The sequence below is a fragment of the Homo sapiens genome, chromosome 1 (assembly GCF_000001405.40).
Source record: "Homo sapiens chromosome 1, GRCh38.p14 Primary Assembly".
In the NCBI taxonomy this organism is placed as follows: domain Eukaryota; kingdom Metazoa; phylum Chordata; class Mammalia; order Primates; family Hominidae; genus Homo; species Homo sapiens.
The window spans coordinates 61,070,222-61,636,773 of record NC_000001.11 but is presented as its reverse complement, the minus strand read 5'-3'; the positions used below and the strand labels follow the sequence as shown (position 1 = coordinate 61,636,773).

Genomic DNA, 566,552 nt, shown 5'->3' with positions numbered 1-566,552 from the left:
TGTGACTGTAGGCACTTATGCTAATCTCCCTTTTGGCAAATCAGCTTTTTTTTGTATTGGATCTTGCCTGATTGAATAACACGGGAACTGCCAGAATAAATGCTATTATCTCTGTACAGTAATTAAGGAAATAGTCTTTGTCACTCTAATACGGACCAAGCTCTGCTTGCCTGTAATAAAGTTAAACGATAAAGAATCTGGAATGTAGAGAAAAATAAAGGGAAGTCAGTTACTAGCACGTGTTTCCTCCAGATGAGTAGTAGAGAGATGGAATGATGCATTTTGCAGAGACTGATGAAGAAGTTAAATCACTAAAACATATCAACTTGTAACATTTAATGAAATAATTATTTCAGGAAAAGAAACTCTTCAATTTCTATCTTTGGGAAGAGTTGATGGTTCCTTCCTTGGTGAATCTCAATGTATTATTTTAAAACATAGCTTCTCCAAATACAGGTCAAACCCTACTATACTAAATATCAGTTTTGAGACAGTTCTGTCAGTAATCGCAATAAACATCTCACTATAATAAAAATAGTGTTAATTACATAGTTTTGAATTGATACTGACAGAAGAAAAATTTCCCTTATGGATTTAGTGCACCCAAGTGTGGTGTTCCATCTTTTCCTCTGATGTTCTCAGTCATTCTCCTTCCATCTCTCTGTGTGTATTTATCTATCTTGGCTACTGTATATCTAATTATTTCAGACATGGCCAAGAGGAGCCTACGGGTACTGGCAAGTTTCAGAATAAACCTTACCTCAGAGCCATGGAATATAAGAAAACCAGTTTGTTTTCTTTAGTAGAAATTGAGGTGAAGGAGTGATATTGGGCAAAGAAGGAAACAGCACTATATTAACCATCTTCTTCAAGACTGTTGTGTTCCACATTTTGGAAGATCTGGCTCAGGGGTCAGCAAACGTTTTCTGTAAAGGACCAGATAGTAAATATTTTCAGCTTTGCAGGCCATATGATCTCTGTCATAACGACTCAATTCTGCTGTTGTAGTGCAGAATCACCCTGGACAACATGTAAACAGATGAGTGTGGCTGTGTTCCAATAAAACTTTATTTATGGACACTGAAATTTGAATTTCAGATAACTTTTATGCATTGTGAAATATTATTCTTCTTTTGATTTTTTCCAACCTTTTAAAAATGTAAAAACCATTCGTAGCTCATGGGCAGTACAAAAAACAGGTGGCGAGCCCACAGGCTGTAGTTTTCTGACTCCTGACCTAGTTGATTATAATCTTTTTTTTTTCACTTAACAAGTATCTGTTGAGTACCTGCATAGACCAAAATATTTTTAAAGCATTATGATAAATATTAATATATATAAGAGATTCAGCATTTATCATATATCTGTTGAACTTTCCTATGTCCCAGGCACGGTGCTAAGTAGTAGCAAATAAATATTAAAATGTATGAGATTCAGAAAACACTTAGTACATATCTGTTGAGCTCTCCTATGTCCCAGGAACGTGCTAAGCACTAGCAAATAAAATGGCAAGCAACAGGGACACTGCACCTGTTCTCATGAGTGTCCATGATCATGAAGTATGAGAAGCTCGACAGCAGGGAGGTTACAGGGATTGTGGCAGATATAACCTGGCAGATATAACCTGACTTTAAGTAGCTTTTGGGTTTTTTTTTTTTTAATGGTACTTTGTACTTGATCTTCCTATCCTTGTTGATTGATTTATTTTTGAGGTAGAATCTCTTGCTCTGTCACCCAGGCTGGAGTGCAGTGGCGCGATGATGACTCACTGTAGCCCTGATCTCCTAGGCTCAAGCAATCCTCCTGTCTCAGCTTCCTGAGTAGCCAGGATGAGGGGATGCACCACCACACCTGGTTAATTTTTACATTTTTTGTAGAAATGGGGGTTGGGGGGTCTCGCTACGTTGCCTAGGCTGGTCTTGAACTCCTCATCTTAAGCATTGCTCTCGCCTCGGCCTCCCAAAGTGCTGGGATTACAGGCGTGAGCTGTCAGGCCTGGTCGATCTTCTTACCCTTCATCCCTGCCTTAAACATCACTATCCGATTCTTCTTAAGGTAGAGTATGGTGATAATACCTTTACTCTAGGTAAATCCATACCTAGAACAGATTTATTTATGTATTTTTGAGACAGAGTTTCACTCTGTCACCCAGGCTGGAGTGCAATGGTGCGATCTTGGCTCACTGCAACTTCCACCTCCTGGGCCCAAGCGACCCTCCTATCTCAGCCTCCAGAGTAGCTGGGACCACAGATGTGTGCCACCATGCCCAGCTAATTTTTGTATTTTTGGTAGATAAGGGGTTTCACCATGTTGCTAAGGCTGGTCTCAAACTCCTGAGCTCAAGCAATCCACCCACCTTGGCCTCCCAAAGTGCCGGGATTACTAGAATAAATTTCTATTTTACTGAGGAAACCAGTTGACTCTCTGGTCTCCCTAGGGTATGGTATCATAGAGAGGGCTAAATTGAGTCTCTGACTTGGGAGAGTAAGCACTCAGCATCAGTGGTATCCAGACCCAACAAGATGGGAGAAATCTTTCTGTATTATTGAACCCATGAATAGCAGCTATCTCTACTGCTATGGACACTTTATTTGTGAACACAATGGGCAAGCTCTGGCATGAATAGGAAAGATGCTGACTGATACAGATCAGATCATCCTTTTCCTACTGTTGTTGAGACCTCCTCTGCAGTGGGTGCCCTTTGATGAACATCCATGCAGAATACAAATATTCCTACACTCTGGGGCCATTCTGTGAGGTGCATTATTACAATGCTCTCCCATTCATTCTTGTTAACACCCTCCAACCTTGTTTCTCCTAAGTCTAACCATCTAGCTAAACCATTCAGCACTAGCCACAAATTGCTGTAGATCTGTACCTTATCTGTTTCCTTCCAGGCAAAGGGGACAGTCATATGTACCATTTGAAGTTTTCCTACTGAAATAATTATAATACCCTTTTCTACTGTCCTTTGGAGTCACCCTTAAGTAGGGCATCAAGCTCCTGTGGTCCACTTTTAGCTGGTGTATAGTCCTGCAGATTTTTTTGCTTCCTCAAGTTACTTCTTGTAAGCGATTGCCCACAAAGCTTTCAGAGTGAGCTGAATAAGAGGCAGCAGTCCCACTGGAATAGGTGCACTGGGAGCATGAGTGACCCACAGCTCACCACTGCCTTTACCACCTCCCTTAGTACACTCTCACATCCCACACTTCCACTTAATTTTGGAGTATTGCTATGCATGCCTAATTTGATGGCTTGACATGTTAGATAATACACAGTGAATAACAGGCAGCTCAGATCACATGGTCCCTTGGTGTCCCATGGCCAAACAGTTAGTCTCTATTAGTGAAAACATAGATGTTTCTTAAAAAAAGGCTATGTGTTTGTGGAAGAATGGCTGAGTTCCTGATCTAGTTGATCATAAATTTTTTTTTGGCTTTGCTCTAACCCCCAGGTGCCTGTATTCTGATTATTCTCTTGGAGTTATCTGTCCAGTGTCCTCATCTGTTTTACACACTTTGAGTGCCATGATTCTGCTAGATATGCTGCATCCCGGACCAGCTGGAGAGTTGTCACGTGCTTGGGTACCTAATCAAAGCTGGCAGCCTTAGGTGTTATTTGGTAAATGGATCCAGCAGCTTATCCAACTGTGGTATGAGTTGCTCCAAAATCCTACGATGCCGTCTGAGCATCTCTGTACTTAGGTGGCAGAGCTTTGAATTTTTGTGAGGTTTCCCTCAGACCCTTTCATGTTCAGGCATTTTATCAAGGCATCTAGGATTACAGCTGCTTCTTATTTACAGTGTTTTAAGGATACGATACCATCAATGTACTGAACTGCCATGATGTCCCATGGGATTGGGAGGCGATCAATGGCCTGTTGGCTAAATGTTTACAGAGCCAGAGTTGCTGTGGTCCTCAGGTAAAACAGTGCAGGTGAACTGCTTTCCTGCCAGATGAAAGTGAACTCTTCTGGTATTTTCTGCTTATTGGGATAGAGAACAAAGCATTTATCAGATCCGTAATTGCATTCCAAGTGCCAAGGCTGTGTTGATTTACTCTAGTAAAGAGAACATATTTGAAAAAGTAATTGCAATTGACACGCGCCACATAACTAAACTTAAGAGAATCCATTGTCATTCTCAAAAACTCGATCCAGGCACAGTGGCTCACACCTGTAGTCCCAGTTACTTGAAGGGTTGTAGCAGGAGGATTGCTTGAGCCCAGGAGTTTTGAGGCTGCAGTGAGTTATGATTGTACCACTGCACTCCAAGGTGGGCGACAGAGTGATATCCTGTCTCTAAAAAACAAAACAAAGCAAAACAAACCCGTACATTTTTAGCAGTGGCCATGGTGGTGAATTAAATGGGGCTATGACAAAAATCATGACTTCAGCATATTTCAAATCTTATTTATTTATTTTTGAGAGGGAGTCTCGCTCTGTTGCCAGACTGAAGTGCAGTGGTGCAATCTTGGCTCACTGCAACCTCCGCCTCCCAGGTTCAAGCGATTCTCCTGCCTCAGCCTCCTGAGTAGCTGGGACTACAGGCACGCGCCACCACGCCCAGCTAATTTTTGTATTTTTAGTAGAGACAGGGTTTCACCGTGTTGGCCAGGAAGGTCTCGATCTCCTGATCTCGTGATCCGCCCGCCTCAGCCTCCCAAAATGCTAGGATTACAGGCGTGAGCCACCATGCCTGACTTCAAATCTTATTTTTAATAGCTTATTGAATTACTTTAAGGTGAACATTCTTGTAACCAACGAGTCAAGAAATTCAAGTTTACCAGCCACCCCAGAAACCCCTAAGTGCCACATCCCAATCGCAGCTCTCTCTTTCCCTTCAAAAGTAACAACGATCTTAAATTCTATGAAGTGATCAGTTCCTTGCATTTTTAAAGCTTTTATCACCTAAGTGTGCATCATTAAATATTATAGTTTAATCATGCCCATTTTAAAATTTATATGTTTCAGTCATTTTTAACCTAAGCCTCCTTCTCTGTGCCTCCTTTTTTTTTCTTACAATTTATACCAGCCTATTTGAACTGTAGAGTTTCCCAAAGTCTTAAATCTTTCCCAACATCTTACAGTTTTAAATTGCATATGCATGGAGCAATTCAATGTGTTTCTCTAACCTCTGATTTTCTGTAAGTTGGCAGCTGGATCCAGAGGCTTGATTGGACTCAAATTCAATTCCTCTGGCAATACGATAGGCAATGTTCTTTCATCAGAAGGCATATAATATCTATCTGATTTTTGCTCTTTTTGTGATTTTAGCAGCAAGTGATGCTCAAGGCCTAGACTCATTTATTTATTAGAGGTTTTAAAATTGTGACTTTCTATCACTTTGTTTTCATATGAGCTGAAATAATTTTATAAAGAGACCCTTCTCTTTATGCACCATGTGGTTAGCCAGTTCATATGGAATAGGCAAGGTAAAGGCTTCTTTCTTTTAATTCTGAAGGAAGTGAATTGGATTCCTTTTTATCCTCACAAGGTGAGCAATTCATTGCTTTTCCCTTTAATATTATTATAAACTCATGGATTTAAACATATTTGATGAACTTTAATCTATTGCAGTTTTTACTGAAGCTGAAATTGTCCCATCTTTGGTCAATAGGAGCCTCTTCAAGTTGCCTCCTGAATCTTTCTGGCATGATCCCAGGGGTCTTTGATAGCTTCCTTGCCATCTGGCATGTCAACATGTTCAAGGCACATCTTGTAAGCCATTTCTCCAAAAATCCACGCTTTCTTTAAATGGGAAATGGTATTTCAAAACCACAGTCTGGGCCCAAGGGAAGCTCATTATTACTGGGGTGATCGTGGTTTCTAGTTTGTACTGATATTTCCAATTTAGATGCAGGCTATAGGGTTTGTTTTACCTAACCTCTTCTATGCTACACCTGTATCTCCTTTCTTCCACACCGAGAATCCTGCTACTCAAGGACAAGATAGAAGTAGAATATCCTATAATTATCTATTTGCTTTGTCCCACATGACACATATAATAGTCTCAGAATAGCAATACTAGTACTACCATCATGAATGATGATTACCGAAAGCGTAACTGAAAAATACTTTTATTTTGCCTATGCTATTTCCATCTCCCTCATTTTAATGGTTTTTGTATATCTAGCTTGCCAGATTATGTAGACATATAATGTAATCCCTCCCTTTTAACCCTTATTTAGTCTTAGTTATGCAATTGAATATACATCTAATACCCACCATTAGTTCTTATGTCAATGACTCTCCAATCATTTGGTGGTCTGAAGCTTGCTAGCTAGTATGGTGCTATCCCATAGAATTTTCTGTGATGATGGAAATGCTCCATATCTATACTGTCCAGTGTGGTAGCCATTAGCCACATGCAGCTGTTAAGCACTTGGAATATAGCTAGTTTGACTGAAGAATTGAATTTTTATTTATTTATTTTTTTTGAGACAGAGTCTCGCTCTGTCACTAGGCTGGAGTGCAGTGGTGTGATCTCAGCTCACTGCAACCTCTGCCTCCCGGGTTCAAGCGATTCTGCTGCCTCAGCCTCCCGAGTAGCTGGGACTACAGGCGTGTGCCACCACACCCCGCTAATATTTTGTATTTTTAGTAGAGATGGGGTTTCACTGTATTAGCCAGATGGTCTCGATCTCCTGACCTTGTGATCCGCCCACCTCAGCCTCCCAAAGTGCTGGGATTACAGGCATGAGCCACTGCGCCCGGCAAGAATTGAATTTTTAATTTTACTTCATTTAGTTCATTCAAATTAAAATATAAATAGCCACATGTGGCTAGTAGCTACCGTATTGGTCAGCTCAGAGGTAGTAGGTTTCTTAGGAAGGGTTCATGGGAACAATATTCCTTGAGTTCTTGCATGTTAACAGTTTGCCTGCTCCTTTTATATTTATAGGTCTGTTTTGCTGTATATAAAATCCTTGGCTCACATTTTCTTTCTTTTAGGATCTTAAGTACGTTACTCCATTTTCTTCTGGCATAAAAAGTTACTGTTGAAAAATCTGATGATAATATAATTTTTTTCCCTTTGAGTCATGTGCACTATTTGCCTAGAAGCCTGAAAGATTTTTTTTTCTTTTTTCTTAAAGCTCAGTCATTTTACTAGAATATGACTTAATGCTTCAGTAGACACTTCGTCACATTGACCAGAGATGATAATTTTATTAATTGTGAATGCCACTGCATGACATGGATTACCTAGAATCCCACTTTTCATTGACAAAGAGTTGAGCATTTTTTCCAGTCCACAGACACGGCCAAAAATCAATCTCCAAATCCAATCTTTGAGATCTTAGGGTCTATGTCCTGGTACCATTTTCTGTATCAGTCAGTGTCCAGTCAGGAGACAGAAACCACATCAATAATTACAACAGAGAATATTTATTTACTGATTTTTTTGAGATGGAGTCTTGCTCTGTCGCCCAGGCTGGAGTGCAGTGGCGCAATCTTGGCTCATCGAAACCTGCGCTTCCTGGGTTCAAGTGATTCCCCTGCCTCAGCCTCCCCAGTAGCTGGGATTACAGGCGCCTGCCATCACGGCTGGCTAATTTTTGTATTTTTAGTAGAGATGGGGTTTCACCGTGTTGGCCAGGCTGGTCTCAAACCCCTGACCTCAAGTGATCTGCCCACTTTTGCCTACCAAAGAGCTGGGATTACAGGCGTGAGCCCCCACACCCAGGTGAGAATTTATTATAAAAGAGAGGGCTGGGCGCGGTGGTTCACGCCTGTAATCCCAGCACTTTGGGAGGCCGAGGCGGGTGGATCACAAGGTCAAGAGATCGAGACCATCCTGGCTAACACGGTGAAACCCCGTCTCTACTAAAAATACAAAAAACTAGCCGGGCGTGGTGGCGCATGCCTGTAATCCCAGCTACTTGGGAGGCTGAGGTGAGAGAATGGTGTGAACCTGGGAGGCGGAGTTTGCAGTGAGCCGAGATCATGCCATTGCCCTCCAGCCTGGGTGACAGAGCAAGACTCCATCTCAAAAAAAATAAATAAAAAAAAGAGAGAGAGACAGTAATGATATAAATGGCACAACCATTTTAGATCTTTTACTAAGCACACAGTGTGCTCTTTCAGTAAGCAATTTCAAATATTGTTATTTTTTATTTAAGGAAAGACTTCAGTATCTGATCTGTTCCCCTGCTTTGGGTTGCTTCAGGTACTCCTGTGATCCATATGTTGGATTTTATCTGCCCATCATCAACATTAGTCACTTTCTCTTGACTTTATTTTTCCTCATTAATTTTTTATTGTAAAATTTTTCCTTCCTTCTACCCCCCAGTTTTAAGGCATTACTTGTCATGTTTATTTGCTTTTATTTTTCCCCTTTGGTAATCTTCACTTTATAAAAAAGTTTTTTCCTTTTATTGGTAATTTTTCCTTGAAGTCTGTTATGTCATTTCTGAGTTTTTTCTAATTGTGATTTGTTATTTTATTTATATTGTATTATTTTCTTAATATTTTTCAGCTCATTTTAAAATAGTATGTAATAGTTTGGGTTTTTTTTTTTTTTTTTTGAGACAGAGTCTTGCTCTGTCACCCAGGCTGGAGTGCAGCGGCGCAATCTCAGCTCACTGCAACCTTCACCTCCTGGGTTCAAGCAATTCTCCTGCCTCAGCCTTCCAAGTTGATCTGTTTTTGAGCATGACTTTCAGATATGCTTTCATTGTCTATAGCGATATTATTCTGTTCCGTCTTTTCCTCTCCTTCTCTTCTCCTTCTGCTTTTTCTTTTTCTTTTTCTTCACCTTTTAATAGAAACCTTGTATGGTATTTGATTTTGATACTTTGTTTGTTACTCATTTTAATGTAAATTTGGTTTTGGTTTTATTGAACTTTAAAAAAGATGTTTGTTTGAGATTTTTTTTTTTTCACTTTACAAAGGCTCTCTCTTTTCTTTTTTTTTTCTTCTTTCTTTTTTTTTTCATTTTTTCCCTGAGATTTCCTGGCTCTGTTCCCCTCCTGCACTTCGATCTGGACCTTCTTTTTCATTTAACTCTGTTGCTCCTACCCTGCCCCTCTCCTATTTCACTCCCAGAAGTTTATCCTGTGTGGTTCTGTTCTGGAAGGAAGCCTTGTTGGGCCTGTTTGAAGGGTTCAGAGGGATTTGACTGCTCCAGCCACTTAAAGGCCTTACTCCTTACACTCAGCCACTATTGGAATTTCTACTGCTATTCTCAAATCAGCCCGCTGCACTTGAAGTCAGTATCTGTTGCCTTATTGGGGAATTCTCAGTCCATCAGTTGCATCATTGTTGCTTTCCTCTGATTTCTCCAACACAGATGCTGATAACGTGTACATCTTGTTGTTACTGTTGGTCTTTTTTTCCCCCACCCATTTGTGTTTTGGGGTTTGTGGGGATACCTCATCACTTAGCTTTGTTGTAAATATTGGTTGTGTTTGGTTTTATACCAATTTTTTCTGTACGTTTTTATGGGAAGATTCAGCAAGATCTAAAACTATGCTGTCACTGCTGCCCCTATCTTCACCTTTTGAGTTTTTGACAGTGGTATTTATACATAATCCCTCAGGGATGTGATATTGTTTTTGATTCCCTGCTTGGTTCACTTCACTTGTCCCTTCCTTCCATGATAAGGAAATCAGCGTGGAGATTCTACCACTTGCCAAAATGGTATTCCAAATTTGTGTTCTGGAATGGGAAAATAACCACAGAATGGGTTCACGAACCCTCTTGGCCAAGATGGAGTCTGGCCAAAACTGCATGTATCACTTGACCCTCCTAAGTCCTTACTTCTACTAATGGATCACAGTTGCCTTTTGTGTCCCTAGGGGTAACACTGTCTAAGAACCAGTGTCCAGTAATACTCCCAAAGTCTAGATATTTCCTTTTCCCCAGTGCACAATTACCCTGGCAAATACCTTTGATTTTCTTAAGGAGACAAGAAGTTTACAATTCATACTTGGGACAGTGCCATAGGATCCTTCCTCATGGATATCTGGCTTCTTTATTCAGTGGGATCAAAAGTAAATTGGATCAGTTTCTGGAAATTGGGTAAGGAAATCTGACTTTTCATTGAGAGAACTCAAATCAGTCCACCACTTTTAGGACTTTTTTTTCTTGACATTTTTTCTGTCCATCTCTTTCAATCCTAGGAAGACCATAATACATAACCTCATTCTTGAGGGTCAAAACATTCTGATTACCACTATATTCCTGCCACTTACATGGGAGACAATTACTGCTGCCATTTGTCCTCTGCCACTCCAGAATCCTATCATCACAACTGAACTCAGACAGCCTGTTTCTACAGCAGTATCTCCTACATAAGACAGCCCTACCAGCTGGGCGCAGTAGCTCATGCTGGTAATCCTAACACTTTGGGAGGATTGCTTGAACCCAGCCGTTCAAGACCAGCCTGGGCAACGTGGTGAGACACCATCTTTACAAAAGATAAAAAAATATTAGCTGGGTGGCTGGGCACGGTGGCTCACGCCTGTAATCCCAGCACTTTGGGAGGCCGAGATGGGTGGATCATGAGGTCAGGAGATCAAGACCATCCTGGCTAACACGGTGAAACCCCGTCTCTACTAAAAATACAAAAATTAGCTAGGCGCAGTGGCAGGCGCCTGTAGTCCCAGCTACTGGGGAGGCTGAGAAAGGAGAATGGCGTGAACCCAGGAGGCAGAGCTTGCAGTGAGCCCAGATCATGCCACTGCACTCCAGCCTGGGCAACAGAGTGAGACTCCATCTCAAAAAAAAAAAAAAAATTAGCTGGGTGTGGTGGTGCCTATATTCCCAGCTACTTTTGAGGCTGAGGTGGAAGGATTACTTGAGCTTGGGAGGTTGAGGCTGCAATGAAACATGATCACACCACTGCACTCCAGCCTGGGTGACACAGCAAGACCTCATCTCAAAACAAAAACAAAAACAAAAACAAAAAACCTTGGCAATCACTGTATTGTTTTAAAGGATATTGGTGCTTGAACCACAGATGTACTTCTCTGTGTCTTAGTGAAGGGAGCACATTCTTTGGTCTCTTTTGGCCAACACGGAAGGTGAATGAACAGGTCATGCATAGTATTTCCATTTTAACATTATTAACTCCCCAAGTCTTTGGATTTTTTTTTTGCCTCTACATTATGTCAAGGAATTTTTGATAACACTTAGGGTAGGCCTCTTTTGAAACCAGATTTCATTTGATCTTCTTGAATTAGATAACTGAATTCTCTTGAATTAGATCACTGAATTCAAAATCTAGCAAACGAATCCATGATGATAATAATCCCTTCTGTTTGATCTAGCCTTTCCCCTATATGGGTCCATGATCACACATATTCCCTGGGCTTCTAGAGCTATAAATAAGCAGGAAATTGCAAATATTTAAATAGCTAAACTTTCTTGTCTCCCTGAGGCATGATGGGATTTGGCTTTTTTTAATAGGTCACAAGACAATGATAATTGTTGTGGTGGAACATGAAGATATTTGGCATCTTCTTGAAGGTAACTATCTCGGGGAGGTCACTGCAGGGTCTCCACGCAAAGCAGAACTGGCATGATTGGGTGGGGAAGAAGGGTTGCTTCTGCTGGTGAGCAAGGCACAGTGGATATTGGGGGCTCCAAGGACTCATATTCATCTGAATTTGCGCAACTGTTCTCATTTCAGTTCTCAAAGTTCCACTCTTTCTTAACCAAAGTCTAACTTGCACATAGAAGACCCAGTGAGGCTGTGAATTCAATTTAATTTGTGATTTAAAACTCGCATGATCAGCTTTGGCATCTTACTTTTGGACATCATCCCATTCAGTTTAAGAGATTAGAGATTGTTTGATGGCAGTTACAGAAACTCTCCAATCTTCTAATTTTGCCTTGAGCTTAGAATTTAAAGAAACGTAAAGGCCTGAGCCTTTCTTTAAGCTCTTCGGGGACTCAGAAGTATTCAGCCTGCCCCGTAGTCCTTGGTTGCCCCATTCTTGCCATACTGATACACCAAAAGGCATGCTTCAAGAGGCACTTAATGTAAGCCCACCAGCAGTGTGACAGTGTAAATAACTCTTTGCAACTGTGCCACAGGCTGCCAGTTTCCCATTTTTCAGTGGCAATTGAATCAGCCCTGCCTTCAAACCCAACCAAATCAGATAACCATTCCCAAATCCTTGTTGGTGACTCTGCTGTCTATAACTACTTACAGTCTCACAAACTTTATTAGTCAGGGCTCAGTATAGGAGATAGAAAACACTCTAGGCTTTTGAAGCATTAGCAGATTTTATATAATTAGAGGATTTTATATAAGAAATGAGGGCCAGGTGTAGTGGCTCATGCCTGTAATCCCAGGACTGTGGGAGGCCAAGGCAGGCAGATCATGAGGTCAGGAGTTTGAGACCAGTCTGGCCAACATGGTGAAACCCCGTCTGTACTAAAAATACAAAAATTAGCCAGGCGTGGTGATGCATGCCTGTAATCCCAGCTATTCGGGAGGCTGAGGCAGGAGAATTGCTTGAACTTGGGAGGTGGAGGTTGCAGTGAGCCGAGATCATACCACTGCACTCCAGCCTGAGCAACAGAGCAAGACTCCATCTTGAAAAAAGAAAAGAAAAGAAAAGAAATAAATGAGGTGCCTTAAAAATGGTTGGAAATACTAGAGTGGCATGAATCCGGAGACCACTACTGTAACTATTCAGCTCAGTGCGCATCATCATAGATGCTATTTAGAGATCAGGTATTTGGGGCTAGGAAGCCACTTCCTTTGTCACCATTGAAATGTTTAACATCCATGAAGGTGTTAACCAGGTACTGAGTCTGGTCATCACTGCCCCATAGCTGCTTTTGATGCTCATGTATGTATTCATGAGCCTGCTTGTTAGCAGAAATAGCAATAGGATAATAGCCTGTGAAGGGTTAATGGATATGAGGCTGTAAAAAAAGCATAAAGAAGTTTATATATAAAAAAGAGAGATGAGATGGCCACTAGTGGGAGAATACAGAGGAAAGGGACAGTTTCTGTTTGGATGTAAGAGATTTAAGCATTGTTATGGGCTGAGGGGGAAGGCAAAGAAGGAGAGGGTGGTTGAGGATGTAGGATAGGACACTAGGAGCAATTGATGAGACAAGCTCTGGAGGAAGTAGGAAGGCAGGAATCAGGGTGACAGTCATCAGGGTTGACCCCAAGCAGAAAAGCAAAAGGAGCAGGCTTACTCTGAGGAAAGCCAGGACCTTGAACGTGCAAAGATTTGACCCATGCAAGGACTCTGCTGGATGTGAGAAATCAAGGAGCATAATCATAGGTGAACGCGTGTCTGCTTCAGTCATACAAGAGCAGTTTTTGTAAAACAGACGACTGGATGTGGATATAGTTTCTATTTTTTCAAATGAAGAACTTATTTGGGGGCATCTCATCTTTCAAATTACTTTAAACAGGTTGGTGTCAGAGTTTACATAGGACAAATATAATCTAACATGTATTATGTAAAATATGAATGCTGTTCCACAACTACTCTGCGATCAGAGTTCTACACTCTTGTAAATGTGTGAAACTGACCAACACTGGATCAGTGTTACCCAGTGGGTTACCAGGACTCAACATGGCGCTGCTTAAACCTCATTTGTACACAGGGTCTTCCATTTCTGCTAGCCATCAGATCTCCATAACTTAACTCTAGCCATTGTTGATATGGCTCTTTGTATTGCCCTGAAAAGTAAGTTATCTTTGGTTGGGGAAAATAATGCAATAAGGTTGTATCCACTGTAAAAATGTCTACTCTTAGAAGTGAATATGGTAAGAACAAAACTTTTGGGCTAGGTTATGCAAAAAAGACCAAAAGCAGGTAACTAGGTCAGAATGCAACCTGCCTTTATCGCTCAGACTGGAGTGCAGTGGTGCAATTTCAGCTCACTGCAACCTCCACCTCCCAGGTTTAAGCGATTCTTGTGCCTCAGCCCCCCAAGTAGCTGGGATTATAGGTGTGCACAACCACAGCTGGCTAATTTTTAGGCCGGGTGCGGTGGCTCACACCTCTAATCCCAGCACTTTGGGAGGCCGAGGCAGGCGGATCATGAGGTCAGGAGATCGAGACCATCCTGGCTAACATGGTGAAACCTCGTCTCTACTAAAAATACAAAAAATTAGCCAGGCATGGTGGCGGGCGCCTGTAATCCCAGCTACTCAGGAGGCTGAGGCAGGAGAATGGCGTGAATCCGGGAGGCAGAGCTTGCAGTAAGCTGAGATCGTGCCACTGCACTCCAGCCTGGGTGACAGAGAAAGACTCTGTCTCAAAAAAAAAAAAAATTTTTTTTAGTAGAGGTGGGGTTTCACCATGTTGGCCAGGCTGGTCTTGATCTCCTGGGCTCAAGTTTCTGCCCGCCTCAGCCTCCCAAAGTGCTGGGATTACATGTGTGAGTCACTGCACCCAGCTTCAACCTGCCTTTACATCTGTCCTTTGCTAGGGCTGCTAAGCTCATAGCATCTGGGCAGGGGCTTTTGTGTGTCAGGGAAGGTGGAAAGTTCTCTTACTTTTGTCGATGTGGTCAGTGTGGGAAGCTATGTGGTGAGCAGAGGGGTGAAGTCTGAGCTAACTGCTTGAGCTAAGTAGAGATGTGGAAGGTGCTTTCTAAGGAAAAGGAAGAGAATTTTCAATTCCTTTCTTCTTCTTTGGTCAGTCTCGGTGTCAAGGGAGTCACTTGGCTGGGCCCTAAACTGTCCCATATAATCTCATCCTCACTCCCCCTACATACCCATCATCCTAGATAAACTTACAGTCCAAGTAAAAGTGGTTTGTGCAGATGTAATGCAAACATACCCTCAAGAAAGTTCCCTGAGCGACTCTTTTCAACCAGACAGCTGGCCCAAGCCCTTACTATATAGTTTGAAGCTGTTGCAGTCTTTGATCATATTACATGTTCTAATGCTTTATTTTGAAAGCAAGGCTGAGAAACACTTTCCTATAATATGTTAAAAATTTGTCTGTGGTTCTCCTTCCTCCCTGTTACATCCTCCAGGGGCTCAATGCCTTTCACTGCCTCTATTTGCCAAGATCTCCAATTCTCTTACCCACCGCAAATCTAGAGCTCTTCCCCCATCTTTTGAGATGAATCTTACCTGTGTCCCTTTTTCTCAGGGCTCTGCAAGGTGACTGGCTAGCTAATTTAATTAACTAATGCACAATACAGTCCCATTGGCTTCATGCATCACCCTTTGAGGATAACATTTACATTTTAAATGAAGCTTCTTAGACTGTCAAGCTGGACAAGTAGCTTATAGATCATCAGGACAAATGCACTAATTTTGTAGAAGAGGCCATTAAGGCTCTGAGGCCTCACTGGACTTGCTGGGGGTTTTGGGGCTGGTAAGGGGCAGAGTCAGAACTGGAATCAGTTTGGAGTTTAGTGCATCTTGCCCAATTACATATAAACTCTCATAACAGGATTAGTCAATAGAGGAACCTGCAAGTATTAAAGAGAAAAAAGTGTTTTGAATTGTGTATTTATTTGATATTTAGCATGCATTTACATACAAAGTTGTCATCACTCCTTACCTACAATTCCTTTCTTTGTTTTGTTTTGTTTTGTTTTTGAGACAGAGTCTCACTCTGTCTCCCAGGCTGGAGTGCAGTGGTGCGATATTGGCTCACTGCAACCTCTGCCTCCCAGGTTCAAGCGATTCTCCTGCCTCAGCCTCCCAAGTAGCTGGGGTTACAGACATGTGCCAGCACGCCCAGCTAATTTTTGTATTTTTTTTAGTAGAGATGGGGTTTTACCATGTTGGCCAGGTTGGTCTTGAACTCCTGACCTCAAGTGATCCACCCGCCTCAGTCTCCCAAAGTGCTGGCATTACAGGCGTGAGATGCCGTGCCTCGCTAAAATTCCTACTCTCACCAGTGTCTCTGTGATATGCTTAGCACAGTGTATTGCAACTGTTTTTACTTGTGTGCCTCTGCACCTGGACAATGAGCTCCCAAGGACAGTGACTGGGTTGTATTTGTCATTGCACCCAGCACCAAGGTCAAGATAGGGCAGAGTGGGAATTCAGTACGTATTGCTGAAAGAATGGATGTAAGCATAAATGATCACCAGGCACCGCTGTGCTGTGGTTCTGAACAAAGTTGTTCTAGTGATGAGGCATCTTTCCTAACATTCTTCAAACCATGTCAGATACTTACTGTCTTTCTCTACTTCCTCCTAAGACTGGTTTCTAATTTTATATTTTTGTGTCGTTGACAGTATACATTGGCGTTATCTCTCTAGTTTCTTCTACTTCGTAAGACTTCTTTGTCTCATATGGTTATCATTTCCCTTTTGCAAGATTAGGAAGTGACATACTTTAAGAATACCAGATTAATCTGTTCTGAGTTTTTTTATTCTCAGCTGGGATAAAAAAAGAGTCTTTTGAAGAGCCTTCAAATCAACAGTAATTTCAAATTTTCACAACATAAAGAGGCAGAGCGCAAAGTGAATTTGACACTTTGAAAAATGCCGTAAGCCTCCCAGTAGATGGATGAACATGTTTCCACTTCATGAAAGCTTGTTTCATAAGTATTCCATAAATATCGATGTCAGGGTTGTTAAGTAATTAATATTAACCTATTGAGAAAGCGTTTCTTTTCTACGTGGTTGATTTCCAGTGGGGAGACTAATTAAATATTAAAGACCATGTGAAATGTTTTCTATAATTACAGTTTCTAGCTGTATTTACAAATGATGTGCCTACATACATAGTGAAATAATCATATGACTTTAATACATTTTTATTCCTATATAGCATATGTAGATTTTTTCAATCTAGATTTCCTCCGCTCAAGCCTGTCTATCGTTATTTATTACCCTTCACAATTGCCCTTATAAACTTTTCCCTCTTTCCACTATGATTTGGAAGGTTACCGTTCCACATTCCACACCAGCCTCTCTGGTGCTTTTTTTTTTTTCTGTTGTGTGTGTTTTAATCACAAACAACCTCCATATGTAGGGTAAATTAAAGTTTGTTAAGACAATGGGAGATGTAGCAACATAGCTTAAAATAAAACTTGAGAGTAGATTCTAAGTGTCCACATCACAAATCAATGATAAGCCTGTGAGGTAAGGCACATGCTAATCGGCTTGATGTAGCCATTCCACAGTGCATCTACATTTCTAAACATCATGTCATATGCCATAAGTATATACAACTTTTAGCTGTCATTTTATTTATTTATTTATATTTATTTTTTGAGACAGGCTCAACAGGCTCACTCTGTTGCCCAGGCTGCAGTGCAGTGGCACAATGATGGCTTATTACAGCCTTGGCCTCCTGAACTCAAGTGATCCTCCCATCTCAGCCTCCCAAGTAGCTGGGACTACAGGTGTGTCCCACCACACCTGGCTAACTAAAAGAAAATTTTTTTTTTGTAGAGACAGGGTCTCATTATGTTGCTCAGGCTGGTCTCAAACTCCTGGGCTCAAGTGATCCTCCTACCTCGGCCTCCCAAAGTGCTGGGATTACAGGTGTGAGCCACCATGCCTGGCCCGTTAGCTATCAGTTTAAATAAATGAATGCATCTAACTAATAGGCTTGTTCTTTTTTTTTTTTTTTTCTTTTTTTTTTATAGACAATGCCTTGCTCTGTCTCTTAGTCTGGAATGCAGTAGCACAATCAGGGCTCACTGCAGCCTCGAGCTCCTGGGCTCAGGTGATCTTCCTGTCTCAGCCTCCCAAATAGCTGGGACCACAGGCATGTACCACCGTCCTCGGATAATTTTTTAATTTTGTTGAAGAGACAACGCAGTGAAGGTCTCACTATGTTGCCCAGGCTGGTTGCAAACTCCTAGGTTCAAGTGATCCTCTTGCCTCAACCTTTGAAATAGTTGGGATTACAGGCGTGAACCACTGTCGCCCAGCCAGTAGGCTTGTTCTTACAAGTTCTTTGTCTGCCCCCCTCCCCCTTCTGCCTGCCCATGGTTTCCTTTCTCTCCTTCCTTCTCCCTCATCTGCTCAGTCTCTCATCTACACCCTTCCCAGAAACCAAAAGGCTGTTTCAGATTCTTCCCGGTGTCTACACAAAGCAATCGAACCCTCTCTACCTTATTCCAAATCCCTGCAACCCCTGACTTTTCTTTGTAAATGTGGGAACTCTGTGAAAACTTCAAAATCCCTGTACAAGCCACTACTTTCTTTGAAAATCCTCCTTCTCATTCTCTGGGTGGGAATGGGTCATGCCTAGTTTTGGCTCTTTCATGACCCTTAATTTTCAAACAGAAATCTTCATATACTTTTAGATTTTACTAACCCCTCAAAAGCACATGAACAAGAAGCCAGTTCTAATTTTTGCTTTCATTTTTCTTTACATATTTTTTGCTGTAAAAATACATCACATGTTTGGCAATTTTAGATTATTGACCTTAAGGAATAATTGAAAGAAAAAATTTCAGAAGCATCCTGCTGACCTTGCTAAATATTTGAATAAGTTAAGTGGATTCAAGCAGAATCGTTTCTGATGTAGAGAACCTAGGATTGTTTTTAGAACGTAAAATGCTATGACTTTCACATGTGCATTAAAAGAAGATTTGATTTGCTGTGTTTAAAAAGAGAGAAATAACTTTGAATAGAACATTTACCTCATATGGAGAAAAACATTTTAACATCAAACAAAATTTGCTCATTTAAAAAAAAAAAGCCCACATTTTATTCTCCAAAAAACAAGGACAGAGATTAACTTACTAATGGTTTGGAAGCTCTGCCTTCTTCCATTTGAGGCAGAGTCCTCAGTAGCTACACACTTGAGAATTTACCCGATTGGTACCTGCAAGAAGGAAAATCATCGCTCACACACTTTCACCCACAGTCACAGGCTCAAGCACACTTAAGTCAAGGCTATTCCAAAGACTAATATCAGATGGAGAGCTCCTAAATCTTTTGTTCAGTGGATTGGATCAGGCATGATGGCTTTTCTGAAAAGAGCTTCCCTAACTTTTGGTTCATTTAGCACTTTAAACCAGGAAAATAAGAATACAAACTGGATTCTTTCCAAGTGTTTACAGATTAATAGACATTTTGGCCACTCGCTAACTATGTAAGTATTGTTTAAGTAGTAACCACATGTAGACACAGGTGGTATGGCCTCTCTACATCAAAGTGCAAGAAGTGGGTGCATTGTTGATGAACAGCACACACTAGGCAGTTTTGGGGGCAGCAGAAATTCACTTTACGCAGAGGTCATTCCCAGACCTTTTGCTAAGCTGTTCATTCATCCATGTAACATATTTTTAAGTCCTATGTACCAGTCACTGTACTATGTACCAGTCCTATGTACATATTTTTGAGTCCTATGTACCAGTCACTGTAATTCAGAGGAGATACAAATTCCAAAGATGTATTTGTCAGGATTCTTGGTTGCAAGTGTCAGAATGTAACTCGAATGCTTTAAGCACAAAGGAGAATTTATTGGCTTATAAACTGGGAAATGCAGAACATATTTGCTTCTCATATGCTAGATCTAGGGGCAAAATAAAATTATTTAGGCTCTATTTCCATATTCTCATTGTACCTCCTCTAATGTTAAGTTAAATCCATGGATGTGCTCTTTTCATGAGGGGAGAAAGATGGCTGCTGATGGTCCAGGGCCACTATCATTTTTCAATTCTAAAGTAAAAGAAGAATCTTCTCTTTCCTGGATCCATATATTAATGTCATGGAAAGACTCTCTTCAATTTGCCAGTGCTTGGATCAGACATTATTGTTAAGAAGATATGGTACCATGATTGGCCAGGCCTGGGTCACGTGCCCAAGCCTGTTGCAAGTAGGTAGACAGGGAAGTGTGATTAATAGTCTCAGCTGAACCACATGGGATAAAGGAGTAGCACTTTCCCAGTGAAAAGGATGGTCCTGGGCAGAACAGTATAACTGATGCTCACAATAAAAGACAGTCTCTTCCCTAGGCTCTCAGTATGGTGAGTGAGACGGACGTTTAAACAGCTACAGCAGTTAAATGAATGCTAATGCAGGAGAGTACTGTATGAACACAGAGTGGGGACTTAGAACTCAGATTTGGGGGATCAGTGGTGGTTTCCTGGATGGTGCACCCCTTGGTTGAATCTTGATGGGCAAACAAACAGGGATTATTGAGCGAATGGGGGAGTGCAACAGAAACAGCACAACCAAAAGCAGGGCCATGTCAGAGGGTAAGGGCTATTTGAGGAACTCGAAATAGTTTGAAATGGCTGGAATGCAGCATGTTCCCGGGAAATGTCAGGGAAAGAGGCTGAAGAAGCACCCAGGACCAGACTATGAAGGGTCTAAGTGACTCATAAGGGATCTGAAATATTTAAAGCAGGCAAGTTATTTGTTCAAGCATGTGTGTGTGTGTGTGTGTGTGTGTGTGTGTGTGTGTGTGTGTGTGTGTGTGTGTATTTGAGACATAGTCTCACTCTGTGGCCCAGACTGGAGCATAATGACACAATCTTGGCTCACTGCAACCTCTGCCTCCCGGGTTCAAGCGATTCTCCTGCCTCAGCCTCCTGAGTAGCTGGGATTGCAGGCACCTGACACCACACCCAGCTAATTTTTGTATTTTCGTAGAGATGGGATTTCGCCATGTTGGCCAGGCTTATCTTGAACTCCTGACCTCAAGCGATCCACTCGCCTCAGCCTCCCAAAGTGCTGGGATTACAGGCATGAGTCACTGTGCCCGGCCCAAGCGTGTGTTGATGGCAGCATAGATTAAGAGGGAAATGGACTGGGGGGAGAGACCTGTCACAGTAATCCGAGTGAAAAATGATGAAGATCTAATTTTATTTTATTATTATTATTATTAAAAAAAATTTTTTTTGAGACAGTCTCGCTCTGTCACCCAGGCTAGAGTGCAATGGCGTAATCTTGGCTCACTGCAGGCTCCATCTCTCGGATTCAAGCAATTCTCCTACCTCAGCCTCCCAAGGAGCTGAGACTATAGGCACATGCCACCACGCTGGCTAATTTTTGTATTTTTAGTAGAGATGAGGCTTCACTATGTTGGCGAGGCTGGTCTTGAACTCCTGACCTCAAGTGATCCGCCTGCCTTGGCCTCCCAAAGTGTTGGGATTACAGGTGTGAGCCACTGTGCCCAGCCTGAAGACTTAAATTTAAATAATGCAACTCAGGAGATAATATTGGCAGGACTTGGTGAGTGATTGGATGCTGTTGGTGAGAGAAAGAGAAGAGTCTGACATGATTATCAATTTTCAGTAGATGGTGCCATAATTCACCAACATAAACAATCAGAAGTTTTTGGCAAAAAATCATGAATTTGGGTTTGGAAAGCATCTTTATGATGCAAATCTGACATGCTCCCAGAAGCTGGATGGCCTCATTAGAGACATTGCAGAAGATGTTCCTGTCTACAATAGACAGAGGGACAAACAAGATGACTTCTCATGATCCCTTCATGCCTCACTCTCATAAAAAGTGCACCTCTGTCGTGTGTGTGTGTGTGTGTGTGTGTGTGTGTGTGTGTGTGTGTGTTTGAGACAAGCTCTGACTCTATCGCCCAGGCTGGATTGTAGTGGTGCGATCTCGGCTCACTGCAACCTCCACCTCCCAGGCTCATGCCATCCTTCCACCTCAGCCTCTCGAGTAGCTGGGACTACAGGCTCTCACTACCATGCCCTGCTAATTTTTGTATTTTTTTGTAGAGATGAGGTTTTGCCATGTTGCCCAGGCTGGACTCGAACTCGTGAGCTCAAGTGATCTGCCTGCCTCAGCCTCCCAAAGTGCTGGGATTACAGGTGAGAGCCACCTCACCCAGCTAAAAGTCCATCTCTTTTAACCTCATTTCCCTTCCTGCTGTCTGAAGCTCCTGTGATTTTGTTATGTCTGATACTGCTTTGGTACAGTTTGCTTCTATCTCTATGGGCCTTGTACAGAAAGGAGGGAATTTCAATACTTACATTTTATTGGCTTAGTCTTCACAAGTTAGAGATAGCTGCCCAATGATATAAAAGATGGAGTGGTGCTTATTAATTTCCTCCACAGTGTAGGAAGAAGGATGGAATCAAAGTCTATCTTTGTTTTTTGTTTTTTTTCAATAGGCGATTGCTACATTCCTAGTTTTTCTTTATCATAATCACCTTTACACTTCAAAGCTCGCAAAGTAGAGTCCAGCCTCCCTTGTCTGACCTAAAATGCCATGAACAACCTGGTTCAATCCATCTTTCTAGCCCCATTTTTTCCTACATCCTAATGTAGACCCTCAACTCTGATCAAAGTGGTCTGACCTTCAAATGGCAGACTGCAACACAGTGCCTGGCACATATCAGCCCTTAGAGTTGTTGAATTTTTGAAAGAAAATTTAGAGGAAATCAAGTGCCTCTTGTTTCCTCTTTTTGAAAGGATAGTTTTTTTCCCCCTTCTGGTTAAATAAGGTTTTCATGGTAAAAATTAAAACACACCCCAAAATATAAAGACTAAAATATGGCCGGGTACAGTGACTCACGCCTGTAATCCCAGCACTTTGGGAGGCTGAGGTGGGTGGATCACAAGGTCAGGAGTTCAAGACCAGCCTGGCCAAAATGGTGAAACCCCGTCTTTACTAAAAATACAAAAATTAGCTGGGTGTGGTGGTAGGTGCTTGTAATCCCAGCTACTCGGGAGGCTGAGGCAGAAAATAGCTTGAACCTGGGAGGCGGAGGTTGCAGTGAGCCGAGACCACGCCACTGCACTCCAGCCTGGGTGACAGAGCAAGACTGTCTCAAAAAAATAAAATAAAATAAAATAAAATAAAATAAAATAAAATAAAAATTACTGAGAATTTCATTAACTAGGGTTAACCATTGGTAACATTTAGGTGTTTGTGTTCTGAGTTCTGTTAAACATTTATCCTGAACTTTTCCCTGTATCTTTTTTTTTTTTCTTTTGAGACAGGGTCTCACTCTGTCACCCAGGCTGGAGTGCAGTGTCATCATCTTAGTTCACTGCAACCTCTGCATACCAGGCTCAAGTGATTCTCCTACTTCAGCCTCCTGAGTAGCTGGGACCACGGGCATGTGCCACCATGCCCAGCTAATTTTTGTATTTTTTGTAGAGACAGAGTTTTGCCATGCTGCTCAGGCTGGTCTTGAACTCCTGAGCTCAAGCAATCTGCCCATCTCAGCCTCCCAAAGTGCTGGGATTATAGGCGTAAGCCATTGTGCCTGCCCCACATATTTGAGTACTCAAGATAATATGCCTTTTAATTGTCTGTATAAATATCTTACTTAAGATTCTCTTTTTTTAAATTTTAATTTCAATTTTTTGTAAAGATAGGATCTTGCTCTGTTCCTAGGCTGGTCTCAGACTCCTGACCATGAGCCATCCAGACTTGATTTAAAAGAATCCTTGATTCATATAGCCAACCTGTTTTTTAGAATAATTCTGTCATTTATATTCTTACAAAATTGTATAAAATTATTTTTCTGGATATTTGGACATATATTAGGTTAAAAGCTGCTGTGGGGTTTTGCTTTGTAACGTTATTAAAAATCTAAATCAGTTGGTGGATAATTTATATTTAATGATATTTAAACTTCCAGTAGACTACATCTCTTTTCTTATTCCAGTGCTATTTTCGGTCCTTTAAATTTTCAAAGTTTTTTTCAACTATAAGTAGATTCTACATGTTTCTTGTTAAGTTTATTCCTAGATATTTATAATTTCTATTGATATTAAGAATGGGATACTTTTCTATTGTATTTTCTAATTAGCTACCTTTGCAACATAAGAAAGCTATTGATTTTTAAACATTCACTTATGTTTAAAATTTCCTTCCCATATTGTAAAGGAGGGAAAAAAGGAGATGTTTCAACTCTCTTCCAAACATGGCTTGCAATTTATTCTCCTCTAAATTTAGTTCATATGGTCTGGCTGCCCTAGGAAGCCCTTCGAATGCTTTTCTACCTAGGAAAATCGTAATAACGAGGAAGAGACTGTGGAGAGCCTTCCTGAACCCCAGGTTCTGCAATCACAAAGAGCACTGGCCACATGTGCTCAGGACCATTGCCAATGCTGTGTTCTCTCTGCTGTCAGGCTCTGTGGCTTCTCTGCAGATGGCAATACCAGCCACCAAAGAGGAAATGAAATGCCTGGTCATAGCTCACAACTGCTGGGCTCCCTGGTGGGCAAAAGCACCCACACTTGTTGGCCTTGGGGTCACAGAACACCAGCCTCTTTGTTTATATCCCTCCAGTCATCTCTATACTCTGATATAGTTGTGGTGTTTATTTATGGCCTTAGTCCATTTGGGCTGCTATAACAAAATGCCATAAACTGGGCGACTTATAAACAACAGAAACTTATTTCTCACAGTTTTGGTGGCTGGGAAATTCAAGATTAAGGGGCCGGCAGATTTGGTGTCTGGTGAGGGCCTGTTTTCTGGTTCATAGATGGCGTTTTCTCACTGTGTCCTCACATGGCAGAAGAGGCGAGGGATCTCTCCGGAGTTTCTTTTATAAGGGCCCTAATTCTATTCATGAGGGCTCTGTGCCACCTATGAACCAGAAAACAGGCCCTCACGAGACACTGAATTAGACCCCATGATCTAATCACCCCCCAAAGGCCCTGCCTTCTACCACCATCACCTTAGGGGTCAGGATTTCAAAATATAGATCTTGGAGAGACACAGCCATTCAGACCAGAGCATTCAGCTCTTGTCTTTCAGCTCCCAAACCGCTGTTCTATGGTCTGTTCTGTGATGGTGGGGTCGGGGTCTGCAAAATACATTTCCCAGAAACTCTTTCTGGTTGGCTCTCTATTAGCCAGTGGGAGATTAGCTAATAGGAAGAGGGAGATTAGACGATGAAAAGAGGAGGGACTTTTTCTGTTTCTAGCGTTGGTGTCGCTACGGCAAAAACAGCAGCAAAATGCAGCTATGGCTTCAGCCCCAGTTTCAGTTGGCACCCCCCAAACCAGTTGCACTATTCCCTCTTTGCAGAACCTGCACCGGCCAGTCACGCCCTTTCCTGAGGTCTGAGCACCAGCCTGTAGGTGGGGGCCCTCCTCTGACTTAGGGTTTAGACCTGTTCTCCTTTGTTTCCCTAACCTTTGACTAATAGCTGTTTCCAGTAGTTACGAATATTTGGGCTATCCATGCTTGCCTTTTTGTCTTCTTAGACTTCCAATTTTTTGCAACCAGTTCTTTGCAACCAGTTCTTTAATTGCCCTCTATTTGTAACATCCAGCTTGGTTTTCTTGGTTTCTGTTTTCCTGAATGGACCCCAGCTAATACAACAGTCATCCCCATTAGGCTGAGGAAGAGTCTGTGGTCATTTTGTTTGAACACAACCAACCCATACCTGGCTGCCCAGATACCATGAGACCATCTCCTATGATGAAGATGGTTCTGCTCCTATTTCATCAAGAAATTGAGGAAATCATACATAAGTTCTATAGACTTTTCCCTTCCTCACCAATTAATGTAACTGGAAAAGGAAAACACACTCTTCCCTGCATCAACTGCTGAGCTTTGGACATCCTATCTCAACTGCCTGGAGCCCTTCTTCTCCCTCTCCTCTCCTCTCCTCTTCTCTCCTCCCCACTGACACATGCAATACATATTTGTTAAATGAATGAGTGAATGATTTGGCTAGAATTGCCATTTCTAAGGCTATTAGTGATACAGTGTTCACCAAATTCAATGGACACCTTCAGACCTTACTCTGTTTCTCTGCTGGTGTTAGTGCTTTAATCCCTTGCTTTCCATGACTTCACTCTCTCCTGGTTCTTTTCCCACCTCTCTTGTGATTGCTTCTCAGTCAGCTTGGTAGCCCCCTTCATGGAGGTCTCATGATATCTCCATTTAATTTGCCACTCTAGGCCCTGAATACACCAAATGGATACTGGATGATGACAGTAGATTATTCAATGAATTTTTGCCTTTTCTCTAAGATGCAATATTGTTTCTGATTTACTCTTTTGATAGAGGAGAGGGCAGTGCATTTTCAGAGACCTCTCCTTGGCCTTACCCACTATGGTAGCTTTTATCTTATGGATCAAGGACCCAGTATAGAAGTTGCACCAACTTCCAAGTATATCAAACCCATTTATACATTCAAGGACAGGGAAAAGGACAACTGTGTGAGTTCATGGATCCAGTGAACACACTGTAAACTGGACCCTGACTAGGATTTGATCTTTTGCCTAGCCCTGTAGTCCTGCACCCTGAGATAGAGGGCATGGTGATGGTTCTGATTGCTAAGTATTCATGTCAACTCTGTCCAACAGCCCTTGAAATATTTGAGTATTTCTTTTTCTTCAGTGTGTAGCTATCTAAGTACATGGCCATAGGTGCCTTGGGGAAGGACTGGGGAAATGATGACCATGTACACTTGCTGTGGTGTTACAGAGTCCCTTCTCCTGGAGAACTGGCCTCCAGTTCAGCTAGTGAGTCTGAGTTTGAAAACAGATTCAAGTCCAGAAATTGGACAAGAGATTGTGACATTGTTTAGAGTATCTGCCCTCAGCCTCCTGTCATCTGTCCTTGATTTATTTGGAGGTAAATGCTGGTGATGACCCTTGTGGGCTGCCCATCTCTTTTGCCTCGATGAGCGCCATGTTCTGTTAGGTATTTCAGTGCATCTCCACAGGTTAGGCCCTCTTGGCTGCCACTGAGGCCATGCTTTCATTGTGATAATTGTGTCTACTTAACTTCTGGCGGTCAAGCTCCACCACCAGACCTTCACTGCTTTGGGGACCGCATCATACCAATTGCTTTGTAAGTCTATTTATGAAATAACCTCTCTTACTAGTACCTCCTTCTGAGGAGGGCTCTGGAACATTTTGTTGATGCTCAGAAGAATGGAAAGAGTTTTAAGCAGGGGTCAAACTTTTGATTCACAGAGGTTACTGTGGCAGCTTTCTGCCATTCTCACCAGCAGATTCCTTCTGGTCTTGGTAAATGGTCTTGGCCTTCTCATGAAACACAATCATTTAGTGAATCTTCTGGTTTTATTTACTATGTCCACTCCAGCATGCCTACTTCTCTGAGCCTTTTAATCACTTTTGCAACCATCTGGCACAGCAATTATGGCATTTTGACTTCATTTGATGTGGTCCATTGCTTGTTCCTTACTTTTAGGAGCTATCCTAGAAGGTGTTTACATCATCTCCTGGGGCCCTTGCCAGAAAGTTAAATCTTGTATTTTGTCAGAGTGCTCTGAAATCAATAAGCCCACCCCATTCAATCTTATGTTCCAGCCTCCTTGATCAAGCACCCTCAGAATTCAGCCCAGTACTGAGTGCCCAGCTTCTGCTGGTACATATTGACTATGTTTTGTAGTACCTTTGGGGAATAGTCCCTTTCCTCCCTTATCAAGCCTTGGATGGTCTAACGCTGGTGGGATTATATCGTGACCTGATCCTAGTTATAGGCCTACTGGTAAGGGAGAAATTGGGAACAGGTCCTGAGGGGGCTATATGTTGTCTTTCAGATCAGAGGCCTCTTCATTGTCTTCAAGCAAGGAGAAGTTCTTGCTCTTATTAGGGAGGAATGGACATTTCTCAGGCTGAAAGAATTCAGAGAAGTCTAGGAGTTCAAAATTTGAAGGGGCATTCAACCACATGATTCCAAGTGTTCAGTCCTATTTGTTTCCCAGCCAAGGCCCTGACCCTGCATAACAGATATGCTTTGGTTGGTCATTTAACCTTTTCTGGTGCTTGGCCACTTTGACCTTAACTTTCTCTGCCCTCTCACCGCAGTAGATGACAGCCTCATTATGAGCTGCTAGGGAGCTAATTTCTCATTATATCCTCACATGGAAGAGGAGCGGGGAAAGCTCTCTGGAGTCTCAGCTGCCGTCTCCTGACTCCACCATCAAAAAGGCCGGTTATCCCATGGCCCAGCTTCTAGATTTCCCGGCTAGGGGTCAGAATACAAGCCATGGTGGTATCTGCCAACATGTTACTCTCTCCATGTGGTGCAATGGAAACCCCTTGCACATGGCTTGAAATGAACGTGGTAGATCCCTGCATTGTTAACTCCCCATCTTCTGCCAACTCACATATAAACCCCTTTATAGAAAAGTGTAGGAACTCAAAGTGCTGTTCAAAAAGTCCTAGATTATACCTGCCACTTAGAAAAAGAGAAGCCTGTCAATTTTACAGTCACTAAGTATGCTTTCTACTTAGTTGTTGCAAGGTCAGAAAGACCCACTTATCCAATTAGTGGGGACATGAGACAGTGATGGCTCTGTCTTAAAATAGATAGAAAGGATGATGCTGGGAAAAGAATTCTGACCCTAATTTAAGAAAGATGCTATTAAAATAATGAGTCAGTGTTTCAAATGATGTATCTAAGGAGATGTTCTAGCCAGTCTTGTAGGTTCTGTTCTTAAGAGCGAGATCTCTTTAACAGAGACCACCAGGAAGAGTGAAATGCAAGGATGGAGAGCTCACTTGCTCACAATGACATCAATCTTAGAACTTTTATACTCACCAGGGAAATTTCTTTGCTGAAAAAGTGTTAGATGGAAGAACAGTAGAGGTTACTCAGGCAGTAGTTATTACTGTTGTTTTCAATCAGCTTTCTTAGGTTGAAAGTATGAATGAATTTTTTCTGTATGAATAAAGAACACTTATTTGCTAAAAAAAATTAGCAATTTTTTTTGAGGAGTCTCATGCATCAGGCACTGAAGAAAGAATAGTAAAGAAGATATTAAAAGGGGACTTATAGACTATTAGTAGAAGAGAATGTTAAGAATATACTTAAAGAAATCTGTAGCATCACCTGTAGTATTTTTCCAATAAATTTGCCTTGAAGAACAGTGATTTTGTATTTTACCTCTTAATATACAGGCTACAAGACAATCTCAATTCAAAAGACAGTGAAAATTATAATAATAATGCCATAAATTATAACTGTAATAATAATTTTATTTTGTAAGTAATATTTATCGAGCACTCACTATATACTAGACTCTATGCCAAGCACATTTGTAGATTAGTTTATTTAATTTTTATAACAACACTTTTAGATAAGTTTATTATTTTTCTGTTTTTATAGACGTGAAATTTAAGGCACAATCATGGGATGGCAGTCTGATTCTTAACCATGGCTTCATGCAATCTGGGAGTGAAAACACTGCACGGATTCCCTCAGCTGTAGATGGAATCAGTTGTAAATGGGATCTGTCCTCAGGCGATTAGAGCAGCTAGCCCAAGTTTTCTTGGTTACAAGGGAAAGGCTTCTGGCGCTCACCTCGATTTTGTGATTTTTCATGTGTGTAAATGATAAGAATCTACTAGATTTTCTCCTAGAGCACATTTGTTCCATTAGTATTATCACCTTGGCCTGCTTTGTGTTTGAAAAATCAGTGACATCCTGTTGTAAGCTTTCATCTTGCTTCCCTCATATGAAATCGTACTCAGAGCAGCGAGGCATTTGAAAGCAATGAACTTCAGGGAATTGTCTAGGCATCTGGGAATAACAAAGCCTTCGTGAAATATTCTCACTGCCCGTGGGCTATGTGAGCCCCAAATGCATCACACCCTTTACAAGGGAGCCTCTTCCTTGCCTGGCAGAACTGAGATCCGCTCCAAGAACACTTCCTTGACTCTAGCTGGTGCCCACTGGTGCTCTATTGGTGGTTCCAAAACCTCCTCTTTCAGAGGCAGAAAGAAGCTCATGGTTCCACGGTGGGGTGCCAAGTACTTCACCCCACTGCTACGTACTTGACCGCATGGAGATGAATTTCAGGAATATCTGCTAGGAAAGAAAGACAGGACCTCATGCTGAGAGAAAAAGTCCCCCAAGTTGAGTTGGCGCTCTGGAAAACAACTGGATATGTCATTAGTCTTTATTACAGTTTCCACAGACTAAAAAAATTGTTTATAAAACAAAAGCAGCCTACAATTTGGTATGGTAACATTTTTTAGAATTTTGTTTTTGCACAGCAGAAAACAGGGCCGATGTGGTCATGGTGGAAATGAAGCCAGTTCTGTTACCCCAAAGCACCTCTCCTAAAACACTAATCTGAGTAAGCCAGGCCCGACGTTGCCAGGAACAGCCGGCAAGGCTCTTTGGAGAGACTTCCGGGACAAAACGCTCCAAACAACCACAGCAAAGCCCCACACCATGCAACAACTTGTACATGGCACACCCAGGCTCTGATGGCTCACATTTTTAGAAGTAGAAGAAAATCTACCAGTTCCCCTCCTTTCTTCCATTCCAGTGGGAGTTAATCACAGTTGTTATTTCCTGGACAGTATCTTGGTATACATGATTCTCGCCTTTCCTCTACCACGAAGACGTCCTAGGCAAATGGAGACATCTCTCTTGTTTGCAGTTCTTTGGTTCTCAGTCAGTGAAATATGCCAAGTGAAACATCCAAGTTTCCTGCTCGATGCTTTGGGCCAGATCATGTGAAAACTAAAGAAAATCCATGTTTCCTGGCTTGGAGAACAAGAGTAACCAGCTACTTATTAATCGCAAAGGAAGTGTTACAAAAAGGTTAGACTCATGGTGAGAAAGCAAAACTGTTTAGGAAATCTATTAAAATTTGGGGGTTGGGAGACCTCCTTTTGGTTTTTTCTTCATTTTCCATGTGACTAGAATAATTTATTTTTCCCTTTCCTGTCATTCTGAAATTAAATTCAGAAGTGCCTGCCGCAAGCAAGAAATTTTAGGGAACGTTCTTATATTTTAGAGGCTACTGTACTTTGGAAACTATTTGGATAGTTCTTACACCTATATTTTCTCAGGAAAATAAAAATAGATTCTTCATTTGTCTGATTCATTCAATGGCATGATGACTCAGGGCTGAACAAGGACAGACAAGTCTCTTGCCCTCAGCAATTTGTATGTTATAAGTGGGGGAGATATACAATCAACTTGTAAATTCAAAAATCTATAATTTAATTTCCAACAGCAATAACACTTTAAGGAAAAATAAGGCACTATATTAAGATAAGGATATAGAAAATGAATAGGTAAGGTGATTAGAGAAGACTTCTTGGAGGAGAAGATACCTGAGCAGAAAGACTGGAAGGAGTGAGCCATACATAGTTCTAGAGGAAAGGCATTCCCTAGACAGGCAAAGCCAGTGGCTGATGCCAGTGTGGAAGGGGAAGTGGTGGTGTTTGAGATTAGAAAGGTAAGCAGAGACCAAAGCCTGTAGGCTCCCGTTTAGCATGACAAGGCATTTATATTTTATTCCAAGTGTCATGGGAAGCTTTCGGGAGACTTTGTTTATTGTTAACTTGTTCTCTACTCAGTTCCAAAAAGAGGTAGAAATACTTTTATTTATTTATTCAGCAATTATTTATTGAGTATTAACCATATATCACCTGGGTTCAGTGCTAAAAGAGTTGTGACCTCTGTAACCAAATGACAGAATAAGAAAATAACATGAACAACTAGAAAAAAGTAGAATGTGGAAAGTTCCAGAAGAGAGGGAAAAATACTACTACTACTACTACTACTACTACTAATAATAATAATAATAATAATAATATAACAAGAACATGAACTACAAATATCAATGGAGTCCTTTTTGTGTATTCGGTACTCTATGTATTATCTCATAATGACTCAGTGTCTTATGTACTATTATTATTATTCTCTGAAGTCAGAAAAGCAAAGTAATACTATAGGTTAGAAAGTGAACAAGTCAAGAAGTCAGGATTTGAATCCAGGGTTGTCTGATTCCAAAGCACAAGGTTGACCAACTTAGAGGAAGGAGCTAACGAGATAAGCAATTGTGTTCTCCAATATTTCCTGAAAATAACAATGATCCTAAGTTTGGGAAACTCAATATGTATAGCTGCTGCTCATAGGAATAAAATATTTTATCTACTGCATGGGGGCCAGATTGATTTCAGGTATATATTCCAAAATTAAACAAGTATGGCATTGTAAAGATGAGTATTAATTTCTTTAAAAAATGATTACAAAACATTGCAAGGAAAACCGCCCACAAACTGTTATTTTTACTTCATGAAGCATGTTGCAATCTGTAATAACTGTGTCCTTTTTGTCCTTTCCTCATTTTTTTCTTTCCTCCCCCACTGTACTGTAGTCACCATAAGGGTAAAAACTAGGTCTTTCTTCCCCATGGTATCTCCAGAGCCTAACACAGTGCCTCAAACACAGTAGGGGCTCAATTACTATTTGTTGGATGAATGAATGAATGAAACTTCATTTCATTTCTTTGCAAGGCCTGCTTTTACTGCCATGTGGCACTCCAGATAGCATGCAGAGATGGCAGAGAGACTAATAAACACCTGAGGTATTTTGCGATTCATGGCTGACCAGTGCTGACCCTTTATTTAATTAAATCTTTCACTTGTGAGTGAATCATTTCTTCCATTAATTAAAATAGGATACACATGTGTCTCTGTAAAGTATGTGTCAAAAGAAAGCATTCCACCTAAAATATACAGGAGGCGCTGACCACCACGGCGAGTCATCCATCATAATCTGCTAAAAAGATGGGCTCTGGAATTAGAACTAACACAATCATCTTTTATGCCCTCAAAAATATTAGTTGCAGCTTCTCAACCAATCTATCAGCTCCTGCATTAATATAAGGAGGAATGCATAGGGTGAAGCCATAAGAGAACTGTTTAGTTTGGAGGGCAGAGCATGCCCCCCAGCACTCCAGGAATGCCATCATCTCTAATAACTGCTTGGAGCCCTCGCTCTCTGGAGACTAGCATCTTGACAATTAGAGCTGGAAGACAGCAGGGACTGCACTGTTGCAAGACAACACGTGCTTCTTCAAACCCTCTGGAAGTAAAAAAGATGCTAGCAAGAACGGATGGTGCTGTTGAAGCGGCAAAAGCAAGTTTATGTTCCATTCACCTTATGGTTGGTCTTCCCCTGCAAGAAACCAGATGCATACATCTATTTGCAATCTTTAATTCTAGGAAACAGCATGTGTATCCAGCCATCTTTCAGAATATTTTGTCTCAGAGCAAACTACTCACTGGCCAAACTCCAAAGGTCTCGATTAAGTACCTTAACATGTATAAAAATCACCACTGGGGATTCTCTACGTAAGATGAAATGGAAGGAGGAATAAGGCATTGAACAACTCCACCCACTTCAAAGTGCCTCAGGTTCTCTAAAAGCCATTTTAAACATCCTGCAAGATTTCAATGCAGGCATTTTTGAAAAAGTAAGAAATTATAAAGCTCATTCTCTCAGTGAAGTGTCAGGCTCCTTAGGCGCAGGAATGATAAACACTCCCCTTGCATATTTAGGAGGTTGTTTCAGAGGAGGCCAAGTGATTACTAAACCAGTCGTGGCAATTGAATGTGTTTTATTACTATACTTTATGTTGAGTACTAACCACTCTTTTTTCTCGAAATGAATCCTGTAAGGCAGGCACGAGAACATTGAAGGCATGATAAGGACCTTTGTGATCATCGATGCTATTTCCAATGGTGAAAGAGAGGCTCCTAAAAGTCAAGTGGATAGTCCCAGCCCGTGTGGCAGGCTAATGGCAGAGCCAGGGCTGCCAACCATGTCTCCTGTCTCAGAGTCCCGGGATCTTTCTCCTGGGAAGATGTACGATGTATTTCCCCAGCACAATGCTAGGTACACTGCCAGTGAGATTGATTAATACGTTGATTGTAGTAGAGTAAGAGAATCAAAATTACTTGATGAATCAGCACTCAGGAAAAAAATTATTAGCTTTTCTTAAACTGCAAGTCCAACTCATTTGGGTTACTACAGATGTTGGGCTCACTCACTGTTATTTTCATGTTTCTTGGTAATTTTCTCCTGCTTTCAACACGGGTCATACACATCTACCTTTTCATATATATAAGTGAAAAGAAGTGGTATGTATGTAGGCGATTCAACATATATTACAGGTGGATAATAACATTGGCAAATTAATCGTTCACGTGGTATAGAATAGTAATTAATCTTGAGTTGCTCTGGGTCCAAATGCCATCTTTGACACTTAGAAGATGTGTGATTTCACATCACTTATCTTGGGTTTTTTAAATCACTGAGCCTCAGTTTTCTTCTCTGTAAAATGGGAGTAACAGTACCTACTTTATAGGATTGTCATGAGGCTAAATTTTAAAATCTGAGATTACTCTTGGAACTCCCATTTATATGTGTAATTTAATTATGTATACACATATGCAAACATTAATATTAGAACATGAGCAATGAAAAAATTAGACTAATGAATTTTCTTTATATTGATCAAAGCTCTTATGATAGGTCATTTTCAAGAGCATCCTTGCGCTATGAGGTGGTGCTATTTCCTTCTCTCTATGCCCGCATCCCACGCCACCCCCATTTGGGCACTTACTGTCCCTTGTCTGCAGAAGCCTCCTTTCTGCCCCACCGCCCCCCACCGCCTGTTTCTCTTTTCTCTACTGCCAGTCTAGTTCTTCTTGAGTAACTTTTTTAAAGCACATATTTGGCTATACAGTCTCTTGATTAAAAGCCTTCAATGAGTCCTGTGGCTTATAGGATAAGGCAGTAGAATCTGGTCTCAATCTACTATGATACAGCCTCATTTCTACCAGCATCATCTCCACACCCTGTGTTCTCACCAAACAGGACTACTCACTGTTGTCTCCATACCCCACATGCTTACACACCTCCGTGCCTTTGCTCATGATGTATTCTTGGACTAGAATCTTCTTTCCCCACTTCACCACCTACTGGATTCTTAGTCATCCATCAAGGCCCAGCTACAATTTAGCCTCTTCAGTGAGGTCTTTCCTTACTCTATTTCCCTCGTGGCAAAATTAATTAACTCCTTTCTCTGCGCTTTGATGTGACTTTGTTCTTATCTCATGAATAGCATTTACCACATTAAATTATATTTTGTTTTATATGTGTCTGTCCCCAGCTAAACCTAGTTGAACGAACATTCAAAGCTATTCCTTCTTTCCACGTCTATGGCTCTTTTCCCCACTGGATTCAAATACTGCCTGGAATTATTTTTAACCAGTGCTCTGGGCAACCCTCTAAATCCATCAGAGTTGACACCAGAGTGAAACATATTTGCTGTTCTGTAGGTACACTGTGTATGCCATGAGTGCGCAGACCGTGTCTTATTTATCTCTCTACTTCCAGTACCTAACGCAATGCCTAGTGCTTAACAAATATTTGTTAAATACATGAATGGCAAAGCATGACAGCACTGAACTATCACATGTGAACTCTGAGGAACAATTTTTGGTGCTGAGAGTATGGAATCAGACCCAGGCTGTTAATACTTGACACCATACTTCATACTCCAGACTCTGGGATATGGGAATGTAAACTCTGGTGGTAAAAGTAGCTCAGATTTGGGAAACTGTGGCAAAGTACTTAGTCTTGCAATACCACACGGGGCAGCGTGCGTGGTTAGGATTTCAACCAGGATTTCATATGAATTTGGGAGAAATGTGACATTCACATCATAGCAGTACGTAAGCGTTTTACACACACACACATGCACATGTGAGCGCACACACACACACAGACTTCGTTGGTAGAAAATAAACTTCCCATGTACAAGTAACTTTTCATATTATATGGAATTTATTAGACCTGTGGTAGGATATTTATCTTCTTTGCCAAATATTTTTAAATAAGTTTTTATATTTAGGAATTTTTCCATTTTTTTTTAATTGTGGCAAGATACACAGATCATAAATTTACCATCTTAACCATTTTAAATTATACAGTTTAGTGGTATTAAACAGACCCATAACATTGTGCAACAGTCACCGCCATTCATCTCCATAACACTTTTACTTTTGTAAAACAGAAACTCTACACCCATTAAACAATAGCTCCCCAATTTCCCCCTCCCTCTCAGCTCCTGGCAATCACCATTCTACTTTATGTCTCCATGATTTTGACTGCTCTATGTACCTCATATAAAGGCAATATGTATTAGGTTAGTGCAAAAGTAATTGTGGTTTTTGTGATTACTTGTTTTTTTAAAAATAGCAAAAACCACAATTACTTTTGCACCAACGTATAGTATTTGTTTTTATGTGACTGGTTTATTTCACTTAGTATAACGTATTCAAGTTTCATCCATGTTGTAGCATATGTCAGAATTTGCTTCCTTTTCAAGGCTGAATAACATTCCATTGTATGTATATACTATATTTTGCGTATCCATTCATTCACTGATGGACATGGGTTGTTTCCATGTTTTAGCTATTGTGAATGATGAGAACATCGATGGGAAAATATCTCTTCTGGACCCTGATTTCAATTCTTTTAGTTACATACCCTGAAGTGGAATTGCTGTATCATATGGTAATTCTATTTTAATTTTTTGAGGAACTGCTACACTCTTTTCCTTAGTGGCTGATCCATTTTACATTTCCACCAACAGTGCACAAGGATTCCAATCTGGACATCCTCACCACATGTATTATTTCCTGTTTTTTTTTAATACTAAATATCTTAATTGGTGTGGGATGGTACCTCATTACAGTATTTGGATTTTCTATTTTTTCATAATTTAGTGCTGGTAGGTTTTGTGCTTCTAGAAATTTGTTCATTCATCTGGGTTATCCATTTTGTTGATGCACATAGTATTCTCTTACGATCTCTTTTATTTCTGTAGAATCAGTAGTAATGTCCCGCATTCATTTCTAATTTTGGTAATTTGAGTCTTCTCTTTTTTTCCAGCCCATCTACCTAAAAGTTTATCAATTTTGTTGATTTTTTAAAGAACCAACTTTTGTTTTCATTGATTTTCAAATATTGTTGTTCTACATTTTGTTTATCTCTGCTTTAATCTTTATTATTTCTTCTCTTCTGCTAGCTTTGGGTTTTGTTTATTTTTCTAGCTCCTTAAATTAGTTGTAAAGTTAGGTTGTTCATTGGAAATCTTTCTTGTTTATAAATATAAGCATTTAGACTTATAAATTTCCCCCTTAGTACTGCTTTCACAGGGTCCCATAAGTTTTGATATGTTGCGTTTTCATTTTCATTCATTTCTGAGTATTTTCTAATTTCCCTTGGGATTTCTTCTTTGACCCATTGGTTGTTTATGGATGTATTGTTTAATTTCCACAAATTTGTGAATTTTCATTTTCCTCTTTTTTGAATGATTTCTGACTTTATCTTGTGATTAGATTTATGATACCTGTCTTTTCAAATCTATTGAGATTTAATTTGCGACTTAGCATATTGTCTATACTGAAATGTTCTGCATATGTCTAGTAGACATGCAATTATGTAGTTTATTGTGTTAAGTTCCCTGTTTCCTTACTTTCCTCTGTTTGTTCTATTCATTATTCAGAGTGAAATACTGAAGTTTCCAATTAGTATTGTAGAACTGTCTGTTCTGTCTTCATTTCTGTCAGTTTTTTGCTTCATGTAATTTGATGGTGTGTCATTAGGTATATAAATATCTATAATTGTCATATATTCTTATTGTATTGAACTTTTAATTAACATGTAATGTCCTTCTTCGTTTCTTCTAAACTTTTTCAATTTAAAGTCTGTTTTGTGTGATATTGGTATAGCTACCCCTGCTCTTTTGGTTACTACTTGCATGGATTATATTTTTCCATCCTTTCACTTTCAATGTATTTGTGTCTTTGGATCCAATGTGAATCTCTTGTAGACAGGAGATGGATGGATAATAATTTTTATGCATTCTGTTGATTTCTATCTTTTGATTGGAGAGTTTAATTCTTTTATATTTAAAGTAATTACTCATAACGAGGAATTTGCTTCTGTTAGTCTGTGATTGGTTTTCTACGCCTTGTAGGTTTTTGTTCTTTTTTTTTTTTTTTTTTTTTTGAGACGGAGTCTTGCTCTGTCGCCCAGGCCGGACTGTGGACTGCAGTGGCGCAATCTCGGCTCACTGCAAGCTCCGCTTCCCGGGTTCACGCCATTCTCCTGCCTCAGCCTCCCGAGTAGCTGGGACTACAGGCGCCCGCCACCGCGCCCGGCTAATTTTTTGTATTTTTAGTAGAGACGGGGTTTCACCTTGTTAGCCAGGATGGTCTCGATATCCTGACCTCATGATCCACCCGCCTCAGCCTCCCAAAGTGCTGGGATTACAGGCGTGAGCCACCGCGCCCGGCCTTTTGTTCTTTATTTCCTGCATTACTGTCCAATTTTGTGTTTAGTTGATATCTTGTAGTGAAACATTTAAATTCCTTTCTCATTTCCTTTTGTTTATATTCTATTGCTATTTTCTCTGTGGTTACCATGGGGATTACGTTTAATATCCCACAGTTGTAACACTCTAATTTGAATTAATACGAGGGTAACATTGGTAACATACAGAAACTCTGCTCTTTCACAGCTCCATCCCCACCCCTTTCGGCTGTTAATGTCACAAAATTATATCTTTATACATTGTATTCCCCAAAACATAAACTAATGATTCTCTTAAATGCATTTGTTTCTCAAATTATGTAGAAAACAAAATGTGGAGTTACATTCCAAAGTTACAATAATACTAGCTTTTAGACGAATACTTTAAACATATGTTAGTGTCTTACATCATATAGAAAAAAAGGGAGATAAAAATGGATGTTATAGGCCGGGTGCAGTGGCTTATGTCTGTAATCCCAGCACTTTGGGAGGCCGAGGCAGGCAGATCACCTGAGGTCAGGAGTTCGAGACCAGCCTGACCAACATGGAAAAACCCCATCTCTACTAAAAATACAAAATTAGCCAGGCGTGGTGGCGCATGCCTGTAATCCCAGCTACTCGGGAGGCTGAGGAAGGAGAATCTCTTGAAGCCGGGAGGCGGAGCTTGAGGTGAGCAAAGATCGCACCATTGCACTCTAGCCTGGGCAATAAGAGCAAAACACTGTCTCAAAAAAAAAAGAAAAAGATTGTTATAATACTTCTAGCTTTTATAACTTTCCATTTATTTCCCATTATTGAGATCTTTATTTCTTCATATGGTTTCAGATTATTGTCCAGTGTCTTTTCATTTCACCCTTTAGTACCCTGTTGAGCATTTCTTGCAGGGCAGGTGTGATGGTAACAACCTCTCTTAGCATTTATTTATTTGGGAATGTTTAATTTCTCCCTCACTTTTGAAGGACAGTTTTGCTGGATATAGAGTTCTTAGCTGACAGATTTTTTTTTTCTTTTAGTACTTTGAATATATTAGCCCATAGCCGTCAGGCCCTTAAAGTTTTTGATAAGAAATCTGATGATAATATTATTGAATTTTTATGTACAATCATTTGTTGCTTAGTGGTAGGGATATATTCTGAGCACTGCATTGTCAGGCAATTTTGTCATTCTGTGAACGTCATAGAGTGTACTTACACAGATAGTATAGCCTGCTATACACCTAGGATATATGGTATAGCCTATTGCTCGTAGACTACAAACCTGTACAACATGTTACTATACTGAGTACTGTAGGCAAGTGCAACACAACGGTGATCTCAGCTCACTGCAACCTCCGCCTCGGGGGTTCAAGCTATTCTTCCGCTTCAGCCTCCTGAGTAGCTGGGACTACAGGCACTGACCAAAACGCCTGGCTAATTTGCAGTAATTTCCACTGTCCTATCTTCAAGTTTGCTGATTCTTTCTTTTGCCTGCTCAAATCTGCCTTTGAATACCTCTAGTACATTTTTTTTTGGTTCAGTTATTGCACTTTTTAGCTCCGGAATTTCATTTTGGCTTCTTTTGGGGTTTTCTATATCTTTATTGATATTTAAATTTTGTTCATACCTTGTTTTCCTGACTTTCTCCACATCTTTAGTTCTTTGAGCATCTCTACAACAGTCGTTTTAAAGTCTCTATCTAGTAGATAGACTATCAGGTATTTTTCAGAAACAGTTTGTATTGATTTTTTTTCTTTAAATGGGCCACACTTTTCAATTTCTTTGTGTGAGTTCTGACTTCTTTGTTAAAAACTGGACATTTGAATTTAATAATGTAACTCAGGAAATCATTTTATCTTTCTCCTCCAGAGCTTACCGATTTTTACAATTGTTTTTATTTATTGTTTTTGTTTTTGTCTGATATTGTAGGCTATCTCTGTGCCAAGGTTCAGTCTAAGGTATACATTTAAGTTCTTCTTAGGTCTTTTCTGAGCCTTGCCTTTCCCTGAGCATGCATAGTCAATTTCTAATTTTCCCCATATATGCAGTTGTTTTGAATGCCCTATTCTTTAATGTCTGGCTTCCAAAAAGGGTAAAAGAGAAAAATGAAAGGGGAGAGAGGGTGCTAGCCCCTTAAATCCTATAGAAGCCACCTCAGTTGGAGGACAAGGGGCTTGCAACAATGTGGGGAGGTGCAACAACAGTGACTTCCAGCCTCTTTGTAGCTCTGTGGTTGGAAGCAGCAACCAGTTATCAGATAACAGATTTATGATATTTGGAGGACAGGTGATTTTTCCCCACCACGGTTCCTGTAAGCTGTGTGTAAGGGAGGTGGAGGGTGATGAGTAGCTACTACTGTGATAAGAGTTGAAATTGATTGATATTAACTACAATTACCCTCCAAGCCTTCCTCTGAAAGTCACAAACCTTTAACAGATTCCAGTCAATAGATTCCAGAGTTCCAAAATAGTTGCATCAGACAGATTCTGCCAGTATAATTGTTGTCTAAGCAGAGAGACAGATTGTTGGTGCTCCCTACTCTGCCATCTTCCCAGAATTCTCCTATATCCAGTTTTACAAGAAAAAATACATACAGCTTTATATTGTAAGTTAACAGGAAAGTACAATTCCCTTTATAGAAAAGACAATTATTATTATTGTTATTAATACAAACATTGATTGGATCCTCGCTGTGTACCAAGAACTGTCTTAGCTCTATGATATGCATGGTCTCATTTGGTTCACACAACAGTGCTATGAGATTGGTACCGTAATAATCTCCATTGTAACAGAAGTGAGATTCAAAACAAGATATGGAGGAGCCTCTCTGAATCTATTCTGGTTCAGGGGCTGCCTGATTCAAAACAAAAAAATAAGAGATAGGCTACACTTTGAAAACCACACTCTTTTTCTTCTCTCTTTTTAAAATGTTTACCCTACTTTCAAGCTAACAAGTTGAAAAACCACACACTTGGTCAGGCGCAGTGGCTCACGCCTGTAATCCTAGCACTTTGGGAGGCTGAGGCGGGTGGATCACCTCAGGTCAGGAGTTCAAGACCAGCCTGGCCAACATGGCGAAACCCCGTCTCTACTAAAAATACAAAAAGCAGCTGGGCATGGCAGCAGGCATCTATAATTCCAGCAACTTGGGAGGCTGAGGCAGGAGAATTGCTTGAACCTGGTGGGTGGAGGTTGCAGTGAGCTGACATCTTGCCACTTCACTCCAGCCTGGGCAAAAGAGCGAAACTCCATCTCAAAAAAGAAAAAAAAAAAAAAACCAGCCACACTCTTAAACATGATGTTATAGTATCTCACAAGAATCCATATTGCATTCTGTATTAGTCAGCTTTTTCCACAATAATGCTACGTAATAACTACCTTAAAACTCAGTGGCTTAAAAACAACAAACATTTATTCTGTGTTCAAAGGTTTGCAGATCAACCAGGATTTGGCTGAGTTTGGCTGAGGTCATCTGGGAAGTTCTGTGCTTGTATTTGCTCCATATTTGCTTTTTTTGGTGTCTAGGCTAAAGAAACGGTAGCTACCCAGGGCATGTGCCTGTCAAGGCAGGCCACCAGTGCACAAGGTTGAAGCTAAGCCAAGCATGCACATTTAAGGCACACGTCATGTCCACGAACACTTTATCAGTCAAAGCAAATTGCATGGCTAAATTCAACATCAGTTGGGGGAGAGAGGTACCCATGGTGGCAAGAGGAGGGGAGTAGATATTTATTAAATAACAGTACAAAGTATTGTGCAGTCTTTTTATTTATTTGTTTTTCATAACGTTTGAGTCAACTTAATCCTTTTCATTTGGGCAGGTATTATTTCAGTTTTACTACTGTGCAAAGATGCAAAATTCCAAAGCTGCTACTGAAGATTTCAGCCCTTCTAGCCTTTAGGTGGTTCTATGCTGAGTCCTAAAATGCTGGCTATTGAACTCTTTAGAATGGTGCCATTGTTGGCAGATCTGAAATCCATACTATTCTTCACTTGATTCCCTGCCAAGTCCATAAAGGTGTTTATATTTTTTAAAAACCCCACAATAAAAATTTGATTCCCTCAAGAGCAATGTATTTTCGGAAACCCAGAAGCTTTTTGTGAATAGCTCTTATAAAGAATCAGAATAAGATCATCGTGTTTTAGAGCAGCCTTAAGAGGGCACTTAGTTCAACCTTCTCATTTTACAGATGAGGAAACAAATAGTTTCAGTTTCAAGCTTTCAATTGTCATATACAGTGGGATAAATTATTTTTCATGTAAATAAAGCAATGAGAAAAAAATGTGGGGTGATCTTTTCACGTCTTACTGCAACTATAATTCTGCAACAGAGATCTCTGTTCAGTTGATTTTATGAGAATCCTCATAAATCAGGCAACTTCCCTGATTGCCTATGAAAAACAAAAATTAAGTCTTTATAATCATGGGGATCCTCTGCTTTTAGAGCCAGCAGAATAAGCGTAGAGATATCTAGTCACCTCCTCCAGTGTCCTGAGGCCATCTAGGACTGTTTTCTCCTTGGAGAGGCACTAAGCCCCATTTTTCAGAAATAGAGTTACAAGCATCGTTTCAGGCCAGAAACTTCCACTATTGAGCTAATGTTTTCCCATATTATAACTGTAAAGTTAGAATGAAGTGTGTGCTGGGAGTGAGGCTAAGCGCAAAGATTAGAAAAACCTAAGGTAAAAAGTATAATTCATTAGATAAATATATTGAATACCTCCCATGTTGTCAGGTCTGGTGCTAAGGCACTAAGGTTATGCTGTGAACAAGACAGAAAAATCCACTGTGCTCACGATGCTTCCAGTCTAGCCTGGACATGTAACTAAAGTGTTATGGAAGCAAATGTACAGGGTGTTATGGCAGCGGGCAGTGTGGGGTTTAACCTGGTGTATGTGGGGGCCTGAGGGGAGAGAGCTTTCCAGGCAGAGAATAGAGCACATGCAAGGGCTTAACAGAACTGAGAAATGGCCAAGAAGACAAAGCTTAGCAAGGAAGGGGTGACTAATAAGAGGGTGGACAGGTCGTCAGGGCCCAGGCTGTGGGAGGGGACTTAGAGGACAAGGGTAGAGCTTTGGACTTTATTCTAAGGATGAAGAGGAGACATTCTCTGAAGGCTCTGAAGTAAGGGAAGGATATACAGTAATTGCATTTACTTTATAAAAGGAACATCCTGGCTGTAGTGTCAAGAATAAATTGGTGAGGGGGGAAAAGAGGGAACTGGGGGAATCTTAGAGAATTCCATCTAGAACAAAATAAGAATCTGGCTGGTGAATCCAAATATTCCACCCAGGTTGGCTGTAGATTTTGTAGAGAAAATAGGCAGCGTGAGTGTGTTTGTGTGTGCGAATGTGCATCCATATGTTCATATACTAAATAAAGCATATTGAAGGCCCTCTCTTACGGTGTATGTATATATATATATTTTTTTTTTTTTCTTTTTTTTTTTCAAGAGAGGGTCTCGCTCTATCACCCAGGCTGGAGTGAAGTGGTGCAATCTTGGCTCATTGCAACCTCCGTCTCCCAGGTTCAAGCGATTCTCGTGCCTCAGCCTCCCAAGTAGCTGGGATTACAGGCGCACACCACCACACCCAGCTAATTGTTGTATTTTTAGGAGAGTTGGGGTTTTGCCATGTTGGCCAGGCTGGTCTCGAACTCCTGACCTCAGGTGATCCACCTGCCTCGGCCTCTCAAAGTGCTGAAATTACAGGCGTGAGCCACCATTCCCAGCCTCTTATGGTATATATTTAAGGTGTAAAACATGATGTTTTGATATACATATACATAGTGAAATGATTGCTAGCAAATTAATATATCCATCTCCTCACAGTTACCTTTTTTGGGGGAATGGGGACGGTGAGAACATCTAAAATCTACTCTCTTAGCAAATTTCCAGTATGCAATACAGTATTGTTGTGATTAATTTTTTGAAACGGGGTCTCACTCTCATCCAGGCTGGAGCACAGTGGCACGATCATGGCTCACTGCAACCTTGACTTCAGCTCAAGCGATCCTCCCGCCTCAGCCTCCTGAGTAGCTGGGACTACAGGTGCGTGCCAACATGCCTGGCTAATTTTGTTTTTTGTTTTGTTTCGTTGGTAGAGGCGGAGTTTTGCCATGTTGGTCAGGCTGGTCTGGAACTCAAGCGATCCTTCCACATTGGCCACAATACAGTATTCTTAACTAAAGTTCTCATGCTGTGCATTAGCTCTCTAGACTAATCCTACATAGCTACAACTTTGTACCCTTTGACCTATGTCTCCCTATTTCCTCCTCCTCTCCACCCCAGTAACCACCATTCCATTCTCCGTTTCTATGTATTTGACATTTTTAGATTCCACATATAAGTAAGATCATGCCACAGTTTTCTTTCTGTGTCTGGCTTATTTCACTAATGTCCTTCAGGTTCAGTCATGTTGTTGCAAATGGCAGGGTCTTGGAAGGGACTCTCTTGTCCTAAACTTACCCAAAACTTCCAGATAACCCAGGGATAGGATGACTCCTTTTGGGTTTGAGAATGTCTCTGGAACATGCTGCTTAAAACACAAGAATGGCCTTAAAGGTAAAGCTGGAAAATTGGACACATGTATTTAGCTCTCTTTCTTCCTGAAACCCACTAACACAAAAACAAAGAAAGTGGAAACAAAGAAAGCAGCAAAATGTTGAAAGTTAAAATGCTGTGGAAGACTGGCGACCGGCCTGCCAGACCCCATCAAACTGCACACGGAGCCTGCAGTGGGAAACGCCAAAAGCAACTCGGTTCACATTCAGAGCAGTGAAACAGCGCAGGACTGGTGGCATCTGGTACCTCTGGAGGTGAGAGTGAAGATGGGGCTGAAAAAGGAGGGTGGGTGGAAAGGGTTTTAGAAGCAGTTAGATCTCTCCCCGTGCCCTATCCCCTCATGCCACGCAGTCACATGGCTCCTTCTCCACTGCCGTAAATGGTAGGAGAGATTTATTTTCTAGAGACAGTAACCAGGGGATTTCTGAACTAGAGAAGCCAGAGAGTGCGGAGGTCTGGGAGGATGCTGTACTGAAAACAGAGGGATTAAAGACTACAGAGGAGCAGACTGAATATTTGGGTTCCAGCCTTCTTCTCACACTTGGCTCCCGGAACACAGCAGCCAGGCACACACATTCTTCAAATAGGGGATTGAAGAGTCTTCTCTGGGCATCTGACCAACTCAAGAGGAGAAGCCTAAAGTGAGGGTTCCCTAGAAAACAGTCAAGTCATGTCACTCCCAGTGCCAGGAAGAAAGCTATGTGAAAACGAAGGCAGAGATCAGGGCGATGTGTCTACGAGTCAAGGAACAGCAAAGATTGCCAGCGAACCACAGGAGCAGGGAGAGGCGTGGAACAGAGCCTCCCTCACAGCCCGCAGAAGGAATCAACCCTGCCTCTGGAACTGTGAGACAACACATTGCTCTTGTCTAAGCCACCCAGTCTGTGGTACTTTCTTTTTTTCTTTTTTTTTTACTCGTCGTATTTTTATTTTTTTTAACTTTTATTTTGAGTTCGGGGATACACGTGCAGGTTTGTTACATAGGTAAACACCGGTAACAGGGGTTTGTTGTACATATTATTTTATCACCCAGGTATTAAGCCCGGTATCCAATAGTTATCCTTTCTGCTCCTCTCCCTTCTCTCACCCTCCCTGCTCAAGTAGACCCCAGCGTCTTTGTTTCCTTCTTTGTGTTTATAAATTCTTATCTTTCAGCCCCCACTTACAAGTAAGAGCATGTAGTATTTGGTTTTCTGTTCCTGCATTAGTTTTCTAAGGATAATAGCCTCTAGCTTCATCCATGTTCCTTCAAAAGACATGATCTTGTTCTTTTTTTATGGCTGTATAATATTCCATGGTGTATATGTACCATGTTTTCTTCATCCAGTCTCACTGATAGGCATTTAGATTGATTCTATGCCTTTACTATTGTGAATAGTGCTGCAATGAACATTCGTGTGCATGTGTTGTTATGGTAGAATGATTTACAGTCCTCTGGGTACCTACCCAGTAGTGGGATTGCTGAGTCAAATGGTAGTTCTGTTTTTAGCTCTTTGAGGAATTGCCACACTGTTTTCCACAATGGTTGAACTAATCTACACTCCCACAAATAGTGTATAAGCGTTCCCTTTTCTCCACAACCTTGCCAACACCTGTTATTTTTTGACTTTTTAATAGTAGCCATTCTGGCTGGTGTGAGATGGTATTTCATTATGGTTTTGACTTGCATTTCTCTAATGATCAGTGATATTGAGCTTTTTTTTCATATGCTTGTTGGCCACATGTATGTCTTGTTTTGAGAAGTATCTGTTCATGTCCTTTGCCCACTTTTTAATGGGGTTGTTTTCTTCTTGTAAATTTGTTTAAGTTCCTTATAGATGCTGGATATTAGACCTTTGTGTGGTATCTTCTTACAGCAGGCCTAGCAAACAAATACACATGGTATGTGGGAGCTCATTTCCACATGCTCCATGAAGGAAAGACCTGTGTCTCTGAATCTTCCTCTGAAGGAAGGAGGAAAGGAAAGCAGAAAAGAAAAAAGGGAGGGAAGGAAGAAAAAGGGTGGGTCACAATGCGCCTGCACCTGCCTTGACCCCAGCTGGAAAATCTGCCTGTGAGCAAGGGGGCTTATACTTCTGTATTTAATCCTTATATAACCAGAACATGTTTGTGTATAACATTGGTAGTTGAAAAATAAATACAAACATATATACATATCAAAGAAAAGCAGAAAAGAAAATTCTTCTTCTTTCTCCAAGTCTCCAAATGGGAGAGTAACTGCTTGGTAATGTTGAGGTTAATAAAAAGAATACTGAAGTCAATAAAGGATGAAAAATGTTTCATTTTAATTTGTTTACTCCAACTTTTTCCTCCTGACCAAATAAGATAACTGCTTTGGGGCGGGCCGGCTCTTGTCTTACTTCTTCCTAGGAATTCACAGAGCCAGAGAGACACTGATGGAGGATGTCCTTTCTGGATTTGCTTGAGAACATTTAGAAAAGTTTCCAATGATTGGCCCTAGATGGATGGCGGCAGTAAGGTAATAGCTACCATTTCCACTCAGTTGTCTGGGCTCCAGTACATGATACATAAACCACACGCAGCCTCACTGCGGTTCGGAGGTTAAAAGTTATTAACTGAAATCAATTGAAATAAAAAGAGCCACATCTGCCTTGGTACACAATTAACTTCTCCAGACGGCTTTGGCCTGCACTGCAGGGGACACACACACACACACACGCGCGCGCGCACACACACACACACACGCATGCACACATTCTCACTCAGTAACCCTGGGGGAGAGCAGAGGCAGCTGCGGGAGCCAAAAACCTCCCCAGTCCTAATTAAACCCTCAAAGTTTCCAGGCAACACAGCCAAGGAAAAAATCATTTCCAAGCCGAAGACCCCCAGCCCCCAGCCCCGGCAAAGGAAACGGGTCGTTTGGTTTAATCAGCCCATGTGCACATTCTCTCTCCCCAGGTTGCCAAGACGGGCCTGTACCTAGCAAAGGTATTTGTGTAATCAAAGCTTCTGGAACTTTCCCTGCCAAGGCTACCAATGTGAATAGGCTCCTGAGGTAAAAATGTTCTCCCCGCTGGGGACGGCGCCCTTGAAGTCTACATCAAAATCAAGCCAGGGTCACAGCTGTTGCGGCACCCCACAGTGGAAAACTTGCAAGAAATCCCAGCCTGAACTACTGCTTTGCCTCAGGTCTACAGGAAACAGGCCCCAGAGAAGGGGAGAGAGAGAGAGAAAGAGGAGAGAGGAGAGAGGAGAGAAGAGAGAGAGAGAGAGGGGGAGACAGAGAGAGAGAGGGAGAGAAAGAGAGAGAGAGAGAGAGAAAGAGAGAGATAAACTTTGGGGGTGGGAAGACAAAGCCACTTGAGAACCTTGTCCTCTTCATGGAGACAGTCCACACCCACCCCATTCACCCTCACCTTATGTGAGCTGGGGTTCCCGCAGGTTGGCCAAGAACCACTAGGTGGCAGCAGATTAACTCTTCAGCTGCCAGGATGAGCTGGGGGCAGTTAGGAGCTGAGTATGAAAACTTTGTATCTGTCACTTCCCTCAAAGGAAAGAAAAAAAAATGACTTTTTCTGTACCCCAAAGATCCTTGGCTTGCAGATTAGGTATTGGAGAAAAATCTTTGAGGGGTTGAGATTGCTTCTTGGGTCACCTGTTCTTAGGCTTGAATTAGAGTGAAATGCAATTGTATGTACTCCATGTTGTATAACTTGGATGACACTTGGTTCACACTTTGTTCAAGGGACTGAAAGATCCTTTAAGAAATTTATGCTCACATTCAAATTCCCTTCAACAAATGCTAAATATAAGAATTAATGAGTGTATTCCATTTTCCAGGGACAGTGCTAATGGTCACCTAGATGGCCAATACCCCTGCCCTCTGGGAGTTAATGGGGAAGACAGGCATTAAAAAAAAATAGCATTCTTGCACTTAACCACTTTGGATGAGTCAAGGAATCCAGACTTAAATCTGCTATGGATAAAGAAGAAAAAAATAAGTTAAAGGAATACAGGCTTATGAAAGTCATTTACATTAAGCTTCTGTTACATGGGAAGGTAACAGGTTTTTAGGGCTTAGGTTTTTAGGGTGGCCAGTAACCTAAAATATGGGAGCCACCAGAAAGAAACTTTACCAGCATGGTTTATATATGCTTGCTGTTCAAATGACAAAGAAAACAAATCTTTCTCTTGAGTGTTCTAGCCTCTGCAAAGCATCCCCTTGTTCTACCTATTAAACCTCTGCCACAAATATAAAAATAATGTGGTGTTGATTGGTGTAGGGGGGCAGAAATGTGAAATTGATTTACTTTAGAAAGGAGAGAGATCTACTAGCCACCAGAGGAATAAATCCAGAAAGCGGGGAATGGGGCTGGGGTGAAAAGACAAGTGTTCTTGTAGTTGAGCTTAAGAGAGTTTGGGAGGAATATGGAAAGAGGGAGGAAAAAAATTAGGAGGAGAGAGCCATAAACGTGTGATATATATGACTTGAGAGAGATAGGGAAAGGCAATTTTAAGATGTTTTGCTGTGCATTTGGGATTCCGTTTGATAGGCTTCAAGAGAGTTCAGTAAAGATTAAAATTGCCTTACAATTATTTGTATTTCTTCGACTGGAAAGCCGCCTAAGTCACAAGCACACACTGTTGGTGGAATCAACCCCCTTTCCTTTCCCGTTTGTCTAGGTGGTAAGGTAGGACTCAGATAATTTCTTTCAGGAAAAGCCATCCCAGTGTGTCCAGTAGGTTACACAAAACATAATTAGCATGCTAACCCTCATATGCAATTTCTCATTCCTAATGGGCAGCCTCAGACTTTTTGAATTTTTTTCTGTAAGTTCACCAAAAATTAAGCATCACAGTAAGACAGCTCTCTGATCCGCAGCAACTTGGGATGGTGATATCACACTGTTTTCTTGTATCATCCCCTGTGCTTATGCTGGGTGCATGACAGGGCTAGGAGGTGTTTGATGGAATTGGGGCTCCTAGTGGCCTACTCTCCTAGTGTCTTACTTGAGACAAGAACTGTTATGTCTTGGAGAAACTTATATGAGTTTGATCCTGGGGTCATGACGATCCCACAGGCCAGCCAGTTCATGCTTCCATGCTTGTATGCATACTTTTCCTTCTGCTGGACTCCCCTTACCCTGACCCATCTCTTTGCCAGCCAACCAGACTTCTGGTCTTCTTAGCAAATTCCTACTCTAAAGTGAAGACTGTTGACATGTCCTGGCCTCTGTGAAACCTGCTCTGGCCACTCACCCACACCCTCTTGTACATAACTCACCCCTAGTACAGCTATGTTGTGTTCCTATCTACCTTTCTTATTTTTTTCTTGTTTATTATTATTATTTTTGAGACTGAGTTTCGTTCTTGTCACGCAGACTGGAGTGCAATGGCATGATCTTGGCTCATTGCAACATCTGCCTCCCAGGTTCAAGTGATTCTCTCGCCTCAGCCTCCTGAGTAGCTGGGATTACAGGCACGCGCCACCATGCCTAGCTAATTTTTGTATTTTTAGTAGAGGCGGGGATTCATCACATTGGCCAGGCAGGTCTTGAACTCCTGACCTCAGGTGATCCGCCTGCCTCGGCCTCCCAAAGTGCCGGGATTACAGGTGTGAGCCACCATGCCTGGCCCCTATCTACCTTACTACAGTGAAGACACGAATTATCTTTCCATCTTTGGTGCCCAGCACAGTGCCTGATACGCAGGTGATGCTCAGTATATGACTGGACAAAGAGCTGTTATGTGACTTGTCATTCCATGCTAGGGAAGCCCAGCTCTCGAAAAGCCATCACTTTCCAAGAACTCTACCTAGAATTCAAACTAAAGGAAGTGCCAGGGAATTCAATCAATAACTCATGCTACTGGTTACAATATGTATGTCCCAGTCTTCAATTGCATTCTTGGAAGGAAGCTCACTCAAATTCACAGAAAATGGAGGAAAACATCCCAGTGAAATGACTTTCTGTTCATTAGAGCTGCAGGAATATGGTTCTCAAAGCCTCCGGTAATGGAAATTTCTGTCCCTATACTTCTGTTTCTGCCATGAATTATCCTTTGAATTAAAACATATATATATATATATAAACATATATATAAACATATATGTAAACATATATATATAAAATAGTACTCAATGCTCATTAAAGAAAATTCACAAAATAGAGAAAAGCAGAAAATAACAAAATAGTTTTCAATCAGTCTCACTATTTACATAGTGTAACATTTTAGAGTGTGAATTACTCTCTTACTTATGGAATTTAATAAAAACCAGATGACAGCTAGTGCTGTCTGCTAAAATCAGGGCCAGATTCACTAGAAAACACATAGGTGGATTTCATAGTTGGTTCCTGCAGCCACATGCAGGGAGTGCCTGTGGGCACACCCTGGCAAGCAATACTGGGCGGGGGAGCTGAGTTCCCGGAAAGGGTGAATTAGCACGGTTGGGTGCCTTTGCGTGATCCTTATGGGGCTTTGTACGGTGCCAACCCCTGAAGTCATGACAAGCCTCAGACCATAGTTCCTTCCAGATCCCATTCATACAATTACTAGTCAATCCTCCAGGCTTCAGTGATGGACACGAAGCCCTTCGTAAAAATCAGACCTCCCTAACAGCCTCGTGAGCTTTGTTACCTGTTTCCTAGACTGAACTTGCCTTGTGCTGCCACAATCCATGAACACTGGCATCCAGCACAACACTTTTCCTTCGGACCCTTAGTGGCAACTCAAGCACTATCACTTGTTAAGGTAATGGGACACACAGCGCACCAGAATGAAAAAGAAAACATGGCAGAAAGATGAAACCTTGTTGAAGTAAACAAATCAAGGCAGCTTTCAGACTGAGAGAGTGGCCCACCAGGATGCCTTGCCAGAGAGTTGGCGCTTCTTTATGTGCATGGGATGACCAGCCCTGAGAAAGCACACGCTGACTTGACACTACAATGGATTTATGCATGTGCATATATACTTGTTTTATTTAACCTAAGAAGTATTTCTGAGCCCAGAGTAATGAATCAGCACTGTATGTAGACAGAGTTTACCTGTCTCTTTCCCAGGTACTTTAGCACTCTTTGCCAGGTACTGTACTAGTAGCTGGGGACACAAAGATGCATATATGCATATGACAGTCCAGCGAGGGAGGCAACTGTGCAACTGTGTGGAGGGAAAGGGATCGCATATTTATCGAATGCTTACTCTGTGCCAGGCATTGTGCTAGGTGTTTTATAAAATTAGCACATTAAGTCTTCTCAACAAAATGTGAATCAGGCATATTTCTTTTTATTTACAAAAGAAGAAACTGATGCTCAAAGAGCTATTAACTTTCCCAACTCATACTGCTGGAATTTTTATTTTGTTTTGTTTTTTCAGACAGGGTCTCGCTATGTTGCCCAGGCTGATCTCAAACTCCTAGTCTCAAGCGATCCCCCTGCCTCAGCCTCCCAAGTAACTGAGATTACAGGAGCATGCCACTTCACCCATACTGAATTTTTAGCAAAATCTCAAAACCCACGACCAAGTCCATTTGATAGAGTGGCAGTGGGAGGTGTTTTAGTGCAGATGGGCAGGGTTTGAGGTATAGCCTCATTGCTGTCTTCTTTGCCTTGTTTTCTAAATCAGCTATGGCTCAGAAGCGACAGTGGCCTCAAAGAGCTGTTCAAGTCAACTGCAGCAGGCTGCCTCCCAGACAGATAGGACTATTTCTCTGCTTTGCAGGCTTCTTGTTTTGAAGGAAGCATTTAAATTCTATCTATCCTTCCAGCTAAGCTTCAGTCTTCACTTTCCTCCTTCCCTGACAATGCAAAGGAGTGAGTGGCGGGATGGATTTGATCTGCAGACTCCGATGGATTGTGCTATCAGTTGTGAGCTGCAGGTACATATTTTGATGTTTTTGAGTTCTGGTTCCTCATCCATACAATGGGCACAAAAGCTACCTCACAGGGTTATGATTATGTTTCTTGAGATGTAAAAAGTGGTGGCTCACCCAGCACATGAGCCTTTCAATGTTGATAAACATTAGCTCTTGTCCCTTCACTGCTTCCTGAGCTCCACTAGCACAGACCTTCATGTTCCGCCCATTCCATGTCTTAAAAACTCTGTTTTTCTCTGTGCATCTTAATCTTTAACCCTCCACTGCCACCACCACCACTGCTCCTCCCTGTTAGCCTTACATTCTTTGAGGAAGAAGACCATGTCACCTATGAGCACTTTTCAGAATGTGGGACCCATAGCAAACATAAAACAAGAACAAACAAACAAATTAAATATATGATGGACTGATCAATTTTGTCTTGACACTGTATGCTGACTGCCAAGTGACAAGCTGGAAGTGGTGTGCAGGAGTCACCTCATACTGGCTTGTGAGAGCTGTGTTACATTTTCAGGAACTAACTCACAGTTATTCAACCGTGGGTAGCTTAAAGTTTGCCATGGTAGGAGTAATTACACCACAGTAATTGGCAAACATTACAAATTGGAGCTTTGCTCCCTCGCCTCCCCACTCCCAAATACATGCACAGAGCCAGTTGTGTGCTACATTTCTTGATAGTCTAATTTCTGGTGCATCACAATTTGCTAGCAAGCTTCCAGATGATATTTAGCTTAATTGGACCAAAGTAGAAGCCTGCAGAGTTATCTTTAGTCTCCCAATACTGATAATAGGATTTCTAGCCTAAGAGTTGAAAATATAAAGATTTCACTTAATTAACCTTCCTGCCACAGGAGAAGTCTCTTCTATAAAGTTCCTGATGAATGCCCATCTGGTTTCTACAGAACACTCTTAAGGAAAGGGAGCTCACTTATTATCTTCCAAGGCATGCTTTCTCGTGGAGAGCTCCAAGATTATTCAACAAATTTTCATAATGATCTGTTCCTGCCTTCCCTGTAACTCCCCCCAGTTGTTCTTGGATCCACCAATTTTTTGCAGCAAAGCAGAACATGTGTACCCTCCAAGTGATGGCATTGAGCATAGCTGTCAGGTTGTTCCCAGAGCTCCTCTTTGTTGAGCTGCATGGCTTTCATTTTCTAATTGTTAACACCTCCTCACCATTGTGGTTATCCAAGAACTGAACAAAATATTCTGGATTTAGCCAGTTTAGTACAGTAAACTGAGACTACTGCTTCCCATACTTCTTCACAAGCATACTACACATTTAGTTTGTGTTGTACTTTAGAAAAAAAATAATTCTTTTTATGCACATTATTTTCAAAGTGGGCCAGCTTAGTGCTGTACCTACACAATTCATTTTAGGAACTCAACATTTTACTTTGATGGTGGTTATATGCCATATTCTTATTACTGATGCATTATTTTTTGAGTACCGATTTTGATATTGATCATATTTATTTAGCTAATTTTTAGTTTTGTGATCTCTCCCATAGACCATCCTATAAGTAGATTTTCAAGGTTATCTATAATATTTACAAATATTCAACCAGTTGGGTTTTGCCAGCTTACTATTACACAATACAAGTTTCTGAAATTTGGCCACAAACATACCATAAGAAGGTTTGTCCAATAGCTTGCTGAAATCAGGTATGTTTCTATAATTCCTTAGATGTGTCAGCCCAGTCACTTAATCAAAAACGGTAATGAATTTAATGTGGTATGCCTTGTTTTTAGGGAACTCAGCCAGTTTCTGGTAATCATCTTCTTATTTCCTAACTTGTTCATAGATGTATTTAGTAATCGATTCTAGAATTTTTCCCTGAAAAAAAACCTGACCAGTAATTTCTGATAGCTGTCTTTTCTTATTTGTTGAGATTCAGAATAACATTTTCTTTTCTTTTTATTTTTATATATGTTTTTAAATTTTGTGTGTTTTTTTCCCTGTGGTGTCAGGATGACATTTTCTTAGTAACCTTTTTGATATTTTTGCTGTTTACTTTAATGTCACATGGATTCCGAGTCACAGAATCTTGCATGTCCCAATCATATCTTGTGGAATAATTTTTCTTATCTTCTAGTATACCGCTGTCCAATGAAAACATGATGCAAACCACAAATGTGGGCCATGTATGTAATTTTACATTTTCTAACAGCCATGTTGAAAAGTAAAAAGAAATGGGTAAAATTAATCTTAACATATATCATTTAACCTACTATCTCCAAAGTATTATCAACATACAATCAATATAAAAGTCATTAATGAGATATTTTACATTTTTATGCTGTCTTTAAAACCTAGTGTATGTTTTATACTTATAGTAAATCTTAATATGAACTAGCCACATTTCCAATGCTCAAAAGCCACATGAGGTTAGTAGTTATTATATTGAATAGCATAGGTATAGACTTAGACTCATTTCAAGTGTCCAGACGTTTTATGATAATGATATTTTACTTTATCTTATACTTCAATCTCGTGTTCATGGTATTCATTATTCCCACTTCGGCATGAAGTTCTCACTCATAGTCAAGCCCTTGCTAAATACGAGTGGAGTGGCCTTGCTTTCTCTTTGTCTATTAATATTAACGAGGGTACCTTTTACAGTTAAACACCATAAAGAAAGCTCGTTAAGGGCAACAACATCCCCTAGCACACAAGTCTCCCTAGAACCACAAAATGGGTATGGTACAGAGGCCTGGGAGCTAATTCTCTCCAGATGTTTGCAAAGCGAGCAAGACCAAAAGGTGGAAACTGAAATTACTAAACACTTAATAAGGAGCTGATGGAACCAAGGCCCCAGGGTTGGCTCAGCAATAAGTGAAACAGAGACCCTGTTTGTTCAGAGGAACTTCAAAGTCCCCTATAAACTCCCAAGAAAGGTGAGAGGCAAAAGCACTACAGAGAATCCAGCATTCCTGCAAAGTCAACTTGAGATGCTTCCCTTGGTGCTTAAGAAGAAGACTTAGGGGCAGGTCTGGTGAGCAGATGTTTGACTTTTGTTTACGCCCATTATTACATACTGTAATGTGCATGTCAGCTATAGGCATTTCTCTAGCTAGGCCAAAGGGGACTAACTAATTAAACATTCGGTTGTGTTGTGTTTTGTTTTGTTTTTAAAGAAAGAAAAACTGCTTTTTCTGTACTAAGTATCACTCTATACCAAAACTATAAAATTGCTAATGAGACATAGCAGATCCAAATAAAATTGGTTATATTTATCTTCATTTCTTCTTCCTTCTTTCCCTCTAACAGTAGGATGAACAGCATGGAGTTTTGGCTAAAACCATAATTAAAAAGGAAGAAAGACCAATTAATTAAAGAGGGGAAAGACCAATTAATCAAATGTGGTAGCAGTTGAAAGTCTGACAAGCTATCTCTTTGGTCACTGTTATCTGGCAGGAGAAAGGCTTCCAGGATCCAACTCTATAGCTGGTGTTTTTTGTGGGGTTTTAAATTCTTTTTTTTTTTTTTTTCATTGCTAATAACTATGACCTGGCAGGTATATTCTGTTGGCCTCTTATATCTTTCTTTGGGATTCAGGGAAAGAATGAAACAATGGTGGCCAAAAAGGAAGACAAGAAATGTGATCAAAAGTGACCCATCTTCTAAGCAAAATAGCTGCCCTAGGTAAGAGTGGAGAAGGTGACTCTCATTCAATAGTTACCAACAGAGAAAAGGACAACCCTTGCCTTATTGGAAATGGAGGCAAAATCCCATCTCTTTGGACTTAGATATACCTAGGTTGGATTCCCAGTGCAGTCACTTACTGGGTGTGTAATTTTAGGTTGCTTAACCTTTCTTGGGTTTCAGTTTCGTCATCTCTAAACAGGGCATGAAAACAGTACCTCCTTCCTAGGATTGTTGCAAGGATTAAATAAGGCAATGTATGCAAAATGCCTAGCGCAAGGTAAGGGATAACTAAAGGTGATAGCCTATTTGTTACTCACCATTCCAAGTTTCTGTTAGCTCTCTTCCTGCAGGAAGATGCTCTTTTGGTATACATAGCTTTTGGTAGATTCCATGATTTGTGGATAGATCCGTTTCCTTCTTAACTGCCAAAGAGTGGATTCATCAAGGTTGCTCCTTGGGCTAATTCTCTTCATACAGAAAAGGGACAGTCTCACTGAGTCACACACTTGATGTTTTAACTCTGGGCACTTGCTGGAATCATGGCTCTCAGAAATGGTTTTCTGAGATGGATCATTGGCTATGCATTCATGTGTCACCCTGTACCCACACTTCCCTCAGTTCTCTTTCTTAGCACTGTTGTGCAAATGATCAATCACCATAATAAAGCATTTTACAAAGTCATGATTTGACAAGAAAAAGATAAATGTAAACACTATCCAGACAACACACTGTGAGGAGAAACATCTGGATGTCCACAGCTTGTTTCCTGTTGAGAGAGTTTGGGAACTTGGGGATTTTAACAGTTGGACCAGGGCTAATTTTGGAAAGTATTTCACATTTGTACAAAAATGCAAAGCTCACATTTATTACACTTCACTCATCAGATGAGACAGACTGGCGGTCAACTTCCCAGGCTTCTCTGAGAACAAAAGGGACTGAATTAGGAATGGAGTGGAGGGTTTTTCTTTTCTTCCCACTCACTCAGGTTTAGGGCACCCCTTCTTCTCCCTCATCATGACTTGGGTTTCCTTGATTTCCTTTCACTGATCTTCCTTTCCTTCTTACATTCAGTTCCCTTTTAGGTGCTAGAAATCTTGACTTGGAATTCTGACTTGGCCACCAACTGGATTGCTGCTCTTTGGTAAATCCTATAATCTCTCTAAGCCTCTGTTTCCTCCTTTGAAAGTAAAATCAATAATAATAATAAGTACTTGGCCTTGCATTTCATGCGATTGTATATATCAGGTCTCTGTGACACCCTCCCAAGTTCTTTGTGTATTTAGTGTTCTTTCTTGCCTATGTATATTTCAATATGAGGGCTTCCTTTTGCCTTCCCTGGAAAACTGTGACTCACCCTTTTAGACTCAGCTGAAATATTATCGATGCTGTGAGGACTTTAGGTCTGCCTCTCACCACTTTTAAAAATAATATTTCAAAGCCCAATTTGTAGCATGGGAAATATTATAACACATTCTTAAGTTTAAGAAGTGACTTATAAAATAATATGGTCAAAGATGGCTGAATAGGAACAGCTCCAGTCTGCAGCTCCCAGTGCGATTGATGCAGAAGACAGTGATTTCTGCATTTCCAACTGAGGTACCTGGTTCATCTCTTTGGGAATGGTTGGACAATGGGTGCAGCCCATGGAGGGTGAGCTGAAGCAGGGCAGGGCATCGACTCACCCGGGAAGTGCAAGGGGTCGGGGGATTTCCCTTTCTTAGCCACGGGAAGCTGTGACAGACAGTACCTGGAAAATCGGGACTCTCCCGCCCAAATACTGCGCTTTTCCAATGGTCTTAGCAAACGGCACACCAGGAGATTATATCCCACACATGGCTCAGTGGGTCCCATGCCCACGGAGGCTTGCTCACTGATAGCACAGCGGTCTGAGATCAACCTGCAAGGCAGCAGCCTGGCAGGGGGAGGGATGTCCGCCATTGCTGAGGCTTGAGTAGGTAAACAAAGTGGCCAGGGAAGCTCGAACTCCAAGTAGGGGTTGACTGACACCTCATACAGGTGGGTGCCCCTCAGGGACAGAGTTTCCAGAGGAAGGATCAGGCAGCAATATTTGCTGTTCTGCAGCCTCCGCTGGTGATACCCAGGCAAACAGGGTCTGGAATGGTCCTCCAGCAAATTCCAACAGACCTGCAGCTGAGGGACTTGACTCTTCGAAGGAAAACTAACAAACAGAAAGGACTAGCATCAACATCAACAAAAAGTACATCCACACCAAAACCCCATCTGTAGGTCACCAACATCAAAGGCCAAAGGTAGATAAAACCACAAAGATGTGGAGAAACCAGAGCAGAAAAACTGAAAATTCTAAAACACAGAGCACCTCTTCTCCTCCAAAGGAATGCAGCTCCTCACCAGCAATGGAACAAAGCTGGATGGAAAATGACTTTGATGAGCTGACAGAAGTAGGCTTTGGAAGGGCGGTAATAATAAACTTTTCTGAGCTAAAGGAGGATGTTCGAACCCATCGCAAGGAAGCTAAAAACCTTGAAAAAAGATTAGACGACTGGCTAGCTAGAATAAACAGTGTAGAGAAGACCGTAAATGGCCTGATGGAGTTGAAAACCATGGCACAAGAACTACGTGACACATGCACAAGCTTCACAGCCAATGTGATCAAGCAGAAGAAAGAGTATCAGTGATTGAAGATCAAATTAATGAAATCAAGTGAGAGGAGAAGGTTAGAGAAAAAAGAGTAAAAAGAAGCAAACAAAGCCTCCAAGAAATATGGTACTAAGTGAAAAGACCAAATCTATGTTTGATTGGTGTACCTGAAAGTGACGGGGAGAATGGAACCAAGTTGGAAAACACTCTGCAGGATATTATCCAGGAGAATTTCCCCAACCTAGCAAGGCAGGACAACATTCAAATTCAGGAAATACAGAGTATGCCACAAAGATACTCCTCGAGAAGAGCAACCCCAAGACACATAATTGTCAGATTCACCAAAGTTGAAATGAAGGAAAAAATGTTAAGGGCAGCCAGAGAGAAAGGTCGGGTTACCCACAAAGGGAAGCCCATCAGACTAACAGCAGATCTCTTGGCAGAAACTCTGCAAGCCAGAAGAGAGTGGGGGCCAATATTCAATATTCTTAAAGAAAAGAATTTTCAACCCAGAATTTCGTATCCAGCCAAACTAAGCTTCATAAGTGAAGGAGAAATAAAATCCTTTACAGACAAGCAAATGCTGAGAGATTTTGTCACCACCAGGCCTGCCTTACAAGAGCTCCTGAAGGAAGCACTAAACATGGAAAGGAACAACTGGTACCAACCACTGCAAAAATATGCCAAATTGTAAAGACCATTGATGCTAGGAAGAAACTGCATCAACTAACGAGCAAAATAACCAGCTAACATCATAATGACAGGATCAAATTAACACATAATAATATTAACCTTAAATGCAAATGGGCTAAATGCTCCAATTAAAAGACACAGACTGGCAAATTGGATAAAGAGTCAAGACCCATCAGTGTGCTCTATTCAGGAGACTCATCTCACGTGCAGACACACATTGGTTCAAAATAAAGGGATGGAGGAAGATCTACCAAGCAAATGGAAAGCAAAAAAAAGCAAGGGTTGCAAATCCTAGTCTCTGATAAAACAGACTTTAAACCAACAAAGATCAAAAGAGATAAAGAAGACCATTACATAATGGTAAAAGGATCAATTCATCAAGAAGAGCTAACTATCCTAAATATATATGCACCCAATATGGGAGCACCCAGATTCATAAAGCAAGTCCTCAGAGACCTACAAAGAGTCTTAGACTCCCACACAATAATAATGGGAGACTTTAACACCCCACTGTCAATATTAGACAGATCAACGAGACAGAAGGTTAACAAGGATATCCAGGACTTGAACTCATCTCTACACGAAGCAGACCTAATAGACATCTACAGAACTCTCCACCCCAAATCAACAGAATATACATTCTTCTCAGCACCACATTGCACTTATTCCAAAATTGACCACATAGCTGGAAGTAAAGCACTCCTCAGCAAACGTAAGAGAACAGAAATCACAACAAACTGTCTCTCAGACCACAGTGCAATCAAATTAGAACTCAGAATTAAGATACTCACTCAAAACCACACAACTACATGGAAACTGAACAACCTGCTCCTGAATGACTATGGGGTAAATAGTGAAATGAAGGCAGAAATAAATATGTTCTTTGAAACCAATGAGAACAAAGACACAGTGTACCAAAATCTCTGGGACACATTTAAAGCAGTGTGTAGAGGGAAATTTAGGCACTAAATGCTCACAAGAGAAAGCAGGAAAGATCTAAAATCAACACCCTAACATCACAATTAAAAGAACTAGAGAAGCAAGAGCAAACACATTCAAAAGCTAGCAGAAGGCAAGAAATAACTAAGATTAGAGCAGAACTGAAGGAGATAGAGACACAAAAACCCTTCAAAAAATCAGTGAATCCAGGAGCTGGTTTTTTGAAAAGATCAACAAAATTGACAGACTGCTAGCAAGACTAATAAAGAAGAAAAGAGAGAATAATCAAATAGATGCAATAAAAAATGATAAAGGGGATATCACCACTGATCCCACAGAAATAGAAACTACCATTAGAGAATACTATAAACACCTCTATGCAAATAAACTAGAAAATCTAGAGGAAATGAATAAATTTCTGGACACATACACCCTCCCAAGACTAAACCAGGAAGAAGTTGAATCTCTGAATAGACCAGTAACAGGCTCTGAAATTGAGGCAATAATTAATAGCCTACCAATTAAAAAAAGTCCAGAACCAGAAAGATTCACAGCCAAATTCTACCAGAGGTACAAAGAGGAGCTAGTGCTATTCCTTCGGAAACTATTCCAATCAATAGAAAAAGAGGGAATCCTCCCTAACTCATTCTATGAGGCAAGCATCATCCTGATACCAAAGCCTGGCAGAGACACAACAAAAAAAGAGAATCTTAGACCAATATCCCTGATGAACATCAATGCGAAAATCCTCAGTAAAATACTGACAAACTGAATACAGCAGCACATCAAAAAGCTTATCCACCACGATCAAGTTGGCATCATCCCTGGGATGCAAGGCTGGTTCAACATATACAAATCAATAAATGTAATCCATCACATAAACAGAACCAATGACAAAAACCACATGATTATCTCAATAGATGCAGAAAAGGCCTTCAACAAAATTCACAGCCCTTCATGCTGAAAACTCTCAATAAACTAGGTATTGATGGAACATATCTCAAAATAATAAGAGCTCTTTATGACAAACCCACAGCCAATATGAATGGGCAAAAACTGGAAGCATTCCCTTTGAAAACCGGCACAAGACAGGGATGCCCTCTCTCACCACTCCTATTCAACATAGTGTTGGAAGTTCTTGCCAGGGCAATGAGGCAAGAGAAAGAAATAAAGGGTATTCAATTAGGAAAAGAGGAAATCAAATTGTCCCTGTTTGCAGATGACATGATTGTATATTTAGAAAACCCCATTGTCTCAGCCCAAAATCTCCTTAAGCTGATAAGCAACTTCATCAAAGTCTCAGGATACAAAATCAATGTGCAAAAATCACAAGTATTCCTATACACCAATAACAGACAAACAGAGAGCCAAATCATGAGTGAACTACCATTCACAATTGCTACAAAGAGAATAAAATACCTAGGAATCCAACTTACAAGGGATGTGAAGGACCTCTTCAAGGAGAACTACAACCACTGCTCAAGGAAATAAAAGAAAACACAAGCAAATGGAAGAATATTCTGTGCTCATGGATAGGAAGAATCAATATCGTGAAAATGGCCATACTGCCCAAGGTAATTTATAGATTCAATGCCATCACCATCAAGCTACCAGTGACTTTCTTCACAGAATTGGAAAAAACTACTTTAAAGTTCATATGGAACCAAAAAACAGCCTGCATTGGCAAGACAATCCTAAGCAAAAAGAGCAAAGCTGGAGGTATCACGCTACCTGACTTCAAACTATACTACAAGTCTACAGTAACCAAAACAGCATGGTACTGGTACCAAAACAGAGATATAGACCAATGGAAAGGGACAGAGGCCTCAGAAATAACGCCACACATCTACAACCATCTGATCTTTGACAAACCTGACAAAAACAAGAAATGGGGAAAGGATTCCCTATTTAATAAATGGTGCTGGGAAAACTGGCTAGCCATATGTAGAAAGCTGAAACTGGATCCCTTCCTTACACCTTATACAAAAATTAATTCCAGATGGATTAAAGACTTAAATGTTAGACCTACAACCATAAAAACCCTAGCAGAAAACCTAGGCAATACCATTCAGGACATAGGCATGGGCAAGGACTTTGTGACTAAAAACACCAAAAGCAATTACAACGAGAGCCAAAATTGACAAATGGGATCTAATTAAACTAAGAAGCTTCTGCACAGCAAAAGAAAGTACCATCAGAGTGAACAGGCAACCTACAGAATGGGAGAAAAGTTTTGCAATCTACCCATCTGACAAAGGGCTAATATCCAGAATCTACAAAGAACTTAAACAAATTTACAAGAAAAAAACAAACAACCCCATCAAAAAGTGGGCAAAGGATATGAACAGACACTACTCAAAAGAAGACATTTATGCAACCAACAAACACACGAAAAAATGCTCATTATCACTGGTCATGAAAGAAATGCAAATCAAAACCACAATGAGATACCATCTCACACCAGTTAGAATGGTGATCATTAAAAAGTCAGGAAACAACAGATGCTGGAGAGGATGTGGAGAAATAGAAACACTTTTACACTGTTGGTGGGACTGTAAACTAGTTCAACCATTGTGGAAGACAGTGTGGCGATTCCTCAGGGATCTAGAACTAGAAAAACCATTTGACCCAGTGATCCCATTACTGGGTATATACCCAAAGGATTATAAATCATGCTGCTATAAAGACACATGCACACGTATGCTTATTGCAGCACTATTCACAATAGCAAAGACTTGGAACCAACCCAAATGTCCACCAATGATAGACTGGATTAAGAAAATGTGGCACATATACACCATGGAATACTATGCAGCCATAAAAAAGGATGAGTTCATGTCCTTTGCAGGGACATGGATGAACCTGGAAACCATCATTCTCAGCAAACTATGACAAGGACAGAAACCCAAACACCGCATATTCTCACTCATAGGTGAGAATTGAACAATGAGAACACTTGAACACAGGGTAGGGAACATCACACATGGGGGCTTATGGTGGGTTGGGGGGCAGGGGGAGGGATAGCATTAGGAGAAATACCTAATGTAAATGATGAGTTAATGGGTGCAGCAAACCAACATGGCACATGTATACCTATGTAATAAACCTGCATGTTGTGCACATGTACCCTAGAACTTAAAGTATAATAATAATAAAAAAATAACAATATGGTCAAAGTTTGGTAAAATAGATCTGTGTGTGTGTGTATATATATATATATATATGCATATACTTTTTTTGAATAAATTTACCTCTTCTTGTCTTGGACTCTAGGTTACAGGTGTAAAGTTAAAAGCAATTGCTGCAAGGGTAATCACATTATGAAGAGGAGATGCTAGGCATATACCTGCAGAGACTATTAAAAGGTGGACCAGATAGTCTTATGATGCCCCATCAGCCCATCGGCCTATGTGAAAAAAGACAAAAAACTCAAACTCAGTTTGCTAAAGTAGGAACTTCATAGAAATGAGTTGTTGATTAAATGGGGACTGTTGTGTCATCGCTCCTGCCTTTTCCTATATTTCCTCACCTCACAGCCTAATGAGAGTAGCTCTAAGAGAACCATTCCAAGAAGCTGGTGCTGCCTACAAGAAAGAGAGTCTGGCCTCTCACTCTTGGCCAGACGCTGGCTGAGTTATAGACACTCCCAGGCCCATGCAGGTGCTGCTTCTCAGGCAGAAGAGAGCAAGAAGGTTCTTGGGGGCTTGAAACGTGGTCCTTTCCCTGGAGGTGGGGCACATGAGAACACAGAATTGTGCCTACTTCTTGTCTTAAGCAGCGTGAAGGTGGGAGGCTGGATGAGCAGCTTGCAGCAGCAGGGCAAAGAGAAAGAGCAACAGAGGAACAATCTGGCTCTACCATTCAGCATGGAAGGGATGCATGAGTTTTCCAAGTGCCAAGAGGATATTTCAGAAAGTCACTGGGTTTAAAGCTCCTTGAAGGTCACTCCAGCAGAAAATGGCAATAGGGAACCTGCAAAAGCTGGAGTTGGAGGACTGGAAGCTATGAGCTGGAGTGTGTGTTGCTAAAGCCAATGTCAGGGAGCTGCTCAGTGTGTAGGTTCTCAGGGTGCCTCAGTGTAATCCACACATCCAAACATCCTGAAGACCCAGGGTATAGAAAACTCCAATGGGAAACAGGCAGTGTTAGCCAAAGGAGACTTAAAACAGCAGCCATAGCTTAAAAGCAATGTTTCCTCTCTTCCTCTTTCTCTCCCTTCCACTTCAAATTTGGAGAGCCAGTAGAGGGAGGAGAACAAACCCAGCAACACACGCCCCACTCCCCACCGAAAATTCCTGACCATGACTCAGGCCTATGTTGAGGGTTGCATACTGGGGGATAATGGGCAGAGTAGAAGTTTTAAACTGGAAGTGAGATTGAAACTTTGATTTAAACTCAGTGGAACTCGTCATTATAACTGAAAGTGACATTATCCTCAGATCCATTTTAATCTCAAGATCCCATTCCTTATGATGGAGGGGAAAACTTCAGACTTGCCAGTGAAAGGTAGTGCAGTCTCTTTAAGTTTAAAATGGTTTCAGGTAATATTAGCGGATTCCATGAATAGGGCTATCAGGACGGCCTCTTCTATCTGAAGGTGGTTTCCCCTCTTCCTTCTTATTTCAGATATGATGTCTGAGTTTAGGCAGAAGCTTATATATCCTCTTCACAGTGGGAGAAGTCTCTAATCTACACACCATTGCCTTCCTTTTACAGATGAGAAAACAGAGGTTAAGTAGCCTGCAAGGGCTCCGAGCTAGTGAGTGGCAACTCTACCTTTCTGTGGGTGAGCAAGTGTTGGTATACATGAATGAAAGATCAGCAGGTGAATGGAGAAGGCAATTGAAATATTATATTAGAAAAATGAGGAGCACGCTGGCTCCTCATTGTTGGGTGATTGAGGTGCCAGATCTTGACACACTTATCAGGACACTCCTAGACTCACATAAAACATACCAGTCTAACACAACTGAATCTCATTTATATTTCTGGATGATGGACATGCTAAAGGACCTAGGACTTCACACGGTTCAAAGTAAGATTGATAGTGTTTGTTCCATTCACTTATTCATTAATCACTTATTATATATCTTAATTTTCTAGGCACTAGGGATAAAGAACATAGACAATACACACAGTCCCTACACTTATGGAGCTTTCATTCTACAAAGAAAGCTGATGATATTAAAAACTAATTACACAATTCATGCCTTAGCTACAATTTTTGACACATGCTATGATGGAAAAGGTTAGGGTCCCATGAAACTATAAAACAAGAACATGACCTATTTTGGTGGGTCAGAGAAGCTTTCCTTAGAAAATGGCATTTGGGGATGGGCGCGGTGGCTAACGCCTGTAATCCCAGCACTTTGGGAGGCTGGGGCGGGCAGATCATGAGGTCAGAAGTTCAAGGCCAGCCTGGCCAACATAGTGAAACCCTGTCTCTACTAAAAATACAAAAATTATCTGGGCATGGTGGCACGTGCCTGTAGTCCCAGCTACTCTGGGGGCTGAGGTAGGAGATTCACTTGAACCAGGAGGCAGAGGTTGCCATGAGCCGAGATCTCGCCACTGCACTCCAGTTTGGGCAAGAGAGTGAGACTTCATCTCAAAAAAAAAAAAAAAAAAGAAAGAAAATGGCATTTGAGCTAAGTTGTAAAGAATAAAAAAAAGAATAGAAGTTATCCAAGGGTAAGGGAAAAGTTATATGATTGTTCCAGACTACATGTGTGATATTCCTGTTGAGACAGATCATGGCTTGGTCACAGATCTGAGAAAGAGCTGCATGTCTGGATAGCAGAGACTTCGGTTGTACAAGAGTTTTAGATTAAGTAGGTATTAGATTCAGTCCTTGATCCACTATGGATCAATCAGTGTGTGGGGAATAACTTACAATCTTACTGGGAGCTTACTGGGAAAATCCAGAAATTAGAGGAAGTAGCCAAAATGTAGCTGTATCATAATGTAGCATAATGTTAGCAACATCATGGATCAGAAAACCCAACTAACACCACTGAAAACTCAGATTAGCAGTCTTTCTTTAAAGGGCCAGATAGTAAATGTTTTAGATTTTGTAGGCTGTATTGTCCCTACTGCCACCATTCAACTCTGCCAGTGTAGTGTGAAAGGAGCCATAGACATCTGTAAACAATGGGCATGACTGTGCTCCATATAACTTTTTGATTGGCCCGTGGGCTGTAGTTGGTCAATCCCTGGCATGAAATGTAAAGATATTTGAGGTTTTCTTAGCATGAAGCCTAGTAGTGGATAGTTTTGAGGTTGGTTCAGCAACATCATGAAGTTAGGGAGCTGGAAAATTACCTCTGTGGTTCTCTTATAGTCATGTGAGCAAATAAAACAGACACCAGGGTTTTTTTGTTTTTGTGTTTAGAAAAAATGTGAATCTCTTAAATTAATAGTCAAAGGAACACAGTATTTGTGAAAAAATTCACTGAGAAGTTTCTTAAGGGGGAAGAGACAGGGGTTGTTAAGTGCTGAGTAAGAAGGGAGTGGTTCATGGTGGTTAGGTTAACTAAGGCTTAACAACTAGTACTCTGGAGCTGGGCGCAGGGGCTCACACCTGTAATCCCAGATTTTGGGAGGCCAAGGCAGGATGATTTTTTGAGCCTAGGAGTTTGAGGCTACAGTGAGCTATGATTGCGCCACTGTACTTTTGCTAGGAAATTTAAACAACAAACCAAACTCATACTGGATAAAGCAGAACAAGTCTATAAGCCTGCCTGCAATTTGTTAAAACCAGTCTTACTGCCTATCAATCATCACAGAGTCTTCAGTTAGGTCCAGTAAGGGTCTGGTTCCTGGAGTCCCTCAAAACTCAAGGTCCTTCATCAGGTACTGCTGCTTAGAAACAGTTGAATAAAATACAACAGTAAGGTTTGGTATCAACAAGGCAAGTGCTGATGTAAGTGAAAATTCTACCTTTTACAGTACCAAGGTGGCTACTGAACTCCAAGCATGCCTTGTTCAAAGGACAGCATCCCCGCAGGATGGAGGGCATGACCAGAGGGACTTCTCAAAACATCCCTCTTATATCTGGGAGGAAATGTTTTCCAGAGGCCTCTTATCCAAGCCTGCAGTCTTATCCTTATGTTTTATTGGCTCAAACTAGGTCACATGTCCACCTCCACACATCACTGGCAAAGAAGAATGGGATAATCACAGCTCTTCCGTGGGCTGCCTGTCTCAACAAAACTGGGAATCTGTTAGCAAAGAGGAAGGGCTTTAAGGGCAACTGAGAAGACCACCAACTGTGTCCCCCACAGCCATTACCGACTTTCCTCCTTGTTAACAGAAAATGCAAAAACAATGAGAGACAGACACCACCGAACAAGCTGTAGATGGAGAAGCTCAAACAGCTCTGCAAGCATTAGGTGGATCTTTAGAGGGCAGCTGCTTAGCGGGCTGGGTGCCCTGATTGGAGCTTCAGTAGTGCTGGCTGCTAATGAGAATAATCAGATCTTATCTGTTTGGGGATTTGGATTTTGGTTTTCATTAGAATGCATAAAGAGGAACACCTCTCCATGCAATCTGTCTTCCCTAGGGACACACAGAACCAATCTAAGGAAAAAGCTTGAGGACAGCAATCTCCAGTTTATCTATAAAACAAACATAGTTTAAATAATCAGCCACAGGTTATTGGATTTCTTCTATTTATACTCTACTTTTATGAGAAACTGGAAAAGTATATACACACATGCCAACGTTAGGGATTTAGTAGGAAAAGCTATTTCCAGGGTATGTAATAATTAAAGTGATACTAATTCGGCCCAATCCTTAAAACACCTTCTCCAGCACAGTCTGTACTGTAGGGTAATAATATAATTATAACCCTAAGGCATTGCAGGACACAGGAGAGAGAACAAACTCTTCTTTTCAAGTTTTATGCTAATTGTATGTTACTGTTGTTTAATTATTTGTCAGGGGAAGGCAATGAAGAATGATGAGAAAAGCATGGGTTTTCATAGTTGGCAAACTTGGAATCAAATTCCAGCTCTGCCACTTAGTAACTGTCTGTCTCAGTTTCTTCATATATGTTGAGAGTTTTTTTTGGTATTCTCAAAGCAGTTTTAGTACACAGAAAGATTAATCCGTGGCTTACTTTGCTTTTTAAAATGAATTTCCATTCTTTAAAGTAACAAATTTAAAACCTGGGTTTGTCCTTAAGCTTTGTTCTTTTCTGTGTTTTGTTTTGTTTTGTTTTTTTGAGACAGGGTCTCTCTCTGTTGCCCAGGCTAAAGTGCAGTGGCGTAAACACAGCTCACTGCAGCCTTAACTTCCTGGTCTCAAGTGATATCCTGCCTCAGGTTCCTAAGTAACTGGGACCACAGGCATGTGCCACCATGCCTGGCTAATTTTTTTAAAAAAAATTATCTATAGAGATGGGGTCTCACTTTATTACCCAGGCTGGTCTCAAACTCTTGGGCTCAAGCAATCCTCCTGCCTTGGCCTCCCAAAGTGCTAGGATTACAAGTGTGAGGCACCATGCCTGGCTGTGTGTCCTTAAGCTTTTAAATGTAGCTTAAATCTTATTGATCCATTTATAAGTCTAGCAAATTTTAGCAATCTTTTTTTTTTTTTTTTTTTTTTTGAGACGGAGTCTCGCTCTGTCGCCCAGGCTGGAGTGCAGTGGCGGGATCTCGGCTCACTGCAAGCTCCGCCTCCCGGGTTCACGCCATTCTCCTGCCTCAGCCTCCCAAGTAGCTGGGACTACAGGCGCCCGCCACTACGCCCGGCTAATTTTTTGTATTTTTAGTAGAGACGGGGTTTCACCGTTTTAGCCGGGATGGTCTCGATCTCCTGACCTCGTGATCCGCCCGCCTCGGCCTCCCAAAGTGCTGGGATTACAGGCGTGAGCCACCGCGCCCGGCCTAGCAATCATTTTTAAGGGAGCCTATGAGTAAGGTTTGGTCTCATTTACAAGTTTGGTTAATTAAACATCTTCAAATATTTTAAAGTGCATTTATACATTTAATATATTTGATTTCTTAAGAGTTTCAGTTGTCTAACTTAAAACTTATCTTAGTATTAAAATATTGTGTCTAATAAATTAAATTTGTAAATATAGAAAACTGTAGTTCTCTTAAATGTTCTAATATAGTATGTAAATTTAGTAAAACTTCAAATTAAAACCACAAATCTAATAAGGGTTTTGAGTACATAATTTAAGTTGGAGTTATAAGACCGTCACCCTATAGGCCAAATTCATGCCAATGTTAGAAATATATAAAACTTGCATAGATTCCTTAGTGTGAAATATTAATATTAAACAATTCATCTATACAAATAATCATTGAAAGTCACTGAAGTTCCTTTCAACTAAGAGACCTGGAGCTACAGATACCTGGTGTAACACTCCTCTTGTGCCTCAGCTTAGACTCCTGTTGCATCTTCCCATGTAATACATGGGTTTGCTTTTTGAGTTTGCTTGTATGTTTCAGCCAGGATGTTGGCTGGATTCTTGTTTTTCACTCCGATTAGTTGGATGTGGTAAGCTTTATTTATAGCTGCAAATCAATTTCAAGAGAGGGCTGTTTGGGTAGCCCTTGTCCCTAGAGTCAATTTATATTAATTTCAATGTATATATTCTAAGAAGCCTGTAACTCCTGTCCTGGTTTGTATGGATTGGACTTTGCATTTCCTTGGTGCTTAAGATCTGTAAGTGTACCTCCAGCTTCTTCTGATTTTCTAGAGCCACATGACACTTGTTATTTATATTGAATATTGATATAGTTTGGATACTTGTTCCCTCCAAATCTTATATTAAAATGTGATCCACAGTGTTGAAGGTGGGGCAGGTGGGAGGTATTTGGGTTATAGGGGCATATCCCTCATGAATGGCTTGGTGCCCTTTACCTAGTTATGAGTTCTGGTTGTTAAAAAGAGTCTGGGACCTCCCTCCCCTCTCTCTTGCTCCCTCTCTTTTCATGTGACATGCTGGTTCCCCTTCCCTTCTGCCATGACTAAAAGCTTCCTGAGGCCTTACCAGAAGCAGATGCTGGCACCATGCTTCTCATACAGTCTACAAAACCATGAGCCAAAATATATCTTTTTTCTTTACATATTACCCAGTCTCACATATTTCTTTATAGCACTGCAAAATGGACTAACACAGAAAATTGGTACCAGGAGTGGGGTGTTGCTATAAAGATATTTGAAAATGTGGAAGCAGTTTTGGAACTGGGTAACAGACAGAGGTTGGAGGAGTTTGAAGGGCTCAGAAGAAGACAGGGAGACAATGGGGAAAAGGCCTCAAAGGCATTTCAGAAACATTCCAGGCCATGCCTATCATCACAGGCCCAGAGACCTAAGAGGAAAGAATGATTTTAGGGGCCAAGCCCCGTGTGCCACCATTCCGTACCATTTCAGGATGCTGCTCTCAGAATCCCAGCAGCTCTGGTTCTAGCCTTGGCTCAAAGGGCCCCAGATACTGCTTGGGCTGCTCTTTCCTAGGACACAAACTATAACCGTTGATGGCTTCCTTGTGTTGTTAAGCCTGCAGGCATGCAGAATGCAAGAGTGAAAGAAGCTTGGCAACTTCCACTTAGATTTCAGAGGATGTATTGGAAAGCCTGAGTGCCCAAGCAGAAACCAGCCACAAAGGTGGAGCCCCTGCAGAGAGACTCTACTAGGGCAGTGCTAAGGGGAAATGTGAGATTGGAGCCCTCACAGAGTCCTCACTGGAGCACTGCCTAGTGGAGCTGTGGGAATGGGATCATCACCCTCTAGATCCCAGAATGGTAGAGCCACCAGCAGCATGCACTTTCAACCTGGAAAAGCTGCAGGCATTTGACTTTAACCTGTGAGAGCAGCCACATGGGCTGCACCCCGTAAAGCCATGGGGATGAGGCTGCCCAAGGCCTTGGGAGCCCAACCCTTGCACTGGTGTGCCCAGGATGTGGGACATGGAATCAAGGAAGATTATTTTGGAGCTTTAAGGCTTAGTGTCTGCTCTGCTGGATCTCTGTTGAGGCCTGTTGCCCCCTTATTTTGGCCAATTTCTCCCTTTTGGAATGGGGATGTGTACCTTAGGCTTATACCACCATTTTATATAGGAAGTAAATAATTTGTTTTTTATTTTATAGGCTCACAGCTGGAAGGAACTTTCTTTGAGTCTCAGATGAGACTTTGGAGTTTGGAATTTTGAGTTGATGCTTGGAGCTAGTTAAGACTTTTGGAGATGACTGGGAATGAATGATTGTATTTTGCAATGTGAGAGAGACATGAGACTTGGGGGAGGTCCAGGAATGGAATGATGTAGTTTGAATATTTGTCCTCTCCAAATGTCATGTTGAAATGTGATCCACAATGTTGGTGGTAAGGCCCTGGTGGGAAGTGTTTGGTTCATGGGGCCAATCTGTCGTGAATGGCTTGGTGCCCTCTCCATGGTAATAAGTTTACATGAGATCTGGTTGTTGAAAGAGTCTGGGACCTACCTCCTCTCTCTCTTGTTCCCTTGCTTGCATGTGACATGCTGGTTCCCCTTTCCTTCCACCATGACCAAAAGCTTCCTGAGTCCTTACTGGAAGCAGTTGCTGGTGTTGCACTTTTTGTACAATCTGCAGAACGATGAGCCAAAATAAACCTCTTTTCCTTATAAATCACCCAGTCTCAGATTTTTTTAAAGCAATGTAAAACAGGCTGACCCAGATATGTTCACTGAATACTGGATATTGAAATGATAACTGATTGAATGCCATGACTTTTCTTGTGATCACAACATATTAGGTCAGTCTATTAGCAATATATAAATTTGGAATTATAATACCAGCAAGATTGTTGTGAGAACTAGCATGGATTAATGTAAGGCACCTACTTCAGTGATAGTATCTTGTAGGCACTCAGTCATCTATAGCCACTCCTACCGTTTTCATAATTCATTGATCTGAACACATTTTGTCAATAATGTGCCCTACTCATTTCTTTACTTACCCCTTTGGCCAGCTTGAATTCCATAGTTAAGTATGATATTATTGCACCCTTGCCTAAACCCTCAGTTGTATTGACTCTTTCTTTCTTCATTGTACTACTCTGGCAAAACCCCTACCTGTGTAATCCCATCTCTCTACCTACTCCCAGCTTGCACCCACACAACTAAATATGACTCACATTACCACACTCATTGGTCTTCCATTAAATTCTGGTTCACTTTATTATTATTATTATTATTATTATTATTATTATTATTATTATTATATATTTGTAAGACAGAGTCTCACTCTGTTGCCCAGGCTGGAGTGCAGTGGCATGATTTTGGCTCACTGCAACCTCTGCCTCCTGGGTTCAAGCAATTCTCATGCCTCAGCCTCCCAAGTAGCTGGGATTACAGGCATGGGCCACCACACCTGGCTAATTTTTGTATTTTTAGTAGAGACAGGGTTTCACCATGTAGGCTAGGCTGGTCTCAAACTCCTGATCTCATGTGATCTGCCTGCCTTGGCCTCCCATAGTACTGAGATTATAAGCATGAGCCACCGCACCTGGCTGGTTTACTTACTCTAATGCTGACTGGCAATCAGTACACTTTTGTAATCTGTTTACTTCCCCACTGTTCTCAAAAGCTATTTTACACTGTCTCATTTCTCCTTAAACTGCCGTTCTTACTTTGAACTGATGAACTTTCTTCCAACGTCTCTGAGAAAATAGAATTATTCAGAGAATAACTTCCACATACTCCCCCTCCATACACAACCACCTCCCTGCATCTATTCTCATTTCTCCAGGATGAACCCCTGGCAAAGACAAACTCTTCTATTTCTGTGCTAGATCTCACCCCCTCTTGTCTATTTGAAGACACTGCTCCAACAATCTCTTCTCTCATCATCAGATTTTTCCTAATAGATCTTTCCTATTAGCCAACAAAGTCATTATTAATTCTCCTTTTTTAAAATCCTCTTTTGACTTTATTTCTTGCCAATTAAACCTTCATTTTAAACTTCCTTTTATAACAAAACTCCTTGAATGAGTTGTCTCCATTTCTTTTCTCTTGTTATCTCTTGAGCATCTTCCAGCCAGGCTGTCAACATACCATTTGTCGAGGTCATAGAAGACTTCCATTTTCTAAATCTCACTGTCCATTCTCAGACCTCATCTTACTTAACCTATATGCAGAATTTAACACTTTGAAACTCTTCCTTCCACCACTCTTCTTTTTTTTTTTTTTTTTGTTGTTGTTGTTGTCTTCCTGCTACTCCATTGGCAGCTCCTTCTCAGCCTGCTTTGCTGTTTCTCCTCTTCTCCCTGATTCTTAAGATTCAGTTAAGAAACTCAGTCCTCAGGCCTCTACACCTTTCTCTCTACACTTTTCCCTTTGGTGCTATCATTTAGTCTAATGATTTCAAATACTGTCTATACATCAATGACTCCCAAATTTATGTCTCCAACATGGTCTTCTTGTCTATTCGACATCTCTGCATAGAAGTCTAGCGGTCACCCTAAACTTAACACCGTCTGAAACTAAGGCCTGAGCTCACCCTAACAAATATGCTCCTCCTCCAATCTTCTCCATTTCAGTAAGTAGCAGCTCTATCCTTCCATTGATTTAAGATAAGAATCTTGGCACCATCCTTGACTTTAGTCTTCTTCTTCCAACATGCTATGGGTTAAGTTTGTGTCCCTGCAAAATTCATGTTGAAACTTAATCCCCAATGCAACAGTATTAAGAGGTGGGATCTTTAGGAGGCTTTAATCTCATGGATGGTATTAGTGCCTTATAAAAGGGCTGGAGGGAACTAGCTAGAACCTTTTGTCCTTCCATCTCTTCTGCCATGTGAGAGCACAGTATTTGTCTCAACTGAAGGATGCAGCAGAAGGTATCATCTTGGAAGCTGAGAACAGCCCTTGTCAGACATTGAACCTGTTGGTGCCTTGATCTTGGACTTTCTAGCCTCCAGAACTGTGAAAAATAAATTTCTATTGTTTGTTTGTAAATTACCCAGTCTTGGGTATTTTGTTATAGCAGCAGGAATGCACTAAGACACAACTCATATCTGATACATCAGCAAATCCCCTTGGCTTTATAGAAAACATATATCCAGAAGCCAACCATTTCTAATACCTCCGCTGCAACCAGCCTGATTCAAGCAACTCTCCTCTCTACCCTGGATTTCTAGAAATAGCCTCCTTAATGTTCTCTCTGCTGCTGTCTTGCCGCCATCTCAGTTTATGCTCAAACCAACAACCACTTTGAGTATTTTTAAAAATTTAAGTCAGATCATGTTACTCCTCTATGAATGACTTCACATCCCTGAGAAGAAAAGTCCTTAGGATGGTACAACATGATCTGGAAGTCCCTCACCTCTCGAACTGCATCTTTTACCATGGTTTTTTTTCATTCATTTGAGTCTAAAATACCAAACAGACTCCCACGCTGAGGCCTTTGCACTACTGGGAGTGCTCCTTCCTAGAAATCCACACTTTTTACTCCCCTACTTCCTTCAGGTCTTCAATCAATTGTTGCTGTAGTTCATTTAGACACATTAGGCTAGGTTATGCTGCAGTAATAAGCAACCTCAAACTCAGTAGTTTAGAACAAGTCAGAATACATGTCCATTTTGGTTCTGCTCCATATTGTTCTCATCCCAGGTTCCAAGCAGACAGAACAGCCACTAGTGGAACATAGCTGTGGTAGACAGAAAGAGCATGATGAATCATATACCAGCCCTTAAAGCTTCCATGACAAAGCAGCATACATCACTTCTACTCACATTTCATCAGCCAAAGCAAGTCACTTGGCATCTCTAATTCCAATGTAGCAAGGAAATACAATCTTTTCATGTGCTCAGAAGAACCAGAAATATTGATGAAGAATACTATAATATTAATGGTTAACATGGTCACCATGTAATGGAGGCCTTCCCCAACCATGCTATCAAATATTGCAAGCCTTCTTGACCACTTTCCAATCCCCCATTCCCTTTACCGACTTCATCTCTTTAGCATCTATCACAATGTACATGTACTATATATATTACTTATTTATCTTATTTATTTTATATCATTTCCCATTAGAATATAAACTCCAAGGGAAGAAAGACTTTTGCCTGGTTTATTCAATGCTGTGCTCCCAGTGCTTAGAACAGTAACTACTATAAAAAAGTCTAGACAAAAACTTGTTGAATAAGTGAACGAATAATAATAAGAAGAATACAATTTATGATCCATGTAAAATATACAATGATTTTCAGCTGATAAGTCATAGGATTTGGCTGAAATCAGGGTTGGTATTATTTATTCATTCAATAAATTTGAGTTCATATCTATAATAACTTATGCAAGGGTCTACACATCAAGGAGAACATCCTCATCCACAAACGTATCAGGTACATGGGAACTTATTTTACATTACTTCCCCCAATGGAGGAGCAGGACCTGCTTGACTTTCATGGAAACAAAAATCATAATCTTCCCATTTCAGCTAAGATCTGGCTGAAATCAGGATTTCTTGTTCAGAAGTACTAGAAAGCCTCATGTGTGATAAACATACTTCCTAATTTCTCCTTCTTGACCCAGTTGCATTTCATCACATGTACAGCATCCCCCCACCCCGTAAGCAAAATTTATGCTAATAACAAAGCTCTCAGCATCTTAATTTGAAAGGTTTTCAATAGCTTGAGGTTGGCCTCTTTGCATCATGGTCTTCTTTAATGAATCAAATAATGCATTTCTCATGTGTAATTAAATAATATCTTAAAACGCTCTGGCTTCTTCAAAAGACTCATGTGGAATTCACTTTCACATAAGGATAATGACACTCAGCACTGAGGGTAGACTCTTTGTTGTGAGGGCTGTGGATATTCACCTGCTCCTTGAAGACAAATCATAAAGGAAATTAGTACAAAACCTAAAACAAGTTCTTAGCCAGTAGAAAATGAAGTTATGACATCAATATCTAATCCAAGGCTAGTTGCCTAACCAACTTAGAGATATTATTGCTGAGTCAATTGTTTCTACCAAGATTTTTGTTTTTCAAACACCACATCCAGGCGTGCAAAACATTTGAGGGAGCAATAAGTAGATTTGCATATCACGTGCATATAGTTTGCATAAGATTACACATCATCTTTAGGAAAATTCTTGGTTGAAATGAAATGAGTGATATTTTTCTTATATCCTTATTAGGTTCTCCTTAGCTCCTGTGCCTCAATCTTCATGGTTCCTCACTGCCTACAGGAAAAAAATGCAGTGTCCTCTGCCTAGTGTTTCACTGATCTCAATTCACCTGTCCTGCTATCATCTCTCCTCCTGTTCCCTATATTATCTTATGCAGCAGTCATACAGAACTTACTCACTGCTGTCAAATGTGCCAGGAGGTGTCACTATTGTTGGACTGCCCATGATTTTTCTTCCTCCAGTCATTTGTACATCATGGTTCAGGGGCCTCCACAAAGTCCTATGTGTAGGTTTTGATTAGTGAATAGCCAGCTTGGTAGATGTATCCGTTTTGTTAGTGATTGGTTTAGGCATGGGTATGTGACATAACCCTGGCCAATGAGAAGCAAAGGGAAGCCTGCTAGGGGCTTCTTGGAAAGTGTCCTAAGTCTTAAAAGGGAACACATACACAAAAGGCAAGACTGACCTCTTTTCTGCCTCTGGACAGGGCTATGGTAATACCTGGAGCAGCTTCAATTTCACATAACCATTGATGGCTGGTGGCGCACTTTGAGATGGCAGGGCAGAAAGATGGAAGGACCTGGGAGCTTGAAAAGGTCATCGTGCCCCTGGCTTAGGCAATCATAATAACAACTATAATGTTAACTAAGTGTCAGGCAGTGTCATGGCATCTTAGATATGTTAACTCATGTAATCCTCACAACTATCTCATGAGGTGAGCATTATTATCATCCTCATTTTACAGTTGAGCAAACTGAAGCAGAAAGAGTTTAATGGCTGGGGTCACTCTCCTTATCTATTTGTTTTCTCAGCTTTTTATTATGAAGTTTAAAGTCTAGGATACTAGAGAATAGTGTAACAAATCCCTTTGTACCCATCAATCATCCAGCTGAAACAATTAGCAACTCATGGCCAGTCTTGGCTTATTTGTGCCCTTGTTCACTTTTCCTCTGCCCCACATGATTTTGAAGCAAATCCCAGACCTCCTATTATTTCATTCTAGAATATTTCATGCGTGACAAGAACTAGAAGCTACTTTTATGTGGACCTTCTGTTATAATCAAAACTAGTTGCTAAATATTCATAACATTTTCCTCATAAAAATTGAAAATGTAGAAAATCTAAAGGCAAACTATAAAAATCAGAGTATGATTTTAGGATCATGAATTCTAGAATATGATCTCCTAGAAATAACAACTGTTATAGACTGAATGTTTGTGGCCCCCTCCAAAATTTATATGTTGAAACTTAATCCCCAGTGTGATAGTATTTGGTGGTAGAGCTTTAGGGAAGGGATTAGGTCATAAGGATGGAGCCCTCATGAATAGGATTAGCGTCCTTATAAAAGAGGCACCAGAGTTCCCTTGTCCCTTCCACCACGTGAGGTTACAATGAGAAGATGGTGTCTATGAACCAGGCAGCAGGCCCTCATCTGATAGAGAATCTTCTGGCACGTGAATCTCAAACTTCCCCACCTCCAAACTGTGAGATATAAATTTTTATTCTTTATAAGCCACCCAAGTGTTTTATTTATTTTTATTTTTATTTTTAGACAGAGTCTCGCTCTGTCACCCATGCTGGAGTGCAATGGCGCTATCGTAGCTCATTGCAACCTTTGTCTTCCGGGTTCAAGCGATTCTCCCATAGCCTTCCAAGTAGCTGAGATTACAGGCTCCCACTACCATGCCTGGCTAATTTTTGTATTTTTGTAGAGACGGGATTTCACCATAGTGGCCAGGCTGGTCTTGAACTCCTGACCTCAGGTGATCTGCTGACTCTCTCCCAAAGTGCTGGGATTACAAGCGTGAGCCACTGCACCTGGCCAGTAAGCCACCCAATCTATGGTATGCTGTTATGGCAGCCCAAAGACAACAACAACTAATAATAGTCATGGATTTCCTTTTAGTATTTTGTATACATTTCTTTTGAATATGGGATTGTGTTTTTCTGCTTATTATGACCTGAGCATTTTCCAACCTCATTCTAGCCCCCATGATCTTTGGGTGCTGGGCTCCCTCCATCCTTTCTTCTTCTAGCAACATGAATGCATCCTTGGACACCTGCTTCCAATATCATTGCTCTGCCTCATCTGGGCTCCTTTTGCACTTTGTACAACACCTCTATGATGACGCTTTAATAGCAGGTGGCAATTATCTGTTTATCTGCATCCTTGACTAGACCAAAGCCCACTTTTTGAATTGTTTGTTGTTTTTTTAAATCTCTGGTGCCTATATTGTTATAAAAAACAATGTGACAGAAGTCATTATTGTAAGGATAATGTTGAACGTGGGGGTGCCTGCATTATAAAGTGTTCTCTTTAGAAGGATCCAGTGAAAAAAATCTTCCACTCATCCCAGGGCCAGGTAAAACCATTTTGGTCCTGAAAAACTGGTATGCTTTCTTTAGCAGATTTATTTTTATCAGTTGTTGCCTTCATGAGTTCAGGCCGTTATAACAGAATACCGTAGATTGGGGTGGCTTATAACCCATGAACAGTTGTTGAGTTATTGATTTGGTCACTAGAAAGCTCAGAGCTGACGTCATGAACCTAAGCTTGAAAGCATTTTCAACGCATTAATTTTCTCATTCATTTTTAATTTTATTTCTCTTTCACCATAAATTCTTTATATTTGAAAAAAATCATGGTATTGAGATAGGACCATTTTTGACATTTGAAAAAAATCATGGTATTGAGATAGGACCATTTTTGACATGTTAATTTTTGAATTTTCTTCTCCTTTTTCTATGAATGCAGTTTACAGATTCTGTGCTTTCTTGCTTCAGAGCTGGTAAAATTATGGTTGACTTCTCCTTCTGAATTTGTTTGGAAATGTTTAAAGCCTTTAAGGAGGTTGAGCTAAGTGTCCTCGGTGGAGAAAAAAGGGTTCTAAGAGAAACGTGGAAAGGGGCAATTCTCCCACATTGTCAAGAGATTCCCAGAGTCTCTTTGTATCTGTGGGTTTAGAGAGAGCAAAGGGAGGCAGAACTCTAGAAAAGTAGAAAGACCCCAGGTAAGAACCATGGCCGTTCCATATGCTGGCCTAGGACTCTGAGCAGCAGGCATAACTTGGTATCAGCAAAGCCACTGGAGCTGTGTGAACTGGCACGGTGACTATCTCCTCATTACCAGGGCACTAAGCATCAGCGGAACCCCCTCAATGTCTTACAGTTATGTAGGACTCTGGAGCTTTTGTACTAATGTGAAGGAGGGAATCCTCAAAATGGCTGAGACTGAATTTCCCATCTACCCAGCAAGAGTGGGCTTAGATTAGAAATTAAGTTTGATTTACAGAAAATGAAAGAAATAATATTTCTTGCACATCTGAATTTTTAGACTGAGATTCATATTCACTACAATATTTGCTGAATTTGTGAAATTCAACCCCTATCCTTTTTGGAATGAGACAGTGTACAAACGGAGAATAAAATTGTTATTATCATGGAAAGAATATACGAGCTTTGTTGGCAGTTCTATCATTTTACTTCTGGACCTTAATTTTTTTTCCCTTAGGTTTCTCCAATTACCTCCCAACTGTCCTGGCAGGGCCTGGTCTTGTTTGCTTCAATGCACGCTTCACCAGCTGTCAGAATTGTCTTTTGCAAATGCAGATTGGTTTGGGTCACACTTCCTTGCTTAAAGTTCTCCATGAAATCCCATTTGGCCTCAAGATAAAGTCAAAGTATACAAAGGCCTACATCATTTGCTTCTTGTTTACCCCTGTAGCCTCATATTCTAAAAATATCCCACACTTCTGCCCACACTTGACTCTCAAGCAATAGTGTCCTATTTGCTGTTCTGTAAATGCATCAGGTCCCTCTTCTCTTCTCTTCTAGTTCTTGTTGCTTATGACACCTATCCACAAACTACCCCTACTCTTTCAGAACTCTTATCAGGCATCACTGTCATACAGGCAGCCTTTCCCAACTCTTCCCTCTCTACATGGATTAGGTGTGGTGTCCCTACGATGTGTTCCACAGGCATCCTAAGGTGACACATGCATCACTTACCAGTGATTTGAATGGCATGTGTCACAGTAAGAAAGAACATGAAAACATGTTTCCAATTGGGGTTCAGGTATCTACAGACATGTTTGGTGGATGGTAAAATGGAAACAGGAAGACATCACAGAGAGGGTCACTGGGTCTAGAGGAAATGGGGTGGAAGTCTGTCACTGTGGTCCACACTTAGCAACAAGGGCCTGAAGGCAGAGTGGTTTGGAGTACATTAAGAAGATGATCTCAGATATAACAGAGGCAGAGACTACTCAATTCTGCTCCAATATCCATTCTCCTTTTTTCCATTTTAGTGATTAAAAAGACCTCCAGGGTTTCAGAGGATTATATAGCCAGCCCACAAAAGATTACATTTTCCTAGCCTCCCTTGCAGCTAGGTATGGACATGTGACTAAGTTCAAGCCAACAGGATGTTAGTGGAAGTGACCTATGGAAACTTCCAAATAATTGCTTTAAAGACAAAGCTACTAACTCTGACTTTCTCTTTCCCCTTCCCACAGGCTCAAATGCAGATATAAACGAGGAATCCTGGATTCTTGAATGATCCTGTGGAGCACAGCAGACCTCAGGGTGAAGAGTTCACTTAACTCAACACTGTTAAGTGAGAATTAAGTAAACTTATGCTGTGTTTGGCTAAGGTGATTGTATGAGTCTTACTGAGAATGGGAACCCAGGGTGGGGTGCAGTATTAAAAGAAATGATGCCAGAGTGCATCTTCCGTAGTAGGTCCTGTGCTGTGTAAGAATCTTAGAGGATCGCTGGGCATGGTGGCTCACATCTGTAATCCCAGCACTTTGGGAGGCCAAGGTGGGCAGATCACTTGAGGTCAGGAGTTCAAGACCAGCCTGACCAACATGGTGAAACCCCATCTTTACTAAATATACAAAAATTAGCTGGGTGTGGTGGTGGGCACCTGTAATTACAGCTACTTGGGAGGCTGAGGCAGGAGAATTGCTTAAATCCAGGAGCCAGAGGCTGCAGTGAGCCAAGATCATGCCACTGCACTCCAGTCTGGGTGACAGAGTGAGACTCCATCTCAAAAAAAAAAAAAAAAAAAAAGGGAATCTTACAGGATCCTATTAAGGACTCACTTTGAGTCCATGAGAAGCTCAGCATTTAGACTTCTGCCATAAATAGCTACTGACCTCCAAGGAAGGAAGGACCAAATAGACCCACTTAAATAGAAGAATTTTATTCCCTCTTCCCCACCTGTTTTTAAGGCCCAAAAATAGTGGAGAAGAAAAGGAAAGCCAGGAGAGGAAGGAAGAAAAATGAAAGAGAAAAGCACACTCCCTTAGTTAGGAGGAAGAGAATTAAGTTGGATATGAGTTTGAAGTTTTAAACTGGATCAATTGTATTATACTGAATATTTTTATACCCAAAAATAACCATAAAGTTTTACCTAAAATATCATTTAGGGGAGGGAAGGTGAGCTCACCAGAACTTTTTTAGGAGCAGTCACTGGAAGAAATAATTTTTTTTATGTTTGAACTCTACTGAGTTTAGACCATTCAATAAACTGGTTACAAAAAAAAAAAAAAAAACCAAACAATAACAAAATATTCCATCTAGAATTATAATTCTAGCCATCCTCCTACTCTAATTTTACTGTGGCCCTCTGCTTTATGAAAGGAACAGCACATGAAAAGGTGAAGGAGAGAGAAATGAATTGGTCAGAGAGAGAGGTAAATATCAGAGGTCTACAGTCAGGAAACCCCAGTGGCATTAGAGGCCAAAGACCATGTTGGGGCCTTTCAGAAAAACACTGTGTGGTATTGGAGGGTAAATACTTCTGCACCACTCTTGAGGTTCTAAATTTTGTGGGCTGAGCTTGATAAGAGTGACACTCTTGGCCTCCCTCTGCTCCTTTATTCACTCCCTTCCAGGAGAGCTGGAAAAACTTAACTGATCTGTAAATTTGGGCAGAATAAACTGGGCATAGTCAGCTCAGTTTCTTCCTTATTCCTTCTGAGAGTAAGCTCCCCGAGTCACACACTGTGTTCTACCTCTCCATGACAAATCGCCTAGGAAACTGATCCTCCAAGGGGAAATCTGCAGAGGGGCTTCAGTCCTTCCTGGGACTGGGTGGCCAAGTAGGCCTGATTCAAACAGTAGAAGGTGCACGAGGCCACGGGTAAAAGCTAGGTCCTTCAACTTAGTTTTGTCAGTAACGAAGATGCTATCTTGGCCTCTTTCCATGTTAGTCCTTTGTCTTATTTCTCAGGGGGTTCAGATCTTGTGTAGAAGAGAGGATTAACATTACTGAGCCCTCTCAGTCCAATCCAGAGGGCATCAATATGGTTGAGCAGAATAACAGCACACTCTAGACAACAGAAACAACAGCCAGAGGACTGAGAAGGGAAAGACGATTGGGAAACAGCTCAAATAATATTCAAGACATTCCAACCCCACCTTGGAACTCCCAGAGAGATGCAAAAAAAGAAGGTGATGTAGATATGCCATATGGCAGGTAAGGAATAATACTAGAACAGATTTAAAGTTAAATTCTTAAAGTGACTTCACCCCACCTTCATCAGCTAAGGGAAGATTCAGCCTGCAATAATCAACAAATACTTGAAGACCTCCTGACAGGTAAATTATACTATCCTGGGTGTTTTATAGGACTTTGGGGAGAGGTAATCTAACACCCAATAAGTTTATTGTCTAATACAATTTAATGAAATGTCAACTTTTCTTCCGCCATGGAAACCACATTTTTCCTCAGAGGTTTCCACTCAAATTCTTTCCCGTTTTACCCCTCCTTGCGTTATTGGTTCTGTAGCCTAGTGGAAAAGGTATGATATTTTATTTGTTTAAAGGAATAAACCAGTGAGATCCAGCTGAACTATTCAAATGACACTGAAGGACTGAAGATTCTCAAGGATGCAGGGTTTTGAAGATGTTCACAAATCAATATAAAGAAATAGAGATGAGAAGGCGGAACAAGATGGCTGAATAGAAGCCTCCAGCGATTGTCCCTCCCACGAAACACCAAACAGAACATCTATCCACAGAAAAAAAGCATGTTCATAAGAACCAAAAATCAGGTGAGTGACCACAGTCCCTGGTTTTAACATCATATTAAGAAAAGGGGCACTGAAGAGGGTAGGAAAGACAGTCTTGAGTCAGCTATACGATCCTTCTCCATCCTCTAGCAGTGGCCTCATGGAACGAAGAGAGAATAGGGGAGTGAGAGAATGTTGAGGGAGTGAGAGCACAGTGGGGAGTGAGAGCACACTGATTGTGGGACTTTGCATTGGAACTCAGTGCTGCCGTGTCATAGCAGAAAACAACACAAGGTAAAACTCAGCCAACACCCAAAGAGGGAGTATTTAGACCAGCCCTAGCCAGGGGCAAATTGTCCATCTTGGTGATGAGAACTTGAGTTCCAGCAGATCCTGCAACCATGGGCTAAAGCACCCTGGGATCCTAAATAAACTTGAATGGCAATTTAGGCCGCAAGAATTGCAATTCCTTGGCAAGTCCTGGTGCTGTGCTGGACTCAGAGCAGTGGACTTGGGGTGCACATGACCTAATGAGATACTAGCTGGGGTGGCCAAAAGAGTGCTTGCATCATCCCTTCCCCAGCCACAGGCAGTGCAGCTCAGGGAGAGACTCCTTCTCTCTGCTTGAGGAGAGGAGAGGGGAGAGTAAAGAGGACTTTGTCTTGCCACTTGGATATCAGTTCAACCACAGTAGAATAAGAAACCAGGAAGAGTCCTGAGGTCCCCCATTCCAGGCTCTAAATCCTGGAAGTCATTTCTAGCATACCCTGGGCCAGAAGAGAAACTATTGCCTTTGAAGGAAAGGAGCCAGGCCTGGCAGAATTCATCACCTGATGACTAGAGAGCCTATGGGCCCTGAATAATTAGCAGCAGCAGCCGGGCTGTATTTGCTATAAGCCTTGGGTTAAACTCAGAGAAATGCTGGCTTCAGACGTAACCCAGCATATCTCCAGCTGTGGTGGCTATGGAGCGAGACCCCCTCCCTCCTTGAGAAAGGGAGAGGGAAGAGTAAAGGGGACTTTGTCTTGCAGCTTGGGTACCAGCTTTACCAAAGTGGGGGTAGGGCAACAAATGGGCTTCTGGGGTCTCTAATTCCAGGACTTGGCTCCTGGATGGCATTTCTATAACTGCCCTGGGCCGCAGGGAAACCCATTTCCCTGAAGGGAGAGGCTCAGGACTGACACCACAAGTTGATTGAAGAGTCCTTGGGCCTTGAGTGAACATCGGCAGTGGCTAGGAAGTACTTGCCATGGGCCTGGGGTGGTGGTGGCCATGGGGAGAGACTCCTCTGCTTCAGGAAAGGGGAGGGAAGAGTGGGAAGGACTTTGTCTTGTGGCTTGGGTGCCAGCTCAGCTGCAGTAGAATGGAACACAGGGTAGATTCCTGATTCCTGACTCCAGGCCCTAGCTCCCAGACAGCATCTGTCAACCCACCTGGGGCCAGGAGGATCTCACCATTCTTAAGGACACAATCTTGGCTGGATTTGCCACCGCATGATTGTAGAGGCCTTGGGCCTTGAGTGAATATAGATGGTAGCCAGGCAGTGATTGCTGCAGGCCTTGGGCAAGACCCAGTGCTGTGCTGATGCACAGCACAGTCCCAGTGGTGATGGCCATCAGGCTGCTTATGTCACCCCTCCCCCAGCTCCAGACAGCTCAGCACAGAGAAAGATTCTATTTTTTGGGGGGAAAGTAAGGGAGGAGAACAAGAGTCTCTGCCTGGTAATCCAGAGAATTCTTCTGGATCTTACCCAAGACCACCAAGGCGGTACTTCTACAAGTTTGCAAGAGCCATAGTGTTACTAGACTTGGAGTACCCCCAGTGCAGATACAGCTGCAGTGATCGAAGACAGATCACAACATCCAAGTCCCTTCAAATACCTATAAAACCTTCCCAAGAAGGATGGGTACAAACAAGTCCAGACTGTGAAGACTACAATAAATACCTATCTCTTCCATGCCCAGACGCTGATGAACACCCACAAGCATCAAGGCCATCCGGGGAAACATGATGTCACCAATGAACTAAATAAGGCACCACGGACCAGTCCTAGAGAGACACAGATATATTACCTTTTAGACTGAGAGTTCAAAATAGCTGTTTTGAGGAAGCTCAACAAAATCCAAGATAACACAGAGAAGGAAATTTAACAAAGAGATTGAAATAAAAAGAATCAGCAGAAATTCTGGAGCTGAAAAATGTGATTGACATACTGAAGAATGTATCAGAGTCTCTTAACAGCAGAATTGATCAAGCAGAAGAAAGAATTAGTGAGCTTGAAGACAGGTTATTTGAAAACACACAGTCAGAGGAGACAAAATAAAAAAGAATATAAAAGAATGAAGCACACCAACAAGATCTAGAAAATAGCTTCAAAAAGGCAAATCTAAGAGTTATTGGCCTTAAAGAGGAGGTAGAGAGGGAGATGGGGGTAGAAAGTTTATTCAAATGGATAATAATAGAGAACTCCCCAAATCTAGAGAAACATATCAACATAGTACAAGAAGGTTATAGAGCACCAATTTAACTCAAATAAGACTACCTCAAGGCATTCAATAATCAACTCCCACAGGTGAAGGATATAGAAATGATCCTAAAAGCAGCAAAAGAAGCAAATAACATACAAAGGAGCTCCAATTCGTCTGGCAGGAAACTTCTCAGTGGAAATCTTACAGACCAGGAGAGAGTGGCAAGATTTAAAGTGCTGAAGGAAAAAAATTTTATCCTAGAATAGCATATCTAGTGAAAATATTCTACAAACATGAAGGAGAAATAAAGGCTTTCCCAGACACCCCCCGCCAAAAAAAAAGATTTTATTAACACCAGACCTGTTCTACAAGAAATGCTAAAGGGATTTCTTCAATCTGAAAGAAAAGGATGCTAATGAGCAATAAGAAATCATTTGAAGGTACAAAACTCACTGGTAATAGTAAGTACACAGAAATACACAGAATATTATAACACTAATTGTGGTGTGCAAACTACTCATATATTGAGTAGAAAGACTAAAAGATGAACCTCTCAAAGAATCATAACTACAACAACTTTTCCAGACATAGAGAGTATAAGAAGATATAAATAGAAACAAGAAACAAGTAAAAGTCAAAAAGCAGAGGGATAAAGTTAAAGTGCAGAGTTTGTATTAGTTTTCTCTGCTTGTTTATTAGTTTGTTTATGCAATTAATGTTAAGTTGTCATCAGTTTAAAATAATGGATTATAAGATATCATTTGCAAGCTTCATGGTAACCTCAAATCAAAAAACATACAACAGATACACAAAAAGTAACCTTCCACCTAAGAAAATCACCTTCACTGAAAGGACGACAGGAAGGAAGGAAAGAAGGAAGAGAAGACCACAAAACCAGAAAACAAATAACAGAATGGCAGAAGTAAGCCCTTACTTATCAATAATAACATTGAATGTAGATGAAATAAACTCTCCAATCAAAAGACAGAGTGAGCCAGGCACAGTGGCTCATATGTGTAATCCCAGCACTTTGGGAGGCGGAGGTAGGAGGATCTCTTGAGTCCAGGAGTTTGAGACCAGCCAAGGCAATATAGGAAGACCCAATCTTTCCAAAAAGGAATTAGCCAAGCATGGTGGCATGCACCTGTGGTCCCAGCTACACAGGAGGCTGAGGTGGGAGAATCACTTGAGCCAGGGAGTTTGAGGCTGCAGTGAGCCATGATTGCACCACTGCACTGCAACCTGGGCAACAGAGGGAGATCTTGTCTCAAAAAATAAAAAAAGACATAGACTGGCTATATATGCCAATCAGTTGGGAAATCCGGAAGAAATGAATAAATTCTTAGACACATATAATTTATCAGGATCGAACCATGAAGAAATCCAAAACCTGAACAGACAACGTGTAACAAGACTGAGGCCATAATAAAAAGTCTTTCAGCAAAGAAAAGCTCAGCACCCAGTGGCTTCACTGTTGAATCTTACCAAACATTTACAGAAGAACTAACACCAATCCTACTCAACCTATTCTGAAAACTAGAGGAGGAAAGAATACTTCTGAACTCATTCTATGTGGCCAGTATTACCTTGATACAAAAACCAGACAAAGACATGTCAAAAGAGAGAAAGAAACAAGAAAGAAAGAAAGGAAGAAAGAAAGAAAGAAAGAAAGAAAGAAAGAAAGAAAGAAAGAAAGAAAGAAAGAAAGAAAGAAAGAGAAAGAAAACTACAGGCCAATATCCCCCTGATGAACACTGATGCAAAAATCCTCCACAAAATACTAGCAAACTGAAATCTACAACAAATTTAAAAGATCATTCTTCATGATCAAGTGGCATTTATCCTAAGGATGATTCAATAAATGCAAATCAATTTATGTGACACATAACATCAACAGAATGAAGGACAAAAGCCATATGATGCTGAAAAAGCACTTGACAAAATTCAAGATCCCTTCCTTCATGATAAAAATCAAAATCCTTAAAAATCTGGGTACACTAAGAGTTTGAGACCAGCCTGGGCAACATGGCGAAACCATGTCTCTACAAAAAAAGAAAAAAAAAATTAGCCAGGCATGTGGGCATGTGCCTGTACTTCCAGCTACTCAGGAGGCTGAGGTGGGAGAATCCCTTGAGCCTGGGAAGTGGAGGTTGCAGTGAGCCGAGATTGCACCACAGCACTCCAGCCTGGGTGACAGAGTGAGACCCTGTCTCAAAAACAAACAAACAAAAATACAAAAAAAACTGGGTACAGAAGGAACGTACCTCAACACAATAAAAGCCATCTACAGCAGACACACAGCTAGTATCATGTTGAATTGGGAAAAACTGAAAGCCTTTCCTCTAAGATTTGGAACGTGAAAAGGATGGCTACTTTCACCACTGTTACTCAACATAGTACTGGATGTCCTAGCTAGAGCAATCAAACAAGAGAAAGAAATAAAAGGAATCCAAATTAGAAAGAAAGAAGTCAAATTATCTTTGTTTGCAGATAATATGCTTTTATATTTGGAAAAACCTAAAGACTCCATCAAAAAACTATTGGAACTGATAAACATGAATTCAATAAAGTTGCAGGATACAAAATCAACATACAAAAATCAGTAGCATTTCTATATGTCAACAGTGAACAATCTGAAAAATAAAACAAAAAAGTAATCTCATTTACAATAGCTGCAAATAAAATTAAAAGCCTAGGAATTAACCAAAGAAGTGAAAGATCTTTACAATGAAGACTATAAAAATTAATGCAAGAAATTTAAGAGAACACACAAAAAATGGAAAGATATTCCATGTACATAGATTGGAAGAATCAATATTGTTAAAATGTCGATATTACCCAAGGCAATTTACAGATTCAATGCAATCCCTATCAAAATGCCAATGACATTCTTTGCAAAAATAGAAAAAATAATCCTAAAATTTATATGGAATCACAAAAGACTCAGAATAGCCAAAGCTATTCTAAGCAAAAAGAACAAAACTGGAGGAATCACATTGCCTGACTTCAAATTATATTTTATAGAGCTACCATAAAGCCCATCTTGCCTTCCGCCTGGCAACAGACTTGGGGCTGTTGGCAGGGGCACGGTGGGAGACTACCCTTTCAGTTTGCATAGGAGCTAGGTGAGGCCTGTCACTGCCAGCTTTCCCCCACTTCCCTGAAAACCTGCATGACCTAGGCACCATAATCCTCCTAGGTACACAACTCCAGTGACCTGGGAAACTTATCCCCATCCCCTACAGCAGCCACAGAAAGACCCACTCAAGGAGAGTCTGAACTCAGACAAGCCTAGCTCCACCCCCATCTGATGGCCCTTACCTACCCACCCTGGTAGTGGAAGACAAAGGGCATACAATCTTGGGAGTTCTAAAGCCCTGCTCACCTCTGGTCCCTCTCCCCACTACTACAGCTGATGCTTTCTGGAAAGCGCCACCTCCTGGCAGGAGGCCAACCAACACAAAAATAGAGTACTAAACTACCAAAGCTAGGGACCCTCATGGAGTCCATTGCACCCTCTGCCACCTCCACCAGAATAGGCGCTGGTATCCATGGCTGAGAGACCCATAGATGGTTCACATCACAGGACTCTGTGCAAACAACCCCCAGTACCAGCCTGGAGCCAGGTAGACACATTGGGTGACTGGACCAAGAAGAGAGACAACAACCACTGCAATTCAGCTCACAGGAAACCATATCCATAGGAAAAGGGAGAGAGTACTATATCAAGGGAACACCCCGTGGGACAAAAGAATCTGAAAAACAGCCTTCAGCCTCAGACCTTCCCTCTGACAGAGCATAAACAAATGAGAAGGAACCAGAAAACCAACGCTGGTAATATGACAAAGCAAGGCTCTTTAACACTGCCCCCCCAAAATCACCCTAGTTCACCAGCAATGGATCCAAACCAAGAAGAAATCCCTAATTTACCTGAAAAAGAATTCAGGAGGTTAGTTATTAAGCTAATCAGGGAGGGACCAGAGAAAGGCAAAGCCCAATGCAAGGAAATCAAAAAAGTGATACAAGAAGTGAAGGGAGAAATATTCATGGAAATAGATTAGCTTAAAGAAAAAACAATAAAAAATCCAGGAAACTTTGGACACACTTTTAAAAATGCAAAATGCTCTGGTAAGTCTCAGCAATAGAATTGAACAAGTCAAAGAAAGGAATTCAGAGCTCAAAGACAAAGTCTTTGAATTAACCCCATCCAACAAAGACAAAGAAAAAAAGCATAAGAAAATATGAACAAAGCCTTCAAGAAGTCTTGGATTATGTTAAGTGATCAAACTTAAGAATAATCAGTATACCTGAGGAAGAAGAGAATTCTAAAAGCCTGGAAAACATACTTGGGGGAATAATTGAGGAAAACTTCTCTGGCCTTGTGAGAGACCTAGACAGCCAAATACAAGAAGCACAAAGAATACTTGGGAAATTCATCGCAAAAAGATCTTCACCTAGGCATATTGTCATCAGGTTATCCAAAGTTAAGACGAAGGAAAGAATCTTAAGAGCTGTGATACAGAAGCCCCCCAGGTAACCTATAAAGGAAAACCTAACAGATTAACAGCAGATTTCTCAGCTGAAACCCTACAAGCTAGAATGGGTTGGGGACCTATCTTTAACCTCCTCAAACAAAACAATTATCAGCCAAGAATTTTGTAACCAGTGAAACTAAGCATCATATATGAAGGAAAGATACGGTCGTTTTCAGGCAAACAAAAACCACCATTACAAGAATTGCTAAAAGGAGCTCTAAATCTTAAATCCTGGAAACACATCAAAACAGAACCTCTTTATAGCATAAATCACACAGGGACATATAAAACAAAATACAAGTTGAAAAGCAAAAACCAAAAAAAAAAAAAAAAACCAGAGTACACAGGCAACAAAGAGCATGATGAAAACAATGGTACCTCACTTTTCAATACTAACATTGAATGTAAATGGCCTAAATGCTCCATTTAAAATATACAGAACTGCAGAATGGATAAGAACTCACACACCAACTATCTGCTGCCTTCAGGAGACTCATCTAACACATAAGGACTTACATAAACTTAAAGTAAAGGGGTGGAAAAAGGCATTTCATGCAAATGGACACCAAAAGCAGCAGGGGTAGTTATTTTTATATCAGACAAAACAAACTTTAAAGCAACAGTGGTTAAAAGACACAAAGAGGGACAGTATAAAATGGTAAAAGGCCTTGTCCAACAGGAAAATATCACAACCCTAAACATATATGCACCTAACACTGGAGCTCCCAAATTTATAAAACAATTACTAATAGACCTAAGAAATGAGATAGACAGCAACTCAATAATAGTGGGGCATTTCAATACTCCACTGACAGCACTAGACAGGTCATCAAGACAGAAAGTCCACAAAGAAACAATGGATTTAAACCATAGCTTGGAACAAATAGACTTAGCAGATATATCCAGAACATTTCATCCAACAACCACAGAATACACATTCTATTAAACAGCTCACGGAACTTTCTCCAAGATAGACCATATGATAGGCCATAAAACGAGCCTCAATAAATTTAAGAAAACTGAAATTATATCAAGCACTCTCTCAGACCACAGCGGAATAAAACTGGACATCAACTCCAAAAGGAGCCTTCAAAACCATGCAAATACATGGAAATTAAATAACCTGCTCCTAAATGAGCACTGGGTCAAAAACGAAATCAAGATGGAAATTTAAAAATTCTTTAAATTGAATGACAATAATGACACAACCTATCAAAACCTCTGTGATACAGCAAAGGCAGTGCTAAGAGGAAAGTTCAGAGCCCTAAACGCCTACATCAAAAAGTCTGAAAGAGCACAGACAGGCAATCTAAGGTCACACCTCAAGGAACTAGAGAAACAAGAACAAACCAAACCCAAATGCAGAAGAAAGGAAATAACCAAGATCAGAGCAGAATGAAATGAAATTGAAAGAAACAACAAAAAAAACCACAAAAGACAAATGAAACAAAAAGCTAGTTCTTTGAAAAGATAAATAGAATTGATAGATCATTAGCAAGATTAACCAAGAAAAGAAGAGAGGAAATCCAAATAACCTCACTAAGAAATGAAACAGGAGATATTACAACTGACACCACAGAAATACAAAAGATTATTCAAGGCTACTATTAACATCTTTACACACATAAACTAGAAAACCTAGAAGAGATGGATAAATTCCTGGGAAAATATAACCCCCCTAGCTTAAATCAGGAAGAATTAGATACCCTGAACAGACCAATAACAAGCAGCAAGATTGAAATGGTAATTTAAAAATTACCAACAGAAAAAAAAGTCCAGGATCAGACGGATTCACAGCAGAATTCTACCGGACAGTCAAAGAAGAATTGGTACAAATCCTCTTGACACTATTCCACAAGACAGTGAAAGAAAGAACCCTCCCTAATTCATTCTAAGAAGCCAGCATCACCTTAATACCAAAACCAGGAAAGAGGATAATAAAAAGGAAAACTATCAAACGATGTCCTTGATGAACATAGATGCTAAAATCCTTAACAAAATACTAGCTCACTGAATTCAACAACATATCAAAAAGATAACCCACCATGATCAAGTGGGTTTCATACCAGGGATGCAGGGTGGTTTAACATACGCAAGTCAATAAATGTGATACACCACATAAAGAGAATTAAAAACAAAAATCACACGATAATCTCAATAGATGCAAAGAAAGCATTTGATAAAATCCAGCATCCCTTTATGATTAAAACTCTCAGCAAAATCAGCATACAAGGGACATACCTTAATGTAATAAAAGCCATCTATGACAAACCCACAGCCGATATAATACTGAATGGGGAAAAGTTGAAAGCATTCCGTCTGAGAACTGGAACAAGGCAAGGATACCCACTCTCACCACTCCTCTTCAACATAGTACTGGAAGTCCTAGCCAGGGCAATCAGACAAGGGAAAGAAATAAAAGGCATCCAAATTGGTAAAGAGAAAGTCAAACTGTCACTGCTTGCTGATAATATGATCATTTACCTTGAAAACCCTAAAGACTTCTCCAGAAAGCTCCTAGAACTGGTAAAAGAATTCAGCAGCAAAGTTTCTGGATACAACATTAATGTACACAAATCAGTAGCTCTCCTGTACACCAACAGCAACCAAGCAGAGAATTAAATCAAGAACTCAACCCCTTTTATAATAGCTGCAAAATAAATAAATAAATAAATAAATAAATAAATAAAACACTTAGGAATATACCTAACAAAGGAGCTGAAAGACCTCTACAAGGAAAACTACAAAACACTGATGAAAGAAATCATAGACAACATGAACAAATGGAAACACATCCCATGCTCATGGATGGGTAGAATCAATGTTGTGAAAATGACCATACTGCCAAAAGCAATCTACAAATTCAACACAATCCCCATCAGAATACCACCATAATTCTACAGAGAATTAGAAAAAAACAATTCTAAAATTCATGTGGAACCAAAAAAGAGCCCACATAGCCAAAGCAGGACTAAGCAAAAAGAACAAATCTGGAGGCATCACACTACATGATTTCAAACTATACTATAAGGCCACAGTCACTAAAACAGCATGGCACTGGTATAAAAGTAGGCACATAGACCAATGGAACAGAATAGAGAACCCAGAAATAAACCCAAATACTTACAGTCAACTGATCTTCGACAAAGCGAACAAAAACACGAAGTGGGGAAAGGACACCCTTTTCAACAAATGGTACTGGGATACTTGGCTACCCACCTGTAGGAGAATGAAAGTGGATCTTCATCTCTCACCTTATACAAAAATTAACTCAAGATGGATTAAGGACTTAAATCTAAGACCTGAAACTATAAAAATTCCAGAAGACAACACTGGAAAAACCCTTCTAGACATTGGCTTAGGCAAGGATTTCATGACTAAGAACCCGAAAGCAAATGCAATAAAAACAAAGATAAATAGCTGGGACCTAATTAAACTAAAGAGCTTTTGCATGGCAAAAGGAACAGTCAGCAGAGTAAACAGGCAACCCACAGAGTGGGTGAAAATCTTCACCGTCTATACATCTGACAAAGGACTAATATCCCGGATCTACAACAAAATCAAACAAATCAGTAAGAAAATAACAAACAATCCCATCAAAAATCGGCCAAGGACATGAATAGACCGTTCTCAAAAGAATGTATACAAATGGCCAACAAACATGAAAAAATGCTCAGCATCACTAATGATCAGGGAAATGCAAATCAAAACCACAATGCTAAAATCCTTAACAAAATACTAGCTAACTGAATCCAACAATGTATCTTCTGCAAGAATGGCCATAATCGAAAAATAAAAAAAACAGTAGATGTTGCTGTGGATGCAGTGAACAGGGAACATTTCTACACTGCTGCTGGGAATGTAAACTAGTACAGCCACTATGGAAAACAGTGTGGTGATTTCTTAAAGAAAGTAGAACTACCATTTGATCCAGCAATCCCACTACTGGGTATCTACCCAGAGGAAAATAAGTCATTATTTGAAAAAGATACTTGCACACACATGTTTATAGCAGCACAATTCACAATTGCAAAATTGTGGAACCAACCCAAATACCCATCAATCAATGAATGGATAAAGAAACATATATATATATGATGGAATACTACACAGCCATAAAAAGGAATGAATTAACACCATTTTCAGTGACCTGAATGAGATTGGAGACTATTATTCTAAGTGAAGTGACTCAGGAATGGAAAACCAAACATCGTATGTTCTCACTGATATGTGGGGGCTAAGCTATGAGAATGCAAAGGCATAAGAATGATAAAATGGACTTTGGGGACTTGGGGGGAAGAGTGGGAGAGGGGCAAGAGATAAAAGACTACAAATATGGTGCAGTTTATACATAGGTGATGGGGTGCACCAAAATCTCACAGATCACCACTAAAGAATTTACTCATGTAACCAAATACCACCGGTACCCCAACAACTTATGGACAAATAAAATAAATAAATAAAAATATCTAAAAGGGCATAATTGAATTGTTTGTAACACAAAGAATAAATGCTTGAGGTGATGGATATCCCATTTACCCTGATGTGATTATTATGCATTGTGTATCTGTATCAAAATATCAAATATCTCATGTACCCCAAAATATACACCTACCATGTACAAATTTTTTCAAACTTATATTCTTCATTTTATTTATAAGAACATAAAACCATGCAGTGAGCTGAGATCGCGCCACTGCATTCCAGCCTGGGCCACAGAGCGAGACTCCATCTCAAAAAAAAAAAAAAAAGAACATAAAACCATATCTATAAAAGGATATATTAATTGTAAGTAGAATAGCCACATAAGAATACTTAGCAATCCCTAGAAACAAAGAGGCAAAAAAGAAAAAAAAATACCTAGTGAATAAGATAATATTAATGATGACTATGTTCATTAAAATGTTCTACTTTCCATAATCCATCCCTTTGAATCTATTCTTCCACCTTCCAGCCTCCCTTCCTCTATCCTACAGAGTCCAGTGCCCAATCAGGACCTGGAACAAAAACACAATAAATCTTCCTTATATGCTGAAGTATGCATGTATCATTGTATTACTGCAGGCGTGAAACACTGTGAAGATTATTTTAGAAACTGCTAATTTTTTTTTTTTTTTGAGATGGACTCTCGCACTGTGGCCCAGCTGGAGTGTAGTGGCATGATCTTGGCTCACTGCAATCTCTGCCTCCCGGTTCAAGTGATTCTCCTGCCTCAGCCTCCCGAGTAGCTGGGATTACAGGTGCGTGCCAGCAGGCCCAACTAATTTTTGTATTTTTAGTAGAGATGGGTTTTCACCATGTTGGTCAGGCTGGTCTTGAACTCCTGACCTCAAGTATTCTGCCTGACTCAGCCTCCCAAAGTGCTGGGATTATAGGCGTGAGCCACTGCACCTGGCCAGAAACTACTAATTTATAAACAGAAATGATTACCGTGAATTTTCAGTTAATAGGAAAAATAGATTCACACTTAATGTAAATATTAAAAGAAAATATTAAGAGTGAACATTAGCTACTTTAGGAAAAGCATTGTAGATCTTTCTCCAAAAAAGTTTGTAAAAATTTAAGTGAAACACAGGAAAATAAAGATTAGATTAGCATTTATAACATTAAACAAAATCAACTTTACTGTATTTAATTTTTAATTATTTAATTCCATTTAGGCTGTGAGCCATTAAAAAAAAAAGGCCTATTTGGGATTTTTTTCACCTCCCAAGCATCCTTGAACTTACCCACTTCTCATCCCCAAGTCAGCCACACCCATCTCAGCACCATCAAGGGTAACTCTAACTATGAAATCAATTTTCCAGAAGTTACCCACAAAAATTTTAAAAATAAAAGAAATAGGTAGATAGGCATCACCATTCCTAATTGGTTTTTCCTGGAGGGTCAGAGAAGCCTGGATTCAGTACAATTCCTGTCGTAAATATGTGTTTCATAATGATATGAGTACAAGTTCTCATTACAACACAGCTAACGAGGGCCAGATCGGTTGTGGTCGAGTTATTAATATATTTGCCATTTTGTGAGCTACATCTTTGTAAATAAGCCAGGTTGTGGATTTAATTGGGGTCATTTGGGGGGCTTGGCATGGTGCAACAAGGTCACTCCGTTCACTCCTGTGGTTCTTTGTTAGTCATTTTGTGTCCCAAAGTGCTGCAAGCACGAAGAGGCCAGATCACATATTAGCTTTGGGAAACCGGCAGGCTTCCAAGCCACGCAATGCTGTATATGATTCAGGGTGTTGGAGATGATTTTCCTCAAACTTGCTATAGTTCTCTTCTCCTCTTACAAGTAGAAGGTCAGGGTAGGTTAGCATGGAAGAAAAAGAACCAGCTTTGGAGTCAGGCAGTTCTCTGCTCAAAGTGCAGCTCTGCCACTTATTTGCTATAACTTGAGAAAAGCTCTTTTAACCTTTCTGAGTCTCAGGTTTCTCATCTGCACAATGGGATTAGAACTTCCCTATGGGGTTAATGCTAGCACTAGCGAGATTGCATATGCAAAGACCTAATGCTAGCACGGTGCAGCAGCTTGCACCTGTAATCCTAGCACTTTGGGAGGCCGAGGCAGGTGGTGATCCAGGTGAGGTCAGGAGTTTGAGACCAGCGGTGAAACCCCATCTATACTAAAAATACAAAAATTAGCTGGGCATGGTTGTACGCATCTGTAATTCCAGCTACTCTGGAGGCTGAGGCAGGAGAATCACTTGATCACAGGAGGCAGAGGTTGCAGTGAGCTGGTACCATGCCATTGCACTCCAGCCTGGGTGACTCCAGAGGCTGAGGCAGGAGAATCGCTTGAACTCAGGAGGCGGAGGTTGCAGTGAGCTGAGATCGCATCATTGCACTCCAGCCTGGGTGACAAGAGCGAAACTGTGGCTTAAACAAACAAACAAACAAACAAAAAACAAAAAAAACCTAATGCCTATTACACGTTTAAAAAATGGTAGCAAAATATCTACCATTATTTTGGTAGGGACAAATAATAGACAATCGACAGTGATTTGCTAAACAAAGAGGAAATGAACACTTCAGAAAAATACATAGTTTTGGAAATGTGATGTTAATCAAGTAGGGAAATCAGGAAGAGATTAGCGAAAAAAAAGAATAAACTACATCCCGCCTTGTGCTGAGTGCTGTAGACATTTACAGAGCCCAAACAGACATGGCCTGTTGGATGTAGTGTGCTTGATCCTGTTGGATATGAGTGTTAAATACATATCAACCTGAAATAGTCAGTTTACAACACAGGTTGATGAGCAACAAATCATTGCCTGCCACATAATTCATAGTCTATAAATATTTGTCAAGTGGATGAATAAAGCCTATCCTCATCAAATAATGGGTTCTGTGGATTTAAGACTTGCAGAATGAAGGTGTAAGAATCTGGATGGACCTTTTCCCCAGAAAAACCATTTAACAAGTGAAAATTACAGATGACAATCATTTAAGTCTCTGAAAATTGTCCCAAAGGCATGCAGCAAATGGAGAAAGAGTCATTCAAGAAAAACCTATTAAATTATGGTAAAGACAGTGAGAGTCTGTGGCATTTGAGCCAGAATGCATCCCTTTACCCCTACCCAGAGCTTCATGCTAGAGTAGCTCTACTCCAGGCAGGTGAAGCCAAGAAGGCTGTGGCTGCCTCTCCACCCAGTCCTTAGCCTGGAGCTGCAGTTTCACCCAGAGAGGGTCAGGCTGCCATTTCTTATCTTCCCCAGTTCCATGCTGCAGAAGCTCTATTTTAAGCAGGCATGGCCAGAAGGATTGAGTTTCCAACCCCGACCCAGCCCTGACTCACAGGATGGAAGCTTTATTCCAGGTGCAAAGGCTGAGAACACTGGAGCCCTTTTGCTCCCACCTCAACTTGCCAGTAGGGTGGAGGTTCCATGCTAGCAGTGGCGAGAAACGATCAGGAGCTGCCACCTTGACCACTCTTAGAGTGGGATGCCATTTTGGTTAACACAGGTCCCTGTGCTCAGCTATGGTTCAGTGGTACAGGGGTTCTGCCCAGGGCAAAGACAGATCCTAAGTACCAAAGAGCCCTGCAGCTCTGCCTAAGAGAACTGACTTCATTTAGAACAGTGTGGAGAACTCCATATCTAAAGCCACTGTTGAAAACAATGGAGATCTTAGTGGAGGGCCGTTTAAAGCAGGCTGGAGTGCCATCATTTGTACAAGAAAAATGGCAGTACAGAGGCTTATTGGAGAGAAGCAGAGAAAGAGAAAACCAAGAAGAGCTCTCCTGGGACCACAGTCAATTCTGGGGTCAAGAGGGATGTGCCCATGGGTCAGGCTGTGCCTAGTCAAGAGCCATCAGAGCAGGATGCAGGACTGATTTGAAAGGATCTCCTGAGCTGCACATAGAGCCATTAACACAGGGCAGACAGTTTACTAGAACAAAGGATTTAAACATCACCTTTGACGGCTGATTGACAAGAAGCTACTCTGACCAAAGGGAAACTCCTAGAAAACCAGGTTTAAAAGTAAACTCACACTCACCTCTGGCCTTGTAGAACACTATGTGATTGCCTAGGGCTGCACCCTCTCAGGAGTGATTATAGAAGGAACCTCCAAGCTACTAGTCCCTTGCTGAATGTGGGGCAAAAAAAGTAAACTCCTGGAGTTGTAATAGAAATCTCCAGGCCACACACACATTCATTGGTAAAGGGGGAAAAAATCTAACTAGTGAAAGAGGTTAAACACAACTTTTGACCAATAAATGGTTTATGCCAACCCAGGAGTGACCTTTAGGTAGTCAGACTAAAAGATGAAAACAAACAGAAAAAAATCTGGGCAGGGGCATCAGAGGCTGCACATTGCAGCAGAAACAGAATGTGGAATTATTTCAGCCAAATCACCAAACAAATAAACAAACAATTTCTGGAGGGGATTGGTATTCAGAGCTGTTATATTAGCTAAGATGGCCAGTGTTTAACAAAAAATTACAAGACATGCAAAAACCAAGGGAAAAAAACAGGCCACAGAAATAGCCATTGAAGGGGTCTGTATAGTGGACTTAGCAGACAAAGACTTCAAAATAGCTATTAGAAAAACTCCTAGAATAAAACATAGAAGTAAATCTTTACAATTTTGGGTCAGAAAATAGTTTCTTAAATAAATCACCAAAAGCACAAACAGCAAAAGAATAGATAAGTTGAACTCCATTAAAATAAAAACTTTTGTGCTGTGAACAACATCATCGTAAAGGTGAAAAGACAACACAGAATGAGATCCAGTATTTGCAAATCATATATTTGGTAAAGGACCTATATCCAGAATGTAAAAGAACTCTTTAACTCAATAATAAAAAGACAAATGACCCAGTTTTTCAAATGGGCAAAGGATTTGAGTAGACATTTCTCCAAAGAAGAGATACAAATGGCTAATAAGAACATGAAAAGATCCTCAACATCCTTAGTCATTACAGAAATGCAAATCAAAACCACTATGAGATACCACATCACACCCCCTAAGATGGCTATGATGAAAACATTAAACAACAAGGATTGGAGAGGATATGGAGAAAATGGAAGCATTGTGCTTTGCTGGTGGGAATGTCAAATGGTGTGGCTGCTTTGGAAAACATTTTAGCAGTTCTTTAAAATGTTAAATATAGAATTACCATATGACCCAGCAATTTCATTCCAAGGTATGTACCCAAGAGAAATAAAAACATATGTCCACACAAAAACTTGTTCATGAATGTTCAAGGCAACATTATTCAGAATAACCAAACAGTGGGGAACATCTAAATACTCGCCAACTGATGAATGGATGAATAAAACATGGCATATCCCTACAATGGAATATTACTTAGTTATAACAACAAATAAAACACTGATACACATTACAACATGGATAAACCTTGAAAGCCCTATGCTAAATGAAAGAATCCAGTCACAAAAGACTGCATAATTTATGATTCCATTTATATGAAATGTTTAGAATAGGCAAATCTGTAGAGACAGAAAGTAGATTGGTGGTTGCCTAAAGCTGGAACGTTGAGGGGAAATGGGTATGTGGTTTCTTTTTAGGGTGATGAAAATGTTCTAAAATTGATTGTGGTGATGGTTAAACAGCCCTGTGAGCATGCTACAAAACTTTGAATTGTACATTTTAAACGGGTAAATCATAAGATGTGTTAATTATATCTCAATAAAACTGTTAAAAAATAATACATTGTATATTGCTGATATAAATTCCTTCAGTGCTTAGGGGAAAAAAGAATAGAGGCCAAGAGTTGTAGACAATGTTTCAGAGAAAAAATTAGGGTTGAATTAGGACATAGAGATGCATATGTTTGCCTGTGTTGAGGATTCAGTCTAGATAAAGATGAATTTTTATGTAGGGCAGTTTTCCATTCTATAATTAAGAGTGATTTTTGTCTAATAAGTAATGGGCAGTTATAGAATATTTGTAAACGATGGAGTGAGTTGGTTGAAATTGTTTTTAGGAATATTATTCCAGCAGAAAGAATTGGAGAGAGAGAAGATGGAAGTCAGACATCAGGTGGGAGGCAACTAAAGATAATGAAGGCCTGACTTAGGCTGGTTGATGGGGGAATGGAGAGAAAAGGATAGATATGAGACAAGGTGCTGGTACTTCGTGAACTATAGAGCAGGCTACACAAAAACACAGGATTATTTATTATCTTGATTTTCCTCTTGAACATAAGACTATCATGGCCTTTGCTATGTCTTCGGTTTCCTGACCTCAAAAAAAAAAAAAAAGAGATTTCTATTTTCAGTTACAAGGCAGGCAAGGTATCTGGCCCTGTCTTCTTGATGAAAACAACTAAAAATGCAAGCTAAAAGTTTTTTTTTTAATCTTCTGGAAAGCATCTAAGAGCTGGTAGAGTAAGGAAGAATTATCTAGTCACATTCTGAGAGGAACTCAGAAAAGAAAAGAAAGCTCAGAAAAAGCCTTTATTCTGAGAACACTTACTGAATTTTGTGCTCTTAAATTTGACTTTTCACTGCCTGTGGATTACAGAGACTAAAGCCCAGTGTCTCCCTAGGTGGAGATTCTAATGTGAGACCCTTCCTCATAAAACTGCCCCTACCCAGAGTGTCACCCTCAGTATAAGGGTGACCTAGAACTAAACTTTCCTATTCCCTTACTCCTGGTGACTACATGGAGTGTGGCCTGGGCGGTAGCAGAATAGTTAGGTATTGTGGCCACAGCCAGCTCATGCTTGGATTTACATTTATATTTACATTGCATGAGAGTTCCAAAAACTTCAGGCTTTAAAGTTATTAATTTTAAAGTTGTTCCAGGCTGGTAGTACTGCCAGGTCCCTGGCAGAAGTGAATACAAATTCTCTCTGAGGAATGGACCTTTGTCCTAGGTTTCAAAGAATCCCAAAACAACTTTCAAAGGGAAATTAGTAGTTCAAAGTGAAAAAATCAGTAAGTACTCAGTGAAGGCACCAAGAGCAAGAACTAGCAGAAACAACTGACAGCAGAGACAGACCCTCAAAGATCTCAGGTATTATCCTATCAAACACAGAACTATGCTTTTTATGCTTAAAGAAATAAAAAAAAAAGCTTACCTTACACATGTCAGTAAAAAAGAGGCAACTGTAAAAGTAACCTATTAGATTTGGAAAATAATCAAATAGAACTCCTAGAAATGAAAATTGTAAAAATTACAATAAAAAACTCATGGATTTTTGACAACAGATTAGGCATAGTTGAAGAGAAAATTAGTAATTCAGAAAATATAATTCACAGAGTGAAACACAGAGTCACAGAGAAGGAATGTCAGACTGGATTTACTATGTAAGAACTGAGAATATCCTGCCTGTCTTTGTTCCTCAAGAGGCCTTGAAGGCCACTCCCTTCCCTAGGGTTAGAAGACACACACTGGTGAAGAGGGCTCTGTATCTTTGAGAAATTCTGTACCCCAGGGTTGATGCAAGTGGATAGGTGGGAATCTACCATGGAAGTGGGGTCTCAAGTCTCAATGGAGATGATGGAATTTAGGAATGGACAAGGCCAATTGGTGGCACTTAATAATCAGAGGCAAGGTGTAGTTGATTACTGTACCAGGCAGCAAGGCGAAAGTAGCAATTAGGGTTCCTAAACCCACAAAGATCTATGGTGATGGTGGATAGATCATGCTGTTCTTAGAAGAAAGACAAACGGACACATGATATGTCCATCAATAAATAAATGATACTTATTGTTTTATAAAATTAATGTTAATTTTTAATTTTTATTTTTTAAAGTAGAGATGAGGTCTCACTGTGTTGACCAGGCTGGACTTGAACTCCTGGCCTTAAGCCATCCCCCCACCTCAGCCTCCCAAAGTGTCAGGATTACAGGTGTGAGCCACCACACCTGGTCATGTTTTGCAAAATTTAAACTAGCTAAGTAACTAAATGAGTAAATACAGTCATGCACTCCATAATGATGTTTCAGTCAATGACAGACTGCATATACAACGGTGGTCCCATAAGATTATAATACTATATTTTTACTGTATCTTGCCTATGTTGAGATATGCTTAGATACACAAATACTTACCATTGTGGTACAATTGCCTACAGTATTCAGTACAGTAACATGCTGTACAGGTTTGTAGCCTAGGAGCAATAGACCATACCAGGTGTGCAGTAGGCTATTTTATCTAGGTTTGTGTAAGTATACTCTATGATGTTTACACAACAATAAATTGCCTAACAATGCATTTCTCAGAACATACCCCCATTGTTAAGGAACGTATGAGTGTAAATAACTTGAGAGCTGATAAGCACAATATGGATGTTAGTTTTCATGACAGAAAATTAGGTTTCTTCATCCAGTTTTCAATCTCAATTTGTAGGTCCAGAGCCCTTTGTTTAGAGGTGAGGTTGGGTGCCCTTGAGAAGGAACTGCAATGCCCTTGTCAGAATAAATATTCCCCAATCCTTTCACAAAATTACTTGTGTCATTTGACAGGAACTGTGCACTGATTAGTGGTTAGGGCTAAGGGTGGCAGAACAGACAGACTTTTTTGAGGAGTATAAGATATGAGACTCAGCTAACATTGACACCAAATGTCTTGGTCTGTTTTGTGCTGCTGCAACAGAATACCACAGATTGGTTAACTTATAATAAACAGAAATTTATTGGTTCATGGTTCTGGAGGCTGAGAAGTCCAAGATTGAGGAGGTGGTATCTTGCTAGGGAATTCTTCCTGCATCATCCCATGACAGAAGAGCAAAAGGTAGGTGACAGAGAGAGGCAGAAGGAGGCCTAACTCATCCTTTTATAAGAAACCTGCTCCCTTGATAATGAACCTACTCCCCAAATAATAGCATTAACCTATGAGTGAGTGCACAGCCCTCATAGCCTAATCACCTCTTAATACTGTTACAATGGCAATTAAATTTAAATTTGAGTTTGGGAGGAGACAAACATTTAATCCATAGGACCGTGATACCCCAAATACCATCATGGTTATCTGTTTAGGGTGGGACTTACGGAAGCTAGGAGATAAATGGGGTACTGCCCAAAACTGTCTCATTTTGGGTCCAATGTACTTGCAGACTCACCGTATGGTTGTATATCTAGTTCCTGCATGTATAATTGGGATAGGTGTACTTAGCAGCTGCTGGAACTCTTGCATTGGGTCCCTGATGTATGGAGTAAGGTCACTGTGGCAGGAAGGACAAAGTAGGATCCTTTATAACTTGTCTCTTTGTCTTCTGGTATTGTGGAAATTAGTTCTATCTTCAAAAGACTTAAAGGTTGCAAGGTGGTAGTCTCTATCACATACCTATTTAAGTTACCTATCTGGTCTCTGAAAAAAGAAAGAGCATGGCAAATGATAATGAATTACTGTAAGTTGAACCAGTTGTTAGCCCCAGTTGCAGCTTCTCTGATTAATTTATATCTTCACTGGAGTAGATCATCACTATTTCTGGCCCTTGGTGTGTGATTATTGACCTGGCAAATGTGTTCTTCTCTATCCCCATTGGTAGAAAGATCTAAAACCAATTGACCTCAGCATGGCAGCACACTGGCACACAACCAGATTGCCCCAGGGCTATGTTAATACTCTTGTAATATTTTCTGCAGGGACTTTGTTCTAAGTGGACCTGGTGAGTGGGTGTCCTAGGTGCCCTAGTGAGGCAAAAACAGCCAGAGCACAGGCATGTGCTGTGTGCATCATTCTCCTCCATCTCTGCAGGTTGGCATCCTCTTCATCTATATGCACACACAGCCAGCTATGGCTGCTGCACAGCATTCAGGTTACATGTCTTCAGTTCAAGTTACCAGCATAGACTAATTAGAATCTCTAAGACACAATTGTATATTGTTGGGAGAGAAAATCTGATTGGATATGCTGTTTGACCGCATGCTACTGGCATAGCTGATTGGGCCAAGAATTAGCAGAGTTTCTTTTCTAGAAATCTGGAACTCAGACTTGATCTCTGCTGACCTTTTAGAACAAGGATGTGTAACTCATGACTGTGGGAGGGTAAGGCCATTCGGTAGAGGCCAGTCTTTCAGCACCCATTTAGAGAACAGAGAATAAATTAATGTCACAACCAGAGCAGGGGCCTTAGGCAGTGTCCATCTACTTAAAAATATATTATGTTGACTGTGAGGATTCAGTGAATTCACATGTATAATGTAAATGCAAGAACACTCTAACACTTAATTCCTTTAATTCTCCTTATTTTAGAGATACTCACAGACTTTGGAGTCAGGTAAAATCTGGTTCAAATCCATAGGAGTGTTGTTTTGAAGTTTACATGATAAAACATGTTTGAAAACCCTACTGCATTGCCTAACACGTAGTAGGCAGTCAAATGAGTAGCAGATATGAATCTTAATCCACAGACTAAGGAAGTGAGGAATATGACATCTTGTTATTTTTGTGAATCAACTTAAATCAAATTGTGAGTTCCCATCCCTTTCATGTCAGGAGGAATTGTCTCAGTCTTGGACAATTTGTGGACAAGTTCCAGTTTGTGGACAAGTTCCTAAATGCTTTTGCAGGGCCAGAGACCTTCTGGTCACTACTGAGATGTCCACTGTCCCAGAGGTCTCACTGGGTCCAGGTGCTCTGGCTGGCATCCTGGGGGAATGGGAATCCCCACTCCTTGTATCTTGTATCTCCAGGAGCTCCCACACAGCGGCTCACCTCTGAGCTCTCACTCTCTTTCTGGATCACTGTCCAACAGCCTGGGACTTGTTGACCTGCAACGCCTTTTCCCATCTCTGTTCACCTCCTTCCCTTTGACCTCAAAGTCTCTTCCTTTTTCCTGCTAAAAAGAACAAACGTAACTTTTTCTTTTTGCCCTGCAAAACTTCATATATCCACAGCAACACAAAAACTAACATATCAAGGAAGTATCGTATCAGGAATGTTACTTGTGTCCTGCTTCTTAAATCTAGGAAGCAGAGATTTTAGAACTCCTAGTTCACTAAAATTTTTGACTAGTTAGTGCCCCATGATGCTGTGATGTATCAGGTAGCACAGCTTTTACCATGTAATCATATAATGGAATTTGCTATACACAGCATAATAGGACCTTAGCAGCACAAAAACAGTGGCACTCAGGAGAGCAACAAGAGTTCCAGGGTCTGCCTGTAGGAACATCCCACAGAGGCATAGGATGCTGGACCTGGAGGGTTGTCACCTAGTGTGTCTGAAGAAGGGGCTGTCAAGGGCCCAAGGTCATATGTGCATGAGCTAAATGTCAGGTCTGAGAGATGAAGCAGGTGAGGCTGCTAATAATTAGGGCAGATGCTAAGAGGACAATGTGATTTATTATTTGTGCGGAAGGTTGCATGAAGTGAGCACGTGGCTGAAGCCTGGCTTTATGCTGGGAAGAGTTAAGTGTAGTGGTTCTCAGTACGCAGCCTGGAGCCTGTTGGCTTGAACTCAACCCCCATCTCCACCATTTCCTGGCTGTGTAACCTTGGGTAAATTATTACACTTCTCCGTTCTTTTGCTCATTTATAAAAATGGGGGCAAATGATAGTGCTTATTTCATAGAGTTGAGATGCTTAAATGAGAAAATTCATGCAAAGTGTTTGGCGCTGTTCCTGGTTCATATGCTCAGTACAGGTTGAGCATCTCTAATCTGAACATCTGAAATTCAACATGCTCCAAACTCTGAAATTTTTGAGCACCGAAATGAAGCCACAGGTGGAAAATTCCACACCTGACCTCGTGTGATGGGTCACAGTCAAAATGCAGTCAAAACTGTTTCATGCACAAAATTATTTAAAATATTATATGAAATTGCCATCACGTTATGTGTATATGGTGTGTATGAAACATCAATGAATTTTGTGTTTAGACTTGGGTCCTATCCCCAAGACATCTCATTACAGATATGCAAATATTCCAAAATGTGAAAAAATCCAAAATTCAAAACACTTCTGGTCCCAAGCATTTCAGATAAGGGATATTCAACTTGTGTAATAACAGTAGCTAACGTGTATGGGCATCTACGATATTCCACGAGCTACTCTAATTGCATTCTACACAACAAACTCATGAAGTAGATACTATTATTAATTCCTCCATTTTTACAGGAGAGGAAAATGAGGATCAGGGAAGAGGCCAAGCCAGGAATCAAATCCAGGCTGTTTGACTGCAAGGCCAGCACTCTTGACCACTGTATTTTTGGTCATTGTTCTTGGTGTTATTTGGTACTGACCTCCTGCACAGGTAGGCCAGAAGGCTGATATGACCTGTAGAAGGCCACAAACAGTCTGGGCACAGTGGCTTATCCCTGTAATCCCAGCACTTTGGGAGGCCAAGGCAGGCAGATCATGAACTCAGGAGTTTGAGACCAGCCTGGGTGACATAGCAAAACCCCGTTTCTACAAATAAAAAAATTAGCTGGGTGTGGTGGTGTGCACCTGTAGTTCCAGCTACTCAGGAGGCGGAGGTAGAGGCTACAGTGAGTCGAGATTGTGCCACTGCACTCCAGCCTGGGCAACAGAGTGAAATCTTGTCTCAAAAAAAAAAAAAAAAGGTGGCCGCAAACAAATGGGCACCAGATTTATCCTCCATCCAAACTGTGGGTGACAGAAGACGCAGCGTGATTAAGCCCGGAACTCACGGGGAGGCACTCAGTGCTGGGCACTGGGTAGGTGCTAATTGTGAGTAATATATCTTTGGCCTGAAGACCATTCTTACTGCTGGACTTCCAGTTGCTCTTAATGCTGCAGGTAAAGCTGCAGACACCTTGCCAAGAGGCTCATGCTTTGCACTCCAGAACCTCAGAACTTGGAGGTCCAGGAGAAGAATGGTCAAGAGTACAGGCAATGGCATCAGGCAGACTTGGCTTTGAACCTGGTTCTGCCACAGTACGTTGTAAAGATTATTTGAGACAACGTAGGTAAAACCCTTAAGACATACTCAAAAATGAGGGTTGTTACTATTATGAATGATTCTAGTTTCAGTTTGTGCCCACCAATCAAACTTGGTTATTCTGGTGTCTAGGTTTTCTATTCCAGTGCTTTGTACCCTGCTGCCTGCCACTCTCTTGCCAATCCCTTTGGATGGAGGTTTTATTGGGATTTTGCCCTTGGCCTCTGTCCTGGGGTCTTCTGGGCTTCACACCCTGTAAGCAATGGGCCATTTCCATTCTCCTCATGATCTCAGGGAGTGAGGATGAGCCCCAGGTGTTACCTTTTTAGCGAGAGTGCCAGGCCTGGAATGGGCCTACATGGCTGGAAATGCCTTCTCCCCATAAGTCGTGTTTTTTTGTGATGAGGGAGAGGGAGATAATCCTGAGGTCCCTTAGGCTGAGATGGCATCAATCATCTCAGTTTGAAGCCTGCAATCACCAGGAATGGGTGATGGGAATGGAAGCAAATCAGGAGAAAGGCCAAAGAAAAATAGGACCATCCAAATGCCCAGACCTCCTTTAGAATGTCTCTGAGGGCTAATTGCTATCGATGTCAAGTCACCAGGAACAGAACATAGAGGAAAACCGATGTAGCAGGTGTCTCTGAAGTTGCAAGACTATCAATTCAAACGTGGTGATAAGCTCAGTGAGAAACACCTGGGTTCTCTATGGCATGAGGTTGTACCCAAGGAGAGGATGGACAGGGATGGGGGATGCATTACTTAGGCCGAAAGACAATTCTGATACATATGGCTATTTTTATTTTTCAGCTAGCAGCAGACTGGAAGTGAAAGAAGGAAGAAAGAGAGGGAGAGAGAAGGAGAGTTGAAGTACAGTTAGAGGAAGACGCATTGAAAGCCAGGCAAAATGACATCTTATATCTAGACAGTGAGGAAGTTAACAGAAAAACTAGGATTCATTCAGTTGACAATTTTTAAAAAATATCTACCATATACCAGCCTGTATTCTAGGTGCCTGGGATATAGTGAACAAATCAGATCTCTGCCCTCATAAAGCTCACATTCTAGCAAGTTTCTAGTTGTTACAGAAAATCCGTGGGTGCATTTTGAATATGGCATCTGGCTTACAGACTTCTGTAGTTACTTCAGGCTTCATTACAACATAGTTCATTCACCACAGTAATAATGATGATACTAGTGAATAGCTATTCTGTGCATACCATATGTTAGGTACTGTTCAATGGCTTTCTGTACATTCACTTCTTTAACCAGCACCTGAACTCTAGTGTTACTTTTTGCCTTGAACCAGTTGCTGCGGCCAAGTAGCATAGTGCGCTCTGGCTGGTCAGGCCTGCTGGCTGTGACTGCCTGCCCTTCCCTTTCCCCCTTCCTCAGTCCCCTCACTTGCTTTGGAAGGAAGCTGGTGTCAACACCCCATCAGAATCACATGAATTGAGCAAGACAACTGAAAGGGGGTGAGGGTTGGCTCTCCAAAGGGCAGACAAGCATATGTCTATCAAGATACATAATAGACCATTCTAGAAAGGCAATGGCTTCAGCATTCAACGTCCAAAATTCAGGAATGGTATGGCTGGACAAAGCAGGAATTACTACCCTCAAAGCACTGTTATTATCCTCATTTTATAAATGAGGCACAGAGAGGGTATGTAATATGCGCAGGTTCACACACCCAGTAAATGATAGAGACAGGATTTTGATCTCCAAAGCCTGTGACTTAATCACTGCACTATTCTGATAAAGTCATAAAGACAATTTTAGTTGTCATATTTCAGGGATTCTAAAAGCCTGTCTTTCCCATTTTAACATCTCTGCAATTGGGATGTGTCATATAATAGATGTGATAAGAATATGTAGTATAAGTTTAATTGGCAGCATTTCTTTTTCCTTAGTGGTATATAAAATAACAGTGCACCTCTCAAAAAAGTCATGTTAAAGTTGATGAAGTACTGCATTCTTCCCACAAATATTTCTAATGCTCCTTCTCTATGCCAGGCAGCTGTGCTAGGCTCACTGTGCAGCAGGGTAAGAGACACACACACAGATCATTAGTCATTACCCACAATGATCAATGGGAAGGGTACAGTGTAAGAGTCACGCACAGGAAGGTACAGGGAATAGAATAGAGGGGCGCTGGCCAGAGGGGGCAGGTAGGAAACCTTCCCAGAGGGGTGGAGTCCCAGAGGGTAGGGGAAGGAGAGGAGCATGTGGAGGACAAAAGTAGCTCCATATTGAAGGGGGATAAAATGTGAGTCAGGGAGTGGTTTGAGATGAGGCTGGAGATGTTCAGCGTCACTTGATGTAAGGAGGCTTGATTCATTTGGACCTTGAATTCCATGCTGTGTACACTGTACACAGTGAGGATTCACTTAAGAGGTTAAAGTGAGTGGGCCATGGCCAGATTCCACTTTGAAAAGTTCCTTCAGGGAACTGGGCACATGACGAGCTAAATTGGAGGCTGGTTCAGGGGCCATGGCAGTCAGTTTGAACTCCGTGACTCAGTATCAGGATGGAGAAGAGGTAGACTTGATGTCACTTTTAGAGATAAAATGGGAAATGCTTGGTGATGAGATTTGGAGATGGGAGAGAAAGGAATCAGGGATGATTTCCAGGTTTTGGGTTTGGACCACTGGCTAAGTGGTGATGCTACCAATAAAGGCAGAAAACAAAGGAAAAAGACAGATAAAACACTATAGCAAAGGCATACAGAACAAACCCTGAAGCCAGACTATCTAGTTTTAAATCCTAGCCCTACCACTTCCTGGATCTGGAAACTTAGGCAAGTTACTTAACTTCTCTGTGCCTCAAATTCCTAATCTTATAAAACAGGAGTCCTAATAGTGCATACCTTACTATCACTGTAGGAATTGAATGAGTTAATACTTGTAAATATCTTAGTACAGTGACTAGCATACAACAAGCACTGTAACCACACACACATACATTCATATATAGACACATGACATACATTCACATGTACATTCACACACACACGCAAGTATAATAATTATTAAATTATTATACTTGCCTGATGGCAAACGTTTATTGAGCGTTGATTATGTGCCCGTTGCCATGTTAGGCACTGAGAATAGGTGTAAACAGAAAAACAGAGTCCCTAATCTCAGGGTGCTCACAATCTCAACTGCCAATGCCACTTACTTCTAAATCTGAACACTCCACTTAGTCACAAATGCCACCTCCTTCTCTTACAGAACTCTCACACTAAGCATGTACAATATCATACACATTCTCTTTCTTTCCTCTCTCTCCTCTTTCTCTCTTACAACGGTAGTGAGGTATATACTATTATGACACACATTTTTAAGATTAGGAATTGGAAGCACAGACAAGTTAAGTAACTTGCCTACATTTCCACAGCCAGGAAGTGGTAGAGCTAGGATTTAAAGTTAGGTAGTCTGGATTCAGGATTTGTTCTCTATGTCTTTACTATAACTTTTTTTATTTTAAATAAAATTTTCCTTCCTTTAACAATTGGTAAGTAGACAAGGTTCAGCATAGAAAAGGTCAAATTCCAGTTGTTTGGAAATTTTATCTTTTTACTTGACAAATGCACATTCATATGACAAGATTCCATGTAAACAGCATCATCTTTGTGAAGCTTTCCCTGGCCCTGCCTCTTTTCATTCGACATTAAACCTTGCCTTCCTCTGGGCTCTCCTTAGTATCCTTAGGATGCTGCTATTAAAATACTACGTTGTGTTGAATATTTTGTTGTATAACTTGTGACTCCTTCTGAAGGGCGGAGACTATGTATTATGATTTTTGTATTCTCAAATAGCTAACATTATGCATAGCATATAGAAAGTATATAATGAATGCCTATTCACTGAATGAATGAATGGGAAAAGAATTGATCCTTTCTTTTACTAACATTTGACAAATAAGGAGTTACAATGGACAGCATGCTTTCTGCTCTCTCTGAGCCTCCATTCTGACTGCATAGACACTCACGGAAGGCCCATCTTCCTCTTGAGTGCAGAACCTTGTACTAAGACATGCTGACCATAGGTCACTCAGTCATAGCCCCCTCTCTGTGGCAACAGCCAAGCCTAGTGTCCCATTACTTCTGCATCACCCTAATTTTGAAGGAGAAATAGGGGAGTTCTCCCACTATACCTGTAGAGGAGTGTTCCACATGCTTACCCCAAAGCTGGAACACAACACGGAGGTCATGTCCTGGCTTCCTGAGTCCATGCCAAGAATGGAAATCCCCCGAGAATTCCTTTAATACTCACTATCTCAATTTCTCTCTCTCTCTTTTTTTTTTTTTTGATGTAATGGGATCTAGGACTGCTCAGAACATCCCCCTAAACCCCTATTTTCTAAAGACCTATTTATATTAGTCCTTGCTATGTATTTATTTAGGAATAAAGTCAACATTTTGAATCACTGCAGCATGTGGTTACTGTTTGCTGTAGGAGTGGGGTATCCATTCCTCCATCATGTGGTGAAAGTACAGCAGCTGTAATATCTCATTACAGGGATTCACTTTATTTAATAAAAAAAATAGTATTGCTCTACCTAACAAAATTATCCTCATCCCCCACTCCCCAGAAAAACCTGATCTGTGGTTTCAATGCCTCTTGCCATAATAGCTTTAGATGGTTTGCATGTGATATTAGTTAGCTCCAGAATCTGCTTTCAATTCAATTGCTTCAGATTGTATTTTCACTGTGAGCCATTAGTCACCAAATGTTGACAAGCATTTGTAAGGATGCCATCTCCCCCTTTGTTTATATGCAAGTGCAGCAACTAAAATGACTTATTTATGCTTTAATTAAAATTTGTGGATAGACCAGTGATTTTTAGCAGTGACTTTTCTAATTTGTGAGCTCCAGAAAGAAAAAAAAAATCAATAACCTGATACCATTTATGTTTTTATAGTTACCCCAGGCATTTATAATGCAGACCTGCCACTCACCTGCAGTCTCACTCTAAGGAGAGTGATCCTCGCCACATAAATCTTCCCCAGAGGCTGAGAGGGTCTATATTTCAGAGTCACTTCCCTTCTGTGTCAGCTGTAAGTGAGATGTTACATGCTTTCCATTCTCATGGTTTTCATGGCAAGGCACAAAGCTAAAATTAATATTGAAAGTAAATTGATGAACTGTAAGTTTTATAATACTTGACCCAATCTGTAACGACTGCCTAGAATTTTAATAATTTAAGCCCATTGATTTTGGTTCCTGCTTATCATTCTCCACATTGAAAATGTACCCCATAGGGTCTTCGGAAAGAACATACCCAAAATGCCAAGCTTTTATGGAAACTTAATATATTCGACATTGCAGGTGCATAAATCTCCATGAAATTGCACTGAGTTAATGCATTTACTGGTGCACACAATTCAGTAACTATTTTGTAAAAGTCCAAATAAAGATAGATAAGACAGGTAGATAAGGAGAGATAATGAGTAAATGTTCCAGTGTATATTAACAAGATGAGCTTATTGCCTTCACAAGGCTATTAGCTTAACTGGAAAAGAATTAATTAATGTTCAAGGTGTTTGAGATGGTTTTAATTGTTGTTTTTCAAAGTCTTAGGAAAATGAACTGTTTTTGCATTTTCTGCCAAATTCAAATTATCCTTTCGCAATAGTCAGGGCTAGGGGGTGGAGTGTGATGACATAGAGGGTGGGAAGAGAAATACTCAGTTTTGCTTACCATTTTGGCCCCTAAAATAAAGGCACAAGTGACATGAAGCTTGTTTTATTTCCAAAAGTCCTCTTAAGAAGCCTTCCATTTGAGCTTTTGCAGGGACCTTGTATTTTCAGAAAATGTATTTTCCAAGGTCCCTGCAAATGCTCGTGCTCACATTCGTCTTTTCCCCTTTCTCTCCTTCCTCTTACCTTCCCTTCTGTAGTTTTTGCAGTTCAGCTGTGGGAACATTCAAGCAAATTTTCATTGCAGCATGTTGAAAACATCTGGCCACATTCTACCAAGAAGACCCCCACCCTTGCTTACCTTTGGAGGACAGAGGTTGGGTGCTTACCTAGGAGCAGATTTTTGAGTTTACGGAGAGAATAGTTCATTTCTTGGGAACTATTGAACTCAAACATATATATATATATACACACACACGTATATGTATTTATATATAATATATAATCAGATAGGTAGATAGATAGCAGCAGAAACCTTTCCTCAGATGAAATCTTATACAGAAATTCATTTTCTAAATCAGATAAGTACGAAAATGTTCTGGTTGAAGTGGTGGCTGTAAAATAGATGATGAAGGAGAGGGTCTTGTTCTGCCCCCACCTTCCATCCTAACCTAGTCGCTGGACATCTCTACAGAATGCCTGGGCTATGTAGAGCAGGAGTGGAAAATTGCTATACTAATATTAATTCAGTATTGGTCACAATCTCAATATCTGTTAGTGTAAGTGAGCAAGAAATGAAAAAGCCACCCAAATAGATCTTAATGGGGCCTTCTGTCCTCCATATGCAGGCCTCTTCTTACTCTCTGGGCCACGTATTGCAGATACACTGAATGGTTTTCAATTCCTGGAATACAAATAGCTCTCTCCTACCTTTAATTTGAACAGGTTCTTCACCTTGCTTGGAATGTGCTATATCCCCTACCCATGTCATCATCAACTGGCTTGCTCTTACTAACCCTTTAACTTAGAGAGTACTCTTCTTATGTGACGCCTTCTCTCACTTTCAGACAGTAGGTTCAGTACCCCTAGCATATGTCCTCCTATAGTATCAAGTCCATTTATAGTCATCAGCCCGTAGCACTCTGGATTTAATGTCTTATTTAGTATCTCTCGCCCATGAACACAGATGCAAAATTCCCATATGAAATATTGCAAGACCAAGTTGGGTTTATTCCAGTAAAAATGTTTTTAAAATTCTATACCCATTTATGATAACAAATGAACAAAAATACTTAGCAAATTAAGAATAAGAACATCCTTAATAAGATAAAAGGCCTCTTAAAAACAAAACAAAATATCTTAAGAGAGATATCGTACTTATTGGTGAAATATTAAAAGCTTCCTCCTGAAAATGGGAATAAAATGCATGCTATCAAGAATTTTATTCAACATCATACCAGAAGTCCTAGAAACTGCAATGAAACAAGGACATACAAGGATAAAGACTGTAAAAGAAGGAAACTGTCATTCACAGGCAACCTGATTGTAAATATAGAAAGTCCAAAAGAATCTAAGATAAACATAATTAAGAAATTAATTTAGCTATTCTTTAGATACAAGGTCAATATGCAAATATCAGAAGTCTTTTTATACACCAGCAACAACAAATTGGAAAATAATATTTGTAAACATTACCATTTATAATAGCAATAAACATAAAGAAAGAAGTGCAACACCACTATACCATAAAACATTATTTAGAGGACTCAAAGAAGATCTAAATAAATTAGGGGATATATCGTGTTCCTGGGTTGAGAGGATTCTTTCAACACAGGAACATGATATAAATGTCAGTCCTCCCCAGCATAAACCAGTGATTCAGTGCAACCCCATTTAGAATCCCAGGTAGTTTTTAGGTAATTGACAAGGTGATTCTAATATTTATACAAAAATACAAATGATAAAATTAGCTTAAGAATTTTTGAAGAAGAACAAAGTTTGAGGACTTATATTACTGTATAGTAAAACTCACTGTAAAATTTCCAAGTACAATTGAAAAATACATATATTCTGTCATTGTTGATTATCATGTTCCATACGTATTTATTAGATTAGTTTTTTCAATCATATAACATATTATTTATATATTTTCTGATTTTATTTTTGGTGTGTCTATTCCATCAGGTGCTGAGAAAGTGTGTTTAAATCTCTCATTATGGAATAAACTTAACAAAAGAACTATAGGACTTGTAAACTAAAAACTAGAAAACATAATTGAAATAAACTAACAAGACCTAAATAAGTGAAAAGATATCCCATTGTCATGTATTGCAAAACTTAATATTGTTAAAATAGCAATACTTCCCAAAATAAACTACAAATTCAACATAATTCCTATGAAAATCTCAGATGGCTTTTCCCCACAGAAATTAACATGCTGACTCTAAAATTCACATGGAAAAGAAAGGACTTCAAATAGACAAAACAGTCTTGAAAAAGAAGTATGAAGTTGGAGGACTCACATTTTTCAATTTCAAAACTTACTACAAAACTATAGTAACTAAGACAGTGTGATATTGGCAAAGGGAAAGGCATATAGATCAATGGAATAGAATTAAAAGTCCAGACATAAAAATTCTTACTTTTATGGTTCATTGATTTTCAGCAAGAGAGTCAAGACAATTCACTGGGGAAAGGTAGTCTTTTCAACAAATGTTTGTACAACTGGATATCCACAGCAAAAGAATGAAGTTAAACTCTCCTACCTCACACCACATACAAAAATTAACTCAACATGCTTTATAGCCTAAATGTAGAAGCTGAAACTAAAACACTGTTAGAAGGAAAAGGAAGTAAAGTTCTATGACCTTAGATTAGGCAACAGTTTCTTAGATGTGACAATAAAAGTACAAATGATAACAGTAAAAATAGCTAAAATCAAAATTAAATAATTTTAAATAGATTAATCAAAATGAAAGACTTTTGTGCTTCAAAGGACATTATCACAAAAGTGAAATTGAAAATCATATATCAAATAAGGAACTGGTACTCAAAATGTATAAAGAACTCTTACAAGTCAATAATAGACAAATAATCCAGTTTTTAAAATGGGCAAAGTATTTGACTAGACATTTCTCCTGAGAAGATATAGAAGTGGCCAACAGCACATGAAAAGATTCTCAACCTCATTAGTCATTAGGGAAATGCAAATGAAAACTACAATGAGATATCACTTTATACCTACTAGCACGGCTAGAGTTAAAACAACAACAATAACCAAAAATACCAAGTGTTGTCAAGCATGTGGGGAAATTGGAGACCTTGTACATTGATGGTAGGAGTATAAAATGGTGAAGCTGTTGTGGAAAAGTCTGGTGGTTCTTCAAAAAGCTAAACATAGAATTACCATATGATCCAGCACTTTCACTCCTAGGTATACAACCAAAGGAATTGAAAGTAGGAACTGTAACAGATACTTGTATGCCAATCTTCATTGCAGCATTATTCAATATAGCCAAGAGGTGGAAACAATCCAAGTGTCCATTAACAGATAAATGAGTAAACAAAATGTGGTATACAAATGAAATATTCAGTTTCAAAAGGAAATGAAGTTCGGATGCATGCTAAAACATGAATGAACCTTAAAAACTTTATGCCAAGTGAAGTAAGCCAGACACAGAAGAACAAATATTGTGTAATTCACATACATAAAATATCTAGAATAGGCAAATTCATAGACACAGAAAGAAGATTAGAGGTTACCAGGGGCTGGAGAGGCGGGGAAGGGGGATTTAAAGTTACTGTTTAGTGGTTACAGAGTTTTTGTATGGAGTGATAAAAGTTTTGGAAATAGTGGTGATGGTTGCACAAGTGTGTAAATGTAATTAATACTACTGAATTGTACCCTTAAAAATTGGTTAAAATGGCAGATCTTATGATTTTACCACAATTTGAAAAACTAATATTCAAATACAGCAAAGACCATTGAATTTTACACTGTAAATGGGTAAATTATATGTTATGCAAATCATATCTCAATAAAGCTATTAAAAATGGGCAAAAGATTTGAATAGAAATTTTTCTAAAGAAGATATACAAATGGCCAAGAAGCACATGAAAAGATGCTCAACATTATTAGTCATTAGGGAAATGAAAACAAAACCGCAATGAGACACCACTTCACACTGACTAGGATGACTATAATTGCAAAAATAAAAACAAAAAAACTAGACAATAGCATGTTCAGGCAAGAGTGCAGAGAAACTGGTAGCCTTATGCCTTGCTGGTAGGAATGCAAAATAACATGCAACCAATTTACAAAACAATTTAGCAATTCCTCAAAAGTTAAACAGAGTTACCATGTGACCCAGCAATTTCACTCCTAGCAATATACCCAAGATAACTGAAAACATTTATCTACACAAAAACCTGTAAACAAATACTCAAAGCAGCATTATTCATAAAGCCCCAAATAGAAATTAACCCAAATGTTTATCAACTGATGAATGAATATATTAAATGTGGTATATCCTTACAATGGAATATGACTTACTCATATAAAGGAATGAAGTACTGATACATGCTTCCATGCTACACCATGGATGAACATTGAAAACATTAAGTGAAAGAAAGTCAGACACAAAAGGCCACATATTGTATTTATATGAAATGCCCAGAACTGGTAAATCAGTAGAGCAGAAGGTAGATGACTGTATACTGAAAGCATTTTATTAGAAAAAAAAAACTTGAATTGTTATATATTCCTGGCAGAATGACCTTTTTATCATTGTGAAATATCACTCTTCATCCCCAACAATGCTTCTTGCCTTGAAATATATTTTGTCTGATAACAATATAGCTACCCTGTTTGTTTTGGTTAGGTTTGTATCGTATTTCTTTTTATATACTTTTATTTTCAACCCTTTTCAACCCTTCTATATTCTTACATTTACATTGTATTGCTTGTAAACACCATGCAGTATTTTGTTTGTTTTACTTATTCCTTGTCTTTTAATTGGAATTTGGTTTGATTTATTTAGTCTTTGTATTTTAATTGGAAACTTTATTTTATTGAAATATAATGTAATTATTGATTTATGTGGGTTGAAACCTACTATTATGCTATTTCAAAAATGTGTTCTGCCTTTACTTTTTCTTTCTTTATTTTTTATTTTTATTTTAGAGATGAGGTCTCACAGTGGCTATTCATAGGTGCCGATCAGAGCAGTGACAGCCCCAAACTCCTGGGCTCAAGAGATCCTCCAGCCTCAGCCTCCCCAGTAGCTGGGACTACAGGCAGGTGCCACCATGCCCAGCTCTGTTTCACCTTTTTTATGTTGCTTTTCTTCTATCCTTCTTTTCTTCTTTGGGTTAATTTTTTAATTACTTTATTCTTTTCCTATTCTTTTAGTGTTTATCCTGGAGATTACATTATGCATACTTGACTTTAAAATCTAATATGACCACTGTAATAATGTAATATAATGGTACGTGTCATATGTTATATGTCATTATGTATATACTCAATCCAAGAAATATAAGAACCTTAGAACATCTTGACTCCATTTATTACCCTCCCAACTTTTGTGCTTTGTTGTCATGTATTTTAATTCTCGAGGTGTGTTATACAACAAAACACATTACTGTTGTGTTTTATGCAGCCAATAATAATTTAAGTTTCTCTAAGGTTTATCTTTTCTGTTGCTCTTTCCTTTCCGTATCTCCAGGCTTCTGTGTGGCATAATTTTCCTTCTGCCTGAATATCTTTAGTATTTTCTTCAGTGTGCATCTGCTGTCTAAAAATGTCTTGAGTTTGCCTTCATTTTTGAAATATTTGATTCTAGGCTGCCAGCGATGGGGTTTAGGACACACTACCCCAAAATATGCCACCTCAGCATGTTAAGAAACAGCAGAAGCAGAGAGATCCTTCTGACCTTCCACCCTTCTCGCCCTTCTTCCCTGAAGCCAGAAAGGATTTTCTGACCTTCCCCCAACACAGGTCATAACACCCTCTTGTGACAAGTGCCCTCCCTATACCACTGGAGGAAAGAGATCCTGATATCTGAATACGAAGGGTCACAGAGAAGAATCTGAACAATCGGGCCTTGCTAAGTTTCCCTCACTTTATTACCATTAGGTCATACCCTCTTTGTCCTATATGTTTCTCCACAACTGTCCATTCCTCATCAAATCTGGCGTAAAAATACTCAGGTTTAAACTGCTTCTTCGGGTCTTCGTATTCTTAGGAAGTCTCTCGTGTCTTGTAAAACTTAAATAATTTGTATGCTCTTCTTTTGTTAATCTGTCTTTTGTTGTAGGTGCTTCAGTCCTGAACCTAAGATGAGTGAGGAAATGATGTTTTTCTCCTCTAAACCAGTTAGAGTTTGTCTACTCTATTTTATTTTAAAAAGCTGGATGTGACTCATCATGTTTATTTCATAAACCACCGAGGGTTGCAACTGGTAGGTTGAAAAACACTGCTGTAGACTGAGCTTCTGGTCATCCAGCTATTTCAAGCCGTCCTGAGAAATCAGGTGGTTCCCATAGTGAAGAATCTCCATCAAGCTTGCCAAACACTAACCACTCCGACAGAGAAGGCCTTTGGAATCCACACTTAGTCCTCAGTTTCCCAGTCTCCACAGGCTGAGTCTGAGCCAAACTTCAGAATTACAGGAAAGTTTCTGCCTAATAAAGGAACCAGAAATCAGACTATTCCTGTTGCCACTCTAATCACAGGATTGAAAAAATGTACAGAGGGCCCTTCTTATCACAGATTCCGCATTGTGGATCAAAAATATTCAGAAAAAAATAACAATATAATGATAAAAATAATATAACTAAAAAACCAATGCAGTATAACAACTATTTACATACTCCAGATCAGCAGTCTCCAACTTTTTTGGCACCAGGGACCAGTTTCATGGAAGACCTCAGTCAGATCACCAGGCATTAGTTAGATTCTCATAAGGAGCAGGCAACCTAGATCCCACACGCACTGTTCACAATAGTGTTCACACTCCTGTGAGAATCTAATGCCCATGCTGATCTGATAGGAGGTGGAGCTCAGGTGGTAACGCTTGCTCACCCGCCACTCATGTCCTGCTGTGTGGCCCAGTTCCTAACAGGCCACAGACTGGTACTGGTCTGCGGCCTAGGGGTTGGGTTCCCTGCTCTTTATTACTTATAAGTCATCTAGAGATGACTTAAAGTACACAGGAGGTTGTGTGTAGGTTAGATGCAAATACGACACCATTTTATGCCAGAGACTTGAATATCTGCAGATTTTGATAATTGCGGGGGTCCTGGAACCAATCCCTCATGGACACCGAGGGATAACTGTATATTAAATCCCTTCCAACTTACAAAGTCACTGACCCACCTTAGCTCTCAGAACCTGAGTAGAACCAGGTGGAGGTAGGCTGAGGTAACCATAAAATTCCGAGATTCACTCATAATTTTAAGCATTTACTGAGTGTCTACTTCATGCAACTCATCTCCATAATGTATGGCACTCCCCTCAAAGGACGTGGACTTGTGTGACCCTAACAGGCCTTTCTCTTTACTGTGCATTGTTGAATGAATGCCACCAACACATGTTTACTGTTTTTTCTCCACATGTCTACTGTTCTCCCCTTCTTCACTAATTACCCAAGCCACTTCTGTGTGACCCCATGCATTCTAGCTACTCTAATACTCTCAGTCAGGTCATCGTCAAAGATGTTCGGGAGTTTGGGAGCCATTTTTCTCTTCCATGAATATTAATTGTGTGTTTATTACATGTTAGATACTGTTCTAGGTTCTAGAAATACAGACCCTACCATTGTGGAACCCTGTGAAGTAAGGAAGACAGATAACAAATAAATAACTAATCTTGTAAGGTCATGGTAAGGGTATGAATAAGGATAACAGGAAAGAGAAAAACAGAACATGATGGTGGTGTCTTAGGAAATGTGGTCAGCAAAGTTATCTCTGAGGAGGTAAAATTTATGCAAAGATCTCAGTGATGTGAGAAAATGAACCATGAAAAAGCTTGTTGCACATGCACTTTCAGATAGAGAATAGCTAACACAAAGATCCTGCAACTGAAGCAGACTTGGACCATTCCGAGAAGAGCCGAGGCCTGTGTGGCTGAATCACAGTGAGCAGGAGAGGGGCTGTTAGGAAATTAGGTCAGACAGGTGGTTATGAGCTAGAGTATGGGGTTGGGTGTCATTTCTATGTCTTTAATGTGACTTCAGTAAGTGAATTATTATTTTAATGTGTATCTTTCTTGTATGTAACTAACATGTAGCTTTATTTCTCCAGGGTTTCTTAATCATTAGTTTAAATATCTGGACATAAACAAATTTAATCCAAACTACAGCCCTAGAAATAACATGGGTCTTAGGATCACGTTGGCTTAACTTTTGGACCCATCTGTAAAATGAGGATAAGTTGCTCTGTCCCATCTGGTTGCTATGAGGATTAAATGACATAATATATAAAGTGAAAGCATTCAGCACTGTGCCTAATACTCAGATGACACTCAGATTTTAGTTTTGTGTTACCAGAGCACAAGATAGTGGAGGTTGGGGATGAGGGTCCCTGGGGGATACCAGGATTAGCTCACATCAGGCACTGTCTCACATGCTAAATCGATGATGAGATTTTATCCTGATGGTGAGGCACCTTGGAAGAGTTTTGAGAAGGAGAGTGAGAATGAGATTATTCAGTGAAAGACGTATTTGTGAAGATGGTGGCCGTGGTGGGAAAGGTTAGGGAAGGTCAGGAGACAGCAGTACCAACAAGAAGGCCACTGCAGTATTCTTGGTGAGAAATGAGGAGAGCCTGTATGGTGTGCATATATTTTCTCCCATTCTGTAGTTTGTCTCTTTACCCTATTGATTGTTCCTTGTCTGTGCAGAAGCTTTTTAGTTTGCTGTAATACCGTTTGTCTATTTTTGCATTTGTTGTCTGTGATTTTTGGCTTATACCCAAAAATCATTGTTCAGACTAAGGTCATGCATGAAGCTTTTCTCTTATGTTTTCTTCTAGTAGTTTTATAGTTTTGGGTCTTACATTTAAATCTTTAATCCATGTAGAGTCGATGTTTGTATAAGATGTGAGATAAAGGTCTAATTTCATTTTTCTGCATGTGGATATTCAGTCGTCTCACACTATTTATTGAAGAGAGCTCTTTCTCTATTGTGTGTTTTTGGCACCTTTGTCAAAAATCAAGTAATCGTAAATGTGCAGATTTATTTCTTGGCTTTCTATTCTGTTGCATTGGCCTATGTGTCTATTTTTATGCCAGTACCATGCTAATAGGGAGCTAATATTCAAAATATATAAGGAACTCAACTCAATAGTAAGAAAACAAATAATCTGATTTAAATATGGCCAAAGGATCTGAATAGACATTTCTCAAAAGAAGACATACAAATGGCCAACAGGTATAAGAAAAAATGCTCAAGATTTCTAATCATTAGAGAACTACAAATTAAAACCACAATAAGACATTAACTTACACCTGTTAGTGTGGCTACTATCAAAAGGGCAAAAGATAAAAAGTGTTGGCGAGGACATAGAGAAAAGGGAACTCCTGTACAGTGCTGGTGGAAATGTAAATCAGTACAGCCATTATAGAAAACAGCACGGAGGTTTCTCAAAAAATTAAAATTAGAACTGTCACAGATCCAGCTATCCCACTACTGCATACATATCCAAAGGATATGAACTCAGTATGTTGAAGAGGTATCTGCACTTCTGTGTTTATGCAGCAGTATTCACAATAGCCAAGATATGGAATCAAACTAAGTGTCCATCATCAGATAAATGAATAAAGAAATTGTGGTCTATGTATACAGTGGAATACTCTCCAGCTTCAAAAAAGAAGGAAATTCTGTCATTTGCAACAACATAGATGAACATCAAGGATATTACGCTAAGTGAAATAAGTCAGGCCGAGAGACAAACACTCCATGATCTCACTCATATGAGGAATCTAAAAAAGTGCAATTCATTAAAGTAGAGAGTAGAATGGTGGCTACAGGGGCTGGGGGTGGGGAATTGAGGAGATGCAAAAACAACAACAACAATGATGAGAGCCTTTGCTCCTGGGGAGTGAGGGATGGGAAATGGATTTAAGAGATGCTTGTAGTTCCCAAAGCCGTTCATGTGTTGGTGCCATCAAGAGAGCTTTGGCCTCTGCCTGCACGGCCTCTCTCCTTCTGCACCTGCCTGTCTTCTCCTCACCCTCATCTTGAGCATTTTCAGCTCAGGGAAGCCCTGACTTGCCCTCAAGCTGGCTTCAGATGCCTTTCCTGTTGTTCCTTCCTTTGCTCCTTGGCTCTCCTGGAAAGATGCTTTCCTGTGTGTCCCCCTCACTTCCCTTCTTGGCAGGACAGCAAGGACTGCATTCTCTTCCCTTTTTTGAGGAGTGCTCAGTCAATGTTAGTTGCTCACATTCACCCTGGCATCGTGATTTCCAAACAGAAGTCGGTTAAGCCCTGGGAATGCTTCTGTGTTCACTAAGAACCATTCATCCCTTGTAATTACAAGGTCCCAGGTTTTAAGACCAATCTGCATTCTTTTAATGTCAGAACAGCATGTGCCCCATAACAAGAATATGTCCCACTGCCCAGACTTATTGTTTTGGGATTATGGTTTCTAAGAGGAAGCTGGCTTTCATGCCCAGTAACTAGGTTGCTGTTGTTTGGCCTCCATCCTTGAAAACGTGTAATTTATTGATTTTGATATTCATGTTGTGTCCCATCACAAGATGTGCAGTTAACAGAGGCAGGCCTGAGATTAAGAATGGCCTGGGGGAATGATTCAAATAATTAAACCAGCTCCTTGGGTAGCATAGCAGGCACATTCACCCTGGGAGTCTATTGTATTTAAAATATACTTTAACAAATTACATCCCCAACAGGCTAGGATGCCCCAAACAGGAGCACCTTTCAGGTTGCTCCAAGAAGACAATTACTTACAGCAAACCAGTGAGTGGGGGGAAGACCATATTTCAAACCTGAAACAAAGAAAAATGGGAAGGCAAGCAAAGAGGGGCCTTGTCAGCAGAACTGTTCCTTTCATTAGAGATACATGGTTCTCTACTCAAGATCTGGCATTCTGGGAGCAAGATGGGCTGTGGAAATAGCAGAAAGAGGATTTACACTTGAGGAATATTGCAGACACAGCAAGCATAAGCTCTAGAATCAGAAAGCTCAATATTAATACCATTACTACTAATACTTACATCAGCAACAATAATCATAGCAAACACTGATGTAGAACTTATGTTTGGCAGACACTGTTCTAAACACCTTATGTGTATTAATTCATTTCATCCTCATAGCAACCCTATGAGATAGGTGCTATTATTATTATCCCCATTTTACAGAGGAGAAAACCAAGGCATATATAGGTTAAGTTGTCCAAGGTGACATAAGTAGGGAGTGGTGGTGGTAGTCTCCAAAGTTAATTTTCTTAGCTACTTTGCTTATCACCTTGGGCAATTCATTTAAGGTCCTTGATTTAAGTTATCTCACCTATCAAACGAGGCTAACAGTACCAACATGGAAGGGTTATTTTGAGTGGTCAAATAGTACATGTTAAGTAAATAGTGGGCAAGAATTAGAAAATGATATAGTGAAAAGAAGGCTGGAAGAACATAGCTTTTTAACAGTTTTTGGTTGTAAGCCACAGAAACTGACTGACTCACCCAGGTAAGAAATGAATTTATGAAAGGGATATGGGGTATCTTAAGGTGAGAACCTCAGGAAACAGTTTCTCAGATGGAGATTTTTCTGCGGGATATCTACTGGAGGCTGTTCTTGGCAACAAAACTCATGAGGGAGTGAGGGAAGCAGAACTGGGCAGAAGGAGAAGTTGAACTGTGACTCAGGTACAACAAAAGCCTCACCTGATCGGCCAGGGATGGCCCTTCAGAGTTGTCCCAAGGGAGGCCATCCCCAGGGAAAGGTAGCACTCTTGAGAGAAGGGCAATTCTTGGGGTGAGACGTGTCTGTGGCTCTCAGCAATCAACCCTTCCAGCAGCTGCAGGAATAATTGCCTCCGTCCTGAGTGGGATCTGGGTGGTGCACACAGCGTCCACTGCAGCAGGCAGTTCACAGAACTGAAGCACAGCCAAATGGTCAGACCTCACAAGGGAAGTGGCTGGGCCGCACTGAGGAGCAAAGGCAGCAGGAACAGATGGAGCATCTCGTCTGAAGTCATGCTGCCACTCTGCTGGGTCAGTGTTCAAATTCCAGGCAAAGAGCATCTGGATGGGTCTAACCTGGGTTGCATGTCCACCTGTTAATGGACATGCAACAGGATAGGTGGAGCTTTTTCATCAAAAGTTCTCCCAAAACTGGACTTAAAGTAAATTCTAAGTGTAAGTCTCCAAGGAAGAGGAGATGGATGCTAGGTGGGCAAAACAATAGATCTCCATTATACCTCAAAATCAAGAGCCTTGGGGAGAATTCCTGGATATACTTTGGGACAGAGTTTGCAAAAAAGCTTCCATTATTTCTGTCTTTGTGTGCTGCCCTTTTGCACTTGTCTTTAAAGCTCCTCTCATCATGAGATGGAGGCTATTTCCCTATCTCTTGAATCTGTGCTGGCCTTGTCACTGGCTTTGAACAGTAGAATGCCGTGGAAGCGATGTTGTGCCACTTTTGAAGCTAGGACTAAGAGGTCTTAAGAGCACCCGCCCTCTCATGGGGCATCCTGCCAAGGTGCCATGTGAATAGGCTTGGGCTAATCTGCTGGAAGATGAAAGACCTCATAAAGCAGAGGTGAGCCATCTTAACTGAGACCACCACAGGCTAGCACCTAGCTGACTCTGCAGCTGACTGCACATGCATGAGTGAGTTCAGTCAAGACCAGGTGAGCACAGCCCAAAATCCTGATCCATAGAACAATGAGCTAAGTATACATTTGTTGCTTTAAGCTGCTAAGCTTTGGGGCAGCTTGTTACTTAGCAAATCTAACTGATACATGCTACTAATATACTGTGTGACTTTAAATAAGGAGCACATCTTCTCTGGTTTTCCTACCTGAGGAATGAAGGGATTGTACAAATGAAGATCCTTCCTGATCAGTTAGTTCAAGAACCTGGAAAGGGCCAGAAGGCCAGCCAGGCTTCCATAAAGCAAAGCTTAAAGCTGTCATACACCCAGATTGTCACCTTCTTAGTGTACAGGGGTCACTAAGCTATCTCCAGCATCTCTGATAAGGTGTGAAACACCATCAGGTGAGGACAGAAAAGCAGTAATGATGTTGATGCAGCTCTTTTTGATGCTCAGTGAGCCATAGGCTAAACACCACAACTGCAGTTCACAGAAGGTGAGGAAACAAAACTCATTTCTTTCCCAGGAAAGAGGTGGTGACCTCCTCCACCTCTCCATTCTGGCAGCTCTGTGGGCAGGTTTTATGGATGCTTCCCCCACCCACAGCTTTCTTGAGGTATGGCTTGGCAAACAGAATTGTATAAATTTAACGTGTGCACTGTGATTATTTGATATATATATATATATATATATATATATATATATATATATATATATATACAGTGAAATGATTACCACAATCAAGTTAGTTAACACACCCATCACCTCATATAGTTACCTTTTGTGTATGTGTGTGTAATGAGAACATTTAATATTTACTCTTTTAGCAAATTTCAAGTATACAATACAGTGTAAATTACAGTCACCAGGCTATACAGGAGATCCCCAGAACTCATCCATTTTATAACTGAAAGTTTGTACCTTTGATCATCTCTTCACTTTCCCCAGCTCCTACGGGAGAAACCACCATTCTATTCTCCCCAACCACCATTCTACTCTCTGTTTCAATGAGTTCAACTTTTTTTTTTTTTTTAATTTTAAGTTCCAAGGTATATGTGCAGGATGCACAGATTTGTTACATAGATAAACGTGTGCCATGGTGGTTTACTGCACAGATCAAACCATCCATCACTTTGGTATTAAGCCCAGCATCCATTAGCTAGCTATTCTTCCTGATGCTCTCCCTCCCCCTGCACTGACAGGCCCCAGTGTGTGTTGTTCCCCTTCATGTGTCCACATGTTCTCATCATTCAGCTCCTAGTTATAAGTGAGAACATGTGGTGTTTGGTTTTCTGTTCCTGTGTTAGTTTGCTGAGGATAAACGGCTTCCAGTTTCATCCATGTCCCTGGAAAGGACATGTTCTCATTCCTTTTTATGGCTGCATAGTATTCCATGGTGTATATGTACCACATTTTCTTTATCCAGTCTATCATTGATGGGCATGTGAGTTGATTCCATGTCTTCACTATTGTGAATAGTGCTGCACTGAACATACATGTGCATGTATCTTTCCAGTAGAATGATTTATATTCCTTTGGATATACACTCAGTAATGGGATTGCTGAGTCAAATGGTATTTCTGTCTTTAGATCTTTGAGGAATCGCCACACTGTCTTCTTAAGTGAGATCATACAGTGTTTGTCTTTCTCTTCTGACTTATTTCACTTAGCATAATGCCGTCAAGTTTCATTCATATTGTCCCAAATGGCAGGATTTTCTTCTTTTCTTATGGCTGGACTATATATATATATATGTGTATATATATATAATTATATATAATATGTAATAAATACTGTTATATATATTGTGTGTGTGTGTGTATGTATAGATAGATAGACAGATATCCATTCATCCATTGACAGATACTTAGATACTTAGGTGGTTTTGGCTATTATGAATAATGCTGCAATTAACATCAGAGTGCAGATATCTCTTTGAGGTACTGATTTTCTTTCCTACGGAAACAAACCCAGAAGTGGGATTGCTGAATCATATGGCTGTTCTATTTTTATGTTTCTGAGGAACCTCTCTACTGTTTTATAATGGCTCCACCAATTTACATTCCCACCAGCAGTGCACAGGGTTTATTTTTCTTCATCTCCTCATCAACCCTTATCTCTCTCTCTCTTTTTTTTTTTTTTTTTTTTTTTAAACAGAGTTTTGCTCTTGTTGCCCAGGCTGGAGTGCAGTGGTGTGATCCTCTGCCTCCCAGGTTCAAGCGATTCTCCTGCCTCAGCCTTCGGAGTAGCCGGATTACAGGTGCCCGCCACCATGCCCAGCTAATTTTTGTATTATTAGTAGAGACGGGGTTTTACCATGTTGGCCAGGCTGGTCTTGAACTCCTGACCTCAGGTGATCCACCCACCTTGGCCTCCCAAACTGCTGGGATTACAGGTGTGAACCACCGCACCTGGCCTTATCTTTTTTATAATAGCCATCCTAACATGTGGGAGGTGATATTTCACTGTGGTTTTGATTTGCATTTCCCTGATGACTAGTGATGGTGAGAGCCTTTTTGTGTACCTGATGGCCATTTGTATGTCTTTTTAAAAATAAAAATAAAAGTGTAATAATGCCCTCTGGCACATAGATTCAAGTTGCCCTTAACATACACTCCCTGTAGTCTTCATTGGAAAGATGTCTATTTAGGTGTCTTGTCATTTTAAAATTGGATTATTTGTTTGTTTATTTGTTTGCTGTTGAGTTGTATGAGTTCCTTATATATTTTAGCTATTAACTCCTTATCAGATATATGGTTTGCAAATATTTTCTCCCATTCCATAGGTTGCCTTTTCATTTTGTCGATTGTTTCCTTGGATGTACAGAAGGCTTTTAGTTTGATGTAGTCCTTCTTGTCTGTTTTTGCTTTTGTTGTTTGTGTGTTTTGGTGTCATATCCAAAAAATCATTGCCAAGACCAATGTCAAGAAGTTTTTCCCTATGTTTACTTCTAGGAGTTTTGCAGTTTCAGGTCTTACATTTAAGTCTTTAATCCATTTCAATTAATTTTTGTGAGTGGTGTATGATAGGGATCCAATTTCATTCTTTTGCCTGTGAATATCCAGTTTTCCCAACACCATTTATCGAAGAGACTATCCATTCCCCATGTGTATTCTTGGCGCCTTCGTCAAATATTAGTTGACCATATATGCATAGGTTTATTTCTGGGCTCTTGATTCTGTTCCATTGGTCTGTGTGTCTGTTTTATGTGATGTATGCATTCTTTCAGCCCAGTTTTGTCATTCAAATTGGTACCTCCTTTCCTGTCCACACATCTGCTTTTCCTTAACTGAAGCCAAAGATGCAGAATGGGGAGGCAGTTAATCTCAGATTCTTCCCCACATACAAATCCAAACCAACTGTCTACTTCTCAAATGAAGCCTGTGGCCCAGAATGAGCTGGTATGTATGTATGCATGTGGGTTTTTAGTTAGCTAATTAGTTAGTTGGCTTTTCCAGTTCTTAGTAATTATTTTTTTAGTTCTTGCAACATTTATTGAAAGCATGTTATGTACAATGCATTATATCAGCCGCTTTCATGTATATTATGACTATCATCATTTTCCAAATGAGAAAAAAGAGGTTCAGAGAAGGTATATAACCTTCCTAAGGCCACACAACTAGTAAATAGCCGAACTGAAACAAGCACCAAGGCTTTTAAAGCTTAATTTAAATATTCTTCGTCCTATTATGGGCAACCATGCAAGCCAGGAGCCTCTGCCTGAGCTGTGTGACCACTCAAAAAAACAAAAAACAAAAAACAACAAAAAATGTGGTTTTTGAGTCCATCAAGTAGAGCCACCAGATACCTAAATTAAAAGAAAGCTTGTCTTTAACAACAATTTGAGAGATACTAACACTGTTTTATATAGATAGCTTTGGGGGACATAACATGTATAAATATATATATATATGTGTGTATATATATGTGTGTGTGTGTGTGTGTGTGTGTGTGTGTGTGTGTGTGTGTGTATGGCTTTTGGGGACATAATATATATAATTAGGATGACATAGTCTATGATGGAACACTGATGTTTTAAAGCCTGCTCCTGAATTCAGGGCTAATATTTAGCTGGCATGTACCAGAATCACTATCTCAGTTGTCAAAGAATGAAATAATTCTATAGTTGGCAGACTGCTCTTACCCTGAATCCTCAGAATACTGTGACTCAGCTCTCTTGCACTCTATTCTGAGACTCCTCACTCTCCCTCCCCATGATCCAGCAACTAAGGGGTTCACAGCTGGCCCAGTAGGGCCTCCGGTACTTAGTCCTAGCACTATTGTGGGCCACTTGCTGTTACGTCTCACCCCCTACCTTAGTACATTCATGCTGTTGTAACAATATACTACAGCCTAGGTAATTTATAAATAATAGAAATTTATTTCTTAGAGTTCCAGAGGCTGAGAAGTCTAAGATCAATGTACTGGCAGGTTTGGTGCCTGGTGAGGGCCTGGACTCTGCTTTCAATATGGCACCTTGAAGGGCAAAAAAGGTTTAGGGTGCTCCCTTCCACCTCTTTTATAAGATGTTAATTCCATCCATGATGGCTCGGCCCTCATGACTTAATCACCTGCTAAAGACTCTACGTCTTAATACTATCACATTGGCAATTAAGTTTCAACATATGAATTTTGCAAGACATATTCAGACTATAGCACCCTCCAAGTAGTAATATTTCCCTACCATTACCTTTCTTCACTCAGTAAACTTGACCTTAGGAAGATCTCTGATAGGGCTAGACTCAAAGATATACTAGAAGTGGCAATGACTGGTGCAATGGGAATTCTGCATTCTGGAATTTCTCTATCCTTTATCATGACACGCAAGATCTGCCTGTCCTATGTCCTATACACTTAGGGCTCATGCTCTGCTTTCCATGGGAAAAGAACCTGTCCTCTACAGAATGCTCATCTCACAAAATGTTCTCCAAATAAGAAGGTTCTGTGGTCATCTGAATTGTTGAATGCTGCATGCTATATCCTCCTTTTTGGAGTGTCACATATTTACATCGTAAAAGCTCTGAAAAGACCTGTAATAAAGAAACCTACTTAATTTTGTTTAATCCAGCATTTCCCAATTATGGAACCCCATTTCCTTCCCCTTCCCCCACCATGCCTATTAAATTTCTACTTTCCCACATGAGAGACTAGGAATGTATAAAAGTCTTAGGAGGAAGGCTGAGGGAAAGATGGAAAAGGATGCTTACTGTATATTTGTTGACCTGTGTATCGTGACAGGAGGTGAGATGGAGAGGGTGGGAGTAGGAAAGAGAAATGCAAGGGGAGCATGTGGCTGGCTCTCTTGCCCCACAGCCACCACCCCACTCTGAGACTGGGGTAAGCATAGAGAAGAGGGCCAGTCAGCAGCTAGGGCTGTCCCCAGGAAATCTGGAAGACCTCCAGGCAGATATGAAGCCGCTGGTTGAGAACTGGGTTCATGTTCCAGTTCCGTAATTTTTCTGCTCAGTAGCTTTGAGCATGTCATTTAAATTCCCTGGGACTCCCTTTCCCCAGCTCTATAGATTAAATTAGACCATTTACGTAAGGTGATCTCAGACTTGAATGAGTCACCCAGAGGACTTGTTAAAACACAGATTGCTGGGCCACATCCCCAGGACTTGATTCATTAGGTCTGGAATGGGCTGATAATTTTGTTCTCACTAGATTCCCATCAGTGCTGCTGCTGCTAGAAGGGATCACACTTTGAGTAACATTGATATAAGTTAAGGTGCAAATTTATAATTTGTAAAATATGCAACTTGATTAATTTAAATGATTTAATCAATTCTGTATTAAAATAACAATGTGTTCATGAAATAAGTTGAATCTCTTACCACCTGCATATGTTTGAGATGAAATGGTTTTGTTTCTATGCCAGAGGACTGATTTCCATGGTGGACATTTCAGGAAAGTATCTGGGGACCAGGCAGTCACTATCACATTGCATGGGCAGGCACCAGCTCTGGCTGGGGGTGTCAGTCCCCCAGACATTCCCACATGGGGACAGAGGTCATCTGCCATCTCTAGAGAAGCAGAAAAGATTGTATCCCTTGGGTATGTTCTATTTCCTCTCTGAGTTTCACAATACCCATTGACAGACAAAGGCTCTGAGAAGTTCTGCAGACAAATGTTTATTCAATTTTCCTGTCTTGTAAGGGTTAGAGGTACAGGGTCTAGACCTGCTCTGTCCAGTACAGTTGCCACTGGCCGCATGTGGGTATTCAAAATTAAATTAATTAAATTTGTATAAAATTAAAAATTCAGTTCCTCAATCCCATTTCAGGTACTCATTGGCCACATGTGGCTAATGCCTACCATTTAGATAGCACATATAGCATATTTCCTTAATTGCAGAAAGTTTAGGGCTTCAAAACCCAATTCCACCACTTAACAGCTGTGTGAACTCAGAGAGTTTCCTTAAACTTTTGGTGCCTTAATTTTCTGAGCTATAAAATAGGGCTAATAAGTCGTACATACCTCAAAGGGTTGTTGTGAGAATTAAACAAGTTAATATATGTAATCATTAGAATTGTGTCTGGCACATAGCAAGCTGTCAATACATGGTACCTGATACACAAATACACATATATATATACATACGCATATATACACATAAGCATTAATGCATACACATATATATACACACATAAACGTTATACATACACACATACATATGTGTGTGTGTGTATATATATATATATATATATATATATATAGATGTTTTTAAATGTAGATTTTATTATTATTCAGGTGTGATGAGACCATAAAATCAGGAGGCCGGGCATGGTGGCTCACGCCTGTAATCCCAGCATTTTGGGAGGCTGAGGCGACCGGATCACTTGAGGCCAGAAGTTTGAGACCAGCCTGGCCAACATGGCGAAACTTCATTTCTACTAAAAATACAAAAATTGGCTGAGTGTGGTGGTGTGTGTCTGTAGTCCCAGCTACTCAGGAGGCTGAGGCAGGAGAATTGCTTGAACCCGGGAGGCAGAGGTTGCAGTGAGCCGAGATCGTACCACTGCACTCCAGCCTGGGCGACAGAGAGAGACTCTATCTCAAAAAAAGAAAAAAAGAGACAGCAGGAGATAATTGTCATTGAAAAGATAGTTTGGGCTGGGCATGGTGGCTCACGCCTGTAATCTCAGCACTCTGGGAGGCCGAGGAGGGTAGATCATGAGGTTAAGAGATTGAGACCATCCTGGCCAACATGTTGAAACCCCGTCTCTACTAAAAATACAAAAATTAGCTGGGCGTGGTGGTGCACACCTGTAGTCCCAGCTACTCGGGAGGCTGAGGCAGGAGAATTGCTTGAACCCGGGAGGCAGAGGTTGCAGTAAGCCGAGATCGTACCACTGCACTCCAGCCTGGGTGACAGAGTGAGACTCCGTCTCAAAAAACAAAAAAGAAGATAGTTTGTTACTCATGGTTCACAAGAGGAAAGGGTATGCCAAGCCACACAGGGCCACACCAGGAAGGGCCATACAGGGAAGCACCTGGGCTGTTTAGGAGGCAGAAGAAGTGAGAATGAGTGTGAGCAAGAGTCTTTGTTTAAATTTCACTAATGAAACAGAATCATGAGACTTTATTTTTTAGATAAAGAAATTGAGATTCAGAGGTATGAAGAAAATTGTTCAGGTTCACAGGATTAAGGAAGTGAGGGAGCTGGAACTGAAATCCAGATCTATCTGCCTCTAAAAATCTTGATCTTTCAACTACGTTATAGCCAGAGACACAATCAGACCCACCAAAACCTCAGAAAGTGGCAGCAATAATTCAGAGACGGCATGTTACTTTTTCTTTTCCTTTCAGAAGCTCTTGTTGCACAAACTCTCTCTGAAAGGAAGAATAGACACTGATTCTGAGTGCCTGCAATGAACGCTGCGGAACTTACCGTGTGAGCTATAATTGATAGAGATGCCAACTGCCAACTAACCAGAAAAACTCCAGCATCGTAAATCTGTCCCCCGGCTTCTCATGAGAACTGATGGATGAGGAATTCAGCTTAAATATTTAACAATCAATAATTCAAATACCTATCCAACCATTTGCAAGTTGACATGTTTATAAATATAAGGGCTGCACTTCCTTGCATTTCACATGAAACTTAGAGTTTAAATGGAGAGAGTAGATATACCACATATTCTACGAGGAAAAATCTAGAGGAGTAAGTGGAAACACCCTACCAGTCTTGGCTCAACTGGAGTCTATTAAACTTCTAGCTTTGATCATGTACCATTGTTCACGCCCTCATGTTGCTGGTGAGCAAATCAACAACAAATAACGTGTTGGAAAGCCCAGTTGTGCAGCTGGGGTAAGATGCCAGAGCTTGATCTCCTTTGCATCAGCAGCTCCAGGGATCAAACCTAATGCACAGCCAAACAGCACAATGAATTATTCACTTTGAGCTTCCACAATCTCTCTGCCACTAGAATGGGTCATCTCTCAGGCTGTAATTCAACCTCCTTCCTTTGTCTTCACTTCCCAACAGACCGCCAGGAATGAGGCCCAACTCTGGGGAGACATTCTAGCCTGGTGGCTGGGGGCCATGAGCTGTGCGTGTCCAGATGCTGGGTAGGCATATTGCTGTTTGAATTTAACCATTTTGAGTGAATAAAGTCTAAAGTCAGCATTGACAGCAGTGATTTATCTGCACTTCACAATTATTGAATTTAGATGCTCCATCCACTTGCTGATTTATTAAACTGCTCTCTCCTCTGAGAGAGAATCAAAGCACCTCCTTTGGCCCTAATGGATAGACACTTTGGAAGGACTTAGGGAAGCCATTGTTGATAAGACTCACTACCTAAAAGAGAACCCTGTCTCATGTTGTCTTTGCACGAAAATAACGTCCATTATTTGTGTTTCCTTCACAGTCAATAACTCACCCTTTCCAGAGAAGGTGGGGTTGTTGGCAAACACCTCTGATGTTGTAGGGGCTGAAGTGTCAGGCCTGGGCAATGAGCTGCTTGCCACATTTGCCTCCCTTCGCCCCCACCTTCCAGCTGTCTCTCCTTCAGCTGCAGAGCCTGAGGGTCCCCAGATTGAAAGGAGACCCATAGCTTGAGCCACCAGCTGGCTACACTTCCTGTTCACAGGTTCTACCTCCACAGAAACAACACTAGCCAGGACCTTGACCATTCTCCTCTTCACAAAACAATGCAGATTCTGAAACCCCCCAGTGGAGACGGAGAGGAAAAAGGGGACATGCGGCTGAAATGAATCCAGGCCTGGTATGCCCACCACCCTCATTGTTGGAAAAGGACTGTGAATTCTCTGTGCCAACAGTAATTGATGATTCCAATTGGCGGATGGCCTGTTAATGAAAAGATTACCAGGCAGCAGCATATCTAGTGTAGAATTTTGGCTCCATTCTGAGAAAATATAACTGGCTGGTGGGGAAAGGACAGAGCTCAGTTTACTTGCAGAGCCACCAGCTATAGGTCTGTCTTGAATTTAGGCTTCCAGGGCTGTGGAGGAATAGATGAGGTGTAGGTTAGTTACAAAGGAAAAATAATAGTGGTTGAAGCTGATGATAAATGAATGTCAGAAGGTGTGATATGTAGAATTTCTGGAAACATGTATGAAACACAGTAACTAATGTGCACAGTTCGTGAGCATTTCAAAGCATATTCACAATCATTTTCATTGAATGGGTCAGTACTGATCAGAAGCAGAAGTTGGAGGGGAACTCTTGTGGGAGAAGGGAAAGACACAATATTTAGTTATTAGAAACAAAGTAAGTTATTAATACATTTACGAGAAAGCAGACTAGTCATTAAGAACTTATGGAGAGCATCTGGAGGACTGAGGACCTGTGGTTTCTCTCACTGTCAGGAAGAAGTCAGTTAGATAACAAACCTTGCAGCTGCACATCCAGGTTTACTGTTTTACCTATTGATGTTGCTGCATAAAGAAGATTCAGGTGGAAACTCTTTCTCACCTGTGTGCCTTAGCTTAGGCTAAGAACAATTGTCATGGCTGCCCTCTTCTTGCCCAGGAGGAAACCTGGGCCTGATTGATGCAGAGTAATTAAGTAAAACCTGGAGCCAAAATTTTCATTTGAGGCTTATAATCACTCTGGGAAGCAGATACCATTGGTATCTTTAAAATAAGCAAACATTGGCCGGGTGCGGTGGCACACACCTGTAATCCTAGCACTTTGGGAGTCCGAGGTGGGAGAATCACTGAGGTTAGGAGTTCAAGACCAGCCTGGCCAATGTGGCAAAACCCCATCTCTACTAAAAATACAAAAATTAGCCAGGCGTGGTGGCAGGTGCCTGTAATCCCAACTACTTGGGAGGCTGAGGCAGGAGAATCACTTGAACCTGGGAGGCGGAGGTTGCAGTAAGCCAAAATTGTGCCACTGCACTCCAGCCTGGGCAACAGAGCAAGACTCCATCTCCAAAAAAGAAAAAAAAAGATAAAATAATTTTTTTAAAATACAGACTTTGTTTTTCAATATGAACTCCATCAATTTCAAGACATCTTTGTGATGTCTTGTGAGGGATGATAGCAGTGATTTAGTCCATCCCTTGAGAACCAGGCAACAAGAGTGAGACTCTGTCTCAAAAAAATAAATAAAAAGCAGAGGCACAGAGGGGTTGAATGACCTGCTCAAAGTGACACATTCATACTGTTTCTTTTAGAACTGAGATTTTAGATCATGTGCTTCAATATTTTCTCCCAGCTCCTTCCTTTTTTTCTACAAAGAAGGGAAATGGAAGTCCTGGAGAAGGGAAGGCCAAGTAGCTGGAACCTGGGGTTCCTGCACCTGTAGACTTGAGATCAATCTTCTCTTTCATACATAATGGTTCCAAGTACAATCTTAGAGAGATCTCATGCTACTAAAAAGTGTTTGAAGACCACTATAATAGACAAGCCAATTTTCTCTTCATGACAACCAGATACAAAGATGAAATGAAAAATTTGAATGTTATCTGAAGACCTGGTTTCTATATATTAAGCCACTCTGCACATAAATAACACTTTCACTAACCCAATACTAACGTAAACCGGATACTCAGTCTCAGACTACTGAATCTTGTAGATGGAAAGTCTTCAGAAATATTGATTAAATTAAATTGCAAGTCTCAACTGCACCAGCAACTGTAGTTCATAGGTACAGTCCTGACTGACTCTCCCTGGGTCAGAAAAGGCCAGATGCTTATTTGAAATTCAGAATGAGGCCACAAGAGGCCAGATTTAGATTGTTACTTCTTGAGAGACAGAAACCTTTCAGCATTTTGGCAATTACTATTGAAAAAACTACCCAGGGAGAAGGTAGTTTTAAACACAATTAGGATTCTATTTTAAGGAGAAATCATAAACTGCCCATTTAACGTGCTAATGTTTGATCTACTGTGAAGCAGAGAAGAGAGAAGCTATTACAAATTTGCTAATACCATCAAAACTTATAAAGTGATAAAATGAGGCTACATGAAGAACATGCAGTCATCCCAAGCATTAGACATGCTAATAGCTGTGAATATATATGAGAGAAGAGAACTGTTCTGAGAATCAGTGAGATAAATTGGGCTGTTTTATCTGCAGTCTGCCCCATGACCCTTGGTCACTCCTGATTCTCAGACCACCTGAACGCTCTCCAAAGCAGGGACACACACTCCAAAAAACTAACATCATCATGAGAACGTCTATGGCATTTATTTTTATTTTCTCCATTTAAAATGATGATTTTTCTGATTTTTTAATGCCCATAATATTTTAGTACAGGAGTACACAAATATAATTTTAAATAAATAGCTATCCTACCCAAACTCAAGAACTGAACTAATTCAGATATATTTTAGGATGAATTCTTGGCAATCCAAATTCTGACCGCTTGATGTCAGAACCAAATAGATTTGGATAAACTGATACTCTTCACTATCCAAATGTACCATCTCAACTCAGGAACTGATATTTTTAGATAGCGAAGGATAGCTGTGTGTAATTATGGAGATGCCAGTTTGTTGTTGTTTTTACTGATAAAATGCACTATTAAAAGAACTGAGGAGATCACAGCTGCAGATGACTGATCGACCTGACTCTGAGTCACGGTCAGACAGGGCCTGCAGAAGTCGGGACAGAGCGAAACGCTCTGTCTGTGCTTCTGTGTCAAGTACACTTGTATATTTCTTGGAGATTAGGTTCTGACCTCGGTGAATAAAGTGAAAGTTCGTATATCCACATTTTCCCTTGAAAATCCCTTGGGAAGATATATTTTGGAGGCTAAGTTTTTTCTTTAGTTTGGGAAAAGATCACTATTTCTTCATGGAACTCTAAGAAGATATTGAGTTGCCCATTGGAGGTGTACCAGAAACTTATATCTTTATTTTTATTTATTTATTTATTTTTTTTTGAGACAGAGTCTTGCTCTGTCACCTAGGCTGTGTAGTGTAGTGGCATGATCTCGGCTCACTGCAACCTTTGCCTCCTGGGTTCAAGCAATTCTCATGCTTCAGCCTCCTAGTAGCTGGGATTACAGGCATGCACCACCCCTAACCCTGGCTAATTTTTGTATTTTTAGTAGAGATGGGGTTTCACCATGTTGGCCAGGCTGATTTCGAACTCCTGACTTCAAGTGATCCACCCGCCTCCGTCTCCCAAAGTGCTGGGATTACAGGCATGAGCCACTGCGTCCGGCCAAATTTATATCTTTAAATATTAGAATGAAACTCAGTGCACTGACATACTTTATAAGAGGACATGAAGGAGAGAGAAGCCCTGAGGAAGACCCAGTTCCAGTGTCCCCTTCTCATCCTCCCACTGGGCTATAATTGAGCCTGGTGCTGGTTGCACAACTCTGTGAATATACTGGAAACCATTGGATTGTACACTTTAACTTGGTGAATTGTGTGGTATGCTAATTATATATCAATAAAACTTAATTTTTTAAAAAAAAATATAGCCTTAGGCACTCATTTTCTAAAGGACAAGTTTCAAGAGATGAAATCAGTACCACTCTTAATTAAATCCAGGCAACTGGGGCTCCTGTCCTGGGTCCTCTACTTTAGAGGGCCCTTTCTTTGGCTCTGCTATTGCTATACTCTCCCCACAGGCTGAGGTGTCCCTGGAGCCAAGGGGATGTGACTACCCAGGTCTCTCCCTCTCCTTTATAGGCCATGCTATTGGGCCCAAGCACCCTGAAATTCCTGCTCAAATGGCCCCAGCTTCCTTTCATGCCCTGTGGAGTTCTTCTCCTGTCCATCTTCCAGTGGCAATGGCAGACTTTGCCACATATGTATATGCTTCCAATTGCAAAGGGTAGTCTTTGCCTTTGGAGGGGAAGGGTTTATAGGTAGAGCTTGGACTGTATAGGTTGGGATGTCTAAGCATGTGCCCAAGACCCATCATGGTGCAGGACTTGGTTAAGGGTTGGAAAAGAAGGGGGTTGGCCGTGAGCCAGAGATTCCTATCTGTACTCTGTTCCAGGTCTCTGCTATGTTGGGACATACATGTTATGATAGGAAAAGGTCTAAAGCCAGAATATGCATCAACCTAACCTAGTACTCTTCCAATATAGGTTCCCTCTTTTCTCAGAAATCCAAATACAGTAATGGCTAACATGTATTACGCGTGTTAGGCTCCCTTTTGTGCATTTAACATACATTATCTCATTTATTTCTTACAATGAGGTGGGTACTGTTATCACCCCAACTTTCCTATGAGAATACTAAAGCTTAGGGAAGTTAAGTAAATAATTGAGTCTGAATTTGGTCACAGAACAAGCTGACAAAATCCAACTGAGCCGCACTACTCCCTAGGAATGCTTGCCTCATAGATAAGATTGTGTTAGCAAGAAACAGGCCTCTTTTTATCTTCTAGCAATTCTGAAAGTGATACAATAAGAAAAAAAGAAAAAAAAGCTTACCCTCCAACAGAATCGTTGACTAAGTTCCTTTTATTTGAACAAGGCTGGATAGCACAAAACGTGCACGAGTTTGTAATATGAATCACATTTATAGAGGACATTTTCATTTTCTTTGTAGCCTGAGGCAGTGGGTTGTCAGTTATTCCTTCTAAGATTAATCTTTCTGCATCAGAGATATGGAGATTAAGGGTTCAGGGCATGATGACTTATGAACAGATGAACTTGATTTTCTATATGTTACAAAAAATTTGGTTCACAAAGCATTCCTTCCATCTAAGATCTCAGTGGCATGGTTACTCAGAACTTATTGATGTGATTAGGGGTGGTTTTCTCAAGTTGCAGACAAGACCTCCAAATTTACCAGCTCAAACTATCTTTATAAGAGCTGACTCAATTCTAGCATGGATTAAGCTAAAAGCAATTTATAATAAGTACATATATGTAAGCACGTTCCGTTGTTAGCTGACATCTCCATTTTATAGATGGGGAAACCAAGGCTCAGAGTTCTGTAAATTGTTCAAAGTGATAGGACCAGAAATCAAACTAGTCTTCTGATGCCACTTTGCATGTCAGTGTCCAGTATTTTACAGGTATAGGTCATTGTCATTTTCACAATCTTCTGTGATTTTTATATTAGCCTAGTGAGCTGTATAAGAATATGGGCCCCTTGGTGAATGCCTCCCCAGCCTCCATTTCTCCATCTCTGCATCTCCTTCTCCCAGAAATAGCATCTAGATCTTCATTCAGAGGGGACTCCACTCTTAGGATGGGACAGCCTCTACCTTATCTCCAGAGAAAGCTCTAGTTGGTTTCCATTTGTTCAGCTCAAGAATTTGTCAGGATGGCCATGTGACTTGTTTTGGCTGATGAGGTGTAAGGGGACAGTTGCTGGAACTTCCAGGAAAGAGGTTTTCTCTTTTATCTATGGCAACTACTGGAAGAGATCAGTCTTCTTCCTTTGAAGTGTGGACTATGTGGAAGAGAGGCCTGAAAATTGCTGTTGTTTTTACCACAAAAGGAGGCAGCCAGGGGAGGGGGAAGAAGTGGGGAAGTGTGGAGTTGACCCACAGGGAAGGATGGAATACAGAGAATGGCAGAGAAATGGAGATGGGGCCATGACACTATGACCTCAGGATCAATTCACACCTGGACTCATCATTTTTACTTAATTTTGATTGTGTTGATACAATAGGAACTATCTTCTCGTTGCATATTAAAAAACCTGAAGCTCAGAGACAGAATAACTTCTCAGGTTACCACAACTACAAAAACCATGTCTAGAGCTGACATACATGTTCCTTGACTTCAAGTCCAAGGTGGCTTTTGTGTTTTTAAAGATGATTTCTCCAAACTTGGGTAAGAGCAATGCTTCTTCCTCTTCTTCTAAGAAAAATAAGGAAACATTCACTCCATAGAAGATTCATGGGGCAAAGGCCACAAGAAATAGAAAAGAACAATCAAGCCATTGTAACAGAAAGAGTTGTTACAAAACAAATAGAACCAATGGAATTAGAAATGGCCAATCTTGGGTATTCAGAACAAGTCCTATTAAAAATGTTGACTGATTTGTTAGAAACCAGGGAGGCCATTTTAAATTTTTATAATTACTAGGGACCTCAAAATATTCCCATTTTGATGCCAAAACCTGTGGAGCAAAGAAAAAATATAATAAAAAAAAGCGTAAAATATTAGGTTTAGAATAGACGTTAAACATCAACTCATTGCTGGGAGCACCAATGGAGAAGTTCCTTTTACTGCACCCTTAATAGATGGCCATCCTGCTCTGTTTGAACACCTCCATTTACGGAGCTCTGACTACCTCATAAAGTAACTTTGTCTTTTAAATGACACTGTCATCTGATTTAATTAATAATAAAATTTAAGTACACATAAAAACAGTAATGTTGCAGGATAATATTGTTTATATTTATATCAATTTTTTTTCTTCATGGTATTTCCTGTTATCCTGTAATAAATCTTCCTCTGATTTGATGAACAGCATGCATGTTCTGTTTCTGCCTTAGAAGAGGGAGTGCCAAGAAGAATGCAGAAAACAAAGGGTCAATTTTATGGCTTCTGGGTTTCAAAAGCCTGTCAGGGCATAAGCAATAGATTTAGAAATATAGATGTAAAGCCAGCCTCCCTTGCCTTCAGAACAAAACAACAGCAGTAACTACAAAAAGATTCTGCAGATGGGGAAGGTGAGAGAGTCAGGAGAGAAGCAAGGAAGGCTCAGACACAGTGAGGTACCTAGAAAGGTACCTGCCTCCTGCCCCACTTTAGGTCAACCCCAGGATAAGAGGGAACAGAAGGCCCTGCGGTGGTTCATGCCCCTAATCCCAGCATTTTGGGAGGCTGAGGTGGAAGGATCGCTTGAGCTCAGGAGTTCAAGACTAGCCTGGACAACAAAGTGTGATCCTGTTTCAATAAAAATCAAAATATTAGTCTGTGTGGTGGTGCATGCCTACATCTCAGCTCTACCGGAGGCTGAGCTTGAGCCCAGGAGGTCGAGGCTGCAGTGAGCTGTGTTGTGCAGTGAGCTGCAGCCTGGCAACAGAGCAAGACTCTGTGTCTCAAACAAACAAATAAAAAAATAGAAGGAACAGCAGAAATTCCAGACAGGTTTGTGGATGTCAGGAGCCCTCTCCTTTTATCTGAAGAGAGTCTGTGAAAAGAGGAAATAGGCCAGAGTTCCAGCCTAGGCTACATGGCCAAACTCCATCTCCACCAAAAATACAAAAAAATTAGCCGGGCATGGCGGCGGCGTGCGCCTGTAGTCTCAGCTGTAATCCCAGGCTGAGGCAGGAGAGTTGCTTGAGCCCGGGAGGCGCAGGTTGCAGTGAGCCAAGATCGCACCACGGCACTCCAACCTGGGCGATGCAGGGAGACCCTGTCTCAAAAAAAAAAAAAAAAAAAAAAAAGAAGGCCAGAGTAGAAAGGGTCATGTGGCCCATCTAGGAAAACAGTGCTGCAGCGGCCCTCAGGCTTTCCGGTAGCCAAGAGTTGGCGGGGTGCGGTACGGAAAAAGAGATGGGATGTGGCTCCTTGCTCCCGTGGGCGGGAGGAGGCAGATTCCATGGTGACCTGCATGGGCTCATCACATGGAAGTGGCAACATCTCAGTGAGACAATAGAGATTAATAATGACCAAGGTCGGTTCCCGACCCCTGTACCAACATCTGGTTCTATGTCACACCACAAAACAGAACGCAGTCTCACATTACTTTTTGCCTTTCCCAAACCCAACCTCTCTCTGGGATTCCTTAGGGGAACTCTTTCTGTCTCTCCACTGCCCCCTCCTCTGCTAGAGTGAGGACATGTGACCGATTGTCACTTATTGAATGCTTCTACCCGGAAGTTTGACTTTTGAGTGAGTGAAGGGATGATGAGACCAGCCTGGCAGCGACCGGGACAGTGGTCTGCCGTGATGGCTATGCTTGTGACTGGCTATGGTTACATCCTGGTGAATTTTTCCTGCTGCCTTGCTTTGCTTGGTTCTTAATTCTGCAAACCTGTGAGCTACCTAATACCTTCCAATGAATCCCTCTTTTGTATTAATATACTTGAGTCAGAATCAGTTTCTGTTCCTTGCAGCTTATTGATGCAGAAATTTGTGCCGAGGCATATGCTCCGGGCTCTTCAAGTCAGAAGGCCTGTATGATAGAAATCTGGAGTTGATCCGATTGCCTCAGTGAGGAGTTAGGACATGATCATTCTTTTAGGATTCAGAGACAGGAATATGGAAGCTCATGTCCACAGCAGCAGAACATCTAAAGTATCACCTGTGGTCATTTGGAGGAAGTGCTCATGAAAATCAAGGAAGCTTTTAGGACAGCATGTAAGTATTGTCCTGGGTCAGCGTAAAAGACAGGAGTTAAGGACTGTGGAAGAATGGCTGCTTCGAATGGCCCTGGGTAGCTTATGAAAAGAGAATGACAAATTTAAATCCCCAGATTCTCAATTTAAGGCAAACATCCACACCCAAGAACTTTCTATGGCAGTGCTAAATGAATTTCCAACCTCTAAAAGCCACACTGCTGAGAGAGTAGAAAACAAATTCAAATTTGGACTGTGAGATTGGTAGAATTACATCAGTTGAATGCACAGCTTTGTCATGCCTCTTTGGAGAAAGTTAAGGTACTGATAGAGTAAGATGTGGAAGGCCAAGTGTGGTGGCACATGCTTGTAATCCCAGCACTTTAGGAGGCCGAGGCGGGCAGATCACCTGAGGTCGGGAGTTCGAGACCAGCCTGACCAAAATGGAGAAACCCTGTCTCTACTAAAAATACAAAATTACCCAGGCGTGGTGGCGCATGCCTGTAATCCCAGCCACTCCGGAGGCTGAGGCAGGAGAATTGCTTGAACCCGGGAGGCGGAGGTTGTGGTGAGCAGAGATGGCGCCATTACACTCCAGTCTGGGCAACAAGAGCGAAACTCCATCCCAAAAAAATAAATAAAAATAAATAAAAAATAAATAAAAAAGATGTGGAATGGGGGTATATGAGAAGACCTAGAGAAATCACCAATCTTTCTGTGCCAGCCAAAGCAACTCTCCTCCTTGGACTGTTGGCTCTCTTTATTTTTTGCTCAAAAGACACTGTAACTCTCTTACCCAAAAGAGTTACATGGAAAGAAGGAGTCTGTCCTTTCTCTGCACTGCAGCATCTCTCCCTTGTCTACAGGATCTGACCTAGAATACCTGTGGGGGAGGCGGGGAGTAAAAAGTCAAACCGGGAGCAGAAGGCATGTATAACAAATGATTTGCAAGACCTTGCTAATTTACACCTTCAAAACCGAGGAATATGTGTGGGAATGAATTCTGTACGTTCTTGACCAAGGGGAAACGAACATAATTTCAGACCAAGTTGAAGTCCCTGGTAATGATGCACTTAGTAGAGACTCCAGATTCTGTTGCTAGCTCAGAGCAGCTGGGAGTAGACACCGTTGTTTGTTCAGTTGGTTGACAGAAATCTGGACTCAGTGGTGGCCAATATTAAACAGAGTTGAGATGTCATAAATTCCTTGATACCGAGTAAAGGAAAGAATCCAAAGACTCTGAGAGATAGGAATGCTGGAGTGAATTTATCATGTGCAACTAACCCTATCACTCCCTGACTATGTCTCCGAGGAAAGCTTAGAGGACATACCCTTTGCCAAAGTATTGAGAAATACCTTGATGAGGGTAACACCAGAAACTGCTATCTGGAGGCTAGAGATACTGATGGGAGGTGGGATGACATGGGCTCCCTGAATTCAGTGGCGAGGAGGGTCCCAGGGCCACACCACAGCTCTTCAATGGCAAACGTGGAAGCTGAAGGGGGAATCCTCCCTGTTTCACCCTTGGGGACATGTGGCTTTAATTCAGCCACTGAGATCTTTCAGTCCAGAATTCTAAATCCTAAGCAAGTAAAGCAAAGATGACAGATGATGAGATTGTCTCAAAGGACCTTAGGGTAAAGACCCAAATACACTACTCTCCTTAATTTGACTTTTGATATCTTACAAAGCTGAACATGATCAACCCCTTACTTATTTGTCCACTTTCATCTTGCTCCACTCTCCCACTCATCCACCGGGATCCAACCACGTTGGCCTTGTTTCAGTTCCTTAAACTTGCCCAGATATCTCCCTTCTCATGGCTTTGATAGACACCATTTACTCTGCTTAGAATATTCTTCCAGCTCTGGCCTGGCTAACTCCGCTCATGCTTCGGGTTTCAGGAAAAATAGCTCTGTCTTTTGAGGCCTTTCCTATTACACTTTATTTATTTTCCTTTATAGCTCTTATCAGAATGTTAATTGCCTTTTAATTTGTATATATTTCCTCATATATATATATATGTATATATACACACACACACACATATATATGTGTCTGCTCATGACCCTCCAGGTTTTCTGCTGTGTTCTGGCTATGTTTGCTGTTGGTGACTTCTAAGAGAGGACCTGACAGAGATGGTGCTCAGAATGATTTGCTACATGGATGCTGTGTATATGATGCTTTGATTGATTGTTTTCCCTCACTGTATAATGAGAACACCTTTTTCCATCAATAAATATAAATCTATAAAGTCATTTTTAATGAAACCACAGTATTCTACATAGGGGTAATGATAATAACAATAACCGTCTTTATTTAAACATTACTTTCTGCCAGGCCCTTTTTTTAAGGGCTATACATGGATAACTTATTTAATCTTCCCAAACCTTATAGGGTAAAAATGTGTATATTCCTATTTTACACAGGTGGGAACTGAGGCATAAAAAAAATTAGGTAACCTTCCTCAGAGTCTCATAGCCAGTGTCATGTGCAGCCAAGATTTGCACCAAAGCATTTTTGTTTTGTTTTATTTTTAGTTGAGAAATAGCACCTAAGCATTTTGCCTTCAGATCTTGTGCTTTAATCTCAGTGTTACATGGCACATAAAATTCTATTTCATTTAACCAATCTCTTAAGGGTATATATTTAGGTGTTTTCTAACTTTGGGCCATGGTAAATACTGGAATTAACTCTCTTATCTCTGAGCAATTATCTGATCATATTGGAAAATATTTTGCCAAATTTCTTACCAGATTGAGCATTTTCCATCAGCAGAATGAGACTGCTCTTGCCCACACGCTTTATGCTTTTCAATATTTAGGGCTGACAGATTTAGCAAATAAAAATACAGGATGCCCAGTTCAATTTGCATTTCAGATAAGTAACAATCTTTTGGTGTGTGTCCCACGCAACATTTGAGACACATTTCTGCTTAGTACAAGTATGTTCCATGCGCTGTTTGGGACACACTTATACTGAAAAAAGTATTCTTTGTTTATTTGAAATTCAAATTTCAATTTAAACTCCAGTGTAACTGGGTGTCCTGTGTTTATCTGGTAACCCTAAGGAGAAAAGAGTACTTCATTTAAATTTGTCTGTCTATCTTTCCTTAACTGGCCTTTGCAAAATGATTTATGAAGCAGTGGCTAAATGCTGGCAACTGTGACTGTAAAAAGGAATACATAATTCCTGACATCAACTAGTGCACTGTCTAGTGAGGAAAATGGACACATCGTTAAGTCTAGTGCAAGGTGGCAAGGACAGTGATTGAGAGGTGTGCAGGGGTTTCAGGGAAGAGCATCTAACACCAGATACAGGAGGCAGAGAAGGATTCCTAAAAGGCTCCTAAAGAATAAATAGAATTTAGCAGCCGGAAATGGTAGCTCACACCTGCAATCCCAGCACTTTGGGAGGTTGAGGCAGGCAAATCACTTGAGGTCAGGAGTTCTAGACCACCCTGTCCAACATGGTGAAACCCTGTCTCTACTAAAAAAAAATACAAATAATTAGCTGGGCATGGTGGTCCACACCTGTAGTCCCAGCTACTCAGGAGGCCGAGGCAGGAGAATCGCTTGAACTCGGGAGACGGAGGTTGCAGTGAGCCGAGATTGCACCACTGCACTCTAGCCTGGATGACAGAGTGAGACTCTGTCTCAAAAAAATAAAATAAAATAAAAATGGCAGTTAGCCCAAGGGGTGGTGGAGTATTTCAGCAGATGAGAGTCATATAATCAAAAATTCACCAGCAGCATGGACATGGAGGCAACCACCAGCAGTTGATGTTGCTGTAGCCCGAAGTGTGGGGCAGAGTGAAGAGAAATGAGACTGGGGGTCAGTGGGAGCCAAATCATGAATATAGTTCATCTTTTGGGTTGTGGTACTGAATTGAACATGATTGTAAGCAGGACCATGTCAGGGACATCCTCTCTTGTCCTGATCAGCTACCACTGTCTTCTGTGTCTTGCTTCCAGTGTTCTCTCTTCCAGGAACCTTTCCTCACCACCCTTTGGTGACTTAGGTGCCTCTCCTCAGGGCTGGTCTAGGACCCTGAGCTTGTTTTGTCAACATGTGACCACCTTGTGTCAGAAATGCCTGTTTACTGTCTTCCCCACAGCCTTCCTGAGGACAGGACTAATGTCTTCATCAGCTCTGTAACCTCAGCTTCCAGTTCCCTTTGGTTTTCCTGAATCCTGGCTATTTGCATTGGTGGGTGCTACATTAGTGACGCCCAGGCAGACCATGTTCTCTACTACTAAATCGTATTCTATCTCTGCAGAACCCCAGATGGCTTCCAGTGCCCAAACCCTACTGTCAGTAGCTTCCCTAGAGCTGATAGCCCTCAGTTAATTCCAAGGCCCAGAAATGAACCTTCTCATGGCCCCCCACCAGTCCTTGCCCCCTGGGAAACCGTTTGGGGTGTCCATTGTCCAGCAACTTTTACTGTATTATCCCCCTATCTTTCTCCCAGAGGTCCCTCCTCTCCCAGACCATTAAGTTTCTGACATATATTAATCGGTTAGACCTTTGGGCTTGCTCAGATTTAAGCTGATAGCCGGGCATAGTGATGCGAGCCTATAGTCCCAGCTACTGGAGAGGCTGAGGCAGGAGGATTGCTGGAGCCTGGGGGAGGTAGAGGTTGCAGTGAGCCATGATTGTGACACTGCAGTCCCGCCTGGGTGACAGAGTGAGGCCCAGTCTAAAAAAAAAAAAAAAAAAAAAAAGCCGAGCTGCTGCTGTATATAATTGAGATCTCAGAAGTCAATCTTACTTCCCACATTCTCTTTTTTATGATTTTCATATAGGAAGTATATCATTAGCTGATCTTCAAGTCGGCCTGGCTGCTGACCTTGCTGCAACCTTTGTTCAGCATGGATAACTCTGCTCTCTTTGCGCTCCCCTGCAAGTCCAAGCCCTACACTGCACCCCAGTGGGTCCCGTTAGGTCCTCCTCAGCTCTGGATTTGGCATTCTGTCTTGGCCTCTGTGTCTCTCCAGGGTCATGAGTTTTTATGGTTTAGTTATAAGAACTTTGGAGTCTGAAAAACGTGGCCTGGAATCCCAGCTCCTTTTTATTTAAGACTTTCATGTTGTTATTTAGTCTAACCTACCCGTGTATCCTGTGATGACTATGTTAATCTATCACCTTTTGTTGACAAATGAAAAAAACTGTGGGCATAGAAAGGTTAAATGTTTTTCAAAACTGCCCAGCTAGTGAGTAGCGTACCTGGGACTCAAATGCTGGTTTCTGTGATTTCAAAACTCACATTCTCCCTGCAATATGGCGTCCAATGCAGACACCGTACATGGGCCTAGGGCAAGCCACTTCAATTTTATGAGTGTCAGCTTCCTGCTCTCTGAAATGGAGTTAATAGTTGGTTAATAAGAGCTACCTTTCAAGATTGTTGTGGAGATTAAATGAAATTATGTAAATTAGGCACCTAGCCCAGAGCCTGACAACAACTGTGCAAGAAATATTTCCTTCCCTCTTTGCTGCACCCATCTGGGTAGACTTTTCCATTGCATTAGCAAAAGAGGAGCTCTGAGGAAATATCAGCCGTGTCAGCTGGCCTGGGAGGAGCTGCTCTTCTGATGAGCAGGTGAATGCGGGCTCTTTCCCCACCCATCAGGTAGAAATGGGCTTAGTCTCCACAGGTCCAGCAGGATGGCCTGGGGCCTGCCCCTGGGCCTGGGAGGCCAGGTCTTCACCAACCTATGACATGCCAGAAAAAGGTGATGGCTAAAGAGCTTAGCAACTTTTTTGGAAGAAAAGATGTTTTGGATAAGTCTTTTGGATAAGTGCTACATTAGTGATGACCAGGCAGACTGTATTCTCTCTACTACTAAACTGTATTCTATCCCTGAAGAACTCCAGATGGTTTCCAGTGCCCACACTTGGTATTCCTTATCTCTCCAGCCCATCTAAATATGCCCATGGCCTGGCTCTGAGTCACGAGGGCATAAATCTCCATCACAAATTTATTGCCATGATTTATCAGCTCCTGTTGCTCAATGGCCAAGTAGTTAATTTTTAAATGAAGTGGGGCTGTTTTCATTAATACCCTTGCGCTAACTACCTATGAAAACACTCAAAGACAATTAATACCATGTTGTTGAAATACTGAACCAATAAATATCTCTAGTCTTCTCTCTGGCAGATGAAAGACATTAGACTCATCCTCTGATGTAATAATATTATCCCATTGTCTTCCTCTTCACAGCATCAGAAACATCTACATTTTAGGACTAGATTACATGGCTGGGCCAGTCCATACCATGACTTTAAAAGGTTGTTGCTTCATGACATCTATGTAATGCCTTCAGGATATCGTGGTAATGATATCATGGTAATGAAAACTTTTGGTTTCAAAGGCTTTCTGGAAAGCAAATGCTTGCATCTAACCAGTGCCAGAGTTTAGGTTTATCAGTAGTTTGAGCAGTGAACAGAGGTTGAAATTCACATTTCTCATAGGTGCAAACCTGTATAGAAAGAACATTCTAGATTTTGACAACTCTCGAGCCACATCAGGGATTCATAGCCCATGATAATTTGTTATTTACTAATGCATGATTTTACACCTCATATAGAGGCTGCTGTGAGCCAGTGATTTTTTCACTTACAGGGACATTCAGTTACCCTCCTTGCCAATAGTATCTCACTCAATCATTTCTTCCTGAATCATTTACTGGGGGCCTACTGTGTGCTAAATGCTGTCCTAGGCCCCAGGGGAGGGAGCATGGCACCTCTCTGCCATCTCAATCTGCAGGGAGCATATTCATATCTCCTTTATTATTTTCCACGTGCCAGCATCATTTACACAACAACTCTTAGGTCATAAAAAATGGGTTTCTTTATGGAAAATAGCCCTGAAAAGAAATCCAGGTGGTGCATTTAAAAAGTTGTTTTTATTGCTTTTTTCCCATCTTGCTTAAATAATGTGTTCACCATGGCAAAAACTAGAAACTATATAGGTAAGCAAAAAGAAGATAATTGGCTCCCTTAATTTCACCACCCAGAGATCACCATAGTTAACCTTTGCCTCCCACACACGGGCTGTCTTTATTTTTACTTTATCCATTGTCTATTTTTTAATCCATTGTCTATTTTTTTAAGTCACGATTATTCTTTGTATAATTGTCGTGTAATTGTCTGCTCCGCATTTCCTTATATAAGGCTATCCTGCACCACCATTCCATCTTCATAAACATACTTCTGTAACTGATGGCTGTAAATACTCTTGGCGCCCTATTGACTTGTGCATGTGACATTCTAAAACATGTAATAGTTTGCTTAATCAGGTATATTAGTCCTTGTGTTGCTATACAGGAATACCCGATGCTGGATAATTTATATAGAAAAGAGGTTTATTTGGTTCATGATTCTGCAGGCTGTATGTGAACCACAGTGCCAGCATCTGCTTCTGGTGAGGGCCTCAGGGAGCTTCCAATTATGGTAGAAGGCAAAGGAGGATCCAGCATATCATATGACGAGAGAGGGAGCAAGAGAGGAGGAGTCAGCCTCCTTTGAACAACCAGCTGTCATATGAACTAACAGAGAGAGAACTCACTTGTTACCATGGGGAGGGTACCAAGCTAATTCATGAAGGGTGTGCCCTCCGTGACCCAAACACCTCCCACCAGGCCCCATCTCCAATACTGAGGATCACACTTCAAAATGAGATTTGAAGGGAACAAACTTCCAAACCACATCGCCAGGCATCCATTTTTTGGATACTGAAGTTGTTTTCTATCCTTTTGTATGATAAACAAAACTATAGTTTTATTTGCGTAGCCGTCTTTATTGCCAGCTTCCCATGTAGACCCCTAATTATGTCCTTGGGATAAATTAACTGCATGCACATTTTAAAGGTTTTGACACATGTGGTCAAGCTGCCCTCAAAATGTTTCCAGTTTATACTCTCAGGCATCCTTTGCCACTGTCACATGAAGAATCACCAGCTTCCCACCTTCAGGTTACAGAAAAATCAACTGCTTGCACCCCCAGCATTGCAGAGAAACTGACAGCACCTGTACCCCTAGCACTGCAGAGAAACCAGCTGCAATCTACACCCCCAGCACTGCAGAGAAACTGACAGCACCTGCACCCCCAACACTGCAGAGAAACCAACTGCAATCTACACCCCCAGCACTTCAGAGAAACTGACAGCACCTGCACCCCCAACACTGCAGAGAAACCAACTGCAATCTACACCCCCAGCACTGCAGAGAAACTGACTGCTCCTGCACCCCCAGAGCTACAGAGAAACCGACTGCAATCTACACCCCCAGCACTGCAGAGAAACTGACAGCGCCTGTACCCTCAGCACTGCAGAGAAACCGACTGCTCCTGCACCCCCAGAGCTGCAGAGAAACCAAATGCAATCTGCACCCCCAGCACTGCAGAGAAACCGGCTGCGCCTGCACCCCCAGCACTGCAGAGAAACTGACAGTGCCTGTACCCTCAGCATTGCAGAGAAACCAACTGCACCTGCAGCCCCAGCACTGCAGAGAAACCGACTGTGCCTGCACCCCCAGCATGTTAGAGAAACAAACCGCAATCTACACCCCCAGCACTGCAGAGAAACCAACTACTCCTGCACCCCCAGAGCTGCAGAGAAACCAAATGCAATCTACACCCCCAGCACTGCAGAGAAACCGACTGCTCCTGCACCCCCAGAGCTGCAGAGAAACCAAATGCAGTCTGCACCCCCAGCACTGCAGAGAAACCTGCTGCGCCTGCACCCCTAGCACTGCAGAGAAACTGACAGTGCCCGTACCCTCAGCATTGCAAAGAAACCAACTGCACCTGCAGCCCCAGCACTGCAGAGAAACCGACTGCTCCTGCACCCCAGCATTGCAGATAAACCGACTGTGTCTGCACCCTCAATATTGCAGAGAAAGCGACTGCCTCCACCCTTGGTTACTGCGGCAGATGCCTCCCTCCTCCTGCCCAGGGCTCCCTTTCCCCTGGGTTCTCCTTCCCATCCCTGCCCCAGCCTCAGGGCTTTTCCTCTATTAAGTGACCTCTCTTTCTCTAAGCTCTCTTCCACTACATATAAAAATGCTTGGCACTTGCATATTAAAAGAAAAGAAAAGTTCTGGACCTACAGGTTGGATTGCACCCATTCCTTCCTCCCAAAGTTCATATACTAAATCCCTAAACCCTAGTACCTCAGAATGTGACTGAATTTGAAGATAGGGTCTTTTAAACAAGGTGACTGAGTTAAAATAAGTCTATTAGGTGGGCCCAACTTCAATTTAGATGACGTCTTTATGAGAGGAAGAATTTGGGCACACAGAAAGAAAGCAAGGATGTGGATGCACAGAGGAAAGCTTGATGAAGATGTAGCGAGAAGGTGGCCATCCACAGGCTATGGAGAGAGACTGCAGAGGAAACCAAACCTGCCAACACGTTGATCTTGGACTTCCAGCCTCCAGAGCTGTGAGAAAATACATTTCTGTTGTTTAAGCCACCTAGTGTGTGGTATTTTCCTATGGCAGCCCTAGCAAACTAATACAACATCCTAACAGCCACTTCGATGACAGCCCCCATACAACCAAACATCTTGAACACGTTTGCTCTCACGTGCTTCATTCCTTTGCCCCTTCTCACTCAACAGCCCAATGCAGTCAGGCTTCTACCCCCTTTTTGGGAGACAGCTCCCACCCAGGTCACCAGCAGCCTCCACAGTAGTTACTCAGTGAACATCATGCCCAACATAGGTAAACACTGAATTCATGAAGAAGTAGTTGCTGTTGCTGTTACCGTTGTTTAAAAGGGGCCAGCTCAGTCAGCCAAATTAGGGTACAAGATAAGAAAGTAACCCAGGGGGTTGGTGGGGAAGTAGGGATGGTTAATAGGTACCGAAAAAATGAAAGAATGAATAAGACCTAGTATTTGATAGCACAATGGGGGGCTAAAGTCAGTAATAATTTAACTGGACATTTAAAAGTAATTAAAACAAGACAGTTGGATTGTTTGTAACACAAAGGATAAATGCTTGAGGAGATGGATACCCCATTCTCCATGATGTGATTATTACACGTTGCATGCCTGTATCAAAACATCTCAGGTACCCCAGGAATATGTACACCTACTATGTACCCACAAAAATGAACATTTTTAAAAATCTGTATTATTCTTTCCAGAAAGTGTGTTGGTATTTTTCAGTGTATACATAGCATAGGCATACACATTTGAGACTTATTTAGAAAATAGGATAGGCATGCACATTATATAGATTATTTGTAAAATACAGTGTGATACTGAAGCAGTCCTCACGGGGTTAACAAGCATTTTGGACAGGAATAGAATTATAATGAAGCATGAATCAGGCTGTGCTTTGGCTCAGTTCCTTGTAATGGAAAGTCGTGTAGCACTAGACACCGACCATTTGCATCCTCATTGTTCTTATAGGTAGGCTCTCCAATGTTATAATCATAAAGCTTTTAAGAATTGCTTAGGTTGTTTTTCAGATTCTGAATTCCAGCAGAACAGCTGAGGACAACCAGTCTGAAAACCCCCACGGTGGAACCAAATCAGCATGAGAATGCAATTTCTTCAACTCCCTGTCCCATGACTTCACCCTGCACCGTTTGACCAGTCGACGATCTCCACACTTCAGCCCACTCCAAAACCTTTAAAATCCCTAGCCCCAAACTCCTTGGAATGATACATGTGAGGTTTCCTCCCATCTCCTTGTTCAGCAGCCCCAGGATGAAACCTCTTTCTCTGCTGCAACCCAGTGTCTCAGCATATTGACTTGCTGCACATGGGGCGATGAACCTATTACAGTTACAATATCTTGGTCAATTTCCTCCCGGTCTTTTTTTCCCCTATGCTGAGGTTGTCTTCATGCTATAGTCTGCAGCGTATTCTCTGTACAATTATTTGGCACCCACCTTTCTTTCATTTTAGGAAACATTATAACCATTCCTCCTCCAGCTATATTCAGGCTATTTAAAAGCAGCATGTAGCTCACTGATCTTCCTGATTCTCCTTTCAGGTTAGGACCTCAGTTTCTGGTAGAGCCTTGGCCTCTATGAGGATCAAGACCAGTCAGTCAACAAGCACCCCCTGGACTATAAACCTTGTGCCCACCACACTCTTCCTCCCCCGACCTTCTACTCACTGCCCCACCTGCAGATGCATATTATGGTGAATTACTTTGATTTTTTATTTGCCAGGTGTGGCAATTGAGGGATTCCAAGGAATTGGCAAAGAAGTGAAATGCCATTCAGAAAGCAAGGTGAGTCAGGAACAGCTCTTGCAGCAAGCACCTGGCATGCACACGAGCTTTGAATATAGTGATGTTCCTTTCATCTGCTGGGTGGTTTCTCCCCTCTCAAAGGAGAGACTCTGAATGACCTTTCACAGACCCAGGGAGAGGTGGCTGGAGGAATTTGAAAGCAGATTTATGGACTCAAGACACAGAGATTCCCTGACTTGCTTGAGCAAAGTAGATGCAGCTTTGATGACAAAAGAGGAAGGAATTTGGATCCTATTTTAGGGTGTGGGTTGTTCCCATCATAGCCCCACGGGCACACAGTGCCAGGGTGGAGGTGGTAGGACGTGGAGGGACTTTCCTAACCAATCCTTCAACCACACTATACTTCCTGAGAACCACATGTCAGACCCTGAAAGGAGGAGAATGGTCTTGGACCCAAGAACACCAACCTGCTCTTCTCTGGAGGCTCTCTGTTCTCAATGTCCACTCCTGCCTCTGTAGCTTCGAGGTGGCTCCTTGGAAGCCCATCTCTCCCTTTTCCAGTACATTCTGTCCTCCTTTCCAGGCTCACTTGCTTTTCCAGCATGTCTGTTACCTGACTAAATCCGTGCTTGGCTTCCTGCTGCTTGACAAAATCACCAGGAGTTCAATAATCATGTTGATGGAGTTGTTTTTTTTTTTATTTCATTTGTTTTTCTTGGCCTCCAAAACAAGGATCCAGAAACAGTCCCTGCTTTAAGTCTAGAAAGACAGTATACAAAAAGAAAATTCATAGGGAGAGTGCAACCATAGAGGAAAGCACAGAGTGCCACAGGAATTCAAGATCCCCTGAAGACAGTTTTTAAACCCAACCAGTGGGCCAGATTCCCAAGCTTACATATATATATATTTTTTTTCCTTGCACTTCAGATGTTTAACAACAAACTCACTGCTTGACTTCAATGTCTCACATGCATCTGTGGCTTAAAATGTCTAAAGTTCAGCTCTTAATCTCCCACACACACTATCCCACACACAGGCAGTAACACTCAAGCCCTTGTCACTTGTCCTGGCTCTGCAACTCCCAACCCCTGGGGTGGCTGCTCCAAAATCCGCATCGGGTGCTTCTACTATGTTCTCAGTTTCTACTCTTTCTAGAACCTCACGATTTCTCTTCCTTGCAAGCTCAGCCACACAATTAAGTTTTACAAATTGTATTAAAAGTAATGGCAAAAACCGCAATTACTTTTGCACCAACCTAATACATTGTTCAGAATGTCTAATTATAAAAAGCATGTGAATTTCAGGGTAGCCTAGTCTGCCTTAAATGCCTTTATTATATTAATATTTTAAAAGTGTGAAATATAACACATATATAGATAGGTGCACACAATAAAATTCTAAAGCCAATGATTTATCACATGCAAACATTCTCCTTTATCCTGTCAATATGGTGAATTACTTTGATTTTTGAGTGCTAAATTACATTTGTATTATGGGAATAAAACCATCCTAGTTGTGTTGTATGCCCATTTACTATAAAGCTGGATATCTTTCTTTTCCTTTTTTTTTTTTTGAGAAGAGTCTTGCTCTGTTGCCCAGGCTGGAGTGCAATGGCACGCACTGCAACCTCTGCCTCCCAGACTCAAGCAATTCTCTTGCCTCAGCCTCCCAAGGAGCTAGAACTACAGGTGCCCACTACCACACCCAGGTAATTTTTTTGTATTTTAGTAGAAATGAGGTTTCACTATCTTGCCCAGGGTGTTCACAAACTCCTGAGCTCAGGCAATCCACCAGCCTCAGCCTCCCAAAGTGCTAGGATTACAGGTGTGAGCCACAGCACCTGACCAAGCTGGATTTCGTGTTAACATTTTGCTTAGGAGTTTTGCATCTATGTTCGTGCATGAGATTAGCCTATAATTTTTCTTTCCTGTAATGTCCTTTTCAGGTTTTGGTATCCAGGTAAAATAGAGAGGTTTTTCTTTCTTATTCTCTATAGAGTTATGAACTATTAGCATTGTTTCTTTCTTTAGTGTTTGGTCATTGTCACTGTTGAAGATATTAGGACCTAGAGTTTTCTAGGTGGAAAAGTTTTTGATTTTTTTTTTCATGGTAATAGGATGGTTCAGACTTTTAATTTAATCTAGTGTCAGGCTTCTAAAAAAATTGTCCATTTGATCAATATTTTTTAGTTTATTGCGGTAAGACTAGTTCATAAGCTTTTTTTAACTGTTATTTGTAATGCTACCACATCTATAGCACATCCCTCTATTTCATTTCTGGCATTGCTTATTTGTGCATTTAAGTTGCTCTTTGACCAGTCATTCTCCTCAGGGAATATTCCATTTTATTGTTTGTTTTAAAGTACCAACTTATGGCTGGGCATGGTGGCTCAGTCTAGAATCCCAGCACTTTGGGAGGCTGAAGGGGTGTGAATCGCTTGAGCCCAAGAGTTTGAAACCAGCTTGGGCAACATGGTGAAACCCCATCTCTACAAATAATACCAAAAAAAAAAAATTAGCTGGGAGTGGTGGTGTGCACCTGGAGTCCTGGGCAACATGGTGAAACCCCATCTCTACAAATAATACAAAAAGAAAAAAAATTAGCTGGGTGTGGTGGTGTGCACCTAGAGTCCCAGCCACTCGGGAGGCTGAGGCCAGAGGATTACCTGAGTCTGGAAGGTCAAGTTGCAGTAAGCTGAGATTGCACCACTGCACTCCAGCCTGGGTGACAGAAGAGACTCTGTCTCAAAAAAAAAAAAAAAAAAAAAAAAAAAAAGGAACAATTCATGGCTTTCTTAATCTATATTGTGTATTTATGTTTTCTTTCATTATTTTTTTCTCTTTCTCTTTTCTCTCTACTTTTCTTGGGCATAATTTAGTGGTTTAAAAATTTTTTTTGAGTTGGATTCTTAATGCAATGATTTCATCCTTTCTTATTTGGTAGTACATTCATTCTTAACTATAACATGTTATTCAAGTTATGGTTTAACTATATCTCTTAAATTTTTAAACTAAAAAATTTACAAACAGTAAAAATTACTCTACTTCTTTGATAAAGTGTCTATTCAAATCTTTTGTTTATTTTTAATTGGGTTGTTTGTTTTTATTATTGTTCAGATTTGAGGGTTCTTTAGGTATCCTAGATACAAGTTCCTTGTTGTATACATGTTTTGAAAATTTTTTTTTCAGCCTGTGACTTGTCTTTTCCATCTCTTAACAGTGTCTTTTGACAAGAAAAATACTTTAGTTTTAATAAAGCCAATGTATCATCCTTGATGCTTTTGCTCTTATATCTCAGAAGCACAACCCAGGGTCACAAAGACTTTTTAGGATATTTGATTCTAGAAGTTTTATAATTTTAGGTTTTCTATTTAGTTCTATGGTCCATTTTGAATTAAATTTTGTACAAAGTATAAAGTAGAATAGAGGCTGTTCTCCTCTTTCTTCTTTTTGCATGTGATGTCCAATTTTCCAGCACCATTTGTTGAAAAGACAATTCTCCATTGAATTGCCTTTGCACCCCTTTCACAAATCAGTTGACTACACTTGTGTGGATCTATTTCTAGACTCTGCTCTATTCCATTGATCTATATATGTATTCTTTTGCCAATACTGCACCTTCTTGATTATTGTAGTTTTATAGTAAGACTTGAAATCAGATAGTGTGAGTGCTCCAACTTTGTTCCTTTCTTTCAAAAATCTTTTGGTTTTTCTAGTGCATTTTTAAAAATATTAATCTTGAAATCAGATTGTTGATATCTACAAAAAAATGCCCTGAGATATCTATTATGAACAACTTGACTCTACAGATCAATTTGTAGAGAATTGACATCTTAACAATATTGTCTTCCAATCCAAGAATATGGTGTATTTATCCACATTTTTAGGTCTTAGTTAATTTCTTTCATCATTGTTTTGGGTTTTCAGAATATACATACTAACCATATTTTATTAGATTTATACCTAAGCGTTTTTGTACTTGTAAATGGTACTTTAAAAATTAGATTCGAATTGTTCATTACCATTACATAGAAATATAATTGATTTTTGTATGTAAACCATGTTACTGTTATCGGTGGAGTGTTCGGGCCTTCCCCAATTCATATGCTGATGTCCTAACCCCCAGGGCAACGGTATTTGGCGATGGGGCCTTTTAGAGGTAATTAGGGTTAGAGGGAGTCTTGAGGATAAGGCCCTCATGATGGGATTAGTGACCTTACTAGAAGAGACGCCTGAAGGCTGCTGAACCAGTTAGCAATGTCCTCCCTTGTCTACGGGTTTCACTTTTCCCAGTTTTAGTTACTCATGGTCAACCACAGAATGAAAATATCAAATGAAAAAATCCAGAAATAAACAATTCATAAGTTTAACATTGTGTCTTGTTCTGAGTGGCATGATAGAATCTCAAGCCATCCTACATCACCCTGCTCAGGCTGTGAATTATCCCTTTGTCCAGCAGATCCACACAGTGGATGCTACCCACCCATTACTGTACAGGAAAAAACATAGTGTCTGTAGGGGTCGGTACTCTCCGTGGTCTCAGGCATCCACGGTGGGATGAGGGGTGTCTTGGAATCCATTCTCCATGGATAAGGGGGGACTACTGTATTACCTCTGTGATAGTTCATGTTTGTCAGCTTGACTGGATCACAGGATGCTCAGGTACCTGGTTAAACAGGATTCCTGGCTGTGTCTGTGGGGGTGTTTCCAGAAGAGAAACAGTTTACGTTTGAACTGTAAAGTTAGTAAAGCAGACGGCCCTCCCTAACGTGGGTGGATATGATCTGATCCATTGAGGGTCCGTTGAGGGTAGTATAATAGCATGAGGGCAGAGGAGGGGTGAATTAGCTATCTTCCTGACGGCTTGAACCGGGACATCCATTTTCTCTCGTCCCTGGCACTCCTGGTTTTCAGACCCTCAGACTTGGACTGGAATCTCCACCATCAGCCTCTGGCTCTCAGGCCGTTGAACTACACCACCAGCTTTCCTGGGTCTCTGCTTGCAGACGGTAGATGGTAGGACATCTTAGCCTCCATAATTGCATGAGCCCATACCTTATCTCTTTCCAGATACAAATACATATATTTATCCTCTTGATTCTGTTTCTCTGGAGAACCCTGACTAATACAACCTCTCAGCTCCAAACACCACTGTTAAGTCCAGATCCTGTGTATTTTCCATCCCAGGAGATGATGAGGCTCAATTCACTCAAGGGGACAATGGGCCAAGAGTAGGAATCTCTGACTTCCTTTTGCTGTGCTGAGGGCACATCCCTGGCTCTCTGTGGAATCACTGAGGATTTGCCCTGACTGAACATGTAGGGGGCTCCTGAAGGATCAGGACTTCCCCCACACAGTGTAACAGGCATGGGTGTGTGTCCTCAGGGGTCATGTTCTCCCCTCACCCACTGAATGCCCCCCACACTCTGAAAATGGTGCTAAGGTAACCAACAATTCAGTTGATGGTTCATGTACTGGCCACTCACTCCCAAAGGACAAAACTTTCTTTAAAAGTTTAGCCTATTCCCGTGGTGTTAACGTTATTCAGAGCTTTTCTTAATTATTCTGAAAGCACTGAAGGATTGTGAGGTGTCCACAAGTCCTAATTGTGAGCATTTTGGGGTGCAAGTATTCAGTAATATTAGTTGATAGCAACTCTTTGTGTAAATACATTTTACTCAGCTTTTGAGGCTCAGAGGTGAGCCCTCAGGGTGCACGCTTTTCATTTGAGTGACTAATTTTTCTGTGTCTTATAGTTTCTTCTTTTATTGAATGGGACTCCTAGTTTCTATCCTACTGGAAGGATTAAATGATTAAATGAGATGACCCCGTGACACAAGTAAAGCACCCTCTCTAGTGCTGACTGTTGGGTTTCAGGGCTGGACATCTAAATGATGTAGGAATGAGAAGGGGCTGATACATCAGCCATGTATGCTTTTGTAGGAATAGGCTGAAATCCCATGTGATTGAGTTTACTAATCTAGGAATGAGAATAAAACAAAGTGTATGAAATTAGAGAACACTTTAATAATCCAGGTAAATGCTTTAAAACAAACAACTGGGATTGTGTGTGTGGTGTGTGTGTGCATGCACATGCACTCACACACACATGTGCATGCATGTGAATGTGTGTGTGTACATCAAGATTTAGGGGAGACATTTTTGAATTTTAGTACAATTTGTTTTAAAGCAATGGTCTGTAGGCTATGAGGTTTATCAGATTCTAGGTTTTACTACTGTTCCTGGTTCATGGCTGGCTCAGTTCAAGTCCATTGGAAGCCCAGTTAGGTAGAGATTGCTGAAGAGAAGAAGGAGAGTATAATAGGCTGAATCACGTCATATGTTGAATTCCCAGTGCCTCTGAAGGTATTTGGAGATAAGACATATAAAGAGGTGGTTAAGTTAAAATGAGGCTGTTGTGGGGCAGGGGCTAATTCCACTGGTGTACTTATAAAAAGACATTTGGACACAAAGAAAGACACCAGAGACACCAGGGATTTGCAGGCAGAGAAAAAAGGTCACGTGAGGACTCAGAGAGAAGGCAGCCATCTGCAAGCCAAGGAGAGAGGCCCCAGAAGAAAGCAAACCTACAACACCTTGACCTTGGACTTCCAGCCTGTGGCCTTCCAGAACTGTGAATAAATACACTTCTGTGTCGAAGCCACCCAGTCTGTAGTATTTTGTTATGAAAGCCCGAGCAGACAAATACAGAAAGAGAAGGCAGAGCTGAGAGGAACTGCCTGCAGATTTCTGTTCACAGAGTGGCAGCCTTTGTCAGGGCTGGTTAATAGCAGCAAACCGGCACCCTCCAGAATTCAGGGTTTGGATAACAGGAAGAGGATAAATCTCCAATAAGTTAAAAGTAAATTGAAAAAGAAGAATTCACCATCACTTCTGTCAGGAACCCATTCCAGCCATTTTTTTTTTTTTCCCAGAGATTTTGGCTCCATCTTTCCCTTCTGCCTCGGATAAACCTTTCAAACACATTCATGTAAATGTTAGTTACAGTGTAGGGTTCTCCTAGAACGTCCAGGTTGACTGCTTGAGACTAGCATGTGCAGATTGTCTGCCTTCATTGATCTGCACTTCAGAGCCGGAGAAGGGCGAGGATGATTTAATGCCTATTTTCAAAGAATGAAGGATCTTTTTTCAGCTCTTGCCAAGGAACAGACAAAGGAAACAGGCTTCACCTGTAACACAAGGGGTTCCTGTTAGACAGGAGGGAGATTTATCAGGCAAGGAGACTGAAGACACATGAGTGAGTTATGGTATCTCCTTACCTGGAGATCTTCAGAGTAAGATGTACTTCCCTCTGACAGGAGCAGTCAGGGTGGGGGTGGGGGTGGGATTCCCAGCTGGAGGCAGAGAAATGGACTTCAGTGACCTTTGAAGGTTGAGTCCAGCCTTCTGAGTCAAGGATAAACTAAGATGGGAAAATTTATGGTTTTGACATCTATCATGTGAATAAATCTGAGCCTCTGCTGGAGTTTCAGGAGAAAGAAGATTCCGGAAGTCTGCTCTGGCTTGATCTCTCTATCAGTCAGGGTTCCAGCGGGAAACAGATGGCACATACAGCTCAAGATGGTTTGAGAGGGGTTTAATACAGAGACTTTTTACAAAAGCGTGGACAAGATGTAGGGAGAATACAAAGGATAGAGCAGTACCCCCAGAGCTTTTACTACCCCACGCCTGAAGGAATGAGAGAGAGAGCAGTTACTAGAAAGTAGAAGGAGAAATTCGGGTCCAGAGAATCTTGAGAGGAGCTGTGACCTTCTGTTGAGGAATGCCACCAGCCAGAGGGGAACCAGAGGGAGCCAGGGAAATACGATGAGTCTTTAAAAAGTTCATGGAAAATGTGTATTAGGAAAAAACTATGCTTGATTTTCAAAATGTTTACACCAAAATAAACTCATACTAACTTGTTATAACATGACTGAATAGGATCTAGTTTGAGGCACTAAGAAGGATAAGACATCGATTTGAAAAGAGCCCCTATCAGAGCAGCATGAATTCTGCTAAAATGAAAGCAAGAAGAAACAATGTATGGTGAAGCTTGGATGGAAGAATGGTGAGATCATTGATGCATCACAAAAAGCTTATGGGAACAATGCCTCCCAACAATCAGCAGTCTAGGCCAAGCATGGTGGCTCACTCCTGTAATCCCAGCACTTTGGGAGGCTAAGGTGGGCAGATCACTTGAGGTCAGGAGTTCAAGACCAGACTGGCCAACATGGCAAAAGCCCATCTCTACTAAAAATACAAAAATTAGCTGGGCGTGTGGTGCACACCTGTAATCTCAGCTACTCAGGTGGCTGAGACATGAGAATTGTCTAAACCCGGGAGGCAGAGGTTGCAGTGAGCCGGGATTGTGCCACTGCACTCCAGCCAGGGTGACAGAGCAAGACCCTGTCTCTAAGAAAAAGAAATCAGCAGGCTGCAAATGGATAACTCATTTTAAGAAGGAAAGAAACGATGTTGAAGATGAAGCCCACAGTGGCTGACTGTCCACATCAATTTCTGAGGAAAAAAATTAACCCAGTTCATGCTCTAAATGAGGAGGACCAATGATTAACAGCACAAAAATAGCCGACCTCACAGACATCTCAACTGGTTCAGCTTACACAATTCTCCGAGTGAAAAATTAAAGTTGAGTCACCCATTCCATTCAATGGGTGCCAAAACCCTTGTGCCCAGATCAGCTGCAGACAAGAGCAGAGCTTTCAATGGAAATTTTAAACAAGTGGGATGAAGGTTCTGAAGCACATCTTTGAAGAACTGCAACAGGAGATAAGACACAGCTTTACCAGTATGATCCTGAAGACAAAGCACAATCAAAGCAATGGCTACCAACAGGTGGAAGTGTGCCAGGCACCGTGAATCACACCTGTAATCCCAGCACTTTGGGAGGCTGAGGTGGAGGATCACTTGGGTCCAGAAGTTTGAGACCAGCCTAGGCGACATAGCAAGACTCCATCTCTACAGAAAATAGAAAAAATTAGCCAGGTGTGGTGGTATGCTCTTGTAGTCCCAGGTATTCAGGAGGCTGAGGTAGGAGGATTGCTTAAGCCCAGGGAGCAGAAGCTTCAGTCACCTGTGATCATGCCACTGTACTCTGGCCTGGGGAACAGAATGAGACCTTGTCTCTCAAAAAAAAAAAAAAGTAAAGAAGTAGAAGTGGTCTAGTCAAAGCAAAACTGTTCTAGTCAAGAGCAAAGGTCATGGCAATGGTTTTTTGGGGATGCTCAAGGCATTTTGCTTATTGACTTTCTGGAGAGACAAAGAACAATAACATCTACTTACTATGAGAGTGGAGAAAGTTAACCAAAGTGTTCACAGAAAAATGCTCAGGAAAGCTTCACCAGAGAGGCCTTTTCCAGCACAACAGTGCTCCTGCTCATTCCTCTCCTCAAACGGGGCAAACTTTGTGAGAGTTTCAGTGGGATATCATTGGGCATCCACATCACGGTCCTGCTTTGACTCTTTCTGACTTCCTTTTGTTTCCTAATCTTAAAAAAATATTTAAAGGGCACCCATTTTTGTCCTGTTAATAATGTAAGAAAGACTGCACTGACATGGTTAAATTCCTGGGACCCTCAGTTCTCAAGGGATGGACTAAATGACTGCGATCATCCCTCACAAAGATGTCTTGAAATTTATGAAGCTCACGTTGAGAAACAAAGTTTGTATTTTAAAACAATTATTTTATCTTTTTTTGCAGCCTCCGCCTCCTGGGTTCAAGTGATTCTTCTGCCTCAGCCTCCCGAGTAGTTGGGATTATAGGTGCCCGCCACAACGCCTGGCTAATTTTTGTATTTTTAGTAGAGACAGGGTTTCACCATGTTGGTCAGGCTGGTCTCGAACTCGTGACCTCAAGTGATCTGCCCGCCTCGGCCTCCCAAAGTGCTGAGATTACAGGCATGAGCCACCGCACCCAGCCAAAAATTATTTTATCTTTTTAACATGACCCCCAGGAAAGCATTATTTTTATCTTTTAACTCCATTTCTCCAGGAACTTTCTGTAGTCCCTGCATAAATACCCTGACATCACTCTCCTCCAATCCACCATTCTGTCAGCGCTTCCAATCTGCTGATCTCAATTGAAAGCTCTAGGTCAGAGAAGCCCACTGATGTGGTCCACACAGGTCAGTCTTCCGAGCAGAGAGGATTTTGGAGAAGATTGGAGAGTGCATCTGGAGGGGCACACAGGATAATAGGATGCTCATCCCCTCACAGTATAGAGTGTATTTTATATGCCAAGCACTGTTCTGGGCATTGGGAAGAGGGCGGTCAACCAGACTTCATTTTGGAACAAATTGTGATTTACACATGTCAGGCACTACACCCCTTAAGCCTCTGAGTGTTTGCATTTTAAGGTCATACACAGGTAGCTATTAAGAAGGGAAGAAACACTACTGAAACTGTGCCTCAGTATCCTCATCTGTAAAATAGGGATAACAATGGTGTCTCTGCCACTGGGTTGGATTATATGTGCAAGTGTGTGGGAAGCACTTAGAATAACACACGGTGTGAAGTGAAGGGTTCACTCAGTGCATGTGGCTGTTGTTACTATTAGTGTCATTAGTATCTTCCAGCCAATCTCTTGAACTCTTCCTCATCCTTGAACTCCTAGACTGTGTATCTCCTCCCTGTAGCCTCCAGGGGCTCCCTGTAGAGCCCCTGCTCCTCCCTCTTCTCTCTTCCTTGGGCATGATTGGTTCCCAGATTACCTGGCCCATGATGTCTTCGTGGTTTTTGCAAGGCTGTGGCGTGATTATTCGGTTTGCATGTCTGCTTCCTCTACTAGATTCCATTCTTCTGGGATGATCTCAAATTCATCTCCTTCGCTAACCCCAAGTTCTGGCACATGGGAGCTACTCAATGATGTTTGTTGTGTTTGTTTTGAATGACTTTACAGAATGAGCTTTTGTAGTTTCATAGAAAAGAGTTGGCCCATGTCAGGGTTCAGAGCCATGGTGGTGGAAGTGGAAGCAGCAAGTGAGCTAGAGATGAAGTGATCTTAGAGCCTTCAAGAATCTAGCCCCACTGCTTCCACACAGCCTGACCAGGGAATTCTTTCTTCCCTGGCTAGCAACTGACTTCTGGTCCCCAAGAGCACATATTCTCAAAGGAAAGAAGCCTATTGAACAAGGAGGCATGAACAGAAACACTTTATTTTTATTTTTATTTTATTTATTTATTTTTTTGAGATGGAGTTACTCTCTTGTTGCTCAGGCTGGAGTGCAATGGCGTGATCTTGGCTCACTCTAACCTCTGCCTCCCAGGTTCAAGCGATTCTCCTGCCTCAGCCTCCTGAGTAGCTGGGATTATAGGCATGCACCACCATGCCCAGCTAATTTTGTATTTTTAGTAGAGAAAGGGGTTTCTCCATGTTGGTTAGACTGGTCTAGAACTCCCGACCTCAGGTGATCTGCCTGCCTCGGCCTCCCAAAGTGCTGGGACTACAGACGTGAGCCACCGTGCCTGGCCTATTTTTATTTTTTGAGACGGAGTTTCCCTCTTGTTGCCCAGGCTAGAGTGCAATGGCATGATCTCCACTCACTGCAACCTCCACCTCCTGGGTTCGAGCGATTCTCCAGCCTCAGCCTCCCAATTAGCTGGGATTACAGGCGCCCACCACCACACCTGGCTAATTTTTTTTTTTTTTTTTTTTTTTAGTAGATACGGAGTTTCACCATGTTGGACAGGCTGGTCTTCAACTCCGTCACCTCAGGTCATCTGCCTGACTTGGCCTCCCAAAGTGCTGGGATTACAGGCGTGAGCCACTGTGCCCAGTCCAGACAGACTTTAATCTTGAGTTTTCAACCAGAATTATTCATCTTCCCTGTTAAGGTGGAAATAGTTTTTTTGTCTGTTTTTTTGTTTGTTTGTTTTTGTTTTTAATATCAGTAGAAGCTGACAAAGGACAGGGTCCTTTGTCATTCAGTAGGCCCTCCCTTAGCCTTCGCTTTCCCTGTTAGATGAAACAATACAAAACAAAACAAAAATCAGCAGCATAGAACTGTCCTGAAGCAGCTTGCCCTTTGGGCCAGTTATTTGCCCACAGTTTCCAGAGAGTCAGGACACAAACCCAAGGGCAAGTCCCTTAGTCCTTCCCATGATTTATCTGTGAAACAGTCTTGGGATTTCATCCCATAGGGTCAACTTCCAAGGTCAGGAATATGCTTCCAATTTTATGGTAGAACATGCTGAATTGTGTATGCCACATTGATATAATCCACCAAATCCTGTGAAAAACTCTTCAGGACAAATGACCCAGTTTCTCAAGCAAATTGTTACAAGGAAAATACCAGAGAGGGAAGGAGACCCTACAGTTATAAAGACTTAAGGCATATACAAACCATTTAGTGAATGTTTCTTATTTGGACAAACTATTTTTAAAAAATTATAAGATAGGAGTTTTTGAACAGACTGGTTATTCAGTGATATTAAGAAATTATTGTTACTATTTTGAGGTATAAAATGGTATTTTGAGTACGTCTTATAAAAGAATTCTTGTCTTTTAGAGATATAGTCTAAAAATTTGGGGACGAAATGAAATTTATGGATACCTGATATTTGTTTTAAAATAACCTGGGGGTGGTCAGTCAGGAAGTGGCTGGGGTGTAAACGGGGGAGCCATTGATTACAAGTGATGGACGATAGGTACATATTAATTTGTTCATCAATCTCTTTAATTTGTACATGCATGATATTGTTCCATAATAAAAAATTTAATGTGATAGTAGAGATAAATGTGCTTTTTATTTGTTTTACCAGGTTTCCTATAAAAAGACTTAAAATCCATACTGAGTGTGCCAGATGGAAAGCAAATTTACAATGGCCTAATGTGTTTCAGAGATGAACCAGAAGGTATTTCATTCCTCATAAGTCAAGGGAAGCCCTGCTTCTCCGCCAGTGGGATCTTTACTATTTAGCCATGTTCTTTTACCAAAGAGGCAGAACGTGGATGGTTAAAATGATGACTGGTGCCAGTCTCTTGGCCTCCTTTCCTTGCCTGTTAAGAGTGGATTTCCCGGCCGGGCGCGGTGGCTCACGCCTGTAATCCCAGCACTTTGGGAGGCCGAGGCAAGTAGATCACGAGGTCAGGAGATCGAGACCATCCTGGCTAACACGGTGAAACCCTGTCTCTACTAAAAATACAAAAAAATAGCTGGGTGTGGTGGCGGGCGCCTGTAATCCCAGCTACTTGGGAGGCTGAGGCAGGAGAAGGGCGTGCACCCAGGAGGCGGAGCTTGCAGTGAGCCGAGATCGCACCATTGCACTCCAGCCTGGGCGACAGAGCGACACTCCGTCTCAAAACAAACAAACAAAAAAAAAAAAAAAAAAAAAAAAAGAGTGGATTTCCCTGGCAGTCAGAATACCGTTAAGGAAAATACAAACCAGAGCCAGGTGAGGCCATCTCTCTGGGTTCCATCCAATCTAGTCTGGTGCCCGATGCTTGGAATTGTGCTTCTCAGCACATTCTCATCCATGTTCATTGAGCCATTCGGACTTCTCTCTTGAGGGAGGCAGAGATTGCTGCGTTCATTTTACCGGTGAAGAAACTGAGACTCCGAGGTGCAGTAACTTGCTTAGTGTTATGTGGCCAGTAAGTGGTGGAAGTGGGACTCAAAATCCAGTCCTCTAGTTTCAAGCCAGGCTCCTTTCCACTATACAATACTGCCCTCCAGGGTGCCAGGGTTCTTCTCCTTGGAGAGGCACCAGACTAATAGTTGTTATGTGGTTGATACTGCGCTGGGTGTTTTACATGCATTAATTTCATTTAACCCTTTTAATGACCTTATAAGGTAGTTACTATCCTTATTCCCATTTTACATATAGGGAAATTGAGGCCCTTAATATTGCAGAACTAATAAAATGACAAACCAAGACTTAAGCCCAGTGTGTCTGGTCTCAGATCCTGGATTCATTTTTTTTCCTTTCATATTTCTATTAACTCTTAAAAATATTTTGAGTTAGCCAGTATGGTGGCTCACGCCTGTAATCCCAGCTGAGGTGGGTGGATTGCCCGAGGTCAGGTGTTCCAGACCAGTCTGGACAACATAGTGAAACCCTGTCTCCACTAAAAATACAAAAAATTAGTTGGGTGTGGTGGTGGGCACCTGCAATCCCAGCTACTAGGGAGGCTGAGGCTGGAGAATGGCTTGAACCTGGGAGGCAGAGTTTGCAGTGAGCCGAGATTGCGCCATTGGCGCCATTGCACTCCAGCCTGGGCAACAAGAGTGAAACTCCATCTAAATATATATATATATTTAGATATATCTATATCTATATCTATCATCTATCATCTGTCTATCTATCTATCTATCTATCATCTATCTATACATATCTTGGTTTGTCATTTTATTAGTTACATATAGGGCCTCAATTTCCCTATATGTAAAATGGGAATAAGGATAGTAACTACCTTATAAGGTCATTAAAAGGGTTAAATGAAATTAATGCATGTAAAACACCCAGCGCAGTATCAACCACATAACAACTATTACTCTGGTGCCTCTCCAAGGAGAAGAACCCTGGCACCCTGGAGGGCAGTATTGTATAGTGGAAAGGAGCCTGGCTTGAAACTAGAGGACTGGATTGTGAGTCCCACTTCCACCACTTACTGGCCACATAACACTAAGCAAGTTACTGCACCTCGGAGTCTCAGTTTCCTCACTGGTAAAATGAACGCAGCAATCTCTGCCGCCCTCAAGAGAGAAGTCCGAATGGCTCAATGAACATGGATGAGAATGTGCTGGGAAGCACAGTTCCAAGCATCGGGCACCAGACTAGATTGGATGGAACCCAGAGAGATGGCCTCACCTGGCTCTGGTTCGTATTTTCCTTAACGGTATTCTGACTGCCAGGGAAATCCACTCTTTTTTTTTTTTTTTTTTTTGAGACGGAGTGTCGCTCTGTCGCCCAGGCTGGAGTGCAATGGTGCGAGATATATATATATATATATGTGTGTGTGTGTGTGTGTGTGTATATATATATATATGTATATATATGTATATATATATGTATATATATATACACACATACATTTTTAAGTTTTGGCTGGGTGCAGTGGTTCACGCCTATAATCCTGGCGGGCACTTTGGGAGGCTGAAGTGGGCAGATCACTTGGGGCCAGAAGTTCAAGACCAGCCTGGGCAACATGGCAAAACCCCAACTCTACTAAAAATATAAAAAATAGCTGGGCATGGTGGCGCACACCTGTAATCTCAGCTACTCAGGAGGCTGATGCACAAGGATCAAGAATTGCTTGAAACCAGGAGGTGGAGGCTGCAATGAGCCAAGACTGTGCCACTGTACTTCAGCCTGGGCAACAGAGTAAGATTCCATCTCAAAAAATTCTTTTAAGTTTTAAATTGATACATAATAATCATATATATTTATGGGGTACATGTGTTCTTTCAATGAATGTATACAATGTGTAATGATAAAATCAGGCTAATTGAAATATCGATCACCTCCAATGTTGATCATTTCTTTGTGTTGGGAACATTCAAAACCCTCTCTTCTAGCTATTTTGATATGTACAATATATTATTGTTAGCTACATATATCCTACTACGCTATAAGAACACTATAACTTATTTATCCTAAGTGTAATTTTGTACCCATTAGCCAACTTGTTATCCTGCACACACCGCTTTTCCTGCCTCTGGTCACCACTGTTCTACTCTCTACAAGATCAACTTTTGCTTTCACATGAGTGAGAACATGCAGTATTTGCCTTTTTGCGCCTGGCTTATTTCACTTAACGATAATGTCCCCTGGGCTCATCCATGTTGCTGCAAATGGCAGAATTTCATTCTTTTATGGCTGAATAATATTCCATTGTGGATATATACCACATTTTCTTTATTCCTGGACTAATTTTGTATGCTACTTCCTCCTACTTAGTTGAGGCAGGTGTTAGATGAAAGGTTTCAGAATTCCCCCAAATAGAGGCCTGAAAATGATCAGGAAGAGGAAGAAGGTTTATGCCAATGGTGCACTGAAAGAATGCCTTATGTCTACATTTTGGAATCATTTGTTGAGTTAGTTACAGCATTCACATAGCATTTACAATATGCCAAGCCACTGTTAACCACTTTACAAAATTTAACTCATCAAAAATCTACATCAGCCCTATGAAGTAGTTCGGTGCTGTTATAATTATTCCCATCTTACCAATGGGGAAACTGAGGCACTTGCCAACACCACAGAGCTAATAAAATGCAGAGCCAGGATTCAACCCAGGCTGACTGGGTCTGAGTCCATCGTTTTGATCACTGCATTACCTTCCCTTTGAGCCCAGTATTACACACCACTTGTCATAGAGTATGTCAATAAAGGGGTGGTGTCGGCTGACTTTCATTCCAATTTCTTAATCCCAAATACTCAAGACTGAAATAAGGTAGTGACTGATTTGGTCTAACTTAAACTCTAAGGCATGTACATGTGAAATTGCTCTATTCACTTGAGTCAGCAATGTGTTTTGAGGACTGACTATACCTTTCTGAGAGCTACAATAAGAGAGAACATATTCAATTTAATGGGATAAATCACCTATAGCACTTGGCACATGAAAGAGCTCAATATGCAGTGGCTATTAATACCCGTATTAATCTCTCGCATCTATCCACTTCTCTTACATTCTATCATGGGCACCACAGCCTGGGAGTCTGTCATCTCTTCCATTGCTGCAGTAGCTTTCTTTGGCAGCCCTCTCCACTCAGGTCCTACTTCTCTCTCCTCTCTTAACTAGGCTGCAGTAATGTTCTCTAAGCCTTCCGCGGGGAAGGATTATCCTTCTAGGTCCTGTCAAACCCAGGCATGGCCTGGTGACTTGTTCTGGCCAGTGAAATGTGAGCGGAGTGGCGTGTGTCAATTCCAGTTGGAATATTAAAAGCCAGCTATGTGCCTTGCTGACACATCCAGCAGTGGTCCAGATGGTAGCTACTTTTCACCCTGGGTCCCGGAATGAGATCCTGTGAAGAGGCCTCAGGCAACCTTTGATAGACATGTAAAATCGGTGGTAAACCTTTATTGTTGCGAGCCACTGAGATTTTGGACTTGTTTGTATGACAGCACAGACCTAGTCTAATCTGATTGATACATGTTTTATAAAGCTCTTAGAAGGTAGGACAAACCTGCCTGCAAGGTCCCACAATGTCTTCACCTAAATATCAAGCTTCATTTCGTACTGCATTTCTTCTCCGTTTCTCTCTTCATCCAAACAAGCCTTCTTCTATCCCCTCACAGGTGCCGAGCTCCATTTGACTCAGGTTCTTTGTACATGCTGGTTTTTCTGCGCAGAATATTTTCTTCCCTCTTTTGCCTGGTTAATTTCTACCTATCATACTAGTCTCATTAGGCTTTCATGGCAATGTATATCCTTTTTTAAACAAATTTATTTTGAGACAGGGTCTCGCTCTGTCACTCAGGCTGGAGTGCAGTGGCACGATCGTGGCTCACTGCAGCCTCGATCTCCCAGGTTCAAGCCATCCTCCCACCTCAGCCTCCCAAGTAGCTGGGACCACAGATGCACACCACCATGCTCAGCCAATTTTTAAATTTTTAAATTTTTGGTAGAGATGGGGGTCTCCCTGTGTTACCCAGGCTGGTCTCGAACTCTTGAGCTCATGGCATCCTCCTGCAACAATGTATAACATTTATGGCACATGTCACAACCACATGCTTACCTCTGCTGCTGTTCAAACATTATTTGAATGTTTCGTTTGTCCACTAGAATGCATACTCTATCAGCATAGATGCCCAATCTTTACTATTTCTAGCCCCTGGCATGGTCTCTGGTACATAGTAGGCACTCAATAAGTATTTATTGAATAAATAATTAATAGAGTCAATATATTGCAGTGATTATAGGATGGAGGTTGGGGCCGGATTTCTTGGATTCAAATCCCCCTTTGTCAATTACACACCATATGGCCTTGGGTAAATTATTTAATCTCCCTCTGCCTTGGTTTCCTCATCTATAAAAGGATAAAAGCAGTACCTCTCTCCCAGGGTGGCTGTGAGGTTTGAATGGACTGAGATATGTCTGCTGTTATTTATGTATCGTCTTGTCTCCAAGCTGTCTCATCTATATTCTGCTTCGTGGGGTTGGGGCTGATATTTTTCTCATTACCTTTTCCAGACTCCCTTGCCTGACGGCTACCATTAGGTCCAGCCCAGGGGAGACACAGGCAGGAGCCTAGGAGGAGGAGGAGGAAGAGGGCGAAGGGATTTCTTTCTGGTTTCAGTTTCTGTCCACAATGCCACCGCAGCAGAGAACAGCTGCACCTGCAGCCTCCAGCTCCTTTGGGCACTCTGGCACCAGCCACACCTCACCTCCTCAGAAAGTACTAATCTCCCCTTCATTCTCTGCAGTGATTCTAGCACCAGCACCCCATGTCTTCTCAGAGGTCTGGCCACTGGCCATGTGCTGTCCCCACCTTTGTGGTGACCACCTCCCTCAGAAAAGACCCAAATATCAGCTGTGTGGTGTCCCTCCTTGAGTGCCTAGGTTCTGGTAAGCCCACCTTTCCCTTCGGTTTCCCCAGCTCCAGGGGTAGTGGCTGTATCCTGCAGTTACTAATACCTAGGCAACTTTACAGCCCCTGTTGGAAAACCCATTGAATCTTATTCCTGATTCCCGATTGGGCCCCAACTGATACAATCTATACAGCACTCAGAACAATATCAGGCACACAGTAAACACTATGTGAGTGTCAAATCCTGTATTTGTCCAAGTAGGTGAAAAAAGTAACACTGCCCATCAGAACACAGCCAAGGATGCTATGTGCCTGACAAACCCCATGGTGCATAAAGACCATCTTCTGTGGGAGCCTCCAGTCCACACCCGTGACTGTCACTCAATCACCCAGGCATGCTGTAAAGCAAATGATGACACAGCTTCCATAGCATTAGCAATTTTTTATTTTTCCTTTTTTGTTGCATAGGAAATGCAGTACTTGCTTCCAGTAATTGTATTGTAATGTGAGAAGGTGGTAGCACTAATGGTTGAATACAAGAGTTAAACTAATCCACACCAGCTCAAAAAACCTGTGGAGATTTAGTTGAATAAGAATGGACGCCCACAGTGATTCTCAACCAATTACAAATTTTCACAGAACACAGTAAAACTAAAAGGGTAACTATGAGAGTCAATACAAGTATACTAGAGGCACAGGGGGCCCGGCTCATAAAAACAGATTTCAGACCAAGTTATTAACACGGGGGGTGTTTCGTTTCATAACAGATCTCTTACCATCACTGGAAGTGTTCCATCCCCTCCCCCTACAATTTGAAATGGAAAACAGAGGTATTCCGAGTGGACAGATTTCCATGTGTGGTGGGAAAAGTCCCCAGTGAATTTTGCTCTGGTGAGAGGGCAGGGCTAAGGGTGGGGCGGGGGATCAGGGATTTGCCTTTGAGAGTCTTCCTAAAGGACCTCCTAGAACCTGATAAAGCTCCTAGTCTAGGTCTAGTTAGTATCTCAGTGGCGAGGCTACCAAATGCCTTCGCAGTGCAGAGACGATGGTCTGAGACCAGGGAGAAGGCACCGAGCCGTTAGTTCTCTCAAGCCTCTGTCCCAGCGGAGCTAGCGGCCTTATGACCTTCGGTTGCAATGTCAAAAGAAAAAAAAACAAACAAAAAAAAAAGCCAAAAAAAAAAAAAAAAAACCCAAAAAGGCTAACTTACAGACTATTATCAAAAAATAAAAATTTAAAAAATAAGAACAACACAAATAAGTCAAAGGAAAAATAAAAGCTTTTTTCATTTTGAGAAGTTGAGTATAAAAACAGCAGGAAAAATGGCCCAATACATTGGACACTATTTGTCCTTGAAACCACTGCAGAGATACAAAAGTTCACATTGTATGACCTGGTGGGTGTCTTCCACCATGAAGGTGCTCTGGTTAGATTAGAGGTAGCACTTCCACTGTATGCTCTTGTGGTTCAGACACATTTTGGGAAAGTTTATTTTTCTGAATCAAATAGGCGAATGCATCTACATGTAAAACTCAGGATACCAGGCACACAGATGAGGTCCCACCCCCACACACTGTCTCCCTGTTCTCACGACCAGCTGTGGGTGGTCCCCCTTATCTTTCTAAGCATTTCCGCTATCTGCTCCCCACATACCATCCCCCTAATCTGGGAAAGGTAACTCTTTGGGGAATAAAAGGCAGATGGGTGCTGGTTTAGGGAAAAAAATGAGATGAAATTTATTTAATTTGGGAAGCAAGTAATTTCAAATTTAGACCAAAAAAAGTATATTAAAAAAATCCCGTGTTAATAGCAAACTTCTTTTTCTTATGAATCGGGCCCAAAGTTTGTACAGAGTTTTATTTTTGAAGAAAATATTGCAACTGTGCATGAAACTAAATAGCCATGTGATTTCTTACATTTTTTTTCTTATTTTTCCTTTTAATATGAGGAGGTCTGGTGTGAAGACAGATCAAGCATGGGTACCTGGCTTGAACATTGTCCATTAAGAAAATGTATCAGTCTCCGCATAGCATCAGTCAAGGGTCAAGGAAAATGCCCCTGACTTGCAAATGTTCTCAGAGTGTCTTCGCAGCACAGTTCTTGAAATTCAAATAGTCGTTTTGAGACAAAAATCTCGCCAGGTACTGATTTCTGAAATCAAACACCCATGCTTGTCCCCTAGGAAAAAGAAAACAAAAAACAAAAACAAAAACAAAACACGAGTAATACTGAATTTAAGTAAATGTATACCTCCAAAATACTGAAAACAGCCGAAATCAAGAAAAGACAGAATTTGCGTTCTCAGTGAAATACCTTTAAACCTAGCTGACAAGAACCAAGTCGGAAAAAAAGACTAACATAACTTTGAGTAATATTCATACAGTTCACTAAGCATTATGGAATCGCATGCATTAATATTGTACGGTTATTTTACATCACCTATACCAGAAGGTCCTGACTGACAGACAGCGAAGGCTACCGGTGTAGAAAAATCTTACTTCAGAAGAGCAATATAATACAGATTTCACAGGCACTACATTTTAATATATCAGGTATTATGCTGGTTTTCTTATAATTCTTTCTGTCCTAAAGCTGGCATTATAACAATGACCAAAAAGGCAAGGATTGAAGTAAACGGAAAGTAGATACCAAAGTTGATATAGTTTTTTTCTTCAGATAGATTAGTGCATAGTTCTCATGCAGATAAACACTGCTATGCATTTACACTGTTGGAAAGCAGAGTGAATTGAGCCCAAGTTGTCACATTTGTGTAAATCATTTTGTCAGCCTATAATAGCACCATGTAATGGATTTGCATTAAACATTAAATTGATTTCAAAATTGGTGACACAGTATTCACTACAGTTAAGTGCTATGGAATAGCTTCAATGTTACCTGCTATATATCAAAGCAATTTTCATCCCACTGCTTTTTTATTGGAAAAAATAAAAGGAAAACATACACGACGCTAATTAGACGAATGCACAGCCTTGGACGTGGAGAAGGCAGAGCGGGTTTACTGTCAAACAGTAAATACATGCATTGACTTCAAGACAGAATTGGCCTTGGAAGCCTTTTTGAATGAAAGCTGAGCCGGTGGGCAGTGCAGCTTTCTGAGACTGTCTTTGGACAGATCTCGAAGGGTGGGTTTTGAGGTGCCACTGAAGCTCTCCTTACATTACTATGGTGGTTGTGTTTTAGATTTGTTCTATGGAGGCCTGCTACCAGAAATAAAAAAGAAAAGAAAGAATGAAGACAAGAAAGAAAACAGAAGCAAACAAAAAGAGAGAGAGAGAGAGAGACTCCACCACCACTATGGACAAAGATATTTCTAGAGACATGATGCAAAGTACATTAAATGACATTCTTAGAATCCCTTTCCCCTAAAAAACAAAAAAAATTCATAGAAAAAAAAGGTTTTTCCTTATCCAGGTTTTGTCAGTCCTTTATGCCACTGTAACTACAGGATTCAAAGCTTATGGGGCTAAGGGCTTGGAAAAAATCAAAGACAAACTTTTGGAGATGGGTCTTGCATATTCCTGTGGGCTGACTGAACACCGTGGCTCGGGGAAGTCTGGGTTCCTTCACACTTTGACTGTCAGAAAATGAAGATCACAAGCTCTGGGAGGTGTAACCTTGTCGGCCTGCCTAGAGCCCACACCTGGCGGCGGCAGGGACGGGCCTGGGGAGCGGGCTGACCACACGTAACTGTCATGCCAGGGTGTGAAGACACAGAACATCAGTTCAAACCTCAGAGGAAAGAGAAGGCTCTCTAGCATGGAGAGCGTGGCATTACTGGGAGGCCCTCTGCGCACGAATGATCAGAAAAGGGGCGTTTTGCTGGCAGGGACAAGGGCCAGAAGAAAAAGTCTACAGAAAAATGCTAAGAGTTAGTGTTCGTGCCTCTGACTTCAGTTCCCAAAGAAAAAACAAACAAACAAACAAACAAAAAACACAGAAATTTGAGGGACTCATCTTTGCCCAATCTTGTTAATGCCATTTGATGGGAAAGAAAAAATTCAAATGTGTCTCAGAGTCAAGGGCTGGGCCTTCAAATGCTGATAGCTCTCAGTCTGTCTGTCTACACACCCCAGGTAGCAAAGTCTTCCTCAAGCATCTTCACTATGCTTTTAAGCTAAAAAGCAAAAACACTGGCAACTGTTGGTGTTTCTTTTTTCCTGCTTGATCACAACTGAATAGTTTCCTGCTGCTTTCTGGACAATGAAACATGAACAAAAATGTAACTTCGTGTATTTAATACTTAACCCCTGTTCGTTATCACCCTAGACTGCCTCCCTAATGTTTTAAAGCCTTTAAAACATTTTTTCCTGCAAATCTGTTCAGAGTTCCCTAATTTTAGCTTCATCAAACTTAATACAACAAAATACCTTCAAAAATACAGCATACCTGTAACGTCCATTTACAATGGTTTTTCAGTAGACCTATACTTCTCAAGCATAGGAATATGCTATACCATTGAGAGAAAAAAATAATTGTATTTAAATACTTACAAAAAAAAAAAAAAAAAGGAAACAGGAAAGTTTTAAACTTAAATCCAGTTCCCAAAGGGGGGGTAAAAAGAAAGAAAAGCAATTCTATGAACGCTGCCTTTATAATGAACGATCAGAAATTTTACTAGGCTAATTTGACAGAAATTTTTCCTCATTTAAACAACATTACAAAAGTCCTGCATTATAAAATAGGGTAGAATAAATCAGTGTAATCAATAAAACTATACAACAATACAAATTACATATCTTCTGAGCGGGCAGTTTATTCTCTCTCTTTGCAGTCATGACTACAACATGCTCACTAAAAACAACTAAAACTGCCCAAACTATTGCTTAGTTTGTTTTGTTTAAAAAAGGGTGCAATTTTATTGTATATACAACCAATTTACTGGTAATACCTTGGCTTATTGCAAGGTTCTGACAAAATGTTTGTCTAGGCTTTTTTCCCTTCACTGTGAAGCACTGAAAGCTGCTATTTTTTCTTTTTTTTTTTCTTTTTTTCCTTTTTTTCATTTTTTAGTGCACATATGTCATAATAAAGTAATGCCCAGCTAAGTGCTATAGGGGAAGGCAAAGTATGCTGGCTGGCTATAGGAAGTGACACCATACACTGACAATCACACCATACAACAGCGCCAAACGACTATTCAACCACTTATCAGACACATATGAAAATCCAAAATGTTTTATTTTATTTTTTTTTCCTTAAATAGAGATAACCAGTAAACAATTTTCAGAACTTGGAAGTTTAAAAACGTGCATATAAAAATGGGCATTATATACTTTTTATTGAATGTGGATTGACTGCAGTCTGCTAAGAAAAATGGGGTGTGGGAGCTGAAGAAAAAGGAAGTTGTCTTTTTTTTTTTTAAGGCTTGCTTGTGAAAGGAACAGTTGTAAAAACAAAATTGCTTGAAGCAGGGTCAGCTTAGTGCTTCACAGTTTGACTGCTTCTCTAAGAGGAGCCCTTCCTGCGCACGTGCATTCAAAAATCACAAAAAAGTACAAAGACAAACACCTAAAACACACTGCGTCAAGTGCAGCACCGACTTTGGTCAAATAAAAAAAAATAAAAGAAAAATTAATAATTGCTAAGCTTTTCTACATGATATAAGCAGGTATTGCATATTTTCATATATCTGGGGGAAAATAAAGGAAGACTCCAAATAAATTGTAAAATGCAGCAACATCCAAAATACTGATATTCTAAGCATCTACAGATCTCAGAATAGCACTGCCACCGACCGTACAGGACAATAAAGACTACTCCTATCTGCGGAACAACTAGCTTTCTATTTAGTTCTAGATGTTGAAACTGACGATGGCTGACATAAAAGTCACATTTACAAAAAGTGTCTCCAAATGCTTGACTAGGGAAAAACCCCTTTCAATAGAGGAGCATGTGCAACAATTCCACAAATAATCGCTATCCAGGGCAAGGCACATTGATATGGAATTTTTGTTTTCGTGCAAATTAAGGAAAAAAAACAAAACAAAACAACATTGTTTCGGGGAGAAAGATGAGGAGCAAAGTGTCTTCCCAAGAATTTCAGTTACTTGATTGTATAGGACAGTAGTAGAACCCTTCTGAAGGGCTGAAAAACATAGTTTAAAGGCAAGTGCCTAGAGTAGGGATTACAATATTGTGTCTTAATGCACTCTACTTTATCCTACATTAACTATATAAAAATTAGTTACTAACACTAGAACATGCAGAGACTTTCTCTGATCAGCAGGGCTTGCCAACCAGAACGTATATATATGTATAGTATAGGAAACCTTCTTGAAGTCGCATGGGAAGCAAAGGGGTGCTTCGCTGTCTGGTAGAAAAATCACTTGCACTTTTTTTTGTTTTTGTTTCTGTGGTTTTTTGTGTTTTTTTTTTGTTTTTGTTTTTTGTTTTTTTTTTCATAAGATACAGGACGTTTGGGGGTGCAAACTTTTTTTTTTTTCCCTAACAAGTACCCTTGATCTGAATGGGCACCAGCATTTGTGTCAGTATTGGTTTCATCATTATTATTATTATTATTATTACTATTATTATTTCCCATAGCCCAGTTCAGGGATGCAAAGGTCTTTAAAACTTCTGGACAATCTCTGGTACAATGAGGTGTCTGATAACTGATAAATCCTATGATGCCAGATAGGTGTAAAATTTTTTAGAATTGGCGTAATCCATTATAGTGACTTCTAGCTTATAAAATTAACAGATACCATGATTTCATTTTAGTCATGTGCTTTGATAACAGAAAATAATTAATTAGCATTTAATGTAGTTAACATATTGTGGTAAAAGCACCATTAGATTTGTTTTTTTGTTTTTTTTTTTTAATTTCCTTCAGTTTTTAAAGGGATACAAGTTTAACAATAAAAAACATAAAAAGCAAAAATAGCTCCCCTTTTTCTTGCAAGGCTGTTTTTTACCCCAATAATTTAGAGTCCTGGGGTGAAAGGACTAGAAAAACAAAAATAGAATTTTCAACAATCTCTATCTTACAAAGATATTTAGCTATCCAATGAAATTGCACTTTACTCAATTCAAAATTCGATTGTTTTGATTGATTCCTGTCAGTTTCTGTCAAAACAGACCATCTTCCCCATTTCCATGTGAATTTTTGTGTCATTGTTGAAATTGTTGAAAAAATGTTGTTGTTGTTTTTTTAAATGTAAGTGCAGCATTTCAAAACTTTTAAAAAACTGAACAGTAGTAGTAGTAGTTTGCCATTTTCGGAATTGTTCTGCAATGTGAGTGGATTCATTGTCCTTGCGGGCCATGTTATATACTTAACTGCTGACTGCTGAACCAAAACAAACTAAAGGAACAAATAAAAAAGGAATATAACTGCATTTTCTTTTTCCAATATGTTACAGAAAAACATTGCCCTTTGACTGTCCCGTTATATATTGCAGATCTCAGCTACTACAAAAGATTTAGTTCTCCATGTGCCTCCTCAATGCTCAAGGAGGATCACACCTGTGTGGGTAAATTCATGAAATACTGTGAAACAGCCAGGCTCCGTAAGGAAAGTGTGTTACAACAGGAAGTCAGTGAGCAAGGGTAGTCCTCCGCTAGCCACGTCACCTAATGCTCACGCTACCATGGAAACACTTCAAATGTTACAAAGCCCAACCATTTCCAGCACCATATGAGAAATTACAACAGTCCCTAAAGTATTTTAAAAAAAAAAAAATCCCAAAAGGTTATGGCCTTTGCTGTTTGACCATAATGCTTGCTGTTTCCATGTACAAGTTGATTTGAATCGGTTTTTCTCCCCTTCCGCTGATAGTGAAGTTGTAACTGCGCTGGGTTGAGGTTGCGTCCATGTTACAGAGTTGAGAAGGGGTCAGGTGGTCTGTCTGGTGGATGGTGGGACGCTGCAACTTTTATCCCAGGTACCAGGACTGGAAGACAAAAGGAAAAATACAATTAAAATCACAATTTGTAAAAACGTGTGTTTTAGAAGTTGCCTTTTCAACCACGAAATCAGGATCTACGTTAGGGATGCGGGAGGGATTCGCTGGGAAAAGTAAAGGCACGACAGACAATAAAAAATCCTGTGACACTGAAACTGATCTTATTCTTCTGAAATTATAATTCATTGTCTTCATTGGGGTTTTCCAACATTCTGAGTATATCTTACAGAATGAGGTATTTCTGTTCACTTGAAATACAAATAAGGGTTTTGTTAACTGATGGGGGCAGTTATAGGAGGGCAGGAAACTTGACCATCTTGTTTATCATTCAATCCTCAGTGCCTAGCCCAGTGCCTGGAATACAGAACGTTCTTAATGAAGAAGAGTTGAATGAATGGAGAATGGGTAAAGGGAGGGGTTTCATGTGGCAATGAATGGCTACTCTGATGATTTTCAACATCTCCTTTCAAATGAGGTGCAGGCACTGAAGCCATGATTGTGACACTCTCCTAACAGGCCCAGATGGTCAATAGCGACACAAGAATAAGTGGAGGTAAGGTGGAAAAAGTGCTGGACCCAGTCTTCCTGGGTGATTTTGAGCAAGTCACAGTATTTTTCCTTCCTTACATATGTAGGATTTTATGAGGGAAGATGCTCCTTTCAGCCCAATATATCTAAAATGGTATTTTCAAACATGAAACATAATAACTAAGTAGGATCAAGATTTTACTCTATTAAGTACCACATTGTCCAAAGGAAAAATGAGGCCACTGCGTACCCTTCATTCATGCTTGCGTCCATGCAGCATTTATTTAGAGCCTTCTGTGTGCCTGCCAGGCCCAGTTACTGGTTACCTTTTCCTTTCGTAAATCCTTAGGTGGTTAGCTTTGAGCAATTGTCTGGTCATATATCACTTTATCTGCTGGCATTTCTTTTTCTGTTAGCTAGACAGAATGAGCAATTATGGACTAACATCAGAGTTAGTTTCTCCAGTGAAATAAAAAAGTATGTGGCTTTTGCCGACTTTTCTCTAGAGATACCTTGACAAATTCACTACATTTATCATTATTTACAGAAAAATTACCAAGGCCTAACAAAAACCAATGCTTCTGAATTCTTTAAGTTGACGGTATCAGAAAGGGTTCTAATTGGGTTGCTTCAGGCAGGTGAAGGATCATCCCTGTGGAAGAGATTCCATTAGGTAATGTAAGGACTCATTTGGTCCCCAGGGATGAATGGCTAAGTGATAGCTACATGGAGTTTGGTATAAGATTTCCTAGTCACACAAGCCACCTTTGATTTCCAGAGGAGTTTAAAAAACTTAAGCCCAGACCGAAAAACTACGCATCCTGTAGACTTTCAGATGTTATTCTTTGACCACATGCTTTGAGGAACACAATAAAGCCTCTTGTGTCCTGAAAGGAAATCAGCCTGGCAAATACACATGGCCTAAATCTAGCTGGACAAAAGAAAGAAGAGGGGGAGAGAAAGGAGAGAGAAAGCAAACCCCAAACTGTGTTTCTAGTAGGCCTCTACCTAACAGCTGACTCTCATCCACGTTAGAGCCGCTTCCTCCCTTCTACAAAACAGGTTCAAACTTTGGGTGCGGGGAATAATGCTTACTATTTCTGTTTTCACACTTTCTAAGTCGGTTGTGAAATTCCAGACTTCTTCAATCTGACACTAAGGTAGTTCTTGAAGCAAAGGCCTGGCACCCAGTGAGTCAGCAGGGGGAGCAGTTCTCCACACCACAGTTTCTGGACGAGACCTCAGGGCACTACAAAAATCTGCAGTGCCTCTGCACTTCTCTTAAAAAGCAAAGCAAAAAAAAAAAAAAAAAAAAAAAAGTTTCTTCACACATCTTACTATTCAGTATGTGCCTTGCCGACAAGGTTACCCCAGAGCAGCTCTGTAATCCTTCACTGAAATAGGCTTTATTGATTGCTCTGGTCTATTGTTCTCTTTTCAAGTCCCCCAAGTTCAAGTTCATCCTGGTGTTACATCATGTCTGGTTGCTAAGAGCAACCAGACAGACCCAGACGTGACTATCATTAGCAAGAAACCCTCTGCTCTCCTCCCACCAACCTTCCAGTGGTTCTGACGTAGCAGGCCCACTGCAAACACATTGAAGTATTTATTCTGCCTAATTTATGACCTACACAGCAAGCAAGACCCCCACTCCAAAAACCAACATTGTTGTATATTTAATTAATCTGTCTTTCTCTGGCACTTGGGAAAGTTAGACAAAGGACTAATTATTGTGTTTCACTCTGCACACTTTTCTTTTGGGGGGTGGATATTTGCATGGGAAAGAAAACTACAAGGCCCAGCATCAGCCCCCCACCTCTTTTTCTTTTTGCCCTATTGACATTTCATGAAATACTTTAGCTGCTTAAGGGAATTAGAAAAAAAAAATGCGATGTGAATGTTACTCCTTCTGAGTTGGTATTCAGTAACACAAATCAACTCATGACATGTTTAAATTTAAATGCTAACCACACACTCTCAGAGTTACTTTAAAGGTTAGTTTTTAATCAATAGAAGTTGCTGACTCCAGGTTTTTGGGCTGCACGCTGCAACTCTTGGGCTTTTGTCTAACGTTAAAGCTTTCAAACTTTTTTTTCCTTGAGATGATTTTAGCAATGATTTGCAGACACAGAAGGCTATTGTGCTCTGACCAGCAACATGTCAACAGAGGGGCTGAGCTGCCCTGTGGTGGGGTGTCAATATGACTCCTGAAGGCAGAGGTTGGGGGTCTTTAATAACCCGTGAAAAAACCTTAATTAACCCTTTCAGGCCCAAACCAAAACCTATTCTTAAACTTGTTCACTCCTATAATTTGACCATTAGTACTTATTTCAACATCACACTAATCTTCATGACAATTAACCCAGCTACTTGACCAAGGTTTTCCAGAACAGGAAGTTGGTTAGGGGAACCACACAGGGAATTTTTCTTTTTTGAAGTCTCTGATTAAATCATTTATTTGCAGAGATGGCAGATAGTTCTAATAATAATAATAATAATAATAATAATTCATACATCTCCCTGAATTTTCTCCTAATCAGTTTGTAAAGACACTCATAATCCCATTGGGATGAGTGTGACAGTCACACATGTGTAAGCCAGTCAATTCCTAGAAACTTCCATGAGCTGCTAGTAACACCAGATGGACAATATAATGTTTGTAAAAGCCTACTTTTCTCTTGTGATATTTTCTTATAATTTCTATTATGCAAGCAGTACAAGTTTTAGAACATTAATTGAAGAATGATTCTGCATATTTTCTTCTTGGGTCATATAGGAAAAACATAAAAGAAATCTGAGCTTATTCGATCGTTGGGGTTGAGCAGCAAATCACTGGGAAAATGGTAACACATTAAACAAAAACTATCCTCAGACATTTAGTGACATAAGCTTAGGTTTCATATGCTTTCTGCCTTCGTACTTTATAGCCCCTTAATCTACCCTACTGTATCCAAATGGACTACAAAGGAATCTCCCTCCCTATGTGCAGTGAGTGGCATTATTACAATGCAATATAGGATGATGTTATCTTGATACATTTACATTAAGTAAACACAGAGCTTTGATCTATTTTTTCCTCAGAAACTTTCAGCTATAGTTGTTGTGGAGGTCCACAAATCCACACTCCCACCAAGGCTCCAGTTACGTAAAATTAGTCGGTAACATTCACAATGTCTAGAGTTTGGGATGTGCTGAGCGGGAGTGGGGAGGGAAGTGGGGTGACTGTCCTCTTTCAATGTTCAAGGTGAAACATCAAAAGAAATCTGCAGTCCAGGACAAGAGCTCAGCTTTCCTTTTCTCCAGTCAAATGAAGAAGTAATCTCATCAGGTTGGAAAAGTGCTGACTAAGGATTTAATAAAGTGCCTGCAGATGTGGCGTCTCTAAGGTATTCAACTCATGTAATGCAAAACAGCTCCACACTGAATGTGCTTATAAAATTTCATTTAACCATTGCAGCACGACTTTTTCCCCTCACAGTTCTCTAAGGAGTTTTATCACACTTGCCGCCCGTTAATTTACAGCTCCATGAAAGTTCGAATCCCATTCCGCTGGGATTCTGGAATACTCACAGTAGTCAGGTTTTATGAACCATAAACAATATCTATCCGACTGCATCCTAAACAGGAAGCCTGAAATGGCAGAAGGTACCTCTGACGGTGCCAATCTCTTCCATTTCGTACGCCTCACAGAGAGCAATCAGAACACAGGGGCCGTCTTCCAAAATGTGGTCATGGGGCTGCTGAAGACACAGCTGATGCGGGCCATGGCCTCAACCCCTGCGTTAGCAACAAATGCTCTAATGTGTGCAACAACTTTTTAAAAGGCTTTTTACATCCTCTTTTTACTAAGAGGGCAGGATGCACATTCTAGAGGAAAAAGAAAAATGTCTGAGAAACATTTTTTGTATTTTGTATTTTACTTTAACCCCTAAAAGGAGCAGAGAGTGCTGGGGTGGCAGGGGCAGAGGGCAGAGTGGACTGTGATGCAGCAGAATCTGTTTTTCAGATTAAAAACTTAAACAAAAGGCCTCAACAAGGGCAAAGTTTAACACTGCGGAAGGAGGTTGTTAATGTGGAATCCAGAACTGGGTGTGACACTTGGCTTTCTTCTGCAGGCAAGGTGGGTTATTTGAGGACATTCACACACATAAAACGGAAATGTGCAAACACAGGCTGGCCTCCCCGCACCCTGCAGGCCCAGCTCCTCATCAGCCCCCAAAGAGGACTCAGCCAACCAATAAGCCAAGACTCCAGGAGCTGCTGTCGCTGTTGTGCATTCTCTCTTGGGGAGGTGTTAGCTTTGCACTACTACTTCACACTACTCCAGTGGGTCATTTTTGGCTTCCCGCACTTCTGTGGATGGACTAAAGCCTACTGTTTAGCCCAAATGAGTTGTCCTTGGCAAATCAGCCAAAAGCCCAGTAGTCTCTTCTGCCCATCTCAATATGATAGAAATGGATGAGGTCTCTCAGTGGACTCTGAGTTTCTCACATTCGCATAAACCATTTGGGAGCATTTATTCACTCATCCAACAAGCACTAAGGGCCTTCTATGTGCTAGGTGCTATGTATGCTGGCTCTGGGGATATAATGAGTAAAATATAGTCCCTGCCCTGTAGGACTTTCTTGTCTATCAGGAAGCAGTGGCTAGATTCTAGACCCTTCATGATACCAGATAGCCTGCTTTTCTCCCAATAGGATTTTATAAACTTCTGGCAATGAACGATGCCCAGTATCCAGTGTCCAAAGGACTCAGGATTGGTGTCACTTTTTCCACTGACCAGCAGTGTGACTTCAAGCAAGCCAGTCCCTGTCCTGGGACCCTCAGAGTCTTGTGAGGACCAGTCTGTATTCATGAGAGGCAGCAGTGATTTACACTGGTTTCTTCTGAAAAGGGTGTCATGCTGTACACAGGTGTTAGTTACTGGTACTGCCAGCCTTGGGCTTTGATCTCTGTAATCATTTTTCTTGCCTGATTTTATTTTCTTAATTAAAGAAAGTCTGTTTTCAGTAACTCCGAACCAAGACTTGTTTATTGTACAGAAAACTATTAAAACCGTAATGGGCCGGGATTGGCCCCGGCACCTTTGTGGCCTTATCTTTTCACCACTTGTCCTCAACACTTTTGTTGCCTTAAACTTCTTCCGGATCCCCCAAAGCCAAATGCTTTCTCCCTGCCAGGCCTGGGCACAGGCTGTCCCACTCCTTGGCTTTGCTAATGCTTACTAGTCCTTGGGTTCTAAGATTAGATGTCCCTTCTTCAGAGGGGTCTTTCTTGGGGCCTTTACCCTCAGGATTCTCCTCTGTCACAGTTGCTAAACTTTAATTACCTGTTTTCATCCCAGGCAAGCTGGCTATCTAAGGGATGCCAGGGTGGGCATGTAATAAATACTGTTAAATAAATAAAGGAGGGAAGGAAGAACAAGCTGTATCCGAGGTTACCAAAGCCTGGTGTCAGTCACCCCAATGAGGGCAAAGCAAGGCATCTGGATGGATGACTTCTAGCATGCTCGTGCCACATGACCATGTCTCCCCAAATGACAGACACTCTCCCTCGAGGGACACAAGTCTCCACAAGCCACTCCAGGCAGTTCCGACGGGAGAGTTGTTGCAGCGGGGCCAGTTGCGGCCAACTGCGTCAGTAGCATGTGCAATAGTTTTGTAACATGGACTGCTGCCTACTTACTACAAGCTCAGAGAAGTTGTCCAAACCACCAATCCCTGGAGAATGACTGTGCTGCTCCCAGCCAAGACCTCCGTTTGGTTCAGACCTCAAGACGGGAAAACACTAATCTTTTTACCCAATAAGCCATCCAGTACCTCCAAACCTTGAGAGTGCATACACAATCCAATTATTCTGACTGTTCATCCAAAGTCTGAATCTTTCACGAGATTCCAGCTTGCCCTAGTGTCTCTCTTACCACCAAGTACATTTTTCTTTTGGTCTCCCTTCCTTTCCATTTTTCATCACGTAACCTTTTACCTCATGAAATCAAAGACTGCTGGATTAAAAACTGCACTCCGGCCCACCGCATTTGCTCCAAGATCCTACTAGAGAGCTGTGTGCATAGCCGTAAGAGCCAGGACTCTGGGGTCCGAATGACAAAAATCCTGGCACCATTATGAACTAGTTAGATAATCTTAGGCAAGTTAGCATCACTAGGTCTCAGTTTTAGACTCCATGAAATGGAGGTAACAACTGTATCAGTTTTTGTGGGGATTAAATGCCTGGCTAGGGGCTACTACAGAAAGCCAGAAAGCCAGGGGTAGCTGGGTTCTCTCACTGTGAACGGTTTCTGGGGCCTTAGGGTCCACGTGAGACCCAACGTCCCCAGGAAAGCAAATCACTCTACAAGGCGGCTTTCTCTTATTTAATGATATAATTTCTTAGTTAAAAGTAGCAGCTGCGTCAATTCCATTTCCCCAGTTGCAAGAGAAAGTTCTTGAGAAAATAAAAATCTGTCTTTAATTGCGATATTAAAATCAGAGCGGTGAAACCCACAACACAAAAGGAATTGGCTCAAGTTTATGAAAGGCATTTGGGCCCTTGCCTTGCAAGGCTAAACTGCACGCCTTGGAGGTTGGGGGTGAGGAGAAAAGGGGAGGAAGGGAGGGGGTAGTCAGGCAACCAAGTGGGACAGAAACAATCCTATTTTGGTTTTTGTTAGCGAATGGCATACTACATAGATCAGAGACTTCTTATAAAATACAAACCCCCACTGTACACAAAGCACAGGAAAATGTGAGGAAAAAAGGGAAAAACTAAAAGCAGCTTAGGGTGTGTTAACGCTGCTATTCTGTCAGCTTAAAGAGTATTTTATGCTTGATCAACAGCTCTTTTTTATTGTGCTTTTCTTTCATTCATTCAAGACATCAAAGCCGGGCACCACCAGCGTACCTGCCCTTCTGGAGCCGCTTATGACGGGGTTCTAATGAAGCACGACTCTGGGAGCCGGAGACCCCCGTGGACACGGCAGTTCAAAGGGAATATTTCAACAATGATTACATTTTGTAAATCTTTTTATGAAAGAGACAGCTTATTTCCTGCTTTTTCATGAAAAATAGATTCTATCCATTAAATTGAGCCTGCGCCACGGAAGCTGCTTGAGATCTGAGGTGCAGCGTGGAGATTAAGGGGACAATGACCCGATGAAATTGTCCAGAGTTCCTATCTATTTGGTCATGATGGCACTGCCGGATTTTCTGGGTGGAGCCCAGACAGTGCAGTGGATGGCTCTGCTGCGGAAAATGCAGTGGCGACGGGGTTTCGCGGCTTTATTTTTCAACTTGGGCCTCATGTTTATTATCTGTTTCTTTGTATTTGTTGATTCCACAAAGTCCAACAAATATCAGAAGACAGGCCACACTTTCTATCGCATAAGAGCAAGATAAAAGATTTAAGTTACAAATTCATTAAAGGCTGTATTTTAATGCCCTGAAATGGGACAAACCCTTTTCCATATGGGAAGTTAGCCATAAAAAAGCTGGCTCCTGGTCTGAAGACACAATACAGGCTTTATGATTGGCTAATGTCTCCCCCAAAGGCAAAAAATGAAGAAGCAGCCTAGCCCTTTGTAATTTTTGATTTTCACATTAAAATAATCTTTTCCTTCACAATTTTTTTTTAAATTTTTTTGGCAGGGGGAGAGTTGAGGAGAGTGGGGAAGGAAGGGAATATGACTTCCTGGGGAGCTATGAAATGAAAAAATGTATGTTTTCTACACATCGGATTCCAATTTTAATTAAATGCCTGTTGTCTAACAAGTGCAGACAGAAACACTTGGGGTTGGCCCAATGGTGGCCCAGGGAGGTAACCTTTCTTGTTTAAAAAGAGAGGCGTGGGAGTGGAGGCCGGAGCTCAGCAGAGCGTGGCCACATTGTAATAATCATTCTACTCCGTGCCTCCTCGCTCTTGCTCTTCCCAAACATGACTCAGGTTGAGAGCCAATCAATCAAGGAGACCTTAGTGTGGATTGTGCAGGAAGATAAAGTCCAGTAAGAGAGAAAATAACATTGAAGTAAAAAGTCCAGTTATTTCAAAAATTCTCCCAGATACATCCTGCAACAGTATGCCAGAAGATCTGGCCTTTTGCCAGAAATGAATTCCCAAACCAACCTTTCCAGCCAAGAAGCCCTTCAGACACTGGATAGCATCTGCCACCTTTGGACTTCTCCACCCCAGCAGGCACTTCCACGCTCAAGCCCTGGCACAGGTCTGCTCGTTACCTCTTTAATTCTCCCCTGTCCACTGTTCCTGGTCTTTCTAGTTCCATTCTCTATCTCCTCCCACCCCTCAAGTTAGTGTCTCCCTCCCTCTCCACCTGTGTTTAATCCCTGTGCAGGAATCATGACAGACCCCTACTCTCTCCCAGGCCATGCAGACCAACAGTCCCTAAGGATTAAGATGAAGTGAAGAAGGCCTTGAGCTGCAAACCACAACCCCTGGAAGGCTTCTGTTGTGAGCCAAAGAAACAAGACATACAGGCAGCATTTGGAGAGAATGCAAAGGAAACTGTGGCATCTGCGTTTTCAGATTCATGAGAAAAGATAGTTAAGCACTGGACTGCGGGTCTGGTGGCCTGGTTCAAGTCCCAGTTCAGTCACTGGCTTGCTGAGGGGCCTGAACTTCACCAGATCTCTCTAAGGATACTACAAGATCCTGTTGCTATGCCTTTCTTTACCTTCTAGGAACACCTGCTTTTAGATATCACTGGTGCCAGGAATCATTTTTTTTTTCTAATCGTTCACAGGGTAGATGGGATATTGGGAGAGGTAAAACTGTTCCTATCTTTCATTGAGGTCAGAATGAGCTTGGCTATGGAAAAAGTCAGATCATGGAGTCAGAGATCTAAATCCTAGTTTGTAGGGAGTCAGGGGTCCAACTTTAACTTTTCTGCAAAACAGGCCTCAGGATACTAGTTATCACATCATTTGAGGGAAAAAATAAAGTTAAAAATACAAAACGACTTTCAGACACAGGCCTAAAATGTAAGGAGCATAATTACATGAGGCACTGATATAATCTAGATGGGAGGTATGTGTGTGTCAGGGTTTCACCTGAACCAACAACTCTGGATAAATACCAAACAATTTCCCTGTGCGCGGTCATAGCTCTGTGTTATCCTGAAAGCCCAAACCCGGAACCAGTGAACAATACTTTTCTCCTCCTTCTGAGGATGTGGTAGGATTTAGGGTTTTATGGCAACAAAACTTGTCTTTGTTAAGACGTGACTTGCAAAACAAACCCACATGGGAGAGTTTGCAGTTTCAAATGATAGCATTTTTTTTTTAATGCTGAAACAGCAAATGCTTTTTATGTTCAGATTTATTTCCTTCTAAATTTGTAGATTAAATTTACAACTAAGCAATATTCGTTGCTACAAACAATTAGATTCCTCCCAAATATTTCCAGGGGATATGAGGGGGAGGCTTCTTGATGGGGCTGCGGTTGGGATTTGTGCAAGGTGAAGATCCTATAGCATTGACAGTCTCCGTGAAGGGCCTTACCAACAACCTGGACATGTACATAGCATACGTGATTGGCAGAGCTGCTTGGCTTCCCTGTCAGGGATCTATGCTTCTTGGAGAGAGGTAATATCATTCTAACACAGACAATTTAATTTATTTTTTACCTTTTTAGTAGTGACTTCTGAGATGGAGATCTCGCAAGCAAAGATTATTGAAGACTGATTCAAGAATGTGTTTTATAAAATTGAGCATGCGTACAAAATCATTCTCACTTTGTTTTCGGATAAATTCCACTTGGTAGTGCTCTACCAGCAACTGAGATTTGGGAACAAACTCTCAATACACACACACAGTGCTAGTTTGAAACGGTCCCACACCTCTACTGTCACTTTATTATCAATTAATAAAATCAATTACAGATGGCATGACTGTTATATGTGGACAGGCTCTTTAAATATCCTCTTGTTAAATCGCCATATGGATAGGAAATTCTATTGTTTATTTTGCAAGAATGGTGGTAAGTTCAAATGATATATATACATATACACTTCCATTCTGATTCTGCAATCCCAAAAATCTTGCAGACATGCCAATTTGTGCTATTCTAGAAGACAGTTCAATTAAGAAATACTTTAAGATAGTTTCCTTCTTTTAAAGGAGTAAAATGTCTGAGCTAAAATGTGACTTCCTGTTCTACTGCATCAACCTTTCTGTATTGTTCTCAAGGAACACCGTTTACAAGTTCAAGTTCAGGTTTAAACTAAATAAAACACTCCTCAGGAGTTTATAACGGAGCCTCATTTACATGTGCTCCCTCTGAACTCTGCCGGCCTCTGTATGTTAGTTTCCAAGGCTTGGTGAAGGAATGTTTTACAGTTGGAATCTGGACTGCTTTCTCAGGCATTTCAGACTCAGAGGCTACGCAGCACCAAGTTCTCGTTAGTATTAAAAATTTCCTCAGGTCTACTCCAGAGGCAAAGAAGGACAGAGAGAAAGGCAGGGCAGGGGCCAGGAGAACTTTGCTTCTTAATTTTCCCTAAAAGGCATTCTAGTTAACATTATAGTTGAAAATGGCTTCTAGATGTAGATTCTAGAATCTCATGGCCATGACTTAAAATTTCTGTGCAATGAGTTTCAGCTTTCTGTGGAAATGGTCAATGCACGTTGATTCTCTTCAAATATTAAAACAAGGGTTTGCTTAAATGGTTTTTCTGCCTTGAAGATTAAGTTATGAAGAGAAATGTACCCAGCCCAAAAGAGATCCTAAACCTAAGAGGTTTTTGAGGTCAAAAAGATCTCAGGGATTTTCCAGCCAATAAAGGTGCATCAGAGAGGAAGAAATGGCTATTTTTCATTTAGAAGCAGGAAGAGTTGAAGGGGTTCTCAGATGCCCACAGGGAACCAATCTGGAGAGAGCTGATTTCCTGGCTTATTGAAATTAAGACTCAATCTTGTTGCTAAGCAAGGGTCAAGGAGTTCAGAGAAAGCAGCCATCATCTTCATGGGCAGAAATGGAAAGGGCACAGGAGAAAGAGCACCAAGGACTCTCCTTCTCAACTTCTCTCTGAATTGGAGTTTATCTATAACAGCAAGCAAGTGGGTACAGCAGTAATAAATCAATGATACTAATAGTAACTGTAACCTCAGGGCAATGCTCAAGAGTTACTTTATAGCATCTTTTCATACTGGAGCAGTCCTTTCCTGATAGGTGAGCATACCTGGCAAAACTGCAGGTTGTGGCATTCCCAGTACCCAGATTCAGCAGCTGCATCCCTGCAGAGTGACATGTGATGCGTCAGATAAATAGTTCAAGAGTAAGCACTGCTGTGGGGGTGGTGGGGTTCAGAGAAGCAATTGCATGGCTGGGGGTGGATGGACTAGGAGTGTGTGGTGAATCTGGATCTCAGTTTGCACCTCTGCTAAGAAAGGATGAAGACCACCTTGCTAGCTAGCATGGTGCTTGTGAGGATGAAATGAACTAATATTTGTGTTTTGTCTCCTAACAGGACTGTAACTGATGCTTTTTTATCTTTGGAGTTGTTGGGGTGGGGGAAGGGGATTCCTCTCTGTCTGGCGGAAGACAGAAACCTCATCTTCATGTGCTAGATCATGGCCTTTTCTTAACCTAGTGCAATATTGAGCCGTCACTTTTCTTGCATGTTCAATAATAGCACGAGCATGCTAGCTATATGCAAAGCTTTTAGTCTTTTTTCTCAATCCCCTGAACTCAACCTAGCTCAATATTAAAAAACATTAAGGGTTTTCTAAAACCAAATTAAATGTGAATATGCTTCTAAATAAAACCCTCTGCTGGAAAAATCAGAAGCTTCCTCTTACTGGATAAGGACATGAATGAAAGCGGAATCCATTTAGATGACGTTCTGCAGAAATGGATGATAAAACTGGTTTCTTTGGGAGCAGCAGTTTAGTTACAGTGATTGGGTGGAATTTGGGCTTACAATCTTAAGTTTCTCAGCCTTTAGCCAGGACTGATTGGTTGATTTCCAGAAAGAAGATAATTTGCATAAGAGATAATTTCTCATTGGTCAGTCAATTCCAAATGACTGAAAATCATGTGTTCTTTCTTTTGTGTATTTTTTCTTCTTTCTTTTTCATAAATATCTATCAAACTTTGGTTCATTTTCCACTGTCCTTTGGACCCCTGCCAATAAGGGCTGCTACAGGAAGCCTATTAAACATAACTGCTAATGTTACTTTTTTTTTTTTTTAAGCAACTCTGACAAAATGGTGAATGGGAGAAATTTGAAACTTAAAATGGTTTGCACATTTTCCTGAGGATTTAATTTATTCATGTGGATCCTAATGGTTTTGAAGACAAAATAATTTGATAGTTGATTTAATAGTTGATAGTTCAAAGTGTTTTATACTTGTTCATGTGTGGGTAGGTAGATTCAGATCTAATCTCATTTCATTTATACTGATTCTTCTGGTAAAATAGTAGTTTCATTCACCTATAATTTTCTTTAAGAAACAGAGGGCACCAACTTTGGAAGCGTGTTTGCTTGATCAAACTATGTGGAAGGTGTGGGATGAAGAGGGGAAACTATTTCCTGGAAGCGAATCTGGCACCGGGAGGAGTAACGCTTCTCTCCTGTACTCCCTTGGAGTTACCTACTCAGTGCCTGGCATCCCTCGTCAGGGCTTCATTCCGTGCCTGCTTCTGACTCAAAGCAAGCAGCCAGGAAGGGGTGCGAGGGGATAGTCCAGATTTGACAGTATTGACCCCAGGGCTGAGGAGCATTAGCGAATTCCATAATGAGTTTCATCCGGCAGTTCTTGGCTTACAAAGGTCACTGCAATGCAAGACCCAAGGGATGAGCCAAGCAAACCGCCTTCCTGGAAGACGGTGGGGGTGGGGGAAAGGGAACAATGACGTTAACAGGGGGGTGGTGTGAAGGGAGTTTGGTACATCTTCAGACTTCAAGACAGGAAAAAAATGTTTGGGAAGAGGCCAAATAAGAGATACAGCATGGCCCTAGCTAAATGGTAATGATGTAACAAAGAGCAATATTCAGCACTATCTAGATATCAGAGAGAACAACTGGATACTAAAATCATTATAAGATGTGAAATTATACCTCTCACTACTTCATTATCACTATATTTCATAATATTTGTCTAGAAAGGCACACAAAGTCTATCAGGTTAAATTAATCCTAATGATCAATTTCAGTTTTATTCTAATTAAATAATTTCAATTTAATTAATGCTAGCACAGAAATTAGTCAAAATTACAAATGTAAATGCTGAACTTTAAATCAAAGGTCCTCCCTACAACCTGCCTCATGTAGAAGCACTTTAAAGTGTTTGCCTGTGAAGGTAGATGGGAATTTTGACCTTTGTCTGCACTGTGAAGATCAGAAGATAGGAAAATATGCAAAAAAAAGCTGTCCAGGAGCATAGACGGAAGCACAGGTTACACAGACAGACAGACAGACAGACACACACACACACACACACACACACACACACACACACACACCCCTGCACGGCAGTCTATGAAAGTAAATCCTGCAAAGTGAACTTCTGAATTACATGCATTTGTTCCTTGGAATTGCAATGCGTTTGAGTCAGTCTAATGATATTGGGCTTTTATAAAACACCTTTGTAAAATGGAAACCATGCACCCATTTTCTAAGCCACATATTAAACCATTAGTCCCTTCCTTCACTCATAACAGGTCCCTGCATTTCAGTCCTGCTCTGTCTCTGATTAGCTTTGGGGCCTTGCAAGTTGTTTCAGTTCCCCAGGCTTTGGCCCCTCTTATTTGGAGGTGCTACTTTATTAAAATGATATGAACTTTATTCCAAAATATTCTTAAAGTTGTATCTGAAAAATGATGGGAGTCTGGAGTAGATAATCTTTAAGGAAATTACCAGCTTTAAGGAAATTTCTAAAACTTTTGAAAAATACTGGCATCTTAAAATGGATTTGAAAATGGTACAGGGCACATGTGTCTGAGTCATCATATAAAGACATTTAAATATCCTTTCTTCCCTCTTCATAAAAATCCAAAGTAGACAGTATCCAGAGCTCTAAAAATTTGTGGAAAAAGGAATCTGGCAAAATAGATGTTCTTTTTCCCAAAGAAAAGAAAAGAAAAAAAAAAGCATCGGGAGGAGGATACAAAAATCTGAAAGAGAAAAAAAAACACAATAAAGAGAAATACGTGTTCTTTTTTTGTACTTAAAAAACATGTACTAATGAATTATAGTTAATAACAGGTCTGTAGTGCCACTCACTCTTCATCTTAAAAGAACGTTCTACGTTATCACTGTTATCCATAAAATAGCCACAACTTCTTTCTTCAAAAGGAGGCCTTCATCCATGATCCTGCATCTCAACTTGTTCTCAACTGTATATGAGAATTACTTGGTAGCAATCAATTCACTATTACTGTTTGGGGACATTACAGAACAGCAGAGTAATTTAATAATATAGTTGATTAGTATAATAATCATCATTAAATTTAGTAATGATAGTGGGATTCCCCTTAACTTGGTTAATGATCATGGACAATTCATTTCTTGACTGCCAGTGGTAGAAATGGTTTTTGAAATATTAACTTCTGCCCCATGGGAATGACACTTAGCCCATCACATTTAATTTTTGACCTTCATTGAGCAGCACGATCCTAATCCCTTGATTTTATAATCTTAACTAGGAAACATTAAAATATGGATTGACTCCAGTTGGCAGGAATCTTTATGTTCTTTTCACTAAAAAAGCTATAAATTCAATGGTTGACCTTTTATTTCCAGGTCACAAATGACACCCACTCAGTTTTGTCCGTTCACACAGGATTTATGTTAGGGTCTACAGGTATAAGCCATGAAAGCTGAACTTTAATGAAATGTCTTTCAAAGATGTGCACTTAACCAAAAATTCCTCACAAAAAAATTAGCAGGTGGCCTTTTAAAAACAGCCATTATGTCCTCAGGTTCATTGCTGGCCTCCACTAAGTCTATTTTTCACTTGTAATAAGTTTCTCCTAATACCATTTTTCAGGGGGTACAAATTATGCTTGTGTTTGGGATGACAAGAATACCTTAGTTCCCAATTTAGGCTTCTAACCTGAAAGATTTCTGAGATGCTCTCTTTCCCATAACCACAATTCATCTCTCTCCAGTTGAAAAATGTTCCTTGTCCTTTTCACAAAATCAATCGTATTGATGGGAGGCATTCCGTGTTGTCAATCAGGGAAATGTGATTTGATGGGACCCCAAAGCAGCGAGATAGGGAGAGGAATACCAAACCTGCTCAGGTCCACACCATCGGAGTGAGATCAATGTTTCCCATAATACTCGTCCTGTCATGTGGCACCCTGTCACAATTAATAATGTAGAAGGAGCTGATTAACTTAAGTAAAGTGCTCTCTGCTGTGTAAACACATAAAGATCTATGAGGAAAAAAAAGGCGGGGGAGGGGGCAGGAGAGAACAAAACGTCATTTTTATTTTTCATGTGTACACGTTCTCACTTTCTATTCTTCTCTTGTAACAATTACTGTACCAGCCACTCTGGCAGAGTCAATAAATTGATCTGGGTCTTGATGCAGCAGCAAGGCAGACTAATCTGATACACCATTATCTACACTGGAGAGTGTGGGGGCTTGGGGGTGCACTCAGGTAACACAGGGCAAAGGGAAGGAAGTAAAGGCCAGCCAGCCTTACTCTAGATAGGTAATTGATGTTCAGTGTGGAGCTTCTGGACTAGATGGACGCATATGTAGCAGGTGTGTGTGTGTGTGTGTGTGTGTGTGTGTGTGTGTGTGTGTCTGCATGCATGTTAGGAATGGACAGAAAACGAAGCCTTCACCTTGGCTAAAGGATGCAGCCTAAGTAATACCATATGCACCACTTATTTAAGTCCCTGCGGTATTTCAGTCACTCATACCAATCTGCAATTCAATGAGGATCACCACCCCATTAGAACTAATCATGTCAGCTGTGTATCTGACAAAATAAACATTCAGAAACTGTGCTCCTAGGTTCACAACTTGTTTTTGCACTGGGATTTTTTTTTCCTTCCCTCTCTTATCCAGTATAAAATTTAATCTTTTTTTAATATGAAATTATAAGACACACAGAAGCTCTCCGTATGGATTCCTCAGTGTATTTATCCTTACAACGAGAAACTGGCGACGTTAGTTGAACTTTAACTTGCTCCTTGGGAGTATGCTAAGTATGATCTTAATACATAAATATCATTCCACTGGGTAATGAGAGAATTAATGGCACAACTTAAGGAAAATGGACACGGGAGGATGCGGTGAGAAGAGATTTAGCTCAGGGAGAACATTACCAGATTACCTCCGGGGTGCTCATCATATTACCATTTCTGTTTCTTCTTTGTGGTCACAGGCCCCTTGTCCTAAAGATAAATGAGCAGCACCCTGCCTCCAGTGCTCACAGAGGTTCCCTCCTGAGGGCTGAAAAGGCAGCACCACACACTGGCTGGGCAGGGTGCTGAGGGCTTTTCATCCTAACTAGACTGAGTCTTTACATAACTCTAAGTGGAATGCAGGCATTCATTTATAATTTTATAGATGTGACATCTGAGGGTCAGAAAGGCTAAAAATTATTCCAAGGTCACATACTGAGATCAAACTCAGGTCTGTCTCCCTCCAAAGCTTCTATTTTTTCCACTACATTATGCTGCCCAGAAGAGGAAGGTACCTCATGACCACAGGTCTCAATGCTACTATTGCCTATAAAATCCTGTATCTCAGGAGGATTGAACCAAGCAAGGCAGAGGTTTCTTCACATATAGAGATCCCACTGTGCCCATCACCTGCTTCCCATCTCCCACAGAATAAAGTCCAAGTGCTTTACTACCCTTGGAAAAAGGTATGTATTTATTCACGACTAGACTCTGATCTAATGTTTCTGCCGTCTACTGTAAACTGACAGATACACCAAACAGAATAGGGTTCTTCAGACACACACTGCTGTTCCTTTGCATGCACTGTTCCTCCTGCCTGGTCTGGAATGTTCTCCCCACCAAGTATATCTGTCTCCTTCAAAACCACTCATGTGTCTTCTCCTCTGGCATATCTTCCATGAGCTCCATGCTTCTCCCCAGAGTTAGTTACTGACTCTTCTGTATGGATTATACCTATTTCAATTACTTCATCGATCACATCTTAGTTTATTTACTTTTCTTTCTGTGAGCTATGTACGGCAGGGATTGAATAATGTACATCTTTAGCCTCCCTTCCAGCTTAGTATGGTGCCAGGAACATAGTAGGTGCTCAATAAATTCTGGCTTCTTTCTCCTCTCTAAGATCAATCATGCAGCTGGCGGGTGGGAGAGATGAGCTAGGAATCCAGGTATTTTGACTCCTAGTCCAGGGTTTCTCTGTGTACCAAGATGTAGAAAAACTCCTAGTCCAGGGTTTCTCTGTGTACCAAGACCATAGGTCCCTCCTATGGTCAGTTCCCTTATTAGACCTACTATGTTATTCTTCTATCCCCCTAGTACCACTCCTTCCCCATATATGCACAGACACACTGCCAGGGACCAATGGAAGGAAGACTGCGCTTGAGAGGGGCAGAAGCTGTATGTCATGAGGGCTGGCCTTATGCTTCCCTTCACTAGTCAAGGCAACAGGAGATATGCAGCATAGTCCAGCCCTGGAGGGCAGCAAAGGGTGCTTCCCACATTATTAAGGCAGCACTGTGAGGGTCCGAGGTTGCCCTGTGCTGAGAACAACTGTGCCTGGTGGCATCCCCATTATCTCAACACATTCAGACTCTGAGGAAGGAGGGTGTTGAGGGTGAGAAACACAGGGCCAGAACAGCCTGTCCTAACCCAGTGTCCCTGCTCCAAGACAAGGGATCCGGCTTATCACAAGCTCATGTGACTCATTAGTTAAATGTGTAAAGCGTTTGGAAAGTGAAAAGCCAATTAGAAGTGCTAAGTTATTTCATCTCTGCTGTAAAGGAAGCAATGTGAGACCTTAAGAAAAATTCTCATGCAAATATTTTGGGGGAGGTGTGTGCTGTGGAATGTAACTCAATGAACAGACTCAATAGAAAGGCTATATCCCAAAAAGACAGGGCACAGATCAAAGAATGTGCCTAAGTCCTCAATAAACAAACAGGAAGGTAAGCAGGTGGGTGTGAGAAAAGTGGCAGGAAGAATCACTGAGACCTCACGTGAGATCTTCGATGGATCTCACATTAGACAGCAAGCTCTGGGCTTGAAACTGTGTGTGTCAGTGGAACTTTCAAGGCCTTAGACTCATTAGAAGCCCTGGGAAAGCCTAGGTCCAAAAGGATTCCTAATGCTGAATCCTTTCCTCATGTGAACAGTCATTATTTAGAGTGTAGAAATATTCGGTAAGGCCAATTTCTTGGGCATAGGATTTTCACAAGCAAGGACTTTGTGGACAGCGAGAACACCACCTGTATTGAGTTCTCTCCTCAAAGTTCATGCAGCAGGGCCAGTCAACTCATTTTCCTGTTCTCTGAACTTGTGTTGACTCAAGCTCTGCAAAACCAGGCTCTTTTCCTTTGCAAAGGAAGCATCTGGTTCCAAGTCATAAAAGAGAAACCCAGAACCTATTGCTGCCTGTTTGGTAAGCACTCTGGAGGGCACCCAGGGGGCACTGTTTCACAGAGCTCCCCTGCAACCACAAAGGCACATATCCTCCAACTCAGCCTTTTCAGAGTCCATGTTTAACCAGCACACGGTGACCCAGCCCCATGGGAGCAGGTCTGCACAAAACGCCAGGACTTCTGCCCAAATCCTGGACCTCAAACAGAGGCTGAAAAGAAATGACCTCTGCACAGTCACGCACATAGCATCTACATCTCCTAAACACATAGGGAGTGTGTGGAGGAAAGGCAGAATAATAAGCCAAGCATTCAGAGACAAGAGGGTCAAGTGCAACTACTGGAGTTGAAAAGTGCATGAAACCTATCAGGGAATAGGAAAAAAGAATATGGCAGATCCTATTAACAGTCTATCCACTACCTATTGCGCCTTCTTCCTTGGGACAATTTTGCTTAGAGAGGCAAATGTGACTGGTCCTAGGTGACGGTCATGATTTGAGCCAATCAAGATAATCTTCTGCTGGTTTTCTCAGCATCCTTTGCAGCTAGAGATTAAAATGTGACCCAGATTTAGCCAATGAGACCTACAAAGAAATTTGCTAGCAGGGTGCACAGGAGGAATAGCAGGGCCTTTTCCCTGATATTAGAGGAAAAATAAGGTATGATATGACTATGCTATTTGGAGCTGCAGCAGCCATCTTGCCGTCAGAGGCTCTAAGCATGAGGCTGAAGAGGCAGCATACTGAGGAAGACAGAGCAGAATGTTAGGAACGGCATGGGTTCCTGTTGGCCTCGTGCAGCGCTGAAACAATGCCAACAACCACTCACTCACAGATTTCTTGTTACGGGAGGAAAATAATCCTGACTGGCTTAAACCACACTTAATTGGGGTTTCTTCTATGAGGTAGATACTATTATTGCCTTCATTTCACAGATGAGGAAGCTGAATTTTAAAGGGTAAGATACACAAGATCACTGAGATAAATGGCACAGCCAGGATGTCAGAACAGGTCTGTCCTACTCCTTGAATCATGACTTTTCCTCCTGTTCCCCCAGAGAAACCTGGTGAGTACCCAGTACATTTCCCTTAGTACCCTGGAATGTCACTGATCAGAAGCATTGTTATGGAGACCCACCTAAAAGCTAGAAATGTTGATGGCATTTCTGCACTTGGCACTATGGTTTTCTAAGTTCCATGCATGGCTATCATCAACTTTTGATCTAGTTCCTGTCAGTTCTGTCCACCAACTCACAACTCCTTTTTCCAACCCTTTTCCTGACATCATTTTCTGTCCCCCTTTTCCCACAGTTCCAAGTGCTAATTTAATGGATAGCAGATTTTTGGTCTATTCCCTTCCTCTCCCATACAATGTAAAATTTCCTGTGAAATCTCTTTTTTACCTTCCCCTTCTCTATTGCCACTGTTCTCACTTTAATATTAAAAAAAAGGAAGCAAGAAGAGAAGCAATATTTACTGAGCACCTATTGTGTGCCAGATACTATGGCAGAGACCTTAATTATTACAATAATCATCAATTTGTTTCAACTAAGAAGATCCCCCAAATCTTTGTGGAGCAAAGGTGACAGGAAGAACAGGAACTGAGAGAAAAGGTGACCAGTATCTAGAATTAATGGCTCGAACTTTGTCCAGAAGTGAAGTTTGTGGCCAAGGATGTCTACGACATGCTGCCAAATTAAAACTTGAAAGACAAAGACTCTGTTTATTGAAAAATTTATTTTAAGAGTGTCTCATAGCCTGTCAGTGAGTCAGCCGCCAAGTGTATGTGAAGAGAATGTGTCAAGAACTTACAGGTTGGTGTGGGAGCTGGGGAAGCTGGGACGATTCACTCCTGCCCACAGTAGTATGGAGGGAGGGGAAGCAGATTGCATGAGTAACTCATCTCTGCGAGGTGTTGCTTACTATTCAACACCTGCTACTGGAGCTGAGAACATACGAGAAAAAATGACCAGGCACCACCTCGATTTAGGTACCTCCTTTCCCTTTAGATTCTGAGGGGTGCATTCACTTCCTGCCAGTCCTTACCACTCTCAGAGACATTGTCTCCCCTTGGGAAGGCCCTTCTCAGGCACAATTTAGCGTAAGAGAAGCAATGGTACACTTAGACTGCTGCCTGTACAAGGGAAGAATAGCTGTGCCCAATTTAAACAGGCTTTTGGGCACCTGTAAGGTTGATGCTCAGTGGAACAACCTACAGGGTTAGGATTTTGCAGTGGGTAGTAGGAGGCTTCCTAATTTGCTAGACGGTTGCTTTTGGTAAGTAGGTTCTGACCATAGAGCAGCAGGTGCTGAATGGCTTATACACAAGTCCTTCCTTCATAGGACACGTGGAATCAGAAGTGGGTTTGTGTCCTGACTCTACTGACCTCTGGATATGTGGTTCTGGGAAAGTCACTTCCCCTCTTTAAACCTCAGTTTTTTTTAACCTATACAGTGGGGATAACAATAATAACAATAGCTCTGCCTACTTCAAAGTGTAACTCTTATAATCAAATGAGAAAATACTTTGTAATCCAGAAAATAAGAGTTTAGTTATTAACCAAACAATGAAAGCTATCATTTGTTAGGTATTCATTAGGTGTTAAACACTTTTTTTACACTAACAGAATTTAAGACCCAAAACCATAAGGGTGTGTGTGTGTGTGTGAGTATATATACACACACATATTTATTTCTCACTATTTTCACTATTTTACAGTTAAAAAACTAGGCTAGATAAATTGAATTACTGTGAAAAAAAAAAGAAACCAACAACAACAAAAATAAAACACACAGAATGCTTCTAAGTGATGGAATAAAGCTTCAACTAAAATCTGAAAATAAAGGAGTTATCTTAGCTGCTCTGCTATCTGGTCTCTGGACAAAGGCTAGCTGTTCCCACAGATGCAGACTAATATCATTAGTAAAGGTCTTCTTCCCAGGCAGGATGAGAGAATGAATTCAGTCTTGGTTTTACAGAGACATGAACTAACAGGAGACCGGGGCAGATCTTCAGAAGAACGAAGTTCAGCACAGTCCCACTGGAGCCAGGGAGCACTGGGACTAACTTCAAGGCTTCTGATTCCTTGATATAAGAGTGTGAGTCAATCTTAGACTCTTTTAAAGAGAAAATGGTCAGTAACCTATCACTACAAACAACTGGGGATGCAGATAAGTATTTGTGAAAAACAGAAGTTCTGGAGACTGGTTCAAATCTCAGCTACTTCAATTACCATGGGACAAATGTACTCTTCTGAAACTTCGGTTTCCTCATCTGTAAAATGGAGATGTAGCACCTTAGAGGGCTCTCGAGTACTGCAGCGAGTGTAGGCACAGAACCTAGCATGCACGGGTGCTGTAGAATATTCATTTGGCCAATAAGACTTTTAACTTGGCTCAAAGTCAGGAGAAAGTGGAATTTTATCTGCCATTCCTCTCTAATCTTGGGAGTTTGCAGCTGTGAGGGCTTGAAACTGAAATGCTCAAATCCACTTCTAATTAGAAGATGAGGTAGGGTTGCAGGGTGGGATATATACATGTGTATATATATCTCTGTATATATATGTATATATATGTGTATATATATGTGTGTACGTGTGTGTGTGTGTATATATATATATATATACACACATATATATTTTTCCCTCTAAGGAAATCTGAGTTTCTTGTCTTTGTAACTCTCCAGCTGCTCCTTGAACTTCTGTGTGGTAACTAACCTTCTACACTCAGGCAGCTCCTGTCAGGGTGGGCAGGAGCCCGGGAATGGCGTCAGCTAACTGAAATGCAATCTCAAGTGAGCTTGGGTGGGCAAGTGAGGATGTACCACCAGGAGGAGGTGTTTCTTGGAAATGAGGGGTGAAGGGGTTTCTGGCTGAGCCTTGTGCAGCAGTAAAGGAGTCTAATTTTATCTGGTCCAGGGAAGACAGAACTGAACATGTCTCTTATTGGGATGGGTTAGAACACGATCTACCATCTGATTGGCAAAAAAAAAAAAAAAAATAGGGAAAAGTGTACAAGAACCATATCATTAGGCCCAAGCTAGACAAGGACAAGGACAGAAAAACTATCCAGCCTCTTCTGCTGCTTCCACTCTTTGGAAAGTTCCTATACCCAACTCTGTTGTCTTAAAGCCTCTTAGACAAATCTTTATAGTACTGCGATTACACTGTTTTGATGTTGGTGTTGTCATTACCATTATTTCTTCACATTTGTTTCCTCTGCTAGACTTTGAACAACTCGAGGAGAGTTTTTATTCCCTGTACTTTGTAGGTGTTGAGGCTCTATTAAGCAATTAAGTAAACACTAAATGACTGAAGAAAGGAACTTATGAAGAGTTCCACAGATGGTCTAAGCTTTGGTTTCTCAGGTAGAGCTTCAGGAATATGACACACGGAATGGCAACAGCTCAAAATGCTCTCCATGATCTCCACCTCTCCCATTCTGGGTGCACCCCCACCAGAGGCAGACAACGGGTGTCATGCCCATAATTTGGCTATGCAGGGACCTCTCCAGATCAGCCAGCTTCCAGCACAGTGAAGTGTGTGGCTTGTGCATACATTTGTAAATTTCATGAGGCAAAGGCAATCACACTGCTTGCAAGTCAGGCAGCTAAATGATTTATTAAGCAAAGGTTATAGCACCTGTGCCTTTTTGTCAACAAATCAGGCCCATGCCATGCCAAGTGATTCTTCTAATAGTCCAAATGGTAATTTGGTTTTAAATAGCATTTTGGGTACCATGATACTGTTGATGCAAAACAGTGATAGATTTGGGTGGTAAGGAGGAAATGCCTGTTTTTAATATTGTTTGCACCCATTTTTCATTTTAAAGAATTAGTCCTCATTGGAGTTCTGTAGATTAAGCATTTTATTTAAACCTTTTGATTAAACTAGAACCTGTATCAAAATGAGTTCTTTGCTCAGTCCCCTTGTGTGGAAACTGGTATTTCTATTTACTACCTGATGATGAAATATTAACTTTTTTTTCTTTAAGTAAACGCCTCCTCTTAATGGTTCTCATTTTCAGGGATCAGATTAAGTTATGGGATGCAATTGAAATGGCCATTGGCTTTCTGCTATTTGAAACAATGGCAGGTTCCCTATCATTACATTATACCATTCGGTGGGCATGCAGGGCACGTTAATAGTGTCTAAAGTGAAGTAAATACTGTATGCCCCAGAGACCTTTCTATATGTTAATATCAGCTGTCACGGGACAACGTTGAAAAATAAGAGATTCAAGGTGGGACAAGTGGCCACAGTTTCTCAGTATTGATGGGTGTTCTAAAGGCTGTAGGGAGGTGGCCACCTCTCATCTCAGTGATCAGTTACAATATGGAGAAGGAGGAAAAAAATGAGGGGCAAATGATGGTAGCAGAGGTAGCAGACAAGTGAGGTGGAAGAATGGGACAGATAACTCGGCAGGAATGTTCGAACAAAGCCGAAAGCCAGGGCCAGATATACAATGCAATTGGAAGGCAGTTTGAAAGAAAACTAGCTCAAGGCAAGGCTAAAGAGAAGGCAATTCTGCTTCAGTCAAGGGAGGAATTCTCTGGAGAAAAAAACAGACTACAAGGGAAAGAGGAGGAAAAATGGCTTTCAATTATCCACGTTATCTTTCCCCACCAATCATTACAGATGATGAATAGATGCAATAAAAGCCAATATTCAATTTTTCCAATTTACATGGAAAGAAGGCCATAATATATTGTTAAGGGGAAGAAACAGCAGGCTACCAAACAGCGTATATAATATGATCTCACTTTTTGCAATATATTTGTATGCACAGAAACACTCTGGATGGATTTATACAGAAATGTTAACAGTAGGACTACAAGTGATTTTTATTATTTTTCTCAACTGTATTTTCCACAATTAACATGTATTATGAATATAATAAGAAAAAGTCATATTTTTAAAGTTCTTTCTGAACCATTTAGACTCAGCCAATGTATGCAGAGTACCCACTATGTGCTGGGCATGATAATTAGTGCTTTTCTGAGCAGTCAGCACACAATTACTCTGATCAACAGTCCACTTGCTCTGACTGTTTTACAGAATTTTTTACTCCTAAGAGGTGAAAAGGACTTTAGAACTTTTTTAATGATCACGTTTTAAAAATTGTGGTGAAATACACACAATGTAACATTTACCATCTTAACCATTTTTGAGTGTACAGTTCAGTGGGATTTGGTATGTTCACATTGTTGTGCAAACATCACCAACATCCATCTCCAGAACTCTTTTCATCTCGCAAAGCTGAAACTCTGTACCCCTTTAACACTAACTCACCATTCTGCCCTGCCCCTAACCCCTGGCAGCCACTACTCTACTTTGCATTTCTATGAATTTGACTACTCTAGGTACCTCACATCCGTAGAATCATACAGTATTTATTTTGTTGTGACTGGCTTATTTCACTGAGCAGAATGTCTTCAAGATTCATCCACGTTGTGGCATATGTCAGAATTTCCTTCCTTTTAAAGGCTGAGTAATATTCCATTCTATGTATAGACCACATTTTGTTTAACCAATTCATCTGTCAATGGACACTTGGGTTGCTTCCACCTTTTGGCTATTGTGGAGAATGCTGCTACAACCACAAGTGAACAAATATCTCTTTGAAACTTTGCTTGCCATTTTTGGGGGTATACGCTAAAGATTATATTTTAATGCAGTCTTAGGGACAAAAGCAGGGACTCCACCAGTAGTATCCCTGAGAAGTGAGCATCAGTTGCTGTTGGAATATCCCCAGGGAAAAGAGCTCACCAGCTCATAAGGCAGTAACATAATACAGTGGTTAGAGAGCACAGGCCTTGCTGTCAGACAGAACTGGGTGCAAATTCTTGCTCCACTCCTGACTATATTGTATGGCCTTGGGAAAATCAACAATCTCCTTAGTCTCAGCTTCCACATCTATAAAGTAGAGCTCTATCCTATTAGGTGACTATAAAGATTAGGTGCATCACATACTTGATGGATTTAGTACATAGAAAATGCCCAGTAGAAGCTATATACAATCAAATAACTCTTTTTCTTAAAAAAGATCTTATGATAGTCTGAAGCTGCCTACTTATAATGTCTGCATTGGTTCAATTTCTACCCACTTGAAAAAACAGAGACCCCATCAGTTCCATCTTCTACAGGATGATGCTTCAGGCATTTTAAGAGATTTCCACTGGACACTGGCCTTTGGGAGCAGAAAGCCCATTTTATTTTGCATCTGTTTATAGATTTATGTACAAGATACTGCTTCTACATTTAGAAAGCTTAAGTATCTGCTTGGGTGACTCTTCAATTCTTATTTCTCCATAGGTAGAAAGCAAAATTTTGTTTTCCCAGATAACTTTTCCTGTAATTCAATTAATATAAATGTCATGCTTTGTAACAAGGGTATCAATATAGAAAAACACAAGTTTGCCTAGGAAATCTGCCGACCATGTTCTAATTATGTTTTTAAAAATTCTTGTCAAAAATTCCTCTTCTGAACTGATGTCCTCTTGAAAGGGAACTTATTTTTTAAGGTATATTATTATTTTTATTATCTATATCTACGTATATCTAACACTTTAAGTGGTCCCAGAAAATAGTTCCTCATTTAAGGGAAGAGTTAATATATATACCTTAAAATTAAAATATTTAGAACACATAATTTTTACCTCAAGATATCTTTTTTTGGGGGAAAAATGACAACTCCATTAACATAGTTTCTCATTAGACAATTGGGAATGACTTTCTTCAAGCCAAATGTGGCAGGTGTCACTATGGTAAGAAACATTTAAGCTGTTGTCCCCATGACGCCAAATATTTAACAGAAACCAAAAAAAAAAAAAAAAAATTCAGTTCCAGATGCCAATACTGGGCCTACATGACATCATTCATCCAGATGCGTGGAAAATCTGGATTTTTAAGAATTGAATTTTTGTGGTCAGCATTATGAAAACTCAGATTCTGGGTTAAGTAAGGCATTTGTGAAGGAAAGCCACAGTGGCATATAATACATTTTGATTATAAAGAAATAAATTGAAAAGAACACAGCATACAATTTCAGGGCTGTGAATCACAGCTTATATAAAAAATACTATGTAAAATACAAACAGGACATTTCAAAGCTGCATTTTAAAGGCTCTTAATGAAGCAACTTGAGGACATTCGTGCTTTGGGAAAAGCAATCATCCAATATAGAGCCACCATCTCCAGTTTTCCCCCTCTCATTGAACTTGGACACTTACGCCAAATGTACAAAATTAAATTATGTTCTTCTGTTTTAATGCTTTACAGGTAATTATGCAACTTCAAATTCACCAGAAAAGTGTTTGAATATTTGAAGGTATGGGAGAATAAGCAAATAACTGAAAGAATTTTGTGAGAGGTACTGAATAGGAGATTTTAATATCAGACGCCATATGCAGGCCAGTTTAAGAAGAAACAGCAGAGGTGGGAAATTCAAGAGTTAACCTTCTCCCTCCCCTTTTAGCTCCCCCTGTCCTCCCAGCTGCCTTCTCTGCTGATGCTGTACTTTCTGTGACCCTGCTTCAGTGTGAGGAAGGCTTCAGATACAATGCAGTTTAACCTGTGCTGTCGACATAGCAATAAACCAAAGCCCTTTACAGAGGGGGCAAATGGACCCAGGAAGGCAAATCTATCCCATTCATATAGCACCTGGCCATAGTTTTACAAACAGAGGCAAATAGTTATAAATTAGGCATCTGGAGATTCCACACACAGGCATGTGCACAAAATTGCTCCAAGAATGTTTTCAAACACCGCGCTAAGAACCTTACAGAGAAAATACTTTCCTTATGTTAATTATGATAAAATATCGCCATGTTCTAATTAGGAAATCAGAGAGTTTATTTCAAAACGTGAATCTAATTCTATTTCACAAACCTCTAAATGCCTCTACCTATACTAACTTTGAACTTAAAAAGCCTTTTACTGTTTCTCAATATACAGCAGCCATTCCAAAACTTTTCAAAAATATTTCTTCTCCTTGACCTAGACTAGCACAAAACACAACTGTCTATGGGCAGACAAGCTCTGGATGTCTGAGCAGTCCTCTTCTCTCAATCACCTGCTTCAGATATGACTCATACACACCCCTTGCCACCCACCGCACCTTGCTCCCCAGTGGTCAGCAGTAACCACTAATAAACACGTCTTATTTCTGGACCAACACCAGCAACTTAATAGGGCTCATATACCCTTTTCTCCCTCTTTCTTTTAGAAAGCTTGCCAGGTGCCTGGGGACCCTCTAATGAATACAGAGGAGTGGCTGGTCCCTCCATGCCCAGCATGCACTCTGATGTCACTGGCAACCAGATATTACTTTCAGGTTCTGTAGGGGCCTGCTTCTGTCTGCTTGCATTTAGAGGACCATGAATTCCTATAAGAGGGAACACACACTAGCTAACACTGGGAAACCTTTTTGTGCCATAGCTAAAACAGTTCTTCTTCTACCCACTCAATACAAGAAGCAAAAATTGCAGGCAAAATTTTCTGTGATTTCTGAGAACACATGGAAATGTGGCTGGTGGGATCAGGAGGAAAGGGAAGACTGGACAGGGTCTGGAAAATGTGGCCTTTTGTGCAAAAGACAAGTTAAAATGCACCTGATGAATAATACAAGCTGCACCACATACAGAAAAGATGAGAGCGGCCCACCTGTGTCTGTTGAGGGATATTTACAAAGCTTGGATCCCGTGGTCCAACACTGACGAATCGGTTTGCGGGGGAGGTGCTGGGTGTCGAGTAGGCTGTGAAGGGAAGGGACACATGCGTTCAGGAAGCGGCACGAGATTGCACACACAAACAACACCAAAACACACAGTCTCCGAGCCGACGCAGCTGATTAACAAGGAAATGTGCAAACACTGTAGCTAGCAAAGGGGTCTGGCTAGCAAGGGCATTTCAGACAGTCAAAAAAGGGGGAAGAGGGATTGGCTTCCAAAGACTGTTGGGATAAAATGATGTCAAACTAATGCTCAGACGAGCTATTTTCTCCTTCTACCATACAAATTAGAACATGCAGGACATTTGCAAAGTATACTTTCTGAGTTAAACATGAGCTCTGGAGTCAGAAAGAGATATCCTATTCTTTAGAGCAGAGGGAGAAAGAAATTAGGTAGGAAGGGGAGGAAAGCAGTTCATTTTACAAGCTTGCTTTTCACACCGTTACACTCTTAAAAAATCATGAAATGGTCCTGTGCCTCTACAGCTAGAGATCGAAGAGGAATCTTTATAGAAGGAACTAATGGGTTCTCCAGGAAGGAGATAGAAAACCATTCAGAATAAGCTGTCTTTAGAGGCCCTGTAGTGTCTAGAATCTTTATGATGCACAAAATATGCTTTTCATATTAACATTTGTAGTCTTCCCATCCTAGAACCTTTCTGTTCAGGCATAAACTATCAAGACCCTTTATCAACTAAGATATCACACTGGAACCTCAGGTACCACACTTCAGTTTACTATCCTTTCTTGGTTCATGGAAGTTTTGTTGTTGGTTTTTGTATCTGTACTTAAGAGCTTCTTTCTACTTTAATGGGAAAAAATTCAGTGGCTTTGTTGTTTCACTGGCTCATAAATCCAAAGGTACATTTTGTTTTTTGGTGTCCTTCAATTCACTTCTTTATCATCACCTCCAAGGATTTGTTCACATTCTTCCTCTGTACTAGAATCTTTAGACTGTTACTTAAAAATTTCAAATGTCTTAACAATAATTAAAAAGGCCTAAGGTTTTTAAACTAACTCCAGACACACATCATCTAAGAAACAATCTAGGTTTTTAAGCTAACTCTAGACAAACACCATCTAAGAAACAATCAGGATATGCAACTTTTTAAAACACAGATAATTGAGGGCATGATATCAAATTCCTGCCAGATTTTTTTTTTCCTTATTGACATCATCTGCTCCTCTTACTCTGGCTTTCTGTTTTACAGAAAATTGCTCATACTTCTTGTTTCTCTCATTAAACAAATCTAGGGATAAAATTTCCACCATCTGGCCCAGACCCTGTTGGTTGTCTTTGGTAAGAGCTAAGCCACCCAAACAGATCTGCAATGGTCACATGGATGTGGACATGGCTGTGTTAAAACGGCACTGAACAGAGGCTGAGCATGAGGGTCCCTGATGTCTCTTAAATAAGAAACTTTTTGTGGTAATAGTATTTGTTTTAGGAGGATCTATTCAGTAATGACTTTATTTAAAATGATCTAAATGTATGATATGTCATACTGTCTAGCAATGTAAATCTACTGATTTTGTCTCTAGCCCATGCTATGCCAGACTAATTTGAACAGATTTGAGAAATACCTCTGCCTTTAGCCATTCTGCCTGTACCTCTCACTTACTGGTATGGGGGTAATTTAATTTTTTTAAAAGCTCAGTAAAATAATCTATATTAAGTGTACCATTCACCCCATGGCTTTACTTTGATATGCTTTGAGAAACAGCAACATAAAGTTTTTATATTGAAAAGGAGAGACTATAATTATCTGATAGTGTGTTCCCCTGCTCTTAGAGCACAAAGAGGATGTGGGAGGGATAAAGAGGAAGCTAGGAGGTGAAATAACCTGTTGAACCTGTTAGTGGTTAGGGAAAAAAGTGTTCTTTCACACATGAATAGGTAGGTAGGTTGAGAAGGAACAAAAAGGAATGAAGGGTATATTAAGGTATGAAGTCTATGAGTGATTGATGACAGACGCTGAAACGTGAGTCCATGTTTGATGGCCCTGATAGAACAGTGTGCACTCGCCTGCTGCTCATCATAGACACATAGCAGGATTTCCTATGACATTCTTACCATACTGGGGACATCCAAAACAAGCATGCTAACTGATCCCAACACAGAAGCCATTCTGGGGGTTGAGGGGGGGGTGTCATTTTTTGTGAAGATAGCTTCACTATAGCAAGCTTGCTAAATCTGGAAAGGTATTTATATTATATCCCATCACCTATTTTTGCTTAACCTCAATTTCTCCATTTGAAAGATTTAGCATGCAAATACTTTAGCTACACAAAATTTCTATGAGGCCAACAATCAGATATTTTCTCTTCTTCAATCATGGGACAAAACTTGCAGTCTTAGTTTCAGAACATCCCAGAAGGCCTTTCATGCTATCAAAGCCTACCAGAGCTTCTAGAAATTTGATTCTAGTTCTTTAAGAAAAAGAACAATGGTAAGAGAGGTGCTAGGGGGTTTGCATTTATATATATATATATTCATATATATTCATATATAACAGCTACAAAAGTCTACTAGTCTTTGAGTACTCAAGTGAAAGAATGGGACAAATGGTGCCCAGGCAAGTTTATTCCATAGAAAGCTAGCTTCTGGGAAAAGGACACAGGGAAAATAAAGGAAGGAAGAAAGAAATTCTGACTCATCTTCCATTATTCTAGCAGGGCAGTTACCTATAACAGGATATAGTCCCAAAAATGATATAACATAAGTTGAATTTGATTTTCCTACAGAAACAATTGGATAAGGGAATTACACTGTTGAATAAAACCTTAATTGAAACTTTTTGTTAAAACAACCACATTTACCATAGTGAATCAATTATACATGCACAGTTAAGAGCTTACAATGTGAATATAAAATCAAGCAAAGGGGCAATAAGGTAATTAATTACATACAACTGTGTATACTATGATATTATATCATATTCATATCTTTCTTAATTACAATTCTTGCCTTATTTACAACAGCAATAATCAAAGCTGTAGGTAGAACTATGAAAAATAATAAAATCCAGAAAATAGTTTTCTGGGGAGATTATTGTAGGACATTTTTGGGCATTCTGGAGGGGAGGTTCAGAAGTACTTGATGACTTACTGATAAAGTCAACAGGGAAACCAACTTGGCTACCTAATCTTATTATAAGAATCCTTATGGCAAACATGACTATTAGAAATCAAATCATTGATTATTTGGCTGCTTCTGAAACAGAAAGTGTTTGCTTTTTTTTTTTTTAGCAGCCATTTTACCTATATTAGCAATAGCGCTATGAACCATTTTCCTAACATTGAAGAATGTTCCTATAAGAAGCTTCTGGCCAGATCTCATTTGCACTAATCTGACCATATTTTCTCTCTCTCTCTAATGTATTTCTTCACATTATCCAAGAGTCTTAGTTTGGCCTGCACTACAGCAGTAAGTTTCAAAATCCCAAACCAGAATTTGATCCCATATCCAGAAAATTTGCATTCTTTCTGTGTTACCCCCTTATGGTAGGCATTGCTAATTATATAATCCTTCACTTAGACAATACCGGTCCTGCCTCCCTAAGATCAGTCGGGGAATGGCTCAAGAACAGTTCTCTCTTTATGAACAATAGTTTGACAGGGCCTCTGAGGATGCTAGGAATTATCTCTAGGGGCACTGTGGGGTACATGGACATGAGGGAGTGGGGTGGAGAGGGTTAGTAGGGGAATCATCCATCAGTACTGCTCTTTTTTTTTTTTTTTTTAAATAGAGACGGGGGTCTCGCCATGTTGCTCAGGCTGGTCTCAAACTCTTGGGCTCAGGCAATCCTCTCGCCTCGGCCTCCCAAGGTGCTGGGACCAAGCACTGCTGTTTATCATGGCGGATGTCCCTGAGAGGACTGAACGGCCTCTACGTCCTCAGAAATGAATGTGGCTTACTGACTGCTAGCCAAACAAATTCCAGTTTTTGTTGTTCCTGTGGTAGGTTTCCTTTTTTCTTTTTCCAAATGGGAAGGTATAAGGGATATATCTGCAAAAACGAACCATGGCATTTCCAGATGAATTAGTTTTGAGTTTGTAATAGCCTTCACTCAACCATTATACCTGAACATGGTGTTGAAAACGTGGTCAAACTGATTTGAGTGGAGATGCTTTCAGCTTGTCTTTGGAAAAAATATGACTGAAGAAGAAGATATTAAGATATTAAAATATTCATGCCAACGTCAGTTGAGGTTTCTTTATTTTTTTGAGATGGAGTCTGGCTCTGTCGCCCAGGCTGGAGTGCAGTGGCAGGAACACAGCTTACTGAAGCCTTGACCTCTTGAGCTCAAATGATTCTTGTATTTCAACTTCCTGAGTAGCTGGGACTACAGACACGTGCCATCATGCCCTTCTAATTTTTAAAATTATTTGTGGAGATGAGGTCTCCCTATGTTGCCCAGGCTGGTCTCAAACTCCTAGGCTCAAGTGATCCTCCCACTTTGGCCTCCCAAAGTGCTGGGATTACAGGCGTGAGCCACCACACTCAGCCAGTTGATGTTTCTTTAAGATAAAAATAATATTAATAAAATTCCCCAAATCTGACAAACTAGAAAATGTGAGTTCACATTGGTTTGTTTTGAAAGCAGGCAGTTAGTTTCAAGGTTTAGTTCAAATTTAGCAATCACTAAAATACATGTAATCACAGAAAGGCAGAAAAGGGAGAAAATTTAGCCAGATTTCTTCCGTGTAAAGGGTAAACCTGAAAGGGGAGCTGCTCTTTGAACAAACACCCCTCCATATACCCACAGGGTGCCCAGAAGGAGGCTAAGTGGCTGGTTTCACCTGAGGCTGACCTACTTGAGTGACAGCCAGCTCCTCTGGCCGCAGCTAGGAGGAAAATGTGAGGCACCTTGGCAGAAAAGATACGGCAGGGTGAGCTTTGAGGTTCTGAATTTACTTCCAGATGCAGGAAGCGATGAGGTACCCTAAACCCTGGCAGCCTGGCCTACAAACCGACATGAAGTTTGAAGAGAAACTGGTCTTCTGTTTTATCAAATACTCCAAATATACGGAAGTAGCAAACATTCACCCCCTCTTCATTCCCTTAAACTCGATCTACCAAGTCTAGCTTCCGCAGTGCATCATAGAGACATTTTAATAGATTCATTTTTTTTCTCTCTCTCCAAGAGATATTTCAACACTTGCTACGTGCCAGGCTCTGTACTGAGCACTATGGAGGATGCAAAGGCGAGTGAGACACGCTGCTATCCCCAACATGTTACAGCCTAATGGGGAGAGATAAGTACAGAGGATGGAAACATGAGTGCCTAAAAAGTAATATAAATAAAACTCTGCAGGGTGTAAAGGACAGAAAAGTGACACTGGCAGGAGGAACAGGACAAGCCTTACAGGGGAGATGGAGCGGGCCTCTGGGATGGGCTGTGAAAGATGTGTTGGTTGACAGGTTCCAGTGGACTGAGGCCACCAAGGGCACAGCACAATTGGAGGAACAGAGGCAGGGAACGGAGCTGGCAATTGTGGAGGGAAAGGAGAAGATAGAGAAATTGCAAATTACGTTTTGCCATACAGCAAGGAAAGGTAGTATTTTAAGGATCAGGGATCTAAATGTTTGAAAATGACGGGCAAGAAGCCTGTTGAATTTATTTTAAGAGGAGGAAATAATTTACAAAATAAACAGACACCAAATTTCAATTCTAAACACTGTTAAGGCAACTAGACATTCTTCCACTCTAAACCTTTCCCTTCTCATCTCAAATATCAAGATGCACCTTCATGTGTTCCCTCGTTTTCAGAAACTCAGACATATTCATGTGTGGGAGTCTCCCTCTAAAGCTAGTCGAAAATTCAATTTTATTCAAAATAGGCTTACTATATGATTCTACTACCTGCTCAAAATTTGCCAGTTATTAGACAAAAGTAATCAAAACAAGTTCAGGAATATAGACTTAAACAGAACCCTGGGTATTCAAATTGCAATTTTATTAAATGTTTATCAGTGACTCCTGGCAGTAAAGGAAACGTGCCTAAGAAGCATTCAGTTGCAAACTGAAACAAGGAGGTGGCTAAATACCTCATTGAAATAATGTCCCGAATCTTTTAACTGCACTGTCATGCTATTTAAAAAAAAAAAAGGTCCTGTGAGAAAACTTTCATTTCTAAAAATAATGCAGAAACTGTTAGAAAATATATCGGCTAATTTCTATATGAAACCATTACAACTGAACTCACTTAAAAATTTGAACAGCACTATTTCTTACAAGGTCACAAAAGAAATGCTAGAAAGTATTGGAGTGTTTCTCCTTCAAAGAAATCAATTGGTATCGACAAGTTTACAGGGCCTGGGTTAGTATTAGTAATATTATTAGATAGCTAGAGAAACAGCCTTTTAAAAATCTACAGGCCTTACTTACACATGATCCAATATTCAGAGATTTAGAAACCCCCACATGATGGAATGGATGTTGTAGTTTTTATCCAGATGTTTAGCATCTAGAGGATAACTACGCCGAATTTCTATTATTCTGATCACATCTGTACAGCTACCTCGTCCTATTATTTCTGCAAATCTTTTGTCTCTACAAACAAGTTACCAACAGCAACAACAAAAACTCACAACCCTCAGGGCACAGAATAAAAGCCTCCTTATCGCTAGTAATTACAGAACAACATACCCACAAGCTTCCTTCCTGAAAAGCTAATGAATTCTAACTTAAATATATTAGCAATGCTTAACGTGTATGCTAACTATTTGCATGGCATGTCTAAGGTGCCAAGAAGTCACAAAAACCATGAAAAGAAATAGTCTGGCCAGATGGCTTTGCTCTGTTAGTATTTCTGTTTGTATTAAGGATCCTAAGGGCAGTAGGAGGTCAAGCTATATCAGAATTTGGGGTAAAAAGTATAGAAAGGGAGGTGCAAGAGAATTCATGTTATAATGTGCACACAGAGAGGAGACCAGAGTAACCCTTCAACTGGAGACGCTTTGACCTTATGTTACCAAAATCTGTGCAAGAAGAAGGCACTTTACAATGAGTGCAGTGAGTGTTTCCTGTAGCCAATCTTTTGTTTTAGAGACAGGGTCTTATTCTGTCACCCAGGCTGGAGTGGAGTGCAGTGATGTCATCATAGCTCATTGCAGCAAGTGATCTTCCCACCTCAGCTTTTCCGGTAGTTAGGACTACAAGCACGTGCCAAGGTGCCCAGCTAATTTTTTTACTTTTATTTTTTGTAGAAGTAGGGGTCTCACTATGTTGCTCAGGCTGGTTTGGAACTCCTGGTTTCAAGCAATCTTCCTGCGATGGCCTCCCAAAGTGCTGGGATTACAGGGGCAAACCACTACACCTGGCCCACAGTCTGTCTGTCTGAACTGCCTGTAACATTCTTTCTCATAATAGTTTTTAAAGGCTAAGAATACAACTTTGTTTCAGTTCATTTAAATTTACTTCTGATGGCTGATCCAAATTTTATGACTGTCATTTATTTTTATGTGTATGCTGTGTGTTGCTCAATTGACAGAAAATGTTTATTGATCAGAAGCAACCATGTATATGGGTAGGGACAGGTGAAAGTTATATTAAATAGCCACAGGGAATAAACCCTGGATTCAGCTGGAGTTTGCTAAAAAAAGAAACTTAGATCAATATATTGGATTGCTCCCTCTTGAAAGACTTCTGCAGCCTCTCAAAAGGCAGTGCAACTCTGGAATCTACTTCAGGAATTTATCCTCCACAAATACTAATAATACAGATAAAGGTTTATGCTACAAGATGTTCATTACATCATTACTTATAAGAGCAACAAATTGGAACCAACTTATAAGTTAATGCTTCATCCATACATTGGAATATTTTGCAGCCATTAATAATATCTTAAAATAATAATGTAATGTGCTTATAAGACAAAATAAGAATCATTTACAAAACTGTATAATACACACATATATCATGATCAATTATGATTAAAATATGCACAGAAAATGACTGGGAAATATGCACAGAGAGTGATTGTCTTTGAAGACTGGGATTATGGATGATTTTTTTTTTCTTTTTTGAGATGGGTCTTGCTCTGTTGCCCAGGCTAGAGTGCAGTGGCTTTAACATGGCTCACTGCAGCCTTGACCTGCTGGGCTCAAGTGATCCTCCTGCCTCAGCCTACCGAGTAGCTGGGACCACAGGTGTGTGCCACATGCCTGGAAATTTTTATTTTTTGTAGAGACACTGTCTCATTATGTTGCCCAGGCTGGTCTTGAACTCCTGGGCTCAAGCCATCTTCCTGTCTCAGCCTCCCAATGTGCTGGGATTACAGGTGTGTGCCATGACACCCAGCCGGATTATGGATGATTTTTAAATAACTTCCAGTAATTTTTAATCTTAAATAAAACACAAATGGAACCTAAAAATCTCAAATAATACTTTTTTTGGAGACAGTGCAACATAGTAAATAGAAAATAAATTTTAAAAACCAGCAAATCCTGGATTGAATTCATTAGATCTCTTATTAGAAATGTGATCTTGGCAAGCCAGTTAACCTCTCTGAACTTCTCTATATAGAGTCCAGTATAATGGACATTACTCCAATCTCCCAGCCCTTTAACTAAGGCTTTACCCCTCTGTGATATCCAACAGGTCACTCTCTTCACAGGAACAGTCCAAAGGGTGATCCCTATGGAGAGGCTTTGCAAATAGGATGGGAAATCCCTAAAATTCCAATTTTAATATAATTGATACAAGTAAAGAAAAACACTAAAATCATTTCATCAGGGACTACTGATTCCAATATCTGATAAGGGACATTATATCCCCAACACATTTGCCTTCCAACAATTAAAAAAGATAACACCCAAACTTCTCAAGGGTTAATGTTATGATCATACTCGTACACAATTTGAAAAGGTGTAAATTGGCACAACCTTTCTGAAAGCAATGAAGTAATGTGTATCAAGAGGAATGTTCATACTGTTTGTATTAGCAATTCCAATTCTAGAAACATATCCTAAAAAAATTATTAGAGTTGGGGACAAAAATACATGTCTAAGGATATGCTGGAGCATACTCCATAGGTTAGAAGAAAAGTTTATGTCCTATAGTAAGAATATAGGTAAAAATTATTTAAAATCCTATTTCTTAACTTTTTTTTGAGTACGAAAAGGCATAAAATGTGAATTAATGGCATACTAGATATTATATTCAGTATGGTCACAATCATCTTATATGTGTATACACACACACACACACACACACACAAAGATGAGGAAACAAAACCAAAATGTTAATAGTTGATAATGGGAGAATATAATTTTCTTTTTTATGCTTTTCTATATTTTGCAAATTTCCTAAAATGCCATATATTATCTTTATAAAGAAAGACTTAAACTCATCTGTCATCTGAAATAATAAAAAACTAAGGTGAACACAAGAGTTGACTGGGTTATGACGACCCAAATGAATGGAATCATCCAATGTTCTGTTCTTTTTCCTATTCCTTCTTTGTAATGCTTATCTCTTAATCTTTTTCCTGCTTTGGTTTCCATGTTTTTCATCTATTTCAATGTACCCAGGATGGTGTTATTCTTGACGTAATGTAAAAGATTTTTAATGGGGTGTTTTAAGATTTTCAAAGGAAAGCTGCATGATATTACACCTCTAAACATAGTATGTGTCCTGGTAGAGTAGAAAACACTGGGCTTTGGAGTCCAGCAGACTGGGATCTGAACCTTTGCTCCGTTTCATCTTCTTTAAAAGGGGCTAATAATTCCAATTGTGCAGATTTATAATAACAAATGCAACTAAGGTAATGCATATGAAAATACCTATCAAAATGCTTGATTTTTAATAATTCTTTTTCTTTTCATTTAAAAAATTTAAACACCAAAATATTAGACTACACAAAATTAAAATACTCTAAAAAGTATTTATAACCAATTATGTTATAAGATAGTACAAGTACATTTATATTTAATGGGTTCGTAAGGCAGAACCTGCAACCAACTAATAGCTACTGTGAATGAAAATGCTCACCTTACACTGAACCCCATGCTCTCTGTGAGGGGGAAAAGAGTATTATTTTTTACTAGAAAAATCACACATTTTTGGAATCACTCCAAAAGTTCAGGTTAGTACAGCTAAAAGCTAGATGTATAAAAATTGCCAAGGATTTTATGAACTCCCCCATGTGTGAGTATGTGGTTTTGATCACTGTCATCATTTTAGTATAAACAAGATTATTAGATCACTAGACAAATATTTTTAAGAATAAAGAAATCATAATATTTGATATAAAAGGAGGACTGAAAACTTAGCAATATCTTTCTCACTGGATAAGGCACCAAAAAGTTGTCTGCCAACAACCTTGCCCCTTTCCCTGGAGTAAACCACTATTAGTTTCTATCCTTCCACATACAGTCTGATACGTACATGCATCCCCTCTCCCATGCAGCATTCCATACATATTTCTTAGCACTCTCCTTTGCTGAATTAATGTAACAATATAACTCAAGGATTAGTCCATGAATTCATGGAGACAGACCTATCTTTTTATTTTTAAAGAGCTCCTAATGTACAATACTCAGTTGGTAGGTATTTCAGTTATTACCAGTCTCTTATTGTAATCAATGTTGCAATCAATACTTTATGTACATTTTTGTTCATATGCCCTAGCCATGTATGCACGGCTTACATGTAAAATTTATATATGTACTAATATAGGTACAAAATGTAAACATGTTTTTGTGTTATAAACTTTATCACACACATTTACATTTTATATATATAAAAAACTAAAATGTCCTCTGTAGAGGTTGAACCAATTTACAGTCCTTTAGTAGCACAAGAGAATGTCTGTTTTCCACATGCTTACCAATATTGTGTTAAGACACCTTTTGATCTTTGCTAATCTAATAGGTAAAAATATCACTCAAGTTTTAATCAGTATTGCTCTCATGATACATGAATGAGATGTCTTTCAAATGTTTTCCTTTTCTGTTTATATCCCTTTCTTGTCTTTCTATTGGATTGTTGGTCTTTCTCTTACTAACTTTTAAAAATAATTTATATGTTAGATAATTTAGCCCTGTCACGTCTGTTACAATTTTTTTTCTATCTTTTGTGTTTTGACTTTGTTCATGGTGTTTTTTCCATGCATAAATTTTGGATACTTTCCTTTCATGGATGCTGGTTTTTTGGCATTATTTAGAAAGCCCTTCTTTACTCCAATAGTATAAAAATTTGCCCTGTATTTTCTTGTGCTATTTTATGGCTTAATATTATATTTTTGATTCCGGCTGAAATTTGTTTTGATGTAAGAAACATTATTTTTTCCAGACTGTCCCAATATACTTTACTCACTAACCCCTTTTGCTTCTCTAATATAAAATGCCACTCTTATCATAGATTAAAATACTGTACGTATTTAAGTCTCTTTCATAATCTCTCAATTTTTGAAACATAATGGGATAGCAGCAGCACTGGTAGAGGAATTAAAATCAACATGGAAATCAAGCAAAGTAAAATAAGTTCCCTGGCACTAAGTGACATCAGACTTTAAACTAAGAGTAGGTGAGAACAATGAAAGAGTTTGGGGATTGTTCCGTATCTTGTCTGTGGTATTGGTTACAAGAATGTTATTAACATTCACAGAGCTGTACACTAAAGAGTGAATTTTATTGAATGTAAAATTTTAAAATTAAGAAAAAGAACAGTAACATAGTCCAGGCGTCACTAATGAAAAAAAACAGTTCCGCGAATGGAAGCCACTAACTCCTTTTTTTTCATTCTTTCTTAAAATCTACTGCTTCTTCTCTGACAGAGGAAACACAGTCCTTATATTTCCCCTCAAACTTTCTGCTCTCTTCCTTTACCTGCTAATAAGATGCACTCTCTGGAACAGAAACCAATTCATACTTAAGTATAAACAACTACTAACATCTTCCTCTGTATTTCTCCCATTGGGTTTTCACTGAAAAAAAAAAACAAAACAAAAAACCAAAAAACCAAGAAGCTTTGGGCTAAAGCAAAGATCCTCATGCTACAGCCAAGCCTATGAGCTCTAGGTTGAAGGTGAATTGGATGGAAATTATGACTCTAGCATCCTGGCTGAATGACCTTGAGAAAGTTACTTTATCTTTCCATACCTTGTCTTTCTCAATCTGGCTAACAAGAGAATTTATTTCATAGGATTATTCTGAGGATGAAGTAAGATAATACATATATAAAAACATTTTGTGAAGTGGGCTGGGCACAGTGGCTAATGCCTATAATCCCAACACTTTGGGAGGCCGAGGCAGGTGGACCGCTTGAGGCCAGGAGTTTGAGACTAGCCTGGCCAACATGACGAAACCCTGTCTTAACTAAAAATACAAAAATTAGCTGGAAGTGGTGGTGCGCACCTGTCATCCCAGCTACTCAGGAGGCTGAGGCATGAGAATCACTTGAACCAGAAAGATGGAGATTGCAGTGAGCTGAGATTGCGCCACTGCACTCCAGCCTGGGTGACAGAACAAGACTCTGTTGCAGAAAGACAAACAAACAAAAAAACAAAAAAACAATTTGTGAAGTGCCTGACACATCTGTAAAAGTAAAATACTTGGGCCAGGCACAGTGGCTCATGCCTGTAATCCCAGCACTTTGGGAGGTTGAGGCGGGTGGATCACAAGGTCAGGAGTTCGAGACCAGCCTGGCCAATATGGCGAAACCCTGTCTCCACTAAAAAATACAAAAATTAGCCAGGTGTGGTGGTGGGTGCCTGCAGTCCCAGCTACTCAGGAGGCTGAGGCAGGAGAATCGCTTGAACCCAGGAGGTGGAGGTTGCAGTGAGCTGAGATAATGCCACTGCACTCCAGCCTGGGTGACCAAGCGAGACACCATCTCAAAAAAAAAAAAAAAAAAAAAAAAAAAAAGCAAAATACTTTGTTGTTGTTAATTTCTGACAGTAGCAGACAGCTGTGGTTCCCCCCAGAATCAGAAATCTAGTGACATTGTTTGTAATTTGTTCAGTTACAGTATGAGGTAGTAGAAAGAGCATGGAAAGGCCTGTATTTGACTCCCTACCAAACTAACCTGGGAATGTAACCTCCATCTTCCAATCTCAGTTTCCTTGCCTATGAAATCCTGACCTCATAGGAGTGTTGAGAAGATGGGATAAGATAATACATATGTAAAAAGAGCTTTGTTAACCAAAAAGCATTGAACACATGTTAATTATTATACGAGAAATTTTAAATCCCAGTCATAGATTATTGTTAGGTTCTTGGCTAACGAATTCATATTCATTTGTATAATGAATATATACAAGATTCATCAAAGATATAAAAATAAATAATAAAGGTAACTTATTATATGCTTCTATTTTAATAGAATTCTAGTTGAAAAAATTCAAAGTTCATAGTGAAGAAGGCATGGAGAAACATATTGATAGGTCTTTCATGCATTTTTAAATTGAGTTTTTGTGTTCCTACTTAATTAAAAAAATATGCATGTTTTATCTTCCATCATAATTCAAAAGTGTTTTTTCTCTTTCTATTATATCTCTAGATTATGATGCCAATCTTCATTTTTTTCTGGAAAAGTCCATTTTTATAGTATATTGATTCCAATCTACAATATAAAAATTGGAACTTAAAGTACAGTTACCAGAAAGAATTGTGTATTTTGAATTACCACAGCACAAACAGACCCAAACATAATGAAAGCTTTGTCCCATGCCAGAGCTGTTCTCAGGACTCTTAGGTCTATTCATTCATTGTACTACATGTTCAAAAAGGAGTCCCTTCTCAATTTAATGAGATGATACACACAGAAAAACCCAGTCACCTGCAAAGAGCTGTGAAAGGCAGCTTATTATGATAAGTCCAGCAGTAAGATGTCTAATAGGCATCTCAAACATAATTTGGTCAAACCGAACTTCTGATCTCCACCCCTCACCCAGAGATGCCCCTCCTGTGGTCTTCCCATCTCAGCTGCTGGCAACTCTATCCTAGTTGCTCAGGTCATAAACACAGGCATCATCACCAATTCTTCTCAACCCACATCTAATGTGTCAGCAAATCTTGCCAGCTCTACCTTTCAAATATACCTGGAACCCGCTTACTTCTCATCACCCCTATTGCTCCCACGTTGGTGCAGGTCATTAGCAACTCTTGCCTGGAAGATTGCAATAAGTGCCCCTCCCTATCAACCCTGCTTGTTTTAGTTTTCTCCATTGTACTTACTGGTCCTTAACTCGCTAATTTACTTATATTTTAATTATTGTTTATCCCCTTCCACTAAAATGTAATCTCCACCAGGGCAAGGGATTTTTGTCTGTTTTGTTCACTTTTATATCCCTTATACCTAGAATGCTGGCTGGCATGTAGAAGACGCTCATTTTATTTATTGGAAAAATCCAGCTTTTTAACTCCCTGCTTTAATTCTTTAATTCTTGCTCCTGACAATCTATTTTCAACAAAACCTTCAGGATGTATCTATTAAAATCTAGGTGGCATTACCTCTCTGCCCCATCTCACTCAGGGTAAATGCTGAAGTCCTTATAAGAGCCTATAAGAACCGGTGTAATTTACATCCCCAAGGTCCCAAATGCATCCTCACTCCACTCTGACCTCACCCCCTTGCTTTCATTCCCTGATCTCACCACATTGGTCTGCCTTTCTACTGGCTGGTTCTTCTGCTTGGAAACCTCTCCTCCTACTGCATCCTTGCTCACCCTCTCGTCTTTGTCCAGACTTTGTTCAAATTTGCCCTTCGCAAGTAGCCCTCCTCTGATCACCCTGCTTAGAGCTGCATCCCTCCCCTCTCGGCTTGATTTCCCTATGTAGCACTTACATATCACCATCTTATATCCTACGTACCTTTCGTACTCACTATTTTGTTCACTGTCTTTCTTCCCTCTCTAGAATCAAAGTTCCATAAGGCCAGGGATTCCCTGCTGAATCCTAGCACCAAGAAGAGTGCTTGGCACACAGCTGATGCTCAATAAACATTTATTGAATAAATGAAAGAAGTGGTCCTTTTTCAGTAGGTATCAAAACCCACACAGGTAGTTAATCTGTGGGAATGGAGCACATTGGTTGTGAAATGCTCTTACAGGTTATGCTTCCATTTGTCATAGTATCCTAAAGAGACCTGGCACAGTCTATCAATCTTTCTCCAAACAAATCAAGATTATAAAAATTATTCTTGCCCCACCCCCACTTCCCTACTTCTTAGGGCGCTGGTAAGGATTTTTCCCATTAAAATGTATTTATTTCACAGGATTTTTTTTCCCCCACATCTGCCTTCCCCCTGCTTTTCTGGCCACAGCTGCAAAGTTTAGTATTAGTGCCAGAGGCAACTGATTAGTTAAAAAATACATACTCTGCTCCAGGCTGGCATCCATTTGTATTTCATTATAAGAAGATATTAAAAATGATGCCTTGGACTTTTAACCGTCTACAGCACAGCACATCTGTTACTCCTGTTTGTTCTGATAATCTGACTACGAGAGTGAGTAGAGCAGTTAGTGTTATTCCATCAATACATAAGGGAGTTGAGGTCTAGAAAAGCTGATAATACAGAAGACACTTGGCATATTTTCCTACTTTTATTTTTATTTATTTTTATATATATTTTTTGAAACAGGGTCTCGCTCTGTCACCCAGGCTGGAATGCAGTGGCGTGATCTTGGTTCACTGCAGCCTCAAGCTCCTAGGCTCAAGCATTTTTCCTGCCTCAGCCTCCCAAGTAGCTGAAACTACGGGTGCACGCCACCACACCCAGCTAATTTTTGTATTTTTTGTAGAGATGGGGTTTCACCACATTGCCCAGGCTGGTCTCGAACTCCTGAGCTCAAGCAATCTGCCCCGCCTCCTAGGCCTCCCAAAGTGCTGGGTCTACAGGTGTGAGCCACGAAGCCCAGTCCCTATATTTATTTTTAGAATTGTATTTTATTGCAAGTCATCTCAAACTCCTAAATAGAAAAGGCTGTTTTACATCATACAGTTTACATTTTTGAGAACAGCCTCCATTTCAGACATCAAACTGTTGGGATGCTGAGCACATGTACTGAATACCCTGTCATGATGCTCCTTCTTGCTAAAGTTGAGCTCTCATAAGCTGACAAGATAAACAGAATCCACTCAACCTGTGTGTTTAATTTCTAAGAAAGCACCTGATTTCTGAAACTATAGTTTTGCCCTACATTTTTATCTAGTGGTAATCCAATTTTAGGCCCCCAGCTGGTTTCAGAAGAAAAGTTCTATCTTCTCTTAAGACACCAGGATGTCATCCCTACTGAATAGCTTAGAAGTCAACTCCTCTAAAATACCTTTACCTGGAGGCCCACACTGGACCAAACTCCCTCCCATGTCTTCACATGGCACCTATACACACCTTTATCCCGGTGTCATCCTGTGTAAACTGCCTGTTTACCTTTCCCTCAATAGATCCCCATTTCTTGAGAGCAGGGATCCATCATCTCTGAATCCCACACACTAACACAGCCATGCCGTGTCACAGATGCCTGATAGGTGCAGGCTGAATAAATGAATGAAAAAGGCAGTCATCAAAGATGAATGTTAAGGGAGGGAGAAGCTACTTCACTCCTGATATTTATTCCCTTCCATCTACTCTTGGCTTCTCTCCACCCTCTCACCTGTTACTCTCTAGGTTGTAAGGGCTTCAAAGGAAAAACTGGACATGACTAGTCCCTACCACCCCACCCTGTCTCTTCCTCTTCGGGGACAGGTGCTGGTGGGAAGCACACTGCCACCCGCACCTTCATGCCATCAGCTTTACAGGCTAGGGCGGACCATATGTAGGAAGGGCTGCTGTGGTCTAGTCCTGCCAGCGACCTGGTAGCTATGACGATGTAATTGGGGGTTCAGTGTTAGGAAGTGCCCTGCCCACAGTTATAAACTAAATTCTCTCATAATAAAGGTGATATTTTGTCTTCTGATTTAAAAAAATATTTTATTTATCAATTGGTTTAGAAATCAGGGCATGGGAGACGATATTTTAAAATGAGGGCCCTTAAATCCCCTCCAAATAAGGATGAGTGGGCTTCAAGATTTTTAATTTGAAAGGCTTCTCCTACGCTATAAATTACAGCTCTCCCAGCCTAACACCATCTTGTTAAGAAAGCAGAAAATGGTAAGCAATAGTATGCTGTGAAACTACATATTACTATGAATTCATCATACCCTAGAAAAGCCTTTAGCTGAACAAGGGCTAAAATGAATGATGATAAAAACCTTTCTGTGTCATCGGTAGAACATTTTGTTTTGTCTATATTTCTAGAATCCCATGATTCAAAAAGTAAGTATCAAATTATCTGTATCAAGCTCTGGGACTCTTTCTCCTGATATTCTCTCACCCCCACCCCACCCCAAATCTTAAGTGCTGCTCTAACATGCAACCATATGAGTTGGATCTGCCAAGACTCCTTCTGCCCTTTGCCCCTTAGTGCTGACAAGATGCTTGAGGCTGGGCACAAGAGGATGATAGGTATCATCTTATACATAGCACTTGGTTCAATCCACGGAGTGGAGTCTAGAACTGTGGACCCAAAGGCATCAACTCAATTTAGGGGTTGAGTAGCTTCTCCAAGTCCTACAGATATATTTTACCATTACCCAAGCCTGGAGTCTTCCACTATGTAAGAGTTTGGGCAGATAATAAAATACTCCAATGATCAGAACTGATCTCACAACAAACATGCCAGGTAGATATTATCATCTACATTTTATAGAAGAGGAAATTGATTCAAAGAGAAACACAGTTAGTAATTTGAAAGGTGGGCATTTGAGCCCCCATCCTTTAGACTTGAACAGCCACACATTACTATTTCCACTCTTCTGCTGTGCCTCAGCAGAGCCTCATTCCCGTTACTGAAAAACTCATTAGGACACACGAGCCATTGAGAGTGGAGGTGAGGATCTGTTTCCACGGAATTGATTGCATATTACTATGCAGCTTTTAAAAGACTGTGGCAATGTCCTGCACAGACAGAGAGAAGACGAGCAGAAAATGGTATGCAGAGGCATGGACAGGGCACAGTAGGCATAATCTGTAAGCCAACATCCTCAAGGAACAGATGTAAGTAGAGTCTGGGGCAGTTATTTCTCTGACTTGTTTAAAGATGTTACATAAATACACAACGAGCAGGGCACTTATTGTGTATTTATGTGACATCTTTGAACAAGCCTCAAACCTCTGAGAAGCAGAGGCTTTCCTTCTAAGCTGAGCTTCTAAGATCCATGGGCCAAGCCCAGCTTGCTTCTCTGTCATTGGACACTGAGGGTTTTCTCCTTTGTTGACAAGTGTTGAATCACCTCTTACCAAGAGAAGTAGGTCTTCCCTAGATTGCCCCTGAACCTTCAATCTTTTGGCTATTGATACAGAATCTATGCACAGTGCTGCTCATTTCTGCATATATTATCAAAATGCATAAATACTGGATAACCCAAAGCTCACTCTCTGATGTGTCCATGAGGGCCTCTAGCCATCTGGATTCCGTGCCCCCAGAATCAAATTCTATGAACATGGCATAAACAGGGGCTCAGTTTTCTTCTTTGTCTCTTTCCCTCCTGTATTCACTATCATTATTATTCCAATACTGAAGGTAAGGAAGCTGAGAGGCCTAGAATCTTCATTCACCGCATTCATCCAGAGGACTGTCCAATCCCGATGCTTATGTCTACAAAACACTCCCCACCATGTCCCGTTCCATTCTACACCTATTACTGTGGTTCAAGTTCTTGGCCTTAACACTCCTTTCCTATGCTGCTCTTACATCCTTTCCTCTGTAGATTCCTTGCCTCAGTCTCACTTCTTTTGACAACCCCCTTGAAGGCTTTCCTTAGGGTCACACTGCCACAGCTCCTATCCTTCTCTTATACTTTGCTGCCTCTTTACAGCTTTAGGGAAGGTGCTCATCACACCATCTATCAAGGCTAGGGCATCCATCACCTAGGAACTCCAGCCATCACTCTTTTTGTCATTATTCCAGGCACTAATAAAAGGCACATTTGTGCATTCAAACTATTTCTATCCCCTTGCCATATCTAAAACATCAGGGAATATCTGGAGAATTACTCTCTCTCTAGTTCAAGTAATCATTCCCATCATCTAAAAGGGTTGTGAAATCTTATATTCTTTGATTAAATGTTCTCAGACTGTTCAGAGAAGAGCCAAGACTTCTCTCCTCCTTCCATCCTACTCTCCCCTCTATCTCCGTACCCCAGCCCCTACCCCAACCTCTGCCAAACCTCACCATGCGACTGCCAGGGCTACTAGCATTGATCTTCTGCCAGGCTCTTACTCTCAGCGAATGGTCAGTGTACACACCTTTGAGTTGGTGCTTTGATCTAGACATTTTCTCCTATTTGATGTATGAGGTATATAACTTTCAAGTGCATTTCTCTTAGACTGCAAGTTCCTGGAAGGCAGGGCTGTCTGTAAGAATGAGGAACTTTTTCTAAGCAGAATCCATGTAAGTAGCTGCTGCTTGATGATGGGAATAGCATTTGAAATCCCTCAAATAATATACAAAATGTAATAGCTCATAACTTGACTTCAGTCCTAGGTATGTAGCTACACCATCTCATCCACCCAACACCCAGTGTTTTCCTCATCTGGTGGAGTACCCAAGAGTCATGTTCACTTTGATTCTCGGTCTGGCAAACTCATGCTACAACATCACTGGGGATCTGTGCCTCTTTCTAGAGCCTATACAGTGAGGGACAAAGCCTAAGTGTGGATTCCAGTGCATACAGCTTTAGAAGTGACCGGCGCCTTGTCGCAGCCATACTTACTTGGTGACGTGGGGGAGGCTGCACCTCCTTCTGTTGACGTGGTTGGAGGCTTTGTGTCTGGCACCGGCAGAGGCACAGGCCTGGCCATCGGTGGTGGCGGTGGCGGTGGCAACATTGGGGTGGGAAGGAATGGGTTGTGCACCTTGCCTTGGCTGCTCCCATTGGGCTGTGGGGGGGGGGGGGGCAGAAAACACACGTACAAGAAAAAGAAGAAAGAGACAGCAACCATTAGCTGCTTCTGAAAACAAAATATTCATCAGGCACCTTTAATGTAAATTACTAAGTATCTAGCTGCTTCAATTCTTCCATAAGCCCATACGGAAATGTCCATTGTTGGGTTCTGTTCTTAAGGCATTTCACAAAAGTACTCTTAGCCACATGTGCTCCATGCATCCTAAACTTATCTCTTGAACTACATTGTCCTTCTTTGCATCTGGTTTCATAAAATCACCTGCCAATTATCACTTTGGATTTGTCCCCTGAGTAACCAACTTTTGCTTGGAATCTTTTGTATTTTTCTGTATTAACTGCTACCTTCATTATCTTTCTCATGATTATTAAATATTTAATATCTAAGTGTTTTATGGACTGTGGCATTATTCCACTATGTTTCTTTACATAGATAGAATAAATTTTCCTAAATATGCACTTGAGATAAAAAAGTAATATTTTATTTTCACTCTTCAAAGTTGATATTATATAACATTTAATAAATGTGTTAAGTGAACATAGAAAATTTTGTTCACATATTGTATAACATCAGGCACAGAAACTTTAGAATTCAGCTGTCAGAAGTCTGCTAGGGAAAAATATCACTTCTAATTTTGATTTAAATTATATAAGCATATGCCATAAGAGTCATATTTATTTTGCTGCCTGATGTTAAAACAACCAAATAACAGCTCTTTAACAAAAAATTCCCCTCCAAAGAGAGCAATAAAACCCATTTTATTTTCAATTTTTTCAAAATAGTTTCATGAAGAGACCTGCCTTAAGTCCTATAAAATTCTGATCAAAATGCAAAACTGGGCATTTGACAGTTATATAGGGTGTCAGGACTATTACAAAAATGGTTAATAATTTAGAAGTCAGATGCTTGATGCTGGTGATCAGCTCAGTTTTTTCATTGTTTCCCAAGAGGCCTCTATTCAACCAACGACAACAGTTCACATTTAGTCCCCAATCAAAATTCGGTTGAAGGAGATTCTGCTGTCCCAGGCTTTTACATTTAAGCTTAATAATTCTACAGAGGCAGTCTCACTCCCCCATCAACATTTACTTATATATTTAGTACTTATATATTTAGTATTGCTCCTCAAAGACTACCTCGTCTGACGATCAGAATGCTGTGCTTTCTTGCCAGCAACCTTGCCTTTGCGTTATTTCTGAGTGGGCTGAGAGTCCATAAGTGAATGCTTTAGAATAAGCCAAGCAAATGAATGTACAAGCAAAAAGAAAAGAGGCACCATATTGATTTGTTGTCTAGACAGAAATGTATCTGCTAACACATCACCAGACATTAGTCAAAGCTGCCTGTTCTGGCGCAGATATGCAGAATCAGGTATTTCTGCAAGTGAAAAAAATCGGTGACAGGATGGTGTGACATACTATCCTAAATTGGCCAGTAATAATTATGGCTAGTCTGTGACTTCATGCACAGTTATTAGTAGAAAAGGAAAATCAAATTTGGCTTTATGCTGGTCGTTGTTTATTATTATTGGCCTTGAGATACAGCTTTCCACTGTAAACATCTAATCCTATATTTGAAATAAAATTTCTGATTTTTAAAAATCACTTTTACATTTGGAATGCCATTTCAAATTGTGATTATTTGGTTTATTTGAGGAAAAATAAAAACATTCATGTGAAGCTATTGAACACTGTTTAGCTTTATACCAAGATAAGTGGGAAAGATAATGACTTGCAGAAATAACAAACCATAATAAACTGTACTTTCAGCATCTTGAGTTCAAGTACTGGTCAACTTGATCTAAAGTGTTACAAGACTGTATTTTTCAAAAATATCAACTTAGTTGATCTGAAACATCTGTCCCCTTCATCTCCCTACCTTTCTCTACCACCCCAAATCATTATTTAAAACTACTTGGTCTTTCTATTTTGTTAACTGTATGAGCCCTGGGGTTAGAATGCACGAGGTGGAATGATCAGCCCACAGAACTTAGAAGGTTATATAGTTCACCCTTGAGCTGATTTATATCCATAAACTTGACAGTTGCAAACTTAACACAAACACTGTTTTTAAACCCTGACTAATCACTCTTAGACCAAGTTAACTTTCCCACAATCTAGAATAAATATGACATTTGCCTGCAGTCAGTCAGCACAACATTAGAGCACAACGTCACATGATCATAAGGTCTCCCCTTGTTATTTTTATATTCGGCTAACATTTCTAAAGAAATGGAAAAAAAGAGGTTTCCTTACATTGAGGAACCCCACCTGTCCAGCCTGCTGACCAGCATCAGGGCAGACAAGTTGGACAAATTCTTTCAGCGTCTCCTGAGGGTGATAGCGGATGGCTGGGTGTGAGAAGTAAGGCCCAGGCTGCTGGATAATGGGTGATGTCGGGAAATGAAGAGTCGATGGTGTTGCATGCGGACTTGCTGCAGGAAAAGAAAACATCAGGGTTATGAAAAGAAAGACCTGCTTTGTCATAGCTGAACCCGATTCAACTTCCTCCTTTATTTCTCTTCCTGGCCCGATTCACAATATTGCTCATGTGACTGAATTTAACACTGGATAGGTCTGACAGATTTTCTTCCTTAAGGCTCTAAGACAAACACGGAGGTTAGATTAGGGTAGAGTTTCAAGCTGTCTTTCTATTTTCAGTGGACATGAGTTATAAAGGCATTAATAATCCTTGGTGAGGCTGAAGATTATTCATTACCTTAAGAGCCTTTTTAATGAAGCAAGCAATAAAAAATGTATTTGGTAGATTAGACCTGACTTAACTGACATTACATATGACAAATTCTAGTTTGCACATATGGATCCCCTTTCACGCTGAGCTATCCATAGACAATAATTCATTGTTAAACCTCTTATACCCCTTTCAAGGAAATTTCTAGGGACTAATTCAGGATGAAAATTTTTTGAAGTATGTAGTAAATGATCACTTAATGAGCCCATGCAATTTGGGTGCCTCACTTTACACGGATGGTTTATGTCGCCTTCAGATGCCATTTCAAAGACAAACTCAGAAATGCACATATGTTACAGCAGGGGAACCCACAGGGTAAGCAGGCAGTGACCCCTGCTAAAATGTTGGCCCTGTGCCCATAAAAACTGATAAAAGACTCAGACAACTACTGCTCCCTTACATTTGAACCCTGGTAAATTTCATGTGAACAAGAAGATTACATTAGATTAAAAAAACTTATGTGAGGTGCCTAATAACTTCTCTAAGAGAACTTTTGCCCTTGAATTAGAAGGATGATTGATAAAACTGGCTGGAGGATAAGAGCAGTGCATGGGAAGGTTGCAGATATTCAAACCAAGTCAAGCCAAGATAGCAGCAGCTCTTGCTTCTCAATGAGAGCCAGAGAAACCTCTCCCAAATTAGAGGAGATGAAAGTATTTATCTTTCCTTTCTTCGGTTTAAATCTTTAAACTGAAAATCACAGGAATGTCCACATTTTGGAAAATAAGACCTTTCCAATACCAAGAATGACTCATAATACTGAAGAGAAACTCAGTAAGACAGGCCATCACTTCTACCACTATCCCACTTGCATGGCTAAAGGCTGTGAAAAAGAATGCATCTGTATTAGTTGCTGGGCATAGGTTCTTTGTTCCCTACCGGGATCTCCTCATGATTGGGGCACTTTCTGACTAATGACTGAAATGGCTCATGCTATGGGGTTCAGAGTGACATCTGTAGTTTTCAAAAAGACTGGAAATGGGCGATTGGAGGGGAAGCAACTTTCCAATCCATGTCTTGCAGGTGGTCTGGTGCAACCCTTTAATTTATGCAATCTTTAATCTGCCCAATAAATATTCATAGGCTCCTACTATGGGCTCAAGAAACAAATCTGAGCCAAAACAGATGAAATTTTGCCATCGGTCATACAATTGAGGATGTCTCAAACATAACCTATTTGAATCAGAATTTTCATTACCTTCTCCTCTCAAGCTTACACTTCTCCCAGCCTTCTCCATCTTCGTAAATACCTTTTCAACCCACTGCAATATCCCCAGAACTGAGTCTGGCACTCAATAAATATTTGTTGAATGTGCAGTGAATGACTGAATAAACAGAGGTTAATAAGATAATCATACCGTTAAACATAGAATAAAATTTGCTAAAACCAAAACTTGGTTTCTCCACCTGGTCAAGAGCCAGGGAGCTTTTAGAAAAATCGGTAAAACTGGCCTGGTACGGTGGCTCATGCCTGTAATCCCAGCAATTTGGGAGGCTGAGGCAGGCGGATCATGAGGTTAGGGGATTGAGACCACCCTGGGTAACACGGTGAAACCCCATCTCTACTAAAAATACAAAAAAATTAGCCAGGTGTGGTGGTGGGTGCCTGTAGTTCCAGCTACTCCAAAGGCTGAGGCAGGAGAATGGCATGAACCTGGGAGGCGGATCTTGCAATGAGCCGAGATCGCGCCACTGCACTCTAGCCTGGGCGACAGAGGGAGACTCCGTCTCAAAAAAAAAAAAAAAAAAAAAAGAAAAATGAGTAAAACTTAGGACTTCCTGCAATGAATGATAAATCTTGGGATCTATTGTTGTTGCTTGTTAAAACCCACAAGCTAAAAAGTTAAATGGCTCTGGTCATCTCTTACTCTGCAAATTATGCCATTGGCTTTCAAGAATCAAAGGAATTTTTTCATCCAACATGGTACAGTCCTCCTTGCTGGTGGCAAAAAACTTGTACTCGGTACCCTGCGTCTGATGGAATAGTCACTAGTTAAGGACAGAATGTGATATTTCCCAAACTAGGCTGAGAATATACTGAGCCTAACAAAACGAAACACTCAACTTTTGCAGAATGCCAAACACAAAGGTGCCAATTCTGCTGACAAGAGCCCCTGGTAGGCTGACCTTGAAGATAAAGTGCCGCTGCCTCAGGTGCTCAATGGAAAGTGATGGGTAATTGTTAGATTATGAAATCACGGTGGCCTACAGAAAATGCTGCCCAAAAAAGAAATTCACTTGAGCAAAGATCAAGCAGAGCTGATCTTTAAAGAAATGAGATAGAAGAAATAACTCAAAAGCACCCTGTCATCTCCTCATTAACTGTTATAAACATCCTTTCCCTCATTTTGTTGTTGTTAAATACGTAAAAGACAATCATTAGCAACTTAAATTTAGACCTTCGTTTTTTATTTTACTAAAAACAATTTATTCACCATTTCCTTGTGGAACAGAGTTTAACACAAACACAAGAACATATGGTACTATATGGAATTAATTCTACAATGACTGATTTATAAGAATCAATTAATTCTTAATTAATACCAGGAAATCATTTAGCCTGTAGTTTCAAATTGGGCAATTGCTGAGTCTGCATTTTAAAGGGTCATCCTTTGCAACCCTTACTTTCTCATGCTTTGGACTTTCTGGTTCAGTCATCAGTTCACTGTGCAACTGGAGAGAAATCATTCGAGATCCTGAACCTTCATTTCTTCAAACAGAAAATAGTTACGTTACTGACATCACAAAGCTCTAGTTATTATTAAATAGATGCTATTTCTCTAGATAACCTGCTATTCCTCTTCTACCAGACAATGAAACCCACTGAAACTCAGAATTAAGATGTCATCAATGCCTGCCTAACTTTGTTTCTCTTCTCTCCTATTTCTTGTTTTCTCTCTTCATCTTGGATGTTTTTACTGTACCTAAGTTTTTATTTGTCTCAAATCATTTTAGAAAGAGCCACTGGGGTTAAATCAATTAAAGAGTAAAATTCATCAACTATATTTTGAGGTGGCCAGATCAGGCTTTATAGAAAAAAACTACCATTATGAATTTGGCATGATGCTAATGGAATGCACGAAGAATGGTATGAGTCCAGATTTTTGACGAAGAAAAACATGTCTTATGGATGTGTGTGTGTGAGTAGTTGACACCATAAAAAATTATAGCACATTATGTAAATGCATATTTAGATCCTTTAAAATGTGCATTATTTACTTGAGAGTCAATAAAGGCTTTTCTCAAGTGGTTACAGTTTATTGCAGTGCATCCATCTGTATCCACATTGATGTTAATACAATTTTGTGTATTAAAAGACACTACAAAATTGGCTGCTTCCGGCATCTAATACTCTTAGTACCCTAGGCCAGGAGCAGCAGAGAGTGTCAGAAACACTTCACTCCTGATGGATCTCACTACTAGTTTAAACTTTAACGAGTGGCCAGACTTGTTTAAAACAACTGTTTGGGCTTTTCACAAAGAATATAAATAAGATGGGAAGGAAGGAAATTTGATCAGGTTTCTTTGGCTGCAATGGCACTGCCTACACATCCTGAACAAAGTAGCCACAACGAAAAGAAACAGAGAGCCACAATTTCCCAAAGGGTGTAATACTCAGCTATTTATTACAAAATGATCATATTACTGGATACTTTGAAAAACGAAAGCAGGTCAGTCAGGTTGGTTTACTTGTTCATTCCCTCCCCACCAGTCCAGCAGCCCACCAGTTCTTAAAAATCCTCTCTTGGTTTTAGTTTAAAGGAGAAAAAGTTAAAAATTCAAACAATTGAAAAAATACATATACATGTTTAACTCAAAAATGCTTCTTCCGTTAAAAGCAGAATTTATTAAGACTGAGAAAGGAGAAGGTCAGGATCATTATTGTATTATTGGATATGTTGCAAGACTTCTATAATACAACCAGTGATTCTTGGTCTGAGAGTCCACTATGGGGAGGAGGTCTTGTAGACACATAAGAGTGCTCTTAAGAGGAGTCAGAACTAGTTAGAAAATCTAAGCGTGGGCCATATGAAATAGGATGGTATCAGGGAGCTGTGTCCAGACAAGCTTGGAATCTTGCATTTTTCTGCTTTTATAAGTCTTAGGGAAGAAAAAGAGATAGAAGAAGAAAGTAATCTCTTAGTATTTCCAGTAGTTTTTCTCAAGCTCATCCTCCAAGAACTCTAATAACTCTCACACATTTTCCCTCAAACCAAAATTTTATGGGTTGAAATATGTTCTTCTGTATTATAACCCTGACATTGCCTTAATTGTTTTATTCCTTGTCCATGAACCGTTGCAGATTCTCACACACTGGACAGAGACTTGGATTCTTTTCACGTTAGCTTTTGCTTTCTGGCATCAGCCTTTAAATCCCAGTCTCTCTTCTATGGGAGGCTCCAAAGAAAAGCTGTCAAGAGAGCAACACAAACAATAAAATATAATCCTCCTTCAGGCACAGTGTGCTCTTAAGGCAGTGTTATATACAGGCTTCTTCCCTCACAAGAGCGAATAATCACTCCTGAGCCCTGGCATCTGCAAAACTTCACAGTCTTAGTGTTAATGAATACAAAGGCAGTGGCAACAGGTGAGATTCCAAACAGTTTTTCTCTGTTAGCGCCATTATAAGAAAAACCTTCTTATCTGTCTTCAGAAATAAGATGTTCTTTAGATGAAAGTTACCACTTCCATAGCGTAAGGGTGGCATTAAGAACTCTTGACTACTCATAATTAGAAGTAAAAATTTGTAATACGGCAAAGCTTCAAAAGGAAAAGAAAATCGAAGAAAAAAATCCCACTTAAAAAACAAAAGAAGCTTTCCATAAGGGTAAATAGAACATAAAAATGGCTTGGGTTGTCAACTACTATGTATCTTGCTTCTTCAGAAATTCAAAACCACACTATATAACACCATTATACCCCACCTAAAGCTGAGAAATCTATCTTAATGGTCCATAGCCCTAATTTATAAATCATGCATGAATCAGGCCTGCCATTGATGAAAGCTGAGAAGTTTGGAGTTAAGGGATTTATTTTAACAGAGATACAGGAAAGAAGAATTGGCAATGCTTTTCAAACCTTTAAGAGGTGATGCCTTTTCTAAATAACAAAGCTTTTGACTCGAGGTGAGCCAAGGTTTTTCAAAACATATGGTACATATCTTTTAACATCACGAAGATGCACGTGAAAGGACCCAGATATGTCAATTGAGAGAAATATATGACATGGCTTGACAGCTTGCAAAACACCAGTGTTTTTGTATTACTGCTACCAGACAAAGTAACTTTATGCCACGGTTAGTTTCCAAGATGGTTGATAGAGTCTATTCCATTTGAATTCAGGGGATTTTCTAAGAGATCAAATTCTAATGTCTTTTGGAAAAACAGAAAGAAAAAGAAAGACCCACACAAGAAAACAGAAGGCCAAAGTCTTTTAAAATTTTTATCTAGATCAATTTTAGCTACTTCAAGACCTTTGTTGCTCAAGGCCCTGACTAGACCAGGAGTTGGCAAACATTTTCTGTAAAGACCAGATACTAAATAGTTTAGACTTTGCAGGCTATATGGTCTCTGTTGCAACTGCTGAACTCCGCTGCTACAGTGCAGAAGCAGTCACAGACATTACATAAACAAATGAGCGCGGCTGTGTTCCAATAAAAGTTTATTTTCAAATACAGGCAAAGGGCTATTGGATCTGTGGGCCCAATAGTTTTCCAGTCCCTGGTGTAGACCCACAAAATTCTTGTTCACTCTCCAAGCACCTGCTGTGCTCTGTGAGTCAGACCCCTGACAGTCAATACCAATTCCACCTCAGCTTTCTGAAGCTTTCCAAAGCAATCTGGTCACCTTTGATATCTCATTAACTCTCCACGGTAGACTTTTGATTGTCTGTCTTCACCATTACTTAATATGCCTTGGTCTGTGCTGGCTGACCACATCCGTGTGTGTGCGTATATAATTCTAAGTTAAACATACGACTCAGAAAAGCAGTGCAGTATAATATAAGGACCAGGGCTTTGGAGTCAGATAGACATGAGTTTAAATTCTAAGCTCTATCACGAGCTATGCTTCAGGTTGCTGAGCTTCTCTACAACTCAGTTTTGGCATCTGTATAATGGGGCTAATAATACCTCATAGCGCTGTTGTGAAGACTAAATGAGACAATGTATATAAGGCACACGGCACAGTTTCTGATCACACAATTAAGTGATCAATAGCTTCTTTTGTAGTATGATAGTACTATCATAGACAAGAATGGGATAGGCAATGAATACATTGAAATTTGCTCCTGTGTGCTAGGACCTGTTCTGATTGTAGAATACATGAAAGAAAGGAGTGATGGAACAAGAGGTACTTGTTGCTCGCCTGTCTCTTGGACAAAAAAGTACATAAATATTGATAAAATAGTATATACTATCAGCATGGATATGACATGAGGGCCTTGAAAATAATTCCACAAACAACAAAATGAAAAGTAAAAGCAACAACAGCAGTAGCAACAATCTTGACCTAATAATCATAGATACCATAGATATCTAAGTAAAGATAAAAGTTCTTTAAAGACCTAGACAAATAGTCTTTGCTGACCAAACATACTGTGAATTCCTGCCTTTACTTAAATTTCAGACTGTGAGATTTAACCCAGAAGCTTAGAACTATGGGGCCATCTCCCTTTAGATGCTATTTTTCACTTAGACCTACAATCCTTGAGTGTCCATACTGACCTCCCTCTTCACCACGTAGGCCCCTGCCAACCGGGCATTATTATTATTATTTTTTTTTTTGGAGACAGAGTCTCACTCTGTCACCTAGGATGGAGTGCAGTGGCGCAATCTCGGCTCACTGCAACCTCCACCTTCTGGGTTCAAGCAATTCTCCTGCCTTAGCCTCCCGAGTAGCTGGGACTACAGGTGCCTACCATCACACTTGGCTAATTTTTGAATTTTTTTAGTAGAGATGGGGTTTCACCACGTTGCCCAGCGTGGTCTTGAACTCCTGAGCTCAGGCAATCTACCTGCCTCGGCCTCCCCAAGTGCTAGGATTACAGGCATGAGCCACTGTGCCTGGCCCCCAGGCACGTTTCTGACCACACCACAATCTGAGCATGGCCTCCCCACGGCCTCCCAAAACATGGAAACAGTGGAAATCTCTATCATTTCCCTTGAAAGTCCCATCGTGTTAGTTATTGGGAGTTTGCTTATCAGAAATCTAATACATATTGACTACTAGAAATACTTTTCGGCTGGGTGTGATGGCTCACACCTGTAACCCCAGCTACTCAGAAGGCTGAGGCAGGAGAATCACTCGAGCCCAGGAGTTTGAGACCACCCTGGGCAACACAGTGAGATTTCATCTCTACAAAAAATTTTAAAAATGTAGCCAGGTGTGGTGGCAGGTGCCTGTAATTCCAGCTACTTGGAGGCTGAGGTGGGAGGATTGCTTAATCCCAGGAGTTTGAGGCTGCAGTGAGCCATGATCACACCACTGCACTCTAGCCTGGGTGACAGAGCAAGACCCTATATCTAAAAAACCAACCAACAAACAAAAAAACAGTAACAAAAACAAATGCTTTTCAGAAGATCTAGGGCATTTTTTAGGAATATTTTCAGACTAGATAAAGAGACTTGGGTTTTAACTTAGTTTCTGCCACTACCTGGCATATTATAAATGTGGGTGGCTTCTCTCTCCCTAGGTCTCTCTTCTCACAGTAAGCAGCTTGGACTAAATACTCTCTGAAGCTCATCTAGTTTAAGCTCTAGTGGATGTATAGAATTCAGTCTCTGGGATTACATTTACAAATAGTACAACTGATCCATAAAAATAAAATTAAAATCTAAAAATTGAAATAAGGAAGGCTTTTAAAACAAATGATTTTAAAAATGTTTATGGGATATTAAGTTGTACAGTATATCTAGACTCAGTCTTTAAGATACTTTGGCTTTGGGGAGACTGTAATATTTAGAGTTTAAAAAAACCTGAGTGTGCTACTTTAAGCTCTGTGAAATACAGCCCCAGCCTTTGTCCTGACAGGGCCTCTTTGAATCAAAATTGACCATATTCTCACACTAATTGCCTAAGCTTCCATGATGGCTGATGTGAAATGTGTTCAAACGCCACGCAACAGCTGTGATTATTGGAAATATTTAGAGTGATGGTTTAATAGGCAAAGTTGACAAGAATCCAGTTACATGAAGGGAACTTGAACTTTTACGTAACATGTAAGCGATACTACTGTGAGACTAAATGAAGAATGAAAAACAAATCAAAACAATTACTTGAGAAGAAAACTAACCACCATAGATTGGATGATTCCAGAGATTAACAGAAAAAGGGAGGGAATCATCCAATGACCTGTTGGAAGTGAAATGGAATTACAAACTGCAGTCCTGTGAAAGAGGACTTCAAAAAACAAGATCCATGCAGATGCTTCTTGCGTAACGACCAAGTGCTGGATCTAGGCTGTTGCAAGTCTTTTCCTGCATTAAAAAAAAAAAAAAACACACACACACACAGAAAATAAGCAGACAGAAAAGCAAATCTCATAACAAACATAAAGCCATGGGTTATTTTGCAGCATTTCTCTCCACCAAATTGTCAGATTTATACTGAAATGGAAGCCTCTATTTCTGTGCAACATGATTACTAAAGCATAGGCTACTTTTCTCTCTCTCTCTCTCTCTGAGACAGGGTTTTGCTCTGTCGCCCAGGCTGGAGGGCAGTGATGCAATCTAGGTTCACTGCAACCTCTGCTTCCCAGGCTCAAGCGATCCTCCCACCTCAGCCTCCCAAGTGGCTGAGACTGCAAGCATGTGCCACCACGCTCGGCTAATTTTTATATTTTTAGTAGAGATGGGGTTTCATTGTCACCCAGGCTGGTTGCAAACTCCTGAACTCAAATGATCCGCCTGCCTTGGTCTCCCAACATGTTGGGATTACAGGTGTGAGCCACCGCTCCCAGCCAAAGACTACTTTCAAGGCATCCTCCTGAACTTGAAGTATCTTCCTGAATTCACCCCATAGGATTTGAGGAGTAATCCTACTGTGGGTAAATTTCACACAAGGAATGGAATAAGCAACAGAATAATCAGTCTAGTGATTAAAGTCAGGGTACCAAGTTTTCATGTCAGCTTGGGTATTGACTAGCAAGACGCCAGCCTCCTATATTCCTTAGTGTCCTCTACTACAAAATGAGCTTGACTCTTCTGGTTGTAAAATCATTCACTCCCTGTGTTAATCTGGGCAAAATTATTTAACATTTCCAAACCTACAGTTTCTTATCTTTAAATTTCTTATCTTTAAATAGTAGCAGCAATTGGTCAGGCATGGTGGCTCACGCCTGTAATCCCAGCACTTTGGGAGGCTAAGGCAGGCAGATCACAAGGTCAGGAGTTTGAGACCAGCCTGGTCAACATGGTGAAACCCCATCTCTACTAAAAATACAAAAAATTAGCCAGGCATGGTGGCGTGTACCTGTAGTCCCAGACACTCAGGAGGCTGAGGTAGGAGAATTGCTTGAACATGGAAGGCAGAGGTTGCAGTGAGCCAAGATCGTGCCACTGCACTCCAGCCTGGGCAACAGAGCAAGACTCTGTCTTGGGTGGGGCAGAGGGGGGTAAGAAAGAATAGCGCAATTTGAAAGGCTTTTCTGAGGATTAGCATTAATGTACACAGGTGCCTCATTCATAGTAGGATCACTCATTCAACAAATGTGTTGAGAATCTACTGTGTGCCAAACAGCATGCTAGACTCTGGGTTATTTAATATTCTTAGGATTGTTTTTAGAATAAATAGAGATACATGAAAAGTAATCTGGATTATACAATGCAATGAGGTAACACCAGCTAATTGAGAATCAAGAGCCGAACTGTTTTCAAGTGACCCTGGGGGTCTGTGGCATGAACAAATAGGCCTGGGTTTTTCTTGTGCTCTGCAAACACTAACTGCAGGAACAAGCCACAGCTAGTGAGTAAGCTGAGCCCATTGGCCAGTGCTCAGGCCAGCTTTGCTGTTATCTCCTGGGGGTAGCTATTATTTTTGCCTGCCCAGCAGTTCTTCACCCCTTCTTCTGGAAACAGAGCTCTAATGTTTCTTTGGGGAACTCTCTGTCCCTCAGCCTCAGCCTATGTGGTTAGGATGGACTTAACCCGCTGACTCCATGGGTGGACAGGGAAGCCGGGTCACACCAATGAGGCACTCCATTGTCTTTTAAACATAAGGGTTATTTTAAAAGTGAGCAAATGACCCAAACCCAGATAATCAGAATCATAAGCATGCAGGAGTAGGCCCTTCCCTAAATCTGTTGTTGAAAAGCTGCTCTTTTTTCTCTTGGGATTATTAAATTGGTGGAAATTAAGGCTGGAGCTGCTCACTGTGGCTATCTGGGCCACAGTCTGAGGATATTTAGCCTAAGCACAAAGCTCACACAGAGAATAGCAGACCTGGGTGCGGGTGGGGTTGGGGAGGGGGAGAGACGGGGAGAGAGGGAGAGAAAGAGGGAGAGAGAGAGAGAGAGAGAGAGAGAGAGAGAGAGAGAGAGAGAGAGGGAGAGGGCGAGGCAGAAGAAACCATTCCACATAAAGAGGAGATACAAGTTCAATCTTGAATTTTTTATTCTATGCTGAAAAAAGGAAAATAAATAATGAGTCTATACATGGAATCAACTTAGGTTAAGCTAAACCAGAAAGAACGGGGCTTATCTGACTACGCAAGGTACAGTCCAAGCGTACGATACCAGGAAGTCTTAAAATGAGGGGGTTTCTAAGAAACCTTGCTCAGAACCACTGCCTTCACTATGTATGGATACGTGGGTCTATGCCTGTGTGTGCCTGTGCGCACACATGCACCACTGGGACACATAGGCCTGCGTGTGACTGAGAGGGACAGAGAGAAAGGGGCAAAGGAATTCCAAGGGAAAGCAGCTTCTTTTGTGAAGATGAGTTTAAATCCAGGTCCCCTGGGTTCATCACCCTATTCTCTTCAGCACTCACCCTGGAGGCCCTTTGCCTCTTTAAGAGATTAAGGAGCCAAGTGGTCTCACTGCTCTAACCTGTCCTCCCAGGGACAACATATTAACATGATTCCACTACGGAAGAGCTCTCTTTAGAAGTTTGCTGCAGGGATGACAAATTAACCCAGCAGGGTGTCCCACACATCTATCACAGTACAAATTATTAGTGTAATAGAGCTTTTAGTTGTGCATTTATCTAGTAATTATTGAACGTTACACAAACCCAAGCTGAGCAGCCATGGCTCTTTATGAGGGTGGCTCGGTGGGTGGCCTTACAGTTAATTTAGGATAGTTCCACTAGGCAGTTCACTTGCAGACAAATTAGCTAAACAGCCTTCTCCTTTAAATATTTTCCATGTCACAGTGAAACTCTTTACAATACAATAAAGGTACAGTTTTAATTACACGCTTCCTGACTTTTGTTTAGTTGTAGTTTTAAAACATTTGCTGGCACTCTTTTTTTCCTTTGGCTGGGCAGTAATAGCTGGTTCTAAGTATCTGGCTAATGAATTTAATAATTTCCTGAACTGGGACTTAAAGGACCTCTGCAAAAAAAAAAGAAAAAAGCTGCTTTTTCTTTAGTGTCCTGCAACTTCAAATCCCATCCACAACGCTGCCCATTAGGCTAGGCACTGGCACTTGAACTAACCCTGAACGAGGCTCACAAGCCCTCTTGCTTCTCTGTTCCATGCTCCTTAAAGGTGGTACTTGTTAGGTCTATGAGGCCTGCATTTGAAAATCAATTCTGGCAATTCTTCTTGGAGAAAGGCAACGTAATGTTTGCTCAAGTGACATACTCCAATAATAAATAAACACCGTGCGTCTGTTGGCAGATTATTTCAGTGCCTTGTTAGCAACAGGTACCTAATTGCTTCTCATTTTCCTGAGATGATTCAATTGCACTAAACCAGGAGAGACAAATTAGATTCAGTGGATCACCAGCATGTTCTCCAACTAAGTTAAAAGCTTTCCTAAGAGGCAAAGAAGTTTGTGGATGTGATAGGAGAAAGATGAACAAACCTAGCACTTGGGGGCCTAGGCCAGGGGAGGGGGTGCCACAATTACAGTAGTAGTGAAACGCCAGGGGACGTTCTTTCTGGAGGGACCTTAGTTTGGAGAGAAAAACTTAAAATGCCACAGGAAATATTCTACAAATAGGGGACCAAATAATTTTGAGCTCATTTCTCTTAAGGTCTATCAAGGTAGATCTTAATTAAAACCAAACATATATTAGGCTGGGCATGGTGGCACACGCCTGCCAGAATCAAGGCAATTTTACTTCTAAACTGCCTGTGTGTGTGTGTGTGTGTGTGTGTGTGTGTGTGTGTGTGTGTGTGTGTGTGTTTGATTCATAAAGAAGTGGGGTTTAACCTTGTGTTCGCATTTTGTATGTCTTAAATCCTCAGTACTTAGTTATCTAAGGGCATAACTTATTTGCTGTTGTAATCCCAGCACTTTGGAAGGTTGAAGCAGGAGGATTGCTTGAGCCAGGAGTTCGAGACCAGCCTAGGTAACACAGTGAGACCCTGTCTCTACAAAAAAATTTTAAAAATTAGCTAGGCATAGTGGCATGCGCCTGTAGTCCCAGCCACTTGGAATGCTGAGGCAGGAGGATCCCTTGAGCCTAGGAGGTCGAGGCTGCAGTGAGCTGTGATCAAGTCACTGCACTCCAGCCTGGGTGTCAGAGAGAGAGACCCTGTCTCAAAACAAACAAACAAACAAACAAACAAACAAATAAACAAACAAATCAAATATATACTGAGCACTTAAACATGCCATGCCTCTTTCTACGTGCTGCTGAATATATGCATTTGAATATTATACTACTACACAGTGGAGAAGGAAAGAACTTCCTATTATTCTCAAACTTTCTGTTTCTTCAATCAAATCCATGCATTCATTCATTCATTTATTTGACAATTATTTATTGAGTGCTTTCCTTATGCCGGGCACAAGGCGGAGGGATTCAGAGATAAATGATAAAGGTGTGGTCCTTGCCCTAATAGGCCCTGCCATCTAGTGATGACTGTCACCCTCCTATTTTACCTCTCCTTCCCCGCTCCTCTATTATTGTCTATGCCTATTATGAATCCACACTCCTCTAACCTTTCTTGGTGACCCCAACTTCCTGAAAGGTGATCTTAATTCTCATAATTCTCTGCAGTATATTTTTCTTGGCCAAACTGGGAGATATTGTTAACTTCAGACCTTCAGATGTTTCATCACTGAGAGCAAGATCCCTATTTGGGCCAGGAGGATCATGGACTTAGAGAGGTTTATAGAGCATATAAACTTCTGACTACCTCTCCAAACAGAAACTGGAATGATTCTTTGAAAGCTGCACAATAAATCTTTGGTTTATATGGTGATTGCTTTAGTGTATCTTAGGCGTATTTTCAGAATCCAGGCAATTTTACTTCTAAACTCCCATCGTGTATTTTTTTTTTTGACTCATAAAGAGGTGGGGGTTTAACCTCATGTTTGCATTTCGTATGTCTGAATTCTTTGGTACTTAGTTATCTAAGAGCATGATTTATTTGCTGTTGTTCTGTTTTCCATGCCCATAATGCGAAGGCAAACTGTTTGACAATAGCGGTTGGGTCTCCTGTGTGTCTGGACTTGCGTAGTGCCAGATGCCACTGTAGTTGTCCACAAGGATGTCCTTCCCCTCATTTTCTACCGCACCCTGTGCTTCTAGCACAGCAGTGCAACTGCTGGTTTCCTTGTCCTCTCGTCCTCCAGGAGGCAAGCACTCAAAGGACAGAATCCATGCTTCTCTTGTTCACTCTACTACTAGAGCATCTTGTACACTGTAAGAGCCTGATAAATATTTGTGGAAAAAAATTAATGGGTCCCCAGATAGTAATAGGTATCTGCAAACTAATACAATATTGAAAAAAGCCAAACTGACCTCAAAAACTGTCTCTAAAGTGGCGTGCACCTAAGAGAAACCACAAATTTACCAGTAGCAAGGACTTATGGACTAATAAAAAAGGCTAAGTGATTTGTTTATGGCTGCTATTAAAAAAAAAAAACTCAGTGTGATGGCACAGGTTATATTATGATTATCAAAAGATCTAGATGGATATGTTATGACTTTGACTCATAAAAAATGTGAAAACAAAGTAATTGTTTAAATAAATGCAGTTAATTTCTCCCAGTCGGGGGAGAAAAAGGTAGAAACTACTGATATGGCAAAAAAGGCACTGAACTAGAGACTTGATTTCTGGTCTTGGTTCTGGCTAGCTCAGATTTCTCATCTGTAAAAATAATGGGGAATATGTTGCTAACTGTCAACCAGCATATTTATCCCTTATTTACCCACTGATAAAAGCTTAATTTTATAGAGAGTGGCCATATGCTCAGCTAAAAATTTGGAGTTTCCAGCCTCCCTTGCAGCTACAGGTGATCATGGGACACAGTCTGATTGTGCTGCAGAAGATCCTATGAAAAAGTGGCAGGATAAGCTGACAGGTCCTTTTTGCCTTCACCTTTTCCCTTCTTTCTGCTTGGCATGCAGACATAAGGCAGGGGGCAGCGCCCATGCTGTGACCTCATAAAAACAACCCACTGAAACATGTCTAGGAGAAGAAATCTCAATCCCTGATGGCACTGCAAGTGCCACCCTATCAGCCTTGAATCACATACTTGCTTTTTTTTGTTGTTGTTGTTTTGAGACAGGGTCTTTCTCTGTTGCTCAGGCTGGAGTGCCGTCATAGCTCACTGCAGCCTCAAATTCCTGGGCTCAAGCAATCCTCCCACCTCAGCCTCCCGAGTATCTAGGACCACAGGTCTCTACCACTATGCTCTCCTAATTTTAAAAAGTTTTTGTAGAGATAGGGTCTTGCTGTGTTGCTCAGGCTGGTCTCAAACCCCTGGCCTCAAGTGCTTCCTGCCTCAGCCTCCTGAAGTGCTGGGATTACAAGTGTGAGTCACCATACCTAGCCACATACTTGTTTTTGTATGAGAAAAATGTGACTCCTTATTTTCTTAAGCCATTGTTCAGTCAGATATTCTGTTACTTTCAGCCAAAAACAATCTTCACTGATACTGGGAACACATTATACCAAAAGATTCCCAGACCATAACTCTTTCAATTACTTTCAATTGTGCTGCCCAATGTGGATCGTGTAGGCTGCTCTCTGTTCCTAAATCTCTAAGGCACAGAATTGTTTTACTTAGTGCAGAGTATTTAAATAAAGTATCATTCACTATCTTCTTAATCTTCAAAACAGCAAAGATTTTAAGCAAAAAGATAAGTTTCAAGAAGATCTAAACCTTCAAGAAACTTTAAGATGTAACTGATGATTACTCTAAATAATTCTCTAACAAGTTAGACCCTTCAGATCATCAACCAGGCAAACTTACAATTCTTGAAAAGGCAAAGGGATGAAGAAAGATTTCTTTTTTCAATTATCATGAATAAGACAAATAGTCATGAGTAAATACTTTACTATGGTTACAATTTTAAGTAGTGGTAAAAGAAAGTCTTTGAAAGCTCAATCTTTCAGCTTAAAGTGCACAGTAATTATACTAACGTATAACGATGTACAAATGCCTCTACTGAAATTTAATATCTTCCCCCTATCGATAGGATATTCCCAAATAACCTCTTTACCTAATTCTAACCACACAGAGAAACAGGTGGTAAAGTATTGTCCCCATGGTACAGATGGCCAAACTGAGGCGACAAGGTTAAGTGATTTATCAAAGCCATAAAGAAAGCCACTATCAGAGAGGGGATTCATTTTAAGAAACCACATGTCTCTACCTTTACACTATAAATAGGGAAGTGGTTAGAACAACATAAAGAAAGCCCATAGCTCTTAATAGCAAAGCTCTACTTAGAGAATCTTGCATAGGTTTTCTTTGGATGCAACGCCATGGTTCTTCCATGTCTTGGACATTTCTTACAAGGAAGTACTGCATGAACTATCACACATTTATCTGAAGAAATGAAAACTCATCAGGGTCAGAGAGGGGATAAATGTCTCCTGTGTGCATTTATATGCAATTTGACTACTTTTATTCATTCAACCAATATTTGAGCATAAAACCCACTGTGTGAGGCACAACAAAGATAGTGAAATGTCTAAGTTAGAGATCCTTCCCTTTGGAGGTTCTCCTCCAGGAGACATGTAGATTAACTAACAAGGCCAGATGAGGTTGGTGGAGTCAATGTGCAGACATGAAAGGCAGCAGGAGCTTAAGCAGTGTGAGATGATGGCAAGCTGGGTGGAGGAGAGGAGGTTTCACTTTGAAAGTACTGCTTGACGAGACTCCGTCTCAAAAAAAAAAAAAAAAAAAAAAAGAAAGTGCTTGAGCTGATCTGGGGGATGGGCAGAATGTTGCTGGGCGAAGGCAATAGGGACAGCATGATACTTTCAAAGCCTGGGTGAAAAAGGATTATTTAATTGTATGACCCACGTGCATACTGTACTTCCAGGCACTGTGCAAATGACTACAAATACATTATTTCCTTTGCTCCTAACATAATACAATTCTTTTGAGTTAGAGATGATAATCTCTAACTTAGAGATGAGAAACCTTTGGTTCAGAGAGAAAAGCAATGTGCCAAGTAGTGGACAGAGATTCAGACACCAGCCTATCTGACCCCCTGAGATTTTGTGCTTAACCACTGCTATAGGCTGAATGTCTGTGGCCCTCTAGGATCCATATCTTGAAATCCTAACCCCCAATGTGATGGTAATAGGTAGCAGGGCCTTTGGGAGGTGATTAGGTCACAGGGTGGGGCCCTCATGAATAGGATTAGTGCTTTTAAGAAAGAGACACTAGAGAGCGACCCCACCCCTTCTGCCATGTGAGGACACAGCAAGAAGATGCCATCTATGAACCAGGAAGTGGGCCCTCACCAGACACAGAAGCTGCCAGAGCCTTAATCTTGGACTTCCAGCCTCTAGAACTGTGAGCAATACATTTCTGTTGTTTATAGACCACCCAGTCTATGGTGTTCTGTTCTGGCAGTCAAAACAGACAAGGACAACCGCTGTGCTACGCTACCTCCCTTCAACGCCCTGTGTTTCTCCCTTTGCTTTGCAATCTTAAGAGAGAGATTTTCTTTGTAAAAGGTGGCTGTGAAATTTCCAAATGTAGCTTATGTTTGCAGCCAAAAGTAAGGCCCTTGTGTTTTTAGTGAGGTGACCTTGATTTGCTGTAGCTCTGTAAAATCTCATCTCCATTCTGAGCGTGGATGTGTGTTGGACAGTTATTGCTTACTAACTGGTGCTAGTCTAGTTGAAGCATTCCCGTGATAAATGCTAGGGAAGGCAGCAGAAGCCTCACAACCTAGTGCTAACCAGAGAGCAGTCAATGGCCTCCGTGATCCCTGCCCCATGCCCTGGGGACCTGATAAAGGACATTCTTTTCTTTTCTTCAAGATCCTTTTAAAGTTTGATTCTCTGGATTATCTAATAATTTACTATTTTGGGTTGTGGCAACTTTGCCCAATACAAGGAGTGTCAGAGGTTGAAATCTCCTTTATGCGCACATGTGACATCGATTCCACACTGACTCTTGCAGCTATACTCTTCCTCCTCAATTTTGGCCTCATCTTCCTAAAACACCACGTCTTACTCCCAAATGTGGTATCATTCCAAGCATTAGCTTTCCAACTAGTTCAGAGAGAAATGAAGGAAATTACAGTACCCACAGCAAATAAATAATGAGGCTGAATTCCAACCTTTTAAAAATGTCTTAGCCAGAAAAATGTCTTACGTTAGCCTATCTCAATTCTTATGATTCTTACCACAAAGAGGCAACTGAAGTTTCATCTCAACTACTCCAATTCCCTTCACCAGACCACTAAGCGGGGTGGGACACGGTAAGAACGGGTACCTGAGTAGACTTTCCAGAAAGGAGAGCCGAGGATGCTGGGAGCCATCTTGAATTCTGGTGAAAACAAAGAATCTTTGGTATTCCATAATTCTTACACTAGGCATCTTTCTCTTTTCCTCAAACACAGTTTTATGAATGAATATGAATAGATTGCAACTTGTTATGCTGTGAGCTAAGGAGGTCCACTCTGGTTCAACCCAGCGTGGGTCATTTTAGAAAATGTGCTTAGTCATCTAGCATGAACAAGCTCTCAACCTGTACCCATAGGGAAGTGCCCATGACAGTAATTTCTAGAACTACAGTTTTAAGGCAAGACACACATTAGACACTCTTAATATTTACTGACTAATGATAATATATACAGATTGCATTATGCTCTTCATGGAATCTCCACAAATACTGTTTTATTGTTGTTTCTGTATAAGAATACAAGATTGGGAGGAAATGGTCATTATTAGTATTGTACCCACTATATTGATGAGGACATTAAAAAACCCAGAAGGTGAGTGGGAAGGAAAAGAGGGAGCCTACCCAGCTCTCCTGATTGCTGGCATACTGTTCTTCTCAGTTCTTACTAACTTACTACACCACAAATCTTTCCTTTGCTTAGGATGGCCCTCCATTTATCTAAGCATCTTTTAAGATTTGACTTCAATGTTATTTATACTTTGAAGTCTCTTTTTTTTTTGAGATGGAGTCTTGCTCTGTTGCCCAGGCTGGAGTGCAGTGGCACCATCTTGGCTCACTGCAGCCTCTGCCTCCTGGGTTCAAGTGATTCTCCTGCCTCAGCCTCACAGGTAGCTGGGATTTACAGGCATGTGCCACCACACCTGGCTAATTTTTTTTTGTATTTTTAGTAGAGATGGGGTTTCACCATGTTGGCCAGGCTGATCTTGAATTCCTGAGCTCAAGTGATCTGCCCGCCTTGGCCTCAGAAAGTGCTAGGATTACAGGCGTGAGCCACTGTGCCCGGCCCATCATCTTTTACTTGCTTATTTCCTTGTGTGCCTCTCTTCTGCAGTAGATAACATGCTCTATGAGGACAGGAACCACTGGTCCCAGTGTCTATAGAGGCACTCAGTAAATCCTTGTTTAAAGAGTGAATGAACCTCCACGGTCCCCCCAATACTGAGCTCCTGCAGGAACTTTTACCATTCAGTTAGCATTTAGAATATGTTAACTTGACCCCAAACAGATGAAAAACAACACATGCCTCATCTCCTTCAGGCCATAAATATTCTGACTAAAAGGGCTTCATATCTCTGATCCCCCACTACAGTTTATATGCTCAATGAGTGTTAACTATGAGGATAATATCTTAATACTATTTAATAAGCCTCATTCTGGGACCTTATAATCTAATTCTGATGCAGGTTTTCAAATTATATATCGATAGTAAGCCTCTCTGATTATACCACACATAATACACAAATGAAAGAAGGGATCTTGAGAAAGTTCTACCAATGATCACAAGATGTTTAAAGATGAAACAAGTAAGTTTCATTCCCACAGTGGTCAAAATGCTTACTTTCTTCAATATGACTCCCATGTGTGCACCGGACAGCCCTCTTACCTGCCACATTTCCCTGAGATGCACACAGAGCACATTCATAAAGGGATTCAGATTGGTGGGGCTAACATTGAGATTAATGCAAGAAACATCAGTTTCCCCAGGTATATGTCAAAGCAGACAAGAGATCATAATTTTCTAGGATGTTTTATGAAACCAGCTGGTAGGTCACAGACCTACCTAAAAGAAAATCTGATAAAGGAAAGCAAACATGGCTACAATTATTCATACTTCTACTGTGGGAGTTTCATAAACAAAATAATAAATATTTTTATCTTGCAATAAGATCAAGTTAAGTGATTTGCTGACATTCTCTTGAGGCTTAAGGCTTGTCTTTAATGCGAAATACAAATCATATTTCTCGTGGACACATTTTAATAATAAACTTAAAAGCATATGAGACAAAAATAATGAAAACATTGCAATGAAAACCAGACAAACTATCTACCACTTCAAAAGGAGTGAATGAAGACTGCTCGTCAACACCCTGATGCAAACAACCTCAACACAAAATGCCACATATTGAAATCAGGTTTTATGGAAAGAGAGTCAGCAGGGATGAGAAAAAGCTACTACTTGAAAACAGGTAATTGACCACATGGAAATATACTCACCCAATGCATGCATGTGTGCACGCGCATGTGCGCACACACACACACATTCTGTCTCTCTCTCTCACACACACACACACACAACTTGTAGAACAGATTTGATTTTGGTTCAATTCAAGTTACTTCCCATCTTTCTGCAAAAATCTCACTGGCCAACAAAAAACAGATTTGGTCTCTTTTTGCCTTAGGAAAGGACAAAAAATGTGATGCCAAATCTCTTTGGTCTCTAAAATTCCAAGGCTGCCCCCAAGGGTAAGAAATTGGAACACTCACTGCCTCACGAGTGTTCAGGGGGAGTCCTCATTGTTTCTCATTTTGCTACTTGGGTCCAAAGGCCATGATATAAGCACAACCAAGGGTGCCTGTGGAGCAGCTCACCTCTGGGTCCTGTAATGACAGGTCGGTGATGCTGTGTGAACGCCGTTCCCAGGGAGGAGGTCTGTGAAGGGGAGGGGCTGCTGAAACCAGACTTCTCCGACTTCTTCAGTGTGGTTGGAGATGGCATTCCTGGCAAGAAGGATCAACTGGTAAGTACACTTTAATTCATGGAACAATGATTTGTGCAACCTAAAAGATAACATTTAAAGAATTAAAAACAAACAAAAAGAGAAATCCACCTGTGAATGAAAAAGATGTTGTGAATTGCTTTGCATTTGTCACAGAAACAAAGAGGTGACAGAATAGTCCCCTGATAAGTCGGTCTGTATTTGATTTCAATTTATTCTAATTAATCACAGTCCATTTTTGGGTTATTGGTCTTCAATAATAATACAGGGTTCAACTTTTCCAGTGTTTCCTAAAAGTTGCTGCTTGTGTCTGTGACCTCTGTGACTCCCAAAAAGGAAACCATGTATGCTTATGAAGACTTCACATGCAATCGTTTCATCTTGTTGGTTACCTTGCTTTGACACCAAATCACTTTCTCCATATTTTAAATAATTTGGCTGTTTTAACATAAGAATACCCTCAACAATGGCAACTTAGTTGTTCATTCAATGAATTCTTTAGAATAGAAAAAAAGAAAAAAGAAAAGTAAAAAAATCTTAAATGCCCTACAATTGGGGACTGGTTAAATAAGTATGGTATAACCAATGTAAGCAATACTGTAAAAGAGTAATGATGTGGCAAAACATTTATAATATAATGTTAATTGAAAAAGGCAATTACAAAATAGGATGTTATACTATGACACCATTGAAAAGGCTATTTCTATGCACAGAGAAAGAACTGGAAGGCAATATGCATAAACTATAATGGTAGTTCTCTCTCTGTATTGAATTTGGGTGATTTTCATTGCCTTTGTTTTGCTTACCTGTCTTTTCTATGATGAACATATATTGCTTTCATGTTAATACAATAAAAGCTTGTTTTTAAAAATAGTACTTTTATTATTGTGTCTAAAGTTTTCACAGCATTTCCAGCATAGAAAATGCTTTGGGAAGAAAATAATGGAGAAACAGTTCCTTGTAATTACTGGATTTGTAATGTTCTCGGCAACCACGCTGACATACCCAACTGGAGGCATCTATCAGTTTGATAGGGTGCCAATTAAAACAATGAAAATTTGGATATAAAAATAAAAGAAATGACTCCTAGTCTCCGCATCAGGGGACAAATTTGGGCTCTCTTAAGGTTGTAGCACAAAACTGGTCTGCACTGATGTTAAAAGAACCAAATTCCATTTTACTTATACATGTTTACATGTGCTGTGTTCTGCCCATGACCAGAGAATTATTTGGATGAACTGGAAAAGTAATAAAAATCATAATGATATTAACATGTAACTGTTATGGAGTACCATGTACTGTGCCAAGCACTTTATAGGTATAGATCTTTCCAGAAATTTAGCTAGTTTTGCGTGTATCTAAATATGTCCCTGTTATTTCTGATCACAGATTTCCTTAATGCAATTCTACAACATGACCTTTGAGTGTGACTCAGACTGTATAAGGACAGAGTCCTTGTCTGCTTTGTTCCCCTCTATGTCCAAGACCTCCAAGGGTCTGAAACACCCAAATGGTCTGAAAAGATATTTAAACTACTTGTGCAGGTCTCAGCTTTATCTGTAGCTTCATGAATAGATGCTTAAACATAGCAAAGCTTAGAATTTTCACCCCAAGAAAGAAAAATTGAAAATTGGTAAACACATTTGCATAGTCAGATATAAGTACAACATAGAGTGGTATGTGATTTCATACTAATTTGACAATTTGAATCAGATCCTTTCTAGATCAACATCCATGTGATTTGAATTAAAAATGAAGTAATTAAGTGACTTTAGTTATATTTGTTGCTTGCTGAATCAGTAACCAGTCACACCATACCAAAGTTCTAATGTAGGATGCACTGAGATTTTGGGTGAACATTCACTGTAAGATAACCTAACCTAAGGTTATCATCATGTAATTCCACTAAGGAGGAGATTTCAAATAAAAAAAATGAAAGAAATAAAAAGCTAGCAAAATGTAAACAAATCTCCCAACTCATTTAAACCTTTTTGTGTAGACCAATTTATAGGCTGCCAACCATTCCACTGATTTAAATTTAGTCCAATGCCTGAACTACATGTCATAAAACAGAAGCAGAACAGATAATTAAAACAAAAATCAAAACTTTAAAGGTGGCAGATTTTTTTTTTTTTTTCAGATAATGGAATCACTGATGAAATCCAGTATCCTAACTAATCTTATTGATGATAGCAAATGGCTGGACTCAAGAAAAAGTTATGATTTCTTTGAAAAATTCATGTTTTCTAATTCATGCCATTCTAAATACTGCAGAAATATTGACATGATTGAAATCCACTATTTATGCTTCTAAAAGGAATTACAAGTAAAATTTGGGCAATAACAAGTATCAAGAATGACCAAGTTGGTAAACAAGTTCAAAAATAGCAAAATTTAAATCTTCTTTGCAAGGGTTAAAGACGGAAGAAATACCGTCAGCATGCAGGAACAACCAGCCAAACTATGTATAATCTTCTAAATTTATCACAGTCAAGTAATATGAACCCTAAGGCTGTCATGAATCTCAAAATTACTTTGTGTTTTCAATTTTTAAAGAGTTCGTATTGAGCACATTTCCTTATTATATACTTTAATATTTTCTCTACATACATAATGTATGTTTTGGTTAATTTGTTTTGTATATTTAATTGACCAGATGAAATTCCAAAATGCTAGTAAACTGCTTTCTGTTAAAAGCTAGAAAACATTAATGTTGGCTTTTATTTTTGAAATCAAATTTGGTTCTGTACATTACTTTAAAAATAAACTCCTTTTTAAAATCTCTTTTGCCAATTATTTATGCACAACTGTTACAAAATTACTGTATGGATTAATGACTGATTGGCTTTCTTTCAATGCATTAAAACTTTAATTTCAATGTATTTTCTAGAAGTACCAGATTTTTAAAAAAAGACTACGGATGAAGTAATCCTACTCTTTTTCTGGAGGAAATGAAATGTTACTTCAAAGTTCAATGCAGAAAAATAAAGACTTTTGTAGAATGAGAAGCAGAAATCTAGCATAATGTTTTGTTTCAATGGGGCATTTCATCCTTTTGATTGGTATAAAAAAACCCAATGAGAGTAAATAGAATTGGAGAAACATGTCAAGAAGGCCTGTGGCTTGTCACTGGTTTTCTAAACATCCAGAATTTTTGAATTTTCAATTTCCCTCTAGTCTGCCATTTTTTTCTAAGCTATATGAGTCATTCCAAATTGTGTTCAGTAGACAAGGGCAAACATATATGGGATTCTAGTCATGTAGTGGCTTTCATCTCTGGAGGCACTTATAAGTGCAAAGTTCAACAAGAAAACCTTGAAAATACAGGTCAAATGCACTATTCACAAAGATTCCTTCAAATTCATCATTGGTATTTGTGGTAGTCAGGCTGGGCTGGTGGCTCATGTCTATAATCTCAGCACTGTGGGAGGCTGAGACAGGAGGATTGCTTCAGGCCAGGAGTTCGAGAGCAGCCTGGACAATATAGTGAGACCTTATCTCTACAAAAAATTAATTTTTAAAAGTTAGCTGAGGCCAGGCACGGTGGCTCATGCCTGTAATCCCAGCACTTTGGGAGGCTGAGGTGGGCAGATCACAAGGTCAAGAGATCGAGACCATCCTGGCCAACATGGTGAAACCGCATCTCTACTAAAAATACAAAACTTAGCTGGGCATGGTGACATGTGCCTGTAGTCCCAGCTACTCAGGACGTGGAGGCAGGAGGATTGCTTGAACCTGGGAGGCGGAGGTTGCAGTCAGCCCAGATCATGCTACTGCACTCCAGCCTACTGACAGAGCAAGATTCCATCTCAAAAAAAAAAAAAAAAAAAAAAAAGAAAAAGAAAAAGTTAGCTGAGTGTGGTGGTATATGCCTACAGTCCCAGCTACTCAGAAGGCTGAGGCAGGAGGATCACATGAACCCAGGAGTTTATAAGCTATCATCATACCACTGCACTCCAGCCTGGGCAACAGAGAGAGACCTTATCTTGAAAAAAAAATTGTGGTACTCAGAATTCTAAGATGGCTTCCTAGTTTCCAGCCTTGTATAATGATGCCTTATATAATCCTCTCCTCTTGCATGTGTGAGATACTTGTGAATATGATAAATGTCATTCTTGTGAATAGGTTATATTATACCGCAAAGGTGATTATATTGATTAGGTTATGTTATATTGCAAAAGACTTCTACAGATATAATTAAGGTCCCCAATCAGGTGAGTTTGAGTTAAGGAAAAATATATTATCCCTGGAGGGCCTGACCTAATCAGGGGAGCCTTGTATAAAAGGAATTAGAAGTCAGAGAGATTCTTCTTCAGGCTTTGAAGAAGTCAGCTGCCATATTGTGAAAGGGCCTGTGACAGCCACATGGTAAGGAACTGCAGGGGCCTCTGGGAGCTGAGTGGGGCCCCTTGCTGACAGCTTTCAGAAAGCAGGGACCTTAGTCCCACATCCACAAGCAACTGAATTCTGCCAACAATCACGAGAGTCAGCAACAGGCCCTTGAGCTCCAGAAAGAAATGGAGTCTGAACAAAATTCTCATTGCAGCCTTGTATGACCTAAGCAGAAGATCTAGTTCAGCCGTGGCCAGGCTCCAGACCCATGGAAACTGTGAGATAATATTAATAACTGTGTGTTGCTTCAAGTTGCTAACTCTGTGAAAATTTGTTCTGCAGTACAGAAAACAAACATGATATTCAAATATAAGACGACTGCAATGCTAGACATGTGTGTATTAAAGATGTTTACTGTACAATAATTACTCTCTATAATTCTGAAAGTTTCCCTTATTTTTACCTAATCCACCCTAGGTTGTATAGTCTTTCACTAGCCTAGTCACCTAGAGAAAACGGTAAGACGTATTCTTAGAAAGGGAACTAAAAAGTGGTAATTTTCGAGGGACATAAATACTTTTGAAAATTTCTACTTCTCCTGATTCTTTCGAGAAACATCAATAACAAAATTAGATTGAGTGACGTGGGAAAAAAACTCAAATTCTTGGGGTCTCCCCTAAGAAGTTAAAATTTGTTTTAGGGAATTTTTCACTGCAATTTGATATCACATAAAATAAAAAGAAGAAAACCAATCATAATTAATTTCACCTCTCCCCTACTCCCAAGTTATGATATTTTTCAGACACTTTGACCAAGAACTCCATAGTGACAATAGTAAAGGAAACACTGCAGGAATCATTAGGAAGTACAAAGCTGTTTTTTCTTCCTTAGGTATCTTCTTAAAGGGGAGATTTTTAGGAGTCAAAGGAGCTACAACATTAATGGGAATGGAAGAGAAGGGAAGGATCACCATAAACTATAATTATTCCAGTGACAACCGAACAACATGCTGGATTTTTCAAAAGGAACTGTAACTTCTCAGTGTTAGTGCTTACTTTGTTAGAGCACCTATCCAAAAATTCATTCTCCTGTTAAAAGTATCCCTGGTAAGTGCTGCTCGGGACAGCAGGACCTTATCTTGTCTGTCGCAGGAGTTTGGGAGATGTAATTCAAGTTGTCAGAGAAGATATAACTGGTGTATGTTCTTTTCTTCAAAGTGACAAAGTCAAGAATAGAAAGTTTAGTTTCAATAATGTTCATTTATAGTCACAAACGGAGAGAAACTCTGAAAGCAAGCAACCTCAGCACTTTAGTTTTTAAATCCAATACAATAAGCAGGTTAGAGAGGACCCCAAAATGTTACAAGTTTAATTGTTCATGACTTGGATAGTGTCCTGTTCATTGTCATCATCTAATTCCCAACAACCTATTTTTATAACTGTTATTACCAGAACAACGATTACACCAAACTTAAAGGCTTAAAGGCAACTGGAAGCCTTCATCCATCAAGTGGCCTCAAGAGAGGCAGGAGGCAGCTACAGAGATTAAATCTCTGCATGTCGATCACGTCCAAAAACCAGGCTGAAAATAATAAAAGCTACAAATTATGAAGTGCCCACTATGTGCCATGTACTTATAAATATCTCAAATCCTTACATTTTCTTCTCTTTCTTTCTTTTTTTTGAGATGGAGTCTCGGTCTGTTACCCAGGCTGGAGTGCAGTGGTGCAATCTTGGCTCACTGCAACCTCTGCCTCCCTGGTTCAAGCAATTCTCCTGCCTCAGCCTCCTGAGTAGCTGGGTCTACAGGCACATGCCACCATACCCGGCTAATTTTTGTATTTTTTTTTTTAGTAGATACAGGGTTTCACCATGTTGGCCAAGCTGGTCTCGAACTCCAGACCTCAGGTGATCCACCCACCTTGGCCTCCCAAAGTGCTGGGATTACAGGCATAAGCCACCGTGTCCATCCCCAAATCCTTACATTTTCATCTGAGATAGGTAGGTATTATTATCTTTTCTACCAATAACTTAATATTACAGAAATTAGATATCAAGTGATGTTAAACAATTTGTCTAGGATCATACAGCTATTAGATGGTACTGCAGATCCAGGTCTCTCTGGTTCTCAAGTGCATACATTTTATAAAACCCTCATGTAGTTTCCCTAGTATACTATAAAAACAGTGTCCTATTTAAGTCAATAAAGTATATTTATAGCTGAAGTTTTAAATTTGGTTATCCAAAGGGGGAAAAAAAGGAAGGGTATATCAGATACAAAAGTGTATGCAAAAAAACCCACTCTGAAGTATACTAGGAATCATTTGTCTTATATATCAAAGTTTTCTCTTGGCCTTAGTAAGGATCAGTTAAGATTTTATCAAACACACACTGAATGAATTATCAGCGATTCTAACACAGAACCTCCACAAAATAAATATCACATAGATTTAGAAGAAGATAATGACCCCAGATGTTGAGTTGCAAAAGAGTATATAAATGTTTTATATTTACTATAGGCCTCTTGCCTATTCAACAAGTTGCTTTTTCTATAAAGCCTCCTGCAAACCATGTTATCTATCTATAACAAGAAAGGACAAAAATTCTTCTCTTAAGACTTGTTGATAGTGTCCAAGCCTAGACTATATATTACAATGCAGTAATAAATAGCTCACTTAACCAGAGGCTATAACACACACACAATTATTTAGAATTCAGTAATGTGTAAAAATCAAGGAAGGCCCCCGAGTGTCTAAAGTCAGCATCTAAACAGGCAACTAAGTTGAGGCATTTAACTCATTGGAGAGTATATCTTTATAGAAACTAAGAAGTGTTTCAAGGAGAAGGCTGCAATCAACTGAGTTGAATGCCACTGAGAGATCACGTATAATGAGGACAGAAAAGGGTCCACTGGATTTGGCAACATGAATGTTTCTGACAGTCTTGAAAAGTGAGTTCCAGGAGAGTGAGGCACATAGAAGACAGGATAGCATGGTTTATAAAATCAATGGGAAGTGAAGAAACAGGGGAAATGGTGTAGTCAACTTCCATGAAACGAAGGAGGAATCTGCACAGGAGAGCAGAAAAATAGGGTAGTGGCTACAGGAAGAGGGAGGGAAGCAAGGGATAGCTTTCTGAAGGTGGGAGAGAGTCCAGCATGCTTGTCTACTGATGGGAATGGTCCAGCAGACAGGCAGAAAGCCATGACTCAGAGAAGAGAGGGTGCCTGAGGCAGTGCAGTCCTTAAGAAGGTGAGAGGCTACACAATCAGTGAGTGGAGGAGCCAGGATTTGAACCCAGGAAACCAAAGCTCTTGCTCCTTTCAGTGTACCATGCTACCAAGATCCCTACTTCTGGGTGAGGGCGCGGGGGAGTACTACTTATGTATCTTATCAATACAAACCTATCATGAGCTGATTTAAATCTGAACTATTAATGACACTTGAACATGTTTCTTCTTGCAAACATTCCAAGTCTTAATGATGCTAACTGCTTTGTGACTCTTTTTTACACTCAGGCATTCAGATTCCCCTACTCCACTAGATCTAAGTGTGGGGAACAGACAGCTCAGTCATGTCCATCAGACTAATGGTGTCCACATAAATTTCAGTGACATTTCTCAAGCCCAGCATGAATGCTGAGTACCAGTACCATCTTTTGCAAGTCATCCACCATCAGATTTACACTCAGACACATCTCTTCCAGATGCAGAGCTATACTGCACTCTAGTAATTCCCCCACAGGCAGGAACAAGACCTTTCTAGAACCATTTAAAGTATACCTTGTAATTAGATTATCTCTAACCATGATGCCAAATAAAGGCTGTGACTGAACAGAAGAATCCCACGGTTAAGGGACCATTCTGTTCTTGTGAGCATAAACACAGGCTGCGTGATACAAGGAGGTCGTTGAAGACACCACACGTTTGTTAGATGTGTGTCCTAATGATAAAATCCATTAGAGTTCATTCTAATATAATTTTTTATGATTAGCACACTCAACGATAAAAAGGTAAAATAGACTATTTTGACTTTTAGCCTTTTTCAGTCAATAAAAATGTTTTAAAATCATTTTTATGATAGAGAGCATAAATGAAAGTTAATATAGCTTCTGAGGTTTATCCTTCTTACTCTATATGTAGCCATTGAAAATGAGCTAAAAGGACTCCCAAAGAATTATCACATCATAAAGAAGTTCAGGTAATTTAAATGGCTTGGGGACATCAGTGATTTCTTCAGTTTTTAAAAAATGGGAGTATGGAGTAAAAATTACATGGATTATTCAGGGGGAAAGAAACGATGAGTTCTGTAATATATTCCAAATGTTCATTTGTGAGTGAAAATTTACAACCAGAGAGAGTAAAGAATAGACACAAGGAAAATGTCATATAAAAATCTGGTTTCTGGGCCAAAAATAAAATCTCTTGACTAGTTGGGGGATTTCCTCTCCTTTCAAGGTAAACACAGACACCCCAGTGACAGGACTGAAATAAAAAAAATTGTGTTACATGCTCCATATACTTACAAGAGGTTGGAGATTCCCTACCCATTCCATCTGCCCCCTAGCCATCCCATCCCCCCATGTGTTCAGGAAAGGACTGATTTTAGCTCAACATAGCAATTATACGCATTCACAGAAGGACTGAGGATAAAGAAGACATTTCTGAGAAAACCAAATTATTTCTTTGCATAAACAATACATATAGTATAAAATAGCATAATGTTTTATTCATTCTCCTTAGATATCCAGCTGAATAGTAAAAAACTCAATCATACATATGTTTGGCTTATATCTGCCCTGCCCAATATGGTAGCTACTAGCCACATGTGGCTACTTAAATCTAAATTAATTAAAATTAAATGAATTTAAAAATTAAGTTGCTCAGCATAGCCACATTGCAAGGGCTTAGTAGCCATATGTGGCTCATGGTTAGAATACTGGATAGTATAGACACAGAACATCTCTATCACTGCAGAAAATTCTATTGGACAGCTCTGGTCTCTATGATATGATACCAAATAACTTTTTACTTTTTTGGTCATGCTGTACAACAGTAGATAAACCTTATTTTGTATTGTTCAGCATGTTTAGTCTTTTTTTTTTTAACTTCCAAAAGCGAAACATATTCACTGTACAAATATAGAACTGTATAATGGGAAAAAAATGAAAGCTTTTCCTCTCCATCTCCAACAAGCTGGAAGTAACTCAGTGTTCAAGCTTGGTTAACACCCTTATGAATACTTTCGTTGGCATATAACATTAGCCTTGATGATGTGAACTTTAGTATTTACTTAAATATACTCTCTTCTGTCAGTTAAAACATGATAGAGAGCTAGAGCTTAAGGGTCCTATGGATAAAATTTAATTTGAAAGAGATGCATAGTCTGTGAGGGTCCATGTTTGGGATACGCCTGTGCTGGAGCTCTATTAATTCCAGTGTTCCTTGGATACAAGCAGAGAACCCAGCTAAAGTAAAAATTTGAAACTGATTGAAACATTTCATAAGGGAAAAAGAAAGAAAATTTTAGCCCTCTTCAAATTGCTTGAACTGTGAAATCAAGTAATGAACACGAGAAAAGGTTCTGTCAGCTAGAATCTAAGGCTTCGTGTTGTCAGCATTTTCTTGCTAAATCTTATTATGGCAAAGCATTTGCTTTTTCATCTCTGCACTCTGTTCATCCCACAAATAAACTGCTTTGACCTCCACCTGTTACTTAGTGAAATCTGCCTGCCATCCTTCAATAACCCCATTCTTTGCCTTCGAAGGCCTTTGAATCACAGAGAAAGTGGGAAGCTAGCGTTGTGCAATGAATTGAGCTGCTATCACTTTATAAGTATTCCGTAGTTCATAGTTCAAGCTAGAAGCTACACAGCAAAAGAAAATGAATTTTTTTAAAGGTAGTGCTTATGAATACTGGAAGAGGGCAATACATTCCATCATTTTAACCTCAAATTTTTAATAGAAAGAGGTTCTCTCTTCAGCTCTTATTTAATGCAGAAAACTTCTAGCCCATTCCTTATAAGAAAACCTTTCTCTGAAAGAGTTGTGCCTTCAGTTTAGGTAGATGAGCCAAAAGATCCCTTCAAAGCTTAAAAATACTTCAAATTCAAGTATGTTCACTATACTGATATTTTGCAAAACAAAATGTATGAACCACTTACCTCAAATGCAGCTTCATGGATGTAAAAGGACCACACTACTATTAAACACTATTAAAGCAAACAAAAAACAATAAAAAGGGAAATAACTGTATTTATGTAAATCACACAACTACATGAGTCATTTTCTGAAGCACTGTATCTGACAAAATAGTTTGCTTTTTTTTTTTTAACAACAATGACATATCAGAAACAAGTATGCTGTGTAAAGTTGCACTTCTAATGATTAATGCTACATTCAACAGAAGAGATGGTGTCTGTCTAATTATGTTAAATACTTATCTAAGAGGGATTAGCAGGCTGTTTCTGCTCACTGTCATTCTTTGTGACAATGTAATGATCCATTTACTTATGAGTACAATTATTAAAAAGCATGCTATTTTCTTAACTGTCTTCATATCTTAGAAATATTTTATTAAAAATTACTTATTTGACACTAAGGGTAAATGCTTGGCAGAGTTTGGCATATCAATTAAGTAAATGAGTTAGTTCCATCAGTCATAGTCTTTGTTGGGTTTCTTATTCAAGTTGGGTGAAACTTGATCACCATAATCCTTTCATATTGGAGTTAATGATTCACCCTTTTTTCTCCTCATCTTATTTGTCCAAATCCTAAAGTTTGGTTTTCACTTAAACTAAAAACTGCTCATGGCCGACATTTTCTCTGGAGTCATGATTTAACACTTCTTCTTCACATTCACACCTTTTTTTGGAACCGAACACAAGGATCCAATTTTATACAGGCAACTCTTCATAGACCAATCAGAACGGGTTGCTAGCTATATATCATCTTTTGCGGCTTCTTCTACTCATGCAATGAACTTTATCCAGCACTTGTGAGGAAACTTGTGAGGGAAAGGTCTTTAGACAAGATAAAAACAAGAAAGCAAACCACATTGGGCACTACAACTAGGCTGGCTACACCCAAACCAAAGGACTATTTCCATATGTGTCTCAATAGACAAAACTAGGTTCCTCTCTGTCTTTGTCTTTCCACTTACTAACTCTCAAATGACAATTGCCACCAACCTGACCCTTGGGTGTGAAAGACAACCAAATAAGGGTATTGGGTGAAAGTTATTTACTGAATTGCTCCCTCAAGGAAGACTTTATCTATGTCTATAGCTTTTGTCAACTTAAGACAACTATCAAGTAGGCCAAGTGGCAGATAATGACATTTCTAATAAATTATATCTCTGCAAAAGTCTTCGAATGTACTGCCAGGGCAAAAATTTATGTGATCCAATATAATAAATGTGTGTCACAAAGATTTTTTTTTATTCTAAATGAAAGGTATGTTAAGGTTTCAATGCTGATAGACAAACTCATCAAAACATCAAGCACATCAAAAAAAGAAAAATTGCTAGTTAAGTCTTTTGAGGATAAGATTTCTGAAGGAAAAAAAAATCCACTGGAAGAACGAACTCTTAAAATTAGAAGCAGGTGTCAGCACCATGAAGTGATAAATATCAAAGAATAACTGGCCCTGAAAAGCATTCTTAAGCATCCCATACTACTTTTAAGCCTTACACGTGGATTTTGACATTCGAACATGAAGTGTTGCTTATATAAGTCCCTAAAGAGTGTTAAGACATGAGGGGTGTTGCACAGCCATTTTGATAAATGCTCTCTTCTGCTGGGTTCATGAAATGGCTGAAAGGCAGATGGCAAATTCTGACTGGCATTAAGTCATAAGTAATCCTGCTATCCTAGAATTCACTAATCTTGGAAGCTAATCATAGTTAAGTGATTTCTGGGTGGGGCTAACATGGCAGGGGCAGGGAAGACCCTTCAGATTAGAAATGGATATTGAGTTGCCATTCCTTGAATTTCTAATGACGTGAGTGCACTTCCAGCTACGCAAATGAAAACTTTAAACTACCTCTCATTACATACAAAGTAGACGATACCTACAGACTGGAATGTTTCTTCAAAATGAGGAACAAGATGCTTGGACCACAGTAAATCATCAAAGTGTGGGAGTATTGTCTGAATAAATACCGAACATTCACAGCTGTCTGGAAAGCCAGTTCCCCACAGTGGGCTGAGCGTGCTGGACCACAGGAAGAATTCCTCACTTGACAAAGACCAGAGAATCAAGAACCAAAGTTACACTGTATTTAAAAAACCCAAAGGTTTCAGAGGGGTTTTAATTGTTAAGAAAGGGAGGTCAGTGATACTTTACTCTGAAGAGGGAAGCCAATTAATTGTATTAATATTTAATGAGCTTTGCCATTCTACCTCAGTTTAATTTTTCAAGTTTAACAGATGCTTCAAAGTAAAGTGACGTTTTATTCCGGAAGTTTTCTTCCACTTGAGATATACTTTGTGAATCAGTGCTGGAGACAGCCCTCTTCATTTCAGTACTTGGTGTGCCATTCAGGAATCCATCAGGAAATAGTTCTTGATTTACTCTGTCGACGTGAGCATTTCTCGTAATCTTCCAGGATGTAATTCTCCCAGCATTTTGAAATGGGTGCCATGTCTCTGATTAATTGATGAGTTTATGATGTATCTAAAATCCTTGGATGGACAGAGCTGGATAAATAGGCATTATTGTAATCCTCTGCTGAGCAGAAAGCAATTGGGATGTGCACAGCCTCATGAGAAACTGCTGCACAGCAGCGTGCTGCACACACTATTGATTGACTTCTGGGATCTGCACAGACCAAGGACTTATTTCTTCCCTCTCTCCCCAATTCCCCATGTAAAAGCCACTTATTCTGGAGTGTTAACAAACTACTTTGTTAAAAACATTGATGGCCAAAAACCACAGAACTTTATTTCCATATAAACTGATGGTGCTATATTAGGTTATTTAACGTTTAAAGAGAATCATCAGTATGTAGGAAAAATATAAGACCCTATGAGAGAGGGAAATAAGTCTGCAAACAATAGTATTAGTGGTATCACTTTTTTACAAATTAAATGAATGTATATGTATGCACACATATATATTTATATATGTGTGCATATAGCTTAGAACAATGTGTGGCCCATAGTAAGTGCTCAATAAACATCAGTTATTGCTATTACTTATAAAACGCTTATATATTTAAAATTTCAGCAGCAGTGACAAAATACAAGCCAATATATATTTATTGTTAATCAACTTGTCTTGAGTCTATAAAATAGCTACACTGTGTTTATATGATAGAACGCAGGAAGTAAGATCACTAAAGTATTTTCATCTTTATATCTATGGTTAAAACTACCTTCAATTTAAGTTCTATAAATATTTAAATAATATTAGATATAGGAAAACATGGTATACTCTTAGGTAAGTCTGATCTATTATCTTTCTATCAATGATCGCTCTGTCTTTTTTCTTTCCTTCCTCCTCTTCCAACTACACTTTCTGGTTATTCTACCCTCTGGTGAATTTAATCTCCATTCAGATTAATTTTGTTCCCTCCAAGTAAATTATTTGCTTGTATTCTACCCAATCTATTATCTACAAATCAGAAAACTGTCTGTTTCAGGCAGGGGAGATTTGGGTCCATGAGTATAGTATGATAAACTGTATTTTTGTATATGCACTTCTTGAGGACTTCCTAGTATGTCAGCTCTCTAGAAGCTTCTTAGAGATGGAGTAAGATTCGACTCTGATATTACGAAACGAAGGAAACGGGCCAGTATTCACTGCTGCTCCTTTAACGATGAAATGGCTGATGCACCAGCTATTTTAAGCAGGCACAGCAGAGGACTGTGGTCTAAGCCGCTGAATAAACTCCTCACCCATATGAAGCTTGCTGTGCTCTACATCTTATCTATTACAGCCATTGGGTACTTATTTAACCAGTTACCCTTCCTTCCTTCACTGGGCTGTAAGCTCTTTGAAGGCAAGTTCTGTTTTGCTTATTTTCATACTTCTTCTATCATTTTTGCACAGTGCTTTGCATATAATAGATGCAGAGGTGTAATATATGTTATCAAATAAATTTCACAGTATCTTAAATTCATACAGTAAGTTTAGGGTTTTCAAAGTATTTACCCCCTAAAAAGGATATACAGTATTTCTTTACAGCATTTTGATTTATTAAATATACTTTGCGTATATTAAAAATATGTATAGTGCCCTGCACGATACTTTTACACAGAGCTGATGCTTAATAAATGGCAGCTCTTGTTCTTATCATCTCATTTGATCTTTTCAAAGCTATGAGTTAGGAAGGCAAGGCTGTTTTATTGTCCTCAATGTTTACATATGAGGAAATGAAAATTCAGAGAAGTAGTTTGCTAAAATTCTCAGGCTTGCTCATGGCAGAATATGAGAATGACTAACTTTTAAAATTCTTAATTTGTACTTTTTCCTCTTTAAAATACATTCTATTTCTCACTTATCTTCCTCCCCAGCAAGCCTATGAAGATTGCTGTGGTTGGAATGAAATTTGCTTTAATGTTCCTCTTTACAGTATGCTCCACCCAAGCCACACCATGAGTTGGCCACCTGAGCCACGGGGGCTGTACTGAGGATGGTGACAGGCACAGGGAGGAGGATTTCACATATAAACCTAATGTATACACTGCATCTCCTTCTTCCTCCCCTTCTAGAATATTTACACAGCTTCATTTTCAAACATGAAATTAAAAATTTGGAGATTTGGGTAATTTATTTATTCAGACAAGACCAGCTGAAATGCAGCATCTGTTTTCCTGAGAGCTTCTGCATTCACAAAATTGTACATCTGGGTTCTCCGATGCAAGCGGAGCAACGCTCATTCGTTCGACAAACGTATACATCGCTCTGCTTCTGAGCGCTTGATCCTACTCGAAGGACAAAGTGAGACGTGTGTGATCTCCATCTTATTATTTACTTATTTATTAAACAAATATTGATTGAATGGCTACTAAGTCGCCAGGTACTAGAGGCTTCAGGAATCCAAACAGTTTTCTGGATCATGCTTTATTATATATGTATATAACACATACACAGAGTATATGTGTGTGTGTATGAGAAGAATATTTCTTTTCCTCTAAGAGGTAACCTTTTAGACTCCAATTACAAGGAGCTGTTTTAGGCCCTTTTCTGACATTAAGAAAAAACAGCCTTGATAAAGAAGGCAAGGGATTTTTGAAGGGTGGTTACAGTGCTCATTTGGTAATACAGCTTTCCTGTCATAACCCCTTATTTGGGTGAAATTTCTCTGATAAAGAAGGGTTCGTAAAGAAGAGGCCCCTTGTTACTGTACCAATGTCCCCTGGTGTACCAGTCTCTAATGGGCAGGTGCCAATATGAGATCATAGAAGAGGATGTGGTCCCAGATGATGCTTTCCTACTGCTCCATAAATGCAGAAGAAAAGCCAAGACATCGATCCCATGGCAATGTTCTGTAGCAGTGACTATTCCTACTCCAGCAAGAGATGATGGGAGATTTAATCATTTTCTCTAATATATGCTAGTGCAGTGGAGTGTCCATGATCAAAGCACTATTGTTACCAGTCGCTGCCTTTTTACTGGCACTGATAATGGGTTTCCCCTGTGTCTCAGCTAGAAATCTAAGTTGGTAGACTTCCTCCACTCTTACAATTGATAAATGACTGTTGGCAGTCAAATTAGGACCAGCAGAGTTGGGAATCCAGGTGAACCTAATATGTGATATTTAAAATTACAATGACTAACATAAGTCTGCAAAATTCAACTATGCTGCCAGTAGTTGTGACACTGACCCCTAGTTCTGAATGCCCTGGGTCGCTGACTGACCAGATGTTTACCGAAATATTCTTTGACAGATGCCTTTAAACAATTTTTTAAAACTGTGTTTCTTAATCATTGTGATAGGAACAGAGAACATGTTATTAAAATACTTCATTTTTGTTTTTCAGACAGGAGTTTTGTTCTTGTCGCCCAGACTGGAGTGCAATGGCACAATCTTGACTCACTGCAACCTCTGCCTCCTGGGTTCAAGCGATTCTCCTGCCTCAGCCTCCCTAGTAGCTGGGATTACAGGAGGGCGCCGCCACGCCCAGCTAAATTTTGTGTTTTTAGCAGAGATGGGGTCTCACCATGTTGGCCAGGCAGGTCTCAAACTCCTGACCTCAAGTGATCTGCCCACCTCGGCCTCCCAAAGTGCTGGGATTACAGGTGTGAGCCATTGTGCTCGGCCTAAAGTACTTAATTTTGACCTTCAAAAATGAGAACAACTTACTCTTTGCAGAGAAATGTATCTCCAAAAGTTATTTATAAAAATAAAACTAAATTTATTCCTTATCAAATTTGACTTCAAAACTTTCACTAAACTGTTTTGAAACTTTCAACATGTTGGTGGATGTAACTGTGTCTGTTAATTGTTTTACAATCCCAGTATAATTGAAGGCATTTGGAATTTTGAATGTTTTTCTACAGGAGAAAATTTAAGTAGCTTCTTATGCATATATTTGAAACACAGTACTGAACTTCACTGAAAAGTACTGTAATTTCATTTTTTTTTACAATAAAAAAATTTGCTTTACTTTTTAGGTCTGCCAAAACTTACTGATATGTCTGTACTTAATGCAGATGCGGTCTCAAATCTGAAAGTGGTGCAACGCAGTCATCCATGAAGCCCACTGGACCCCTGGTATAAATCGTTAACTTCGGGGACAAATATAACCTGAGAAAGGCTCACAGAACAGCCACAGAGCTGCCTTTCAACTTAGGAAGAAGACTTAAATTTATATATACTAACAATCAAAAGACTAAGAGACAAGTCTCACTTTCAAGTGAGACTTGAACATTTCTCAGTCTGATTCCATCTAAATCCAGTTTAATTGCCACCTTTTAAGGAAACTATCCCTTATTCTCCAGATTTAACAGCTCTTTTCTTTTACTCCTGTGACACTTAACCCTGTCTGCTTTCAACTACCCTCAGCTGGGTAAGCCTGGCTGCCTCAGTAATCCTAATGATGATATTTCACGTGATTAGAGAATATTAATTTTCACAAAGGACTTTGGACTTCATTACCTCATCTGTCATAACTTTGTGACAGAGATGGAGCAGAAGGAACAGTTCCCACCTTACAGGTAGTGACTGACACTTGAGGAAATTCAGAGGTTTGCCCTTGGAGACAGGGACTTGCTGGAGTCCTCTCTGTATCTACTCTAGTATACTGCATACAATCAGCACTTAATAAGGATTCAACAACTTGGCTTGACTTTAATGATAATGATTAGAAGACCAGCCATTCCTTTTCATGCAGCAGGCCCTAAACTGGAGGAATATGGGACAGAGAGGGAGACAAGAGAATTGTTTTTCTTATAGTGAGGTATCTAGAGTCACCCAGAATCCAATCTTTTCTAATCTATTTGAAAATAGGCTAGATTTCTACCTATCTAGAATTGTTTTAAAGAGAACCTACTTTAACATAGAGAGAACGGTTGGAGAGCGTGACATTTAAAGTTAAGGTGGCTTCCAGACAAGTACTGAGTAGGGAGAACCCACCTAAAGGAACAAAAAAGCAGCCTAAATCAGTGCTTTGCAAAGTGTAACATGCACAAGCATCACCGGGAGATCTTGTTAAAATTCTGTTGGTCTAGGTGGGGCGTGAGATTCTGTTTTTCTGTTTGTTTCTCTTTTCTTTTGAGACAGGGTCTCACTCTGTTGCTCAGGCTGGAGTGCAATGGCACAATCATAGCTCACTGTAACCTTGAGTTCCTCGGCTCAAGCAAGCCTCCTGCCTCAGCCTCCCAAGTAGCTGGGACTACGGGCACACACCATTATGCATGGCTAATTAAAAATTTTTTTTTGTAGAGACAGGGTCCTGCTATGTTACTTAGGCTGATCTCAAGCTCCTGGCCTCAAGCAATCCTCCCACCTTGGGCCCCATGCCCGGCCAGGGTTCTCTATTTTTAGTAAGCCCCCAGGTGATGCCATGTTGCAGGTCCTCAGACCACACTTGGAGCAGCAAGGGTCTGAAGTGTCTCATATGGGTGCTCCTTACACTTGTAGAAGAGAACATTTGGTATGGAAATCTGAATTTTTCACAGGTAAGTCAGGGAGGTTGTCTATACTACATAAAATGTTCTACAAAGGATTCACTGTTGGGATTCTTAATACGGAGCTAATACTAAACAACAAACTTAGAAATAATACAGAATTATTATTTGTTTTTTTAAAAAAGGTTTGATTCACTTAAAGGAACACACTTTCAGGTGAGGGATACTTGTAATAAAGTCAATGCACTGCTGCTCGTCAAGAGGTCCTTGGCTGAGCCTAAGCAATTGTTCTGCTTACGACTTGCTAGTAATTGGATTTGACTGAAAGCCTACAAATTGAAAGTGTAGTAAACACCAATTCTGAGAGTATTCTTGATAGCAAATTCTGCTTTCAAGTTTATTGAAAGCACCCCAAATTCTCTGCTTTATCGCTTCATTCATTCAATCAATATTTATTGAATACCTATTATGTGCTAGACACTGTTATGGATGTTAGAGATACAGCAATGGAAAAGACAGACTAAGTCCCACTGTTCATGAAGTATATATTCTAGAGAGAGAAAACAGACAATAATAGCAGAGAGATGGCCTGGCGTGGTGGGCTCACACTGGTAATCCCAGCACTTTGGGAGGCTGAGGCAGGAGGATCACTTGAGGCCAGGAGTTTGAGACTAGCCTGGCCAATATGATGAAACCCTGTCTCTACTAAAAATACAAAAATTAGCCAGGCATGGTGGCATGCACCTGTAGTCCTACCTGCTCGGGAGGCTGAGGCAGGAGAATCACCTGAACCCGGAGGTGGAGGTTGCAGTGAGCTGAGATCGCGCCACTGCACTCCAGCCTGGGCGATAGAGCAAGACTCTGTCTCAGAAAAAAAAAAAAAATAGTAGATGCAGATGTAAAGAAAGCAAAACAGTGTTGTGAGTTATAGGATGATGGAGTGAGGGTCAGCAGCTATTTTAGATCACTGAGGGCCTGTGTGATGAGCTACTATTTGAACAAAGACCTAACTGCTGAGGGTTATTTGATTTTATAAATGAAAACGATAGTTTACTTTGTTAACAGTTAATACTCTTTGCTTATATATTGTGTCCTATGTATATTTAATAATCTATATTTCTTCTCTAGATTAAGTTGTATTACAAGGCTTTGGGATAAGGAAAATCGAATATTTTTCAGGTCTCTCTCATGAGTTATTTATTGTTTCTTATTATAATTTTTTTTTTTTTTGACGGAGTTTTGCTCTTGTTGCCCAGGCTGGAGTGCAATGGCACGATCTCGGTTCACTGCAACCTCCACCTCCCAGGTTCAACCAATTCTCCTGCCTCAGCCTCCCGAGTAGCTGGGATTATAGGCATGCAGCACCATGCGCAGCTAATTTTGTATTTTTAGTAGAGATGGGGTTTCTCCATGTTGGTCAGGCTGGTCTCGAACTCCCAACCTCAGGTGATCCGTCCACCTCGGCCTCCCAAAGTGCTGGGATTACAGGCGTGAGCCATCACACCCGGCTTTATAACGTTTTAACTAAAGTACCAGTCCAGGACATGAGACCCTAAAATGCTGCTCCAAATGTTTATGGTAAAAGAGGTTACTGAGTGTAGAAGATAAACTTAGACTATGAAGTCAGATTTGGTTTCAAATATGGATTTTGGATCCACAGATTTACTATCTGTGTGGGCTTGGGCAAGTCACTTGACCTTTTATGAGTCTCAGTTTTTATCTCTTTAGAGGCAGGATCATTATATTTTGCATATTTTAAAGGAGGTTAATTTTTTAAAAACCTGGTACACAGTAGGTACTCAATTGTAACTAGAATTTTTCCATATATTTGAAAGCAACATGAGTGTCTGACCCAATGTGGGCGCTGTGTATTGGTTTCTTTCCTGTTTATCTGCATTATCAATTTCTCTGTAATTCTTCATTTGTACAGATAAACAAGAGTTGATGATATGTGCATTTGTGCTTGATAGAATTTCATAGGACTCGTTTTGTCAATTCATGATTTGCTTCAAAGCTTCGTATCTAACCCAGTTTTGAGATAACTGGGAAACAAAACTAAGTACGAGAGACAAATGCAGCATTGTAAGAGAAGCGAAAGTCATTCTGAAGTTGTCTGATGTTTTTAAACTAACATCATCTTTAATCTCCTATGCCCTTCTTCCCAGATAATAAGAGCTGTGCACTAAAAGTGCTGAGATAAACTAATGGGGAACAGGATACTACAAAAGACATTTGAAATAGCCCATGTAATTTACTGCATGTCTGGTTTGTTTTACTTTCCACAATCTTCCTGTTGCTCTAGGAAATTTGTCTCTTCTGGCAACCTTTGGCCCTCTTTTGGCCAGGGAGTCCTGGAAAAGCATTTTAAGGCAGGTAAACGGAAACCAAAGCATTCTGAGTGAGGAGCAGGTACAGGCCTTGCTTCCTGTGTCACATCTGAGGCCTAAACACAGTATCCTTAGTACTTGTTTGAGAGAATTATCCCAAATGTAGGCAACCAAGAGGCTGCTGGTGCATTCAGATATACATAACTCCCAACATATTTCTGAAGGTAATTTACATGTGAACTACTAAAAGCCTCCTACTCAATTTAACTGTACCCCTGGGGAAAAGCTATGCAGGCCTGCATAAGTGTGGGAACAACATAAAGGTGCTCTCTGTGCCAAAAAGGGGATTGGGCTTTATGGAAAATCCCCAAAAAGGACCATCTGGCAGCATAAATTATCCATTTAAAATGGCTGGTGTGAGTTAATGACACCAAAGTCACCAAGAACATGTGCAACATCCTTCAGTTGAGTTTTAATGTCCCCTCAGGCCTTGTTGCAATTATGACTTTCTGCGCTTGCTGAGTATGGCCAAATGTACGTTTATCCACTGTCCTCTATCACTCCCTATAAACATATACCATGAAACTGCATTTTTCTGTAATGAAATGGGGATAGAGAATGGAGAGTCAGTCCAGGAATACAACTGTGAGGGATTCTCTAAGAATATATATGTGTACGTACACACACACACACACACACACACACACACACACACACACACACCTCTTACCAAAAAGGATTCAGCCATTAAACTTCAGTTATTTAATGACTACAAAGGATTCAGGTATTCAAATGTTAAAATTTATGATCGTTTGAATCATAATGTACAGATAGGAATAGGAATTGCCCTGAATAAAAGAGTCACTAGGTCAAAATATTCTGTAATTATCAATCAACCTCCACAGCCCCCAATATACCCAGAGGAATTAAATGCAAGGACCTAGAGCTCAGCCTCATGATGGGGGAGCTCTGAGTACCTCAACCTAATAAAGCAGCTTCAATATGCACAAAAATGCATCTACACAATAATCAAGCACAAATGTACCAAACCTATATGTTTAATTCTGATTTTCACTGAAGCAGGTAAATTGACTAGGGCTCTAATTAGCCTTTGAAAAAGGGTTCAAAGAAGTTTTCCATCTTTTAATTTTTTAATAGCACATAAACTTTTCATTGGCACTATATAGAGGTCATGCTGATGATGCGGGTAGTGGCAGTGAGAGTCAGCATTTTCCTTCTCATTTAGGGCTGGGACTATTTCTTAGGCACTTTAGGCAAACTGATGTGAACACGAATTCGGAGAAAAGATGATGTGTGACCTTCATAGAAGAACCACCACACCTTGAGTGCTGTGGTTGGTACTAATTAGAAACAGAAGTCACGGAAGACTAACACCACCATCTCTGCGCTTCCCATATCACCGTATAATGATCTGCTTATGTGTTTGTTTCCCACCTCTGACTGTGAATTCCTTGAGAGCAGGGGCCATAACCTTCCCATCTATCCTTGAGTTCCCAGAACCTGGCATAGTGCTTCATACAGAGAAAGTCCCCAGTGAAGACTATCCAATGAGTGAATGAATGAAAGACTAGGCAGAAGCAAAGCAAAGAGACATTTTTGCATTTTAATAGCAGGGGCAAGATAAAAGACACCGCCAATGGGCCTGAGGTGTTTTTGTTTTGTGTTTAATTATGATACAGTAAAATTAACTTGAGCAGGGAGGTATGTACTTCTGTGAATGTTAACGATTGTATAGATTACTGTGACCACCACAATCAGGATACAGAATGGTTCTATCACCCCAACATTTTCCCCGTGCTACACCTTTATAGTCACATCCCCTGAGCATTGTCTTTTGAAAAAAAATTAAGGGAGGAGACAAGGGAGCTAGGATTTATAGATGAAGAGGTTGGTTCAGAAATTTTCTTGGTGCTCGTCTGTACTTGCAGGGAATTAACTCTGAAGCAAAAGCTGGGGAAGGATGGCCATAGAACAGTATTTTCATACTTACTCTATGCTAGGTAGTAGCTATGCTAGGAAATAGCTATTAGTACTGTCAGATTATAAAAAGGGAGACACAGGCTCAGAGAGGCTAGGTAACTTGCCCACAATCACACAGCCAGCAGGAGTTGAAGCCAGGTTGGCACTCCAACTGTCTGATTTCAAGGCACATACTCTATCCTTTATACCCATTGGACTTGCCATATTCAGGAAGCTTTGGAGAAGATTCCCTCTAAACCACGTGTTAGACATTGGAAAGGGTTTCAAATAGTTTTTGCAATCAGACTTATCCATATTACTCCCAAGACTCCAGAGCCAAGATTAGACTACCCCAGGAGATTAGACCAGCAGTCATCATTTGTTCAGTTTAGTACAGATCAGAATAAAGAGAGTTGTTCCATTTAAATAGAAAAATAATCATGATGATATCCAGTAATAGGAAAAATATTGCAAAGTGTCCTTATTATATAAAAATCTGAGTCTAAACTATCGCAAGGAACCCATTCTTCTTTCGAATGTTATCGATCCTGCTGAAAAAGTTGATAGATTTTTATTAGGATTAAAAGATAATTTCAAAAACTAAACCAAAAGATAGTATAAAAACAAAAACAATTGGGAGGCCGAGGTGGGTGAATCACAAGGTCAGGAGTTTGAGACCAGCCTGGCCAACATGGTGAAACCCCGTCTCTTTTAAAAATACAAAAATTGACCAGCTTGGCCAACATGGTGAAACCCCGTCTCTACTAAAAATACAAAAAATTAGCCAGGCGTGGTGGCAGGTGCCTGTAATCCCAGCTACTCGGGAGGCTGAGGCAGAAGAAGGAGGAACCAGGGAGAAGGAGGTTGCAGTGAGCCAAGATCATGCCACTGTACTCCAGCCCGGGCGACAGGGCAAGACTCTGTCTCAAAAAAGCAAACAAACAAACAAAACAAAACAAACAAAAAAACCAAAAGCAAATCAAATGCTGGATTGTGGTGTAGGGGAAAATATGTAAGAGCAGAAAATCATACACCATCTCACCAGTCTTGCATTTCAGTTGAATTACTACTGCTTTGCACAGCCATCCTTTTATGAATGTGGCAATCAGATTACAATACAAACAAGTGCTCATCCTGAAAAAGTGAACTACCTTGAGCTTTCTTTCTTCACTTTTATGCGTGGCATGGGACCCCACACGTATTTTCAGTTTCACAGTGTTAGCCACATGCCCGTGCCGCCACTCTGCTTACCTGGCTCCACTTCATGCCATCCACTTGACTGACTGCCACTTCCTGGGGAGCGCCCTTGGCCTGTATAAAATGGCTCCTCACCAGGACTGTCCATTTCATCCTCCACAGACTTGAGGCGCTTTGTGGAGCTGAAATAACAAATGGGTGCATGTTTAAAAGCAATCGCAACCACCTTTCTCTTGGACACTGCACCTCTGGTTGAAAGAAAGCCAAGGGAGGAAGCAATTGGGCAACTTAATGTAGTTCTAGGACTCCTTTTAAACTTCTGTTCAGTCTGGTGAGTCACTGGATGTAGAACAAAGTCTTGGGTCTGTGTTGTTCCAAGTGTCTGAGTTTGATTTTTATTGTCAATCAAGTTGCTGCTGCTGCCACATCCTGTTCCTGTTTCCTTTGAGGAATAAGCGGCTGGCTCTAGCTCCTGCCTCCACCTGGAAGTGTTGGGAGTAAGGCCACATATTTCCTATCTCCACAGGTGGTGGCTGGGGCCTGGCCATCAGCAATGAACCTGGGCATCAATTTAATCCCTGCTGGAACCTCAGAAAGGATAAAAAGCAGGGCTCGTGATCCTTCAGGAAAAGCTTGGATTGGGCTGGGCATGGTGGCTCAAGCCTGTAATCCCAGGACTTTGGGAGGCCAAGGCAGGCTGATCACACTTGAGGTCAGGAGTTTGAGACCATCCTGGCCAACATGGTAAAATCCTATCTCTACTAAAAGTGCAAAAATTAGCTGGGTGTGGTGGCAGGCACCTGTAATCCCAGCTACTCGGGAGGCTGAGGCAGGACAATTGCTTGAATTGAGAGGTGGAGGTTGCAGTGAGCCGAGATCGTGCCACTGCACTCAACCCTGGGCGACAGAGCAAGATTCTGTCTCAAAAAAAAAAAAAAAAAAAAAAAAAGAAAGAAAGAAAAGAAAAGAAAATGAAAAGTTTGGATTGCTTTTTTTTTCTTTTGCCACATTTTCCCATCTTCCACTTGGAGTTGTTCATTCAAAAAAACATTTACTGCACAGCTAGTCCAGGTCCTGCTCTAAATACTAGAAATAAATCAGTGAACAAAACAAATAAAAAGGAAGGAAGAAGGAGTGCTCTGTCCCCTGAGAACAAGAGACATAAAAAAAGAGTGGCCCAATGACTTTTATGTGCTTTCTCTATGCAAAGATTATCAAAACAAAGTTTTATTCCATCAGGGTAGGGATTTTCATTTTTTGGAGAGGTACGGTCAAGAAACTTTCAGAATATATCTCATTTTTTCCAGTTGAAGGACTGAATATTCTCCCCAGTTTGAGGCTTCAGGAGTGAAAACGTAGTGAAATGCCGCCTGCTGCTATGCTTGCTGTAGTTGTTTTAATTGAATGCCACAGAATCAGGAAGTTTGCAGGGGTGATAAAACTGTCAAATCTACCCATATTATTAGGATGAGTAGATTTCATATCTACTGGGAGTGCGTGTTGGGAAATCTCTTCTTCACGTTTCAGGGGACAGAAGTTTTCGTATGTTTCATTCATGAAATACCTACTGTGCGCATCCTACATGCCAGGTGCTGTGCAAAGTGCTGGGATATAGAGATGAGTCAGACATGGAGACAGAGAGGCAAACAAAACTGTGCAAAAGAGAAATATAGGAGTTATGATGGAACCACACACAGGGTACAGTGGGTCACACAATGGAGACAGTGATGAGCCAGGGGTTCGGGAAAGGCTTCCTGGAGGAAATGGCTCCTGAGCTATCTTCAAGAGGGTCAAGGAGACAGGGAAGAATGAAGGAAAGGGCAGAGGCAGGGCTGCTCTACAGCTGATGTACCACTCAGGCAGCCATTTGGTATTAAAAATATTATCAATGGGCAAACTGTCATTGTCTTAAACTCCATACATTTCTTCCAACCTTGCCTCCCCTTCTTTGTCCCAGACACCCTCACAGTCCGAAATCTAAAGGGTTAATGTCTTGCAGATCAGGAGCATTCCAGGACCTAGCCAAAGAAAGCCCTGCAAGCAGGGCAGTGTCTGTTCTAATTGGTATGCTCATGTCACACAGGTTATCAGATATTTCGAACATAACCCCCAGAAGGGAGGAGCCTATCAGGAAGAAGCCACATTGTGAGTGAAGTGTGATATGTTCAGAGAACTGCCAGCTGTTTAGGATGGCTGAGGTGGGGAAGAAGGGGCACAGCGAGTGAGAAGGGTGGAGGTTATAGAAGATATTGCACGTCTGGACTTTCTCCTATAAGCAATGTAGACTCCCCGAAATAATCTAAACAGGGAATGACAGGGGAGTTATATTTTAGAAAAGTTACTTTGGTAATTGTGCAGATGATAGATTTAGAAAGGCAAAGGGGAAAACAGGAAAATGGAGCCTAGGGCAGGGAGACAGTTAAGCTATTGCAGCAATCTGAATGAAAAAATGTGGAGGGCCAATTTATGGCAAGAAATTCTAATTATTAATGTTGGCATTCCAGTATTCTTAGCCATTAAGTTCTATTCTCATTAAAGCCAGACCACAGGAAAGCAACATAACTGTGCCATGCTAGCTTAGTACTCAAAGGAAATGCCTTTAATGCTTATTTAATGTTCTTTGCTGGGCTTTCCTTGAAAGTTCAATGAAAAATAGCCACTGAAGAACTTTTCTATATTTTATGTAAAACTACATCTAATGGGAGTCCTTTATAAGACGATATACACAGCGAATTCCTTACAAAACATAATCAGAAAAATATGGTCTCTTTGAACAAATTTATCTTGTATCCTTTTATTAGAAATGCAAACTATATAACCCTTTTTGCCTTGGCAACCAGGAAGCTCAGGGCTAAACTTAAGGCATAACTCTTGGTTCAGGCTCCTGCTATAACAATTTTTTTCCACATGGTTTCTGGCCTCTTTCTACATTTAATATTACCTGTTGTTTTAAAATGGAAAGCCACTGGAAATCATCTTGGAAACAGAAAGAATACATGTTAGAAAAAAATAAACATTTCCCTGAAGTACTCTGGCAAATAAAATGAGAAGCCTATATGTTCTGATGGGGCTGTAAGATCTTCAGGGAAAATGACTATATACTTTTTAATCTCTAGTGCCTACCACAGTGTCTGGCTAACAGAAGATACTAAAAAACTGCTGAATTGGGCTACTGACTTAGAAACAGCCATACAAATACATGTGACATGGATTCATCCAAGTATAATTCAGTTAGATCTAGCCCCAAAGGCCAACTCCATTGTCCATCATTCTCCCATTATTGATACTTTTCTGAGTTTTTAAAGGTTTTGATTTCCTTGGCATCCTCTAATAAAATGCAAATACCCCAAGCCAGTATTAAATCCTAGAGTTGAAAGATTCTATAGCTATCGGTTGATGCCTTAGTTTGAAAGCAAGGATTTTCAGAAGTTGACAAAAGAGGGCTGGGCATGGTGGCTCACACCTATAATTCCAACACTTTGGGAGGCCAAGGCAGGAGGATCACTTGAAGCCAGGAGTTGAGAGACCACCGTGGGCAACATAGCGAGACCTTGTCTTTACAAAAAAAAATATTTTTTAAATCAGCCGCGTGTGGTGGCAGATGCCTACAGTCCTAGCTACTTCAAAGGCTGAGGCAGGAGAATTGCTTGAGCTCGGGACTTCGAGGTTGCAGTGAATTATGATCACTGCACTCACCTTGGGTAATAGAAAGAGACTCTGTCTCTATTGGAGAAAAAAAAAAATTAACATCTGGAGGGAGCATGGAAAAGATAAAAAGATCAGGAATGAAGCAAGTTAGGAAGCACAGGTGGAGGCTTCCGAGACAACTTTACTCTGACTTCACAAACTTTTGACAGCTGGTTTATCTTGATAAAGTTTTTTGGAATAAAAAATGTATCGTATCCCAATTTTTACACTGCTCTTTCTATGATTTTGAAGATGTTTACCCTGAAGGGGTACAGAACTTACAGTCAGTACCATTGCATCACATTATCTACCTACCTATCTATCTATTGAAATGAATCAGTCATTGATTTTGGTTTCTTGCTCTTTCTAACACACTCATTTTCCCAGAAACACTTGAGGGAAGCAGGAAAGTATCTGTAAGATCTACACGAAAAGGATGAATATTCTCCTAAGGAGTGATGCACTATTTCTTCTTGTATGTGGAATTTTTTCTTGTATTTCTAGCAATTATATCTAAAAAATAAGGTAAAAGTATTACCCTAATTCCAAATATCTTAATTCCTACTCTGTGTAATTACGGCCTAGAAGTCTTACTTAGCATTCCTAAGACTGCAAAATGCCTTAACTTTCCTGAGTGTTCATAGGACCCTGAACTGAAAATTCCCACTTCTCAGTCTCTACCACTAGATTGTAAAGCCCCTCTTATTTGACTTTACACCCATGGTGCCAAGGACGGTGTCCTTGTTTCTTACTAATAACGTTCGCTGCTGAATGGGAAGAGCTAGACGCTGTCGTTCAAGGGACTCACTGTCTAGATGGGGAGGCTGCACACGTGTTGGCCTCAAAGATGGTTAAGAATAACTCAAGACGGCAAACACTAAATGCCAGGGAGGAATAGAGATGCTAGAAACTCCTTTTTTAGGACCTCATATTCTGTTGTTCCTTACTAAAAGAGTCAGTCCTATTCTCAAGAGGATTCTGTGTGAAAAGAGCATATTTTTAAAGTTCCAACAGACCTGAGTGTGAATGGAGACTCCTCTATTCACTAGGACTGTGACTTTGGGCAAGTTACTTAACTTCTCTGAGCTTTGTGTTGCTCCACTGTTTAAATGAAAACACTGTGTGTGTTGTCAAATTATTGTGAAGAATAAATCAGAACAGGTATACAACTCACCTAATATGGTGCCTGCCACAGAGAAAATGACCCATTAATATTGGCACAGCAGGAAGACATATTGATCGGTGAACATTTCTATATATAAATCTGAGATATTCTTCTGGGCACACTTTCTAACCTGTACATCGTTAATTCTGCTGAATCTATGTATTTAAAGAATTTTAAAAATCATCCTAGGAAGAGCCTAATGAGAGTAAAACAAACATATTACCGGGTTATTAACTACTGATGCAGGTTATAATTAGCTCCTTATCAGGGTTAGTTATTTGCAGAATATGAGAACGACACTGGCCTTTTAAATGACATTCATAATGAGCTTTCCTCTCAGAGAGTCACAAAAGATAATAAAACATAGCTGGAGAATTGTGTGAAAACATAAAAAGGGGGAAACACTGTTTGGGAGGTACATGGTACACATACAGCACACACATGAAAAACAAACAGCCCATAAACTTTTAAATTAATCACTGCCCACAGGTATTTGCAAAGCTTTTTCATGTTGACTGAGTACAGTTACACACAAGGTCTCTCCCATCAGCAAACATTCAAAATCCTCAAAATGTATGAACACCCAAATATATTCACAATCTCTTTCTTCTATTATAAATATACTTTGGATGTGTGACTTTTTTGTCCCCCTGAGGAGCTGATACTACAGGGAACTAAAGGGAACATTTAAACAACATGAAAGATGATGGTAGGATTTGATAGTTATATTAAGGGAATACCTGTTTCTTTAACTGTCTTCAAGGTATTAGGGATGACTAAGTTGATCTTTTTTTTAAAGTAGTGATGTTTAAAATATATAAAGGCAAGGTAAGAACGAGTGTGCACCAAGGAAAAGTTCTATAATTTGGGCATTGTTTTAAATCATAAGACTCAGGTACTTGCTTTAGGAGGAATATACCTTTGTCAGACATTTTTCTGCAAAGTACACAAACATTAAAGATCGTTCTGTACCATTCTATTCTTTGTTGTCACAGTCCAGTGCTAAAGCCAATTTGTAAAAGAATACTGTGGGTTTAATGCCTAATCCCTTTCCCTCTGGTACAGGTTATCTAGAGACAACACGATCTTGCAAAAATGCTTCATTTTGATTTTGGCTTTGTGACGTTAAAGGGAGCAAGAACCCCAGAATCATTATCAGGTTACACTACTCTAGCTTTACTGTTTTTAAGGTCTCTCAATACAATGGGGTCTGTGGTCTGGCCCCACCCTCACTTGAGGTTATGCAAGTGACTACTTCCATTTGTATAACCTCACACCAGGATATCAAATGGGTTTCACCTTTTAGGGCAACTCCAGTAAACTGGATATTGAGAGCTTTGGGGGCTCGGTGGGAAAAGAGCTGGCACTGAGCTGTAATGTCTGCTGTGGGCATGACACTGAGACTGTCACCAGTGTTCACTTCCTGCCAAACAAGCCAAAACATATGCCCTTTGCTGCAGTCCAGCCTTGTCCTTCATTTCCTGAGAACATGTTATGTTCATCATCCATCCTTCCTCCAAGCCTTTGCTCATTTTTCACCCCACCCAGAATTCCATTCCTTTTCCTTTCTATCTCACCAACCCTAACCAACATTTAGAGCTGGAAACAAGGTATTCTTTTTGCATAAAGCTCTCTTTAACTATTTTTAGCCTGTGTCACACAATTTAGTTCACAGTTTTTTAGTGTGTGTGCGTGTGTGTGTGTGTGTGTGTGTGTGTGTATTTAATCTTGCCACATGCATATTTGCTTTATCTCCCCAACGAGACCGACAGTCTTTTGGGGCTGAACCCACTACTTTGTTATCTTCTATTACTAAAGGCGCATTGCTAAATCCATAGTGGGCCCAGAGTTAAAATCAAGGTGTGCAACCATGTAGCATAATTTCTTCAAGAGCTGCCAATAAAATTACCTCGTAGAGGATGTGCTGGGTAAAGACCTCCTCATTGCTCCTGGACTCATGCTGTAGTATGAAGAACTTTCCAAATCTGAGAGAGAAAAATTTGGGCCAGTTCCTGCAGCTATTGGTGCTAGAATTAAGAAAACAAACAAAAATCAGTTAAATTCTGTGGATAAAAAAATCAATGACAGCATCCTCAGTGTTGCATTTAGCACATTTTCTTTTTGCATTTATATGTAAGCGAATCGAAAATAATCAGTAATAAACTATGACTCCAAAGGAATATTGACTAAAAATAGTCTATACAGGAAAGGCATATTTTTTCTAATATATTTTTCATCTTTTCTCTTTATGTAATAGTAAATTGTCACCAAGGTTGCAACATTCTTGGATGCTTTTAACAAAAATACTTCCCCACATTTTGGTCTTACACTTTTCTGGAATGACCAGCCAAAACACTCTTTAGACTTTTCTAACTTTATCTGATCCTGACAGCTTCTACTCATCTGTATTTTGGAATTCTGTTTTGAACTTTGGTGAGAACAAAGTCATCTTTCTAAGCTGTCCATTCCCAGTTTCTTATAACATGAAATGTGTGGTTTCTCTTTACTCTGAATCACCTCTCCATCTTGCATACACCTTAACTGAATATTTGTCCAACCTTGTAATTTAAGGCAGGCCCATAGTTTTTATGAATAAAGTTTTACGGGAGCATAGCCATGGCCTTTCATTTCTATATTGTCTATGACTGCTGCCACATTACACCATCAGAGACGAGTAGCTGCAACAGAGACCATATGGCCCACAAAGCCTAACATATTTATTAGCTGGCCTCTTATAAAATGATTTTCTGACCTTTGATTTAATTTTGATTATTTGTGATTTTCAGAAATGACCCTTGTGTGAGACTGATTCCTTGCATTTTCTGTCTTTGAATCTTTAGATACCTTTTTGACAGTAGTTTAATACATGTTTTCCAATGGACAAATAACAAGTACCAATTCTATAAAACAACTCCGTAAAATTAGTGGTGTAAATTATTAGTGCAAATAATCTTTTTGAAAGGTTATGTCAAAGCAGGAACAATAGATACTGTACTGAGGCACTGGTTTGAGAGCTAAGCCCACATGATTTGATACTGGAATAAATAAATTACAGGTTAGTATCCATCAGAAGAAATAACAATAAGGGTTATCATGAACCAGGGACATTTGTACATCCAATGAATGCTTACTGAGAGCCTGCTACTGCCAAGAACTATGATGAGTGAGGAAGGCACTTAGATGAAAGACATGGTCCCTACCCTTAAACGGAAAAGAAAGTCTGACAGATTAATTTTTTAAAAGTCTGCGAAGTCATCTGATAGAGCTACAGGTGCTCAACTTACAATGAGGCTATGTCCTGATAAACTCATCATAAGTTAAAAATATCATCAGCTTAAAATGCACTTAATATGCCTATTTTATAATAAAGTGTTGAATATCTCATGTAACTGATTGAATATTGTACTGAAAGTGAAAAACAGAATAAGTGTATGGCTACTTGAAGTATGACTTCTACTGAACACATGTCACTTTCCCACCATCGTAAAGCTGAAAATTTTAAGTGGAATCATTGTAAATTGGGGACCATCTGCATTCCTAAATTGAAGTGGCTGCAAAGAAGTGGGTTATCTAACCCAACCTGGGGATAAGAAGTTCAAGGGAATGGCCTCAGAAAACGTGAAGCCTGGAAACAATGTTAAAAGGAAAGGAGGAATTATGCAACTGAAAGGGATGGAGGACTTCTAGGTAGAGGAAACAGCATCAAGAGAGCAGAAAATGTTTACTGGATTTCTGATAGCTTGGTATGATGACATAGTGTAGAATACACGGGAAAGAGGAAGGATGGTTAAGGTGAGGTTATGAAGGATCTGGCAGGTTTTTCTTTCTTTGTTTTAGAGACAAGAGCTCACTTTGCCACACAGGCTAAGTGCAGATGCAGAGGTGTGATCATAGCTTACTGTAGCCTCCAGCTCCTGCGCTCAAGCAATCTTCCCGCCTCAGCCTCCGGAATAGCTGGGACCACAGGTATGCTACGCCACACCCGGCTAATTTTTTAAAAATTTCTTTTGTAGAGATGGGTCCTTACCATAATGCCCAGGCTGGTATTGAACTTCCAGTCTAAAGCGATCCTCCTGCCTTTGCCTCCCAAAGCACTGGGATTACAAGCATGAGCCAACATGTGCCCGGTGGGATCTGGCAGGTTTATTTAAGGAACATAAATTTGAATTCAGCAGATTCCCAAGTTTATAAGCTATTAAAGCATCTACCTCACCCCACTATAACTGGGGATTATACTGTCAGCATCTAATATAGTCCCTGACACCAGGAGGCAGTCAGTAAACACTGGTCAATGGAATGGGTTGCTGCATTGAGTTGTATTCAATAGTCAAAGAAGGACCAGCAAAGTATGGGAATGCTATCATCAAATTTGCATTTATCACCTAGAAAGATCAGTCTGTCATGAGGGTAGGCATGGAGGTGAAAGGGTGGGGGGCGCCTGAAGAATATAATAGGCAAACCAGAGAGTCCACTGGGGCATTTATGCAAGGTATAGTGGGGATGGGGACTAAACTCAAAGGATGGAAAGGAGGAGCCTGATGTAAGTTATTCAGGAGTTAGAATCAAGATGTACTGACTGGCTGGGCACACGTGTGGTGGCTCACGCCTATAATCACAGCACTTTGGGAAGCTGAGGTGGGAGGATTGCTTGAGACCAAAAGTTCAAGACCAGCCTGAGCAACATAGTGAGACTATGTCTCCACAGAAAAAAAAAATATTTTTTTTAAAAATTAAATTAGCTAGGTGTAGTGACACGTGCCTGTAGTCCCAGCTACTTAGGAGGCTGAGACGGGAGGATCACTTGAGCCCAGGAGTTTGAGGCTGCAGTTAACTATGATCATGTCACTACAACTCCAGCCTGGGCAATGGAGTGAGAACCCATCTCGAATAAAAATCTTGGAAAATAAATAAATAAAAAGAAGACATGCTGACTTCTTGACTATCGTAATAATGGGAACAGGGGAGTATGGGATAACTCCCACGATTAGCACTTGGGAAACCAGGTGAATTGAGGTGCCATAATGGAACTATGGAATCGAGGGACGGTATGAGGAAATAAAACAATTTCTAAGAATAAATACTTAGTTATTTGATTAATACCAATGAATAAACCTTAATCACAACTGTCAATATACAAAAACAGTCACTGCTAAAAAAAATGGAAGACTGAAATTCACATCTACTTTCTGAAATTCAAACACATCTCTCAGTAACAGGCTCTAAGGGCCTTTCGTTTAAAAAAAAACGGTGAGGCTTGACAATAAGTGTAAACAGGGTTCTAATTAATAATTCTGATAGTCATTCCCTAATTTGCTTTTTATATTAAATTTATTTGCATAATTTCCTCTTTTATTAGGTAATCTTTATGTATGAAATAGGCTATGGAGGAAGGGTGGGGGAGATTAGTCAAATATGAGCCTAGATCACTCATCCTCACTCCCAGCAAGCTGACATACAGTAGGTACTTAATGCTTTGTGCCTTCCTGGAGATTAGAGATTCACACCTCTCATTAACCAAAGAAGGGTTATAAGGCTGATCAGTGTCATAGCTCTGGATTTAGATGTTTTTCACAAATGTCAGAAGGGAGATGAGGTCTCAACTGGGTGGAGAAGCCGTTTCATTCCTGAGCATGGCGGACACTGTCTGGCCCTCACTCCCTCGCTCTTGGAAGGAGAGGAACACAGAGCAAAGTGTGAATGTGAGGGACTTGATCAGACGGAGAGAAGAAGAGGCCTCCTAGCTCGTGGTGAACATCCAGCTGCACTTAAATTTAATACTTTATCTATCCTAGAAAAATGTCTTTTGCCTTATCTTTTTTAAATGTCAAGAGAGCCAGAATAGGGGAAGAAAAAGAAAAGCCTGTGTAAACATGGTGTGCCCACCTTCCAGATGTTAAAAAATAATTAAGCCCACATAAACGGGCTTAGCTTGGTCATATATATACTTCCTGTGAACCACTTAAGTACACTGGAATTGTAATGTGGCAAATGGCACCAGGTGGCCTGGCACGTCCCGAAAGTGTCTATCAGACTTCTGATGAGTAACTTGAGAGCTTGGCAAACTGGTTATGTGTGTCTTGAATTTTAAAACATCACTAAGTTTCTGAAATGAGAATGGGTTTCACACCCTGAGTTAAATAATCCTAGTAATTCACAGACCCAAACTCTGCCTTCTTCAAGAGTCTTATAAAGGAACATCCCCCTGCAACTGCCTGTAGGTATGAATCACATGGACAGTTGGCTTATTGGGTTGGATTCTGACTCAGTGACACTGTCACAGCCAAAGAGAAAGCTTCACACTTGAGGGGAGCAGTCCCTATCAAAGTATCCTTGCATTGGGTTGGGTATTCTCAGTACCTCTAATCTGGAGAACAGAAAGAGCTTTTGGCAGGTCATGAAGAACTGAAGAGGTGGGCTTTAGGCAGGCTTTTTGGAGCACCCATGATGCCATGTTTTGATAAGCACTGTACTTACTGTACTTAATTTCATTCTCAAACCTCAAAGTGCATTTGCTAGATGAGGAGAACGAAGCCTTGAAGTGAGATTAAATAACTTGTCCTCGATTACAAAAAGACAAAAAGAGAGAGTCAGGGTTAAAATGTAAGGATACTGACCTCAAAACCTGGGCTTTTCTTACTGCGCCACACTGACTCCCACATATAGTATTTGTCTTAAACTTGAAATGATAAAAAGATACACAGTGTCTCTGTCCCCAAAAGGTTTACAACCTAAGTGGAATACTAAAATAATACCTGAATATCTAATGCAATGCCGAACATGCTAAATTTCATAGGAAAAAATGCAAAGAATGTGCTAGGAAAGTTCAAAGGAGTCATGGATCCCATTGGCTTGTGAGATCAGAAAAAGGTTTGATTCCAGGAAGAGTGGGCACTTAAGCTGAGCCTTCGAGGATAGTTCAGATTTAAAGAGGCACAGGACACAGGAGAGGCTTTCTTGGCAATAGACAAAGTATGTGCATAAGTTTGGAGATAAGAAGCAAAGTGGGCCGGGCACGGTGGCTCACGACTGTAATCCCAGCACTTTGGGAGGCTGAGGCAGGCGGATCATGAGGTCAGGAGATCGAGACCATCCTGGCTAACACGGTGAAACTCCATCTCTGCTAAAAATACAGAAAATTAGCCGGGCGTGGTGGTGGGCGCCTGTAGTCCCAGCTACTCGGGAGGCTGAGGCAGGAGAATGGTGTGAACCCAGGAGGCGGAGCTTACAGTGAGCCCAGATCGTGCCACTGCACTCTAGCCTGGGCGACAGAGCAAGACTCCATCTCAAAAAAAAAAAAAAAAAAAAAAAAAAGTGGGATCCAGGACAGTTTCTGAATAGGGAAGTGATAAGATCACTGTGGACCTGGGAACAATCACAAGGCAACTGATATGGTTTGGCTCTGTGTCCCCACCCAAATCTCACCTTGAATTGTAATTTCCACATGTCAAGGGTGGGACCAGGTGGAGATAACTGAATCTTGGGGGCAGTTTCCCCCATGCTGTTCTCGTGATAGTGAGTAAGTTCCCACGAGATCTGATGGTGTTATAAGGGGCTTCCCCCTTTGCTGGGGACCGATTCTCTCTCCTGCTGCCCTGTGAAGAGGTGCCTTCTGCCATGATTATAAGTTTCCCGAGACTTTCCCAGCCATGTAGAACTGTGAGTCAATTAAACCTCTTTTCTTTACAAATCACCCAGTCTCGGGTATTTCTTCATAGCAGCATGAGAACGGACTAACACAGCAACCATATTCAGAATGCATGGAAGGGGGCTAAGATTCTGGAGGTGGGGAAATCAGAAGATTGATGCAAGTGTCCCAGCAGAAGGGAATGGAGGCCAAGACTCTGCTGCTGGGAAAGAAAATAGAATTTTTACAATGGAAATTTGACACCTCCTCCAGGAGAGCAAACAGGTCTCAAAGACCTGTTCCCAATTGTGCACTTGAAAGGGCATAAATAAATGATCATATTCTTCTAACAAATATAAAATATCAATAAGATGTATGTAACACAGTATACTTTTTAACTAATAATGGCATTAAGTCCTTCTTTTGAAAATTAAGAAACTAATAAAAGTTGTGGAAGGTTAAATGATTTGTCCAATGTCACATAAATTCTGGCCTGCCCAGGTTATCACATTGGGTTTTTGAGGTTAAAGACTAACTGCCTTCTGGTGTGCTATAAAAACGATGCAGTCGCTGCCAATCAAATGTGGAGATGTTAGGTAGGACTGGACCAAGCACAGCACTGCCTTTCTGTTCCATTTATTGTGAAATCCAGTTTTGCTCCATTTGTAATTGACTCTGGGCTTTATCATGCTTTGTCTCATATGTAACATTTTCTCCCTATCTAGGTTGAGATGCATTTTGAAGGTTATAAAGAGATGTCATGGGGCATAAAAAATGCTAGTATAGGACGGGGAGAGATTGTCTAGATTCCCAATCCTGCCAATCACCACCTGTTTACTTGATTAAGTCACTGGAACTCTTTGGGCCTCATAATTCTAATAATAATTATGGCAAAAATGAACTGCCACCACTAACCACTGCTGCCACCATCACCATCACGATTTATTAGGCATCATTTATGAACCAGAAGTTGGGCTAAGGGTTTTAAGCACATCATCCCACTTACTCCTCACCAGAAGTCCCCAACCTTTTTGGCACCAGAGACCAGTTTCATAGAAAACAATTTTGCCATGAATCAGAGTAGGGGGGTGATTTCGGAGTGAAACTGTTCCCCCTCAGATCATCAGGCATTAGACTCTCATAAGGAGGCTGCAACCCAGGTCCTTCGCACGTGCAGTTCACAATAGGGTTTGCGTTCCTAGGAGAATCTAATGCTACCACTGATCTGACAGGAGGCAGAGTTCAGGGAGCAATGCTCACTCACCCGCCACTCCCCTCCTGCTGTGCAGTCCGGTTCCTAACAGGCCACTGACTGGTACTAGTCTGCAGCCTGAGCACTGGGGAATCCTGATCCTCACCATACCACCAGGAAGGAACTGAGGCACAAAGAGGTTAAATAACTCTCCCAGGTCATGAAGTCAGAGGTGATACACATGACTTTAATCCTACAGGTCCTAGAGCTCCCTTTGACCAGTTTTGTGTACACAGTTGATCATCAATAAATATGCTTTGAATTAAGAAGAGTGAATAATTACCCTCCCTATTTGCCCCCTCTAAACTTTAAACAATACCAAATGAAACTCAGAATTCTATAAATACATATAAATTGTGTTGAAGGCTCCTCAATTTTCTTAAGTAGTATTGTAATTAACGAATCTGAAGTATTTTGCTCTATCGAGGAGTTTTTCTCAAAAGGTTAACTTTTGGAAATGGTCTCTTCAAATATTACTTCCAAGTCATTCATCCTCTACCCCTGCCTCTTTCCTGTCATAAGTAGAATGTAGTCTTTGTGTCATTTCTTAATAAATGGTTTGCTATTAAGGAATCATTATAGTAATGTAGGCTACTGGAAGAAAGGGGTTATTTTAGTAGCCAACCCTCTTAATGACCTGCTCTTCTGTACACATTAGTAGTTGGATAAGGTTGTGGTTATTGAACTTCTGCCATCCACCAGAGACAAGCTGCTCAGGCTTGCATTGTTGGAAAGAGAGGATGATGGAAAAAATTTCCATACAAATTTTTGAGCTACTCTGCCTGAGAGATTACAGTGTGCTAAGTTTCCAACTTGTTCAACGGAAGTCAGCAGGGAGCATTAACGAAATGACTAGTTTGTCCAGCCTATGGTTAATAGTACATATCCTCAGAGAGGCTGTATTCAATGGAATTCAACAATATTTATGGAGCACTTTTAGTGAGCCAGGCATCATTCCAGATGCTTGAGAAACATCAGTGGACAAGATATAGAAAACCCCTGCCCTTGTGGGGCTTACATTTCAGAGACTGACCATTATTGTCCCTTCTTCAAATCTGTATGGCCACCGAGGAATATGAAAGAATGGCAATAAGTAACCCAACTCAATTTCCAACTTACAAATATGAAAAAATGGAGAGATATTTTTCTTCTGATTACATGATCTAAAACACTCAGTGAGACTTTGGGAACTTGTATTTGAAGACCGGGGGAGGGGAAAAGTCCAATAGCAGCACAGAGTTCTATGGACCCAGCACAATTTAGTGTTGTTTTGCATTCCAGTGGCAAAGATCTTGTAAGAAAGTTCATGTCACTGGCACAAAGGGACTGAACATGGGAAAATACTTGTTCTTCTTTCTATCAAAGGCACAGTTGTAAAACGCACAATGCTATGAAAACTCAAGCAAATCTGGAATCATCGTTAAAGGGAATTAACTTGGAAAGTAATTTATGGCAAGAAAATTCAACTCCTTTGTTATCTCCCTTTTACCGTAATATGCTTCCTGAACACTGCCTATGAGAAAGGGCTTTTAGAAAGAAAAAAAATAAGTATAGTAAAAATTAACTCATTTTATCAATTTGTGCTCTCTGCCAGAGTTTCCTGACTGTGGCTGTGAGAGGCTGTAAAACTGATGAATTTGCATGGAAAAAGAAACCAGTGTAAGTAATTTGTATAAGAGGTAACACGAACATAGACTGCTATAATTCAGACACCCTGCAGATAGCAGACTGCTGCAGTGTGAGCAGTTATGGGTTAGAAAAATGACCACACTGCAGTCAGTCTGACTTGAATGGAAATCAATCATAAAGGTACTTTCTCTGCAGCTTCTACGCCACAGTCTTCAGCAACTCCTTTGCCAAGCAGATTTCTGGTCTGTAAACCCTGTGCTGATCTCCTGTTTTCTACTTTTCCTTTCTAAAAGGTCTGACCAAATGCAGGCTAAGAGTATGGTTTTCCAAACAGGAACATTAAAAAAAGGCAATGAACTAAAACAAGGATTTCCCTCTATGTGAAAATGAACTTGCCTGCTATTAAAAGATTTAAGCAATGCTTTTTACGAAATGTACTATTAGGTGACAAAAGCCAGTAGAATATTTTTTAACCCCATGAAAGGCATCCGCTAACACAGACAGAGCCCTATTTTCACACATCCCTGTCTTGTGAACACATGTTAAGGAATATATACATGGTGGCGGAAGGAGAAAAGGGAGGTGAAGAGAGGAATTTTTATTTTTCAAAAAATGTTTCTGTTTCATTAAAATAGGAAAAATTAACCGATACATTTTCCCACCCCACTCCGAATCAGGAAGATACTTTATCTTTGACAGATAATTACTGTGAGTTTAATTTGTAAATTAAGTGTATTCAGGCTTTTTATTGCCATAAAATAAGCTCAGTCTTAGATCTCAAGAAACTTAAATATATACCCTGTAGAGGAAAAGGCTGTCTCCTACTTATTTTTGTATTCTCCTCAGTACACAGTGCAGGGTGCTTCATATATTACATATGCACCAAATGTTTACTGAGTTGAACTAAAATTACACGAGCTTGTTAATGAAAAATAGCTAAGAGCTAATATTTATTGAGCATTTATTACATGCCAGGCAATGTGCTAGGTATTTTACCTGAATTATCTCATTTAATCTTTGCATTATCCCTATGGAATATGTATTTATATTATTCTCATTTAGAAATGAGAAACTACGCTGAGAGTTAAGTAACATGGTCAAGATCATGCAACTAAGTAAGTGACAGAAGAAGGGCTTGAATGTAGATATTTCCTAGATATCTGTTCAAAGAAACAGGAGTGAAATTCACATTTCTAGTGTTGCTGTCTTTCCTTTGTCATCAGTTATGAAGGAGATATATTCAACACGTTTAAATAGAAGAATAATTATCGCCTACACTTATGTGGCAAAACTTCTATCTCATCATTCTCCTTCTCGCCTCTCTGCTTTTGCAGGTCTTAAACTTTATAAGCGTCAGCAAGAGTTCCATTGGATGAAGGGCCCTGCCACTTGGTCTAACAGAGCAGTCCACAGAGGGGTTAGCAATGCTGACTGATCTGCATTAGTGCCTTCTGCTTTGGGGGCTGAAATTGATTTTCTGCATTTTAGAGTATCATCATGTCTTAGCTTTTGGTTGAGGTCAAATGTGGTACCTGCTTAGTATCTGATACAGCCTCAGTCATGGGATTAAGTCTTCTCTGACAGGGATGGGATTTGATGGCCTAAGAGGTCTTTTTGCCACAGTGATCTATAAACCAGGGAAGGGCTAAGCTAAACATAAGCCCCACAACCAATAGTGCACTGGGACTACTTGACCATTAGCTATTAGGAAACCAAACCGTATCAACAGAGTCCCATCCCAACAACTGACTAATTCAGCTGTTTACAAAAAAAAAAAATAGTTTTCAATATTTCCACCAATAACTTTCATTTTTTTTCTCCTCCACCTAGTGAAAAATCCTGGGTATTAACATGTACTCATATTAACCACACACTGGATTAGTTCAGTTCCAGTATTTGACCTATGTGTGGTTTTGCTGAATGTGGACTCCACCGGCCCCATTCTAGACATGCTAAGATGGTCACTACCAACAGCCCTTCTACTCGGCAAGAGTTAGCTATGATAATGTACTCCAGCCAAATCTCAATAATATTTGTGGCCCTACTGCAGGGTAATATAGGATTTCTCTCAAGCTTTGGAGGTCACAAAAACCCCTTCTAGTTTTTCAGTGTTACTACTGGATATGAATATCCACCATTAAAAAGTTGAGGCTTATGAGTGCATAAATAAAGGTTTATTAAAAAGCACATTATTAGCTGGGCACACTGGCTCACGCCTGTAATCCAGGCACTTTGGGAGGCCAAGGCAGGCAGATCTCTTGAGCCCAGGAGTTCGAGACGAGCCTGGGCAACATGACAAAACCCTACTTCTGCAAAAAATGCAAACATTAGTTGGATGTGGCAACGCGTGCCTGTGGTCCCGGCTACTGGGAAGGCTGAGGTGGGAGGATCCCTGGGGCCTGGGAGGTGGAGTTACAGGGAGCCATGATTGTATCACCACACTCCAGCCTGGACAACAGAGTGAGACTCTGTCTCAAGAAAACCCAAACAAACCACATTGTCAGTAATGACCTGTAGCATGCTTCTGCCATTCATAGGGAATTTTTGCTCATAATATGAGTGAAAGCAAAATTTTAAAATACTGTAAAACTAAGTACTACTTTTAAGAATGCTGGTACATGGGCCAGGTGCAGTGGCTCACACCTGTAATCCCAGCACTTCGGGAGGTGGAGGCGGGCGGATCACGAGGTCAGGAGATCGAGACCACGGTGAAACCCCGTCTCTACTAAAAATACAAAAAATTAGCCGGGCGCGGTGGTGGACACCTGTAGTCCCGGCTACTCGGCAGGCGGAGGCAGGAGAATGGTGTGAACCCGGAAGGTGGAGCTTGCAGTGAGCCGAGATCACGCCACTGCACTCCAGCCTGGGTGACAGAGCGAGACTCCATCTCAAAAAAAAAAAAAAAAAAAAAGAATGCCGGTACAGATGACCCAGGTGTGGTTTGCCACTTAAAAAGTTGTTAATGTGTCAGTGTTAGATTGAGAATTTTAAAACATTCTGCTATCCACGAGATATCCTAGGAGAACAATTTCTAGAATAATGCAGAAACACAGGCTCTGGCTGAAAATTTGAGGAAAAAGAATCTTCTGAAAATTTGAGGAAAAACAATGCTCAAAACAGAGGAATGAGGTCTACTATTGGCATGCTCTTACTCTATTGGAATTACTAACTCCGTAAGGGTCACTAGAGTGGCTCTTCTAATAATTGGTTGTTAGAACATGAATTCTAAAATTGGCCCTTCTTAATTTATACACGCACACACACATGCATTTTCAATAAATTTACTGATAGTGGTCAGCTCCAAGATTGGCTCTGAGCACACAGTGAAGAACGATCAGGGGCTGAGGCTCTGTTCAATAATCGTGGTGGTTATCATTGTTGAGCATCTACTATGTGGCAGACACTAGACTATCTGTCACTTAACCCTCATTACACTCCTGAGAGGTATTCCTATTTCCAGTACTTGGACTTAGACTCAGCACACAGTTAGGACTTCATAAACATTTGCTCAATGAATAAATGATTGTAACCTAGAAGAAAACACAGCCAAGAGGGGTTAAATATTGCCCAAAGCTATAGAGTTGATAAGTTGCAAAGCTCAATTCCCCAACTCTATATCCTGTACTGTTTTACAATATCATGCTGCCATCTTGAATATAGGTTTTATACTTGACACATAGAAAGCATAACTGATGAATGACCTAGAAATAGATGAACATACGAATAGAGACCATGACAACACATTAGTATGTACATCAAGGGGTATGTTGTGTTTCTCCCCAGTTCAAATCTTTATAATAAGAGTATTCATAGTCTGGTAAATTTATCAGAAGCTTCAGCTGAGAACAGAGATCAAAACGGCCCCAAATTCTGCCATGAGAACTCTCACTGCCAGCTCTAACCAGGAAGATTGTAGGAGTATGCATGTAAGAGAAAGGACTAGACCTTCATGCAGAGCAGTGACTGAAGGATACACTAATGTCATAAGCGTATTCCTGCCATAGTTCTAATTTCAACAGCTCAGTGGTCCATGACAACAGCCAGGGCACATATCGAACACAAGGTATATGCACCTTTTAATTCATAGGGCTGAGTCGGCTGAGGACAGAGTCAGTCTAAGGGTGGGGATACTCTCACCTTACATGGCTTCATTAGGTGAGGAGGGTAGGATAGGAAAAAAATCAAGCTTGGCCACCCATACTGTGAGCTAGGATTCAGAAGAAAGCGTAGTTTGACGACAATTTCTATTACTACCAGTCCATTGCACTTGCTGCCAGCTTTACTACCCAAATATTCACCCCAAACATGTCAAGAAAATTAAAAGGAAAAAATCATACAACAAAACATCCTCCTGAACTAATTCAATTTCAATATTTATTTTGAAAATTTATTGAATTATAGTAGAGGAAGCTGGCTGAATTAAGCCAGCCAGACTGTTATTTTTCTTCCTACGAGTATGGCAATATTTATTATTTTACCTCTCTATGAGGGGTTGATTAAAACTAGAAAATGTAACATTTGCAAAGTCATAATATATTCAGAAGAAGGTGGTTCAGATAGGCAAAATAAAAATATATAGGGGCCAATCAGAATTTTCTCTTCCATAACTTAGATTTTCTTTAAAAACTACATTTGGAAATAGACATTATGATTTTTTTAAAGGGCCACCCACTCTTTTGTCTGCTCCACACTCTACCTTCACTCTAGAAGAGGTGCCATTGACTTCTACAGATATAAAATGTGTGACGTTCATTTTAAAATTACTAGTAGAGCCTGCTATTGACCATCCAATTATGCCGAGTTCCATTTATAAACATAGCTAACCACTAAGTTTATGGAGACTTTTTGTGCTGCTTTAATAGGATATTGATCGAGCACATAGTTTGAGTAGACTGCCATTGAATTGTGTAATGGCAAACAAAAGGCAAGGTCACGGCAACTGTTCATGCTAGGGCTGCAATCTATTTTTTATTATATTCTTTTTGTTTCTTCCTTTAATGCTCGAGCCCAAATGGTTTCTTTTGAAAGAAGATCTTGCTTAAGAATATAAGCTATTTTAAAAATTAATTTCCATGCAATGATCACAGCTATCGTGTTACTTAACACAGGAAAACCAACAGGCCACTAGTTTAGAAAGAAAGTTTTAAATCTATCCCACTTTAATTAAGATCTAAAGTACTGCGAATGTTTAAATGGCACCCCAAATGACTGGATGTCTGGAATTTCTTATCCTACACCCATTTCCTCATTAGTCCTTCTGTGCAAGAACATTTTGTATTTTCAAGTTTGGGCTTGTTCCTACCCAAGAGTTTCGTTTTCTTGTTGTGCCTTGTAGCCGAGTTCATTCTGTCTTAGAAGTTCCACCATGTCAGGTTAGAATATTGCCAATAGTTCTTACTAAATTACTAGCCTGAAAATCTAAGCATCTGAATATGGGTACTTGAAAACGTAACAAGGACCCAGAGACTTCAAAAAGAACTTTAGAAATGAACTGCAATTTGGATGTTAATGACAATTCCTGTGTGAAAATATAGAAAGAGCGCACATTTCTAAGGCAGAAAACAGCCACTAGGGTGCCACCTCATGCCAGGCTGAGGCATATGCCTGGTTCCATTCACTCCCACTCTCCATTGACAAACAACTCAGGAATCCTGTAGTGGACCCGGCAGCTGAGCTTTGTGGCAGAGCCAGGACAATTCAGCTGCCGGATTTTAATAGATTCTGCAGCACTGCAACAGGAACCAAAAATCAGTCCGGGTAACTGAGAGTGGTTTTCACACCCAAAGACTCTAAGGCTGGCCACAGTGTACTGAGAATCCTGGCTTTTCAAAATTCCAGGGCCATGAAGTCATCCTTAGCCACGAAGTTTACTTAACCCTTGCAGCCGGCTTGGGTGTACAAACCGCCGCTAGAAAATTAGAGCCCACCAGGCCAGAGTCACAATGGCCTGTGTGTATTTGCGGTTTTCCTCTTTCCCAGTGAAGTAGTTAGGGTTTCGAAGTCACTCCACCAACTTCAAGTAAAATAGAGTCAGCAATTTGGAAGGAAATGGGCAGAAGTAGTGGATTTTTCAGGAGAACTTTCTGGGTTCCTACCAGGAGTGATATTTGACAGCCTTAGCACTCATACTTTGAGGAAAACACTAGCGCAAAATAAACAAAAGAGTGGGTGCTGACAGAGAGAGCTATCTAAGCAGCATCACTTAGCAGCTAGTAGAGTGGGCTCTCTTTGTAGCAACTTCAAGGGAAAGAGACCAATCTAAAAATGCCTTGAGAAGGCTTTGTTTGAAAATGCAGCATCATGTAAGAGCCATTTCAACAGATGGTTCTTGTCTCTTTCCTCATAGTATTATGCTAAAACAACTTTAGTGATTCTGAACCACATTGTTAACACTTGTAAAACCCCCTTCCCCAAAGCAGAGAATACTTCTCTCTCTCTCTCTGGCACAGCATCTAGTGGTCTGTATTTTCCTCCTCCCCTGGAACAAGGCAATAAATAATTGAGCTACTTTCAGATGGTCCTACCACATGGGGGAAAAACTAGCAAGAGAACAAATATAGATTTTTATGCTACAGTATTTTCTTTGCCATGGAAGCAGAACTTTCCATTCTTGCCTTTCGTGGACTTTAGATGATAATGAAAAAAAAAATTAAAAGGTGGTAGGCAGGAGGCAAGGAGGAAAGGGGAGTTCACGGAAGATTGCAGCTTCAGTTGGCCAGCAGGAGTCCCTGATTCCAACAGGTTCATGTATCTGATCAGTATAATTCAATGGCAAGCATCCTTGTTGCCTCATCCCTCACCTCTGAATTTGTGAGGCTAAGCCAGCAGCTTTCTCCTGAGTTTCTCTGCCATTGCCACCTTGGTAGTAACGCTATTAAAAACAACACACTTAGGACATAGTTATTTCAGTGAATCCACATGAGGAAATACTGAAATAGCACCTCCCTCCTCTCTTACATTTAAAAGGAAGAAAATGAAAAACAAAAACTAACTGGAAACCTAGTGTAAGTAAATATTTGTATTAGCAAATTTAAAAATCGAATACTAAAGATCCAGAAAGGGAGAAAAATCTCAACCTAAGCCATCATTAATGATGACTGTGAAATTTTCAGCCCATGTAAGTAGTCATAATTAGGTATAATTGCAGGGGACTGGATGGGGCTGGGATAGATAACAGAAGGTTAAGAAGAAATCTGCAAAACAGTCAGAGATTGTAGGACACTGAGACCATCAAAAACATCTAAGTGAAAGGCATAACTATGGAGAGAGTAAAAAGATCAGTGGTGGGGAGTGGGAGGTAATGAATAGGTGGAGAACAGGAGATATTTAGGGCAGTAAAACTATTCCATATGATACCATAATAGTAGCTACCCATCACTATGCATTTGTCAAAACCCACAGAATGTACAAGAGTGAACCCTAAGGTAAACTGTGGACTTTAATTATTAATTATGCGTCAATACTGGCTCATGAATTTTAACAAATGTACCACACTAACAAACGATGTTAACAATAGGGGAAACTGTTTTGGAGGAGGGGTATACGGGACTTCTGTACTTTCTGTTAACCTAAAACTGTAAACCTAAAAAACTGCCCTAAAAAAGAATAAAGTCTGTTAATTAAAAACAAACTCACACCTAAAAACAAATCCAGGAAAAAAAATTAATTAAGTATCTTACTTGCTTTGGTTTACATGAAAATAGTTTTAACCTTTTTTTAATGCACAAATTAATAAGCTAAAAGTGTATCAAATCAACAAGAACTGATTATTCAATAAAAGCACAGAATCCTTGGATTCTATTTAGTTCTATAATGCAATTATAGGAGAGGTTTTGATGAAAAGGTAGGCAGTCAGCTAGCTGAGTAGAATAAAGGAAAAAGAGCAAGTTGCTTAACCTCTTGGAGCATCACAGACTCCATCTATAAAAAGGGACAGTAACACCAACCATGGGAGGATTGAATGAGATAATGCTTACAAAGTACCCAGCACAATGCCTGGTACATGGTATATGCTTGATAAATGCTAGCTACTCTAATTTTTCATATTATATGACATCACACTCCTAACAGGGCTAACATCATGTGTTTAATCACCTTTTGTGCCAGTTAGCTTATTTCTTTTTTTTTTTGAGATGGAGTCTCGCCCTTGTCACCCAGCCTGGAGTGCAATGGCATGATCTCAGCTCACTGCAACCTCCGTCTCCCGGGTTCAAGCGATTCTCCTGCCTCAGCCTCCCGAGTAGGTGGGATTACAGGCGCCCGACACCACACCTGGCTAATTTTGTATTTTTAGTAGAGATGGGGTTTCTCCATGTTGGCCAGGCTGGTCTCGAACTCCCAACCTCAGGTGATCCACCCGCCTTGGCCTCCCAAAGTGCTGGGATTACAGGCATGAGCCACCGCGCCTGGCCAGTTAGCTTATTTCTATTCGAGGATACAGAATGCACCCCAGGTCCACTCATCTGCAAAAAGCATCCACCATAGTTCTGAAACGGTTGCTTCTCTTTTCCCACATGGGGGAACAAGGAAGAGGGCAGCCTTGCAAGGCAATGCTGAGGGATTTCAACTCCAGCATGCGGCTTGAGTGTTAAGCCTTTCAGGAGGGTGCGTAGGTGACGAAACCTGAGCTGGGGATCCTTACCCAGGCAGCCAAGGTAATCTTGTGAAATATACCCCGACAAACCTAGATTATCTCTAAGAAAAAGGGGTCTCCTGACTACAGTCGACTAGTTTGGCCTGAAGCCATGATCGAGCTGACACAGCCCAGACCCACTCTTGCCAAACAGTTTCCGTCAGCACGAGGCCATGTGTGAGTGAGTCCCAGAGCGATTACACAGCAGTGTGCAGAATCAAAAAGCATTTGAGAGCCAAAGGATGTTCATGATGCCAGGCACTGGCTAAGCAACCCCCTAAGCAGGGACAGGAAACAAGTCCAGGTCCCTCTGCAAACTCAATCCCTGTTCAGCCATAATCTCTGGCAGTCTTGAAGGCAGGTTTAGAATTCATTTGGCAGCCAAGCTATCTTAGACTGACCAGAGTTCTACTCAAACTTGGAACTGATAAGCTTTGGGATATAAGACCTTAAAAGGAAAGACAGGGAGTGGAAGGAGGAGGAGAGGCTGGGGGTGATTCTGTACTGTGTGGGCCTTCTCATACAACCCCCAGGCCTGGGAAGGCTGATGGTAATGAGGACTAAATGTAAGAATTGCAGCATCCAGGGCAGAATAAAATGGCTAGTGCTCCAATCTTACGCTTAAAAGGATTTTCATTTCACTCTTTAAGGCTATGTTTTAGATCCCAGTGAGGGCTCAATGAATGTATTTTCCTATAATGCTACTATGACTGGTATGGTCTGATACATATATATATATATATATATATATATATATATATATATATATATATATATATATATACACACACACACACACACACATATATACACACACACAAATACTCCCCATATTACGGTTATTATTAAAATTACAAGAAAATGTGAGATATTTATTGTGTTCAAAAGTCCTAAGAAGTTAAAAAAAAAAGATATATACAGATGCACTGTTATTTGTCTATGGCAAATAACTGCCTAATCAGCTGTGCTATAACTAGGGGAGCATATCCTCTCCAGCTTAACAAGGCAATGTAGTGTCTACTTAACCGGTTGGTACTTTAAGTACGCTTCAATACCATGGCAGCAACCTCTCTCTTCCAAGTTATGACCTGCTGCTCCTAATGTCTCATTTCTTAGGGTTCCAACTCTTCTACACTGGAATACCTCAGCATCAACCTGGGAGTCCTTGACTCCCACAATTCTAACCCCGACAGTTACCTTCCCACTGTTTCCCTGTCTAGTCTCATGCTATAGATCTCTTCAAGTTCCTTTGGGCCAGTCTAAGAGTACGGATACTGGCATTATAGAGACTTAGCTTAACGATTTATCCGCTATTTGAATTTTTTGTTGGTTTGTTTTTTGAGATGGAGTCTCACTCTGTCGCCCAGGCTGGAGTGTGGTAGTGTGATCTCAGCTCACTGCAACCTCCACCCTCCGGGTTCGAGCAATTGTCCTGCCTCAGCCTCCTGAGTAGCTGGGGCCATAGGCGTGCACCACCATGCCCAGCTAATCTTTTTGTATTTTTAGTCGAGACGGGGTTTCACCATGTTGGCCAGGCTGGTCTCAAACTCCTGACCTCAAGTGATCCACCTGCCTCGGCCTCTCAAAGTGCTGGGATTACAAGCGTGAGCCACCGTGCCTGGCCTCACTGTTTGACTTTGGATAAATAACTTATATAGACCCTCAATTTAACTCATCTTTAAAAATGGGGTAATTTCTTGTCTGAAAAGCTTATTGCAAGGATTAACTTATGTACCTTACACTAAGGCCTACGACAGTGCCTGGCAGACAGTAAATGAACAGTAGTCATTAGATTCTCCCCTGTTCCCACACTGTGTATCACATTCTGTGCTCTCAAGACTCTCCTAGCCTATGAGTGGCTAAAATAAGAACAGACAAAATCCAGGATTTTGGGACCAGGATGGCTTGACTTGTTTGACCTGACGTCATGCCCTGAGATGGACTGGCTTACTCAGTCAATCTTGCAAGCCTGTAACACAGTGAATGGGGGGTATGAACCTGAAATGAAAATGTTTCTTTTTACTCCAGCTCATTCCACAAAGGGCTGATGCTGCTCAAAACCAATTTTAACCATGTAAATTTTACCTACAAGTGGTATTTTGAAGTAGTTGGAGGAGTAAAACAAAATAAAATTTTAATATTTGGTATTTATTTTTCCTTCTTCTTACTGGGACCTGGAACATCATAATCATTGTATTTGTGCTTTTAAATAAGAAAAAACAGATTCCTAAGGGAAGGCAACTGTGTATGTGTGTGTGTGTGTGTGTGTGTATGTGTGTGTGTGTGTGTGTGCGTGCATGCTAGATTATGTCATAACAAAACTACAATCAATTGAATGGGCCTTTGATCAATGGAGCAAGATGGTGACAGGTACTCTTCATTCACTGTTAGTGATTATTGACAAACTGGTAATGATCATCCCAGACTGTGTCACTCATACTGAGGGCATTAGCATTTTTTAAAGGTCAAAAACAAATTCTTTTAAAATGCAGAATTTCTTAGAAATCAGGGAAGCCTCAGAATATATGAGACCCTCAGGATTTTGGTCTTTCTTTTATGCCTCACATCAAAATAATATTTAATTTTTCCTGATTTAAATTCTTGGTTGTCAAACAAACTGTGTGTCAAAATTCTTCCAATGGGTGAATGAAAAGGAGATTCTGAAAGCTTTTTTTGGTCTCTAGGAGTCCTAGGCAGAAAGTAAGCACAAACCAAGGCAAATCTGTACCAAATCAAAGCAAAATTATACTTACTCTGTGACACTCTTACTAGCTCAGTGACACTAAAAACACCTGATGTGACAAAACTGTCCTGGAAGCCCAAATGTCCTGGGGAAACAAAAACAAAAGAAAACAAAGTGTCATAAATACAAGACATTTGACAACAGAGCTTTAAATATTAGTTTCATTATGATTAACACATGTGGTGCCTAATCTCATTCTCTGCTCTCCTTGGGGTTTATGTGGGAGGGCACAGTCATTTAGCTAAGCAGATAGATTTTTGGTTTGAATTTCAAGGTTGTGCAAAGCTATGGTACAACAACTAGCTGATTTTTGAAATGGTTAAAAAAAATTCAACCGGAAATATGAAACAAAAGACAATTTACAATAAATAGTTACCTTGGGTGACCTCTAAGACCTTAACAATTGGGATAAAAACAGCATATCTAAGAATCACTAGGAGAGCTGCATTCCATCATAGTTTTTTAAACATTATTCTCTAAAGAAACATTTGATTGGAATTAGTTATCTATTCATTTAACTCAAACAAGATTTAAAGGTGTTCTTTTCTAGAGGCACCACAGGGTGAATTTTTAAAAAGTCAAAATAGAAAAAGCAAGCCCCAACTCACAAAACAGGAAAACAAATTCTTTTGAGCACAAATAAAAATTCAGATTATTTATACACCCCAAATTTTTTTTTGTGTCTGTTGATTTTTTTGAGAAAAGATAATAAATCAATGGTTCAAAAAGTGATTAATCTTCGAACTTTGTTTCTGCTTCATTTTTGCTGGATGCAATTAATTCCCTTTAAGACACCTGGTATTATGTCGATCACCAACTACTCATTTAATTTTATGATGCATTCAGAAACATAGAACTTATAAATGACAAGGAACACATAATCTATGGTATGTAGTTTCCCACTCTACCTCTAAAATTTTCTGATTCTATGACTCTCACACAGGTAGAGTCTAGTTGAGAGATCACTCCAAGGTCAGCTTAGTCTTTCCCTGCTTTAAAATCTGGGTCAAAAAATTGTTGGCCGAAGGGATTTTTGAAATAATTGTTCTTTGACATAAGAAACATACCTTGAGAAAATGCAATAAAAGAAAATAGACCAATCTGAATATATAACAATCCATAAACAAAATTTGTTATTAATAAAAGCTAGATTTCATACAATACTGAGGGAAAGCAAATTTACCTGTGGCACTGCATATCCACCAATAAATTTACTAAATGTCATACACATAAACACATGCAAAAAGTTGCCATGTTTTGGAGGAGTATAAATGGACCTGCAAGTTACTTGTCTTTTTTAGGTTACACTGGATTTTTGCATAAGAAATTTCTACTGAGATTTTTTTAAATTTCAGTTAACTTTTATATCAAACACATAATCTATGGTATTTGAGATGAAACAGTTCCAAGTTTTAGGATAGACAATAATTGTAAATGGCTTTTTGAAATAAAATGGCAAAATTTTACCATCAAAGTGCTCAAGAAATTTCACCTCTCAAAACCACCCACACCCAGGTATTCAATTGGCTTTGGTAAGCACCTAAGATGCTGTCTCTTAGATTAAGAGAACTGAGAAGTTAAAAAATTAATAAATAAATAAAATTCTCTAATGAGGTCTTGGCAAAACAGACCACAACATCTCTTTCTTATAGGGAGACCATCAACATTACATTTATCCCACAGATCACAGCAAAGGAAATCTAACCACAATGTACATTAAGGTTGACTTAAAACACATAGAACAATAACAAGGAAATTCATAGATGAATAGGAAAATCTGGGTTGATCTCCAGCTCTTGCTCATCCCTACCTTCTTTACTTGACTTACAGGCTGATACTTGTTTCAGTTCCAATCTTTGAAATTCCTCATTTTAAGGATGAACTAACATGAATTTCTGTATAGCGTGAATGTAAACACAAGGCAATTTAATCCTGCCACCAAAAAAGCAAGCAATATATTTTAAAGGCTAGGGTGATTTAGGTGCAAGGACTTGGGAATTGGGAAGACCCTTGCGTTCATTCATTCAAATTACCACCCTCTCCTGGTTGCCCCCTTTTCTTGTGTCCACCTCTTAAATGTTGGTGTTCTCCAGGGTCTGTGCTCATCTCTCCCTGTATGTGTGTGCAGATGTGTGCGTGTGTGTGTGTGTGTGGGGGGGGTGTATCTATTTCCTAAGTTATTTTATCTACCTCCATGTCATCAACTAGCAGTCTAGACTGTGATATTTGTGAAAACTAAAATAATGTTTTAATTTACCACTGTATACTTAATGCCTGAGACAAAGCACGTTAGTAAGTGAATATTTACTGAATGAGTAGATGAATGAATCTACAGGCCAATGACTCTCAACTCTTTATCATTTACTGAGATCTATCTCCTGGGTTCCAAACCCATAAATCTAAGTATTTGTTGGGCATTCCATCCAGATAGCCCACAGGTATTCTTAGAACCAACATGCGCAAAGCCGAATCCATTTTCTACTGCACCCAAAACCCGTTCTTACTCTTTTGAATTCCATATTTCAATGAACCATCGGCCACTCATCTAGTTTTTTGGCATCATCCCTGACTCCTGCCTCTGACAATCACCCACATCCAACCAGTCCCCACCGCTTCTGTGATTCCTGACTCTATGTATGTCTCCATCACCCTCCTGCGACTGTGGCTCAGGACCTTCCCTCTTCACCAGCATGGTGGGAAAGCCTCCTAACTGTGCTGTCTATCATCTCTCTTGGCTTGCTCTCCAATCCCCTCTCCACCCTTTAGCCAGGGCTGTCTGACAGATATGCAAATCTGATGAGTTACTCATTTATTCAATAAATGTCTACGGAGTACCTACTATGTGCCATGCATCATGCTAGGGGCACAAGATACAGTTCCCACCTTCAGGGAGTTTACAGAAACAGCTAAAAACATGTAAAAAAAATTACGGCAGGGCACTGTGGCTCACACCTGTAATCCCAGCCCTTTGGGTAGATCACAAGGTCAGGAGTTCAAGACCAGCTTGGCCAACATAGTGAAACCCGTCTCTACTGAAAATACAAAAACTAGCTGGGCATGGTGGCGAGCGCCTGTAATCCCAGCTACTCAGGAGGCTGAGGCAGGAGAATCACTTGAACCCGGGAGGCAGAGGTTGCAGTGAGCCGAGATCGTGCCACTGTATTCTAGCATGGGTGACAGAGCAAGACTCTGTCTCAAAAAAAAAAAAAAAAAAATTACTTTAAAAATGATAGGCCAGGTATGGTGGCTCAGGCCGGGGGCAGTGGCTCCCACCTGTAATCCCAGCACTTTGGGAGGCTGAGGTGGGCAGATCACAAGGTCAGGAAATCAAGACCATCCTGGCTAATACGGTAAAACCCATCTCTACTAAAAATAAAAAAAATTAGCTAGGCATGGTGGCGCACGCTTGTAATCCCAGCTACTCAGGAGGCTGAGGCAGGAGAACAGCTTGAACCTGGGAGGCGGAGGTTGCAGCGAGCCAAGATCGCGCCACTGCACTCCAGCCTGGGCGACCGAGTGAGACTCCATCTCAAAAAAAAAAAAAAAAGAAAAAAAGAAAAAAATTATAAATGGAGGCTGGGTGCGGTGGCTCATGCCTGTAATCCCAGCACTTTGGAAGGCCAAAGCAGGCAGATCGTTTGAGGTCAGGAGTTCAAGACCAGCCTGGCCAACATGGTGAAACCCTGTCTCTACTAAAAATACAAAAATTAGCCGGCTGTAGTGACGTGTACCTGTAATCCCAGCTATTCAGGAAGCTGAGGCAGGAGAATCATTTGAACCCAAGAGGCAAAGGTTGCAGTGAGCTGAGATTGCGCCACTGCACTCCAGCCTGGGTGACAGAGCAAGATCCGTCTCAAAAAAAAAAAAAAAAAATTATAGGCCGGGTGCGGTGGTTTATGCCTGTAATCCCAGCACTTTGGGAGGCCGAGGCAGGCAAATCACCTGAGGTCGGGAGTTAGAGACCAGCCTGACTAACAGAGAAATCCTGTCTCTACTAAAAATACAAAATTAGCCGGGCATGGTGGCGCTTGCCTGTAATCCCAGCTACTCGGGAGGGCTGAGGCAGGAGAATCACTTGAACGGGGAAGCGTAGGTTGTGGTGAGCCGAGATCGTGCCATTGCACTCCAGCTTGGGCAATAAGAGCGAAATTCCGTCTCGAAAAAAATATATATATATAAAATAAATGATATGAAGGAGAAAAATATCAAAAGCTTTAGAAAGGGTGGCCAGGGCAGGTCTTGTTTAAGAGCTGATATCTGAAAGATACGAAGGAGCCAAATAGGAAAAGAAGAAAGAGCTCTTCAGGCAGAGGATTAACATGAGCAAAGGCCCTGAGGCAGGAAAGAGCAAGATGTTGGAGACACTGAGACAAATCCAATGTGTTCTGAGCCCCCTGCCCTATCAGAAAGTTTACAAGAAATATGCATACAACAAAGAACTAGTATCCAGAATTGACAAGGAACTCAAATAAATCAACAAGAAAAAAAAAAATCCCAGCAAAAAGTAGGCAAATGATATGATCAGACATTTTTCAAAAGAAGATAGACAAATGGCCAACAAACATGAAAAAATGCCCAACATCACTAATCATCAGGGAAATGCAAATTAGAACTATAATGAGATGCCACCTTACTTCTACAAGAATGGCCATTAATAAAAAGTAAAAAAAAAATAATAGATATTGGCATGGATGTGGTGAAAAGGGTATGCTTATATACTGCTGGTAAGAATAAGTACCATCTCTATGTGAAACAGTATGGAGATTTCTTAAAGAACTCAAAGTAGATCTACCACTTGATCCAGCAATCCCACTACTTGGTACCTACTCAAAGGAAAAGAAGTCAATATATCAAAAAGACAACTGTATGTGTATGTTTACTGCCACACAAATCACATTTGCAAAGATGTGGAACCAACCTAAATGCCCATTGGCCAAGGAGCGGATAAAGAAAATATGGTATATATATATACCATGGAATACTACTCAGCCATAAAAAAGAACAAAATAATGTATTTTGCAGCAACGTGGATGGAGCCAGAGGCCATTATTCTAAGTGAAGTAACTCAGGAATGGAAAACTAAATACCGTCATGTTCTCACTTACAAGTGGAAGTTAAGCTATGGGTGTGCAGACGTATACAGAGTGATATAATGGACCGCAGAGACTCAGGAGGGGGCGGCTGTGTAGGGAGTGACGGATTAAAAAAATGCCTACATATTGGGTACAAGTTACACTACTTGGGTGAGGGATGCACTGAAATCTCAGACTTCACCACTGTACAATTCATCCATGTACCCAAAAATCACTTTTACCCCAAAGGTCACTGAAATGAAATATATATATGTAAATATATATTTTTATATATACTGTAAAACTTTGACAGAACTTCTTATTTCTGTCTCTCTGTCTCATTTGCAGCAATATAGTTTAAACTAAAACTGAGCTGATCTGCACTGGGAAACTATTAAAATGAAAAAATATATAATAAATATATATTTATATATAAGTAGATATATACATATCATAATAGTAGATATATACATATCATATATATATATTTTTTTTTCTTTTAAAAAGAAAGAATGCTTGCAAGAGCCCCACAGAACGTTCAGAGTACAGTACTAACTCCTTTCCATGGCATGGGACCTAGATATAGCCTCTTGTTTATTCTCTCTCACTTCTGGCCCTACCCTTGACCTAAGTGAACTGCAAGCTCCTCGTTGCACTGCTTCACTGCCATCCCCTGATACAGCTCCTTCTTCCTGAAACATCTGTTCTTCCTACTCCTAGCTTAACCACCTCCTAAAGTGTCTTTTAGAACTCAGCTTTGTTGTCACCTCTCACAAAAGTCTTCCCTGGCTGCCCCCACCACTGGGGAACACTTTTTTTCTCCCTTCTGAATACTGACCAGTTATACTCTATATTTCTCACCTGGGACCTGCCGTACGTGATTGTAACTTTGTCTTTTTCTCACATTAGACTGTAAGCCCTCTGAGGAGGGGAAGTATCTTCTGTGCCTCTGGCCCTCCAGGTCTTGACACACTGCCTGATGGGGTCAGTGTTCCTGAGATGCCTCAGAGTGAATGAAACTCAAACTGGGCTCACCTATGTCATTTTTCCTCTTGGTAAAATCATTGGCAGAACTTCTTATTTCTGTCTCTTTCTCTCATTTCCAGCAATATAGTTTAACTAAAACTGAGTCAGTCTGTACTGGGAAACTATGAAAATGAACCATCCACATATTCCCTCCAAACTAAACAGGATCAGGACAGGACAGGCAATGAAGCTTCTGGTCAGATTGATTCAGGCGTTTCTGATGATAAATGCCTGGGGATTGTCTTATTGTTCCCTTTATGGTTCATATTTTTAAAGTTCAAGTAAAAATAGAGTTAAAGGGCAGTAGCATTGTCCATCATGGCCATAAAGCTCCCTCCACCCAAAAAGGATCTAGTCCCAAGCTTAAAAGAAGATCTTGTGTGATCCTGAGAAAGTCACTGCAAAAATAACAATTTCATCCCTTTTCCCTACCAGCAACTTGCCTCCCAAGGCTTACCTTAGTGGAATGTGTGCAATTTAGAAGGTAAAACATATGTGAATGCACTATAATCACAAAAATAAAGAGTATAATTCTTTGGCAGATTTTTTTTTTTTTTTTTTTTTTTGAGACAGAGTCTAGCTCTGTCTCCCAGGCTGGAGTGCAGCGGCGCCATTTCGGCTCACTGCAAGCTCCGCCTCTGGGTTTCATGCCATTATCTTTCATGCCATTCTCCTGCCTCAGCCTCCCAAGTAGCTGGAACCACAGGCGCCTGCCACCACGCCCTGCTAATTTTTTGTATTTTTAGTAGAGATGGGGTTTCACTGTGTTAGCCAGGATGGTCTCGATCTCCTGACCTCATGATCCGCCTGCCTTGGCCTCCCAAAGTGCTGGGATTACAGGCGTGAGCCACCACGCCTAGCCTTCTTTGGCAGGTTTTGATGTAACCATCTCTTCACACAGTATTATCAGACAGCCTTGGCTAGATTATGTTTATAATATGTCCCCATGGAAAGGTCTGTGTAAACACTCCATGTAACTTTAAATGGTGATGAAACTGCTCTTGTTCCTTTACCAATTGCTTGGAAACCCACTGATGAACTTTGTAAGAAGACAGCAATGAGAAATGAAACCTAAGAAATGATGGAAAAAGTGATATTGCTAACACAACTACTAAGCAAACCTGAGTGAATTAATATTTCATTCTCATGAACACAAACCAAATCTTAAAAATGACTTGCAGGGAAATGACACTAATCTGATTGTTCCACTTTACTGCAAAGTAAGAAAAAAGTGGAAAAGAAAATAAAAAGGTGAGTTTAAGCGATTCCAAATTCAGATATTATTAATATTGAAAGATCCTCCATTGGAAAGCACATTAAACACTCCCAAAAGGTCCCAAGATTTACATTTTGAATAGGGCCTCTCAGAAAAAAAGTGCAAAACATGTGCTTTCATTAAGTATGTCTCAGATAAAAAGCCAGGTTGCACAATGTGCTATCTCTACAATTCTGTACTACTGTTCAGGAGCAATTGTACAGGAGATTGAAATGAGGAGCAGATCCTTTTTCATTTTATATAATATGGCTAAAAAAGTTCATTCACTGAAGTCTTGTTCATTGAATTCCCAATTAGAGCACAGACTTCAATACCTTGGAGTCAGTCATACTCGCAGTGGGGAGAGATTAAACTATATGGGAGAGGTAGAAATATAAAAAGCTAAATTCTTTCATGGGTAGTTAGGAGAAGCAGCTCTCTTTACCTTGATGATATCAGCAGTTATTATGGAAAATGCCATTACATGGGAACTAAATCTCATTTCATGGAGGAACTGAACATCTATCCGCCTTTTAGCAGGCAGGAGAGGAACAAAGTTAAGATTTGAAGAGAGACAGGTAACCTTGAAGAGCTGTTCAGAGGTCAAGGCCAGAGACACCTGGGAACAAACCACACAGGAGGCTGACCACTAAAGAAAGTTTTCAGGTCCAAGAAACAGAGTTAATTTTGCATCTGAGAAGGAAAGTTTATATCCAAGATGGTATTTTTGTTTTCTCTGCTGGAATATCAAGGGGCTGTCAGCTCTAAATGATCAAATCTCGTCTGGTTAAGGGATGTAGGCAAACTGCAATACCCCAGTCATTTCATCAAAAAGAACTCATCTCTATTCTAGTCTTCCTTTGGTAAATAGGGTTCCATCCCTAATAACAAGACAGGCCAATGATTACCAGGCTTCTCCATGCTGGTGTGCCTTGGCCACTTGACGGGAAAAGCTCCCTCCTTCTCACGCTGTTTATATTCCAGAAGGATTTTGGACTGCCTGTGCTGTGCAGGTCTGTGCTAGTCCCTGGGGACACTGCTCTCAGGGAACCTACATTCTCATCCTTCTAAAGAAAAGTTTACCTCATCAACCAGACTCCCTCCTTGGAATTTTAATTTCTCCTTCTGTGAATTCCCCACTGGCTTATGAGCCACCTGTGGGAATGTGGCTCGTTAATCTTCCCTCTCACCCCAACACAGAACATTTTAGGTGTGCTCAGGAGACACTATTCAATTAAGGAGAACTTCTCTGCTTGTCTTACGGCACTTGCCTCTTTCTACCTGACTGGACAGTTATTTGTTTATATGTATTATCTCTGCACTCCTACAACAAACCGGGGAGGGGAGGGTTGGGTCTCATTATCTCACATTGTCCACAGGGCCCAGCATAAGCCTTTATTCTAGGTGTGTAATAAATATTTATTTAGTGATTCAGATGAGTGACTTATGATACTGTTATTTGGTAGTCCTCTAAAGCGTGATGTAAATTTTTGTTAGCTCACCTACAGTGATATTACTTCTGTACTCTTAATTTAGATTATCTTGGAAAACAGTTTTTCCTTTTGAGGAGTCAGGTGCAGGGATGTTTCTGCTGATCCATTAATGCCAAATTTTAAATTTCTGGTCTGATTTCTGACTGTATAGTGACTATTTAAATTGTTCTGCCACTCATTGGTGACATTTGAGATACGGCTTATTTTTAGAATAATTCCTTATAGTTTAAAGAAATGCAAAAATTCAGATATCTAAAAAAGAACACAGGAGCAATAAAAGTACATATATATTCTGTTTGTGAGATTAACCTTTATGATAGTGGAGAAAAATTCACTTGGTAGTGTGCTTATGGTAAACATTAAAAGGTTGACATATGGTGTTGGACTGACAGTAAGGCTGAAACACTTCTATATCTAGAAAGTTGTGCCTGAGAATTTGCAAAATGCAGAAATGTTTGTCAGCTAATAATATGGATGAGGTGTTTTGAGATTCTCAGATGAATACATGGATTGCTTTAAATGCATTTGTAACATGGGTATGATTGTCATTTTGGTTTATCATGACACATTAAGAAATTGTCACCATTATGGAAATAATGTACTCTTAGACCAAAAGAAGAATGGGGCAAAAAGAGGTTTGAGAAGTATGTGTCATGGGACTTACACACTGTTGGCCTTCTTTTGTGGCTCCAAATTTCCCTGTGCTGCTCATTTACTGTTACTCAATACAGACACCTAATCTGTGTTTTTTTGTTTGTTTTTGCCATCATTGCTCACTCAATGATTTCTGCCATAGCCATAGAGACAGAGTCAATATTTAATTTACTGCTTCCATTCAATAAATGTTTACTTAATGTCTATTACATGGCAACCACAATCCTAGGACCTGGGATGCAACAGGTAAAATAACACAAGGTCCTTACTCTTGGGGACTTATGTCCCCAGTCAAGGCAGATATTTACAGCAAGATTTTCAGTAATGTATTTATATAAAATTCATGTTTTTGTAATACCTTTCTAGGAGAACATTAGAAACTAATAAAGACTACTGCAATATCTTCCTGTGATGAGTCTGCTGTTTGTCACACATATACGTGGTTGATAGCCAGAAAGCACACTTTCCAGACTGCCTTACAGTTAGGAGTGGCCACAACCAGAAAGTGAACGCAAGTGATACAATCAACTTCTACCCCCACGTACCTGAAAGGAAATTCTTGCCCTGAACATTGTCTCTACCCCTTTTTATGAGCGAAAACACTTTCTACCATGCAGGCACACACCCGTGGAATAGCAGAGCAGTAAGACAGAAGGAACCTGGGACCCTGAATGACACTGTGGAGTAGAACCATCCTGCCAACTTAGGCTGCTCATCTGGGAATATTAACAGAAAGAAAAATAGATTTCAATATACATTAACTACTGTATGTTTTTGCGTTTTATTGGTTGCTTTGTTATAGTAGCTAAGCACTTACCCTAACCCACATAACTACTAACTTATCCCTTTTGAATCTAACGTGTCACAACTTAGCAGCCCTCAGGCCAATTCCAGTCTACAAACATATTTTGCTAGTACAGTATGTATTATTAATCTGCAAAGGAATGCTTTTAAACTAGACATGAGAAGTTAAGTGACTTGCTTAATGTCACACAGATAGTGGCAAAATTAGGATTAGAACACAGGTATATTTACCACTCTTTATATAATGAATTTTATCCCATTTTAATCCATGATTTTTAGCATCAGAGACTTAATTACCCAGTCTAATCCAAAGGCCTTGTCACATCTTTTCACCAATTCCTGCAGTTAATAAAGGAAGGGTAGCATTTAATTAAACTAAATGTGATTGCCCAATGACTTCATAGAAAGAAAGTTCATGAGTTTTAAGTTCCAAGTGATTGAGCAATTAAAGGACTATGTCTATTAGATATCAAAATATCTAAAAATAAAAGTGAAAAAAGATTTTTACCTATTTGTATCTTTGCAAATATCAGATCCATGGCATCACACAATGAACTGGATATGGAAGGGACCTTAAAGTTCATCTAGTAGTGGAGTAATAATCGTCATGTTGCAACAAAAAAATTGTGGTTAATAAAAAAATGAGGGGTTAAAAAAATCATATTTCCCTGAATATGTCTACCTTCCTATAACTTGTAATTTACCTAGATTTTGTCCTCTGGTATAGGCAGAACAAATGTTGGCTCTCTTTATTTCTACTATCCTTCAAATATCTGAAGACATCTCATCAACCTAATTTTCTCTCTTCCAGGCTAAATATCCTTCCGTCCTTCCTTCCTTCCTTCCTTCCCTTCCTTTCCTTCCTTCCTCCCTCCCTTTCTCTCTCTCGTCATGTCAACAAATTATTTTCCCCATTTCCCCGAAACATTTAGAATTATGCATTTATTAGTCTTAAAAGCTGAAACAGTTGTTTTGCAAGCGGACTCAACTGAAAATTTAGACTTGTACAAGAACAGAGAAACAAAAATAATCTTTAGGGATTATTTTAAAAATTTAAACACTTACTTTAGCACCATTTTAAAAAACAGAGAATTTTGCATCATATTAGAAAAGCTAAGGTCTTCTGTAATTAGCATAGTATCAGTATTTTATAAGCTTAATATTTTAAAATTAATTTTATGGTTTTAATGCACTATAAATTAACATTTTTTAATTAACCCGGTTTTGAATTAAAGAGGTTTTTTAAAAAGCAAACTTATTGTTTTTATGTTCTGCATCAAAGTTTCCTCTAAACTTGGACAGTAACAACTGGTAATTTGCAAATGAATCAAGCTATTTGTAATAGCTTTAGTTTCTGCTTATGAACTTTTACATATACTAGGGAAAAAACAGGGAAATGTATTCCCTGAATACATCAGAAACTGATTATCTTAAGTGAAACAGACATGAAACTGGATCACCTGAGGGCTACCCTGGTTCATGGACGTTAAACAGCAAAAAATCGTAATGGCCCATCTCCCTTTTCTTCCTTTTTAGGTTTTATACACAGGGCTGTGAGACAGACCATTTACAGAGAATCCTGCTTGCTAAACCACCTGAGGACACATGCAATGATAATGAAAGTAGATAGCCAGGGGCCATGTGCTAATTTTAAGATACTCAACACTGATTTTGGTTCACCAAGCATGGAAAGAAAATCCTGGATGGAGTGAAGCAATAATATTTTTTAAAAATCCTTACAATTACTTTTCTAAGACTCCAAATATTAAATGTACTATTATATACGTCTCCAAATATAAAATAAAACTAGCTAATGTTTAGAACCACAAAATGCAAAGAGCTTTCATCTTTTCAAAAGTCATTTTTTGTGTAATTCTTGCTCATTTACCCAGTAATTAGTTATCGATGCCAAAATTCACCATGTTTATTAAATTGTGGAACCTGTATTATTCACTTCTGCAGATACTATGGCAGGCCACAATCATGTGGGTCACAATACTTTGAAGTTTGCTGGCCTAGCACAAAGTATTTTAGAAGTACCAGAAAATTCTTTGTGAAATGTAACAGAATGAATTAGACTGTTCAGGCCATGTCGTGTTAGCACAATGGAGGAACACTTTTAAGACTTTAAAGTCATGTAATGCAATTCTAGGCTGGATTTTTCTTGTTTAAAAAAAAAAAAGAAGTAGAATGGGAGTGGTTGGAAGAGAAAAGGGCCAATATTTGACAACAGAAATCAGCATAACCTTTTAACTGCAGCAGCCATGGGTGACTGCCCTTTGACCTTGGAAGATTATGTGAGATTTCAATGACAACAGCTGGAAGTGAGCATGTGTGAATAGAGAACACAGATCTGAGGCCTGGTATAAAAGACTGCACAATCTCTGCCCAGATCAGAGTGCTGATTAGAAATTGTTTCCTGGTCCTGGCTTAATAGAGTGTGATCATGAAAGTTGGTGTGTGTGTGTGTGTGTGTGTGTGTGTGTGTGTGTGTGTGTGTGTTTAATTCTTCCAGGAAGAAATCATTGGTGGATTTCTTCCATATCCATTCTACTTCTTCAGCCCCTTCAAATCTTCAGGATTTTCATATAAAACAGGCTCCTCTTTCTTCGAATAAAACCTTCGCTCCTTTTTGTAGACAAAATATCTTTAAGTTATAGAGTTCTCTCCTTGAGTTTTAAAATAACCTCTACTGGGGCATTTCACATAGGTTATCATTATTTTTTGTTTAAGGATCTGTCACTCGCAAACAGACAGACACACACAGACACACAGCTTGAATAAGGACTCAGTTAAAGTGGGGATCTTACTTCTCTCATCTTTCTGATTCTACCATTTGTACAATGTATGACATATGGTGGGTACTCAGTATATCTGTGATGAATGAACACAGAAATGAAACATCTATTCTTAATAGTTTTTTCCTTTCATTCTTGAGATGTAATGGAAGATTCCTGCTACTACACAAACATATGTATAATTTCATCTTTTTTTCAACCAGCTTCATATATATTTTACCAATTTTTTAGTGAAGTCTTTAGGTGTAGTTTGCCAAACATAAACACAAGAGAAAGATTAGTAATTACTTCCTTTCCAAGGCAAGGTAACTTAGTCCAGTAGATACAGGCTACCTGGTGAATGTGGTAATTTCCATGCATAAAACCCTCAATGAATTATATTCACTGGGCTGAAGTACATGTACACTGACACAGATGCACTCTCAGATTCCTACACAGGACTCCATACTTGCTGACACTGCTCTGAAACCACCAGAATGATGCCATATGATTACTGAAAGGGCACTGGGTTATGACTCATTTACGTTGTTTTGGTTTTACCATACACTCTATCTTACCTTCTATTACTCTGGATTTTGCTAACTCTTTTAGCTCTGGATTTTGCTAACTACTCTAGTTTCTATATCAAATTAGCTTCGGTAGAAGGTGGCCTTTCCTCTATGCAAATACCTTGAGTCGGGCAAAAACCAACCTGGCTGAACAATAAAGGACAAGGAGAAGAAACTGGCGAAACTGTCTTCCAAATCAGACATGGGTCATCTGCCTCCATCCTTCTATAGCAACTCTAGATGTTATTCCAAACAAGCCACAGGACAGATTGTTTTTTCAGAACAGACCAAATCCATTTGCTGTTTCAAAATTCTATAAACAAAGCATTAAGGAATTCAATTCCCAGAGCAACTATATGGGTGTTGGCTTTAGTTTCATGGGAGCGTCTGCCAAGCTCACATATTTGTAGAACTATTGGTTTAGAGTGTCCTTTGCAGCTCAGAGCAGGAGGGACCATTGCTTGTGATCTCAATTCACTTTAAGGACTGGGTCTTGCTGGTGACAGGTATACATGATAAATGTTCCAGAAGGCTGACCTAATTTCCGTTGAAGTGAGTGTTTTGCTAAGAACATTCCCTCAAAGTGTCAGCTTGCAACCACGGATTCCAACATGCCGGGGTCCATTCTCCTCAGCGACTTATTACCATTGCTTGTAAAACTTCCCTTAAAATGAAGTTAATTTTGACTTATTTATCCACCTTCTCCAGACTTAGTTTTGAACTTAAGTAAGTTATATATCTAATGTAAAATATGTAATTATCAAACATAGTAAGTTTCATAGTTTTTAGTTGTTTGTGATCTGAAAAAAACAAATACTCAGGGCTAAATATGAATCGGGGTGAATTTGCAATGTACTTGTCTTTTCTCTTGTAAAGGGATCTATATGGCAAAATGTTCATTCATCTTTCAAAAATCATATTTCCAAGATATTATTTATTTACAATAAAGTAGGAGGGGCAGTATTACAGAAATTATAATTCCAAAATCCTAAGCCTCAATTTCCACACCTGTAAAATGACACTAATGATTATACTTACTTCATAAGTTTGTCATTAGGAATAATGAAATAGTACACTTAAAATGCTTAGCAAAGAACCTAGAACACAGAATGTGTTCAAAAAATGATAACTGTTATAAATAACAAACATAATCTTTATATCTTAGATCTTCAATCATACAGGGAATTTTTAACAGAAAAAATTAAGAAATAACCACATTCTTTTCACATGGAATGTTAAATAATGCAAGTATTCTTATAAAAGTTGTCTATAAAAATCAAAATGTAGATAATGTAATTTTATTTAAGTGAATTTTTGAGTAAAAAAATTATTTTCTAAAGCTAGTAACAAATTATTAAAAATAAATTCTCTAGAATTTTTTGATTTTTCTACAAAAAGTGAGAAATAACAGTACTTAGTCTCTAAGCTATTTTAAATGTTAGAAATCTAATTCCTAAATATAATCATATTAGTATATATATTTGTGTGTTTATGAAAATAATTGTTTATAATTCCTCAAATATTTTCAAATATAAATCACCATCTCTTCTTTAAATACATATTGAATATCTATAGAGGCCAAGCATTATTCTAGACATAAGGATACAAATTTTGGTCTTATATTTTTGGGATGATGACTACTAATACTCTAGAAATGGACGTTAGGTCAATCTTACTTGCAGGAGATCAAGTTTTATCTACTTTTTCATAAATAATGTACAGAAGTATATAGAGAAAGAATTAAAAATGGCCTCCTTTTTCCAGTTTCACTTTATTTTTTAAAAGACTTTCGTTTGCTGAAAATTCCTGTTGATAACTAAATATGCCATGCTGCCTGCTCTAGGAAACTGAATTTAATTTATTTAATTTAGAAATCTGATTTTATTTTTCAGTATTTTTTTGAAAAAAAGTTATTTAAATTTTTTTAGATGTGAAAGTACTTCAGATGGTATAAAAAGGCATATAAAATAAGCAATTAATATTAACACTAAATGCAGAAATAACTTTTTAAAATAAACTACCCTCTAGTGCAGAGCCTCCACACTTTAGCTCCTTCCGTCAATACAAATGGAGAATCATCAGAAAGCATCATTAAAGAAAGGGTCTTGATTCCTTATAGCTTTAAATCAATGCTGAAAGAATTTGGCCTTTTAGGCAGGAGAATGATCGACACATTTCACTTGACTGACTTTGATCATTGAAGCACTTTATGATCCAGGCCACTTCCTTGATTTTAGGGAACATAACCTTTGACTCACAGAACGTGTTGAGGACATCTCAGACTCGGCTCCAAGTAAGAGCGCTCTTGTTCTTCTCGGAACCACTACAATGTTTCTCATCAGGGTTATCAGCATTCGGAGGGGAATCAGTTCCAGTGTTTAGAACTGCCCTGTCCCCTCAGGATGCTCAGCATCCCTGGCCTGCACCACTGAATGCCAGCAACATCCCCTCCTTGTGAGCACCAAAAATGCCCTCACACATTTTTGAATACCCTTAAGGAGAGCCATATGGTCCCTGGAGGAAAATACCCTCCAGTGTATAAACACTGCCTTAAGACCTCAGCAGGTATTTAGTACTATGTGATCTTGCCACTGTTGAGCTGTCTGACTTATATTCTCTGTAATTAGAATATAAACTCTTATAAGGTCAGGGACTGATTATTACAATTCTTTTGAAATGCCCCTTCTTCCTCAGCCATACCCTCTACTCCTCACCCTTACCCAAGTATCTAACTCAGATTTTATAGTGAGAACTTGATTTTAAAAACTGTTATATCTAAACTACTATCTTTGGTTGAGGGGGGTTGGGAGGAGACTCTCAGACATGTGGTCTATAAATATAAACTCGACAATTTGGACTTTCTGGAAGAATCTTGATTTTGAAGATTGGCTTATCAGTCCGTATGTGGACGAGAGAGTACATTGGCCAAGCCTCCCTGATCTCCTTTTGTTGTTGCTGAGAAGGTGTGTTCACTGCACTAAAGCTCTCAGGAACATTCAGACAGCATCTTATTTGTTCACGACAGCATCATTGTACCTAAAAGTCCACAGACTCTATGGAAATACGAAATAACATGTAAAAATTGAAAATAAATATGCATTCTGTTCTCTGCTCTCAACTCAAGGATGCAGGTGAACTAAAAAGACACAGCACCAAAATGACCCGTCCTTATTGCTAAAACCAAATGAACACAACCCTGAAAATATACAGGAAACAAAATTAAGCAACAACAGGCTACATAATGTCAACCAACCATGAATTCCAATGAGTGCCTTTGTTTCAACTGCTTGTTCAGAAGTAGGGCAGCTCCTCCAGCTCTAATATTTTTCCCTCTAATCATTCTGATACTTTATTGAATATCTGTCATTTTTACAAAATTAAGAGCCAATGGCTGCTACCCAGTACCAGGTTGCATGGAAGTCCTTCTGCTTTGCGATTACCAAAGAATACTCCCTTAGTTAAATTCCTACCTCTAACATCAGAAAATCGATCAAATCTCCCAAGGTTGCAGCGTAGTCACAGACCAGATGCAAAGTACCATGTTTATGCATGTATACACAAACATATATGTATGCGAGTTCAATTTCATTTACTCCCTCGAAAACCCACACAGAGAAAAGCACTTTCTTGTCAGATGTTAACTGTCAGGGGCACTTGAAATATTTTTCACTACCGTAGGCATTTCTGACCCTCAGTGTCACCATTAGCAACAATGCCATAAGGGACATGATTTGTAGCTAATTTGAACATGGAGCCCTTCTGGCCACAGCTGGTGAAGCCAATAGCATTCTGCTCTCTTATACAGTAAATCGTTAGAAAAAGAGTCAGTAAGCTCAATGGCTAATTTCTGATGTTCCAACTACCATTAAAAGGGTTAGAGAGAAGCTAAATGTAGTGTTTTTTTTTGTTTCAGGTGCTTTAATTATAAACCTAAAATGTTTCTCTACAGCCTGATTTATTCATTCAACAAATATCTATTGATGCCAACCTATAAACAAATACGAACAGTGAACTCAGAACATATATCAAAATATTTCGTGTCATCAAGGGCTCACAGATTAGTCAAAACTTCTTTCAAAGAACAGCTAGTGGGGAAGGCTTGATTCACACCAGGAAGATCCAGTTCAAATGTCACCACCTTCTGATATCATTTCTGTATCCTTAGAGCATCACAGGTCGCTGCAATGTAGGCCTCAATAAATACTGATGACTGCTTGAGAGGAGATGAAAGTGCAAGTCAAATTTATGGGGGGCAACAAGGATAACCCTATGGATAGGAAGTCAAGTGTATATGTTGGAGGCAGAGTATAAAGTGAGTACCATTGTCAGACAGAGGTTTGAAGAGATGATAGAGCCAAAATTTGGAAGGTTTCAAGTAATTTTGAGAGTATTCTGTAAGTAATAATCAGGTGGAATCATAATTTAGTGCATTATCATTATTAGAGGAATATTTTTCTTATAGCTTATTATTTACTTTTATAAGTCAGACATGGGTTTCACTCAATTACTAGCTTTGTGACCTTAAGCAAGTTAATTAAACTTTCAATAATTTACCCAAGAAACCTTTGTTGAATATCTTCTCTGCTTCAGGTACTATGGTAGGCATTAGAGTGTACCTCTTTGACCTTCAGGTCCTTGCAGTCCAGTAGGGGAGGCAGGCCAACAGAGGAAGCATTACAATACAATGTGGTAAGGGCTCTGGTAGTGGAAGCAGGCTCTGAGGGCACAGAGGGGGGCATTAAACTAGTGAAAGGGCTAGGGAAGGCTTTGTGGAAGCAGTGATGGCCTATACAAGTCATCAAAGACCAGCAGGATTAGTGACGTGAAGTGCAGGAAAGTGACACAGTTTTTTTGTGGTTGTAAGAATAACAATAACAATAAAGTGATACGAGCTAATATTTACTGAGTGCTCACTGCATGCCAGATATTCTCCTCAGCTTTGCCATGTGTTATTTCCTGTAATTTTCAAAGTGTTATGAGGTAGGTGCTATTACATATTATAATTTCATTTTACAGATAAAGCACAGTCTAAGGTCACACAGACAGTAACTGGTAGAGTCGGGATTTCAACTGAAGCAATGTAATTAACTAAGGCACTGTTCCCTAATTGCACGAGTAAGAACACCTACTCCAGAGGCGGAAGCACTTAGAACAGGTTTGGAAGATGATGATGGATTATAACCATTATTGTAATCAATGTGTACATACAAATTCCTGATGTGCACATCTAAGTACCATAGATTTTTTTTTCTCACCAAATGATGGACTCAGTAGATTTTACCCAAACCAAAACTCCAGCTTTACAGTCCAGGGAAAGTGTCTGATAGAGTGTGGATGTTGCTCCCTCTAAATCTCATGTTGAACTGTAATCCCCAATATTGGAAGTGTGGCCTGGTGGGAGGTGATTGAATCATGGGGGCAGATTTCTCATGAATGAAACAGTGCCATATTCTTGGTGTTGTCCTCAGGATAGTGAGTTCTTGCAAGATCTGGTTGTAAAGTGTGTGTCACCTCCCCAACCCCTTCTCTTTCTTGCTCCCGCTCCTGCCATGTGACCTGTCTGCTCCTGCGTCACCCTCTGCCATGAGTGAAAGCTCCCTGAGGCCTTCCCAGAAGCCCAGCAGATGCCTGCAGCATGCTCCCTGCACAGCCCACAGACCAGTGAGCCAATTAAACCTTTTTTCTTTATAAATTACCCAGCCTCAGATATTCCTTTATAGCAAAGCAAGAATGGTCTAATAGTGTGGTTCATCAAACAACCTGGTGGGAAGGTTGTTTCTTCCTTATCAATACCACTGAAGCCATTCTCTCTGAATACAATTTGTCACCGCTAACACACTTCCCCTCTACTTCTTCCCTCTGGGCTCTATCCTTGCCCTACTACTATCCTTGACTTGGCCTATCTTTGCCTACTACTTAATTTACTATATTTCTGTTCATATGTGCAAGGATAAAGCGACACCAAATTAATAGTAAAAGGTGGGAAAGAACAAATTAAAAGTAATATAAATTAAAAGTAAAAGGTGTGGGACAGAATTACTAAAAAGTATTTTTTTGTTTTGGTTTGATTTTTTTTTAACATCTAATGAGATTCTGAATAGAATAACCCTTATTGTAAAGAAGTCCTAATTTGAAGTTGGGCATGGTGGCTCACACCTGTAATCCCAGCACTTTGGAAGGCTGAGGCAGGAGGATCACTTGAGCCCAGGAGTTTGAGACCAGCCTGAGCAATATAACAAACCCCATCTCTAAAAAATAAAAAAATAAAAAATACAAACAATTAGCTAGGCATGGTGGCATGCACCTGTAGTCCCAGCTACTCAGAAGGATCACCTGAGCCTGGGAAGTTGAGGCTGCAGTGAGCCATGATCGTGCCACTTCACTCCAGCCTGGGTGACCACGTTGTCTAATCCTGTCTCAAAAAAAAAAAAAAGTCTTAATTTGAATTTTTTTCCAAGTCACAACATTGGGGAGAAGGTCAGCAGTGAATTATAGAATGTCACTAAAAACCACAATTTAGGAGCTCACCTGGTTTTACCAATCATGTTAGACAATACAGAATTCTAATAAAGAAAAACCCTGGAGCAATGTTGTTATCTGTGTTTTTACCTGAGGGCCCCTTGGGCATGTGGACACTGCACTTACAAAGGTTTCACATGGACAAAACATGAGGGAGAGTACAAATCTCTTGCTTGGCAATGGTTTACCTCCATGAACTCTACTTCCCACACCCAAAGAGCAGGCCAACTGTGCTGCAACTGTGCACTCACAAGTCTACATAGGCAGGCTTATCATTACAGGCATATAAGCTTGCCTGTGATATAGAGTGCAGGTGTTACTGCACAGAATAGCTAACATATGGCTCCCCACACTTTGGTGGCAGCCAACCCCGATGAAATAACACAGTCTCCAGCACAGTTCCCAGTAAAGGCCACGGGAGAGGAATGCAATGGGCACCATTTCCTAATACTCCTGATGTTATTTCTAGGAGCCTATGACTGCAAAGGTGATTCCAAAGGGCTCTTCACCACTGGTGGAGGTGCTTCAAGCCTCCAAAGGGTGGGTGGATTATTTTATAATACTGAAATTCTTAAGAGCTTACAGAATACTCAAACATTAACGGTTAAGACTATACAGCCCATTAATTTGAAGATCATTCCATAATGTGTTTACTAAATGGATTAGTGAATTATTGGTGCCACAACATATAGAAATTTTGTTTATTAAATGGAATTCAATATGTTAGTTCTTCTTTTATCTTAATTTGATGATTGTCAGTTGGGGTGATTTGCCCCCAGGTGACATTTGGCAATGTCTGGATACATTTCTGGTTGTTACTACTGGGGAATGCTCCTGCCATTTGGTGAGTAGAGGCCATGGGTGCTGCTAACATCCTACAACGCACAGGACAGTGACCCACACATAGGACAATGCACGTGACAGAACACCAAAGTATCCTGCCCAAAATGTCAATGGTGCTGAGGCTGAGAAACCTTGACCTTATTTTTACTGAACTCCCTACAGTATGTTTTTTTTGTTTGTTTTTTGTTTTTTTGAGACGGAGTTTCACTTTTGTTGCCCAGGCTGGAGTGCAATGTCGCGATCTCGGCTCACCGCAACCTCCACCTCCCGGGTTCAAGCGATTCTCCTGCCTCAGCCTCTCGAGTAGCTGGGACTATAGGCATGTGCCACCAAACCCGGATAATTTTGTATTTTTAGTAGAGATGGGGTTTCTCCATGTTGGTCAGGCTGGTCTCGAACTTCCGACCTCAGCTGATCTGCCTGCCTTGGCCTCCCAAAGTGTTGGGATTATAGGCGTGAGCCACTGCACCTGGCCTACAGTATGTGTTTTTTTAAAATTACTTTCAGAAAACGCGATGCAATACTAACTAAATACCTACTATTCATTAGTTCATTTCCCTAAAACACACCAAGGGCCTACTATGTTCCAGGACTGTGTCAGTACTGGGGATACAGAGATAAAGACTGGGACCTGCCCATCAGGAGCTTGCACAGGTGAGTAAGAGTGGAAAGAGCACACAGTGGGCTCACCACCCAGGTGGAGTCACATGTGTGCCAGGGGCAACAAAAGCGCAGAGCAAGTGGCATCTAAGTAAGGCCTCTCAGAGAGGATATACAGGAAATTCAGAGGAAGGAAGGAAGGAAGGAAGGAAGGAAGGAAAAGAGGGAGAAGCAGGAGGAGGGGATGAGAGGGGAGGGGAAGGAGGAAGAAAGGAAAAGAGAAAAGAAAGAAGGCAAGTGGCACGTTTGGTTTGTGATGGCTGGAGCTGGGACTTCTGGGAACACTGATGAGGCTGAAGAACCAGGCAGGCCTTTCTTAACTGGGACGTGACTGGCATTTGGGGAAAGTTAATTCTTTCTTAGGCAGGTCTATCCAGAGCATTACGAGACATTTAAGATCCCTCACTGCCCTCTTCCTTTTCCCCCCATACACTAAATGGCAGAAGGTGCTTCCTCCCCAGGCATTTTGACAAGCGAGGGAGAGCCTCTACTTGTCCAAGTACCCCATAAGCACCAGCATCGCCTCCTCACTGGAGCTTGGGTAAAGTGCTGAAGAGTTCCTGAAGAGTAGTAAGCTTCCAGTAATGTGATCAGATGGAAGATAACATGGCAGTTCTCACTGGGAAGAGAGTTGAGCCCCTTTATCTCCAGTGGTCTTTTCCTACTGCTGTGTCTTATCCTTGTTGCAACAGACTTGTTAAAGTTTGATATCACATATACACAGCAGAAAATGTGGCCATCGGCCCAGCACACTAAAGAGATTTTCAAAACACAAAGAAACATTGAATTGATTAACATTTCACCTGAGATACATCTTAACTGAGCAACTCCAACTGGGTCTTACTTTGTAAATTATCTCTACCATGGTAAAACACTCTAGGTATTCTTACATATTCAAAGCAAATGGCTTTAAAAACAGACTTCCATTTTATTAAAAAGTTAAAAGAGAAGCAACTGCTTTTATTGCATGCAACCATTCTATAAAATAGAAAATTAAAGGGAGAAGGTAACATTCACCTAAATTTATTTATTTCTGGAGACGGCGTTTCACTCTGTCACCCAGGCTGGAGTGCAGTGGTGCAATCTCGGCTCACTGCAACCTCCGCCTCCTGGGTTCAAGCAATTCTCCTGCCTCAGCCTCCCAAGTAGCTGGGACTACAGGTGCATGCCACCACACCCAGCTAATTTTTGTATTTTTAGTAGAGACGGGGTTTCACTGTGTTGGTCAGGCTGCTCTCAAACTTCTGACCTCGTGATCCACCCACCCTGGCCTCCCAGAGTGCTGGGATTATAGGCGTTAGCCACTGCGCCCGGCCACATCCACCTAAATTTCTATACTTTTGGAATTTGCTTTTACTCCTTGAACTGATGAGAACCTGGAGCCATGTCTTTATATACATAAGCCTTTGTGTGAATTTTGTGTTTTTTTTTTTGTTGTTGTTGTTTTTCTCACTGTGGAAAGCAAGGGAAAAAGTATTAGAGGAGGAAGGGAGATAAAATATGTCCAGAAACATGAAAAGACTTATGTAAGGAAAAATCATGCATACATTTGTGGATCGGGGGCTTTTTTGGAAAGTGTGTGGGGTGCTCATATCTGGCCCCAAATTAAAGATAACGAGTACTGACACTGGAGAAGGAGTCAAGACTCCAAGATTCGTAGGACACACGTCACATGTAGGGTCTCTTCATATTCAACCCTTACAACATCCCCTCTATAGAGATGTTTGGCACTGGGCTCCATAAAATTACTACAACGTACAAAGTGTTAGAGCTCAGACGAAAGAAGGAAAGGCTTTGTAAGGAAAATTGGAGGAAAGGAGGAAGCTGGGGAAAACTCTATAGAGTATTCACAGACATAGTGAACAACTAGTCTCTATCTACTCTGATGAGTGTGCAAATGGAAAACGGATTGAGATCTTAGCCCTACAGTGTAGGTTACTAAATGATGGCATGGATTTCTTACGGCTTCTGGAGAAGTGCTGGGTTTAGGGAGCTTTACATCAGCACTGGTTCTCAGTCATTCAAAATAATTAGGTTATGGTTACTCCTTGGAATATAGCATGGAGTATCACCACCAGGGCTTCTGAATCAAGACAAGAACAGCAATAACAACAGCAGGAACAGCAATAGTGATCATTTATTGAAGACTTACTATGTACCTGAAACTAAAGCTGCAAAGAAATCTGAAAGTTAGGTACTAACTTCTTTGCTTCCTGAGAAAACTAAGACAGAAAGTTTAAATGATTTGCTTGAGGTCACACTACTAGAAAAGGACAAAGCCAGGATGTAAACCTAAATGATTTCCAAGCCCATCTTCTTCCCACAGGGGCACCATCCTCACTGTACCATGGTTTGCCTTTATGCAAAACTGCAACTTACTATCCCCAACAGCTCACTAATATAAAACAGTTCTATTTCACATATAGCCTTTAAAGCATGAACCTGGATTATACACACCTGAGAGGGAAGTCTCGTCTAACTCATTTTAAAAAGAAATCTTTGCTCTTTCCTATGGTGTAACACTCAATGAGACCTTAAGCAATTTTTTATTATTGATGATGATGATATCTTATGGATTTTTTTCTACTCATTTACTCCTTGACTTGTGCACTAAAATGGCAAAGCATATGAGCAACTGCATTCATGTTTCGTTAAAAGACTGTCATCATCACCTGCTTTCTACCATTACTAGAAAGAAAATGTGACTTCCTTCATCTCTGTCCTCCTCTGCAACATTCATACAGAGATAACCTGGCTGCTACTGCATTTTTCCAGCTTAAAAATTTAAAGCCAATAAATCCAAGTACTACCAGGTTATTCTGCTAGACTTGTCCTTCATCCAGTTCAGCTACAGAAGGGGATAATGATCTGTCATAAAGGTAAATTCATTACCACGAAATAATATCATCATACTTCTACTACCCATTTTCACAGCAAGGCATGCTCTCTCTGTAATGCTGTATCTTAGTCCTCTGGGGAGCAGTTTACTGCTGACACAATAATAATAACAACAACAACAACTGACATTTATAGGAAGACAAGACAGCCTGTATTTTCTAACTCTTGACAAAGAAGGGCTCCCACCTCTACTTCAGATGCATCAGTTATCATCACAAAATGCTCAGAAAAATCCAGAGTCTTTAAAAGATGCTAGCAAATGGATCTCCTAAAGATTCATGAAAGTTTAGCTGTCACAAACAGGTAACTCAATTGCCAACCTCCTTGTGCTGGGGAAGCACTGATAGTGGCATTACTCCAGAGCAACTTAATAAAACACAAAACAGAAGCACAGTCATATGTGGGTACTGGAAATGATTCTTTATGCATTGCTGGCTGATTCAATGGATCACTCGACACACTTATCCAGGTGACTGATTCTCAGATTGGTTTAAGCAAATCCCATTTTCTGGTGTTGGGTGGTGGTGTTCTCTTAGTCCTTTTGGGCTGCTGTAACGAAACACCATAAACAAAGTAGCTTATAAACAACAGAAATCTATTTCTCACACTTCTGGGGGCTAGAAAGTGCAAGATCAAGGCACCAACGGATTTATTACCCAGTGGGAGCACTCTTCCTCATAGATCACACCGTCCACATCCTCACGTGGCAGAAGGGCTAGCTAGCTCTCTGTGTTCTCTTTATAAGAGCACTAGTTCCATTCAAGAGGGTTCTAGCCTCATGACCTAGTCTCCCAAAAGGCCCCACTTCTGAATACCATCACCATGGAGTCAGGATTTCAACATATGAATTTTGGGGGGACACAAACATTAAGGCCATAGCAGCTGTGGTTTGCTGTAGAATGCAAAAATCCTTCCAAGCTCATGCCACTGCTCCCATCCCCCAGAAGTTTTTTTCCCTAAAGACACAGCTTTAATTTAAATAGGTAATCTGTGCTGCATTCACCAACCCAATACTTTCTGAATTTTTCCTATATGGACAGTATTGGGTTAGATGTGACAGAGGAAGGCAAGGTGAATTAGAAAAGAAAAGTCCTCCAAAAGGCATACTGGAGCAGGCTGGTTCCTAAACTTTGGCTTAGTGTGACTCTTCTTACAGCATAAGAGTTTTCCGTACCCTGATATGTCAAGACAGACAATGCCTGGCTGTGCATGGATTTGCTGTTCCTATAGAATAACTCCTCCAGGACTCCAAGGCCAGTATGTGGACCACTATGTGTTTTTGAGGTTGGGTGGTACTTCTGAAAAACCTCCACCATCTAGGAAGTATTCAGGGGAAAACCTTACTTTGCAGGTACCTTGTTATTAATCATGGTAAGTGGTAAAGAAGAAGTGGGTGAACAAGAGAAAGCATTCAAGAAACAACAGCTGAGGGGAAAAAATACCACACCAAATCCTACAGCTGCTATTTGAGAACAAAATCTAGCAGCACTTTGGGAGGCCAAGGTGGTGGATCATCTGAGGTCAGGAGTTCGAGACTAGCCTGGCCAACGTGGCAAAACTTTGTCTCTACTAAAAATACCAAAATTAGCCAGGCATGGTGGTGTGCGCCTGTAGTCCCAGCTACTTGGGAGGCTGAGGCACAAGAATCGCTTGAACCCAGGAGGGGGAGGTTGCGTGAGCAGAGATGGCTTCACTGCACTCCAGCCTGGATGACAGAGTGAGACTCTGTCTTAAAAAAAAAAAAAAAAAAAAAAAAAGAACAAAATCTGGGTCTCCAGGATGATAGGTGAAATGGCTAAAAGGTAGGCAGGTAGAGAACCAGAGAAGTGAGAGAAGCAAAAAGGCTGAGTACAAGTCTCCGAAAACAATCAAAAGAAGGCTGGGTGCGGTGGCTCACGCCTGTAATCCCAGCACTTTGGGAGGCCAAGGCGGGCGGATCACGAGGTCAGGAGATTGAGACCATCCTGGCTAACACGGTGAAACTCTGTCTCTAATAAAAAATACAACAAAAATTAGCCGGGCGTGGTGGTGTGTGCCTGTAGTCCCAGCTACTCGGGAGGCTGATGCAGGAGAATGGTGTGAACTCGGGAGATGGAGCTTGTACTGAGCCAAGATCACACCACTGCACTTCGGCCTGGGCGACAGAGTGAGACTCTGTCTCAGAAAAAAAAAAAAAAAAAAAATCAAAAGAAGACAGTGTCTTGCTAACAGGAAAGCAATCCTTTGGAGCTAGGCTCCAGGTCTGGATTCTGGCCATATTCTTTTACTAACCAAGCCTCAGAGTCTTCTTCTGTTAAACGGGACTAATGTTGTCCATCTGAGGATTAAACAAGAGGGCAAGCCCTGAAGACAGGATGGTCTTCCCTTCTGTTTCCATCCTATTGGAAGAGCATTGAAGGAATCCTACCCCTCAAATGCTTACATGGGGGCTTATAAAATGTCTAGGCTCTCAGTTTATCTGCCTAACAGGACTGCATGGGGGTATCAGATTTCATAAGTCTACACTGCAAAACCACCACAGCTATGTAGAGTCTCCAGGTGTCTCCAGTCTCTAACTTGCAACCTCTCTAATACTTCTCTTGTTTTCTGCTGTTCATAAAAAATGCAGAGACTTCTGCAGGTGCAGCCAATGGCCGTCTTGTGTTTAACGGAGGTTCTGGCCTGATGCTTTGGGGGGCATGGTAATGAGTTGCTTATGGTTAACCTCTGCCCTGCTAACAGGTTCTAGGAACTCTGGTCCTTTTCTCTTCTGCCACCCCTTCCCATCCCCTCCTTCCCCTTTGTATTTGCCTCTGGCTACCTTAATATCAATCATTCCTGCTCCCTACCATATCTCCATTTTCTACCTGACTTCTTTTCCTTCTCTCTCCTTTTAAGGGGTTACTGCTTTTCACACTCCCATGCCCACCGCATTTCCACCGTTTTCTCCTTTGCCCCTGACTTACTTTATACTACACTATTTTTGTATACAGTAAGAATTTTGGTTAGGGACCAGTAAGTCTCCATCTTGAAAAGAGAATAGAAATCTACTTACATTTCATTGTGATCATGATAGTTGCAGCTAACATTTGATGAGTACCCTCCCTTAACCCCTGCTATGAGACAAGCACTATTACTATTCCTGTTTTCAGATGAGATTAAGAGACTTGAGCAAGGTTGCACAGTTATTAATTGGAGGTTTATGACTTTCCCTCATTTTGTACATCAGGAAGGAGGAAAAGGTGGTGCCACGTTATTGTTCTCTTTCCTTATTTATTCCTCATACAGCTGGGTATCTCAGGGAGCATTTGTATGTACTATAAACAAAATTTTGGGGGACCAGGGGAACTTTCATCTCTTCAATCCTACAAAAAAAAAAATCAGATCTTAGATCAAATGGCAGGAATTTGAAGAACAACTGTTGTTTCTCTTCCATGGACCATCTCAGTGTCCTGTTCCCCACTGCCTCCTGAGGATATTCTATGAGTTCCATGTTCCTAGGCAGATCCTTGTCAGCCATATTTGAAACGTATCCCAACTATAAACTCCCCATATTTTCCACCCGTTTCTCAAAGTTGTGGGCAAGCAGCTCTTTGAAAAGGAATTCATACACTAATTAAACTGAAGATTTAACCAAAGGAATTTTAGGTTGACATAACTAATGCTTAGTATGCTTTTGCTTTAGAGGACAACCTCAAATAAACTCAGAATGGAGAGAGAGCATAGCTCAATGATGTCACCCTGATCTCTCTCTCTCTCTCTTTTTCTTTTTTAGATGGAGTCTCGCTCTGTTGCCCAGGCTGGAGTGCAGTGGCGTGATCTTGGCTCACTGCAACCTCCACCTCTCAGGTTTAAGCAATTCTCTCACCTCAGCCTCCTGAGTAGCTGGGATTACAGGCACGTGCCACCATGCCCAGCTAATTTTTCTATTTTCAGTAGACACGGGGTTTCATCATGTTGGCCAGGCTGGTCTCGAACTTCCGGCCTCAAGTGATCTGGCCCACCTTGGCCTCCTAAAGTGCTGGGTTTACAGGCGTGAGCCACCGCGCCCGGCCAATGTCACCCTGATCTCTTATTTTGATTACTATAGTAGAACCCTAGTTGGTTTCCCTTCTTCTGCCCTTGTCTCCTACAGTGTACTCGGAACAGCATAAAGAGATTTTGTTTCTCCTATTCTCAGTTCCTGGAAATGGCATTCATGTTATTAAGAGGAAAAGCCAAAGCCTCCCAATAGCTTCAGTGGATCTCAAGTGTGATCCCTGGACCAGTGGCACTGGCATCACTTGGACCCTTGTTAGGAATGCAAACTTCTGAATCAGAAACTGTAAGGGTAGTGCCCAGAGATCTGTGTTTTAATAAGACTTCCAAGTGATTCTTATGCTGCTGAAGTCAAACAGCCACTGTCCTGCATGAACTGCCCCAGGCTTTTACCTGAGTTCCTTTTCTCCTGCTCACCTTGCTGTCTTCATTCCATCCACACTAGTCTTCCCCAAGGAAATCTGTGTGTCGCACTCCCTCACCTTTTCTAGGTCTTGTTCAAATGTCAACTTCTTAGCAATGTGTTTGTGGCCATCATTGCCTTTCAAACCAAAACTACTCTGGACTCCCTATTCCTCTTTCTTTCTTAATTTTTCTCCATAGCACTTATTATCATCTCATGCACTAGATACTTTTCTCATTGATATTTTAATTATCTGTCTCCATCAACTAGAAGGTAAGCTCCTTGAGGGGCAGGGATTTTATTATTCAGTGATGTATCCTGTGCAACTACCAAGGTATCTGGAATAAAGTATGGGCTCATTAAATATTTCCTGAATGTTGAGAGAAGGAATGATTACATTCTGCCTCTTAGAAGCCATTTGACCTGTGCAAGGTACTTAATCGCTTTGAGCCTCAGTTTCCTCACCAATAAAAAGAGAATGAAGATGAAAAGCAGACACAGTGCACAGATCATTTAGCCATTAGATTAACAGTAGCAATTGTGACCCTCAAAATAGGAAAAAACCATTTCAATATCATTAGAACCAAATGAGGAATAATGGTTTGAACTTTTAAAAGCATTTTTAGAATGTGGAGAACATTTTTGGGAGTTGGGGGTGTACTAAAGATACATTTCCCTTTCTGAGAACAGGTTGGTGAAAAAAAGAGTAATTTTCCTATGCTGAAATTATTTTCCCAAAAGGCAGCAATTTGATGAATTAAGAACAAAGGAATTATAAACATACAATCTAATTATCCTTCAAAACAAAATACATATTGAATAGGAAACACATTGAAAACTTAGGTTTGTTTGTGGATGTTTTTTCCAAAATATTGCAATAAAATGTTTGGGAACATCTAATAAAACTAATATGCAGCTGGATTTTCCTGCCCTAAAACTAATTTGTGCTGATTACAAGATAGGTCACAAGGTCTGCAGGCTTTATTTTTGATGCATTCATTATAATTGTTACTATGGACGAAGACTAAACACAAAAAATAAAACATCCTGTTGGGGAATGATCTACCCAACACACACCACATGTTTTCTCTTGTATCATTAGTCTAAAGGGGATTTCCACAAAAACTGAGATTCTTAGAAACTAAGCTTTTACTCGTCATTGCTGCATATTCCCACTTAGTCACTGTCCTGGGACCTCCCAGTTGCTCTCTGATGAAATAAATCTGAGGTTGTACACTAAAAAAATAACTGTAGCTATGAATTAGCTATTTGGAGAACAAAACCCTCTTTTTGTACTGTTATGTTTAACAGTATAATATCATGATCAACAGCTTAACAATTTCTTAACATGACTGCATTCCATATAGGTTCTATATGACCAAGACTTTTGTAGAGTACCCATCCGGAGCATTTAAAACTAGGAGATGTTACAGGTCCTAGCCCACACTTCACTGCTATGAATGAACAAGGTCAAAAGAGAAACTCTGCCCACTGCATGGGTAAATGGCAGTTGTCACAACACATACCTTCACACCTACCACTATCTCCCCTGTGTAAATAACCCTTTTGGTCCTAAGCAACAGTAGTGTGTCCAAGTAATATTGTAAATGGGAAAGTTCTCTCTCAGAGGAGAGCTATGGATGAGACTCAAAGGAAAGGTTACCAGGTCAGCAGCGGCTAAGTGCTGCCAACAACCACCTTAGGAAACAGCATTGTTGTTTGCTTTTGTAGGTGACCTGGCTCAGACAGAACCTACCATTTCACTCCCCTTGAAGAACCCAAAGTTCTTTCCACAGGAGAAACTGCTTTCAGGAAGAATCTGATGTCAATCATTTCTGTTTGGAGGTGAACTAAATCAGCATGTTCATACTCTCTTAAAAAAGGCTCTGCATTCTAAACCTCATTTCTCTTTAAATAACAATAGACATTATACTGTTAAATAAATCTTCAGGAAATCTATCAAGGGAAGATAATGAGAGGAATTTTTAAAAAGCACTTTAAAAAATAACCACAAGGGTAAATGCTTGCTTTTCCTATATTCAGGAGCTTCAGTTTTTACCTTGTAAGGCCAATCCTGTTTGTTTACTCTGTAAAGTCGAGTCCTTAAGAAAATATCAGTTCTTAAAAAACACCAATGGGAACTGTCTGTGGCTCAGCTTTAATCAAAAGTTTGGCTGTGAGAAATATTTAAAATCATCCAAGGACTATGAGACCTACCTGCTTCTCAGGATTTATAAATTTCATGATGTGAATTTCTCCAGCTCTTATAAAAGTCCTGATGGATTGGCAGCAAGTTACTTTCATGGATCACTCAGAATCACTTTTATTGAGTTACACTTTTGTATTAGGTTCTCAGTTTCTAGTTAGTGGGCCCTAAAAGAAGCTATCTTACCAAATCCTTTAGTCTATCTACTTGAATAGCACTGACTGTTAGCATATCACCCGGTGTCCTCCTGCTGAAGTTCTACGTGAGAAATTTACATCACAATTAAGTGCCAGGGAAAGCTTCCTTCCCTTGAGGAACTGGTATGTATTTTCTCATGGGTAATGAGAACCACATGATTAATCATACGTTTCTCTTTTTCCTTTGGCTGCCAGGAAACTCAGAATCAAACTTATATCTCAATGTTATTAACTATGTAGAACCATATGGTAGAACCTTTGTTCAATTCTTTTTCTCTGATTTTTACCTTTCTACTTTAATTTATGTATTTCCTAATTCTCATTTTTTACTTGTTTATATTTTCTATCTTACTGTATGTATTCTTATAAGCCACCAATCTTTATAAAAATGGAGGTTTATACATGTGTATGTACCTCTATGTGTATAGGTACATATATAAACACATACATACATATCGAGCTTACATATGGGTGTGTGTGTATATACATATATATACACATATATAGCCAGCTTACATATGGTATGTGTGTGTATATATACATACATACATATATATATGTGTATATGTATACTGGGTAACTAGAAAGACTATAATTTTAGTAGTCTATTTTCATGAGAAAGAACTAAAACAATATTGGTTGTAATGGATTAGTCATTGTGGAGAATTATTTTAAATAAATTTCTGTGGGCTATCGAAGAATATATAGAAATAGCCATGCTTAATGGTACTTTCTGTAACATTTTTGTATAATATAAGTAAGTATTTAGAGTTCTTGAAATCTAATTTTCTAAATGGCCTTGTTCTTAAAAATTTCAGACAGGTGTCAATTTTTAAAAATTCAATATGCTTATTACTCATACTCTAGTGAAACTGGTATAGATCTGCTGGAATATCATAAAATTATACTTAGAAGATCTGTCAGGTACCTCATGAGATAACGCATAAGCAAGTGTTTTGTAAAACTCTAGAGTGTAATTGTTAGCTATCACTGCTATTGCCTAAAACACATAAAATATGATCCAGAGATGAATTGTATCTTACTGGTAAGCATGGTAATTACTGTGGAAATGCGGAAAACAACTGTTGAAACAAGTTAAAAAAATTTTTTTTAATGTCATCCTCAGTTGATTTGCTCCTTGAGAGGACCTGGCCAGCTCATGGATGAGTTTTTTGTAAGTTCCAGAAACTTTTACTGGGACTCTCAAAAATACGGATATACTCACAAACCCTCAGATATTTGAAAACTCTTTCATCTCATGAGTATAAAACATTATCTAATTTTAAAATATTCTGCATAACAAACAGAAGTAAAAATCTCAGAGATGAGAAGCTTTCTCAGTGAAGGTATTGGCCTGTTTGTTACTTTCTTTCTGTTTATTAAATACAACTTAGCTATTCACTAATAATCCAGGAAGCACAGAACTAAGACATTAACCAGCTTGTGTTCCAAACTAAAAGGAGGTTAAAAACAGAGCATTGTAATACAAACAGCTTATAAGTACAGCGTGTGTACCTACTGTTCAGCCATTTAAACTTTGAGTCGCTGTACAAACAAGTCTATCTTGAGGAAACAGACTGGGTAATTTTCCATTTGGACTGTTTGAGATTTCACCAAGAGCCTCAAACTTGCAGAAGTCTGTGTTGCCAGACATTTTCCTCAAATTTGTTATCTACAGTTCTTCCCATTAAGATTTCCCTTTAACAAAAATGCTTTTCATAAAGTTTGTGCTTTAAGTGAAAGCTTTTCTTCTACAGACATTGAGATTAAATTAAAAAGAAAAATTAAAGAGGTAGTGGCCTCATTTTGGAAACATAAGTTAAAGCTCTCTTCTGTATAGCCTAAGACAGACCCAGATCAAGATTTCAAACACTTGAGTCTTCAAAGTTCAGAAGAGAGTTCAAAAGATTGAAAAGGAAGGTAAAATTCTAATCAATAAAAAGATCAAGATGCAAAATTGCTGGAATGGCACTAAATGCCAACAGTGATTTGAGGGATCTTTAGAGCCTCTTGATACCGGATGGGAATCTGTCAAGGAAGGAAAAATTCAGCACTTAGAATGTAACTAGAGAAGATCATCTTCTTTTTAGCTTCTATAAACTCACTGGAACACTCATGAACAACTGTCAAGCAATGGAAAAGAGCTCTAGTATACAATTATTTTAGAAATGCATGAAAGTACATTTCATAAGTTCAGGTCTCAAAAATTTCAAAATAACTACTCTACAAACACAAGTGAGCAGTATGTTAGGATGACTATTACTCGGAAGGAAATAAATAGGATCTTATTTTCCAAGTTAACGCAGTCACTTTGAAACACCGGGACGTTTCTCCCAGCGTGTTGTAAGTTATCAATAAGTAAAATAAAGTCCAGTTCAATGAAGATGGGCAATGAAGTATAAAAATCTTTTTAAGTTGTTTCTACTTTTTGAGTACTGGCTATATGCTGAGGACCCTGCTAAACACCTTGTAGGCATGGTCTCATTTAAGACTCTCAACAGCCATGAGGTAGGTAGTATTATTATCTCCAATTTACGGAAGTAAACCAAGGCTCAGAGAGAAACAGTTATTTATCCAAAATCATAGTCAATGAATAGCTGAGCCAGGAATAGAAGCCTGTTTTCTGGGTTCCTGATTTAATGCATTTTCTACCAACATTCTGACTGGCTGAACTACAGAATTGGGTTAAAGCAAGCTCTGGTGACAGTGAGTCCATGGCCAAAGGTGAACTGATCGTTTCTTTGTCTTATGCTGCAAGGATTATCTAAAAGGGTAGTACGTTAGTCCATTTTCACACTGCTATAGAGAATACCACCAAGAACTGGGTAACTTATTTTATTTATTTTTTTAAAAAAAGAGGTATACTTGAGTCACAGTTCTGCATGGCTGGGGAGGCCTCAGGAAACTTACAATCCTGGTTGAAGGGGAAGCAGACACATCTTACACGGTGGCAGGCAAGAGAGAGCGTGTGTGAGCACAGGAAAATACCATTTATAAAACCATCAGATCTCTTGAGAATTCACTCACTATTATGGGAACAACGTGGGGGAAACTGCCCCCATAATCCAATCACTTCCCTCCCTTGACACATGGGAATTACAGCTCCCTCCTCCCTCGACATGTGGGGATTACAATTCGAGATGAGATTTGGGTGGGGACACAGAGCCAAACCGTATCAGTTATACAAAAGCATGAATGCCTTACCTCCATCCCCTCATTACCTTGCAAAGGCCATACCACACTACTTGGCGATTATCCAAGCTCATCATAAACTTTCAGACCACACTATGCCTTTGGGGGTGCTTTTTTATTTTTTTGGAACCTCTTTCTCTATCCTCCTTACCCTTCTCTGCTGGTTGAAATCTAACTTTCCGCTTCCTGTCCCTAAAGTCTGAATTAAAGCATTCTCTTTTCCACATTCTCAGAGCACTTTGTTTCACAGTTAGAGCACTTAGCATATTTACCCTGCATTGTTATTAGGTGCAAACCTGCCTATCACCTGCATAAAAAAGTATGGCTCTTAAAGGACTGCATCCAAAACATGTTGCTATAGCCATGTGTCTTCAACAGCACCCTGAACACAGCAGACACTCAATAAATGTTTCATGTAGAGTTAAAATAGGAAACTCAGGTACTACTACCGCAACATTTATATCAAAGAAAGGACTATTCTCAAAGGAAGTAGGGAGTATTTTTGCTCACTCTTCTTTTTGAAAGGACTTTTCAGACAGCCCATCACCATTCCAAGGAAGGTAATGGGGCTATTTTTCTGTTTAGGAACCAGTGGTTTAAGTAATGTAAGCTATGGGTCAGTGGTTTGCAATGATGGGGCTGATCGAAAGACAATCACACTCAGCCCTGCTAAGGTTAATGGCACTGCCTCTTATAGAGGAAATACAAAAGTGGAAGATAGGGAAGAAACCAATAAAAACATTTACACACACCTTTAATGGTATGCAGAGTAGAACCCACTTAAATGAATACTAACTAATGAAAACATCTTGAAAAGAGAGTGATTTTTAGAGAAACCTTTTATCTACAGGTCCTATATTTATAGAGCAAACCTTTTAAATAAATACAGGGTAAAAAATGAATTAAACTGGTAATTGTTGTGACTCATTGTGGTTCATATAACTTTCATTAGGCCAGTGGAATAAATGAACGATTTAACAAAAGGAAGCTCTTCTCCACCAGTTTATGCCATGTACTTCACATTATAAGTAAGAACCTCCTCTGTAGGTACCACAGACCAAAAAAATTGTCTTAGCAAGGCTGGACTTTACCCATTCTGCCGTACTTCTAGCTGGCACAGTCGAAGACTTTTCTAAGAGGAGGTGAAAGAATTCAGTTCAACCAGAAAAATGCATGAAAAGAGAAACATATTTGTCTTAGCCCTCCCAATATATATGAGAGGTTTTCTTTCTATGAAACTTATTATTTTTTTCTTTTTTAAAATGAACTTTGATGTCTTAAAGTTACAGGTGGGTAAGGACTATGACGAGGGGGTAGAAATCGAGGCTCAAAAGCAGAGATAAGAGTTGGAATCACAAGGTACTCAAAACTTTTTCTAAAATCTTAGAAGTTGTTTGTCAGGGATTTAAATCTTATGCTTGACAGATATTTTAGACCAGTGGCTTAAGAAAAAGGACACTAATATTTCCTCTTAAGATCACCAAATACAAAGAAGAAATTACTTGGGACAACTGTGTTCCTACAGCCCTCAGCAACTAATGAAATGTATCTATTTACTAAAACATCTTTGTGGTTTAAGCCTATTTTGTCTCTGAGCTGATTGTCTCCAAAAAAGAAAAGCCTAAGTAAAAGCCAATTCAAAGTGATCTGAATGTCAATGGGGAGAACATACTCAATGCAAATAAGAAAAAAGCCTGGAGATTCAAGGGAGTTTAAGAATAAATAAACGAGTCAATCTGAAGTCAAATACTGATAGGTTAACAGAGTCAAAAGATTTCTTAAGTGTATTCTGGATCAACTGGAGCATCATTTATTCAGTGTTGTATTTATTTGTTTTGGCTCTTTGAGGTAATTTTGGATGCTTATACTTTTAAAGATTATGTTTGAAAATCTTAGAATGCCAGATCAGTTCAGAATAGAGGGTGAAAGTGATACCACGGTAAACACAGAAAGACACCTTTCAGTACCCTGCAGTACTCTGCAGTCATGGGGGTGCACTGGTGTGCTGAATGTAAAGAATGTTCCCCCTAAGAGAGGAGTGTGCATTTCTTATGCAACAGCTTTGTTACCATATTCAACCTGAAAATGAGTACTGCTGGGCTGAAAAGAAAATATGCAATATAGCCACTGGTTTCTCAGCATTGTCCAGGGGACCTGGGATGGAAATGAAGGAATTCCTAATGACTCAAAATTATTACAATAGCTCATTTTACATATGGCTTGATTGTTCATAAAGTGCTTTCAGATACATCATATCATTAAATCCTTACTAAATCCTTGGGAGCAAAGAAGGGCAAGAAGCATTCGTGACTATTTTACAGACGAGGAAACTGAGGCACGGGAGGTCAGGTACCTTCCTAAGGCCAGTTACAATTAGTAAGTGTTTCTGTTCTTAAAGCGTTTCACAGCCAGGTGAGCGGTGGAGTCAAGGTAGGGTCTCCCTTTCTCTCCCACCCTTGCACTTGCCAAGCTCCAATTAGACGACCACACTCTTCCTTTCAACAAAGTTCTGCCCGAAAGAATTATCCAATGTACCACTTCGAACTTTACCCATGTTCTGAACCCAGTAAGATGATGAAAAAGACTGAGCAAGAGAGACACCATGTCTTTTATGTCTGCTAGGAAATATGAGGTGGACATTGCCTTTCTTTTCATACAGGTTCTTGCTTCAACTCTAACCCGGAGCCCACTCCTAGTTTACTCTGGCCTCCCTTTGCTGAATCTCTCTCAGCACAAAGATCTCTTCATGTCAGTCAGCTTTGCCATGGAATGAGTATTTCTCTCACACTTTGACTAGTTACAGCCACCTCTGCCTCGTATACAATTTTCTGTCAGAGTGCTGCACTTAGGACAGCTGATGGCTATGCGCATATGAGGATGGTGGTGGTGACGTAGACGGAAGACCCAGATGTGGAGCCTGAAATCCTGCTACTCCTAGCCAAGGCAAACCTTTCTCCCTCACTGGCAGCAAACATTTCACACCCTGCTCGAAACCATCTTGCTGTGTCTGCAGCCAGGGGGCCTCCAGGTACCAGAGTACCCACCCCAACATAGCAAGGAAAACTACAAGCTGCTTGACTGGACACTTAAGTACTGAATATCGAGTACTGAATATCGAGATAGACTGGGAATGACATGCTCTATACAGAAGTCCACTGAATACGGACAGCACTGTTCACCATCTTACCAGCGACAGACTCAGAGAGAGCTCACACTGCACACACTGCACCAGACAACAGGGATATAGCGAAGCATAAGAAATGCATTTAGTTCTGCATTTATAGTAAATATTTATTGAACATGTACTATGGGATAGGCACTGTGCTAAAGAGAAAACAGTGAGTAAAAAAGAAAAACAATCCTTGCTTTCATGGAGTTCGCAATCCACTTAATGTCTGCCTTTAAAGGCATTATTCAGAAAATCACACACATAAATGTAATATGAAAACTGTGTTAAACTGATTCAAAATCCTACACAAATGACTTTCCAATAACCTTTACAACTTATTGGCAAATGAAAAGAATGATTTCAATCGCCTTTCAAGTAACTTTTTTTTTGGTGAAACAGCAAGTGTAAGAAAAGCAGAGTAGAAATGTAGGAGAAAGAAAGCTGGACAAGGAACCGAACATCAAGGCTCTCAGTTCTACAATGAATCTGCTATTGGATGCATGAAACTTTACTTTTCTGTGCTTCATCACTCTTGTGACTAATGCCTGGAGCAGTATCTGCCATACAGCAGATGTTTAATAAATAAATATTGGTTGAATGAGTGAATATAATATGGGAAGATTTCATGTGAAGATTTTTGTAGTTCAATGTAAGCATTAAGAAATTGGAGATGAGAAGAGTCAAGTAACAAAGATGCATGTACTGTGCTTACACACCTGCAAATCAAACTTCTCTAGTAAACTGTGTCAAAGTGACCAAGTGGTCAGCAGGAAAATGTGGGAATCTGACCACTGGTCATACTTTTTCACTGCATCCCTCAGGCTTGGATTGTATTATAATTTAAACTCAACAAATGGACTTTTTCTGATTCCAACTCAGTAGGCTAGTACCCTGGCTAGCAACTTCACTGGTGCCACTCTAAGCCTTCTCTTCAATATTTACAGAATAAAAAGCAATTTTGGTTTGAGCTTTGAGCACATTAGATTTTGACAGCTTGGAAATGTCATTCTCAAAGCAAGGACTTCTCACATGCATAGAATTCTGGCTCTTAACTATTCTATAAATGCAAATGCAAATATCCTTGACCAGAAAACCTTGAGCATCATGTTCTAAGAATGTTAGTGAGATTACATGAAGTTCTTTTTAACTGTATTAGTTTCCATCCAACATCTACTAAATTGAATTAGAGTAAAGTGGGGAAGGCCTAGGTTCGAAAGGTGGATGCCAAAGAAGTCACATTTTAATTTCATCTCCATCTCTCATTTATGGATGCTTTCTAGCTGTCAGCCAGTCAGTCAGCAAGCTTCATTCCAAGGGAAACACGCTGGGTGACTGGCCATCCAAGAATTCAACATGATATGACTGGCGTATTTGAAACTGTTCAGAAACACTATGTCTTAGCCAAGCTGCAGCTTTACATGCTGGGTCCTTTCTGCCCCTAGGCCTTTACCCATAATGTTCCTTTTGTTTAACAAGGACTTTGCATCTTCCCTCTCATACACACAGAAACTGCAAATTCCATCTATCATTTTGTCAAGAGTGCCAGAATCCATTGATTGGGAAATATCTTGATGGCACATTTCTTATTTACAAAGGAGATTCCCAAGAACATAAATTTGCAAGGCTCAAGGAAAACTAAAGAAGAACAAGGAGAGGCTCAGAGAAGAGAGGGAGGGAGGAAGAGAGGGCAATGGTAACATGGCAGAGTGACCTAAGTGCTCTTAAAAACAGAGTTGTTTAAAATCAATGTGATGCGGTTAGTATGTTCTGAGACTTTACTGAAGTGCCCAAACTCGCCCTCCTACAACTTCACCAAAGCCAGCTGTACACATAATTTCTACAGGTAGATCAGACAGAAATACAGAGAAGGTGCTCAACCCAACATACGGGCACAGGACATGGAAAAGAGCATTGCACGACTTGGGGGAAGATCTATAAAGTAAACTAACTCAGCAGGTGCAGGAACTGACAGCTAGAAGAAAACTTTTGCTGTAAGCATCCCCAGAAATGCACAGAAATACTGGGATAGGCTTTAGATTTCCTCAGGTTGTGGAATGGGGGGTTTGAGCTAATTTTAAGGAGCAAGAAAGCTCTAAGTAACATCTAGGAACATGTATACACTTCAGCATTTAGGTCAAATACCTAACAAGCTCTTCTCTGAACACTTCTAACTTTACTTTTGTTGCTTCTTGCATAGCCTTTATCACTTGTGCCTCCACCATATGCCCCAAACACCATCCAAATAACTTTAGGAGATCACAATCACATTTTATGCAACTATCTGCCTAAATATCTGTATCCTTTGCTAGAATATGTACTCAAGGAGTATGGGGTTGGTTTCTCTTTTATGTGGATATGCCCACTGCCTGGCACAGGGATTATATATTAATAAATATATGTACAATTAAGAAAGATCAATTGGAAGGAGGGGAATAACTTATGATTATGTATTATTTTCCCCTGAAAAGACTTAAACTCCTGAACACAAGATTCATTCATTTACCCATTCATTCATTCACCCTAAAATATTTACTGAGTGCCATTTTGTTTGGAATATAATACACTACTTTCTGCCCTCAGGGAGCACATAGTCTAGAATAGTGGTCTCCTTAAAACACAAATTTGCGGTGTCCAAAGAAATCACTGGAGCTTCCATTTATACTGTAGCTTTTAAAAATAAGTCGTCTTTGAAAAACGATAAGTTTATTTCTAATAATGCATTCTCCCTCACTTGGTACCAATGTCAGGTGGTCATGTGTCACCCATGGTCTGCGAGGTATCCTGAGGAAAATGTGGAATTCTGCAGACTCTCTCTCACTGGCTTCGCTTTCAGTATACTGTGACATTTACTATTTTCATTGACTGGTGTTCAGTCAAAGTCCTAATAGATTATAAGGACTACAGATTACACATTGTAATATAATACATATTTACTCAATAATGTAATACATAATGCATGTAACACTATAATACATATATTATGTAGTATATCATATGACATTATGTCACCATACTTACATGTCATATGCCATTGTTATTCCCTGACCTCAAGTCTATACTTTCCCTGGGGTAAGGGGACAGAATAGTCAATACATTGAAAACCTAACAATACAAATTATTTGAGATTATAGCTGCTGAGTACAAAACATTTCAAAGCACACCACTATCCGTTATCCCTGTTTATTCTCAAAGCTCTCCCAAGAAAGATGAAGCAGGCACTCACTTGCTATTGATCATGAACATGTGCCTCAACTTCCAAGCCTCAGTTTCCTTGTCCTCTATATCTTAGAATTATTACATCAAATTAACATATTCAAACAATCTAAAGTTTACAGTACATAGTATTATTTGACCACAGTCAATTTTTGTGCCTCTCTTATGAATGCACAGAAAAAAATCCACAGAGATCAGAGTCCAAAACTCAAATGTTCTACACACTTACATGTGATTGGGCTATGAAACTTTGTTAGAATCTTTTGTTTCAAAGTTATGCTTTCCTAGTCAATTTACATACAGAAGTACCACCTGAGTCTCCTACTCTGAGTTGCTTTCCACATCGGCCTCACTATCAATTCTGCTCAGATAGAACTGAATTCAACAATATCTGCTGAAAGAACACCGGAAAGGGGTACAATGGAGATGACGGGCAGCACCTGCAACAACCAGTCTTGACTGGCTATTCCTAGCACCTGCTTTTCTCTTCTTTCTTCGTCTTTCCTAAGATAAAGTTAAAGGCTATTAACCAGTGGTCTACAGCACAGGCTTCTGTATCTTCTTACCATTAAGGACAACTTGTAATCATTTCCTCTCATAAGGCCAGCTTCTCAAAGTATTTAATTTACCATCTTTGCTAAATAATAGATAATTCATCATTCCCCTACCTTTCATTAAATGAATCCAAACTATAACTGCCAGAGTCTCTGTAAGTATAAGAGAACCCATGAGTTCACAAGCATAAAGTCAAAAGCAAAAATCTTCAGCCAGTGCAGCTTTATATAAGGGGAAAAAATGCATAATTTAAGATTTTTCCTCTGGCTCCCTTCAAGGACCACCAGTTGGTAACTACTGGTGGAGCACGTGCTAAGGTTTACTTGCATGCCTTTCATGATATTGTGTTGCAAATCCACTAGAATTGAAAGGACATAGACGTTCTGCACTGCTACTTTTAGAACTGGCTCAAGCTCGGACAACAAGGTGCTTCATTTTCCTTCTTTCTATTGTTTAGGATCCTACTGAAGAGTTCAAAGCTGTAACAATGCATTAAACTGAAAAGCTTTCAGTGTGGGTAGCATTTGTAATTTTAAAAGAAGATAAACCTCTCTATGGAGTTAACATGATCTGTGAATGTGGGACCTGCTAGGAATCAGATATCCTAATGAACTTTGTCTTGCTCACTTGAAATGGAGAATTAACCAATTCTTTTAAATAATTCAGAAATCTAAAATGAAAGGAATGGGGCACAAATTTCTATTGTACTGCACAAAAAATGGGGAATGAAAAGAAACATTTTATGTTTTCAGTAAAACTATACTCCTAAATCTTTTGCAACGGAAACACTTTTAAATTTATTGGCAATCATAATTGTTTTATGCCATCTAACAAACATAATGGCATCTGGTATAAATACCTTGCAACTAACCTCATTTTATAGTCTCCACCTCCAGCAGAAAAATCAAATGAAAACTCAGTCCATTGTTTAAAAATATCTATTAAAGTACCATATACTCATAATACTTGAGACTGTAGAAAAAAAGAACAAAGTGTTCATAAAAAAATAAGAATGTAATTTTTCTATAAAGATGTATATTTTGTCAAAAAAAAAAAAAAAAGAAACTTAAAAAGAAGATGTCCCTGGCACCTAGTTCATGTCTATGAGGCAATGAGGTGGATGAGAGAGAAGGCGAGCTACATTTTATTGAGTATCTATTTATGGATTGTTGCAAGTGCTCAGCACTTTCCACATATCTACATCCAGACATATAATCCACACAGAAACAGTCCTGTTAGTTCTGAGGATGTAGTTAAGCCTGTGGGTGCCTGAACAAGGCTGAGGCAGATACCTGGGAAGATGAGATAAGAAATAAAGGAAGAGATGACAATCCTAGATGAGAGCAAAACAAGAGGAAGGAAAAGGAACTAACGTTGTTTGTGCTCAGAACAAAACAGCAACGAAAACACATTTCCTGGGAAGGTGATGACATCGCACCTTATACATTAGAAAATAAAAGTTTAAGAGTTTAAATAACTTGTTCAAATTTATACAATCAATACATTATAGAACCAGAGTTTGAATTCCATTCTTTCTCTAATAGAATGCCATGGTTAAGCAGTTAAGACTCTGGACTTAGAGTTGAGTCTGAATACCCTTTATGCCTTCTTGACTGTAGGACAAGCTACTTAAATTCTTTGTGTCTCAGTTTCCTAATCTGTAAAATGGGCACACTAATAGCACCTACCTCCATAGGATTATATTAAGATGATATAAGATCATGAATATAGAACTCAGCACAGTGCATGGCTCTGGTGGCCATGAATAAAAATGGTCCACCCTGACCACCTGTTGCAAGGAACATGGTTGCCTAACAGGGCTGCTCCTCTGAATCCACCACCACATTTGCTTAAAGGCCACACTTCCTCCAGGCTGTTTCCAGCCAATAACTGAGGGGGAGGATACCAACACAGACCCATTCCTATAAAACACAGAATTCTTCCAACAGGGGACTTAAGCTCAGGGACTCTCCATTGGCATGGTCAAAATTTTCTTAGAAGCTTACTCCAGGCGCAGTGGCTCACACCTGTGACCCCAGCACTTTGAGAGGTTGAGGCAGGTGGATCTCTTGAGCCCAGGAGTTTGAACCCAGCCTGGACAACATAGTGAGACCCTCGTCTCTACTAAAAATACAGTAAATTAGCTGGGCTTGGTGGCGTGTGCCTATAGTCTCAGCTATTTGGTAGGCTGAGGTGGGAGCATCACCTGAGCCTGGGAGGTTGAGGCTGCAGTGAGCCATGATCATACCACTGCACTCCAGCCTAGGCAATGGGAGTGAGAGCTCTGGGATTCTTCCAACCCAATCTCTCATTCTTCCCTCCTCCTTTCCCACCTGTCAGAACTGTACTGCAGCCTAAAAGTTCTCTCAATCTACTCTTGCTCTGTCCCCCTTTATATTTGATAGGTATTGCCCCAATAAATCTCTTGTCCTATCAGGACATATTATTCTTGGAGGACCCAAACTAACATACTGGCACACAGAAAGTCCACAATGATTGTGAGCTACTATTATGATTATTATCACCAAAAATCATTATTTTTGTTATTATCTGGCTTTAAGCCTAATAGAGTTTAACCCTATTTCCAAAATTGTTTTCCTTGAATCTGTGAACACTATTCTTTTTTAAAGCAGGAGGATTCAAAGGTTACACTATATTTCTTTAACATGTTCAAACAAGATTTGTCATACCTAGCAAAGTTGTCCCAATTACAGATGAAAACATATACATTTATCATTCCATATTGCACATGAAAAATATGGCCCCTTCTATTTTCAAGTTTATCAGAAATGCCATTTCTCTACTTCACCTTTGGATGTGCGAATTCCAAATGCTCTATTATTTGACTGATTTCCTATTTTCATCATCTTTCGTGAGTAAATGGTCTGCCAGTAACTGGATGTATGGGCTCACACAGTGTCGCAGTGGCTTACTCAATTAATACACGACTAATTAAACTTATACACTCACTTGCATGGGCTGAGTGGCTCTCAACTATTATATTGTACCTATTGACTGTGCCTCACAAGTGGTTTATTGTTCCAAGAAAACTACTGGGCTAGGTACCAGCAGATGCGGAAGGAATGGAATTTAAGCAGCCAAGTCACTAGAACTTTGTAGTACTCTTCCCAGATTTCATTTTCAGTGGGTTAAATTCCAGTGGTTTGACCTTTTGTGATCAGTGAAATCATCACAGACTAATCAAACCTTTTCATACACTGCTGTTACTATTGCCTATGTAACCTCCACAGGAATATGTGGAGAATTACAACTGGTTGCCAGATAAAATACAAAACTTGGTCTAGACAAACAATGAATACTTTGTTTGTGTAAGTATATTTCACGCAGTACTAAAAAATTATTCACTGTTTATCTGAAACTCAAATTTAACTTGGCATCTTGTTTTTTTTGGGGGGGGTTGGGGACAGTCTTGCTCTGTCACGGGTTTTGCCATGTTGCCCAGGCTGGTCTCAAACTCCTGGCCACAAGTGATCTACCTGCCTTGGCCTCCCAAAGTGCTGGGATTACAGGTGTGAGCCACCATTGTGCTACATCTGGCAACTATTTAGGAACAAAATCCACCTTCATGGTGAATGTATGTGAGACCTGGGGGTTATAATCTAATGGGGTCACGAGAGCAGGGGTAAGCTGAAACTCCACAGATTTCGACCTCCATTTTGAGAAATAATTGTTTACACAATTGGGTATGTGAAACCAAATATTATTCCATGCAAGTAACTTGGCTTTTAGTAATATGCACGAGGGAAAACCTTTGGAGGTACTAAAAGATACTGCCATGACAAATCAGAGTCTCATTCCTTAACAATGCTATGAATGAGGTCTTTGTGTACAACTCCACACTAAACTCTGTCTACTTTGCTTCCCACTGAACACTCATTATCTAGAACAGTGACTATCACAGTGTAGGGGATCAGGACATATCTACTGTACCAAGAAATGAATGGACTCATATGTGCATTCTTCCAGAGTATACCATGGCTTTTCAAGGATGTGCCATATCTTTTCCTTGGCTTACAAGATCCAATATGATTTGCCTTCCTGCTACTCATCTGCAACTATTCTCTCCCTTGTTTGTACCCTTCAAGCCACACCAACCCCCTTAGTGTTCTTCCAGCATGTCTCAGGGCTGTTATATTTAATGTTCCCTCTTCTTAGAATAAAAGTCCCTAATATCTGCATAATTCACTTCTTTGACTTCATTAGGACTTAACTCAAATGTCAACACATCAGAAAGGCCTTCCTTTACCACCCTTTATAAGACAGTACCCACATCCTCCCTTCTTTAATCCCTTATATTGCCTTATTTTCTTTTATAATGTTTGATGCCACTTGGCATGTGACATGTGTATTAATCAGCTGATTGTCTGTCTCCTTCCCCAAGAAGGTAAGCTAAATTAAGAGTAGGATTTTCTGTTTTGCTCAGTGTGATGCCTAGAACATGCCTGGTTCTTAGAGTGTATTTGATAAATACCTGTTGAATGAATGAACGAACAAATGGTGTCTTTTCCCTTTTACTAGACTATCAGGTTCTCAAGAGCAGGATGTCTGCTCTATCTCTGTATTCCCTTAACACATCCAATACCTAGTCCAAATATATCCAGCAATTCTATTTTTTTTTTTTTTTTTGAGACAGAGTCTCGCTCGGTCACCCAGGCTGGAGTGCAGTGGCGCAATCTCTGCTCACTGCAAGCTCTGCCTCCCAGGTTCATGCCATTCTCCTGCCTCAGCCTCCTGAGTAGCTGGGACTACAGGCGCCTGCAACCACACCCGGCTAATTTTTTTTTTTTTTAAGTAGAGACAGGGTTTCACAGTGTTAGCCAGGATGGTCTCAATCCCCTGACCTCGTGATCCGCCTGCCTTGGCCTCCCAAAGTGCTGGGATTACAGGCGTGAGCCATCCTGCCCGGCCTATCCAGCAATTCTTAAGAATGATCTGTTAAATTACTTATGAGAAAATTGAGGTACAAGTCTTTAAGTGACTTGGACAACTGATTTTCCCTTAACAGACGCTCAGTGTCAGGCTTTTAATGGCAAGTCTCTTTTGCTAATTTGACCTATTCGGAAGCTGTGATTTGGCTTCTTCTTGTTCATCTCTGAGTTTACAAGTGCTACTTGCTGAGAAGCTCTCTGGTTGTAAAATACCTACAGAGATCTAAGAAAACACTGACTTTCCTTCGTGGAAAGATTGTTGAAAAGCTATTCCTATTTTGCCGAGCCTTGCCACAATATCCTTACATTTCTCTTTTTGGATATTCACCATATGATGCCTGTGGATAAGCCATATGAGACTCCCTGGTTCCCTTTGGGTTAAAATCAACCAAGTATAGAAATGCACAACTGAGATGGGGCAGAGTAATCTGCAGCAAATAGTGCCCCCTACCCTCCACCCCTATTTGAGATATCCCACTAGATTTCCTTAACGACAAGCTAATGCCAGGGGGAAAAGAGTTGCCTGGAGCTGAGTAAAACCTGAAGAAGAGAAAAAGAATGAGGAAGCTGCAGGGAGAAAAGGTGCCAAAAATCCTTGTGGCCACATGAATTTTTCTAGCAGGCAACTAATCAATCTGGATTAGTGACTCCAAATCCCCAAATACATTATGTATATTACATTCAGTTTACTAATATTATCCACAAATAGGTAATTCCTTCCAAAAAATAATGTACAGGCTTAAAAACAACAAATTCACATTCAAATTTAAAAGCAGAAGTGACCCTATTATTTGTGGCAAGGAAAGCTCATACCCAATTCCTGACCCCAGCTCGCCCCTCTGATCTTTCACCACGCTGGTTTTTAATTGATGGGGAGGTATGAAAAGTGGCCATTAGAAGTGGTCCTTCTAAGGATATCTCTGTCAAAGGGTCCTGTCATACTAGTTCCAGGCTTAGATCACAGGGAAAACAGAGCAATGGCAGATGGAGCTGTAGCCAAACACCAGGTGCACCTTCTACCGCACTGTGATTTGATGACGGCTCCTCATTTGATTTCCTTTTTGAGCCCAATTCAAATACTGCATAAATTGTATTGCTTCATATTTTCATATTTTTAGAATCTAGATCTATGTATATATTTACGCAATTCCAGATACATTCTAAATACACACTTTAAAATGCTTTCCTACTTGGAACGTTACATTCAATAGGCACTTCTGGGTCTCTCCTGGGATAAGAGTCAGAGGCACAAACGAATTTGAGGACCAGCAAGAAATCCCTTTTTTTCTTCTTTCCTGTGTAACTCTTTGTGTGTGAAGGGTTGGAGGTGGGGGGAGTGGGGAGGGGAAGATGTCTGAAACAGACCACCCAGTCAGTCCATTTTAGAACCTGAAAATCAGGGGAATAGGATCTAAAACATTTCCTATTTTGGCTACTAGCCAACTAACCTAAAGTCTGTTCAGCTAGTTATTCTCTGTGTGAAGACAATAAAATACTCATAATGTGTGAGGATAAGACTACTTTAAAATGGCTACAAATCTCCCCCCACACCCCCCATTTTTCAGTTGAAAAGGCGCCTTAAGTACACTGGATCCCGTGGCTTAAGCTCTGCAGCCTCCACTGCGTCATGCACTTGGGGAAGCCCCCAGCCTAGGATGGCACCTCATCTTTCACAGAGAAAGACTCAGGAATTTCCTTTGTCTGGAGGCATTTCTGAGGAGCCTTTGCAAACAATGATGGGTCACACCTGCTAACAATTCTTAAGAAAGCAAAATTCACCTAGTTTCAGAATGAAATTTCAGATGAAACCAAATTCTAGTTCCCTAATCTCTTAAAGAAGAGAGACTAGCTCCATTGCATTGCTGAAAATTCATCAGTCAGAATTTAATTATACAGATCTGGAAACCAGAAGGCATTTAGGTTTTAATGTCTCCCTGAGTTGGGACCTTTACATATTTTAGAATATTGATCATAACTGTTATTGCTGCTATTTTGGTGGTCACTCTACTGTGTCTGTCCCTGCGGGGTTTTTTGAAGGAACACTGCAGAGAAGAACTGTTGCTAGGTAATTGTAAAAGAAAGTCATGCAAATTATGAAATATTGATAAACTGCATTTACAAGTCAATGGTGCTAGAATGCTCCTTCTTTCCCAGTAAAACATAAACTGTAAGGTTGCATTGCCTCCAAATTTTTTTAAATCACCCAACTAAATGACACATTCATCAAAACAGTTCCTAAAACAAGCAGTCCATCCAGCAGTGACCATTTTTGCAGTTTTGAATTATCAATTTTATTTTGCCTTCCCACTATATATAAATATTGCAATATAATATTGTAATATATCTACTATACATGTGAGGAGGTAGTAAAAACAATTTAAAACATTAAACAAGAAGGCCCACAATTTTTAAAGAGAATAATGTCAGATAAAAAAATGTTCATCAAAAAAGAGAAAAAGAAATTTATAGGTTTCTCTTCTCAGCCCCAAATTACAAAGTAAATCCTACACATAAATCTTTTTTTTTTTTTTTTTTTTTTTTTTTGAGACAGAGTCTCGTTCTGTCACCCAGGATGGAGTGCAGTGGTGTGATCTCAGCTCACTGCAACCTCTGCCTTCTGGGTTCATACGATTCTCCTGCCTCAGCCTCCCAAGTGGCTAGGATTACAAGCATCTGCCATCACGCCCGGTTAATTTTTTTTTTTTTTTGGTATTTTTAGTAGAGACCGGGTTTTACCATGTTGGCCAGGCTGGTCTTGAACTCCTGACCTCAAGTGATCCACCCGCCTTGGCCTCCCAAAGTGCTAGGATTACAGGCGTGAGCCACTGTGTCCAGCCCTACACATAAATCTTAAGTCAGGAAGTCAGTTGCACTAAAACTTATTTCGTAAACATTAAAAATTCAATGAGTTAAATAATAATGCATGAAATAGCAACAATTACGGATGAAAAGAAGTACATTCCTTGTTCACCTAGCAACATTTAACAATGATACCTCTTTTAACAATTCAGGATGTGAACGACATAAATGAAGATGGTGAACATGAAAGGTAGATTCAACCAATACTCCACAGGGTAATTTTCAAATTGGCAGGTAGAGCTGGAAATTTTCAAAATCTGGGGCAAGCATCATGATTAATGGGCTTCCACTGATTGCAAAGACCCATCTGAGGGTTGATGCCACCAACATATGTGCAACTACCAGATAAATGAGGAGGAACAAACATGATTAAACCTAAAGGAAATCATCTAAATACCAATTCTGATTTCTTGTTATAAATATCACATTTTAAAAACCACTATGATAAAGTTATTACTAGCAGTCTGTGCAGGTGATGAGAAATGGCAAATAGAAGGGAAAAATAACCAGGTGAAGATAGCATTACTTTCTGGCAAGGGAGCCCCACATTTTCTTTTTTTAGTTAAGGATGCTTTCACGGATAACAGTGAGAGCCAGTGGGGGTGTGTTTTCAGAGTGCCAACGCTGGCCTATACTGTTGCCTCAGACACTGACTCAGTGCAGCCCTACAGAAGTGTGCCTTGAATTAAGTAAGAAGGCTATCACATGAGCTTTATCCTCATTAATGACTGACCTGATACACCACAGAATGCAAGCTTTGGAGGACTGTTCACAGGCCCTGTAAATATCAGGCAGGCATTTTAAATGCTCTGTCCCATAAATATGTTTAAAGTAACCAAAGTATGTCATGGGAGTTCACAAAAGTTGTTTAAATCGATGTTCTAAGTCAAAGTCCAACAAATAAGGCTTAAAACCTTCAGGAGCTCTGGAAAAGCCAGATTCAGTGATATAACAAAGGATTAAATGATACCAATCAGAGCTAGGAACTTTGTCTGAACTGCATTCCCTACGGTAATCAAGCATCATGCATAAACTGAAATGGTGATGTTTCAAACATCTGACCACACCTGCTCATTGAAGTGGGGGTGGGGGCGGGCAGGAAGGGGAGAGGGACAACTTGATGTCCTATTCCCATTAGTACCTAGCCCTCAGCTTTGGCTTCCTAGACCTACTAGTTATATCTGTTAATCTCTGTCCATGTGTCTGAGGACAGCCTTCCCCCACACCCAAATTAGGTTTTCAGCTTCTCCAGAGCGTTTTTGTTTTTTTTGTTTGTTTGTTTTTCTTAAAATCTCTAGGTAAATCAAGAGTGAACAGATACTCCAAAAATATTTGGGAGTAATGACAATATATTCATCTACTTATTAATTTTATTCATTAAGCAAATAAGTACTAGGTACCCATTAAGTTCAAGGCACAGATCTACGGGCTGTGCAGGATTTTTTTTAAAAGGAATTTGTCATAAATCCTACCCTTAATCAGCTTATAGTTTTTAATAAGCCAGATTCTATTTGGTTTGTGCCAAGGAAAAACTCAGCTAAAATTAAAGACATCTAGGAGAAGTCTCTTCTTTCCAGAATCACCTTCTTGAGCACTCATTCTGAAGGTTCCAGCAACTCTGAATCCTTTTTGCAATTCCCTGGTTCTCAAACTCATGGGAGATGAACAGATTGTGAGGATAAAACAAAATGGGAAAACAGACGTGGCACCATGGGGATTGTGGGGATTTGGGAAACCCATGTCTGACATTTCAGAGCAGGGTAAGTACCCACTAAAGATGTCTCTAAAAGTCTTGGTATATTTCTGACGCCATCCCCTTCCACTCCAAGGCTCCCAGCTTTGGACCTCTTGAATATACGTACTCGTTGTAAATACGACAAGCTTTAACTGGAAGGTAGTAATGGTAACCTTCCTTTGAGTCCTTACTGTGAACCAGGCAGAATGCTATTTTGTATGCATATTCTCAGTTTACCACTCATGAGATACGTCCTTTTAGTATTTTATTTCTTTTCTTTTCTTTTTTTTTTTTGAGATGGAGTCTTGCTCTGTCACCCAGGCTGGATGAAGTGGTGCCATCTTGGCTCACTACAACATCTGCTGCCCGGATTCAAGATAGTCTGCTGCCTCAGCCTCCCGAGTAGTGGTATTACAGGCATGTGCCACTATGCCTGGCTAATTTTTGTATTTTTAGTAGAGACGGGCACCATGTTGGCCAGGCTGGTTTCGAACTCCTGACCTCAAGTGATCGACTCACCTCAGCCTCCCAAAGTGCTGGGATTATAGGCGTGAGCCACTGCACCTGGCCTCCTTTTAGTATTTCTGTTTTACTGGTAAGAAAACTGAGATTGGGGTGTACCTTACTCAGTCACTCAGCTATTATTTAATTTGAACTCAGGTCTTTTTGACTCCAGAGGCAGAGTTTTTACCCATTATATTATACCAATTTTGAGTTTCAGAGCTTCTGATATTTTATCGCTGGGCTTCAGATAATTCCTTCAAAATTCCCATCTAATGCTCTAATTGGACAAAGATTTGTTTTCTTTTACAGTTGAGTCTTAAGGGAGTACAAGAAAAGAAAGCAAAAATTCCACAGAAAAAGCAGACTAGTTGGACAGGGAAGAAACAGCTGCATCCACTTTATGTAAAGTTACATGGCCCAGTTTACGGTTTGGGATGAAACAGCGTGTTACCATTTGTCTATTCATTCTCCATGGTTTACTAGGGAAATACCATTCGTTTCCCATTACCTTTCTCAAGAGCTAGGATAAAAAGAATATTATTTTTTCGCATACATACAAACATACATATATATATACACACACATACATATATGTGAAGTAATGAATTCCCATTTTATTTGAAGAATCAAGTCTGTTACTTCTTCAATCAGCAAGATTCCAAAATTTCTTAGAGCTTTGTTGATACACCTATGAGAGTTCCCTCTTTCAAAACAAAAACGAAACACACACTTCATCTTCATATCCTGAGGTAATGAAAAAGAGGAAACATTCTCTTGATCAACGCAACACCAGAGAGTAGAACCTTATCTAATGCATGTAAATACCCAGCCCTGAATCTTCATTTATTCCTTTTGGGATTACGTGTCTTTAAGGAAAAGAGAAAAATCATTTTTCCTCCACTAACTTCATCTGAGATTGACAAGAGGCAGAAAACTGAGTAGGCTGATAATTCTTCAACTGGGGCTAAGATAAGCCAGCTTCTACTACTTTTTCTTTGAAACAAATAGAAAACTGAAAGATAGGAATTTATTACTTTATCTCCTAGATATTAATACTTTCTTTCTTTGAACTCACATGATTTCCCCAAAATGATAGTGTAAATCCTTGAGGTAGTAGCATCAAGTGATCTGAGGTTAAAAGTGAACTTGGCTAGTATCTCTCTGCCTTTGGCCAAAAAATCCAGGCTCAATCCTGGTTGCTTTCTGGAATGGGAAACACACAATATTGGGATTGCAGGCAGCTCCAGAAAGGCATGCCAGGCCTCTCATGCTCTCAATTTATATTTGCATGTGAACAGCTTGTTGGCCATTTTATGAAGACAGATGAATCACAGGCCTGCTAGAGGGGCGGCCAGACCTAAATACGCGAACTACACACCCGTACAGTCCACACATTTTTGAAGATGAAAATAAAATTATACCTCTGGAGACATCTTTAGGGAGATTATGCACAAATACAATATGTAGAAAAAAGTGAAACTTTGAAGACATCACCTACAAGTCAAGTGGAAAATAAAGAACGAAACTAGTCTATAAATACCACTCTTTAAAATGTCAACAAAAAATAAGATGTAGCTGTATATGACACTAAAAACAAACCTCCAGAGTTCTCTCTTTTTTTTTTTTTAACTGCCTGCTTTAAAAAGACAACTTTGATAAAGAAAATATCACCAAAATACCAGGATGAGGAGAGGAATTGCCAGGCAGTCCATATTTAATGCTAGAATCCAGCAATGTAATCAAATTTCTCATGGGTAGGAAATGAAACATATTCTGAAAAATCAGTGATAGGATAGCTAATGTGGTAAACTTGATCCTTCACCCCACAATACCAACATAATTCCGTTTGCCTATCTTTTCCAAAAGATTGGATGGAGATCAACATGGAACAATGTACAGAACAACAAAAGGAAGAGACTCAAGCAATGGGGTCATTCAAAGTGGGTGAAAAACAAAGTATGACAGAATTATATTGACAAGAAAAATAATAAAAGTCATAATGAACCACAGCTGACATTTTTAAAGCATAAACTCTATGAAAGATACTATGGTAAACACATTACACATATTATCTTATTTAACTCTTCAACAAACAGGTAATATTATTACCCTGTTTTAGAGGAATAAATCAATACTCTGAGAGGTTAAATAACCTATTCAGTATCACACAGGTAAGAAATAGGAGAGGCAGAATTTGAATGCAGGTCACAGCCTGAGCTTCCGCCGCCCCGCCTCCCCTGAGATGTTCTGCTCTGTTGCCCAGAGCTAGAGTGCAGTGGCGCAATCTCAGCTCACTGCAACCTCTGCCTCCCAGGTTCAAGCAATTCTCCTGCCTAAGCCTCCCAAGTAGCTGGGATTACAGCAGGCACATGCCACTACGACCGAATAATTTTTCTATTTTTAGTAAAGACATGATTTCACCATGTTGGCCAGGCTGGTCTTGAACTCCTGACCTCGTGATCTGCCAGCCTCAGCCTCCCAAAGTGCTGGGATTACAGGTGAAAGCCACCACGCCCAGCCCACAGCCTGAGCTTTTAATCACAATGGCATATTCTCCCCACAGGCCCTTCAAGGTAAAGCATTCCACCAGAGTCCTCAGTGCTATCAGCAAAGAAGAACATTTTGGAATTTTATGAGATGATATCTGTGAAAGTATGTAACACAATGTTTGTTATATGATAGGCACTGCTAGTTCACTGAAGTCTCTGTTTTTATTGAAACCGATAGTTTTATTCAATATAAAACTCCAACCCATGACAGTATTTTTCATACTTGTAGTGCCTGCCACGAATTCAAATTTTACCAGATACTATGATATTCATATATAATGTATGTTCTATTTTAATAAAGCATCTGCAACAGAAAATTTAGATATTTATGCAGCAGTGGAATTTAATGCTGCCCTGTATCCTCACTATTTTATTTTAGACAATTTAAGGTAGAAAAATCCTTCAAAGCATAGATATTTTTTTTTTTCTTAAAGGAATTGGCAAAGTGTTGAGCTCCCAAAAGGCTTAAAACTGCTTGTGAATGAATGATCTTAAATCACTAGTGAAGATGATCATGGGGCATTTGCCACATTAAAGAACTAAAATGAAATGAAAAAGCCATGACTCCTCACTTAATGCTATTAAAAAAAAATCTGATTTGGTAAATTAACCCCACTTCTCATAGTTTAATTGGGTAATCAACGTTCTTGGGAATTCAGGTTCTCATGGGCACCCTAATAGTGTTTAGGGCCGGGGGTCCTGAGGCTGCTGGGGTGATCCCGAGAACAAGAAGCTGCCCTATTAAAAGTAATCTACTTGAGTTTTTCCGAGTCTTTGGAGTTGTTCCTACTGTGGGCTACTTATAGGGTAGGCCCCCAAATCCTCACACTTAGTCGGCCTGCTGGCTGCTGTGGACTCTGAAAGCAGCAGCTAGAGTCCCAAGCTAAACTTACCATTTTCTGGCTGGTCCTTAATGTCAGCGTCACTTGGCTGGCTGGGACTTTCAGATTGACTTGAATCTGAAAAACATAAAAATACAGCCAAAAATTACAGGGTCTGCAAGGGAAAGTGCATCAGAGGTGCCAGACTTTCTCAAAAGGTTCAACCTATAAACTAAGAAAGGGAACATTACAGAAATGACATGAGACATGAAAAAAAGAAAAGATGGAAAGAGAAAAGAAAGAGAGGGAAATGCAGCAGCAGCCTGTGCCTTTAGAGAGGACGCTCCGGTTTGCGGACACCTACGGTGGCATTGGCTTTTGCCAGATCACAACTTGAAGCTCTTCAGCAACCATTCTCTTAGAGAGACCATTTCCAAACTGCTCTTCTCCACTATTTATACACTCGAGTCTGATAAAGACTTCATCCTTCATTACACACATCTGAAGCTTGATTCAGAACATAATAAAGTGTCAAAACATATTTTGAAGCTGGTATATAAAAGCAACCCAAACAACAGTAACAAGTTCTGTTGATATTTAGCTCTGCATTCCAGCAACAGACTACGCAGACTAACACCATTAAATACTAGAGTCCTAATATTCCATCACATTTTCTTGAAATAACTGCATAACTCAAAGAAGTCTTTCTGAAGGTACAAGTTTCCCCTGCTTTATAAGAATTATTTTTTTCTTGTACTGATGCATTTGGGAGATCCTAAAAGGACTTGTTTGCAAAAACAGATTTTTGTACACCTCTATAGAATTAAACATTTTTTAATTTAAAAAATATAATCATATTTTCAAACTAAAAAAGGAATTTGATTAACTTAATTTCTAAATGAAATAAGGGAAAATCAAAGTAACTTAATTTTTAAATTAGATAAAATTAACTTAGATCAAAAGAATTTCACAAAATTAGAAACAAGCATATTTATGGTACAGTTTTTGGGGAGAGGAGAGAAAAAACAGGCAAAATGTTTCAAGGGGAAAAATTTTGATTTAAAAATAAAGCGTTTTCTGAGACTTGAAGTCGTTTACAACATTGTTCAAAAGCAAACACAAAAATTTTTTTTCAACAAAACCTCTGTATCTGCGGAGAGCTTGCATCCTAACTTCAACTTGACTTCACAGGTTTTGAATTAGCTGCCTGAAATTTAACCACATTTCTGCAAGTTTAATGTAAGGTCAAAAGGTCATGACACTTAACTGTGATTAAACAGAAAATATTACTTCTATAGCAACTGAGTTATAGCATCACCCTTCTCTTTCTTGGAGATGCTGCAGAAAGAAGTGGCACTACTAGTGACCTTAGGTCTAGAAATGCTAATTTATTACTTTAAAAGACTCCCTGCTTTTAAGCAAACGAAGATTTTACTTATAAGAAAGTGCTATAGCAAAAAATATCCATTTTAAAATTTTCAGATAATCTTAACCTGGTGACTATAGCAAAAATTCTATGTTGATTCAAAGGTTTAAATAACAGAAGATGCTAAAAAGTGAATTTTTATTTGAGTCTGGCAAAGTGACAGCTTTTATCGTTCTGTAACAATTGCCACAGAGAAGACACAAACAAAATGTATTATTATATGCCAAAAACCTTTAAAGAAATCCTTCAGAATAAACTACAAAAATACAAAACCTAGACTAAAAATTAGAAATGCAAACAAATTTACATTGACCCATATTTAAAATTTTAACTACATAAATTAATATTATATATATCACAAACAATTAAAAAATACAGCATGACTACCTTCTTTTTCTTCTAGGAAACAAGCCTATAATTTTGCCATTAGAAATTACACATTAAATATTTTGAGTAGTAATTCAATGTATTTTAGGAGAAAGACATGCCTCCATTGTTTTTGTTCTGGAAAATCTTAAACCATTAATTTCTATAACTAAAATGAAAGCAAAATATCTAATTTTGTTTTAGGGAAAATTAAAATTCTTGATCATGTCCCGAAACAGATACATAAAATTTTGCCAAACATAATATTTTCTTTGGAATAATACTAGCAAACATACATCTCTATCCATGTACTACTTCTATGTGTAATATCTTTATAATTAATCACTTCTCTATGAATAAATGGAAAATAGTTTTATCTCAATTATTAGATATACAATAGCCAATTACTTTTCCGATATTTATCCATGAATATTAAAGCAAAAAGGGATCAGGAAAGACCCTAAATTTTTTTTATTTAATCTGAAAGCAGACTTCTTTCTTCTTTTCACTTTTTGTTTAAATTTGTCACCTACCTTTACAGATACATAGCATAATAATAGAAAACATGAACAACAATAAAAGATGAATATTAGGTATGTCCAAAGAAAGTTTAAAATTCCAAGCCACAGAAAAATAAGCAAACCAACAGCAAAGGAGTGAGTGGCAAGAAAATGCTCAGAGTTGGTCTGCAAGGGGCCGCCGCATTCTCGTGAAAGCTCAGATACAAACACTGGAGAAGGCATCCAGCCAAACTGAAAACGGAATTTAATTTTTCTAGTTTTATTCAAAAGCTGGAGACACCGCTATCCATCTGAGGACTGCATACTAAAATGCACCATCCTGCTAAGGGGCAAGCAAAGCCAAAGATCTACAAGAAAATGCATATGATCTCAAAACTTCAATAATTATTTTCTACCCTCGGCCGTTCAATACCATTTTCTTTTTCAGCCAAGAAGGAGCAAAACTACCCAGTCTTAGTGCTATTCTCTGCTGAGGATGCATGGACACTCTTTCTGGTATTGCAAAAGGTCACTGATGCTGTTAAGTGTGGAGCCAACCAGATGACCAAAATTATAAATTAATTTCTACCCAGGTATAATTGATACAAATGAAAGATCTCTTTCTCAAACATTTGCATTAAAACACTATCAAGAAGGTTAACAATTAATTCACTTTTCTCCTTTATATACTCCATAGACACCTGTCAGAAGCCAAGGTAACTTTGTGTCTTACTCTTTCGGACAAATATCACGTGGTTGATTGATTTCTACCACCTTAAATAATTAGGAACCTCAGAAAACAAACCCAACTGCATAGAACTGGATGTTCTTCTTGTATCTGAGTCTCCCATACCAGTGAGTTTCTCTGGCTTACTGGTTGAAAGCCAGAAGATCTGTATATTACAATGAAGAGAATTTTACTTACACTGTGTTTAAAGGATGGGGTTGGAAATGCTCTTGTAAGGAAGTACATTAGGGTTATCAATTTTTTTTCCCTATCTAGGGATTTGCTTTTTGTTTAAGGAAACTTAGACTTCAACCTAACCTTGAAAAGCAATGTTTCTTTGGATTTTTAAAAAATTTATGAGCAGAAATTTAAACCTAAAATAGACAGGGTTTGCATATGGGAGGCTAGGTTAAGAACTCTTAATTGAACTGGTAGCCATCCACCTATGCAGTTTTATGGCGCCTACAGCTATATTGCTGGAGTACTCAGACAAAGATAGTTCACTGTCAACGTAATCACTAGGGAAAGGAATAAAATAAATCCTGATGCCTACATATTTGTCTCTGCTTCCAAACGCTTGTACAATGCAAGAACGGAAACCTTGTACTGGATTTGCTACATGTACACATATTCGGCTCCTCAAACCTCAGGTCTACTCCCCTTCAGAATGAAACTTCAGTATTCCTTTGGGGAAGGTGAGGAATGACAAAAACATGTTAGTATGGTAAAATGAGTGAGGCAAAAATATAAATATCCCTTCCATGTATTTTATGTTCTTTAGGCAATAAACAAAGATAGAATATTGCTAAATCTTCCCTTTCACCTAGAATTAAACACTTTGTCCTCTCCAGTCCCTCTTTCATTGCAAATGTATCTCTTACAGTGTGATTAATATTATGCTGTAGTAAGGTGAGTTCAAACCATCTGAGAATGTCAGCTTCTAAAGAAAGGAGTTCCTTCCTACTCTTCTCTTATCCCCGGTACTTTCCACAGGGTGCCTGGCCCAGCCAAGGAGTTCAATAACTGCTGAACTGAAGAGACGAAATTTCAATTGTTGTTCAGCTTTCTGATACTGAACCACTGTCAGTGACTGAAAAATATGCTAAGCTTACACCTGAAAGGGGAGTGGGACTTCTAAGATGAGAAAGGAGCGCAAAAAGTCCTCTATCTCTGCTTGATGCCTTGCTTCTTGAGACCTGGCAAGGGAATATAGGGCATATCCCTCTGGTTTGTGAGTGGTTTGGAAATCTTACACAGTGTTTAGAAATTGCAGACAATCACCTCCTATGATCCACTGGCCCAAGCAGCACAGAGGCTGAGCTGAAGCCGTATCTGACACATAGGAGGCCCTCCAGAAATGTATACAGGTTAAAATGATGAATGATGGAGGAATATTTCACACATTTAAAAATTACAATGATTAGAGAAACCCACCATATTCTGGTGCCTGTAGACTGCCTCAAAATCCTCACAACTGCTGTTGTGAATTTCTTGATAAAGGAAAAGCAGACACACTGGTGAGGAACCCTTCCCACCCTAAAACAAACCGATGTCATTCCTGGTCCATCAACACGATAGCAACCAAAGTCTATGGACCATAAAAGCACAAATTCTGGTTCCACTAGAAAAATAATATAGCCTAAGTTTCAGCCTCCCTACATGCATAATGATTTGGCTAAAGATGAAGTCTGAAGAGCCTTTGTTAGAATTTTATGTCCAGTTTTAAATCTCCCAAATTAAAAGACGGTATGAAGAAACCAGAAGGCATCCAAACCCAAAAATATTAGTGAAAGAAATAAAGCGAAAATTCCACTCTCATGAGCTAGAGTTGTTTGTAGTATAAAAACTAAAAGGCAAAGACAGGAGTGAATACTTTCCTGCAAATAAATGAAGAGTTAGGAACATTTCTGAGGTAAAAGAAAGTAAGGAGTAAGGGTGATTACACTCTGAGTGTAATAAGCAGTTACCCTCTACAACTGTAGACCTTAAAGATGTTCAAAATTTAGATAAGTTTTAGTTTCTGAGGGTTTGGGAAGATAAGTACTCTGCAGAAGAGGCCAAGGAATTCATTTTTCTACATCTATAAGGTTGTAATAGAGAAATAATTCTGTTCTTATGAGTAACATAATTTTTAAAATTACTCTGTTTTGATCAGCCAGTACCATAAGTTTATTACATTAACGAAATCCAGAAAATCAAATAACTATAATAGTCACATTTTGCTTATTAGTCTCACAGCTGCAGTTATAAAAGAAATTATTATTGTAATACTTTGTAATATTTAGGAAAATTATCTATTTTTTCCAGTATGACCGTGACCTTAAAGACTGACGTGTGAAGAAAATATTGGAAAAACCTTATTTGAGAATGTAGAATGTCAGCGTACAGGTGTACACATGTATATACAATTTGTAGCTTAAGGGTAAACATTGATGAATACAACACCATCAGCTAAATATAATATTATCCATCATGGTCTGGTTAAGAACAAACAGAAATCTGTAACACCATTACTAAATCCGGACCACCGAAAATATGCAATTATGATTAGCATTTACAGAGAATGAATAAAATCTTTTAAGCTCAGTGAATAACCAAACTAATATTTAAGGTCAATTAATGTACACAACTGTGGCCCGCTTAATGAAAATTAACGTACAATAACCGAGTTCCTAAAACAGATAAAAGATGAGGTGAGTCATACCATAAAAGTTTTCTTAAGCTTTAAAAATGGAAACACTCTGTGGTTCTTTAAATGGGAAATCTTATCATTACTGGATTTTAAATACAAAATTTCATCTTTATAACTTTCCCAGCAAGCTAGAATTGAGTGTTTGTCTAGATATATGTACACGGTAACTGCAGTAATTAATGTATGCAGAGTAAGTCCTTTATCGAAGGGAGATGGGGAGCTGTGGCGGGGTGCAGGGGAACTCCTAGCTCCAAAAGGACCAGGCTAGTTTGCACGCATTGGTCCTCATCTCCTCTACTCCTGATTCAGACAGGGAGCAAGGTCTGTGTTCCTGCAGCAGCCACTTGGAAGGGCTCCCTCCACCAGACCACCCTGGGGGCTGCCAGCTGCTCTGGAGATCCACCCCTTAGTCACTCCCCTGTACCGCATTGTCAAGGCCTACTTAAGACTGTTACATAATCTAGGTTACTACCATTTTCTTTCTCAAAACTTTTCTTTTTGTAATGCCTTTCTGGCCACAAGTTTGTGAAATATTAAATTTACAGAAATTCAACTTTTCTGGTATTTCATTAATGTTGGTATTCCAGGGCCCATCTGTTTAGTCGGTACTGTGTACGATGATAAGACTGTTTAAGTTGAAGAGTGAGTCAACTGCCTTATCACCTACTCATCAATGTGTTATTTTTCTACATGCACAAGGAGGTTGCAGAATGATACACAGTTCTAACACGTTGAGAAAAAAATGAAATGGCATAACTATTGTTGTGTTATGACAGTGAGGGGAGGATCATTTCTAAGCTTTAAAAATGACAAATTCAGTCACTCTGAAAGTAATGACAAAATGACTCAATCATTAAACCTTCAATCTTCGCATGAGGCTGAATTTCAAGTAATGATCAGCTTTTTCAGTGATGTTATAAATGAAGTCAATGGTAAGAAGCTGGTGATTATAAAAGACAGGCAAACATGATACTTTGACTAAGTTTGTAACTTCTCACATTTTCTTTGAGAAGACGCTTTGACTAAACTAAACTAAAATGTCTAGGTAATCATTTTGAATTTTGTTTTCCCCATAAGAGGCGCTGTGTTCACAGCGGTGCCTGCTGATTAATTCAGAACTCAAGTTATTGAGTCTACCCGATCACCTACCCACTCCCATGTAAACAAAGACCTGCTTAAAAAGCCATCCCTGCAACATTATTGCATAGCAGAATTGTGCTTAATTTCCCCATTTAGTCACTTTTTTCACAATCAAAATTAATCTTAACACTAGGTTCTTGGAGTTCTTCAACAGGATGATATATACTTGAAGATTACTCATACAGCCATCTATACTACTTAATGTAGAAAATGTCCCTGTATTCTTTCCTACTATAAAATACATGCTTCAAATGAAAATGAAGGATAATTGAGTTATAATCTACATGCATTATTTTCATGTACCTGGATGTCTGCACAAACTTTTATTGAAATAATAAAATGCCCTCTATCAAGTGTAAACATGCTATTTAAGTCCAGGTAGCACCTTAAAGTACTAATTTTCTTGCATTCATATTCCACCATTGAAAAGAGTATGAAATGGTAAAAAGATGGTGTCCTAGAAACCTCAGCTATATAATTTAACTGTGCTGGATCTCAGTTTCTTCATCTGTAAAATGGAGACACTACTGATGATTTTGCCTAACTTAACAGGATGTTGTGTGGTTCAAATAAAATAAAGCAAGAAAACCTGGTTTTGAAACTCATAAAGGCCCCCCAAAATGTACATTTACCTCTGCCCTACAGATCTTCACATCCCAACAAGTTTTTCGTTTCTTTGTGAAAATCAACCCCAACCGACACATGATGTGATTCTAGTATAAAACATCAGGAGCACAGACCTGGTTTTAAAGAACAGGTTCTTAATTCTCATATACTGGGAAAGAGATTATCTTTGATAATGAAATGTAAATCTCAGCTTGCCGTTGTTTATTCCAGACAGACATTTGTGTGTTAAGTCTGTTTATCAGGCAACACTTTGTCTAAGCCAGGAAGTAGTCAGTCTTTGTAACAAGATGTATGCAAATGAATTTCCCATGAGTCTCTGCAGCAAATTGTAGCAGAGAAAAAATAATTCCTTGTTACTTTACCAGCAAGAAGCTACCTCAAAAGTAGACTAGAGACAGAGAACTATGAGCTAGACTATGCTGATGAGTTTAAATGAGTCCTAAACATGTGCTCACAGTCTGTTGCTCTTTATTCTAAGCAGACTTGGTGCATTACATCTGTTTATCAGACAACACTGTCTGGATATTCAAGCTTTGGAACCTGTGTGAAAATGAACAGTGACCATAATCCCATGAAATAACCTGTCTGTGGCAAAACTCCAAACCTCCTGCACTTTAAGAATTCTCACCAACAGAAACACCCACAAAACCTTAGAAACTTTAAAAAAAAATACATCCAGCTCTAACTCTTTGTCACCTTCTATCATAAATAACTTTTGTACAGGCATTGGATTTCCTAATGGTAATGACAGATTCATGTCAGAATGGTGAATTGCATCAAGCAAATTAGACTGATCAATAAAATATTTGCCAACAACAAATGTCTTATTTAAGTATCAAAACAGAGCTTTTAAAATAAAATACCTTCTATCATAATAGAAAGTATTCTTTAATTCTATTATTAAAATATTTGTCCGAAGTCTTCTTTATTCCTAATATAACCAATTCTTTTTTTTTTTTTTAAATTCTATACGTGAAGAGTTGAACAGTGTATTCATTTTCTTTTTGCTTTTCTTGTCGGTTTTCTACAGGGTTTGAAAATCTTACCGAAGGAATCAAATTGGTTTAGCTTGTCTTCCTAGACAAAATAAACACTTTAGGACTCTACTTGTTTGTATTCTCCTCAGTGGCGCTGTATGCATCAGCAGCTAAAAACAAAGAAACTTTTTAGCTGCTCAGACAAAATGCAGAAGCTTCCCAAACAACGAGGCAAGGGAGGGAGCACGGGTTCAGGGGACGGTGGGGGTGGAGAAGTGTGCGGAGAGTCTGACAGTCCATTCAATATAGGGATGATGGCTATAATGCATCCAGGGTCCCCTTGCTAATTAAATATGCATTGGCACAGTTTTGATCGATGCAAGCCATGGATCAGATGACACACCTGCAAAATCTTGAGCCCAGAGCTCCCAGGAAAAGGGAAAATACAGTCTTGTCTCCTTATCTTTGTTTTCAAAGGCTCTCAATTTCTGTGCTTAGATATCTAATTTAATTCTCTCACCCCTCAGCAAACTGGATTAGGGAAGTCAATACTGCCTTTGTGCATCAACAGGAAAACACAGCTTTCCTTTTATTCAATTTAGCTATGACCTTTAGACAAAGATAATGACAACTGTCTAAAAGTAAGGTTAAGGCCTCAAGAAGAAGACCCTCAGAACTAAGGCTCCCTAGAAATTTTGGATGACAAGGTGGTAGGGTTTACTGTGACATATCCCTTCCTGGTGAGAATAAAAGGAAGAAAGGGAATTAAGAATTGGTGTCGGGGGGTGGGGGCAGGGGAGTAGAGGGGCAGGAAGATAACATGGTAGAAGAGATTTGAAACCACAGAATAAATGACTAAACTCTGAAAAAATCAACTGGGTCTTGTCATATCCATAATCAGAAAATAATTCTGTGAAAGGATAGGAGTAAGAATGGCACAGTAACAATTTGCCTAAAAAATGCAGAAGCCTTAATGAGAAGGTTGAAGATTCTGTGGTTGGGTAAATCAGGAATTTCTTTTCCCCTTGAAGCATTTGAGAAAACAGGATTGTGTATGGAGTTTTGCCACAGACAGGTTATTTCAGTGTGTTGGTGAATCCCACTGCTGAGGAAAGCTATAACTAGAGATTCTAGACAAGTCTGGGATTCTGCAGTCATAGCAATATTCATACCACTACTCCTACCCAAAGGGGAAATGATACTGGATCATTCTCCTCTGAAACAACACAGGTTTTTTGATTTAGTTGTCTTTGGGCCTATCCATCTCGTTCATTCATTCATTCGCTTGGCATCTACTATGGTGCCTTTCACCCTGTATACCTGGAGATACAAAATGAAAAAAGGCAAGGTCCCTCCCCTCAAAAAGCTCCTAATCAGGATAAAGATTCTGTGACATCCCCTCTTGACTAAATCCTATCTCCTGGTGAAACTGGGGTAGAGCAACAAGTTGTTGTGTACATTCATAATTGCTTTTATTCTTTTACTATTAGCAGCAATCAATACCACTAAATGTACCCTTGGAACAATTTACAGCAGCCCTGATACTAACTGGCGGTGGTAGTGGTTAGGGTTAGCTCTTCTAGTGAGATAAAGAGAGGTTTAGGCAGAATCTTTTTTTAAGTGAAATATTAAGCTATTACTGCATAACTAGCATTGCTGGAAATGGTGTAAAGTATCCAATTTTTTTTTTTCTTGAGACGAAGTCTCCCTTTGTTGCCCAGGCTGGAGTGCAATGGTGCAATCTCGGCTCACTGCAACCTCCGCCTCCTGAGTTCAAGTGATTCTCCTGCCTCAGCCTCCCAAGTAGCTGGGATTACAGGTGCTGCCACCACGCCCAGCTAATTTTTGTGTTTTTTGGTAGAGACAGGGTTTCACCATGTTGGCCAGGCTGCTCTCGAACTACTGACCTCAGGTGATCCACCCACCTCAGCTTCCCAAAGTGCTGGGATTACAGGCATGAGCCACGGCACCCAGCCTAAAAGTATAAAAATATTTTTTTTTAAATCAGACTTTTCTCCTTAGAAACAATTGCATACATAGTACAGAATGTTATTCTGAATTAGGCCTGGTATCCTCCCTTTAATAGAAATGACAGTTCTACCAGAAGTAGCTATGGTATAGTGAAAAAAGGCAAAAGGCATGATAAAAGAAAACCTGGGTTTGAGTCCCTTCTTGGCTATTTATATTAGCTTTGAGGAATTGGGCAAGCCCCTTTACCTCCCTGAACCTCAACTGACTCATTCCAAATACCTGACTCTAGAGAGTACCAGGACTGAATGGCATGATTTACAGTGCCTTGTAAATTATGAGTGGCTATAATTCTCTAACTGTTCACTGCTTGGAAGCAGGTTTTCTAAAGCATATAGACTGGTTAAAGCATCATGCTATTTAATTTTCTGTCTCATTTTTACTGGCAGATAGCACCATGCCTGGAACATACAGATACTAACACATGTTTGTTGAAATGGAATTTAAATACAAAGATGAAAAAATAGCTCTTTCAGGCCAGGTACAGTGGCTCATGCCTGTAATCCCAGCACTTTGGGAGGCCGAGGTGGGCAGATCACCTGAGGTCAGGAGAGTTTGAGACCAGCCTGGCCAATATGGAGAAACCCCGTCTCTACTAAAAATACAAAAATTAGCTGGGCGTGGTGGAGCATGCCTGTAATCCCAGCTACTTGGGAGGCTGAGGCAGGAGAATTGCTTGAACCGGGAGGATGGCTTAAACCCAGGAGACAGAGGTTGCAGTGAGCTGAGATCGTGCCACTGCACTCCAGCCTGGGACACAGAGTGAAACTCCGTCTCAAAAATAAAAATAAAATAAAATAAAAAATAAAGAAAGAAAGAAAAAAAATTAGCTCTTTCAGAGCCATAAAATACAATAGGGTCTCTCTTGGGAAAGGTCAATAGGTGTTTGGGGTGTTCTTTCTGGTTTGGAGGAGACTCTATGACTGGAAGATGGTATGTTTCATGTGGTAAGAAGGGTCTCTATGGGAGTCAGGAGGTCTACTTTCTGGTCGTAAATCACCCATTTTCCCTTGGATATGTAAATTCTTACCTCTCCAGGCCAGAATATCTATAGATGAAGGTGAGGGTTAGGTGTTCAGCAAAGGTTCTTTCCAGCCTTTCTACATTTGAAACACATCACTAGCAATTGAGCTGTTGGTCTTCGGCTGCATTCAAGGCTAAGACTCTCATTTCATCAAAAGGCACTGAGTGATATTTGCTTATTTGCTGCTGATCATAAGTGCAATTAGAAATAACATGAGTGCAATAATCACTACAAGTCATAAACTGTGTCTTATTATACTTTATAAATGACCGCAAATAGCCCACTAACAGTTGCAAATGTTTATTTTCAGTGACTTGGCTAACCCCTGACCACAGAAGGCCATAAACTAAGTTTTTTCCTTTATATCTTGACCCATCGGGTCTTCCAGAAAACTTTGTGTTTCAGGAGCTACTAAAAAGATATCCTCAAAGAATTTAATCTAGATCCTAGAATTTAGGATAATACTTAAAAATATGTATTTTAGATATACCTTCTCTACGTTATATTATTAAAATAATGTGTTTTCAATTTCCACATTGACAATAACTTTTCTGTAATAACTTGGTTTTTGAACCTATAACAAATACACATGAATATAGGGAGTTAATCATTTGGTAACCAATAAATGCTCCACAGACTTCCCATATTATAATAAACCTCAGGTAATATCTGATTCTTCAGAAATTCACCCAAGCCTTTCCTAAGTGGAAATAGGCATATATTTTGCTTCTATGTCTTTATGAGAGATAAAATTATTTAAATGATGTAAGTGAATCATTTCACTTATAGGAGCTTCTGTTTGAATTCTACCATGGCTTTCTCCCTGACATATGCAGTGCTAAGTTATTTAAAATTAATTGCAGTACAATATTTTAAAATTTCTTCACATGGTGCTAATCTCGAGTGCTTTGGATGTTTGAACCACACTTGGAAGCCATCAAGTTCTGTGTATCTTTATACTATGGAACAGTGGAACATGCTAAAAGGATTAGTCAGTGATTTTCCAGTGAACTTTAATCTATAACCAAAGCTATACTGAATTACAAAACTTCAAAGATGTATGAGTTGATACAAATGGGAAAACTGCAAACATCCTATATAACAAGGAAAAAACAAACCTAGATAACTAAAACACGTGAATTCGCTTATGTAGCTTTGAAATCCTGAAACGCTTTCAAAGATCAGTAACCAGTCATGGGGTCCCACCCACTCAAACCCAGCTCAGTACCACTGAGCTTCTGTGCTCTCGCCTTCACCCAAAGTTCATTCCATCTGTCATTTACACCTAAGTACACTATCTACATTCTTGTCTGTAGTTACACTGGGGGGAGATAAAAATATTTTCCATTTCAGTAACTCAGTATTTGTGAGTAATTTGCTTAGTAATAATCCCAAAATTAAATTGTCTTCGTATAAGGACTACTAATAGTTTGTGTGGGATTTGCCAAATAAACTACCTTCGGGAAATCCTTTTTTTTTTTTTTTTTTTTTTTTTTTGTAAGGTGGAGTTTTGCTCTTATCGCCCAGGCTGGAGTGCAATGGTGCGATCTCGGCTCACTGCAACCTTCGCCTTCCGGGTTCTGGCAATTCTCCCGTCTCAGCCTCCTGAGTAGCTGGGATTACAGGCGCCCACCTCCATGCCCAGCTCTTTTTCTTTTTTGTATTTTTTAGTAGAGACAGGGTTTCACCATGTTGGCTAGGCTGGTCCTGAACTCCTGAGCTCAAGCAATCCACCCGCCTCAGCCTCCTGAAGCGCTGGGATTATAGGCGTGAGTCACCACGCTCAGTCAAATTCTTTTTTTCTAAAAGCTTCTTTTTTGTCACCTGGATGTATTTTAATAGAAAATCATGTTTGCTGGGAGGACTGTCTCTAACATACGTGCTATTTCAATAGCTGATCATCAAAAAGTCCAAGAGGGCGATTGGAACTTTTACTCTGATTCACTTTTCAAAAATCAGCATGGATCCCTCACTCTAAAGAATGACTATTGATTAACCTTTCTTAGGAGGAGGAAGCTTGTTTATGTCAGGGCCTCAAACATTTGTTATCACCTACTGTGTGCAAAGCATTATTCAGTCTTGAGATAGCTCATCATGTTCACCAAGAATTCCATTCATTCAACTCTGTATCATTTATAAAAGTTTACACTTTTTTTTTTTTAAGTCAGAGTCTCACTCTGCCACCCAGGCTGGAGTGCAGTGGTGTGATCTCTGCTCACTGCAACCTCTGCCTCCCGGGTTCAAGCGATTCTCCTGCCTCAGCCTCGTGAGTAGCTGGGACTCCAGGTGCATGTTGCCATGCCCAGCTAATTTTTGTATTTTTAGTAGAGACAGGGCTACGTTGGCCAGGCTTGTCTTGACTTCCTGGCCTCAAGTGATCCAGCTGCCTCAGCCTCCCAAAGTGCTGGGATTACAGGCGTGAGCCACCGTGCCCAGCCAATGCTATTTGTTTTTTGAGAGTAGCTACTTCCCTCGTCTTCACTGGTGGTGAGAACATGGAGTGTCTCTGTGTTAGAACCCTTGCCAAAGTCTATCAGGAGGTAAATATTCCTATGAATAGGTAATGGCTTATCTATTTTATATTCAACAAAAATTACTTATCTCTTGGCTTTACGGTTTTTCAAACATTTTGGTCATGGTGGAAGCCTATTCACAAGAAAGAGCCTATAGGAAGGCTGGGGCGCCTGTGTGTAAAACACAAGCGAGCAGTTCTACCTGCCCGTCATGCCCTGTTATCACACATCCTCACCCCACACTCCTGCCTGTGCTGGGCTCCTCACAGCAATGTTTAAACCCTGGCAGCATCAGCACAGCCAAGGCACTAACCTGTGGCTGTGAGTGATACCAGTATCACCTCTGTCTTTTTGCAGATTTACAGCCTTAAAGTAAGCAAAGAATAACCAGTGATTCAATCAGTTTGGTTAACATCTACAGACATTTCCTTTGGAAACTCTGTCCTGTTTTAATTTTTGGTTACTAGGAAAGAAGATAAAAACAAATCATTATTGGGAAAAACAAAGTCAAAGGAGAAATAGTTGGAAAAGGAAAAAGAAAGAGGTAGTAATAAAAGAAGTGCTATCCTTTGAACAGGTGACAGAAATAGCAACTCTTCAAATGAGATGGGAAATTTTATTGGCAACAAACATGGGAAAAGTTATAAGTAAGAATCAGAGTTTATTCAAGAATTAAAGGTGAAACAATATGCGGCAAGGTGTCTCCGAATTATCAGGTTAGTGTTGGGGATGGATGGAACAACACAGCAGAGCTACATGGGAATGAGGTGAAAGAAGGGATGAAAGTCCTTCTTTCATTTCCTTTGATTCTGGCTATCACCTCCCAAAATAGCACATAATTCCATAAGGAGACTATTCCATTTAGTAACTTTGAGACAATTCTTTCTTGATACTTTTGCCCAAATGATTTCCAAAAAAATCACTGAGTGTGTTTTCATTTTCCATTTTTACTTTATACTTTAATAACTCATCTATTGACTTAATGATTTCCTTTTCTCCTCTAAATGGAGGTCCTATAGAAAGGAAAGCATCTCTTAAGTTTTAGTCAACAAAGCCATAAGTCTTGACTACACTCATGCTCATTACAGCCTCACGTCTACACCATTGTAGATATACATTCTTCCAGTTGGCCTTAAAATCAACATGCCTTTTGTTTTAATGCTGCCTCGTTGGTACTGTTAAGGACATGTTTAGATTTCAGACTTTAAACAAACATATTTATAAGGACTTTCATTAAAAACGTTAGGCAAAACATTTTAAATTAGCAGAAAGTAACATCTCACCAGTAGTAGACAGAAATAAATTATTCAAAACTGTATACAAACACTGAAGTCATAATGAACAAAGTCATGCTGTAAGAAACCTCACTGTGAAAAGCTGGTACTTGCACAGTAATTGGGAGTGAAACAAAATACAAATTTTCACATAAAAAAATCTTACCCATTGCTTTTCATAAATCACTCAAAACTCCCCATTGTAGCACTCTCAAGGCAGAAACTCTTTATTTCCATAAAGAGAGAGAGTATAGAACAACATTAAAAGTCCCAAGACTCTTAGAGAAGAAATTCATGCAGAACATCAAATGTTACTCAACATTTTCAAGTAACCATAATATGTCAAACAGACCACATGATGCAAGTACATTTAAATATAAGTTTCTATTTCTGTTTTAAAATAAAAAAGATCAGAAATCTGAATCTGGAAAAGCAAAATCTCTTGCAGGTTTAGAAAGCATATACAAAACCTGGCAAAAGAAAACACTATTCACTGCCACCATCTGCTTTCTGGCACACTGAGGAAACTTTTACTAACAGCAACATTTTCTTACATTAGAAAATCCACTAATTAGTTTTGTTGTAATAAGAAAAATAACCTTTGCATGGAAGGCAGATCGCCAGCTTGCTTTTTTTGTTGTTGTTGGCTGTACCTTACATTAGGCCTGTAACATTTCCACGTAAAGTTAACCTCTTACTGAGTTCTCTTCTCCTAGAGTACTTTATTATTCCTGTTTAGTCTAAAGTAAGTACAGATGCACTTCGACTTATGATGGGGGTTGCATCCTGATAAATCCATTGGAAGTTGAAAGTATCATCAGTTGAAAATGCATTTGATACACCTAAACTACCAAACATTACAGCTTAGGCTAGTCTACCTTAAATGTGCTCAGAACACTTAACGTTATCCTGCAGTTGGGCAAAATCATCTAACACACAGCCTCTTTTATATTAAAGTGTTAAATATCTCATGTAATTTATTGAATACTGTACTGAAAGTGAAAACCAGTATTGTATGGGTAATCAAAGTCCCATTTTTATGGAATGTGGATTCTTAAGTTGAACCATCCTAAGTTAGAGACCATCTGTATTCATAAATGTGAGTGCAACAGAGGGGAAAAGCTTGAAGGTATTTGGCTTAACAACCCCTCAAAATGGACATCAAGTTCAGAATCAGGAAACCTGGGATTCAGAATCAACTGTTAGAAGCTGGGTTAGCCTGGGTCTTATGTACCTCATCTTTAAGGCCACTAAATAAAATGGGCTCCAGATTTCCCCTAAAATTCCTAAATTATTTGACTGTAAGTCATTTTTTCCTAAGAATTGTAGGTCCTAAGAAACAAATGACTTCAAAAGAGCAAATGGAGCTTCAGACATCACTGACAAACACTAAATAACTTTAGAAATTGTGTCATAGATATACTGATTACAATATTACAAATCATTCAGCAACCAAGGAAGTGGAAACTCTATGAAAATTTCTTGGCCGGGCGCAGGGGCTCACGCCTGTAATCCCAGCACCTCGGGAGGCCGAGGTGGGCAGATCATGAGGTCAGGAGATCGAGACCATCCTGGCTAACACGGTGAAACCCCGTCTCTACTAAAAATACAAAAAATTAGCCGGGCCTGGTGGTGGGCGCCTGTAGTCCCAGTTACTCCAGAGGTTGAGGCAGGAGAATGGCATGAACCCGGGAGGCGGAGCTTGCAGTGAGCCGAGATCAGGCCACTGCACTCCAGCCTGGGCGACAGAGCGAGACTCCGTCTCAAAAAAAAATAGTAATTTCTTGATAATATACTCTAATCATTTACTCAGCATATCATTCCACAAATAAAACTACAAATATTTATTGAGCATGTACTATGTGCCAAGCACTACTGTGAGTGCTAGAGATGAAGTCGTGAACAAAAAAGGCTCACCAAGCTCTGTCCTCACCCAGTCTATATCACAGGAAGCTTGTCACCTAGTGAGCTGACATTCATCCGCTGATGAATTCATTCGCCAACTGCAAATCGCTACACTGTGCAGAACAGAACAGTGACATAGTCTCTGGCGCCTGCTCACTGCTCGAAAAGTCTGCATGAACGTTCCTTAAGAAGACAAAACAAATGGGTACAAATACTATTTTCTGAAAAAGTGCATGGAAAATAGGTGTCATGTCCTTCAGAACAAAACAGGACACTGAGGCAGTAACTGTGACAGTTTGGACACAGCTTTTCTGTGAAAGACGTCTGCGACCTAAATTCCTCAAAGAGGCCCTGTGCCTTGAGTGAACACATTCACTAGTTCAAAACTCATCTCTTCCATTCCCTTGATTTTTTTTCCATAGGCTTTAACTTAGCTAAATTTAAAAACAAAGCTGCAACACAAGATGAGCTATTGCAATCTCAAAAGTCCCTCAGCCTAAGGAATGAGTGACAGGCACTGCAAGTTTAATTACCCCACTGGGATTGCAAAAACAAACCCATTCTACTCTTCTCAACTGCACGGCAACAATGGCTTTATTAACCCTCAATTGTCATTTAAAAACATTAATTAAAATTGTAACACTTCATCCAATGCTTTCTACCAAATATTTGAAAAGATTTCGGTTAAACTGTCCCAAAAATTGGCTTTGCTTCTACCTTGTTTACGCCAACAACCTTCTTAGGCACAGGAGGTAATTACACTCTTTCCCAATCTCTGTTAGTCACATGTATACAGCACAGATCTCCGTCTTAAATTTAGGATTCCATCCTTCTATTCTAACCAGTGTAGAAGATAACGTCAGAATCCTTTCCCTTCCTCTTGGCAGAACTCATCATTCCTTCCTCTGGCTCCCTACACCCTGGTTACTGAGAATGGGACTCAGATCCTAATTCATTTCTCTGTGTATATAACTCCCACGTGCCTTCCCAACAAGTTATAAGCCCTTGAGGGCACACAGCTCGTACTTGCCTAAATGAAGTGCTTGCACATAATATATGTTCAATAAGTGAGCCTTGAATGGAAGAACAGAGAGGGGAAGGGCCAGTCCGGGCAAGATTTTAAAGGAAGAGTAGAAATCTATCTCAGAGATGGCTTATAGACTTTTCTATCTCCTAGCAGAAACAAAGTCCAGTTACAAAAAAGTATACATTTTTCAATTAAGGCTAAAATTCCTAAACTGGCTACACATTAGGGAGCAAATTTCTTCTCTTTATCAGGGATGGGCAAAATGTGTCATCTATGGTCATAATAATCCTAATTGACAATGTAATATTTGAAATATAAACCAACAAAAATTAAAATTTAAAGAAGTGGATAGACAGTTTTCACAATTCTTTGCAAATTTTGTAGGAACCAGAGTCTTTAAAAACATTTCCTGGCCAGGCATGGTGGCTTATGCCTGTAATCCCAGCACTTTGGGAGGCCAAGGCAGGTGGATCGCTTGAGCTCAGGAGTTCGAGACCAGCCTGGGCAATGTGGCAAAACCCCGTCTCTACAAAAAAATTAGCTGGGTGTGGTGATGTGTGCCTGTAATCCCAGCTACTTAGAAGGCTGAGGTGGGAAGATCACTTCAGCCCAGGAGTCGAGACTGCAGTGAGCCATGATCATGTCACCCCACTCCAGCCTGGGTGGCAAAGTGAGACCCTGTTTCAAAAAAATAAAAAAAAAACCACATTTCCTATTATCTGTAGTAGGAATCCATTAGTTTATAGTCAAGTTCTGTTTAATGTGAATCCTGTTAGGTCCTTACTATAGAATATTTCTATAGTATGTGACTCTGGGCTTCTGCAGCAATGGTTTCATAATTGCTGAAGACCCCTTAATATACATCAGACAGCAAAGAACACTTCAGTACACATATGAGGAAGTAAAACAACCATGTTGGGACTAGTGTGTCTACAGGTCTGCTGTTAATGAGAAGAGAAGAGCAACAAAAATAAAGACATCAGAAGTTACATCTATAGATGACTGCAAATACAATATGAAAAAGTCCTTTTGGTTTTCATTGTAGCACGCATTTAAAAAGATGGGTCTAGAAACTGTGTTGAAAATGTCAGGCTGGCAACAAACTCCAACATGTAGCCTGTTTCCACACCCTATCTCACTCAACTGAATTGCTTTTATCTTTGGCATGATGTATACACAATCACAGATAAAATTAAATTCTTTTAAAAATCTGACCTGCAGTTGAGAATGCTGTTTCCAAAATTAGCCAAAAGTTATGAAAATGGCTTATTTTTATGTATCTACATTTTATTAGATGCTATTTATTAACATACTACAGGTATATTCAGAATATCAATAAAGTGATGTGGAATTGTGCAGATAATAAAATAATACACACTTTCAAGGCACATAGTATACATGATAAAAGATGATGAACTAATAATAAAGATTAAGGGTCCAGGATTACATCCCTGTAATCCCAGCACTTTAGGAGGCCAAGATGAGAGCATCATTTAAGACCAGCCTGGGAAACTTAGCAAAACCCTGTCTCAGGAAAAAAAAAAAAGAAAAAAAGAAAAAAAAAAAAAAACAGCTAAGCATGTAGTCCTAGTTACTCAGGAGGCTGAGATGAGAGGATCACCTAAGTCCAGGAGTTTGAGGCTATGCTGAGCTATGATTGTGTGCCACTGCACTCCAGTTCTGGCAACAGAGTGAGACCCTGGTTTGAAAAATAAATAATAAATAAACAAAGATGAAGGAAACAATATTCAAATAACATGAGAGGGGAAAAAGCTTCACTTACGAACTCAGTAGAGCTGGGTGTGGTGGCTCACGCCTATAATCCCAGCACTTTGGGAGGCCAAAGTAGGCAGATCATGAGGTCAGGAGTTCGAGACCATCCTGGCTAACATGGTGAAACCCCGTCTCTACTAAAAAAATACAAAAATTAGCTGGACATGGTGATGTGTGCCTGTAATCCCAGCTACTCGGGAGCCTGAGTCAGGAGAATTGCTTGAATCCGGGAGGCAGAGGTTGCAATGAGCCAAGATCATGCCACTGCACTCCAGCCTGGGTGACAGAGGGAGACTCTGTCTCAAAAAAAAAAAAAAAAAAAAAAAAAACAACGCAGTAAAAAATATAAAAAACAAAATCATGACTGGAGACAATTCTCTACCTCTGCACAAACATGCTTATCCTGCTACAGAGGACTAGTTAACTGAGCTGAGACAGCACAGACACACTTCTCTCACATTCCCACAACCTATTCTTGCCTCAATTCTCTGGGTACCTGAGGTAAAACGCAGCTAAGGATATTGGGTTTTCCTCTGGCTGAATAGAGGAACCGATCTTGAAAAACATAAATAAAAGAAACTAATTATTTGCGAATTTGCTAAAATAGATGGACTGTAAAACAACAAAACAAAACAAAACAAAAAACCCAACTGGTAGTCCTTTAATTATAACACTTAAATGCAGCTCTAAGTTGAAAGGTTTTAATTTATTTACCAAATTTATGAAAATGGTACATCTTTCTCTCAAGCCTTGAAGTTCTCGTCCCAGGCTGGCACAAGCACACACACATGCAGTGCCATGTGTATGGCACTGTGAGTGAGTCTTTTTGGGCCCTTACAACAGAGGGTCCTAAATAAATGATACAAGGATCATTTACTGGATCCTTGTATTTTGCTAACTACAGACCTGTGTAAACCATATTCTTGCAATCAAAACATGAAAGTATACAACATACAAGCACACAAACCATGACTGTTAACTTTCCTCTTTCTGTATTTCCCTTTTGACCAAAACATAACAAATAGCAGTATAAAGGTAGAATCTGGGCTCAGAAAATTCTCACTTTCTGGTTTAAAATGAACAACACTTAGGGACTAAACCAAGCTCGTCCAACCCACGGCCCAGGGGCCACATGCAGCCCAGGACAGCTTTGAACACGGCCCAACACAAATTCGTAAACTTTCTTACAACATTATGAGATTTTTTTTTTTTTTTTTTTTTTTTAGATGGAGTCTCACTTTCTCACCCAGGCTGGAGTGCAGAGGTGCGATCTTGGCTCACTGCAACCTCTGTCTCCTCGGTTCAAGCGATTCTCCTGCCTCAGCCTCCTGAGTAGCTGGGATTACAGGCACGCACCACCACACCCAGATAATTTTTTTTGTATTTTTAGTAGAGATGGGGTTTCACCATGTTGGCCAGGCTGGTCTTGAACTCCTGACCTCACCTCAAATGATCCACCCGCCTTGGCCTCCCCAAGTGCTGGGATTACAGGCGTGAGCCACCATGCCTGGCCAACATGCTAAGATTTTTTTGCGATTTTTGTTTTAAGCTCATCAGCTATCGTTAATGTTAGTGTACTTTATGTGTGACCCAAGGCAATTCTTCTTCTTCCAATGTGGTCGAGGGAAGCCAAAAGATTGGACATGCCTGGACTAAACGATATGCTAGGTATTTACAGAGCTAGAAATACTTCCTAGTGAGCTTACATTTGGTCTACCCGAGGGCAGCCTAGCAGCGGCCACATTAGTTGACATGGGAAGCTTGAGCCCCAAATTAAAAATCAACAAGCACAAGATCTGTATTATACAACAAAGTACCGAAGTTTTCATTTCTGTGATATATAAATTGTATGATAGTAAGAATCCTATGATCCCGTGTGAGGTGCCAAGAAAAAAGAGGTATCTTTTCTACTTAGTTTCACAACTGCCAGTCAGGTGCCAAGGTGACTTGAAGACCAAAACTTCCCACCAAAACCAAACCCTAGTTCTATTTCCACTATGGAACACAATAAAAATCTACTCGTAAAAGATTTTGAGTCTCCCACAAAGTAACATACTTTTAATGTGACCACATTTCAAACAGTTTACCCATCACAATAAGATCTGAAATACACATGGCATGTCTCCTTAGTCTGTTTCCCTTATTACACATGTGGTTTCCTCTTTCTAAATTCGGACTTATGCCCCATTTTAGAAGGTCAGGAGAAAGTAACGCATAATGCAAAAGTATTTCAAGCAAATCATATGATATCTGTACTTGATAATTTCTCATGGTTTTACACCAAGAGAATCACTGCATATTGAAGATTACACATTTTTTAAAAGCTAGAACACTGAGCCTTCCTTTCAGACAATTCAAACAAGGAGCGTATTGCTGACACAGCAACACTGTGGTCTCAGACTGTGGGAAATGTCAAATTTATGGTCCTGGGGGTGATTGGTGGATGGTTTTGTGGTGTGTATGGTGTTTTGTTTTGTTTTGTGTGTGCTTTTTCTTTTCTCTTTTGAGTCTCTGACAGAAACAGAGCTCTACAAACTTTCTGGCGACCTCCCAGGAAAACAGAAGGAAGCTGTATCCTGTACTTCCCCTGGGATCTAATGAAATATACAGCCTCTGGGCTTCTTTCAATTTGGACTTTCAGATCGCTAAGCCAGTGAAAAGGGGATCCTAGCTGTCACAAACGTCACATGGTCAGGGTCACCTGCTGCTCGGGGGTTCTCATGCCAGTTGTTGACATAATAAGCCCCCCTTACACTTTAATTACAATTCACAGTGTGCAAACTATGCAATCTGCTTTAAGGCAGACTGTCTTTTAAATCAACACTAAAATTCTACTACTAATATGGCAATGCAATGTAGCAGAGGAAGGGTGTGTCCACATGACTAACTATATGCAGATATCTGCCGTTTGGGAGACAGTGGGTAGCATTTGCCAAAATATAAAATGGTGTTGCTGACCCCAATTCTGGGAGATGGTACTTGAATCTTACTGTGCTCTGAGACTTCTTTCCATAGGCCACAAAAAGGTAATGCAATATACTTCATGTGTAGCATTTTACATTTGTATAACTACTATTTTTTTTCACATGGCTCCATAACTGTTCTATGTACTAATCTTGCCTATCCAACAGAAGGAGTGTTGAAGAACAGTGAATTTCTACTTCCCTATTTCTTCCCCTTTAAACCTAGGGCAGTGCCAGTGATGTTTAACACATGCTTCTAGAGTTGTGTCAATGCTCTATCATTTACTGGATCCTTGTATTTTGCTAACTACAGACCTGTGTAAGCTATATTTTTGCAATCAAAACATGAAAGGTCATTTTAAAACAGAGCCCATTTAAAATGATATGACAATGCAGGGAGCTGTTTAAAAAGTGCTAACACATAATTATAGTCTACAGTTTTCTCCAAAAACAACAGTGGAAATTAGTTACAATTCTATTACAGACAACTGCTATAAACTTAGGTGGGCTAACCTCTGAATGAACTATCCCAGTACTCTGGGAATTGCAATCTCATTTTCAGTGCCACAAATGACGTAAGATGGAACACACAAAACAAACCCACACAAAGTACTTTATGTTTATGAAGTCTTACTCAAACACCTTAGCTGAGCTAACCAGTATGTCTCACTGTAAAACACCACCACCACCAGTAACAACAAAATAAATAATCAAACAAAATAGAAGAAATCCAAATAGAAAAAAAAAGTTTTAAAAATAATAATGCCTATACTTGCTTTAATGAAGGATGTACCTGAATTACAAATGCCATCATGACAGATTAAATTAGCCAATAATTAGTCACTGCTTTATTTTTTTTTAGTGTCAAACAATGGTAGATACCAAGACAAGTAACAACAAAAGGCAAAAGAGTTTATTTTATTTAGACGTGGTCATTCTAACATAAGGAGAAGATGCATTTTCCTTTCAAAAATTGAGGTCTCTTTGGGCAAACTTTCAGTCCTTTGGCTATTAGGGTTTGTCTTCATGAAGGCAGACATAAAGCAATTCTGTTCTCTTCCTTATTTGAACACTTTCAGTCTTCACCTGGCTCTCTGCCACCCCAGCTAAACCACTTGACCTCTGATTACATAACAGTCCCCATCTGTGAGCTCAGCCATCCTCAGGAGATAGGAGGGGCCATGAGAAGCTCAAGTTCACCATGAGCCACAGCAGTAAGCCATGCTTTAGCCTCTGACCTGTGCTCCAATTTTGGTACAATGATTTCTGCCATGTTCTCCAACAGGTAAGCTCTACCTCAAGGACTAACTTCTGTACCTGTATTTGGTCAAGTGCCCTAGCTCATCTGGAACTGGAGATGTTGACTTGCTTTTCCCTACCTGCCTCCCAAGAACAAAATTCTGGCACGGAAACCCAGGCTAGCACGTGGAGCCCTATGACCCACTGACAGACTTCTCTGACACTAACCTTCTGCCTGGATTACTGTCATCTGCTTATGTTCTCTATTTCTTGGTTCTGTCCAACTTTTGGGACATTGAACTGCCAGTTAGACTTCCATGTTGTATAACACTCCACTAAGCTTACCAGCCAGTGCCTATACTCAGAGCATTTGGAACATGGCTGGACTGAACTTCTTTATGGAACTTCAAAACTACCAATCCCAGAATATCAACCTTCACGTAATTTCAGGTCCTGGCCCTTTACACATCTCATCCCAAGATATAAACTCTATCTGCCAATTCCCTTTTTTTCCCTTGGTAGGTAGGAAACAAAACATCTCTAAAACTCTGTAAAGAGTAGGAATACAAAATAGAATAGAAGTTACCTTATCCAGTACTGTTAGGGCCAGTTGTTGATTGGTTAATTTGAAAAAATGGATGAAGAAGATACTCATTAATGAGACATATGCACCTTAAACATTTTAACTTTGAGCATGTGTATGTACATTCTTTGGCCAATCTTTTTATGCAGAGGCAAAAATTTAAATTTAATAATGTCTGTTAATAATTGGAGCTCCACAGCATCTTTCTTATATAATGCGTATCTATAATGCATCATAAAAGATTTCCAGTTCCATTTACTTTAAGTAGTGGGAGAATTTAAAGATATTTCTAAAATAATCTAACAAAACTCTTATTTTTACAACCTTCTCTCATCTTCTGTAGTTATCTCACTGACATGTAATCTGACAGAAATTTTTGTAGCTTGCCTTTACTGATTCTTTCCAAGGCACTGGGTTAGTTTCATAGAAATAAAACTTTTCCATTTTGAACTTGCATGCCATTGGTTCACATAAATTTAATTAAATTACACAATGGTGATACAAATAAGACTAGTATAAACAGGTCCGGAATAACACAACTGACGTGGTAAGCACACAACTGGTAAAAACAATAGTGCTAGGATGTGGTAGTAGGTAACTGTTGGCCATGAAAATTCAACATGCCAAAGGAATCAGTATATTACAAAGAAAACAAAAAGTCTTGGTTCATCTTGCAAGCTGGTTAATACAGAGTTTCTACTATGAGGGTCTATCCAAAGAAAATATAATCCAAATATACATTGAATGGATATTGTGAGTAGGAATTGATGTTTGATGCATAATGCTTGATGCTGTGATACAATGTTGAAAAAGACATCTTTCCCAGCATTCTGGTATAGCTCTAATTTCTAATATCAAAAAGTAATTAGAAATAATTATAAGAAACTCCTCATTGGAGTTACTGTATTTTAAATGGTAACTGAATTGATACCTCTATCTACCTGCTGTAGGAGGCTTAATATTCAAGTTGATCTAAATATATTTAAAGAACACGAAAAATAGTCAGCTTACCTCCTAATACAGTATTTTCAAATTCTGAACTCTATTTATATTTTTGTTATTTTGTATCGTTACTTCTGTTTTCATTAAATACATGATTGCTGAAGCAGTTTTTAAAATTAGAGGCACTGTGTTAATACAAAAAATCAACTGCCATTTTAACATCACGTAGTCTGACAACTGAAAACAATCACATAACAGTCATAATTTTTCAGTATTTTATGATTTTTCAGGTTATGTAACTATCAGTTTTCACGTGATTGTACTTAAGATCAATCTTTTAGCAATAAGAAGCCTTAATCTCAACCTTCTGCTTTTTATCAGTTTACTTATTATCAGCTTCAAAATAAATGTATGACATAATTGTGTTACATATATGACAATAATGATGGTCACAGTAACAGCTAGCATTTATTGAATGTCTAGCAATAAAAATAAAGTGATTTATATATACATAACTTTCCCAGCAACTTTTGCAAAGTAAACATTACCATCTTCATTTCAGGGTGAGGAAACAGACAGCACTAAGAGAAAAAGCTGGAACTCAAAACCAAATTAACTCCAAACTTAAGTTTTCCCACTTCGACAAGGTGTGTGTATGTACGTAGTAAAGAGATCACGGAGTTCCCTTTCCAGTGAAATTTTTATTTGTACGGATGCATGTGTATGTAGGCATATGCGCACACAAACACACACATACACTTTAGTTAAATCAATTTCATATGCAAAAGAAAAGTGAGCCAGGGCTAAGTTATTAAAAGAAGCCTTTGAAGCAGAGAGTGATGATGTGTGAAAGACATACAACAAAAGTTTATTTAAACAAAGAACAAGCACAGAGGGATGGGACAAAAGTGAAAATAAGAGAAATGAAGGCTCTCCATCTTTTTTCTGTGTCTATGGATTTCTCATACATAGAAAAACAAAACAGTAAGAAAGAGATGTATGCAGTTTATGGAATATCCAAAAGTAAAATTAGTTTCAGCTAGGGCCCAGATGAACTCAACTCCACACTGATTTTTCAACAAAGTTTTTCTATGTGAAACACAATCATGTTATCCTGTAGTAAAGTCCTTGATATTAAACATAATTTCTTACTTCTAAGAAAAAACTCGAGCTATGATTTTAATAAATATTTTTATAGTATCTTTTTCAATGTCATGTTATGAAAGCAAAATTTTCAAGTAGGCTTCAGAAAAGAGATAGAGCCTTTTTACTTTCATTCATTATGCTCTGTAGAACATTTCAATATCCAGTGTACATTTCAACAGGCACTAAATTGGCCCATAATTTTCTTACAATTCAAATTTTTGTCTGGTCATCTTAATTAAAAGTGAAAAATTTGGCCAATCATACAGAAATTATATTCATGACACATACCATGTAGATCATATGGAAGTGGCATGGTACTTGTAAAAATAAACATTCCTCTTTTAGCAAAACAAAGAGCAACATTTACATTGCTCTTGGGGAGCAGAACAAAAAGAGAGGCCAAAAAGTTGCAATGGAGAAAGGTCTTCCAATCTAAAGTGAAAACTAATTTTGTCTGCTTGCATTTAAGTAGACATTATAAAAGTCTTACAGAGACGCCATGCTTACAGAAGGCATTATTGCCTTTGAATATAAATGAAAGCACATTTCTAGCACTTATATTATTACAAATATTGAAAATGGCCTCCAGAAGCTTTTAGCAATGTACGCTTTGTCTTGTTTCCAAAGAAGCAATCCAATTAAAATGATCATTTTCAGCATAGAGGACTAGGACAATGAACCGTACCTTGCACCCAGCATCTCAGAAATACTTTGGGGAAAAATTTATGGAAAATAGATTTGAAACTTCCATATGCTTTCTGTGCACTTTTACTAACCAAGCATAATTTACCAATATTTTCCTAGAAAAGGAACTGCATGTGTTTTTCTGCCTCTTGCAGTAAGTATCCATCCATGATTATTCCAACCCATACCATGTTTGCTTCCTTGAATTCACTATGTCACAGTGTATCTTGTGTACTCAAACTGTCAGCAGGAACATGGTAACGAATATTATTCTTTTTTTCTTTTTTTTGAGATCAAGTCTCACTCTGTTGCCTAGGCTGGAATGCTGTGGCATGATCTTGGCTCACTGGCTCACTGCAACCTCCGCCTCCCGGGTTCAAGCAATTCTTGTGCCTCAGCCTCCTGAGCAACTGGGACTACCGGCGACTGCCACCGCGCCCAGCTAATTTTTGTATTTTTAGTAGAGATGGGGTTTCACCAGAGTTTGAGGCCAGGCTAGTGTCAAACTCCTGACCTCAAGTGATCTACCCGCCTCGGCCTCCGAAAGTGCTGGGATCCACCTGCCTTGGCCTCTGAAAGTGCTTGGATTATAGGCGTGAGCCACCGCATCTGGCCATTATTCATTTTTGATACATTCCTTCCACCTCCCCCATCTAATAGCAAATACCCATGTTAAGCGTAAAGAAGACACTTAAAAAACGTGTTGGCTGAATTATTTTTCTTACAGTAAGATTATTTCATTGTTTGTCCTAACTATAACATCTGGTTAGTAAAGTTTTTGATTTGTAGAAATTATTTCCTTCTGAAAAAAATCAATGTTTACCATGTTGTTGTGGTCTAAATTTTTTCAATTCCATAAACTTAATTCTTGTGGCCATTTTTTCAATCAGTAAGTATGTAAGCACCTTTTATAAATTGTTTTAAAATAGTTTACACTACACTTGATACTGATGAAATTATAAAATAAAAATGTATTGTTTTATGTCTTTCAGGATGTATGTCATAAAAGTTGGATGCCTTCCTTTCAAGACATTTGAATGGATCACCAAATAATTACCTACTTTTCTCTCACAACTCAGATAAATAATTAAAAGGAGATATACACAGATTGGTTGCATACTTAAGAGTGAGAATCAATTAAAACAAAATTGTATGCATGTTCTTCTAATAATATATCCCTACAGGGACCATGAGATGCTACCTTTACATTTGTAAAATTACTGAGGTCAGATCAGAGCCTTAATGCTATTTCTCCATGAGCATTCAGAAGTGGTTGTGCATAGGCGTTATGTGGAATTGGGGCTGGGGAAGATTTAATTGGCAATTTTTTAGTTATTTAGTTTTAGTTATGCCCCAGAAACCAGAAATGGTCACTGAATATTTATTGAGCATGCCTAGAGTGGAAGTTTCTTATTTAAGTTGGTATTTAAGTTGGGACTGCAGTAAGGGGCATCTTTCACAAAGAAACGTTTTGGGATTACCTTTAAATAACATTTAAATCCCCTTCATTAATTGTCTCAGAGCTCTCCGGTGCAACTTAACAATAGGAAGCAGCTGTGCTCCAAACAAAAGAACACACAGCTCTGGGAAGATGCCACCATTTGAGAAATCACACATCATAAGGAAAGGTTGTTACTTCTAATTTAGTTCTGTGGACCAATTCAAGTTTGGGGGTTCCAGAAAGCCTGAAACCCTACCTCTCAGGGCTGTGTTTTAATATTAGGGAACTGTCTAATTTGTGCTTCAGGAAGTTCTGTGCATTTTTACGAAATCCATCTCACCGAAGCCTTTTAGTTAAAAGGCTTGCGTAATTGTGCACACAGATAAAAACTGCACTCATGATATTACATATTTTACTGCATTCTCCCTTGAATCTATCTGCCCATTATTATGGTTAATTATGCAGAGGTTTGGTTCTCTAGCTGGAGGGACAGCTAGTTGAGGGTGAGCTAGTTGAGGACCTTTATTTTTTTCCCTGCACCTAGTTCAGTAGCTGACATAGAAGGGCTTGGTAAATGCTGGCTCAATTAGATTTTTCAGAACTTTCTCAGACTAATGTTTGCTTATCACCGCACACATGTACAAGAACTACTTGAAACTCTTGAAAAGGAAATTTAGTCCTTTAAGGGTTCAGAAATAACAATGAAAGATAACATTCTCACCAAAAAACAAAAAAGCTCAAAACCAGGAAACACTTGATACAGGAGCTCATGAGAATACTTATTCTCTCATTTATTAAACTAAGAAAGTTCTCAGGATCATGTTGGCAGTAGACCATTTCTGGCCCTGAGATGAATGCCCTTTTTCCAAGTTAAAACCATGGCCCAGCTGTGAAATAATGATGGCTGCAAGGAACCCAATGGTGGCAGCAAACTCAACTCAAAGGCCCAATATTTGTAGGCACCAAACAGACAAGCCAGCAAAACAGGAGTGGTGACCAGATGTCAGCAACGGCCCGAGGGCATCCCTCTCACCTCCCCTCACACATAATGCTACTTTCTTCCCCCACCCATTAAGTGTGGCATCAAGAGCAATTACAGCACACCCCCAATGGACCGTGCCAGGTGGGGAGCTGTAACACCTGTCACAAGGCCTGCATGACATTAACGAGGACCCAGAAAGTAGCTTTAATGAGCTGACCCTGCCACAGATAGAACCTAGTGTGGTGTGGTGTATGCTGTGACTGTTCCAAAGATACTGCTCCCTATACGAAGAACCGGACCAAACACATACATTCTGAAAGCCCAGTTCTTCAGAGTGCCACTGCATATCACGAAATGAAACATGAAAGTCTGTGAAGTACACGTTTCACTTGGTGTCAGCTTAATGTTTTGTCCATCTGGAAATCCTTATCAATGGCATTCAGGTGATGAACTTGGGTTGTGTCTTGACACTCTTTTTGTGATAGAGTTGTAACTTTGGGAGTTGTAAGCTCCTTTTAAGAGAAGATGCATTTCTACCCCATCTAGCTCTTCCCAGTGCCCAAAAGCCAAGTACATGGCAGATGGCTGGAAGAATGAATGCAAAAACAGATGATGTATGAAAATTACTTAATGCTTACAAAACTTATCATGAGACAAACGGTCAAAAAAGTAAAATGGTTAAGAGACTGACAGAGCTCATTTTGGTTCACGGTCAACATTTACAGGTAAAGGGAATGAGTTCAGGATTCTTGAGCATCCAAGACACTGGCCTGTAAAAAGTCATACAATGCTTAGTCAACTTAATAAAATCACTAATATGCTAAGATACTAAGGCTACTAATAAAGAACTACAGACGAACCAGTGAGCCAATTTCACATCAGGAGCCCAGCAGGTGATGTCTAGGAGTAAGTACTCGGTACACGTTAACAATGATTATACTTCTGATTGCAATAATTAATAAGAGATATTAGCCTAGTGATTTACAATGTGTCCTCCATAAATCAGTCATCCCACCTTTGAAGGGGATATTATGGACAATAACGCAAAGATAGTTGCTTCCAGATTTTTTTTTTAAGAGTTGGAAGGAATCTGAGACATTGTTTTAGTCTAATCCCTTCATTTTTCAGAAGAGGAAACTGATGCCCCCAAAAGATTAATATACTGCATCTGAAGTCATGCAGGGGTTCTGTTTCTCTTTCTGCCTAAAGAGAACCATAATACCTAGCTTCTATCAACCCACACTGTCATAGTAAATGATTATCAAGAGTTGCATTTTAAGTATACGGCATAAAGGTTAGTACAAATCCAAGATAACGTTACTTTTTCAAAATAACGTTGATGAACATATCTACTGTTAATTCCACTCCTAAAACAACAATCATTACTACAACTATATTTATGTCTTGGCAACTTTCCGAGAGATCCTGGAAATGGTAATACTTGTAAAGGAGTTCCAGTTCCTCTTTTTAAACAGCATTATTATTAGATCTTCACAACAGGATAACTATATTTAAATACTAAGTAGCTTATGATTCATATCTTCGAAATAAAATAGTTCACTTCCATATGCAAAGCTTGTCTTCAAACTGTGGACACATAAAGCAGCCACTAGAAAATAGTGGTTTTTAATTATGTGCCGGATTTAGTTATTTTGATTCTTTGGGGTTCATATAGGGTTTATAGGACTTCCCTCAGTTTATGGGGTTCAGACAAGGCTCATAGTGAATTTCACCTGGAACTTTTCACATGGTTTGAGCATTAACCAGGGATTGAGTGGTTTATAGATCATCCAAAAGAATTTCTGTCTTGGACTCTTGCCGTGAGCTCTAAGTATTTAAATTCCAAATGAATTTATATCACAGAATGACTACAAGTTTTTAGTAACTGTTTCTATTTTCTTATTTTTGCTATTTTAAATGAAAACCATGAAGTAGATACACAGAGAGGAGAATGTGATAATCCAAAGTTTTAAAAAAAACAAAAATAAAAACCTAAATGTCTTGATATCTATATATTTAACAGTTTACAAAGGACTTTCATATATTAACTTAGTGGATACTAACCACTGACCTTTGTAGAATATAATGAGATCAGTATTTATCCTAATATTATCTCACTCTTTACCTACGTAATTATGTTTTCTAACTGAAAGATTTATGAAAAATAATAATCAATTATTAATAGAATTTATTTTGTGAACAAAGTGTTAAAATCATTTTTATAACATTTTTTCCCCTGAAGAACAAAAGCTTCGACCATAATATATGGAAAACATTTTGTTGCCTATAGTTAGGACTTTGAACTTTGAAAATTTACTTTATATTTATGGAAATGTTTTCAGGGGATGTTATAATGAAGTTTTCCTGTGTATACGATGTTTAAAGAGTTAACACAATGAATGAATACTTACAAAACAAAAACCATGCCCCTCAATTTAATTCTGCATACATAATCTACAAGATTTCAGGATGGTGTCATAGCTTTTAGTTAAGAAAAACCCATCTAAATTTTATAGGTTGAAAGTTAGCAAAAACCCAAGTATGTCCTCCTCATACTAATGCATGAAATGCCATTTCTGCTTATATTTTGAAGACTCAAATTCATCCCAGCCATTTTTCTATACATAATACATGTTTGAGTTGGACAAACCTAGCAAGAGGACATTTAGTTCCATTTATTTCAATCTACTGAAAGTATTTAATGAAGAAAAAAATGTTTAAATCTCAAATATATCTCAGGGAACAGACCAGCAATTCATATTGCTCAGTCTACTTAATGGTTGACAATTTAAATCTAGACAGGTAGAAATAAAATTTTAGCATAATTCCCTGAAGTCTATTAGGTGTGTACGTAGAAAACGCATTTATGTGAAGTAAATTATTATGCCATTTAAAAGGAGGAGGATGATACTCTTTTGTTTGAGGAAAAATTCAAGATTTAGGCCTCTAGCCAGAACTCACAAATAATCTAGGGTTTTTAAATAATCAATACCAATTATGAAAACACTGTCACATTATTTGAATCCTACTTAAAAGTAAATAATACTCTTCTGAGAATGTCTGACCCAAACCCAGGTGACCACAAGGTACTAGATTATTTAAGTCCATCATTTGTAACTTATAACCATATAATTTAACTCACATATACATTCAAGGTATACAACAGCTAAACCCCTAGCCCTTCAGTTTCCCTACACACAGCCTCTCTCACCTATCCTGGCAGACCCAGGCCTCTGGCTGTGAAGAAAACCACAATGTGGGGAGGAAAGCCTACAAAAGAATGAAAACAGACAGTGTCTAAGGCCTTGGCAGAAGGACACTAAATAAAATAGAGAGTGGTGACTCATTTTGGCAGTGAATCCACCTCAACCCCTTCAAAGCCTTTGGCAAGAGTCCTCAGAGGAGACCCCAGCCTTTTGCCAAGCCACAAAACACCACAATTATTATCGCAGCAGTCATCAACAAAACAGATTTTGTAAACTGACTTGTTGGCACATAGATTAAAGAAGCTATAAAAAGGAATAACAGCTGTTTGGGTTGCCCTATGCAGAAAGCTACTATATAGAAAGTAAATTTTATATTTCAATACATACTTGGGTAGACACCAGCATACACATACACCCCATGTACTAATTACACGTGTATGCTACGTAGAAAAGGGTAAAATGCTAAATATACCACCACATAAATTTAAAACACAAACAACTCTTTTAAAGTAAAATACTCACTTTGGAAGGACTAATAGAAAAAATTTCCTAAAGAAAAGATTTCTGCAGTTCACTAATTTAAAACACGGACTGTGTCTACAACAGCAAAATGAATAAAGTTTCTCTCAAAATACTAAAAAGTACTATGCTTTTTCATATAAGCAAGAATGGTGATGTGGGAATTTGCAAAAATATGCCTTATTCTACCTACGTAAACACTGCCTGATTGGCATTTTATACTATAAATCTAGAATTTTGTCATGCTTCAGGCAATTTGAAAAAATTCTACTTGCTTACATACTCATAACTTGTTACGAATAAGTAAAAATGACATATTTTAAAATGATTTAATTTTTGCCTCAGCTACAACAACGTTAGTCATCTGAATAAATCATCAATGAATATGTAATAGAAAAAAAACAACAAAATTGACAAGTAATAATCAGTATTACACATTCTTAATCTGAAGATTTAAAATGCACTATGATTTACTGTAATGAGGTGTGGACTCTTGGTTTTCTAATTTAAAAAGAAAGGTTTTATTTGAGTTCCTTGTCACTAACTTACAGTACAATATGTAAGAATTGGCAAGAAAGACTTTTAATTAAACTATTTTACATTTGTAACATGTAACATTACAAATATACTCTGGAAATATGTAAGAAGGGATCTGCTACACACCTTGCATATCACACATTTGCCCTGCTAACCTCTAAATGCCTCCATAGCTTTATGTTGAAATTTCCAGAACTGAAGCATCTTAATGAACATTGATCTTCTACGCTGAAGGATACAGAGTTCAGATTTCAGCTCTGTCAATAACATTTGGTTTTACCTATTGAATGATTGGGCCTTGGTTGACAATTGCTTACTAGGTGAGAAAAGACTAGAAATAAACATACGAGAAGCTTTGATGGCTACTAACATTGTTGCCTAAATGGCAGGAGAAAATCATTAAAAAAAGGACCGAAAAGTCACATTTCTTGACTACCCCTTGTGATAGAGAATATACAAAATGTACACACCACCTAAGGGCTCCATGACTGAACAAATCCTAAAGCTATAGATTTTTCAAAACTCAAGCTATATAAACTATATCGCTCTATAGTATTATCCCTAGCTGATTCCACTACCAATTGAGATAAAAACAAAACGCCAGTACCTTCATGACAACCAGCCTTTTTTAACAGCTACTTAAGCATTAAATAAAATGTTTTATCACCTAAAAACTATCTTTAGGAATGCAGGTCTCAATCAGAATATAAAACCTAGTCCATTGCTGATATTAAACAGAAGATCTATTTAAGGAATTCACTGACTAAACTAACTGCCTGGAGAAGTTAATTTATCTGTCTATTTTTTAAAGGATCACACAGAAAAATTTCAACAACTTGTGGAAACAAATTCACTTCTAGGTCATTCTTCAAACTACCACAAATCCTGCCATTTTCAACTTAGTTTAGTACTGGTTATTTATATAATTAACCATATCACAGAGTACAAACTGCAGAGGGTTCAAATAAAATTCTTTTTTCCAGGCTTTGTTTTTTAAGTTCAAACTATCTTCCCTTATTACCATTTCCTCAGCTTCTTCTATCTACCTTGGAATCCAAGCACATTATGCAGCCAGCACAATGAACCAACATGCCAGCAGAAGTAGTATGCTCCACCTATCCAAGAATTTTAAAAGCATCCAAGCACACACACTGTCTCCTGTGTAGCCTGGAGATCCCTATTGAGCTCATGCCAAGTGTCTGAAAAGTTGGACCCTGCATCCGGTATTTACACTAAGCTAAAATTCTAATCAGCACTAACAGCAGTATGTTTTAATTCACCCTTATGATTTTATTTCAATCTGCTAAGTACCACAACTGCCAGAAAGCAATTGCTATAAACTTAAGTAAACAAATGCAAAACTAAAATAAATCTTAAACCTGTTGTATATAAAGTTTGTGCCACTTCAGGCAAGCAGTACAAAAAGGCACAGCCCGAAGTCTTAGTTAACGCTCTTCGATCTCATTTAGAAAGCTCTTTGAAAGTATTGCCTTGTCTAGGCTTTTCCCCTTTCTAAAGAATTATTTTGTGCATATTAGATAAGGTAAAGAAAATGACCATGTTATTTTACAGTGGTTTTTCACCTCATGTATTCCCCTGAATAGTCTTCTGCCAAGCATGTGAAACAAGTAGTACGTGGTGACTACTTGAATCTCTGGATGACACTACAGCCACTCGTGCCAAGGAGATGGTGCCAAGTCTTGCATCTTCGGGTTTGTGGTTTTTTTCCTTCCTTTTTGGGTGGTAGTTGTGTGGGGGGAGGGGGTTGGCAGTGGGGGAATCTGACCAACAGATTCTGAGAAGTTGGTCACCATTTTGAACCTGTTCAATGTGCTCAGACCTTGGCAGCCATCTTACAGCTTGGCAACCATTTTGAGAATTTGTTTGGCAAGCTCTCAGAATTCACTGACACTGTTTAAATAGAACGCTAGTTAAAAATAGTCCACATTAAACAATACAATGTGATATCAGGTAAAATAACCCCCAATAAATCTTGCCAACAAAACAATTTACAACATCCTCACTGAGGTAATGATATCCCAATTTCCTTAACTTAAATACATTGCACGAAAGCAGCTTAAAAATCTAATTCTTTAACCCTTTAACAGACAAGCTCTTAAGAAACAATGTCAGAGGGGCACCAGTTAGTAGGAAAGTGGAAGGTATAAGGAAAGAAAGATGGCCAAAAACACAGCCACGATTGACATCAACACATTCCCAAGCACTTTCAAATTCAACATATAAAATAGAAGGGAGAGGTGCTGTCATCACATTCCATCAGGTATAATTCTAGAAAACGATCACAATATTTCAGACTGTCCCACTTCATGTTTTATGAGCTCATGGAAACTCTCTTAAGGAGTCATGCAGCACAAAACTCTCCTTAGGTAAAGAAATTATAAACCAAAAACATGTAATCTTATGAACTGGACTAAAAAAAAAAAAACAAACCCCAAAAGACAAAATTTGCAGGTGCTGATTTTTCCAAAATCAAGAGTTACGTATACAGTTTTCTGACAAAGTGGTCATATTCAACTTCACTCTTTTCCCTTACGTTTCAACATTTCTAACTCAATAAAAAATAAGTTCTGTCCTTGAAAATATTTCTCGATGTCTACAAACCTGAAATACAAATGACAATTTTGCACTGGTGTGACTCTGGCATCATTACCAGACCTATATAGTTTTGTAGAAAACTGAATTAACCAAAATGACAGTGGGTGATAATTTTATAACATATGAAAAAAGAAAATTACAATCTAGTAATTTGAAAATATTTTTTGTCCATACTGAAATAAATAACACTTTCATGTATACTTCAGTATCTTCTCTTCAATATTATCAATATTTAATATCATGTCAGTATGGGGGGAATATTTACGATTAAAAAAAAGACCCCATTGTGTACGGTTTGTGGAAAAAAAAGTCTAAATGAGCTAGCCTGTGAACCTACTCTTATAGTTAAATCATAAATACGGTGATAAAGCCTAAAGAATTTTGAATCTTGTGATGTTAAAAGACAAAAATTTACAGTCATTAAATAATGACTGTTATTTTTGTTATTTGAATTTTAATGCTTTTGGGGGCATGATGGATACCTGACTTGTATTCTAGTTTCAATGGTGATATAACTTACAATGGCACTGAAAAAGAAGGCTAAAGCCATCCATTAATAACAATGTTTCCACTACTGCAGTGCTTTTTACACTTGAAAGCTGAATTTTAAAATTTCTATTGAAATTCAACAAAGAAAACATTTTACTTCACTTAATACTATACAGAGTGAAACAATTAGTTAAACCATGATCGAAATTAGAACATCACGTAGAAAGACATTATGCTGAAATGGATCCATCTGAAGTCTTTATACTATTAGATGTCTCTTTATTGAATGACAGTATCTGCAGAGATATGACGTAAACCATGCTAGAATAGTTTGGAATGCATTGATAAATTGCTCTATCGATCTCGTTCTGCTTCACTTACCATAATTATAGCACAGTAATGAAAGACATGAATGATATATTTTCACTAGAGAGGAAACCCCAGAATTTGCCTGTTTCTTTATGAGATTATACCAAATCCTTTCAATTAATACAGCATAGTTGATATCTAACACTATCTGATGAAAAGACACCCAATTCTAGTGTTCCTTCTTAAATATTATTGTTCAAATATTTGACAATTATTTCGAATAATATATTAAGTGTTTAAAGACATAGCATTTGCTCCTCTATAAGATGCTGTTTCAACACAATTTTATACAAACATTATTTCACTCAGAAAGCTATCTTTTGAAACTTTAAGCCACCTTACAAACACAATTTTATCACCTTATATTCATAGAACATGCTAGAAGTTACCCCAAAGTTTTTCAAGGATAATTCTAATAAGAGTTATTATGTTGAAGAAGAATACATATTAGAATGAAAGATAGATAAGCAACTAAAAATATTTTCAGAAGAGAAAATTAATGATTTAATGTTATCTGATAGTCCCGATAACGAGATTTCATAGAAAAGACTCAAAATAAAAATAAACACTTTTTAACAGACATCACTTATAATAATTATTCATTATCCATAATTATTTGGTATCCATAAAAGTAATCATTTAGTTTCAAAGAAACCAAAATCTGCATTAAAACCACGCAAGCATTAGAGCTGTTGTTGTGCCACTTTATTCTTCGTGATATTGCCATTCTAGAGTACTACTAAGAAAAGACACCAGGTTTTCCCAAATGGATACATTTAAAATTAAAAGTGTCATTCCAAGTTATGCAAAAGGAACGTGAGAAATCCTGAACAGGATATAACTGAGTCTTAACAACTTACAGCAAGATTGGGATTGCTTTTATTTTAAAATATTCATTAATGAAAATATTTCATTTTATTTGCTTTTGCTGTGAAGAAGGAAAATAAATATTGTAAATTTTTCAAAGAAAAATCAATTTATGGAAAAGAAATTCCCCCAACAACTAAATGGTATAAAAATTGATCTATTCTTCCCTTCTCAAATTACAAAGGCTATCGTGGGAATAAAATGTAACCCAGGAGAGCTGTGACAGCTATCAAACTTTCCCTGACACATTATAATGTCTGAAGCCCAGACACCAAAGGTTTACATCAGAAAAACTCCAGCATGTAGGGGACAACTCAAAACCAACTATCGACCACGCTATTGATTTTTAGTGGAGAAACCAAGAGGGAAAAGCACCAGAAAAGACAGAATTTCTTTTTTCTTTTCTCATCCTCAACTTAGTGCGCTGCCAAACTTAGGTCTTCTCAGGCTTGAGCCCTGTGAGCTTGCATTGCAGCTAGCCAGGATGTCTGTCTGAGATAATTCAAGCTGAAACCAAGCAGTGTACGGTGGAAGGCAATTCTCCATTGACTTGCAACATAACCTCAGAGACAAATGCAGTTTCTTGACAGAAGGGTACAGGAGACAAGGGAACAACTGCAAAACTAAAACATATAATTTTCTTTTCCGATGATGTCTGAAGATACCGCATATGACTCTGAAAGTTCATAAATTATGCTCGACTCAACAACTGCTAGGAAGCTAGGCCAATCATATTCGAAACCATTTAAATGTAGATTATGGACAAGGTGTTACAGATAGATTTATTTGGAAATTAAGGAGTAACCCACTTACTCCCAAATTCCAAACTAATGACACAGAAAACTCTAAGTTAATTTTTAAAGAGCTAACTTCTTCCCTTTCACATAAATTAACACAAAATGGGTTATTCGAGAAGCTAAAAGGTAACAAAGCAAACTGCTTGCTTTAGCTCCTTGGGGTCTTAATCACATAATCTTGAATTGGTTGAGGATCATTTACTTGGATCATTATAATCATATCCTACAAGTATTCTGCCATTTAATTTGTGAAATGCATGACCACAGAGCATGTACATACAAAGAATTATTAGATGCACTCATTTTACTATTAAATTTAGAGACGGCTTTGAGCCATTTGAAAATACTAACAATAATAATAATGATTAATAATGATGCACTTCCATTCTGACTCACAGAACTATCTCAAGAGGTTTTACAGCTGTTCCCTAATTAAGTCTCATATTCCCCACTCCCTTACTAGGTAGATGAGTACTGTGATGCCAATTTTATATCTGGGAAAGCTGAGGCACAGCAAAGTGGTAAGGGTAAATCAAGGTCCTACAGCAGGCACAAGAATGAAAACAAGAATGTAGTAAACTCACAAAATAGTGCATCTTGAAATCCATATTTGAAAACAATGATGGGAGAGGAAAAAAACTTGCATGGAATAACTAATGAAGAAACAAAAGGGCTTATCTCCTGTTGATTCTGTTGATTAAAGAACACCCACAATGGGTTTTATTTGTTTGTTTACTTGCTTTTACCTATTCTGCCAATGATGAAAACACTATTTGTTTTCTGAATTTCAGTTTTAATATACATAAGCACAATATTTTCTCTGCCAGAGATTTATCAGTCAATTGTCAAACTAATTCTTCTGTTGCTAATGTCATCCAACAAAGATGAGCTTCTCATATTACCTTCTGTTTAACAGAATTACAAATCACCACTAAAGAACTTACTCATGTAACCAAACACCACCTATTCCCCAATAACCTATGGAAATACAAAATTAAAATAATAATAAGTGCATATTTTTCTGAGTTGGGAGAGTGCTTTGACTTGCGACATGGCTATGTAAGTTTGATGTTCTCAATAATGCAAATGAGAGATAACTATATCACCAACTATTTTAGGGTTAAGAAATGCTTTGATCATTTATTCATTCAACATGGTGGTGGAGAGGTGAGGCACATCTCCTATGTGCCATGCAGTGATCAAGGTGCTAGGAATAGAGCAGTGAACAAGAGACAAAAAGTCCCCACCCTTCAGGAGCTTATATTAGACTGGACTTGAGAAGAAGGGTTCTAGATATGTATTAATTAATTCATTCAACAATTATGAAACACCTCAGCCTCTGGAATAAAAGTATGAAAGAGTCATTGGCTATGGCTTCAAAGAGGTTGTTCTGTTTTCTTCTTAGAAAATTTAATTTTCTTAAGATATTCTCACTGGTGACAAGCAAAAGAGTGATTGCCATAGCTCTTTGGGCAGGAAATGATTAGAGAAATGGACCATATCTGCCTATGGACTAAGTCCTTGGTTATGTCCTTCACACGTTAATACCACTGATGAATACACTGAGCCATTTTAGACAATAAGGAAAAGAAAGAAGTTGCAAAAATAACAAAATGATCACAAACAAGAAAGAAGTCCTTTCTTGAAAAAAAAAAAATCCTGTTTAGTACCTGTTAAAAACATATCCAAGTAATACTATTAGGCCAAAGTGTGGCTTGGAAGGTGTTTGTTAGCCCTACAACTTCGGCATTTTCTCTTTCTCTGTGTAGTATTTTTGTAGGTAAGGGTCATGATTTGGGGTTTAGATGTGATGAAGTACATTGGTGAGAAATCATATCAAATAAATAACGTAAAAATTATATAAAACACCTGCCTTAAAAGCACAGAGCAAACACTGCCGTCTGTTATTTTGTTCAAAGATAGCTTGTGCCATATGTTTGGGGACCCTAACTACAAGTACCCTCAAGATACAGCCCCTGCTTCACACCTATTTAGCTAAAGAACTCTCTCAGATGGCTACTGGGTTTGTCAGCTCTAAATAGGATGGCTGTTCCCATGTTGATACTGACCTAGAGAAATTGGCTTCTCTCTGCCCTCTCTTTCCACCTTTTTTTTTTTTTTAAGATGGACTTTTCTCCAAAACAATAAGTATACCTTGAATTGGATGCAGATGAATTGCCCATTTCAGGCTGTTTTTAACGTGTTCTGAATCAGCAGTAGAACATAAGATCAGCCCCAAAGTAGGGATAAGAGGAGGGAAGTGAAGTTCAGAACCATGTAAATAACATATCATTCCCCACTGATCTGTCATCCACATTGTCAGGCACTAACCTAAAACAACTATGTGTCTCTATAATAGCAAGACAATCTTCAGTTGAGTGGGGGAGCCAACTCAGTCTTTTTTCTTACAAATGAAGCTGAAAAACCTTTTGTCTCTTTCTTTTTCTTTTTCTTTTTTTTTTTTTTGAGACAGGATCTTACTCTGTCACCCAGGATGGAGTGCAGTGGCACTATCACAGCTCACTGCAGCTTCAACTTCCCAGGTTCAAGCGATCCTCCCACCTCAGCCTCCCAAGTAGCTAGGACCACAGGTGTGCATCACCACACCCAGCTTTTTTTTTTTTTTAAAGAGATGGGGTCTCACTATGTTGCCCAGGCTGGTCTCAAACTCCTGGGCTCAAGTGATTCTCCCACTTCAGCCTTCCAAAGTGTTGGGATTACAGGCATGGGCCACCAAACCCAACCTTTGTTCATTTTTTTTTATTTTTTATTTTTATTTATTTATTTATTTATTTATTTATTTATTTATTTATTTTGAGATGGAGTCTCGCTCTGTTGCCCAGGCTGGAGTGCAGTGGCGCCATCTCGGCTCACTGCAACCTCCGCCTCCCGGGTTCACGCCATTCTCCTGCCTCAGCCTCCCGAGTAGCTGGGACTACAGGCACCACCCACCACACCTGGCTAATTTTTTTGTATTTTTAGTAGAGACGGGGTTTCACCGTGTTAGACAGGATGGTCTCGATCTCCTGACCTCATGATCCACACGCCTCGGCCTCCCAAAGTGCTGGGATCATAGGCATGAGCCACCGCGCCCAGCCCCTTTGTTCATTTTTAAAAATTGCCTGTGATGTAGTAGTTTCATTCCTTTATTCACTCAACAAACACTGGTCCTCCTGTCCATTATGCCTTTCACTGCAAGTGGCAACTTATTTTTGTGGGAATAGCTTCTTTCTTAAGAAAAAAGTCTTAAAAGGGGTATAAAGGCTTGACTAGGATCAAGACAGGACCTACCAGGAAGAGGGAGGAACTAAAATAAGAAGCCAGGGGAACCACAGACAGATGCCAACTGGTATGGCCAATCGCAGCTATTGTGTTTTTAGGAAACAATGCAGATGTAGCCACTTAAAAACAACAACAAAAAAAGTAAAACAACATAAACTGTATTTTTAATTTAAAAAGCCTATTCAGGAAGTGCAGGCAGTCAAAATACATACTCAGTCTTCTTGAGTAACTTGTAAGTCATCCGCTCTCAGACCATTAAAGCAGCACAGCTAGAAAGGAGGGAATATTGACAGTTTTATGGTAACACGAAAAGCACAACCTTTTTTTTGCCTAAAGTAGTTAAATACTGCATCTCTTGCTGGGACTAGAGCTAACCATTAGGGGCCTCTCTGAGGGACTACTTTCTTTTATATGCTAGTATTTATGAAGGGATTAGTAAGGGCAAAGTAATATGGTAGGTGGGTAGAAACAAGAGAACAAACTTTCAGAGCTCACAGAAGAGTTGGCAATCGGAACAGAGGAGGCAGACGTATACCCGCATAACGCAAGGATTATCAGCATCAAGCATTCAAAACCACAAAGCTGGGTCTGTGGTCTCAGGAGCCACTTTTTTTTTTTTTTTTTTTTTTGAGATGGCGTTTCACTCTTGTTGCCCAGGCTGGGGCGCAATGGCACGATCTCGGTTCACCGCAACCTCCGCCTCCCGGGTTCAAGCGATTCTCCTGCCTCAGCCTCCTGAGTAGCTGGGATTACAGGCATGTGCCAACACTCCAGGCTAATTTTGTATTTTTAGTAGAGATGGGGTTTCTCCATGTGGGTCAGGCTGGTCGCAAACTCCCGACCTCAGGTGATCCGCCCGCCTCGGCCTCCCAAAGTGCTGGGATTACAAGTGTGAGCCACCGCGCCCAGCCAGGAGCCACTTTCTACATTAGGTCTTTGTGTGGAAAGGAGAGCCATTCTCTCACTTCCCCTTCTGACCAGATGATTTAAAACAAGAAACAGTTAAGAGGTCAAGGATCTCTTCACAGCTCTCTGTAGATCTACCTATAGATTCTCAGTAGAAAATCATAAATTATGCCAAGCAACTATTGAAACTAATGTAATGGAAACCAATTTTGTAGCTTTGTGGATACACTGACCCATGGCCAAACACCCTCCCAAGGAGAGACCACAGCTATCTCCAGGAGGCTGCTGGCACAGAAGGGAAAGTGTAATTATTGATTGAGCACCTCTGCGTCGGCACTGTGCTAGGTTTTTTACTTATGTCTATTAATTTCATCTCACAAATCCTCTTTGAGGTGGTTACTATCATCCCAATTTTACAGATAAAGGAACTCGGGCTCAGAGAAATTAAGGAATTTGTTCAAGGTCATAAGGCCCCAGGATTTCAACCACCTCCTCCAATTATAAATTCAAATATTCATTCTTCTATTCACAGCACAAGTAGTAAGCACCAACTATGACGAGACTCTTCTGACTTCCCCAGTTTCAGTAGGTTCCCCTTCACTGGGCTCCTCAAATACCTGCAGCATGTTGCTACCACAGGCCTTTTTAAATAGCTTAGCATCGTGACGGTCAACTTACGGAACTTTCTCCCGTCACCTATGAACTGAGTTTCTCAGTATGGTCTGTGGGCTCCCTGCATCTGAATCACCTGGTATTCAGTAGCATGATCTTTGGCCTCTAGTTCAGAATCTCTGCATTTAAGGCTTGGGAAAATACTTGCTTAACAATTCTTTCCAAGTGATTTTTGTGCACACAATAGTTTGAGAATAATTTCTGTATAAGATTTTTTCTAGGCTGCCTTTCATCTACAAAATCCAATGCATAGCTTAGACAAGAATATAGTAGGTACTGAATCAATGTCTGTGAAAGGCAAGGAGGGAGGGGGAAAAAAGAAAGAACATTTTTTTAAAAAGCAGTGCTCCAGAGTCCAGAGACAATATAAAGGCACTAAATACACACTCTAGGAGCTTAGAATTTATTTAGCAAAGACAATATACACTCAATTACAATTCTGAGAAAAAAATAGAACAAACCAGAACTAAAAGAGTGGTTAAAACCCAACGAAAAATTCTTGCCAAATGAATTTATGAGCAATGAGTGAAAAAGCAAGAGTTCAGAAAAATAAACTTGGGGTGACGTAAGTACCCACAGAGAGTTTCTTGGAGATGGAGCTTGAGATGGGTTTCAAAAAAGAAAAAAACTTACATAAAAAGGGAAGAAAGTAGAAAGTGTTTATACTTAGAGCAGGAAAAACTAAACTAAACTGGAAAGGAAGATGTTTTTTAAAAAAAACTCCTGTCACAAGTGTTTTTTAAAAAAATCTCTGTGCATTAATTTTTGCCACAATTAATGGAACTAATATTTACAGGCCAGCAAGTTTGAAATATAGTGCCAATAAAAACTTTTACAACTCTGGAAATTTCTAAAATTGGTTCTCTTTAAATTTGTAGCATAGGCAGAATACTGGATGATGTGGTACAGTAAAAACATTTTTGGCATTTAGTTGAGATGACCTGCATAATTCACTTGTGGCTTTACCACTTATAACATGTCATCTCAAACTCATGGCAATAAAACTTTTATGTAATATTGCTATACTATGCTTTACATAAATATGTACATATATAATATATATGGCTTAATTTTCCCTTTTAGTTAAAATGAGTCTAGCCCAATCACTCAGAGGAATATTTGTAAACTTGGATTATTCATAATTAGTGGTTGTGGAATGCCTATAAAACTGAAGGGCTACCCAATGCCATGCTTTATTATTCAGATATAACCTACTCAATATTTACTTCTACAAACGTAGAAGTAAATTAAGGGAAAAACTATTAGAAAAATCCAGAATCACTGTTCTGTTCTGTTTAATCTTTGTGGACTTGCTTTATACTTTCCCAATGCATTACATTTCTTTTTTGCATATTGAGTTCTGTTTTGAGCCCTCAATCAAGAAACTGAAAACTAAGGTTCCAGCCTCAAACCCGTCACTAACAGCTGGGTAATGATAGTAGTCACAGAATTTCTTTGAAAGTCAGTTTCCTTATCTATAAAATAGATGATATAGGCCCTCTCAGAATGCAATACTGTTGTATTATTTCTTGTTTTGTTTTTTTTTGTTGTTGTTGTTTGTTTGTTTGTTTTTTACACTGAGGCATGGTCTCTCTGTGTTACCCAGGCTGGAGTACAGTGGCTATTCTCAGTTACAATCACAGCTCACTGTAGCCTTAAACTCTTAGCTCAAGCAATCCTCCTGCCTTAGCCTCCTGAGTAGCTGGGACTATAGGCATGTGCCACTATACTCAGCTTAGACTGCTATTTTTAATCTTAAATTGGCTGTTATATAAGCAGGTCTTACCTTATATACAAACTTCTTAAAGGCTGAGCTATTTTACAATAGCTAAATACAATAGCACCAAGTTGAGTCCTAAGCATATAAAAGAACATGGATATTTTTTGAATGGATCTGAATTTTACATATATATAATAATTGTGTCATTTACTATTTTAAAAACATTATGTGATTACATTTTCAGCATATAAGCTAATGACATTAATCTAGGCATAACATCTAACAAAGAAATGGTAAGCAGTGGCAACATAAACACAATTTATATCCTAATTCATAGGACTTTATTTTTATTCCTGAAAAACCATTAAACATTGGTCAAACTTTAGTGGTGACATCAAATATGTGTATAGTGATACTTTATATCCAGTCATTGCTTAGTTCCAATATGCAAAAGAAAAAACCAGGAAATTTTAAAGTAACTGTCCCAGAAAACAGCTGTGTAACTATAAAATTATCTCAGAAACACAGAACTTCATGAGTATCAAATTTGTTAAAAATATACATTTCAACAAATAACAAAGAGCCAGCCACTGAGCTACATGCTAGAGATGCAACGAGCTTTACACTCTAGTGGGGGTCACTAGTAGCTACAGTATAATGTGATAAGTACTGTGGCAGAAGTATACAAAGCTTCTCAGGAAACAGGGAAGGTAAGTCCCTAACTGCAAGAAAGTGTGTGGAATGGTTTTCCAAGTGATCCAATGCCTAAACTGAATGTAAAGAAGAGCTGGAGTTTTCCACACTGTGAAGCCATTTAGATGGAGAGTGTCCTGTAGAGAAACCAGAAGACGCAATGGCCCTGCACTGACACTGCAGTACTGAGGCACTGGTAAAGCACAGCACCTTGGTAAACTGTAAGCATGGCAACCCAGCTAGAACACAGAGCTGGAGCAGGGTGTGCCCAAGTGTGAAAAACGGGATGCGGGTGAGGAGAGTGGACTTTATACAGCTGGTGAGAGGGAGTCAATGAAGGTATGTTAACAAAGGAGCAATAGTTGTTATTTCAGAAAGATCACTCTGGCAGTAGTGTAATGAAGGGATAGATGATTGGGAAAGACTGGGAGTAAAGAGGTTACAAAGTCTAGGTTAGAAATAATAAAGGTCTAAAATTGAAGGAAACATAGGGTAGGATAGGAATTAATTTGCATGCTAATGAAAAGGTGGACTCGGGGAACTTAGTGGATGATTAGATATGAAACATGAAAGAAGAGTAAGAGATAACTTCTAGGTTATGATTTGACAGAAATATTTAAGGGGTGATACCATTAGATGCCATTCCTTCCTATTCATATAACTCTCATAATTCAGAACACCCACTTCACAGTAGGTCTTTCCATCAAATTACTGTCAAATTATTTTAAGGTTATTTCTAGATATTCTGTTTTTTATTGCTCTCCTGAATGAGATCTTTTTTCTGTCACAGCTTCTTATTGGAGATGATTATATAACACAATTTTTGGCTTTGGGATGTTTATCTTTTAACTAGATCTTCTGCTAAATTTTCTTATTAATTCCAAATGTTTTTTAATTAAACCTTTTGTCTAGGTAGATAATTCTATCATTTCCAAATAGTGATAATTTCATTTCTTCCTTTCAGATAGTTATAATTCTTATTTCTAAGTCATATAATATGACATTGTCCAAAACTTCTAGAAGAACATTAAATAATAATGGTGATAGCAGCCATCTTTGTTTTCTTCCTGATCTTAGGGGAGATGATTCCAATATTTCACAATTCAGTATGATTCCTTCTGTTGACATGACATAGATAATTTTATCCTGTTAAGGATACTATTCTCCTTTGTTACTGGTTTTAAAAAATTTGGAATCAATGCTAAATTGTATCAAATTCTTTTTGTTCCACATGATTTTTAGTAAGGTTTTCACACCTGTATCCCAGATTTTTGTAGAAAAGTCAACATTTAAAATATTTAAAATTTGAATGAAAAGGCAATAAATGCATGTTGGGGAGGAAGGAAAGACACACAGCTCCTGATTCAATCAGACTTTGATCACAGAGCAAGGATGGGATTCTTATAGCACCTAGCATAGTAGGCATTCAATAAATGAACCAATATTGATTTCTCTTTGAGATGACATCTAGTTTCACATTCCATTTTTGTTTGAGCTTATCAAACAAAATCAAATACAAGAAATTTTAATAAAACATTTCCTAAGATCTTACCTAGAGCAACAATGATGTTTTGGAGGCCTATGTACATGAGAAAATATTTGAGAGATGGGATGAAAAATTCACTGCACTATAAATATATCACAAAATTTCAAGCATAAATACAAAAGATATTTATTTTCAGAATATATGACTGAGTAATTTGCGGGTTATATTGAGAAAAATGACATAGTAATTTATCTTTCTAAGAATATCTTTAACGTGATCTTATATTTTATGCTTTTTAGTTCAATAAAATGGTCAAGTTGATTTGTACAGAGGAATTAAGAAATTTGGTTCCAATAAAGGAAAAAATTACGTTGCTTTTTTTTTTTCTTTTACCCTGACTCCATTCATGACTTACTTCAGACAATTCAGATGAAACATATTTATTTCCTCCCCTATATGAAAGACAATAATTTGTGTATTTTTTTGGGCAATATATTTGCATTCTTTTTTATTAATGGGTTCTTATAAGATTCTTTTAAGGTTGAAATAATTAACCTTTAAAGGCACAAATAATTAATAGTCTTTTCTTTGTTCAGGATTATTGAGCTTATTGTTGCACTCAAATGTTTTCAAAAGAAAAATTTATATCTCAGAATAAATGAGGAGATAATAAACATTAGAGAGCAAAGACATACAATGTGGCTGCCTAACGAAGAAAGCTTAAATCATAAGATATAAACATAAATCAGGGAAAATACTACTAATATGATCTTCAGGATTCTTTTGGATTTAACATTACACCGAAAACCTTCATGTACACATTTTTTTTAAAAAATACAGAAAGCCCAGTATTTCTACCAGGTCCAGAAAAAAACAAAATGAATGAATGAATTGAATACTGCAGAAATTTTAAAATTTTAGAAATGCCAAAAAGCTAAATCTCATAGTTTCTGGAACATAATAGTTTTTCTCTTCCAACATTAACCCTGTCACATTTTGGCCATTATTATTTGAGCCACACCATCCATTTCTTTGAACATCTTTCTTCAGGGTAAGTGTTCAATACTGAAGCCCAGTCCAAGCCAAGGATGCACAGATGGGTGGTTACAGCTGCAGCTCCTCTGACAGACTGCAAAAACCCGCTGGGACACTTCCCCCAGCTCTGTCTATCCATCTTGTGAGCTGGTGCAACTCCACCTTGCTCACGGCTTTGTTGAGTGTGTCACAGGACTTTGGCCAAAATGCTACAATTCGAATGGGTCTTATTAATGGGATGAAAAATGGACTCTCAAAACACACTTACATACAGATCACATGTTTTTCCTGAAATGACTGACAATTCTAATAAAAAAGAACATTATAATAGGTTTAAAAAAACCTTCAGAAATAGTGTATTCAGACTCTCTTTAGCAGGGTGAATGAGTCAAGTTACTCAATAGGATCCATTCAGACTGATTAAATTGGAACCAAGCCAAAACAGATCTTCAAGATCTGAGAGATAGTGGTCATTGAGCCGGGAAGAGGGAAATGGCATCAACTTGAGAATGTACAGACCACAATAGTGATAGAAAATAATAAATTGGTCAGTCCAAAGGCTAGCACAAAAATTTATAATAATGAAACTTCTAGGCTTAAATATTCACAGCTTTCCTCATTTAAAACCTGAGATAATGAATCTGAAACACCTGCTTATGATACCAGACAAGGCCACTTAAAGATTTTAATTAGGAATAGACTAAAGTTTCTAATCTGAAGTTTTATTTACTTACTGGTTACTTCATCTACCTTCCAAAAATAATTTGAGATGGTTCATAAACATATAGTAAATTAGCACACATACACATTTAAGTCCATAAAAGAAGAAAAACATGAACAAAAACTGCAGGGGTTAGAGAAGTAGTGGGGGCAAAAACTTAGGCTGAAATATTCACCAAGGTTAAGAATTAAACTTATCTCTGAGTTTCTTGGGAGCCAAGGCAAAAAGGGAAACAAGGCATTATATAATTTTTACGCCCTGATGAAAGAAAGAATACCGCCTTTCAGGAGTAAAGCTTTCTCTATCGTGACTTTTAAAAAGAACGAATCAGTCTTCAAGATCCCATCATCAAATCGTGCCTGTTCTGCATGATTCCTGACCTAGATTGCCAAAGATTATGAAATCAAGCTTGATAAATTATGAAACAGCTCAACCAATTTCTAAACTAAACAAAAAGGGAAAATCAAATGAACAAACGTTTCCAAACATTTAAAAGTTAGAACCACCCAAAATAAAATTGAAACCAGCGGCAAATAAAGCCAATCCAAATCTCAGCAAACCAGAATCACAAAACCCTGTCGCTACAGGCTTGGGAAAAAAATGCTGCTTGTCAGTCAAAGTGTCTGTCTATGGCATATGGGTAAAGGTTTCAGTCTGCTATCTCCAGACTCATCTTATGGCACTGGTTCAACACCAGTGAATGGTGCTTTAAACAAAAGGAGAGCTCATTCAAAATGGGCGTTTGAGAGTTACCGGTCAGTGTAGCTGTGCAGTTTGTATAAGTGAAAACTATTGGCATGGGAGAAATGAAGTGCAGCTCCCAGGCCTTTGGAGTTTCCTAAGTGCTGAAAAGCAGCCGGGAGGTTAAAGCTGGCTGGTCGGAATGGCATACTTGGCTGAATGCACAGCCAGGTGGCTTGGGCATATTGGCAAACAACTGGCAACCTGCCCAATACATATGGCTTAGATTGCTTTGCTCTTCCCATGAAGCCTTCTTAGACTCTTGAGCAAGCATTCGTTTTAGAATAAAATGTGTCTGAGTGTTAAATAAAATTTTTTAATAATATCTGTCTGATGTAAAATCCCTTTACCAAAAATAAAAATAAAAATAAAAAGATGGGAGGGGTTGGTTGCCAAATGCATGAAATAAAGCATTTCTTTGTGGGAGGAGACTTTGCAGATCCCTTTTCAACCATCTTTGGACTGAATTATTTGGACCTTTCAGGTTCATGGGGGTTAAAATGACCCCTGCAATCCCTGAGAAGCAGGGTTAATGTGAAGTTTAGGGATGGCTGCCAAGAGGTCAGGTGACTATGAATTCCTAATAAATACATAAAAATACAAAGTAAGTAGAGTAGGATAATGGATGTGGACAGCAGATACATTTTGTAAAGGAATATTATGAAATCTTGATTGACAGATAACACTAAAAGGTGTTAGTATGGTCTATCATGTAAATACATATCTGGAGACTCGTTAAAACACAGTCTTTAAGTGCTAACTGTTGAGGCACATGTTACTTCCCAGGCTTTACCAAGTGGCTGCTTAACGTCGACAGCATGAGGCAAACTTTGGTTTAATAACCCCAGCTGATCACTAATCTTGTAATGCTACTACTATCGTACCACATTAAATATTACACAAATACTACTTTCTTCTAAAGTTGGGTTTTCTTCTGTTACACATGTTTGTTGTATGTCCACTGTTTCATTTTAGTTTACTGGATATCTAAAAAGTATTCACAACTGATACATTAGTGAATTAGATTACATGCATTACTGTCAGAATCCTGTTTTACTTATGATAATTTTTAAATATAAGTTTATGGTCCCTTAAAGTTGCAAGCCATTCATCTAATAAACTATGTTAAATCTTCTGGAATTATTATAGTCTACTCGGTAAAAAGATTACAGAGCTGGTGTTGTATTGTGTGTGTTTTTTAAGATTTTAAGCTCAGTAACAGCTCAAACACTGAAATAAATTAATCTCTCATACTAATGAGGGCTCCATACACTCACAAATCTAAAATCTCTTAGGTAGATGCAAACATATATATTGCGATAGAAAAGGAATCATTTGTGCTTATTCAGCAAGTACTGAAGATGTCAATCGTAGATACGAACAAGCAAACTTCCTTTTGGTGATACAAAATAAAATTTCCTGCTATAGTTGCTCCATCTCTTTCACATGCAAAAAAAAAAAAAAAAAAAGTACGAGCTGGGCGCGATGGCTCACAGCTGTAATGCCAGCACTTTGGGAGGCCGAGGCAGGCGGATCACAAAGTCAAGAGATCAAGACCATCCTGGCCAACATGGTGAAACCCCGTCTCTACTAAAAATACAAAAATTAGCTGGGCATGGTGGCATGCACCTGTAGTCCCAGCTACTCAGGAGGCTGAGGCAGGAGAATCACTTGAACCCGGGAGGCAGAGGTTGCAGTGAGCTGAGATTGGGCCACTGCACTCCAGCCTGGCAACAAAGCGAGACTCAGTCTCAAAAAAAAAAAAGTACTATGGACATAAAAACTCATGTAATGGCTTTACATTGAGTATTTACTGTGTTTTAGGCTAAAACCTTCAAATCAATTTCCTTCTCACAGACTTTTTTTTTTGTTTTTTAAAAAAACAAAAAACAAAATATATAAGTGATAGAAACACATTTTGAGGAATGGAGCAAACTTAAGGTGGAAGGGTTCAATAGATTCCTATGTCATGAATCTGGAAAATAATATATTTTTAAAGTCTGTTTCTTGGCAGGGATAACACAGCAAAGAGCTTCATTAGTAAATCTTTCCAATACTCAAAATTATGGGGTGAAAGGAGTGGAGACCTTTTAAAAATGGACTTTAGTGCCTCATGAAATGACCTTTGCAGCATCACATTTTCAACACCCTTATCCTCTGCTCTTGATCAGCAAGTAGTACCACTTAAGAGCTTTATTAGAACATCCCTTTGCCAACTTGGAATAGCTCCAGGCAACTCTGTCTTCCAAGGACACAGTTTGAAGTACTTAGAGTAAATTGCAATGGACTGGATAGATGAGTAGAGGAGGTGAGACAACTGAATCAAGTATCACTGCTTCTGAGACAGAGTCCCCCACCACCAGGCACTTGGTACCAAATGGAGACTAGAGCGTTATTAATTTTTAAGGGCTTCAGATAAACAGAAGGGTCAGCAGGAAGATGATTTTTACACCAACAGGACTGAATCAGAATAAGTTTCTTCACTCAAAAGCAGAGAAAAGGCTAAGGGCATAATTTCTCAAAGTGTGTTTTGGGAGGTTAATGGGGGTTGCATGAAAAAAGGATTCCACTGACAAATAAATTTGGCTACTGCTAGTTTAAACAAAGTTCTCAGACCCTCTAATATATTAATGTGCGTCATGACTCTCTCCAAGAGAGACAACAGTATGCATACATATTTAAATCTTAATTCACCAAAAAAGCACACTTTTTTCTATGGAGCATAAGAGATAAGCATTAAGAAGTATATTTTGGCTAATATTAACTTGAGCTTTTAAAAGTTAGACTTAAGTAAACTTGTTTAAAATTAAATTGAAAAGTTAAGTTCAAGACAATAAACTAATTTTAAATATATTTTTAAAACTAATTTTTAAATATTAAACTAATATTAAAAACTAAGTAATAATTTCCCTATTTTAAACACAGTGTCTAACTGACCTTACTGTATGTATCTCAATAAGTAAAATTCTATCTTATCAGCATTAAAAGTCCTCCCCACCTCCAAATAAAACCCAACTCTAACACAAGCTTTTTTCTTCATATTAGGCAAGAACCCTCTGGTAATATGTAAATAGAGAGGTCAGTTTTCAAACAGGCTGGTTTCTGAATATGGGTTTTAATTATTTAAAACAAAATTTAATTTTTCTAGAAGGTTTCTGAGATGAAGTTTTAGTTGATATCCTCAGAAAACCTCAAAGTATTTGTTAATAGAATTTAGCACCCTAATGATCTAGATTTTGGTCACAGAGTTGTCCAATTAGAAAATGTAAATTTTAATAAATAGAAATACAGAGAAGAGGTGGAGGATAGCTATCATTCTAAATAAAATTACTGTTTATTATCAAATGAGAATTCCACATTCAGACAAAATATTTACAAAAAAACAATTCTGGAATCGTGGAATCTCAGAGAAAGTCAACAAGTGATCATAAAATTTTTAAAATATAATTTGAAATGTTTATCTTATATTCTAAAAATAAGTTAAAATTTGTGGAGTTTCCAAGTAGTCTCATTTTATATTCTCAATTCCCTTTATGAAACCTGAAAAACTGTAAGTTTGTACAGGTCCATCAAAATCCATATTTTGTCTCCTTGCAAAGTACAGGGAAAGGTTCTTCTACTCATAGCTGCATGTGACACCTTTCATTAAAGCTACTTTTTTTAAAAAAATGACACAAGAATATGCTTGGATTACAACACATTTTCCTGGTAAACATTTGCTCTATTTTATTTTTGCTTCTGGTCTCTATTTCCTGGCCAAAGAGTAGTCTCACCTAATGGTAATAAATGATTTACTTCTTGGTTAAAACTCCTAAAGAAAATGTTCTTTAAATAGTGAAATTTTATTCAATTTAATTTTCAAAGAACTGCTGTTAAAAAATTCCAGTTAAAAAGAAAGATTAAACAGTTCTAAAAATAAACAATATTTGGTTAAACAAATACACAGATTTAAAGCATATGGGTAAAAATGAATGTTAGTGTAAACATTCGGCAACATTTTTTCCCTTCAAAAAAATTTCAGAGCAGAAACAAAAAAAAGTTATTTTGGTTTAAATTGTGAAGCCATTTTAATAAGTAATCATTTCTTCCTCAAGAAAAAACATTTGTATAGCCTCAGAAATCTGTTTCATTTCAGTCTTTGTATAAAACTGCACATGAAAAGTATATTTATAAAGGAAATACCAGACTTGGAATTATTTATGTCACTGTAGCATATATATAATAAATGAGAGCTCACTGGAGATATACATATCTTACATATATGAAGGTTGAATTCTGTCTTAAAACCTACTCTAAAGGAGTATTCTAATTGAATCACATTTTTAAAGTTCTATAAAGCATTATTTCAGCATAACAGTGTTTTACCTATACTTTAGCAAAACAGAATCTAGCTTTTTACCAGATGTGGTACTGACTCTAAATACCCATCATTAAAGTTAGTAAGTTTGAAACTATACCTCTCAGCTCTCAGGGCTCAATTCTCTTCTTTTCCTAAGTTAAAGAAAGACTATAAGGACTCAACCTTTAAACTCCTGGTAACATTCACCCCAAAATGGGAAACTAGAGCTGAATACATCTGCATGTAACAGATGATTCAAGAATGAAAACAAACAGGTTGAAAATATGCTAATGAGGAGAAAAGGCAAGGTACATAGAAACCCAACTGCAAGACTCTAAACGGTATAACGGAAACCTTAGAAACATAATGCAAATTACTTGACTTTCTTTGCAACTGGATACTCTTGGACTTAGATTTAATATTTTACATCATTGCTATGAGAATATTCTTTAAAGGTGTTGCTTCTGCCAACTAAATTTAAAATATGTGTAAGAAAACCGTAAAACTTTTTAAACTTCTCCATAACAAAGAGCCCACACTATCCATTTCTACAGTAAAACTTAAAACACGTAGATCACTTTAAAACTTCATATAGTGATAGTGTTTAACATAACTTATTTTAAAAGTATCTTGTTTTAGAGAAAATTTGTGAACAAAAATGTTGTACAGAGTTCAGAGTGCTTTTGAAGCCCAAAGACCAAACGCTCAGTTTTAACAAACCAACAATGTCTGTTCATTTTGCCCAAATCTTTTCAGCTTAAATATTCACAATGTGCCATTATTACCGAATCATTATCTGCCTTTAGCTCTGACAACAGCATCATACGGGCTATGAAAGGCTCCTTTCTTCTCATGATTAGTCCCTAAAACATTTCCTCATCTTACAGTGCTTTTTAACTTCCCAGAATGCATTGCTCAATTACAGTGCTGAAATTAACTGTACGCCACTCTTATTTATTGAGAAAAGAATAATCAAGTACTCCAAACCATGTCATGGGTTGCCCACAATTTTATATCAAATTTCAACTAATAAAAATATTAACTCTTTCAGGATGCCAATTTTTAAAATCCACCATTTATCTTCACTTTTTGGCTATGTCTTGCAAAACTATCAACGATTTGGATTTCTACTGTTCTCTATAAAATACAGCTTTTACAATAAATGCTAAGTGTCTATGGAAGGTCTATTTATTCTTAAAATAAAAATTTTTAAATAAGTTTTTGTCAGATCCCTTTTAAACTTAAATTCCTTCCTTCTTTTCTCAGCAAAGTAGGATTTCCTTCCACATCTACTAATACACAGTGTGAAACTGCTGCAAATTATCTTTCTGGAAGCAGGAAACAGAAATAAATGAAAACCCTGACACCAAAGTGTAGAAATGTTTCAATTCCATAATAATTTTGTTTATACCACTAGATAGCACCTCTTCCTCAATAATAATAGTAATCTTATTAAATAGAGAATGTAATTTTTATACATACACTCTTCAAACAACTGTTATTCTGATAGTATTATTTGAACACAACATTATAAATGAAGTTTGCCAATCTTCAGATATTATTAAATTGATTATTTCTATGTTTTGGGGAAGCTATATTCAAAGTACTTAGTAAATTAAAAAATGGATTACTATCAAATACTACAGTTGAAATATATTTAAAAGACACGTGTTGAGTAAACCAAAAAAGCACAGAAACAATGAATTAAAGCTATGATTGTATTCACACTGCAAGTATCTGTATGGAAAGGGATGAGAATATTTAACATGTGGATTTATATTTATTTGTTTTATACCTTCAGCCAACAGAAGAATGTAAATAAAAACACTTTTTAAACCTCAAATATACTTACTAACCCATGCATACATTAATCATTCATACCGCATGATTATTGTTCAGTATTTTCTGCAATAACAAATTGGAGGGTGTGGGGGTTATTGTGGGTTTCAGCAAACCACATTCTATTTAGGCAAAGCCAAGTATTAAAGAAAGGCCTAACTTGCCAAACCAAGATAAATACATGCCATTATTATGATTACATAAAAGCCACTGTTCCCAGCGTTACAATTTCTCTTATAATTGGCACTATTATAATTAAATGGATTCATATGTTTACAATTCTTCTTTGAATTGTAAAGTGATTTAGCAATGATAGTGTCTCTAATTTCTTTTAACTATACTGACAAACTTCACTTAATCAGTGGTCTAAATACCGCATTGCCACAATAAATTAGGTAAATACCCAGTAAGGCCTGAATTGCTATTGAGTTTAAGTATGTTATAATAAAGTAGCGAGTAACTTCTCCAAAGCCTGTTGCTGGACTAGCCCACAAACCCACAAATGGAGGGGATGGCATCAAGTATCCCAGTGGCATTTAAGATATTCTCTGATGGATAGGGAGGCAATATGAACAGGGAAGAAACACACATGTACACACACATGCAGAGTTAAAATCTCATGGGTTTTGAAAACAAACAGGAGGTGACAGATCATTACAAAAAACAGAAACACTAATATTGTGGGGTTTCTAGTCCTTGTTCCTTAAGACCCAAGGAGTTCTTCACTTGCTCCTTTCTCATCAACAGAAAGACAGGGGCATAAAACATGCCTCCCTATCATTGGCGGAAAATGCCGATGGGACCTGACATGCCATAGTTTACCTGCCACCCCCAAATAGAAGCTATTATGCGTTATTTATTTATTTATTTATTTATTTATTTTGAGACGGAGTCTCGTTCTGTCTCCAGGCTGGAGTGCAGTGGCGCGATTTCAGCTCACTGCAACCTCTGCCTCCCGGGTCCAAGTGATTCTCCTGCCTCAGCCTCCTGAGTAGCTGGGACTAAGGCGTGGGCCACTGCGCCCCACTAATTTTTCTATGCTTAGTAGAGACAGGGTTTCACCATGTTAGCCAGGATGGTCTTGATCTTTTGACCTCGTGATCCGCCCGCCTTTTTTCTTTTTTTTTTTTTGAGACGGAGTCTCGCTCTGTCACCCAGGATGGAGGGCAATGGCGCGATCTCGGCTCACTGCAAGCTCCGCCTCCCGCGTTCACGCCATTCTCCTGCCTCAGCCTCCCAAATAGCTGAGATTACAGGCGCCCGCCACCACGCCCGGCTAATTTTTTGTATTTTTAGTAGAGACGGAGTTTCACCGTGTTAGCCAGGAGGGTCTCGATATCCTGACCTCGTGATCCGCCTGCCTCAGCCTCCTAAAGTGTTGGGATTACAGGTGTGAGCCACCGCACCCGGCTTCTTTGTTCTATTATTTAAATGTTAGATAGTTGGTAGTTCCTTAGATAGTTTTAAGCCTAACTAGACTCCTTATATATGCCAAATCCATATATCTAATAAATGTTTAAAAATAGTTTAGAAATAATTGAGGCTAGTGGTTGGAAAAAATTCTTTTACAAAGTATGCAAGCAATAATAAAGGGTAGAGGTTTTTTTTTTTTTGAGACTGAGTTTCGCTTTTTCACCTAGGCTGGAGATCAGTGACCTGATCTCAGCTTACTGCAACCTCTGCCCTGTGGGTTCAAGTGATTCTCCTGCCTCAGCCTCTCGAGTAACTGGGATTATAGGTGCCCGCCACTACACCCAGCTACTTTTTGTATTTTTAGTAGAGACGGGGTTTCTCCATATTGGCCAGACTGGTCTTGAACTCCTGACCTCAGGTGATATGCCCGCCTCGGCCTCCCAAAGTGTTGGGATTATAGGCGTGAGCCACCACGCCTGGCTGAGTTGATCAATTTCTTATCACTTAGTTTTGTTTAAAAATGTTTTAAAAACACAAGTTAATGCTGCTTTTTTACAAAGATGATCTATAAGTACACAGTCATGTTTGAGCAATATAGATCTTAATTGCCACATTAATTATAATAATAAAAACTTGCAAACAAACTCAGTGACCATCACAGAATTGGTTTCACAAATGATCCATCAATAACATGAAATACTATACGCCCACTGAAATGATTCTGTAGAAGAATACATAATAGGGAAAGGTGCTTGTGATACAGCATTATTTTTTAAAGGATTTCAAAAATACATATATATGTTTGGAAGAATAAATCCCTACATAGTAAAATTTTAAGGATTATTTTCCCAAGGTGATTTTATTTTCTTCTTTTTCCTAGAATGTATGTTACAAGTTTTACGTGATGACGGTATTTTCAATTCGTGGTTGATTGAATCCATGGATACAGAACCCACTGGCATGAAGGACTGACTGTGAGGAACTTGAGCATCCGTGGATTTTATCATCTGTGGGAATGTCTGGGAACGAATCCCCTGCAGATACCAAGCGACGACTATACTCCAACATACACCACTTTGTATATCAATTCGTGATTCTTTGACCTCTTGAAGTCGGTACATGAACATTCGGTGAAGAACCCCCATTTCCATTAGAAGATCCCCAAAGCTTCAAACATCTCTTACAATTGTAACATATTCAGAGATGCAGAAGCGAAGTGAGAATCAGCAACGCCTTACAAAAACAGAGTGGTACCTCCATTACAAAATATGTCTCTGCATATTTAGATATGTGTCTTTCTGTTTTACCTACTTAGCAACAATATGGTAAAAATGTTTGGCAAATGCTACTGAAAGAATGAAATATATAATCATGCCTTAGGAGCTTTCTGCCTTAAGGTTTTGCTGAACAAGAAGGAAATCAACATTTATTAAGTATCTTCTCTGTGCCAGTGACTATGTTAAACACTTTTAGGCATTACCTCATTTCTTCTTCAAAACAGTGCCATAATATAGGTATGACAACTGCCCTTTTAGGAGCTGAAGAAATTGAGGTTAGTGGATAATAAGCAGCCTGCCCAAAGTCCCAGAATTCTTAAGTGGCAGAGCTCAGACTGAATACAATGTCTAATTTTAGGCCTATATTCTGTTACATTTAAGAGTTTATAAACCACTGAAATGAGGTTTATTCTCATTCTGCAGTAAGACTGTGAGCCTTTCCCCTGCAAAGTAAAGGTTAATCATGTATGGGGCTGTGAGGCAAATGTTTCATACTGACATGTGCCTACCAAAGTTCCATTTCCCAATCTTGAGCTTTTCCCAACCAGATCCAGCTGAAGTCCTGTGGGTCCTTCCCCTCTTGACTTCAGCTCTGCTATGGATTATTAAGCAAAACTCATGTTTCTGAGCAGCTCTGGAAGCACAGCTAAAGGAATGCTAAGGAGAAAAAAGTATAGATCAACTATTCTAACCATAAATTTAATAATGACATATAGTTCTCTTCTGGGCATAATTATGTACATTAATAGAGTCCATACAGTAGATATAGCTATTGAAAAGTTTAATCGGCCAGGCAGGGTGGCTCACACCTGTAATCCCAGCACTTTGGGAGGCCAAGGTGGGTGGATCACGAGATCAGGAGTTCAAGACCAGCCTGACCAATGTGGTGAAACCCCGTCTCTACTAAAAATACAAAACAAAAAAAAAAAAATTAGCAAGGTGTGGTGGCATGTGCCGGCAGTCCCAGCTACTCAGAAGGCTGAGGCAGAAGAATCGCTTGAACCCAGGAGGCGGAGGTTGCAGTGAGCCAAGACTGCGCCACTGCACTCTAGCCTGGGTGACAGAGTGAAACTCCATCTCAAAAAAAAAAAAGAAAAAAGAAAAAAAAAAGTTTAATCAATGTCCTTTTTATTAATTAATTAATTAATTAATTTAGAGATGAAGTCTCATTCTGTCACCCAGGCTGGAGTGCAATGGCGTGATCTTGGTTCACTGTAACCTTTGCCTCCCAGGTTCAAGCGATTCTCCTGCCTCAGCCTCCCGGGTAGCTGGGATTACAGGCACCCACCACCACGCCCAGCCAATTTTTGTAGTTTTAGTATAGACGGGGTTCCACCATTTTGGTCAGACTGGTCTCGAACTCCTGACTTTAAGTGATCTGCCTGCCTCGGCCTCCCAAAGTGCTGGGATTACAGGCGTAAGCCACTGCTTCCAGCCTCAATCCCCTTTTTAGAGCATACATACACAGACAGTTAAACAAAATAGGACAGTAAAAGTTATTGCTACACACTAGTATCAGAGAGAGTATAGATATCTATTTCAAACATGTGTCTCAGAGGCAATTAATTTACCTGAGCAATCAATCATGTTTTGTTGAATTGAGCAGGTTTTTAAAAACTAAAGTGACTATTCAGTTCAGCTGAAACAGTGAAACATTCTCATTTCAAGAGCCAACTGAGATAACTCTCATGTTCCACCATGAGACTGCATCTACCTTTTACCCAGAGCAAGAAGTAGAGGCCTTCTTTGAAATGTTTATAGTCACCTGAATATTCTTCATGTTTTTTTTTTAATTTAGGGGTTTGTGGCGATGACAGATAAAAATTGAAACCCACAGTACTGGGTTGGGCATCCCAAGACATTAAAAACTACTGAAGCTATGCAGATGCATCTTCCAGGCAAAGATGATATGATGATAGCACTGGACGATTATGCAAACCTTACAGCCCTTCCAGAAATGTGAACTACCCAGCACCATGAACTGAACTCAGCGATGTTCAACAATGGCCCAAACTCTCTGATACAGGGAATGGGTAAATGAACTGGAACTATGTCACTACAACATGGTTTACAACAAGATATGACTATCACAGTGCATCAGCACCATGCAAGGTTCATAGCCATCAATATTTGTCCTTGCACCTGGTAACATCAGCAATTTGGGGAATTATCAAGTTCATGGCAAATAAGCCATCAAGCATTTCAAGAATTTATTTAACCAAAGCAAGGTACGTGAATGCTGACCGCATGCGCTAAACTTTCATGTGCTGTTCATTTTACCTGACTGGGTCAGACTGACCTCAGAAGAGCAAAGGGCAGAATCTGACGCTGAGTCACATAAAAAAGGGGCAAATGAGTCCTGAAATACTTCTGTTCATCATGTTAGTGAAGTAAGTTAATAAACAATTCCTTTGTAGTTAGCTGATTTCCACAGGAAATATAAAACAGAGGTCATTTATAAGTCAAATAGTATCATCCTTATTTAATTATAGCTTGATAGATATAAAATTGGCTTATCTCATTTACTTGAATAAGTTACACTTCTACAATGATGATGAAATTTACTTTAGTTTTTTCTATTCAGTGGTCATCAGTGGAAAGAACCTTACATTAATCAGCTACAGAAGGAACTGAATTTTTATTGGTGGAGTTAATTTAATTTTTTAACCAGTCTTTTACTTTTTTTTTTTAACTAGTTCTAAACATATCTAATAATATCTCCTAATAAAGTAATGATCTTTTGTCTTCAACAGTGGGTGATTTTAATGTTTTTGTTTTTAGAACAGGAAAACTTGGAACATGCTTATCAAAAATTTACAGCATTACATAATCAGTAATTGCATGGACATGGTCCCACTAGAATTTTCCAACTGTGTTGCATACAACAAAAATATTCTTGTAAGTTGCATGAAAGATTTTAGACTTCATATAACAGTATAATCATTTTGAGCAGTTCGACAATATTGAAGAATCCATCAAAGGTATTTTTTAATATCTTCATTAAAATACATTTTAAAGCAATGATAAAATTTCCGTTAGGTACTATTTTTTTCAGTTTTAAAAGAAATATATTCACTGAGAAATGTGCATTTTAACAAATATTTCACTGCAGACACTTATTTTGTTGAAGAAGTGGTACTATGAAGTCCTGTCATAGTACTACCTGGCATTAGGGAAGTGGGAAGAGTGTATTCCTTGATCTCTGCAGCTCTTTGCAAATGATTTTATAATAAAGGAGTTACATTTAAGGGTAACTCGGAGCCAAGACCTGTTTCACAAATGGTGCTGGTTTTAGCAAGCAAAGCATAAAACTTCAGTGCCATTTGTTATACTGGCTACTGAGGTAGTAAACAAAGTATGTACTTACAAAACATCTTCAATTCTCCTATAATGTCAAATATGACATAAGACAGGGAAGTTCTCAGAAAGCTGAGCTTAGCTACTATATATTATAGAGGTGAAAGCAAGGGGACTGGGGACAGAGGTCTTGTCATATATCCAGATTCAGAAGTCACCGTTTAATGATTTGGGGAAAATCTCTTTAAATTCTCAGAGCCTCAGTTTTGTTATCTATAAAATGGAAAGTGGTAATGATGATAATGATAATAATAGCCATTCTTTCTCAGCAAGCAAGTATGAAGCTCAAATAATATGTGGGCACTTAGCAAGCTGTTAACTGATATATAAATGTAGTTTATTATTAACCCAACTTTTAACTTCCATCAGCCAAGCACCACTCTCTGCCTTCTACTCCCAATTCCCATCATTGAGATTCTATGTAAGATATTAGCAAAATTCTGGCTTTCCAGGACTTTTTTTTTTTTATTGCAAGGACTGAGGCTGGAGCTCCACTTAAGTGGTTTGATCCAAACTGGAAAAGCAACTTCCAGCAAGGAACATCCAGATAAACCCTTTGCGGAACAAAAGAGTGGGCCCCCTCCTGACCACAAAGATGGAACCCGCTCTCCTTGATACAATCCACGAATTTACATCTTTTAATCGGCTGTCCACTCAGGCCTAGGCGTAGTCAGAAAATGACACCCTCCACACATGTGTAAGCAGAAATTAGCTCAACCACGGCTGACCCTATGTAGTTCTGGGTTTGACTGGGGAGCACTTTCAAACTCCTATACTTCCGACGAAACTCACTGGAGCTTTTAAGTCACACAGTTCAATAATTTGTATCCCACCTTCCTGGAGTGTATCTTCCCTGCTACTCATGAAAAGTACAACCACGAGCCAACACACGCCTGGTGCGTCAGCAGGACTTAAACTGTCTGACTGGTGGGTGAGGTCGGGGAGTGTAGGGTGGTGGCGGGCATGATCTGTGTGCAGTGTGACAGAGTAGGAGCAGCCAGGAGAAGTTGGGTAACATGCACTCTGACCATTATTTCAAGCCATCGGATCGCAAGGTTGTTGGTAAATGCTAGGGAGAAAAGCAGATTTTTAGTACCGCTTTATGAAACCCCTTGTGTCCTTTCCAAGGAACTGTACTCAAGCAATCATAAATACTCTGCATACAGTATGTGGTACCAAGGGCATTTTATCCTGGGAAAACAGTAAAATAAGATCACTACAGAGCTGAGGTTCTTCTAACTCAAGTTCAGTTGGGGTGGGAAACCACGTCCATGTGCCAGTACAGATTTAAATGATCTATCATCTGCCAGAGAGGAAAACAGAAAATGAAAAAAACACAGGCCCATCATGAACAGGGTTACATATATCAGCTCATCCTTGGAGACTTAGACTTGCAGTCTGTTTCATGTGAACACATATCTTCACAACCCGCATCTCCTGTTGACATTGAAACATTCACACGTCATCTATATCAGGCGCACCATGCCTCCAACTGAAATGGTATTCAAATCTGGAGCATCAAGACTGATACTCAATTGTCAACTGCCCACCAGGAACTTCTAAGGGTCTGAATCAAAGTATATGAAACCACTGGAGGAACCACAGCATTTTCATATCCTGTACATCAAACTTGGGTCACTTTAAATTTAAAATTTCATTATTGTTGCCCTCGGGGTTATACTTTCCCGATTTTTGTCTTTTTCTTTCGATGCAGTCACTGCAATTGATCCAACTGCCTGATACCACAGAACATAGGAAAAGTCAGGGAAAATACTGGGATGGGCAGTGGAACAGTCAAGAGGAGCAATGGTGAGCCTCCTCAGATATCTCTGCCAGACCACTAATGGTGACCAGGCCACAGTGTGAAGGCAACATTAGCAGAACCAGGCAAAGCTGCACACTTTAGTAAAAAACTAATGCAGCTGCCAAATTGAAAATAAGTATGGTCTACTTTCGATTATCCACAAGTGGTTTAACCACACGGCCTCCTTCTTCCTCTGGCTCAACCTCAGTCTGGGCTGCAACCCAGACACTGAGCAGGGTGGGGGTCTGCAGGTCTGAATGCAGTGTCTGTGCCTGAAGATACAGTCCCAACTATACTGAATAGTAAATTTTCTTTTATGCATCAAACCACAAAGTTCTCTTTTATCAATAAGGACAACTGCAATGTATAAAATGAAATTGTTAGTAAAAACGATGTTTTACAGCCTCTTTTTAATGTTATAGAAAATGAGCTTCTTTAAAATTCACAAGCAGATGTTTAGTAGATGATAGAAAACTTTATAAATTTTATTCATTAATTCAATTATTCAAAAAGCTTTAAGAAGTCCTTACCACATTATCTGCTGGACATAAAGATGAAGACAATTCATGGCTCACAGACCATACTGCATAATAAACTAGAATTCAAAACTCATGCTTTCTAAAATCTAAAATATCCTTATAGATTAATATTACACTGTCCTTGGAGTAAATGTAATTTATTTGTTAATTGTCTAGAAAAATAAGCTTTAGTGTGTCTCAAAGGTGACATCTTAGAAAATTTTCAGTGGAGTAAAGGTGAAATGTTAGCACAGATGGAATCTGTCTTTGATGTTCTGCCCCACCTGTGCCCTTAAGCACTGAAAGTTCCTTGCTTGCTTATCCCTCTTTTAAAAGCAGGCCCCTATGCTATCACCCCTACTTAAAAATCCACAAACAACCCCTTTCTGCTGCAACTACAAATCCAACAACCCAATTTGCTAATTTAAATCCACACCCTAAGCGCATAAGACTCATGAAGACTAAAACTTCTAAAGGAGTTTTCTCACATTTGAAAAATAGCAACCAATCCCAGCACTTTGGGAGGCCAGGCGGGCAGATGGTTTGAGTTCACAAGTTCGAGACCAGCCTGGGCAACATGGCAAAACCCAGTGTCTACAAAAAATACAAAAATTATCCAGGTGTGGTGGTGCATGCCTGTAGTCCCAGCTACTTGGGGGCTGAGGTGCAAGGATGGCTCGAGCCCATGAGGCAGAGGTTGCAGTGAGCCAAGACTGCACCACTGAACTCCAGCCTGGGTGACAGAGCCAGACTTTGTCTCGAAAAAAATAAAAATGAAAAGAAAAATAGCACCCTTCTCTACAAGTCTCTAATTGACGGAATATGTGGGAGAAAACATGTTTAATTGGGTGTAATATTTCCTGGTGTCTCTTATTTGCTCTAGACATCTATGAGAAGTTATTTAAGTTCTCTGAAAATTGACTTTCTTCATCTATAAAACGGCAATGATAAAAATATAAGACTTAAAAGGTTGTTGAGACAATTAAATGAGATAATCCATGAAAGCATTTAGCTTGGTATCTTTTTAAAAAATAAGCTGTTACTATTTATCATCATCATTACTACTTAAATATTATCATTACTAATAAATTGTAATTTGTAATTCATTTCTGAACTGTGACCAACTGCTGACTCAAAAAAGGAAGACAAGGAACCAGAATCTTCTAAATATTATTAAGGCTTCATAAGGTCTCAATGACTGAGAAACATAACTTCTGGTACTGTAATTTTCCCAATAAAAACTGGGTACTGTTTGTTTTTTGAGTTAATATATGCGATTCAGGGCAAAGCCCCTAGAATGTAGCCATTATGGAGGCAGCAGTCATCACAATGTCTTCAGGCTTTTGAAATGACACAGTTCACTCAACCAGAAAAGGTTATACTAAGATACCCATAAGCCACGAAAGTGTACAAACTTCCTTCCTAATACAGCATACTCCTTGCAATCTATTTTCTTACTTGAAATTTATTGCTATAAATACAGAGCATGAAAAATGTGAAATGATGCCAGTTCAGCCATCACATTGGCCCTGATCCTTTGCTAAATTTATGCATTTCTCTAGTTTTCTAAATGCCAAAGAGCTAGGCAAACTAGAAGAATATTACGCTCTTCTCTTCAGTAAAGAAGTCCACCTGAGTGTTGCCTGTAGATGGAGCCAAGAGAGCCAAGGAAAGGGGATAAAAATGCTCACTTTACAGATGAGACTGGCAGGTTTGAGGTGTCCAGTGAGGTAGGATTACAATGAAATCATCCCTCTCTACAAGTGATCTGTGGAAGTCTTGCACACTTCCCAATGTCATATCCATTCTTCCAGTCTTTGTCCAATAATGGATAAATTTAACAGAACAAGGTATGACTCAGCATGAGAACTGTCAGAGATGCATGGGCCATCCCAGAAAGCATTTATAAGGAAAGATCTAACTCAACAGAAAATAGTCTTTCAGGATTCAGGACTGTGATAGATGCCACGAAAATTTGTACATGCTTAAGGATCTTACATCCTCTCATATTTAAGTCTCCTTCTCCATATGTGATAATAATTTAAGCCCTTAGGAGAAATGTTCTGGGGGAAAAAAGTACATTAAAGCCTGAATTTATTCAAAGAAATGGTTTTTGTGTTTTTTTAATTTTTCTGAAAACAGGAATACCATAACACAGCAAAATTGGGTTGTTTCATCACCTTTGCTACCTATCACAGGGGCAATGTGAAGATTTCTTTTGAGCTTACCAACCTTCCTTTTGCAATCTTATTCCACTTGAGGAAAACCACATTGCCTGCTGCAGAAATGAGACAGCCCTGAGCTAAGGAACCCAAAGGTATTATACCCTTCCCCGTGATTCTGTCATCCCAGTTTTTATGTCTATACACTTTGCCTGGCTACCATCAGTTTCTATCCTACAACACCTGGGCTCAGCATGAGAAGATCTTTTAGGATATATCTGTATTCATAATCATAAATAGCTAGCATAAAGCTCTGTACTAACAGAAAAAGGCTGGAAGGAAGTATACCAAGATGTTAATGTTAATTATTTTTGGACAGTGAAACTGTACCTGACTTCTCTTCCATTTTTCTGTATTTTCCAAACTATAATAATCCCATATTACTTTTTAATTTTTTTTTTGAGACAGAGTCTTGCTCTGTTGCCCAGGCTGGAGTGCAGTGGCCGCAATCTCTGCTTACTGTAACTTCCATCTCCTGGGTTCAAGTGATTCTCCTGCCTCACCCTTCCGAGTAGCTGGAACTACAGGCACACACCACCATTCCTGGCTAATTTGTTGTTGTTGTTGTTGTTGTTGTTGTTGTTGTATTTTTCATAGAGATGGGGTATCACCATGTTGGCCAGATTGGTCTCAAACTCCTGACCTCAGGTGATCCACCCGCCTCAGCCTCCCAAAGTGCTGGGATTACAGGTATCAGGTATGAGCCACTGTGCCTGGCCTCGTATTACTTTTTATAATTAAAAAACTTTAAAAATAAAGATGTTTGTTTATTTTGGGCCTATCTGCATACTGTGATGTGTACCTTGAGAGCTGTATGATCCCTGCCCTCACAGAGATTATATGGAAAAATAAATTTTAAAAGAACACAAAATAAATAAATAATAACAAAACCATTTAGGGGAAGGGAAACCTGTTTAACCCTAGCTGGCTATTGATGGCTTCCAGAAGAGCAAATCTGTATACACACGACGGCTTTTTACACAATGAACAGGTTGCATTTCTCTAAGGCAAAATATATAAATCTGATAGATAATGGAGTTCTCTCAAGTATTACTTTTCCTCTGAAAAAACCCATTTCCATTTAATACCACTGGAATACAAAAGACCAATATCTGACAGGGGAAAAAAAAAACAAAACTCTTGTGTTTTTTAGTTTCCAGGTTTCCTTAATACAGCAGTTCTTTTGGGTCCTTTGCCCAGGGCTACTCCAGTACAGCAGGAAATTCATCCTCCTCCCAGGCAGCGCTGGGAATGACTCCTCTACTCTGGTCCCCTAATTAAAGGGGCTGTTACTGTTAAGAGCTTCATTCAGTACTTTCTCCTAAATGTGTCATAAAACAAGTATCTTTGACTGCCCACTACTTAATCATCAAGAAACCAATCACGTCTGAGCCCTTTTTAACATCTTCCATCTTAGACTCCAGACATGTTTATTAAAAGTTTAAAGCTTTATTATTTTCAATAATAAAGCTTAAGACATATCATATTTTGTGAAAATTAACAGTAGGAAGAAATGCCAGGACAACCTTGTTAATACAAGAATAATAGCAAGCCACTACGTATAAGGTTCATAAGCAATGTCTTATTTAACCCTTATAACAATCCTATGATAGACTTCTATTATTCCTATTGTACAGACAGCAAACTGGATCTCAGAAAGATTAAGTAGTTTGTCTAAGGTCACAACACACAGTTTCAAACTCAGGTCTTCCTGACTCCAAAGACAGGGCTTCTAATATGTCAAACTGCTTCCCTTTGAATTTAGAAATAAAGGATGGGAAAGAGAATTTGAGTCTTTTCAAGACTAAAAGCCAAAACAAACATACAGATAGAAAAGCTACCAGAGTAGTCTTTTCCTCTTCATGCTCTTAAAACACTACATATTTCCCTTCCTCTTCTGAGCTCACTCTGCCTGGCATGGACCATACTTTTCCAAACTAGCTGCTCTCAGAAGGAATATGGCAGAAAAAATGATAAAACTGGGCAGACTTGCTTGCAATAAGATTTTCAGATGCAAGATTTTACTGGTGTACAAAAACAAGAGTTCAATCATAATGTGAACAGGAAAAAGCAAAGGATGATCTAGTTATAGGGAACGGTTCACCTAAGTGATCTCTCTTAGCTAAATATTAAAGAAAGAAAGCACTTGACCTGCTCCTGCAACACCACAGGTCTACTGGGAGTTCTCACTTTTTAAAAAGTGCTTCACGCATTGCAGACAGTGCCTTACCTTATCCATCTGTGAAGAGCTGCATCAAAAAAAAAAAAAAAAAAAAAAAGGTTCAGTGCATTTCCAAGGCATACCACTATCCAACTGGGTGAGACTCCTTTCACTCCTCATTCCTTTTCCTCAGCAAAACCCCTACACAAATGTGCACATTTCCCTCAAAATGGTAACTCATGGGATGTTATTAATATGGAAGTATGCTCTAATCTTTTAAAAACTTTTGTCTGAATAAATAAAGGGCCTACGCCTAACAAAAGCAAAAGGAGGCAGAAACAGTGATGGAAATGGCAGCACCAGAGAAGGCTTTTCACTCATGAATCGCTTTGCTGTTGGTGCCACAAAAATCCCACTTCACAGAAGAGAGATTCATAGGAATTCCATCTGGCCACATCTGAACAGCGCTTCTGTGGTCAAAGATGAGTGCTCACAGCTACAGATTTCCCTGCACTGCTCACACACTCTGGACTATCATCAACTGAACTCTAGATGTCTCGTGAGTATCCCAGTTTGTTAAGAATGACAGCTACCACACTGGGGGAGCTGGGAGGAAGGCACCCGTAGCTAGAATTAGCAAATTATCTGAGATAAAACCATGAAGTTAAAAAACAATAAAAAAAGGAAGAAAGATGAACTGTTTAAAGTTGGCTTGTGGTCTTGTTTTAAATCTAAAAATCATGGAGAGAGAGAAAATATGAATAGATGTGAAATGGGTCTATTGTTTATGACTCAAAAATAATTTCCCAGTGAGGGTCTAAATTTGAGAGAAATAAAACAGTCAACGTAAAATGCCATTTATTCCCCAAACCATTCATTAAATTTTTGTTTCAAAATTCTGTACATTGTACAAAATTTTGACAATCTTCTCATCTAATTTTCTAACCCATCACAGCTACAAAATCTCTGAACCACCTCAGCAGAACCATTCCCTCCCAGATGTAGGGTCCCCAGCTCCTCCACAAGTCCACTGTTGGCCTTCTTCATTGTCATAATGACTTTCTTTGCATGGAGTTGACATCTATCTGTCCCCTAACTCCCATTAGTGCTAGACATACATCGAAAGATATAAACAGTACCTTTACTTATTCTTTCATACGACAGCACTTCAGAATAACAGGTATGTTGGTCCCAAATATGCAAAATTTTGCAAGTAACAGTACAATGGTGTGTTTGAATGTGACTGTATGTGTGTGTGTGCTGCCATGAGGTAGGCTTGGGAGGGCAATCTTGAGCAGAAAATAACAATTCTGAAAGAAAAAGAGGAAAAGAACAGCTCTAAGATAATCCTCAGCTCTTTTCCAAAGGTAGCATCCAATGAATTTATATTTATCTAGATTACACCTTGCATCTTTAAAATGCAGCATGTCATCCAAAATAGAAGAAATTCTATCTGGTCAGAGGATGCACAGAAAAGAAGGCAATATGTGTCTGAGGTCGCACTGACAAGAATTATCAATGCTGGTGAAAGAAAATCTTCAGACTGACTTCTAATCATGCTCACATCCAAAAGAGATAAAATGCTAGTCATTGGTTTCAGTCTAAAGCCCATGGAAGTTCAATCAGTTTTCTTCCCTAGTCAACACTGTGAAATTGGTCTAATCTGAAAACTTGTTAGCAGCCAAGGTAGTATCTGTAGCTTCTCCTCCTAAGAAAAGGTTGTTACCAAACAGTAAAAGTGTTGCAGAAAGAAACTCTGCATCCAATCTGACAAGATTCAGTGTGCTGGCAAAAAGACTGATTTCATACAAATACAAAACATTGAAAAATGAAACACTTTTCAACCAGGAAAAGCCTCATATTACAAAATTTTATGTCTTATAAAGTCTTATATAACAATTTTTATAACAAAAAGTCTTACATAACAAAAATTTTGTCTTAAAAATGTCTGCAAAATAAGCCTGAGCAATAAAGGGAGACAAAAAATAATTTTAAAAACATTAGTTGGGCATAAAAAAGTTAATTGATGCACACCTGTGGTCCCAGCTACTCGGGAGGCTGAGGAGGGAGGATCAGTTGAGCCAGGGAGGTCAGGGTGTAGTGAGCCATGATTGCATCACTGCACTCCAGCATGGGTGACACAGCAAGCAAGACCCTGTCTCAAAAAAAAAAAAAAAAAAAAAAAAAAAAAGGGCTGCAAAATAAAAAGAGTAAAACCTCAGTGTAGGGCATTTGCTGACTACTGTGAAACTGTGAATCAAGGTAAAACATGGTAACCTGTGTCAGTGCTGAAACACTGACTGGACTAAACGTGAGCCTGTTGAAGTTCTCGTCCGCTCAATTCAACAAACCTCTCTGGTCCTGTCTCGTTGGATAACCAAGTGTTTGAACTCTGCCCAGTCTCACAACTTTCTGACTTCCTACTTTCACTTTTTAACATATTTATGCCTAGTGTTCCATTATTGGAACACTAAGGATGTGGAAGTTATTTATATCCTACTGCTCAAGATCATCGCCAAGGTCTGATTGCAAAAATTCAAAAAATTGCAACCTCCAGCATAAATGGGTTAATATGAAGACACTGGACCGAGTGCTAGGCCACAGCCAGGAGCACCAGATTTGCTCGATTCTAGAAGTTTCTCTATGTTGACATAATTACTGCTATGCCTATGAGAAAGCCCCATCTCTGAGAGCTAGCTTTTTATACAACTGCTAAGACAATTGAGTTATGATGAAACACCTCTTGAATCAAGAAAATCTGTTAAATGGACCTGCACAGAAATTGAGATGCTCTACATCATTTAGGCTAAGTCTTGCTAAAATTCTCAGGCAACTTAGTATAATATTAAGAGTACAGACTTGGGAATTAAGACAACCTCGGTTCAAAACGCATTTCTATAAAATATCCTAGCAGTATGGCCTTCGATAAACTGATCCACTTCTTTGTGCTTCAGTTTCCTCATTTGTAAAATGGAGATAGATAATAATAGTATTACCTTATAGGATAGCCATTAAGTACCTAATTGATAGTGAAAATGAATTTATAATTGGCAATGGGCTTTAAATCCATCAGTGTATACTAGCATGTTCCTAGTCCTATGCTAAACCTTCTCAACAAAGTGAAGTATGTTTGGGCCAACAGAATACAATCCCAGTGCCTAGAATGGTGGGTGCCAAGTAAAAAGTCATGGAGTGAATGAATGAGCAGGTTTTTAGAGAAAAAAGCTCTACCTAAATGTTTTCAATATCACTCAGCATATGTCAGAAAAATGCTCACACAATAAACTAATCATAGACTACAGGTGTCTTCAACTCACCATCCCTGGTAGATAAGAACAGTTGAGTTTGTTCTATAGTGAAGGTCAATGTCCAATCTCCAGATAGCCTCACTATCTTCAGTAACCACATCAACCCAAGGGTGGGGGGGGCAGAAGGTGGACTAAGGCAGACATAATACAAATACCCACAGCTGGAAATTAAATCTAATTTTAGTGCATTTTTGCTGCTTTGTCTTTATAAGGAATATAGATACAAATAAAATGGAACTTACGTAACCATCCAGGATTGCATAGAAAAGGCTGTTTCTTAAAAAAAATAAAATAAAAAATAAAAAAATATAAAGGTCCCTCCTGCTGCATCTCACATTAGGTACTACCTTTAGGGTCATTTACATCCATGCTCTAAATCCAAATAGATGCATGGATGAGATATTCTATAGAAAGTTCTGTGGCCCAGGCCAACCTTCTAGAAACTACATAGGAGTAAGTTTATGCCTGAATAACATCCAGTCCACCAGCTAACTGGCTCAAGTTCACTAATCAAAACCCAAGTTTAATTCCTTTGAGCCTATGCCTAAGATGACAAAGATCTTAAGACCACAGACTAATAAGAAGTTCTAAACTAGATACACTTCAAGAGGGCCAGAGGAAAGCAGGGGTCACTTTAATGAGAGCAATGTGGATGCAGAAAGGCCCCCGTCCAGTTCACCATTTCATAAACTGCTAGGCAGTTGGTGGCAAAATACATCCCACGGAATTTACAGAAACGGAAGTCACAGCAACACCTGGAAAACAAACCAGTATCTTCTTTGGTCAAAAATGAGTATTCACCAACTACAGCTCATACACACACCTAAATATCTGCCCTGAAATATGGGGTTAAGCTCTCCCATAATCCAAATGGAGCCTGGCAACTGGCCACGATCTTGGGGATGTACAGAGTTCCCTCAATGTATCTTTATCACTCAAAGGCCGGCTCCTACTAAAGTCGATTTCTTTTTTTTCTTTAATTCAGTCCAAACAAAAGTTATAGGGCACCCACTGTTACAAAGAACATCACAAGCACTAAGAAAACACCATCCCAGTGTTTAAGAAAACATGGCCCGGTGTAGGAGACCTCCTTACACACAAACAACTACAACGTAAACCAGATTTAACCACTACATGGCAACAGAAACCATGTACAATGGGTAGAAGGGAGAGGAAGAAGGCTAATCAAGGAAGGCTGGACAAAAGAAGAGATATGTGTTCCCTACCTTCTTCCACAAAAGTTTTGAGGCAGCCTGAAGGATGAGCAGGGTTTCAACAAGCAGAGCAAAAACCAGGCAACCCAGGCAGAAAAACAGGCATAGAAAAGGGGGAGGAGGGCACAGCGGGCTCAAAAGATACTTCTGTTTTATAAATAAGGGAGGGTGGTGAGCCATCCCGTGGAACTCGTGCTTTAATTTTGACATGTACACTAGAGCACTTGAAGCGCTCACTTTTATACTTTCTCCCTGTTAGTAATATTACTGATAGGTTCAAAAGATTCTGGGGCTTATCCCAGTTTCGCCTGCCTGCAATGTCTATCCCACTGCTTACACTCCTTCATTTAGTCAGGGCAGGCTTTAACATGTGGCTCATGGAGAAAAGTGAAACCATAGACACCAACGGGACTCGGAATAAAAAACACATTTGGAAATAAAATAAAGGTTAAGCTCTCGCACCAACAGACCTTGCTTGATCAGCAAAAATGTAGGTGTTAACAGGAAATCGCTATATTGTGTAATCCCCATTTCACCCTCCACAAAATTGCACTATAATTCAAAATAAGTGAAGCAACAATTGGACGGATGACCAGTTTTTGTTGTTTACATAGTTTAATGCACAAATGTGCAGTTTCCATGATTTTCAGAATGACGTGATTTACATGAGGCTTTAACAATAAATAAACTTGAAGTGCTGTATATAGTTAGCATATGGTGACATTTTTAAGCAAAGCTTTCTTCCACTCCCTGCAAGACATTTAAAATATTCTCCCCATTGGGGTCTTTCATTTTTATTTTACATCCTGCTAATTCTCCTCCTGTGCAAATATAAATTTTTGTTTTATAAATAAAACATAAGGGTGGAAAATAAAACAAAAAACATGTTCTTTATGTATTATTGCCACAATAATCAGTAACAACTGCGCATAGACTTTACAGATATTTATAATTTTGCCATTTTAAAAGTTAGTCATGGATGACAAAAATACTTATATTACTGTGTAATAATTTATGATATTTCTATAGACCTGGTATGTATCATCCTTCTTTAACCACCTGGCATGTCAGAATATCTAGGAAAGGATTAACAGAATTATTTGCAATAAATCTCAAAAATGTACCTTGTGAGGATCATACACAAATAAATCCTTAAACAAGGATGTACTCTCCTGTCAACTTTTTAAAAACCCTGCCATATGAATCTTATATATACAAGACTTCCCAGAGTCTTAGGGAACATATTTTGACCAAGGTGAAGGTCATGCCTGTATTCCATCCTCCTTCCCCAAAATTGACCACAGTGTTTTCCTGCCTTTTTCCTAGTTGGATTTTATTTAAAGAACTCTAATCAAGTTTATGACCATAATTACACTATAGGGAGATAACGCTTTAATTCCCTCTTACCAGAAATAGGAAGCAAGCCATAAAGGTGAAATCTCAATCTTAAGTTACCATTGGCACCTATCCTTCTGGAATATCAGGGCAATGGATGAGTTTGCAATGTTATGTAAGTCACAATCTAACACCTGCCCAAATTGGAAGTCAAGCAAGGCCAGCCCTGCAGTTCAATTTTTAATGGCAAATTAAAGAACACATTGGAATCTGAGTGTTTTTTTTTTAAGATTTTCTTACACGATAGTTGTTCAATAAAATCATCAAGAAATAACAATGTCAGCATACTTTATTAAATACTCTTAGCCCAGAAATTGCTACTAGAGCTATTTGACAGTTTTTATTTGGAGCTACATTTCTATTCACACTTGCTACAAATCTTTTACCTGAAATACTTTGTATGGAAACTCATTAAAATGCTCTCGTGAAAGGAGAGCACACCACTGCCTTCGCTTTGTCTAATAGCTCAGGACCTCTCGCTCATAAATTCATTCTAATTAAATTATGCTTCTCAAGGTGCTCCCTCTCACACAATCCTTATGTAATTGAACCTAATATTTTCTCCACAACTGATGTTACATTAAACAGGCTTTTACCACCTGATGGCCCCCACCCCTTCCTCCTTCCCTTATTTCCTTTTTCCTTTTTTTTTTTTGTTTTTTAGTTGAAAGGAAAGAGAAATCTAACCTGACAAGACACTTTTTAAAGTTTGCCTTAAGCTTTTAAGTTCTTTATAATTTTCTTAATGTGATACATAAAATACACAAGGACTCAAACAAATGTATCTCTTTGAGCACCAGAAAAAGAAAAAGAATTACATTTTAAAGTTCAATGAAAAAACAGAAAACAGGTCAGTTGATACTATTAGCCAGTTTTATCTCAAGGAAGTGTGCTATAGAGGAGCGGATGTGTCGATTAAAATTAGTACAATGGCTCATAAAATTATCAACAATCATTATATTTTCCATAGATAGGATAAAAGATACTGATTCTTTACGCTATCAGGGTATGTGATACTTAAGGTAACAACAACAAAAAAGCCAAATCTGAGAAAGTATGTGAGATCTTACTACATATCTTGGCTTATATTGCAGATTCCCATCAGAATTTTCTATTTTAAAATAAAACGTAGAGGGAGTCGTTGTTTTCCCTTTTACACTTTGCTGTGTTTCAGCAACCCTACAGAATAAATGGGAGTTTTATAAGAAAGGAATCATTCATACATGAAAAGATTATAGATGACAGAATTTCATAACTTTGCTAAATGTGTAAATAACTTGTCTACAGCCATAACAGAAGCCACTTAAATGAGTACTACTACCTTCTATTACTGCTATTATCACAGTTAGAAATATTATTAGCATTATACACATTGTTAAAATTTCTGGAGGTTTTTTGGTTTGTTTAGGTTTTCTTCATCTTTTCTGTCATTACTTGGGGATGAATACACATTTAATTATGTGGTTGTGATAATTCACTGGACTGAATAGGTAAACAACTCTAGAGCACTTGTGGAACCTAAGTAGATATGTCTTGTCTACCCAACATGACTGGTACCTTTTTAAGGTTTATGATACTGTTTTTTATTTTGGAGAATGTATACATCATTTTATAGCAGAAGCTCCATCAGCAATTGTTGACTGGCAGATCAAATCAAGAGGGTGACTCATTTTAATTAATCAGATGCTATATAAAGGCCAGTGTTTAGTATCAGAATTTTCTAAAGAATGGATCAATTAATCTTCCTTAATTTCTTTTTTTTTCTGTGTGAAGTCTAAAAATGTGTTGATTAATTTTAGCTAACCTCTAATGGGTACTTTCAATAGTCCAGGAGGAAGATTCTAAGTGTTTTACATGGATTAACTCATAATATTATTATCCCATACAGATGAGGAAACTGAGGCACTGAGCGGTCAAGTGATTTGCACAAGATCATGACGCTAGTCAAAGGGGAGCTGAGATCTAAAGCAGCAACTGGGCTCCAGAGTCCATGCTGCTAATGACTGCACTGCCTCCTGCTGTCATTTAAAATACCCCAGTTTGTCATCACTGCAAATGGTGACTAAGGGTCAATAGGGAATTGCATAATTCTAGCTCAACATACATACATATATATATATATATATATATATATATATATATATATATATATATATATATATATACATATATATATTTTGTGAGTTGGAGTCTCGCTCTGTCGTGCAGGCTGGAGTGCAGTGATGCAATTTCAGCTAACTGCAGCCTCCGCCTCCTGGTTTCAAGTGATTCTCCTGCCTCAGCCTCCAGAGTAGCTGCGATTACAGGCACGCACAACCACGCCCGGCTAATTTTTGTATTTTTAGTAGAGATGGGATTTCACCGTGTTGCCCAGGCTGGTCTCGAACTCCTGACCTCAAGTGACCCACCTACCTCGGCCTCCCAAAGTGCTGGGATTGCAGGCATGAGCCACTGTACTTGGCCATTCAACCTTTTTTTAATACATCACCAAAACTTAGCATACATGGAAAAGTATACACACTTGGAAGCACACCACATATCTATGAAGCTACGATTAGAAGGAACCAGAAAAAACTTCCATTTTCTTCCCAGGAAGGAAGCAATGTAGTATATACAATCTCAAGTCAAACGGATCTGAGTTCAAATTTCATGTCTACTACTCACGAGATACGGTACATAAGATTGGAAATGCTACATAAGCCATGGTATGCTCATCTCTAAAATGAGAGTGTTAGCAGTTGCCACAGAATAGAAGTGGTGTGAGAATCAAATGAGGCAACACAGGTAAATCGACTTGCATTTTTCCTTAGCATTTTGTAAATGATCAATAAATGGTAGCTATTAACAGATATCCTCAACCAGCAGTATGTCTTTTTTGCTTTGCACGAAGGGACCTACTTCATTAAATTTTGTTGTTACTGTTTTCCAAGAATGCTCCATCTAATCCTATTTTAAAATTTCAAATGTAAACATAAAAAGAGCTAAACATATTCACAAAGAGAGGACAGCATTGAAGAGTGATCTGTATGAACCACTGGAAACACGAGAACCACATTTCTGGTCTTTAGAATTCTACTGAAGGGTACCAGCCACGTTTCTTCACACCACTCCTTCTCCCTTAAAATAAGGACTATTCCTATTTCAAAATGGGAGGTGAGAGAATTGGAGAGTGATGATTTTTTAGTGGGCAAAGGCCGTTTTCCAACTCATTCCTAAGGATGGCAAACATAATACTTCAGAGTGATGAAGGAGGGGGGCAAGCCGGGGTGGTGAGGTCTCTGCCTTTTAAGCAAGCCAGCCAGCAAACACAAATGCATGCAATTTGAAATTTTAATTAGGGTGCCATGTGCTGGTGACATATGGCGACACACTGACAGCTGGGCATCCAGGTTCAGGAACAGACCTGGGTTCTGAAGTCACAGTTGGCAGAAGCAAAGTTCTCTGCTTGTGCGCTAGGTGCTAGCATGCCTGGAAAGTGCTCTGCCAACATCACCCCACTATTCAGCACTGCCTTCCGGTCGCATACAGACGCTGCCTGCCAGAGGACCACGACTGCAATTCAGATAGAGAGTGAAGAACGAATGAAAAGGAATAAAAAGAGTAAAACCCCCAGGTCCTATTCTCAGTTGCAAGCCCAGATAACATTCAAAACAATACAGCCATTGATTTTTGGTGACTTCTCAGTCAAAGACCCTAGTACTTTCACACTAAATCACCCTTGCAGGGGGTGCTCTCTCTGTCACCATAACAGAACACACAGCAAGGCACTGCCATCAAGAGCTCTGTGTTACCTGCTCCAAAGTCAATCAGAAGGAAGCCCTTATATAAAACCAAGTATGATTTAAAAGTCTGATTTGCATAGATTGGAAGATGAATCATGTTAGCAAAGAACTCTATCAAGATTGTATAAAGACATTTTAAGAAAACTTGTTAAACCGTGAAGGTCAAGTTTTCTTTTTTCTTCTCCCAGAATTTTTTTTCTGTGATGAATTAAATGTTGGTCAGTTTGACCTTTGAAGCTTCACAAGTTGCCTGAAAATGTCTTAAAATGGGTTAATGAATTGCCTTGTGGCTTTTTCATCCGCTCTTCCTTGCCCCACTTTGCCTGTTTACTCTACTTGAAGTGGGAATAGACTATCTATGTCTGTTCGTTCTTTCTCTTTCTTTCTTTCTTCTTTCTCTCTTTCTTTCTTTCTTGCATAGTTTCATTCTTGTCACCCAGGCTGGAGTGCAATGGCACGATCTTGGCTCACTGCAACCTCCGCCTCTCGGGTTCAAGCGATTCTCCTGCCTCAGCCTCCCGAGTAGCTGGAATTACTGGCACCCACCACCAAGCCCGGCTAATTTTTTGTATTTTTAGTAGAGATGGGGTTTCACTATATTGGCTAGGCTGGTCTTGAACTCCTGACCTGGTGATCTGCCTGCCTCAGCCTCCCAAAGTGCTGGGATTACAGGCATGAGCCACCGCGCCATGCCTACGTCTGCTGTTTCTAAGCAAGCCCTTGACTCACAGTAACTTGAATAATAACAAGGTTTCTTAGCCAAACCATGCAATATTAAGAGAATCATATTTGAATCCTTCTTTATCTACAGAGTGTTTTTGAGGTATAAATCTTTCACTATTAAGAACCAGAGTAGTGGCCGGGTGCGGTGGCTCACGCTTGTAATCCCAGCACTTTGGGAGGCAGAGGTAAGTGGATCGCAAGGTCAGGAGTTCGAAACCAGCCTGGCCAACTCAGTGAAATCCCATCTCTACTAAAAATAGAAAAATAAGCTGGATGTGGTGGCAGGCGCCTGTAATCCCAGCTACTCAGGAGGCTGAGGCAGAAGAATCGCTTGAACCCAGGAGGCAAAGGTTGCAGTGAGCCGAGATCACGCCACTGCACACCAGCCTGCGTGACACAGAGAGACTCCGTCTCAAAAAAAAAAAAAAAAAAAAAAGAACCAGAGTAGTAAATAAGCATGCCAAACTGCACACTCTACAACTCTGTGGGAAATCTGAGTTTCTAGCCATTACATAATGAAATTCTTCTGGAATATTATAAATATGGGGTCCAAACTCTTATCTCTTCGTTGCATTCCGAATACTGCTATCACATCAGCCAAATGAATTTAAGGTAGAGCCATCACTGAAGTGGAAATTCAAAATTCATCAACTTGATTAAAAGCCAGCAATTCCCTCTGTTTAATTAAACACAAATACATATGCATCACACACACACAGCGCGCGCGCGCACACACACACACACACACACACACACACACACACACACACACTCCTTTAAGGTTTTAAACAGTGTGACCTATATAGACTTTATTTTTTAACTATTGACACTGTTATGAGTATGCAGAGAAGTCGATTTACATCACATTTTATTCTACTTCAAGTTAATTTTTGGATATCAACAAAATAAGCTGAAGATTAACATCAGCCGTTTCAGGCTTCAGACAACACTGCTTCAAGCTGGAGAATACAGATACTAGAATTTACACCCTTCAGTTGTAAGCCCATTAACTAGTTTGGACAGCAAATATGCATTTGCACACAGTTAACCTTAAAAAAATTAAACATGCTGATACAAAAAAAAATAATATATAGTCTCCTATATATTAGCATGAGATCTTTGAAATAAAATGCCACTGGCCAGTCATATTGCATGCAACATTTGCTCTACGCTAAGAAATGTATTTACATGTACCCTTAAGAGTAGCAGAGAAAACTAAAAGAAAATATATTATCAATTCTAGACATTTTCCAAATTTATCTTAAACCAGCTTTTAGCTGGTTCAAGTGAAGATTTCTTTAACTTAATTAGGAGCTCCATAGCCATGACCTAGGAATTTACTAAGTAAGGCAGAATATTGGGCATGAGGATGCAAATTTTTGCCCTGCAAAAATCCTTTATAAAGTTTATACAAATTTCTTATCCAAATCAAATTTTAGGTATTGATTCCCTACTTGAGGTTTTCAGTAGCACACTAAAGCTATAATTTTCTCAGAAGATACCATTAAACTCTGTTTAAAACACATATAAAGCACCTACACATAAGACAAGAACAAACATACCTACAAAGCAAACTGACTTTTAATTTTCTTTGTAAAATTAAAAACTTGTAAACATGTTAATTACAGAGTTTAAAATATACTTTGCAAACAACATTAGTGGATTCTGAATTCATCTGTAGAGAAATAAAGCAAAGTCTGACTAAAAAGATCAAATCTATGGTACAGAAAAATTCAGTTACTCTGTAAGAAAATCCAGACTGATTTAAAACGGTTATAGTATTTTACTCTGCTTTCTTTATACGTCACATTTCTTTCTCACACAAGAACTAAGTTAATAAAAAGTGAAATTGAATTTCTAGCCTCCAAAATGACATTATTAAAAAGTAGCTTTTAAAAGAGATATTTCTTGTGGTTCTAAAAAGTATGTAAATTTTCACTGTTTTTCACAAAATGGTAAATTTATTATAAAACATTTACAAAAAATAAGTATCCCCTTTGAATAGGCTAAAACTGTAAGGGGATAAAAAAATTTATAAATCTGCAAAAGTAAAATTTTCAAACACAATTTAAATGCAGATAAAATGGATGAGGTAGCCAAATTACATTTTAAAATGTCTTAACTCTTAGTGACACAATATAGACAAAAATAAGGAAAATGATAATATACAGACAGAGGAGGGTACACAAGAAAGGTCAGGAGAACAACATTGTTTATGGGAATAAATTACAGACTAGACCTTGAAATACAAACGATTGAACAAAATTAAGGTTTAGGTGAAAGACTTCCGGCTCCTTGGGTTGCATTTCACTTACAAGCTGCATGTGCCTGTCATTTTCTTATATGGCTAAGATAATATTAATTAATAGGGGAACACATTCATGATGCCGTAAGACCCTGTCATCACAGCAGTTTTGACAAAGGAATCCCAATTGAGCAAAATTAACATTCCATAAAATACAACAGGAAAGGAAAACTTACAAATGTACACCAAGAATCCCTGCAACTGTTCATGCTGCCGAATAAATAAGAATTAATGAAAATATTTCAGTATAGATTCCTGGTTACCATGACTTAAAATGTGGCAGTTGAAGTCAGAATAACATACAACAAGAGGTGGTGAGAGAAAGAAGCAAAGGTTCACAGAATTGATGTCTCAGAAAGCTACAGAAAAGAGCCATAATTTTCAAAAGGGGAAATTGATAGGAACTTGTGAAGAATTCTATGCTGTGTTTACTTAGATATCTTTGAAAATGAAAAGAGCTCTATATAGTCAGAGTATCTGGATTTAATCCAGACACACTCATTAAACAGTTTTGAGAACCCTAGAAATTAAGAGCTGTAAGCAACCTGTCAATGGAAGGCCAGGAACAGGGCAGTTTAATTAAAAAGAAAAGTGATCAGCATGGGATAGTGGGAAGGGCACTGAGTTCAGATCTACTTTGTTATCTTTGCCAGTTCCTACATACAGGACCTTGAACATGGTGCTTCTTTACCAGCAAAATGATAGGGTGAAGTCAAGGCCATATTTCTTTCCAGTTTTACAATTCTTTATCTCTATAACCTAATATCTACCTTGCCTACCTTACAGGGGTTTTGTGAAAATTAATTAAGTTTGCATGGAAATTATAAAATGTTATTTTTTAAAATATAGGGACAGTTAACACGACCTAAAGTTGATATAAATAAGGGAAGGAGAAACGTTCCAACTGCAAAAAGATGAACAAAATACAAGGCAAAGACATGATGCTTGCACTACTGATGTCTTCAGAAAAAGAAGTGACTCTGTTCACTCAAAGAAATCTGACAGCGATCTGAGACATGGTGTCTTTCAGACAACACATACTTTAAAAATACTAGAAAATAACAAAAGGTACTACCGTCCATCAGTGACTGGCCCAAGTGTTGTGCTGAGCACTTCCCTAACTTATCTCCCCAGTTCTCACTACCTTCTGGGGTCAGTGTTTTTATGACATCTTAATGGATGGGGAAAAAATGAGACTTAAAGAGTTTAAAACCAAGGTCATCTATAGTAAGGATTTGAACCTAGGTCTCCGCCTGACACTAAATTATCTTGTTAATCAAATTAATTAATTATCAAGTCAAATCAATCTTGTTAATCTTAACCACCACATTATACTAATGCTGTTCCTCTCTGTACAAGCACTTCCCCTATTTTAATTAAATTCATCAGGCCAATCAGTTAATTGGGTCCAAAAGTTAAGTTGACTCTGGATGTATGTAGACAAAGCCCTCAATAAAAATGTAGGCATAAGGAGGCATTCTCTTAAGAATGTGTACTACAATTATCACTTCTATTAAAGTGGGATGTTTGCCTTTTGGTATTTCCAGGAAAGGCACTAAGGACATACTGGGGAAAATGTTAAAAGGAAAAAGTGGTCATATTATAAAGTAAATGCATTAACCATCAGAATTTTATTTCTAGGACCTAGTGGTTTTGCAGCTTGTTCTGCAAATATTTCATATTTATGTATCATCTTTGGTAGAAGCAAAATATACCTGACAACTGATAATCCTTCATCTCTTTTCTACTCCAACTAATGGAAAAAACATTTGCAGAACTACACTGAAAGGCACCTACAATGAATTTTGCCAACAGAGGAAGAATGACTTATTTTTACCATACATTAAAAACTATTTGTTTCACCTAATTCAGGAGCTATTCCCTCTCTCTTTAGACAGGAAGGGAGGGTAGTTATAGAAGAAACAGAACACCAGAGAGAGTGACTTCCACATGTCATTAGTTGTCACTTCACCTAAGACACCTCTATACATGGAAAAGTTTGAAACAAACACGCAAACAAAAGATCCTTCTTGTAGTATTCAGTGATCAAAAGAAAAATACTGCAAGTCATAGCAGAGCTTCTTCTCTTATTATGCTTTTCTGCTCAATTTTATACTCAACTATTCTGAATAGCAGAGATAACAATTTTCATAAGCATGTGAACGTTTTATAAATTGGTCCAAGCCAAACACATGGACATCTGCCAACTTTGATAGGTTTTGGAGGCACATTCAATGATAATAGCCATGTTTTCCCCCACATTAGAGGATTCTGGCAGTGGTTTCCAGTTTTGAACGCTATACTAGGCTAATCTGAAAACTATTTAACAGAGGAGTTTAAGAATCTGAGTACCAAAGTTTTCAAGAGTGAGAAACAAAAATGTTTAAATTTTAAAATCTAAGCTAGGGCCAGGTAAGCACAAAGGCCAAGATGCAGGATGAAAATGAGCAACATCTCCTCGGAATGTTGGTCATCTACTTGGAGTGTTGCTAATGAGACACATTACCATGGGTGATTTATGGAGTTTCCTCTTTAGATCAGAAATACTTCCCAAACCACCTCCCACTTGGTGCTTCGGCACTTACAGTAAATGAAGTCAAGACTGAAAATACACACAACTCCTTCCTTACTTTGACATTTCTTTTTTTTTCTTTTTTTTTTTGAGACAAGAGTCTCGCTCCGTCACCCAGGCTGGAGTGCAATGGCACGATCTCGGCTCACTGCAACCTCCGCCTCCCCAGTTCAGGGGATTCTCCTGCCTCTGTCTCCTGAGTAGCTGGGATTACAGGCGCCCACCACCACGCTCAGCTAATTTTTTTTGTATTTTTAGTAGTCATGGGGTTTCACCATGTTGGTCAGGCTGGTCTCAAACTCCTGAACTTGTCATCTGCCCACCATGGCCTCCCAAAGTGCTGTGATTACAGGCATGAGCCACTGCGCCTGGCAAGGTATTTTGACATTTTAAACCTCCAAAAAGGTTCAGTTCCACATGGTGGCCTAAAACTTGCTAATTTAGAAGACTAAAGAAAAATAAATTTTTTGTTGGATTATTTCTAATATGCTTCAAAACTTGTTATTTTTTGGCCGGGTGCAGTGGCTCATGCCTATAATCCCAACACTTTGCACTGTGGCTCACACCTGTAATTTTGGGAGGCCAAGGCGGGCGGATTACAAGGTCAGGAGATCGAAACCATCCTGGCTAACACGGTGAAATCCCATGTCTACTAGAAATACAAAAAATTAGCCAGGTGTGGTGTCACGCACCTGTAGTCCCAGCTACTCGGGAGGCTGAGGAGGAGAACTGCCTGAACCCGGGAGGTGGAGGTTGCAGTGAGCTGAGACTGCACCACTGCAATCCAGCCTGGGCACCAGAGCAAGACTCCATGTCAAAAAAAAACAAAAAACAAAACAACAACAACAACAAAACTTGTTATTTTTAGTAAATTTTAAGTCACGGGTTTGAAAAGTTAACAGGTCTCTGTAAGGGCAAGGCCAAATCCCAAACTCACGTACTCAGAAGACTGTTAAGAGTTACTTAGCATCTAGAAGAAAATTTATGGTTTTTTAATAATTTACCAATATCTGTGGGGGGAAAAAAGCAGATCTCTGATTAGTGCAACCACCCCCATTTTGTATGATGGATGTAGGGTAGGGGAGGGGAAGAGAAACAAATTGATTTGAATGCCATGGCATCACCAGGCTGAGAAGGGATCGGAACCCAGAAAGAGGCACATCACAACAACTTCTCAAAGTTTTTCAAACAGAGCTACTATCTACACAGCAGAAGCTGATGGAAACAAAAACCTTCAGCACTATCTCCTGCCTAATTGAATTGGTGCCTGTAATGGGAGGAAGCTGTTTCTCAGAACCCAAAATAAATGGTGCTGGGAAAGGGAGGAGGCAAAAAAAAACCAGGCTAGAGACAAACAGAATTGGTGGAACAGGCACCCAGATTCTCCGGAAAGCAAATCCCGTTTAGCATTTATCCACTCAGGTCACGGTGAAGCCTGTATCATAGCAACTTGAGACTTTAAATACTACTATTCATTTGGTCATTAGTTTCTCTTGGTTCCTTTTACTTACCCGTATTTTTGATAGCCAAATCCTTAAAAGAAAGCAGAGACTATGAGAATGTTGTCAAATTTCAATAATGCTCAAGGGGGAAAAAAATCGCCAATCTCTTAATGGTTTGGTCTAACATTCTTTCTGGAGTTACCCAGTAACAGATTAATGTAGCTAAGCATTGTAACATTGAGCTAAAGTACTAAGAAAACATGCCTGAAATTTACAAATAGGCTACCCTTGCTTGCTTGAAAAAAAAAAAAATCCTTCATTTTCACTGCCAGTTTCTTTATTTATCTTTAATTTATTGTGGTGTCAAAACCCATGTCTGGTCTTGGAAAAATTTTGGCACAAAGTTGGCTTTTTATAGTACCAGACCATTAAAACTACAAACCTCAATTTAAAAACTGCCAGAAGAGTTTGGTGCTCAGCAGAAAAAAATGATACAAAGACTGCCATGGAGAAAGGAAGAAAAGAAGTTGGTGTTGCAAGAAGTCTAAATCATGTGACTAAGATTTTAAGTACCAGGGTAACCAAATATGGTCTAGAGTGAATGTATGTTATTCAACTCATATTCCTGGACCCTGATTTCCCACATATTCTAATTAGAAACTGTGTAACTACAGGTCATAAAATTTGTTTGTTTGTTTCAGTGGATGCCTAGACACAATCAGGTATATCACAATATGTGTAAATAACATTTGCAACAAACCCTGAGATAGATTAGCTATCATTCTGCCTGACTTGTTTGATTAAATGTGAATCATTCTTGTGATGTAACCATAAAAATGGGATAAGACGTGTGTCTGTTTTAGAAGGAAAATACTGGAAGCCACACATTTGGAACTTTAAATCCCAATTCTTACAGCAGCACAACTCAGGAACATGGCCTGGCTTCCAGGAATGATTCCACACTCCAATCCATGCCTGGCATAATGTTGGTAGCACAGAAATAATAAACAGCTGGCAAATAAAGGAACCGCCAACCTCATGGTGCTGCTGCGGAAAGAATTAATTAGTGCAAAGCATCATGGAGATGGAATCTATTCTGATGAAGACCATGTTGTGTGGTCATTAAGACCGTGGCCTCTAGTGTCACCTGCCTGGTGCCAATTTCCTGGTCAGTAAAACATGGGGGGAAATAGTACCACCTCTCTAAAGAGGTAGTGTGAGGATTAAATGAGGTAACTGATGGAGAGGCTTCCAACGCTACCTGTGTGCCACATTGCAGCACTCAACCAATGCTATTAAAATATCATTATTCTTTAATATCACATTTAATTTCATTAAATTCACTAAATATCATTATTAAAATCAAACAGCACGGTAAGAAGAACAAGCAATACGTGACATTATTCCTTATCCTAAGACTGTAAATGTGAACTAAAGTTCCCCAGATCCAAGATGTGACCCAGACCCAGTCCATTCATCAGTAAGTATTCAGTGAGTTTCTAGGATTCAACACGCCTAGCCCTCCTGCTTAGCCAGTCTCCTCGGATGTAAGAAGACAGGAAGTCTTTTTAATATAGGCAAACTGAGTCTGCATAGTAAAACACTAGCAGTGAACTTACTGATATAGATCTACTGACTTGAAAGCTGGAGACGCAACCTATGGCAGCCTTTTTTATTTTTATTTTTTGAGATGGAGTCTTGCTCTGTCGCCCAGGCTGGAGTGCAGTGGCCCGATCTCGGCTCACTGCAACTTCCGCCTCCCAGTTTCAAGCAATTCCCCTGCCTCAGCCTCCCGAGTAGCTGGGACTACAGCTGCGCGCCACCATGCCCAGCTAATTTTTTGTATTTTAGTAGAGAGGGGGTTTCACCATGTTGGCCAGGATAGTCTCGATCTCCTGACCTCATGATCAGCCCACCTCGGCCTCCCAAAGTGCTGGGATTACAGGCGTGAGCCACTGCACCCAGCCAATGACTTTTAACCACACTCTAGAGCACTCTCTCCAAACCTGTAACTCCAGGGCCTGAAGCCATATGCAATCCAAGCAGAGCAGAACAGAAGCAGAAGGGCAAGAGTCACTGCCCTAAGGTCAGGCCCCAGCTCCACACTCTAATCTTCAGGGCTCCTTGTCCTTGTCTGCTTAGCTTCTGAATCTGTCTCCTCCATACCTTGCCAGCCCACGACCTGCCAAGACCACTGCTTTCTCTGGGCCACAGAAGACCATGCCTTTCCTTGACCCGTTACCCTACTATACCTCCTGATACCAGGACTTTGATTTGATTACAGTTATCTCCTTGGTCCCTTATTTGCCTGACTGGTCATAATGCCCCACAATTTTTAAGAGACACCATACTGGCCATTTTTTATATAAATCATGTGTCATTTTCACAGTAAGCCTATTAAATGGATACTACTATCCTTATTTTACAGACAAGGAAGCACTTATTGTACCTAAGTAATTTGACCCAGATGGAATCGGACAAACAGGAATCTGAAAACTTGCTCAGGCACCAATTAGTATGACTTTAATATACGTAACTTGGAAAAATACAAATTAGGTATGACCTGGTAGCAACAGTTAAGAGTAAAAGAATGACTAAATCTGGCCCTAGTTTTTGAAGATGGGAATTTTCAGATACACTAAATGACTGATTTCTACATTACAAGAACAGATTTCTGTCTACCATAAATGCCCTAGAAGAGTCACAGAATTCAGCTAAAAGATGACGATGATGATGATGTCGATGACGACACAATAGCACAAAGTCAAATAATTTGCCTAAAATCAAACAGCATCCAAGTGGCTGGGCCAGGATTTAAACCCAGATTAATAAATTGTCCTCTTTTAAGATCCAAGAGTAAATGCACAACTCATATGGGGAAAACAAGTTTTTCAAGCTAAAATAGAACAGAAAAAAAAATTCCTAGCATCTTGTTATTGGTTCCCAGCATACCTCTTTCTTTGCAGCCCATGACACAATAGATGTTTTTGTTGAGCTCGGAGGGGCTATTGCTATGTTGTAACTCTGTGTGCTTTCTGGGATCATGTTCTTCCTTCTCTGAAATCTAAAGATGGTCATGTAAGAAAACTACCAGGCTGGCCAACACAGCGAAATCCCATCTCTACCAAAAATACAAAAATTAGCTGGCGTGGGGGCGCGCACCTGTGGTCCCAGTTACTCCGGGGCTGAGGCAGGAGAATCACTTGAACCCGGGAGGCGGAGGGTGCAGTGAGCCGAGATCGCACCACTACACTCCAGCCTGGGTGACAGAGCGAGACTCTGTCTCAACAAAAACAAACAAACAAAAACACTTCAAGGGTAAGCTAACCCTGCTTCAGTTTAACAACTGGCTAAACCAGGCCCAACATCTCTGGGAACACGGAGTCCACCTCAAGCAGGAGGCAAAGTGAGCGAGGCTATTCAACCTCCTTACTACAGGGCTGCCTTTTCCCCACCCTGTGGAGAAGGAGGGCACAGCCCGCTCTCACACAGACCCACTTCAACAAAAGGAAAATGGAGATGGGGCTGTGATGAGACCTGCCCTGGTTTTCAGCAGGGACAGGACTTTAAACAGTGGCATTTATACGGTTCTGAAGTCTTCAAGGCAGGGAAAACATTAAATGCTTTTTAAAAATCCTGCACCACAGAAACAAGACTTAAAGGCAAGTTGTGGGCAATCAATACTTCTCTACTCCTGCTGCTAAGCAAAGTTGCAGAGGATAGGCCAGTCTGTGGTACTGAGTCTAGAAAGAAAGGAACAGATCTTTCTGAGACTGTTCTCTGACACTGCAGAGGGAGTGGGTGGCAATATTGAGTCTAAACGGAGCGCATCTCCATGCCACCACCACCGCTCCTTACACTTCCCCAGGAAAACAAACTGCCTCACAGATGCATCGATTTCTGAGTTGAAATATAAAACGAGAAGAGTAATTTTTAAATGACTAAGGCAGTTATGGCAGTTGGAGAAGCAGCTGAGGGATGGTGCTAGCAACCTGGGTAGGATGCCATTTCAACTGCTGGGAACTTGTTCTCTTTGGAAGTGGATATACCAGCATGGATGCTAACATGAGAAGGGGGGCTCGGGCAGGTCACAAGGGATCACAGATCTCATTTCAATATGGCATAATAATAATAATAGCAGTCGTAGTAGTAGTTACGGGGAACATTTGTTAAATGCTTACCATATGCCAAGCAATATGCTAAGCACTTTACCTGAATTATCTCATTTAATTCTCATAATCACCCTATAAGGTAGGTGCATACTTTTACAGTTGACATTTTACAAATAAAGCAACAAGGGCTAACAGGGTGAAACTGGCTCTTTACTGAATCCTTCCAGGGCTTCCATGTATTATGAAAGCAAAAGTACAGCACCACTGGGATGCCAAAGTGACTAAGCAGGGATAGCACAGATGTCCTAAGAGTGAAAATGTACGAGATCCCAGCACTGACATTTAATAGTTATATGACCTTGGGCATGCCACATAACCTCTCTTTGGCTCACTTTCCTTCTCTGTAAAATCAAGGTGATAACAGTACTGTTTCATAAGGTTGCTGTAAGGATTAAATGAGAGAATATATGTAAAACAGACTCTGGTGCATTAGTAAAAGAAGTACATAGGTATCCGTTGCTATTATTTTATTATTATCTCTAGGGGACATATTTTTACCTAAAAAGAAACTTAATCTGTCTCAAATGCTACTTCCTATAAGGCATCTTTGCTGTCTACTTAACAGAGGCAATTGCTCCCTCTTTTATAATTCTTTAATATTCTGTTCACATAATGTGAGAGGTCTTGGCACAATGTATGGTAGGTAACTTACCTATTTACATACATGTCTCTTCCACTGACTGAACGATTTAATGGACAGAAGCGTTTCTCATCACAGTTGCACGCCCATTGCCTAGTACTGAGCCGCCACACTGCCATTAATTAATAGCAGTGGCAGCAAAAATAACAGTAAGTTAATACTTGTGTGACCAGAATTTTACAACATATCACATTTAATCTTCACAATAATCCTATGATGTAGAAAGTGTTTTTACATCTCACTTTTACAGAGGTTCTGAGTGGCTGAACCACCTGCGGCAGTTCATACAACTAGTCAATGGCAGAGCCAAGACTCAAGCACAGGCAGACGGATGGCTCACAGCTCTGTCTTCTCCCAACCAGTGTGCTCCACCGACTCTCAATGGAGCACTGAAAACATTCGTTTAACAATGTATTTTATAATACAATTCTTATGAGTATAGGTAATAAAATGTAGGATTGAGTAAAATTTAAGGTAAATGAAATATTTTGGAGTATTCTAACTTGCCCAACATTTTATTCCCAATGTGATTAGGAAAAGTGCAAAAGGTAGAAAAGAAGGTAGTAAACGTAGTTTGCATCCTTGTGGGACTGACATCATAGTGCAAAAGATAAATAAATAAAATGAGTAATCAAATAAATTAACAAGAGCATTTCAGACTGTTATTAGTATTATGGAAAATATAAACAGGAAGGACAATTTTAGACAGAACACTCTTTTACAGGGCTATTATTCGAACTGAAAGAACTGAAAGGTAAGAATAAGCCAGCCACAAAAGGAGCTGGGAAAAATGCATTCTAAGCAGACAAGTAGCAAATGGGATGGCAGGTTCTGAAAACTGAAAGGAAACCAGTATGGCTGGAGCATCTAAGGAGTCACGGTTAAAAAAAAAAAAAAAAAAAAAGTGGGGTTAGAAAGGTAGATACAGAAGCCAGACAGATCATGCAGTGTCTTTGCAGGCCAATGCAACAAGTTTGGATTTTATTCTAGATGCATAAGAAAACATTGGAGGTTCTTACGCAGAAGAGTGATATAAACTAACTAACTTCTTTGAAATACCACTCTGGCTATGGTGTGAAGGAACAAGAATGGAAAAAGAGGGAATACTCAGGATTACCCAAGTAGTCTGGGTAAGGATGATGGTGGCTTCAACTGGAGATATTCCCCTTTTTTTCCTTTTGATTGACAAATTTCCACATAAAAACTAGAAATGCATTTTATACTTATTCCAGTTGTTTATTCAAATTCAATTTCTTTAGGGCTCAGAAGACTACTACCTATCTTCTTTAACGTCTTCATTATACATATGTGGAAACAGGTATAGTGGGCTTACATAACTTGCTAATGTCACAAGAGTAATTAACAGGAAGATTTGACTCACTTAACACATGTCAGGGTGCAAAGATAAAGCATGTAAGTTTAAAAAGTTTTCTGTTACCCCCCAAAAGCCTGCCAAATTTTCATATTTGGAATTTGCAGCTATCCTTAGACATTAAAACCTTTTAAAAGTGTTTAAATCTCACATTAGTTCTCATATTAACGTTAAGCAGTCCAGCATTCTGCTCAGACACAGAGATGGAACTTTCAGGGTTAAAAGAATGTAAGTCAAGTCAGAGAACTGTGTGTTATGTCTGGGAAAAGTTCATAGAAGTAACTTTAAACTCCTCTGTTTTCTTTCAGTTCCTTCCTTCGTGTTCATGTGCAAATTATACCTTACTCTCCAGGTTGCATTTTACCATTTTCCTCTCGTTTCTCTAAGAAAGCTCCCCAAAGTGACAATGCTTTTTTAAAAGGGGCCAGTATGAAGTTCCTCTGAGTTCCTGCTCTCTTGGAGCACGGCTCCTATCACACAATAATGTGTTATTTTGTTGAATTTTGGCATCCTTCTAGCTTGTTTGGTCAGAAGCCAAAAAATTAGAGTGTGTCGGTCCACCAGTTTCTCAGCAGAGAAGCTCTCTTCTCACCCAGCGAGTGTGCTGTACCCTTGGCCTCTGGCCAAGAAGGGAAATCCATTTTACATAAAGAATGCACAAAGCTCAAGTGCTCAGAGACTTTTTACCTACTAAAATAACTTTATGGACAAATGCCAGTCTGCTAGACACATTCAGCAAGAACATTTGGCATGCAAAACAAGGTAAAGTACTCTGTGGAGGTAGCAAGTTTTTTAGAAACAAGGAAATGGCTGTGCGTGCCCTCGTGGCATGTCACGTGGCTTGGCACTGCCGGCTGATTGGCTGCGGCCGAGTAAATACAGCCGCCATGTAAGGAGCGGAACGTCGCCCTTCACTGGCTCCTTAAAATGGCGGCCTGAACCCACACCAGGAGAAGCAAGCCGAGTCCCATTCTCAGTTTCCCCTCTGAAGTTTTTTGTTTTTTGTTTTGTTTTGTTTTTTTGGGTTTTTTTTTTTTTTTTTGGTTTTTTTTCCCCCCCCCATAAACCTTACGGATCTGAGTAGAAACAGATTTCTCACAACTTGCTTCTCCGGCTCAATTTCACAGTTCGGCATACACTCAGGCACTGTCAAAAGCTTGACAATGTTCCAGGGAAAATATTAACCGTAAACTTTCCAAGAGGAATTAAAGGAGCAGGCAGAAATGTCAGGACGTCCTCTCTTTTGAAAGCACATCCCAAGTTTGCGCACGTGTACGTTTTGGAGAGAAGCACATGCAGCAAGCTCAAATGACATCCAGTATGGTCCCACTTTACCATGTCACGGTGGAAAGGGAAGGGGAAAAAAAGGACATATCCTCTTTGGCTAAAAGGCACGGAGGTCTCTCCCTCTCCCTCTCAGGCCTGACCAGTTGAACACTGCACACTCTGATGTATAAATATTTGCCTCTGGCTAAAGTTCAAGCAGCCCTGTGTGGCTGCCAGACACAACAGAAAACCAACATCCAAGGGAAAGTGTTTACTGCAGTGGGGGCCAAAGGAGCAAGTGCCAGCAAAAGATCACATCTGATTGGCCAGGCATGTCTGTGGTGTTACCATAAAGCACCTGGCCACTGGCCACTGGTCGCTGGGGTGTTCCCACCCTTTTAGTGATGGTTATGTTCTTTAATGCACAGCCTTGCCACAGTTAACGCAAGACGAAAAGACATCCTGATGGTTTATCGGTGTTCCTCCAGAGCAAGGGGCTTGAATGAGCCAAACCACCCTGCCACCACTACTGCAAAACAAGCATTTGCTCCTTGAAACTACCTAGATAAGACCTGTGACCTTTCTGCATGGCTCCCACCTTCTGACGTGCACGCCTCCTACAAACCTCCCAATTCCCATCCCTAGGTATTCTATAATTCTGTAGTCCATAATTCTATAATTTAAGCATCTCTGAAATTCCTGCAGTAAAAGAAATTAAAAGAAACCTCTGATAGGTGGCTGCAACAAAATATTTTAAAGTAATGGATCCTCCCAAGTCTCCCTCCAAGAACCAAAATATACACTGTGCCATTTTACCAGTACTATAGTACTGAAACAGGTAGAAATAAGAGAAGCTGCCCATCAAAAGATTACGATCTCTAATTAGGATAAAGGAAGTAAATGAAAACAGGTCTTGAAAAAAATCTTTTTGGAAAACTTGCAAGTATAGTTAATGCTAAGCATGTAGCTGTCAGGGCAAAGCCTTTTCATGGTTTTCAATATTCGGGGAAAAGGTTGACTACAATCATAAGTAATAATATTTTTAAATCACTGTCATTCATATAACATTTCTATCTTCATAAACAATAATTAAACTTTTCCCTAATGCTGCAAATGAAATGTCTCTTTTTGGCTGAACCAAAAAGCTATACAGAAAACTGGACAAAAACTTCGGGGAATATGAAGAGAAGAACTTATTTTAAGTAATTTTTTTGATATTATGGAACAATAACTTAGGTAAAGCAAGCCAAACTGTTATGATTTCATCTGTTTCAAATAAAATACACATTTGTTTAACGGAAACATTTGCTGTTTGTTGAAAATAAAGATTTTACGTCCCTACACAAATTACAGTTCTAACTTTGAAAATTCTTCAAGGTCCTGAATCTTGATTAATCTTAGGCTTAAGGATATTTCTAAAGTTGAATTTGTTGCAAAGCTAAAATCATGCATCAATTTCATTTTCAATTGTTTCTGAAACTTTTAACAACTTCATTGGTTTTGTCTAATCTAACTCTTAACCAAACATGCCACTAAGTTTGATCTGTGTTCGACCTTAGAAGCCTAGGACTTATAGTATCAAGTCCAGCTTCCAAGAGATCCCAGTGAATCATGTGCAAGGGGATCACAGAGGAATGTTCTGTTCCCAGCTGTGAACAAGACAGAATTAACTCTAAGATGCTTCCTCCTGCTGCCCTGGTGGACAGAAAGGTCAAGATGGTTAGCTCATGTAGTCACAGTATGAACCGTCAAAACAACATGTATGTTAAAAATAGACTGCAGGCAACCAAAATACAAATACAGAAAGAATTTAAAGTAAAAATAGTTTTTATATATTTAAATTTCAGCTTCAAGTATTTTCAAAGACTGTAACCTAAAACCAAGGAGAAAAAGGACAAAGCAATAATTTTCCCAAGTGCATTCACTTAACAAACTTTGAGTCTTAAATTTTAAAAAGCAACCATTCTGACCCATATATGACACTTTTCTTAGGAAATTCCTTGGATTCACAAGTAATTCATTGGGAATTAAAGCACAAGAGGCACATTTACCACTTTTATTTGTTTATATTTTGATAACTGCATTTTTCTCAGCCCAATTTCTATGGAAATAAAAATACTATTTACTATCACAGGAATTTCTTTATGTATCAGTAGGGAATAGAGTTGAAATATTATGAGGTGGTTTTTTTAATGCAATGAAATTATCAAGACATTCCACAGTGCTATGATACATCAGTTCTATCACAGCCATGTAGAAAACCAGGGGTAACTGCTGTTTTATATGTAAGTAGATACTTAACACTTATCACCAAGCAGCATGTTTAATAAAGTCTGTTGCATTTGTATGATAAAATGTTAAAACAATAATAAAACTAAAGTGGAGATGAAAGTAATTCCATCTTACAGACTTTCACAATGAACAAAAATGTACCTTCTAAATAAAAATTATGTTACAAATGTAAATATTCTTTTTAAAGCTGCTGAATGCATCCCTTTACTAGGAAAGGCTTAGCCATGTTATTTGCAATTCCCTCATTGCACAACAATGTACATTACTGTCTGTAAGCTCTAATTTGGCATGGCGCATCATTAATGACCTGAATGGTGGCTGTTTCACACATACATATTTAATTACAACAGCTGAACAAATTACATATTTATGCTTTATAAAGGGGATTGCCAGTCTAATTCATTTGCTATGCATGCAGGTACAGGACTCCATCTGCAACAGCATCTGCACAACAAGAGCTAACAATTATCCATTGTACAGCAAGTAAGCATATCTGGGGAAACCTGTAAGGGAGGCAGTCATATTAACTATTTCACTGCCTCAAGCACTGTATTTTTTTCCAGGGGTCAAAATCTTTTAAAACCTTGAGTAGTAACTCAATAATAAAAATTTTAGCTCTTATATGCCAGCCCCGTCATTGAGAAGAGTCAACCGACCCTCTAATCCATGCTAACTTCCAATGGGTTTAAGATGAGATGGAGAAATAAAGATTCTAAATCCTGTACTATAGTGAGGTTGTACTTTGTGTGACTTCTTATCATGAGCAGACATTTTCTTATAAGGGAATACGTTGAATTTTCAGCCCCAGAATTCAAGCACTGGTCCTTAATGGCCCAATAACACGGTTTGCCAAGATGTTAGCGGGTCTTACCATCCACCTAGATAGAAGCTGAATCTTTGTTACCATGACCCCATCAGACCATCTACTTGGGTGTTTATAAAGGATGGGCCTAAATAACTTTTTTAAAAGAAAGCACACTTGGAGCCTTTTTGAGAGTCCCAAGACTTCTGTCTGCTGAGCCATTCTTATCATCAATATATTCCAGCTAAGCCACAACTAAAAGCTACTCTTCTCTCTTGGTAATAAAGTCGTATTCACCAGTGCTGCAACCCCATCTTAAATGGCTGTAGGACTTTTGTATGTTTAATTTAATATATCCAATGAGTAATATAAATATTCTGGACCATCACTTCTACTTCAAAACCCAAAGAGGAAGAATTAAGAGTCAGCCAATCAATAGTGAGGTTTCCCATTATCATTTAAGGCTTTTGCTGGGCAATAAAGAGGCTCCATAGTGATGGCCCCTAAAAGCTCCTTACGGCGTCTTTGCCTCTTTAGGCCACAAAATCAAAGTATGAGTCAGAGGTGTGGGGTTTTTAATGTTCCCTCTTGAGTGACGGAGTTCAAGCCAGGGGCTAACTGGGGTGGGTGGGGTGAAGGAATGGCAGTGCTGGCCATGATGCTGGATGGGAGGGGACACAATCAGGGGCATCCACCTGCCTCTTTCAGTGTGACTCGTCCTGAGGAGTCAAGAGGTGCTGCAGAGAGGATGCTCTCTTAGCTATTCAGGCCATTCTCAGCTGTGTGAGGGCCAAATTCACATAATGCATAAAGAGTCCTGATTGACTCGATATCAGCCGCCTGTGGAAGAGTCAGCCTTTGGTCAGAAGATAAACAGAGTGAAAGAAATGAAAACCACTGTGGCTTCTTCTAAAGGCTGATGGACCTTTAGTCTAGTGCTTGATATATGGGGTTGTAAATCCAATCAAAATCAACTTTCACCCCCCAAAACATCTCTGCACTCGATAGGGGGCTATTGGAAATACAGTCTCACCTGGTGCAAAGCAGGGTTAGCAACTCTCAGTAGGCCAGAAACCAGATGAGAGAAAGGGGCCTACATAGGGTTTGAATCCCTTACCCTTGACTTTCAAAGCGTCAGGATATTTGAGGACAGGCTTCTTGAGCCAAGATAGCAGCCTTCAGGTGTGTCTTGTAAAGCAAACAGCTGCCCTCAAAGCTCTGCTAGCACCTAGTACTCCACCAGATTCCTCAATCAGGAGCTCCAATGGCAATGACTCAAAGGTGGCATGTCGCTTTATCATTTACAAACGCTTTTACGAATGGCATTGCATTTGATCCCTGTGAGGCAGCTATGTCCACTTTATAGCTGAGAAAACTGAGACTCGAACAAATTGACTTGCCCAGCATACAGCTAGTAAGTACAGAACTAGGAACAATACCCCAGACTGCCTGATTCCAAATCCTACCTTCTTCTCTTAAGAGGAATCCTAGCTTCACTGCCTCCTCTCCTGTCTCACTTGTTTATACAAGGTTGTCACCCCCAAAGCCAGGTGCATCAGTCTGGATGCATCTTTATCAGCACTGATGCTGGCTTCAAAAGCAAATGTAACAGAAACTATTGGTGTCCTCCCCACATGCTGCTCACACTCCGTGGAGGTCACCTGGAGCTGGGGCAGACATGCTGTCCAACTTGAAGCACAAACACCGTAGTCTCTCTGCCTCAGGGCTTTCTCTGTCCACATGGCAAAGTGGGGCAGGCTGAAAGGGCAGGGGACTTAATGCACTCAGGAGCAACTCTCAACTAGTGAAAGACAAGGAGTTGCTTCTCAGTTAAACAATGAGGCATGTTCTACAGTCTGTCAGGGAGGTGCCCACAGGCAGGGAGCCCAATCTCTCACAGTGATAATCTGCTCATTAGGGCATCCGTTATTGAGTATATGCCCTCACCATACTTCCTGGGATCACCTCCCAAATAAACTATAATACTTGCACTCAAAACCTTGTTTCAGAGTCTGCTTGTGAGGAAACCCAAACCACAGAAACAAGTATTAGCTCCTTTAGCAATGAAAGCCTGGCTTCGGGGTCCACTGCAAACTGTAAGCTCATGCTATTCCACTTCAATTAATTCGTTATCAAACATTATGCACAGAGTATGCATCATCCTTTTAAACAAGTGGATGACTTCCAATAAGGCTGCAGCCTTACCACAGTCACAGGGGCAAACACTGGAGATACACGGATTGAATCCTGATTCCACCTATCTGGTTACACATATCCTTCAGCAAGTTATTTAACATCAGTGATGATCAGCTCCTCCTATATGAAAGGAGGATAATGGCTCCTATATCGTGGTAGAATTGTTTTTTAAGGCATTTGGAAAAGCACCTAGCATATAGCCTAGGCACTTAGTAAAAATTCATCCTTATCACTAATATGGAAGCCAAAAGTATGTCAATATGATTTGGACAAATGTTAAAGAGGAAAAAAATTCTCAAGGTAACAAACTTTTTCCCCTATTACTTTACCTTCTAGCCATTTTTATTTAACCAAGCACAATTCAAATGCTTTGACAAACTAAACTAATTATTTGCCAGTGTGGGTGATATCACCCTAAAAGTTATGGGTAATACTCAACACCAGCTCTAAGTCAATGCCACAGGTACCTCAGCTGACCTTGGCAAATTTTCAAAGTGCAAAGCCATCCTCTACTTCATTTCTGCCTTGATCTCTGGCGATCTAGGGGAAGTGGGCAAAAGTAATAACTAGGGACCCACATAAGATAAATGAGCTCTTGTAAGGTGCCATATACCAATTCATGCGCTCGAAGGGAGATGAATGGTGCCTTGAAAGAGCTGATTTACTGTCTAAGGATAAAGTCTCCTATAGATCTTCATTAAGAATGCTAACTTCCCAAGGTTGATTTGCAAGAGTGGCTACTGTGTGGGAGAAAAGGCAAAAAATAAAGTTTGCAAATGTCAAGGTCTTACAGAACCAATAATAGAGTTGGTTTATTAAAGCTCCTCTCTATTCAGGATGGTTCAAATTTGAGGTGGGAGTTATGGAAAGGGGAGTCACACTAGCTGAAAATCAAGAGAGACTTATAGATTATAATGGTATTCCAACACACACACACACACACACACACACACACACAATAGAGAAAACATTCTTACTATAAACACTGTGCTAAATATAACATAACCTTTTATGATTCAGAACATATCTGAGGATCTTAGCAAGACAGAGTTAATTTCTCCATGCTTTGATTATCTTGTTAGAATAGGGATAACAATAGCTCAAGTTTTAAGCATTAAATGTGATAATGCATATAGCATCACTAGATAAATGGGAAAGTGTTAGACAACTATTACTTTTCAAAATCACGATTATTATTATGACTCTCACTGTGAATTCACCAAATCCTGTTGAAGATGTGTACAGAAGGCATAGGAGATTGAAATAACTTGACACATTTAAAGCAATCTTTGAACTATCTCCGGATAAGCTTCTTTTGCGTTTTTTCATAAATAGAGAGACCCAAATGTGGGAAGGAGGGAAATACAGTTACTTCTACTTTCCTATGTTTGATATTCCCAACAATTGCCAGATTTCCCTGTAGGGCATTTGAAAGGTTTTACCAAGCAAAAATGAAGATAAAGCACGGAAACATAACAAGTATCTCTCTCTTTTTTTTTTTTGGTTGAGACAGAGTCTCGCTCTGTCGCCCAGGCTGGAGTGCAGTGGTGCGATCTTGGCTCACTGCAAGCTCTGCCTCCCAGGTTCACGCTATTCTCCTGCCTCAGCCTGCCGAGTAGCTGGGACTACAGGCGCCCGCCACCATGCCCAGCTAATTTTTTTTGTACTTTTAGTAGAGACGGGGTTTCACTGTGTTAGCCAGGATGGTCTCGATCTCCTGACCTCGTGATCTGCCCGCCGCAGCCTCCCAAAGTGCTGGGATTACAGGTATGAGCCACCGCGCCCAGCCCAAGTATCTCTTGAATAAATGAATTTTTTAAAAATCAGTTTATTGCAATTTGATTCTGCTCATATTAAAGAATGTATACAAGCATAGAAAAAAAAATTTTTAAAGAATATCCATCTATCATTTTATAGTAGTTCTTCAAGTAGTAAGATTAAGGTTAACTGTAGTATTCATCTATGTAGTTTTTCTTTTTCCAAATTTTCTAAACTTAAGATAATATTACTCATTTATAATAAGAAAGAATTTTTAAAAATATCAATAAATTTTATATGAAAAAAGCTTTAAGTGGAAGTAAGCAATCAGAGGGGAGAAAATCCACTCAGCCAGATGTTTTATCTTCTGGTACGCTAAAAAACCAAAATAGATTTTATTTCTATCCTGTAAAACATCTGCTGAGATGAAAGGGGAACCTGGTAGGACTTAGTTTTATAAGGCAATTTAAGAGGACTTTACTATTCATTAATTCATGCCTGCCTCCTGCATACTACGTTTACGCCCCAACTTAAAATGACAGCATTTATAATAAAAAAAATGGCAAAAATTAAAAAGGGTGGGGGAGAATTATCACCCGGTAAAAGATAAGTATGGCCCTGCTAGGAGACTTTCACCAGCTGCCATGAAGCCTTCCACTAGAGGTGACACAGCAGTTAGCTGCAGGCTTTCCTAAGCGGACTCCTGCCTTGCTCTTCGGCCTGGGCAGAACTAGGCACAACTGCTGGAACACACCCTGTTCTCCCCAACCTCTCTGCTTTTCTTTACACATGCCATGCTTCCTATCTCCATCCTGCACCAACCCTTTGCCTCTCAATTCCCACTCATCCTCTGCAACTTGGCTTTGATGGGGTCTCGTGCAGAAAGATAGCCCGGGGCACTCTGCATTAATTCTATCACAAATCAAGCTGTATTGTCTTTGCTTTTCTTTCTCCCCTGGACTATGAGCTTCGTGATGGCATGACTATTACAGTTTGTGGCACAGAGTAGGTGTCAAAAAAATTGTTGCATGAGCAAGTGAGGAAGTGACTGACTATATAGCTAGCTGTGACCTAAGAAGGAAAGAGACACTTGCAGAAGGCAACCACATGAAGATGTAGCTTACCTGTGAAATAACTGACTTACACAGACTATGACATGTGACAATAAATAAATGTAACAATCATCTGCATAAATACTGGCCTACTAGAATAAGGCTTCCTATAGTGTAGGTTCATTTTTAATACTGCCTTTTTTGAGGACCTGGAGGAGGTATGGCATTGTTACCTTGCTAAATACCATTTGGTACTCTACCCTAACAATTACAATGGTAGAAAATGACAACAACATTCAATAATAGTTTTTCCCATCTATAGTTATACAACATTTTTCATAAACTCAAAATCATGATAAGGGCCAGGCGCTGTGGCTCATGACTCTAATCCCAGCACTTTGGGAAGCCAAGGCAGGTGGATCCCTTGAGGCCAGGAGTTTGAGCTCAGCCTGGCCAACATGGTGAAAGCCCGTCTCTACAAAAAATACAAAAATTAGATGGGTGTGGTGGTGCGAGCTTGTAGTCCCAGCTACTCAAAAGACTGAGGCAAGAGAATCACTTGAGCCTGGGAGGCACAAGTTGTAGTGAGCCAAGATTATGTCACTGTACTCCAGCCTGGGCAAGAGAGTGAGATCCTGTCTCAAAAAATAATAATAATAATAATAATAATAATCAATACAGAAAAGTTTAAGTGTCAATGCTGAATAATGCTTTGGTGCCTGGCCTGTTAATATTCAATAAATGCCAAGGTTTGAGATGTGTTTTTTTGTTTTTTTTTAAATCCTATACACTGGCATTGGGGAGGAGGCCACATTTTCAAGAATACCAAAATCTAAGCATGTTCTAGCTACAAAGGTGCTCCTCACTGCATGCCAGGATTCTTCCCAAATAAACAAATCATCTCTTGTTGGGTCCCATCAAAAGTGCATCCAAAAATGCTAGCTTTTCAAATGCAAAGCCCAACTTCAGTCTCAGCAAATGTGACTCAAGCTAAACGTCTCAAAGACATGATCTGTGTCTTCTCATCCTTTTACCCTAGGCATATGTATCCATCATAGTATCAGGCACACAGGAGGTACTCAAAGTTTATCACATAGAACCAAAACAATTTGCCCTTCCACATCATCTTGTGGAATCAAAAACAAAACCACACTCCTCTTTCTCAGTTTTCAATGCAAATGGCAGATGTCAGCTACTCAGTAGTTTTGGAGCACAGAGTAGCAGCTTTATTTACTTACTTCCTCTTTCTCACCTCCCCACTCCAATGCCAGATGAGACCAGGAGTAACAAATTCTTCTAAAAGGTGTGGTATACCATCTCTCTGCCCCTTGCACTGCACTGGATTCATAATTGAGTGTGGAATTCCCCAACCTTTCCATTAAAAGTCCATTTGATTTTTAGACCACATGGAAAGCAAAAGAAACCATCTGCTTTGTGAAGTGTGTGTAGGCACGCTTGCAGCTTTCGGAGCAGGTAACACTGCCTGGGAAAAGCCTCCACAACAGCTTTGCAAACTACCCTGGCCTGCTGAGAGCGCATGTGTTTCAAAATCAAGGAAGGCTGGGAACAGACCCAAGGCAGGGCTTCAGTAACCACATTTAGCCGCCGACCTCTCCATCTGCATAATGCCCTCACCTTCTAAATGTCTCTTCCTTCAAGACACCTCACATCTGAAGGGGGAAAAGATGAGAGACAAAATGAAAGCTGAAAGATAACAAACAGTGCTTACAGTGGAGAAAACAGTCAAATCCAAAAGCCATCCTTGTCTCCATCCACTTCTCTCGTCACCTCTACCCTTAGCATTTATCTCTATTCACTTTTCCCTAACACAGAATAATATTTATTTAGAGGATATTGAGTACCAGTCACTATGCCAAGGACCCTACATCCATTACCTCACTTAATTCTCTTAGGTACCACCCTCACCCCAGCTGTACAGAATAAACTGAGGCTGAGAAAAGCCACCACTTCTCCTGGTTACGCAGCTGGAAATGGGCAGGGCTATGCTGACTGTAAACCCAAGGCTCCCTCTGTGGCATGTACCCTCATTCTCCCAGGAATATCTTCAGAGCCCTGGCCAGAGAGGTGAGAGAAAACATAAAGGGGAATTAGGGCCAGGCACAGTGGCTCACATCTATAATCCCAGCACTTTGGGAGGCCGAGGCAGGTGGATCACTTGAGGCCAGCAGTTCGAGACTAGCCTGGCCAACATGGTGAAACCTTATCTCTATTAAAATACAAAAAAATTAGCAGGGCATAGTGGTGCAATGTCTGTAATCCCAGCTACTCGGGAGGCTGAGGCAGGAGAATCACTTGAACCCAGGAGGTGGAAGCTGCAGTGAGCCGAGATCACGCCACTGCACTCCTGCGTGGGCAACAGAATGAGACTGTCAAAAAAGAAAAGAAAAGAAAAGAGAAGAAAATAAATCTCAAGCAAGGAGAAGTCAGTGACTTGCCCATGATCACACAGTGAATGAACCAGGGCAGGAGGCCAGGTCCCTAGACACCCTTGGTCTTTTCCTGTTTTACTTACTAGCCAATGTGACTCTCTCAGATCTGTCTCTCCTTCAGATTTCCACGTTCCTCAGCAAGAACTACCAATTTTTCTTTCCTAGATAAGCAGTGAACTTTCCAAGGGTATCAAAACGGAATAGTGGAAAGAGCACTGGCTTTTGAGCTAGGGTAAAATCTAGGGGGCTCCAGTCCCAGTCACTGAGTGGCTGTGAAACCCTGGGTAGGACTTACAAGCACTCAGGTTTCAGGTTCCTCATCTGTAATTTGGAGGTAACAATACCTGCCCTCTCTACCCTAATGGAGTTGTCAGAAAAATCAAATGAGAAAATGAACGTGAAGAGTTCCTTATAAAACTGCAAATACTGTACAAATATAAAGGATTATTATTTTTGGATTCAATAGTCTTTCTCAAATGAATGAAGCCCTGTGTAGCTAGATTGTCGAGTTATGTTATAAATAACCAAGAAAAATGTTCTGATTCTTGAAACAATTTTACCAGCCTGCTCTCTCCCATGAAAGGACACTGTTTGTAAAATAAATTAAATCAGCACTCCTTGCTATCTTCAGGACATAAATTGTTACTGGCTGAGGACAGGTAAGGGAATGGATATTTTCAAAGGCATACAGACCTCTGACTATAAAAAGAGCTGACCTTCCCTAGTCTAGAACACAGGGCTTGGGGCAAGATGGAAAAACAAAGGAGGTGTCTGCTTGTTTTACAACAAGAATTATCCAACATGGACTGCCTCATCTCCAACAGTGGTTGGAAGGGCTCAGATGCTAAAGTCAGCTTCTTGTTAAATATTTCAAGGGTGCTAATGGAACCAAAAGATCAACTCTGTTATGCATCAACAGGCTGGCTTTATCCTAAAACCAATTATAAATAAACTTCTAAATACAGCCTGCTTTAAATTTGTATTTTAAAAAATACATCCAACCTTCATGTCATTCGTCACCAGCACATATCCACATTATCTGACTCATCTAAAACCCACTTTTCTCTGGGGATACCATCCTCTGCTTCTGTGACCATTTGCCTCCAGGATCGTGGCTAATACAGAATTATTTCAAATAACTTCTAAAGGTTCCTTTCTCTTTAGGAAGCAGAAATTCACTGCCAAATACACTGCTTCCATTCACAAGATTATTTATGGCACTGATAATTAAATTCCAGTCACGTGACTAAGGAAGCCTGGGTTGAGAGGGGAAAGAACCCAACCGTAATTTCTAGAAAGATCCATAAATTACTGCTTTTCTCCCCTGAGGTTGAAGTCCTTGGAGCTCTATGGATTCTTCCTTAGCACTGACTCTAAGTTTGGAATCATCACAGAAATTCCTTTCTCTGCACTCAGTGACAAAGCTCTTAAGGTAAACTCTTTGAAATTACTCTTTGTATCAGCCCCTGAGGATTTCTAAGGGGTGCACAGGAAATCCCGTTTTTCAAGGACCAAATGCTGCTGTCTCTAGGCAAGCACACAGTTCCTATAAGTACAGAAGATGAGAATTAAGGGTACAACCTTATGACAATCTGTGCTCTCTTTCCCCCAACAAAGGCACACACCATCACATCCACACCCACACAGGTATAGCACCATAGGAATGATAGCCACAGGGAGGAGGATTCTCTTATTCGTCCTCAGATTAGATCAGCAGGCCATTTTCTCCATTTCTTCAAGAAAGACCTACCAAAAACCTTTCCTAAATAAGGAAACTTCTCCTCTTCTCAAATCCTATATTCAATGTTTTAACAAAGATGAGGCTTTAATGAGTCAACGTAGTATGCATTATAGATAACAGTTATCTGTTATTATCACTTGGCTCAACCAGAGAAAAAAATGTCACCACATTTACTTGATTACTTTCAAAATATTTCATAATTATGTTTAAAATAAAAATACAATGAATAATGGCAGTCTAGAAGGAACATTAAACATTTTTTTCTCTAAGAAATACCTTCTAAAATATATCACATTTCGATTTGCTCGGCTTTTTATTTCAAGTAGATGGGTTAAACATCATCATCCTATTGTAATACTTTTTTTAGCCTGGAATAATTTTAGCATTTTAGAATTTTTCCACAGTCCTTTTTATTTAATGGTTTCAGAGAATATAATAAACACCATTTGATAAAAGATTGGGAATAAAAGAAACTGAGAGTGTAAATAAATCTTCCAAGGTTACATAGCCAATCTGGTATCCATTTTAAGGCTTTATACTAAGTATTAACACAAGCAGCCGTGTAGGCATGCCTACATAAACACACACACACACACATGCCACAGAGCAAAGGCAAACACTGCATTAGCAAGTTAGACATTATTCTCTATAAACTTTCTGCCCTTTTCTATTTAAGAAAGAATGTCTCTTTTTTTTTTATGAAACTGAAACAGTTCATTACTGTTTAAAACAACAACAAAGTCTGCTTCTTTAGAAGCTTATCAAGACCAAACACCTTTGTGGGTGCACCATCACTGATGTTGGCACAGCTTTGTGATAAGTGTCCAGCCGTTAAAAAGGCAGGGACACTAATTTTTGCTCAGTTCAGACCCTCTTCTAAAGTTCCAAGGTAAAGAAATGCTTCCTACTATACACCACGAAGAATGCAATTTTGTAGGAAAGTTCAAAATGTTACTGATAGTTATCTTTGTCATTTAGATGGCAAAAAAAGGTCTGGGGGTGTGGGGGAGGGCATATTCCCAGGCAAGAGTTCAAGTTTGGTTACAGTCCTAAGCATCCAGAAATCCTACACAGGCTAGAGTACAGGGAAATGCCAAATGCTATGACTCGACTGTGAGCACCTCCCAAGGCTATTTATTAGCAAGCTGGATTTCTGGGCCTATCCTAACAATGTAGGTCTTGTCCATAATTTGCCCAAGAGCCCTACAGCGTCTTGAAGGTCAGCTCAAGTTCACAGGCATTCCTCCTCCCCCATCGAGGTAAAAGGAAGTTCTAGAAAATGCTGTGGATCAGAGCAGCTGTGAACCTGTCCAAATGCCACTGACATTTTAGAAATCTTTCAGGGAGACAGGTGTGAGATTCATTCACTTAACCTCTGGGGTCAAGGATGCCTTTGGGAACTTGATGAAAGCCACAGCTGATGGTGTCCAGAGGTTGCAGTCAGACAGTTGTCTATGCATGAGGATCTCCAGGGTAGCTCTATATAGCCAGATGAGGAGGCCAACACAGTGCCTACAGGTACTCAATAAAATTGACTGCCTGACCTGTGCTAATTTACCATGCCTTCCAAACAACAAATGCCCAACGACTACATGGTAGGGGTAATGGGAAAAATCTTCCTTTCTGTACCACCAAAAATCACAATATAATGGCAAATAGAACAAATAACATTACTTTTATTTAAATACCAAAGAAGAAAGCTAAAAATCTTTGCTGTTCAAATTCAATCAGAAGAAAACTGGTTTACTCAACTAATATGGCTCAATGACCATTTCTTGAGCAGCTACTATGTGCAAGAAGCCAGGATTCACAGAGAACACCAAAGAATTATAAGGCCATTTCTACCAACTGGGAATTCAGAACCAAGTTGGGGAGAAAAAAAACAAGAAAGAGGTTACTGACATCATGGGCCATGTTTTAAACCGTTCGCTTTCCCCAGTAAGTAACACAGTGTTTGACAATAAGGGGCATTTAGTAAATATCGGTTGACCACCGAACATTACTGAGTACACGAACACCTAACACACAAGGTAGAATGAGAGTACTGAGTCCAGCCAAAAAGTAGGTAAGGTAATTGCACTGGAAATTGTGGACCCCTTTCCACATTTGGTTGGGGGTGTCCATAAAGTCTTCAGGAAGAGCTGATAGCATTTTAAATGCAGATTGAATGACAAATAGGATTCTACTGGACAGAGATGTGAGGATGGAAAGAAGAGCATTCCTTGGGGGGACAAACTAAGAGAATGCAGGGTGAGAAGTGTCCTGGAAACAAACAGCAAGAAATCAAGTTTGACTGGAACACAGAATAGTGGGAAGGAAAAAGGAGTAAATATTTAGAATCCTCTCTTCTGTGCTTGTTACACAGCTGGAAAAACCAGGCTTCAGACCTTCTATGTTGCCTTTTAAGCTTGCAGCAGCAGGGGAAAAAAAACTTGGAATATTTATCTAAAAGCTTTCAAGATCCACTAAAATGACTTTTTTTCCTTTAGGGAGGAATTGACTAAATTTTGCAAATAAAAGATCCCCTTAAACAGAGTCAAGGCTAAGTTTAACAAGTTGCTATTTTATGCATTTAGGCTTCCCACAAACAGAGCCTGATAGGAGGAGCAGAAGTTTCACAGGTTTGTTCTTTGTTTTATATAGCTGCATCTTCTCACCAACAAAATTATGATAAGACAGACTTTGTTTTCTAAACAAACTTAGGGCCTTCCATAAGCAAAGGAAGTAAGTCTTGCTGCAAAAAAGGAAATGCTGATAAGTTGGTAAATGAAAAATATTTAACAGCCATTCATAATTAAGTTTTCAAAAAACTGTGACCAAAGCTGTGGGTTTGTAGACAACACCAAGATTGCTATAGCCAGGGCTTAATTTTTCAAGCCTTAGAAAAGAGATACATAACCTCCATCTTACAAGCATGAAATAGTCCTGGAGTATTCCAAATATATTTTGAATTTTAAGGAATATAATCCAAGAATTTTTCATTGAACACCTTCAAAAATCAAGGTCATAAGAATATGTTGGTGTTCATAATCTTCACATATCTCTAGTTTAGGAAACTGAAGCTAATTCCTTTAAGAAATTCCAAACAAACAAAGTCTCACCCAGCTGTATATTTAATTCTAGTTAATGTTATAAATAATGCTGTTTTATTTAATCATTCCCCATCATAAAAGGGCAATTTACTAGGGTATTTTTTATTTCAAAAACTATAACTTTTTCAAATATATCTCTCAATATATACCTTTAATATACATGCACACGCAGAGACAGCCAATTTAGGCAGAAGTAGGTGTCACTGAAATCAGTTGCTTTAGAAAAATAATGTAAACATAAGTCAATGCTTGCACTTCCACAGAAGCAGTGGTTTTTAAAAATCACAACTGGTCTTTGCACTATTGATTAGGGCTTTGCTTTTCTATATCTGTATGGGTTAATTCCACAAGCTTATATGATTATTAATGCCCCAAGTTAACATAAATATATGTGCTAAACTTGGCTTAAAAATGTATACCTAAAGTAACACAAAAAAAGCTCTGACAATGTTCCCCACTACCTGCAATCAAAGCTCAGACCCACTAGCCCTCTGATGGTCCTTTATCTGATCCATCATGTACATGCAAGGTATCAACTGGCATAAAATCTTCCTAATCTTATTAAGTGTACATCAAAATCTATATATGTGGAGAGCATCCAACACTGGAATTTAAATAACCTTCAGGATTTGAGCTAGGGGTTTTGCCAGGCATACCCAGAAATCTACCAGAGATAAAAATAAGCTGTAAAATGCCTTTGAAAGCTTGGTGGTAGAGAAAATGAAATTAAAAGAAAACTAAAAGGATCATAACACCTAAAACCTGCAAATGTTTTAATGAGAAATAACACCATTTTTGGCTCAAACAAATAACAACAGGATTAATAGTTGTAGATTTGTCCCTTCTACTGAGATCCTTTTTCAAATTATTTCAAAAAATGAGTATGTGAGAGATTGATTTTTAAAGCCATGTAAATTCTCAGAGACAATGCAGACTGACTTAATTATAATCAATAAAATCTACAGACATTGATGCAACCCAGCAGAAACACCGCTACCAAAAAGGCATAGCATAAAAGTCACCCTGTGGCTCCCTTTGTACACAACAGTAATATGACCTTAATAAATATTTCATTCCTTTCAGTGAATAACCAAGCATCAAGATAGCAAATTTTAATAGCTATGAAATAATATCATAATGACTCTACAAAGAAAATGCCTCCTTTAGAGAAAAGTAACCTTATTTTAAAGTGAAAGTTTTAGTCTTCATTTCCAAAACATACTCCAAATCAGTACACGATCATACATGAGTACACTCATCTATCTTCCTTGCCATACAGATTGAGATATTGCTTAAAGAGGTTTTTACAGGGTTATTTTTCTCACTATGGGAACATAAGAAATGTCTTATGGGAAAATATGTAAATTCTTTTTTTGTTTAGACAGAGTCTCACTCTGTCACCCAGGCTGGAGTGCAGTGGCATGATCTCAGCTCACTGCAACCTCCACCTCCTGGGTTCATGCCATTCCCCTGCCTCAGCCTCCCGAGTAGCTGGGATTACAGGTGTGTGCCACCTCGCCCGGCTAATTTTTTGTATTTTTAGTAGAGATGGGGTTTCACCGTGTTAGCCAGGATGGTCTCGATCTCCTGAACTTGTGATCCGCCCGCCTTGGCCTCCCAAAGTGTTGGGATTACAGGCGTGAGCCACTGCGCCCGGCCAGAAGGAAGGAAAAGATGTAAGTTCTTTAAGTACAAGAACACTATATTTATCCTCACACAAAGTAGGTCCTCAATAAACCCTCCTGAATTGACTGTAGGGAAGAGACAATAATCATGCTGAGAGAGCCTATACTCCCAGGTTTCTTTCATGAGTTAAAATTAACACCTAAGAGTCTATAAACTATAAGTAGTTTGGTAGGTGTTTCTTCACTAAGTACATTATCATATATTTACCCATATTTAAGAAAGAAACCTATGACTCCCAGGTTTCTTTCATGAGTTAAAATTAACACCTAAGAGTCTATAAACTATAAGTAGTTTGGTAGGTGTTTCTTCACTAAGTACATTATCATACATTTACCCATATTTAAGCCCATCTGCTATTTTTCTTCTCAGTTGGCCAGTGTGGGTGGATCTTCTGATACAGGGAAAAGAAATGAGTATGGAACACAGACGGAGCTGGGTTCAAAGCTCAACTCCAAAATGTAATGAATACATATCTCAGGCAAGTCATTTGGTGTGGACTTGGCATCCTCATCAAGGAAACAGTGGTAACAAAAGCTAATTTATAAGATTGGGATGAAGATTAAAGACAGCAATTTCAATGCGTCTGGCATAATCTCTCACATTATAGGTAGATATTGAATGGAAATGTACTATATTTTCCTATACAAATAGGTTTCCCTACTCTTTTCTTCCTTGTCTCTAAGAGTCCCCTATTAAAACAAAGCAATAATTATAATCCTACTATAAAGTAGATTTTCATACAGCATCTGGACAAAATTTTTATTTTTAATCCTAACTAGATTATTTGGAATAGCAGACTGGTTCTCATATCTATATACCCTTTCAATCATTCTAAAAGACTGTCTAAGCATAGTCTTCCCTAATAAAACAGTTTTGCCTTTTATCCTATAGCTTAACTATTTAATTATCGTAGTATTACTAAAGATTCCACTAACTTGCTCAGCCTGACAAAGTGATTACGTATTGGATTATATGTTGTAAAAGTTCCCATGCTTTTAGGTACTCAGTAGGCAGCCAACTCACAGACCCTAAACTTATCATAGTAATATTGAGGAGTAACCCTTCAGATTATCTGGGGTTCTTTTTTATTAACATCTAGATCATGAAAACCCAAATTTATAACCCCAAGAAGAAATGATCAGGACCAAATTGGCAGAAATATTTTTCTCAATTTATCTACATGTGATGACTTCCTGAATTTGTCAAGGACATTAAAGAACAGCTAACTCAGCAGTTAAGCTGCAGAAAGGTGTAAGCAAAAATATCACACGAGTCAATTTGCTGGAGTCAAACAGATATGGTTTTCCTTTAGTGCATTCTTAGCTGTGATTTGGAGTTCTTCAAACTTCCATGATTCTTGAGTTTAGTTAACTAAATACATACGTGGTTTGGTAGCACTTCAACTACATACATGCATATAGAATATACTTTTAATCAGCTTAAAATGGCTGCTTTTGTAAAGCATTTTGCAAGAATTTCCCAGTGTCTGAGTTAAGTATACAGATATTAATAAAAAGAGATTTCTTTCTAATAGAGATTACCAAAATCAGGTAACAATGATTTACAAAACAGGCATTTATCTCAGAATAAAAACAACTAAAGGGAAGTGTAGTTTATCCATCATTTTTAAAAAATAGAGTAATTCATATATTAAAATGTAATATAGCAGTACAGAAATAACATTAAATGGTATTTTCTTCTCTAGCTTCTCCACTAAAACTCTAAATAAACTTTTCCAAGAAATAAATTTATACAATGTTCCCTCAACAGTTTGCACATTGTTAGCAATGACCTATCGTATATATAATACGAAACCATTTAAACAAAAAAATAAAGCACTGGCTGCCTCTCCGACCCTCCTCCTTTCCACCCAAATGATACCTTCACTTTATAATCCCCAATCTGAAGATTTTTGATAAATACTGCAGGCCACAGGGTCTTCAGGTCCTGCAGTTGGGTTTCATGTTGAGTTAGCTGCTGTGCCAGACAGCAACTGTTCACTAGTAAGTGCAACAATGATTTCCCACTTCTTCACCATCTCCCACTGTAGAGGCTAGAAAGCTTGAGACATTTGGCTGGACGTGGTGGCTCACACCTGTAATCCCAGCACTTTGGGAGGCTGAGGTGGGCAGATCATGAGGTCAGGAGATTGAGACCATCCTGGCTAACATGGTGAAACCCCATCTCTACTAAAAATACAAAAAAATTAGCCGGGCGTGGCGGCGGGCGGCTGTAGTCCCAGCTACTCGGGAGGCTGAGGCAGGAGAATGGCGTGAACCCAGGAAGCAGAGCTTGCAGTGAGCTGAGATCACGCCACTGCACTCCAGCCTGGGCGACAGAGCAATACTCCATCTCCAAAAAACAAACAAACAAACAAAAAAAACACATAACAACAAAAAAAAGAAAGCTTGAGACATTTTCCCAAGCTTCCTTGCAGCCAGAATGACCCAGTTTTGGCCAGTAAATCATAAGGGATGTCTCCTGTGTAGTTTCTGGAAAAGTTTTCACTTTCCTGATAAATGGAATAAATAAGGCTAGTCTAATGTATCTCCTTCATTATCCTACCTTCAACATACATATGGCAACCATAAATGACAAGCACTTTTTTTTTTCAAGTCAACAAATGAAGCATGTCAGGACAGAAAAATGGAAAGTGTCTAAATTCTTGTTGGTATTAGTGAGCAAATAAAAACACTAGCTATTACTGCTGGACTCACTGCTATGTAAGAAAAAAAAATCTTTGTTTAGACCACTGTTAAACTAAAATTTTTCTTTCTTGCAGCCAACAGCATTCTCAAGATACAGCTGCAATTATTTAAAGCATCCTATGATTCATGTAAAAATCTGCACTTCCAGATTCTTAGGAAAAAATTAAAAGAACTGACAACACTGGGCCCAGATTTTCACACAGCACCAATTGGCTAGAGCCAAGGGGCCTCAACTGGGACTCATGGCCTTTCAATGGGACATGGGCTGTTGCTATGTCTATGGCCTACTTCATTCCTTTAGTTACCTCTCTAGATGCTCCAAGCATTTTAAGACCCCAGCATACAAAAATAGATACCATGCAGTATAAAAACAAAGCACCATTAAAACCAACAAAGTATTTTCTGTTTTGCTAGTTAGAATGCAGGTGTCCAGCATAATAGTCACAGTCTCACTTATAAAAGTATGTCTTTTTTTCTGACTACTAACTTTTTCAACAGGCACACCAATTTCGCTTCCATAGCACACCACCAGGTCACCAAAGAATGATGCAATACTAGTTAGGTCTAAAAACAATATCATGGTGACAATAATGATAAAAATAGCTACTATTTACTGGAACTATAAAATTCTAGGCAAAGTGCTGAATGCTTTACAAATACCATGATGTTTAATCCTTTACAAAAAAAACCAATTAGGTAGGTATATTAACTTTGCTTTAAAATAAAGTGAGTCTCAAAGAAAAGAACTGATCCAAAATGGCACAGCTAACAAGCAGCAGACAGAGAATTCAAATCTAAGTCTTTCTAAGACACATAACTCGTAACCACAGGTTATATTGCTTCACAAAGAAAAGACCAAAATTATTTGATTGTTTTTGAGAAACATTCCATAAAGTGTCTCAGATCCTACAACTTATTCCTATGTAGCTACATTCTAACATGAATATTATGTCAAGTATTTGATCTTTAATGCCCATTAGTATAAGTCTTTATTCCGGTATAGGATTTTTCTTTTTTCAAAAGGCACTTCCTTCTTAAGTGTAACTGACCTGGTACAGTTAAGTTCTTGAGATTCAAAAGTGACTCATTTCCAAAGCTCCACACATTAGCAGCTGATATTATTCAATCTGAGATTTAAATTTATAATGTACTCTTGATAATGTACTCCCAATACATTTTTCACTTCTCTCTTGAATGACACAAGATAAAAGATCTTTAAGGTATAAATATTTTATATAAACTTTCACTCTGTTTTTCCTCAGCCATTTTCCATTTGCAAACACTAGACATGCAAAAAAAAAAAAAAAGGTTGAAAGAGTTTTATGGATTATGTTGTGGGGGGTGGTGGCTGAGAACTGCTTATCCATTCTGCTGTGGCAGCAGACACCACAGCTACGGGCCTAACTGCCCTTGCTGGCTAATCAGAATGTTCCACCCTCCATGGGGTCTGATTCAGAGTACTGTTTTCCATGGGACAGATAGTGGGCTAAAAGGAACAAGTTCCCAGCATAATCTATCATGATAGAAACTAAGAATACGGATAGTGCCCGTGGAACCCTGGTACTAGGATGCCTCCTTCAGCCCAAAGGGTAAGGACACAGCCATCCCACCCAGGCCTTGGGTAAAAGAACACAGCCTTCCCAAGACTCAAGACCCCAGGTAAGCATGTGGCTTTTGGCAGATCATTTATAACTCTGTCTTTTCACATTTGAAACATGAAGAAGTTAACCCATCAAAGGTTTTCGAACTACGTGCACAGTTTCCCCCAGGGCCTTGCTTCTCAAAATGTGGCCAATGCATGTTTAACACATTAGGAGTTTATCTGAAATGCAGAGTCTCAGGTGCCTTCCCAGACACACAGAATCAGAATCTGCATGTAACAAGCTTCCCAGGTGACTCCTCGCTCTAGGGGCTGATTCCAACTGGGGCTGCTTCTGGGAGAAAGAACAGGTGGGCCAAAGTTATTAATAATATGGATCCAGTACTCGCATACTTTTCAACTTAAAAAAATAAATACATGTACATAGCTTCTCCACAGATTTGGTCCTGAAGGAAACATTCCTATTTAAATAATATTTGAAACCACTGGAGAAAATTATCTATGAGGTCCTTCATAACTACAGATGTCTATGACTTTATAAATTTACAAAATTGCTTACATTCACCACTTTAATCACTACCTGTTTTCTACATTAACTCATTTTGGAGCAAAATCTTCCATCATTTGTTACTAATATTATTATATGCAGAAACATGCTTTAATCTTTTCCTAAAGATATTATTAAGAACACAAGTTAAAGCGTTCCAATATAGTGAACACCCAAACAACTATTTAGGAATTTAAGTATACAGGATTATAGAGGGGTGTGTGTGTGTGTATATATAAATGTAAATGTATACGGATACACATACACACATAAACACATGCTCCTCAACTTGTGACAGAGTTACATCCTGATAAACTCATCATAAAGTCAAACCGTTGAAAGTCAGAGACTGTCTGCGTGTGTGTGTGTGTGTGTGTGTGTGTGTGTGTGTTGCACATGGCGCATGTCTAGAGAGAAAGAGAGGATCTCAAGCTACTATCCATCTCGACCTCTTGGACAGTGTCTCCATGTCTTTCTTCATTGTTCAGCTGCCAGCTAACACCTCTTGTTTGTTTCTAGTTTCCAGACTGAAGCAGCTGTCCACTATGACTTTATTTGCTGCTCTGGAATGAAAAATCAGACTTGTGTCTAGAACAGAAGTTGTTAGACCTCATCGAGGAGGTCTTCTCTGTACATAAAGATTGTGCTCTCTAGCGCTTGAACTTGGTAAGTTTTCAGATGTATTTCCAAATGTACAAACTAACAAACAAAAACTGCAGATAAAGGAAACGTAACCGTAAATGACTTTAAGAAAAACATGTACTGCCAGGCACGGTGGTGCACACCTGTAATCCCAGCACTTTGGGAGGCCAAGGTGGACGGATCACTTGAGGTCAGGAGTTCGAGACCAGCCTGGCCAATATGGTGAAATCCCATCGCTACTAAAAATACAAAAATTAGCTGGGCATAGTGGCGAGTGCCTGTAATCGCTGCTACTCAAGAGGCTGAGGCAGGAGAGTCACTTGAACCTGGGAGGCAGAGGTTGCAGTGAGCTGAGATTGTGCCACTGCACTCCAGCCTGGACAACAGAGTGAGGCTCTGTCTCAAAACAAAACAAAACATGTATTTTACTTTCTCAGTTTCCCTCATCTCACAACAATGCAAATAATCTAGATTGTGATCAACTTTAGAAAGTTATTGAAAAGTCTATAAAATGTGACTTGGTGCTATATCATGATGACAACCATTCGGGGAACAGGAAGAGAGTAAGGAGGAAACTAAAATGGAAGAGAACTTTCTCAGTGTGTACAGTCATCTGCATTAGTCAGCGTTTGTGGGCTACTAAAGCAGCCCCAAAACTGGATAAGCTAGACCAGTGTAAGTCAATGCAATTATAATCTATTCCGAGTTCCAGAGAGGTGAGGTTTTAACCGTCCAAGTTCAGTCCTCCTTACCACATGCTCAATGCAATACAATCACAGAAGGTTCAATTCCCCAATCTTCCTCTACCTGGGAGATGGGAAAGTGTCTAGAGATCACACAGATAGGCTCTCTGTTGGCTGAACCTATAAAGAGAAGGCTTAAATATCTCATTTCAAAGTTGGATGACACTTCAGAAAGTTTCTCAAAATTTAGCTGCATCAGAATCACCTGAAGAGCTCATTAGAAATCAGATTGCTGGACTGCATTCCCAGAGTTTCTGATTCACCAGGTCTCGGAAGGGGCTAGGAATCTAACCTGCATTTCTAGCAAGTTTCCCAGTGATGCTGATGCTGCTAGTCTTGCAACTACCCTTTAAGAGCACTAACCTAGGTCAAGCCCTTATTTTAAAGATGACGCAACAGGGGACCAGGGGAGATGATTTGGCCAAAGGCACAGAATGGGTACTAGGGAGGCAGGGATTCCAGTTCCCTTCTCCTGCCTCACAGTTCCAGGCCCCTCCTATTAAAGAACAGCCCACACTGATTTGATGAAAGGTATCCAAAGAATGTCTGTATCTATAAACAAATGTCCTTGCTGCCTTATGCTTATTTGACACTTTAAAATTACATCTACAGGCCGGGCGCGGTGGCTCACGCCTGTAATCCCAGCACTTTGGGAGGCCGAGGCAGGAGGATCACCTGAGGTCAGGAGTTTGAGACCAGCCTGGCCAACATGGTGAAACCCCGTCTCTACTAAAAATATAAAAATTAGTCGGGCATGGTGGCAGGCGCCTGTAATTCCAATTACTTGGGAGGCTGAATCAGGAGAACTGCTTGAGCCCGGGAGGCAGAGGTTGCAATGAGCCGAGATCGAGCCACTGCACTCCAGCCCGGGCAACAGAGCAAGACTCCATCTCAAAAAAAAAAAAAAAAAAAGCATCTACATTATCTAATTTTATTCTCATAACAACCCAATGAGGTAGGCAGAACAAAGATTAATATCCCAATTTTATAGATTAGGAAACTGAGATGCAGAGTTGTTAAACAGTATACCCAAAGCCACAAAGTTAGCTAAGTGGTAAAGCAGACCCTTGCTACTCAGGGTGTGGTCAGAGGTTCTACAGCAGGGATGTCTCAGCGAGCTTGTCAGAAATGCAGCATCTCAGGCCCACTGCAACCATACTGATTCAGACTCTGCAGTTTAACAAGATCCCCAGTTGATTCGTATGCACATTGAAGTTTGAAAAGCATTGGGGTAGATAGGCCTAGAAACCAGGTCATCTAATTCCAAGATCAATGCTTTCTCTTGCCTCTTTTTTTCTCTCACTCTCTGAAAACTACCAGTAAGTGTCTTTTTGATTTGTTTTCCAACATGGCCTAATTAAGAAGTTAACTCTCACCAGGTAAAAAATGTTTACAGTGTTTTGCCTTTAAAAAAAATATTAAACTAGGTTAAATTACCTTTATTACTAGTCTCGGTAATTCCTCGGTAGCTATTTTCTTGACTGATGTATAGACCCCTATGAAATGAATCCTCGGAGAAGAAGATGGAAAAAAAACAAGACAGTGATCAATGGATTCAATTAGTTACAGTATAATTCTACCAAGATGAAAAAAGATCAAGATGCAATGCAACTACTCCAGGGTGGCTAAAATACTTTACCCAGAAAGTACACCATTTCTTTCCCACATTCTTCAACTATTAAGTTCAGTAAAGCACAAAACAGCTGCTCCTAAGACACCTGGGAAAATAACCAAAATAAATGCATGGCTCCTCACAACTGGAAGTATTTAAATACTGCTTTAATGGTCTAGGCATGATGACAACTGCATTTCTTCACATACAGGAAGTGTTATACAGACCAATTTCTCTAATGACAGCAAATCAACCCCTCTCGCGACATAAAGTCAACCAAGAATTAACTCTGTGGTTACTGTAAGACCACAGTTTTGAAACATGTATGCACGATTTTTCCTTCAACTTTTCAAATCAATCTCTTCCATTGAGATTCTCTGTTAAATAGAAACCAGAATACTGAGACAGTGCACTTATGAAAAGCTGATTAATTCAACATGGTAAGATGTAAATTCAAATGATTTCTTGTAAAACATATTAATCCTAGGCATCTGAATGAGTAAATATAAATACAAACACAAAAGGTTTTTTTGTGGTTATTTTTGGTCATTTCAGAGTTGCTTTGTACAAATGCATGATTAGTAAATCAGGGTAGTAGGATTCCAATTATTAAAATTAATGTGCAGGACATAGAAACAACCATTTATAATACCTGAGTAGATCAGTATATTAAATAAAACCTGCAATGTAAAATTATTAAGAAAGATGCACATCTAGTAAAAAGGGTTTTTTCTAATTTAAAAATGTGGTTAATTAATAAAGCTGATCAAGTGATTAACAGAATCCACAATCTTAATCCTATTATTTTCAAAGATGAAAAGGCTTTTCTGCCAAAAGCCAATTGCCTCCATTTGCTTAAGAATAATAAAATCTGACTATGATCTACCTACTCTATCTGAGATAATGTGTCATAGGCATACCTTTAATTCTCTTTGTATTTCTTTATAAGATACACAAAGCTGTTAGTGGTTTATCCCTCTGAAACCTGGGGATTCATGTAAATAACTTTTAACAGTGGGATCACACATAACAATTTACAGAGCACTGTGGCATAATGCAATTCAAAGTTGTGCTTGATTTAAAATGTTTAAAGTCCAACCACAGTGTCAGTCTGCCCAGAGAAATCTCTTATGAAAGTTTTCACACTCTGTTGGGTTAAGAGACAGTGGGTATTAATCCTATGGCTTCTACGCCAAGCTTCCTTTTTGTGGTCAGCAGAGAAGCTATGTGGTTGGTCTGAAGGAGTCCAAAGTCTTTTTCTGTGTTAAAACAAGGGAAAGTGGGCCGGTTACAGAGTAAAAGAAAAACCACAGCCAGCTCACTCTGCTGTGGCTTTTCCCTTAAATGTGGCCTACAGCTATTCTGCTTTCCAAAAAAAGGTTTAATTTAAACCATACACAGTGCTGCAGGCTGCCACGTTTCCAAACTCAACATTCCTTTCTAATCTGTGCACTTCAGAACCAACATACTCTGTTTCCAATGGTACTCAGACAAGCTTTAATAAATAAAATATCACTGCCCATCCATTACTTAATTTGATAATAATATGTCCTTTTTTTTCTTCCTCTATTGACATTATTCTAAGTGCTCATTCGAGTGTGTTGAACTGTTGTAAACATCACCTCTGAAAAATCAGTTCTGCTCTCTTTTGCAGGGAGTGGAGGGAAGGAAAGAGGGAGCTACAAAGTGAAGGAACTTATGAATGTTACCAAGTAGTCCAGAGCTCAAGAAAACAATCACTTTGTGAAAAGTCTGCATATGCCAAAAATAGCTTATTATTTTTATGTCAAAAACAAAAAAACAAAAAGCCAAAAACAGTGTTTGTTTATTCCTTGGATATGATACCAGAATCTATGCTGTCACTGAAAACTATCACTAGGAAAAATAACAGTCACCACAGCTCACAGCTATAGAACAGCCACATGATGAATGCAGTTCTCTTTGGCCACTGGTGTGGCCAGTACTGATCACCACACTGGCCACAGTGAACAGAATGAATACCCCACAGTTGGAGAGCTTTAATTTTTTTGCCTCAGTGTATTCACTTGTATGTTCATTAAGAACTCCAACCCCAGCAGGCAGCCCCACACAAGGTTTACTATGTGAGTTGCCATGCCCTATTATACATGACACTTGTCAATTAAAGAGGAAACCCTTTTAAAGCAAAGTGAAGTTAAGCTGGTACTTTCTTCAACATCTGATTTACCGCTGCTGTTATCTTCCAAAAGGAAGTTTGTTTTAGAACAATGATGGCAGTAGTAATCCTCCTATTTCACTAGTGAGGGATTTAAACACAGTCAGGGCACTGGGGACCAGTCAAAAGGTCTCTTTCGACAGAACTATGTATTTTCGGTAGTAAAAGGAATGTCTTACTGATGGGATAACTGCCAACACTGGACAATTTTTCAGCCTAACAGTTTAGAGAATATCATTTTAAACTACCCGGTATAATAAAACTGTGGCACAATAGATCAATGCAATGAATTCTCTATAGTCAGTAAAATGCTCTCCCAAATAATGAAATCCATTAATAATGATTACTGCCCTGGTGCCTTTGCCACAAAAGTAATGCCCAGTGCTACGTCTCAATGGTCTCTAATAAATACATACAAGTCCCACAAGAAGAACATAATCATAACATGGCAAATGAGGGCTGACTCCAGTGACAGTACAAATTAAAAAGCCATTATGAAGGATATTCACTGTTGAAAACTTATTTTACCTTGGAAAATACACTTTCCTTATCTGGAAAATGGGGCTTAGAGGAGATAACCTCTTAGGTCCCCTCCAGCTCTATGAGTCCAGGAGGGTTTAAAGTTTTCTCAAGGGTTTTAATTCTTTTTATTTTGGAGACAGTCTCGCTCTGTCGCCCAGGCTGGAGCGCAATGGCATGATCTCAGCTCACTGCAACCTCCGCCTCCCGGGTTCAAACAGTTCTCCTGTCACAGCCTCCGAGTAGCTGGGACTACAGGCGCACGCAACGCCGAGCTAATTTTTGCATTTTTAGTAGTGACGGGATTTCACCATGTTTGGTCAGGCTGGTCTCGAACTCCTGACCTCAGGTGATCCATCCACCTCGGCCTCCCAAAGTGCTGCGATTACAGGCGTGAGCCACCGCGCCCAGCCAAGGTTTTTAATTCTTAATGAACTCACTTTAGGACTTTCACCAGCACACCAATAATAATTAATGCCAATATGAGTTTGTGAAACTTTTGCAATGAAACTTTAATTGGGATTGATCTAGAGGGAAAAGGAAATGTAAGAGAAAAATTTCAACTCTAGATTTTTTTTTTTTTTTTTTGAGATGGAGTCTCGCTCTGTCGCCCAGGCCGGACTGCGGACTGCAGTGGCGCAATCTCGGCTCACTGCAAGCTCCGCTTCCCGGGTTCACGCCATCCTCCTGCCTCAGCCTCCTGAGTAGCTGGGACTACAGGCACCCACCACCGCGCCCGGCTAATTTTTTGTATTTTTAGTAGAGACGGGGTTTCACCTTGTTAGCCAGGATGGTCTCGATCTCCTGACCTCATGATCCACCCGCCTCGGCCTCCCAAAGTGCTGGGATTACAGGCGTGAGCCACCGCGCCCGGCCAACTCTAGAATTTTAAAGTCAAACATCATTTGTTTCTCGAAAAAACTGAAAGCAGCACATTTGGAACATAGAATTGCTAGAACATACAATTTCCTGGAAATGTATATGGGTGATCCAGCATGTATGAGCAGTCTTAAGAAAGTATACCTTTACACTTTTCTTTAAGAGAAAAACCTCAACGCTCAGAAATATATTTCAATTATATTCTTGATAAAAATGATCATGAATATTCATTGTTTCTTCTATAACCAATATGATGATAAATCCTTTGTATGAATTACTCTAATTTATTCCACACGGTAAGCCATTATTATCCCCATTTTACAAATGAGGAAACCAAGGCCTAGGGAGATTTAAGGAACCACTCCAAGGTGACAGAATTAACAAGTAACCAAGACAGAATTAAACCCAAATTAGGAACCCCAGAGCCTAAGCTTTTAGCAACAATGTAGACACTATCTCTTCCTGTTAAATTATATCTAACCTGGTTAAACCAGGCTGCTATCTTCCAAGCCCTTTATTTTTGTGTGATGTGGACTGCTTTAACAGTCATAGGTCACGTCTCAATTTAAGACTGGTTTATATGCAGATTACTTCTACACTATAGATCTTTCATCTGCTCTATTTAAATGTATGTTTGGCCAGATGCAGTGGCTCACTGCCTGTAGTCTCAACGCTTGGGGAGGGTGAGGCAGGTGGATGGCTTGAGCCCAGGAGTTCAATACCAGTCTGGGCAACATGGCAAAACCCATCTCTATTAAAAATACAAAAAAATTAGCCAGGCAGGGTGGCGTGTGCCTGTAATCCCAGTTACTCAGGAGGCTGAGGTGGGAGGATCACTTGAGCCCAGAAGGCGAGGGCTGCAGTGAGCCAATATCGTGTCACTGCACTCCAGTCTGGGTGACAGAGTAAGACCCTGTCTCAAAAATAAAATAAGGCCGGGTGTGGTGGCTCATGCCTATAATCCCAGCACTTTGGGAGGCCAAGGCGGGCGGATCACCTAAGGTCAGGAGTTTGAGACCAGCCTGCCCAACACAACAAAACCCTGTCTCTACTAAAAATACAGAAATTAGCTGGGCATGGTGGTGCATGCCTGTAATCTCAGCTACTCGGAAGGCTGAGGTAGGAGAATCTGGGAGGCGGTGAGCCAAGGCTCACTTGGTTGCAGTGAGCCAAGATCGCACCACGCACTCAAGCCTGGGAGACGGTGTGAGACTCCACCTCAAAAATAAATAAAAAATAAAATAAAATAAAACAAATGTGTGTTTTTAAATTGTCAATTTACAATATTCACCAACAGTCTGAGTTAAAGTGTAAAAAATGATTCTTCTTAACTGGAGAGCCAAGTTTTCAAATTGTCTCCCAATCCTTTTAACAAATTCCAAAGTGCTCTTGACTAAAGGGAGAAAATGTAAAATTCCAAAGTACTCTTGACTAAAGGGAGAAAATGTAACAAGGGCCTTTGGGTAAACTCATATAGGAAGCTCTTTTCAGCTCACTGAATGTAAAAGCCAGGTTTTGTAGAGCCCTCTCTAAGCTGACCAATAAGGAGACAACTGAAAAGACATGAACTGCATGTGGATAAACAACTTACTTGATGTTCTAATGACCAGGGCAGTTCAGCAACTCATAAAAGAATAAACTAAGTTCTCACCTAGAATCCTTTGTCTATCACATGTCTAATAAGGCAGAAGACCTCGGAACTATTTTTCATATATCAAAACTTCAAACAAAAACTATACACTTACCCATGAAACAACTGAACAAGCTAGCTGAAACGTCAACCAACTCATTGCACAAACACTTTTATATTCATACTGTTGATGGCTCATTTGTGTGTTCAGTTACACGTGTCTGTTTTTACAACGGGAAAATTAGTTATTAACCAATGCAGTGTGTCTGGAACACCAAAAGTTTTCAAATATGGAACAAAAAATAATAGTTGAGGTCCTTGATGATAAAAGGGTTGAAAGTTAGAGAATTACAGTTACAGTCAAAGGCATCAACGGCTAACCTGAATCAGATTTAGACCCTTAGTATAGCAACAAAAGACCACATGATCAATAATTACAAGGAATCATAAATGCTTATAGACTCTGCAGGCAAATGATAGAAGCAGGCTGCTGATACAACATAATATAATAGGGAACAGTGGGGATTATGGCAAACTAGAAGGCACAGATTCCATCTAAAGACATTCCAATTCAAGTGTTTGAAAACACTGTGCCGGCAGTATTCAACCCACCAAAAACAGATTTACTAGCCCTGAACTCAACACACTCGTTTCATTGATCAGAAAACTTGTTTTCAGGAAAGTAAAGGGACTTGCCTAAATTCACTGCCTGAATTCACTCCTCACCTTTAATGACTAGATGAAGACTAGGAAGAAAATTTCCTGACTCTCACCCTGGGGCTCATTTACTGAACAAACCCAGTGCTTATATTGCCAAGGCCCTCTGGTGGAACCAGGGCCAGAAAGACAAATGATTTAACTCCCTGCCCTCTCTCTCCTCAGAGTAAAAGACACAGACCAGGAAACAAATATTACAATACAGTATTAGCCCTACAATGATTCTCTGTTCTCATAAATGCAATGAGAACACAAGAGGCAAACAGAAGCCACTTTAGTGGAGGCAGAGCTCAAATTTTAAAGTGTCCAATCTCTGCATGTGTGTACTCCTATGTGATAATGTTTCTGGACTTTATTTTTTATATCTTCAAAGCAACACATTCCACAGAAAGAAAAAAAAGGCCTTAGATCATGATACTCTTGGAAAGTCTTAGAGAAAACTTTAATAGCCCAGTGATAAATCTTCTAAAATGAGAATTTATAATAGAAATACTGACAGACCTTTAATTATGGCAGCACTATGGGGCTTTGTATAATAAAGCCCACATATTTTCAGCTTAGATCATTATTTATAGGATGCCTTGGAAAGGATTTTATTTACAAGTGCCTGCCTGAATCAATGAGGTAAAGTTTTACACAAGGAAAGGAAGTGCAAAGTACACTGTTTGAAAAAGCAGGGATTTACCTCCTGGGGTGCAGGAGGCCCAGGGTGCAAGGATTTCAGGCAGTGAATGATGATTTTGACTCCTCCAGTTTGTATAAAAGGTTGAAGTTCAGTCTGGCGCAGTGCAGCATTCCACAAGACCTGCTGCCTCTTTGGGCAGGCGATTAATCTCATGATCGATAGACCATATGATTAGGCACTAATAGCTGATAGGAGGAGAGAATAAACAACCATAAATTTGCTTTGTACTGAGTAATCCAAGTGTAGGCAGGGTCATTTAATGGCCCCATTGGGTCATGTTACCTAAGGGGCCATATGGAATAAAAATGGAAGATACATACATTTTTAAAGATCTTCAGTTATTATCACAGTGTTATGGAACCAGGACAGGACTCTCTGAGCAACACCATGAATTCAGTGTTCTTAAGTGAGAGATGCCAAGGTTTCCACATTCTGAGTATAGAGGGTGATTGCAGAAAGAATAATGGAAAAGTCTCATTGTTGAAATAATTCCTCTATAAGCACTATCAGCATCCGCCCTCAGTATAACATAAGTGGCCCTGGGTGGTCTAACTCATCACTCTGTGAGCCAGTGGAATCTGTGCCTAGGGGAGAAATGAAAGGGAAGCAGCACTCAGGACCCAGAATAGTACTATGTGTGTCTCTCGGTCAAAGCAGTTGCTGGACTATTTAATTTTGCCTTTGCATGCAGATCACTGCTCTGAGTTCCAGGGCTGTTTCTCAGGGTGTCATGAACTTCCAGTATTGGGAATGGTTACGCGACATAAAATCTGGGATCCAGAGGGTCATAAATCTCATTCCTTCTTTTCTCCTTTTCCCTGATTTCTTCTCCCTTTCTAAGACTCTGACCTCCTCAACCAGCCCCTTGAAAGAAAGAAATCAATCACCCGCAGACTAAAATGAAAACCTGAGCCTTCTCTGCACATTGGATCGTCTTCCCTTACCTATGATAAAATTAAGAAAAAAAAAAAAAAGCTGTATTAGCCAGGCACGGTGGTGCAAGCCTGTAGTCCCAGCTACTTGGGAGGCTGAGGAATGAAAATCACTTGAACCTGGGAGGCAGAGGTTGCAGTGAGCTGAGATCGTGCCACTGGACTCCAGCCTGGGCAACGGAGTGGAGACTGTCTCAAAAAAACAAACAAACAAACAACAACAACAAAAACTGCAAAATGTCAATTTCCTCTTATGTGTGTCCTTCTCTCCAGCCTATCCTGAGCCCAGGGAGGCAAGATTCCCTTAAGCTCTTGCTATCAATGGCCATGATAAAGGAAAGAAGACACTTCGTTAGCCTAAAAGAAACATGATAGAGAAATTAATTGGTTGATTAAAAGAAGAACATCAACTGGTCTTGCACTGCATCTTCAGTCCCATGGCATACTACACAAATCCCTCTTCTTTGAAAACTGTCTGGGAAACAAACCCCTCCAATCACCCTCTCCACTTCCGAATTGCTCCTCCCAGCCCTCATTCTCTTCACCTCCCACCTCCCTCCCCATTCTTACTAATATGGTCTTTGTTAATTTCCAAGCCTTGAGGGAGCAACTGTTCTCAACCCATCCTTCTAGTCTAACTGTTCAATACTGTTGATAGCTCTTGAGCCCACAGAAGAGTATTCGATCGGGCTCTTTGAGAAGAAAGCAGGCGCTTCAGACACCCTGGGGTTTGTTGGGGGAATTTTGTTGCTGTTCCCAGGAAGCTGAGAAATCCACTCCCCATTCAAAGACAACCATTATCGATACCCCTAAGAAGTCCAGTGTCGTAAGCAGTTGCTCTAGCCAAGTCAGATAAGAATTTTAAAATTTCCCCCCAAAATACCTTCTCAGTATATATTTATTCAAAGCATTTCTAGTTATAGAATTTCTGAGCTGGGAGACTTTTGGCCAGGTGTATCGTACCATGAAAGGATGCCCCAAAATGTCAAATCACAGGGTTACTCCAATGCCTAGCCATTTTTCTGCTAACACTTCTTAGAACAGTAAGACCAGCCCAGTCCTACTGGGGCCACCCACATCATACTAACTCCCCATCAGGAGGAGGCACTTGCCTGGGAAGAAAACAAACTATAATCCTTTGGTCCAATGTACTCAACTCACAATGGGGGGACATGCGACACATTGATCTAAAGGGACTTGGCAGAGAACACAGAGCTGAGTGGAGCAGAGCCTGGCCCCGCGAGAATAACTCACGGGTCAGTGCTCTTTCCTTCATACCAACCTGCCTTGTAACGTGTATTTTTTAAAGGTCTTGCTTAGTAACTAGTATCCATTTCTGGCCATCTCTGAAACACTCAGAACATAGGGAGGGAAGAGGCTCTCAGTTTCCTTCTTAAACCAGTCTGAATTTTCTCCAGAGGAAAAAAAGGAAAACCTTTTTGAAGACACACGATGGAACCTGTTTAGACCTAAATCAGCTGTTCTGCCCTGATCTTGGTGGTTACCTGTAAGCTTGTCCTTACTGAAACACTGAAGGGCTTATAGCCACCTTGGCTCATTGCAGTAACAGTGGTCAAAACAACTACCATTTACTGAAGATCTAATATAGACTAAGACATTTATCATTTCTCATCATCAAGCCATCCTGCAAGTTAATATTGTCCCCTCCACTCCATTTTACAAATGAAAAAACAGAGACAGGGGAACTCAGAGAAGTTAAGCTACTTGCCCAAAGTCACACAGCCCATCAGCAGTACAGACAAGATTTGAATCACACCCATCTGACACAAAGGCTAATTAGCTTTCCATTAGATCATGCTGTTTCCACACTGGCTTAGTAATTTAATACTGCCCTATAGCTCTGAGGAATTAGTTGGTACTGGTACCAATAACTGGCTCTTCTGGTTTACATTTTTGCAAACATGAAAGGCATACAGTCTCACACCATTCCTATGGATACAAGAATCTTATATCACTAAAGCAATCAAACAAGATGAGTCAGTCTTAGCAAAAGCACTAAGTATAGTCTGGGGCTAGAGCTATGAAGGCCAAAAGAAGTGTAGTAGAAAAGACAGGGAATTTTAAAAAATATATTATTGTAAAGCAAAAGGAAAAAGATGCAAACAAAACAAACTTGGTTCATTTATTTTTTTCATCCTCAGCAAATGTTAGCTGAGCTCCTACTATGCAGCAAACTTTCCTAAGTTAAATCAGAAAGGAAATGGTTCAGGCTGGGTGTGGTTGCTAAAGCCTGTAATCCCAGCATTCTGGGGGCCTAGGGTGAGAAGACTGCTTGAGGCCAGGAGTTCGAGACCAGCCTGGTCAACATAATTAGACCCATATCTCATCCAAAAAAAAAAAAAAAAAGAAAGAAAGAAAAAGAAAAGAAAGAAATTAACCAGGCATGGTGGCATGCACTTGCTACTCATGCGGCTGGGGCAGGAGGATCCCTTAAGCCCAGGAGTTCGAGGCTGTAGTGAGCTAGGATCGTGCCATTGCACTCCAGCCTGGGTGACAAATTAAGACCCTGTCTCTAATTTTGAAAAAAAGAAAAGAAAGAGAATGGTTCAATTTCCCAACTTCTTTTTGCCTGTTTACCCACTTTAGTATCAGCTGTACCAAAGGTAATTCATCAATAGTTTTCCTTCATCTTCCCATTTTACCCTGATACTGATGCTATAAATGGAAGAGAATCTGCTGCTAACTTAACTTCTGTTTCAGTTACTGTAGCATCATGTTCTGCCCATATCTAAATGGAAAGTACCAATAGAGTTTGGAAGATGTACATGCAAATGATGCAGGCACCTGAAATGATCCACATTCTCCTGAAAAGAAGCTTCAGATATGCAGCTTTCAACGGTGCCACTAGTCAGCAGCTCTCTGTTGTTACCCAAAGAGATATGTTATCATAGAGATATGAAAAACAAACCAGGCCTTCAACAAAATACCCACTATGATGCCTCCTAAAACGTCTTCTAGAAGGTGCTAAGTCATAAAGAACCAGCGGGAATTAGCCAGACAAAGGGGATAGGGGACAGGGAAGGTGGTGTGAGAGTCAGAGGGAATGAAATGTACAAAAGTCCAAAGGCCGGAAAGAATGTGGAGTATTTAACAAGCTACAAATAGAATATTATTGCTAGAAGGTGGGGAGATGAGAAGGCTACAGAGGTACGCAGGGACCAGGATTTTTAAGAGACTTTGCCACAACAACCACTCATTCATTCTCCTATTCATGTTGCAAATGCTAATGAGTACCTACTACATTAGATGCCAGGCCCTGGAGATACCAAGATGGGTTAGCAACGTCTCAGGATACCTGTACCACAACTACTCAACAATGCACTGTACCTTAAACAGCTAGTTAATGTTGAGTGTATAATGTAAACTGGAATACAAGAAAACACCCCTTGCTTCTACTAATCGACCTACTAAATTAAACTATTCACACCTGGAGGGAAAAGACTCACTTGCATTGGTGTACAAAGAACATTAGCCAACCCCCTAGGATAATGTTGGACTTCTGCCCACTCGTCAATATTAATTGCAATATATATAGATGCAACCCTGTGTTCTCCCATTTCACCAATTTCAGCCCTCACACCAAGCTACTTTTCTTAATCCAACCGAAGTTTCAGGGCACACACTTCAGTGCAGCTGGGACTATAAAAATTCACATGGTATCATTAAGCACTACTAGGTGAAAAAAAACAAATGAAAATTACATGCTTTCCAACAACACAGACCAAGGTCTATTTTCAAAGGGAAAAAAAAACTGCCTGAATGCTGTTAAAAAGAGGCAAAATGATTTTCCAACAATGACCGTATTTTTCCACATAGTAAGATTCTAATTTAAAATTTTTAAATAAAAATGTCTCAATACCAGTGACTTGATTCCGTTACAGTAACTCAAAGTTATTAAGCTACAGAGTATCTTCTTTGGTGACTAAAACTGATTTTAAGAATTTAAAGATTCAGGTCAGGCGCAGTGGCTCACACCTGTAATCCTAGCACTTCGGGAGGCCGAGGCGGGCAGATCACTTGAGGTCAGGAGTTTGAGACCAACCTGGCCAACGTGGTGAAACCTCGTCTCTACTAAAAATACAAAAATTAGCCAGGCATGGTGGTGCCCACCTGTAATTCCAGCTACTCAGGAGGCTGAGGCACGAGAATTGCTTGAACTCAGGAGGCGGAGGTTGCAGTGAACCAAGATTGCACCAATGGATGCCAGCCTGGGCAACAGAGCAAGACGCCATCTCAAAAAAAAAAAAAGATTTAAAGAATCAGGCATTCACCTTGATTTCCATCACTTCCAACTATGCAGAATCTACCTGGTTTATGGTAGATTAACAGCAACACAGTGGGAAGAATGGTGCAGAGCTTCAGAATTATATTCAACTGAAAAGAGCCATCCGTAAGATTCACTAATCCACAGCTCTGTCAGGTGTCCTAACAATGTAATATACAACTTAGGGAAGCCATGTGATACCAGTCCTTCCTGAACCCAACCTCATCACACCCTACTTTCAGCTTCTGGTAAATATCTTTTTAAGTGAAATTAAGTTAAACACACATAAAACTATTTAAAAAAAAAACTATGAAAGATGAGAATCCATTCATTGATACACAGACTTTACACACGTCTTCTGTGTGGTCAGCAGAAGTAGTCCCTTTCTGGAGAAAGCACACCATGTGGGGGTGGAGGGTATGGGGACAGTGGGCAACAAGTAAATCCACACAATTACAACAGGAAAGCTTTGATCATGGAGTCACTTACACAGAGCGTGACACAGAATCACAAACACAGAGTACTATACAAGCCCAGGAAAATTCAGGAAGGCTCCTTGGAGGAGGGGTTTTTGAGCCAAGTCTTGTGGAACAGAGAGCAATTATTAAGAAAATTTTAGGTAGTTGTGCACATATAATTAGGCTCTGCCAAGTTAGCAACATTTGCATTTTAGAGCGTTTTCTCCTGGGTTGGGTTTCATAGAATGGGAAAGACTGCTCAATAAAACCTGCTCCTTAGCAGCTCAGCCCAGGGACACTGGAATTTCTCACAAGGTATGATCGGCCGAACAATGACCAACCACCAAGATGTCTATATCCTAATGTCCAGAATGCATGAATACAACAAAAGGGACTCTGCAGCTGTGATCAAGTTGAAGATCTTGAGGTAGACAGATTACCCTGGATTATTCAGGCAGGCCCAATGATGCAACTGGAAGGCTCCTTAAGTGGGAGGCAGGAGGGTCAAAGGTCCAGGAGAAGGAAGCGGAGCTCAAATGCAGTGATGCAGTGAAGAGCCAGCCTCTAGATGCTGGAAGGCCCAAGGAACAGGTTCTCCCCTGGAGCCTACAGAAGGAACCAGTCCTCGGAACACCTTCATTTCAGCCCAGTAACACTGGATTTGAGACTCCCCACCTCCAGACCTATCAGGGAATAGATCTGTGTTACTGTAAACCATTAAGTTCATGTTGATTTTTTACAGCAGCAATAGGAAACTAAAACACAGGACTTGTAGTCATACAAAGAAGAGTTGAATTAAATCGGCAGTGACTTGACCCCACAAACCCAGGGCACCAGGACATGTCAGAGAAGAGAGAAAATGTGACAGCGTTCATTAATGAAGAGTTAAACCTCACCAATAAAATTTAAAGCAGAAGAACGCCAAATGGTTTGACTGGATTATATCACTGAGAATCAGCAATCATCTACAGTGCAGGAAATTAACATGTGAGTGCCCATGATGCACCCAACACCACCCTAGGCTCAACACCTGCATATAACGCATTACTCCAGAGACACCTACACACATGCCCATGTGTGAAAAAGAAAGTAACTAAGTATATACCAAGAGGGCAGAGACTTTTGTCCCATTCATTCACTGCTATATCTTTAGCACCTAGGACGATGCTTGGCACATAGTAGATACTCAATTAATACTTAGTGAATTAATGAACATCTGGAGATAAACCTTGATAATCTATTGGTGAATAACATCTAAGTCATCCAGTAGATAATGTTTCTTCTGAAAGGTTATGTGACCAACCAGACCCTACAGATTTTGAGAAAACATCCTCCTCATAATTGCACTTTGTTTTAGCCATGAAGTCCAATATGCAATAGAAATAGAAAAACAAAAATTTCAGAAAGAATACCAGTGAAATCAGGTTATACGGCAGTATGTTAGCTTCGTGTTCCTACTGTGCTTAAGGGAAGCATTAATTTCCTCAATAATTTTTCTCCTTGGCTTAGTGCTGAAATGGCACAAAATAGGTGGAGGTCTGATTCTGATTTACTATTAATGCCACAAGCATTTCAAGAATAAAATATCTACAAGCAGATTTGGAAGCCCCTTAATTAAATAAAATTTTAGAGGCACTTGAAATATTCCAAAATTAAGAGGTAAAGGGGAAGGCAATGTCATACTCTGACTGATGAGGATGAAGTAAAAGCAGTGGCTAAACTGAGGCAGGTCACACATTTCCAAGAGGACTCTGTGTCAGGTGCGCCTTGATGCTGAGTCCCATTATTCTTTTTTCTTCTGCTAAAAATGGACCCAGGTTGGAATTAAGTAGCTGCAGACCTTGAGCTAATGGCTAATACAAAGGAAAATAAACATCTACCCATTCTTTCAAAGACTTGTTCTCTGAGCATGTACCCTGTGCCAGGCCAGGTGCTGGATCCTGGAGAGAGAAAAGCAATTGTTACTAGTTACTGGACATTTTCTTTGTACCAAGTAGCCATGCTACAAATGGAGGTATGGTCCTATTACTGTCAACCTCATTTGCACAATGAAGAAACTAAGGCTTAGAGAGTTTTCCTAACTCTCCCAAGTTCTTGTGGCTGTGCTTGGCAAAGTAAGAATCTGAATTCAGGTACATGTAACTCCAGGGCCCACATCCTTAGGTACAAATGTCCAAGTGCCTCTGCCCCATAGAGGCCCAGCATCTGAGCTTTGCCAATCACTAAATGCCGTTATAAGGTAAGACCCCAACACTCACATGTACACACACACGGTAGTCTGGGAATGAATCAGGAGACAAAGTTCTCCAGAGAGCTATCTGCCATAGGAACACAAATTGTTTAAAATCTTCTAGAATACTGGTTCTCACACTTTCACATACATCATAATCATCTACAGGGCTTGTTTAAAATCAGGCCCCACCCCTAGAGCTTCTCACTGAGTAAGTCGGGGGTGGGGACCAACATTTGCACTGCTAACAAGTCCCCATGTTATGCTAATGCCACTGATCCAGGAACTACACTTTTGAGAACCACTGATCTATTAATCTGCAACATCACCTCTGTCAGAGCAAGGATTCTTTTTTGTTCACTGTATCTAGAACAATCTACTTGGCACATAATAGGTATTCAGAAAATATTTGCTGAATGAATCAATCTGCTTTGTATTTGAAAAACAGATAACCGGATTTATTAGAATTGTGTGTAAACTAAGTAGATTCTTACTGTGGCCTAGGAAAACATTTCATGATTAAGGGCTTAAGCACCTTAAAGAATACTGTGGCATATCCTTTGGCCTCTCAGAGGCCTTATGTCAACGTATGGGTACTGTTAACACCACCTTTCTCAACCTCGGTGGTATGGCATATTGGAAGGACCATGGAATCAGAGCTTACCCTGCACTTGCTGAATATAGACTCGATATAGCTACTCTATATGGCCAGGTGTCCTGGGATAGGTTCCAAACCTAGTGGATCAGAAATAACATATGAAGGCAAGGCACAGTGGCTCATGCCTGTAATCCTAGCACTTTGGGAGGCCAAGGTGGGCAGATCACTTGAGTCCAGAAGTTCTAGACCAGCCTGGGCAACATGGTGAAACCCCATCTGTACAAAAAAATACAAAAATTAACCAGGTGTGGTGGCAGACACCTGTAGCCCCAGTTACCTGGGAGGCTGAGGTGGGAGGACTGCTTGAACCTGGGGGTCAGAGGTTGCAATGAGCTGAGACTGCACCACTATACTCCAGCCTGGGTGACAGAGTGGGAGGGACCCTGTCTTTAAAAAAACAAAAAGCAGAATGACATATGAAGTGTTCAGCTACATGTCTAGTGAGTAAGAAGTTCTAAGTGGTAGCTATGATTAACTTAATCACAAACATACGTTTGTCAAGGTCATCAGAGAAATCTTGTTCTTCAGCAAACAGTCATTCACTTAAATAATATTCAACAAATATTTACTGAGCATGCCACTGACTGTGGGGCACATGTGGTTCTCTGATGCCACGCTGACTAATAGGTTAAAAACAAAAATCTCCATCCTAAATTTCTTGCCACCCCAAAAAGCTTGTTCTTCTAAAAACCTTTTGAGGAAAAGCCCAAAAGAGCATTCTGGAAGAGCTTAGGGACAAGAATCAACAAGAGTTATGTAAACAGGTGAAGCCAGGTGTTCCTCCTCTCTGAGGAGACACGAAGAGAGTTGAGTCAACAATCCTACTCGCTCTTGGGCCAAGCAGTCGCCACACAAGCGGTTCTCCTCGCCAGGGTGAGTGCATCAGAAGAGAGGCTGCACTGTTCAGGAGCCACAGCAAGGAGGGTCCATCCCCGGCTCTCTCTTAAGTTCTTGGCACAGGGGCAGGCGCTTTCCATGTGCCCTAAGAGCCTGTGTCTGTGTCTTCCTGTCTCCTTACCGGAAAAACTAAAGGCAACACATCTTGTAAAGTGCCCCTCCCTCCCGAAAACACTTCAGTGAAAGTTAGTATCTACTGTGTATATATTTGCATCAAGTTATACCGTTAAGAAAACTAAAATTACGAGTAAAGGAATTAGAGAGCAGAAAGTAACCTTTACAATTTCATAATCCTGTGTTCATTCATAATGTAAAAGACTTAGAAAGGTACCCATTTGGACTCTTGGGAATAGGAAAATCCCAAAACCATAGTTTACTATTTTCAAAGGAGTTTCAATATGGGCAAAAATCAAGAATACTGTTCTTCAGGCTAAGTTTATATCCTGAAATATGCTTCTTGTAAGAAATAATTTTAAAATGTGGAATCTAAAATTAAGCAAAAATAACATACAGTATGTTCAGCTTTGAAATTTGCCGGGACTCAGCCAAGTTTACCATAAACAGAAGGCAGAATTGTCTATTTTTAACTTTACAGCCCTTGGGTGATTAAAATTTTGAGCCATAATAAACAACTTTTTTCTTCTTTGCAACATAATTTCTCATTTGAAATTGCAGTCTTTTTAGTTGTTTAGGAGATATGGATTGAGCACTTCATGTTTTTAAATTCTTTCTTAAATGGAAATTTCTTGCAGAGACTAAATGCATGCATTAGCATGCCAAAAGCACAATTTTTTTTTTTTAAGGAAAGAAAAGGAAAAAAAACTCACTAAGGCCCAAAACTGAATTGCCTTCTCTTCTTTCTATTTTAACTGTTTACCAATTAGCACCTTTGGCCAGCTGCATTTTAGGAGAACATAGTAACAGATCCGCCATTCTGTTCCTGTAAGTAGAATGGCCGCAAACACCTCACCATCACGGGGGCAGATTATTGGGCAATTTGGCATGTTTGCATACCTATTATGTCAGCAGAAACTGTATCTTCCCACCAGGAAAGACAGTTGCATATGCAATAAACCAATAGCCTTTGACATGTCAGTTAATTACATCAGTTAGCCACTATCTCCTGAGCATGATCGCTGTGTTAATGAAACTATTTTGGTGTGGAAATGAAACAGGTCAAGACAAGTAGATCAGGAAATAGAAGGGATTTAGGGTCATATAGAAAGTCAATGTGCTGAGTCACACAGAACTTAACCTTGGCCTTCAGAAAGGATATAAAATTTTTCCCTCTGCTGTGAGTAATGTTAGTATTCCTTTTTCTTGGCATCACTTCGTGCTAAATAGCTCAAAACTCTTTAGAAATTATCAAGTTTAACAGTATTGCCTCCCCTTCAAGGGCTGTTAACAATCGAGTTATTGGAGATAAACCAAAGACCAGTATTATAGGCGCTGACTTTAAAAGACATGGTTTTTTTTCCCCCTGAGTAAAGGGGACCAGTCAAAGATGATGCCCGGTTTCTGGTTTGGACGACAGGGTTAAGAATGGTGACAGCTACTTGTTTTGAAACAAGATGAGCAGATGTATTGGAAAAACAGATCAGATATTGCAAGGAGATGTTAACTTGGGTTTCTGTTGTTTTTTTCATGCTGAGCAGGGGTTTGAGGCTCTAGAGAAGGACTTAACTCCTTCTTCGATCTTGTAGCACATCAGAGACTATCCCACCCCTACTTTCACCAGACACTTAAATATTTAAGCTTGTTACTGAGGTCATTCTAAGAAATCTCTTCTTCAATTTTACAGACATGCCTTCTTCAACTGCCCGTCACATAATATGATTTCCCAATTCATTGGCATCGAGTCTCCATTCTGTTGGCGTTCCTCTTAGCATTCTGTGCCCAAAACTGGGCAAAAAAAAAAAAAAAAAAAAAAACCCAGCTGTGGTTAGACCACAGCCCAACTACAGCACCAGCTTTTTGAATGGCAATGTCACACTGCTGGCCCCTGTTAATCTTGTGGTCACCATACACTCTTGGGTTAGCTGTCAAATTAGGGTTTCTCCACCCTGCTTTTGTATAATGAAGTTTCTAATCCTAAATGCAGGATGCCCCATTCTGAGCCTGTTTGTATTTAACAGAAAATAGGGATTTTCGTCCCATTTTTATCTTACCAATTCACTCCCCAACTGTGCCAGAATGCCCAGAGGTAATAGCCTTTTGGAAGGAGCTTTCCCATGCTACATTCCAGCAGGGTAAAACAATCTGAAAATGTTCTTGCCCCTTTTATCACTGAGTTCTCCATATCCCAGGCTATTTTATAAATAGAATTTTTCCCTACAGAAAATATGTAAAGCCATTGCGAAGAGAAAACTTTTCTACACATAGAAAACATGATAATTTCTCATTAGTTTTGGAACAATACAGGTCTACTCTAAGTTGTTTCTTATTCTGGAGTACAAAATTTGCATTTTATAATGTAAATTGGGACACTGTATACTAGCTTTCTCCTACCCATTGCCTCCCCCCGCCCCCGCCCGCCAAAAAAAAAAAAAATACAGCCAGATATTTACCAACATCCTGGAGGCAGTAAACAATTTCGGTTTTTCTGCAGGCAGTAGCATGGAATGTTGATTGCATTTACTTAGCTATCAGTATGTAACAAGCTGTAGAGCCTTCAGGCCAGGGGTACAGAAAAGTGTAAAGGAAGGAGCTATGTTAAAACAAAATGTATATGGGCCAATTTTCAGTACTTATCTCAGCCTTGCAGCCCTACTGCCTGCCTGTCTCAGGGTCATACAAGGATTTAGAGTTTAGGGGGTGAGTGGTCTCATGGCATTTAACTCTTTGGATATTCCTCTCATCATTTATTGGGTATCATTCGAGTTTGGTGGAGCCCAATGTCTGGATTTCTACCAGGTCATGCATCTGCAGGAAGAGCTATTCTTCCACTGAGTTTTCAAAACATCCTGCTAATTTGACCCATTAGCAGATACCAACTTTTTTTTTTTTTTTTTTTTTTTTGGTAAATTCCCTAAGTATAGAAAACAATGTTATACCTCCGTGGGAGATGGCAGGAAAAATATGCTTAGCCTGATGCTTATCAACTTTAAAACTTAATAGTTCAGCTCATGACATAGTCTTTTAAAGAAGAATGGGAATACATCTGTCGGGGTGTAATTTAGGTAGCAGTGCCTGAAGGCAGGAGGAAAGACAAGATCACTTCCCAATAACTGTACATGTTCATGAACAATGCCACCACAGCAGGCACCAGTGACTCAGAATCGAGACAAGAGAGAATATTATGAAATCTCATAGTTAGGAAATGCTGATCTGTATCAGCTACTAACTCCCCAGACTAGCTTTCGGCAAAGTTACCTTCTTTCTCTACTTTCTGATCCGCAAAATAGATGCCCAGAAATCCCTCGGGTGAAAGATGATCTCTTTGAATAGCACCAACCTGGATTAAGAGTCGGCTACAGGCCCATTTGCTCGGCTGCACCAGCAAGCTGCACGGAGCCCCTCAGCAAAGCCTGCCCGGACCAGTAGCCTAAGATACTTGTACCTCAGTTACCTAATAATGGGATCTACATGGGGAGTTCCGGACTATCCTCTGCATGTTTTTTCCTCCACTTTTATCCTCAGAGTAACCAAATGTGTTAAGAATTATTTCTGTTTTACAGATTAAGAAATCAAGCCCAGAGAGTTTTGTTCTTTTGTTTTGTTTGAGACAGTCTTGCTCTGTTGCCCAGGCTGGAGTGCAGTGACGTGATCTTAGCTCACTGCAACCTCCGCCTCCCGGGTTCAAGCAGTTCTTGTGCTTCAGTCTCCCAAGTAGCTGGGATTACAGGCACCCAGTTAATTTTTGTATTTTTAGCAGAGATGAGGTTTCACCATGTTGGCCAGGCTGGTCTCGATCTCCTGGCTTCAAGTGATCTGCCTACCTCGGCCTCCCAAAGTGCTGGGGTTACAGGCATGAGCCACTGCGCCCAGCCCCAGTGAATTTAAAATGACTAATTCTAGCCAGGCACGGTGGCTCACACCCGTAATAGTAGCACTTTGGGAGGCCGAGGTGGGCGGACGACTTGAGGCCAGGAGTTCGAGACCAGCATGGCCAACATGGTGAAACCATGTCTCTACTAAAGATACAAAAAATTAGTCTGAGTGCAGTAGCACATGCCTGTAATCCCAGCTACTTGGGAGGCTGAGGAGGGAGATTTCTGGAACCCAGGAAGCGGAGGTTGCAGTGAGCTGAGATTGTACCACCGCACTCCAGCCTGGGAAACAGAGTAAGATCTTGTCTCAATAATAAATAAATAAATAAATAAATAAATAAACAAACAAACAAATAAAATGACTAATTCTTTATCAGAAAGTGAGAAACCAGGATTTACCACAAATCTGTCCGGCAACAAAGATTCTTTCTACCTCTAAGGGTGGTGGGGTCAAAGATTCTTTCTACCTCTAAGGGTGGTGGGGTAAAACCACTGTATTTTGAAAATAACTTTGGCCAGAGCAGTGGCTCATGCCTGTAATTCCAATACTTTGGGAAGCTAAGGCAGGAGCATCACTTGAGTCTGGTGGTTTGCAACCAGCCTGGGCAACATGGTGAGACCCTATCTTTACAAAAAATACAAAAATTAGCCCTACGTGGTGGCGTGTGCCTGTAGTCCCAGCTACCTAGGAGGCTGAGGTGGGAGGATCAATTGAGCCTGGGAGGTCAAGGCTGCAGCGAGCCATTATCTCACCAATGTACTCCAGCATGGGTGACAGAGAAAGACCATGTCTCAAAAACAAAAAAGAAAAAAGGAAAGAAAATATTTTTTGTTTTACTAAGAAATTGGAAAAAAATACTCTTGCTCTTGACTTCTCTGAAGGGAAAAGTTACCATAATCACTTTTCTCTTCACTCCATCTAATTTGGCCTCCTTCAATAGAAAAAAAAAAAAAGAGGTGGGAGAGAGAGAGAGAGAGAAAGAAAATGTGCTAACATTAAGAATAGACAGTGTTTAATTTTTACATGCTAATTAATGCATAAACAACATCTATCACAACTGGAAAAGATTTCACAGCTTCCATATTTCTTCTTCCAAACAAGCAAGAGGATCATAATCAACCTTGGCAAATCTCTGCTAAAAGCTAGGCTTAATACTATGGGCAATGAAAACACCTACGCCTGAGGTAGAGAGATTTTAAAGCAGAGGTCTTTAGTGCAGGTTGCCTACCTGGAATCACTAGAGGAGCTTTAAAAAATGCTAACGCCCAGATCCCACTCCAGGTGATTCTAAATGGGCAGCCAAGGTTGAGAACCAGAGTCTGAAAGCAATGGAATGAGGGTTAAAAAAATAACACAAAATAGTTTTATTTAGAACTCACCCAAGGATGAAAAGAGCCAGAAGGGAGAGAGATTACATATCCCCGTAATTTATATGACAAATTTGATCTTACAAGTTATGAACATACCTGCACTAGTTTGCCATCCAACCACCCCCAAGAACTAGGCCAACACTGAGTTCCAGTCCTGACTCTTCTATGCTAAAATGCAATTCACGTAGCCTTTCTGAATCTCTTTTTTCCTTATCTGCAAAATTAGGTCAGTAATAACTACCTTGTGGAGTTGTTATCAATATTAAATGAGATGGTAAGGTATACAGGATGTTTGGCATGCAGCACTTAACAAATGTTTCAACCTACTCTCTCCATTTGGCTACTGTGGGCTTCAAATAATTTGCTTCTTATGTTTGAGTCACCTTTTCTTCCAAAAGCTATAAGTTTCTGTCCGCTAGCATTTTCCCTTAAACTTATCTTGATCCATAAGATTACGCACACAATATTTACATTCATAATCCAATTCTCACATATTTATAGGACAGTTTGCTTGAAACCACTCTTAACTCAGTGGAAGTTCCTTCTAAATATGGGGTACCTATTTCTGAACACCTATTATGTGCCAGGCATTGTACCAAGTGTTCTATACTTACTATTTTAATTTTCTAAAATTCTTATAAAGCCTCTTCAGGAATAGAATTATTTATCTCATTTTATAGATGATGAAATTGGATTTCACAAAGGTGAAGTAATGTGCACCGAAAAAACCCCCCCAAACAAAAAAACTAGTAGGGGAAGTTGCTAGAATTTGAACCCAGGTCTGCCAAAACTTCCAAGTCAGCCCATAATTGTGTCTCCCAGCATATAAAGATCCATAAAATGCTTTGTGCATAGGTGTTAACATGTCAAATTCTGGAAGATTAATAAGTATAGCCTTTATTTTTATATTTAGAACAACATAATAAAATTAATTTCTAAATCAATATTGAAATTCATCCAGTTTCCATGTTTCGCAATTGGTTTTAATTTGCCTCTCATAGGCGTTAGAAAGGCTCCACAGCACCTCCCCCAGCCTTTTTATACTACTCAAGCTTTTTATTAGCCCTAATGTTGATTGCCTTCCCAGGGCATCTACTAGTTTGCGTATAATTTGTCTAATTAAATTTAAAGAAGAGATGTTTCAGGGAGCACCATTTCATCATTTCTTCTTACACTCCATGCTGTGGACTTTAATGAGGACCTAAACCCCATCTTAACTCAGCCTTAGTTTCAGCACAGATGAACTATGCTTGTTAAGACAGTCTTCAGTTGTCAGGAAAAATAGCTTTATTAAGGTCACGGAATGCAGAGAGTTTGATTAAAGCTAATCAAGGAAGAAAGCCAGGCTGTGACACGGTGAATCCAACCTCAGTACAACATGTTTTAACATAACTTAACCTAGCCTATCTGTTAAATGCAGACATAAGTAAGATCAGGTTTCCGAAAAGAATGCATGGACAAATGCAGACATATTACATGATGTAGTATATCTCGTGAGTTCAACTTAAACAATGCTTTCAATAAGCAACATATATTTTAAGCTACATGTATGCGAGCGTAAGCGGAGGGTTCTGATTTTTTTCAATAGCCCTTGCTACTTAAAAAAAGCTGGGGTAGGGGAGACTACATATATTCTTTCAGATTTAAAATGCGTGCTCTATGGATATGTCCAGACAAGGATAAGGATGGCACATAGACGAAACTGTCTTATTAACCTGAAAGTTGGTTTCCTGGTTCAGTAAACCTGGATGACTGTCGTTAGCAAATGTAATGCTAAGGTGGTCAACACTAACAATATTTTGGAAAGTTCTCCTAAGGTGAGGCCTATAATATTGATTTAGGTTTAAGAAAATTCAAATCCCAGCACTTTGTGAGGCTGAGGCAGGAGGACAGCTTGAGCCCAGTAGTTTGAGACCAGCCCACACAACACAGGGAGACCCTGTGTCTACAAATAATTTTTAAAAATTATCCAGGTGTGATGGCACATGCCAGTAGTCCCAGCTACTTGAGAGGCTGACATGGGAGGATTGCTTGAGCTCAAGTTTCAGGCTGCAGTGAGCCATGACTGCGCCACTGCACTCCAGCCTGTGCAACAGAGCAAGACCCTGTCTCAAAAAAGAAAAAAGAAAGTTCAACAATCAACAGTTAGGTAACAAGAAGGCATGATAAAAATTTAGGAACCTAAAGATGTAGGTTACAGTCTTGACGCTAAAGAACCCAGTAGCACGACCTTGCAAAAGATCCTTGGTCTGGGCTACCTGGGCCTCAGTTCTCTTAAAAGCCAAATCAAAGTAGCTGTATTAAATGATCTCTTAAATCTAAAGTTTCCATGTTATTAAAGTTGATTTCCAAATCTAAAGTCTTACAATGCTTTTAAAGTCTGCTGCAGCCTATACACAGTTTTCTTCCTAATTTAAAGCAATGTGTTAATATAAAGAACCTCCATATTATTTGTTTCTTAGATTTAAGAATTCTGATAGAAAAAATAAATGTGGGAAAAGAATGGGTGTAAAGCCTCGAGTTGTTCCAAAAATAAAAAGTAATTGTCCTAATGACGCCATCTTTTCTCTTTGTCAATACCATTCTATTTTCTTTTCAGTTGCTATCTTCTTCTCTTCCAGATGTGCAACTCTGGGACATATTATTATTACAACACATAAGCATATGCATATATACACTTGTTTAAAAAAATTTGTTTTTATTTATGATAATAGAGACAGGGTCTCCCTATGTTGCCCAGGCCTGTCTTGAACTCCTGGACTCAAACAATCCTCCCACCTCAGCCTTTCGATGTGCTGGGATTACAAGCATCAGTAACCTCATCCAGCCTAAAAAGTAAATTATAGCTAATTCTACGACACAGACTTTAGTTTACTATGTTAAAATGCATGATTATCAATCCACCATAATAACAACTAATAAATACTTCAACTTAGTCATCAATCTTAAGAGTGGTCATAACTAAAAGACTCTAAGTCATATGTTATAGCCTGTATAGTTCAAACAGGTAAGAAAGTTCATGAGACATGTAAGCAAGATTTCTGAGTCCCACAGAGTAACATGGACATGAGAAAACAGCAGACCCCGCTTTCCACTACAGCCTGACTCACCACCTTTTACTGATTTACTGGAGGTAATGGAATACAGAGGCTTAGTAAGAACAGAGGAGAGCTGTGCATAATGGGATTTAAATAATCTGATTTTCCTAAGAAAAGAAATTGAGAAGCAAAGAGATAAAGGATTTTCTGTACACACACACACACACACACACACACACACACACACACACACTCACACACACAGTCTGTAAAGCACCCTGTAGTTTCCAAAGCATTTTTGTATCCCTCAGATATCATTTAATCATCAAAAAAACCCACAAAAGGCAAGGAGAGCAGATACTATTATTCCTCTTTTTGTTTTTTGTTTTTGAGACAGAGTCTTGCACCGTCACCCAGGCTGGAGTGCTCACTGTAACCTCTGCCTCCTGGATTCAAGCGATTCTCCTGCCTCAGCCTCCTGAGTAGCTGGGATTACAGGCATGCACCACCACGCCCGGCTAATTTTTGTATTTTTAGTTAGAGAGATGGGGTTTCACCATGTTGGCCAGGCTGGTCTGGATCCACCCCCTCAGCCTCCCAAAGTGCTAGGATTACAGGTGTGAGCCACCGCACCCAGCCCCTATTATTCCTTTAAGAGACAGGGTCTCACTATGTTGCCCAGGCTGGAGTGCAGTGGCTATTCACAGGCACAATCGTAGCCCACTACAGCCTCAAACTCCTGGGCTCAAGTCATCCTTCCACCACAGACTCCTGAATAGCTGGGCTAGTCCCAGTTTTTTATAAAAAACAGAGGAGCAAAGAAGTTATGTGATTTCAGCAACAATATATTCTTGATTAATGGCAGTGATGGAACCAGACTCCAAGTTTTCTGAATTCTAGTCTAATGGTACCCCCACTAGGCAATGCTGTCAATTTACATTCATTTTGTTCACTCAACAAATATTTACTGAGTACCAGTTGTATGTCAGGCACTGTTCTAGACACTGGGAAAACAAAGAGTGAACAAGACTAGTAAGTTCCCTTCCTCATAAAACATTCTAGTGTACATATGCATGTATTTATAATAACTATAGTTTAATATATATGGCTTTTCATACACTTTTCTATACCAGCCAGTTTATGAGACTCATTAAAAATTAAGACCACATATAAATATTTATTATTTTTTAAGAACTGCATTCATTAGGTCAACAGAGAAAAAAAAAAACTCCAGCCACTCCCGCCTCCCTTCCTTCCTCATTCCTCCACACAGCTAGCCTTTTAAAACAATCTAAGTAAACAGCAAAGTAACATCTATTTGAGTTACACATTGGTTCACATGCTGAGAAGAAGAAAAAAAAATGCCTATAAAAGTCTTTAGAAAAAGGAGAGGTTCAAAATTATGGAGAGGGCTTTTTTACAGGATCGTTTTAAGCACACACAGGATCTTAAAGAATGCACATGGACATCTTGTTTGGAAAAAGTTTATTCTTTTTTCCTTCGTCTTTTTAATCTACACAAAGCACAGTCTTAAAAAGCCTGGGTGGGGGGGGCAGTGTCTGCTCCCCATCTCTAGGTCTGTTGCTGAATGAAAGATCGACAGGAAATTAACGCAGTGGTAGGGAGTTGCTTGCCAAGAGTGAACTCTGAAACAAAAGACCCACTATTGTGTAAGAAAATCTGACATCTATACCCTCAGCCATGTTCTAAACTTCGGTAATCCTTTAGTATGATCTATGATTTGTTATAAGTTTTTAACATGTATATCTAAAGTGTTGTGTTACTCCTCATCTTCCAACTCCTCCTGAAAAAGAAACAGATTTTAGTTTCTTTGGTTCTTTTCTTCTTCCATCCCTTTTCTCCTTAATTGTCTTTTTAGCCAGCAACAGAGTTAGTCAATGAATTCAACCAGCTTCCTTCTTTCACCAGCCATGCCAAAAGACACTATCTTTGTGGCTTAAAGGATTTCAACTGCTCCCAAGTTATCTGAACTTATGGTACTTGAGGTTTGTTGTTTTGGACTGATGTTTAAGAAAATGCTCATTTCTTGATCCATGAGTGAACCTGACATGGCGGTATTTCCTCATTTCTAACAGTTTTCATAACATTAATATCGTGAAAAGAATACTGAAACTGATGGTGGAAGTCTGTAATCTAAGAATCTAAAACTAAACCACGTCCTCCTCGGGTGGATCCAGGAAGCATGATCCATTTATGGGATGAAGTTAAAAGGGGAGATTTCTTTTAGTAATGGGAGTGGACAGGCTGGCTTGACGTTCAGTGCTGATCTCTCAGATAACTTTTCTGAGGGATTTTCCTCATTCTTTTTTGACCAAATGACATAACCAAAGCTTAGCATATCTTCAGTGCTAATCTCAACAAGCAAATTGGGTTTACTTCATTTCTACCAATTGGCTTACCTATATATAATTTTTTCTACAGAAGTGTATAAAATTTTGACCTACCAAAACACAATTATGTTCCTCTGCTATTTAAATAGGTGCCAGTAAAGCCAGGAGTAGGAACAAGTCACCAAAGTATCAGCTGTAGAGGTTTTCTGGGCACACTCCAAAAGTCTACATCTGCTTGGCAACAATTCAGTGAAGAGATATGGTTACTCTTTTAACAGTAACAGAGCTTTCCCAGGCTTCAATGTATGAAAAACAGCTTGGTCTGTATCAGAAAAAAATTCAACCAGATCTGCAAAAATCACATACTTACTATCCTGACTGATCAACTTAAAAATTATTGCCATAAATGAAACCAAAATCATTAATGACATAGTTATCATAGAGTAGCCTGTTCACATGGTTTGAGAGTCCAAGTGGGAATCTTTTTTTTTTCCTTTTCTTTTTGCAACATAAACACTTAAGCATTTAGTGATAAAATATTAAAAGCTAGAGGCTCCAGATCCAATGAGTACAAGTTGCTGATATAGCATCATATACCAAGGAAAGGTGTCAAGCATGCTAAAATATGTCTGTAGCTTAGACATTAGGGGCCCTACTCTTCCCCTAATATGCTTGCCTTGTTCCTACTGTCCACAGTTAAATGCACACATCAGCACTAAAATGCATCCCCTTAAAATCTAGGGAGGAAATTCAACACATCTATGTCAATGAACAAAGTAATTGTCACATTTATTCACTACAAACAACAGATCTAGACACTGTTTTTAATTATAACATTAATTGATCTTTTGTAATCACTAATTAGAATGATAACATCACATTTAGTTACTTTCCTAGCCAGAGTGAACTTCCAGTTGCTGGAAAATGCATCAGTGAAGAAGAGGGTGAGGTGTACAAAAAAGAAAGATTTAGCAAAAAAAAAAAAAAAAGTCATACTATTTTTTTTAAAAGAAATGTTTTACCACAGTCAAGCACATTTTATATTTTAATTAATCTTGCTTCGTGTGAAGATTTCATTTAGTCTCTTTGCAATTAGAGTTCATATTGGTATTATATAAAATGTTGCCCCACTGTTGTGAAATTAGGAACAAGGAAGACTAGATTGATGACCAGAAAAGCTACCTTTTGTGCCTTGAGGAAAAAAGAAACGTCTTATGAATCTGTCATAGCCCTAGTCTGTGAGAAATGTAAAGGACTTTAATGGGTATTTTAGTAGAACCACTTAAAATTAAGTGATGAATTGGAATGGGAAAAGTTATTCCAATAAAAGCAAACAAATTAACTAACCTGACCTTGGTCCACATAAAAGATTCATTTTCTTAATGGAAACAAACTATTTGAGTCTAGCTCAGGTTTAACCACTGAAGTGTATGTGGAACCTAAATTAAGCTACAGAAACGTACGCCCCCCCACACACTCAGGTGCACACACACAGGGAGGTAAGAGTTCTTACAGCTTCGCAATTTGCCACTGGCGTGGTCTAGTAAGACCCACTTCTACAATGATTACCATATGAGTCAGAAACCTGTTAAGACCCAATTAACAAAAATGTTATGCATCACTGATGCATGTTTTGTCCAGAGCTTAATTCCATCGTTTTCCTAAATAAATTCTGTCTTTTCTACTCATTAACTTTCTCTTCCCTTGGGTACAAGTACCAACTTCTCTCCTATGTTGTTTAAAAAGGTTACAGAAGATCTGAAAGTTACAGGGCAATGTGTCTGTCTTTTTGTCCATGACTTAAAAAGAGTAAGATGACATCTGTCTGTTGTACATTTGGTATCTCTGATGCCGTAAAAACCACTAGTCTCCCTGATTTCACTAACAGTCTGAGAGGTAACATAATGTAAACCCCAGACAACTGGAAACAGCCTGGTTTTTTTCTCTTCTTCCTACCTGAATAACCAAAACTGTTTTAATACAAAGTAGAAGTGATTGCTGAGTAAGTCATTCTGGAAGCATAAGAAAAGCTTAGAGTGTAGGCTGGTAAGACTATCATGCTTGAAGCAATCACTGACATTGACTTTAGCTATCTGGAAAAAAAGAAACCAAAGAAGGGTCTTCTTACCAATATAAGAACCACCACACCGGGTCAATTTCCTTGCCTATCAAGCCAAGATTCTAACTCTAACAGGCGCATCCCCTCCGCCCTTTCTTCAGTGCACAGTCTATAGGAAGGTATGGTTGCTCTCTGTAGGAGTAGGAATGTCTCCCCACATCTCTAACTTTATTCGATATTTTTAACATATTTGTTATCTCTAAAGTTCCCTTTGGAGAATGCCCCTAATGTGAAACACTGCAAAGAACTGGTAACTTCAGATTATAAAGTAGCATGACTGGCCAGGCGTGGTGGCTCACACCTGTAATCTCAGCACTTTGGGAGGCTGAGGTGGGCGGATCACTTGAGGTCAGGAGTTCCAAGATCAGCCTGGCCAACATGCTGAAACCCCATCTCTACTAAAAATACAAAAATTACCCAGGCGGGTGGCGTGCACCTATAATCCCAGCTACTCGGGAGGCTGAGGCATGAGAATCGCTTGAATCTGGGAGATGGAGGCTGCAGTGAGCCGAGATCACACCACTGCACTCCAGCCAGGGCGACAGAGTGAGACTCCATCTCAAAAAAAAAAAAAAAAAGAATAAAGAAAGTATCACGACTATTGTCATTCTGTGCATATGTTTCAGTTGCACAGAAACCATCCTTTAATCCTTTAAGGTTGTGTGGATTTATGTGAGATGACTCTGTAAAATAATGGCTGATATACACATAATAAACTAATCCTGGGACAACTGGGCTACTTCATATGGTCTAGAAATTACCTGTCATCTTTTAACATTTTAAAGATTTTTCTAAAACACATAAGTAGGCCGGGCGCGGTGGCTCACACCTGTAATCCCAGCACTCTGGGAGGCCGAGGCGAACGGATCACGAGGTCAGGAGATCAAGACCATCCTGGCTAACACGGTGAAACCCCGTCTCTACTAAAAATACAAAAAATTAGCCGGGCGTGGTGGTGGGCGTCTGTAGTCCCAGCTACTCAGGAGGCTGAGGCAGGAGAATGGCGTGAATCTGGGAGGCGGAGCTTGCAGTGAGCCGAGATCGTGTCACTGCACTCCAGCCTGGGCGACAGAGCAAGACTCCGTCTCAAAAAAAAAAAAAAAAAAAAAAAAACATAAGTAAGCATCACCATTGGCTGGAAAGAGTACTACTCTTCTGGGTCTGTGAGCTTAGGAAAGTCCCTTCACTAAGTATCCTTATCTGTAGAGCATAGGGAATTCTATCAACAGATCTCCCTAAGGTCTCAAGTCTAAAATTCTCTTCTTAACATATGTAAAATCATTAATGTCCATTTCATGTCCATGAATGTCCATTTTATGCAAGCCAGTGCTCATTTTCAACAACAACATGTGATCGGGGTTATGCTAATCAACACTTTTACTTTGGCTACATTTTTTTAAATGTCAAACATAATAAAGGTCATCTTTTTTGGTTTTGAGATGGGGTCTCACTCTGTCACCCAGGTTGGGGTACAGTGGCTCACTGTAACCTCCACCTCCCGGACTCAAACCATCTTCCCACCTCAGCCTCCCACGTATTAATAGCTAGGACTACAAGCATGGCTAATTTTTGTATTTTTCGGTAGAGATGTGGTTTCGCTATGTTTCCTAGGCTGGTCTTGAACTCCTGGGCTCAAGTGATCCACCCGCCTCGGCTCCCAAAGTTCTGGGATTACAGGCCTGAAGATCATCATTTTTGAAGAGGTTCTTCATTTTCCCTGTAGACCATATCTCACTGCGGTCCACTGTTCTTCCTCCTTACAATTTATTAAATGTATTAGGGCTTGGTGCAGTGGCTCATGCCTGTAATCCCAGCACTTTGGGAGACTGAGGCAGGAACATCCTTGAGGCCAGGAGTTTGAGCCAGCGTGGGCAACATAGGGGGACTCCACGTCTACATTATTGAATAAAAATTTAAAAATTAAATTAAATGTATTAGGTGCTCAGTACAAGCGCATTTTTAGGCCATTCAGCCAAAATAAAGTCACATGAAATAAGATTTGCCAGATGCTGGGTTCAGTGCTAGGGAGTCAAAGACTTGCAAAGGTCCCTGCCCTTGAGGAGCTCCCGGTCTACTGGGGAAAATAAAATTCTTTATACAATGGATAAGTTCTGGGCTTACAGAGATATTCTTCAATACCACATCTGTTTTCAAAGGTTCCTGCAGACTAAAGGGTAACCTTCTGGTGAACAATCCTGGGCTTATAATCTAAAACAAAGAAAAGTAGGGGAAAAAAGTGAACTCTGTAACTAAAAATTTAAGGATACTTTTTTTTTAAAAGGCCTGTATAACAATATTGCAGTCTCTTTTTCCATTTTTAAGGGCATAATTATTCTTTCTCAAAGTCCAGGAATATCAAGAGAATTCAAGAAATACTTTAATACTTTAATTTAGTCAGGCATCTTACAAGACCATTCACCATATCTTCTGGCTGAAATACACGGTCTAGTGATGGCTGAGCTATATGAATTTATGGTCATTTGGGGAGCTCTCCTCAAAGAGGTTAGTATATTCATTCGGGAGTAAGTTCTCTACTCTGAGTACTTCTCAATACTTTTTTTTTTTTTAATATGGAATCTTGCCCTGTCACCCAGGCTGGAGTGCAGTGACACGATGCGATCTCAGCTCACTGCAACCTCCACCTCCCGGGTTCAAGCAATTCTCCTGCCTCAGCCTTCCAAGTAGCTGGGGCTATGGGTGTGCGCCACCATGCCCGGCTAATTTTTTGTATTTTTAGTAGAGATGGGGTTTCACAGTGTTAGCCAGGATGGTCTCGATCTCCTGACCTCGCGATCCATCCACCTTGGCCTCCCAAAGTGCTGGGATTACAGGCGTGAGCTGCTCTACCTGGCATTTTTTTTTTTTTTTGAGATGGGAGTTTTGTTCTGTCACCCAGGCTGGAGTGCAGTGGCACGAGCTTGGCTCACTGCAACCTCCACCTCCTGGGTTCAAGCGATTCTATTTTAATCTCAGCGCTTTGGGAAGCCGAGGCAGGCAGACTGCCTGAGGTCAGGAGGAGACCAGCCTGGCCATCATGGCGAAACCCCATCTCTACTAAAAATACAAAAACTAGTCGGACAGTCGGACGTGGTGGTACACATCTGTAGTCCCAGCTACTCAGGAGGCTGAGGCACGATAATCACTTGAACCTGGGAGGTGGAGGTTGCAGTGAGCCAAGATCACACCACTGCACTCCAGCCTGGGCAAGAGAGCAAGACTTTGTCTTCAAAAAAAAAAAAAAAAAAAAAAAAGGAATCTGACAATAGTTACTGACCATTTTTCCAGAAAAATTCACATATAGGCTAAATTCTGCATGCAACTTCAGAAACTTATACATAGACTACAAGTTAACCTATCCTGTTCACCTTGTTCATTATTTTTATTAATGGCTTGACTGATGGCATACTAACAATTGGCTGATGAATCAGGCAGGGAAAGATGAAACTAAAGTATCTTCTGATACTCATATTCTTTAAGGCTATACCTCTAGTATTCAAAAAGAACTCCATATGTTGAAAGATGGATTGCAGTCAATAAGAGGATATTTCTGTGAGTGTGTGTGTGTGTGTGTGTGTGTGTGTGTGTGTGTGTTCATTTTCAAAAAAAACCAACTAGGTAAAAGATGGCAGAGGCCATTTTGGCAGCAGTGGTTGCAAACATACCTGCATAAGGAAAGAGAATTGCATCAGCTCTGTGATCCTCCTGAGGCCGAATCAGGACCAATGAGAGATGTTAATGGGAGGCAGATTTCAGTTAAATAAAAGAAAGAATTTTTAAAGAATCTGCATTATTAGACAGAAGAGGTTGCCTTAGCCATGAAGGGAGCTCTCCCTCATCCTGAGAGGCAGTTTAGTGTAATGCAAGAAGATGGACCTAGGTTCTAATTTCAGATTTGCCTCAAGCTAGACATCTGAACTGAAGCAAGTTTCGTGACACTTATATAAACTTAGTTTCCTCACTTGTAAACTTGAGGGTTATAAAACCTGCACTCATACATAAGTCAGATGAGATGGCGATAAAGTACCTACTCTAGTATCTTGCAGATACTAGGTACTCAACACGAGTTCCTGCAAACCTTCATCCCCACCCCTACCTTCCTCACTTTTCTCTGGAAGTATTTAAGCAGAGGCTTTCAGGGTATCACGAGAGGTTCCTACAGAGGAAGGTGGCTAGACATCATGACCTCTAATTTTAAGTCTAGGGTCTGGTTAGCAAAACTAGGCTTAGGTGATCTCTTCTATATTATGTGTACAAAGTAGAAAACAATTTACTTTCATCTATCTCCCTTCCTTGAGCAGCTACCTTAAAAAACCAGAATGAATGCTCTTGTTTTTCTTCTTAGGTATAATATGCTTGCTAGCTCATTCCACTTTATTTCAAAGAATTTTCCATAAGCTCTTAAATGTTTCCATATGACACCATATTTTGCAGGTAACCTGAGTTCATACCATTCCCCACACACGAGTCCCTATAAAACGTTCCAGGATCTCTTTGTGTGCTCTGAATAGAATTTGTTAGGCTGCCAAGTCATTTGGTCTTCTCCAGATAGCCTTGTCGTTCCTAACTTGGTTATCGAATTCTTTTATCAGCATATTTTAATCAAAGCCTTTCAAAACAGTCTAAGGTTTAGGAAATACCATAAGGTCTAAATGGAAAAGGCAAGAAGGCAAAACAGAACTACTAATCGGGACAAAAGCAAAGGGCTATTCTGACTTTGCTTTAGAATACAACACAGCGGACGCTACTGTCATCTCAGGAGGAAAAAATGCCAGCTCAAATGTCACATGTGAATAAATTATTGGCCATTCATAAACAACAACAAAAAAGGGGATATTCAAGTTTTATTTCTAACACATGGGCTTACAAAAGATCTTTAGTTAGAATAGTTTTATAAAGAGGGAATCTCTCTTTTGTCACGAGATCAACATCTATCACTTACAAATTATTTTAATAAAATTAAACATTAAACAAGGAAGAAAAGTCCCAGGTTCCATGCCTCCTAAGGCAGCACAGATTCACTCCTCTAACAGTGAGAAGCAGAGATGATGGGTGAGATCCAGAGTCACAGCTGCTTTGGAAGCTGCTGGGCTCTCTTGTCATTTCAGAAGCCTTGCTGCACACAGGCACATTTCAACATGGCCACCTGGATTCCCTCCTCTCATGGAGGGAGGCCAGGTTACAGTGGTTCCATCCACCACCACGTCCTGAAACTAAAAGGGAATGCTGCTCTGCAAGGTGTTTGCTGCCTCATATACAAGTTGATTTTTCAAATAGGGGAATAATTATAAAGAAAAAAATTGCACTGCTTCGTCCCATCCGGCCCCAACTTTATCACTAAAGGTAATCGTTTCTTCTTTCATTATTATTTTCTTTCAACCATGACAATAAACACTTTTCAGCTAATAACTCATCAGTGGAAAGCTATTCAAATAATTTTACACTGATAACACAACAAACGTGGAACTGGAAAGAACCTTGCTGATAATTTGAATCTCTCAGTATTCAAATACCTGGAATGCCTGCTCCTCTTGCATGTCAAAATAGAAAATCCTTAAGAAGGATTTGTAATACAATTCTTCCTGTCTACACCAGACAGAATTGACTTTTCCTGTTTTTGTGCACCCATATCTCATATACAACACTCTCTACATCGTTCAACCACAGTATGTTTCCATTGTAAGACCTGGAGTTTCATAAGCATAGGACCCAGTCATACTTGTCTATGGATCCACAATGCCTAGCTAAATAGGTAGCCCACAGAACATCCTCACATTTGCCTCAATAAATGGTTGCTGAATTGACTTGAGTCAAAGGAAGCACTGAAGGCCAAGAAGCTGAACGACTGGCCAATGATCATACACAGCTAGAACAAGAACTCACTACACCAGCAGTCCTCTCTCTCCTCTTCCACACCAACTCCCTATATTACAAAACATGATCCTAATGGCTCATTATTTTATTGTCTTTCAAAACCAATTGTTCTTCCTAGAACACTGAAGCAACTCTTCCTCTAGGAGGAGGTATCTTTCTCAGCTTCAAGAAAAAGGAATCTGTTTTGCCCAGTATTAAATAATTTGATAAAAGCTGGTAAAACAGAAAGGTTTTTACACATGCAAATCTGCCCTTGCACCCAATTTCAATTCTCTTATTTTCCTGATCTATATTCCTGCTCTCCAGATGGACCATCAGCTTTATACCAATGCCAGCAACAGCTTGTGTATTGTTTGTTTAAAACAAAGATGATGGATTAAATATCATATGCAATGTGAGGAAAGAGGTTAAGGCTAATATTCCTGTTCTGAAATATATCATTAAGCCAAACCATGTAGCCTTCCCCCCTCACTGGATTTGTATAAATAAAGATTTAATTTTATTTTTCAGAGTCATAAGAGGAAGCATGCATTCATCTAGAATATGGAGCCTTTCCATCGCTCCAGATTTATTCTTGTTCTAAGGCATCATTACCCTCCAAATTATACAGACTTATGTCATTTCACTGAAACACTCATTCACCCATCACATGCCCAGATCCAACAGTAACACTTTTGTTTTAGAATTATGCCAAAATGAGCAAACTTGAAATTCTTTCACCTATATTTGAGTACTATGCAAAATGTCTTGAATCATCTCAAATAAATTCCAACCAAAAAATCTACAATTTCAATACAAAATATACAAACGAAAGAAATCACAGTGTAGGTCTCTCTCTCTGTACCCTCTGCACTATTACATGAAGCTGCCTACAAAACAGCTGCCAGTAGGATGGCCTGCGTATCAAAACCAGCCTCACTATGCAGGTTTCCCGCCCTGGCTGTGGGCTCTGTCCTATGTATTTGAATGTTGTCTCCATTAGAAAAATGATTTAAGGGAGGAAAAATTACATTTAGAAGCTAGAATGGAAGAACGTGCAAAATACAAAGATAATTCCATAAAGGGATTCTGATGATAGGATATCATTTAAGTAGATTATCATCAACGGAAGAATACTGATTAGGGGTTAGAAGTCCCACAGGGAATCTCTCTAGAAGAATCCAAAAGTAGAACTCTCCATTTCTCCTGGATACATGGACATACGTACTGAGTAGAAATGAAGAGCTTGGGCTGGGTGGGGGAGAGCATTAGGAAAAATAGCAAATGCATGCTGGGCTTAAAACCTAGAAGATGGCTGACAGGTGCAGCAAACCACCATGGCACACATTTACCTATGAAACAAACCTGCACATCCTTCACACGTACTCCAGAACTTAAAAATTTAAATTAAAAAAAGAAAAGAAATGAGCAGCTCATCTGGAACAGACAGAAATGCAGAGTCTAATCCTAGACACAGTCCACACATTGGTTTCTGGACCAAACATTCTATTACTCTGCCATTTCTACCAACTGGTCAGGTTAAAACTTTATTAAGGCTGGAATTTGGCCCTCCCCAGTTGCACCATGAAGAGAAAATATTTAAAGAAAGGTGTTTTGCAACTCCTTTGTTTGGGATTAGTGATACAATCTGTAGTGCTACCACCACTTTCTAGATGCCAGCTCAATTACCACCTTTTTTTATGTCAGGAGAGAATAGTAGGTAGGGTGTATGTCTAACGAGACACTCAGCAACACCGTGCAAACTCTGGGATACATGCAAGTTAGTCTAAAACTTTACAATATAACTCTTACAGCAACTTGACTGCTGAAAGCACAGTTAATCCAGTCTTACTGCACTATAACTCTTTACCAGTTTATAATACCGGATTGCCATCTTCTCTTGTTAGTTTGCACATGTGAGCATATTAGTAGACTAAAAGGCATACACAAGCATCCAGACAAATAAAAAGAAACTATGATACAGTATGTTCCCATTCGTGGTATTAAAAAAATGGCCACAAATACATGATGGGTAAAATGACACATTAATAAACTTAACTTTTAAATATGGAAAACTCCCATTCACAATCACAAAATATACATTTTATGTAGGACCTGGATGCTAAAATGTGCGTTAAATGAAACCTATGGTCCCTTATAACTATAACATCCTATGATGCTTTGAGTGTCTTTTTATGTATGTATTTGCTTGGATTTTTTTTCTTGTCAGGGAAGGTAGCTCCAGCCTCCTTCTGGAATAGCTTTCCACCTACATATCTTCCTACTGCAATGACACAAGTTGAGCTGACTGCACAGTGATGTAACTTCAGGATTAAAAGAAAATGAAAAAGAGAGTTCTACCCCAGTCCTTCATGCTATCACCACCAGGGTCCAGCTAGTGAACATTTTGTTTTATCAAAATACTAGAGGCTACACTAAAATGGTTCCTAACAGGTTAGGTTAAAAAATTTTCCTTTCTTTTAACTTATTGAGGGTAAGAGGGAGAAAATTACAAGGAGAGCAGAAAGATTCTTTTATGTTACACATCTACCTATGGAGTACAAATCCTGTGTCCCATAAAGAAAACTCTATTTGTGCTGAATGTATATTTACCATTTCCTGCTAATGAAGTAAAAACTGATTCCAGATGAACAGAAAAAATATTTTAATTTTCACTGAAAATTAATTCCAGGGCAAAAATGCAAGGCAGTTTTTTTAAAACCTATAACTCTGTTGATCCATTTCTGATTTCCTGTGCACGCATTTTACTCCCTAGAATTCTTGGGGAGGAGGAGGGTCAGTTTGTGATAATACAGCATACTTTTACATTCCGAGCAAAAGATTGCTAATTTCTATCTAGAAACCAAAGAATTCACATGTTTTCTTTCCCAAAAGAGAAGGTTTTTTAAACAGCAATAAAATAACAGCATAGCATATTACCTAATAAAACAAGAGTTCAAAGAGCCCTGGGAAAAGCAGAGTTAAAGATGATCACTTAATCAACCTTAACTCACACTAGGATATTTAGCTATTGCATCATTTGCAGTACACAAGTCACACGCTGTCCTCAGTCCACTCCATTGAGTAACAGACAATGCAATGCTTTAAATTTGATTTCCTAATGTCCTAGATGTCAATTTAAGACCTTACAATGCTAATACTTTTATCATAAATGTACTGAAGATTTTTTAAACTGTCCCTGATATTATGGCTAACAGATACTGTTCACAAAATATATTACAAGGCACTAATTAGATATCATAAAATGCAAAGTATGGCCGTGTTCAAGTTTTAAATCTAAAGTGAGAAATTGTAAACTTGAAAGGATCTTATGCCCCAGAAATTTCTTTTGACTTTTAATTTCCAATATTTCCATTCTCCTTAAATTTAGAACCAGCAAGCTATTTAAAAAGTAGTTTGTGGAAGAGCCACTTTCAGTTTTAAATGGACTTAACTGCAGATTGTTAATAACTTCCAAAATGCAAACTGTAGAAGGCCTCGTATGTGCTACCTTGATCACTTTTAAATAAATTTCCAATAATGTCTTTTGAGATGGGACCAGAAAAATGACTTTATTGCTTCCCCAAAGGCTTCACTTACAAGCTTATCACTCTTTTGATGGCAGCTCTGTGTGACTGAAAACTGTCACGGTCACGGCAGACATGAAATAAGTGGACATTAGAATAACAAAACGACCAGAGTGTGCCTGGAATGCTCAACCCTGTGTAGTAACAAACGTTGATTTTGATTCTAACAATATTTCCAAACAATCCTTAAATCTGGCAGACAGAAAGAATACTAATCACCTAGATAAATGTGTTTCTTCTACATTCTGGAGGAGTGCCATAAGAATATATCAAGTTTAGTAAGCTTATGTGAGTGGCTCACTGTCCCACTTGGCATTACTTATTGAATTTCATATTATTTTATTAGGATGTTGATACAGACACTATGTAAAACTCTACAATTAAGTTAATTCAATCTTGTCATCTCACATAATTACAAATATTACAGAGCTCAAACCAAATCAATGGCCAAGTGTACACCACAAGATTTAAACCAATGAAATCTGGTTTGACATACAGAAACCATAAAATTCAAGAAGGGGGAATGAATCCCTTTACCTTGGCCTTGATTATCCAAATATGTTACCCATATAGATCAGATTTCTTTGCGATGTGGGCATAACCTACATGCAGGTAATGAACTACCAACCCTCTAAATATGCAAACTTCTTCCTTCAAATGTTTATTTTTCAAACAATATCAAAGTTGGTAAGACACAGATGAGCAGGGCATACAGAGGCAAGGCTGTTAAAATTTAAGAGCATTAAATACAAATATCTACTCACCAGGTATCAACCTGATGCATGATTACTAATTCTTCACGGAAAATCTACATACTCTCATAATAAGTATTTCTTCACCCAAGAAGGCAAGCAAACACTATAATGAACACACATTTTGATAATAAAGATTTTCAGTTATAATAAGTAACTCAAACCTTCAAACCTAAGAATTGAATGTTTTTTAATTCAAATTTTAAAGTTTCTTTAGTCTGAGTCCATGCAAAACTTTAGCAAGAACTATCACAAGTTATTTCAGTCATACAAATTATTTAATGAGCACCCATGCAATCTATGCCAAATAAAAATGAAGAACAGTGCAATGCCAACTTCTCTGATTAATGCATCCTTAGCTTACATTTCCATACAGTTTCTCTTAATTAAAGACAAACAGAAATTTCCTCTTACTAAACAATTTTACGTTCAAGTTTACTTTCTAGAGCTATTTCTAAAAGTGTATATCATTTGTTTTGCTGAGTAACTGAATTACCTCATATGATAAAGCTATTAATTATGTGGACCTGGTAACAAAGGAAGAGCACTTGGCACAGGAACAGAGACGAGAGAGTTTACTAGTGGGGTGGACTTTGGGCCTTGAGTAAGCCAGGTTTTGTAAGTAACACCAGGGGGAAACATACCTACATAAAAGCTAAAATTACCAATTATACGTGCAAATATTTAAGATTTCACAGGAAAAGATTAGCTAATTAAAAAGGTTTGAATACATTATACCTTTCAAAGGGAGATCATAATTTATTGTAATAATTTTTCTGAAAAAATTAGCCTGAATAATTTCCTGGTTGTATTATAGGAGGAAAAGACCTATAATATCTTTCATATTCTGTACATTTTTTCAAAGACTACTGAGATGTTTTCCTAGATCAAAGCGATCCTCCTCTGGTCTGGATGGCTACAGCAATTATTTCCTTGAATTATGTTTCACACTTGCCCTCTGCTGCTATAACAGCACATTCCAAAGCCAAATGGACCTGGATTCAAATGCTGCCTTTACCACCACTGCCTATTCTGTGTAACCCTGTGGCAAGCTGCTCTCCCGCCAATATGAACTTTATTTAGGTCACTCTCCCTTAACTGTCCAGCCATAATGGCCTTCAGTCTCTGGTACACACACACACACACACACACACACACACACACACACACACACACACACTCATCCCGACCAAACTTTTTGCACTTGGTCTTCTCCTTACTTGGATGCTTAGTATGAATGCGGCCTCATCCTTCACATTCCCATCTAAAGCAGGTCCTCTTAGTTATTCTCTATCACCTTGCCTGTTTCCTTTAGAGATCTATCACATTAGAAATTATTTTGTTTATGTACCCACATACTGTTTCCCACACTCAAAGTGCACACTCCATGAGACCAGGGCTGTCTCTGTGCTGCTCACTGCTGTACTCCCAGTATCTAGCACACTGCCTGGTATACAGTGGGCAGCCAACAACAGTTGGCTGAATAAATAAACCACCTAAAATAATATTGATTGAAAACATCATTACATATAGAATTATTTTCTCCATTCAGATTCCCAGAAGTGATCATGCTGATTCTGAATAAGAATTCTTTTCCTTTCTTTAGCCAGACAATATTTCTTTTTTTTCTTTTCTTTTTTTTTTTTTTGTTCTTTGAGACAGAGTCTCACTCTGTTGCCCAGGCTGGAGTGCAGTGGTGCGGCCTCAGCTCACTGCAACCTCCACCTCCCAGGTTCAAGTGATTCTCCTGTCTCAACCTCCTGAGTAGCTGGGATCACAGGCGCCTGCCACCATGCCTGGCTCATTTTTTGTATTTTTAGTAGAGATGGGGTTTCACCATGTTGGCCAGGCTGGTCTTGGACTCCTGATCTCAGGCAATCCACCTGCCTCAGCCTCCCAAAGTGCTGGGATTACAGGCTTGAGCCACCACGCCCGGCCAGCCAGACGATGTTCCATAATTTGTGCCCCACTGGAAAGCAACTAATGAACTGGTACCTACTTTTATCACGAGATTATAGAAAATTTGAGGCTACAGACTATGTCATATGCTTTCATCACTAAGCTCAAAGCCTTGTACCCAGCAGGTGCTCAATAAATACATTTGAGAGCTTTAATACTAAATAATAAACTGCAGTCTGTCAGGACACCAAATTATCAAGCAACGATTATTAGTGAAATATACGATAACCTTGTAAAACACTCAAGATGTCTGCCAAGTAATAGTAAAACACAAAAATAGGTGCTGTATAGTTACATTAATATAAAAACTATGCCTATATAGTTACATTAATATAAAAACTGTGCCTATCCAGGAATCTACATTTTTTTTTCCTGTTCTTAACATTATTGCAGACTTGACAATAAAGGATTAAGGTGGAGAGAAACTAGTTCCTAAACATAAGACCTTAAACTTTCAGGAGGAAAAAAAAATGGTATTAGGGACACCAAGTTAATCCTATATCACAATCCAGTGATTCATTAGAAACATTCTTCTCTCTGGGGCTCATTCTTCCATCACTATGGAGGGATTTATATCCATAACCTCCATTAACATTAATGGAAGGTAGCCACATAATTTCACCAGAAGTCCACTAGAGAATCGGGCCTATAAGAGAAAAAGCTTTCATTTATTAAGTTTATAAAGAATTCCTAGTATAACACAAATAGCGGTGTCTCTGTTAACTGCCCTGATGGGTGCAATCATGCTGGAGAGGGTGAAATTGAACAATTAAACTAATTCTGCTATATTCACAGAAAATATAGTTCATAAAGCTACATGCTTCTAATACCTTCCTCTCAACAAGAGACTATCCTTTGATTCCCTACTGTAATTTCAAAAGCAAATAGTATTTTAAAAGTATTTCTTGTCATAAAAAAGGCATGCTTTAAAATGGAATGTTCTAACAAAATACACTCACACATGCAGGAAATAAGGAATTTACAAGCCAACACAAGGTCATTATTTAATTTTTAATTAGGTTTCACCTAACAATGGAAAACTAAGTCTTCCTTCATCCATTTAACAAAATGCTCATTTAGAATACTCCATGGCTTAGAAAGCTTCTGAACAGATGTCTAAAATGAGAATTCAAGACTCAGGAAAATATGAAACTCACTTTACTCTGTTCTCAAGTGATGTGATAAACAAACAGCCTCACCCACTGCAGTCATCGTTGATAATTTATTTCTAGAGTCTGATGACTATACGGCAATTCACTTTGCTGATGAAACATTCTTTATTTGGGTGGGATGCACACAGAAAACAACTTAACGAATGTCATTCCCACAAGATAACAGACCATCGAGAAGATGCATGCCAGGCAGTACTGCATCAAAAAACCGCTTTTCACCTATCAGAAGATGCCTTAACAACTGACAGTGTTTATCAAGTGCACAAAACGTTGTTCCTGCTAAGCACAGTTTCAGAGCCAACTCTGTTTCTTCATTAAGGTCATCTAAACTTTCTATGCCCATGTTTTCTGCATATTTGCACTAAAAATCCTTACACTTGCAATTATTTATAGCAGTACTGGAAGTGGCAGATATGTACTGTAAGTTATTTTCATTTTGTTAATTAACTTAGGGTCTCATTTTCACTGTATACAAGGGCTTCCTCAAATTCCTAAGACAATTCTACTGATAACTGAGAACTCTCCTTCTCCAAGGTTATTTTAGGGTCTCTAATTTGGGCTTTGCTTTTATACCATTTAACTTTGTTGTAGCTGAGGAGCCCTAAGATGACAAGAAATCAGCATCATATTTAAACTCTCCCAGGGGAGGAAAAAAGGGGACTCCTCAAAACAAGGCAAAAAAAAAAAAAAACAGAAGACATGGCAGACACTCCTCAGATAACCACTGGAGGAAAGGCAGAATCCAGCTGCAGAGTGAAAGAAGAAAAAGAACAGGGAGAACTGTGGTCTTCACCACCTTTTTAGAGTTTCAAAAGTTTCATACTTTAAATTTATCGAGGGAACGTGAGGTTTCAAATGTACATTTGGGCCAAACTTTATGCCAAGGGATAACATGTCAAAGGCACCATATGTGGACCTTCTCCCTCTCTGGGGCAAGGGCAAGTGGACAAATGTTTTCAACATTGCCCATGAAGTTGGGAAGTTTCTCACGGGCAGCCTTGCTCAAGGGTCAGCACGAGGTAAAGCACGGGTGCTTGCTGAAGGAACAAGGATGGAAGTGAAGCATTACACACTCTATGCATGTGTGCTCTGCCTCCACGTGCCGTGTCCAGAACACACGCTACATATGCCCATCTCCATGCTCTGTCCCTGCAAGTCCCTTGCCAACCTTCGAGGCCCTGCTTTAGGTCATCTCCTTCACAGAAGCCATCCTCATTCTCTCCAGCTCAGAATCAACCCTGTTCTCTCCCTGGCCAAGTAAATCCCTTGTAGTCTATGTGTAAGACAGCATTTAATACATTTTGCCTCTTCCCCTTTGAATCTAGGGACATCTGGAAGGGAAGCCCAGCTTCCTGTTTTTCTCTATATTTCTTCTACCAACCTGTACCATGTTACCTTACTTCCAGTAAGTTATCAATATATATTTGCGGCTGGGTGCAGTAGCTCACACCTGTAATCCCAGGACTTTGGGAGGCTGAAGTGGGTGGATCACCTGAGGTCAGGAATTCAAGATCAGCCTGGCCAACATGGTGAAACCCCGTCTCTGCTAAAAATACAAAAAGTTAGCTGGGCGTGGTGGCCTTTGCCTGTAATCCCAGCTACTCAGGAAGCTGAGCAAAGAGAATAGTTTGAACCCGGGAGGTGTAGGTTGCAGTGGGCCAAGATCGCACCACTGCACTCCAGCCTGGGTGACAGAGTGAGATTCTAACCAAAATAAACAAAAACAAAACAAAACAAACAACAACAAATATATATATATTCACTTAATGTTGAAATGAATACTTCTACCTATGCCAGTGTATTCCAGCTTCCTGTCTGAATATTATATCCACTTTTCTCCTGATTATATTAAAATACCCAAAATGTGGTGTTTGAGATCAAATCTTTTCTAGTGTCTTGAAGGCACTCAGATTACATACTATGAACAAGGTAAATATAGAAAAGTGACAAGAGTGAAAAAAGTCACCATGCATACCATGTCCAAACTTATCAATGATAAACCATTAAAAGATAAGAAGAAAAGTCCAGGTCTTTCTCCTGAGTAACTCTGACATGACCTCAGCTTCCAATGAAGAGCAAATATTGACAATGAAACAGGCCACCCTCAAAGAGAAACGTGCTCCCTTAAAGCCAACTTTTAAAAAAATATAAGAAAAAATAATCTGGAAATAATTTTCCTCTGAAAGGAGAAAGGAAATAATGTTTTTTGCTTTATGTTTTGAGAAAGGATCTTGCTCTGTTGCCCAGGCTGGAGTGCAGTGGTACAACTGAGGCTCACTGAAGCCTCAATCTCCCTGCTCAAGTGATCCTCCCACCTCAGTCTCCTGAGTAGCTGGGACTACAGGCAAAGGCCACCACACCTGGCTGACTAAAAAAAAAAAATTTTTTTAAGATGGGGTCTTGCTATGTTGTCCAGGCTAGAATGTTCATTTTTTTTCTACATAGGTCTTTCTACGTATATAGAATTTGTTGCTATTTTAAGATAACAAAGAAATAACATGTGTTTTATCGTATAATGTTATTTTTGAAGTTTCAAGTACTACTCAGAATCAGAAACCATGTATTATCTCAAAAGTGCTCTTGCCATTTTGTATATTTTGTTTATGATATTACTCAGGGCACAGGAAATAAAAACCATCATGATTTATAATTTTGTGCCGAGACAAAGCTACTGTTCCACTGTCTGTCACTCTACTCTTGTTTTCAATGCTCCCTACATTTGGACTTCATGATTAATCCTTTCAAAAAAAACCTCTTGAAGCATGTCATATCCCTGTTCAAAAACCCTACATGATTCTTACTGCCTAGATCTTTAAATTGGCATTCAATACCCTCCGCTATGTAAACCCCCCATTCTAACCAAACTCGCCAACCGACCTGCTCTAGGACAAATCGTGCATATGTCTGCTTCTGCAGCTGTGCTCACGCCTTTCACCTGCTCTCCAACTCTTCTCTCCACCATGGCCTCTGCTCATTCTCTCATTTCCAAACAATCCTTCATCCACAACTCAAATCAGTTTTACCCAAGAAGCCTTCCAAATGGTCTCAATTCAGCATAAATTCTCTTTCAGATTTCTACCAAACATATTCTCTTTTTTTTTTTTTTTTTTTTCTGAGATGGAGTTTCACTCTTGTTGCCCAGGCTGGAGTGCAATGGTGCACTCTCAGCTCATTACAACCTCCGCCTCAACGGTTCAAGCAATTCTCCTGCCTCAGCCTCCAGAGTAGCTGGGATTACAGGTGCCTGCCACCATGCCTAGTAATTTTTTTGTATTTTTAGAAGAGACTGGGTTTTGCCATGTTGGCCAGGCTGGTCTCAAACTCCTGACCTCAGGCAATCCACCTGCCTTGGCCACCCAAAGTGCTGGGATTCCAGGTGTGATCCCCTGCACCTGGCCCACCAAACATATTCTCATTTGGTATTTAAAAATGTCCCTAAGAAGAAGTATGTTTCATAAAGCACGTCTACACTGTATATCTAGGATGACATCCTTCACCAAACCTAGTACAACTGATACAAACCTGTGAATTAAGAAACTTATCTCAAAGACAGTGATTTATAAGCCTTATAGAATCAAATTAAAGAATATATTGAAAGACTGTAATAAATTAGGATTAGCTATATATTATAAACAAAATGTTTTCAAAAGACGTACCATTTTAAGGAGAAATTTTCATTCCAATCTTATTCCTGATCTTATCACATTTTTAGGGCTAATGAAACACTAGAAATACTATTATAAATGAAGCATGCTAATTTTAATTCCTCAATCCACAGTCACTATAAAAATTAACAATAAAAAATCCTAAATTCTGCAGATGACATTGTATGTCCATATATGCACGATGTAATTAATGCAAGTTCAACAATAATAATCAATGCATATGAAATGAATGTTAGGCCTACAAAAGAAAGTGCAGCAGACTTTTGTGGGTTAGTATGAAAACGTCATTAATCCATTGTATGCAAACATGTCTCTAATTTTAAATGAGTTTTAAAGAAGATAGTTTATTAAATCACCCTCTAGGAAGCTAATGGCAATTGGGTGGCCATTAAACAGTAAGTTTCTGATTACAGATGTGAGCTATCACACATATAAGATCTGGGTAAAAACTACCTTTAATATACACCCTTAATTTTCAACAACAACAAAAAGACAATTACAAGACAATCTTAAGAGTCCAGCAATAGCCAAAAGAAACCTTTGACCATCAATAAATGACAGGAGCAGCTTAAAACTCTTATGTGTGCAAATGCACACACTTATCTACATGCATGCACACATATACACACACATACACCTTCATCATAACACCTAGTAAGTCATGGTTACTCTGTACTACTACATATAAATGATACTGTACCTTGATTTTAATTTCTTGTTATCATTACTTTAGGAACCAAAGTGTTGTGTGTGTTCAATTTTAAAAGTATACTAAAAATGAAGGATTCTAAAAAGAATAGAGAAATATATTATTAAGAAAATTGAAAACATTTATTTTTAAAAGGACACAGCTCAACATACTAAAGACATACTTAAGCTGCCAATTTTTAGAGCATAGTTTTTTTTTAAAAAAAAAAAATCTTTCTATTTTGGACAAATAGGATTAAGCTTCTTAGACAATTCTTTGTTGTTTTGACTTCAACAATTTATGCAAATGAGATGTTAATTAGTGTAATTGTAACTTAAATTATGCTTGTGTAAACCTCTCCATTGGTAGAAAAGTGTGGGAATCTACACAACTGGTATTTAAAGTAGCTGTACTAACTCACTTCTGAAAGACCAGCATAGCAAGATCACTTTCATGTCTTTACAATTTGTTTTTATGAGGTGATAACATTTTTACAAATACCATCATTTTTGGTTTTTTATATTGTAAGTGACAGTCTGACATTTTACAACTGGCTTATTGAAAACAAGAATTGAGCACTCTAGCAGTAACGGACATTAACTGCTGAATAGAGATTCAGATGCTAATGAGGTGAGAGGGGCTCCAGAAAGTTTTGATAAATGCTACACACACTCTAACTAGCTGTGAATGTGGGTTGACAAAGAACATCTACACCAGGGTTCAATAAAATGTAACCCTTTAAATTAATCATACTGGCAGTATTTAATAGAATGCACAACAATCTCCTTTTCTGTTGGCTATAAAGCTGAAGAAATGCAAAGTCTTCACAAATGAATGTTCCCACATTCCCCACTCCACATTGCTACTTTCATTTGAACGTCTACAGCTGTTTCAAAAGTACTTACTGTAAATAGCAAAGTATAAGCAGATTTCAGAGTCTGACTCTTTCACAACATGAGATATAATTTTTTCTTCATTTTTACACCTAGAGTTAAACAAAAAGTCCTAAGTAAGAAAAAACTCTGAAGATCTGAGTGCTCAGTACAGAATAAGCGCACAGTAGGTTCTCAATAATGGCAGTTATTGTTATAGGAAAGATCTGGCAACTTATAAAAAGAAAAACCATCTGCTCACACAGGAAAAAATAAGAAAATTCAGGAAGTAAAGCAAGCATTCAGTCTTCAAATCTACAAACTTAAAGTAGGCCTTTGTTCTTCAGGGACTGTGAGGAAAACTATTTCATAGCTTTTGTGAAGAATTCATCTTATATAGAAGGAAAGTAATTATGTCCTATTAAGTAAACCTATAATGAGTCTTAATTCTAACAAGTGTCAGAGAGCCTCTACTTATTTTAATTTTTGATGCTCATATTAATCAAACTCTTCTATTGATTGCAAACTTGTAAGTTTCAACAGACTACAGTTCAAGAGATCACTCTTACATTTCTTAAGCAAATGCAGAACATTAACATGTTATTTCTTCTTAAAGTGACAATCCCTAATATCCTTTTTGGTTTTTGCCAATTTTAATCTTGGCAGGAAGTGGAAATCTGTGCACTCAGCAACACTGCAAGCTTGCTGGCTGTCAAAATTATGTCTCAGCCAATGCCTGAGTGGTATTCTTGTCATTTCACCATGGTAAGAAACTTATCAGTCTGACATATAAATCCTCTAAAAGTAGTGATTTATGCCAAAATGTAGATACACTTACCCACCACCTAAATTTCGCTTTTATAACTCCTGCAATTATTACAACTTCCCCTAATTATATATACAGATTGTAGGATGCTTTAAAAAATCCAGAGAATATGACTCAAATAGCTTCAGATTAAGACAACTGAATTTTAAAAGTACACATTTTTCTATACTGATACGTGTGTGTGTATATATATTTGTTCGTATGCTTGCCCGCAGATACTGCATATTTTTTAAAAAATCATTTTCTCCCAAATAATCTCTATGTGAACTATATATTTTTCACCTAAAAAATTAATCACTTCACAATATGCTGCATAAAAATGATACCTTTACCCCTCGACAAGCACTGGGTTACTCTTTGACTTTTCTAAGAGTAAAAACTCTCATGTAAAAAAAAAAAAAAGTGAACAAGTAGACAAATGTGTGCTATGGTTTGGAAATGGCCATTTAGCCAAATTGCATACCTGTGCTGTGTCAGCACCAGGCAGAGTCATCTCATTCCACTGGTCTAATGGATGGCAATTGAATTTAATTAACAAAACTCCTTTGACTTAGTTTCATACTGTGCTGAATGTAATGGAATCCTCTCTGCCCCCCTTATCTCTCTCTCTTTCACTCTCTCTCAACTAAAAATTGTCCTTAACTAACATCCACTTTAAGAATATTAAAGGCTATACATTATACTTAAAAGATACAATACAGTCATCCCCCTTTCCATGACTTAAATTGTATAACATAAAATAATTAAAAAGATACTTTGATAGTGATACACAGTATAGATTCAATTACCACAAGGTCTCCATTAAAGGTACTTTTATAGTATGAATAAAATGCAAATCCTCTTTGTGGATCAATACCAGAACATAATTCTACTCTTCCTCCTAAAAAAGGAAGTTAACTATTATAAATAATCTTCACATGAAAATGGTAAAAAGGTATTCCTTTGAAAATGTTCTGTTAATCTCAATATATTAAGAATGTTATTTTCTGTGTTACACCCATTTTAAAATTATGTATTCTAGCACTATCTGATAAAACCGATAAACAGAAAACTTTTTGACCATTATTTTTCATATTTATTTAAATGCTTGTCACTAAATTCAGAGGCATTTCAATTAATTAAATAATATTTTCTAAATAAAATAAAGAACACACCAAAAAAAAATACTCATAAGAGATTCTCAGTAAATATTATTACTCTGCCTAACTTTTGCCTGGCTGGGCACTCTGAGACAAGTTCCTATGATTGATTATTGTGGTATCTCTGAATCTTTGACTTTGAACCATAACCTTTTTTGTGAACAATGACAGTTGGGACCTACCATTTGCCATCTGTAGAGATGGAGGGGGGAAAAGGACTTCTCGTACATTAATCAACCAATTAAGAACAGACTTAAACAAAACACTAAAGCATAATAAACCCCTGACTGCTTAATAGCTTTCTACTCTTAATAGTTGTCTTCCTGCAGTCTGCTCACAAGATTAGAAGAGTAATCTATTCAAGTCTTAACAAAAATTACATGAGGAAAAAGGAAAAAGTAAACCCATGCAAACCAGACATTTTAAATTGTAAAAAACAGAATGCTACTTAAGGGTTCTATAGTTCAAATCAAAACGTAAGAGACTGAGCCACACAACACAGTATCAAAAAATCTCATCAGTATGAAATATGGTAATTCTTTTCCCTGAAATACCTAAAATAATTAATTCATACAAATGAGCCTTATATTTTGAAATTTTAGATGACTGCATTCTTTAAAAACACTATTTACCCACTAATTAACAGATACTATACCACTTGGCATAAAGTAATTTGTGAGGAGAATCTGAGGTTTCAATTATGGTAGCATATACCAAACCATAAAATTTTTAAAAATAAGAGGAAAATTAACAAAACTAGGTCAGGTCTTGTCCTTTCTCTGATTAAAATGTGAGCAGCGAAAGTAATATTTAAATATTAAGGCATTAACTCTGATTCATTCAGGGATTAAAAATAAATAGGAAATCAAGAAAAAAAAATCAAGAATGCCCACTATCACAGGTTAATTTAACACTGAGTTGCAGATCTCAGTGCAATGAGAAGGGTAAGGAAGATAAAAGCATAGAATAGAAATGAACATCTTTCTCACTGTTTGCATTTGATATGATTATCGAAATAGTAAACAAAAAAGAACTTACCAATACATTATTGGCTAAAAATATGTAAATATCGCTGAATATAAGATCACTATACACAAAGTAACTGTATTTCTATACTAGAAATTAGAGTTAAAAACAAAATATTAAAAACAATTTACAAAAGCAGCTTCACAAAAGTGTTCAAAACCTGGTGAAAAATAAAATTCAGTGTAACCAAGAATAAGATCTAAATAAATGAAGAGACATACCATGTTCATAGATAATAATATTTGATAGTTAAAAAAAGATGTCAATTTCCTTTATCTGTAGATTCAATATATTTCTAAACAAAGTCCCAATAGGATGTTTCACAAAACTTGACAAAGTAATGCCATGATATATATGGAATAGTGAGGGGTAAAGAATAACTAAAAAATTTATTTCAAAAAGAGGTGTGAAATTTTGCTTTATCAAGACTCATTATAAGGGCTTAGTAAGTGAAAAATTGTGGTGATGGTATAGGGCAGACAAGTTGATCAGTGTAACAGAGCAAAGAATCCAAAAACAGACATACACAAATATAAAAAATAAATGACAGAGGTATCATTTTACATTATTTGGGGAATAGAGAAATTATTCAATAAGTGATAAAGTGAAAACTGTCCATTCATACAGAATAAAATGAAATTGGATCCCTACCTCACACCATACACAAATTCCGGATGGAATACAAACCTAATGTGAGATGAACACTTAAAAGATATACAAAAAATACCATATACTTCTAAACTTGGAGTAAAAAAGGATATCTTCAACAAGACAAAAAAGCAATAACCATGTGATAAAGATTGATAAATTTTACTGTATTAAAATTAAGAATTTTTGTTGATCAAAGATAACATGAAGAAAATTTTAAAACAAGCCAGAAACTACGAAAATATATTGGCAAACGTACACTGGCCAAAAATTAGAATGCAGAATCTATAAAGAACTCCTACAAACCAATAAGTAAACAATAAGCAATAAAATAGAAAAAAATGAATAAATGACAAAAACATTTATTCCACAGTAAAGTGGCTCATACATATACAAAAAGATGTTTAGTCTCATTAGTAATCAAATTATAAATGCAAATTAAAAACACAATGAAATACTCTTTTTTAGCCTCAAGATTGGCAAAAAGAAAAATCTGGCAGTGCCAAATTCTGGAGAGAATGCAGATCAACAGAATTTTTTGTATACTGCTACAGCGAGTGATCGTATAAACAGGCATAACTTGTTAGTAAGATAAAATATCACTATCTTTTCTTAAAAAAAAAAACTTAACATTTACACACCCTGTAATTCAACAATTTAAGTCCTAGGCACATACCATAAAGAAACTTTTACACACTTGCTCTAGAAGACATGTTACAGTTCATAGCACTTGCTAAGACCAAGAAACTGGAAACCTTCTATAGATCCATCACAGAATATTACACAAGAAACAATAATAAATTACAGTATATATGACATTATGAACATATTGTAGAGTGAAAAAAAGCAATTCCCAGAAGTGTGTGTGTATATGTATTTATATATATATATGTATGTATATGTATGTGTGTATATATGATTTTTTATAAAACTTAAAAAAACAAGCAAAACTGAACAATATATTTAGTACCTATGAGTGATAAACCATTTATTTTATAGGAGGGGAATTACAAACACAAAATTCAGGATAATAGGAGGAATTTCAGGGTAATGGGAGAGGAAAAGAACACACAGGTAAATGAAAGGTATTGGTTGTTATCTTTCTTGGTTCACAGATTTTCAGTTCATACTATGTGTTATAAGTTACATATATATTTATATTAAAAATAAAGTGAAAATAAGAAATTAAACCAGGAATGTTTGTTACAATAAAAGAATTTTCCACGATATTCTACAGCTTTTTAGCAACAGATTTGAAAAATTTTAAAAGAAATACATTTGGATTTCCATTTTGAATTATTTTACTAACACGATCTTTTTCTCCAAGAAAATACAATAATAATCAAATTTGGGGGAAATGTCATTCTTTTTTATTTGACTAATGTGAATAATTTGTAGTTAAAATCTAATCTCAGCTCCCCATGCAAACAGGGAGGGTGCAGTGAGGAGGAGGTAACTCCAGCATGGACAAACTCAAACAACAGCTATCCAAATGTATGTCTGACTTAAAATGCATTATCCAGTCTTTTAATATTTCATTTTATGTCCTGTTTATGTCTGGTTTAAAATAAACTTCCATTCTTGAGAAGGGGCTAAGAATGAATGATCCAGGTTGCTGTAAATAGCTGTGCTGTAATATATATGCTGTAAATATACAGTGTCATATATCATATATATGAAGAAATATATATATGAATAAATCAGTAAGATATAGATAGATAGATAGATAGATAGATAGATAGATGCATGAGAGAGAGAGAGAGGATTTTTGTGGTTTGGCAGAAGGGTGATAAATGAGTTCAAAGCTTCCCTCCAGTGGTAATATTCAATATCTGGTTACAGAACCGAGATTCTACAAATAATCTCCAAAAAACAATTTTTTTTTAACCAAGTGAACATGAGTGGCACACGACAGTCAAGGATGAATTTAACTGAATTGGGGAATTCTTTCATCAAAACCCAAGTCAGAATTTCAGCACACCCACTGTTGTAGGTGCACAGATATGCAATTCTTTTTTTAAAAAGTATGTTTCAAAATGCCTTCCTAGGTGTGCTAAGTCAAGAAATGGCAATAGCAATGTCCATCCATCCATACTTTGCCATAATGGAAATAATCTTCTCTCAAATACAAAAACATAATCAGAAAATTAAGTAATAATTAAATGAGTTAGAATTTCACTGATAAGCATTATACTCACTGATATAAAGTTACTCTCTACCAATCAAGATCTCTCCAAGATGTTCCCATCTAAATATGCACTTCTCACAACCTGAGATGTGTTCAACTAGCAACATCAAACAAGAAAAAGACGAGCACCACAAGAAAGGCCATGAATTCATTTCTGTAGCATCAACTACGTGATTAAGTTAAAAATAACCAATTTTATCTAAGATGCTATAATTCTGCTAATTAAACATCTTGTTTAGAGATCAGTAATACCCTAAGGAATAAAAAAGTTAAAGTTCTTCCTAATTCAAATTCTAAATATTACACATATTGTAGTGTAATGTTAAGAAATGAAAAATAGAGATATTTACCTCCTCAATACCTACCTAGTTTTTGTCATTTAAACATAATTTGAGTTATCGTAAGAAAATCTACATCTAAACTGTATTTCTCCTTCATGAGATTCTTAATACTTTATAAACAACTGGCCACACATTGACCTTGACCTGAATCTCACACTTCAGAAACATGGAATTGCAAGAAGATATATAAGAAAATACACACAATCCCCTATTATTAAACAGTTATAATAGGATGACCCTATCCTTGGAAGCGCAGCGGGAAAATCCTGTGCCTTATACCACAGTGTAGAGTTTGCACTGGTACACTATTTTCTCTGCAGCATTGAGACCTAATTAGAATGTAAGTTTTTTTAAAAATCCATTCTATTTTTCATTCCCCACTGCAATATTTTTGGTGATTGCTCACCAAAGAAGATCAGAATTTGGTTTCTTTTAGCATTCTATGAAAGCACAAAAGAAGACAATTATTCTCAGTCTCTTTAAAGCATTATATTTTCATGTGATTTTGTAAGTTTTTGTTTCTCTTTAATTTTAAGATCTTAGTTTTAAAAAAAGAAATATATATTCTGTCAAAATGTTTCCATCATTTCTTGCTGAAACCACTAGAAGCTTTTAGATATGAAAACAGGGCCAGACAGAAACACTTTATGGGAAAGTCTGCAGTAGAATGATTTTGATAATGAACACGCCTAGAGAAATAAAATCATGAATGCTGTATGTGTTGGGGGGAAGAAACTCTTATCTTCAGTTGGGTTCTGTTTCCCTTAGAGAGGCTTATGTTACCTACAATCAATAGGTCTCCAATTAAACAAAGAAGATTTACATATGTGGGTGCATTTCCGTCTAATGAAATTGGTCTAACAGTTTTAATGAGGGAAAATTCTGACTTCACTATATCTAACTGGGCCCAACACCTTAATTGTCATCTTTAACTTTTCTTTTACTTCCTGTGCCTCTCAGAGCTTAGGATTAAGTAACCATGCCAAAAACACCCTGATAAGTGAGGACAGACATACAACGTACAAATGCTCAAGAGAAATAAAGACATGACTGACAGGCCCTTTTCCTGCACAGCAAGACACTATGTGATTCAAAACCCACAAAAAATGTGAGTGTCCACTCTGAAGAGAATGGGTCAATTTTTAATCAAAATTGTGCTCTTTAAAAATGCAATAGCATTAAATTGAAATCCTTTATTTCCTCCCCTAGCAGGGTACCCAGCACATAGTAGGCACTTGATAAATTATTATTGGTATAAAGATTATACCCTCACATATAAGCTAGAGCAGTTACTATATTACTCCATCATCACCAAATCATCTTTTCTAGATAAAAAGCTCAAATAAAAGTCAAGACCAGGATCTTAAAGGGAAAAACAGATAGCCTAAATGGTTTAGCATCATCAATTGTCTAGCATCATCAGACCTTTGTTTTCAGAATTATAATTACTTACATGTCAATAATTCCTTTGGGTTAATATGAAACTATGGATTTGGGTGAAGAAATAGAAATCCATTGACATGGTAGGGTGAGAAAGGAAAATCATTCTGTAAAAAACATAGGCTTAAATTCAGTCCTAAGGTAAATGCCCAAAAACTATTTTATATGTTACCTAGTTTTAAGATCCATATTATAAGCTTCTCAAGTTCTTGTTTTGTTCAATCCAGATTTCTCATCTAGTCACCAGCTAAACAAAGATACTGAGTGCACAGTTAAGTGCCAGGTTCTATGCACCCCTATGTGGGGGTACAAAAACACTGAATACAACCCAGTCCCTGCTCAGAAAGAAATCACAGCCCAATCTGGAAATACAGATGTAGACAAATAGTTTTATTATGATAAAGGAAGTGCTAATGGCAAGTACTAATATGCTGCTAATGGATGCTGTGGGCAGGCAGGGAAGCAGTCCTTAGCCTAACCTTGGGGGGAAAAGAAAGCTTCCTTGAGGAAATGATGTTACAGCTGAGCCTTAAAGTATAAATAATGTTAGCCAAGTAAAGGTGGGTGAGGACATCCCAAGTAGGACTACTACAAGGAATAAAACAAAAATATGCGTGCATATACCTGTACTACAATAGAACCTGTGTACACAGGCAGGAAGACAAGATGGTTCCATATGTTCCATGTACCAACATTTTCACATATGTCTTTGCACATGCTCCCACCAGTTTCAAGGTTCGTTGTGTTCACTAATTAACTCAACCACAAAAGGTAATTTATCCACTTTTATCAGGCTACATTTGTCTAAATACACTTACCCTTATTGAAATATTGTACCTACTGTTTTGATTACAAATAAGAACATGCAGTGACACACAACATTGTTAAAGGGGCCTTGTCAGATGCACAGGTCATTCCACAGCACTAAGTTTCCTAAGTCTTGAAACACCCTCTCAGACTTTAACTTCTACTTCCAAAAGCTCAAGGAATCAAAGATCTGAGGCTGATGCGTTAGAATTTACTGAAACATCAGCCTAGCAGGAGTATGCAATTGGAGATTAATTCCAAATTTAAAGACAGGCAATCGTTCTTCCAGATGTTGGACAGAGTTGGAGAAAAAAAGTACCCTGAAACAATTTCCTTCTAAATACTGGATTAAAAGAAAAACAGAAAAAGATGTTAATGGTAATACTGCAGACTCATAATTCTAACCTGAAATATTTAAAAATATATAGTATTATTGAAGGCTATTTATCATTAATGTGTTCAGTTTTATTCATATTATATGAAGTAAGGGAAAACTAAAGGAAACAGAATAAAGCTAAAACTTTTAAAATGCTATTCAAGATTACCAAAAAATAAGATAGGGAAAGAAGAAAAGGAGGGATATGGTTCTAAAGATTTAGTAGCAAAAACAGAGAGATTTTCAAATTTTTTAAGCTTTCATTATTTGGAAATAAGACTCTGAAAGGAAACATCAAATATTGCTAAAATCATCAAGTAAATTGTGAGATTTGTATACAGATGGCTTATTTAATATGAAGCAACATGGTTTTCTCTTTCTCTGAAGGAACTGAACTGCTAATATCTCATGAACTATATCAAGTTCGCTTCATGTCTCTTACTGACTGTTAGACAAAGAAATCTGTCTTGAATTTCATGATGTCCTACATGTTACTGTGACTAATCCCCAACCATTTTTATTTACAGTGTTCAGAATGAGTTTCTATGACAATCCCATGCCATTTCTTAAATGTTACAAACACATTTTCTGCTTTTTAAAAATAATTATGGAACAAATAATTTGTTCTGTGCTCTATACAAAGAAAAGCACACGTATTAATGAATGGAGAAACAGATTTCACTTTCAGATTGAACAACCAGCAGATATAACAGAGAATAACAACAAATCCAATATATATTGGGCCACCAGATTTTTCTTGTTGTTATTTCATTTATCAGCCAAGCAATAGTTCTCTCATATTTTCTATCACCATCCACACACATTGTCCCATTAATCCACTAACACATGCTCACACTTATAAGACCCCTTACATGCTTTCTGTCTGAATGTAGTATGTATCTCTTTTCTTTTAATAAAAGAGAGAAAAAAAGGCAAATCAGCTTGACACTTCTGACAACTTAAAATCCACTTCAGCGTAAAAGTCTCGAGACTGCTAACTTTTTTCCAAGAAGGAGCAAAATAGGGAATTTAGGTGGCTATGCTACTGGGACTTGGCTGTGTTTTAGGAACTGCCAAATGAATTCACTACCGCCTGCTCTCCAAGGCCTTCGCTTCCTTTCTGTTTTCTACTCTCTCGTTCTCCTGCTGTTTCATTTTCCTATAACGCTATTTGTTTTATATTTCAGCATTACTAGAAGGATGCCCTTTAAAAAAAATAGAACTTTTCTGTGCACAACCAGCTTTCTTTAGAGAAAACATGCTATGGTGGCGAACTACTTTTTTTTTTTTTTTTTTTGAGATGGAGTTTCACTCTTGTTGCCCAGGCTGGAGTGCAATGGCGCGATCTCAGCTCACTACAACCTTTGCCTCCCGGGTTCAAGCGATTCTCCTGCCTCGGCCTCCCGAGTAGCTGGGATCGCAGGCATGCACCACCACACCCGGCTAATTTTGTATTTTCAGTAGAGACGGAGTTTCTCCATATTTGTCAGGCTGATCTCGAACTCCCGACCTCAGGTGATGTGCCTGCCTCAGCCTCCCAAAGTGCCGGGATTACAGGCATGAGCCACTGTGCCTGGCCAGGTGAACTATTAAATAATAGAAAGCACCTGCACCATCTTCTGTCTGCTTGAATTTTCTTTACATTTACAAAAATATTTTTGATATAAGAAAACAAAAAATTTAACACAATAGAAATATAGTCAAACGATAGAATTCCTCGACATATACCAATTTTATGGTAAAAAAAAAAAAAGCAATGTTAACAACTGGTTCTACAAATGTTTAAAACTTCATATAGGCCAGGTTTGGCAGCTCATACTTAGAATCTCAGAACTTTGAGAGGCTGAGGTGGGAGGATCACTGGAAGCTGGGAGTTCAGTGACCAGCCTGGGCAATGTAGTGAGACTCTATCTCCACAAAATATTTTTTTAAGTTAGCCCAGGGTGTTGGGATTCACCTTTAGTCCCAGCTACTTAGGAGGCTGAAGTAGGAGGATTGTGTGGGCCCAGAAGTTTGAGGCAGCAGTGAGCTACGACTGCACCACTGCACTCCAGCTAGGCAACAGAGCAAGACCCTGTCTCAAAATAATAATAATCACCATAAATTTTTTATAAGTGTTTTAAAAACTTCATACAGGCTATTAGTTGAAAGGACTCTAATTTAAAAACATCAAATGCTCTAAAATCTTGATTTCTGAGGAAATTATATCTGAGATGGCACTGACTTGTCTCAAGGTATTTTCTTCAGTTTTGCATCTCGGGAATCTATCACAGTGCCTAAGATTAGTGCTGGAAACCTATCTGCTGAACTGAACTGCCAGTCACACAGTAGAGCTTGTCAATAAAGGTAACCAAAACAGATCTTCTATGCCACCACCACCCAAAGAGCATCCGCACCGATGGAAATGATAACGGTCTACAACTGCTCTCCAACTCACACAAGAAGTTCCCGTCTCCATAGTTTCCGAGATGCATGGACTTAGAATCCTCAAATGTAAAAAAGAAGGTTTGGGCCTTAAGGTTCCCTTCAAGGTAGGAAGCTGAAACTAACACCAGAAAAGAAAAAGCTCTAGTTTCTCACTACTTTTTCAACTACTTTCTAAACAGAGAAAACAATGGCTTTCAGAGTGTTGATGTATTTGCAGAGAATATTTTTCACTCCATCCATAGTTTCAAGTCTAACATACTGGGGATCATCTTAGAGATAAAAACAGGCCATAGAAGGGTCTGGCCTAGTTACTAATCCTAACCACTTATTAACCATATAACCCTGGACAAGTTACTCAACCTCTCTGGCTGTTTCCTCACTGGCATAAAGGGAACCATAAAAGCTCCCCTACCTAAAATTTGAAGTTTATATGAAGGGCTAATTTAAAAACACATAAGAAAAGATAATTTAAATAATATAGTTTTAGGGCAAAAGTCTGGGATCTAAGGGAGTTGGCTTAAATGCTGGCTTTGCCTCTTAACTGTTGGTGTGGCCTCAAGTGAGATGCTCTCTGAACGTCTATTTCCCAAATAACAGGAGTAAGCCACAACGAAGGTCATCTACAATCTCTACTTCTCCAACACCGCCCAACATGAAAAATTCTCCAAAACTTGGAAAAGTTAAAAAGGACCAAAAAATTTTTTTAAAAAATGCAAAACCAAAGAAACTCACATCCACAATTTAGAAAATCCAACAAAGCAAATCCTAAGAAATGGTACCCAGATAGGCAACCTCCTTGAATTGCCAAAAGAGTTTAAAGAGTTGGTAATCGAATGCTCTATCACAAAGCAAAATGAATGGTTAATGCTGCTCTGTCCTGAGTTTTAGACTGGGTGACTTGATAGTAAAAAGCCCAAAAATATGAATCTATGTTCCTCTCCAATCTGTCTGTTTCCCTCCAATTCTAATGTCTCAAAACACAGCTTCACTTATTCATCGTCCCCACCCCACTCCAGCACCTCCAAGATTCAACCGCACATAAAGTAAAAAGCTATGCATAATCAGTCTTTATACAGCCAAACTGAAAATGTCTTTCTTTGAAGAATTACAAAGCTTTCTGTCTGAAACCTCTGACCTTTCTAGAGAAATCAGAGTTACTGTAGTTTAAAAATGTAGGTGGTAAAAGTACAAAGGATTACATTTATCCATTTTGCATGTTTGTCGTCTTTTCTGGGGCCAGGGGCAAATATCTTTAGAACAATTAGTTCTTCAACCATAACATTTTGGACTGAAATATCCTCATTCTCCAAAGAACTGTGTATACATATATATATATGGTTACACAGACATAGAACTGTGTGTGTGTATTACTACATATCCTGGATCCAATGAGATGGCACTTTTTTGTTAATTTTTGTTCCCACTTCATTTTACTGAAACTCTAAAATACATTAATTTTAAAACCTTTTTTAAACGTAAGATTTTTGTCTATACAGTAAGCTAAGAAATCAATAAAAGTTCATTTAAATATTTTTTTAAAACTGTAGTTACTGATTGAATGTGGGAAAAGGAGAGACTTCTAAAAGTATGTTAAGAAAAGAATTCTTAATAAAAGTCCTTGTCACATATTAAGAGGCCATACAATAAAAGTACTGCAATGACTATCTTTCCCTGACAGGAATGCACAACAATAGTTACGCTGTTGAACAGCATCGTTACAAAGACTTCATTCTCAGAAGTTACTTGAAACTACTCTCCAAAAGAGAACCTCTACCATTTAAAAGAAGAGGGGGAGGAAAGCCAACTAAATGAATCCATCAGAAACTTTAGTAACTTAGTAATTTTTATATGGTGTGCATCCATCCAAAAAAATCTTGTCATAGTCATATAAAGACGCAAAATTTCTTATGCAAATAAGCTTTTGCCAAGTTCTTATCTAGAATCTTTGCTTCATTTCAAACACTGGTAACCCACTTATCGTTAGTTCTCAATTATCTAATGTTGAAAATATGTTCTCAGGTACACAGTTTTCCATCAGCAACATGTTAATGTGTAATATTATTTATGAGTTACATTCAGCATAAAAGATATTTACAATTGTCATTGTTAATCTGCTATTATATCTGAGCCTGCACAACTCTGTTTAATAGTATGCAACAGGGGTTTACATGCAGATACACAATATCTTAATTACTTATTCTATAGTAAGCTCTTTAAGCATCTCCATCCCTCATTCATTTGGAATGTTAAAAAATGCCACGAAGAAGGGCTTGATGTCATCTCAACACTGAAAGCCATCTGTCTATGGCCCTCCTTTGACTTTACTCCTTCTGCAGCCAACATTTTCATAAAAGTTGATGAGAATTTGTCAACCTAAGGACTTGTCATGTCAGCTCCTTTGAAAGGCAATGGAATATTTGAAAGTGACAATGATGGGACCCTGTATGTACAATATTCATTTTATGTAGGAGCTTAAAATTAAATAACTAATCCCTTTAAGATTAAACTACACAGAATTCTAAGTGCATCTGACAGGACAAAAGGAGAGAGGCAAGTACATATCACTGCAAAAGAGATGGTTCTGAATTTCTGATATTAAGTGACATGTCTGTAAATTTGAAAATTAAATGAAGATGGGTAATGTAACACTACAGTTTCTATTACCCACTGACAAATACCTTTCCCTACTAAAAATTACTACTCAGATCAAGCTATCTGACTCACCACAGATATATCTTCCCCAACAGCATGAATGCAATGTACTACCCAATCACTGGCTGGCAAAATTACAAAAGGAAATAAAATCAACCAAACCATAGCAACAAAGACAGCCTGAAAATGGCAGCTGCTACACAGACATTCATACAAATTTTTAAATAGTACAGTATTTTTTAAATGTTTCAATTTCGCCTCACTTTTTTTAACCTGTAGAGCACTACAGCAATAGCCATTTAAAAATTTATATGAATACACATGCTCTGAGAACTGTCTATGTCTGGAAACTCACAAGTTATTTGGGACCACCATAAGCACTTACCAGAGATATAAAAATACATACAGTATGGAACTAGATACAGTTGACAATAGGATATGAGTACTATTTTTTTAACCAATTTAATCACTTTTCTTCACATGCCTCAAACTCAGTTTTCCCTTTCTAGCATAACTGATGCTACACAACCCTAACTTTAAGATTCATTAATATTTCTTAAAAAGAAAGCTATTTTATTTTCTTTGCTGTAAGTTCAGTTCAGCTGCTTATTTTTAAATTAAACCTTAGAAGAATTAATATGTATAATGACTTAATATAGTATAAATTATACTTATTGGTCATCTTTTTCTATTTACAATTATAAAAATTATGTTGAGTGAGGCTTTGAGTTTTTGCACTGAAATCATTAAGAACTAATCTTGTCGCCAGGCGCGGTGGCTCACGCCTGTAATCCCAGCATTTTGAGAGGCCGAGGTGGGCAGATCACAAAGTCAGGAGTTCGAGTCCAGCCTCACCAAGATGGTGAAACCCCATCTCCACTCAAAATACAAAAATTAGCCTGGCGTGGTGGTGGGAGCCTGTAATCCCAGCTACTCAGGAGACTGAGGCAGGAGAATTGTTTGAACCCAGGAGGCAGAGGTTGCAGTGAGCCAAGATCATGCCATTGCACTCCAGCCTGGGTGACAGAGCAAGACTCCGTCTCAAAAAAAAAAAAAAAAAAAAAAAGAACTAATCTTGACTAAGTTTAAAGAGTTAGAAACAAAGCTCATGGCCAGGCGTGGTGGCTCATGCCTGTAATCCCAGCACTTTGGCAGGCCGAGGCAGGTGGAACACCTGAGGCCAGGAGTTCGAGACCAGCCTGACCAACATGGAGAAACCCTGTCTCTACTAAAAATTACATGCATGGGGGTGCATGCCTGTAATCACAGCTATTCGGGAGGCTGAGACAGGAGAATCGCTTGAACCAGGGAGGCAGAGATTGCGGTGAGCCGAGATCATGCCACTGCACTCCAGCCTAGAAAACAAGGGCTAAACTCCGTCTCAAACAACAACAACAACAAAAAAAAGCTCACTAATTCACTAATTTAAGGGCACGAAATTGAAACATGTCCATCTTCAATTTTTTTCCTATTTTAATTTTTTAATTTTAAACTAATAAAATTCCATTCTTTTCTCAAACATGATTTTGGCTTTATTTTAAATAATTACACACACAGCCATAACCAAAGGATTTTTTCAGAGCAAAGTGAATTTTACATTTTAAAATCCAATCATTAGGGGAAGTTAGAAATAGATATATATTTCTCTGTCTGTAAATATATATATAAAAATATATGTAATGTATAGGGGAAATTAGAAATATATATTATGTCTTGTACATATAAAACCATGTACAAAAATCTGCATAGTAAAAATTACATGCAATTTAGTTTTTAAAATAGTGCTTAGTTTAATACACAAAGGCTTCTCAAAGCATCTAGAACGAATTAGTTTAACTTTGTCTTAACAACAACTAAAAATCTTAAACCTGTGTCATAATGCTTCTATTCACTAAATTTCAACATTATAAAAACAAAAAAGAACAAATCATTTCAGATTTTGACCCTAACAGTGACAAGTGTAACATCATTTCTCTCTTTATCAAGTGTGGCCTCATTCTGTGGCTAACATCTGAATTTGACAGTGAAATATCTCAATGGGAGGGGTTTGGATTTTGACTTTTTACTTTCCCTTTGATTCAAGACAGGTGTGTGATACCATGAAAACGACATCCAACCCTAAACAATAAGATATAAAGAAGGATACAAAATGAATTTGAATTGTTTAAGAGCATAAGATTTGAAATCAGAAGACCTGGGTTTGAATCTTGCTCTGGACATGTAACCTGGCCACTCTGAAGAGTCTATCCTCATCCGTTCAAATAGAGAGTGCATTACTAATTCATAATACTGCTATGAAAGCGACAGCAAGCTACAATATATGACTATGACAAACCTTACTCAGTGCCTGCTGCAGAACAGACATTCAATAAAAGTTATTTCCTTTCCTTCCTTCCATCTCCTTTTCTCTACTCCCAATTGATCTAGGTCCAAAATATCTACCACTAGGGAAGTATTTGAAAGACATGAAAAGAAGTAAGTTTAAAGTTCTCAAAGAACATTACAGTTATTCCACTTCAATCTCTAGTTATCATAATTATCCTCATCATTTCTTGTTTTAGGGTTAGCAACATTTTAAAGAAGACCAAGATTTGCCAAAATACACAATACAAATGAACTTCTTTTTCTCAGTTTTATCTTATTTAGCTTGTTTTACAAACAGAAAAGCAAAAATATCTTCTGCTTCAGAGTTGCTGCAACTTGTCATTTGTTGGACTTATTTCTTCACTTCATAAGCCATGTTTATTTAGCTAGAACACTAACGGGAGGACTAATTCCATTAGATAAAATATGCTTTACGCTGTGGAGTTAAAACAAAACATGAGGAATTGTTTTCTAATATTTTGGGGAAAATCTAAGGAAAAAAGTCATTTCTGTCTAAGCAGCAACTAAATAATTCTGTTAAGTTCAGGGACCCAAAAGTTTGGATCAATAATGAGTATCTTACCGTTGCCTACTGGGAAAGAGCCAAAAATTTGACAATACTCTGAACTGCCACCTTAGAAAGCAAAATAGTAAAAAGAATAAACATCTCCATGGCCCCTTTTCTGAGCTTAAGTGTGCAATGATGTCTCTAACTGGACTCCTAAATTCTAAAAAGAATTTTTGCAAAACCTTTTCCTAAAAACTTGAATAAAAACTCCCAAAGCTCTAAATAGTGTCTTAGTCTGAAAAAAGCTATGCAAAAAATTGTGGGAAGACAAATTATAAAATTCTCCACTTGATAGCTCACTGCCCAAGACTGCTTTACAGTCATTACTGAAACCAAAATACTTTTACGGTATCTCCATTTGTGATTAAGTTCAGGGTTTTATGTTTCTCTTTAACAAAGCATACGAGTTCATTCATTCTCTTCCTCCTCCACCTGACTTCTTCCTTCCCTTACTCAACCCCCATGGGTTTACAATTTATAATAATTCAAAAGCAAGCTCTAACCCTTAAATAACCATGGGAAAATTATTACTAAAATGGTAATAAATCAGTGTTTAGCACATTCACTGAACTCAATCTGCATTTTATGTTTTTTCTTCTAGTCTAATCCTCAAAATTGGTTTCAAAAATCTATATTGACATTTGTGAGCAATTAGAATTGTTGCTGCTTCTGTGCAAGATTTAAAATGCCGACAGGCTGTCCCGTGTCCTCTGGAAGCAGCTTGAGGCCTTAACCAAATGAAACACCCAGTCCTACTGTGTACAGCAGTGACCACAACAAAGGCTGTGGTTTCTCCCACACTAGCCTTAAATAGGTTTAAATTAATGCTATTCATCACAGGGTGGAAAAGAAGACAAGGAAAATCCAAGCCAGAAGCATTGGGAAATTTTCTTACCAACACACTCAACCTCTTAGCCATAAATGAACTGACTTCCATTCAAAGGTTTACTCCAGAACAACTATTTCTCCCTATTCCTGTACACTCTCTGCCTTAGAACTACCATCTTTTGCACTACATTCCAGATAAAGGATTTTGTTACTACATTCTAGGTAAAGGATATTGTTACTATCCTCAAGTTACACAGAAAACACTCAAGGATGTAAAATCAATATTTATCTCAAATTTGTTGACTGCTACTGCTATCTTTTTTGAAGAATTAAAAGATAAATTAAAATTTCTAAAAATATGCCATATATCAATAATTTACAATAGCTTGATCAGCCAAAAAATCCACCTTGAGCTTAAAGCTAGAGTTTGATAGGGTGATCCTTACTCTCCTAATTTAAATATCACTGTATATTAGTTTTACAATATACAGTGTATATTGTGTATATTGTGTATACAATATACAGTGTATATTCTTTTTCCAAACACACTTTATTAATAATTACAAATCACAGGAAGTAACTGCACAACTTTCTACTAGGGTGTTTATTAAGTTACTGAAAAAGTTTAATTACAAAAACGTATAGTCCTAGATTTGAATGTAAACACACATACATGTAGCTGCTAAAAGAATATATTGAATATATTTTGGATATGCAATGTTGCCTCAAACTAATGTAGGAAGTTACCTAAAAATTAAAATAATTTTCATAATTAATTTGGCATAAAATTATAAACTGTAACAATCTAATGCGATTTATTTATAAAAATTATAATATTCTATATGCACTGAAAACCTTATCTGTATAATTACACTGTATTTAAAATACTAGCATTTCAAAAAAGAAATCATTCCCATTGCTCAAACAGCACTCTGTGCAGCCTGGATGTGCACGCACATGCACACGAAGCACACACACGCCCCTACACAGACACTCCTAATCTTACACCTGCTCTGAAGCAGTAGGAAGTGAATTCTCAATCTGTCAACATGACCATCTGGTCTATCTGCATATCACGGCTTTCTCTATTACTATATGAAGGAATGGCAATCACGAAGCCAAAATAAAACTAAAATGCACCTGAATGGGAGTAGCTCTCTTTTGGCTGAAATGGAATAATATGAGGTACAGCAGAACAAAACTAGCAAGAATCTAAATAATTTGAAATGAGCATTCATGTCAGCATAATTAAGTGAACAATATGGTACAGGTAATGTGGTAATCAGTAATACTGTTGAGTAGGTTTATAGGACAGGTATCAGGCTTCCGAGACACTGAAACAGCTCCTTCAGTGATTGAAAGGATCTTTGCTATTCCTGATGCAAGCAAAATTAAGTAAAGGTAATAATGGTAGCAGCATGGAAGCAATCAGTAACTACTGCACTAAAAGATTACCGTGCAAAAGTGTTCTCTTTCTACCTTAAAACTAACAAGTACTCATACTGCTGCCATTAGGACAACAGCAACTTGCTTTGTCACTGGCTAATTAACAATTAAAGCAATTACCTGACAAATTGTGGTCACTTATTAATCTTTCAAACTGAATTTTAAGACTGCTAAAAATACTTCTAATGTTAGAAAATTCCTCATCTGCAAAAAGTGAAGATGGCTCACTGTGATTTAGCTTTTAGGCCTAATGTCACTTGAAAATTAGCAAAGGCCTTAGTTGAATTAAACATAAATTAATTTGTTTAATTTTAGATTTTAAATGTCCCCACACAGCTGCCTCCAAGCTTTTATTCTACCCCATGGCAGGTAATAATATCAAATATAAATTGTGAAACTGTCATTCTATGGCCTAAAAATAGCAACCTGCCTCTATCCAAGAAATGAGTCCTTAAAAAGTATAACCTTTCACAAAATCTAACTAATTTGACTGAGAATCTTTCTAGAATCTGATTACATTACCAGAAGTTTATACAGAAGTGGTTAAAAAAAAAAAAACAACAACTCTCCAGAAACTTCTCGGTTGAGTGCCTACTAATGAACAAAGGTTAACTTTATCTAAAAGGTCAAATGCCTGGTGGCTAAGGTTATGACCTTAACAACTTAAATTGTGACCTTGCCACGTGCCGGGTATATTGTAGATTCTGATACAGATCATCTGGTAAAGACTGGTCATAAATTAGCTTTACTGTTACACACCCACAAAGAAAACCATTTGCCACAATACCATAGTATCCCCAAGTTGTCATATGATACATGGGAAGGACAACTCAAATTGAGACCAAATTAAGGGCATAAAATGGTTTTGTTCTTTTAACAAGATGAAATTCTCAGGCTTATGAAATCACTCCAATTTCATTACACTTGTTACTGCTTATCAGCCACAAAATTCACAGTTCTAATGCCACTGGATTTAGAGGGAAAAAACTGGAATGTAGTTTATGTATTATATTTTAGCATGTCAATAAGTCTTAGAATAAATCACCTCCGCTTTAAAAAAAAAAAGATTGATTCTGCATTTGCTTCTAGTATTCTCACGTATGTTCTGAGATTTCAACTTCCTACCAAAGAAAGGTGGACACATAAAGCAAGAATTATTACACACAAATTTCAGAAGGAAAAGAAGATCTAATTTCTATGACCATCTAGGGGGAAAAAAAGGCATTCTGGAAAGGAAAAAAATATAACAATTTAAAAGAAAGAGCGAGAAAAAACGCATTATAGGTGAAAAGGCCACAATGGTTTTGGCATGTATCTTGAAGCACGTTTCAGAGTCTCTGCCTCCTGCCAATACTGGCAAGTTCTCAAAACTTTTAAGGAGGTAAAAACATTGTTTAGTGTTTACAAATCTTCAGTATTATAACAGATGCTTGTCAAATCAGTTGTATGTAAGTTGACCGATCTACCTCATATTTGTATTGGCAGCTTCCCTTCCACAAATAACAGGTCTCTGAATCTCTTAAATCAAATTTGAAATATTTTCAGACAAAAGACCCTTAATATTTTCTTTTACAGTCTTCCTGTTGCGCGCACAGAGAAGCAGCCATTACTGCGGTCCCGTGAAAACCAATGGCCAAACATTTGGCTGGCATTCAGGCATAACAAGGGATTCTGGGATACATCAGGAAAACCAAACCGAAGAGTAGTCTGATCTATGCTGCTGTCAATAAATCTTTCATAAGCAATAAGGATGCTAACTCTCCTAAGTAACCTTCTAAATGTCATTTTACCAACATAACCCCTTCAGGCATTGCAACAACCAACAACTGTGTTAGTTCAAGGATTGGGAGCAATAGCACAGTAACAAACCAACGACGAAAAAGAAGGCACGTAATGAGAACAGCGAAAAGATTGCATTTCTTTAAATAACAGAGAAATGTTTAAGACGAAAACTTAGAATGGACACTGCTTACACCGACAAAAACTTCACAGGTATTTCATTTTGATGTTATCTTATATGGAAGCACACATCATGATCTGCATCACCTGTTGGCACTTTCAAGTTTCGATGTTGGTCATCTATTCGGGATAATTTATAGGTTATATTTTTCTAAATATCTAAAAGGTAAAAACAAGATTTTAAAGAGTGCTTCTTGAAAGCACCTGTAACACCTATACTTTTTTTGCGTTTTGCTGTGCTTAACATATGCAGACACATTTTTTAAAAATTTTAACTTTACTTTTTCAGTAAACAAAACAAATGAACAACAACAGGGTTAAGAGTGGGTTAAAAAAGGGCTACTTATTCCTGCTTAGAGGTCACTTGAGAGGTGCTGACTTTTCATTCTTGCTACCCAGAATTGGCTAAAGCAAAAGGCAATTCTTATAATTAAGTATACATTTTTGAAAACCCAAATATTTGAAACACTTACAGCTCACATCCTCTAAAATACTCATCTATCCCCTGCCAACAGAATGCAAATGATGATGTGACATGCTTGCAAAGCTAATTTCTCCAGTTTCTTATGTAAGGGCAGATGGATAACAAAAGTTCTCTTTCTAAAACATATATTGAGAAAAATAATAGAGAACAGGCTATCAGCTGGCTTCTTTAAAAACTCACTAACATTTTTAGAATTAAAAATGTTTTGAAGAAAAGTGCAGTGTTTTTACAGGTAACATCTCTCCTTTGTAAAAAAAAAAAAAAAAAAAGAAAAAAAAACGTTAAATATTTGAACCCCAAAACAACCTACTGGTAGGATTCCACAACCCTCTTTCTTCCATCTGGCTCAAGTAACTGCCATGAAGGTAATCTAGCAAGACCGATATGTACATATATAAAGTCAACAAGTTACACAAGACCTGAGCGTTCACATAGCACAATGAGCCTTTTGTCTAAAACAAGACGAAAGGAACAAAGTAAAAATGCATTATTTTATCCAGTCCTCAATAGTTTTATCCTGCATGCTATTCTAAACACTGAAACATGCACAGGTAAGACATGCCTTGAAAAAACAGAAAAAAAATTTAAGATTTTACAATCAAAGCAACTCACTACATCAATTATCAATAGCAATTTTTCAATGTGTTCATGCAATATACAGGTTGGTTATTTTTAATATTAACCTCTCCATCAATTACTGAAAGAGCTGGTTTGTTTCCCTTAGCTATCTGAGACAACACTAAGAATTCCTAAATACAAAGCTACTAAGTCTGCGTATTAATGTGATTATTTTTCCTTCCTAAATGATCAGCAATTTGATAGTAATCTACCTCCAACTTCTTAATTGGCAAGGGGTTCAAGAGGCCTCAGTAGGTTAAAAACACTCCCAGCAGAAAACCAACTAAAAATATTGCCTCAATACCAAAATAAATGCTTTTAAACTAGATCATTTGTCAGTTAAAATATACTCTTTATTAAAAGGGTTTTCACGAGGCTTCTCTCATCCCCTCATCAAAAAATGTGATTTAAACATATCACATATCTGATTACCAACGCCTCTGAAAACACTACTTACCAAAAGAGCTGAACTTAGTGAGAATTCGCTCAAAGCTATGCTTTTTCACCTGAATGAAGGTGGCACCTCTCTCAATCTTTGAAACCACACTGGCTTCATGTACGTGGCCTGCAACTTGGGGAGCTCAGGAAGAATCCGGCATAACGCGGAGGCCATCAGGAAAGAAACACACACAAGAAAGTGGGAGGAATTCTCACCATCGCACTTACCTGCTGCATGCACAAAGTATGCCAAATATAAATCGAGTTCCTTAACAGAAACCCCTATGTGATGGGGTTGGACACAGAGCCCTGGATTAGAGCATTGTGGGGACTTTACAAGGCGCTCGCCATCAGTACTTTCCAGCGGAATACCTTTAAACAAAATCACCATAACAAGGTCCAACCTCCAGACTTTATCTGCCTGGCGGAGGCAGTCAATTCTTCGCATCTTGCCTTTCTGGTCTGGGTTGGAAAGAACACAACATGGAGGTTTTTTCCCTGTAACTGTAAGAACAAAATCCTCTCGATATTCGGGTCGGATATCTTTCCGCAACTTTGCCAGAAGTCGAGATGCCCACTTCTGCTTGACCTCTGGTTTTTCACTTAGCAATTCATCCTTCACGGCTCTCTCTTCTTCTTTTGACATACGCTTTTCATGTTTTTTGAAGTATTTTCGTTTTCGGGCCTGCAGGTTGAACCATGTGTAGGCAAAGGCTCGGACGTGGGGCAGAAGTGCTTCGATGAAAGGATGAAATTCATCCTAGGAAAATGAACAAAAAGAAAAATATAAGTAGAATGAAAACAAAAGAAAACAACTTTTCTTCAGCGGGTCACCTTAAGAAAGAAATTCCTCATTTCACTTGAAATTTGATTAGAGCATTCTGTTACCAAAATCATACACAGGATCCTATGGGAAGTCTGGGAAGGTGGGAGAGAAAACTATCAGTATCATTTCTTATGATCGGAAATAAAAAAACTGCTGAAAATTAAAAAACTGTTTTAATATGTTCACCAGGGTACACCAGCTACTACTGTCGGGCCTAGCTCCCCATCCTTTAGATAGTAAGTGAAGTTTATCTAAATGCTTATAACAATGTATAATCTTAACCCTATTTCAAGGAAGGCATATCTAATTTTGTCCCAGCCTTGACCTCACCACTTGTAGTACAGCCAGGGCCCAGCCGCCAGATTGGCAAATCCTAAACATTTAGATGCCAGTCAATGTTTATGGAAGTCTAGGAGCAAAAAATCATCTCTACAATCAATGAAAACAAAGGCTTTCCCCCTAAAAATATTGCATGTAGATTCTGATATGTTTCTTACTCATTTTGCTAGTGTCTAAATTCCCCTTTTAAATATTATAACTACATATAATTTTTTTAGTCAAAAACTAGGACAAATTTGGGAGGTTCATATACAAAAGAAGGATTGAATTTGATATTTATTAGGCTAAAATAAAAGATCTATGCCCAAGACATAATTGCTAATACTATGGGAATGAAACAAAAAGGGGGAAGAAAGAGGAAAAAAAAACAAAGAAAAGCATACATGAATACATTTAATTTACTAATATGATTGTGAAGTGCTTTCAGTAATAATCATACCTAAAAAATAGATTATTTAATTTTTGCAAATACTATTTCAGGATTTTTCTCATAGGGAATCAGAACCTGGTATTTTCAATATTTACAAGATGCCGGGAAAACCCTCATAGATGCCTCTTAAAATTGAAAAAAAAATTGAGTTTCAAATATTTAAATGTTTCTTTCTGTTTTGCTTAAAATGTTTGATCCTTATACATGACATTTTCTTAGGAAATATAAATATATTTTTTAAAAAATTAAGCAGTAACCTCCACAAAGCTTTCGGAGTACGTCTAACTTTTGATTAACTAATCCACACTGTTACATAACTTCTCTCTGCCACATAACCCCCTCTCCAAAACATAGATTACCTTCAAATAAATGAGGATTAGAAACCAAAGAAAGATTCGATGGCTTTTTTGCTAAATGGTGTAGGACAGACAAATATTATAAAATGCATTCTTTTTCAGTTTGTTATATCTAACTAAATATATACTTTCAAGGCACAGGTAGCAGTAATGTCCAGAATATTATTATTAACACAATTACTAAATTTTTAAATGTTCAAATGTGAACTGATAAGGTAAAATATTTAATAGTCGTGTTGTTTAAAAATTTAGCAAATTATAATCAATCATTTAAACACTCTATATGACTGAGCTTTTAAAAGTAAGTATATATTAATACATAATAAATTACTTCAATAACTGACTTTTTTCCTCTCTGCACAAATTTCAGGTTCTATGTTTCAAGTTTAGCTTTCAAAACTGCTCTTTTTCAATAAAAGAATCCAAAAGAGAAGTAGTCAGCTTTTGTAACACGTGTGCATTCTTTAAGTAGAGAGAGAATAGAAAAAAATACAGGAATTGTTATTCTTGCCATAAACCATTAACATTTTTAAAATTTCTGATGTTTGAGAATATTTCTTATTCTCATACTTTAGGTGACAGGCATGGGGGGCAAGTCACAGTTTATCTGCAAAGGTATACGCCAAACCACAAAGCATCTAAACGTTACTAAATTCTGAGCTCATCCTTGAAATGATCTAAAATACATAAATTTTAGGTTTGAAACAGAACTTCACATTGACTGATTTTCTTATATATACAAGACATGCTAGGGACCAAGACTCTGTTGTATTATGCAAAAAACTCCTGGAGTCTACCTTAAACTACCAAGTGAGCTTTCACCAAAAGGAGGACTTCATTTTAAAGTTTCATCCCCATTTTATAATGCAAAGTATAACTTAGCTCCAAACGATTCATATCTATGTTAAAATGTTATCTTATTTAAAAGTTTGATTAATGATAATAAGCATTTAAAATAAACATTCTAATATGGCATTTTAAGTGTCTGTAGATACTCCCAATATGCTTTTCAAAAAACTGCAAACTGCATGCATGCATTCGTGTCCAACAGGATTCTGTTTACCTGCCAACCAAATGCCCATATATCTCATCATAAAAATCCTTAAACAAGAACAACTATGTCAATTAGTCATTAAGAATAACTTAAGTCCCCAATTTTGCATCAAAAGTATTTACAATGTATTACTCCCCAAAGGTTAAGAACCTGCCAGTAAAAGTCCACAATATTTTGTATAACTTTACTCATATGCACAATTAAAGTATTGATTTTTTCTAATGTATCTTTCTCAAGTCATGATTTAAAATATTCCAGAATATCAAAACTAAAGAGTATCATTAGCTTGCAAGAAATGTCCAGGAATAGCATAAATGATTAGTTAAAAAAAAAAAGTAGTGTGCCCTTATAATTCATGTTGCTGAACATATCGCTATAAGCTAGGTACTATTTCATAACATTCAAGAGGAAAAAAAGAACGTTTTACATATGTACTCAGTGAGAAAGTTATAGGCCACCAATAAAAACAAACCTGAAAACCTGTTTCAAAAGTGGTATTACTTTGAATCAGCATCTTAAACATTGATCTGTTTGAAAGTGAGCCAAGTTTAAGAACCACTGAATGCTGATATTTCTGGAAACTACTTTTTTTAAAAGTTCACCTACAAATTTCTGCTGGGTTATCATTATATGGACAGTACCTGATTTGATTATATGCCCATATTTGATTAAAATAAGATGTCTAGGTTTTTCTTGGTAAAGTTTTTTTTTAAATTGCCTACAAGTTAAATGGAGTTTCATTTAGAGTATAGTGATAGAAATCACTGTGCTTACTGATTTTTTTTAATGAGCAATAAACTACCGAAGTTCTTCTTCCTAAAACTGGCTCTAAAACATTATAAATATCCCAGCAAGTTAAATAAATTGTAAATAAATTTTTAAAAGCAGAACCCATAAAATATGAGCCCTCATTCACTATTTATTGTACATTTTCTTTACAAACTGTTACACTAAATAAGCATTTCTCTTAGTGGTGTTTCCAGAAGAAGGCCTAGTGAATGCATCAATCAACGCTGCTGAATATGTAAGCCGAAAAAAAAAGAAAAAAAAAAACTCTCTTAATGTCATAATACCTCATGAACCAACAGAGGCCAACTTTGTTAAATACCTGACTGTGCCCTAGGCCTGCATGGATATACAGGTGCCCTCATATATGCACCATTCCCAAATATAAATTTATCTTTTCAGAGCTCAATTGAGAAGACACTAATGTATCTGTTAGGGTCCTTTCCCTTTATTGCAGCTCGCTGATATTATCTACAAGTTCTGTGTGTTGCAAACTTCTGCCAGCTAGAACTTCAGCCTTCGAATCTCAGCATTTTCACTATAGTCCGTAATTCATTCAAATTATCTTACACTTTGCATCTTATCCATATGCAATTGTGAACCTTGCCAGAAGTGGTTGGAAAAGTTTCATTCCATACTTCCACAAGTTACTAAAATAGGAACTTTGGAAGTTTGTTAGGAAAAAAAAAAAAAACTTTTACAGTAACTAAAAGTAACTGCTATCCATTATTAATGCTAGGCCTAAATCCCAAACAGACCATTTCAACATAAAAGATGCGTTTAAGAGTCTTCTGAGATCAAATACCCGGTATTATTACTGTTAGATATTGCAATAAGAAGGGATGTCATGTGGGAAATAAATCCAGAATCTAGAGAGGAGAGCGAAAACTACTGATACTTTTTAGCCTTCCAGAAACTATTCCGGTTAAACCGTTATCTCCTACTAAATGAAGGCAAGAAGTGGTAGGTTTTTTAAGGGAGAGGTGAATAAACATTTTATGTGAAGCATATAACTTCATGTAGGTGATTAATGGTCAGATCCTAATGTACCAAAGCAGTATGAAATCTCACGCTTAAAAAAAAAATAGCGCAAAACCACTTTGACTTCAAGCCTTTTAGTCAAGGAAAACAAATAACATATTCAAAGGGGACCGGATTTGAAGTCTCGAAGTAGCAATATTTTGCCTGGGGGTGGGTAGACAAGGGAGGAATGGACAGGGGGGCACGGAAAGGAGAGGCGGTGGGGCGCAAGAGCCCCATGCTCTGAGTTGAGTCGGAGGGGAAAAGTTGCCCCCGTCCTGCGCGCGGAGCGGCCGGAGTCGCGCGGTGGCGGTGGTGGTGGTGGCGGCGGCGGCGGCGGGGGGAGCCGTGTCCGGCCCGGGCCGCCGCTCCGGCTCCCGGCTAGGAGCCCAACTCTGCCCGGCGCTACCCGGCCCGCGGCCCGCGGCCTCCGGCGTTCGGCGCCCTGCACAACGTGGGCTCGTCTCGGCCCCGAAACTTTCACTCCGGGAGAGCCAACGGGCCACCGGCGCGCGGCGAGGACGCAGGCTCCACCCGGCCGGCGCGGGGGAACGCGCGTCCACGTAGCCCCGCTCAGCCGAGGGCTAGCCGCAGCCTGCCCGCGTCCGAGGGGCGCTGTCCGGGCCGGGGCCGGGACGGGAGCCCGCGTCCTTTCCGCGGCCGGACCCCGAAGGCTGACAAACAATAAACAAAAGTAAGAGTTCGGGAAGACGGCGGGGGGCTGCGGCAGCGCAGGCTGCGGGGAGCGGGCCGTTGGGCGCAGGCACCCGAGGTCTCCCCGCACCCGAGGACTGCAGCCGGCCCGAGCGTGCGGGGTGAGCGGTGGGCTCCGTCGGCGGCCCCCTCCCCGGGCGCTGCGGCACTACGGAATCCCTGCTCCCGGCAGCAGAAACGCTGAGCCAGATTTCTGCGTGTCATGGACTGCAACCCCGCCGAAACACGTGCGGGGTGTCCGAAAACACTGCTGTTCCGCAGTCCGTCGCCCCGATATTAATTAACGCATTAATAAGAGGGCGCCATTAGCCATGTGCCCACACAAATGGCCGTGCAAGAGGAATGCACCCGCATGGAAACAAAGTTACTTTCTTTAAGCGGGATCCCCCCCCCCACCCGCGGGCACACGCGCGCACACACACAGAAACACGCGCAGACACAGACACACACCGAGACGCACGCCCTGGGCCCGGCCGGAGCGACGGCCCCGGTGCCCCCCACCCAGCCCCAGCCCTGCCCCCGGCGCCCCGGCCCCCAAGCCCTCCGCATCCACGCCGCGGCTTACCTGGGTGAGACAGAGCGGAGAATACATAACTGCCGGGCGCTGGGGTATGCGTGTGCGTCTGGGTGTGCGGTTTGGAGGTGTGCGTGAGTGTGGGTGAGAGAGGAGAAAGAGGGAGAGAGGAAGAGAGAGAGAGAGAGAGAGAGAGAAGGGGGGAGAAAAAAAAATCAAGCCTGCTTCTTGCGTTCACATTTCCAAGTCGGCTCAACTGCAGCCAGCCAGCCAGCGCTATTGCCGCTCCATGAGCTGAACTTTAACCCCGCCTAGAGTTTCCCTACACTCCACTATACATGCCTACTGTACGCGGGTGTTAAAGGCATAGCGCACCCTTTCCCGCTCCCGCGCCGGCCCGGCCGGGTGCCCGCGAGCTGCCCGCGCGCCCGCCTCCGCCTCCGCTCTGCACCGCACCGCACAGCCGCCGCCCGCTCGCGCCGCCGCCGCGGGGGGGAGGGGGTGTGGGGGAGGGGGCGGCTGCGGCGCCGCGCGGCCAGCCGGGTCCCGAGCCTCCGCGGCCGCTCGCGCTCGCAGGCTGGCTCGCTCGCTCCCCGGCTCTCTCCGTGGCTCGCTCCTTGCTCGCTCGCTTGCTCGCTCTCCCGCTCGCTCCCCGGCCCCCCCGCCCCCTCCCCCGATCAGCGCATTACTGGGTAACGCAGTGAGGAGCAGTTACAGTCTGTACTCCCGGGCAGCTATAGGCTGCCACAGGATGTGCTTAAGCAAACAAAACTACTTTTCCTCGTCCCCATCCCCCCACCCCCGCTGCAGACCTCCGCGGACCTCGGTGGAGGACTTGGGCAACTTTGCCAGGTTGCCCCGCACCCCCCGGGCCACCGCGTGGGCACGTAGAGAACCGAGGAGGAGGCCGGGCGGCACATTTGCATGTATGCAAATTTCTTTGAAAAATCAGACCTCCTAGGTAACTTTTTTTCCCCCACTGAAATGCGGTAAGGCTCAAAGCATTGTAATCTCTCCAGCGAAGCTTTCTGTGGGAATAGATTCGTCGGCAGAGGTAATTATGCACACAATCCTGCAAACTTTGTGCAGCTTCGGTCCTGTGGCATTCAGAAGCGGGGGTGGTGAGGAATCAGTGCCCACAGAAGATTCACCGGATTTGGGGGGCGGGGGTCTGGAGAAAAGAAGGCGGAGATTAATGAGCGTTATCCCTCCCAGGACTGTGAAACTAGTGGGTTTGAACACAGACGCCATAGAAAAAGTTCTATCACGTTCAGAAACAACAGTGGTTTAGCTGTGACATCTTTTACTTTTTAGGAGGAAAAAAATATGTGAAAGGGATGTCCCCTTAGGGAAGGGAGATATTCTGATCCACAAACGCGTGCCCAGAACTGGACATAGGCTATCATTACCGTCCCAGTTTCTGGGACACCTCTGGAAGGGTGCCTTTTAAGAATCCCTTTTTTCCCTCCCCCAGGTAATAGTTCTTAAAATGGAAAAGAGCTTCCTGCAATTATTTTAGGTTTGCTAAAGTATTGTTTTGGCAGAAAAGAGGGGGGTGGTTTTTAGGGTTTGGCAAGTTGCCAGTAAGCCTGCTTTTCCAGTTTTTTTTTTTTAACCTCATATTTTCTCTCTAGGCTCTCCTCTCTCGGAGGGGGGAAAGCCTACCTGCCTCTTCTAAGCCCCCATCCCTTATTTTACTTCTCTTCCTCATGATGGTTTGCAAAATGCTGCATTTGACAACCCTTCTCAAAATTCCAAAAGGAAAGAGGTAGGTATCATGTTGAAAGACACTGGCACACAGGGGAATCTGCCCTTCGGTGGAGGTGACATAACCAGAGAGTCTCTAAAGAGGGGACATTCCTGTAGGAAAGTGAGGGTAAGTGATGTGTTAACAAGTGAGGGTGAGTGATGTGTTAAGGCCACTCTCATTCAGACTTCTTTTCAAAGCAAGGGGCAGGAAATACTGTACTGGAGAAAGAGCAAAAGAGAACCTCTGAAATAATTCTGCATCTGTCTAAAGTTATTTTATGCTTGTACTTTAGTTACTTTATTGCCAAAATAATTCCCGAATGCTCAAGAACCATTCTCTCTCCCACCCTCCCTCCTGAACATCCTTGGAAATCTCTCAAGATTATTTACTAAGGAGTGAGGAGAAATAATGATTTCAGCCTTTAATGAGAGAGTCCATTTTCCCAAACTTAACCCACTGCTTTTCCTTGGTTCCTCTCAGATTTTAGTAGGGGAGGAATGTCCTAAAAGCCAAGCTGTGTTACAGAGACAACATCCCTGGCCACGAGAACCTTTGCTGGGATCTATAACTTCAATGCGCTCCAAGTTTCCTCGATAGAAGTTTCTGGCTGACGGTCCCAACATGTAACTGAGGCACAGTGAAAAGTTATTGTTCAGAGTGTGTACTCGGGAAGCTCTCTTCCAGAGCAGATTAAAATCTTTCTTTTGGTGTATTAAAAGATACACTTCACATCTGCCTATTTTCAAAACGGCAAAGATTCTTACTTTTGAGTCTCAAGGAAAAAAAAGATTTTTTTTAAAAAGGACTGGCATGTCGCCCTGTTTTTTTTTTTTAATGGGGGAAGTAATTTAATGCTGATATTTCTACTTTAAAAACTTCTTTTGTTGCAGCAGTGGATGTGCCCCGCGATTTCCAGCTTTCTGCGGTTAGCAATATTATCTTAAGTAACTTTTGGCGCCCTTCGTAAGACTTTTGGATATGGGACGATTGTTTGCGCCCTCTAGGCAAGGGCTGGATCCAAGTTCAGCACCAAAGCCCTTCACATCCGCTCCTGCTTTCTCTCCTATCTCCGCCAGCTCCCGCTCCCTCCCCCGCGGAGGGAGGGGGGGAGGCGGGGGAACACTACAAAGCACAGTTCCAACTACAGCCTTTGGAAACAAGACTGAGAAAAATACAGTAGAAGAGTTACAGTTACAGAAAGGCTTCTGGTAACTTTCTCTCCAACAGGCATAAATTTAAACACACGCACAAAGAAACAGATGTTCCTCAAAGGGCAGACTGGGGGTAAAAAACATTTCCAACCCTCTCCCCTCTTCCCAAGTTGCAAAAGTAAATCCTTGTCCAGAGTTCACAAAGATACTAAGGCACTTGAGAGAGAGCAGGGATGGAGGAGGAGGGAAGAAAGAAAGGATAGTAGAGAGAGCAGTGGAGGAAACGCAGGTGAAGTATGGAAACTAGTTCACTGCAATCATATAAATGACCCATTGTTAGGAAGGATAAACCCCTTATTGGAAATAACCTCTCCAATCATTTATTTTCCAAGTGGTAGGAGGCTGCCTTGAAATGGGATTGTCTCTGCGCAAAGGAGGCTCCTGTCATGCTCTCTGCTATCCATATTCTTCCTGGCACAGAGCCCAGCCTTGCATTTACTGTGTTTTATTTGCAGAAACGTTACCTTGCCAGCTTTAGTGAAATCCTCTTAGATATATAAATTACGTCAATAAGGTTTCACTTATATGTACATCTCAAATAGCTCTCATTTTGGAGGTTACTTAATAGGGAGATCTTATTAATATGATTTAGATTTTAATACCCAAAGCAGTGAAGATAGGACTGGGATTCATAAGCGACAACACCATAACTCTGTAGTTCTTACCAAAACTAACTTTATTAACTGGCATTTTTCAACATTTTTTCTTCTCTGGTTTTTGACCTGCTGGTCACTTCTGTGCAGATTTTTCTTATGTGCATATAATCCTAAATTGAATCATGTTGCTGAAGTGAGTGTCCAAGTGAATTCTTACATCAAATTTCCAAGCCAGATTTGACTGGAAGGCCTAAAGCCTTGGGAAATAGCTCGATGGGAATTTAATCCAAAGAAGGGAAAGAGCCCATATTATTTTCCATTCACTTCCCAACAGAATTGGGTGTCTACGCTGCTCAGAGAGGAGGAGATGGAGATATTTTAGTCAGAGGCTGCCAGTTACTGTCTCCAAGACAAGCTACTGCAGTTGGTTTCCACTGGATTTGTATCAAGCACTTGTCCAAGAGGCCAGACTCCAACTAACAGTTAGCAAGTCAGCGATCTTCCATACACTCTCCACGGGGGTTGTTGTGGTAACAAGGAGAAACGTGAACTTGGCCAGTCTTAACGTCCTATTTCCTACTGACCATATACTTAAAAAGCAGAATTCAAGAATAGCCAAGAAAAAACACTCCCCTAATTTCTTTCAAGTGTGTAAGACAGCTGCTAGTCCACATGTGAAACATTCTCTCCTTTAAAACTGTTGTTTAGAGTTCAAGAAGAGAGGTTTACCTATTAATTTCAAAGTACTTGAAATGCCAAAGCTTCTAAGATAATCAGAGTAAGAAGTTTTGTAATGCTGAATACGCAATATATTACTTCCCAAAGCTCACTACAGTCCCACAATTCAGGCAAGATTTAAGCCACACGTTTCTTAAAGTTGAACTTCACATTCCACAAGTTACCAGCTTCCCTGAGCATAAAAATAATAGCTAATGCAAAGTTAATAACAATACAAAGTTATTTCTCTAGCAGAATGTTTCTTTTTCCAAAAGACAAGGAAGAAGGCACACGATTCATGCAAAACTCCCCCGATCAGCTTTTTTTTTTTTCTTAAACGCGAAAATTCTTTCCTATTGTGCTTGCTAAATCCGGAAGCGCTTGTAGCTTTGACAGCTTGAACCACACCATCCCCTTCAGAGCTGCAGAGAACTTCAGATCTCCTCTGCCCCGCCCCCTCTGGCTATTGAGAACTATTGTACACCCAAGCTTCCTTATGATTGGATAAAGCTTTTGTCAATCTCCCAAGTTGTCCCATTGATTAGAGGATCAAATCGTCAATTATTCTCCGGGTCCAGACATTTCTTTTCGGGTTAGGTTGACTGCTGAGGCCAGACGTCTTTTACAGAACAGAGCACGTACAGGATTTCCCCCCACCCCTTTCTGGAACCGAGCAAGCGCTAGGAGGAAAAAAAAATCTGTCAAGCTCAGCAATTTTTTCAAATCCCGAAAAAAAAAAAAAAGAAAAAGAAAACCCGGTCTCTGATGCACATAGCAAAAACACCATCAACAAAGCTACATCTTTAAAACAAAACCATCACAATAGACATTTACCCAGCAATCACTTAAGTGCATATGCGAGCTAGAGAAATTTTAGTCTTAGCCATTAAACAAAATCATTCTACCATTGTTTATAAAACGCATATCATATAAATGCAAAATAGAAAGTTTAAGATGTACCACGTACCATTGCAATGTAAAAAGAGTACGTGAGAAACTTTAAAATGCTCAGACGAATTGCTTCATTTGTTGTCCCCTTTTTTTTGCATTTAAAAAATATCTAAATAAACTTGGAACCGTTGAAAACCCGGAAGAGATTTTTTAAAAAGCTGTTGGCCAATTGCAGGCTTCTTGGAGAATTTTTTTTTTAACTCCAAATCAGAAGGCTTTTGCAATTGCAAGGCGCGCTCTCTCCCTCTCTCACTGTCTCGCTCTCGCTCGCTCGCTCGCTCGCTCTCACTCTCTCTTTTGAAAGCGATCCAACCCGGGCTGGCTGGTTCTCAGATTCGCTCTGGTTTTGCCTTGCGTGCTTTGGATTGTACGAGACTTTGCAGAAGTTGCAATCGATTCGGCAGTCCCTCTCTCCTCTCCCAACTCCCTTGTTTATTTCCGCAATCGCTGCAATTTGCATAGTAACCACGCACGAGGTACCGGCGGCAGCCTGCGGCGGAGGGGGCAGGGAGGGGGCAGGGAAAAGGCCTTGCCCCCTTCTCCCCTCCTCCAGTCTGTCTCCCCGCCAGTCGTCTCCTCCCCTACGGCGCGTGGCCAATAGGAGCCCCTACATTCGGCGCAAGCTCCGGTCTGGACACCGTTCTGAAGAAAAGCCCCTGTGTTACTAGGCCCGGCTCTCGGAATCGTTCTGTTGGCGCAGTACAAGTTCCCCTGCTTGCGCACCTCGCAGCCGGTACTGGGCAACGTGAGGATAAAGTACCTTTGCCTGCGGTTGTGCGGGTTTTGCACCTTTTAATCAAGTCTGCACACCTGCTCTCTCGGTTTCTTTTTCCAGGGCCTCTCGTGAGTTATTAGGCTAGTTCATGATGGTTAGTGAGAGATTTAACCTTTATTTGCACTAGTGTAGACCAAGAGTTAAAGATCCTCTTTGGTGCATTAAATCAAGAGAGTGCAAAATGTCACAGGGAACTTGCAGTGAAATAAAGCGTCTACCCTAGGTTAGGAAAGAAAAAGACAGTGGCTCTATTCTCTGCAGATGACTGAACATAAAATTGTTAGGTGGGCTCCCTCAAGAATAAAGCTGTTCTTTTAAGGCAGGAGATACGGTGAAATTCTAATTTAATTGCCAAGCATCTAATTTGTCAATATCCTTACAAAACCTGGGTTCCACAAAATTAAAGGAGACCCCTCCCCTTCCTACTCCCCTAAGAGAAGAGCTGTAAGAGTTTTGACATTTAAAAGGGGGGTTTTAAAAGATAATTATTGGAACATTAAGTCCTTCATCTCACTGACTCACCTTATTTCATTAACCCAGACTCTTTAAGACCATGTAGTCTGGATATTTCAATGTCAACAGTTTAAGTGTTTGTTTTAAACAACAAAATAGCCATTGGTGCAGAGCAAGGAAATAAGACTCTGAAGGGAGGGAGTTATCTCTTTAAATGGAAAGCACACAACCAGGCTACTGCGGTTTTCGTTGTTGTTTTTAAAAATGTGATTGCTGGCTGGGCACGGTCGCTCACGCCTGTAATCCCAACACTTTGGGAGGCCGAGGTGGGCGGATCACAAGGTCAGGAGATCGAGACCATCCTGCCCAACATGGTGAAACCCCGTCTCTACCAAAATTACAAAAATTAGCCGGGTGTGGTGGCGCGTGCCTGTAATCCCAGTTACTTGGGAGGCTGAGGCACGAGAATCGCTTGAACCCAGCAGGCGGAGGTTGCAGTGAGCCAAGATCACACCACTGCACTCCAGCCTGGTGACAGAGCGAGACTCTGTCTCAAAAAAAAAAAATTGTGTTTGCTTTGAGTCAGTTAAGGAGCATAGGACATTTTGCTGAATAACTTAGAGGAAAACGTGTGCTTACCTGGCTTGATTAAAAGTATCCAGTAAGAAGTCAAGAGTAATAGGAAGCAACCTGGCAGTTGTCTGATTTTCTTAACTGTCCTTGGTGAAGGTACCTAATTAATTAATAACAGGACCTTGCATAGTTAAATTGGAGGTTAGAGAAACCTCATATTTTATGTTGAATCACATTTTTTGCTTCGGTCTTGCTCTCTACAACTAGTCGACTGATGTAGCCGTACTGTGGCTGGCCTTGGCATTAGCTTTGCTGTTCTGGTCTGCCCCTCATAGATGCAGATATGCTCTTGGCTGTAGCAAGCCTGTGGCATTTAATCCTAGCCTCCTCCACTGAGCATCCATTTCCACTTGGTGTACTACTCTCACCTAGAAATACACTTGATGTGATGTAGCGGCTTCAGTTTAAATAAAAAATAATACTTTGGGAGGCCGAGGCAGGTGGATCACCAGGTCAGGATCTCGAGACCAGCCTGGCCAACATGGTGAAACCCCGTCTCTACTAAAAATACAATAATAATAATAATAACAATTTTTTTAAGTAACCAAAAAAAAAAGTTTTGGGCCTGGTTTAGCTGGTACTAGACTGTGTGACCTTGAGATGGTTACATAACACCTGTAAAACAAGACATCAACCTATTGTGAGAGTGGAAGGTTTTGTCAAAAGGTAAGAACCGTTGAGATGCAGAAGAGGTGTCAACCTGTACTGCATTGCTCTGTAGATACTATGGTCTGAATAATCTCTGATGCTAAGCAGGCCAGGCCTTGTAAGTAGGTGGTAACAGTGAATTTTGTGTGCATTGTCTGTAGTGCATTAACTCAGTTTGATATGGTAGGTTGGCACCATTTCCAAAGTGACCTTTTATATCTCCATCTAGTCAACAACAACATAGCATTGACAACATAGCATTGGCTTCAGAGTCCAACTTAGGTTTTTTTTTTTGGACAGAGTTTTTGCTCTTGTTGCCCAGGCTGGAGTGCAGTGCTGCGATCTCGGCTCACTGCAACCTCTGCCTCCTGGGTTCAAGTGATTCTCCTGCCTCAGCCTCCTCAGTAGTTGGGACTACAGGCACCCGCCACCATGCCTGGCTAATTTTTGTATTTTTAATAGAGACCGGGTTTCACCATGTTGGGCAGGATGGTCTCAATCTCCTGACCTTGTGATCCGCCCACCTCGGCCTCCCAAAGTGCTGGGATTACAGGTGTGAACCACCAAGCCTGGCCTCAACTTAGGTTTTAATGTTGGTTCTACCATGTGTATTTTTTTTTTTTTCAGGCAAAACCTCTGCAAGCTTTAGATTTCTGATCTGGAAAATGGGAGATAGATAACATATGTAAATTAACTAGTACATTATGTGTGCTCAATATAGGCTCATTGAAGGTGCTAAGAGCTAGGGATACAGCAAAGAATGAGACATTATCCCTGCCTCTAACAAGCTTTCAGTGCAATGGGGTAGATAAGACATAAAGCTAACTAATAGTGTAATGTAATAAGCGTTATGTCCAACATATATATATATATATATATACACACATATATATGTATAAAATGGGCAGTGGTGATAGAATGATTCATTTTGTCTGGGTCATTAAGGCAGAGACAGTCATTAAGGCCTAAAAAAGAGACATTTGTGTTGGGACAGAAATATGCATTAGTCAGGTAGACAGGTGAGGGGCAGGGCATTCCTCTCCAGGAAAACGCAATGATGTCAGTGTATGCAACAGGCCAAAGAATGGGGATGTATTCAATTGTGGCTAGTTGTCTAGTTAGGATTAGCTTGTATAGTCATGTGTCACTTCATGACAGGGATACATTCTGAGAAATACGTTGTTAGGCGATTTAGTCGTTGTAAGAACATCGTAGAGTATACTTGCAGAAACCTAGATGGTATAACCTTATACACACCTAGGCTATGTGGTATAGCTTATTGCTCCTAGGCTCAGCTCTGTACAGCAGGTTACTCTACTGAATATTATAGGCTACTGTAACACAATGGTAAGCATTCCTATATCTAAACATAGAAAAGGTACAATAAAAATACAGTATTATATAATCTTATAGGACCACCATTGTATCTGTGGTCTCTCATTGACTGAAACGTCCTTAGGCGGCACTGGACAGTATTACTGTAACTAGAGATGACCTTAGAAAGGCAGGCAGAGCCAAGGTGGTGGAGAGCATTGTGAACCCTTTGAACCTTCACTGGAGGGGCTGTATTTAACCAAGAGATATACAAAATAAGATTTACAAATTAGAAATATCATTCTAGTAGTGGAGGCAAAGAGAGTGGTTAGAAAGATATGAGAAAAGATGCAGTCCTGAGCTATGGCACCGCTGGAATGAATGAGAAAAAGAGAGAAAGGGAAGAAGGAGTAGAGCATGAAAGAGAGGTAAGGAAACAAGGAAGACCCTCCGCTGATACTGGTTTTCGGGGACTTTGATCAACAGAGGCAATTTAGGAGTAAATTTTTCCCAGACTCTTCTCAAAATTCAAATAGCCAGAAGATGTATAATAAGATCTGTTAGTGAAATAGGCTCTACTTACTCCACAAATTGCTGCTTCTAATATCCTTAAACCTAATATTAAATAATATTAAAATAATACCAGTAATAGTAGTTCACATGGCTTAAACGTTTACACTACATCAATTCTTCCCACCTTTGTGAATTTGCATTCCAGTAACCTTGGCTCCACCATGCCACTGGAAATCAGGTGCAAATCTAGTAGGGTGAATTTGGGTTGCTAACCCCATTGAGAGCCTCATGTTTCTGTGTAGGTTGGCTTTATGCCTTGAAAATAGTAGGCTCTTCCAGGAATTTTGCTTTGTTGACCCAAATAAAAACTTAATCCTCTTGCAAGACATTGATATGGAAACTAGAATGTTAGAGTTTTACAGAATTAGAAACATAATTCAAAATTGCAATATTTTTCTAATAATCAACTTAAGTTTTAATTTGTGAACGAAGTTGAATGTTGACACACAGAGATATATTTCACATTTTCTTGATTTGCCTGTATAAATCCTAGATCATTCAAATCACTTTTTAGACAAAGTAATCAACACAGGCATTCAAAGGACACACATTGCAATATAAATGATAAACACTACAAGCGAAATTAATCTAGGAATTGATGAGGTTCCCAAATAAGCAAGTTGTGGCAGACTATTGCCTCCCCACTCCCAAATCTGTTCTTTCTCTATTCTTAGATACACAGATGAGCTATTTAAAGTCAATATTAGGCTGAGCACAGTGGCTCACACCTGTAATCCCAGCACTTTGGGAGGCCAAAGCAGGCAGCTCGCTTGAGGCCAGGTGTTCGGGATCAGCCTGGCCAACATGGTGAAACCCCATCTCCACTAACAATACAAACATTCTCTGGGTTTGGTGGCACACATCTGTAGTCCCAGCTACTCAGGAGGCTGAGGCAGTAGAATCGCTTGAACCTGGGAGGCGGAGGTGCAGTGAGCTGAGATCATGCCATTGCACTCCCGCCTGAGCAAAGGAGCGAGACTCCAGCTCAAAAAAAAAAAAAAAAAAAAAAAAGTTCCTCAAGAGAGTTTGATCCCTCCCTACCATGTTTGAGAACCAATCCTATTAAAATAAAATCCTAATAAAATAAAAATAAAGTTAATATTTCCTAGCCTTCCTTGCAACTAAATATGACACATGATTAAGTTCTGTGAGCAGAATTGTTGGCTGCAACTTCATGACACTTGCTTAAAAGAAATTTGTCCTGGGCCAGGCATAGTGGCTCATGCCTATAACCCCAGCCTTTTCAAAGGCCAAGGCAGGAGGATCACTTGAGCCACAGGAGTTCAAGACAAGTCTGGGCAACATAGATAGACTTTGTCTCTGCAAAAAATAAAAATAAAAAATTTAGCTGGGCATGATGCCACACATCTGTAGTCCCTGATACTCAGGAGGCTGAGGCAGGAGATTGCTTGAGCCCTGGAGATTGAGGCTGCAGTGAGCTATGATCACACTACTGCATTCCAGCCTGGGCAATAAGAGTGAGATCCTGTCACAAAAAAAAAAAAAAAGGAAAGAAAGAAAGAGAGAAAGAGGAGAAAGAAGATAAAGAGGAGAAAGAAATGAGTGAAGGAGGGAAGGAGAAAAGGAAAAGGAAGGAAAGGAAGGAAGGGAGAAAGGTGGTGGGGAGCAGCAAGGGGAGAGAGAGAAGAAAGAGAAAGAAAGGAAAGAGAGAAAGAGAGAGAGAGAAAGGAAAGAAAGAAAGAAAGAGAGAAAAGAAAGAAAAGAAAGAAAGAAAGATAGATTTGTCCTGAACTTGTGGCCCTTTCCAAAGACAGCAATGATACTGAAATACCAACTTCAACTACAAAGACCCGGACAATTCCCTGGGAGACAAAAGAGCTACGGGATGAAAGGAACCTGCGTTCCTAAATAACCTCCTGGAGCAGAGCCGCTTCTCCAGCATAGATTATATTTAGGCTACCGTAGTTGTGTTTTTTTTAAGCTACAGTGTTTTCAGGTCTCCGATACAGCAGCCTAATCTTCTCTATAACTAATAATCAAGATTACAAAACAATCTCATGGTATATTTGAATTGTTTTCTCTCTGAAATCTCATGGCCTTTCTCCAATTTGGTATATAATATATCTAATTTTTTTATCAGCCTACTTTTCCAGACTCCCCTCCTGCTCAGTCTCTCTCGGCTGCCTCCTCATCCTAGCCACAAAAAATGACTGAGTTTTCCCTTTTTATCACCTCCCAAATATACCATACATGTTCATCCCTCTTTTTCCTTGTTTGTATGATTCTTTTTGCCCAGAAGACCCTGAAGTTGTCTCCCTGTTTCACCCATTTTCTCAAGGACCAATTTAATGTTGTTTCCCAACTCCCATAGGCGGAATTGGTCAATCTCCTCTGTGTTCTCTAACATCTTACACTCATCTAAGACCGCTCTCTTCACATTCTACATCAGTTATTTATTTGTGTGTCTGTCCACTGAGCTATGGGCTTCTTGAAAATGCAGTTATTTTATTCATCCTTGAAAGCTTATAAGCAAAGTGCCACAGTAGATCTTCAGTAAATGTTTGGTGAATTAATATGTAAATGACAGGAACAATGGTTACTTTTTCTAGACTTGCGTTCTGATAGAAAACAAGGTCAGGAGTATGGCTAATGCAAGACAGGGCATTATCACAAGGGTGGAATTGTCAGTATAACTAGCAGGGCATTGAATTTGCCTTTCACAGGCCTTCCACACAGGTCATCACCTTTAACCTTCCTACTGCATAAGTGGCTTAGACTTTGTCATTCCCATCACAAAAATGAAGAAACTAAGGCTCAGAAAACTATGGGGAGTTTGTTACTCAAAGTCATTCTCTTAATGAGTAGTTAAATAGAATATTTAATTCATTTAGAATTGCTCCCCAAAGCTCTCGCCATTGTATCTGCCTTAGGAAAGGCTTCAGGATTCAGTTTTTTAAAATACAATGTTGATGGTTAGCTGGCTGTAATCATAATCAAAGGTAAGCATATGGTCGCATCCTTCTTATCTTCGACACACCACAATAAACTGCAGAAGACCAAAAATGA

General features: G+C 39.6%; 1 protein-coding gene and 2 long non-coding RNA genes across 8 annotated transcripts, besides 19 other annotated features; 2 read left to right on the top strand and 1 right to left on the bottom strand.

The window, feature by feature from the left end:
- Nucleotides 29,434-30,633: an enhancer, noted in NCBI's record as "BRD4-independent group 4 enhancer chr1:62071813-62073012 (GRCh37/hg19 assembly coordinates)". NCBI's record gives its function as "activates an origin of replication core promoter dependent on BRD2, P300/CBP, MED14 and CDK7 cofactors, and independent of BRD4, by STARR-seq in HCT116 cells {active_cell/tissue: HCT116}" and the evidence as "EXISTENCE:reporter gene assay evidence [ECO:0000049][PMID:35650434]".
- Nucleotides 46,538-49,013: an enhancer, noted in NCBI's record as "VISTA enhancer hs1450". NCBI's record gives its function as "enhancer in: neural tube[8/8] | hindbrain (rhombencephalon)[8/8] | midbrain (mesencephalon)[8/8] | forebrain[8/8]" and the evidence as "EXISTENCE:transgenic organism evidence [ECO:0001131][PMID:17130149]".
- Nucleotides 54,287-56,986: an enhancer, noted in NCBI's record as "VISTA enhancer hs1484". NCBI's record gives its function as "enhancer in: forebrain[7/8] | limb[8/8]" and the evidence as "EXISTENCE:transgenic organism evidence [ECO:0001131][PMID:17130149]".
- Nucleotides 54,784-55,983: an enhancer, noted in NCBI's record as "BRD4-independent group 4 enhancer chr1:62046463-62047662 (GRCh37/hg19 assembly coordinates)". NCBI's record gives its function as "activates an origin of replication core promoter dependent on BRD2, P300/CBP, MED14 and CDK7 cofactors, and independent of BRD4, by STARR-seq in HCT116 cells {active_cell/tissue: HCT116}" and the evidence as "EXISTENCE:reporter gene assay evidence [ECO:0000049][PMID:35650434]".
- LOC105378766 (uncharacterized) lies at nt 80,877-88,500 on the top strand. 3 transcript variants are annotated; one of them, XR_007066144.1, is made up of 3 exons: nt 80,877-81,012; nt 83,194-83,421; nt 85,344-88,500. It is a non-coding gene; the product is annotated as an uncharacterized LOC105378766 (long non-coding RNA). The 3 variants fall into 3 exon arrangements; XR_007066145.1 differs by having other exon boundaries at nt 80,877-80,975; nt 85,344-87,497; XR_001738094.2 differs by having other exon boundaries at nt 82,599-83,421; nt 85,344-87,472.
- Nucleotides 154,474-155,673: an enhancer, noted in NCBI's record as "P300/CBP strongly-dependent group 1 enhancer chr1:61946773-61947972 (GRCh37/hg19 assembly coordinates)". NCBI's record gives its function as "activates an origin of replication core promoter dependent on BRD2, BRD4, P300/CBP, MED14 and CDK7 cofactors, with strong dependence on P300/CBP, by STARR-seq in HCT116 cells {active_cell/tissue: HCT116}" and the evidence as "EXISTENCE:reporter gene assay evidence [ECO:0000049][PMID:35650434]".
- Nucleotides 158,956-159,470: an enhancer, noted in NCBI's record as "OCT4-NANOG hESC enhancer chr1:61942976-61943490 (GRCh37/hg19 assembly coordinates)". NCBI's record gives its function as "activates a minimal SCP1, AML or CMV promoter by ChIP-STARR-seq in primed H9 embryonic stem cells {active_cell/tissue: H9 hESC(primed)}" and the evidence as "EXISTENCE:reporter gene assay evidence [ECO:0000049][PMID:30033119]".
- Nucleotides 173,986-559,547, bottom strand: NFIA (nuclear factor I A). 4 transcript variants are annotated; one of them, NM_001145512.2, is made up of 12 exons: nt 554,727-555,035; nt 553,956-554,013; nt 548,094-548,625; nt 359,189-359,254; nt 304,188-304,262; nt 284,207-284,324; nt 277,500-277,627; nt 253,409-253,537; nt 232,492-232,670; nt 230,047-230,212; nt 210,218-210,309; nt 173,986-181,471 (listed from the first exon to the last, which is right to left on the bottom strand). In NM_001145512.2, exons 1-12 carry the CDS (start codon nt 554,828-554,830, stop codon nt 181,454-181,456), a joined length of 1,665 nt encoding a protein of 554 aa, NP_001138984.1. In that variant the 5' UTR covers nt 554,831-555,035; the 3' UTR covers nt 173,986-181,453. The 4 variants fall into 4 exon arrangements, with proteins under 4 accessions (NP_001138984.1, NP_001138983.1, NP_001128145.1 ...); NM_001145511.2 differs by lacking the exons at nt 553,956-554,013; nt 554,727-555,035 and adding an exon at nt 559,146-559,547; NM_001134673.4 differs by lacking the exon at nt 554,727-555,035 and having other exon boundaries at nt 553,956-554,213.
- Nucleotides 182,256-184,651: an enhancer, noted in NCBI's record as "VISTA enhancer hs1309". NCBI's record gives its function as "enhancer in: midbrain (mesencephalon)[7/7] | forebrain[7/7] | limb[5/7] | nose[5/7] | heart[5/7]" and the evidence as "EXISTENCE:transgenic organism evidence [ECO:0001131][PMID:17130149]".
- Nucleotides 199,682-200,183: an enhancer, noted in NCBI's record as "NANOG hESC enhancer chr1:61902263-61902764 (GRCh37/hg19 assembly coordinates)". NCBI's record gives its function as "activates a minimal SCP1, AML or CMV promoter by ChIP-STARR-seq in primed H9 embryonic stem cells {active_cell/tissue: H9 hESC(primed)}" and the evidence as "EXISTENCE:reporter gene assay evidence [ECO:0000049][PMID:30033119]".
- Nucleotides 247,410-247,610: a silencer, noted in NCBI's record as "peak261 fragment used in MPRA reporter construct". NCBI's record gives its function as "represses an SCP1 promoter by STARR-seq MPRAs in K562 erythroleukemia cells {active_cell/tissue: K562}" and the evidence as "EXISTENCE:reporter gene assay evidence [ECO:0000049][PMID:32103011]".
- Nucleotides 283,403-283,697: a silencer, noted in NCBI's record as "tiled region #1245; HepG2 Repressive non-DNase unmatched - State 15:Elon". NCBI's record gives its function as "represses a minimal TATA promoter and a strong SV40 promoter by Sharpr-MPRA in HepG2 cells {active_cell/tissue: HepG2}" and the evidence as "EXISTENCE:reporter gene assay evidence [ECO:0000049][PMID:27701403]".
- Nucleotides 292,830-293,030: a silencer, noted in NCBI's record as "peak260 fragment used in MPRA reporter construct". NCBI's record gives its function as "represses an SCP1 promoter by STARR-seq MPRAs in K562 erythroleukemia cells {active_cell/tissue: K562}" and the evidence as "EXISTENCE:reporter gene assay evidence [ECO:0000049][PMID:32103011]".
- Nucleotides 335,377-335,975: an enhancer, noted in NCBI's record as "OCT4-NANOG hESC enhancer chr1:61766471-61767069 (GRCh37/hg19 assembly coordinates)". NCBI's record gives its function as "activates a minimal SCP1, AML or CMV promoter by ChIP-STARR-seq in naive H9 embryonic stem cells {active_cell/tissue: H9 hESC(naive)}" and the evidence as "EXISTENCE:reporter gene assay evidence [ECO:0000049][PMID:30033119]".
- NFIA-AS1 (NFIA antisense RNA 1) lies at nt 383,256-387,829 on the top strand. Its single transcript, NR_104180.1, has 4 exons — nt 383,256-383,363; nt 385,405-385,489; nt 386,793-386,826; nt 387,665-387,829. It is a non-coding gene; the product is annotated as an NFIA antisense RNA 1 (long non-coding RNA).
- Nucleotides 386,056-386,557: an enhancer, noted in NCBI's record as "NANOG hESC enhancer chr1:61715889-61716390 (GRCh37/hg19 assembly coordinates)". NCBI's record gives its function as "activates a minimal SCP1, AML or CMV promoter by ChIP-STARR-seq in naive H9 embryonic stem cells {active_cell/tissue: H9 hESC(naive)}" and the evidence as "EXISTENCE:reporter gene assay evidence [ECO:0000049][PMID:30033119]".
- Nucleotides 389,182-389,390: a silencer, noted in NCBI's record as "fragment chr1:61713056-61713264 (GRCh37/hg19 assembly coordinates)". NCBI's record gives its function as "represses an EF-1alpha promoter that drives an FKBP-Casp9 reporter gene in an ReSE screen in phorbol 12-myristate 13-acetate-treated (for megakaryocytic differentiation) K562 erythroleukemia cells {active_cell/tissue: K562(+PMA)}" and the evidence as "EXISTENCE:reporter gene assay evidence [ECO:0000049][PMID:32094911]".
- Nucleotides 402,603-402,897: a silencer, noted in NCBI's record as "tiled region #4387; K562 Repressive DNase matched - State 5:Enh". NCBI's record gives its function as "represses a minimal TATA promoter and a strong SV40 promoter by Sharpr-MPRA in K562 cells {active_cell/tissue: K562}" and the evidence as "EXISTENCE:reporter gene assay evidence [ECO:0000049][PMID:27701403]".
- Nucleotides 495,043-495,187: an enhancer, noted in NCBI's record as "145 bp enhancer 286 fragment used in the MPRA reporter construct; PK_construct_3408". NCBI's record gives its function as "activates an SV40 promoter by MPRA in HepG2 cells {active_cell/tissue: HepG2}" and the evidence as "EXISTENCE:reporter gene assay evidence [ECO:0000049][PMID:23512712]".
- Nucleotides 495,110-495,120: a transcriptional cis regulatory region, noted in NCBI's record as "NFE2L2 motif; enhancer activity is reduced when this motif is scrambled". NCBI's record gives its function as "necessary for full MPRA enhancer 286 activity {active_cell/tissue: HepG2}" and the evidence as "EXISTENCE:site-directed mutagenesis evidence [ECO:0005528][PMID:23512712]".
- Nucleotides 521,903-522,197: a silencer, noted in NCBI's record as "tiled region #2485; HepG2 Repressive DNase matched - State 5:Enh". NCBI's record gives its function as "represses a minimal TATA promoter and a strong SV40 promoter by Sharpr-MPRA in HepG2 cells {active_cell/tissue: HepG2}" and the evidence as "EXISTENCE:reporter gene assay evidence [ECO:0000049][PMID:27701403]".
- Nucleotides 554,643-554,937: a silencer, noted in NCBI's record as "tiled region #5981; K562 Repressive non-DNase unmatched - State 1:Tss". NCBI's record gives its function as "represses a minimal TATA promoter and a strong SV40 promoter by Sharpr-MPRA in K562 cells {active_cell/tissue: K562}" and the evidence as "EXISTENCE:reporter gene assay evidence [ECO:0000049][PMID:27701403]".

Excerpts from the sequence above, each read along its gene's own strand:
- NFIA (NM_001145512.2), bottom strand. The coding sequence starts at position 554,830 with ATGCAAATGTGCCGCCCGGCCTCCTCCTCGGTTCTCTACGTGCCCACG. Across the intron at positions 284,325-304,187 it reads GCTAGTAAGAGTGTCACAGA|CACCAATAGCTGCAGGAACT; the intron begins GTAAGTATAATT and ends TCTTAATTCTAG. Across the intron at positions 253,538-277,499 it reads ATGGCATGAAGTGGAGCCAG|GAATGCCATCTCCAACCACA; the intron begins GTAAGCAGAGTG and ends CCTTCTTGCCAG.